We start from the raw sequence: 576,716 nt of genomic DNA on the forward strand, positions 1-576,716 counted from the left end.
CTGGAGATCTTCGGTCAGCTGTTCATTCTTGAACTTGAAATCCTCCAGCTCCTATTCTGCTGCCTTCAGTCATTTCACCAGGCCATCCTCTCTTCGGAGGGAGCTCACAAAGCCTGCCTGTGCCGATCCTGTTCTCTACCCCTTTCACACCTCCCTACGGGGGCAACTCTGTCTGGACCTCTGTGCTAGTTATCACACTGGGTATTTTAACCTGAGTTCCCATGGTACCCTGCTGATCTCTGGGTCTATGGTATCCCTGTTGTAGTCCTCACAGTTGTCTCCCTCTGGGTCTGGGCCAATACTTCCTGCAAAGCCAAGCATTGTTCCCTCTGCCCCTTGGCTTCCAGGACAGTGCTAATTAATCCACTAGAGAGCTCTCACAGAGGGCTAAAAATAGACCCCTGATACAGGCACAATCAACTACTACAGCTAGCTGTTCCCCTGGGATACCAGGGTTAAGTGCTACTATTGTAGAGGGGCACTGCCTGTGCCCCAATCAGCTTTGTGCTATGACTGCACAGCAGGGGAACCAGGATGCTAAAAACCTTCTAAAAATTTCAAATGGGGTGTAGCACAGGAATTATGGTACTTCACCGTGGCACAGCCAACCATTTATCTCCAATGGGTGTTTCACCAGGGAGTGTCTCTCATTAACCTTGAGGTTTGTGAACAAAAGGAAAGCAGCCTCAAGGCTTCATCTACACAGGTAAAACTGGGCTTGAGATGGTCCCATGCCACAAAGTTTACATCCAAGCTTCAAAAGCCTCTGAAGTTCAGAGTTGTTTGGCTCTTGGGCTTCAGCCCATTATGCAAAGTGAGACAAGCTATGAAATTCAGCTCTGACTTTGGACCTTGGAACCCACCTGCCCCTGTCTGGGAGGGGTTTGTATCCCAGGCTTTGGTTTTGGCTTGGTCTCTCTAGTACGATTATACAGCTTCTTCCAGCTGAGAGCAAGTTAAGAACATGTCCTGTTGCTGCTCTGAACCAACAGGCTGCTATGTTGGTTATAATGACAACTTACATTTCCATAGTCCCATGTTTCTGATGGATCAGCAGACATTTTAAAGACTACATAGATCATTCACTCATCTCTGGGGTTACTATAAAGCCCATGAGTGGTAGGAGCTGCAATTTTACATCAGTCCTGAACAATGGCAGCTCCAGCAGTGCCCCCTTAACCACGACTCTGAGGTAAGAACATCACCTAGTAACTTGTGCTCCCGTACCCGATATCAACATCTCCCACCCATGCAACTCCAACTCAGAATGCCCTTTTCTGAAGGCGTCACAAAGCCCTTCTTGCTTCTCGTCCAGCGTACTAACCAAGGGTGCCAGAGCGTCTACATGAACAATAGTGGGTCTGTTTGTAGTGTGGCTGTGGTCACAATATGATTATGGAAGGAACCAGCTGCTTCTTTCTCAGCAGTTCTGCTTCGGGTGTGTGCTCAAGTCACATCTGATTACTGATGTTCACATGATCCTTTCTACAGTCAGCATGGTGGTGCCAATACGGCTGTGGGAAAGCAAGCTCTGTGTTACTAACGGTGTGAGCGGAGATCTAATCGCAATATCTTGTTATGCTCAAATAAATTGGTTAGTCTCTAAGGTGCCACAAGTCCTCCTTTTCTTTTTGTTTTATCTGGGATGACAAGAAAAACATAAAGAACAGCCAGCTTATTACAGTATCATCCCAACGATGATCCCTGACGTGACCATGTTACAGAAACCCCATTTGACCTGGCCACCAGTTCATACAACAAGAAGTTATACGTAGATCTCACTGGACCCCCTACCATGATGTAGAGTTGGTGCTCGCTGCTTGTAGGATGTACTGGGACAAGATTGCACTTGACACGCACACCAGTAGAGTTCCCAGCCATTAACGGCTTCTGGGAGGTAGCATGTACTAGTATTAATATTATTATTCAAGCCATTGTTTCATTGACACCATCATAGTCTGTTCCTAGTGGGAGCCATTCTTAAATCATTGAAACTCTCAGATTCATTGGAGATAGGGCTTCTACAGAATGCCAAACCTGAAGGCTTCTTTCACGGCCAAGGAAATCACAGTGCAATGCTAAAAGGTATCAACATTGCCAGGCACAGAGGGATGGTGCCATTAATTTTTCAACCAAGAGGCTGGTGGGAAAAAAACTTATTTATGAAAGTCTCCAGAAACCAGAGGACTTTAATAAAATATAGTTCAAAAGAGTGGTGTGTATGTCTCCACGGAGCTCAAACCAAATGTGCTCCCTTCTAGTTTAAACCAAGCTCTACCTAACCGCAAGGCACTATGAAAACCATGCTCCCAGCAATATAATAAATAGCAAAGAAACGGGAGAATCTCCAGGTGAGTAATCACTATCCTCTCTAGCAGCCACATACCAAGCAGATTCAGGAACCTGGTTTTTTTTTTTTTTTTTTTTCCTGAAAAGACTATTTTACCTTACACAGCACCAGTACTGCGCTTTCTGGGTTAGGGAGGGGGAGAAAGCCAATGGGATAACACATAAAATCCTCCCTTATCCCGTGCAAGCCCGTTTGAAATAACATGTATGGTTAGGGTTCAGAAAGTCAAGCTCAAGAACTGCTTAGAGGGCAGATGCCTGGAGCAAGTCTGCTTTACAGAAGCAAGTCCACTTTATTATATTGTGGTACCTTTTAGCAGCTCAGCAGCCATAGGGGCAAAACCAGCCTCTCTCTGTACAAAGTCCAGCTCAACAAGCTTTGTACCAGAGGTGCTCCATTGCAGCTGGAGACAGAAACCTCCCCATCAGGATGCTTAGTAGCTTCCACTGCTACTGCTCCCCATCCACTATCAGAGTGGAGAGTTGGCTGATGTGCAGTCTCACTGGCCATGTTCCAGGCCTCCCTTTGGGCCTGCCCCCAGTGTCACAGTTCCATGCAAGGCAGATAGCAACACCTACACAGACTATCTATAGCCTGTTGCCTTTATCCTTTATGTGCTAAGAATTGACTCTGTTAAATATTAATATTTTATGATTGAATATGATGAATTACACTGTTGAATAGCTCTCCCAAGGGAACCCGATCACATGGGTCATAAAAAGTTGCTTATACAGAGCTAGAAAGCACTTGACAATATTCCATCGAGAACCATTCTATGCTGGCAGAGGATGATCTGACAACACGACCACAATAATAATAGCTCTTTCATCAAGGAATCTCTCTTTAAAGTCACTGATGGTTTCACTGAAAGTTTTTGGGAAAAAATGCCCTTTTATAACCATTGCATGATACATCCAGTATTTTCTAGAGAGGAATTTTTCCTCCATTTGTTTTTAATTATTTGTTTCAGTCTTCACTGAAAAGGTTAACTGTGATTAGATACTCAGCACAATTAACATTAATAACATTAAGGGGGAAGGAATGCAAGCCAAAATAGGGAAAAAGCAGGTTAAAAAATATTTAGATAAATTGGATGTATTCAAGTTCACAGACCCTGATGAAATTCAGCCTATGGTATTTAAGGAACTAGCTGAAGCAATCTCAGAACCCGCAGCAATTATCTTCGAGAACTCATGGAGGACAGCTGAGGTCCCAGAAGACTGGAGAAGAGCAAACATAGTACCTGTTGTTAAAAAAGAAAAGAGGACCTGGGGAATTATAGACCCGTCAGCCTAACTTCAAAACCTGGCAAATTACTGGAATAAAATATTAAACAATCAATTTGTAAACACCTCGAGAATAATCGGGTTATAAGGAATGGATTTGTCAAGAACAAATAATAACAAGCTATCCTAAATTTCCATTTTTGACAGGCTTACTGGTCTAGTGGGTGGGGGGAAAGCAGATGATGTGATATAGTTTTGATTTTAGTAAGGCTGTTGACACAGTACCACGACTGATTTCCCACCAATATGTCAATGGCATACTGGGCTGTATTAGTAGGAGCATTGCCAGCAGATTGAGGGAAGTGATTATTCCCCTCTATTCGGCACTGGTGAGGCCACATCTGGAGTATTGTGTCCAGTTTTGGTCCCCCCACTACACAAGGGATGTGGACAAATTGGAGAGAGTCCAGCGGAGGGCAACAAAAATTATTAGGGGGCTGGGGCACATGATTTACAAGGAGAGGCTGAGGGAACTAGGATTATTTAGACTGCAGAAGAGAAGAGTGAGGGGGGATTTGATAGCAGCCTTCAACTACCTGAAGGGGGATTCCAAAGAGGATGGAGCTAGACTGTTCTCAGTGGTGGCAGATGACAGAACAAGGAACAATGGTCTCAAGTTGCAGTGGGGAAGGTCTAGGTTGGATATTAGGAAAAACCTTTTCACTAGGAGGGTGGTGAAGCACTGGAATGGGTTACTGATGGAGGTGATGGAATCTCCATCCTTATAGTTTTTTAAGGCCCAGCTTGACAAAGCCCTGACTGGGATGATTTAGTTGGTGTTGGCTTTGAGCAGGGGATTGGACTAGATGACCTCCTGAGGTCTCTTCCAACCCTAACCTTCTATGATTCTATGACATACTCATAAGCAAGCTAGGGAAATGTGGTCTAGATTAAATTACTATTACTAAATTACTAAAATAGGTGCAACTGGTTGAAAAACTTACTCAAAGATTCGCTGTTAAACTGGGGGGGGGCGTGTATCTAGTGGGGTCCCAGAGGGGTCAGTCCAGAATTAGCCCATATTTTCACTGGTGACTTGGATAATGGAGTGGAAACTATGCTTATAAAATGTGCTGAGGACACCAAGATGAGAGGGGGTTCAAGCACTTTGGAGGACAGGATTAGAATTCAAAATTACCTTGATAAATTGGAGAATTGGTGTGAATTCAACAAACTGAAATTCAGTAAGGACAAGTGCAAATTATTTATCTTTGGGAGGAAAAATCAAATGCAAAACTACAAAATGGGGACTCGCTGGCTTGGTGTTAGTACTGCTGAAAAGGATCTGGGGGTTACAGTGGATCACAAGTGGAATACGAGTCAACCATGTGATGCATTTATGAAAAAGGCAAATATCATCCTGGGGTGTCTTTACAGGAATGTCGTATGTAAGACAAGGGAGCTAACTGTCCCACTCTGCTTGGCACTGGTGAGGCTCAGCTGCGGTACTGTGTCCCATTCTGAGCACCACACTTAGGAAGGACAGAGGAGAGCCTCAAAAATGCTCAAAGGGGCAAAAGGGGCATGTTTAGTCTTGAGAAAAGAAGGCTGAGGTGGGGACCTGATAAGTCTTCAACTATGTTAAGGTCTGTTATGAAGAGGACGGTGATCAATTGTTCTCCCTGTCCACTGAAGGTAATTCAAGAAGTAATGGGCTTAATGTGCAGCAAAGGAGATTTAGGTTAGATATGAGGAAAAACTTTCTAACTATAAAGGCAGTTAAGCTCTGGAATAGGCCTTCAATGAAGATTGTAGAATCCCCATCATTGGAGGTTTTTAAGAACAGATTGGACAAACACCTGTCAGGGATGGTCTAGGTTTACTTGGTCCTGCTGCAGTGCAGAGGGCTGGACTTGATTACTTTTCAGGGTTCCTTCCAGCCCTACATATCTATGACAATCGGAATGAAAAGAGACTCCATGATGCTTAGGATTTCTTCAGCTCCTGCTTCCCTGTGGAGTTACTCCTAATTTACACCTGTGTAAATGAGACCAGAAGCTGGGCCAGAATTCCATGCTCATGACATACCAGTTTATTACTGTTACTTTAGGGCTAGGTCTTGCTCTGATTCCGTTTTACGATCACAATCACACAACCAATGGGTAAACACACAGACACAAAAAAAGAACAATTCACAACAACGAGAACATAAATGTTACATTCAGTCATTTCTGTAGGTCACATGAGGAAGCACATTTTCCAAATGTGGGCTCCTAATTGTCTCTCAATCTCATATTTGGACAGTCAAATTAGCATTTAGGTGCATAAACTGGCATTTTTGTCAACTAATGGGTTGGTCTGAGATTCCAAACATAGAATTTAAACATCCATTAAAGCTCATAGGTTTAAAAATTGGACCTTAAAATACCTTAGTCTCTAAGGTGCCACAAGGACTCCTCGTTGTTCTAGCCAGGAGACTCCATCATGATGAACCTTTGCCTATTCCATGTTACTTTCATTCCCCTTCAGATTCAATAAGGAAAATCCCTGTTTCCAATCTGCCAGATAAAAGGTTGGATTATTAGCACAACTAATTCATCTTTCTCGAGAACCGACTTTATGGAAACTCCTATAGAATTTACTAGGGATGAAACTACAGGGTTCTACAGGAATTAATTAAAAATCTTATCCATTTTAATAAGCATCCTTTTTTCTTATTTATTATTTGAACCGGGGTAGTGCCTAGAGGCCCAAGCCACAATGTGCCAGATGCTGTACAAACATAGAACAAAGAGACAATCCTTGCCCTGAAGAGTTTATAATCTAAGAAGGTACAACCTTCCCATGGTTTTCTGGAACCATCCTAGAGCAGGGATATACATCTTTATTAAATTATGTTAAATGGTTTTTAAAACCTATAGAAAGAATATAGCTTTTTATTAGATTGTATAGGACTTTTTGAGTAGGGTGGTATCCTGCCTGTTAGGTATCCTGTCTCTGGTTCATACCTAATCCTTGAGAGTAAAGTACTCTACCATGCACTCTCAGTTTGGGCAATGTTGTATTTATGGGTGGCTGTGGGGAGTAATCCTTCCTGAATTCAACAGATAAGTAAGTCATCCTGCGTAAAAGCCTGGGCCTGCTGAAGTCAAAGGCCTCACTGGGGCCAGGATTTCATCTTTATGCTTTAACATAAATTTGCTTCCAGAGTCATTTAACCATCTAAGAGACCCCGTTTGGAAAATGAAGGTTCTGTAATCATAAGCAGCAGTCCGTTCTTCCGTAGCACCAACAGTTCTGCTGGTGTGTTGCTTTTGGCAAGCATGTGGAGTTACACAGAGGATTTGAAACAACACAGGCTTTTGACTCTAGTTTGAACTTTAAGACCTAGAATATGTGAGACACGGCTGCACAAGCAGAGAGATGCTGTGATGTACAATTTATAACTGCAGGTTGCTGTAAACACGTCAAGTAGATTTCCTGTCTCCTTTCCCTAAGAGTATCATCATCCATTAATTACCATAGTTGACTGAGCACATGGTTTTCCCTAACGCCTCTTAACAGTAAACAAAACCAGATGACCCAATATGTGATAAACCAGTGGTGACATGCCAGGAACCCATTTATTCAGGATAATAGGATGGTGTTCTTTCAGGGAGGAAAAATTGTCTTTGGATGTGAATGAAAAAGAGAGAAGGGAAGAGGCAGACTTCAAAATGTTGTGTAAGAAGTGACATGGGTTGGATGGGGCAAAGGGGAAAGTGTCGAAAATGGCTACCAGGTTACAAGGAGTAAGTTTGACTGTAATGGAGAATACACATAGCAGAGTTTAGGAGGAAAGAGAGAGGGCCAACTGGCAATGTCAAATGTTAGGTGATGGTGGGCTGTGCAAGATGGAACATTAAAGACAATGAGCGATGCAAGATTAAAGCTATGGAAGGTCATGGACTCTGCTCTTTATATCCAGGTCACAAAGTACATTTGTAAGACATCAAACTGCCTAAAATGTAAAACACTTTCAAAATAAACGAGATGAGAGGGAGAATGTTGCAGATTCCTCATCTGCTGGGGATATTCATTTATATTGCTCATTTGTACAAATCTAAATAACTGAAGATGTCAATTGCGACTCTGTAAGGTTAAATATAGACCAAGTAATGGACTTGTCTATCGAAGAGCTGGGAATAAAAGCCTTGATACGTTCTTTGGATAAATCACTATAGAAAACTGCAGTAGGTTTTTCACCATAGCAGTTGATAATTGACTATGTAGGCTCTCTCCTGTTAGTTACAGGTTAAAATTCACTTCAGCTAGGCAGCGACTGAGAGTCATTACCCTCTTATGGCTATTAACTATATGCTATGAGTTTAGCGGTCTCAGACCAATTCCCAGTGGACAGGTAGAAGAACACAAAAAGGGCCATGCTGGGTCCGACCAATAGTCTATCTAGCCCAGTATCTTGTCTTTCAGCAGTGACTAGTGCCAGATGCTTCAGGGGGAATGAACAGAATAGGGCAATTACTGAGTGATCCACCTTTTGTCATGCCGTCCCAGCTTCTGGCATTCAGAGGCTTAGGGACTTCCAGAGCATGGGGTTCTGTCACTGACCATCTTGGGTAATAGCCACCGTTGGATCTATCCTCCATACATTTATCTAATCTTTTTTAAAACCTAGTTATTATACTTGTGGCCTTCATGACATTCCCTGGCAATGAGTTCCACAGGCTGACTGTGAATTGTGTGAAGAAGTACTTCCTTATATTTGTTGGAAACCTGCTGCCTATTAATTTCAGCGGGTGACCCCTGGTTCTTGTGTTATGTGAAGGGGTAAAAAAACCATTTTCCTATGCACTTTCTCCTCACCAGTCGTGATTTTATAGACCTCTATCACCTCCCCCCTTTGTCATCTCTTTTCTAAGCTGAACAGGCCCAGTCTTTTTAATCTCTCCTGATGAGGAAAGTGTTCCACAGCCCACAGCCACAGCCCAACTCATTTTTGTTGCCATTCTCTGTACCTTTTCCAGTTCTAGTATATCTTTTTTGAGATGGAGTGATGAGAACGGCACGCAGCATTCAAGGGGCAGGAATACCATGGAGTTATATAGTGACATTATTGTTGCCGGCACAAAGTGCCCGAGGCAAGCAACAGCAAGTTCGTTGCCCAGTATGTGTCACCCAATAATCACAACGGGGTGGAGAAGCAGAAAAGTTTATTTGAAGCTTCAATATGGTACAGGGAGATATTCACCTCAAATCCTGTACACAGAGCAGGAAGTTACACAGACTTTTATACATCCTTTCTTCAGCATACTTATCCAATAGCAAGCTGCCCTAAGTATCCATATAGCCAGCCAATCCAGATACCAGCTAGTTCCCTTTTGCTTTGTACCATCTGTTAAACCATACATAAAGCTGCTTTGTTCAGCATTGTTTTGCCATATCTGCCCTGTCTGGCCTTGTTTAGTTTCAGACAGTCTGACTTTGCAACATATTGTTGCAGATCCTCAGCATAACTGCTGCGAGTGCCTCCAGGCGGGGGGGCCAAGGTCACTTGGGCCTAGTGCGAGGGGGTTCATTGACACTCGTGGTCTTCCATCCCCTCAAGTTACCTAGTGGCCATGCCCAGTGTCCCCAACATTATGATATTTTCTGTCTTATTGTTTATCCCTTTCCTGATCGTTCCTAACACTGTTAGCTTTTTTGACTGCCACTGCATATTGAACAGATGTTTTCAGAGAACTTATCCACGATCACTCCAAGATCTTTTTCTTGAGTGGGAAAGAACATTTAGACCCCATAATATGTATAGTTGGGATTATGTTTTCCAGTGTGCATTTCATTGCATTTATCAACAGTGACTTTCATCTGCCATATTGTTGCCTAAGTCACCCAGTTTTGAGAGATCTCTTTGTAACTCCTCGCAGTCAGCTTTGGACTGAACAAAATTACTCAAGATCGTATCCTATGCAAACTTTGCCACCTCAGTATTATCCCCTTTTCCAGGTCATTTATAAATATTCTGAATAGCACATGTCCTTGGGGGACCTCAGTATTTACCCTCTCTCCATTGTGAAAACTGACCTTTTAGTCCTACTCTTTGTTTCCTGTTTTTAACCAGTTACTGATCCATGAGAGGACTTTCCTTCTTTTCCCATGACAGCTTACTTTGTTTAAGAGCCTTTGGTGAGGGACCTTGTCGAAAGCTTTCTGAAAGTTCAGGTACACCACTTCAACTGGATCACCCTTGTCCATATACTTGTTGACCTCCTTAAAGAATTCTAATAGATTAGCGAGGCATGATTTCCCTTTATGTAAGGGGACTGTTGCCCCCTTACTAACATTCAGTGGGGGTGTTTTGGTTGGCTAGCTCACAGTACTAAAAAGGAAGGGTCGATGGGGAATCAGGACCCTGAGACTGACAGCCCCCAGGAACAATGGGGAGAGGCCAATGCTCCAGGTCAGCCTGAATGACAGGGCGAGCAGGCTAATCAGGGAGTCAGGAAGCCAGGGGGGTCCTGTCCTCCATGTGAGCTGGAATTGCCTGGGTAGGACAGAGTGGGGCCGAGCTAAGGAGAAAGCAGGGGCGCAAGCTGAGCTGGGGAGCAGAGTTGTGCCAATCCAGAGGGACCAGAAAAGCAGCCCAGAGAGAGCAGACCCTGGCCTGGGAGCAGAGCTGCAGCCCTAAAGCCAGAGGCACAGCCCAGAGAGAGCAGACTTGCCCTGGGAACAGAGCTGCAGCAACCAGAGTCAGAGGGGCCAGAAAAACAGCCCAGGAAGCAGGTCAGTGCTGGGAGCAGAGTCACAGAAGCAGCCTGCAGAGCAGACCTGTCCTGGGAGCAGAGCTGCAGCAACCAGAGCCAGAGGCACAGCCCAGAGAGAGCAGACTTGCCCTGGGAGCAGAGCTGCAGTGACCAGAGCCAGAGGGGCCAGAGAAGCAGCCCAGGGAGCTGGAGGCAGAGCAGCAGCAGCAGCGCAGAGACCGAGTGGTGGGGCTGGGGCTGGAGCAGTCCGGAGCTGGGTGCGGTGAGCAGCGGGGGAGAGCGAGGGGGACCCTGGGCAGTGGGCCCAGCACAGGGAGACGCCTCAGCCAGGAGGCTCTGCGGGCCAGGCTTGGACTGTAACCCCGACAGGGCGGGGGCGATACTGGGAAGAAGGGTCCCACCACTTGGAGCCTGAGAGCGTGTGGCCACCACCAGAGCAAGTGTCCAACCCACAGCATCCCTGCAGCACAGCCAGGGCCTGAGAAGGAGGCCGAGGACTTACGAGGAACAGACTGTGAACTGCCCTGACATACCAGAGACGCTGTTTGTGATGTTCCCTGCTGCAGAGCGGGGTGATGTGTATCCTTTAACCTTTCCCATTTTTCCTTATTCTTTTTAAAATTAATTGTTGATTAAATAACTTGCATTTGCTTTAACTTGTATGTAATGGTCAGTGGGTCAGAGGAGTGCCCAGTGCAGAGAGAGTACCCCAGAGTGGGGACACCCTAGCCCCTGTCCTAGGTGATCACAGCAGGGTTGGGGGTCGAGCCCCCCCAGGAATCCTGGACCCAGTCTTGTTGGGGTTACAAGGACTCTGCCAGACAGGAGAGTGGAAGGGGAGTCCTCAGGGGCAGAGAGGCCACTGGGTAAAGGAAGTGGGAGCGAGGACTCAGATCCTTTCACTAGTCCACTTCACCGGGGTAGTGCAGAAGCCAGAAAAGTTCCCCACAAGAGCGGGACTATTCCCCTGCTTACATTTACAAAAGCCATGTTGGCTCTTCCCCAAAATATTGTGTTCAGCTACATGTCTGATAATTTTGTTCTTTACTATAGTTTCAACCAATTTTCCTGGTACTGAAGTTAGGCTTTTGACCTGTAATTGTCAGGATTGCCTCTGGAGTCTTAAAAAAATAAATCAGCTTTACATTAGCTATCCTCCAGTCATCTCGTACTGAGGCTGATTTAAGCAATATGTTATATGCCACACTTCGTAGTTCTGCAATTTCATATTTCAGTTCTTTCAGACCTCTTGACTGAATACCATCTGGTCCTGGTGACTTACTACTGTTTAATTTACAATTTGTTCCAAAACCTTCTCTATTGACCTCTCAGTCTGAGGCAGGTCCTCAGCTTTGTCACCAAAAAAGAATGGCTCAGGTGTGGGAATCTCCCTCTCATCGTCTGCAGTGAAGATGAAGGCAAAGAATTTATTCAGCCTTGTCTTCCTTGAGTGCTCCTGCAGTGGTTCAGTGGCGGGGTTCCTCCCCTTCCGGGTCCGTGGGAGGCCAGTCCACCTCATTACATCTCTGGGCATCGCCTGTAGTGGGGAATTAGCTTCGTGGCAAGAGTCGATAGCTTGGGCCTGTGTTCAGGTCCAAGCAGCAAAAGGCAGTTAGGTGGCCCAGGCCCTCAGGCAGGGCAGGGCAATGAGTCCATAGCTCAGGCCTGTTTCAGGGTCAAGCAACAGTTAGGTAGCCCAGGCTCCCAGGCAGGGCGAGGCAATGAGTCTATAGCTCAGGCCTGCGTTCGGGGCCAAGCAGCAAGGGGTTCAGGCATCCTTGCTCCAGCAACCGGCCGACAAACACCCGCTCCTTGGCATAGAGAAGGGGAGACTGCCACCCCAGGGTTGAGGTGGCAGGGGGGCACACAGGCCCACCGACTCCACTGAGCCGCAGCCGAAGGCCGTAACAATGGCAGTGAGATTTGCCACTGGGTTAGCAGGAATCCTGACTGCAACACACTGACCTAAACTCAGGCAGTGCTGCAGCCAGAGTAGGGTCAGCTGCCTCTGGGCCACTTCCTACCTCCGCCTCAGGTTGTACCTGGGTCTGTCGAGGGTTGTCCAGATCATCAGGGTAGAAGGCCTGTGGTAGTCCTGGCAACTCCTCCGTGGTCTGGTCAACATATGGCTCCAGTGGCTCTGACCAATCCTCAGCTCTGCGGGGGCCTGAAGCAGTCTCCCAGCTCGGGAGCAAGCAGAAGGCGTCTGGCTCCTCCAGCAGTTGCAGTCCAACTACACTTCCAGGCCTGCCTTTTATACTTCCTGTCCTGCCCACTGACTTCCAGTGGGAGGGGTGAGTATGGCCTGGCTCCACCCACTAGGGTGGACGTTCCAGTGGGGGGTTCCCCCCTCCAGGTCTCTGGGAGCTCCCTCAACCCCAGTCCAGCTGCTGGTTGTTCTTATTGGAAGGGCTGGGAAGTGGGCGGGCACAAGCCCGCCCATTTCTAAAGGCCCCTCCCCCAGCCTAGAGGGAGGGACCACTGGACCTGGGAACCAACTGAAAACGAGGGACAACTAATGAATAACAGGGTCAGGAGTGAAGGTCATAGGTTCAAAACTAGGGATCCAGAGGGGGACACCGAGCAGAGAACCTCGAACAGCACCCACTGCTCCTCAAAGCTTTCTATGGAGCCAGTGGACACTTCCCAAAGGAACTCTGCCCGGATGCATCAGATCAGGGAGGAACAGAAATAGGCCCCACAGTCGCAGAGCACCTCCCCGTCTAGCATCCTCCTCTTGGTGTTGAAGATGGGCACTTTGGCCAGGACCAGGAGGAGGTTGGTGAGGAGTTCTCACGACTTGGTGGGCCCACGGACAGGGTGTGCAAATATAAACTGCTCCTTCCTAGTCTCACGCATCTGTGCAGAATTCCTCTGGGCGATGTCCGCTGGCTCCCTAGACAGCTTTGAGGAGCAGTGGGTGCTGTCCAGCATTCTCTGATCAGTGTCCCCCTCTGGGTCCCTAGTTATAAACCTTTGACCTCTACTCCCGTTCCTGTTGTTCATTAGTTTTCCCCCGAATTCAGTTGGTTCCTGGATCCAGTTGACCCTCCCACAAGGCTGTCGGAAGGGCCTTTTGACGTAGGTGGGCTTGTGCCCGCTCGCCTTCCAGGATTTCCGATAAGGCCTCACTACAGCTCCTTTAGCATCTCGATTGTTCAGTGACCCCACTGACTAGCTGGCTTCCTGCTTCTGATGCACTTACATTTTTTTGCTGTTAGTTTTGTGTCTTTTGCTAGTTGCTCTTCAAGTTCTTTTTTGGCCTGCCTAATTAGAGTTTTTACACCTGACGTGCCAAAATTGATGCTCCTTTTTATTTTCCTCAGTAGGATCTGACTTCCAGTTTTTAAAGGGTGGCTTTTTGCCTCTAACTGCCTATTTTACTCTGTTTATCCATGGTGGCTTTGGGGGCAGGGTCCTCTTACTGTTTTGTTTGATTTGGGCTATACATTTAGTTTGAGCCTCTATTTTGGTGTTTTTAAATAGTTTCCATGTAGCTTTCAGGTGTTTCATCCTGCTGACTTTTCCTTTTAATTTCTATTTAAGTAGCTTCCTCATTTTTGTGTAGTTCCCCTTTTTGAAGTTAAATGCTATTGTGGTGAGTTTTTTCAGTATTTCCTCCCCTACAAGGATGTTAAATTTAACTACATTATGGTTACTGTTACCAAGCTGTTTAGCTATATTCACCTCTTGGACCAGATCCCGTGCTCCACTTAGGACTAAATCAAGTATTGCCTCTCCCCTTGTGGGTTGCAGGACTAGCTGCTCCAAGAAGCTATCATTAACGGTGTTTAAACATTTTACCTCTGTTTTCTGGCCTGAGGTAACATGTTCCCAGTCAATATGGGGATAGTTGAAATCCTCCATTATCATTGAGTTTGTTGTCTTTGTATCCTCTCTAATCTCCCTGAGCATTTAACAATCATTGTCACTATCCTGGTCAGGTGGTCAGTAGTGAATAATAAGAGTATAGCAGTAAGAATAGAAGCATGGAATTTCTGTCCCTAGAGATTCTATAGTACAGTTTGGTTCATTTAAGATTTTGACTCTACGCTTTCTTTCACATATAGTGCCACTCCCCCGCCAGCACAACCTACTCGGTCATTCCTATATTTTGTGCCCTCATATTATCATGCCCCATTGATTATCATCATTCCACCAAGTTTCTGTGATGCCCGTTATATCAATATCCTCTTTTAATATCCAGCACTCAAGTTCACCCATCTTAGTATTTAGACTTCTAGTGTTTGTATACAAGCACTCATAAAATTTGTCAATATTTAGTTGTCTGCCTTCATGTCATGTAACTGAATGGGACTCTTTCATTTGACTGTTTCTCTTCAGTTCCTATCTATACTTCATCAACTTCTATCCTCTCCCATTTACTAGGATATAGAGAATCCCCTTAATAGATCCTCCCCTAAGGTATGTCTCTGTCTGAACCATGTGCTCCTCTACACCTGTTGGCTTTCCCCCAGCTCTTAGTTTAAAATCTCCTCTGTGCCCTTTTTAATTTTACATTCCAGCAATCTGGTTCTGTTTTGGTGTAGGTGGAACCCATCCTTCCTATATAGACTTCCCCCTTTCCCCCAAAATTCCCCTGTTCCTAATAAACCTAAATCCCTCAACCCAACACAGTCTCATCCATGCATTGAGACCCTGCAATTTTGTTTATCTACCTCCCTGCATGTGGAACTGGAAGCATTTCCGAGACTGCTACCATGGAGGTCCTGGACTTTAATCTCTACCTAGCAGCCTAAATTTGGCCTCCAGGACCTCTGTCCTATCTTTCTCTATGTCATTGGTACCTACATGCCGCGGCCACTGGCTCCTCCCCAGTACTGCGTATAAGTCTGTCTAGATGTTTCGAGAGGTCCGCAACCTTTGCACCCAGCAGGCAAGTCACCATGCAGTTCTCCCACTCATCACAAACCTTAATATATATTTTCAATAATCAAATTACTTATTACTGTTACCTGTCTCTTCCTAATAACTGGGGTCTCCTCTCCTGGAGGGATATCTTCAGTGCAAGAGGATACCATGACATCATCTGAAAGCAAGGTCCCACATCACAGCCGCATCACAAAGCCACCGTTATCACTGACTGATTCCCTTTTCTAGTCATCTAAGCAGAGGACCAAGGGTTGAATGGGAAGTAGAGACTGAACTCCCTTCTCATCCAGGCAGGTCAGTATGAAGGCACATTGGAAGGGACAGTGAGTAGGATGAAGCTTGAACTGTCTCTGTTAGTGAGTCTGTGGATAAAGAAAGCACATTAACTCCCTCGACTGAGACTGACGTCATTAATATTCTAACTATACCTTACTGGGTCCTATTACTGCAGGCATGGAAAGGGGGCGAGGAGAGAGAAAAAGAGTACTGAACTAAAGCAGACCATACAATTCCACTCAGTGACATTTTAAGCTCTTAATTAAAGCTCAGCCATGCTGTATCCATCCATCCCCAGGACTAGCAACTGTTCTGGAACTGACAATTTGCCCAGGAATTTGGAAGATTCCTGTTCACAAAGTCACGCCAAGTTCATTTGGCTTCCTCTTATTGCTGTGTTCATTGCTATTCCTGATGCTGATGGTTTGAAGCTCCAGAAAACACAGCTGAGATAGGAGCTGATTGGCATGGGTTGTACTTCAACATTGTTTGCGATCATAGTTATTTCTTTCCTCTCTGTTGCTTACATGTATCATCTGGGATATTATTCCCATTAACAGAATCATAGAATATCAGGGTTGGAAGGGACCTCAGGAGGTCATCTAGCCCAACCCCCTACTTAAAGCAGGACCAATCCCCAACTAAATCTTCCATTGCCTATGACAATCTCAAGCTGGAACCACGGAGTATGAAGTAGCAAGGTGAGATCTCTAAGGATAAAAGATATTATCACTCAGCTCCACAAAGACAGTCACAATTTACCTAGAGGGGCTAAAAAAAGACCCTGAAGATGTGGAGCCTGCTTTGTATCACAGCCAGGCACTTGGGGTCTCTCTTTCTGAGAACAAACGTTGCAAATTAGTTGTCTTCAAAATAATCTAGCTATGCGTACAGTCTGCCACCTCAGAAACCTCAAAAACCAATGGGATGCTGGGGTCTCCTTAAAACTATAGGTAGGAAGAACCATTTTGGAATCTGCTGTGTGCAGAGCCAGGCACCTAGAATAACAGGGGCATATTTATTAAGGTATTCTGCTCATTGAGATGGTGGCTCTTTCAGAGCGAAAGGGTTACTTGGATTGTCAGCTCATCAGAACAGAAGTGGTCTCTTGCTGTGTTTGTACAGCACCCAGCACAATTGGGTCGTGCTCTAAGGGTATGTCTACACTACGAAATTAGGTCGAATTTATAGAAGTCGGTTTTTTTGAAATCGGTTTTATATATTCGAGTGTGTGTGTCCCCACAGAAAATGCTCTAAGTGCATTAAGTGCATTAACTCGGCGGAGCGCTTCCACAGTACCGAGGCAAGCGTCGACTTCTGGAGCGTTGCACTGTGGGTAGCTATCCCACAGTTCCCGCAGTCTCCGCTGCCCATTGGAATTCTGGGTTGATATCCCAATGCCTGCTGGGGCTAAAACATTGTCGCGGGTGGTTCTGGGTACATATCGTCAGGACCCTGTTCCCACCCTCCCTCCCCCCGTGAAAGCAAGGGCAGACAATCATTTCGCGCCCTTTTTGTCTGCTGCCAGCCAAAGATGTAAAGGATCGATGGAGTGGGTCAGAACAAGAAATAGACCAGATTTGTTTTGGACTCATTTTCCTCCTCCCCTGTCTAGATCACACTGCAGTCAGTCACAGAGAAGGCGCAGCGAGGTTAATCTAGCCATGTATCAATCAGAGGCCAGGCTAACCTCCTTGTTCCAATAACAATGATAACTTTGGTGCACCATTTCTTATTGGAACCCTCCGTGCAGTCCTGTCTGAAATACTCCTTGATGTACAGGCACACCCTTTGTTGATTTTAGCTCCCTGAAGCCAACCCTGTAAGCCGTGTCGTCAGTCGCCCCTCCCTCCGTCAGAGCAACGGCAGACAATCGTTCCGCGCCTTCTTTCTGTGCGGACGCCATACCAAGGCAAGCATGGAGGCCGCTGAGCTCATTTTGGCAATTAGGAGCACATCAACCACCACACGCATTATCCAGCAGTATATGCAGCACCAGAACATGGCAACGCGATACCGGGCGAGGAGGCGACGTCAGCGCGGTCCCGTGAGTGATCAGGACATGGACACAGATTTCTCTGAAAGCATGGGCCCTGACAATGCATGCATCATGGTGCTAATGGGGCAGGTTCATGCTGTGGAACGCCGATTCTGGGCTCGGGAAACAAGCACAGACTGGTGGGACCGCATAGTGTTGCAGGTCTGGGACGATTCCCAGTGGCTGCGAAACTTTCGCATGCGTAAGGGCACTTTCATGGAACTTTGTGACTTGCTTTCCCCTGCCCTGAAGCGCATGAATACCAGGATGAGAGCAGCCCTCACAGTTGAGAAGCGAGTGGCGATAGCCCTGTGGAAGCTTGCAACGCCAGACAGCTACCGGTCAGTTGGGAATCAATTTGGAGTGGGCAAATCTACTGTGGGGGCTGCTGTGATGCAAGTAGCTCACGCAATCAAAGATCTGCTGATATCAAGGGTAGTGACCCTGGGAAATGTGCAGGTCATAGTGGATGTCTTTGCTGCAATGGGATTCCCTAACTGTGGTGGGGCTATAGACGGAACCCATATCCCTATCTTGGCACCAGAGCACCAAGCCGGCGAGTACATAAACCGCAAGGGGTACTTTTCGATAGTGCTGCAAGCTCTGATGGATCACAAGGGACGTTTCACCAACATCAACGTGGGATGGCCGGGAAAGGTGCATGACGCTCGCATCTTCAGGAACTCTGGTCTGTTTCAAAAGCTGCAGGAAGGGACTTTCTTCCCAGACCAGAAAATAACTGTTGGGGATGTTGAAATGCCTATATGTATCCTTGGGGACCCAGCCTACCCCTTAATGCCATGGCTCATGAAGCCGTACACAGGCAGCCTGGACAGTGGTCAGGAGCTGTTCAACTACAGGCTGAGCAAGTGCAGAATGGTGGTAGAATGTGCATTTGGACATTTAAAGGCGCGCTGGCGCAGTTTACTGACTCACTTAGACCTCAGCGAAACCAATATTCCCACTGTTATTACTGCTTGCTGTGTGCTCCACAATATCTGTGAGAGTAAGGGGGAGACGTTTATGGCGGGGTGGGAGATTGAGGCAAATCGCCTGGCTGCTGGTTACGCGCAGCCAGACACCAGGGCGGTTAGAAGAGCTCAGGAGGGCGCGGTACGCATCAGAGAAGCTTTGAAAACCAGTTTCATGACTGGCCAGGCTACAGTGTGAAAGTTCTGTTTGTTTCTCCTTGATGAAACCCCCCGCCCCTTGATTCACTCTACTTCCCTGTAAGCTAACCACCCTCCCCTCCTCCCTTTAATCACCGCTTGCAGAGGCAATAAAGTCATTGCTGCTTCACAGTCATGCATTCGTTATTCATTCATCACACAAATAGGGGGATGACTACCAAGGTATCCCAGGAGGGGTGGTGGAGGAGGGAAGGAAAATGCCACACAGCACTTTAAGCACAGCACTTTAAAAGTTTATAACTTTAAAATTTATTGAATGACAGCCTTCTTTTTTTGGGGCAATCCTCTGTTGTGGAGTCGCTGGTTGGCCGGAGGCCCCCCCACCGCGTTCTTGGGCGTCTGGGTGTGGAGGCTATGGAACTTGGGGAGGAGGGCGGTTGGTTACAGAGGGGCAGCAGTGGCAGTCTGTGCTCCAGCTGCCTTTGCTGCAGCTCAACCATACACTGGAGCATTCTGGTTTGGTCCTGCAGCAGCCTCAGCATTGAATCCTGCCTCCTCTCATCACGCTGCCGCCACATTTGAGCTTCAGCCCTGTCTTCAGCCCGCCACTTACTCTCTTCAGCCCTCCACCTCTCCTCCCGGTCATTTTGTGCTTTCCTGCACTCTGACATTATTTGCCTCCACGCATTCGTCTGTGCTCTGTCAGTGTGGGAGGACAGCATTAGCTCGGAGAACATTTAATCTCGAGTGCGTTTTTTTTTCTTTCTAAGCTTCACTAGCCTCTGGGAAGGAGAAGATCCTGTGATCATTGAAACACATCCAGCTGGTGGAGAAAAAAAAAGGGACAGCGGTATTTAAAAAGACACATTTTATAAAACAGTCGCTACACTCTTTCAGGGTAAACCTTGCTGTTAACATTACATACATAGCACATGTGCTTTCGTTACAAGGTCGCATTTTGCCTCCTCCCACCGCGTGACTACCCCCTCAACCCTCCCCCCTCCCCGTGGCTAACAGCGGGGAACATTTCTGTTCAGCCACAGGCAAACAGCACAGCAGGAATGGGCTATACTGAGTGTCCCTGAAGAAAAGCACTCTATTTCAACCAGGTGACCATGAATTATATCTCACTCTCCTGAGGATAACACACAGAGAGAAAGAACGGATTTTGGTTGAATGCCAGCAAACATACACTGCAATGCTTTGTTCTACAGTGATTCCCGAGTATGTGTTACTGGCCTGGAGTGATAAAAGTGTCCTACCATGAAGGACGAAATAAGGCTGCCCTCCCCAGAAACCTTTTGCAAAGGCTTTAGGACTACATCTAGGAGAACCGCAAATGCCAGGGCAAAGTAATCCTTTCACATGCTTGCTTTTAAACCATGTATAGCATTTTAAAAGGTACACTCACCAGAGGTCCCTTCTCCGCCTGCTGGGTCCAGGAGGCAGCCTTGGGTGGGTTCGGGGGGTACTTGCTCCAGGTCTAGGGTGAGAAACAGTTCCTGGCTGTCGGGAAAACCGGTTTCTCCGCTTGCTTGCTGTGAGCTATCTACAACCTCCTCATCATCTTCTTCGTCCCCAAAACCTGCCTCCATCTCCATTGAAGGAGTCAAACAACACGGCTGGGGTAGTGGTGGCTGAACCCCCTAAAATGGCATGCAGCTCATCATAGAAGCGGCATGTTTGGGGCTCTGACCCAGAGCGGCTGTTCGCCTCTCTGGTTTTCTGGTAGGCTTGCCTCAGCTCCTTCAGTTTCACGCGGCACTGCTTCGGGTCCCTGTTATGGCCTCTGTCCTTCATGCCCTGGGAGATTTTCACAAAGGTTTTGGCATTTCGAAAACTGGAACGGAGTTCTGATAGCACGGATTCCTCTCCCCAAACAGCGATCAGATCCCGTACCTCCCGTTCGGTCCATGCTGGAGCTCTTTTGCGATTCTGGGACTCCATCATGGTCACCTGTGCTGATGAGCTCTGCATGGTCACCTGCAGCTTGCCACGCTGGCCAAACAGGAAATGAGATTCAAAAGTTCGCGGTTCTTTTCCTGTCTACCTGGCCAGTGCATCTGAGTTGAGAGTGCTGTCCAGAGCGGTCAGAATGGAGCACTCTGGGATAGCTCCCGGAGGCCAATACCATCGAATTGTGTCCACAGTACCCCAAATTCGAGCTGGGAACGTCGATTTAAGCGCTAATCCACTTGTCAGGGGTGGAGTAAGGAAATCGATTTTAAGAGTCCTTTACGTCGAAATAAAGGGCTTCACTGTGTGGACGGGTGCAGGTTTAAATCGATTTAACGCTGCTAAATTCGACCTAAAGTCCTAGTGTAGACCAGGGCTAAGTGGAGTCCTCTGGTGCTACTGTCATAAATTATAACAAAACATAAAAAGTTAGACACCAACTACAGCAGAGACACCTCCCAACAATAAATTCAACCAACTAACTTTTACTGCACTGCACCTTTGTAGCTACATTGCTAAGTGAGGAATTATACTAACAAAACAACACCCAGGGTCCTGACCTGGAGGTTTGTCCTACATCCAGCCTGTCCAGAGGGTGCCTAATGCACTGGGATATTAGCAATGACATGCTACAATTTGTACTGGCAGAGGGAGTACTCCTCCCCAATCCAAGAGCTGTTAACCTCTGATTTCTGCTGCGTATGAACACAATGCAGCAAGAACTGCTTTACAAGAACCTTTAGACAGCCTGGAACTAGTCCACCGCACTAAGAATATCCAATCTTTAAACCCCCAGGGTGACATGGTTAAGCAAACATCCACTCCCCTGGTTTAAATTTAAGTTCCCAGAGCAGAGACTAGCCCAGCTTGGGAGGCCAAACCAGAAATGGGAAGCAACAGGAAGAATTACTGTCATACCATGGGGGCCAAAAAAAAAAAAAGGGGGGGGGCTATATTACAACCCATATTGCAATTAGGGAATGTTGTTGGGTCAGCCACCATGTGAGCTCCCCCTCATGGCCAGGGGTGGCGCTGCAGCACCCTGCCTCAGTTTCCCTTTTCTTAGCTCCACACAGGCTTCTCTGTAAACAGCCCTCCTTAGGGTCTGTGTTTATTAACATACAGTTGCAAAACAAAACTCAAAGTCCCAAAATAAACTCCCCAGAATCCAACTCAATTCCCCACTGTTAGCAGCCCATTCTCAGCCCTCCCCGTTCCTCCTCGTCACCCAAACGCTCTTGCAGCCCTCTTGTCTCTGCAGCCAATTAGTAATTAGGGCTGGCTGATCCCAGGCCTCTAGGTTTTAAAGGGGCAAGCCACCCTGTTAAAGGGAAATACTAGTATTCCTCCAAAAAACATTGCAACCACAGGGAGAGCAAGCCAAGCACAGACTCTGTTGGCATTCCCTTTTTAAATGATTGCAACAGACACTCAGCTGCACCATTTGCTGCTGGTGATACAGTACAGAGCTCATGTGTGCAATACCCTATGACTGCAGGAACCTTCTAGACAAACATGTCATGAACGGTGCATGCCAGTAGAAGGGGGTCAAGGGTAACCTATTATGTAGGAATAGCCCCTGCAAGAGTTTGATTCTGGGGGTAACAGATGGGTCATTGATTACAAAAATTTTGGCCTATTTCTCTACCACCACTAATTAAAAAACAAAAACAAAACATCCTGGTCTCTGGAGTGGAGTCTGTGTACAGATGCTGGCAGGTCCCAGCCATTTTGCCCCACCAGGACTTTTACTGGCTCATTATGGGACAAATGATCAGATGGGGAGGTAGGTACTATCTCTATTAACTGGCTTTCCGATAAGGGCCCTCACACAGAACTACATGTTGGTGTTTTAGGCACTACTGGTCCCTAGTAATCCCTGTAGACTACCCATAACACCACTTCTTGTAAGGCCTTAGACTACCATGCAAAGACCTGACAGTACACACCTTTGCTTTGTGGATAATGTCTGCCTGCATAAAACCATGGGCAACCATACCTGTGGTTGTCACTAGCCCTCCAGCAAAAATATTGTTGAGAACTCAGTTGAAGCCTACTCACTACTTGCTTCCATCAGTCAAATATAGACACGTCCAGGGCCAAATCCTGCTTATTAATGTGAGGGACCATCTGACCCTGAGAGGCAGTGAGCACTTGCAACTCCCACTGAAGTCAATGGGCCTGCATTTGCTGGTATTGAAATCAACAGCAAAACTCCTGTTGACTGCTTGGAGCCGGGGGAATGGATTTGCAAGCATTCAGGCTCAGGTAAGACAAACAAGATTGGGGCTCAAGGGTAGGTCTCCTAAAGCAGTGATTAATTAAATAAATAAATAGGCCTTGGGTTGATACAGTTTTTAGGAGACAGTAGATCCACTATGGCAAGGGAAAGAAAGGGTTAACAGGAAGCACTATGCTGAGCAAACACTAGTGAGGGTGTTCTGAAGCTTGGGGGGAGAGTGGAGCAGGGGTTCGGAAAGCCTCCTTCGCTTTTGCCCAGCTGCAGACGGGAATTTCTCATCATTAGAGTCAATTCTTCCAGGACAGCATGGAGGGGCATTTTCATGACTGATTAGCTTCTATTCTGAAGTGGAGGCCAATGCAGTCATTGTAGGATGACCTTTAGTGCTGCCCCAGCGAAATAAGCAACAGAGAGATTTGCTGTTGAAACAGACAAGACAGAGCATTTCTCAGCACAGCATAGCAGATGGCAGGAGAGCCAGGGCACCAAAAATAGATGAGATGCTTCCAGCTGGAGATCAAAAAGAGTGACAAGGTTTCGGAGCTAGATTTCAAGCCCTGACATGTCTCTCTCATTTCTGGGGTGATGTTTGTATGTTACACGTCCATATTAAGGAAGCTGAGGCCAGGGCCAATCAGCTACCAGGGAAGGGCTAGGGAGGAAGAAAAGCAGCAGGAGAAGAGGCCTTAACCCAGATAGCAAACAGCATGGCTCCCTGTGCTTTTGGTGGACTCTTCCTTCTATTGCATCCTTTGCCCTTCCCCCACTGATTCCACATGACCGGTGCCTTAGCCTACAGAAATAAAAAAACGGAGTTGACTGTATCTCTGCCCTGCTTAGCCCGAGCAGCTGCAACTCAGGGCTTGTCTACATTGGGCAAAGTCTCACACTAGTGCTCACTGGCTACTCTCCCCTCATGCCGTTTGGATACTCTTACTGTGCACTTGGAGCGCCTTTGTCTGCAGCAGCTTACTGTACTTTGGAAGGGAGGCTTAATGCACAAGGGTGCTTACACCTCGTCTACACTATGAGCGAGGGGTGTGATGCTCCTGCTCGCGTACACGCACTCGCGCAAACTCTCATCGAGCAAGCATGAGCATAAATAGCAGCATAGCCAGGGTAGGACAGGGAGTGGCAGTATAGGCATGGTTTCCGGCAGGTTTGTACAAGAGACGGCTCAGACCCACCTCTGCTGCCGCTACCAGGGCTAACGTGGCTACATACTCGTGCAAGCTCAGTGAGACTGTGTGTACACAGGGGCAGGGGAAGCGCGCCTACAGAGCGTAGTGTAGACGTCGCCTAAGTGCATGGTAAGAGTGCCCAGGCAAGGAGTAGCTGGTATACTTTAAATTCCCACCCTTGCTTACTGCACACTCACTTCCCCATGTGAGCAAACCCTTAAGCTGAGCAGACTTTCACTTCCTGAGAGAAGTGGTTTTGACAGTCCCTGTGGCTTGAGGGGAAGGTTATGCCTTCTGGAGGGCGGTTTCTTACTGCAGACCCATTGTTCCCAGTTATTCAGGCGCTTGATTTATACATGCCTGAGGTAAAGCCCCTCATCTAGCCGAGGCAAACTGAAACTGAGCTTGCCGGCCGCTGGCTTACGTGTGGGGAATTTTAGGTGTCAGACACAATGGGGCAGATCCTGGGCGGCTGGCCAGCCACCAAATGGTTCCCACTGCACAGGTTACGTCTCCCTGGGCTCTGGCAATCCCACTCAACTGTAATAGCCCTTGGGGCTATTGGCCATCAGCACAAGTGCGAGCAGACCTCAGGCTGCTCTGATTTGCACCAGGGGACTGGGCTGCACACTGACAGCCCAGGATCTGGGAGCAAAGGGGTATCTTATAGTCACCCCTGCAGCTCCTACATCACTACAAGTTGCACTGAGGGCTCTTTGGCTAGGCCCAAGGCTCTGACCCAGTAATTGTATCTATCCAGTAAAGAAATTCTAGGCATGTAGTAGTGGGGAAAGAAAGAAGGAGATGGGGGGCAGAACACATCCAGAGGACTGTAGAAGGTGTGGCAGGTATGGAGCTGCCTGTGCTATTTATGAACGCTGTGTGTTGGCTTGGTCATTGGGATGGTGTTTACTGTGTGAATATATTGGTTTAACTCCATAGGGGTCTCACTGGATACAGCAGGAAGGAGAAGAATGGTACAATAAACTGTCTCTTAGCATACATGTAAGCATTGTTACGGTACACGTTACAGAACTCACTGTCTGACACTCCTTCACAACGCAGTGGGGCATTGCACCAGCTTTACCTCACTTGCCCCTGGGTCGTCTGCAGCTCCACCCAGCCACCAACACTTTTTGGGCAGCTTTGATGATTTGCTGCAGTGGGCTTGGCCTTCCAGCTAAGTCATTAACAAAAGCCCACCATTTCCTGGGTATCCTCATCCAAAACCAAACAAACCACAAAGGCTTTGCCCCCGTCTCAAACTGGGCCCAGCCCCTCCTTCCCCCAGGGTCTGTCTTCTCTCCTCTAATTCAAGCACTCTTCTCCCCACTGAGCTCAGCTTTTGCCCTTCCCAGGTTCCTTTCCATCTCTCCTCACAGCCCCTTCTGGGCTCTTTGGGTTGCTCTTGCTCTTCCCTGAGCAGCCACTCCAGGACTTCCTACTTGGAGTCTTCCATTGCCCTCTGCCTGCCTTGCGCTCTCCTCACAGCCTTCTCCTCTCCAGCCAGTTCCCTGCTGCCAGGCTTCCTTCCTTTTAAATCGGACACACTGCACACGTGTAGCAGGGCAAGACTCACTGAACAGGGCTGACTGGTTCCAGGCCACCTGACCTTTAAAATGGGCAGGCTATCCTGTTACGGGACTGTCAGGGTTCCCCCCCACACACTCTGAACTCTGGGGTACAGATGTGGGGACCCGCATGAAAGACCCCCTAAGCTTATATTTTACCAGCTTAGGTTAAAACTTGCCAAGGCACAAATTACTTTCCTTGTCCTTGGACGGTATTGCTGCCACCACCAAGTGATTTACACAAAAATTCAGGGAAGGGTCACTTGGAATCCCTATCCCTCCAAAATATGCCCCCAAGTCCCTTCACCCCCTTTTCCTGGGGAGGCTTGAGAATTACATACCAGCCAATTGCCTTAGCAATGTGAGCACAGACCAGACCCTTTGTCTTTAGGACACTACAATCAGGTTCTTAAAAGAAGAACTTTATTTATAAAGAAAAAAATAAAAGAATCACACCTGCAAAATCAGGATGGAAGGTAACTTTACAGGGTAATAAAAAGATTTAAAACACAGAGGATTCCCCTCTGGGCTCAGCCTCACAGTTACAAAAACAGGAATAAAACTACCTCTGTAGCATAGGAAAATTCACAAGCTAAAACAAAAGATAACCTAACATATTTCCTTGCCCTGCTTACAATTTCTGTGGATTTAGATGGATTATTCCAGGTATATTTTCAGGAGCTGTTGTACCTGCTTGTCTTCTCCCTCCATCCAGAGAGGGAAAAACAAAAGAGAACAACAAACAAATCCTGCCCCACCAGATTTGAAAGTATCTTCTTTCCTCATTGGTCCTTCTGGTGAGGTGCCAACTAGGTTATTTGAACTACTTAACCCCTTACAGGTAAGGCAGTTGCTACCCTTCCCTTTATATTCATGACAGGGACAATGCCAGAACTGTTAGCTTTGCTGATTCTGGCTTTAGTCTCCTACCAACCCATGAAACTGGTTTGACTCGGCCCACCAAACACTGGAGAACAAAAAATTCAGGCAGGATTAAAAGGTGGGAACTCTTTCAGAGCAAGGGAAAGCAAGAGAGGAATCAACCAGAAATGAGACTTGGATACAAAGCTTTCTGGGGGTACCTGGAGCAACTAGGTCTGCCCAGGTAGCCATCACAGGATGGTAGGATCCGAGGTAAGACACACAGACATGTAGGCTTTTTATTGTTTTAAAATCTCTCTCATGCTTTGTTCCTCCTGCTAAGTAAGAGCTAGTTTTGTTTTAAGAAGTCTGTCTGGCACTGTGCAGCACTGGTTACAGATCCACAACGTAAGAGCCACAGGTATCCAAACTCAGTCAGATGTGCAAGGTAAGAACAGTTGATACACAGTACTGTAGCCCAGGGCCCAACCTAAGAGGGGGAGAAATGCAGAATTCCACCCCAAGTCGGTAAAAGGCCTGAGGCCCGAGACCTGAAGGGGTGCCTTTACATCAGAAAGGAAAAAGAGGTGCAGCTAACCCCATAACTGTGACAGAGGGATTATGCTTGCACTTTCTATTGGGGATGTAGTGCTGCCATTTTCCCATACAATTCACAATTTGGGGGTCCTTTGGGATTGTTTATAGCTTCTAGAGCTGCACACTGCATTAATTGCCTTCCCTCCTCATCTGCAGCTGGCTAGCTTGCAGCCCTTGCCCTATTCTTGATTGCTGTGTGATTGCTCAGCTTGAGAAGGGAGTGCTGAGAACAACGTAGTTAATTGCAGTATAAAGTGGGAATACATTTTTGGCTTACAGGTGTCCAGTATTGGATTTTGGCAGCTCATACGGGACTTTTTATCAGTAGCTCTTAAAGCATTTTACAAAGGAGGTCACTAACTATCTCCATTTTACATTTATTAGGTTAATTTCAATATTGGCAGGGACATCCCCTGTCACGCTGTCAGGAGTGGCTCATGACCATGATTGCTTACCTCAGGGCAGACTGTCAAAAGCAGGGCGGACATTCCAAACTGGTGGTATATTCTATAATTAGATTTTACCAACCCAGTACCAAATGCGAACTCCCAAAGTGCTACAATAGTCTTATTATGCAGTCACAGACAGTCCTTTTAGACACTCCAGTCTATCTTGCCACCCAGGCAAACCAGACTGTGTGATAAAAGGTCACTTAAACCAAAAATCACAAATATTTCAGGTTACTCCCAGTCCTAAGAGCCCACTTGCTCACCCAGTTCAATTTGCATCCTACATCTCACATCGAAGGCAACACTGGTAGCCAATGCTATAATAAACTAGCTAAAGATTTAATTATCTAGGAAAAAGGAATGAGAGTTATTGAGAGGTTAAAGCAGGTAAAATATATGTACAGGTGAGTACATATGGTAGCAGAGATGTAGTAATGTGCCAGTTTCCCAAAAGTCTCTCAGTGGTAGCCAGAGTTATTCTGGGTATCTCTGTCTTCTTGTTCAGTTATACTGCCCTGTTAGAATCCAGAAAGTCCAGAGATGCAGGATCTTTCCCTGAGTCCATACTTATAGCTTCTTCTCACAGAGAACAAGCTGACAGGGTCACCATCCAATGTGGACTCTTTGATTGACAGAGAGAGAGGAATGCATTTAGAGTTGTTGCTCTCTGATCATCACACTCAAGGACCACTTGCCTTCAAATGCACAAGAATTAGTACTTTCCTGGTAAAGTCCTTCAATTGCATTGCACACTGCTTCTCTCTAATTTGATGCGTTATTTAGTTACAGGGGTGTACACAGTGTAATAGCAAACATTTACATTATACCAGAATATAGATAAGTGAAAACAAACAATGCATGTAACATCCCATTAGTTTCCATGACGTTTAAACACCAAATACATTCTTATACATTTAACAATCACTTTGATCTTTGTACTTCTGTAATACACAAGTGAATTGGCTTGGCTTCCAGCTATGTATTTATAAGTGTTCAGAAGGTCTGGGCTTTGGCATGAGCTGGCACCTGGTCTGCCATCATCACATCCCCTACCCAAGGTTTTTTCTTCCCAGCTATTCAGCTCTCTTTAAGACCCCTTGCAAAGCCCTTTGGGTGGGTGTTAGCCACTCATCCTCAGGCTTCCTCTGGAGACACCTATAACCCTTCTCAATTTCTCACTGCTAGGAGAGAAAAGAGCTGTTTATATAGCTTGGTTCCTTTTCTCAGACAGCCTTGCCATGGTGGCCTACAGTTCCCAGCAGCACTAGGACAATTCCCAGTATTCCTTGGGGTCGTCAAAACCAGGAACAAGGTAGGACTCTGTCAGAATGCCGACCTTGAAGGCCCAGTACACCCTGTAACACTAACTAAAGATAATGGGCCATGTTCGTTCCTCGGGAGAGTCTACTGAAATCAATAACGATTAACTGAACCCAGTATCTGTCATATTACTTCACAGATTTTAAAAATATAGGGCCCAATTCTGCTCACTTAACTTGGGAGTTGCACCCACAGAAGTAAATTGGAGCTCTCCTTATGTAACAGAGCAGAATTTTGGATGATAAAGGTTAAAAATAAGTTACTTATCTTAATGCTGCATAAAAGAGTTCATTTTCCGCTACAACCTGTCCTGAAGGACAATCCCTTACTCTCACAGACTTTGGGAGACAGGCCAGTCCTCGCTTACAGACAGCCCCCAACCTGAAGCAAATACCAGCAACTACACACCACACAACAAAAACACTAACCCAGGAACCAAACCCTGCAACAAACCCCATTGCCAACTCTGTCCGCGTATCTATTCAAGGGACACCATCATAGGACCTAACCACATCAGCTACACCATCAGGGGCTCGTTCACCTGCACATCTACCAATGTGATATATGCCATCATGTGCCAGCAATGCCCCTCTGCCATGTACATTGGCCAAACCGGACAGTCTCTATGCAAATGGACACCAATCTGACATCAGGAATTATAACATTCAAAAACCAGTCGGAGAACACTTCAACCTCCCTGGTCACTCAATAACAGACTTAAAAGTGGTAATTCTTCTACAAAAGAACTTCAAAAACAGACTCCAACATGAAACTACAGAACTGGAATTAACTTGCAAACTGGACACCATCAAATTAGGCCTGAAAAAAGACTGGGAGTGCATGGGTCGCTACAAAAACTGATTTTACCATACTAATTTCCCTCTACTGTTACTCACACCTTCTTGTCAACTGTTTGAAATGGGCCACCCTCATTACCACTACAAAAGTGATTTTTCCTCCCTTGGTATTCTACTGTTAATTGAATTGTCTCATGAGACTGAACCCCCACTTGGTAAGGCAACTTCCATTGTTTCATGTACTATGTCTATATATACCTGCTACTGTATTTTCCACTCCATGCATCTGATGAAGTGTGTTCTAGCCCATGAAAGCTTATGCCCAAATACATTTGTTAGTCTCTAAGGTGCCACAAGGACTCCTTGTCATTTTCCTGAGAGACTCCAAAAGCCAAATTCATTCTAATACAATCTCTGTCCTGCTGCTCTATTATCAGAAGTCAGTGACTTCCAGGGGTGAACAGGTAATGATTATTGTATTATCTTAAACAAGATGAATTCCCCCAAAACAATCAGCAAAGCATTTTTCAATGCCTCACAAGAGATATTCACCCAAGCTCCTTCTCCTTTCCTTGATTCTGCTTCATCCTTATTCCTCCACTCTAGGTAGCAGACTCAGGAAAATAAATTGTATGGTTTTGATTGTTGGATTACATGTCCCATACCAATGTCCTAACAATCTCATTCTTTGTAACAATGAAGCAGGAGTTTGCCATGTTCTTTGTGCATGTGCTGGGGAAATTTAAAAACTCTTATTTTTATTGAAGCACAATGGGAGTAATGGCAAATTAGAGTGCAAAAATGTAGCGTGCACAAAAAAGCCAGCTTTGGAGGTAATTCTTCTCCCCTCTGATCACTCTTCTCTAGTGAAGAATTTGCTAAATCAATAGTAACCCTCATAAACAATCAGAAAAAATCTTCTCCATCAACCCAATTTTGCAAATTAAGGTACGTAGATTATTAATTACAATGATGGCTATGAAAGGGAAAGGAACTTGGCATCTGGATACTTTTGTAAAAAAAATCCGCCCTCACCCCCCCCATACCCTCTACTCTGACATTCTTATATGACATTTATATTAAACTATGTCATTAGTTGTTTATTTAAGTAATAACAATTGAGGTCCAAGGCATTTCCTGGAGATAACCGCACGGTGGGGAAGCTCTCTTTTTTCAACTGTTCATTAATCCCATAGTGAATATCCTGGTTTGAGGTCATTATTGAGACTATAATAAGATCATTTAATGGTAGGTTATTTTTTCACAATTAATTATACTAAGGTGCTGGTTGCAAGCTACCATCATTACTTCTGTTCCCAACCCCCTGTTGTCAGTCACTCGTAACTCTGAAAATTGCACTTTTTGAGCTAAAATTTTCCAGGTTTGGTCTCAGCCCAAAGGTGAATGATTTTTCTGGTGCTAGGTTTGCCCACAAATGGTGGTTGTTTTTTGAGAGCGGTTACAGTGATTAAAAAAAATGCACTTGGCCCATTATAAAAAATATCCAGGATAACTTTTTATTAAAATCTCTACGGCTAAAGTTCCTAGGGATAGAAGGGAGAGAATCTGGTCCTAGGAGTGGTTCTTTAATACATCTTGTTGTAGTTATGTTGCTACTTTATTCAAAACACTGCTGCTCGGGTCATCTTTCTGGCTCACTCTCCAAATGCCTCCTTGTACCCCTCCACTGGCTCCCCCTCGTAGACTGCATCAGACGCAAGCTCCTTGTCTTTGCTGTTCAGGCCCCTCACCATTTAGCTCTGCCATCTCTGTCAAAATTACTAGCTTACTGAGCTGTCTCGATCCCTGCCATCGCTCTGTCAATGATGGCAGACACAATCGCTTGCCTGCTTCTCCCTCTCGTGGGAAGACTCCTCAAAAATCTGTAAAGTTGCCATCTTATCCTCTTAAATCTCTCCTTTAAACCTACTTCTGTTGCAGTCTCTCCCAATTGGCACTGGTTAGGTCAGTGGCAAGCTTGGGCTTCTACTAAATTTTGTTTGTTTTAGAGTAGTGGTTTTCAACCTGTGGTCTGCGGTCCCCTGGGGGTCCACAGACTGTGTCTAAGGGTTGTCGTTACCATAGAACCTGTGGTCCATGGAGCCTGGCGGGTCTGCAGATGATATCTAAAATTTCCAAAGGGGTCCGCACCTCCATTTGGAAATTTTTTAGACGTCTGCAAATGAAAAAAGATTGAAAACCATTGCTTTAGTTTTTCCTGATCCTTTCAGCCTGTTTGTCCATTGTATCCACCAGTTTTGTCCTGTCCGGCATGCAGATTGTGAACTCTCTGGGGCAGGGACTCTCTTGTTTGTTCTGTGTCTGTGCGGCACCTAGCACAAAGGGGCCTGTCAACATACAGCTTCCTCTCAGGCACCCCTCATGGCAGCCCTGCAAGTGGAACTTCACCTCAGTTTCCCTCTTGGGTAACCCAAAGGACTCCACTTCAAGCTCTCTTGCTTCAATAATGTCCCTCCTGGGAGCCGGTTTATTACAAAAAACTTGTGGAAGTAATAAACTTGTGGAAGTAGTCCAGAACAAAAATATATCTCAAAAATAGTCCATTCACCCCCCCAGTCCTTAAATATCACATCTCCTCTTGTCCATTGATATACCACGTTCCAGCATCTTCCACCACTCATGCTCTTTGTCTGTCTTCCTCTGTCAGGACAGCTACCCCAGCCCGCCCTTTTGGGGTGCAACCCTGCTCTCCTCAGAAGGAACTCCCACAGCCTCTCTGCTGGGAGCATCCCTCATTCCCCCTGGCCCTCAGGGTCCAGCCCTCCACTGCTCCCCCTTCCTTCAGCACTCCCTGGCTTTTGGCTCCAGCTTAGTGCCAGCCGACACCTCCCACTGCTGCTGCCACCTTCAGCCCTCTTGCCCTGGCTCTCTGACTTGGGGATGGCAGCCAGCATACCCCTCTTTCTGCTCTCCTGCCTTCAGCCAGGAGTCACGCTCTGTCTCTAGCAGCCAGTACCAGGTTTACAAATGCACCAGTGGGGCCATGGAACCGGGCCCATGCTCAGATGGAGCCCCGGCCCGCTCTGCTTGCACTGGGCCCTGAGACCCCCACCGCCCATCACTTGCTGCTCTCGGCAGGCTCACCGGCCAGCCAGCCGAGGGCTCCTCTCCACCCCCTGACCCCACTCACTGATTCCTCTCCATCTCCTGGCCCCACCTGCCGGCTTCTCTTTGCCCCCTGGTCAAACCCCAGCGCACCTCCAGCTCCGGGAAGTCTTTGCTTCCCACCATCTGTGGGGCCCTGGAGCTGAGCCACCTGGAAGTGGTGAAGAAGCCTGGCCAGTCTCAGCCAGTTGGGGCGGGGCGGGACGCGGCGGTGGGGCGGGGGAGGCTTGGCTGGGCTCCTCCAGGCAAGTGTGTCTTGAAGGACACCTGCCGAGGCAGGCTCTGGTCTAGCTGATTGTGCCACGCCTGAGGGGCCTGAGCGATTTTCCGCCCCAGGACCAGCCCTGGCTGCACTGCCGGCTCAGCCTGGCAGATACAGTCACCTCCCAGCAGGGCTGGTGAGTGCAGCCGGGAGGCAGGGCATGGGGGAGTGGGTGTCTGGGGGGGTGTTGGGCTGTATGGGGCAGGGAAGATCTCTGTGTGTTGGGGCACTAGGCAGTGAGGGTTCTGTGTGGGGTGCTGGGCAGTTGTGGTGGGGCTGTGAGCAGGGGCGCACTGGGCAGGGATGGTGGCGTGCTGGTTGCTATGCATTTGGGAGGGACTGGAAGGGGGGCTGGACATAGTGGGGGCTCTGGCCATAGGGAGTGTCGCAGAGGTGCCTACTTTCTTATTTCCCCAGAGTACCCATGGAGTCAGCGCCTATGGGGTGTTGGTGGGGAAGCTGTGTGGAGTCACATGAGCCAACCCCCAAGGGGAAGGGGCGTGCTGGTAGCACAGAGCCGTGCGGGCCACCACACGCCTGGCAACTGCTGGTTTGTAAATAGTGCCCTGCACTGGGCGAAGTGGGACCACCCCTGCCCTGCCCTGCCCTGCCCCATTGCCATTGGCTGGCCCCTAGCTCTGGGGATTGACCTCCCTGTGTCATGCTCCATTGCCTCCATGGGGGCCCACAAAAGGTTAATCCAGCCCTGCTAGCAGCTCTTCCCTACTGCCTTTCTCCTGATCAACTCAGATGGTGCTGGGTACTGACTGACCTTTTATAGCCCCCAAGTGCTGCCCCACCCTCTTAATTAGCTCAGCTGGGAATACCTGGACTGGAATAGGAAAGCAGAGCCCAGTTTCACTTAATGGGCCAGCTACCTTGTGACAGGGCCCTGATCCTTACCTGAGGTTCGTAGTTGCTAGTGTAATACAAAAAATATATAATTAATAATAGAATCAGTTAAGTAATTTGGACTAGGAGGTATATATATCTATATATTTATGTTAGACTATGGGAATAAAATCTATTTTCCATTTACTTGTATAGTCCCATTAGAAATGTGTTGGTTGCTTTTCAATCTGTAGCGTTACAGTCCAAATTCAGCTGGCAGATTCTCACGAAGAAAGACAGATTAATGGCATGTTAAAGAAAACCCAGCCGCTTGCATGCTGCAGTTTTACGAAGGCAATTTGAGGAGCTGTCACAGGAGCATTTCCAAATATTTGCACGGCATCGGGGATTGAGATTCCAGTCCAGCAGGGCACGGATGCACATTTTTTGTCTCATCGCATTCAGTGGAAAGGCTCATGTGATGCAGGTTATCCTGGGTTTAAGTGCTCTGCTCAGCTGGGGCCCACCGTGCAACAAGTCTTTCAAAATATGTATTGGCAATACTCCAGATTGTTCTGAGAAGCAACATTTGAGATACTAATGTCGGCCTAGATAATGCCTTGTGGGTATGATCTTGCACTGGGGACAGTGCAATCTGCACAGCCTCAAAGGGGCAGACTACCTCTCGGAGTTCCCTGGGGCATAGGGAGAGGCACTGTTTAAACAGTGCATTATACCACTATTAAAATGCAGTCTTTATAGGGCCTAACCAAATTCTCATGGTGTCTACAGCAGCCTTTTCATTAACTTCCAAGAGCTATGGATCAGGCCCATAATGTAGAGGACTTAACAATTAAAAAAATAATAATTAAGGGATAGAGATGCTAAGCATCTCTACATAATGACAGGTTTCAGAGTAGCAGCCGTGTTAGTCTGTATTCGCAAAAAGAAAAGGAGGACTAGTGGCACCTTAGAGACTAACCAATTTATTTGACCATAAGCTTTCGTGAGCTACAGCTCACTTCCGATGAGCTCCTTTTCTTTAAGCATCTCTAGTTTCCACTGAAGTCAAAGGGAGTTGCAGGTACAAAGCGGGTTCTGAGAAGCTCTCAGGAGTACTTGGCCCTGTCTCAGTTATAATACACTGGACCATTATGCCAGTGAAATTAGTGGATATATACAAAAACGGAACACGTGTGTATCTAAGTGTATAGAGAAATGTATGATACATTGTTCTCTGAAAAATAGCATGATGTTATTGGAGTGCAGACACACAAGGGGAAGGAGCTAGGGGGCATTCATGTCTTTGCAGAGGGCCGGCACAGGTCCTATGCACCACTAACCTCCTGTTCTACAGAGCAGTGAATTTCACTGGCATTCCCGGAGTAATGAGCACTTAATCATAACAGTGTATTTTCACAGATGGCTGTCAGCAGTTTGAAAATAATACCGGACATAGCTACTGTCTTTGTATTTGAGCTGTTTCCGTAGTCTCGGAGGTGGGTATTATTAGTAGTATTCAGCTATCATACAAATCTAAATATACTGAACATAAGCTTGTTCACAGAGCCCAAGATGTAACAGTCTGAGGTTATTTATGAAGCACTCCTCATTGTGGTATAATGACACCTCTTGGGAACCAATAGTCACTTGAGAACTCTCTCTTTTGTTCATCTATCTTCTCAAATGCAACTAATGTGGCTACAGCTACCACATACGGACATACATTAGACACTTTTTGATAAACCTCCTGGAACTGCTGGGCACTAATGGTTTTCTCTGCCTCCAAAATAGCAGTCTCTTCTTTTGATACAAGGCTACCCATGACTCACCCGCAGGCCAGCTCCCTCTGCTAGTAAAGTATTTACAGACCTACCCCACCCACCAACCACATGTTGTCACAGCCCACTCGCCATCCTGCCAATTTCCTGACACAGTTTTTACTCCTCTGTTGAAAACATTAGAACTTTACCCCTTTGAGCAGGGCCCCCACTTTTTCCTTTGACTGTAACCTTTCTTGGATCCATCCCCCCTCCCCCTGCATTGCTCATCCCAGGCACAGTAACTCTGACAAGAGTAGTTCAAAGCAAAGAAACAGCACACAAAACCCCTTTTATATTTCTTGAATAAATCACAATAGATTTTAAATTTTTATTAAAAAAATATTTAGATTATAATGAGACAATGTTTCCTTGCAAGAAACCCAAGGGATTCTGTAGTAATAATCTTTTGCAGCCAACTCCTACGTGCCTCTGAACAGCTGCACCAGGATCAAATTGCAGTGGAAATATAACCCACAGTGTGCTCCAGAGCAATGATCCGTGGCAGCACACTGAAACACAGAGGGGTGAGTCGACACAATAGTGGTGTGTGATGGACAAAGAGTCTACGTACAGGCACAGTACAGGGTAACTGGCTGAAATTTAAGGGCCTATGGTATCCAGAAAGTCAGGCTAGATGATCTAACGGTTCCTTCTGTCCTTAAACTCTATGGGTATGTCTACACAGCAATTAAACACATGTGGCTGGCCTGGGTCAGCTTCTTAACTATTTGCAACTTGTCTCAGGTGGTACGTGACCAGGATTCATCACCAAGTTTGGTCCACTGGTTGGATCATTAGCTTCCCCAGGCCAGGTACTGATGGGGAGCAGGACATGAATGCTGATCCATGCTCCCCTGGGTCAGCTGACTCCGGCTAACAGGGCTCGGGCTTGCAAGTGGGGAGGGTCCCCGAGCCTGGGCTCAAGCCCAGGATTGAACATGCAGCCCTGCAGCCCAAGTCAACTGACACGGGTCAGCCATGGGTGTTTAATTGCTGTGTAGACATAGCCTATGAATCTAAGCTCACAAGGCCCACACAGTCAAGGCCCGCGCTGGGTCACATCTGCTATTATCCCCACATACCCAAGAATGTTTGCTGCTTATTGTAGTTGAGAATTCCAGCCATCAGTCCTATGCATTTCACTCACATGTAGCGAGGCAGTGTGGTACAGTGGATAACGCACTGGACTAGGAATCAAGAGATAAAGGCTCATTGACCTGCTATGTGACCTCTGGCAAATCAGTTTGCCTATCTGAGCCTCTACTTTCCTGTTCTGCCTATTTAGATTGTAAGTGTAACGCCAACAGACCCGGGCGTCGGTGTGCAGGATCGAACCTGGGACTTCTGGTGCTAAATGCATGAGCCAAGAGCCACCTGGCTGTTAGCTAAGGTTGTAGCAGATTCATTAATCTCTAAATGGTCTCGGTGCCACTACATACGACAGAGCACCACACCCAGGAGGTGTGTGGATTACATAAACTCTTCAAGGTAGGGCCTGTTTCTCACTATGTGTATATACAGCACCCAGGGCAATGAGGCACCTAATATTAGTTGGGACCTGTAGGCAATAGTTTGACGATAATAAATAATGGTTCATCACAGTAGGCTGATTGTACATCCTAGTTGTTTGGTTTGCATGCTGCTTGCCAGGGTCTGGCCCCGTAACAGAGAATGGAAGCAAAGCAGTATATAAAGCTCAGTATTAGGTGAACTCCAACAGGAGCTACACTTCCATAAGCAACAGATGTTTTACGTGTGAGACAGGGAGCAGCATGATTTAGTGACTGAGCACAGGACTGGGAATCAGGAATTCCTGATGTCTAGTTCCACCTGTGTGGTACTCAAACTCTAGAAGACCAGAGATTCAGCTGGCGAAAATTGGTGTAGCTCCCTAGAAACTAATGGAGCTATGCTGATTTATACCAGCTGAGGATCTCACCCTCGGTATTGCAGTTTCTCCACCTGTAAAATGGGGATAGTACTTTGCTACAAGTATTAAGTATTGCAATGCATCTTTATTTGTAACTGTACTGGAGTTTATCAATATTAAACTATTAATACTTTGAAGGTTCAGAGATTTTTGTGTTTCCCTTTTTTTCCCCAGCCCTCCTCTAATTATTGTTCTGGGGCTTTATCAATGGCTGTATGGTGACCTATGTTTGTAAAACAGTGCATATCTTTTTTTTTTTTTTTTTTTTGCTTTGTATATAATAGTCTTTCAGGAACTTCATACTTTCCAATGTGACTCAGCCAACTCCTAATCACATACCATTTACAGTACTATACTTATCTTGGGCTTTATGATTTATAATATTATACTTTGCAAAATTATTTCCTGTATGCATTTTATTGGCACTGATCACACTGCATCTCAAGCTGTGTTTACTGAACTGGTTTCAAACATGGTTTTAAAATGGGTTGACCAGTCATTGTGGGCAGGGACAAAACTTATTGACTGAATCTGGAAACAAGGTTCACTACATTCTGTTTAAACACAGAATGGCCCCACTCACAATGGGGTGTCAATCATGCAAAGATTTAGGTATGTGCTTAAGTTTAAGCACGCATGTGAATAGTCCCACTGAAGTCAACAGTGTTACTGACATGCTAAATTTCAAGCAGATGTGTAAATCTTTACAGGACCCAGACCCAAGAAGCCAAACTGTGCTTAAACCAAGTTAGCCTGACAGGGTTTCAAATCACGCTTTAAATTGGTTCTGCAGACACAGTTCCCAGCTCAGAATCCATTGTTAACATGATTTAAAACAGTATGACTTCATCCAGGTTTTAAAGTAGACTGATTACAATTCTCTCACTTCAACCTGTGATTTTAAATAAAAGAAGTGTAGAACTGGTGTGAGGGACTTACAGAAATGTAATTTCAAAGATCTATGAACCAATAATTCCAAACCCACGAGGTCTTTCCAGTACCATGAATTATTAACGTGTGTTAAGAGCTGATGTAAAAACTACATATAAGAATCCATTTAGGGTACACAAGTTTTATTGGTCCTACAAAACCCAAGAAAGACTATGCTACATATTTAGGGCTTTCTGGGTTTGGGTTTTTTGGGGGGGTTTTCTTTTTGGTTAATTAATTTCATTGGGGGGTGGTATTTTTAAATAGTTTTGGGGTTTTATGTAGGTGTCCAAAAATCAAAGTTTGTTGGAGCTTACTCATTCTATATACTGTAATGAGTAATGTTATTATATACATTACTCATTACAGTAGTCTAAACGGTAATGAGTATTCTCTTTGTAATGTTCTCTAGTGCACTTTAACGTAATACTGTTTCAAACAGCACTATGTTAAAGCTCACTAGGGAATCTTTAGTGCATGTCAGCAGGGTCTACAGGGACCAATTAATGTGCTTTAGAAATTACATCCCCATAGTCTGCATTACTGCTCTGTGCAGACAAGCCATTTGATACAAGTAACTATTACCAGTGCTTACTGGATAAACACTGATTTTATTTTATTTCATTTTTATACTGGGGGAGTTGTATCGGTGTTTTATGAGTTAAAACTGTTTTATCAGTTTTGTCAGTTAAAACTGAAAGTCAGAAGCCCTATACATATTCTTGGTTGTCATTGACTGGCACCTTATCCATTGACTATTTACGTAAAGATAGATACAGAACACTCCTGTAACAACATCAACCTCCAGTATATGTGCAAGGGGGACAAAACAATCCAAGGATTAGAACTATGAAAGGGTTAATACAAAAATGAATTTTAATTGCATTGAAATTACACGTATATATTATGACCAAGGGAAAAGAAAAAGATAACCCAAATACTGAACTGTTTCTTCTTTTCTTCTGTCCTCACTACCTAAAGTAAGGATCTCGGCATTCTTTCATGGGGGACAATGTCGTTTTGCCCCAAGGTTTCTCCAGATCCAGGGGAAGTCCCCAGTATTTACTCTTAGTTCTGTTTTAGGTCACATGAGGCAGCTTGTGAGGGCTGCTACTTACACTCCCACACGGCACCATTGTTAACAGCATGGAAAGGTGGAGGGAGTTTATTAGCTGAAACAAAATGGGGTGAGAGCCATGCGACTATAGAATTTGTCTACAGCACTTAGGAATCCGTTGTGAGAACCATTTAGTATATAGGCTGGATTTTTAGCAAGATGCGCTCTTGTGTTGTAAAATAGGTCTTCCAAAGGGGTGACTACTGAATGAACTAGATTGTTGGTCTCAGTCTAGTTTCCAGTGGGCAGGTGTCCATATTACAATGCCTGGCACTAGCTAGCACCCTTGTTGGGAGCGTCAGTAGAGGCTGAATGCACAGGAATCATAAGCTACCTTCTCAGTTGAGATGGTCCTCCAAAACAGGACTGAGGTGGGGCAGTGTGGACAGAGTAAATTCCCATTGCTACTGCTTTTCTGTTCTTGCCCAGAACAGGTAACTTCAGCCTCAGTTGAGGTTAAATAGGCCAGCATTTTGCACCAGTATGAAGTTCCTTAACAGTTTTAAATAACAAGCAGATGTCCTCCCAAACACCCGAAGGGATTGGTGTAATGTGTGCATGGGAGAGAGGGAGGAGTATAGGTCCACTAGTTATGACCTAATCTTGCACTCCTTATGAAGGTAAAGTAATGTATGGGATTAGTTTCTTACGGTATGTCTACACTACAGGTGGGAACGTGCTTCCCAGCTTGGGCAGATAGACACGCACTGGCTGTGCTCAAGCTAACAAGCTAAAATAGTAGTGTAGCCAGAGGTAACAAGGGGGTTGTTAGAGAGCTTATTCCTTCACTCTCCCACTTCCCTGGTCCTTCTCGCATGAACAGAGAGCAACAATACCCGAAGTCCGAAGGTGCAAACAATTCAATGTTTATTGGGGTGAACTTCCAGCAAGCTTAAATACAAGTTCCTTTTTCCTTATTTTCAAATCCCAACTTACTTCCTGTTTGCCCCTAATTTATATAGTAATATTCTTAGCTATACCTTAACCAATCATTCTACTGAAATTTAACTAACCAATCCTAACATATTGTAACATGATTAGCTAACCAATTATATCCCACCACAATAATTAGATTACACCCAGCAAAATTAATTATACAGCAGACAGAAACAATCACAGAACCAGACAGAGACCATGCCAATAAACAATAGCAAAGTGGGAACTATAATGACAAAACAATACAGAAGTGAGGATTTCACAGCTACATTTATAAAGACATAAGAGTTTCCCAGCTGAGTCTATTGATAAGTGAGTTCTTACCAGACAGAAAACTATCAACCTCAATTTCCATTTACATCTTCTAGGCACTTCCCTTTCTCTGGAGGTGATAGGCACTATCAGGACAGGATTGTATTCCTAACAGCCCAATAGCACCTTCTTTCAATGCGACTAGTTTGGAATGTGAGGAGGTGACCGGTTGCTTTCCAGCTTATGGCTGCCTCTGTCGCTTAGCCAAAGGTCTTAGCCTAAGCACAGGGCCTCAGACTGTCACAGTAAGAGAAAGACCTTACACTGGCAGACAGTGATTTTGATTCTTTCTTTTATACCTCCAACTAGCCAAGTGATAAGAATACACCTAAATTCTTAAAGTACAGGCCTTTACAGACAGGCCTGAATATCTATATCCTAACAGGGGTCAGCTCAATATATATCCAGGGGGCCTGGGTGGGTTTGTAATCTAGCAGCTAGCCCCAGCTGCTGCTCATGCTACCCTGGCTATACTGCTATTTTCAGTTTGCTGGTTTGAGCAGAGCTAGTATGTGTCTGCCTACCTGTGCTGGGAAGCAGGCACCCAGCTGCAGTGTAGACACACCCCAAGGGGTGTGATTTGCAGCTCATGTAGTCATACCTGCGTGAACTGCATTCTAGCTAGTTCACCAGAAATAGCAGTGAGGACACTGCACACAGGCTTCAGTGCCATCTGAACAAACAAGTACATATCCTGGGTTGTCAGGTGGGCTTGTATAGTCCATGCTGAAGCCCATGCTGCCGTGTCCTCGCTTCTATTTTTAGCAAGATAGCTAGAGTACAGCTAGCCTGGGTACATCTACACAAACTGCAAATCACACCTGTGGCTGCAGTGTAGACATGCTCTGAATGTTAAAATCACTGCTGACCCTGGACATCCCTTTAACTCCATCATTGAGTAACAAAGCAGTCTGTGTCAGCCTTAAGAGACATGCTCCTCTGCCAAGGCCTCTGTAAACCCTGTTGTCAATATGTAACCTCTCTTTTAAATAATAATTCCTAAACAGCTGCCCTGATTCCTTTTGTTCTTTCATTCAGTGTCCTGCATATTTGCAGCAGCATGCCTCTTCACAGCAAATATACTGAAGACTGGAAATGAAACGTAATTGTCCACATTGCATTGAGGCTAATCAATGAATTATTAACTTCCAGTGAATCTTTTTGCGGGGGGAGAGATGGGAAAGAGGGTGGGGTTTTTAATACAATTTATGCTTTCTCCAGGGGTTATCTAACTTCTGCTTGTCAGCTAATAGTCTGCAAATTACTTATTGCAGTTGGGACTTCACAGTCTGTTCTAGAAGAAGACAGCATGATGTATAAAGCACATGCTTGCCAAAAAACCCAACAACCTAGAATTGGACAATTAGAATTGAAGGAAGTGTGGCTCACAGACAAAGCCTTTATTCTTGTAATCCCAGAGTTCAAGATTGTTATAAGTACTCCTTGTTCGCTTTGTGGTATTTCTCTGATAACATTCATCAGGTACAGCCCATTGAGTTGATTTTTTGTTACTGAGGAGTGTAGTCCATTTCCTTTTAACTCTTTGCAGAATAATAAGACTCTTAAAAACAGAGTCAAGTCTGTTTCAGAGTGTGGAAGAGTTGGTGAATAATGGTTATAGCACAGGACTGGCATTCGTTACTCCAGGGTTCCATTCACATCTCTGCTATTGGCTTGCTGTGTGATCTCTGGGAAGGCACATACATTTTTAAGTATTTGCTACTTTTATATACCTTCATTTTTTAGGTGCCCAACTTGTGAGAATTAGGGACTGATCTTCAGAGCACTCACAGCTCCCCAGCAAAGCCAAATGGAGTTGCATGGGACTCACACCTCTGAAAATCTGGGTCCAGGTGGCTCAAGATGGACCCCCAAAATTCAAGGCATTCAGAATTAGTGGACACTTTTGAACATTTTGGCCTTGACTTTAGTATAGTCCGTGCAGAGTCCAAACTGACTGAATTCTGTCAGTCATTGCTGCTGAATTCCTGCAAATTTTGGTGCCTACAAGGTAAGAAGGATCAGGCTTGGTCAATACATAGATGGGAAACCTACAAGGAAAACACAGGTGCTGCAGGAAGTAGTGTTGGTATTCTTCCTTTTGAATCATAATTGATCCAATACCTCATTGTGGTGTTAGGAGCATTGTACTATTGAAGGCATTGTCTTCTCAATCAGATATAAAAACAAGGTCCTAACAACTTGTGATTGTTAGAGATCCTATTGAAATTCATGCAAGAATAGGTTTGTTTAAGTACATTTCATTTTAGTAATTATATTCTGTCTACCTACAATTTCCACTGCAGTTCTGAAGACGTATGACTTACTAACCAAACTTGTATAGTGCTGATATGCACCAGTTGTTACCATCAACCCCAGAAATAACTGCATTTCAGGGTGAATCCAAAGTATTTAAAAATCCTGTTGAATAGAAGGTGCTTTATTATTTTTCATCTATTCATTATTATTATGTCTGTAAATTTCACTGACATTTGATTAATTAAAGCAATTTCATAGTTATATGTGCATTTCTCATTAATTATATTTTCTAAGAATCTTTGGCAAATATACTCAGAACTAAAGGAAGGAAAAGGTAAGGTCAAATGAGACCTTTCGCAATATCTTGGGTTATGCATAAGTTCACTGTAATGAGAGACCAGTGTGTTGTCAAATATACTTGCAATGAGATTTGCACGTAGATAAATAGAAAATAGTGGATTCTGATCTCACGTCCACTGGTTTTACACTGATGCAATTCCACTGACTTCAGAGGATATACCCCTGATTTATACCAGTATAAGAGAGAGCAGAATTAGTGCCAAGATGGTGTATTACATAGTACAACAGAGACAAAACTAGAGCAACAGTGAGCTGTTTGCAAGAAATCTTAATGATGAAAAAAACCCAAACCTCTTCTTCAAACTACTAAAACAAAACTTTGAAGGTAAATCACCTGGCTGCATGTCACTCTGAAGCCTAGAATGTCTCTTGAGTCAGTGTGAAGTGATGAAACAGCTACAAGCATAGCGGAGAGCTCTTTTTGCTCAGAATATCCCCACGTTCAATCATCGCTGGCATTCATGGTCTGTTACCATCCAATTTTTAAGTTTGCAGCCATTTTGACTTTATGAACTATACCCAGGCAGTGTACAGCTACAGTAAGGCATGTTATCTATTCCATGCCAAGAGTTCTAGATCACTGGTGTACCAGAGGTAATTCAACCAATCACCACCTTTACGCTACAGCTAATTTCCATGCAACAATTTCGTTGGTCATATAAGGGACACGGCACAGCTGGTAGATTAGATGGCCCAAGTGCCACACCTGTGCGAGAGCATGGGGGCTTTCAACTACTAGTTAAGATATATGACTGGTAGGGTTGCAGATTTGTTAAGGCATTTTATTTATTAAAAAAAAAATTCACAGATTATTCACGATAAATGTAATAAAATTCACAGGTTTAGTGACTGCTCTGTGATTTTTGCTAAAAAAATGCTGTGACAGATGAGGGGGCACCAATCAACCCAGCAGCACTCTTTGCCTTGGTACCACAATGCTATTCCAGACCCAGTGCAGAGGAGGGACCAGGGCGGATGGAGTGGGCAGCAGGGTTTCCTGTGCCAAGCAAAGCTGGGTCCTGTTCCCCACTCTGGGTGTTCCAGATCACAGTGCTGCTCAGGTTTGGCTTGCCCACCCCCGGCATGACACAGAGGCAGCTGGGCCAAACCTGTGCTGTGCTGTGACCTCGCACGCCTGGAAGCAATGGCAAGAGCAGGATGACAGGTCCAGCCCCATGGGACACAGGAGCTGCACTCTGAGGTGCGTCACGGACGCATAAAAAATGTCACAGACAATGGGAAAATCATGTTCTCTCTTACTTTTTCCCCACTATGACAAACCTGCAGCCTCAATGGTTGACCAATACTTGTCCTTCAAAGCTAACTGGGTATTTCAAGTAAATACTGTTTAGGGACTAGGAGAGGCCTGATACTGCAGAGTTCAGATTCAGGTCCAAAATCTGGTGGTGGCTTTAGGGGGAGTGGGATTGCTGTTTGGATCCTGGCTTTTTGTTTAGATCCATCTCTAGTGGGGGCCTCAAGTTTTATATTGGTGGGGAGGATGAGAATATTACTATCATTGGGAATGAGCCCTAGTTCATTCCCAATAATGGGGGGGGGGGGCTAGATAGGGCTGGGGAGGGATAGCTCAGTGATTTGAACATTGGCCTACTAAACCCAGGGTTGTGAGTTCCATCCTTGAGGGGGCCATTTAGGGATCGGGGGCAAAAATTGGGGATTGGTCCTGCTTTGAGCAGAGGGTTGGACTAGATGACCTCCTGAGGTCCCTTCCAACCCTGATATTCTATAATTCTAGTTTTGGTGAGAAACTGGAATCCATGATGACTAAGATGATAATATCCATGTCTCAGTGAGATTCCAGTTTAAAGGTCTGGTTCTCTCACTTACTCGTAAGATATTTACTCGCATGAGTATGAGCCCAGTAGGACTACTCAAATTGAGCAAGAGTATCAGTATTATCCCCCCAAATTAAGCCATTAAATATCTTCATTCCTCACCCCAGTCAAGATTCAGGTGACTTAGGCTGTTGTTTAAGCAACAGCATCTTCCTTCTTGCTACCTTCTGCATTCTGGAAGAGGTGAGAGTTTGACTGGTGGAGCAAGGAACCGCTTTGAAGTGGTCAGACAGTCCTGCAGCCAAATGACAATACCTTTGCCACAAATATGGCATCTGGCTGTTGCCATGAATGTATTCCTACAGCTATGCTGGGGTTGTAGGAGCAGAAGGAACTTCTGCACACATAGTAGGACACATATGGGGTGCTGTCTTTCTCCTGTTACTCAAACAGCAAGAAGGATGTCTCTGAGTGATATGTCTTTACCAGGAACAGGACAGAATGTTGGAATCAGAATATCCTGTGGCAGTCGGGCGTGACCGTTACCAGAAGGGACAGAATGCTCAGAGCAGAAGGTTCCATGGCAGTTGGGCATGACTCTTGTAGGCCCCTTTAAGAGAAGGGCTGGAATGCTGGGACCAGAAGGTTCCTTGGCAGTTGAGGGTGAGAGTCAGGAGATGGCTCCTTGCAAGTGAGGAGAAAAGCTGCCCTGAATGGGTTGTGGAGAAGGAATGAAAAGCGACTGAAGTTAGGTGACACACTAGTCAGCAGTAGCTGGTCTCAGTGTCTAATAACTTGAGAAGGGAGTTATACCTGTTTTGTTTCCACGGGAGAGGTAATGGAGATAAGAGGACACAACAAGGAAAGGGTCATTGCAAAACCATTCTTCTCTCAAAGGAGGGAAAGATTCATTAATATAGTGGTGAGCGTGCTGTAGTTACAATTTCTTGCGATCCTGACACCCAGACACCATGGTGACTGACACACAAGTTAGACAGGCTGGTAGTCAGCTTCCCAACAGCATTTCCACTGTTTGCATCTCTCCCTGATATCAAGCTCAGCTGCGACTCAGCCCCTAGGGGTGAAATACTGGCTCTGTTAAAGTCAGCCGGAGTTTTGATGTTGACTTCGAGGGGGCCGTAATTTCATCCCAAGTGCCTATTTTTACAACGCAGTCTCTGGCTATCTTGTCATTGTGCATCTCAGAAGGATAAGTAACTTGACCTGCACCATGAATAAAGAGGTGACATTTAATTGCAAATATAGATACAGTGATCAGCTTCATAAGGGTTTAAAGTCTCTAGAGAGTGAGAAAGAGGGTAAGTGTAGTTCATCATTACAAATATGTTAGTTAGTTCATCACAGACGCAACTGAGTTTAATACATCTGGGGAAATGTCTATTTAATAACCAGTTACTGATTTAAAATGCTGTATAGAAATATGTGAGGATAACTGAGGAGTATACTGTTCTAAAGCAGGTCTATGTCTTGGTATCCTGGGTTCTCCCTTTCCTAAATGTAATAATCACACTGAATGTGGTTTATAGAAACAGCATTGTCCTACTTCACCTATTGCCAAACAAGTGTGTTTTAAACAGTTCAATATGTCTATTAGTACATTTTTCAGGGGAAAAAAAAAAAGCTCAGTCTAGACTCTGGGCTTACTTAATCCCTCCCACTCTATTCCATATATGTTTGTAGGTAAACTGTTTACCAACAATTGTATGAAACTGGGCACTTTAATTTTTTTAGAAATTCCTGTCCTGTCATGTAAAAATTGAATCAACGAAATTTACAATTAAATTAGCAAAGAAACTTTAAAAAAATCCTCATTGCTGAGATTGTGTATGCAAACAACTATCATGCTTCAGGGCACAATTTGTTTACCAATTAGAGTCAGGAAGGAATTTCTTCTGGTGGTATAGTATGGAGCAGTTAAAAGGCATTTGGGATTGTTACAACTCTCTCTGAAGCATCCAAGATTGGCCTCTGTCAGAGGAAGGAGACTGTCTTTGATGGAGTAGAGGTCTGTCTCATTATGAAAACTCCTTTGTTCTACTTTTCAACTCAAAGTGAATCTGTGGAGCTGAACTCTTCTTAACTTTTACAGTGTAACTTGAAAAATTCAAAGTTTACTTGATAAAAACAAATCTATTATATTCTAACATGCAAGTATTCTAGTTACCCAGTTTAAGACATATCTGTTTATTGTCAAATCCAATGGAATTTTCACGGTAAGAAAAACACTTGAGTGAGAAATCCATTTTACTAGAGAGAAATACCTAGACATATAGGAGAGTCAGAGATGGAAAGACATCACTCACGCCTTATTTGTTTTGATGTTTTATTTTAAGTTGATGGTATTTTATTATATTATATTATTGTGTTGTAACTGATTTTATTCTCTTGGACAACATCCATGTGTTTTGGCAGAAACAAAAGTATTATCGTCTATGACAATTGCAGGCAAGCCCAGACCTGGCAAGTCAGAGCAGAGTCTGAAGGCAGGATCTCTTTAGCAGATGCCAGAACTAGCAAGATCTCTGTGACACATGAAGAGCAGAGCTGCCTCAGAGACGTTTCCACTTGTAGGATCCCTATGGCATGAGCAGATAGGAGCAAGGTAGGGTAGCATCATCTATATTGCACACGCAGGGCAGAAGCTGAGTAGAAGCAACATGCCCTGCTAGTATCTCTATCCTTGGGGTGCTTGGTTAAGTCTCTGACCCAGTGCACCTTGACAGCAGTCTGCAGCTCCAGGAATGTGAGTATAGGGCACCCCGGAAAGAGCCCTCCGCTTCCTCCACCTTTATAGGATGGAAAGGAGGGTTTAACTGTAATAGCTATCTTAAATCTCTAACAATTTATTATCTTTCTTTGGGTGCCAGGACATCTTAGCACAGAACTTTTAAACTAAGGCCTTGTCTACACTGCAGGGGAAATTCGATCTAAGCTACGCAATTTGAGTTACGTGAATAGCGTAACTCAAATCGACGTAGCTTAGATCAACTTACTGTGGGGTCCACACTACATGATGTAAACAGGAGATGCTCTCCTGACTCCCCCTACTCTTCTTGAATGGGAGAGTGATCTGCGGTCAATTTAGCGGGTCACTAGACCCGCTAAATTGACCACTGATGCATCGATCACCGCTCATTGATCCCCCGGTAAGTGTAGACAAGCCCTAAGTTGCAAACTTTCATTCTGATGACAGGCTCTGCCACTCTCTCAGGCTTGGAAGGTAAAGGGTTTAATAACCATGAGTGTGTCAGCTAAGTGCTTTGGCTGACTAGATTTTCCATTTACATACATCTTTGATTTACTTTCTGGTGTTTTTAATCAATACCTTTCATTCTCTTCAGTGACCCACTCAGAAACCACATTGAAACCATCAGGAACCTGGCTCAGCTCAAACAAGCAAGTGCTTTTTTTTTTCCCCCTTCTAAATACAAATTATCTGTCTGGATTAAATATAGTAATTGATTGACTATTTTATTTGAGATTTTTTACCTAACCAGTTAGCCAAAGTTCAGGGCCCTGTGCATTGTTTCCATTAGGAGGTGAAATTGATGACGGAATCAGGTATCTTTCATTCAATCTTGTTTACAAAATCTTGTTTTTCTGAACACAGCAGGAATCAAACAACAGGAAATAGTGTCTTTGCTCCCAGCCCTGAGCTTCTTTCAGTCAGCACTCAGCCCAAAAGCTCTCTCTCTAGGCTTTCTTCACAGCCACACTCTCAGTTTTTGTTCAGGTTATGGTCTAGCTTTATGTTCCTGTTCTATATGTTTCTACAGTGTTTTTCTTTCTTCTCTCTACTCAAAACCACACACAGGAAAACCTCTCTGCCCACATGTACCTTTGTTCTGGGTGGTGACATACTTGTATTTTAGGTGGCAGCTGCTATTGTTTCAGATTTCTGGTTCCATAAAGAAGCTCATTGGTTTCTTAAGGGTATTTTAAATAAAGGGTGACAGTTACACCCATCAGCTTCAATGAGGTTTTTACCCAACCCTCAAAAACATAATTCTTTGCACTGCTGCACCTTACTTCAACCCCTCCCTTTTACAGTGCTTCCAAAACTTTCACTTTTGATTTCCCACTTAATAAAATAATTTAATCGTCAGCCTTACCATGCACCTCTTTCCAAATTTAAAACGATGGATTAAATTTACCCTTAATGTAACTTCACTGCTATTAAACAGATCAATGGAGAGCCACGAGAGATGAATCTGACCCAGTAACTTCAGTGAAATTTAGCCTCTTATCACGTTAAGTACTTCACATACTTCTCCAAACCCATAATCGAGGTTTTACTTATTTCTAACAAAACCTTTAATTTGAGCTCTGTTCCATCTTCTTCCCATTGCAAATAATCTCATTCCTATTAGTCTGTTTAGAAATGTATTTGTCACCTCACTCAGATAGCTCAGGTCAATCACAGCTCTGATGATGATATTGTTCTACTTGCTCTTTCTCACTCTTTAGTGCTCCTGGACCAGCCCCTAAAGAACGGTGAAGATTCTCAACCACAACTCCTTCTTTAGTCAAGCACGCCCACAGCATACCCCTTTCTCCAGTAATATCTGTTTTAACTACTCCCAAATGTAGCTATGGGAATTCAACTTCCCTTCCCAATTACAGATTCTTTGGAATACATCAAGCATTGTGATATTGCAAACTTTTTGGCTACACAGTAGTAACTGAGGTATGAAATTTGAGAGTTTCAGTGTAAAACTAATATACTGCTATGTCCTTTAGTCATTAGTGGTGAGCACTATCAATGCAAATGCTCACATTTTTCTATTCCCTTGTACTTCTTATTCCACCTGTTAACTGTTTATTCACCTGTTATTTAGCCTCTAAATCCTAGATTGTAAGACCTGTGGGGCTTGGGATGTCTGTTATTTTGTACAGTGCTTAGTGCAATTAAGTCTTTAGATAATAAATTGATAAATTGGAGAAGGTTCAGAGAAGAGCCACGAGAATGATTAAAGGATTAGAAAACATGCCTTATAGTGATAGATTTAAGGACCTCTATTTATTTAGCTTAACAAACAGAAGGCTAAGGGATGACTTGATTACAGTGTATAAGTATCTATATAAGGATCAAATATTTAATAATGTGTTCTTCAGTTTAGCAGAGAAAAATGTAACATGATCCAATGGCTAGAAGTGAAAGCTAAACAAACTCAGACAGGAAATAAATAGTAAGTTTTTACCAGCAAAGGTAATTAACCATTGCAACAATTTACCAGGGGTCATGGTGGATTCTCTGTCAGTGTCAATTTTTAAATTAAATTAGCTATTTTTCTAAAAGACCTGCACTAGCAATTATTTTTGGGAAGTTCTATGGTCTGTGTCATACAGGTGATCACACCGGATGATCACAGTGGTCTCAGACTCTATGACCATTAGAACAGAAATAAGTAATAATTTTCTCCCACTGCAGGCTCCACCTCATCTCCTCACTGAGTCAGGGCTTTCTTTTGTGGATGTTTGTTTCTTCCACCCTGCGCTGGACGGGCTTTGTGAGACAGTCCTTAGGCTTTCTTCAGCTACGAGGGAGAAAGAAGAATTTTATGAGTGGGAGAACGTGCCGCCCTGCAAACATCCCCCCGGGACTGAGCCAGCGGTCTGTAACAACCGGGGAGATCCAGGGCCTGCTGGCTCCGGGCTTGGGAGCGTGGTTGGGGCTGGGTGAAGACTCCCCAGCCTGCACCTCCCCGGCGAGGCTCTGGTTGACGAGCAGCCAGTCACCCAGGGGCACCTGCGCTCTGGCATTCATCGGAGCTCCGAGGCATGGCCACCTCCTGTCCCCCGCGCTGCTGAGCCGGTCAGCGCCGGGGGGGAAGCGGCGCCTCCGCCCGGGCCCGTCGCTGGACGCGGGGCGCCCCGGCTCTATGGCACTGTAGCAGAAGACGGGCCCCGCCCCGCGCCGCTCTGGCCGCCGCTGCCCGCGCTCGATGGCAGTCCCCATCCGCTCCGGAGAGCGAGTCGGGAGGCGACATGATGTCAGTGGACGGCGTGCGGGTGATGACGTCATCGGCCGCGGCCCAAAGGGCTCCTCAGTCCTGCCGCTGAGAGACAGGAGAGGGAGTGAGTGCGAGCGGCGCTGCCGAGCAGCCTCCTTCCTCATCGGCCACCGTATCGGAAGCCCGCAGCGCCCTCGCCGGCCGCCGTCCGGTCCCTCAGCCCGGCCCGGGAGGCTTCGGGAGGCAAGGAGTCCGACGCTCTCCCCTCTCCCCAGTCGGCGGCAGCAGATGGAGCGGAGCAGCCGGAGGCAGCCGGCGGCAGGGAGCCTGGGCTCGCAGGGTGGGCGGCCGCGGCGCTCCGCGGGGCGCCCCCCGGCTCAGTTTCTCCTGGTGCTGCTGATGCTGCTGGTGCCGGGGCCCGAGGCGGCGGCGGCGGTCGAGGGGAAGGAGTGCGATAAGCCGTGCGCCAATGGCGGGCGCTGCCAGCCGGGCAGCGGGCAGTGCGAGTGCCAGGCCGGCTGGGTGGGGGACCAGTGCCAGCACTGCGGGGGCCGCTTCAGGTGAGCTGGGGGTAGGGGCCAGATCCCGTGGGCGGGTGGGTGCCGTAATGTGGGAGAAGGGGCCTGGCTTCTTTCGCCCTGGGGATCGCTGCGGTGGCTGCGAGAAGGGGCTTGGTCCCGTCCCCGGGGGAGGCAGCCCCAGGGGAAGGAGCTTGGAAACGAGGCGACTAAGGGGGGATAGGATAGAGGTCTGTGAAATCATGAGTGGTGTAGAGGCAGTAAATAGGGAAGTGTTATTTACTCCTTCTCATAATACAAGAACAAGGGGCCACCAAACGAAATCAGTAGGTAGCAGGTTTGAAACAAACATAAGAAAGTATTTTTTCATACAATGCACTGTCAACCTCTGGAACTCCTTGCCAGAGGGTGTTGGGAAGGCCAATACTATAATGGGGTTCAAAAGGGAGCTAGCTAGATTAATGGAAGATAGGTTTATCAGTGGCTATTAGCCAGGATGGGCCGGGATGGTGTCCCTAGCCTCTGTTTGCCAGAAGCTGGGATTGGGTGACAGGGTATGGATCACTTGATGATAGCCTGTCTGTTCATTCCCTTTGGGGCACCTGCCATTGGCCACTGTTAGAGGACAGGATACTGGGCTTGAAGGACCTTTGGTCTGATCCAGTGTGGCCGTTCTTAAGGAGTGCAGCAGGGGTGTATGTGCGAGGGATGCAGGTTTCTGGGTAGCTCCTCATCAAAGGTTAAGGGGTTAGTGGGATAGATGTGCGTATGAGGGCTCTGGCTTCTCTGGGTAGTTCCAATCTTGGCAACAAAGGGATTATGGGTCATGACTGTGTCAAGGGTTAGGCTCCTGTGGGTATGGTGAGCTCTGGAGGAGAGGAGGGGACTGTGGAGTATGTTTTGTGGGCTTTGGCTCTTTTAGGCAGTGGCATCTCTGATGGGGAAGCAAAATCGTGTTTGAATGAGGTGTCCAGTTTCTTCGTTGAGACCAGCTAGTGGGGTCAGAAAGCAAATGCTAGGTACTTGGTCCTTTTTGGGCAAGGCTGATTTTTCCTCTGTCTGAAAGCTATCTTGGGGTTGAGGGCAACTGGATATTTGTGTGAAGGAAATCCAGCTAATGTAGATGAACTACGTTGAGTGTTCTGTAGACAGCGTGTGTGGCTGGATCCTAGTTCCCCTTGATGTGCTGGCTGTGAAGTATTTGTGAGGAACATAACCCTTGGCCATGCCAGCTCTTGAAATCAATTGCTTGGTTCTTAAAGTTCTTACTGAGTTAGAAACAAAGAACTGAATGTTGTCTGCACCCTCTGGTTGATGGAGTTCAGTTTGATTCTGAAATCATCATTTGATATTTGTTAGTTTATGTGCAACTAGTTTTGGGATATCTTTCAGGTTGTTTCATTTTAAGGAGACCATTCTTGAAAGGAGGTAGACTTCCTTGTGTATTTGAATTTCATGACTAACACAGATGAGTAACTCTGTTCCTATCTAGATGTTAACGATTAATGTGTATCTGGCCACGATTCCTTTATGCTTGTGTTGCAACACCTAGTTTGACATCTAGTACAAATTTTGGTTCATTGACCTACTAAACTCTCACAGATGTTAATGTTACGTAAAGGTTAGTTACATATTTTTTAATGGAAGAATGAATGCCTTAGCTTTAAATTGTTGGCTTCTGATCTGCTTATTCTTTTCTGTGTATGTTTTTATTCTTCATCACTGTAGCATCAGAGCACCTTTCTGTAATGTATTAAATGATGTGGCTAACAACTGTTATGCAGGTTATATTCTCTCTCTTTCTCATTCTTTTCTCAGATTTTGTGTGCAGTGTAGTGTTTTGTTTTAGTAGGATTTTGTGATTTTTTTTTTAAAATGTACACACCTGCTTGGCATTTTAGAGAAGGCAAGGTCAGAAAAGTGTGCAAGGAAGGTGGTGATGATTCTTAGTTTCTGTGGGAGTTCATTTCATAGTCTCTTACTAGCTTCCAAGGAGGCTCTGTTTCTTGCACAATTGAGCTTTACCCTTGTAGAAAATTACTCTCTGAGGAGCAGAATGGTCAACTGTGGTTCTCAGCAAAGAGATGATCTGAGATATGCTGGGCCTAGGCCTTTGAACAAGTTGAAGGTAAGGACTGAGACCTTGAAGTTAACCTCAGTATTCTGTGGTAGGCTAGTCTAGAGAGCAAAGGACAGACTTCATGTGTTTGAGGTAGCCTTTGTTGCTGAGGAGACATTCTGTACTGTATAGAATTAACTGGACAGGAAGCCATCAACCCTTAGGAATGTTACATTGTTATAGTCAAGACAGGAGGTGACAAAGGTAACTGCAGTCAGGTCATAGTCTGCTAGGATGGGACAGCCTCACCTACCGAACCAGAGACAGTAGCATCTGTGACTAATACTTTCTATCATATGAGCGCTTAGCCTCAGCAAGGAATCCAGGAGCACTCCTAAATTATGAAGTGAATTGATCAATTGTGGGTGCGTACACACCAAAAAGAGATTGTGCCATGGCTGTGAACTCTTCAAGATGCTTTCTTGTGCCCACAAGCAAAACTTCTGTCTTGCCTGGGTTTGGCTTCAACTTCGTCCTTGGTGGTACTGGTCTGGTTGTACATGGTGAAGGATAGTTAGAGCTGTATAGAATCAATCATAGAATATCGGGGTTGGAAGGGACCTCAGGAGGTCATCTAGTCCAACCTCCTGCTCAAAGCAGGACCAGTCCCCAACTAAATCATCCCAGCCAGGGCTTTGTCAAGCCTGACCTTAAAAATATCTAAGGAAGGAGATTCCACCACCTCTCAGGTAACGCATTCCAGTGTTTCACCACCCTCCCAGTGAAAAAGTTTTTCCTAATATCCAACCTAAACCTCCTCCACTGCAATTTGAGACCATTACTCCTTGTTCTGTCATCTGCTACCACTGAGAACAGTCTAGATCCATGCTCTTTGGATCCACCTTTCAGATAGTTGAAAGCAGCTATCAAATCCCCCCTCATTCTTTTCTTCTGCAGACTAAACAATCCCAGCTCCTTCAGCCTCTCCTCATAAGTCATGTGTTCCAGTCCCCTAATCATTTTTTGTTGCCCTCCGCTGGACTTTTTCCAATTTTTCCACATCCTTCTTGTAGTGTGGGGCCCAAAACTGGACACAGTACTCCAGATGAGGCCTCACCAATGTCGAATAGAGGGGAACGATCACGTCCCTCGATCTGCTGGCAATACCCCTACTTATACACCCCAAAATGCCATTGGCCTTCTTGGCAACAAGGGCACACTGCTGACTCCTATCCAGCTTCTCGTACGCTGTAACCCCTAGGTCCTTTTCTGCAGAATTGCTGCCGAGCCATTCGGTCCCTAGTCTGTAGCTGTGCATGGGATTCTTCCGTCCTAAGTGCAGGACTCTGCACTTGTCGTTGTTGAACCTCATCAGATTTCTTTTGGCCCAATCCTCTAATTTGTTTAGGTCCCTCTTTATCCTATCCCTACCCTCCAGCGTATCTCTCCTCCCAGTTTAGTGTCATCTGCAAACTTGCTGAGGGTGCAATCCACACCATCCTCCAGATCATTTATGAAGATATTGAACAAAACCGGCCCGAGGACCTTGGGGCACTCCACTTGATACTAGCTGCCAACTAGACATGGAGCCATTGATCACTACCCGTTGAGCCCGACAATCTAGCCAACTTTCTATCCACTTATAGTCCATTCATCCAGCCCATACTACTTTAACTTGCTGGCAAGAATACTATGGGAGACCGTGTCAAAAGCTTTGCTAAAGTCAAGGAACAACACGTCCACCGCTTTCCCCTCATCCACAGAGCCAGTTATCTCATCATAGAAGGCAATTAGATTAGTCAGGCATGACTTGCCCTTGGTGAATCCATGTGACTGTTCCTGATCACTTTCCTCTCCTCTAAGTGCTTCAGAATTGATTCCTTGAGGACCTGCTCCATGATTTTTCCAGGGACTGAGGTGAGGCCGACTGGCCTGTAGTTTCCAGGATCTTCCTCCTTCCCTTTTTTAAAGATGGGCACTACCCATCTTTTCCTTTTTCCAGTCGTCCGGGACTTCCCCGGATCGCCATGAGTTTTCAAAGATAGTGGCCAATGGCTCTGCAGTCACATCCACCAACTCCTTTAGCACTCTCGAATGTAGTGCATCCGGCCCCATAGACTTGTGCTCATCCAGCTTTTCTAAATAGTCCTGAACCACTTCTTTTTCCACAGAGGGCTGGTCACCTCCTCCCCATGCTGTGCTGCCCAGTGCGGCACTCTGGGAGCTGACCTTGTTCATAAAGACAGAGGCAAAGAAAGCATTGAGTACATTAGCTTTTTCCACATCCTCTTTCACTAGGTTGCCTCCCTCATTCAGTAAGGGGCCCACACTTCCCTTGGCTTTCTTCTTGTTGCTAATATACCTGAAGAAACCCTTCTTGTTACTCTTAACATCTCTTGCTAGCTGCAACTCCAGGTGTGATTTGGCCTTCCTGATTTCACTTCTGCATCCCTGAGCAATATTTTTATACTCTTCCCTGGTCATTTGTCCAATCTTCCACTTCTTGTAAGGTTCTGTTTTGTGTTCAAGATCAGCAAGGATTTCACTGTTAAGCCAAGCTGGTCGCCTGCCATATTTACTATTCTTTCTACACTTTGGGATGGTTTGTCCCTGTAACCTCACTAAGGATTCTTTAAAATACAGCCAGCTCTCCTGGACTCCTTTCCCCCTCATGTTATTCTCGCAGGGGATCCGACCCTTCAGTTCCCTGAGGGAGTCAAAGTCTGCTTTTCTGAAGTCCAGGGTCCGTATTCTGCTGCTCTCCTTTCTTCCCTGTGTATAGGCTAGGTAAAGGTCATGCTTAAAAGATTAACACTATTCTATATAGTACTTTTAATACAAAAAGTTCCCAAAATGTTGGATTTACAAATTCTGGGTTTGACTTTCAAAACATACATCACCATGATGGCAAATCCAGAAGGGATGTAACCTGCTTGCAAATCAAGCACCACGTGGATCAATCCATACCTAGTTCCTTCAGATGGTCTGGCTTAATGTTCAGTTTATGTCCATTATTTGGCAATCTGATTGTGTCACTGAAGCTTTTGGCTACGTAGCCGCATTCCTTGTTAAACACGTTTCATAATTCATTGATCTTCAGTCCTAATACATCTACACCAAGAAAGCCACTGAAACTGAACTCATAGAGTCAGTTGCTGATTTCAGCTGCAAATATCTTCATTACTGATTTTGTCTTTTCAAAACATTAGTTGAATGCAAATAAGATATTTATGCATGCAGATGGATAACTAGATGTATGATTGTAGTCGCGTACATGAAAGGCCAAATGCTTTTGAATGTGCAGTTGCATACCTAACTCTTTTAAAAATTGCACACTGCATGTATAGGGGACACTCCATCTGCCACTGAAATAACAGCTACTTCTGAGGTCAGGTGAAAACTCTTCAGTAGTGTTTAGCCCCACAAAACCACACTTTAAGAAATAAAATAGTTTAACAAGTATATTATAATTTTGAATTAGCTTAATGGAAGCAGTTATAGACTAGTGGTTGATTATGATAGAGTATGTAATGTACTTACATGACCAAAGAATACAATAGTAAAGTAGAATTTTGTGGTTGAAAAATGTGGGTAAATCACTAGCTGAGTGAGCCATTAGCTAGCAAAGTACTATCACAATTTTCACTCTTAAAAATAAAATGGGACTTTTGGAAAAACACAAACAAGCAAAATATATTCAGTCGCCAAAATGGTTAGTGATACAGTATTGTCAGAACTAAGTTAAGAATCAAACAAAACAAAATAAAAACCCTCAAGCAACAGTTAAAGGTACATTGGCAACTACAAATCTAGTTAAAAAAAAAATTCTTTCAAAGAGTTATAAGTAGTTTCAGGTACTGCAGCTCCCCTGATCTCATGCCATTTTGTTTGTTTTTTACAATCATATTATCATATATATTAAAAAAAGAAAAGAAAACCTTTCTTGTTCTATGAAAGACCCACACAAACAATGGACAGTGACAGTACAAGGGGAACCACTAGGTATACATTAAATTGAAAATTAAACATTTTTTCTCCATCGTCTTTCAGTTACGCTATACTTTAAACTATAAAATGTATCATTTTCCAGCACAATTATGATTTTTAAATTGACTGTTCTTTTAAGGCAGAAAATTGTAGCTGACACTTTCACCCTTATTTCATATTGTTTCATCTTCACAGATATTCTCTGAATGGACAAGGGCAATGTTGGAATTATTATTATTTATGCAGGATGTTACCAAGATACTAATTTAAATTTCTTTAATAAATCCAAACATTGAATGGTGTTTATACAATTCATCTAAACATGCCTAAATAATGAGCAATTTACTAGATGCAAACAGTAACAAAACATTTATAAGTAGTTGATCAAGATACTTACAAATGGGCTAAAGCCAGGAGTAGTCCAACTTGGTCAGGCAGGTATTAGCAATGAATCTTAGGAGTTTATTTTTTATTGCGTTTAACAAACAAGTGCAATGGCATTACCAATTATCAGACCTTAGCTAAGGCCAGATGAAGGAGTTCCTGATATAGTCAATTATTTACTGCTCATAGTACCCAATTAACCATGTTTTCTTTGTGTTACTTTAGCCCAATCCTTAAATAAGATAACACTGGCATTTTGAAGGGTCACTACAAATTTAACATAACTCTTTTTTTCTCATTATTTCATTGTTTTTGGTTCAATGCTTTGGGCCTATTGTTCATGCTAATATTCCAACTCAGTTTAAAACTATCGTTCACCCAGTATAAGGTGGGCCTATGTTCTACAGCAGTGGTGGGCAACCTTCAGACCATCAGGGTAATCTGATTGCGGGCCATGAGACGTTTTGCTGACATTAACTGTCCACAGGCATGGCCCCCTGCAGCTCCCAGTGGCCGCAGCTTGCCATTCCTGGCCAATGGAGCTGCAGGAAGTGACAGGCCGCAGGGACGTGCTGGGAACTGCGGCCACTGGGAGCTGTGGGGGGCTGTGCCTGCGTACGGTCAACGTCGGCAAAATGTCTTGTGGCCCACAATCAGATTACCCTGATGGGCCGCAGGTTGCCCACCACTGCTCTACAGGCTGTCTCTGACATTTTGTATAGGGCACAATTTAACAGGAAAGATTGACAAATGAACATATGGAGTTTTTTATTGGTTGTTCCTAGGTCAATGTAAGCTTCCTCACTTTCATCTGCCTTGCACAAAATGACCAGCACAAATATGTTGCTTGCCACTATGTTTTTTCATAATTGTCCTAAAAGTCTATTTTCCCCTCAGTTCAAACTTTCCACCTTATGGCAAATGAGCAATGGCTGAAAAGTCAGAGAAGGTTAAGTAGAAGACATAAGTATATCTCTTGTGGTGGGATAATGTAAGTCAGTCTGGGTCTTTCTCCTTCTTTCACGTTGCACCTCTGAACTGTTCTAGTGTAATTATCTAAGTTGTCAAAAACTTGCGGGCTCAACTGAAGACCACTGAGGAGAGCAGCATCTAACAGCCTCCTTCCTCCTACATTTCTCTGAGAGTTAAGAGCTCTGTGGTGTGAACAGCACAACTGGAGATTTCCTACTTCCTTTGCCAAATCCAAGAACATGCCAGTGCCGAAAAGAAAAAGACTGATTGTAAAAGTCCCCTTGTCTCCACTGGTCAAGGCTAAAGTAATTTCAGGTTCTTTTTTTTTTTTTTTTGGTCTCCTCTACTAATTTCTGTGTCAATATCACCTATCAGCCTTCTGAGTCAGCTGCCACTCTGGATTTTTCATTATTCCACGTCTCCTATTGGCACTTTTATTATCAACTTAAATGAGCTTATCTTTTCTGGTGAGGACTGTATCCAAATGGGATTCTTAAGCATTCTAGGCAATTTGCCGTCAATCTAAATGACTTCCCCTGAAATAAGAAAAGGAGTACTTGTGGCACCTTAGAGACTAGCAAATTTATTTGAGCATAAGCTTTCGTGAGCTACAGCTCACTTCATCGGATGCATTCAGTGGAAAATACAGTGAGGAGATTTATATACATAGAGAACATGAAACAATGTGTGTTACCATACACACTGTAACCAGAGTGATCACTTAAGGTGAGCTATTACCAGCAGGAGAGCAGGGGTGTGGCGGTGGGAGAAAACCTTTTGTAGTGATAATTAAGGTGGGCCATTTCCGGCAGTTGACAAGATCGTCTGAGGAACGGTGGGGGTGGGGGGATAAACAAGGGGAAATAGTTTTACTTTGGGTAATGACCCATCCACTCCCAGTCTCTATTCAAGCCTAAGTTAATTGTATCCAGTTTGCAAATTAATTCCAATTCAGCAGTCTCTCTTTGGAGTCGGTTTTTGAAGTTTTTTTGTTGAAGTATTGCCACTTTTAGGTCTGTAATCGAGTGACCAGAGAGATTGAAGTTTTCTCCAACTGGTTTTTGAATGTTATAATTCTTGACGTCTGATTTGTGTCCATTTATTCTTTTACTTAGAGACTGTCCAGTTTGACCAATGCACATGGCAGAGGGGCATTGCTGGCACATGATGGCATATATCACATTGGTGGATGTGCAGGTGAACGAGCCTCTGGTGGTGTGGCTGATGTGATTAGGCCCTATGATGGTGTCCCCTGAATAGATATGTGGGCACAGTTGGCAACGGGCTTTGTAGGTTCCTGGGTTAGTGGTTCTGTTGTGTGGTTGCTGGTGAGTATTTGCTTCAGGTTGTGGGGCTGTCTGTAGGCAAGGACTGGCCTGTCTCCCAAGATCTGTGAGAGTGATGGGTCTTCCTTCAGGATAGGTTGTAGATCCTTGATGATGCGTTGGAGAGGTTTTAGTTGGGGGCTGAAGGTGATGGCTAGTGGCGTTCTGTTATTTTCTTTGTTAGGCCTGTCCTGTAGTAGGTGACTTCTGGGTACTCTTCTGGCTCTGTCAATCTGTTTCTTCACTTCAGCAGGTGGGTATTGTAGTTGTAAGAATGCTTGATAGAGATCTTGTAGGTGTTTGTCTCTGTCTGAGGGGTTGGAGCAAATGCGGTTGTATCATAGAGCTTGGCTGTAGAGAATGGATTGTGTGGTGTGGTCTGTATTAAAGCTGGAGGCATGTAGGTAGGCATAGCGGTCAGTAGGTTTCCGGTGTAGGGTGGTGGTTAAGTGTTCCCAACATGAGCATCGCTTATTAGCACCATAGTGTCCAGGAAATGGATCTCTTGTGTGGACTGGTCCAGGCTGAGGTTGAGGGTGGGATGGAAATTGTTGAAATTATGGTGGAATTCCTTAAGGGCTTCTTTTCCATGGGTCCAGATGATGAAGATGTCATCAATGTAGCGCAAGTAGAGTAGGGGCATTGGGGACGAGAGCTGAGGAAGCGTTGTTCTAAGTCAGCCATAAAAATGCTGTCTTCACAGGAGCAGTCTTTAATTTTAGTTTTGATACAATCAAGACCAATGATGCTGTTCACTTGCATCTAAGTGAAGCTAAATGTTACCATGTGCAGTATGTGTGACAAATTTCACTCTCCAGGTTTGTTTCACTAAGCTCCGCAAATTATGAGCAGTAAAGGTAAACCTGTGGTCGTCACGTAAGATACATTTGGCTGTGACAAATTGCTCTGAAAATGTGCTGCATATTGAGGGTAATGACACCTGATAGTTGCATGGGCAGGTTTAAATATTTTTTTAAGATCCCTTTCACATAATAGCAGGGTGTTATGGAGAGATCCTTCAAATGTTCCTGTTTTGACTAGCTGTATGTCTCTGTGTTTTCTATGCCTAGAACTTCCTTCTCAATCCCATATGCCATTTTGCCTGCCTCTTTTCTTTAAATCCATTCTCAAAAATCACTTCTTCAAGGTGTCTTAAACTTAAGCCTCTAATACATTAAAAAATAAAGTAGGAATTAGGATTGAGACTTGTGGGACTTGACAGAGGAGGGGTTGGGTGATGGAGGAACAAACTATCACAAACCCTTGAAAAGTCTGAGGGGCAGGACTAGAGTAATTTTAATAATATTGAGCCCCCATGTAATTGTATATTAAGGTATTTCTGTACACCCTGTGGCCTGTCTTGAAAGCTGGACTTGGTGAGCAGCAAATACAGAGTATTACAGTAATTGTGAAAATCTGCTGCTGCACATAAGAATTTTGAATTAAATTACTCTATTTCTGTGACTACATCACTGTCACTGGTGCTTTGTTTCCATCTTCTGCTTCTTTCTTCTTGCCTTTTTTCCATGCTGCCTGATCTGCATGAAATTGCCTTATAATCTATTTAAGAATGGCACCACTATCACTCCTGCACCCATCATCAATTTCTTCGTGCCTCAGTGTCCAAAGGTTGAATTCATAATCCCCTCCAGCTCGCCCTGCCCAATTTAAAAAAAAAAAGAAATTCTCAAATTTGCAATTCCCAAATGTGGATTTCTTTTTCTGGCCTTTCTTCCCTCACTTAAATTGTAAATTTTTAGGACAGTTCTTGCTTGAAACTTTGTGTTGTGTACAATGTCAAGCTTATTGTTGGTGCCAAACATTAAATGCAGTATTACTACTTAATATAGTTCAGTACTTGACACCTAGAAATACGTTTTCATCTCAGTTTAATCAAATCAGTTTTCAATTTATTTGTACTTGTCTTGTTAAGCTTTCACATCTTAGTCTCCAAGTTTAAATTCCATATGGAAATTCTCACTGAAGAAGTAGCTTAGCAATATTAAGTGCATTTCTGCTCTAAAAATGACTTTGTAAAAATGGCATAATGAGGTTTTATATTAATTGTCTCACCAATTTCCATAACAAATGTATTAAATCTGCAAGTAAAAAGATGTCACTTAAAAACATAAAAGCCTCACGTAGCCTGGGCTTTGAAAGTCAAATTAGATTCTTTCCGTCTTGTGCATCTTTACAAGACAGATTCCATAGGCCAAATTATGATGTGAAAAGAAAAGGAGGACTTGTGGCACCTTAGAGACTAACCAATTTATTAGAGCATAAGCTTTCGTGAGCTACAGCTCACTTCCTCAGATGCATATCGTGGAAACTGCAGCAGGCTTTATATATACACAGAGAATATGAAACAATACCTATTCCCACCCCACTGTCCTGCTGGTATGATGTGATGTGATTATGATATGATTATGATGTGAGTTTGCCCAGGTGTCTGAAGACTATGGATTTGCACAGATGTAGTTAATGGCATAATTTAGTTTGCAGAATCTCAAATATTGGTGCTGTTCAAGATGGACAGAACTCTGGGTTTGTGTACATTTAAAAGTTTGGTCGACCTAGCTGTGTCATCAGGTATGTGGCTGCAGCTATGTCCATTGAACAAAGCTGTGTTGGTGGAAGCAAACTTCATTTGGGAAGCTGCTGTTCCTACAGCATTGGGAAAAACTCCTGTTGGCATAGGCTGCATCTTCACTTTAGGGTTATGCTGACATAGCTATTCTGGCATAACTGTGCTGGTATAGTCTCCGTAGTGTAGACATACTCTCAGTTGGAGTGGCTATGTGTAGGGTTTGGTAGTTAGAATACACGTATTTTACTTGCAAACTAAGCAATTTTGGTATGGAAAGCTGAGTCAATGAATACTGAATGCCAGAATGCTACCCCCCCAGGCTAAGACCATGCTTTAAAGAAAACAGATCCATTATGCTGAGGCATATTTACATTGAAGACTGCTTTTAGGATAGATCATGTGAAAAATATAATGTAAAGTTTTGCAATACTCAGCTGGGCAACATTTCTGTTTAAAGGCAAATTTTCAGTATTCTAAAATTCACAGGCACTCGGATGGGTTTGAAAATTGTTATACCACCTGAGGGCTTGGGGTAGAGTTTGTGGTGCGCCTCTGAGGTCATTTTAATAAGGCATTCCTGAAATATAGACACCCCCTCCCCCAAATGTGCTATTTTGAATCTTCAGTGTTATCTAAAATCCACATGTAAAGTTGGATTGGCTTGAAAATGGTTTTATAATTTAGGGTCTGAGGTTGTCTGAAGAAAAGATAAGATCATTTTAATTAAGGGTTTCCTGAGATACAGCCTGCCCCTTAATTACTTGTTTTTTTTTTTAATGCTTGTTCAGTGCATGTCACAAGCATCACATGCTGGGTCTGGATTTAGGAGCTGAAAACAGGCAGGCTTGATGCATGACATGCAGACCCCCCTGTGGCAGACATATTTGGTGAATGTCACAAGTGTTCAAACAGGAGTCATGATTTGAGGTGGTAGGCACTGAGAAAATGACAGGTTTTGCTGGAATGAGTAAGGTTCCTAATGTCTATTGCCATTTCCATGGATGCATTGTAAGGTTGTGTACGTGTGTGGTGTGGGAAGTATGACTGACTGTAACTGTACACTTCCTGGCTTTCTGATGTTTGCGTTTTGTTTATCTGAGTGTATTTTCTGCTGTTGAGAGGCTTCTGGTTTTGGTAGCTAATTTTCATATTCTGGGGGCACTGCTAAACAGTTCTAACTCCACTTTAATGACATTTTTTTGTTATTGGGTATTTGCTTGAGGCTGAAACTGAATATCTACGACTCTGCACAGACTTTAAGAACACTGGAGAAAACAAATGGACAGTTTGTTTTGTAAAATTGTTTTATAAACTTAAATACAAAATACATGAGCTTTACAGAGTTCCGAACTTGTTTTGCATTTATTTTTTTTTTAAAAGAGAATAAATTATGGTTTCAGTGGGAAACTGAAACAGAAAGGTGACTTCACTTCCTTAACTCCGGTTATTGTTCTCTTAAAACCATTTTTTGAAGTGGGAGTTTTATTAAATTTGGTGGCTTTTGTCCATTATTAATGCAATGAAAATACGTTTTTTGTAGAGTTTTTGTTTTTAAGTGACCTATTATAAGTTAAACCAGCTAGATCTGTTGAATGGATCTTATTTTTTCAGTCTCTTTGTGTGCATATTACTATACTTTCTCTGCCCCCACTTTCATGGTCTTGTAATATTCAAATGGCTTCATTCAGTGCTATGTCATACATATTTCCATCAATTATTTTAATCTTAATAAACAGTTGACTCATTTGTGGGCTTTGGGAATAAGTCCTATAATTGAGGTTTTTTGGTTGTACAACTTTTGTGAATTCGGAGTTTGTGGAGCTCAAGGATCAATATTTTTGGGTGGAACTATGTATGTTTGAGTCATGCTAAAGCAAGCTTTCTGAGATAGCTTTGACCAGGCCGTTCTATGATGACCTACAGCAAGCTCACTATTGAAGTCCTGGGCTTTTTTGCATAGTGATTGATTAGTAGACAGATGCTCTGTTAGTATTAAGTTAGGAATGCCAAATTAATTTTATTGGTAACTTTATCAGACCTCAGAGTAACAGCCGTGTTAGTCTGTATTCGCAAAAAGAAAAGGAGTAAGGTGCCACAAGTACTCCTTTTCTGTTTATCAGACCTGACTCTAGGGCTCAATATATGGCATTTCAGCCTTTACCTCCTATATTTAATCTTGTGTGTTATTATTGGACATGATGCCAAGAAATACTTTTTTTAGTTACTGCAGGTCTTAAATAAAATGAAAAGTAATTTATACCTTTAGTGCTGACTGTGCATGTAATTACTGTAAGACAAAATAAAATGACAAGGGTCAGCATGCAGCAGTTTTTTCCCTAAAGACTTATTACAGGCTTCACTGTTATCTTATTTCAAGTGTACCGAGTGTGCCTACCTCCAAGTGTGATCAGATGTAAAACATGCCTGTCCAGTGGAAGGAAGTTGCTGAATTTAAATGGTACATCAAGAAAGAATGGTTTTCAGGGCTGCTGCTGATTTAAAATTTTCCAACACCTTATGTTTGGATTAGAAAATCATACGATTTTTACAGTCCGTGGCTTGCAAATTTTAAAAATTTGGAACTAAGTTGGTTGAACAGAGTATGCTGTACTTTTAGCTGTATTTATTTATAGCTACTTTTTGATTGCCTGACCGCATTTGAGTGCCTTTTTGTAAACGGATTGATTCACTCTATTCAAATATATATTTTGTAGCAGAGAGAGTCCTTTAAATTTAAACTAGGGCTGTCGATTAATTGCAGTTAACTCACGTGATTAACTCAAAAAATTAATTGTGATTAAAAAAAATAATCTAGATAAATAGCAGTTTTAATTGCACTGTTAAACAATAGAATACCAATTGAAATTTGTTAAATATTTTGGATGTTTTTCTACATTTTCATACGTATATTGTATTCTGTGTTGTAATTGAAATCAAAGTGTATATTTTTGATTACAAATATTTGCACTGTAAAAATGATAGATAAATACATAAATAGTATTTTTCACTTTAACTCATACAAGTACTGTAGTGCAATCTCTTTGTTGTGAAAGTGCAATTTACAAATGTAGATTTTTGTTGTTGCATAACTGCACTCAAAACCAAAACAATGTGAAACTTCAGAGCCTACAAGTCCACTCAGTCCTACTTCTTGTTCATCCAAACGCTAAGACAAATAAGTTTGTTAACATTTACAGGAGATAATGCTGCCCTTTTCTTATTTACAATGTAACCAGAAAGTGAGAACCGACATTTACGTGGCACTTTTGTAACTGGCATTGTAAGGTATTTATGTGCCAGATATGCAAAACATTCGTATGCTCCTTCATGCTTTGGCCACCATTCCAGAGGACATGCTTCCATGCTGATAACACTCGATTTTAAAAAAAAAAAAAAAAAAAAAAGGCGTTAATTAAATTTGTGACTGAACTCCTCGGTGGGAGAGGACATGCTTCCATGCTAATGACGCTCATTTAAAAAAATATGTTAATTACATTTGTGACTGAACTCATTGGGGGAGAACTGTATGTCCTCTGCTCTGTTTTGTCCGCATTCTGCCGTGTATTTCATGTTATAGCAATCTTGGATGATGACCCAGCACACGTTGTTCATTTTAAGAACACTTTCACTGCAGATTTGACAAAACACAAAGAAGATACTCATGTGAGATTTCTAAAGATAGCTAAAGCACTCAACCCAAGTTTTAAGAATCTGAAGTGCCTTCCAAAATCTGAAAGGGACTAGGTGTGGAGCATGCTTTCAGAGATCAACACCGCAATGCGGAAACTACAGAGCCTGAACCACCAAAAAAAGAAAATCACCCTTCTGCTGGTGGCATCTGACTCAGATAATGAAAATGAACATGTGTTGGTCCACACTGCTTTGGATTGTTGTCGAGAAGAACCCGTCATCCGCATGGACACATGTCCCCTAGAATGGTGGTTGAAGCATGAAGGGACATGTGAATCTTTAGCGCATCTGGCACGTAAATATCTTGCAACGCCGGCTACAGCAGTGCCATGAGAATGCCTGTTCTCCCTTTCAGGTGACGTAAACAAGAAGTGGGCAGCATTATCTCCTGTAAATGTAAACAAACTTGTTTCTCTTATCGATTGGCTGAACAAGAAGTAGGTCTGAGTGGACTTGCAGGCTCTAAAAAAGAGACAGTTTCTGCCCTCAAGAGTTTATAATCTTTTTAACATGAAGAGAGCAAGAAAGGGGAAAGAGAAAGAAGAGATCAAGGTTAAAAATCAATAAACATGACGTATGGTGAATAAGTCATAAGTTGTGATCATTTTTTTTAAGGTAGAGACTCTTGTGCATATCTTTTTTTTTTTTTTTTTTTAAACTGCATTGTCCCAGAGTTGTGAATCTGTCTTGTCAGGTAGTGGACAGAGATGTAGTTGGCAGATGTAGCAAGGTTCTATCTCATCCGTCATTGTCTCTGAAGATCAGGAACTGACAGGGGTTGCGTTGATATGCTTGCTGAGGAAGCAGGTGGCTGCATACTGTACAAGTAGGAGTCTCTGTAGTGCTTCCACGTTCAGTCTGTTACAATAAGGCACATTGGAGGTGAGAAGTATGTGGCTTGCTGTTGTTCCATTCTTCTCACAGGGAAAAGAGCAAAGTTTGCCAGCAAACTGGACATGTGTTTTGACCCATATGGCATCCGGTCATTTCAGCTTAATTGTAAATCAACAAGATGCCTAAACTTTGTACCATTTTGAGTTGTGGGGTTCTTCTGGTGATGGTCCCTATTGTATTCCACTGAGGAATATGCACTTGCACCCAGAGCTGGAGCTTTTGCAAGTAGTACTGTTCAGCAGTCTGCACATGCACGCTGCACATGCACGCTCTTTCCCCTACCACGGAACCTCCATTGGGCTCTGCCAGTAACAATACTAAGGACCTTGTGCTGGGGCCCAGCCATGAACCAAGGCAGCATGCACATAAGCATGGCAGTAAGTCTTCCTCCAAATCTAAGAAGGAGTTGGCACCATCCATGAGTTCAGGACATGAAGGAATCACGCGTTCCTAGACTCACAAGACTGAGAAATACCCGCACCGATTGCCAAATCCGGTGGGTACCGATCATGGATCCCGCGACTCTGTCTGCGCTGGCTCCGCCGGTACCCCGGGAACCGCCAGTCTACAGAGAGATGCAGCTACCGGTACTGACTTCTCCAATGGAATGGATACAGTTGACCCCTGGGAGACTCAGAAGCATTCCTGCTCCTCATGAGTTGTTTGCACTGGAGGGGCTGCAGGCTCCACAAGCCCTGATCTGATCATCAGCTTATAGGGATCCTTCCCTTGCTATGTTCCTGCTGCCTCCTTTTCTGGCAGTTCCGACGGCACCATCACTTGGCGAGGTTTCTAACCCCTCTGATTTGGAAGACATTGATGTCCGACATGGTTCACTGCTCCTGTTCCAGAAACATGACTGCCGGAAGGCTCAGACAGCACTGTGGCAGTTCCTAATCTTGCCTTCCCTGCAGAGTTGGTATCTGGCACCACACAACATTAGGGTCAGTCAGGTTGGCCATACTGGAGCTCGTGGCCCTAATATTCACCCTCTGAACAGTCGTCCTCGATTTGAGAGGACACCCCCACTTATCAGGTAGGTGCTCCAATGTAGCGTTGGATAACTCACCGATTCGCCTAATTCTGATGGTACGGATGGATTGGAGAGGCATCCTTCATCTTCTCCAGATGTGGCCACCTCTTCAATCCCCTTCTTTCCCCCGGACAACTGTCGCCAGTACCAGGAGCTGCTGTGGAGAATAGCCAATGCCTTAGAGATCCCATTAGAAGAAGTACAGGACAGTCAACACCAGCTGCTTGACATCCTCCACACTTTGGTGCCAGTGAGGGTGGCTCTACCAATCAATGATGCCATCCTGCAGCTGGCACGCACTGTATGGCACACCCCGGCCACGTGTGCACCCACCCTGAAAGGTGCTGAGGAGAGGTACTGTCCCCCCCCCCCCCCAAAAGGTTCAGAGTTCCTATTCTCTCATGCTCCACCAAACTCATTGGTTATCCAGGTGGCATCAGAGCATTCCAAGCAGCAACAGCTCCACACTACCCCATCCAATAGAGAGGGTAAGAGGCTAGACTTCATGGGCAGAAAGATCTCCTCGGTGGGGCTCCAATTTAGTATTTCAAATTATGCAATCCTGATGACCAAATATGATTTTATTAACTATGGGCGGTTGGCTGAGTTCACAGACAAGCTACCCTTGCAAGATAACCAATTTTAGGCAGCTTCACAGGAGGACAAGTTACTCACCAGGTCCATGCTACAAGCCACAGGGACTCCACAGACATGGTTTCTTATATCTTGGCAATGGGGTTTATAATGAGGAGGGAATCCTGGTTACACTCCTGTGACTTCCCCAGGGAGGTGCAGAACACTATAGAAGACTCTCTCCTTAACAAATCACATCTCGTCAATCAGAAGACTGAGTCCTTCACTCCCTAAAGGACTCTAGAGCCACTTTAAGATCTGGGGGTATCTACACACCAGCACCCGTGAAGAAATTCTATTGCCCACCCCAATCACATGTTACAGGGACCATAGCTGTACCACCAACATACCTATGAGCCTCCTCAAAAACACCCTGATGTTCATAGACCCCATCTGCCTACACCGACCGCCCGGTCATCCGTGCAACACACCCAATGACCTGTAAGCCATATTTGAGTGTCCTCAGAGAGCCGTAACTCACTCCATTCTCAAATGCCCACTTTGCCTACCCCCTTTGGGGACTGTCTCAGACTCTTTCTACCAGCATGGAAAGCCATCACCATGGACAAGTGGGTACTAGATATTATCCAGAGCAGCTAAGTCATAAAGTTTACAGTGATAGCCCCATCTCCCTCTCCTCCTTGGTCCACATGCATGGAACACCCATGTGATGACCTCTACCAACTAGAGGTAGACTCTCTCTCTTTTGGAGGGGGGCTGTGTCAGGGAATAGGGTTCTATTCAAGCTACTTTCTAGTCCCCAAAAAGAATGGAGGATGGAGACAATATTGGATCTTCAGTGCCTCCACTGTTTGATTTCCAAACCAAGATTCCACACGGTCATGCTTGCGGCTATCATTCCCTCCCTAGAAAAAGGCATGTGGTGTACAGATGTCAATATGGAGGATGCCTACTTCCATATCGATATACACCCGACACACAGAAGTTCCTGAGGTTCAAGGTCAGACCTCGACAATTTCAATATAGGGCTTTCCCTTTTGGACTTACTGCTCCGCGAATATTCACAAAAGTTTCCATTGTGGTGGCAGCACATCTCAGACATCAGAGGATCGTAATTGTCACCTATCTTTGACTGGCTGATAGCAGCATGGTCCAAAGAAGAGACCCAGGAATCGATGTCCCAATTGCTTCTACTCCTCTCTTCCCTAGGGGTCAGCATCAGCATAAAAAAATTGGCTTTATACCCTACACAATCCCTTGAGTTCATAGGAGCTCGCATGGGCGGAAGTCTCATCTGAGTTTATCTACCATGGGACAGATTAGTTCTTGCATTGTCTGGAATCAGTTTGGTGACTTCCAGGCTCTTCGGTTTCAGCCAAAATCTGCCTTTTTCTATTGGGACACATGGCAGCCTACACATATGTCACACCCTTCACCTGTACTACCTTCAACTCTGCCTACAAAGAGTCTACTCTCCCATGTATCGACCTATGCACCTGCTCTGCATGCCACCAGAAGTCCTCTCCTCACTACAATGGTGGATGGATTCACTATGAGTCTGCTCAGGGATGACCTTCTTCCCATCCTCGCCTCATGGGCTGGGGTGCCCACATAGGCGACCGCATGATACAAGGTAGCTGGACAACACGGGAGGCCAGGATGTACATAAACATATTGCAACTCCAGGCAGTATGCAAAGCTTGCCAGGCATTCCTGGCAACCACTCATGGCTGTCACGTTCTTGTCATGTCGGACAATACCACCATGGTCTTTTACATAAACAAGCAAAGGGAAACAAGAGGGGAATGGTGCATTGCACATCATATGCTCTTGATGCAGCCTACCTACTGGGCTCCCAGAACACGATTGCCGATGCTTTCAGCAGAAACTTTGAAACTGACCATGCATGGGAGTTACACGACTCTGTAATCATGGACATTTTTGGCCAGTGGGGAAACACCAGTGAGAGATCTTTTTGCATCCAGTAACACCACCAAATGCACCCAATTTTGTTCAAGGGGGCGGCGGGGAACTGTAGCTCACTCACAGAGGGACGCCCTACTCATCGAATGGTTGGACCGGACGAACTATGCGTTTCCCACTCCTCATCTCTCCTTGCACGAGTAATCCACAAGATCAGATGAGAAAAAGCAACAGCCAGCCTGATCACCCTCTTCTGGCCTTTCCAATTCTGGCTCCTGCTTCTCCTTTTCACGTTGAGGCATCCTCCACTCACACTTCGGACATTCCCAGAGCTACTGACTCAGCACAATGGCACTCAGACATGCAACATGCAAACACTTTGACTGATGGCTTGGTGTTTGGATGGACACCTCCACTAGCACAGGAGTGCTCTCTAGTAGTGCGCAATGTCCTTTCAAGCAGTAGGAAAGACTCCACAAGATGCTCATATTGAGCCAAATCGATGTGTTTCATTTCCTGGGCTACATGCCAGGGCCTTGTCCCTGAAGCTGGGAGCATTCTACTCATAGAATATTTCCTCTATCTGAAGAATTCGGGACTTGCCCTTCGTTCCATTAAGGTGCTTGCAGCTGCCATTAGCGCTTTTCACCCACATGTGGATGGTCATTTGATTTTTACCCACCCCTTAATGTATGATTCTGGAAGGGCCTACTATGAAAATACCCTCCCATTCAGCATATTGCCCCCCTAATGGGACCGTAACCTAGTCCTTACCTCATTAACGACCACTCCCTTCGAACCTATGGTCTCCTGCTCACTGTCTCTCCTTTTCATGAAAGTCGCTTTCCTCATTGCCGTTGCTTCGGCTAGGAGGGTTGGCGAACTGCGAGCCATGGTGGTTTAACCCCCGCTTTCACCTCTTTCCATAAAGACACGGTCTCTTTACTCTGTCTCCCCACGTTCCTACCCAAGGTGGTTTCCCAATTCCATCTCAGTCATCCGATACACGTACCTACCTTCTTCCCCAAGCCTCACGCCTCCAATGAAGAGCAGAGACTTCACTTGTTAGATGTTCAGGGGGCCTTGGCTTTTTATCTTGAGCGGGGAAAAAAACATTTAGAAAATCTCCTGGGCTTTTTGTAGCGGTAGCCAAGAGAATCAAAGGCCAAGCCATTTCCACCCAGAGAAATTCCAAATGGGTCTTTGAGTGCATTATGTACTGCTGTCAGTTATTGGGATGTTCCCCACCTAAAGGGATTTGGGCATATTCTACAAGAGTGCAATCATGAACCACAGCTGCGCTTCACAATGTGTCCCTCTCCGACATATGCAAGGCGGCCATGTGGAGTTTGGTACACACCTTTCCCACACACTGTGCTCTAAAGCATGATTCCACGATGGACGCTTCATTTGGTGCAGCAGACCTCCCTTTCACAGTCTCTTTGGACCATCCTCCCACAGAGGTACTGCTTGTTACTCACCCTCAGTGAAATAGAGTAGGGACCATCACTTGAAGAAGAAAACAAGTTACTTATCTCTAACTGGAGGCTCTTCAAGATTCCAAATTCATCATCTTTCCCCTCTGCTATGGATCTAACAGTATATCTGTGGTAGGAACTGGAGACAATGGCTGCCTGCTGCACCCTTTATCACCTTGGGCAAAACCACGAGGCGGTACAGGGCAAACACGTGGACCGCCAGACAGACTACTTTGAAAAGCTCTGGCTCCGAGCTCATGGCACATGTACATAACCCTCAGTGGAATACAGATAGGGACCACGCATCTTGAAGACACTCCAGTTACAGGGAAGTAACTTCATAATACCTGCGATGGAAGTGAGAATGGTACCTCTGCTAGTGCCTTGAAATGTTTTTCTTGTCTGGGCAGCATCACTACAGTATTGACCAAATTATGATGTGCAAGTTTATATGATATTTAGGTTTGTATAATTTCATGATTATTTTGCCTTAATAGGGACGGGATGTTATATCCTTGAAAAAGAAAACACAAAGGTAGGATGTAGGAAAATGCAAATGTAAAGATTTGATGACAACACAACTTGGGCAAATTGTTGATCCTCACTGACTTAGTTTCCCCATCTACAAATTAGTGACAAGTTACTCATATACTTTTATCAGGTGTATTATGATTAATATTTATATAGCAATTTGAAAATGAAAAGTATAAAGTGCTTATTTTGCATTGTAACTAATATCCTGAAGCTTTTGGCTACTACTCACAACTTCTTGTCAACTGTTTGAAATGGGCCACCCTGATTATCACTACAAAAGTTTTTTTTTCTCCTATTGATAATAGCCCACCTTAATTGATTAGTCTTGTTACAGTTGCTATGGCAACACCCATTTTTTCATGTTTTCCGTGTGTAATATATATCTTCCTATTGTATTTTTCCACTGCATGCATCCAATGAAGTGGGTTTTAGCCCATGAAAGCTTATGCCCAAATAAATTTGTTAGTCTCTAAGGTGCCACAAGTACTCCTCTTTTTTTTGTTAGAAAAATATTTTCCTATAGAAGTACAGTTAACCTGTAATACATATTTCTAAATCATTGTTGATACCAACTTTATTGAAGCTTACAAAAAAAGTTTAATGCTTGCTGACAGTGATAAAATCTAACTCTGATGTGGATGCTCAGTTAGCTTCTAATCTTAGTATTGACAGAAATTTGTCATAGAATATCAGGGTTGGAAGGGACCTCAGGAGGTCATCTAGTCCAACCCCCTGCTCAAAGCAGGACCAATCCCCAATTAAATCATCCCAGCCAGGGCTTTGTCAAGCCTGACCTTAAAAACTTCTAAGGAAGGAGAGTCTACCACCTCCCTTGGTAACGCATTCCAGTGTTTCACCACCCTCCTAGTGAAAAAGGTTGTCCTAATATCCAACCTAAACCTCCCCCACTGCAACTTGAGACCATTACTCCTTGTCCTGTCATCCACTACCACTGAGAATAGTCTAGAACCATCCTCTCTGGAACTACCTCTCAGGTAGTTGAAAGCAGCTATCAAATCCCGCCTCATTCTTCTCTTCTGCAGACTAAACAATCCCAGTTCCCTCAGCCTCTCCTCATAACTCATGTGTTCCAGACCCCTAATCATTTTTGTTGCCCTTCGCTGGACTCTCTCCAATTTATCCACATCCTTCTTGTAGTGTGGGGCCCAAAACTGGACACAGTACTCTAGATGAAGCCTCACCAATGTCGAATAGAGGGGAACGATCACGTCCCTCGATCTGCTCGCTATGCCCCTACTTATACACCCCAAAATGCCATTGGCCTTCTTGGCAACAAGGGCACACTGTTGACTCCTATCCAGCTTCTCGTCCACTGTCACCCCTAGGTCCTTTTCCGCAGAACTGCTGCCTAGCCATTCGGTCCCTAGTCTGTAGCTGTGCATTGGGTTCTTCCGTCCTAAGTGCAGGACCCTGCACTTATCCTTATTGAACCTCATCAGATTTCTTTTGGCCCAATCCTCCAATTTGTCTAGGTCCCTCTGTATCCTATCCCTCCCCTCCAGCGTATCTACCACTCCTCCTAGTTTAGTATCATCAGCAAATTTGCTGAGAGTGCAATCCACACCATCCTCCAGATCATTTTATGAAGATATTGAACAAAACCGGCCCCAGGACCGACCCCGGGGCACTCTACTTGACACCGGCTGCCAACTAGACATGGAGCCATTGATCACTACCCGTAAGCCCGACAATCTAGACAACTTTCTACCCACCTTATAGTGCATTCATCCAGCCCATACTTCCTTAACTTGCTGACAAGAATACTGTGGGAGACCGTGTCAAAAGCTTTGCTAAAGTCAAGAAACAATACATGCACTGCTTTCCCTTCATCCACAGAACCAGTAATCTCATCATAGAAGGCAATTAGATTAGTCCTGCATGACCTTCCCTTGGTGAATCCATGCTGAATGTTCCTGATCACTTTCCTCTCATGTAAGTGCTTCAGGATTGATTCTTTGGGGACCTGCTCCATGATTTTTCCGGGGACTGAGGTGAGGCTGACTGGCCTGTAGTTCCCAGGATCCTCCTCCTTCCCTTTTTTAAAGATTGGCACTACATTAGCCTTTTTCCAGTCATCCGGGACTTCCCCCGTTCTCCACGAGTTTTCAAAGATAATGGCCAATGGCTCTGCTATCACAGCCGCCAATTCCTTTAGCACTCTCGGATGCAACTCGTCCGGCCCCATGGACTTGTGCACGTCCAGCTTTTCTAAATAGTCCCTAACTACCTCTTTCTCCACAGAGGGTTGGCCATCTACTCCCCATGTTGTGATGCCCAGCGCAGCAGTCTGGGAGCTGACCTTGTTAGTGAAGACAGAGGCAAAAAAAGCATTGAGTACATTAGCTTTTTCCACATCCTCTGTCACTAGGTTACCTCCCTCATTCATTAAGGGGCCCACACTTTCCTTGGTTTTCTTCTTGTTGCCAACATACCTGAAGAAACCCTTCTTGTTACTCTTGACATCTCTTGCTAGCTGCAGCTCCAGGTGCAATTTGGCCCTCCTGATTTCATTCCTACATGCCCAAGCAATATTTTTATACTCTTCCCTGGTCATATGTCCAACCTTCCACTTCTTGTAACCTTCTTTTTTATGTTTAAGATATGATATAAATGAAATATATATAAATATATAAATTAATATATATATAAATATAAATGTTTATGATATGATATAAATGAAGTCAAGTTTAGGACAGGCTGTTAACTTCATGTCTGCTCCTTGTCTTCTAATAGTCCTGGAAAGTTCACTGATAAATAGTAAATGGTGTTAAATAGTGTGATCCAGGAAAAATAAGAAAATAATGAATCCTCTTGTCATCTTATATTATTTTGTAGCCTTTTAGCCAAGGCTCGGTTATAAGTTATGCATGTGGCCTCTGATTTTGGGTGAAACCAGAATGCCTGCTGATTTCTCCTATTCTGCTTCCTGGTGTGTGTGTTAAGTTTCTAAGACAGATATTTTCTAGTTAATCCACTATAATGCATCTTTGTTTCTCACTGCTGCTTTTAACTTAACACAAGGGAATGGCCAAAAGTGATAAGGAGACTTGCATATTCAAACTTTTTTGAATTCATGCCATAAACACTTGAAACATCTAGTGTTGTGACATCAAAAACATATTCAGCTTTTCAAACTTTCTGCTGCTTTGAAATTCTTGACATGGAAGTTGCATTAATTCATGTCATTTTGGTGCGTTTAATGCAATGGAAAAAAGCTCCTTCTCAGAATAGGATAAAACTGGAGGTTTACAAGGAAAATGCTAGAAGCTAGTGTAGCCTTCAAAATAGTTAATCATGAAAATACTTTGCAGTTCCTTAGATGAAAGATGCTATGTATCTCAAAGCTCTTTATGAACTTATTAATGTAACCCCTCTGTGAAGTAGGTATGTACTATACCCATTTTGCTAGCTCATGAGGGCCCTACCAAATTCACAGTCTGTTTTGGTCTATTTCATGGCCAGAGGGTTTTAAAATGAGTCAATTTTATGTTTTCAGTTGTTGTAACTGTGGGGGTCCCAACCCAAAAGGTACCCGGAGGGTCTGATTTCCTCCCTTTCCTTCCCCCCACCCCCAGAGCTGCCATGCAAGGGAAGGACAAGTCCTGTCTCTCTGCAGCCCAGCAGGGACTCACAGCTAGGAACTCTCTGGCTGGGGCTATTCCAGGAGCAGGAGAATATTGGACCCACCTTCACAAGTCTTCTCCAGCTGCAGGAACTTCCTGTACTGGGCAGGGAACTTCCTGCAGCAGGGGGAGGCACTCTGAGGTGGGTCTAATCTCATCAGACCTTCCCCCCCCGCCCCCATGCAAGGGAAGGACAAGTCCTGTCCCTTCCCAGCCCAGCAGGGACTCGCAGCAGGAGCCTCCCCCCCCCCCCCCAGCTGGGGCACTCCCAGAAGCAGGGGGATATTGGACCCACCTCCACAAGTCTTCTCCAGCTGCAGGAACCCTCCGGGGCTGGAGCTTCTCGCAACAGGGGAGGCACTCCAAGGTGGGTCTGACCTCCCCCTGAGAGTGCGAGCAATCATGCAGGGGAAGGACAAGTTCTCTCCCTCCCCAGCCCAGCTGGGACTTGCAGGTAGGAGCTCCTGACAGATGGCGCTCCCAGCAGCAAGGTGGAGATCAGATTTCATGGGGAAGGGCTTATTTCATGATCTGTGACATGTTTTTCACAGCGTGAAATTGGTAGGGCCCTACTCATGAGAGAATAACCAATTGTATGACTTCCAGTTCACTTCTCTCGCCACTAAATCTGTGCATCACAAATAATAAAAATCTCATTTTGTGATGATAATTAGCATCTTTGCAAAATGGAAAGTGATATGAAAACTAGAAAGCTTGATTTTGCTACAGAAATTCATTGTTGAAAGTCTGATCTTATGTTTTCCTCAAATACAAGAGTTAGGGCCCATTTTATAGTACGACACATCATCAATCTTGTTTTATGTATGAAAATCTTTCATGGAAAATATGATGCCTGACTTCCCTGCCTTACAAGTTAGCCTTGTTTGATACTTGCCAACTAGTAGCTATTTCAGAATCATAATTGGAGGGTGCTTAGTATGAGTGAATAAGTTGGTGAGAAAAGGCAAAGGGTCTTGTGAGACCCCTTTGTGCATGACCTTGTTAAATAAACTTTCCATAAAACTAACTGCAAATCATGTTTAAAAAAAAGTTTCAGATCTGATTCAACTGTCAGCACAAAATGGAGCATAACAAGGGAAGAGTAGCTAGAGGATTCTGATTGCTAGGCTAACATGACCATTACTGCTACACCTAGCAGGAAGTGGGCTGGTTCCAATATGAAAATTAACTGCCATCTGACAGCATTTGAAGGTAAGTGGGGTTGAGGTTCTCCTGACTGAAATATAGTAGTAAAGGTTTCCATATGTAGAATAACTGCAAAAGTTCTGTACTGTTAGTGTTTGGAGTCTAAGAAGATACTGAGTTTTCTGTCCACATTATGATGTCACTTATTTTGCTGTTAGCTGAAGCAAAGTGCAGTGGTATTTGCCACGTGTTCTAGGTGTCTTCATGTAGCTTGGTGCACTTTCGGTATATCAGGAACTGGATCAAAAATGTAAGGTTTTGTCAGTTGCTTTAAAAATAAGTACAAACTATCTGCTTCAAATACATGTTTCATTGCGCTTTCCTGGTGTGTTTGCCCTCTCAACCCCTCATCTTTATCCTCTGCCTCTCTTCCCCTGTCCTTTGGGAACTTCCTAAAGTCTGCTGGAGCAGTACTCCGTTCTTATGGCACCTACGAGGCTCACAGAGAGGGGGCTTCCCTTTTGCAGAGTTCAGGAGGTGCACTGATGGGGAAGGAAGAAGGTCTCTGCTCTGCTGCTCCTTAAGCCCCCTGCTACCGATAGTCTCCCATCTCCTTTCTTATGGACTGACCCTAAAAGCTGTAGAGTACCTTGGAGGAGATACTGTTTGGTCTCCTCCAGTAGGTCTGGGGAACAGCAGGATGCAACTGTGGGAAGGAATTATTCGCTCCCCAAGTCTTCTATGCTGAATGTGGATCAGAGAATCTTAATTTGCTGGGACTCTTGTGCAAAGCGTGAAGTGGGGACTAAGTGGTATGTACTCCCTTACCTCTAGTGTAAAACAAGTTTTGTTTTGTATTTTTTTTGTCTTGGGATAAGAGGTGACTTGGTTATTCCTTAGGTAGTAAAAATGCCAGTTTTTCAGTGGTGTATGAACTAGGAGGCAGAAAGTCTGCATGAGATGCACTTACAGTTTAGAGGTAATACATGCCAACTGTGTTTAAAGTAGTAGATAATTTTAAAATGTTTTAGAATGATGATGGGAAAACTGGATGGTTCTATATTTGCAGAAGACCGCGCGCACTGGTTCGCAGATTCCAATCTAGGTCTGTAAGCTGTTTTGTCATGTGTGAAATGTGTGGTGTGTATGCATATGGGTTATTTTGGAATAATTCCAAAACAGTGCTGTCCACTTCACACAGCTATTTATACAACTGACTTACAACAGTGAGGTCAATTACTGAATGGACTGTACTGTCATACTGTAAAGGTAATCCTCCCATGTCATGCTTATGTACGTTCATAGGGCACTGTAACTGAAGGGCACTATAGCTGAAGTTTGCACTGTTGATGCCCAGGCTGTCCTGTTACATGGATAAAGGACTCAGATTCTAAGGCCAGAAGTGACCTTTATGATCATCAAGCCTGACCTGCTGTGTGGCACAGTCCATAAAACTTTCCCAGAATAACTCCTAAAACATATCTTTTTAGAAAAGCATCCAATCTTGATTTTAAAATGATCAGTTATGGAGAATCCACATCGACCCTTGGTAAATTGTTCCGTTGACTAATTACTGTCACCGTTAAAAATATATGCCTTATTTCCAGTCTGAATTTGTCTAGCTTCAACTTCCAGCCATTGGATCGTGTTATACCTTTTTCTGCTAAAGAGCCCGTTATTAAATATTTATTCCCCGTGTGGGTACTTAACTATAATCAAATCACTCCTTAACCTTCTCTTTGTTAAGCTAACTAGATTGAGCTCCTTAAGTGTATCACTATAAGGCATGTTTTCTTATCCTTTAATCCAGAGGTGGCCAACCTGAGTCTTAGAAGGAGCCAGAATTTACCAATGTACCTTGCCAAAGAGCCACAATAATACGTCAGCAACTCCCTTCCCCCACTCTCAGCGCCTCCCACCCACCGGCAGTCCTGCTGATCAGCGCCTCCCCCTCCCTCCCCATACCTCCTGATCAGCTGTTTCATGGTGTGCAGGAGGCTCTGGGGGGGAGAGGGGAGGAGCAAGGGCATGGCAGGCTCAGAGCAGGGGCTGGAAGGGGTGGAGTGGGGGCAGGACCTGTGGCAGAGCCAGGGGTTGAGCAGTGAGCACCCCCTGGCACATTGGAAAGTTGGCGCTTGTAGCTCCAGCCCCGGAGTTGGTGCCTAGACAAGGAGCCGCATAGTAACCTCTGAAGAGTCGCACGTGGCTCTAGAGCCACAGGTTGGCTGCCCCTGCTTTAATCATTCTTGTGGCTCTTCTCTGAACCCTTTCCAATTTATTCACATCCTTCTTGAATTGTGGGCATCAGAAGTGGACACAGTATTCAAGCCGTGGTCGCACAAGTGCCCGATACAGAGTTAATAGAACATCTCCGCTCCTACTCAAGATTCCCCTGTTCATGCATCTAGGATCGCATTAGTTTTTTTGGCCACAGCATCACACTGAAAGCTCATGTGCAGCTGATTATCCACCGTGACTTCTAAACCTTCGCCACTGTTTCCCAGGATAGCATCCCCAATCCTATCAGAATGGCCTTCATTCTTTGTTCCCAGACTCAGTCTTCAATGTGGCCATAAGTATTTAATTCACATGAAAAAATTAAAAATAACTAATGTGATAAATTCTGTCTAGAAACTGGCTATCCATAGTAACTCCAGTATGCAGAGTCAAGCCTGTTATCTTTGTTGGAGAGAAACTATTCATGAGGATGCAAACAGATACCTGCTGTAGTTTCAAAATTCTCTCCATTCCCCTACACTCTGAGAACAGCGTAAGGTACCATAGCCAATAAAATAAGAGCTTCTGATATGAAATACAGAATCCTGATTGGCTTTTGATGAGGTAATGATTTATAACAGGACATGATTCTGACTTTGGCACAATTTGCTCTTACACTAATCTGCAGTTAAATTTTTTAAAAATAAATTCATCTGATTTGTGTTAACCACATTAAAATTGGTAGAAATAAATCAATGCATCTAGTGAACAGTTTGCACTTCTGGTAGCAATTCTCCTCTTTGCTAATCACTCTTTAAGACAGGACTTGAATTGAAATCATGTAAATGTAGAATTTACATAAAGTATCCTAATAAGATTTTTCTCTCGGTCACGAGTTTCTAATTTTAGTTTTTAGATATGTAGCCAAACTAAGTGACTTGATCATCTCTTTAAAAAATAAAAATAAAAAATCACTCATTCCTGGTCCTGAATACTTTTGAATCACTGTAATGTCTGTGGGTGAAGGTATTTTGTGTAGTAATATTGTGGGTATGTTCTGTTTTGGGTTTTAGAATCCTTTTACTTGTTGGCAGACACTTCTGTATCAGAATTTATTTAAAACTGTTTTATCTTAGGGAAAGTTGCTCAAATGGCTAAATGTTCCTTACAATACCAATAACTTGCACATAGCCCTTAATATGCCCATAATTTAATCTCACCCGTTTTATCAATAGAGCTGGAGGAAGCCCAGGGTCAGAGAGGCTAAATGGCTTTTCTGAGGTCATACTGAGCCAGTAAAAAGCTGAGAATAGAACTGATGCCCGTGCAGTCCCTTACTTGAGCCTTCACACCATACTTCATCCTAGAACTCAGCTAACCTTGTACCAGAACTAGCTTAGTATAGATAAGTATTCCATTAACTGATGCAGTGAGTTATATTCAAATCACATTATTAATGTTAGCAGGGGCATCATTACATAATGGGACAGCTACCATCAGGTTAGTTCTGCTACTTAGTGCAAAATTTTACTCCGGTTTCTGTTTGGTAGTTCATCTAAACATTAGGTATTCTCTCCTTTGACATGTGGGTTCAGAATGCTTATAGCTGTTTTACTTTATGATCCACAAGCGACTCTTGGTGCACTAACATTGCATGTAAGGACCAATATTACAGTATCAATACTTCTGAGTGTGTGCATAGTAGAGCTATGTGCACTGTTCTGTGCTATTTTAATATTAAACTGTGCCTGTGGTCTGAAAATACCCTATACAAAATATGGAATATTAAGGTTTTCATTTTTTGTACTATTGTGTCATATTTGCCAAGCTGGAAAAGTCAAAGCAAGATTAATTGTACAGTCAGTCCTGCAAACTCAGCCTTGGATTGAACTATTTTCTGTTGGTGGAATACACTAAGAGAAATGTCTATTCTGGAGTTTAGCAGTTGTAGATGATGCCAAAAAGAATACAGCTTGCTCCTCAGCAGTTTTAGCTCACCAGTAATAATGGTAACTAACTTTGTGGCAGTAAATTTAAGCAGATGACTGAAGGTGCAAAGGAGAAATGCACAGGGAACAGAAGTACTGTTTCTTTACATACAGTCCATAAGATATTACTGTTTTACCTTTATTGAAACTTCATACATAGAAGCAAGTAAGCAATGAGGAAGAGTGCAGCACGTTTTTCCTTTAAAGTGATTTAGACTCCGACAGAATTACAAGATTGTTTTTCATTGTCTGATTTCTGAGTTAGCAAATTGGACTAACGTCTGATCCATTACAGAAAGTGGATATTTGCAGCCGTTACAGTTTGATTTCTGGAGTGTTGTCATACTTCTGAAGCTGATCAGTGAATCTAATCTGCCACTTTGAAGTTGATAATAGTGAACTTCTTTCTATAGCTTTGACTTTGGGAGTGAGGATTTCTTTCCTAAACTGTGTTAGAGTGCTGGAGCTTAAAATAAAGATTGCAAGTGAGAGAATGTTTCTGTATAGAAGAAGATTGATTATCTATCTATCTTTATATATATATATATATATATAGCAGGAGAACATAGGAGTCTCAAGTCAAAATTTAGAATGGACCATTTTGGGTGGAGTGGAGTCCTTTAGAGATGTTTGGCATTTAAACAAATAGCATGCTTACTATTTACACTTGTAATTTGAGTGCATGCATGCATGTATTGTGTTCCACTAAATTTGTTGTTACATCAGTCCTGCTGTTTTCACACACAAGCAGAAAAAACTACAGGTGTTTCTACACTCCTTAAATTTAGTCTTAAATAATTTTAGCCAACAATACTCCTAGGAACAGACCTCCTGCTTAGGATATCAAATATGTATTGAACACAATGCTCAAAGTGTCCACTAGGGACAAGGTAAGGAAAAAGAATAAAATTATAGCCTCCTAATCAACATTATCTCAGAATGGTGAAGCATAGACCTAGGGGTCCCAGGCTGTGCTAGGAAGTTTAGTTTAAGTAGATTTCAGTCTCTCTCATTTTTGGATTATAATTTGTTTGTTCTGTTCTCTGGCCAGGCTAAAAACTGATTAAATGCTATTGTTATCTCAAAAGCACTGCATAACTGTGTGTGTGTGTGTGTACATCTACATACATATGTTTGAGCGATTAGCTGAATAAGAAATTGGACTGAGTGAACTTGTAGGCTCTAAAGTTTTACATTGTTTTATTTTTGAATGCAGGTATTTTTTGTACGTAATTCTACATTTGTAAGTTTGACTTTCATGATAAAGAGCTTGCACTACTGCACTTGTATAAGGTGAATTGAAAAATACTATTTCTTTTGTTTTTACAGTGAAAATATTTGTAATAAAAATAAATATGAAGTGAGCACTGTACACTTTGTATTCTGTGTTATAACTGAAATCAATATATTTGAAAATGTGGAAAACGTCCAAAAAATGTAAATAAATGGTGTTCTATTGTTTAACAGCGCGATTAATCACGATTAATTTGTTTAATCGCTTGACAGCCCTGTTATAGATAAAAATATGGACTGTCTCAAGTCTCCACTTCTGTAGAGGCTTCTTTTCTAACTAATTACAGTTATCTTTCCAAGACATAACTATCTGCATTGACATTAGAAAAAAATAAGTTTTCTGTCTCTTGATGTTGCTACCCCTTTTTCTCTTACCTCTCTCTGTGTCTTTGTGTTTTCATCTCACTATAAAATGGGCTTGACTGGAGTTCTAGACTCGTGAGTTCAGTATCTAGTTTCAATATGAGAATGAGGAACAAGCTCCATTTATTATATTTTGGTAGGCCAGCATTCTAAATATCTTGGTCTGTTTTCCAAAGTTCTAATCGCTTCCCTCCCCTCATCCCTGTCTCTCCTCCTCTCATCACAGTGGTAGAAACCTAGGTCTTGTTGGCATGCAGATAATACTCATAAAGATGTAATTTAGATGATCTGGGATCACATTACGTAAATAAATGAGAGGCCTATACCAAAGTAATTAATCTGTAGTTAACTTTGTGGTGGGAAACTTTTTTGACAAACAGTAGACTGTCTGGAAGATATTAAAACTGTATAATAGGACAAAGCTTTGGGAGATGGTAGTTGCCAGTCAGTCTAATGGGTAGTAGTTGAAGATCCCTCGGAGTTTGAGGACGATTGTCTTCCATGAAATGATAGCCGGTGTTCGATGGTGGATCCACAGATGGCTAATGAGACCAGTCTGGGATCTGCAGAACTTATCACAGTTGGGGCAGATGTTTGCTGGTGGAAGGGGTGGATCTGGATAGTTGATTCGGGCTGTGGCACGTTATTTCCTCCTTTCCTGTTTTTCCATTTCCAGTTATGTGTGTTGGGTCTTGGAATGCTGGGATCCTTACCACAAGGTCCTTCCAAGATTGAAGGCTTGGGTTTCGCATGAGTTTGTCAGTGTCACACTTCTTCATGTTGGCTTTGAGGGTGTCTTTTGAAGTGCTTTTTTCCTTCCCCATATCCATTGGCCATAGCTCAGTTGTGAGGAATATGACCTGCTTTGAGAGCTGATTGTCTGGCATTCAAAGAATGTGACGAGCCCAATGATGGATGATCCTAGCTTCAATAGTGAAGGTTTTAGTTTGGTACAGAATGCCAATGTTGAGGTGTCAGTCATCCCACTTGATATGGAAGATCTTTTCCAGGTACCATTGATGGTATCATTCAAGAGTCTTGAAGTGTCTACTGTACGTTCCTGCACTGTACAGGAGAGCAGAGATAATGATGGCCTGGTATATGAGAAGCTTGGTTTGGTTCTTAATGTCACGCTCTTCAAAGACACGTTTTCGCAAGCATCCGAAAGCTGCACTGGCGCATTGGAGATGGTGTTGAATCCCCTCATCGATGATGGCTTTCTGTGAGAGAGAGCTGCCAAGGTCGGGGAAGTGCTCAAGGTCTCTTTGTTGATCTTGATTGTGGAAGCAGGCTATGGGTGGTTTGAAGCCTGTTTGAGGAGCACTTCAGTTTTCTTGGTGTTGAGTGTGAGGCCTACTTGGTTGTAGGCGTCAGAAGATTTTGACTGTTTTTTGGAGATCTTCCAAGTCGACGCACAAGGTACAGTCATCCACATATTGGACTTCAGTGACTGATTTAATGTTGGTCTTTGTCTTGGATTGGAAGTGATTGAGGTTAAAGAGCTTGCTGTCCATTCTGTATTGGATGTCAAATCCGGAGGGGAGCTTATCATCATTCTTCTCATCGCTGACAGCAAGGAAGGTGGAGAAAAAGGTTGGAGTGATGACACAGCCTTGCTTGACTAGGAAGAGGTTTGTTTCGCATCCATTGCTGATGACCGTTATGGGCACGTTATCATGGAGGAGTTGGACGGCAACAAATCGGTAACTAATAATAAACAGGACATTGAAGCTTTTGGAAAATAGCCATTATGATTGAGAAACAGAATGCAGTCTGTAGCTACACAAGCAGTCATGTCAGTGTGTGAACCCCAACAGCAGTCCACCTGACCTATTGCAAAACGTGCAAGTTCTAGTTGACTCTACAATTATGAATGGATTTCTGAGCCGGAAAATCCATATTCTTGAGTTATGAAGTAAGATCCATCCGTGGAAGCTTGCTTGCTCTGCTATAAACTTTTATTTGGTTGTAATATGTTTTGAAATAAGGCTTTATTCTGTCCTATAGAATCTGCTTTTTCATTGTGTGTTTGAACTTTTAAATCTGTGTCCATTTTGCTAATTGAAACACTTTAGCAAAAATAGCTACATGGCTTTCTTGTGTATCTCTTAGAGAGGCGGTTCTTATAATTAATTAGCACCATGGTTATCATTTTAGGACATGTTTTTTCTCAATTAAGTCAAATTTTGTCTGCTTACTTTTTTCTTTACTTGTATAATGATCAGTGTAAATCCTCACCAGGTGTATAAAATGTACTTAAACATGTATGAAGTAAGCTTCATATTAGCCAAATAATAATTTCAAATTTAATTTGTCAGGGGGAAGTTCTTGTACATCTGTGGTGTTTCCCATTAATGAAGATTTTTTTTTTTTTAGTTGCTGAATATTTAAGCGTTGGAGACAAGTACTGAAGAACTGCTGTTAAAATATAGCATTAGTCATTATGTATGCGGTCATTATTAGGTGCTGGGTACTGTGTGACTAGCGCTGACTTCTTTATCTCTGTGAGGAATAGGTAATGTTGGAACAGTGCTAGGAGAGTACTAGATATTAACCAACTTTCAGAATACTGAGAGTGTATTTTGGCTAGCATGCAATTATGGTCTTGTGATTAAAGAATTGGAAAAGCCACTCATTTTGACTTCAAAGAAGTGCTGGTCTAATTTGGGTCAGCCAGTGACTCACTGTGCCTCAAGTAAGTCACTTGACCATCTTATGCCTAACTAAACTTGTGTGTAAAATTTGTAGGAGTCAGGATATTACTAGAAGCCTGATGTAGTGAAATCGGATTGTGTACTGGGCTCTCATAACTTTGAGTTGTCTATTCAGGGTGGATAAAAATCATGATTTAAAATCAGTGGGACTTTTACTGATTTTTTAAGTTAAATTGGTTTTATTTTTATATACATGTTGCTAGTTCTTTACTTTTTACCATATTATAGTCTTAAATTGCTAAAGTGGAAGTTTTGTAATTGTTAGTAGAATTTCAGATTTCATATAGTCTTTTTTTCTAAGAAATGTTCATCTGTGCTGAAAGACAAGCCCAGGGTCTCATTAACATTCTTGATGTGAGAATAACGCAAACTGACTCAAAATTGATAAGCAAATGACCTGTTCTATGTTTGCATCCAACACCACGTGATGATATATTGAACTTCCGCAAGTCCAGAAGGTTGAAATGCTTCACCCATCTTATTTGATTTGAAGTCAGTAGGACTTGGTATGCTTAAATCCCTAAGCCCTGGTCTACACTACGAGGTTAGGTCAAATTTGGCCTCGTTAGGTTGATTTTAAAATGAATGCGTCTATGCAACCAACCCCGTTCCATTGACCTAAAGGACTCTTAAAATCGACTTCTGTACTCCTCCCTGGCAAGGGTAGTAGTGCTAAAATCGATCTTGCTGGGTTGAATTTGGGGTAGTGCAGATGCAATTCGACAGTATTGGCCTCTGGGAACTATCCCAGAGTGCTCCAATGTGACCGCTCTGGACAGCACTTTGAACTCTGATGCACTAGCCAGGTACACAGGAAAAGCCCTGGGAAATTTTGAATTTCATTTCCTGTTTGGTCAGCGTGGCGAGCTCAGCAGCACAGATGACCATGCACTCCCCCCAGAATCGCAAACAAGCTCCAGCATGGAGCGAACGGGACACTGGATCTGATTGCTGTGTGGGGAGAAGAATCTGTGCAGGCCCAATTCTGATCAAAAAGAAGAAATGCTAATATATATGCCAAAAATCGCAAAGGACATGGTGGAGAGAGGCTACACCAGGGACACACAGCAGTGCCACATGAAAGTTAAGGAGCTCAGGCAAGCCTACCAAAAGACAAAGGAGGCAAACGGTCACTCCGGGTCAGAGCCCCATACATACCACTTCTATGATCAGCTGTATGGCATTCTAGGGGGGACCCTACCACTACCCCACCACTGTCCATGGACACCTGCAAGGGGGGAGTCTCACGCAACAAGGAGGAGGATTTGGTGGATGAGGAAGAGGAGGAGCAGGAGAATGCGCAGCAGGAAAACGCTGAATCCGTTCTCCCCGGCAGCCTAGACCTTTTCATCACTCTGGAGCCAATACCCTCCCAAGGCGGGATCCCTGACCGTGAAGCCGGAGAAGGTACCTCTGGTGAGTGCACATTTGTAACTACACTACAGGGTTTAAAAGCAATAGTGTTTAATGTTTGATTTGCCCTGAAGAATTGGAATGCATTCGCGGCCAGTACAGCTACTGGAAAAGTCTTTTAACGTGTCTGGGGATGGAGCGGGAATCCTCCAGGGACATCTCCATGAAGCTGTCCTGGAGGTACTCTGAAAGCCTTTGCAGAAGGTTTCTGGGGAGGGCTGCCTTATTTCGTCCTCCACTTTACCACGCCAAGCCAGTAGCAAGTAGTCTGGAATCATTGCAGCACAAAGCATGGCAGCGAATGGTCCTGGGTTTTGGTCACATTCAAGCAACATTCGGTCTATATCTTTCTGTTTTAGCCTCAGGAGAGTGATATCATTCATGGTCACCTGGTTGAAATAGGGGAATTTTTGTAAGGGAACAGTAAAAGGACCCTGTTCATGCTGGGCTGTTTGCGCTTGGCTAAAAGGGATCATCCTGGAGAATAGCCATGTGGCGGCAGGAGGGGTGAAGGGATCATCCCAGAGAATAGCCACGCAGTGGGGTGGGGGGAGGTGTGTGCTGCACATCCACAGCCCCTCCTTTTAAATGTGAAAACCGCAGCCCCCCCTTTTAAATGTGAAACCCAACCAGCATTGCTTGCTATGGGAAAGGAGGGCGCTGCAGTTTGAAACCATTCCCACATGTTATGAAGGCGTAAGAAGGCAACCCTGCATACCCTTTGGCTTACCATGGCTGCCTGGAAACCGAATTCTGTTGCCCAGCCATGTGTGATGTTTCACCGTACCGGCAGGCGCTCAATATAAAAGACAAAATACGACCTTGTACCTAAAGCACATGTGCTGTCTGCTGTGAATTGCTTGATTCACTGTGGAAGAGTCTCACTTTTGTTCTCAGAAATGTATCCTCTTAAATTTTACTCTCCCCATTTATCCCCCTGCAGGTGCAAATGTTTCTGTGTTCCCCATCATCTCCACCCCGAGGTTATCACAGATTAAGAGGCGAAAAAAGCACACTCACAATAACATGTTTTCCGAACTCATGCAGTCCTCCCGCACTGATAGGCACAGCTGAATGCATGGAGGCATTCAGTGGCAGAGTCCAGGAAAGCATTAAGTGACTGCGATGAGCAGAGGCAGGAGGCGATGCTGAGGCTAATGGGGGAGCAAACAGACATGATGAGGCGTCTGGGGGGAGGGATAGCTCAGTGGTTTGAGCATTGGCCTGCTAAACCCAGGGTTATGAGTTCAATCCTTGAGGGGGCCGTTTAGGGATCTGGGCCAAAAATTGGGGATTGGTCCTGCTTTGAGCAGGGGTGTGGACTAGATGACCTCCTGAGGTCCCTTCCAACCCTGATATTCTGTGATTCTGTCTGGTGGAGCTGCAGGAAAGCCAACAGCCCCGCTGCATCCATTGTATAACCGCCTGCCCTCCTCCCCAAGTTCCATATCCTCCTCACCCAGATGCCAAAGAATATGTGGGGGCGGGGGGAAGAAGGGGGGAGAAGAGGCTCCGGGCACCCAGCCAATCCACTCCAGAGGATGGCCCAAGCAACCGAAGGCGGTTATTCAAACAGTTTTCATTTGTAGTGTGGCTACAATAAGCAATGTGGCCTTGTCCTTCCCACCCCACCCAGGCTATCTTGTCAGTTATCTCACTTTTTTTTTTTAAATTAATAAAGAAAGAATGCATGGTTTCAAAGCAGTAGTTACTTCTTTTCCTTTGCCAGCTGTGATCGAAGCTGGGAAAACTGAAATAGAAGATGAAGAAAGTCACTCAATATCATTCAGCAAATCAGAGGCAGGGTCTAGGTTAGAGGGTCAAGGGTTGTGTTGCTAATGCATGCTTGCTTATGTTAAATACAAAGTCTGCTGATGTGCTAAAGTATTGTTCTTGTGGAATTCATTCTGCCTTCAGAGTGCTGAGCATAAATTCTCATAGGAAAATGTTTGGGGTCCAATCTAGAGTTAGATTAAGCGTATTGTATGGATCCAATTTTTACTGAAACAAACAAAAGAAATAGAAAAAAAGGCACGTCGTGGCTTGCCTGTTGTTTATACTGCCAGCCAGTATCAACACCATAGTGTTGTCTATCGTCCAGGCATTAAATTTGCAATCCAGGTAGAAACTAAACTCTCTTGGACTACAGGTTCAGAAGCTACAGTAAGATTCGTCACACTCAATTTGTGTTTCAAATGAGAGTTTTAAAAACAAATATCCTGTCTACCCTGTCTGGATGTTAAGAGTAAGGGTTTGTCCAGAGATACTTTGCTGAAGCTTCTCTTCTTACTATTGTGCAGTGTGACACGGCTGCTGCCTTTCACCAAAGAGCTGGCTCTGTTTCAGTAGTTCTGTATTTATGTAGATAATGAAGCATTTCTGGATTTTATATTAGAAGCACTCTGGCAGAGTCTTTCAGAAGTGGGTAGCTGAAGTTAGGCTTTTCAGTCTTTGTTTACACTCCTAAATAAGTGGCTTGACTTTCAAAGGTGCTGAGCAGCCTCCCACTCCCATTGATTGTCAAGTTTTGCCACTTCCTAACTTCTGGGTGCCTGACCTGGCAAGTTGAACTTCTTTCAGCATAGTTTTTAGTATGCAACTTCTGATACGCTTCATGACACAAGTTTTTTAAATACTGTAGATATAGTAACCTTGCTACTAGTCCTTAGTGTATGTATTGTCCTACCATTGTGCTATTGTACCTAGTACAGCTGGTTTTTCCCCTGTAACGTTCCACTAGTGTTAGTCAAGTGGTTAACTTGGGTTAATTTTCTAGCTGAAATTTTATGTTGAGATGATTTCATTAAGAATGCCATTCCATGGTCTGTGGGTTGCTGGATGGTCCAAGCACTGTAGTATGGTAATGTATGTTCAGTTTAGATTTCAAGTCCATAAAGTTGATGTTGGGTGGTTGGAGAACTTTGACTTTGGATTCACTCCCTAAAATAGGATCCTAATTAGTAGTATATCTTGACTGTATGCCAGTTGGCGGATTCACCAGCCTGGGGCCGTGCAAATAAAGCCTAAGTGCTTGAGTTGAATTTCATGTCTTTCTTCAGGATAGGTTTATTAAATAATGGAAGATGCAAGAGGCTCAAAGTAATACAAGACACTTAAAAACAGAGACTTTCCTGCTTTCTGGTAGCTGGAGGGGAAGGGGGAGGGATAGTATGCTCCAGTTAGCCGTTCCTGGCTACTCTGTAGGGTGGTGTTGCAGGTCCTTCCATGATCCTGAGTTTTTCCTGTCTCTTGCCCCTCATGAGAGGCAGGAAGCCTTATACCTGGCTTCCTGTATAGGTCATATACTTGTTCCTAGTCTTGTGGTCTGCAACTACAGTTGCCTGTTTTAAAGGACTCAGGAGACTGGGATGTGCATGCGTTCTCCATGGCCTTGTGCATTGTTACAGTGATCCTTAAAGTAAGGAAATGTTGATTTTTTTTTTTTTGAGGTCGCAGAGGAAACTGCATGTGGCCATGTCTTCATATCACATTTGTAAAATGGGAACAAGACACTTACCTTTGTAAAGAGCTTTGAGATCATTGGATACAAGGCTTAACAAAGTCTTGTCCATGCAAGGGAGTAGAATTAAATTAGGTTTGTAAAGCCAGAAGGGAAACTCAACTGTTACACACCCAACATTATTCAAAGTACATTGCACTATGAAACTTACCTGATTACATTTAAGGTAGAAAAGGCACTAAGGCAAGTTGATGTTTACTTATGTCAGCAACATGGGGAAATAACTACTGAAGAAACACATCCAAGTGCTGACAGTTTTATGTCTGGTGACCTGTGAGTTGTCATATTATGTGTGATCTTTTCTTCAAAGATGGAATTTATTTTCTGTCGTTCTGTCATTCTTTCTTTCGTTCTGATTTGTAAATTAACAAGAGGCCCTATGTGAACATTTGAGGTACCTCTGCCAGATAACGGAAATGACAATAAACTAGAGACTCCAATGCATTGTTGCTTTTGTAGGCTGAGCTGTACACGTAGTGAGAGACCATCTTATAAAGCTGCTGCCTGTGAAGTGTAGGCAGAAGCAGGGGGCACCAGAGACACTCCTCTGCCTGCTGCACCCAGTGGGCACTCTGTGGTCCTTCTTCTCTCACTTGCACCAATGGAAATCAGGCTTTTCCAGTTTTCCAATTTTTACCAAAATCAATAGGTTCTTTCCAGTGATACCTAGAACAGCCCCAGAAATTTTGGAATTGGTCAGATGAGTGGCACCATGCCCCTTCAGTCCAAAATTTATGTGATTGCTCAGGAACCATCAGTATTGTCTGTTGCAGTCAAGTATTGGGAAGGCAGGAACACAGCCTCTATCCCTGAAACTGAGGATCTCAAAGCACTTTACAGGCCTGAGGGAATTCATCCTCCATCTGTCCTGGGACAACAGGAGGCAAAGGAACATAGATTCATTAGTCTTTTCCTGCTGCTTTGATGCCCTCCTGCTCTCCCCTATATCTCTAACCTCCCTACCACCCAGACTTGTTGCCTTTTACTCATTCACTTCTTCTCACTTACACCAAGAATGCTACTGACTCCTCTGTTCTTCATCCCTGCTCTCACTCCCCACCCTCCCAACTCTTGCTGCCTGATTTAAAAAAAAAAAATCACATTCTCAGTGAAAGTAAGGGGCTGCTAGAGGTGCTCATTGTAGGGTGTTTTGGGTTTCTAGCCTTATTGTACTTTGTTGCTGACCCTTCTTAATAACTAAAATGCCACACAGCAGCATCTGTAGTCATAATTAACTAAAACTGCATGAAGCAGATACAAATTGGGAGGACAGAACAAGGAAAAAATATTTTAATTAAAAATATGGAAACTGCAAAAGGGTGATGTTAAAACAAAAATGCACATTGTCAATTAACTCTTTTTTCTACTTATGATCTGAATGGACCATATCAATCAAAAGTCATGATTTTCAGGTGTCAGATATGGCTGTTAGTTTTTGTTGGTTTCTCCCCTGCCCCCAGAAAGGTTATATTGAGAGCAACTGGCAAGATAAGTATGTCCTGGAGAATTTCCTTTACTTTCAAGGCTGTTTACTTTTAAACTTTCTGATGATGTGTGAGTGGTGTTGAGCAAGTGTTTTTTGTTAATTGGGTGGGAACAGATGGGATTTGATTGATCTCACAATTATGTCCAAGAATAACTCCTATTAAATCATCTTTGAGGAGGTGGGAAAGGTACATGTAGCAGACGGGGAACTGGAAGCAATGATATTACAACTAAGTCTTCTCTCCGGCAACTGTCCTTTTACTAAAAATAAGGAAAAGGAGTACTTGTGGCACCGTAGAGACTAACAAATTTATTTGAGTATATTTGTTAGTCTCTAAGGTGCCACAAATACTCCTTTTCTTTTTGCGGATACAGACTAACACGACTGCTACTCTGAAACCTATCCTTTTACTGAGCTGCAGGAGCTTCGGTTTCGTTTGCTTGAACTGACTGCTGCTTTTAAAGGGATAAGGTAAACTTGATACGTTTTTAAATTGAGTAGAGCATGCTTCACATAGTTCGTCCCTTAAAAATCCCCTTTAAATTTGATTTATAAGAGTTTCTGTGCTCTTGTTGTTCATGTTCATAAGGGTCTTTTCTGCAAGGGAGAAAAATAACTATACATGGGGAAACTGGATTACTATGAGGAAGGAAATTAAATCTGTGTGTTTTACAGCCCACCTCCACTTGGGGTATGTGTACATTGCAAAGAAAAACCCATGGCACTGCTGAGTTGTGTAGCTCGGGCTGCAGGGCTAAAGTAGACATTTGGGTTGGGTGTGGAGCCCGGGCTCTGAAACCTGGGAAATGTCTTGTCTGTCTTTTTTAGCCCTGTAGCCTGAGTCAATTGACTGGGGTTCAGAGACTTGACACTGGGGGGTTTTCTTTGCAGTGTAGACATGTCCTTAGAAATCAATAGGCTGTTGGCCATGGCCTCCACTGCACTGTCTGAGCTATTTCGCAAACACTCTCAGCTGCTTGTAGCGTAAACACTAACACTTCCTGTATTGTGAAGATTCTGTAGTGGATTCACAGTTAAGGTAACACTGATGAAAATTTAATCTCTGCTTTATATATGAGTAGTGAATCCTCCCCAAATTTACAGCACTTACTCTTTCAGTGCAAAAGTAATATCCTGAAAAACTCCAACTTCAGTTTAGTGTGAGATACAAGCCCTTAAAAACTATCCTTTTTTGGAGGGGTTTTTTTAGTGAGTCTGTCTCTTTTTCCAGAACCCTCTAGCATAGAAATGTGTGGATTTTGGTAGCTGAAAATAAATGCACTTGCAGATTATTCCAAAATATGAAAGGGCGATTGAAGTTTATTACAAAAGTTGTTGTTAAAATGTAATCGTTTGGACATTGGTTATCTGAGAGAGTGCCTTTCTCCCTGGACAATACTGCTGTTGCATGTAGTGAGGGCATTCCATCTGAAACTCCCTTGCTATAAATGGTAGGTTGCTATTGGTAAGTGTGATCAGTGAGAGGCGCCTAACTTTGAAACTTGCTCCAATCTGAGCGCTGGTGGGTCAAGAGAGAGCATGTCTTTTTGTTTTCCCAGACTTTCTTGAAAGAGGTGTGCTTCATAATTGAGGAGCTGGGTTTATTTTATATTCAGAGAAGCTGAATATTTGTCCATGTGGGAGGATCAGTCTTTCCTATTATTTGGTATTGTAGATTTTTATTAAAAATAAATGCCCAGACCATAAGATAGTTGGCCAGCAAGAGGTGTTTTTAAGCCTGACTAGATAAATGTTAGAGGCACAAGGTGGATGAGGTAATATGTTTTGTTGAACCAGCTTCTGTTGGTGAGGGAAACAGGCTTTCAAGCAACATACAGCTTTGAAGAAGACCTAAAGAAGAGTTCTGTGTAAGCTTGAAAGCGTATCTCTCACCAACAGATGCTGGTCAATAAAAGATATGACCTCAACCCCTTGTCTCTCTAATCGTAGGATCAATTGTTTTTGACTAGGGCCCTACCAAATTCACAATCCATTTTGGTCAATGTCATGATCATAGGATTTTTAAAATAGTAAATGTCGTGATTTCACCGTAAATTTCATGGTGTTACAATGTTAGGAGTGCTGACCCAAAAAGGAGTTGTGGGAGGGTTGTAAGATTGTGGTCCTGTTACCCTTACTTCTGCGCTGCTGGTGGCGGTGGCTGTCTTCAGAACTGAGCAGCTGGAAAGCGGTGGTTGCTGGCCTGGAGTCCAGTTCTGAAGGCAGAGCTGCCGCCAGCAGCAGCACAGAAGTAAGGATGGCCTGGTAGAGTATTGCCACCTTTACTTCTGGGCTGCTGCCTGCACAGCTGGGCCCTTAGTCAGCAGCCACCACTCTCCAGCCGCCCAGCTCTGAAGGCAGCGCAGAAGTAAGGGTGGCAATATCGTGACCCCCTCCCCCCCAATTGTGACCCCCTGTAACTCTCTTTTGGGTCAGGTCCCCCAGTTTGAGAAAGTGGCCTCCCCTGTGAAATCTGTATAATATAGGGTAAAAGCACACAAAAGACCAGATTTTATGGTCAGTGATGTGTTTCTCATGGCCGTGAATTTGGTAAGGCCCTAGTTATGACATTAGATAACTACAGCATATTCGTGGCAACGAAAAAATTAGAAAAATGAGACTTACCCATAAGAATAAAAATGTGAATTTGGAACAGCATATGAGTGTAGTCATCGGGAGTTTCTATTTAATCTTGGGTTTTGTTCTGTTTAACAAAGAAGACACTTGCTTCCTCAGGGGAGCTAAATGTACACATTTGGCCTGACCAATCAATAAGGGTTGCCAGATATTAAGGAGTACTTAATGTTTAGTTCCCATAATTTCTCCTTAACTGTGCAAAATAGCTTTTCTTTTTAGCTAAAGATGAGTAGACAGGGGAAAATCACAGTCCTAGCGTTCTGGAACAGAAAGTTAGCAATCGTTCTCCTGTCTCACTGTCATATTGTGGGTCATTAGGAAATTATAATTTATCAAAACAGTTTGTGCGTTAGGAGAAACAGCTGGCTTGAATGTGAAAATGCCTAAATGGAAAAAGCCTAACATTCCTGATATTTATATAGTGCGATTAAATAAACACAATGTTGTACAAACTGTAAATATGAAAATACACTGAGTTTATACGGCTGAATAAAACTTGAAGATAGAGCAGAAAAAATTCTTTGTACCCAGTTACCTCATTTGGACCCCTCCCAATCTGAAGTTAAATACTGCCTGCTTCCGTCATGGAGAGATGGCTGCTGTTTGTTTCCAGCAGCTTCTACAAGCCTTGGAAGAGCCTGGATGTCTGGAAAAACAGCTGGAAACAAGGATAAATCAGACTAACTGCTTTTGCTAAGGACTACTGCTCCATTAGAGCAAGAAGAGATGAGGAGCTGCTGGGTACCACTTGAAGGTGCCAGTGGTTCAAGAAGAGTTTAGAGGAGTTCCAGTAGGAGAGTGGGGTTTAGTGGAGCCTAACCATTGGGCAAAATGTTTATGGGAATAGGAAATGTAAAAAATTACAATTTAAAACATCAGATTGCTTCATCGCATCCCAGCTGGAACTTGAGGCATCCCTTGCTTATCTGTTACTTTAATGCTCTGCGTTCAAGGTACAAGTCCTTCATTCTTCCAGCTGAAGGCTGAACAAAACTTTAATTTTGGGCTGTAGTTGTTCCTTAACCTGCAGGAAACTATTTCCCAGGTGGATAGCACTGGGAAACTGGCTGAGGGTTTTGAACGTTAGGCCAGGACTATCTGCGAGTAGTTTCAGTAGTGAGGGGAATGCAGGGCAGGTTATGATGCTTACTTGTAGAAGTCTTGATTCCAGTAGCCCCCCTTTTGGTCTGAAAAACTGGTAGATCTTTGGCCTGAACTTCCCTGATCAGCCTGCTTCCCCGCTACCAATTCTTGTCCTTCACCTTTGGACTGGGAATCATCGGTGGGGAGGAACACAGCTAGAATCCAGAATAGGATAGAACTGGGATGTGGGGAGAGAAGCAATTTGGTGCTGTGGGTTCAAATTTAGCCAGTTTCCAGATGTGTTGATTGTGAAGAATTTAAGGAATTGATTCATGTTTGTAGCCGTGGGAGGAGAGATGAGCAGAGAGGGAGGTCAGCATGTCTGTTTGGAAGTTGGAGGTTTTGATGATCTCTTGATACCATGATGAAAAGGAGTACTTGTGGCACCTTAGGGACTAACCAATTTATTTGAGCATAAGCTTTCGTGAGCTACAGCTCACTTCATCGGATGCATACTCATGAAAGCTTATGCTCAAATAAATTGGTTAGTCTCTAAGGTGCCACAAGTACTCCTTTTCTTTTTGCAAATACAGACTAACACGGCTATTACTCTGAAACTTGTAATTCCATGATGTAACTCATTGTCCTAGGGCATTAAATGTCTACATGGTCACAGAGCAAAATGATGCACTTTGCTCCCGGGAGCTGACCATATGCCTCTAAAATACTGTTGACTCCTACTGTCCTGGAGGGAGGAATACATGTCTGGAAATCAAACCCTCTTCAATCATATAACAAAGCGGATACAAAATTAGGCCATTAGCCCAGCCCTCCTATCTGTATTTAAATGGAAGTCTTCAAGTTATTGTTCTTATCAGAGTAAAAGTTCTTTCAAACTGGGGAGGAATATTGATGTGACTATAAATCTTGAAACATTTGTGTGGTTTTAAGAATTATAATTATGATGCCATATTTACAAGGTACACAGGTGCAGAATACTGTAATTTAAGCTCTCACATGTATTTAAGATACATTTTTGGCTAATTGTATGTTTCTAATTATGGGAAACTGCTGAACTATCAGTAGGCAAACCTTGCTTGCTGTTGGCAACTGAGTATGAATCACAATGAGCTTTGAAACCGAACAGAGGTTGAGCAAAAAAAGTGAAAAGGGAGTGACTGTTAGAAGCACTGAATCAGTTTAGTAGATTCACGGGTGCAAATTGTATCCTGAAATTATTTAAAACAACCCTTTGTGAAAAAATTTGTGATTGCTAACTGAGCTCTTGCTCTAAAAGGGGCTTATAAAACTTACCAAACTCATTGTAACCAGTGGTCTAACATTCAGGCTATGGTTACGCTACCGCTTATGTTGGTATAACGCAGCCCCCTGGGCGACATAGGTTGCACCAATCTAAGCACTGGTGTTGACAGCCCTATGTTGCCAGGAGAAGCTTTCCGACCAACATCGCGACCGCCACTCCTTGGGGAGGGTTAATTAAGTTGACAGGAGAATTCTCTCCCGTCGGCTTAGAGCTAATACACTATAGAGCTTATAGTGGCTCAGCTGCCTCAATGCAGCCTGTGGTCACAGTGGTCCCATCTGACCTTCACATCTACAAATAAGCGAACAGAGTTATGGGAGGAGGGAGGACTGGTTTTACCAGTTACAGTGTCACGGTTAGTGTTGCCTGCCTACATAGCAAAATAGCCATGTGTCTAACCCATTACAGGAATCGGTCGTTGTGCCGGATAACAGATATGATGCATATGTAAGATCCACCTGTTGACTTTCTGGACAATCTCTGTTGGTTTTTAGCCACTTGTGTCATGTCAGTTGAAGACACAGTAAAATATTGCTGTGTGATTCTTTAGAGATACCCCTAATTACACTAAAGTTCTTAAGGGTATGTCTGTGCTCCATTGTAAGCCCAGGGTTAGTGGGACTCAAGTCAGCTGACCCTGGGTTCAAGAACCCAGGGCTTGAGCATCTACACTGATTGTCAACCCTAGGTTAAGAATTGACTAAGCCGGGCTTGAATTTGGGGCTCTGGCATCCACATTGCGGGGTGCAGACCAGAGTCAAATCAACCATATCCCAGAATCCCTAGCATCTTCCTGAAATGTGGCTATTCTAGCCCTTTGACCTTGGTGCACTGTGGGGAAACTTGACTGTCCATGCTGCATGTTACAGGAAGTTGGCACAGCCTGCCAACACATCCTGCCAAGCAGTCATTTTGGTCTGTGTGCTCCCAGCACACAGGAGTGTGGAGGAGGCACCTTTTGAAGAATTTCTGTTGCTTATGCTTTCACTCCTGTGTCAGGAAAAGGACAGAGCTTCTGTGAGATGCTGGTGAACATTTCAGCAACATTTTCTGATTCACTGAAGAAACCTGACAGAACTTTATAATGGAGGAGGTGGAGGACACAGGGATGCCAGACTCAAATTGGCTGATGCTGCTCATGTCACTTGAAACAGCTGCTGATGCCCCCTACTTAGACAGTCGCTTCTGGAGCAGGGCCACAAGCACAGATTGGTGGGACCACATCATCATGCAGACCCGGGATGACCAGCAGTGGGTCCAGAAGAAACACATGAAGAAAGCTATGTTTCTGGAGCTTTGTGCACAGCTTGCCCTGAGCCTCCAGTGTAAAGATACACACATGTGAGTGGCCAAACTGGTCCAGAAATGGGCTGTAACTGTCTGGAAGCTGGCTTCCCCAAACTGCTACAGGTCGATTGCTAACCAGTTTGGTGTGGAAAAGTTGACAGTGGGTAAAGTGGTGGCAAGGTTTCTGAGGAGGTCAGGGGTGTGGTTTACCTCAAGGTGGCAGGCATAAAAGATATTCTTGAGGTAAGTGCTGGCTTTGAGAGAATGGGGTTTCCAAACTGCACCAGGGCCATTGATGGGACTCGTATCCATTGTTTGCTCTCCTCAGGAGCACATGAGTACATAAACATAAAAGGGTACTACTCCATTGTTATACAGGCCTTCAGGGACTACAGAGGTCAATTTATGAATGTCAACGTGGGTTGCACTGGAAAAGTTCATGATGCCAGGGTTTTGTTTTGTTCTTTTGCTGATTGGTAGTCTACATTCATGAACAGGCTGGGACACTATTCCCACCAGAATACCTTGTCATAAATGTCTAGTTACTGTCCACTGTTATTGTGGGGGACCCCACATACCCTCTTTTGCCTGGGCTTATCAACCGTACACTGATTTCAGAGGCCCTGGCAAAAATGTGCTCCTTTCTAAAAAATTTATTTTCAAGACTTGCTGTTTGCATTTCCCAGTTGCCATTTTGAACTCTTTGGGGTAGGGTGCGGGAGGGAGCCAAGCTGCTGGCATTCATTCCACCCTGTTGCTAGCTGGGGCTTCATAAGTGCTTCATTGGTTCATACAACAGAAGTCACTCCTAGTCCTATATTAGTAAACATTAAAATGGAGCCAGAAACTTGCCAGGCTTCATGGTGGCTTCTGTCTCTTCCTTGTCTGCTGCCAGTTCCATGATGCTTTGTTTCTTCGGGGGTGGGGGGAGGGGCATCAGAAAGCTTCTCCGGGTACAACCCCAAGATTGCTGCAGAAGCAGCAAAGTCTTTTCTGGGACTGGTGTCACCAGCAGAGACACTTCACTGGCCTCACTCTGCACTTTCTGCTTGCTCCCACCAGTTCCCATGCTGGGTTCTGGGGCCAGCAGATCGCACCCCAGCTTGCAGGCCACCGCGTGCCATTATTTGCTCTGTGCTGGGTGTAGCACACAACACCTGGTCAAACTCATAAAATGGACAAGATGTCAGTGAGTTGCCCAAGGCGCAGTTCTGGTTCCCGATTCTCTGGTACTTGGTATTGAGTCAGTTAATCCACTCTCTGCACTTGTAACCTGTTTGGTAAATTTGCAGTGCTGCCAGCTCCTTTACTATTTGCTGGTTTGTGTGATCATCCCTGGTACCCTTACTAAAGTCTACTGTTTTGTTGGCCTTGCACCAGAGATTCACCAAATTCTAACTGTGTTCCCAGACCTTGAAGCAGCATGCTTTGCAAAGGACTTCTTCTGGTCAGTCTCCATTGCAAACGTAGGAGGTTCTGTGATGGTGTGTTTGCAGCTTAGTGGTCCAAAAACAATGGAAGAGTTAACTGCTGACTCAGCGAGCTGCTGCACTACCACAAGGGGAGTTGCTTCCAGGTCTCTGGAGTTGATTGGCAGTTTTCGGGATAGGGAAGATGAAGGAAGTTGGCCCATGGGATTGTGGGTTGCTTTTGGTGGACTTCCAGGACCTAAGTTGAGGGGGAACTGTGTTAGCACTGCAAAGCAAGAGGGCTTGAACCCTGAGACTCTGACTCAAGCCCTTCATTCCCACAGAGTCCTAGGACCCTGTGACTGAACCAGAGTCTGAGGGTGTGTCTACACTGCAATGTAAGACCAAGTTTAGTAAAACTCAAATTAGCAGACCCTGGGTTTTAAGGCTTGAGCATCTACACTGCCTTCTAATCTCCAGGTTAGGAATTGTTGAATCCTGTATCTTAACTTGGGGCTCCAGTTTCTACACTGCATAATGTGGGCCTGAGTCCAACCACCTGTGCCCCAGACTTCCTCGTGTCCTCTCAAAGTGTGACCTAGTTTTCTGTGGTGCACTGTGGGAAAACTTGATTGTCCACCAAACTTGACTGTCTAGGGGTTTGTCTACACTGCAGTTAGACACCCTTGACGGCCCATGCCCACTTTCTCGGGCTTGTGGGCTTGGGCTAAGGGATGGTTTAACTGGGGTGTAGATGTTCAGGCTCGGGCTGCAGCCTGAGCTCTGGGACTCTCCTACCTCTCAGGGTCTTAGAGCTCAGGGTCTTAGAGCCCAGGCTCCAGCCTGAACCTGAACATTTGCACCTCAATTAAACAGTCCATTAGCCCAAGTCAGTTGGCATGGGCCAGCCGTGGGTTTTTAATTGCAGTGTAGATATATCTTAGAGGACAAAGGAAGTCAGCCTATGGGACTGTGGAATACTTTTGCTGGACTCCCAGAGCATGAGTTCAGTGGGGCTGCGTCTACGCTGCAAAGCAGTGGGGCATAAACCCTGGGTCCTGGGTTGACTCAGGTTTCGACTCTCCATGCCTGTGGGGTCCTGGGACCCTGGGTTCAAGCCCTGGGTTAACACAAGTTGTTTGTAGGTAGAGTGGGGGTTTTTACGCCGCAGTGTAGACATATCCTTAGGGTGTTAAAACTTCCAAAATTTCAACACAGATGGTATTATCCTACAGATTTCCTTTTGTTTCCTGATAATTAGATAAACCTGTATCTGTGCATATTTTTTAATTAACTGTTGCACAAAAGAATCCATGTAATACCATCTTAGGTAGTTTCTTTAACATGCAAATGAAAGGTTTCAGAGTAGAAGCTGTGTTAGTCTGTATTCGCAAAAAGAAAAGGAGTACTTGTGGCACCTTAGAGACTAACCAATTTATTTGAGCATAAGCTTTCATGAGCTACAGATGAAGTGAGCTTATGCTCAAATAAATTGGTTAGTCTCTAAGGTGCCACAAGTACTCCTTTTCTTTTTGATATTTTAAGTAACTGAGTTGATGTATTAGCCTGGTTCCAGTCTGCGATTTTAGAGTAATGCTGTGAATATGAAATCATTTGTGTGTTTAAAAAAAAATCCTTTCAGTATTAATAAATCTGAGATTGCGAGGTGAAGTTGCTAAATCTGATTTTCTGTTGTGGTCAGTTTTTGCATTTGATTCTGTTGGTCTATTGAAACTTGATAGGTTGGTTTCACTCTCTGGTTCACTTGTATTAGGATTTTGCTTCTGTGTGGGTTGTTGGAACCTCACAGGAGGATCTAAATACAGAAAATGCTTTTAAATAATAAAACACTTGACATTAGATTTGGTAAGCTTTTTTTCAGCAAAATCTGTTGACCCCTTAAACTGCTTCATCTTCCTTTTGATTTATAAAAAACTGAAACCCACAGTGTTCATGGCTTGATAACTCTCTTGTATGTGTCTAACTGTTAAGCATGAAATAGTTAGGTACTTTTGAAAATGAAACTACAGGACTACAATTTTCAAAAGTGACTTAGCCCTGGTCTACACTAGGAGTTTAGGTCTAATTTAGCACGTTAAATCGATATAAGCCTGCACCCGTCCACACGATGAAGCCCTTTTTTTCGACTTAAAGGGCTCTTAAAATTGATTTCCTTAATCCACCTCTGACAAGTGGATTAGCACTTAAATTGGCCTTGCTGGGTCGAATTTGGGGTACTGTGGATGCAATTAGACGGTATTGGCCTCCAGGAGCTATCCCAGAGTGCTCTATTGTGACAGCTCTGGACAGCAATCTCAACTCAGATGCACTGGCCAGGTAGACAGGAAAAGGCCCGCGAACTTTTGAATTTGTTTCCTGTTTGCATGGTCACCTGCAGCTTGCCACGCTGGCCAGAGCTCATCAGCAGGGTGACCATGCAGAGCTCATCAGCAGAAGTGACCATGATGGAGTCTCAGAATCGCAAAAGAGCTCTAGCATGGACCCAACGGGAGGTACGGGATCTGATCGCTGTATGGGGAGAGGAATCTGTGCTATCAGAACTCCGTTCCAGTTTTCAAAATGCCAAAACATTTGTCAAAATCTCCCCGGGCATGAAGTACAGAGGTCATAACAGGGATCCGAAGCAGTGCCGCGTGAAACTGAAGGAGCTGAGGCAAGCCTACCAGAAAACCAGAGAGGCGAATGGCCGCTCCGGGTCAGAGCCCCAAACATGCCGCTTCTATGATGAGCTGCATGCCATTTTAGGGGGTTCAGCCACCACTACCCCAGCCGTGTTGTTGGACTCCTTCAATGGAGATAGAGGCAACACAGAGGCAGGTTTTGGGAACGAGGAAGATGATGATGAAGTTGTAGATAGCTCACAGCAAGCAAGCGGAGAAACCGGTTTTCCCGACAGCCAGGAACTGTTTCTCACCCTGGAGCTGGAGGCAGTCCCCCCCGGACCCACCCAAGGTTGCCTCCTGGACCTGCCAGGCAGAGAAGGTACCTCTGGTGAGTGTACCTTTTAAAATACTATACATGGTTTAAAAGCAAGCATGTGAAAGGATTAATTTGCCCTGGCATTTGTGGCTCTCCTGGATGTACTCCCAAAGCCTTTGCAAAAGGTTTCTGGGGAGGGCAGCCTTATTCCGTCCACCATGGTAGGACACTTTACCACACCAGGCCAGTAGCACATACTCTGGAATCACTGTAGAACAAAGCATTGCAGTGTATGTTTGCTGGCATTCAAACAATATTCATTCTTTATCTCTCTGTGTTATCCTCAGGAGAGTGATATCATTCATGATCACCTGGTTAAAATAGGGTGTTTTTCTTAAGGGGACATGCAGAGGTGCCCGTTCCTTCTGGGCTGTTTGCCTGTGGTTGAACAGAAATGTTCCCCGTTGTTAGCCGGGGGGCGGGGGTGAGGGGCTAGCCACGTGGTGGGGGGAGGCAAAATGCGACCTTGGAACGAAAGCACATGTGCTGTGTATGTAATGTTAACAGCAAGGTTTACCGTGAAAGAGTGTAGCCATTGTTCTAGAAAATGTGTCTTTTCACTAAATACCACTGTCCCTTTTTTTCTCTCCACCAGCTGCATGTGTTTCAATGGTCACAGGATCTTCTCCTTCCCAGAGGCTAGTGGAGATTAGAAGGCGAAAAAAACACACTCGTGATGAAATGTTCTCTGAGCTCATGGTGTCTTCCCACACTGACATAGCACAGACGACTGCGTGGCGGCAGACAGTGTCAGAGTGCAGGAAAGCACAATATGACTGGGAGGAGAGGTGGTGGGCTGAAGAGAGTAAGTGGCGGGCTGAAGAGAGGGCTGAAGCTCAAATGTGGCGGCAGAGTGAGAGGAGGCAGGATTCAATGCTGAGGCTGCTGGAGGATCAAACCAATATGCTCCAGCGTATGGTTGAACTGCAGGAAAGGCAGCAGGAGCACAGACCGCCGCTACAGCCCCTGTGTAACCAACTGCCCTCCTCCCCAAGTTCCATAGCCTCCTCACCCAGATGCCCAAGAACGCGGTGGGGGGGCCTCCGCCACCCAGCTACTCCACCCCAGAGGATTGCCCAAGCACCAGAAGGCTGGCATTCAATAAGTTTTAAAGTTTTAAACTTTTAAAGTGCTGTGTGGCCTTGTCCTTCTCTCCTCCACAACCCCTCCTGGTTCTTCTCTCCTCCACCACCCCTCCTGGGCTACCTTGGTAGTTATCCCCCTATTTGTGTGATGAATGAATAAAGAATGCATGAATGTGAAGCAACAATGACTTTATTGCCTCTGCAAGCGGTGATCGAAGGGAGGAGGGGAGGGTTAGCTTACAGGGAAGTAGAGTGAACCAAGGGGTGGTGGGTTTCATCATGGAGAAACAAACAGAACTTTCACACCGTAGCCTGTCCAGTCATGAAACTGGTTTTCAAAGCTTCTCTGATGCGCACTGCACCCTCCTGTGCTCTTCTAACCACCCTGGTGTCTGGCTGTGTGAAACCAGCAGCCAGGCGATTTGCCTCAACCTCCCACCCCGCCATAAACATCTCCCCCCTACTCTCACAGATATTGTGGAGCGCACAGCAAGCAGTAATAACAGTGGGAATATTGGTTTCGCTGAGGTCTAAGCGAGTCAGTAAACTGCGCCAGCATGCTTTTAAACGTCCAAATGCACATTCTACCACTATTCTGCACTTGCTCAGCCTGTAGTTGAAGAGCTCCTGACTGCTGTCCGGGCTGCCTGTGTATGGCTTCATGAGCCATGGCATTAAGGGGTAGGCTGGGTCCCCAAGGATACATATAGGCATTTCAACGTCCTCAACGGTTATTTTCTGGTCTGGGAATAAATTCCCTTCTTGCAGCTTTTGAAACAGATCAGAGTTCCTGAAGATGCAAGCATCGTGTACCTTTCCCGTCCATGCCACGTTGATGTTGGTGAAACATCCCTTGTGATCCACCAGTGCTTGCAGCACTATTGAAAAGTACCCCTTGTGGTTTATGTACTCGGCGGCTTGGTGCTCCGGTGCCAAGATAGGGGTATGGGTTCCGTCTATGGCCCCACCACAGTTAGGGAATCCCATTGCAGCAAAGCCATCCACTATGACCTGCACATTTCCCAGGGTCACTACCCTTGATATCAACAGATCTTTGATTGCGTTGACTACTTGCATCACAGCAGCCCCCACAGTAGATTTGCCCACTCCAAATTGATTCCCGACTGACCGGTAGCTGTGTGGCGTTGCAAGCTTCCACAGAGCTATTGCCACTCGCTTCTCAACTTTGAGGGCTGCTCTCATCTTGGTATTCTTGTGCCTCAGGGCAGGGGACAGCAAGTTACTAAGTTCCATGAAAGTGCCCTTACGCATGTGAAAGTTTCGCAACCACTGGGAATCATCCCAGACCTGTAACACTATGCGGTCCCACCAGTCTGTGCTTGTTTCCCGAGCCCAGAATTGGCGTTCCACCGCATGAACCTGGCCCATTATCACCATGATGCCCACATTGCCAGGGCCCCTGCTTTGAGAGAAGTCTGTGTCCATGTCCTCATCACTCATGTTGCCGCGCTGACGTTGCCTACTCGCCCGGTATTGCTTTGCCAGGTTCCGGTGCTGCATATACTGCTGGATAATGTGTGTGGTGTTTAATGTGCTCCTAATTGCCAAAGTGATCTGAGCGGCCTCCATGCTTGCCGTGGTATGGCGCCTACACAGAAAAAAGGCGCGGAAGAATTGTCTGCCGTTGCTCTGACGGAGGGAGGGGCTGCTGACGACATGGCTTAAAGGGTTGGCTAACTGGGAATTAAAATCAACAAAGGGGGTGGCTTTGCGAGAAACTGAATGGCCCCCTCAAGGATAGAACTCAAAACCTCAAGGATAGAACTCAAAACTGGGTTTGGCAGGCCGTTGATTTCACAGAGGGAGGGAGGAGAAAATGAATATAAAACAAATCTGGTCTATTTCTTGTTTTGAGTCACTTCGTCTGTCTTTGTACATCTTGCTGGCAGCAGACTGTGCAGTACGACCGCTAGCCATCAACATCTCCTGGGTGCTCAGCAGAAGACGGTGCAGTATGACGACTAGCCATCATCTTCTGCTGGCTGGAGATTAAAAGACAGTGCACTGCCGGTAGGACTGAATAGCCACGAGACGAAACTTAAAAGGGAAATGACCTGGCTGCGTCACTCCCACGTTTGCCCAGGCACCCGATTAAAAGAGCACCCAGGACTATGTTGATGATGGCTACCAGTCATACTGCACTGTCTGCTGCCAAAAGGCAATAAACTGCTGCTGTGTAGCAATGCAGTACCACGTCTGCCAGCACCCAGGAGACATAGGGTGACGGTTTGCTGAGCGGGCTCCATGCTTGCCATGGTATGACGTCTGCACGGGTAACTCAAGAAAAAAGGCGCAAAACGATTGTCTGTCCTTGCTTTCACGGAGGGAGGGAGGGAACGGGGGCCTGACGATATGTACCCAGAACCGCCCGCGACAATGTTTTAGCCCCATCAGGCACTGGGATTTCTACCCAGAATTCAGATGGGTGGCGGAGACTGCGGGAACTGTGGGTTAGCCACCCACAGTGCAACGCTCCAGAAGTCGACGGTTGCCTCGGTACTGTGGACACACTCTGCTGACTACATGCACTTAGAGCACTTGTGTGGACACACACACAATCAACTGTATAAAACTGCTTTTTACAAAACCGACTTCTATAAATTTGACCTAATTTCATAGTGTAGACATACCCTTAAGTACTTAAGAGCCTAAGTCCCATTGAAAGCCAATGATGCTTAGGCTTTTAAGTCACCTAAGTGCTTTGGAAAATGTTACCTCAATACCATAAATTATAGTTTTGCCATCTGTTAATCTTAAAAATGAACTAATTACTTTTGATTTTTTAAATCCAAAAAGTCAGAGGTGTATTTATAAAACAGATATTTTTTATAGCATTTTTCCACCCTGGAGGTCCTCCAAGTCCCTCTTAGAACTCTGAAGGTGTTAATCCTCTCTATCCTCACTCCCTTCATTTGTTTGCCTGTTGTCCTTACATTACAGCAACTGCTTGTCCTGGTCAAGAAGAGTGGCTGGAGCCAGTTAAAACCTGAACAGTCCAGAAGAGCTTCTTACAGAATGATAAGGAGTACTTGTGGCACCTTAGAGACTAACACATTTATTTGAGCATAAGCATAAGCTTTCGTGAGCTACAGCTCACTTCATCGGAAGCATTCAGTGGAAAACACAAAAAGACGTCTGATTTGTGTCCATTTATTCTTTTATGTAGAGACTGTCCAGTTTGGCCAATGTATATGGCAGAGGGGCATTGCTGGCACATGATGGCATATATCACATTGGTAGATGTGCAGGTGAACGAGCCTCTGATAGTGCGGCTGATGTGATTAGGCCCTATGATGGTGTCCCCTGAATAGATGTGTGGACACAGCTGGCAATGGGCTTTGCAAGGATAGGTTTCTGGGTTAGTGGTTCTGTTGTGTGGTGTGTGGTTGCTCGGTGAGTGTTTGCTTCAGGTTGGGGGGCTGTCTGTAAGCAAGGCCTGGCCTGTCTCTCAAGATCTGTGAGAGTGACGGGTCATCCTTCAGGATAGGTTGTAGATCCTTGATGATGCATTGGAGAGGTTTTAGTTGGGGGCTGAAGGTGATGGCTAGTGGCATTCTGTTGTTTTCTTTGTTGGGCCTGTCCTGTAGTAGATGACTTCTGGGTACTCTTCTGGCTTTGTCAATCTGTTTCTTCACTTCAGGAGGTGGGTATTGTAGTTGTAAGAACACTTGATAGAGATCTTGTAGGTGTTTGCCTCTGTCTGAGGGGTTGGAGCAAATGCGGTTGTATTGTAGAGTTTGGCTGTAGACAATGGATCGTGTGGTGTGGTCTGCATGAAAGCTGGAGGCATGTAGGTAGGCATAGCGGTCAATAGGTTTCTGGTTTAGGGTGATGTTTATGTGACTATCGCTTATTAGCACCGTAGTGTCCAGGAAGTGGATCTCTTGTGTGGACTGGTCCAGGCTGAGGTTGATGGTGGGATGGAAATTGTTGAAATCATGGTGGAATTCCTCAAGGAAGTGAACCTATCCTTGCAACAAAGCCCATTGCCAACTGTGCCCACATATCTATTCAGGGGACACCATCATAGGGCCTAATCACATCAGCCACACTATCAAGAGGCTCGTTCACCTGCACATCTACCAATGTGATATTGCCATCATGTGCCAGAAATGCCCCTCTGCTATGTACATTGGCCAAACGGGACAGTCTCTACGTAAAAGAATAAATGGACACAAATCAGACGTCAAGAATTATAACATTCAAAAACCAGTTGGAGAACACTTCTATCTCTTTGGTCACTCAATTACAGACCTAAAAGTGGCAATTCTTCTCAAAAAACCTTCAAAAACAGACTCCAACGAGAGACTGCTGAATTGGAATTAATTTGCAAACTGAATACAATTAATTAAGGCTTGAATAAAGACTGGGGGTGGATGGGTCATTACACAAAGTAAAACTATGTCCCCATGTTTACCCCTCCCCCCCCCCCCCCCCCCCCCCCCGCGCTGTTCCTCAGACATTCTTGTCAACTGCCGGAAATGACCCACCTTGATTATCACTACAAAAGGTTTTCTCCCACCACCACACCCCCGCTCTCCTGCTGGTAATAGCTCACCTTAAGTGATCACTCTGGTTACAGTGTGTATGGTAACACCCATTGTTTCATGTTCTCTATGTATATAAATCTCCTCACTGTATTTTCCACTGAATGCATCCGATGAAATGAGCTGTAGCTCACGAAAGCTTATGCTCAAATAAATTTGTTTGTCTCTAAGGTGCCACAAGTCCTCCTTTTCTTTTTGCAGATACAGACTAACATAGCTGCTACTCTGAAACCTGTCATTACAGAATGATGTAATGCATTGCTGGTTTAGGATAGAACAGTCAGAATACACAGCATTCAAGTCATGGATTAATATATGCGTACAATTTTTAGTTCATTTCTAGAATGCCCATCAACATAGTATCTAGGTGATAACATTATAAATATACAAAATACTGATGTCAATGAGTCAAACTGTTTGAGAATCAGTGACAGTATAGGACTCAAGTGATCTTTATTCCCAATAGTATGTTAATAAAAAGATCTCTCTTATAATGGTTCTGGTTGTCATATCATCTGGTGCTGGGGTGGCACTAGCTGCACTGCAAATTTTCCCAGACCTTAAGTACCTTGCTCCTAGATTGTATGTTTTGATCTTATTCACATAGGGAAAACCAAACCATGTTTAAGGACATGATGGGCCCCTACCAGGCTCAAGTACAGTGCTTTAATATGGTAGATTTTTGTGTAGTGTAGACAGAGGACCAATATTAGAAAAAATCTAGGATTTTTGTTTTTCATTAGTATTGGGAACCCAGTTTATTCGTTTATCAGCTCATTTTTGTTGAATTTAACAATAAGACTCCAGCCTTAGCTTGCTTTGGTGCCAAGTATTTCTCTTTATCTCCAGCTTGTGGGTTGTTCATACAATACCATGTGTTCTGTAATACCAGAGTGCAGAGAACGTAGCTTCAATTTCATTTGCTTTGGAAAGTGTTGAACTCTCTGCAATGATACTTATTATACGTGGGTTTATTTGAGTTTAATGAAATATGTTCCAAAGGTTAGTGAGGGATGTAAATCATTTACAGATTAGTATTTCAGATCTTGTTTTTACCAAGGAAACTTTGTTGATTAAAGTCTTGATTTTTTTTTAACTTAAACAGTTCATTTTGTTTTTGGATTGTTAAATATGTCTAAGTTCTGTTAACACTGGAGCGTGCAAGATTTCCAGGAATGTTTGAGACATTATCTTATATTGCCTTTGATCATTTTTCTGTGGTGAATGCCAGAGTAATTGTTTCCAGAGCAGAGCAGGTTGTTCATAATGATTCCTGGATAAAGGTTGCTAGTTGTTTGAGAGCATGGCAGATTGTTTTTTAGCTCCTGAGATTTATTCCTTTTCCAAAGTGTGCATACTATCAATTGCAGGCAAAGTGCCTTCAGAGTTGAAACATCAGCTTATTTAAAACATTAAGATTCCCAGGCTCCCCATTGACGCTCTTTTCCAAAGCTTAATGTTTAGAAAAGAGGGCCACATTTTTTCAAATATTCGTGTCTAGAATTAGGTACCTGAGTCCTTGATTAAATATATAAATGGATAGTCTGACTCTTCAGAAATGCTGAACAATTGAAAAAACAAACAAAAATAGTCCAAGCCTCCTCACTGAAGTTCACGGAAGCTGCAGGAACTCAGCACACCTCTGAAAATTGGGCCACTGCTCTAGTTGTCCCAAAATGGATTCGGTGCTGAACTTCAGGCTTAAAAGTTTTGGGCCCGGATATATTAAGTTGGAAGTATAAGTATAAATGTATAAGTATAAAATGTAGAGCTGTGCAGAGAGTGGGAATTCAGCGAAGACATCAACATCTGTTTTAGTTCCAATTCGAAACAAACGGCCCAAATTTGAAATTTCTCAATGAAAGAAAACGTCAAAAGTTTCATTTTGGGTCAGTCAAAATAGTTAGTTTCAGTAAAATGGGAACATTTCACTTCCATTTGACTTTTATTTATAATATATAGCGTACAAAATTTGAAACAAAATTCCAAACAAGTCATTTAGAAAGGAAAAGTTAAACCATTTTTTTCTTAAACGTTGAAATGGGACATTTTGACATAGTTGGAACTTCTTTCCATTTTTGGTGAAATCAACACGATTTCATAAAGTATTTTTCATTTTGGTGGAGCTGCGTTCTCCAGAAATGGTTCTGTCTAACTTTTTTCCGACCAGCTCTGATAAAATATACTTCTCTGAGAACTTGTGAAGTTGCTTTAAAATACAAGCATATTCTCCAGTGGAGCGTCTTGTGGCTGCTCAGTTGCCAGAAAATGTTGCTGGAACATGCTGATTGCTACTTCACAATGGTTTTAATGCCAAAATTCTCTTGTAAAATTTTCCACTGGCTTTTGGTACTCTTCTTTTTATAATGCATCTGTGAGGAACCACTGGGACTACTTGGTCTCATTTTATGTGTATCAGTCAAACTGGACCAGATAGTTTTGGTCTTGATCTTGCTCTCTCCCCTAAATTCCGATGGATTCTCAAAAAGAAAAGGAGTACATCTGGCACTTTAGAGACTAACCAATTTATTTGAGCATAAGCTTTCGTGAGCTTGAAAGCTTATGCTCAAATAAATTGGTTAGTCTCTAAGGTGCCACAGGTACTCCTTTTCTTTTTGTGAATACAGACTAACACGGCTGCTACTCTGAAGTGATGGATTCTCAGACTTTCTCAGGATGGGTTGCATGTGTCCACTGCTGCTGCTTCCTTGGGGAAGGATGTTGCTCAGCACCAGTCAATAGTTAAACTGAGGAAAAAAGCAAGGAACCTGTAACTTGTAGTGGTTTTAAATCTCACAAGCTCTGGGGTTCCAGAAGCCTGGTGAGCTTGTAAATAGTGGAATGACCCAAATGTGGGGGAGGGTGAATGAAGTCATGGTTTAGTACTCCGTCCTCTTCCAGATGGAGGGTGAGAGCCAGGATTTGGAGAAATTTCACATTTATCTCCTGGAAAGGACTCTTGCTTCCATGGTACTGAAATAGTGGGGACTTATAAGTGTGTAATTAAAAAATAGAGTTTTCAGTTGATATAATAACTGAAGCAGAGGTAGGATGTGAGATACAAAGGCACTACCCACAAGAAGTGCAGCTTCTTGGAGTAACTGCATTTTCTGCAGCGTGAGGATGGGTTTTTATTTGGGCTGTCGATTAATCACAGTTAACTCACGTGATTTACTCAAAATTAATCTCAATTTAAAAAAAATTAACCTGGATGAATTGCGGTTTTAATCGCACTATTAAAGAATAGTATACCAATTGAAATTTTTTAAATATTTGTGGATGGTTTTTCTACATTTTCAAATATAATGATTTAAATTACAGCACAGAATACGAAGTGTACAGAGCTCACTTTATATTATTTTTTATTAAATATTTGCACTGTAAAAATGATAAAAGAAAGTGTTTTTTCAGTTCACCTCATACAAGTACTGTAGTGCAATTTTTCTCATGAAAGTGCAATTTACAAATGTAGATTTTTTTTTTTTTTGGTTATATAACTGCACTCAAAACTAAAGCAATGTCAAACTTTGTTTTCATTTACGGGAGATAATGCTCCCTGCTTCTTGTTTATAATATCACCTAACAGTAAGAACAGACGTTCACATGGCACTTCTGTAGCTGGCATTGCAAGGTATTTTATGTGCTAGATATGTTAAACATTCATATGCCTTCATGCTTTGGCCACCATTCCAGAGGACATCCTTGTATGCTGATGATGCTCATTTGGGGGCGGGGGGGAAGCATTAATTAAATTTGTGACTGAACTCCTCGGGGGGGGAGAATTGTGTGTCTCCTGCTCTGTTTTACCTGCATTCTGCCATATACTTCATGTTATAGCAGTCTCAGATGATGACCCAGCACATGTTGTTTGTTTTAAGAACACTTTCACTGCAGATTTGACAAAATGCAAGAAAGGTACCAATGTGAGATTTCTAAAGATTGCTACGGTGCTTGACCCAAAAGTCTCAATTGCCTTCCAAAATCCGAGAGTGACGAAGTGTGGAGCATGCTTTCAGAAGTCTTAAAAGAGCAACACTCCGAAGCAGAAACTTACAGAACCCAAACCACCAAAAAAGAAAATCAACCTTCTGCTGGTGGCATCTGACTCAGATGATGAAAATGAACATGCGTCCATCCACACTGCTTTGGATAGTTATCAAGCAGAACCCGACATCAGCATGGACACGTGTATTTTGGAGAGGTGGTCAAAGCATGAGGGGACATATGAATCTTTAGTGCATCTGGCATGTAAATATCTTGCAATGCCGGCTACAACTGTGCCAGGCAAACACCTGTTCTCGCTTTCAGGTGACATTGTAAACAAGAAGTGGGCAGCATTATCTCCTGCAAATGTAAACAAATTTGTTTGTCTGAGCGATTGGCTGAACAAAAAGTAGGACTGAGTGGACTTGTGGGCTCTAAAGTTTTACATTGTTTTCTTTTTGAGTGCAGGGTTTTTTTGTACGTAATTCTACATTTTTAAGTTCAACTTTCGTGATAAAGAGATTGCATTATAGTACTTGTGTGGGGTGAATTGAAAAATGCTATTTCTTTTGGTTTTTACAGTGCAAATATTTGTAATCAAAAATAAATATAAAGTTAGTGATGTACACTTCGTATTCTGTGTTGTAATTGAAATTGATATATTTGAAAATGTAGAAAACACCCCAAAATATTTAAATAAATGGTATTCTATTGTTTAGCATCACAATTGATTGCGATTAATGTTTTTAATCACTTGACAGCCCTAGTTTTCATAACATGTTATGATAGAATTTGCTAATTATCCTTAATTTATGAGGTTATATTGGGTACCTGCTGTTACAAATAATTTTGTCTACCTATTAGTAAGACTGGATTTTATATAATTTAAAATGTACATTTGTGTTGCTTAAAGTGGAGTATTAGTATACGCATTGCAAGTGACACACAGGCCTGAGTCTTAACTGGCCAATTGGAATGCTCATTTGGAAGTAATTACTCCCAGGGAGAAAAGGAAACATCAGAGAAATACAGTTTAATTGAGGACCCTTAATCACTCACTCCACACCGGTACAGTTGGTGCATCCTCTCTTGCTCTCCAATTCTTCCATACGTAGGGTTTTGTTTTTGTTTTTACACAAACACCTCAAATGCTAGATTTTATGAATCTGCTAATGAGTGCCTAAAATCATACATTCAGTCTGTGTCCAGCAGTGCTGCATTTTAACAAAGACAGTGGAAAATAATTTTGAGTAGTCTAAGGGGAAACAAATTGTTGGAAGAGGCAGCATATTTAAGAAATAAACTTATACCAGGAACAGGGACCATTGCCCGTAATGTGGGTTATCAAAGTCTTCAAAGCAGAAACGAGTTATAACTGATCCAGGCACTGACAGAGAGGGATTATTCCATTTTCAAATGGAGAGGAGACTAAGGGGAGTTCAGCACATAGATTTCAGACGAGAGTCTGTAACATGAGTCGAATCTAGACTGGACCATAAGTTACCCTTGAGACTCTGCTTTTGAAAGTAATACTTTGTTGTATTTTGAACGTTTTACTTTTGTAGTAACTTTGCAGTTTGTTTTAAACAAATCTTTCATTTTCTGTTTGTTTTCACTACAGTCCTTATAAGCAAGTACCTTGTTTCATCACTTTTCACTGCTCGATTAAGGGAAGCTCTGTTGCCATCCTCCCTACATTACTCTTTCTGTACCTGTCTTCAGTTATGAAAGAAATACCATTTGTCTGAGTTGCTGGTCTGAGAAGGAAGCCAGATGAGAACACCACCTTGAATTTCCTGGCAGAACTTGTGGGTACTCTGGCTAGTTACGAGAAGGGGTACAGACCAAGAGTACAATAGCAGAATCCCAATTGTCTGATCCATTTGTGTGTGTATTTTTTATAATGGCCATTCAATAAATGAAAATGTAAAGCTGGGTGCTTTAATCAGGGTATTTTTTTGAAACTAAGATGGTTGGAAAAACTTAAGTATTTAATCACACTGGAAACCTACATTTCTAATTTTTATTTACAGGCTAACTGGATCTTCTGGATATGTAACAGATGGGCCTGGAAATTATAAATACAAAACAAAATGCACATGGCTCATTGAAGGAAAGTAAGTAGCAAACATCTTCATTTTTAGAGGGTGTTATTTACAGTAATTTTAAGTGCAGTTCAATTTCTGAACACGTTTAGACCTTGGTTTCACTCACTTCTATGAATTATTGTGGGAAAGAACACTCTCACAATAATCAACATTGCCCTTTCTTTCTAAATGATGAATTTCAATGGCTTGACTGCTTTATAAAATTGGATAGTTGAAAAGATCAAAATGAATAGAATTTTGTCCTTGTGGTAAAATGACTTAAATGTTATGGTTGTAAACCCTCCAGATTTCCGAATTTCAGATGGTAGGCTAGACTGCATTTGTAACTCCTCCCTCCCCTCCCCCCCCCCATGCCAAAAGCAGAGAGCTCTAACTTTAAAAATATCCTGTGCATGGAAAAAAACAATCAATTTTCAAATAAATGCTGAGCTTCTGTTGCTTTCCAAATGTGTATTTACTCATTAGTTCCCAATGACTTCAAAGGAATGGTTGCCCTTCTTGGAAAGGTCTCTTACTGTCTGAAAAGGCAGTTGGGAATCGCCCACACCAACACCCTCCTGTTGCTGTTGTAACCCACACACCTCCTGGGTGTAGTGATTGTTTCCCTCTAGTGGCACTGAGACCCCTCAGAGATTAATAAGTCTGCTACAGCCTTAATTAAGAGCCCTGTGGCTTCTCGCTCATGCAGTAGAGGCTCATGCATTTAGCTCCAAAGGTTCCAGGTTTGAGCCTGCCCGCCGATGACCGGGATCTGTTAGTGTTACACTGTGACATGGATCACTTTTTTTTTTTTTTTTTTTTTTGCTTTTACTGACTTTTGCAGTAATTTTAAGAGTGACACTTATAGCGTTTAGCTTCTGACCGTCATCTGATTAGTGGTGTAACCATCATAAATGTTTGTGTTTTTTGGATTTTTGTGTGTGTGTATGGGTGAGTGCTGGCACCAGAGCTGCAAAATCAGTCTAGTTTTTAAACATTTGAACTGTCAGCTGTCATGCATTAAACAGTGTAGCTTTAAGTGAGGTTGAAGCAGAACTGTGGAACTCTGGAAAGAGGCTAAATGGGCAGGTTTCTGAATAAAGACGAGGTTTTGTGATGGAATGAGTGACTTCATCTGTACTGAAATTCATGGGAGTTGAGGTTACACAGCATCTTGCGGGATCCAGTTCCCCAAGATCTTGAAACAGCAAAGAATACATTTTTAACAATGTTCTCTGCACATTTAGTTTCCGTTGGTTTTGTAAAAAGATTTGACTCCACCCTGTTTTGAATTTCAGACTATAGAAGATGTCTGTGTTTTGTCTCTGTGGAATGTTCCTTAAAATTCTCCAAAGCTCAACAATTCTATTATAACAAGCTTTAATCTCATATCACTATGCTAAAGTTTTCTACTTATTAACTTATTTTTTCTAAAGAAAATGTTCTATTCACAATTCCCTGATAAACATCAAAATAGCTAATCTTAGTTCAGGTGCAGCGTTTCCTTGCATGTATCCAGCTGCTTTCCCAGGAAAACATATATTCTATGAGGAGTGAGTGAGGGATCTTCTTCCTCAGTCATACCACATGTTTGGTGTAGAGAGATGCACAAAATGAACCTGTTAGTTGAAGTACTGAGCTGCACACAAAGCTCTTCTAGCTTATCATTCTCATTTGACTTTAGTCTTGGCATCAGAGGATCGTGTGAATGAGGGTTCAGGCTGGGCAGAAAGGAGACAGTAGAGAATTACGCTGCCAAAAACAAAGCACACGTCCTTACAGAAATAGTCTGTTCTATCTCTGGTTTGCCAAATGTAAAGGTATGCCATTCTGAAGTATAGTTCTACTCTGAAAAGTTTCTATAAAACTGTCGATTGTGTAGGTGTCTTCCCATTATGCCCTGAGTGAATCCTGTGCTGCTGTTAAGAGAGCTCTTGAGCCTAGTAGACAAAGGTGTGTATCAAGATGCAGTAGCAGGAAGTTGAAGCCAGACAAATTCAGACTGGAAGTAAGATGCAGAGAAATCATGTAAACTGCTGAACATTCCCTACCTTTTCATGCTTGGTAGGCTCACCATGCCTATAAAACAGGGACTGTTGGAACCTGCAAAGCACTTGTGGCAGACTCCAGCATCGATTCCAGCCTTCAAAAGGATTTGAGTACTTTTGTTCTCATCCAGTGCCAGGATCTCTTGTAGCCGCTGTCCAGGAGAAGTTCAAACAGCAATGACCTCCCAAACCAACACAAAGGGAGAAAGCTCCAGCTTTGTGGTGTATATTTGGGCAATAAAGTCTACCTCCTAGCCAGTCTCTAGATGTGAGAAACTAATTACCCAGAACTGGTAGCAAAATACAATCATTTGCCCTGGGACAAGCTGTCTCAATTTATGGTCGCACTTCCTCTAGAGCAGGGGTGGGCAATCTTTGTGGCCCGAGGGCCACATCGGGGTTGCGAAACGGTATGGAGGGCCTAGTAGAGAAGGCTGTGCCTCTGCAAACAGCCTGGCCCCCTTCCCCTATCCACCCCCTTCCGGGACCCCCGTCCCTAACTGCCCCCCCCAGGACCCCACCCCCTATCGAACCCCCCCCTTCACCCTGTCTCCTGACTGCCCCATCCGACCACCCCTTGTCCCCTGACTGTCCCCCGGGACCTCCTACCCCTTATCCAACCCCCCACTCTTCCCGCCCCCTTACCATGCCGCTCAGAGTGGCAGAACTGGCTTACTGGAAAGCCTGGGAGGTGGGTGGGCGCAAGCCGTGCTGCCTACGCAGCGGCATTGGTGCAGGGGAGGGAGGACAGCGGGGGAGGGGCTGGAGGCTAGCCTCCCCAGCCGGGAGCTCAGGGACCGGGTAGGGTGGTCCCGTGGGCCGTAGTTTGCCCACCTCTGCTCTAGAGTCTAGGAAAGAGTTCAAATCTATAATGAATGAGGAGAAGCTGATATCTCACACTTCTCTGTGGGCTGCACTAGATTAATCTAATACAGTGTCACTCACCATGGTCACATCTGAGATGTGAAGATTATCCTGGTTCCAAGCATTTGGGATTCCCATGGAGATCCAAAGAACTGAGTAGGGCTGTCGATTAATTGCAGTTAATTCACGTGATTAACTCAAAAAAATTATTCGTGATTAATTGCAGTTTTAATTGCACTGTTAAATAATAGAATACCAGTTGAAATTTATTAAATATTATGCATGTTTTTCTACATTTTTATATGTATTGTATTCTGTGTTGTAATTGAAATCAAAGTGTATATTTTGCTTACAAATATTTGAACTGTAAAAATGATAAAAAAAATAGTATTTTTCAATTCACCTCATACAAGTACTGTAGGGCAATCTCTTTATAGTGAAAGTGCAATTTACAAATGTAGATTTTTTTTGTTTGTTACGTGACTGCATTCAAAAACAAAACAATGTAAAACTTCAGAGTCCACTCAGTCCTACTTCTTGTTCAGCAAATCGCTAAGACAAACAAGTTTGTTTACATTTACAGGAGCTAATGCTGCCCTCTTCTTATTTTCAGTGTCACCAGAAAGTGAGAACAGGCATTTGCATGGCATTTTGTAGCCTGCATTGTAAGGTATTTACGTGCCAGATATGAAAAACATTTGTATGCCCCTTCATGCTTTGGCCACCATTCCAGAGGACATGCTTCCATGCTGATAATGCTCATTAAAAAAAATAAGCATTAATTAAATTTCTGACTGAACTCCTTGGGGCAGAATTGTATGTCCTCTGCTCTGTTTTACCCACATTCTGCCATATATTTCATGTTATAGCAGTCTTGGATGATAACCCAGCATATGTTGTTCTTTTTAAGAACACTGTCCCTGCAGATCTGACAAAACACAAAGAAGGTACCAGTGTGAGCTTTTTAGAGCTACCTACAGCACTTGATCCAAGATTTAAGAATTTGAAGTGCCTTCCAAAAACTGAGAGGGACGGGTGGGGCTTGCTTTCAGAAGTCTTAAAAGAGCATGTAGAAGGGTTCGGCCGGAGCTCGTCCCTCTCCAGGGCAGTAGGGAACCACCCCGTCTTGCTACATCTGTCTGGTTACGTCCGAGGAACTAGTCTGGCTGCGGGGTCTCACGCAGCGGTAGAGGCAAAACAACAGTTACGCCCGGTTGGCGGGCAGTAGCGAGTCCCACGCTCCGGTCCTTGGACAGGGACGGTGCAAACCGTTAAGCAATAAGCCCAGGCCCTATGTTAGGGTGGCGGCAAAGAGTCCATGGCTCAGGCCCTCAGGCAGGGACTGAGCAAACAAATAAGCACCAAGCCCAGGCCCTGGCTCAGGGCGGGCAGTACAGCGTTTGGGACTCAGGCCCTGAGAAAGGGGCTGAGCAAACAGGTAAGTTCAGGAGACCCCGGCCCTGGCTCCGAAGGGCCTGGGAGAGGGGGAGACTGTCATCTGCATGTTGGGTGGCAGGGGGGATGCAGGCCCACCCACTCCGCTGCGTCCCATCTTGGGGCCCTAGCAGCAGCAGACGGCCTGCTGTTGTGTCAGTGGGGATCCTGGCTGCAACACACTGACATAGGCTCTAGGTGTGCTGCAGCCAGACTAGGGTCGGCTACCCCCGGGCTACTTCCTACCTCCCCATCTAGAGGTACCTGCACCTGGATGGTGTCCTTCAAGGAATCAAGTACCATGGGTACTCTTCAGGTACCCAGCGAGTGGTAGGCTCGGCAGCTTCTCTGGGTAACTTGCCACAGGCAGGCTTAACAGTTTCTCCGGGGTCTGGTCAGGCCTCGGCTCGGTTGCCAATTGCAGGAGTCTCCCAGCCGGGAGCTAGGCCACAGGCATCTGGCTTCTCCAGCGGCTGGGTCTCTGGTGAGCACTGGGGTTGGGCTTTTGTACTTCCTGTCCTGTGCCTTGACCGCTGTGGGGCTGGCGCAGGCTCCACTGGCTCTGCCCACTTTGGCGTCTGGAGGGGCTCGTTCCTCTCTGGGGCTGCAGGGAACCACACTGCCTCGCTACAGAGCAACACTCTGATGCAGAAACTACAGAACCCGAACCACCAAAAACGAAAATCTAGCTTGTGCTGGTGGCATCTGACTCAGATAATGAAAATGAACATGCGTTGGTCCGCACTGCTTTGGATTATTGTTGAGCATAACCTGTCATCAGCCTGGACACGTCTTCTAGAATGGTGGTTGAAGCATGAAGGGACATGTGAATCTTTAGCGCATCTGGCACCTAAATATCTTGCGACATTGGCTATAACAGTGCCACGAGAACGGGCAGCATTATCTCCTGCAAATGTAAACCAACTTGTTTGTCTGAGTGATTGGCTGAACAAGAAGTAGTACTGAGTGGACTTGCAGGCTCTAAAATTTTACATTGTTTTATTTTTGAATGCAGGTTTTTTTGCACATAATTCTACATTTGTAAGTTCAACTTTCATGATAAAGAGATTGCATTACAGTACTTGTATAAGGTGAATTGAAAAATACTATTTCTTTTGGTTTTTTTACAGTGCAAATACTTGTAATCAAAAATAAATATAAAGTGAACGCTCTACACTTTGTATTCTGTGTTGTAATTGAAATCGATATATTTGAAAATGTAGAAAATATCCAAAAGCATCCATTATTGTTTAACAGGGCGATTAATCATGCAATTAATCTTTTTAATTGCTTGACAGCCCTACAATTGAGGGCTTTCTCTTTGAGGACAATGAATTTCTTAATTCAAAGACAGATGAGGCCTTCCATTCTTTAAAGGACTCCCAGAATGATCCATGTTCCCTTGGCCTGTGTGTCTCAGCTCCAAGAAGGAAGCAGGAAAGATCTGAGAGCTCCTTCAATACTACTAGAGACTGCAGAGGACTCCAAAACCACTGAGGAAGAAGCAGAGGTTCCAGTGCAAGTGACTTTCCTCCTCTTTTTCCACTGTCTGGCAGTCTGGGCCTTCTGCCAGGCGGCAAGTTTGATGCCAGTGTCAAGAGCTTTGGAAAGCCATCAGATGATCTCTTCCATTCTACATCCTCCCCCTGGCAATCATCTCTATAATTTTAGAGGTCTGGACATGGATCACTTTGGACCAGTGGATCCTAGAAACTGTAAACAAGGGGTATTCGACCAATTCCAGTCCCTTCCTTATATTCCCTACCCGCTTCCCTCTCCATTTTTAGGGACCCCTTTCATGAGAGATTGTTAAAGTAAGAAATAGACTCTTTTTACAGCTTGGAGCAGTAGGGAACGTGCCCTTTATGTTCAGAGAGAGGTTTTTTTTATTCCCATTATTTTCTCCTCCCAAAGAAGAAAAGGGTAGGCATCCCTTTTCTGGACCTTTGATGTCTCCACAAGTTCATCCATCATTGAAAATTCAGGATGATGACTCTTGCTTTCATAATTCCCTTGTTAGGTCCTTAAGACTGATTCAGGGCTCTCAACTTCCAAGACACTTACTTGCACATTCATTCATCTGGTCCACGGGAAATACTTCCGATTTGTAATATGAACATTTCACTGCCAGTACAAAGTCTTGCCCTTTGGTCTTCCACAGCACTGAGGGTATTCACCAAGTACTTGACAGTTGTGGCAGCTCATCTGAAGAGATAAGGGACCCATGTTTATTCAGACTCAACTACCATTTCAATTCATGTTACTTTAAAATACTTCATCACCCTCCTATCCAGGGCCACATTGTGTTTTCTCATCATACAGTAGACCAAGGGTTCTCTAACTTCATTGCACCGCAACCCCCTTCCGACAACAAAAAATTACTACACGACCCCAGGAAGGGGGACCGAAGCCAGAGCCCGCCTGAGTCCCACTGCTCCGGAGGGTAGCACAAAGCCAAAACCTGAGCCCCACCACCCCAGGTGAGGAAGAGGTCAAAGCCCAAAGGCTTTAGCCTGAGCCTTGCCACACAGGGTTGAATCCCTTGGGCTTTGGTCCTGCATGGTGGGGCTTGGGCTTTGAGAACCGCTGCAGTAGATAGATTCCTGAAAAGTCACATACATGGTTATTTCCCCCCAATTTAGGAGCTCCCTTCCTCTTTCTGTCTCAATAGAGGATTAGCAAGGTAGATGGGTTCCCACCCTTCGAGTCTTCAGCAACTTGTTCGCTATACCACCTTCCAGTGAAGACTGCTTTTTTAGTGCTTTTTTTTACAGCTCAAAGGATAGGTGGCACATGGCAGATCCTCCTTGTATAGTGTTTCATAAGGATAGCGTCACAATCAGACCTCGTCTCAAGTTCCTTCCAAAAATTGTTTGAGTTCCATATGAACCAGTCTGTTCATCTCCCGGTTTTCTTCCTCAAGCCTCACTCCCAGGGAAAGCAAAGTTTCACACACTTGTAGTAAGGGCACTGGCTTTTTATATTGGCAGGCCAAAACCATTCAGGAACACACTTACGTTGTTTGGCCTTTGCAGAAATGGTTAAGGGTCAGTCACTATTCTCTCAGATTATCTAAGTGGGACTCCAACTGTATGAGAACTTTTTATGGGTTAGTCACTTGGTCACATTACAGCTCAGGCAGCCTCTGCTGCCTGTTTCAAAAACATCCCTAGTTCTGAAATCTATAGGGCAGCTACATGGAGCTGAGTACACACCTTTGCAAGACGCTACTCTTTCGTCCTCTCTAGTCATTGTTTAAGTATCTTATGCTGTATACGTTGTTATACCATATTTATCCAATTCCATGCAAACAAATAAATGCTTGTTAGTCACCAAAAGTGGAATCCATTTTTCTTCAAGTCATTGTCTAATAATTGAATACTTACCTTACAGAAATTGAGATGTGCGGATATCAAGGATCTCATGGCCCAGCCTCCTTTCCTGCTTTTCATAGAATCCTAGAATATCAGGGTTGGAAGGGACCTCAGGAGGTCATCTAGTCCAACCCCCTGCTCAAAGCAGGACCAATCCCCAATTTTTGCCCCAGATCCCTAAATGGCCCCCTCAAGTATTGAACTCACAACCCTGGGTTTAGCAGGCCAATGCTCAAACCACTGAGCTATACCCCTCCCACCTACAGAATTTTGTATTGGCATAGGAACAGGGGGATGGCTGGGTCCAGCCTGCCCTTAATGCCTTTGGGGGGCTGGGGTGGGGCGGTGAGAAAGTTCTGGGCACAGGTGTGGCCCCAGCGGACACTGCTAGCCAAATCTCGTGCATGGGCTACATAGAGTAGAATCTAAATGGACAACATATCTTGAGAAATCACAGTTACTGTAAGGTGAATAGCTGATTTTTTTTTTTGAGTCACTTTGAGAGTGAAACTGCACATCAAGGCAGTTGTTTGGAGATGCTGCCATTGTGGGTTTTTTGTATGGTTAATTTAGGGTTTATTTTTTGTTTAGGCCAAATACAATCCTGAGGCTTCGATTCAATCACTTTGCTACAGAATGCAGTTGGGACCATTTGTATGTGTATGACGGAGACTCAGTTTATGCTCCATTAGTGGCAGCTTTTAGGTAAGTCCTACCCACACAGTATGAAGCTAATTGTATATTATGCTATTATTTTACTTGACTCCTAAATGAAGATTTGGCTTTCCAAGGAAAAAAAATATGATCTAAGTATCATAAAGATATAGCTCTGTGATACTGGTGATAAGTGTACTGTTACTCAAACCATAGCCAACCAATAGTAAAAACTGTTAGTATTTCTCTGAGGGATGGATCAGGGGATTTCACAGTAGTACACTTGAATCCTTATTTTGTGTGAACTACATAAATCCTGTTGTTTTTCTTTTTTAATACCAAAAATGTTTAATTTGAAGTTATTCATTACGCAAGTCTTATATAAACTACAAAATCTGCCCTTAAAGTATCAGGCTTACACATGGTAGTGAACGTATTATGTTATAGTAGGTTTGGGTCTTGCTTGTGTGCCTGGAACCAAGCAGAACTACAGCCATACATTGGTCACAAACGGCTCAGCAGCACCCTCAATTATATAGTTTTTTGGTTTTTTTTTTTTAAAAAGCCAAAAGTTAAAGCTAGTTTCTTCCAGTAATTTGGAAGAGAGATTCTTGTTTACTTCTCATGAAGTCATTTGGATGCCACATTGATGGCCCTTTTAAAAAACGAATACAGGTAGAGTGATAAGCTCCTGGGGACAAGGGAGATTTGGCAGTATTGGTAGTAACATAAGGCATTATGGCTACTGGTGCCAAGAGGTTAATAATTTAAGTGCAGAAGAAAGATCTAAATACAATATAGTTTAGTAGCAACAGACCACCTTATGTTCTTGTCTTCTTCAGCTGAGGTAAATAGATCCCAGAAGATACGTATGAATTGTTAATACCCACATTGGACTCAAATCCTTTCCTATGGGCCAGCTGTACTCCCGTTTCCAGAATTACCATTGTACTTAATTTACACTTCAGTTTTTGTATAATTTTCCAAAAATACATTACATTTGCTCTAAACATGACAGCCTTTCTACACAGTATGTAGAAAAGGGAACAAGAATAAGGTAGAGACAATGGACAGGGAAAGGAAGGACAAAAAAGGTTGTAACTTACTAAAAAACAAATTAGTGGGTTTTTTTACTTTCAATGAAAATGTAAAGATTCCTGTAAACCAGGGGTGGGCAAACTACGGCCTGCGGAGAGCGGGGTCTGGGGTTGTCGCCCTCCAGCGCTCCAGCCGTGGAGCAGAGTGGGGGGCCGCTCCACGCTGCTTCCGGAAGCAGTGGCATGGCCCCACTCTGGCTCCTATGTGTAGGGGCAGCCAAGGGGCTCCGCTCTGCATGCTGCTGCTGCCGCACCAAGCACCGCCCCCGCAGCTCCCATTGGCTGGGAACTGCAGCCGATGGAAGCTGCAGGGGCGGTGCCTGCTGATGGGTGCTCCTGCATAGGAGCCGAAGTGGGGACATGGCCTCTGCTTCCGGGAGCCGCTTGAGGTAAGCGCCGCCTGGAGCCTGCACCCCATAGCCTCTCCCCATGCCCCAACCCCCTGCCCCAGCCCTGATCCTCCTCTCACCCTCCGAACCCCTTGGTCCCAACCCGAAGCACCCTCCTCCACCCCAAACTCCTCATTCCCAGCTGGAGCCAGCACCCTACTCCCCAGCCCGGAGCCCCCTCGTGCACCCTGAACTCCTCATTTCTGGCCCCACCCTGAGCCCTCACCCCCAACCAGAGCCCTCACCCATCCCGCACCCCAACCCCAATTTTGTGAGCATTCATGGCCTGCCATACAATTTCTATTCCCGGATGTGGCCCTCGGGCCGAAAAGTTTGCCCACCCCTGCTGTAAACACTCTACTTGTATTTAGGGCTCAAAAAGAGGACGCACAATTAGGATATCATATTATTCTCGTTCCTATTTTATACATGGGAAAATGTTTGGCATTAAAAAGAAAAGTAAGTGACTTGGCTTTGGGTCATCAATTTGGGTGATATTTGCGCTGGGAAAAAAAATTTCATTTTCCTGACTCCAATCATCAGCTCTTATCAAGCTGATTCTTAGTACATTGCTGAACAGGTGGAATAAGCATGGTATGTGCCTCCAGTTTTTATATATTTTCCCCAAATTAGTTGGTTTTTAAAATGAGGTTATAGGTAGTTCATAGCATTAAAATTTGTGATTCATAGTTTAAAATCATGTTGCAAATCACCAGGAAGTCTGTGCCTGAAAATTTGAGCATAATGCAGTGGTGCTTTTGAGGTAGAAAAATTATATTCAATTGTTTAATTGCTGCTTTAGTTGGCATTTGAATTACACTCTTCATTAGTACGGAGCTGATTTGCTCTCTAAACTGATTTGAAGAAATAGCAGATGCCTCTAATCTTGATGAAGGGTGAAAAAAGGCATCTGTTCAAAAATCCTCCTCCTAGTACCATAACACAAGAGAACTGTTTAGAATTTTTAAGGAACTATGGCCATAATGTCTCACTTTCCTTGGGTTGAATTTTAATATTTACTGTTATCACTTTCTTTAGCTTTTCACCTCTTTTCCTCATTGACTATGCTGACAGAGCACTTGTAGGAATTAAAGGGTGCAGTGTGTATGCTTTTAAACCTTCAAAATTTGTTATTAACTTATTATGCACAAAATATGAGAGTGGTATTATTTGTATTACAATAGCATCCAGAGACTCAGTCAAAAGGGGGAATACAGACACATGGGAGGAGACAGACTTTCTCCTCGAAGAGCCTAGACAAAATGCAAGAAGTCGGTGTAACAAACAAATGTAGGGAGGATGAGGGAATAGGGATAAGAAAACGTGTCTAATGCAGGTTTGAAGTTATTCCATTTGCTTGACTTGAAACTTGAAAATTTGTGGGCACTGCTCGTCTATGTTACCATATTTTTCACTGTTTCCTCATCCTGCCTCCGTTTCTTTGTTACAGCCACTTGATGTATGAGATCTTTAATAAACGCATAAATTTGGGACAGGGAATGTCTCTCACCATGTTCTTATATAATGCTTACCTCAGTGGGGCCTTGATCTGGATCCTACTATAACACGAGACGTAGAAGTAGTAATAATCTGTGTTGCACATTTCCTTTTCTGTTCTGCTCCCTATTTGCTAAGTTAAGATTGGTTATGTGGGGTGATATGCATTAATTAGAAACCTGTATATTAGAACATGCTGGTATAGATTTACTGTGGTGTATTTTCAATTGCTCATAGCTATTTGTTAACACATAGAATAGAATCCTAGAATATCAGGGTTGGAATGGACCTCAGGAGGTAATCTAGTTCAACCCCCTGCTCAAAGCAGGACCAATCCACAATTTTTGCCCCAGATCCATAAATGGACCCCTCAGGGATTGAACTCACAACCCTGGGTTTAGCAGGCCAATGCTCAAACCACTGAGCTATCCCTCTCCCCCATGCGAGTGCAGCCGCTCAGTGGTGTATTGAAATAACACAATTCTAGGTTGATTGAGATGAGATATCAGAAGCTTGCCTCTGATTTCTTGAGCATATGCTGAGCCTTTTCTTCCTGTTCTTTCTACCCGAAGGTGCCATGGCCTAAAAGAATGAGCTTGGGGTTTATTACATGTGCCTTACAGCACTCGATAATGAAGACAAATATCATTGCTTACATTTTGCAAATGGAATAACTGAAGCACCAAGAAGTTTATATGGCCAGTGGCACTTAACAAATCAGTGCCAGAAATAGGTCTGTTCACTGCTGTTCAGATACTACAGTGATGGGCAGTAGAATAAAGGCTCAGAGAATGTCTGTGCCTCATTCAGTCCAAATCTCATAGTTCGGATGGAGCTGAACAACAGTAAAGTTGAGCATTAAAAAGGCTGAATTTCTTACTACAGAACATTAGTGTATACATCCATTGTATTCTGTTTATCCAGGAGGGGGTGATACATATTTGCTGGAGAAGAGATGTCTGAACAGAAGCTTTTTTACATTTGTTTCAACTCAAAGTTCTAAAGAATGTATTGCAGGGAAAACCCAGAATTCACAATGGAGTGAGCTAAGTTGCTCAAAATGTCTTCATTTCTAGTATCCAGGGTCCTGGAAGCTCTCAGAGAAAGAGGCAAGACCTGCTCTTCACACCTACGCTCTCTGTATGTTTATATAAAAACTTTGATTGGAAGTAAATTTAACGGACTCTTCTGTTTGAGAGGCCTAGGTTCATAATTTAAGGCCAGAAGAGACCACTGGACCATCTAGTCTGACCTCCTGCATAACACAGGCCACAGGACTTTTGTTAATTAATTTGTGCCTAACGTAGAATCATAGAATCATAGAATATCAGGGTTGGAAGGGACCTCAGGAGGTCATCTAGTCCAACCCCCTGCTCAAAAGCAGGACCCATCCCCAATTAAATCATCCCAGCCAGGGCTTTGTCAAGCCTGACCTTAAAAACTTCTAAGGAAGGAGATTCCACCACCTCCCTAGGCAACGCATTCCAGTGTTTCACCACCCTCCTAGTGAAAAAGGTTTTCCTAATATCCAACCTAAACCTCCCCCACTGCTACTTGAGACCATTACTCCTTGTCCTGTCCTCTTCTACCACTGAGAATAGTCTAGAACCATCCTCTCTGGAACTACCTCTCAGGTAGTTGAAAGCAGCTATCAAATCCCCCCTCATTCTTCTCTTCCGCAGACTAAACAATCCCAGTTCCCTCAGCCTCTCCTCATAAGTCATGTGTTCCAGACCCCTAATCATTTTTGTTGCCCTTTGCTGGACTCTCTCCAATTTATCCACATCCTTCTTGTAGTGTGAGGCCCAAAACTGGACACAGTACTCCAGATGAGGCCTCACCAATGTCGAATACAGGGGGACGATCACGTCCCTCGATCTGCTCGCTATGCCTCTACTTATACATCCCAAAATGTCATTGGCCTTCTTGGCAACAAGGGCACACTGCTGACTCATATCCAGCTTCTCGTCCACTGTCACCCCTAGGTCCTTTTCCGCAGAACTGCTGCCTAGCCATTCGGTCCCTAGTCTGTAGCTGTGCATTGGGTTCTTCCGTCCTAAGTGCAGGACCCTGCACTTATCCTTATTGAACCTCATCAGATTTCTTTTGGCCCAATCCTCCAATTTGTCTAGGTCCCTCTGTATCCTATCCCTGCCCTCCAGCATATCTACCATTCCTCCCAGTTTAGTATCATCCGCAAATTTGCTGAGAGTGCAATCCGCACCATCCTTCAGATCATTTATGAAGATATTGAACAAAACCGGCCCCAGGACCGACCCCTGGGGCACTCCACTTGACACCGGCTGCCAACTAGACATGGAGCCATTGATCACTACCCGTTGAGCCCGACAATCTAGCCAACTTTCTACCCACCTTATAGTGCATTAATCCAGCCCATACTTCTTTAACTTGCTGACAAGAATACTGTGGGAGACCGTGTCAAAAGCTTTGCTAAAGTCAAGATACAATACATCCACTGCTTTCCCTTCATCCACAGAACCAGTAATCTCATCATAGAAGGCGATTAGATTAGTCAGGCATGACCTTCTCTTGGTGAATCCATGCTGACTGTTCCTGATCACTTTCCTCTCATGTAAGTGCTTCAGGATTGATTCTTTGAGGACCTGCTCCATGATTTTTCCGGGGACTGAAGTGAGGCTGACTGGCCTGTAGTTCCCAGGATCCTCCTCCTTCCCTTTTTTAAAGATTGGCACTACATTAGCCTTTTTCCAGTCATCCGGGACTTCCCCCGTTCGCCACGAATTTTCAAAGATAGTGGCCAATGGCTCTGCAATCACATCCGCCAATTCCTTTAGCACTCTCAGATGCAACTCGTCCGGCCCCATGGACTTGTGCACGTCCAGCTTTTCTAAATAGTCCCTAACCACCTCTTTCTCCACAGAGGGCTGGGCCATCTATTCCCCATGTTGTGATGCCCAGCGCAGCAGTCTGGGAGCTGACCTTGTTTGTGAAAACAGAGGCAAAAAAAGCATTGAATACATTAGCTTTTTCCACATCCTCTGTCACTAGGTTGCCTCCCTCATTCAGTAAGGGGCCCACACTTTCCTTGGCTTTCTTCTTGTTGCCAACATACCTGAAGAAACCCTTCTTGTTACTCTTAACATCTCTCGCTAGCTGCAGCTCCAGGTGCGATTTGGCCCTCCTAATTTCATTCCTACATGCCCGAGCAATATTTTTATACTCTTCCCTGGTCATATGTCCAACCTTCCACTTCTTGTAAGCTTCTTTTTTATGCTTAAGATCCTCTAGGATTTCACCATTAAGCCAAGCTGGTCACCTGCCATATTTACTATTCTTTCGACACATCTGGATAGTTTGTCCCTGTAACCTCAACAGGGATTCCTTGAAATACAGCCAGCTCTCCTGGACTCCTTTCCCCTTCATGTTAGTCCCCCAGGGGATCCTACCCATCCGTTCCCTGAGGGAGTCGAAGTCTGCTTTCCTGAAGTCCAGGGTCCGTATCCTGCTGCTTACCTTTCTTCCCTGTGTCAGGATCCTGAAGTCAACCAAGTCATGGTCACTGCCTCCCAGATTCCCATCCACTTTTGCTTCCCCTATTAATTCTTCCCAGTTTGTGAGCAGCAGGTCAAGAAAAGCTCCCCCCCCCCCCCAGTTGGCTCCTCTAGCACTTGCACCAGGAAATTGTCCCCTACGCTTTCCAAAAACTTCCTGGATTGTCTATGCACCGCTGTATTGCTCTCCCAGCAGATACCAGGAAAATTAAAGTCACCCATGAGAACCAGGGCATGCGATCTAGTAGCTTCCGTGAGCTGCCGGAAGAAAGCCTCATCCACCTCATTCCCTGGTCCGGTGGTCTATAGCAGACTCCCACCACTATATCACTCCTGTTGCTCACACTTCTCAACTTAATCCAGAGACACTTAGGTTTTTCTGCAGTTTCGTACCGGAGCTCTGAGCAGTCATACTGCTCCCTTACATACAGTGCTACTCCCCCACCTTTTCTGCCCTGCCTGTCCTTCTTGAACAGTTTATAACCATCCATGACAGTACTCCAGTCATCATCCCACCAAGTCTCTGTTATTCCAATCACGTCATAATTCCTTGACATCACCAGGACGTCCAGTTCTCCCTGCTTGTTTCCAAGGCTTTGTGCATTTGTATATAAGCACTTGAGATAACCTGCTGATTGCCCCTCATTCTCAGTATGAGTCAGGAGCCCTCCCCTCACAGACATTCCTGCCTGTGAGGGGAGGGCTCCTGCCTCATACTGAGAATGACGTGCAATAGTGGTGATTGAACTAGAGCATATTCTTGAGATAAAATCATCTTAATTACAATATTTCCAGTGATGGAGAATCCACCACTACTCTTGACAGATTGTCTCCATGTTAATTACCCTTTCTGTTAAAAATGCACACCTTATTTCTAGTCTGAATATGCCTAGCCTGAATATGCCTGGCTTCAATTTCTAGCTATTGGATCTTGTTATATCTTTGTCTCCTAGATTGACGTGCCCTCTATTATCAAATATTTGTTCCTCATGTAGGTACTTGTAAACTATGATCAAGTTACCCTTTAACTTTTTCTTTGATAAGCTGAATAGATTGAGGTCCAAGAATCTTTCACTGTCAGGCTTGTTTTCCAATCCTGTAATCATTCTTGTGGTTCTTCTTTGAACCCTCTCCAATTTATCAACATCTTCTTTATTTGTGTATTCCATAACTGGGCACAGTATTCCAGTCGTGGTCTCACCCAATGCCAGTTATAGAAGTAAAATAGCCTCTGCACTCCTATTCATTATTTCCTCCGGTTATACTTCGCAGAATCACATCAGCCCTTTAAGTCACATCATCACAGTAGGAGCTCATGTTCAGCTGATTATCTACCATGACTTCCAAATCTCTTCCATGTCGCTACTTCCCATGATAGAGTACTCCATCCTGTAAATATGGGATACGTTCTTTGTTCCTAGGTGTATGACCTAACATCTGGCCATGTTGCAACACATTGTTTTCTTATGCTCAGCTTATCAAATGGTCCATATAGCTCTGTAGTGGTCTGTCCTCTTCATTATTTACCCTCTCCTTCAAGATGTCATCTTCAAACTTTAACAGTGGTGATTTTGTGTTTTCTTTATTATTGATAAAAACATTAAATGTCATAGAGCTGAGAACCAGTCTGTGTGGGACCTCGCTAGAAACACACGCACTCAGTGATCATTCCTCATGTACAATTATGTTTTGAGACCCATTAGCCAGTTTTTAATCCATTTAGTGTGTACTAAGTTGATTTTCTGTCATTTTAGTTTCTTAATCAAAATGTCATGCAGTCAAATGTCTTTCAGAAGTTTTAAGTATATTTCATCAACACCATGATCTCCATTAACCCAACTTGTAATTTCAACAAAAAAGTAGATCAAGTTAGACAAGCTGTATTTAAACAGCATCTATTTTAGGGCATAAAGATAAGCCCTCAAAGTTTGTGTGAAGTGGATCTCTGTTTACAGCTGAAGAGGTTTTGAGAGTAGAAAGTGTCCCTGGTCTTTTTAAATTAAGGGCTCTGAACTGAAAATTGTCACTTGATGGACTGAAGAAGAATTTTTTTTTGTCAGGAGCTTAAGTCTTTGGGGCCAGATATTTAATTGATAGCAATAGAATTCATGCTGAAAAATAAGTTTTGGCACCGTGGGCATTAACACGGTTAAATTAACATAGGGCATCTGTCTATGAATAACTACTTTAACACACTAGAAATATTTTAATAAGTCGCCGCTGTGGTGGTAAAACAAGACATTTGTTGTTCTTACACATAGAATAGACCCTTGCAGCAGTTGATTTCACTTGACATACTGTAATGAATTATGGGCTTTACAGGAATGTATCTAAAGTGGCATGAATTCATTATTAAGCTTGTTCATGGGACACATTTGCTAAACTAAGATTGATACTGTTTTCTTAGCATAGTTTAGAAGAAGGACAATGTAACCTAGATAGTAAAGTGCTGATCGAGCAAAGAGAACTTTTTGAACAAGCCCCTGCGCCTGCATGAAGCATCATTGACTTCTGGGGAACTCTGCATTGATGCAGGTGTCCACATTCATCGCTCTTAGCGTAGGATCAGGCCTGTAGTGGTTTCAAGGACCTGAACTGCCGGGTCTATGTTAAACTAAGATAAAATGGTGCTCTCTTGCTTACATCGCTGTATACGGAGTAAGTGTATGGTAGCCTTCCTACCACAGCTTTGTGTTACTTTTGTCCTTTTTCTTTTCCTGTTGTCCTTTGTATCTTTGTATTTTTCTCTGTCCCATCACAATTCTCAAGTTGTCTCTTAGGTGTTTCACTCCCTTCTGTGTGCAGGCAGCGCTTATTAGACTTTTGACATTTGATAAGGTGGAAGGTAATGTCTCAAGAGAACATGATTCTTGTATATGAACTCTGCTGCCTGCATCCTGCAGGGAGAAGAGACCACACAAGAATGGGAATTGTTAAAAATGAAGCATGCAGGGGGGAGAGAGAAATTCTGGGTACTGCTGTCAGCTCTTCCATTGACTCTGCCACTCAGACAATTGCTGCATTAGTTTCCGCACCTATAAAAGAGGGAAATTTTGCTTACCTTACCTGGATGTTGAGACTCACTATTGTGAAGTGCTCGGAGATCGTCCGAGAGAACCTAGGGATGACAACCTCTGAAACAGGCTAGTCTAGAGCAGAGTAAGGGCTTCAGGAGATTCTGGACCAGATTAAAGCATGTTTTTAAAGGTTGTCATCTTTCCAATTCTCCCCATTACATTACAGAATTCTGATGAAATTCAATGAAGACAAGTGCAGAGTACTTCACTTAGGAAGGAAAAGTCAAATGCACAAGTACAAAATGGGGAATAACTGTTGAGGTGGTAGTACTGTGGAAAAATATCTTGGGGTTATAGTGAACCACAAACTGAATGAGTTGTCAATGTGATGCAGCTGCCAAAAAGGCTAATATTATTTTCAGGTGTGGTAACAGGAGTGTTGTATGTAAGACACTGAAGGTAATTGTCCTGCTTTACTCGGTACTGGTGAGGCCCCAGCTGGAGTACTGTGTCCAGTTTTGGCTTACTCCAGAGCGATACTAAACATTGTTTAACATAATTATGGTTGGCCTGCCTTTTAAGGCAGCTATATTGTCAAATATTCATTACACATTTTCAAGACTTCGTACTTGTGTGTAAAGGCTTTTGCCATATGTTTTAGATCACGGGTATGATGCAATTCTGCAAACAGCAGTGTGAAGGTCACCACATCATCCACCTTTTAGAGAGTTCTTAAAGAGGAATGTTGTCTAAGATTCCGTACATGTTGGATTAAACAGTTAGTTCATGTGGTACCATCAAACATTCAAATCCATCCTGATTTTTCTCAGGTTTCTCTCTCAGCTGGATTAATTTATTCTCTTAAGCATCTTCACATATGTAGTCACTAGAGTTGTCTGGTTTATTTCCCCCACCCCTTACATTTTCAACAATTAAATACATGTTTGTAAAACTGTCTAAAGAATTGTGGTACTAAACAGTAACTTGATTACATCAGGGCTCACAGAGTATGACACACAGATGTGGAAAGGCCTACATGCCATTCAGAGAAAATGGAGAGAAATAAATTGAAAGAAGGGAAAAGCAGCAGGAGACAGAAAGGAAGAGTGACAGACATATATCTTAACTCTTGCCACATAAATCCTGAACACCACTTCCTCTAAAACGAGACATACCTGTCACCTTTCAGCCATTTTAAAAGTACTTTTCTTAACTTTATATCTGTTTTATTCTTTTTCCTTTTACGTCTCATTCACTTTTTCTCTTCCATGTTCCTCCTCTGTCATTAATGTACTCCTTTCTTTTGCTTGTATTTTCTTCCTGATGTTGCTGATCCCAATTCTGTCCAATTCTGGATTGGCTATGCTTTTGATATTAATAGTACATGGTGGATGATTAGAGAGGCAGAAAAAGGAATGCTGTCCCTCTGGTCCATGAGGAGTTGTTCTGCCCTGGCTGAATTACACTGAGATCACTATTTTCATATGGCAGGGACATGCTGTTCCCATATTCATCTTATGTAAAGGAAAACGGTACTCAAGCAACAAAGAGAAACTTATGAGACTTTTCATCTTTGATGTGTCGGAAGAGAGTATCTCAAGGGAGATCATCTTCAGATCAGCAGTCTAAAATTTCAAAATGAAACAAGTGTCTCTTATGCATGAATAAACTATGAAAAGGAATTAACTGGGTGCTATTGATAAAAATTTCCAGGATCTGGGATAAAAAAAAATTCATCTGGCTTTCTTACAAAAAATGTTTTACAAAATCATGTTTTGTGGACATCCTGGAATGGAAATTGCCTAGCCGAAACATCAGATGATGATGCACAATTTTGTGGCATGTCAATGAAATGAAGCATGTAGCACATACTTACTTTGGTAAGGTGCAGGCCACATACCAGCTTCTAACTAGTAGTGTCTTTGGACCGTTTCGCTGTACTACCATAGCCAAAATGTGTTTTTTGTAACATGCATGGTGCAAACTATTGCAACTTCTTGTTTTCATTTTCAGGTGTCAAAACATAGTGAAAACTTCTGATAATGGGCAGGAAGGGTCTGTAGTATTCCTAGTTGCTGAAGCAGGCAACCGTATAATAGCACCATTAATATGGAAGTACTTATGTGGGGACTGAGATTTTATAGGCAATTAGGACATTTAACCATGGCTAGTAGGATGGTTAGTAAAAGTTTCACTGCATATCGCTTTCCTGGGCTGAAAAACTCAAAGATAAATAGGAGCATTCTATTTATGTAGCCTTGTGAACCAGTCTTCGAATGAATTTGTTTTATTTTATATTCTGAAAGGGAGTATAAATATGCACATTTTTAACTTGGGAAAATGTTCCATTTTCAGCATTACTTTTTAGTTAGTCCTGCCCTTATATGAAGCCAAGCTCATCTACATATCCCTGCAGAATCAGCTTCTTTACATGAGTGCTTCAGGACACTAGATTTCTACATGGTGCATGCCTGCATACAGAACTAACTGTTGCATCTAAAGTTTCCTTAGAAACAGTTTTCTCTCTAGCAGTCAAGGTTTTGGGGGGAAGATTTGACTCTTCTATTTTTAATTTAAATTGGATTTAGCTACTATTAAAATAATGCTGATGGAAAATAGGTTAGAGGTTGGGGTGGGAGGAAGTTTGATGGAGATGAGGGAAAAGTTTTGCTGTTAGAAACAGAAAAGCAGAATATTAATTAAACATTGGTGTTAAATACAGCGCTTTAATACACAAAGATAAAAATGGATGTACGCATATTGGGTGTCTAATTATCAGAGGGGGACTGACTATTTTCTCATTGTTAAACTTAAAGAATTAGACCCTTTTCTTCAGATATTAAAGATTTTTTTTTAGCAAACCTAGTAATGGTTTAGTATAGAAAGGTAACATTTTCAAAAGAGCCAAAACCCTATTTTTCCATTGACTTAGGCCTTTAGGAGCTAAATCTCTTTTGAAAACTGCCATTAGGCTCTTTTTTGAATATTTTGCCTCAGACTTTAGTTGACCTTAGATGATCCAAATTTTTTCTATGACACAGCAATACGGAGGAGTGAGAGAAAGAGGGAAGTATTTTCTTTAAGAGTAGAATTTCTGTTTTGAGACATCTTGAAGATTACTCCAGGCAGATATAAAAAAACTGGTTCCTTTAAGCGTTCCCACCTCGATTCTTTTTCCTGCATAGTTAAGATTGGTAGTTCTTTGCTGACGATGATGACGATATTATCGGAGTTCTCATCTACGGCTACACATATGACTCTGAAGTCCGAACCATGATGCACAGAGTCGGCTGCACTGAGGGCATGGGAAGTTTGTATCTACGATGTTTGATGATGCAGCTCTGTGGTGCCTTTCACGTATAGCCTGGAGATGATTTTGTCAATCCGGCTCAAATCTGTCACATGCTGATCTTGTCCGAGACCACCAGTGAGTCCTGTTCTGAGCCATTTGCTCAAGTTCTTTGGAATTGATATCAGCTCACTGGAGACTGCTCTTCAGATTAGCTTTGAAGTGCTTATACAGATGACCCCTCTTTCTTTTGCCTTGACTCAGCTCCCTGTAGAAGATCTGTTTTGGGAGATGGTGGTCTTCCATTTTGATGACATGTCCAGTCCACCTAAGCTGTGCTCTCAGTAACTTTTCTTAGTGCTGGTAGTGTTTGCTCTCTCAAGGACCTTAATATTGGTCACTCTGTCCTGCTAGCGAATGCTCATTATTGAGTGGAGGGAGTGCATTAGAATGGGCCTGGGGGCTCTGACCCCCTCCCTGTCCCCCTTCCTCTTTGGTGTCACGTAATATGCCCAAGATCTCAGGATTCAGGAACTGTGGTGTGACACTTTGTGGGGTTACCCTAGATGTTTGGGGCGAATCGCTACCATCAGGAGAAACTCTCCCCGACCAGCTGTTGGCAAAACAAGCACTCCTCTCCAGGCTCCAAAAGCCCCGATCTTTCTCTGTGCAAGCTCTCTATTTGCATACCACACTTGTTACACTTGAGTGCCCAGTCGTTTATATTCTGAACACCAGCAATGTACCCTGATCCTCTGCCTCCTGGGAAGCAATGCTCCCCAGTTCACTGTTTCACCTGAGTTCAATGCTGTCCGTAGCACAAGGCACTTAGTTAGGTTTATAGTAAAACCAAGTTGTAGTTTATTTAACAGAACTTGAGATAAAGATTCAAATAAAAGCAAGTATGAAGATCTGGAAGCATGAGGTTACAGTAAAGAAAAACATAAGATGCAAAGGATGGTCTGTACTTATTAACAAGTTACTTTCCTGTCTAGTAAGGTATTTCTCACCCAATGAGTAGTCCTTGAAGCTATATCTTTCATAAGACACCTCTGCTGGCAGAGTTTCTCCTCTCTAATGGATAACCCCTTGTGCCATGTCTTCTGTTCTCATACAGTTACAGGCTATTGTCTCGTAATCTAGGTGGCCCCCTCTTCAGAGAACCCTCCTGAGGTTTATTTGTCTTCGTCAATACGTAAGTCTCCGTGTAGACAGACAGTAAATGAAGTGCTGTCTCCCTGGAGGTCCATTGTTCTTAATGTTGAATGTGTTAGCCCTGAGATCCTGCCACATCTCAGATGACAAGTTTCTCTTCAACAGGAAGATGGAATGGTCAATGAGACCCTAGTCCAACCCTGGGTCATCAGACCCCATGTCCATCTGCTGCAGGCTATCAGAAGTGCCCCTTTGAGCATGGTTTTACCCGATTCTGGAATCACAGAGGGCAGAGCTAAGGACTCTAGGAAACAGGAGGAGAAGAGCAAGAATACTTACAAAAAGTGAGAGAAATCCCCTTCTAAATCTTCGTCTAGGAAGAAGACCTCTTTCCCCTACACCCTCCAAGTCCGGTAATACTCTGCGCCCGAGTATGGAGCTCAAAAGGAGAACAGATCTCACTCATTGGCACAGGGAGCCAAAAATGCACTGAAACAGCCAGCCACTGAAGGGGTGGAACCAGCATCAATGTGGGGTGGGGGGGAGGGAGGGGAGAAAACCTTTTGTAGTGATAATCAGGGTGGGCCATTTCCAGCAGTTAACCAGAACGTCTGAGGAACAGTGGGGGGTGGGCGGAAATAAACATGGGGAAATAGTTTTACTTTGTGCAATAACCCATCCACTCCCAGTCTTTATTCAAGCTTAGGTTAATTGTATCCAGTTTGCAAATTAATTCCAGTTCAGCAGTCTCTCGTTGGAGTCTGTTTTTGAAGTCTTTTTGTTGAAGAATTGCTACTTTTAGGTCTGTAATCGAGTCTGGTCACTCTGTCATTCTGGTTAACTGCTGGAAATGGCCCACCCTGATTATCACTAGAAAAGGTTTTCTCCCCTCCCTCCCCCACCCCCTTTCCGCTCTCCTGCTGGTAATAGCTCATCTTAAGTGATCACTCTCCTTACAGTGTGTATGATAACACCCATTTTTTCATGTTCTGTATGTATATAAATCTCCTCACTGTATTTTCCACTGAATGCATCCGATGAAGTGAGCTGTGGCTCACGAAAGCTTATGCTCAAATAAATTGGTTAATCTCTAAGGTGCCACAAGTACTCCGTTTCTTTTTGCTTAGAAGTCAACTCGAGGAGAATACACATAGGGACCATCGCTCGAAGAAAAGAGGTTACTTACGTTACAGTAACTGAAATTTTTGAGATATGTGGTCCCTAAGTGTATTCCACTACCGTCTCTCCTTCCCCTTTTCTTTGGATGTTTTCCTGAGGTGATTTGTGGTAGAGAAGAACTAGAGAGGCAGTCATTCTGCGCCACCCCTTGTGCCCTTGATTTGGAGCACAAGGAGGTGATGGGCATAGGTGTGGACCAATGGACACTTTTAATGAAAAGTCTTTGTCTCAGGTGCCTGGAGCACATGCATACCTCGAGTGGAATACACATATGGACAGTACATTTTATAACACAAAGAACTCCTGTTATACAACACAAGAACAAGAAGACAAGACAAAAACTCCTGTTCTGGCAGGTAACCAGAATTTCCCCATGTAAGCTGTTAGAATGTTTAATTACCCTCACTGTTAGGAAATTGCATCTTATTTTAAGGTTGAACTTCAGCTTTCAGTCATTTAATCTTTTTATGCCTTTTCAGCAAGGTTGAAAGCCCCTGGTATCTGACATCTTTTCCATGTGTAGAATGCAATATAGTGATCAAGTCACCTGTCACCCTTCTCTTTGATAAGCCAAATAAATTGAGCTCCTTAACCCTTTCATCATAAGGCTTATTTTCTAGCCCCTGGATTATTTTTGTGTCCTTCCTTGTAAATACTGAAGGGTTCAGCATTCTTCTTGACATGCGTAGAGCAGAACTGGTCACAGCACTCCAGTAAGCAGTCCTGTCAATGTTGTGTCTACAAAGGCAAGATTGCTTTCCTACTTCTACTTAATTTTCCCCTTCTAATACATCCAAAGATCACATTGCACCCCTTTTTTTGCCACACTATTGCACTGAGAGCTCATCTTGAGGTGATTATTTATAATGATCCCATAGTCTCTGAGTCGCTGCTTTCCAACACTGTCTCCCATCCTTCATTCTTTGTTCCCAGCATTAGTCTACATTTAAAATAGATTTTGTTGGATTCTGAGCATATAAAGAGGAGATTCAGATCACTTTGTAATAGTAATTGGTGTTCTTTATTTACCATTCCACCAATCTTTGTCATTTGCAAAACCAGCAAAGATTTTTTAGCATCATCTAGATAGTCGATAAAAATGTCACATAGCTTTGGACCAAGAACTGATCCCCGTTGGAGCCTGCTAGAAATGTCCCACTCATTGATATCTTCCCATTAGCAAACACATTTTGAGAACTGTCAACGGCTAGTTTTTAATCCATTTAATTGTGTCCTATTAATTCTATGTAATGCAATTTTTTTAAATCAGAATGTCATGTGAGACTAAGTTAATTGCTTTGGAGAAATCCAGGGTATATTTAAGGAATTAAGGGCTTTATCATTTTTCCCCCAAAAGATATTTTTAAGGAGTTTCTTCAACAAAACACTAAATCTGATATTTCCATATTAAAGTCTTTGATTATTATTGTAAATATGTAATACTTCAAAGTGATCAAATTTAAGAAATCATCCGGCTTGTGTCTTGAATTTATTTTTTTACACATAGTTGAGACACGTGTATAGTGGAATTACTATAATTGTTATGCTCCCATGACTGTATATGTAACGTCGTACATTGTCTTTCTTTTTCAGTGGTCTTATTGTTCCTGAGAGGGAAGGCAATGAAACAATCCCAGAAGTTGTAGCCACTTCTGGCTATGTCCTACTCCATTTCTTTAGTGATGCTGCCTATAATTTGACAGGGTTCAACATCACCTATAAGTAAGTAATACTTCTTCCAAATGGTTTTGAGGAAATTTAAATGTTGCGTATTGAAAGAGCAGTCTAAATGCACTCCGAGGATGGATCAGGAGAGGTATTTCCAGTAGGGACAGGGAAGTATGAATTCCACAGTACAAGGCACTGGCAAGACAGTACAAGGCCTGGACAGCTGTGTACAGTTCTGGTCACCACGTTCAAGAAAGATGAGTTCAAACGGGAACAGGTGCAGAGAAGGATGATCGGGGATATGGAGAACCAATCTTAATGGACCAAGTATCAGAGGGGTAGCTGTGTTAGTCTGTATCCACAAAAACAACGAGGAGTCTGGTGGTACCTTAAAGACTGACAGATTTATTTGGGCATAAGCTTTCTTGAGTAAAAAACCCACTTCAGATGCAACTGAAGAAATGGGTTTTTTACCCACAAAAGCTTATGCCTAAATAAATCTGTTAGTCTTTAAGGTGCTACTGGACTCCTCATTAATCTTATGGGAGAAGATTAAAAGAGCTTGGCTTGGTCAACATAGCAAAGCAAAGGCTGAGCGGGCAGAAAAGAGCTATTTAAACTGAAAGACCATGTTGGCACAAGAACAAATGGGGATAAACTGGTCAGGAATAAATTTAGATTGGAAATTAGAAGGCGTCTAAGCATCGGAGAAGTGAGGTTCTGGAACAGCGGTCTAATAGGAGAAGTGGGAGCAAACAAGCTAACTAGTTTTAAGACAAAGCTTGATATGTTTATGAATGGGATGGCATGATAGCATTGCCTGAGACAGGAGGGATCTGGGCTCAATTACCCAGGAGGTACCTTCCTGTCCTATGATTCGTGTCTTTTGTTTGTTTCTCTTGGCACTTGCAGCTGCCCTTGAAACATGAAACTGGAAGTTAATTTAAGTTTTAATCCTTCATTACCTTTTCTAGAAAAGTAAATATGCTCATGTGAACTTTTTGTAATGAATGGTTTAACACATGAAGTTAATAAATAGCTTATTTGGAAGGCCAAGAGGCAAATTAATCACATAATTTGTGTTAGGTGTCTAATATTCTGTCACTAGCATTAATCTCACATGTGGATTGTAAACTTGGGTAAATGCAACATGAGTAATAGTGACTATTTTTGAGCAAACGTTAGACTTCTACAATCACATGCAATCAATAGAATTTATCCCCTTTATGCATATGACTTTACCTTTTTCTTTTCTCCTCCCTACATTCCTGCATACACACAAGAATTTCCCTCAGGCCACTGGACTAAACCTACAGTAAAGAGAAATGTGTGGGGGCATCTCTTAAAAAGCTTCAGACCATCTTAGTTCCAGTTGGTTACCGGGCTGCCTTAGTAGAGCTACCCCTCTGGGACTAATGACGATGAAAAAACTTCCTCACTTTTCCTGTTTATAATTTTAAGAGGCATTATGCATTGGTTCTTCGTGAACATCTGCTACAGTGTACTTTATGCTTGGTGCTGTTTTTTTTTAAATACCTTTAGGCTATTCCCTAATGGGCTAATTATTTGCAGAATGGTCACTTTAGAGACATAAGTAGAAGAAGCTGGTGTACACATGCTAGTAGAGATTCTTGTGGGTATTGGACATTTAATTGAATTTCTTGCTTTTGTGGGTCTGAATTTTATTTCAGTATAGTTGTGTCTGAGGATTTTGTGTGGCGTGGGATTTGTTTTACTGTGGGTGTGAATTGGTGTTCATGTGCAGGAATTTTTAGCTCTTGGTAACATTTAATGGTTGGTTGGTTGAAGAAATTCAGTTGCAAATGACTGTCTACAGAGCCCACGGGAAAAGTTTAAGCATCCCTGGTTGTTAAATGTGCATCAACCCGTGAAATGCATTTGTCATGTGAACCAGCTATCTATATTGGACTGTTTTAAATAGGAAAAGAAGTCAGAAGCGAGTGGACGGAGTGCTGCTTACCCAGAGGAACATGGTATAGCTACAGTTAAGCTATCCGTGTCTTCCCAGGCTTTCCTTTGACTTAATACATTTTGTCTGCTAGAGAGCCCTTTGCTTAAACCCGCTGGCCAAGATTTTCAAAACTGGATACCTAAAGTTAGGCTCTTAATCCATATTTAAGCACCTAAGTAAGTGGTCTGTTTTTTTTCCAAAAGGAGCTGAGCATCCAGCAGCTCTTGCTGACTGCAGTGGGAGGTGAGGATACTCAGCACTTTCTAAAGTCATGCCAAAACTTATTTAGCAGCCTTATTTTAGACATCTAATTTTGAAAATCTTGTTCACTCTGATACCAAAAACCATGATACCATCTACTGGCAGCTGCCAGTACTACATTGTGACAATAACAATGGCAGAACCGAAAAAAGCCAAAGAGAAGTGTGAGTGAAGAAAGCAGGCTGTGGCAAAAATATGAGGCCATGTCTGCTTGAGATGTGGATGCATCTGTGGATCCCTCATGAGTTTACATTTGTACAAGATGCACTGAAACAAACTGACTCTTGTACATCAACTATGGTGGGAGACTCCAACATAACAATGCAATGAATAAATTCGCTAACGACTGAACTACCTTCCCTTAAAAGAAGGTGGATATAAACTTGCTATATTTAAGCTGTATTTTAAATTTCCCTTAATTCTACATGCTCAATCTCATTTCAGAAAATTTTCTTTTAAAAAATAAAATAAAAAATACTTGTTTTGATTTTTGATTGTTCTGTGTGTTATGGGTTAGAGACTTCCTTCTAATGTGTCCTTAACCGAAAGGATGCAAGGATTTTCTGTTTTTAAATTTGGATGTATTATAACCAGCTCAGAGTATTGTTGCTGGAGTTGGAATTCAAAGTCAAGCTTTGAAATTCACTCTGACCCTTACTATAATGGAGAGTGAAATCCTTTTATTTCATTTAGTCTTGGTGCAGTTGGTGTAAGCTGTTACAGGACTATAGGTGCCAATTAATACTGGGTGCTCAGCACCCACCGGCGGCCCTGCCTATCAGCTCCTTCCCTTCCCCCCAGCGCCTCCCACTCACTGGTGATCAGCTGCTCAGCGGTGTTCAGGAGGCACTTGGCAGGAGGAGGTGGAGCAAGGGCAGGGCGTGCTTGGGGGAGGGGCAGAGCGGGGGCATGATGGCATGGAGCCTTGGGGGAAGCGGTGGGGTGGGTGCGGGACCTGGGGTGGAGTGGGGTTCGAGCACCCCTGGGGAAATTAGGAAGTCAGAGCCTCTGTACAGGAGAATGGGGTTTTGGATAGTGACCCCTATCTTTGATTCATGTTGTTGAATGCAAGGTCAGTGGTTAATGAAACATCAGTTATCCACGATTTGATAAAGAATAAGGCCCCCTGAATGTGAATCTGTAACAGAGATATTGCTTAAAAATACTGGAGGACTAGTTTTGCCATAGTTGATTCCACTTGAATACTGTGTGCACCATGATTCAAGGGGATGTGTGTGTCTGGGTTATTGACATGCACCCTGTGGTGCATTTGTTAAGTGAGTCCTAGAATAAAGTGTAATTGGAACTACTTCTGATACATAAATCACACTCTTACCACAAAGCCCTCATGTGAGCTGATGAAATCCTTCACTGTAGTGGTGTTGAGGTGATTTATTTTCATTATAAATAACTGACATGTATATGGATTGTATTAGAAGCGTTGCTGTAGATTTAACTTGTTAAGCGAGCCAGCTCTTTAAATTGTGGCCCAAATCAACAAAACTTTTTGCAAAGGTGGTTCAAATCCGAAAAGCATAACTTGTCAGTCAGTTATTTTGGGACTCTCAGCAAAGTACCAGTTCTTCTGCTGAGCACTAAGAATTTAGTTTCAGAGTAGCAGCCATGTTAGTCTGTATCCGCAAAAAGAAGACTAATAAATTTGTTAGTCTCTAAGGTGCCACAAGTACTCCTGTTCTTTTTAAAAACTTAGTGAATCGCTTAGTTTCCTCATCAGCTCATCTAATTTGGGACTCAGTTATAGAAATCGCTCTTAATGTTACTACTTAAAATATTAGCTAGACCAAAAACAAGTATAGACCCATAACTTCAAATCCTATCTCAGCATAGACATGTAGAACAAACATTTACACCTTTGTATTAACATTGTTCAGCAGCTCTTTGTGTAATAAGAGGCAAGACTTGGTAGTCAATTGAACTGCTGACAAACATAGTTTTTCCCATGTTTGCAGTTTCAACATGTGTCCCAATAATTGTTCTGGCCGAGGAGAGTGCAAACTCAGTAACGGCAGTAACACTGTTAAATGTGAATGTTCTGAACACTGGAAAGGAGAGGCGTGTGATATTCCTTATTGCACAGATGATTGTGGATATCCTGTGAGAGGTCAGTGCAACATGAATGGGACCAAAGGATGCTCGTGCTATTCAGACTGGCAAGGTAAGTGCCTTGATAAACAGGAAGAGATTTTTTTGCTGAGAGGGGGGATGCTTTTCCCTGTGGGACATTTGCAGTTAAATCAGGATTGCATGCTGCAGAGATTATAGTATCTGGCAGATGTTTTCACTCAGCAGATGTTCTGATTCCACTCTCCTCCCTGCTGTGCCTTGCTCACCTGCATACATCAGAGCCTTGATCCTGCTTTCTCAAACATTACCATGTATCTCTTTAAAAAAAAAAAAAAAAAAAGGTTAAAAAAAAAAAGTAAGTTACTGACCATATGAGCAAGTGAATGCGGTCTTAGAAGACGTAAGGATGTACGATTGTACCTGAAAGCAAAGTTGAGACTTCAGGTAGGATTTAACTTGTCTCAAAAATACATGAAACATATTTGTTTCTAATTCTGTTCACGTACTGCCACACTGAAGTGTGGAGCTGTGCTCCATTTTTAATTAAAAAAACCTATAATTTCACCTCTTGCAATGTTCAGTTTCTCACACAAAATTGATTTTCTTTGTATATTTTAAGAGCTAAAATTAGTCAGTCACATAAAAAAAAATCCCCAAATACTTTAAGAAGTGAATGTGTATAGTACTGAAATATAGCCACCTCTAGGGTTAAGCACAGCAGCTGTTTGACAGCATATAGCAACACTGCAAATTAGTTTAGAGAAGGAATTGTGAATAGTATATTGGCAGAAACTTTAGAAGGAATTTAGATAAACAAAATTAAATTATCCAAATCCAGGGCACCAGGGATTATCCAAATTTACCAGAACATCAAGGATAACAGTTCTACTCCTGGGGGAAAAACCTATGGAATGTTTAATGGCCACAGGTGATTAGGACCCAGATCTTATGTCCACTGTGCCTCCAAATAATGTGTTAGAGGACTGGTTGAGTACTGTCAGAGAGGGAAGATTTCTCTCTACTGAATCCCCAGCTTCAATGTTTTTGAGGTCTACCATCCAAGCATTGGGCTTAGGTTGTGAAATCTGCAATGAAATTGCCACCCAATATGGCACAGCTACAAGCTGCGTCCTTACTCTACTTTTGAAGCTTTATTTTATCCATAAATGGTCACTTACACGTATGTTTGTAACAGTGTTTCTCAACATTTTAAACTTTTTTTTCATTAAAAGGTCCTGGCTGTGCACTCCCTGTACCAGCTAATCAGTCGTTCTGGACTCGTGAGGAATACTCTAGTCCAAAGCTTCCCAGAGCGTCTCACAAAGCTGTTGTCAATGGCAATGTAATGTGGGTTGTTGGAGGCTACATGTTCAATCATTCCGATTCCTGTATGGTTTTAGCGTGAGTAAAACCCAAATACCTTGATATCATTTTTGTTTTTCCAGCTACAAGATGATATTAGATGTCTAGAATTAATTTTAGAAAATATCACCCTGCAAACTGTGTCCAGACCTGTGTCCTGCGCAAAGCTAGGATCTGTCAACATGAGTTTACTAATGTTTGTTTTGGAAAAACTTCATACAGAGTCCTGAGGTACAGTAAGTGCTGGCCTACTCCACCTTCCTGCAACACTGTCCTGTCTTACTATTATTATTCTCTGTATATTCATCCATAAGCCCCACAAGTTCTGTCTTGCCTCACCTTCAGTGAGGCGGAGTCTACATCCTCTCAGAGGCCATCTGAATTAACTCATTCTAATAAAACAGTTTCTGCTATTTAACCTGCATGATTTCAGGCTGTGACTGCTTAACGAAGCTCTATTGGGTATTGAAATGGATATTTGAACTTAGAAAGAGAGGAAGCATATCCCAATGGATGGGGCACCAGACTGCGACGGACTCACTGTGTGACTTTGAGCAAGTCATTTAAACTCTGTGCCCTCATCTGTAAAATGAGGATGACACCCACTGTTGTGAAGAATATTGTTATATCTTTTATACCATTATCATTAAATGCACACTGATAATCTCTGTGGAAAGCTTTTAAACCACCTCTTGATCCAGATAGTGTTATAAACTAACAGGTGTAGGGCCTAATTCTGCCCTAAAATGCATACATATAGCTTCCATCAGCTTCAGTGAGAGTCATGCATTCAGAACTTGGGACAGCGTTTGGTCCATAAGTAGCAGTTACTCTAAGCCATACTTGAAGGTCATTTGAAAATTCACGTATCATTGCAAGGCAGTCCATCCTCATTTTCACTAGCTACTTTTTCAAAGTCTTGCCTTGTTTTTTCGTCTCACTAAACACATGCGGATAGACTTCATTAAAGATTTATCTTAAAGCTGATTTTTCTTTACGTGAATGTAAGCATTGCAAATATAGCTACTTCCCTAGATGTAAAGCCAATGAACTTTTTTTGTGATGGGGTCTTTCTCTTGTTGATTTCCCTTGCCAAATTAAGTTTAGAGAGAATTTTTATGGTTGAATGATGAAAGTGTAATTAAAAAATACTATGCTATGAATACTGACGGTTTCCTGTAGAAATGTTGGAATTTACCCTGAGCTTTTGTAAAACCTATTTTTGACACACCTCAGATCCTCAGTTGGTATAAATTGGTATAGCTCCGTCTGAATGTTGTCACTCTTGGTTTTGCGTAGAAGTATGGTAAAGAAACAAAAGTATATTTGTTTAAAGTATACCGCTTAAGTTTGACTTTTATCCATAAAAGATTTTTTTATATATAATTTGTAACAATGTGTCTTCATACTTTTATTAATATATCTTTCCTAACAAATCCTGAGAAGGACTGGTAAACTTGTATATAAATTACACAGAAAAATCTCAAATTCTCATTTATACAGGTATGACCTTGTTTCTGAGGAGTGGCTTCCACTGAACAGCACTGTGAACTCTGTAGAGATTAGATATGGTCATTCATTGGCGTTACATGAGGTAGGTAGTTTCATTAGTGCTAATTAAATCTTGCTTTCAATTGTTTTAGTTCTGTGTATATAATGCCTTGGGAGAAGCATTGCTTACCTATTTGAGTGGCAAGGGCAGCCCAAGGGATAAAAGAAAAGAAAACAAAAAGTTCATGTTAAGGTAATCCTACCAGACAGTTAAATTTAGTGGCATATACATTGCGTTGGAATTTTTTTGAATACAAAGAATATGGCTGGATGTGTCATTTGTATATTAGCATAATTTCAGACTTGGTCATCTTTTGTTAGATTCTGACTGCTTAAATAATTTGAGGCTCTTCACTTGCTTAGTAGTCATAGATTTTTAAAATAATATACTTTTTCATTTTTATTTTTCTTGAGGTAGAGAGGATAGCATAGGGAACTTACCTTTTTTCCTCCTTAAGTACGTTGTACATCAGACAACATAATTTGAATAAGACCAGGAGGAGATGGACAGATGTTGCTCTAGATTTGCATTGGCCTTGTTAAACTCTGCCATAACTCCTTAATAGTTAACAAGAAAAAGGTACATTACTGTTGTCCTTTTCCAGAGTGAGGCTGAGGAGAATTCAAATAGTTTTATTTACCTTATACTTAGAAGGAAAAATGAGACAGTTTTTCTTAATTTTTGTTTAACATCAGTGAAATGGTTGTATCTTCCATAATGCTTAGGAGACTTTTTCATTTAACTTTCCATCAGCATTAGCAGGAGTTATCAGTAAAAATCTGCACACATTGCACAATATGTGGTGGACATTTGTTGGGGAACTATAAACCATAGCAGTTTGTTTCTTTTGTATGTGTGGTGTGTTAATGGCCAAAAAGTCTGACCATCTCTTTATTAAACCAACTTTTTTTCCAGAATAAAATCTATATGTATGGAGGAAAAATAGATGCAACAGGGAATGTGACCAATCAGCTGTGGGTATTCCATATACACAATGAGTCATGGGTTCAAGTGACCCCAGAAGCCAAGGAGCAGTATGCTGTTGTTGGCCACTCAGCACATGTTGTCACTCTGGAAGATGGCAGTGTTGTTATGCTCGTCATCTTTGGGCACTGCCCTCTGTATGGATATATCAGCAATATGCAGGAATACAACCTTGGTAGGTACAGTCTTACCACTTGCTTGTATTTCAGTGTTCAGTTTGCAACCATTAATCAGATCCATGCAAAAACAGAATATTGAACTTATTGATGTTCAACTTCCTCCTTTTTTTCTACACTATATTTTTTAGAACTTGAATCTAATTCCTTGTACAAAATGCCTGAATTATCTGTACAGTGACTAGAAAGGCATGTACCCCTTAAGGCTATCCAGTATATGTGACAGAACTGCAATGAAGTATGAGGCAAGTTAAACTGATTATGAAGCAACCTTGAGTTTTGTTGAAAGCATTCTAAAAATATACAGCAAAGTAGAAATGTAACTAAAATACCAGGAATACCACACTCTTGCAGGGCTTGTGGAGAGTCTTTCTGGACTGTGGGAAGTGTTGGTGGCTCCCGACCATGGTGGCTCCCTACCATGCCTCCAGAATGAAACCTCAAACTCTCCAGGGTTTTTTCTTGATGTTTAGAAAGCTACAAACTCTTTTGTAGCAGCTTTCATTATGCATGATTTGTGAATAATTGAGTCAGATTCATTATAAAATGAATTTAAAACAAATCTGTTCTTTACTTGCAAGTGGGATGCCGTTTCTTCTTGTGTATATATTGCTGCATTCTGTACCTAGCGCCCAGATAAAACGTTATGTAGCATCATCCTCTTTGGGGGTGACTGGATTCATATTTCATGTATTGTATTTCACACATATGCATACCTTCATCAAAAGCTATTTGAATCTCAGAAGTTCATCAGTTTTTAGAGACGTTCAGATATAAAAGTTAGACTGTAAGCTCTCCTAGATGGTTGCTGTGTCTTGCTGTATTTATATACAATGTCGAAGACAGTAAGGCACTGATCTCAATTGGTGCCTATAAGTATTAGCATACTATAAACAGAAAATCATAATTTTTGCAGTATATTATTGGTTTATACATTGTATTCATATATGTGTTAACTCTTCCAGTTCATTTTCATAAATAACTTTTTTACTTCCTTAATTCATTGAAGCTTTATCTTGATTTTAAGGCATAGTACCCAACATTTGGTTGGGGCCAAATTTTGTAGTTAGCCACTGCAGAGTTTTTTTACTAGTCCTCCTTTAAATCTCTAATGTCACAGTCCTGGAATTAGTTTGGCTTTTTGATTTACCTGGAGAACTTTTTGTTTAATCTAGGCATGCGGTGCCATTAGGTAACATGCTGGGATGTAGTTACTGTATCTGAAATAGCTGATGATAGGAATTTGTGATTTTCTTAAGAAGTGAGCAAAAGGAAACAAGATTTCTAGACTGCCATGTTGAATGGTGGCGTCACAGGCTATGGCAAATATGGATACCAAAATCTCCCTTATGGGTCATTCAAATTATCTGCATTACTTTGGCAAAAATGCTATACAGCTGATTGTGGCCTAGTATTAAAGCTGAGAAGAGGCATTTTTCCCCCTGTGCCACCCTCTCCTTTAAATAAAAACAGTCCAAAACTTTTTCAGTATCTAGGAAACAGTCTCCTGATATATGAACAACAACTGTGTCCTGATTTATTGTCAGAGGTAATGATTCTTATAGAAACAAACCAAGAGACAGTCTTGGTTCATTAGGGGAGTCTCCTTCATCCTCAGTTTTATATTTCCTGTATGGAAAAATCCCTTTGAAGAGATAGACTTGTAGTCAGAGCTAGAGTCTGTTGCTTTAAAAAATTATGATGTGGGAACTCGGATATGGTTTTCTTCCTAGTTCTTAAAGACACTCAGGTGCATAAAGAAAAGGAGTACTTGTGGCACCTTAGAGACTAACCAGTTTATCTGAGCATAAGCTTTCGTGAGCTACAGCTCACTTCATCCGATGAAGTGAGCTGTAGCTCACGAAAGCTTATGCTCAGATAAATTGGTTAGTCTCTAAGGTGCCACAAGTACTCCTTTTCTTTTTGCGAATACAGACTAACACGGCTGTTACTCTGAAACCTGTCAGGTGCATAAGTTTCCAAAGGCTACATCATTCGTTTCCTTTAATTTTTGGGAAGAAGTCCTTGCATATCTGTCAGAACCCTGAATTTATTTTGTTTCTTCTCGTATTTGCCTGCCTTGGGAAGTCTGCATAGCATTTCATTCAGAGCCTCTCAGCATTGCTCCTTAATTGGGGGAAAAAAAAAAAAAAGGTTTTGTGTTTAGTTGAGTAAAATGCTTCTCTCAGGCTTATGATGTTTCCTTTGTTATGCTCCCAAATCCTGCCATTCCAGAGAGTCAGGGACCAGGGCCATCAATCACACCTGGGCTCTCAAGCTTGGCTATGAAGAACACCATAGTTAGGCCACCAGGCGGGCATTCTTTTACAAAATATATCCCAGTGAGTTTGGCTTCTATGCTTCCTTGACTAACATCTATAGAATATTCAAAAAAAGTGCTTTTGGATACCATAACAAATCAAGTCACTTTAGTGGTGATATGATGTCACCGAAATGTGACAGATTATTTTAATGTTTTTTATATTTCACTCTCTTGGCTTGTCTTTGAAGTTTAATGAATGACTGTTGGAGGAGAATGCTTATGGTCTAATTCAGGAGTAGGCAACCTATGGCACGCATGTCAAAGGCGGCACACGACCTGATTTTCACTGGCACTCACACTGCCCGGGTCCTGGCCACCGCTCCGGGGGGCTCTGCATTTTAATTTAATTTTAAATGAAGCTTCTTAAACATTTTAAAAGCCTTATTTACTTTACATACAACAATAGTTTAGTTATATATTATAGACTTCTAGAAAGAGACCTTCTAAAAATGTTAAAATGTATGACTGGCACACGAAACCTTAAATTAGAGTGAATAAATGAAGACTCAGCACACGTCTTCTGAAAGGTTGCCGACCCCTGGTCTAATTAAAAGAATCAGACAGCACAACACCTCTTGGCAGCTAACTTACCCACTGAGTAGGCACTTTTTTTTTCCTTTGAGGAGTAACTTAGACTGGCTCTTAAACAGTAAAAGACAAAGAGAAGCTGTAGCTATGGCGTATGCAGTGCTAATGGTTTTGAGTTAAGGGAGAGTCTGTTCCCTAGCTAAATCTGTTGACCTGTTTTCAGTGCTGATACATTACATGTCTTTTGTCACGTACAAGTTTCATTCTCTTCTTAGCGACAAATACATGGAATATTTTACAAACAAGTGGAGCCTTGGTGCAGGGAGGCTATGGTCACAGCAGTGTTTACGATCCAAACACCAAATCAATCTATATCCATGGAGGTTACAAAGCATTCAGTGCCAACAAGTATAGACTAGCAGATGACTTATACAAATATGAAGTTGATACACGGATGTGGTAAGTATCTTTCACCTTCTGACCTCATCTGCATGTAATGTCTGAGTACTGGCTGTTTGCAGAACAATAAAGTATTACCTGGTTAATTAAACTGAAGGTAGAATACTACTGGTTTCTGTGACTTGGGTTTCAGGTTGTGCGCCCACTCCTTTCTGCCCAACTAACGTTAGAAGTTCAGGCTTCCACTTCTGTCCCTTCTCAGGACTGGTGGTACATCCCATAAGATCTTCTAAACTGCCTTCTGGCAGCCCATTTTTTCTGAGCACTTTCCTCCCCTTCAAGGGGAGTGGTGCTTCAAAAGCCCACCCATGCTTTTGGCTGGTTGCTCAACAGGCTTTTGCATTCCGGCCTCCGTCCAGGAGCAGAGCAGTGCTCAGAAACTCCTTCCATGCAGGAAGTGCCACAGCACTCAGCTCGCTATTCCACACCAGAGCAGGTCATTGGGCTGCATTGTTGAGTGCTTTGTTGTAGAAATGTGACTTACAGGTAGGGAAAATCTTTCCCTCTACATGAACTGCAGTCACAAAGTTGATGTCCAGCAGCATCCCAATGACAACAACTTTGCTGGTTCTGGTGGCATGAACCCACACAGCCAGGAAACTGATATTCGGTCGGCGGTGCATTCCATCCCAAACCTTTTAAGGCCTTACCCTCTCAAAACAACGGGGAAATCGCAGATGAGACTGCTCTGTTTAGCTCTCAGTGCTGTTAATCATGTTGATTTGATGCAAGGTCAGTGGCTAATATAATTAATGCTGTCCATGATTTAATCATGGATGAGGCATCCACTTTTCCATGTCTTAATCTGCAGAGCTGTATTACTAGTTCAGAAGTTTCAGTCAAGATATTTTGGTTGAGGGAGGAACAGCATCCAATTTAAACAATGACCCTTTTGGGTTGGCTTAGGGTTTTGTAACCACCAGGACAATCATGAAATTCTCCCGGGTAGTTTTTGGCTCAACAGCTGTTGCTGGCCAAATGCTAAATATTGTTTTTTGGTGAAGACTGGAGGTGGCAGATGGATGTATTACATCCTTGTCCAGGACAAGAAGTTTCAGTAGAATGCCACTGAATGAATATGGCCCCAAGAATCGGGGGGGAAGGAGGGTAGTTGAGAAGAGTAAATCAAATTATAGGAGGCAAGGAGCAGACTGGAAAGAAAAGACCATTGCATATTATATTAGAAAAATAAGTAAGTGGATTGCCACCACAAATCTGTCTCCAAAGTGGGTTTGGAAATTACTTTATCTTTGTCAGGTGGTTGTTAGTTTCTTAAAAAAATATGTGTGTTTTCATTTCTGAAGGACGATTCTTAAAGATAGTAGATTTTTCCGCTATTTGCACACTGCTGTGATAATGAGTGGAACCATGCTGGTGTTTGGAGGAAATACACACAATGACACATCAATGAGCCATGGTGCTAAGTGCTTTTCTTCAGATTTTATGGCATATGATATTGGTAAGTTCCCAAGCAAAAACTTTTTCATGGAGATGAAAAGAGAAAACTGTCTTTAAAATGACTAATTTACATGCTGTGTATATGATACCAAATTTTATTGTAAGAATACTGCAGGAGAATGCATAAGCAGGCAAGACCGACTTAACTTGGTTTACTACACATTTCAAAACAATTGAACTGGATACTAGCAGTGCAGCGATTTTGTAGGCAAGTACAGGAGCAGTTATATAGTCAGTAGAAGCTCACATACAACCCTGAATATTAAAACCCCGTTTCTGAGTAGGAGATATGTGGTTTGGAATAAGTTTGTTGTTTACTCATTTTGGGCAGTGTTTGGGGATGTTTAGCTTGGGTAAACAACACACATTAGCATAAGGGATGTAGTTTTAACATCTCATCTGGGGAACTAATCTGGCATCTCCTAGACGCTGTATCTGTGATGTAACAGAAACTTAGTATGTCATGACAAATACAAACACTGGATGCTGCTAGAGCTTGCCATATAGTCAGCATTCTCTATTAGTTGACCTTAGGTCTAGGAGCAGGGTCTCCTGAATATAAAGCATCACAACAAGATAAATCTTGATTGAGTAATGTGTACACTCCATAAATCCAAATGTCTCTGCAAGTGCTATTGAATAACCAAGCCAAAGGACTGGGGTTTATTTCAAAGGATTAGACATTGGTGACTTCGTGTAGCCAGAAGAGGGCAGCATTTATTTGCAAATACCTAGTCCAGAAACTATATTAAATAAATATAAGAGGTGAAATTATTTAAAAAGAGAAAATACATGCATATCCAGAGAATTGAAATTTTAGGAGAAAGCACCATACAGAATTCAAATTGCTGTATCTTCGGGTATATCTACACTGCAGTTAAACACCTGCAACTGGCTCGGGTTAAGGGGGTGTTTAATTGAGTTGTACATATTTGGGCTGGAGCCTAGGCTATAGGACCCTACAGAGTGAGAAAGGTGCAGAGCTTGGGCTACAGCCCAAGCCTGCACATCTGCATTGCAGTTAAACACCCCTTTAGCCTGAGCCCCGTGAGCCTGAGTCAGCTGACAGAGGCCAGCTGTGGGTTTTTAATTGCAGTGTAGATATACCCTTAGGTATTAAATACAGCAAAGGATAGATCTCACCTACTGAAATTCCCTTAAGTAAAGAATCTCTTCTTGATTCTCTGTAATAGGGTTAATATTCTGAATTTTGACTTCTTGATTTAAGCAAGTTTTTAAACTACACCGGACCCTCGCTAGAACGCAGGATTTGGGATCCATGTGCGGTACCACGTTAACACGGGAACCGCGTTAAAATGAATTGCAATTAAAGTAATTAAATTTGGGATCCATGGCCGCGACCGCGTTATATGCGAATTTGCGCAATATAGACGCGCGTTCTAGTGAGGGTCTGGTGTATTTATCATTTTAAAAGGTCAACATAAAAATCATTTACAGTAAGGCCATGAATACAATTACTGTCCCTGGAAAAGGAGAAAAAAATAAATCTCTAATGTTTGCCCTATCAAACTGTTATGATACCAATTACTGAGTAAAGCTGTATATTTTGACAGCACATATATTCTGTTTGGATAATCAATACATTGTAAATCTCAGGTTGGAAGGAGAGAATTCTTAGTAATTTCTATACCATTAGTTTTTTCCAATATTTGATCTTCTGTTAAAGATTGAGAAAGGAGCTTAGAAAGCAAAACATATCAAGTCTCCTAATACTCTAGAAAAATATATTTTTTTGGCCCCTCATAACTCACAATTTGCTGGATATAAAATTACAAATTATGCTCCAATTTTGCTGAAGTCTTCTATTACAAACTTGAACCATGTGTGCTAGTCTTATGAATGATGTCAGAAAAAGTTACATCCTGTAACAATTGAGTAGATAACTTAAAAAAAAAATCAATTTCAGAATAACCATTTGCTAGAGCATTAAATGGAGCTAGTAGAGTCCTAACTATTTCTCTTCTCACAAACCTTCTTGTCTAGGTGTGGCACAGGAATAAGGTAAATAAATGACTCTCTGTGGAAGGGTAGTTCCAGATCAAATCTCTTACCCCACAGTTCCTCAAATAACTTTCCTAAAGAAATAATAGGGTTATTTCTCACTGCACCCTCTTGTAAGTCGATTTGCACACCTGTTGGAGGATGTGGATTTATTTTCCAGTGGCTTCAACCTGTGATGCAACATAGCATAACCTTATATTAAAGACTTTGTCAACAGTCTGGAACTCTTTAGATTTTCTTCCCTAATAAAATACTGACTTTTCTCTATTAATTGCATAGAGATTTCCAGTTTCTCAGTCTTATGAAACATGTTAACTTATTGTAGATCAGTTAACAAAGTTCAGTGTCTTCCTCTTCTGATGCTGAAGAAGTCAAACTATGAGAGAGGCTCTACCTACACCAGCAGGGATAAAAAGTGTGCAGTCTTTTGGACATTAGCCTCCACGGCATTCCCTTTTCCTTGGCCCAACATATAGCACTTTAATTTAGCAAACTTTTTCTGCTTTTGTTCCTTTGGCTGATTAGTGGGTTCTCTGTGTCTTGTGTGATTTCTTCATAGTGCCTAAAGAAAGAAATTACATGAGAAACCAAAGTAAATAATCAGCACTCAGAAATGTAGTTTATTATCCAATAAGTTCTTGGGAATGTATTGGAGGCAATATTTTATTTCAGAAGATGGTGACAGCTATGAGAGGAGAGGCTGTTCTAGATTTGATTTTTGACAATTAGGGAGGAACTGGTAGAGAATTTGAAAGTGGAAGTCAGCTTGGGTGAAAGTGATCATGAAATGATAGAGTTCATGATTCTAAGGAATGGTAGGTGGGAGAACAACAAAATAAAGACAATGGATTTCAAGTAGGCAGACTTTAGCAAACTCAGGGAGTTCGTAGGTAAGCTCCCATGAGAAGCAAGTCTAAGGGGAAAAACAATTGAAGACAGTCGGCCGTTTTTCAAAGAGATATTATTCAGGGCACAAGAAGAAACTATTGCACTGCGTAGGAAAGATAGGAAGTATGGCAAGAGACTACCCTGACTTAACCAGGAGATCTTCAATGATCTAAAAATCAAAAAAGTCCTACGAAAAGTGGAAACTAGGTCAAATTACAAAGGATGAATATGAACAAATAACACAAGTATGTAGAGACAAAATTAGAAAGGCCAAGGCACAAAACGAGATCAAACTAGCTAGAGACATAAAGGGTAACAAGAAAACGTTCTACAAATACATTAGAAGCAAGAGGAAGACCAAGGACAGGGTAGGCCCGTTACTCAATGAGGGGGAAAAAAATAGCAACAGAAAATGTGGAAATGGCAAAGGTGCTTAATGACTTCTTTGTTTCGGTTTTCACCAAGAAGATTGGTGGTGACTGGATGTCTACCATAGTGAATGTCAGTGAAAATGAGGAAGGATCAGAAGAGGCTCAAACAGGGAAAGAACAAGTCAAAAATTACTTGGACAAATTAGATGTCTTCAAGTCACCAGGGCCTGATGAAATGCATCCTAGAATACTCAAGGAGCTGACTGAGGAGATATCTGAGCCAAGAGCGATTATCTTTGAGAAGTCAGGGAAGATGGGAGAGATTCCAGAAGACTGGAAAAAGGCAAATAGAGTGCCCATCTGTAAAAAGGGAAATAAGGACAACCCAGGGAATTACAGACCAGTCAGCTTAACTTCTGTACCCGGAAAGATAATGGAGCAAAATAATTAAGCAATCAATTTGCAAACACCTAGAAGATAATAAGGTGATAAGTTAGCATGTTTTTGTCAAAAACAAATCATGTCAAACCAACCTGATAGCTTTTTTTGACAGGGTAACAAGCCTTGTGGATAGCGGGGAAGCGGTAGACTTGGTATATCTTGATTTTAATAAAGCTTTTGATACTGTCCAGCATGACCTTCTCATAAATAAACTAGGGAAATGCAACCTAGATGGAGCTACTATAAGGTGGGTGCATAACTGGTTAGAAAACCATTCCCCGAGAGTAGTTATCTGTGGTTCAGCGTCATGCTGGAAGGGCATAACGAGTGGGGTCCCACAGGGATCAGTTCTGAGTCCGGTTCTGGTCAATATCTTCATCAATGATTTACATAATGGCATAGAGAGTACACTTAATAAAGTTTGCGGATGGTACCAATCTGGGAGGGGTTGCAAGTGCTTTGGAGGATAGGATTAAAATTCAAAATGATCTGGAGAAATGGTCTGAAGTAAATAGGATGAAATTCAATAAGGACAAATGCAAAGTACTCCACTTAGGAAGGAACAATCAGTTGCACATATACAAAATGGGAAATGACTGTCTAGGAAGGAGTACTGCGGAAAGGGATCTGGAGGTCATAGTGGGCCACAAGCTAAATATGAGTCAACAGTGTAACGCTGTTGCAAAAAAAGCGAACGTCATTCTGGGATGTATTAGCAGGAGTGTTGTAAGCAAGACACGAGAAGTAATTCTTCCACTCTACTCCGTGCTGATTAGGCCGCAAGTGGAGCATTGTGTCCAGTTCTGGGTGCCGCATTTCAGGAAAGATGTGGACAAATTGGAGAAAGTCCAGAGAAGAGCAACAAAAATGATTAAAGGTCTAGAAAACATGACCTATGAGGGAAGATTGAAAAAAATGCATTTGTTTTGTCTGGGGAAGAGAAGACTGAGAGGGGACATGCTAACAGTTTTCCAGTACATATAATGTTCTTACAAGGAGGAGGGAGAAGAATTGTTCTTCTTATCCTCTGAGGATAGGACAAGAAGCAATGGGCTTAAATTGCAGCAAGGGAGGTTTAGGTTGGACATGAGGGAAACTTACCAACTGTCAGGGTGGTTAAGCACTAGAATAAATTGCCTAGGGAGCTGGTGGAATCTCCATCATTGGAGATTTTTTAAAAGCGGGTTAGACAAACACCTGTCAGGGATAGTCTAGATACTTAGTCCTGCCTTGAGTGCAGGGGACGGGACTAGATGACCTCTCGAGGTCCCTTCCAGTTCTCTGATTCTATGTTATGCTAATAGAAAAGAATGCAATAATCACACAATAGTTTTAAAAAAAAATCATGAATCAAAACTATTATGCCAGGCTACCCTCAAATCACATAACTGCGAAATAATAATGATCTTTGTATACATATCTTAAAGCCCTTGCTCCACATTATGTCCATTCAGGGCAAAACTGAGGACGTTCACATATAAATGGGTAAAGAGTAGGTTCATTGTTTAGTGATTAATTCCAGTAATTAAAACAAACAAAAAACCCCCACAAACTGTTACCCATAATTCTCCCAAAGTCCTTGAAGGTTATTCCACTGAGTCCCTCCAAGGGAGGCCAGCAGGAGCAGCTAGCTCTCCAGCAGTACAGCTTATGCCCCTCTGCATGGATGGGTGCGAAGGCTGGGGAAGAACCATTGCATGCCATCGCCTCCTCTTTGGGGGCTTCATGGGAAAGTACGGATAAGAGCGGTCCCTTAACTCCCTGAAGCACAGGGAATGCTACTGTGCCCAGTCCTTATGAAGGCTGCATGATGGCGTAGGGAAGGCTCATTGCACTCCTGCCCACCAGAGACCCGTGTAAGAGCCAGGCTGTATCTGGCCCTAAGATAGTCTCAAATGGATACAGCGTTCGCTTTGTCGTGAAATGTTGTATAGTGTGTTGTGCCTTGTGCTTTTAAACAGCTACCACATTCCATTGTAGAAGGTGGTTGCATTGTGGTGAGGGATGAAATGGTTTCTGTGTAGCTATTGAAGTACTGTACTTTGGGACCTTTCAGGAAGAAATGTGCTATTTAAATGTCAGTTATTAATTATGCTAGAGGAAATTTTCTGAAGTGAGCTTTCCTTAATCCTAGCTTGTGATCATTGGTCAGTACTTCCTCAACCTGATCTCCATCATGATGTCGACAGATTTGGACATTCTGCTGTGCTGAGTAACAGGTCAGAAGACAAAAAAAAAAGTCTTGCTTTATATCTGCATACTGTGTAGTTAAATGAGCCCATATGCAAACATATATGTATGTGTTTATAAGGTCACTGAGAACTTCCAACTGGAAACCAAATTCAAGTTCTGTGACCTTACTTCCTGTCATAGCTTCAACTTGCATCTCTGCTGAAGATTTCCAACCTATAACCTCTTGATTTCCAACCTATAACCTTTCTTATTTTTAGCTGTCCTGACTCATTCTCTTCTCCGACTAGACCAGACTCTCTATTGCCATCTCATCTCTAGAACTTAATCAGTCCAAAATTGAGTTTTTCCTCTTCCCTCCAAATACTTCTCCTTCTCTTTCCTTCTCAATCTCCATTGTCATCTCTGTTTTTATTAGTTTTAATAGCTCCAAAAATAGACTCTCTCTTCACTGCTCCTACTAATAAGACCTCTGTTCACATCTTCGTTACCTTTTTTTGCTTGCTGGTAGCCTTCCTCCTGTCTGGCCTCATCTGTCTTTTGACAGAAACATATGCTGTTTAGGCACAAATACAGTTGGGGTCCATGCCATTTTGTTGGCTACGTTTGCTATAATAAAATCCATGTTTTAAGGAGTATGTGATTTGCTACGTCTCTGGTTTTGGTTCCAGTGCCATCTCTCTCTGAGGATGCCTCTCTTAAACACATGAAAGGAGGGAGATTATTTAAGTCACAAATGAGAGCTAGGCATGTAATTCCCAAAAACTTTCAAGGGAGTTGAGCTTCTAGCTGCCCTTCATGCCTTTGAAAATCTCACACAAAATAGATAGCAGCTTGACTGTATACTAAATACCTTCAATGCAATGACTTTTGTGAATTGCATTTAAGCATATACTTAAGTTTTTTCCTTAATTGGGACCAAAAATAACTGTAGGATGAAAGGAAAGAACTTTTGCCCACCAAATTTCTATTCAGTTCTGTTAGTTTTCATATTCTGCATTAACTAGTCCAGTGGTTCTCAAACTGTGGGTCAGGACCGCCAGGGCCTGCATTATATTTGCTGGGAGCCAGGGCTGAAGCTAAAGCCTGAGCTCCACCCCTGTCCTGGGCAGTGGGGCTCGGGCTGTGGCTCCCTCTTCCCCCACCCAAGGCGGCAGGGCCCGGTCTCTGCACCCCTCCCAGGGTCATTTCGTAACTTTGTTGTCAGAAGGGGGTCACGGTGCAATGATGTTTGAGAACCCCTGAACTAGTCATTATTAAAACAAAATTGTGTGTGCAGGTGTGTAAAAGTAGCAGTAACACAAAGGTGGTATTGTGCCTAAAACATAGATGTGATCCTTGCCCTCACGAGCGTGGAAAAATCAATTCCCTAGCTAAATAGTGTTCTGTTTTATCAGTTGACAAAAATTACTCTTTGACTGTTCATTTGCAAAGAGCCACAGCATAATTTTGATCTTTGTGATGGCATTGTCTCACCCAAGACATTTTCCCTCATCACGTCTCAATATCAGACGAATTCAACACCCCAACCTCAGCACCAGTGCCACCCACAATATATTCTCCTATACCTCTCTGACGTCTTTTAGCACCATCTCCCCATTGTTGTTGCCATGCTAGTAATAGAGGCTAGGCATATGGCGTACACTCTGAATGTGGCGCACTCACATTTAATCGCAACTCCTCCAGCCAGATTGGTTGGTCCGCAATAGTTGGGGCTTCAGTTATTTCCCCACTTCTATCTGGATGTTCATCCACCATGATTCTTGGGGCGGTTTTATTTACTGGTATTTGATTAAGAAGCACGAAATAGCTACCATGTCCCCAAAAGTATATTCCTGTGTTGATTTTCCTGAAACAGCTTAATTTCACCATTATGGAAGAATTTACCATAGCATCATACATCTACATCTCCTTCCTTAGAAGTTTTTAAGGTCAGGCTTGACAAAGCCCTGGCTGGGATGATTTAATTGGGGATTGGTCCTGCTTTGAGCAGGGGGTTGGACTAGATGACCTCCTGAGGTCCCTTCCAACCCTGATATTCTATGATTCTATGATACGCTTCGAGAGCTGCTGACTCATTCCATCCCACATGGACATTAGCCAATTCTTTTTCATAAATCACATCCAGGGTAGTTGCATTAAATCCCAAATTCCAAAAAAGTGCAATTCAGGAAGCTTATATTCGTGTTGTTTTCATTATGACTAAATTGAAAGGTCAACCAGCACTCCCCTGTTATAATATAAAAATACCTCCATTGCTTCTCCAAGTCCTCTGGTTTTAAATATTCTCATGTGAATCCTTTACCGTTTTCCCACCATATTTCAAATTTCACCTCAAAAGGTTCCCCCTCCCATCTGTTTTTGTTTGGTCCTGCTTTCTCCATTGTGTCACATGGATAGCTGAACATATTAGCCCCTTTAATCCATATCTCCATTTTAGAGGTGCTCCCATGTGCATATCCTTGTACCTCTAAACTTCTCCAGATACTCACAAAATATAAAAACCAGAAGTCATATCCCCGCCTTTCAGGGTACCATAATTTCCGTTTTTTCCTGAATCATTGCTGACAGTGTTAGAACTTTTACTTTAAAATCAATTTTCATTCCCTGCAAACTTTTTCTTCTTCTGATTTCACCCCTCTTGTGTTGAGGTCATGGTCGTTATTCCAAAAGAATAATGTCCAGTGCCTCGGAATATACTGCCCCAACAGCTTTTGTTAAGCCTTTGCTAACCCCGTCTGTTTTTGCTCGAGCTCTGGTAGTCTTCTTCCTAAAATGTAATTCACACAGCACAATCTTTCCACCAGACAAATAATGCAAAGCAAAATGAGTGTAAGCAGCAAGCCAATTGCAAAAGTCATAGCACAGTATCCATACTCCCAATTCAGGATCTGTTCGGGATATCTCCGGTGCAGTTGGACATTCCCCTTCTATTAATCTTTGGTCCGTAACTTTAATTTTGATGTGTTACCCATTTCCCCCTTTTTCCCTTATTAATTTGCACTACAGTGAGGGAAATTTTATTCATAATTGAAAAAGCTCCAACCCATTTTGATTCTAAGACATGATCTTTTGATGTCAGCCTCAGATACATCACCTTATCCCCTATGTTCCATAATTTCGTATCTTGAGTGGCCTGTGAGTCCACATATTCTCTTGCTTTCCAAATTGCATCTGTTAATCTAAATTCCATTTTCTTAAGTTCAGTCGGTAACTCTTTAACGCGTTGGGTAAGCGATACTTCCTCTACTTCCCCTTCTCCTGGCTACAGTAGAGGGCTCCACAGCCTCACAGATTTTCCAAAGAGAATTTAGCATGGCTAGTACCCTTTACCTACCTCATCACTACTTCAAATTGCCACCAACACCAATGGTAATTTCTCATCCCAATCTTTACCTGTTTCCTATACCACTTTTCGTAGAGCCTGCTTAATCATTGGATTCATTCTCTCTACTGATCCTTGCAAAAAGGTGCCACAAGTACTCCTTTTCTTTCTACTGATCCTGATGATTGAGGATGATAAGGAATGTGTAACTGCTGCTTTATTCCTAAAGCTTTCAGTAAGCTTTTCATTACTTGCCCCACAAAATGCGGCCTATTATCCAAATCAATTACTCTGAGTTCCATACCTGCTAAAAACAATTTCCCATAGTTTCTTAGTGGTTGTCTCTGCAGTATAATTCTGGGTAGGAATCGCCTCCATCCATCCGGAAAAAGAATCCACAACCACCAGCAAATACTGATTTCCTCTGGAAGTTTTCGGCAACTTATCAATATAGTCCATTTGTATCCTACTCCATGGCCCTACAATTCTCTGATGTAACAATGGCCCTGCACTAGGTGTTTTGTTGCTGTCTGCCACTCATTTTGTACCATTTTTAACCAATCCTTCTACATCTTCCCGTACTCGAGGCCAAATTTCAATTTGTTTCACCTTAAAAAGCATATTCTCTATTCCTTGGTGTGCCATGGAGTGGCAGATGTTAATAATTTCATCCCTTTGCAGTTTTTTTCAGGTACCCATCTTACCTCTCCTGTCTTTTTGTTCACTGCATGCAATGAGCCTATTTCCACCCTCCATTCTCTGTTCCCAGTAGCAGCAGGCTGGGAATAGATGATGTTCTCCTGGAATTTGGTATATCACTTAAATTCCCACCTTGAATGGACCAGGCTTTCTAGACAGATCATACCATGCATTGACTTTTGCCGCTATATGTGTTAATCCATCTTGTACAATTTCCATCAAAATAATGGTAATGACAAGACAAACCAGACAAATCACACAGCATAATTTTCGTTGCAACAGTAGATGGTGTTCTAAGTTGTTCTGCTGGCACCAGCTTGCCTGTAGTGTCTGAAAAACAAAAAAACCCACATTTCCTTCCCCGTTGTGGGGACAGATTATTGCTTAAAAATTTCTCTTTTATGAATCTCCTTGCTGATTGCAAGAAAAACAGAGAAATTACCTCTATACTTTCCTGTGATTTGTTCTATAGACTGGTCAGATTTCAATGGCTTCTACCCTTAAAGAAAAGGGTGAATTATCCCACTGTTTGTTTATGAAATTCATGAGGCAGAGTACTTCAGTTTCCCTTTTTGTACAGCAGACTAGGTTTCTAATAGCTTCTCTGCTGTGCCAAGCTTTAAGTTTATTCACAGGTAATAGCTGAGAGTATTACTATGAGATCTTTGAACATGAGATTTATTTTTAATGACCATTTTTAGCATGCTGAAAATCCCCCCCCCCACAAAATTACACACATTATACATTGTTACAAGGTTACTCACTAGCATTTATGTCAAGGTTTAACATTGTGACAGTCTGATTACTTAGAGCCACTTCAAGGCTGGGTGTTTCTGACATTGCTTCTTTTGTACATTTCACCCCTGCTCTTGCTTCAAAGATACACTGTCTGTCTTTCTGTGCCCCTCCTGCAATACTTAGCTGCTATTTATTACCAAAATAAAAATACAAAGGGATCCAGAATCTCTCTCCATTTTCCCAGTTGTGGCTGTCCCTGCCATGGCCACAGTCTTCGGTCCTCATTTTAAAAGATATTAAACTTTATAACCACATGGAAGTACCCAAAGGGTTAAATGCTAAATACCAAAGCCACATCATACTAGCTGGCCATCTCTGGCAAAAGGGTCTGTCAATGTTGTAACTTTGGATGTGAGATTCAAATGCCATTTTAGTGGCATTATTTTTTTATTTAAAAACAAAACAAGCCCAATTTATCTTAAACCTACAAAAAGAATTTTACAAACCAGGAGTGTTGGTTTAGGTCCTTAAAACCTTATGTAATTACACACAAATATTTACACACACACATTCCATTTTGTGTGCTTAATATTCCTTGCACTGCTCTAATTATTTTTTTCATAATACTATACCCAGATTACATTCCCATTTTGTATAATTGAAGGCAGTCAAGTTAAGTTCTAATACCCCTCCTAAACCCCACCCCACACCTTACCCCTAGTGATTTTGATTACAAACTATTCCTGTGCGAAAAGGGCCCATTTCCCCTCAGAATAGTTGTAAAGACTTTTGGGGATAACACATTGTGGTAGCAGTAGCCACTCTACCTGACGCCCTTGTATAATTTGTTTAACTACCACGGTTCCACCCAATGTGACTGTACCGCATTGCATGTATATTTATATTTACATAACTGGGTTTTATTATTAAACCAAGAATTCCCTTTTTATAACACCACAACTATTACTTTTTAACGTTCTCACAGATCCTAAGTGTTTACTTCCCTACAAAGTCTGTTGCCTTAAATATAAAGGGAAGGGTAAACCTCTTTAAAATCCCTCCTGGCCAGAGGAAAAATCCTCTCACCTGTAAAGGGTTAAGAAGCTAAAGGTAACCTTGCTGGCACCTGACCAAAAAGACCAATGAGGAGACAAGATATTTTCAAAAGCTGGGAGGAGGGAGAAAAACAAAGGGTCTGTGTCTGTCTGTATGCTGTTTTTGCCGGGGACAGAACAGGAATGGAGTCTTAGAACTTTTAGTAAGTCATCTAGCTAGGTATGTGTTAGATTATGATTTCTTTAAATGGCTGAGAAAAGAGCTGTGCTGAATAGAATGAATATTCCTGTCTGTGTGTCTTTTTTGTAACTTAAGGTTTTGCCTAGAGGGATTCTCTATGTTTTGAATCTAATTACCCTGTAAGGTATCTACCATCCTGATTTTACAGAGGTGATTCCTTTACTTCTATTAAAAGTCTTCGTGTAAGAAAACAGAATGCTTTTTCATTGTTCTAAGATCCAAGGGTTTGGGTCTGTGGTCACCTATGCAAATTGGTGAGGATTTTTACCAAACCTTCCCCAGGAAGTGGGGTGCAAGGGTTGGGAGGATTTTGGGGGGAAAGACGTGTCCAAACTATGTTTCCCAGTAAATCCAGTTAAAGTTTGGTGGTGGCAGTGGAAATTCCAAGGGCAAAGGGTAAAATTAATTTGTACCTTGGGGAAGTTTTAACCTAAACTGGTAAAAGTAAGCTTAGGAGGTTTTTATGCAGGTCCCCACATCTGTACCCTAGAGTTCAGAGTGGGGAAGGAACCTTGATATCTGTAGTATTAATTTTTGCAAAAGCTACTTGTAACTCTTCACTTACTTACTTCTGCATTCAATTCTTTAAGGTGCAATACAGCTGCCTTACCCTGTGGCTTTTCTGTTGTTGTTGTTGCTTTTGTTTGCACCTCCCTTGAATTGCAGAAGTGCTATTCTCTGTTGCAGTTAATTGTTTCTGAGCAACTTCAGGGGTTAACCCATTCACTCTCCCTTTTTCACTTCAAAACTTTTTTTTTTCCTTTTTTCACTCCGACCAAGTGGCAGCTCCTGTCTCTTAAGGTGGTGTATTAACTTTGCTTCTGACTCCAAACCCTGTTGTGCCACGTAATTTTTAACTGCCCCAAACTTTAATTTACAATCCTCCAGTAGCCTTTACTAGAGTAGCACCAAATGTAAAAAAAAGTTACTGGCAGTCTCCCATAATAGATTCATAGATATTTAGGTCAGAAGGGACCATTATGATCATCTAGTCTGCTGCCTTTACTCTAAACCAGGGGTCTCAAACGCAAATGACAACGAGGGCCACGTGAGGACTAGTACATTGGCCCGAGGGCTGCACCACTGACCAACCCCTCCCTGGCCCCGCCCCGCCCCCCCTTCGGTGAGGCCACGCCCCTGCCCTGCTTCTTCCCACCCCTTCCCTGCCCCCATTCCAACCCCTTCCCTGAAATCCCCCACCCCAACTCCGCCCCCTCCCTGTCCCCAGGGGGTGCTGGAGGGGTGCGGAGTGCATCGGGGGCTCAGGGCAGGGAGTAGGGGTGCAGGGTGTGGCAGGCTACTCAGGGCAGGGGGTCGGGGTGCAGGAGGGGTGTGGGGTGCAGCAGGGGGCTCAGGTCAGGGGTTCAGCTGCAGGAGGGGTTCAGGGGGCGGGTCAAGCCCGGCATGCACCAGAGGCAGGGCAGGCTCCCTGCCTGCCTGCCCTGCCCCTGCACCGCTCCGGGAAGCGGCTGGGACCTGGGAGATGGGGGAGCACAGGGGTCTGTGTGTTGCCCTGGCTGCTCCTCCAGGTACCTCCCCGGAAGCTCCCATTGGCCAGGAACGGGGAACCGCAGCCAATGGGAACTTCGGGGGAGGTACCTGGAGGAGCAGCCAGGGCAACACACAGTCCCCTGTGCCCCCCCATCTCCCAGGTCCCAGCCGCTTCCCGTAACGGCACGGGGGCAGGGCAGGCAAGCAAGGAGGGAGCCTGCCCTGCCCCCGGTTCACGCCGGCCTGGAGCTGCTCTCGGTAAATGCTGAGGGGGGTGGGGGTGCCACGAGGAGCTGGCGGGCCGCGTGTTTGAGACCCCCGCTCTAAACTTCGTACAAGTGGACTTAAGTGCCTCATTTCTTTTACCCTCTCCCCTGGTTCCTGTCACACCGACAGAGAGCAGAAGACCAGAAATCCAAAGTGCAGGCACTGCAATGTTTATTGGGGTTAATTCCAAGCATACATATTCATAGCTCTACACGCTGGCAGAGTCTGTTCCCCAGTATTCCGTTCCCAGCTCTGATGCCACAGAGCCTTGCCTGTGTCCCCATTCCATCATTCTCTTTTCCAGTTCTCTAGTTTCTTTTCCCAGCTGTTCCAACTGAGTCTGCATTACTTGTGCTTGCCTTACGTCCTTCTCTAAACTTTCCTGGCAGATTTTAAAACTTTCTTGCGGGGTCTGTAGCCCGGCACATGCCTCCCCCTTGTATTCAATTACCTTTTTCGTAGCCCGCCACAACAGCCATATCACAGCTGTCCTGCTTCTTGCTGGCATTAGGCTTGTATAGCTGTACATACTTCTCAAACATGTTTTCTAATGTATCAGTTATCACATCAGGTTCCACTGTATCCTCCATCCAAGGGCAGGTCCCAAATGCAGTAATCTCCGTCCCTAACATAGAAGGGGCTTAACTTTAATCCGTTAGTGTGCCTCCTCTACCCCTTTACTCTTTTTAAACATCTCAAAAACCTTGCACGGTATCTCCCCGCACGCTCTCACTCACTTATACTTAATATGGCATGTTCCCAAAACTCAACGCAGTATCTCCCCAAGCGGACTTCTAATCCTACAAATAAGGAGTCACCTGTGAGACCCCGTCTCACAATCCAGCACTCCTTATATCTCTCCTCCCCTTCCCCCCTGCCCCCGCAATTCTCCACCAAATGTTAGGCTCTGATAGAGGCCTTCCTACGGGATGGGGGAGCAGGCAGATACTGGAAGTGTTGGTATATAATACTCTAAATATTTTTTTGGTTGAGAATATAAACCCCACTCACTCCACATTCACACTCCTTTCATACTACACCAGAGTCTGAAGATCCGAAGCAAATCCCAATGGCTAGTCGAAATTCAGTCCGATCACAAGGCGTGGGGAGCCTCACATTACACACCTCTTCTTTTTCAGTGATCTGGGTCTGGGTCTGACTGCAATTTCAGCTATAGCAAACAACTTTTTTTATAGACCAGACTGTTGCATCCTTAGCTCTTTGTCTGTTTAATAAGCCTTTCATCCATAATTCCAGGAGAGCAGTTCTGGGCAGGCCGCCATAATCCAAGACATTCCATTTCCTCTTATGGACATGACAAAGTTTGTTTTGCATGACAATTCTTGACTGCTCATAACCTTAAATCCTTGCTTCAGGTGCCAGCACACAACTCACGTACGCATTCAGCATTTATACTAGGCCCGTATGGCCTATACCGTATTGCAACATATAGATCACAACAATCCCTGACTGAGGAGTGATCTGATGCAGTTTATGGCTCAAAAGTCATGGACTGAGATTTACTGAACTAATGGAAATCTGAGACACCATTTTGTTTAATGTGTTCCTTAACCAACATCTATTTATTTAATTGGATTTACAAGAAGAGGGCTCCTATCAATGTATTCTAGGTGCCCTGCACAGTTATCAAGAGCTGTGTAACTGAAATGCAGCTATAAATGGTCTACAAATATATGAACATAACATTTACTTCAATTTTCTTATTTATGTTTAGCACTGTGTATATATTTGGAGGTTTCAACAGTCTCCTCCTGAGCGATATCCTGAGGTATACACCAGAAAGCTGTGAAGCTTATGACAATGAGACATCTTGCTTAAGAGCAGGTCCTGGAGTCAGGTGTGTGTGGAACACCACTTTTTCTCTGTGTGTCCCATGGGAAAGAGCAACAGCAGAGCAACAACAAAAAGTTTTTGAAGAATGTCCTTCAAAACCAGGTATGTATGCATTGCACTTCTATAACATAGACACATAGCAACGAGTATATTTGTGTTAAAAAGATGCACTACCACCAAAACAAGGCACTCCACTACACATGCTTCTCCATCTGAGAGGATAAAAGAACAAACATCACGTGACCGATGTATAGTCTCATAGCTTAATGCACTACTGGAAGGTACTCTGGATACTGTGGTGATGAGTGTGGAATAAAAGCATATATAGAATAGACTTCTTTGCTTTTTTCTTTCCATACTGTTTCAAATCTTCTCTGTTCCTCCTCACATTTTTGTACATTACATTGTTCACTAAATAGTCAAAGTCAGGGACTGTGGGCCAAGATTCTATATGATATGAACTTCAGCTATAATCATGAACAAGTCAGCTGCGCCTACACTATTGGGTATGCCAAATCTTTTCATTACCACAGTTGTAAACTTCAGGTTATTTCTTGAAAATATTCAACATTCCAAGAGTTAGAAAAAAGATAAACGAGTAAAAATCGAGGAGTTGGCTGGTTTTGTGGTCCCAAAAATAATTTGAATGTGTTTAGTATGTTTCTTCTAGCAGTAAGCGACAACAGCGTGTGCATTAGCAAGCTATTGCTACATACCTTGTGTAGAAGGTGCACCTGTAGACTTCTAATAAACAGCCTTTTGTGTCTTACTGTGAGAGCATGACTTTAATTTTGTGTTAATAAAAACTGGACAGTGTACAAATTAAATGCTACAGTAAAGTGATAGAAATGGCTTGAGGGCCACAGACTGCTGCTGAAATGATTGCTTGGCTGTTTGGGGGCTGGACAGTTAAAACTCTCAATTTTTCCTCCTTTAAACATCCACCCAACTCAGACTGTTGCTTTTATCTTTGCTCTTTTATTAAATTTCCCAATGGGAGACAGGCTTGGACCATTGTTCCATAGAAAGTGACTGAGATTTGTCATTCTGAGAGCCTCCAACTCTGTTGACAAGCACCATTGGGAAAGATGGAGCAGGGCCATGCTGCACTCCTTTGTGCTCACCAAGAGAGAAGGTGTCATCAGATAATTGTTGCTATCACTTTTTCAACTAGAGTGGGGAGAGGGGCTCATAGAGTTACTAATCTTTGAGCAATTTCTTGGAACTACATTTAATTCTGGACTCCATTTATTAAAATTTCTAACAGCTATCAAGTCTGCAGTAGTTTATGCCAGTGCTCTGCCAGCTCCCAGAGTTGATTTTTTTCTGAAACTTGCTTCTGTAGTATATTGCATCCTTTAATTGTGTGAAAACAATTGATGTAAAAGGACAGTAATTTGGGATCTTTAGTGTATAAACAAAGTACTGCATAAGCAGAGAAGATAAACGAGGAAGATGATGAACTGGAAGATTTAAACTTCATATGAAACTCCCAATTGAGAGCCAGGATTTCTGAAAAATGTGTCTGCATTTGCACACTTAAATTAGATGTCCATTTGTCATTTGCACATATGTCTATTGGGCTTACATGGGCAATCTCAACATTTGTGTGTCTTTCTCCATTGAATTGCAGGTGCACTTTCCTGAAAGTGTCTTAAAATTTATTGACAGAGGAAATTAATGGAATTTCTTTCAACTTAGTTAAATTAAAGTAAAAACAAGAAGTCCAGTTTAATTGATAGCTGTTGTAGGTTATGGGAAATCTGTTGGCACAGCCATTGGTTATAACACGTGTGTAAACAGCTTCTTAGAACTCTGTCAGGAAATGCTTGTTTTGGGTCATGCAGGTTTTTTTCTTTAATTGTTGTAGACCATGAAAAATGTAATCAGATTACAGACTGCTATAGCTGTACAGCGAATACGAATAACTGTCAATGGTGCACTGACCAGTGTATCTTAAAGCATAACAACTGCACAGATGATCAGGTAAACGTGTTTAAATATCACTCTGAAAATGTTAATCTTGCTATGAAGTTTCAATGTCAGGAAAACTAATCTGTGTCACAATGACCTCTATGTATGTGTTTCTGCTGTGTAACTGTAACTACAAACATCTGAATTTCTTGAGGTTCAGTGGCTTTTTGTGGGACCCTGGATTATATTATACTTCAGCTACTTAAGTAGTGAGTATCCTAAAGAGACAATGGGAAGGGGCAAGGAAAGATGAGGATATCAGTAATAACATCAAGTATCAGGGGGTAGCCGTGTTAGTCTGGAACTGTAAAAGTGGCAAAGAATCCTGTGGCAGCTTATAGACTAACAGACGTATTGGAGCATAAGCTTTCGTGGGTGAATACCCACTTCGTCGGCATCTTTGCCACTAATAACATCATATGATTTATTTGGTAAGGCACGTGCACATCTTGATGATTCCATTCATAAGTCCAAAAAACCCTTGATTCTCTCCTCACATCTTTTAAGCAAGATGGCACAACTGGTTTAAGAGGGACTTGAGCATGGTGAGGGAGGTGGCTTAGCATGCAGGTTTGGGGAAGGAATTCTGAACATGATACATCTTCTGAAAATATTGGTCCTTCAGTAGACCTAATTTGTTGCCCCTTCTACAGAATTATAATGGTGGTCCTTGTGAGCGTGAATAGACATGTAAGAAAAAAACGTAAACATCCCGTGTGTTTTAGGTACCCCTTACTGAATATGACAAATGCCCCAAGGATAATCCCGCATATTATTGTAACAAAAAGACAAGTTGTAAAAGCTGTGCCATGGATCAGAACTGTCAGTGGGAGCCCAGAAATCAAGAGTGCATAGCTTTACCTGGTATGTATATTTTGTATTTAAAAACAAATACTAAATCCCTAAATCCAAAAACATCCTTTATTTTCCTCATCAAAATCTATGATTAGGGTGAGGTAAGGACTGTTCTTTATAAGGAACAATTAGTTTTATATATATGTTAATGTTATGTGAGATTTGCTTTGAAATCCAACTGATTTTTATTTTTGATTACAAATATTCATACTGTAAAAAAGATGCGGAAAAGAAATACTATTTTTCAGTTCACCTCATACAAGTACTGTACTGCGATCTCTTTAGTGTGAAAATGCAACTTACAAATGTGGACTTTTTTTAATGTAACTGCACTCAAAACAAAAACAATATAAAACTTTAGCGCCTACAAGTCCAACCATGAAGGGGCGTATGAATGCTTAGTGTATCTGGCACATAAATACCTTGCAATGTTTACAACAGTGCCAGGCGAATGCCTGTTCTTACTTTCAGGTGACATTGTAAATATGAAGCAGGCATTAAATAAGAAGCATTGTCTCCTGTAAATGTAAACAAACTTGTTTCTGTTAGCAATTGGCTAAACAAGCAGTAGGACTGAATGGACTTGTATGAGGTTTTTGTTGATCTTTTTTACAGTGCAAATATTTGTAATAAAAATAATTTAAAGTGAGCACTGTACACTATGTATTCTGTGTTGTAATTGAAATCAGTATTTTTGAAAAATGTAGAAAAACATCCAAAATATTTATAATAAATTTAAATTTGTATTTTATGATTAACAGTGCGATTAAAACTACAATTGTGACAGTTTTTTAATCTAGTTAATTTGTTTTGCATTAATCACATGCATTAACTGTGATTGACAGCCCTAGCAGTAGTAATATAGTGGATGAAGAGGTTGTACTTAAGCTCCAAGCAAAATATTTCAGATCTGCTATTGTCCCACTTTTGTCTATTTCTTTATTTATGTAATTGTTTCAAAAGATTTTATATCCCAATAAGACCCAGTTGTAATCAAGGCTAATTTAATTATCAAAAAACGTGTGCTTTCCCATCATCTGTTGTATAATGTAAGATTGGTACTGTATTATTCATTTGGGAATCAAGAGGATGTTATAAAATACTATATTCTATTATTTTTCCTAGTACTTCTGTGTCCTGAATATTTCTATATCTGGATGAAGTAGGGTAACGAGTATACTGCCTTGAATTAATACTTTATTTTTCAAAAAATCTGAAAGAGAAATGTTTCTTCCCTCCCACCTCCAAAATTGCCAGATTTCATAATTTAATGTTTTTCTCTGTTTGACACTTTTCTTTAGTCCTAAGCACTTGGAGTCATGTGACAAGCAAAAGCTTTCATTTAACAAAAAATAAGTTTCTAGCCCATTTGGTTATAGAGAGAGACTTTAAAACGTGACCTGAATGCACCCTAAAAATTCAAAGAACTGAAAGCAGTTAAAAAACCCAAAATGTATTAATTTTTTATTTAATCGTTTTAAAGCCAGTTTCATGATGGGGTCGGGGGGAGTGAATCTAACTCAAAATTTAATTCTTGGGATTGGCAGTACTGCACCCTACCTCTTGTTTTGATTGTTTCCGAGGGCAAGGGCATATCTCTTCTACTAGAATTTAGTAGTTGAATATTTAATTTATTTCAGTTGACAAAAATATTAAAAAGGTACATTTGACGTAAATTAGAGACAAATATCCAACTAAAACTAGTAGCTAACCTGCATACCCCAAACAAAACTCCACTCCTGCCAAAAGATCTGTTCCCATCAAAGCTACTCCTTCTCCAAAAGCCTTGGTTAATAGATGTGCCTTTTAGCATGGCAGGAAGGTTGGTGAACCAAGCTCTTTTGGATTAAAGGAATAGGCTCCAATGCTGAGGGCCCCTTGTGGAGGACATTCACCATCTCCAAGTGATGTGTTTTGACCTGGGGGAGAAAGGTGTTGTGTATCATGAATTGCTTTCACTTTTTCATAGAAAATATCTGCGGAGCAAACTGGCATTTGGTTGGCAACTCGTGTTTGAAAATCACTCGTACAAAAGAGAGCTATGACAATGCTAAATTGGCATGCAGAACTCACAATGCTCTACTGGCATCTCTCACAACCCAGAAGAAGGTGGAATTTGTTCTAAAGGAGCTGCAGAGAATGCAGTCTTCGGTGAGTGTGGTTCTTGAACATCATTTGAGTATCAGAGCGCCGAATATGGAAGAGTACTTACTGTGGTACTGTGTGTTTTGTACCAAAATCAAAATATGCCTCTTAACTCAGGGGGCTGATTTTCTTTTGAGATTCCACGTATTCCATGGCAGCTTTGCAGTGAAATAGTAGAGAATGTAAATGTCTAACATAAATATAAACATTCAGGGTGCCTCAAGGATATCACTGCATAATAAAATCACACACACACTTCTGATTTGGGATACATGACTGCAACATGAAGGTGAGTAGTTCTCATGTGAACCGTACCCTGGGCTGTAAATAAAGGTTCCACTGGGGCGTGTAGCAAGGCATTCTCTTGCTTTTGCAACAAATCAGCCAGAGACCTCTTTTGAGTGCAATCACCAGTGCCTTTTACAGTGTCAGCTCCTACCACCTTCTATTTACAGACCGCTGCATAGTAGCAACCTGGGGGGACAGCTAGCTTCTCCAGCCAGCAGGGATGCCCAGCCTTTGGTTCCTCCCTTTCATCCGCCCCCTTACTTCTTTCCTGCCAGCCCTGTATAGCCCCCTGGCTAATGAGGCCCTCAGGTGCTTCCCTTCTAGCAATTAGGCGAGGCATACTCAGCCAGCCCCAATTAATACTACTTAACTGGAGCTGAGCTAACAGGGGCCTGGCTCAGGACCTCCTAGCCAGTACCCTGTTACAGGGCACCATATATACTTCATGTAAAACACTTAAATTGTTGTTCTGTTCTGAAAAGTGGTTTGATGCTCAACAGACCCATGTGAAGTATTCAGTTAGATCTGCTCTAGTGACCAACATTTTCCCCTGTTATCGTTACAGAGCCAAACACAACTAATAAAATGATTTAGAATCTATTACTACTTGCACATCAATAGAATTGACTTTTTTTTCTAATCAGTGACACTTGTACAAAGACATGGGTGGCAGGTTGCATAAGTGTTGCTAAGGTTGTCGTGGTGGTGCACAGATGTAACAGGTCCTAATTTGGTCTGCAGAACCATTTTTATTGATGATACAGAAGAAGAACTTATTTAAGCTCTCAGAGCCAAGACTGCGCAGGGCAAGCAGTCAGTGACATTAACTTTTTATTGGTAAACTGAAAAAATGGTAAACCGAAAGAAATGAGGTAATAAACATGGAACATCCTATTATGTTGTTACTTTTCAGAGCAGAAACATACTTTATATGTAGAATACAAATATCTAAAGAAAAATTGAATTGTTAAATTGAAACAAGAACATTTTTCCTTCTTCCTACTTTTGCTTGCTCTGTGATCTTAAAATGACACCGTTCAACAGTTATAAGACACTAGGGTGGTCCATTTTTATCAATCCTATATTAGGTATTTTCTGTACAAGATTACACATTAAAAAAATCATTTGTGAGGCAAGGGGGAGATACACAGAATATTGTAAAAGTACATGGTTTTCAAAACTCAAGGCTTTTAGATACCATGGTGATGAGTGCTGTATAAATTGATGAACTTGATGGCCATTCCCATAAGCTCTCTAACATTTGAACTTTTTTTAGAAAGGATGTCGTTCACTTACCTCTGGTTACTTTATTGCTTAGAGAGTTGGAAATGGTGAAGGTTTTAGAAAAACTATGCAGATTTTTAAGGAATCTTTTGGTTTTAGTTTATATTTGTATGTTTTATTGTTTTAGCAAGTTTTGTAATTTCTAAAAATAGCTTTGGTAGAAAGCCACACTGTATCTGGTATTTGAACTCTGCCTTTCACTGATGTGCTGCTTTCACTCTGATAATGACCTTCTGAGGGAGAGTGCTCACTGATTAAGAACTGAGTGATTGCAGCTTGTCTGTTCATTTGTAGTTCCTCTGAAAAAATGTGGCCTGATTTTTTTCAGAGGTGCTGGGTACCCACATTGCTTCAGTAAGTGTTGCAGGTTTAAGTTAAGCAAAGATAAAATGTTTTGAAGTAGGCAGATTACTTTGTGAGTGCTCCCAATGATAGTAACTGTTTTCATTGCTAAGATAAACTATTTGTAGCCGTTTTCTTTAAGTTGCCATTGCGTTCTGTATAACAATCACCCCAGAAAAATGCTATTTCCATTTCTAACCTTTTACAATACACTCATGAGCATCTAAGGCCAACTCTTCTTGTTAATTTCAGAATTGTTCAGGTTTGATATATTTACATGTTCTGCCTCCTCTCTAGTGCTTACCTTTTTTCAGCTATTTAAACACTATGTGTGGAGTGGTTTGGGAGATGGGAGGGAGTGTGTTTTAAATTAGATGAATAAGGCACATGCCTGAAGGATGTTAATTCTCCAGTTGATGTGCTCTGTAAGTCCAGTGGGACTGAGAAAACAATATGCCCTTAATTAATGTTTGCACCTCCAAATCTGGTAGAGTGGTTCATACACATTGCATGACGTTAGTTTTTTGTTTGTTTGTTTGTTTTTAAAGTCCTGCTTCTTAACTATGCGAAGTGATAAAATTGTGGTGTTCATTCAATCGAACATTTATTTTATCTCTAGCCCAAAACTTTGACCCCATGGGTTGGGCTGCGGAAGATCAATGTGTCGTACTGGTGCTGGGAAGACATGTCTCCATTTACAAACACCTTGCTCCAGTGGCTGCCTGGGGAACCAAGTGATGCTGGATTTTGTGGATATTTAGCTGAGCCTTATCAGCAGGGATTGAAGGCCGCAACATGTATCAACCAAGTTAATGGCAGTATCTGTGAAAGGCCTGGTAAATATGCGGCTGATAAAAATTTTTCTGTTTTTGTGGGAAACTAGTTGAGAAGTATTTTACTGTCTAAGTAATGCAAATAAGATTCCCCCCCAATTAAATTTTGAATGTTTGCATCATTCAGTAACCAAACAGACCAGTTTGAACAATAGTTTTTTTTTTAGTTATTCTGTAAAAAAATCAGGTATTTAAAAAACCAGCAGAAGTACAGTGAGACTGTTCAGCAATAATTAGCTTTAAAACTTTCTCCCAACTGTATATTTGTATGTGACATTCAGGTTAATTATGGTATGGAACAATCTTCTTACTAAAAAATAAAAACTATTCCCTACCTGAATTTTTTTTGTACATGTTGTCTAGCCAGAGGATAATTTTTTTGAAGTTTAAAGTTAATTGAGCAAAACACTTTGGAAATATGAGAGTTTTGAAAAATGAGGTTATTTGCTTTTGGAAAAGCCCTCTATCATTTTTGGAACTGCATATCTTTAAAACGGCTGGGTCTATTAACTCTCCATTTTAGATAGTTATTCTGAATAACAATTAGAGCCTTCTTTTTAATATTTTAGAAAGGCTGGCTGATTACATATCTAAATTAGCCACACCAATGTAAGTCCTGCTCTGCGCTAGTACAGGATAAAGTTAGAGATGAAGATGTTTGCAGAAACTTTTTCACAACATTTTAACCTAGTCTATAACTAGTTTAAAACTTAACTTGGTCTGTGTCTGTCCCTTTTTATCTGAGAATGGTTCGTCTAAATTGTCATCTAATGGATTAAGCACCGGACTAGGAGCCAAAAATTCTTGAGTTAGAATTCTGGTTCTAATACTGATTTGATCTGTAGCATTGGTCAAATTACTTAACCTTTATCCCTCTCTTCCACATGTAAAATGCTGACACAATTAACTTCACAAAAGTGTGAAGAGGACTATATGGATAACGCATATGCAGCACTATAAAGATATAAATAGCAATAACATTCAAGTTGTTTCCTTTCAGTTTTACTCTGTATTTGTACTGAAGATAATTCATAATGACTGAAAAATGAATTTGTTGTAACTGATATATTTCCTACTGCGTGGATCTTATATTGTAAAGTTTCTCATCATGGCCACGTTACAGATGAAATGACTCAGTTCAGCAACAACTGAATGAAATACTCAAACTAAATTTTGAGAGATTTTTCAATTAGTAGTACAGTTGGGCTAATTATTTTTTGGCAAATAAACTGATCACTGAAAAATGCAGTTTCGGCCAACCCGAAACTATTCACAAACTGGGCACGAGTTAATCACATAGTTTTTTGACCAAACCAAAAATATCAAAACATTTTGGCAGTGCCATTTTGTTTTGACCAGACTCAAAACGTTTGTTTCAGCTTTGGGCATTTTGACAAAAGCAATGGAGTTCATTCACAAAATGCATAGTGGCAATTTGTAGTCATTCATAAAGACAATGAATAGGTTCTGAGCCAGGGAAAGAGAGTGAGAATGACTACCGGTATATTGACTGGTGGTTAGGGTTTTCGCCTAAAGTGTGAGAAACGAGAGTTTAAGTCCCTGTTTCCGAGACTATTTATTTATTTATTTATTTATACAAAGTAGAACAGGTTCAACGGGGGAGACTGAGACCTGGTCTACACTAATGGCGTAAGTCGATCTAAGTTATGCTAGTTCCGTTATGTAACTGAAGTCGATGTAGCTTAGATCGATTTACAGCGGTGTCCACACTGTGCTGTGTTGACAGGAGACAGTCTCCCCTCGACATAGCTTCTGCCTCTCAGGGAGATGAAGTACAAAGTCGAAGGGAGAGTGCTCTCCCATAGACTTAGGGGTGCCAATATAGCTGGTAGTGTAGACGTGGCCTGAGAGAGCACCATACTAGAATATCCCGTAGCCAGGACCCTGTCCTGCAGTGGGGGAGACCCAAATTCAAGTTAATTTCTCCACATCAAGCAGAAGGGGGAATTGAACCCAGGAAAGTATATTAACCAGTAGTGTAACGATTACAGTAGAAGGTTTCAGAGTAGCAGCCGTGTTAGTCTGTATTCGCAAAAAGAAAAGGAGGACTTGTGGCACCTTAGAGAAATTGGTTAGTCTCTATGGTGCCACAAGTACTCCTTTTCTTTTTGCGATTACAATAGAAGACATCTTCCCCCTGCCCTACATTTTGTGAATCTAGTTCTTTTTTTGCATTTATGAAAATACCTGAAATTGGAACAAAAAAATTTCAAGTTAGGTTAAAACTAAATGTTTTGTTTCAACCCAACTCAGTTTTTTTTGACTTCTTGATTCATCATAAATTTTGAAAATATTTTATTTTGGTTCAACCTGAAACGAAGCTGTCTTCAATTTTTCAGAACTGCCAGCAAACCAAAAAAAAAAAAAAATCCAGTATTCACCCAGCTCTAGTATATTTGTCACACTGAACTTCCCAGTTTGGCTAGTTGACAAAGAGCGATTCACCTCTATTTTTTTTTAATTGTGCAAATGAGCAAGGGCCTGTAATTTACTACCATAAAATAGAATATTGTGTAATCTGTTTTCTCATGTCATTGAGTGTTGTTTCTTAATGCCCAGCTAACCACAGTGCCAAGCAATGTCGCACGCCCTGTGCCTTGAGGACGGCGTGTGGAGAATGCACGAGTGGCAGCTCTGAATGCATGTGGTGCAGTAACATGAAACAGTGCGTGGACTCAAATGCTTACGTGGCCTCTTTCCCCTATGGCCAGTGTATGGAGTGGTACACCATGAGCAGTTGTCCACGTGAGTAATTTCCTCTGTACCTGGAAAGACGGTCTAAGAAAGCTTGGCTTAGATAAATTGTTAACAAATTTCATGTGACAAAATCATAAGCAGTTACATAGTGTTAGAAAAATCACAGATCCCTGATTGGATGAGCTTTACAAATGTAAGGACTAATCCTTGAACATGCTATGTTTCATGGAAGGTGTTGAGCAGGATTGTGCCCTAAAGTATGGCTCTAACCTAAACAGCAAATAATGTAAGCTCTCAAATGGGGTTATGAAAACTCAGATTTTTCAGGAAGAAAACATATCCAATATTTTTTTTCAGAATTTTTTCAATTTTTCAACTTGTCATTCTGAAATGTTTAAATTAACAAAACGTATGTAAAATATTTTTGCTAAGTCAGAAGTATTCATTTCTAATTTGATCCGTTATTTAAAAGGAGAGCTATTCTAAAAGTTAAACAGCAGTGAGGAGAACATCAAGGTTCTCATTTTGTGTATTTTGAAACCATAAAGAGGTTATAGAATTTTGTAGGAGCCTCGTGGGAATGGGGGTCTAGGTAAAGTCATTGGTAATAGAGAATGGTGTAGTTGGGGGAAATGAATTATCATTAAATATTTGAGGGGGAAATTAGGGGGCTGAGTTTGCTAGGCTCTAGAAACTGGTGGAAGCTGGTCAAGAAATCCGATGATACAGTTCTGGACGAAGCTGACTAGCATCTTATTTTTCATTCTACAGTATTTTATGCAATAGGTTGTTTCTTTTCATTCTCTCTTCAGTGAATATGAAAATTGCTTATAAACCCTGTACAATGGTTAGTTTTGAATTATTAATTCATAAACAGCTGGTATTTTACTCCACATGCTTGAAGTTGAAGGAAGTGATAGGAGATGTGATTGAATGGAGCAAAGTAATAGAAGCATATTGTTCTGCCTCTAAAGTCAAAATGCAAACACTGCCAAGAATTCAATAGTTAAGATAGAAAGACATTATACTCCTCTCTGAGTACAGAAAATCTTCCTTCATTTGTTCAAGATCAAATCTGTGATTGAATGAAACTGTGTATTGAAGCAGAATAGCACAACATTGAGGTTGCTCCTGCAAATAAGACAAATTCTATGTCATCACGGAAACAGTCCCACTTATTACAAGGAACTGAGGAATAGCTAACGGGTGTGTGGAATTTACACCCTAGCTCAGCAGGATGCTGGGCTTGAGGGATCTTCATATGCCCCCTAATTGTTGAGTTTGCTTTAGAATGTTTTGCGTCTGCATGGTGCTGCACTCCATTTCTACCAAGTGGTTCTGTGGAGACAGTAGCCTGAGGACAAATTACCTTGATAACTCCTTCTTTCTAATTTAGGTTTATATTTGATATAGAAGCATGTAATATAAGCTGTATATGGTGCATGTATAAATAAAGTGGGGTACATCTCAGTAAAGATTTGAAACAGGTCATTGGTTAATCAAATTAAAACTGTTTCTTTCCTTCATTTGGAGACCATGTATTTCATGTTTCTAATATTTTATTGTAAATAAGACAGTTATAATTCACATAGTTAATTGAAAACATTCAGCAACATTTTAGTGTGCACTGTTTAATTTTTAGAAAGAGACTGGGTGTTTTTCTGCTGTTTATTGGCTTTCTCTGTAACTGGTTAAATGATTTAGACTCTGTGCCTTACTTCACCAATTTGGATAACAGGCTGTTTTTTGTTTGTTTTGTTTAGTTTGTAATAAAGTTTAAAAGCAAGCTTTGAGATTGTCGGATTAAGTACACTAATAGAAATTCATGAAAATACATCTGTTTATAAATGTATTAGAATAAATGTTGATTCCAACTTGTAAGGATCAGTCTCAAGATCAGTAAAAGGCATATGAAGATTCTTATTTCAAATATTGTCTTGTATTGTGAGGTATCCAGTGGTTTATTATACCATTTGACATTTATTTTCAAAGCTGCAAACTGTTCTGGCTACTGCACATGTAGTCATTGTTTGGAACAGCCTGGCTGTGGTTGGTGTACAGACCCTAGTAACACAGGAAAGGGGAAATGCATGGAAGGCTCCTACAGAGGTCCAGTAAAGATGCCATCTCCACCAACAACAGGAAAATACTACCTGGAACCCATCCTTAATGTCAGCATGTGTCCAGCAGAGAACAAATACAACTGGTCCTTTATCCAGTGTCCAGGTAACTGAGCAGAAGTTTTTTTAAAAAATTGAAACACTTCAGAGGTCATAAAACTTAGATTATGTCTACACTGGCAATTGAACGACAAAACTTTTGTCTTTCAGAGGTGTTAAACCCTCCCCCTCCACCCAAGACAAAAGTTTAGCCACAGCAAGTGCCAGTGTGAATGCCGCTCGTTGGGACGAGAGGTTTTTTGTCGGCAGGAGAGCAGACAAACAGCGGCTACACTCGGTGACTTTTAGCGGCACAGCTGTGGTGATACAGCCATGTCACTAAAAGCCCGGGGTGAAAGTAGTAATAAACTCTTACTGGTACAGGGGCCTGGCTCCAGGCCCCCGGAAGGGGCAGGGCCTCGGGTGGAAGGGGCGGGGCTGCGGGGGTCAGCCTCCCCCAGCCAGCCCATCTGTGCTGCCTGGCCTGTGCCGCCTTGGGCTCCGGCGGCGATTTAAAAGGGCCCGGGGCTCTGGCTGCTGCTGCGGCGGTGGCAGCCGGGAGCCCTGGGGCCTTTTAAATTGCTGAGCCCGGGGAAGCTGCCCTTACCCCCGCCCCCTGTGTCGGGATCCTACCAGCAGGGCCGCCAACCTAAGGAGGGTTCTTTGCCATGGCAGCATTTAACGTTGCTGCCCCTTTTGCCACCCCCTCCCACCTGGCCATTGGTGGCCCTACTGGTGCAGTCCCTACCGGCAGGGCCGCCGACAGCGGGAGGCAAAAGGGGCAGCAACAGTGCTTTAACGTTGGCTGGTATGGGCTGGTACCGGCTCCTTACTGGTACGCTGAACCGTACCAGCCCACTTTCACCCCTGCTAAAAGCTGTGTAGTGTAGACATAGTCTTAGACTCCAGGTGAAAGACCAAATGCTTAAATGATTGCAGAACTTAATTTCCTGTTACTAAATGAAGAGACAAAAAAGTGAAATATGCACAAAGAATGTAAATTTGATTTTGAAAAGGAAGGAGTCCAGTCAGACTACAGCATTTTAGTCTTTATATTAATCACTTTTGAGTATATTTAAACAGGAAGAATGAATGAAAATAAGAAGAAATGCAGTTCTGGTTTTCTAAATAAAATATTCAGTTGACTATTAGCAAGGCCCAGTTTCTTATGCAGCACATTTATGATGAATTATCTAGTGAAGATCCCAGAATTGTGTGGACTGCCTGCCTCCCTCCAACCCCATGAACCTCTCCCTATTGTTAATTCCAGTCCAGTCAGAGGAGTATTTCTGTTATATACTTTGGTAATCAATTTATTTTATACCTCTCTAACATTTTATATTTGAACAGTTATCTTCGTGATGATCTCAGATGTCACGGCCCATAGCATGAGAACCAGGGTCTCTTTGCAATTCAGAACTTGCATGAGGTAGTTCCATTTGTAAAGTGATTAAACTGCTAACCCAAAATGCAGATCAGATTCTTCAGACACTCTATGATACACTACATTTGAGCACAACTACCAAGTATCTCTTTGTTTCCTCAGCCTGCCAGTGCAATGGGCACAGTAAATGTGTAAATGAAAGCATCTGTGAAAAGTGTGAGAACCTGACAACTGGCAAACACTGTGAGACTTGTATATCTGGCTACTATGGAGATCCTACTAATGGAGGAACATGCCAGTGTAAGTGAAGTCTTAAATCTGTAGTATAATCAAACCTCGGGGGTTTTATACTGCAGCTTATCACCATAGTATCTGAGTGCAAATCAGATCCCTCTTAGTGTATATCAGCTAATGTATTTCATTTATTACATACCCAAACTACACTAAAAGAACATTAAGGTTGCAAAGCCAAGCTCTCAAAAACTAGGAAATGCCAGGATGAAGGCTGTCTGTGCAACATTAATTCAATCCTCCTGTGCATATGCATTATGAGAGAGTCTTGTCAAACATCACATAAGTCTGTGGCAGAATGAGGGGTAGAACTCATGCTGTGTGCTGAATGAGATGGGAATTCTGTGGAGACAAAAATAGCATGGGAGTATGTAATTTTAAAAAAAACTTAGCATAACAAATAGGCCCAAGAGGGCCAAATTAAGCTTGTACAGACTTCCTGACTGTCGTTAGTTTTGCTGAGGGGAAGTCTGTTGCTGGAAATATCTTCTTACACATGAGACATACTGCTTGATTTAAGGTAACTCAAGCAGTGTGTCTCATGTGTAAGATTAGATGTCCTACTAAAAGAGATGCTCTAGTTTAGCCAAAGTTTTGGGCACAATACAGAAATCACTTGATGAAACTTTGTGACCTGTGCTATTCAGGACATCTTATTCGATTATCATAATGATCCCTTCCATCTCTAAAGCCTATGACCCATTGCGGATAATGTAAAAATTCCATGGTCCTTTTTTTTTAAAAGCAGTAGTATTAATCCCAGTGTTTTGGTAGCAAATCAAGCTGGAATTTGCCCTTTACCGTACAGTATCGAAGTTCTTCCTTTTGTTTTAGTTAGACACTGTATTCTTTAGTTAGACGCTGTCAGACTGCTTTCAGAGTAGCAGCCGTGTTAGTCTGTATTCGCAAAAAGAAAAGGAGGACTTGTGGCACTTTAGAGACTAACCAATTTATTTGAGCATAGGCTTTCGTGAGCTACAGCTCACTTCATCGAATGCATCCGTAGCTCACAAAAGCTTATGCTGAAATAGATTGATTAATCTCTAAGATGCCACAAGTACTCCTTTTCTTTTTGTCAGACTGCTGTGCATTGTTAAAACGTTGCCATATTTCACTGCAATTTCAGTGGTGGAGTAAGTGAAACCCCATTGGAATTACATTTAAAATTGAAAGATTCTTTGGGGGTCCTTAAGAAAGAAAAGCTTTATAAAAATATAAGATACTGTTAGCCAAAATTGGTATTTTTGATAAACAGGTATTGGGAGTACTGGGAAATGAATATGATAGGCATGATGTTATATACTTAATACAACATTAAACCATGTAATATCTATGTGAATTATTATTGCTGGTATTTTTAAACTGACTTTACATAGGGTGCCTTGAGGTACAGAGTTATGAGTGGCCCAAGCTATTCAATGAATTGGAGAGTGAGCTGGCAATAGAAGGCATGAATTTTTACTCCCAGCATTCAGTTCTAACTGGTGGATTACAGTGTGTCCCTGTGACACAGAATGTGACATAGAATAAGTTACTTTTTGAGGGGTCAGGGCGGTTCCAGCTTATTTATCTGAGCATGGTACAGAAACAGTTTGTTGTTGCTCACGTGTTGTATGACTCTTTTGCTTCTGTGGCGCCAACTACGTCAACCATTTCTCCTGCAACATCGTGCCATTGGTGAAGTTCTTCTGAGCTGAGACCCGGAACAATGAGATGGTTGTCCTGGCCTTGGCCTGCATCGTCAGTGTCAGGTCCTTGCTGATCTCTTTCCTGTACATCTTGGTGTACCTGTGGCCTGGGCCAAGGTATTCTGATCAGCAGGACAAAGCTAGTTCCGTGCTGTACACTCTGATTATTCCGCTGCTGAAAGCCATGATCTACAGCCTAAGGAATAAAGAATAATAGTTTAAAGAGGCACAGAGGGGAAGGCTTCTTGTCACAGTCTGTGATTAGCATCCTCCCACCTGTCCATACCTCCAGAGAACCTCCCCCAAGCAGAGTTTTCTATAACACATAAAATGAGAAGAGCCAGAGACTCAATGACCTCCACTAGGGACTTGGCTAATGAAAGTCTGTCAAAGGTGGAAAGCACTGAAGCAGAGATTTTCAATGGACTGAAGGGAGTTAAATGCTCAAATCCGTTCATATGCTGTGAGAGTGGAATGTCTTTCTCTCTTCGTATCCTTATAAAATCCCAAACCAAATTCTATTCAAAGGTATGGAAAATGCTGGAAACCATGCTAAGTATTAATAGGTTGGCAATTAACATTTAATCCATAGCTAATAAAGCTAGTAGGTAATGTCAGAAGAAAAAAATTACTGTAAGGTATTTGGCCAAGTTTTTAGTTTACCCTCATTCTTTCAGTATCTACTGTGAAGGTGAACAAAACAGTTTGACCAATGAGGGCTAGCCTGGATTATAGATGGAGACCAGGGAGGCATGGCTACATCCCATAGTGCCAGAGCAATTGCTAGCCAGTTGTAGCTGTTTTTTGTTGGAAAGGCTGCCACTGGTGAATTCCTAGAGTTTGTTACAGGCACTGGATTGGCTGGTGTGTACTAGGAGCAGTCTTCTGTTATCTTAACCCTTTACACTGCCTCCTTTTTTCTCCTCTGAGATTATTTGGGTATTAATTCCTCTTTGTTCTGTCTGTATTGGTCAGTTTGTTGCACCCTGTGTTTCAGTCACAGCCTTTGGGGGAGCGTGAATACTTGGAAGCAGTTGTGTGTTCACCAGCTATTGGTGGTGATTGTGTTTGTATGGTATGATTAACATACCTTTGATTTACAGGATTGCAATTTTAGTCAGTTGGTTCTGGTAGTATGGCATAGCATGGGTTAGATTCCCCCTGAAATGGGATAAAATTAATGTCAGAAGGATGGCAGGGTTGGTGTTTCCAACTTTCTCAAGGATGGAAGTTGGAAAAAATCCTTTTTTCCTGTGAATTGAACTCTTGTATATGACTTGGTGGCTGACTTGTGCATTGGTCTACATAGAACTGTGATCAGGTCTTGGAATAGTTGTAGGCTTCAGAATAATGTAGGCTTTTTGATACTAAAAATGTTGGCATACTTGGAATTTGAGTGACAAAAAGTGTGAGAAGGTGACAGCAAAAAGTGGGGGTAGCTGAGGTCTTCCCCTTTTTCCTTCTTGCCAAGATAGGTTACTTTAGGATGCTGCTGTTTTTAAGGTTTAATAAAGCTATGGCCACTTGGTCGAAAGAGAGTTCTTTCCCCTTTTCTTATTCACCCCTTGCCATTTGCAATATCAGAAAGACAATAACCAGATGCTAGCTAATTCCCGCTTCAGCAGCTGCTTTTTAAAAATAGTGTTGTCCTGTGTAGAACAGAGCATTAATAACAAAGGGCAGAAAATATAACCAATCGAAACACAAAAATAGCAGTCAGGGAGCTTTCTCTAGTTTATCCAGTATTTCTGAATTGTCCGATGGAACTTTCACATGAAGAAATATTAGTGCTAGATAAAAATACTATTTGGAAGAAAAGAGAAGGCACTGTTAGCCCTGAGATCAAATACATTTCCTCTCTGGTGATGATTCTAAAAGGGTGCTACCTGGAACACTTGCTGGCGGTCCACAGGCAGCTGGTTGGTGATAGGGTGCTGCACTTGCCCCTGTGAGTTGCTAAATTGCACTGAAAGACAGCTAAACTACATAAATCCTTTTCCATGCAAAGGGTGCAGTAGCTGCCACTGAGATGTTATGCAGTCATGAATGAGGAGGGAGTTTGCCCTCATGACAGTGAATAAGAATGGAGGTGGTCCCTGAGATAATCCTCTGTATTTTGCAGTCTGCACTGAGGAAAAAGCCTGAAGAACTCTGCTCTATGGGAGTGCTAATCTATAGTCCATAAGTTGTTTTGGCTTTTATGAGGTCCTCAGTGGATAAAAATTGACTATTTAAAATAAATAAAATGCATGTTTTTAAATCAAATTGGATTTTCCAATTTAAATTAAATGCAGGAATTAAAAAAAAAAACTATGAAAAAAATGGAAATTGGCATCGTTGTCCTATGTTAAGGCCAAAATGTATTATACTCTATCATTTAAATTAAATACAAGAAATAATAAGCAGTACATGTTTTCTGCCAAGTTTTAAAGAAAATCAGACTGCTCTACTGGTGGAAGTCACTGGCTAAGTACCTGAAACCAGTTTGCTGAAGTGTTAAATCAGTGTTGGACAGCAGTACCCTTTTGTTCAGGTGCAGAGAGAACATTTTCTTTTCAGTTTATTCAACTAGTTCAGTTTAATAACTAGTTCATTCAAAGTTAAGAAACCAATTGGGAGTTGAAAAAGCAGGTAAGTTTTTTTTTTTTTTATCTTCTTTCAAACTATGGATAGATGTGAGGAGGAGATCTGCTTCTGAAATCTTGAAGGACAGTGTGACCAGAAATAATCAGTTCAGTTTACTGATTACAGATAATGCTTCTTTGGTTTAATAAATCAGTTAGTTTTAAATACAAAATATGTTTTGGTAAACTTCGATATTTTTTTCGAACGTATCCAGCACATTTAAGCTTGTTTTATTGAGTTAAAGAGAATCAACCTTTGAAAAATAACTAAAAAGTACGAATGCAAAAGGCAATTCAAATCAGTGATTTAAATCAAGGTTTTCTGCTTGCTTATTTAAATCATGATTAAAATCAGTGATGTAAATTGATCTAATTTAAATCAATCCTCCCTGATAAGGTAAAATAATTTACAGCAGGAGGCTGAAGAATCTGCTTTTATACTCCTCTAAGTGTCTAGTTCAGTACTTCTTCAGAAGCCATGTATGTTCCCCTTTCACACACATTCCTTGTGAAGATACAGGGCATGAGCCTGCCTTTCAGTCCTTTGGTTGGACAGCTCACAAAAGGAATCTAGGCACCATATGAAAGGAACTTTGATAGCCTGTCATCTAATTTTCATCTAGCATCCAGAAGGATGTTGATAAATTGGAGAGAGTTCAATGAAGAACTGTGAGAATGATTAAAGAAAACATACTTTATAGCGATTGACTCAAGGAATTTAATCTGTTTATTTTAACAAAGAGAAGGTAAAGGGGCGACTTGATTACAATCTGTAAGTATCTACATGGGGAACAAATATTTACTAATGGACTCTTCAGTCTAGCAGAGAAAGATATAACATGAGCCAGCGGGTGAAAGTTAAAGCTAAACAATTCAGACTGGAAATAAGGAATACATTTTTAACAGGGAGGGTAATTAAGCAATGGAACAACCTACAAGGGGCCAGGATGGATTCTCTATCAGGACGTTTCTCTGAAAGATATGCCCTAAGAATTATTTTTGGGGAAGTTCTCTGGCCTGTGTTATATAGGAGGTCAAACTAGATGATCACAATGTTCCCTTCTAGCCTTGGAATCTATGAACCTTTGAATTATATTAAATTAACTGCAAAGAAAAAATTTCTTGTACTTTTATTACTCCTTTATGAATAAAGATGTCAGAGTTTTTTCTGCTTGTTTAACATTGGAAATACTAGGAATATCAAGTCTTCGTTTTTCCTGGAGAAACCTTCAGCTCCCCAAAGAAGAGGTAGACGTGTTGAATTGTTCACACAGAGCTGTTCTCCAAAATGTTTGTCAGGAGTTTGAGTAAAATAGGTATTAGTATTGTTTTTTGGTATTGTAAATATAGACCAGTTCCTCCCTTTTTGAATTTTCATTCCCTTGTGATATCATCACATTAGTACACCAGTTCTTCAAAGTGTCATCCAGCAGAAATGGGGCAGTTGAGGATTCATATATTTATTTATTTTAAGGCCAGAAGGGACCATTGTGATCACCTAGTCTGACTTCTTGCATAACAAAGACCAGAGAACTTCACCCAGTGATTTCTGTATATGGTGATACTTTTAATGTTAACCCCACCCCCAAAAAACATAAAACAAACCAAAAATCTGATATTGAGGTCTTTAAGCATCATAAACAAGCAAATGGGCACAAGTACATTTTTGGTTTGTAGTTAACCTTTAACACATCTCAGTTCTCTGCCTAAATGTTTTAATCACTGTAAACAAATCTGTCCATACTGTTTTACTCAAAACCTACTTTATCTCCTTTACAGCTTGCAAGTGTAATGGTCATGCCTCTATCTGTAATACAAATACAGGAAAGTGTTTCTGTACTACCAAAGGAATTAAAGGAGATGAGTGTCAACTGTGAGTTGCCATTTCTTATAAATATTTGCTATCCAAAGACTGTACATAATAAAGTAATTCTAAATAATGAAAAATGTATTTATTTAGTATGGCATTAAACATTTCCCAGTGCTGACATTTAACTAACTTCACCATCAGTGAAATCAGCAGTAGTTTTTATATTGTGGTAGTGAGCAAAATGGTTTTCTCAAGATTACTATATTAAGAGTTTATTAACTGAGAGAGAACATTTTATACAGATTTTAAAAGATGAAAAGTAAGATTTTTTTTTCTTCAGAATTTACATACTGCTGCACATATTCCTATTTAAAAAAAAATAGATATGAACTGTCATTTTTAGGGCACTTTGTTTAAGCAGTTCCTGCAGGGGTGGAGAGTCAATATATAGGAAATATAGGTAAATCTGAGGTAAGTTTTGAAAGAGATTTGAACAAGCTCTATTTTAAAGGAGCACAATGAGGTATAAACAGTCACAAAGTATAAGTGTAGAAAAAGTTTTTATAAAACCCTACTCTGCATCTGTCTTACCTGTTTAGATTTTAAGCTCTATGGAGCAGAGACTGTCTGCTGTTGTGTTTGTACAGTGCCTTGCACCATTCTTAAGCACTACTGTAATCATAGAAATATGGGTCTGGAAGGGGCCTTGAGAGATCATCAAGTGCAGCCCCCTGCACTGACTCATGACCAACTAAACCTACACCATTCCTGTCAGGCGGTTGTTCAACCTGTTCTTAAACCTGCAATGATGGAGATTCCACAGTCTCCCTTGGAAGCCTATTCTGGTGTTTAACTATCCTTAGAGTTAGAAAGTTTGTCCAAATATCCAATCTAAATGACCCTTGCTGCAGATTAAGGTCATTACTTCTTGTCCTTCCTTCAGTGGACATGGAGAATAATTGATCACTGTCCTCTTTTCATACCAGCACATACTTGAAAACTGTTATCAGGTCCCCACTCAGTTGTCTTTTTTTCAAGACTAAACATATCTAATTATTTTAACCTTTCCTCATAGGTCCGTTTTTTAAAACCTTTTTATTATTTTTGGTAGCTCTTCTATAAACGTTCTCCATTCTCCCCTCCCCCTTTTTCTTGAAATGTGGTGCCCAGAAGTGGTCAGTACTCCATCTGAGGCCTCACCAGTGCCAAGTAGAGCGGGACAGTTACCTCCCATGTCTTACACACTACACTCTTGTTAATGCACTCCAGGATGGTATTAGTCTTTTCTGCAACTGTATCGCATTGTTGACTCATATTTAATTTGCGATCCCCTACAGCCCCCAGATCCTTTTCTTCTGTTCTACCACCTGGCCAGTTATTCCTCATTTTGTAGTTATGCATTTGATATTTACTTCCTAAGTGAATTACTTTGCACATGTCTTTATTCAATTTCATCTTGTGGATTGGAGACCAGTTCTTCATTGTATCATGCTTGTTTTGAATTCTAATCCTGTCCTTCGAAGTGCTACGTTGGCGTCATCAGCAAGTTTTATAAGCATACTCTCTGCTCCATTATCCAAGACATTAATAAAAATATTGACTAGTACTGGACCCAAGACAGACCTCTGTGGACCCCACTAGATATGTCCCCCTAATTTGACAGTCCTATACTTTTGGGTGTAGTCTTTTAACCAATCGTACTCTCACCTTTTAATAATTCCATCTAGACCACGTCCGTAGTTTGTTTGAGAATGTCATGTGAGACTGTGTCAAAAGCCTTACTAAAATAAAAAAAATCGTCTGCTGTTTCCTCCTTATCCATTGGGCCAGTAGCCTATCAAACAAGGAAATTAGGTTGGTTTGGCATGATTTGTTCTTGAGAAACCCAGGCTGACTATTCCTTGCAACCCTGTTATCTTCTGGGTGCTTACACATCGATAGTTTAATAATTTGTTCTGGTATCTTTCCAGGTAGTGAATAATATAATAAATACGATTAAATATGAAAACACAACCTAATAGAAATGTTTCCATTGCAATGTTTAGGAAAATAAAGTCAATGCAAAGTTTATTTTTGAAGGATTACTAACATGAGTAAAGGTTAACAGGATTAGGCCCTAGTATGGCAGAATTGAAGACTTGTTTATTTGGCTGGAGTTGCTTAATGGGGTACATGTGTGAAGAACTATTAAACTAATTTCAAGCAGAGGTTATTCTTTTGAGTAGTGTTCTTGTGTACGTTTCACTTTGTGTGCATGTGCCCCTGCACCTTTGATGCGAGGTTTTTGCTTGCAGTGCCTTTTCTGCTTGCATATGTGCCCTACGCATCCTCTTGTCCTGTACCAGGGCTATATAGGGCTGCACGGGCAAACCGCCCCCAGTTCCTTGTCAGCCACCTTCCATCAGAGACTGAGGTATAGCATGCGCCTGTTTGCTGTATGCCTATTTTCCCCTTTTATTAGTGTTTATGCTTTATAAGTAGTTCTTATTAGTTGTAGGTTTAGTATCTTCTACTTGGAACATTTATTCTCTTCTTCGTCGTTGTCGTCGTCTTCTGTGTTTTTCTTCTTCTTCTTCTTCTTCCGTTGCGGATGCCAGGCTCCCTGGTATTTGAAAGGTGCTCCTGTTGTTGAGAAGCAATCCCTGTTTGTGACAGGCACTCCCACTGCATTCGTTGCTTGGGAGACTCTCATGTTCCCAGCAAGTGTAAAATATGCTTTCTTTTGAGGGAAAATCCTGCAAAAACAGGGAAATTAAGTAGAGACCATTAATGATGGAGCAATCCTTAAAAACAGCTTTGGGTCGAGGCACTGAGCACCTCCTTGTCCAGGGACCCTCCACATCTGTCAGTGCTCCATTGTCACTGTCACAGAACTTCCAAGGGGAACATGGAATTAAACATGGAATTAAAACTCTGATCTCCAACCCTCTTCTTGACAGAGGTGCTGATAATCACACTGCCAATACTGAGAGCTTTGCACTCCAAGCTTAAGAAAGGAGATAAGAGGAGCAAAACAGAGAGTTCCTCATCAATGTAGATCCAGTCACCAGAGACCTCAGGCCCTCAGAGGAATGCTAGTGAGAGTCCGAGTACTTCAGGTACCATGAAGCACGTTAAGACTTCAGCTAAGTCCCATACCTCAGCGGTAAAGAGATTGGTACCAAAGACTTCCACTGCCAGGAGACCAGCTTCAGTGGAATCCTCAACTCCTTTGATATTGTTGTCAGTGCCTTGCATGATGACCTCTGCAACACCATCGGTGCTGATACTGAGTTCTGTTGTGCCAGTACCACAGGAATTCCAGTACCTGAAAAACATTTTGGTACCGAATAAGCCTGAGTCTCTGCTCCTTGTAACCTCTGGATACCTCTCAGTAATGAGGTTGGCTGGTTCACCAACTGCTCATGTTTCTGGGAGACTTATCTCTTTTCCATCTTTGACTATCCATGAGGAGTGGTTGTCACCTCTGATACAAGGTTGAAGAGCATTCTGACTCAAACTCAGAGCTTTCACTTCAAGAATCTCCAATTTATTCAAGTTTCAGAGTAACAGCCGTGTTAGTCTGTATTCGCAAAAAGAAAAGGAGTACTTGTGGCACCTTAGAGACTAACCAATTTATTAGAGCATAAGCTTATGCTCTAATAAATTGGTTAGTCTCTAAGGTGCCACAAGTACTCCTTTTCTTTTTGCAATTTATTCAAGGAGACATTACTCCCTGTGCAGAGGCAGGACACCAGACTACTGCTCTCCAACTTTTGGGATGACCAGCATTCTTCTCCCTATGCCTTATGGTCTCCCTCATTGGCCTTCCTGGGAGCCATGGGCAATGTATCACTGGCAGTTTTCAGCAATCTCACCTCAGTCCCTCAGGGAACCTGGAAGACCTGATTCCCCGATACAGTGCATCCCTTCTCCCCATTCTTAGCCCGAGGAGACCTTTTATTTATCTTTTACCACAGGAACATCAAGAACAGCTCAGCTCCATAACAAAGGAGAGTCAGCTTTTGGGAAAAACTTCACTGTGGTCTTCACACGATGTGGCAGAGACGGCAGCCAGGTCTATTTCCACTACATTAATGATGAGGTGACCTTCCTGGCTTCAGTTGTTCAGTTTTCCGCATGAAGGAAAATTGATTGTGGAAGATTAACCTTTCAATTGCCAGAAGCTTTTTGCAGATTCCATGGATCATTTGCATCATACCCTAAAGGACTCTAGGGCAATACTTAAGTCTTTGGGATATACACACCTGCAAATTAAGGAAGTTTAGCAGGTCTCAGTTAGCTCAAAGGTCCCGCCCTGCTCTATTTTCAGCCTTCCAGAGGACACCTAAACTACCAGCTAAGAAGTCATGGTTTTCAAAGAAAAAGCCTTCAGATACCTCAACTGCTTCATCCCAGCCTTCCGTGTCGTCCAAAGGCCAGTTTTGATTGTTTGGGTGAGAGTCCGGACCAACCAATGACCAGGTTTTATCATCTGCACAACACAACTCCAGTTCCTCAATTTGGACACTGCCTCTCTCTCTATTTCCTCAAGCATGCGAGTCTATAAAATCGGACAAATGGGTATTGGAAGCCATTACTTCGGATTACACTACCCAGTTTACCTCAGTTCCTCCCTTGTAACCCCCTTCCCTGTCCCTTTTCAGGGTCTCCTTTCACAAACAGTTGCTGACACAGGAGGTGTCATCACTCCTAAATCTAGGAGCCATGGAGCCAATCTCACTTCAACACAGGGAAAAGGGGTTCTATTCAAAATATTTTCTGATACACAAGAAAAACAGGGCTTGGAGACTGATACCAGATCTCAGACAATTGAACTAGCATGTCAGACTTCTGAAATTCAAGATGGTGTCCCTAGCAGCTGTAATTCTGTCCCTGGAATTAGGAGACGGATTTGTGACCTTTGATCTAAAAAATGCCTACTACTTTTGCGAGACAGATGAATCCCACGTTCAGTCACAGTCATTACCAGTACTGGGCCCTACTCTTCGGCCTGTCATCCACCCCAAGGGTATTCTGAAAAAGCATGGTGCTGCCTACCTCTGTTGTCTTTCCCTACCTTGATGGAAGGCTCCTCAAGGGTCGGTCATATCAGGAGGTGCAGTTCAAACAACAACTTCACTATTCCAAAGTTTAGGCCTGCAGATAAATTTCAGAATCAGTCTTGACCCCTACAGAATGAATTATCTTTATAAGCCACTTCTGGATTCTATAATGGCAGAGTTTTTCTCCCTCTCGACAGGTTCCTTGTTCTAAATTACCTTATACAAACAGTGTTGCTCAGCCCTCAAGTTCCAGGGGACTTGTCTGCAACTGCTGGGACACGTGGCAGCTTGTGGTTTTGTGGCGCAAAATGCCAGGTTGCATCTTTGATGTCTACAGGGGTGGCTCAGGATTGTTCATACACCCAACAAACACAGTCGCAACTAGCTAGTACCTGTACCCAATCAGGTCCTACAGTCACTCATCTGGTGGCGGAATCTATCCAAAGTTAATGCAGGAATTCTGTTCAACCAGAATCCCTCCTATAGTCCTATTAACATCGGACTCTTCCCTCTTGGAATGGGGAGTACATTTGGGTCCTCACACAGGCCCTGGAAAATGGTCACAACAGGAACACTGCTTACACATCAATCTCTTGGAATTAAGGGTGGTCAAAAATGCTTTCCTCCACTTCCTTCCCCTGCTCAAAAACAAGTCCATCAAGATCATGACAGCCAACGTAGCATGCATGTATTAAATCAATGGTCCGGGCAGAGTGTGTTCCTCTCACTCTGCCTCAAAGCGGTAAAACTTTGGAACTGTTTCATAGCCAGATAGTCATCTGGGCTTCTTACCTTCCAGATATACAAAACACCATGGCAGATGATCTGAGCAGACATTTGTCCTTAAATTACGAATAGGAGTTGGACTCTTGAGTGCTCAATAAAATACTCCTGACTTGGGGATTTCCAGAGATTAATTTTTTTGCCACAGCAGTCAAAACAAAGTGCAGGAAATTCTGTTCCAGAGGGAGTCTCGATCCCCAATCTCTAGGAGACGCTTTCCTCATTATAGACAAAGGGTCTTCTCTATGCAGATCCTCCAACTCCATTGCTCTTAAAGATCCTTGTCAAGAACAGAGAGGACCAAGCCAAAGTCATTTTGATTGTAGCAAACTTGGCCAATATACGTTTGGTTTCTGAACCTCCTCAGACTCACCTCTTATCCTCTGTGGAGGCTACAGATAAAATCTCCAGTATTGTCTCAGGATGTGAGTCAGACCTTTCACCCCAGTCTTGGTTCTTCAGTGGTTCTTCAGAGACCTTATGCTCATCAGAAGTACAAAGATACTGTTGAATAGCAGAAAGAAATCTAATAGACATACTTACCTTCAGAAATGGAGAAGTTATAGCCTTTGGTGTAACCAATGCCATCGGTTTTCTGTCCAGTCTCTCTTTCCTCAATCTTGGACTACCTGTTGGAATTGAAAAATTCAGGCCTTTCCTGGAATTCCATCAAGGTTCATTTAACAGCAATAACAGCTTTCCACGTGTCAGGAGAAGGTTTCTTATTATTCACTCATCCCACCACAGTGAGATTTGTAAAAGTATTTATCAATCTTTTCCCACAGATAAGAGCCCCTACACTGCTTTTGGGTTTTAAACCTTGTTCTTAACCGTCTCAGGAAGCAGACATGTGCTCACTTTTATATCTGTCTGTGAAGACCGCCTTCTTGGTGGCCAACATTTCTGCTCAAGGGGATGGGGAAACGGGGACGCTAATTGCAGACCCGTCCTTTTACTTTGTTCTCCAAGGAGAAGGTATCTCTATGACCCCATTCAAAGTTCTTACTCCTCTGGAGTTCATATCAACCAAACTATTAATTTTTTGTTTTTTCCCTTAAGTTGCATCAGTTTACACAAGAGCCTTCATTTCATATGTTAGCTGTTAAAAGAGCATTAGCTTTTCACTTGGACAGGACTAGGCCATTCAGTAAGACCCCCAGACTTTATTTCCGTTGCAGAGAAGTCTAATGGAGCACCTACCTTCACTCAGAAACTTTCTAAATGTATCTTCTGGATGTATTATTGCCTGCTATGGTTTCGCTGCGGTTACGCCTCTCCTAAGAGTGAGTGCACGCTCTACTAGATCACTGTCTGCATCTCTACTCAGAGATGTTCTGGTTGCTTAAATCTGCAGGGCTGCAGCATGATCCTTGATGTACATGTTTTCTGACCAGTGTGCCCTATTTACACTGCCAGATCAGATGCAGCAATAGGCAACACAGTTGTCTCTTCGGTAATGGACTCTGCTCCAAAACTTCCAACTTCTCAAAGGGTTACTGATAGGGAGCCACCTAAAGTGGAGTGCCCACAGGGATTCTGTTCGAAGATGGAGGAGTTACTCATGTTGTGCAGTAACTGGAATTCTTTGAGGTGCATCCCCCTGTGGGTGCTCCACTACCCACCCTTTTCCCCTCTGCTTAGGAGCTGCCTGTGTGGGCTTTGCGATAGAGGAAGAACTGAGAGCAGTTTGCCTGCTCCACCATGTGAAGCCTTGGTACGGGGCACGAGGATGTGCAGGGCTCATGTGTGGGCAGAATGGGCACTGCTACCAAAAATCTCTGGTCAGAGGCACAGGGGCATGTGCGCACCTAAAGTGAAGCACCTGCAGGGGGACACATCTTGAAGAACTCCCATTAGTGCACAAGGTGAGTAACACCTCCTTCCTGTAATTTTCATACTTCAGTTTCATTGCTTTCTACTTGCTTGCTTGGGTCTTCCAAGTTTCCATGGTTTCTTCAATATCTCATTACAGCTTCAGACTTGCACCTTTTTGTTTTTAATTGTATACAGTTATCTTCTGAGCTCAAGCTGTGTTCCGTAATTGTTTTTAAATGGATAGAGATTCAAGCCAAAAAAAAGGAGAAAATCAGACTGAAAACCAACATTGATTTAAAAAAAATATTCTTTTTAGGTGTGAGGTAGAAAATCGATACCAAGGAAATCCACTTAAAGGAACATGTTATTGTAAGTACAACTGCTTTTCTTTGCCTGAAAATAGTAAATGTCTTAGATGTAACTTATTTGCTCCTATATATCAAATATTTTACTTCGCACATCTGTTTAAATGCAGATGGGTTAGGACAGTGGTTCTCAAAATGTGGGTCGGGACCCTGTTCTAATGGGGTTGCCAGGGCTGACATTAGACTTGCTGGGGTCTGGGGCCAAAGCTGAAGCCCAGAAAGGAAAAACAGCACAGTGTAGGGCAGGCTTCTTGATAGTAATTTTGAAGCCCAGAAGACTGGGAACATGATGATCTTTAAAAAAGTTATTGTCAGTGCTGTGTATTGTCATGATGGCTACAAATACTTCATTAAATATTTAGTTCCTTTGTGCAGTCCTTTGAGCCCAGTAGAGACTGCGGTGGACTGGATTAGGCTTCTTTCATGGGAGGGGAGGGGAAGGGAAAAGAGAAAGGAGAACAAGATAAGATATCGGTGCATCATGAAGCCTCAACCCACTTTTTGAAAAAGGCCTTGTTTTATTAGCCATAGTAGCAATTTTATTGTATTTGCCTGGCCTTTGATTTTTCCCAAATGCAGTGAAAATGTGGTGGTTTACCAGTTTTGCTAGATGCTTTCCCCCACACTGTTCTAATGGGAACATTGTATTCTGCCATTCAAAAATGTTTGGTCTTCTTTAAACTCCCATAACATTGATAAACAGTTTTGATAGATACTTTAGACTTGGTGAAACGACAAGAACTAAGGAAAATGTGGTTAAATTATGTAGTCAACCACATTTCCCTTCTACCAAGTTCTCTTAGGATGGAGACTTTTATCAGATGTCCTGCTTGAAAAATGTAAACCTTTCCCCCCTTCTCTTCCAAAAAAAAAAAAAAAAAAAAAAAAGTTGGGTTAACTTTAATAGAGTAGGATGTAATACCCTCCGAGGTTGGTATAGTGAGGTGTCTAAAGTGTTCATTATTCTCTCCCAAACTCAACTTTCTGTTGAGGGCAGATTATAACAGTGCAATAACTCTCTCTTGTTGCAGTAAGCTGTTTGCTTAATCTAAATTAGAAATCACTTACCTGCCTTGCTTTCCAGAAGCTTGTTTTATTTCAAGGCACTTTTTCACCTTTTTTGCATGTATTCTTTACAGATACTCTTCTTATCGACTATCAGTTCACCTTCAGCCTTTCCCAAGAGGACGATCGCTACTATACTGCAATCAATTTTGTAGCAACACCTGAAGAGGTGAGTATGGTCTCTTCCTTTTTGATATCCCTACATTTCATACTTTGTTTAAAAAAATCTGCCTTCTCCTTGCACTGAAGAGAGTGACTCATACTGTTCTTTGAACAGAACTACCGCCTTGGTGCACATGCATAGTCCATGTGCTAGCCAGAATGTCCTCAATCTGTGTAGCTACATCTTGCTTCCTTGCAGCTCCAAATGTTTGTGGCCAAAGTGGGGCAAAAGGAACCGCAGCCTAAAGTTATTGTGCAGTTCACTAGCTTTGTACTTCTGGAATATGTAGTCAAACCCCTCTAGCTTTCTGTTGTTGCTTGCAGTTAGTCTTGTATCTTATTGTGTCTGCTTTCTTCACTTTCTTTTACTCTAATATAGTTAGTCAGTGTAGAATTATGCCATGGCACAGTTCATTCTGTTGTTTGTTTTTGCTTTTCTTCCTGGTGCAAAAGGCATCTCCTTTTGGAATGGAAATATAGAGCAGTCATGTAAGGTATCTGACTTCAAGTGCAGCTCCACATTCATGGTGACTCCTGTGCATCAGTGAAGGTCGCTTCTCTTTCACCTCAAGAGCACAGAGAGAGGTCAGCTTCCAGTTATTCTGCAGGGACAAAGCCCATGGGCTAGCCAGAATAACTCTTAGTCAGTTAACACCAGGGCTTCTTCTGTGTTTAATAACCAGCTGAATTCAGAATCCCAAAATTTCTCTGATCCTGTTGTGCAGGAAAACGTCCTGTTGGTCCAAACACTGCAGCGAGTTAATGCTGTCAGTTTCATCCTTGGAACTGAGGGGTGGGGAGACAGGAAAAAGCAACAGTACTCCATGTCTTAAATCAGACTCCAAGAACATCAGAACGTAGCTCAGAGGCCACCAGCACTGAGCTGGTTGTACAGAGCCTAATATAATGGGGCCTTGATCCATCTTTGTGGTCCGTGGTGCTATTGCAGTACAAACAGGAGGCTCCTTGATACGGTGAATGACAGACTCCTTCAGTACAGACAAAACCACTTCCCATTTTTTTCAGTGCTCACATCATTCCTACCAAAAGATGCTGTGGATGGGATAAGTCAAAGCAGTACTACTGTCTGTCTGCTCAATCCAGCTGAGTACAGGAACTTCTCCAAACACACTCTTGAGCAGAGACTTCTCCTTGGAATGCAGCTTACAGTTCCTTGTTGGCTGCTCTTAAGGAGCCTCTTGGTTCTAAGAGAGAGCCCTGCATTCTCCCGCAGGATCAACAACCACAGCCTCCAGGCTAATAATGGGGAAACCATGGTTTTGGGGGCCAGGACGACCTCCCCTTGGAACCCATCAGTGTAATGAGGCCCCATGGGACCTGCACTCCATGACCGGGGTGTCAAACCAAGCAAGGGCTCTGTTGTATTTAGTTAGATGGAATATATGGATCCAAAGAGTCAAAGATATTAACATGGTGCTATTGCTGTTCAGCATTAAGCAGTGTTAAAAAAGGTTTGGGGTTTGGTATACAGAGAACCCAGCCTGCCTAGTACATGGCAAACACTATTAAGAATCATTTGAATCCCTTATTAGGAATACAGAAAATAAGGAAAAAACCGTTAAAAAAGCATTTAAAAAGGAAAGCATTAATAAGTTTCATTCTCACAACATTCCTTCTTCCCTCTCCCTTTAGCCAGAGAGAGTCTTTAAAAACATGCCCACTTGTCTGAAAGTCTCTTAGATGGTACTACGGATGTTAACTATCCTTAGTTACTTATAATGGGCAGGAGCTATTGTTACTGTCGTTGAAATCTGATCCCATTTCCTAAAAGACAAAACAAATGAAATGCACACAAAAGGGAAAAGTGAAGAACAACAAAGATAGAAAATACAACTTCTGTCTCTAGTGTTATCTCTCACTTGCAGCTTCACTGCTGGAGAAATACAAGCACAGCACAAGGTCTTATCAGCGACTCTGAGACCTGACAAACTTGTACCAGCATCGGGATGTTTAGGGCTTTACTTTTAGCTGCCTTTCCGGGCTCAGGCTTACAGCAATGTTGCAACATATGCATTGTTGTCTAATAAGACAAATAGCTGGACAAAAGGAAAAAGGAGAGGGCTAGGAAAGAGAAGAAATATGGTGGGAAGGAAAAGAACCTTTTGGGAAACAGGGGAAGGAAAGAAAAGAGAAGGATGTGTGTGAGACACAGCCTCACGTGTCAGGTGATATTTGGGATTAGCATGAGCCAGTTGAGGTGGCAATGGTGATGTCGTCTGGGTCCCTCTTCCTTGGCCCAGTCTGCTCAGGACATCTCTCCGTAACCAGACGATGAAGAGTCTGAGGAGATGGTGGGGTTGGCAGCTGTCATGATGAAGTTTTCACCTTCCTCTTCTCTAGTCAGCCATCTGTCTGTATTTCCCCTCACCCCACGTCTTTTTTGTTAAGGACCCCAAAAGGGAGTGATGGACAGAATGGTCCCATCCCCTCATTATTTTGTGCACCAGTTAGACCTAATTTCTGACACACCAATTTTGGTTAATTAATTTCCAGTCCCATACTTTTCTTGTTGACCAGGCATGGTCTTAACACAGTCCTTGAGTTATATCAGGAGGCCTTTTTTTGTTTAGGCTAATTCAGTCTTTTTGCACTTTTTCCCTGTCAACATTTATTATGAGTTATTGTAACGTTTTCTGAACTTTCACTCACTTTTCACAGTTGAGCTCAGAGTTAGGGAAAATTTGTAGGCCCAGTTATCACAAAAGAGGCTATAAATTTATATTCTATTATAAAAATTTATATTATTATATAATTTTATAAAAGAAGGCACAGATATTGGAGCGAGAGGAACATATGGAGGGCCATTGTCAGAGCAAAGATGGAGGTGGGGAGGAATACCAATAGGTAACATGAATTGAAATCTAGACCAGGGCAGATATTTTGTACAAAATACAATTGTTTACAAAATTACAAAATTAATTGTACAAAATTAATGGATACAAAATTAATTGTTTTATTGGGGGCGGGGGAAGAGTATTTAAAACCAAAAATTATCTAAATGTGTTTGCATTAAAATATATTTGAATGCTGCCACTGCCAGTGACCCCAGAATCATACTTAGGATAGTCTGCAAAGAACCCTAAATGAATATGGTTTGGAATTACATTGAAGTAAACTTTTCTTTTTGGGGAGATCCAAATGAAAATGTACAGCTATGTTCTATTTTATATACAGTGGATCTTTAAAATGTGTCTTGCTGGATGTTAGTGCTCTCACATGTAGATGAGTATTTTATTCAACATACTGTGAAATAACTATAGTTCTGACACTTTTAGTGAGAGTTGCTTTCAAAACAGATCAATTTTAGTTGAATGACATCTGTTAAAAATAACTGTTTTCTTCTCTCTCTTTTTCTCTAAATCAGCAAAATAGAGACCTGGACATGTTTATCAACGCATCTAAAAACTTCAACCTGAACATAACTTGGTCAACGAGTTTTGCAGGTAAAAAAGAAAAGTAAACCAGAATCTCAACTGTACGGGAATAATTAAACACTATATGTTACATTTTAGAAATTGGGATGTGGGAAAGAAATTAATTTAAGAAAGGAATTTTAGTTTTCCCCTCTCCAGTTTTCCAATTCTCACATCTTGATAATGTGCATTGGAGACAGTGGAAATGCTGATCTAATTTTTTGTAATGCAATATTTTGTGTGTTCATTGATTCTGCTAATGAAATACAACTCAAAATTGCAGTCTTCAGATGAATAGTTCCTTTTACTGTCACAGCCATAGCTTAATAACTAAGGATAATTGGTCCCCTTTGAAAATCACTTAAGATCGGCGCTGAAAGCAAACTTTTATTGCTACTTTTTAAATTCTGAAACAGCTGGCACCCAGGCAGGGGAGGAGATTCCAGTTGTTTCAAGGTCCAACATAAAGGAATACAAGGACAGCTTCTCCAATGAGAAATTTGATTTCCGGAGCAACCCCAACATCACTTTCTTTGTTTACGTGAGCAACTTCACCTGGCCGATAAAAATACAGGTAAGAATTCTCTTAATAACTAATAGATATACTCTATTAACACAACTTGTCATCTCTTCCTTCCCTAAAGCATCCGTAAATGTGATATGCTGTGCATTGTCTGAGTTGAGCCACAGCCTCAGACAGTGGAACACAGCACCAGACAAGGGATGCACAAAGATCTTTGGCAAGCAATTCCAAAATGTGTCCCCCTCCTCCCCCCAATCTTCTGGCACTGTCGCTGTCTCCTGCAGATCTGGAACTGTACCTGGGAAAATCTGCTGCCCCAGAAGCAAAGAAATTGGCAGTCAGCGTGGTCCAGTGTTGTCATAGAAATATATTAAAAAACTCAGTCTTTAGCTTTCATAACAAATATAGCATATTGTTTCTCACTCTCAGGGAAAAGTAACCAAATGTCAAAAAACGCAGACCGTTGGTGTGGAAACTAATAGAGGAGGCTTTTATAGGTTCTGCTGCCTCTTTTTATTTCTTGTTCTTGCCTAGACACAGCTGGAGGCTTTGCTCCCAGAATGATGAGGCTTGTGGGTTGGTTCTCTTCTTTGGTTCAGTGCCCTCTGTTTACCCCTTGCTGTTCTGGTCACATGTGGCATAAGTACACCCCATTACATTAGTCCTACATCAGCAGAGGGATTAGAACATAAGAATGGCCATACTGGGTCAGACACTTCGCTTATGTTTTTGCTTAGTTCTGAAATCATATTCTCAGCTACTTTGCAATAGACACCACAGTTGCAATTTTTAACCTAGTGAATCTGCACATTCTTTTTACTTCAAAATGTTTTTTTCTTTTTGTGTTTTCTCTAGTCTGACAAGATGAAACCTTTTTAAACTTCCTTTTTTCTTTTTTTTTTTTTTTTAATAGTTTGTTGTACTACTCTTTTTAGAAATCCTTAGCAGGTACTGTACATGGGGATAATGTGAGACTTTTTTTGCCCAAGGTATGGTTGTAGTCAGAAAAATTACAGTAAAAATGGCACCTCCTACTCAACAGATTGAATACCCAGAGAACAAGAATCATTCCTGCTAATTTTGGTGGCAAAAATAAGGGTTTTTTAAAAAATATTTTATGTTGGCATGGAACCAGTACAGATGATGAGAGTAATGAGAGGTGCATCTTTAACAGTTTTAAGGTTAAATATTACAGATAAGTGTTTATAATACCACTTGGACCTAGGAAGGTTCATCACCCACACTAACTAGCCTTAATACTCACTTCTGGTGCTTCAGTCCCAGAACATTTTGCATATTCCAAACTCCCTATCCCTGTCACAGCTTCATGGCATTGGGATGTATAGAACTTGTAAGGTGGTGTGGAAACCAGAAGGATATCCTGGCCTGGGAGACCGGGTGAATACCCCAAACCACTCTTTGGGAATGATCTTTTATGTGCTTACTACAAAAACAGTGTACACCCCAAGGGAGCTGAGCTGGCTCTTGGTTTGCTTGTGATAAAAATACCTGTCATGCAGAGTCAAATGACAGCAGAGGCTCAGAAATGGTAGTGGAGAAAGCTCCAGGAGTCAGCTGGCAGTTGACCTTGGCCTGAATAAGAGAGTGACCCGGTCTTCTCTTACTTATTTGCACTGTCAGCAGCTTTAACAAGGACTCCATGGACTGTAGTTCTTGCTCTCTGATCACCCTCATGATCTCCTGGAGTTTTCTCCACTACCATTTCTGAGCCTCTGCTGCCATTTGATTCTGCATGACAGGTATTTTTATCACAAGCAAACCAAGTGCCTTTTTTGGGCCAGGAATACTTCCAGTGACGGGGGGAAACAGAGCTGTGATCGAGACTTAGAATGAGGTGCTGTTGTTGGTATAGAATGTCTGAATGAGGCATACAGTTTCTGTATCTCTGGGGAACTTGTCCAGACCTAAGAGCATAAATTCTTCCACGTGTACTTGCCATTAACTAGAGTAGTAATTACTCTGTGAAAACTGGCAACCTCAGATGAGTACTGCTGATGGATATATGCATTTCATGTTGCCAAGCCCACTGTGGGGGCTATTTAGCTGGAGACGGTAATACATAGTGCCCTACATGGGATGTGTAATCAAAGTGCACAATGTCGCTGAGATTATGAAGTGTTTTTGCAAGATGTTTCCCAGATTGTGCTTGGACTGTTGATGACATCCATAGTTCTATTCTTTACCCAGCAAGCATGATTGTCATCTGAAAAGGCTATATTCCATGTTGGGTGAACAGACCAGGGAAGTGAGGAAACAGCGTTTCATTCACCAGAACCAGAAGCTGTAGTTCAGAACCCCAGACTGGCTGAGAGCAATAGGCATGCTGCTATGATTAGGGGAATGCTCTCAATGGTTGGCTGTTTGCAACAGCACAGTAAAAAACTCAAGGAGCTGACTGAGGCGATATCTGAGCCATTAGCAATTATCTTTGAAAAGTCATGGAAGATGAGAGACATTCCAGAAGACTGGGAAATGGCAAATATAGTGCTCATCTATAAAAAAGGGAAATAAGGACAACCCAGGGAATTACAGACCAGTCAGCTTAACTTCTGTACCCAGAAAGATAATGGAGCAAATAATTAAGCAATCAGTTTGCAAACATGTAGAAGATAATCAGGTGATAAATAACAGTCAGCATCGATTTGTCAAGAACAAATCTTGTCAAACCAACCTGATAGCTTTCTTTGATGGGGTATCAAGCCTTGTGGATAGGGGGGAAGGGGTAGATGTGGTATACCTTGACTTTAGTAAGGCTTTTGATACTGTCTTGCATGACCTTCTCATAAACTAAACTAGGGAAATACAACCTAGATGAAGCTACTATAAGGTGGGTGCATAACTGGTTTGAAAATCATTCCCAGAGAGTAGTTATCAGTGGTTCACAGTCATGCTGGAAGGGCATAATGAGTGAGGTCCCGCAGGGATCGGTTCTGGGTCCGGTTCTGTTCAATACCTTCATCAATGATTTAGATTATAAGTGTACTCTCTATACCATTAACTTTGCTGAAAATACCAATCTGGGAGGGGTTGCAAGTGCTTTGGAGGATGGAATTAAAATTCAAAATGATCTGGACAAACTGGAGAAGTCGTCTGAAGTAAATAAGATGAAATTCAATAAGGACAAATGCAAAGTACTCCACTTAGGAAGGAACAATCAGTTGCACACATACAAAATGGGAAATGACTGCCTAGGAATGAATACTTTGGAAAGGGATCTGGGGCTCATAGTGGATCACAACCAAAATATGAGTCAACAGTCTAACACTGTTGCAAGAAAAGCAAACCTCATTCTGAGATGTATTAGCAGGAGTATTGTAAGCAAGACACGAGAAATAATTATTCCACGCTGATCAGGGCTCAAGTGGAGTATTGTGTCCAGTTCTGGGTGCCACATTTCAGGAAAGATGTGGACAAATTGGAGAAATTCAAAAGAAGAGCAACAAAAATGATTAAAGGTCTAGAAAACATGACCTATGAGGGAAAATTGGGTTTGTTTAGTCTGGAGAAGAGAAGAGTGAGAGGGGACATGATGATAGTTTTCAAGTACATAAAAGGTTGCTATGGGGGGAGCGGGAAAAAATTGTTGTTCTTAACCTCTGAGGATAGGACAAGAAGCAGTGGACTTAAATTGCAGTAAGGGTGGTTTAGGTTGGACATCAGGAAAAACTTCCTGACTGTCAGGGTGGTTAAGCACTGGAATAAATTGCCTATGGAGGTGGTGGAATTTTTAAGAGCAGGCTGGACAAGTACCTGTCAGGGGTGGTCTAGATAATACTTAGTCCTGCCTTGAGTGCAGTGGACGGGACTAGATGACCTCTCGAAGTCCCGTCCAGTTCTATGATTCTGTGAAACATGGTGATGGCCTTGAGCTAGAATCAGAGGTTCTCAAATTTCATTGCACAGCAACTCCCTTCTGACAACAAATATTACTACATGACTCCAGGAGGGGGGAATAAAGCCCAAGCCCCTTGTGGCGGGGGGGTCACGGGGGCCGAAGCTTGAGCTCCGCTGCCCTGGGCAGAGGGGCCAAAGCTGTAGCCTGAGCCCCACTGCCCAGGCCTGAAGCTGAAGCCAGAGCCCCATGGCCCTGGGCGGTGGTGCTCAGCCTTCAGCCCTTGGTACTAGTAAGTCTAACGCCTGTCGTGGCGAGCCCATTAAAAAGGGGTTGTGACCCATTTTGGGGTCCCAACCCACACTTTGAGAACCGTTGTGCTTGATTAATTGGCATCTGGAGGTGCAGGCAAAGGGGTGTTTTTGGGGTGAGCCTGGAGGACCATTATTCTTGAGGCTGTTAAATAGCAACCAGAATGTGTTCCGTGCTTTGCTCGTTTGTTCTCTGGAGAGGGAAGAAATTTTTTTCCCTTAGAGTAATAGTGACCACACTCTGTGAAGTATAAACCCAACTCTTGTACTCCTTTTCATTCCCATTCTCTAGCTAATACAAAGATGAAATCATAAGTCGTGTGTGGAGTTTCTTTCATTACCTGAGTTCTCTGCATTGTCCTCAATGAAACATGTCTGTGACAGCAGGTTCTATGGTGCCTGACCTTGTTCCCCTTCCAGTGACACTTTCTTTTCCTGTCACCACACCACCATATACTTTGGTTCTGTTGAGTTTCGTGTAAGGCATTGATGGGACTTGCTTTGAGCAGATGTAATTGTAAAGGTACTAGGAGTGCTTGAGAAATGTTCAAAGCAATTTTTTGTGTAGACAGTGTTTTTCAAGAATTGAATTAACTTTTTATTTTGCTTATAACAAAACTCAACTTTGCCGTCTTCTGTCAGAGCCTAATTACTAAACTACCCTGAATTATTTACCTTGCTTTCCCTTGACACACAATTATTGTATAACTCTTACAGACGCATTAGCAGGTTTGCTTTTCTTCATACTACTTGAAAAATTTTGCCATAATGAATTCTAGGACACTGTATATCGTCCCACATTATGCTTCCCATTCTACTGCCAGAACCTGCCCAATTTGGCTCTTTAAATGCCACATCTGAATTGTGTGGCTTGTTCCGCATTGCACATTCACCAACAATAGTATGTTTGCCTTAGTTCTGTGCAAATTTCTTAAATTCTCCTCTGCTTCTCCTGGGAAAGTTCTGACCTTTGTCATAACTTCAAAACAGAATTAGTTTCTCACAGTCCAATTATTTTCTTCTTTTCCCGTAATTCTTTATATTGCACAATTTAGTTTATTTTCTCCTCATGAACTTGAGCTAGCTTAGATTTATACATGGCGTTGAAAATGCTAGTGTCTCTTGCTCCAACAGTTGCTCCTTCCACTTCCTCATAATCCTTGCATAGCAGTTCACAGAATGCTTTTGTATAAAAGATGTCCAGGGAAGAATTCCTAAGGGATAATTGAAAAATTATTGCATGAGAAAATATAATTGTCCTCCAGGGTCTGCAGTGAGGGATTTAACCTTGCCTTTAAGGCTCTGTGTAATCTTCCCCCATCTCATTTTCTCCGACTCATTCACTAGCATTTTATATTTCTCCCACTCCTTTCCTTGATCTTTTCCCTTGTTTTTCCACACTCAGCTTCTTACTTTCTATTGTGGTGTTTCCTCACCTACCTTGTGAACTGTTTTGGGAAGGGACTGCCTAATAACTGCTTCTTGATTGGGATTCTTAGACATTACCAGAATTTTATTTTATTTTATTTTATTTTATTTTTATTTTAAGTGAAACAACCTATCCCTTCCCTCCTTCTTATCTTAAATCCCACACTTTTTAGGAATATTTCCTGCCTCCGCCTCTCTAGTAATCTCTCCACTCAATGCCCTTTCCTAAATTATTGTTCATTGTTTTACCATGTATGTCCTATCGAATTCAGATTGCAAGCCCTTTGGGACAAGTAGCTTGACTTAATTTGTTAGTTCAGACTCCATCTTGCAAAGTGTCTAGGACGTGGGTTTTTTTTGTTTTTTTTTTTTTAAGAAGGCTGCCTCCTGCAGTTTTGACCATTGCAGCAACATGTTTCATTTTTAAACTTTCTGCAAATACTTAAAATGGGCTCATTTTCTTTTGAAACTACTGTTTTCAGTTCTTAAACGGTGGTGGATTCATTTAAAATGTGATCATTTCAAATTGTGGCTTGTTTGCTAAGCTAGCAAAGACAGAGTAGTTCTGTGTCATTTCTTTGCAACTTAAACGTTTTTAGCCGTTTTTCTTTATTCAGATCTAATGATGTGTCTTGATCAGATTGGCCTTCTTGTTTTCCAGTTGGAACGGCAGAATGAATATTCCGAGTACACAAGTTCTGTTGCCCTAGCTCATTCTCGTCTTTGACGTGTTCTGCATGATCAAACCTGTCTCGTACAAAGCTTTTTAAAAAAGCTGTAGAAATCTACGGTAGATGATACCACTTAAATAAATATTGTTCCTAAGGTCCTTGATTCAAATTTGCCTTGTGTTTCTGGCTGTCCTGCCCCCTCTCCTTGCCTTTTTAAGCTGGACTCGGAGCATATAAATGCTCTTTTGTGCTAGAGATAGCTGTGTTCTTGCCAATGCTGAAATCTGGCTTTTTTCCCCTTGTTGCTCCACCTCTCTCCAAAACCACTTCAGTTGGTTTTTAAAGTATATTGGTGGAGGATGTCTTTTTCTTTTCCTCCCCTGCTTTTAGAAAATAATCATTTTAAATCATTTAAGAATTAAAACTGCAAAATGTAGAGGGCCTGTTTTTGAAAAGTTACAGAAATCTGTTTCTGGGTTAGCTCTGTCTGAATAACTTCCATTTTATGAAAGCCACGTTGTGGAGTTCATTTAAAAACTTAGTTTGCCAAGCTTCCTTTGAAAACACAGGTAAGTTCTTGTTGAAAAATGTCTTGGTATTCTTCTCTATTTGCACTCTAGTTCTTTGCTGTCAGTAGATTTAGTTTGGCTTAACCATATTAAGCCTATGAGCATTGTATAAAGCATACTATTCACCTTTCCACTTCAGTTTATTCTGTCTTGAATGTGCTGTATTAAGTAATCCTTGCCAGAAGCAGGACAATGTACCTCTAAAAATAGTATTTTTTTGGAATGGTCACGTGAAAGTGGTATGATGTAGCTAATATTTTATTTTACCTGTAATCCTCATCTTTTATGACAGTTTATAAAACAGTTGCTCTATTTGTACAGGAAAAATAATCTCTTGGATTATAAAAAATAATACAGTTTTAGAATATCACAACTAAGGAGGAAGGAAATTCAATGTAGAAACTTGCAGTGGAATTTTACTGATTATTTGAATTGCAAACAATGTTTTTCCTCTCAGCTTATGTTTGTGAAACTAAAGTACAGTGTCTGACAAGCACCTAATGGAGAGAACGTGAAATCCTCTTTGATACTTGTGTAAACATCAGCAGTATTAAACTGACGTGCATTTACTTTGAACAAATTACAGTAAATAAACCTCTCTTCAAAATTGCCAGTATATCAACCATTTAGCTGCTAGTATCGCTAATTTGAAACTTATTTTAACAGCTTTAAGTTTTCTAATAAAGTAAGAGGCTAGCCAGGCAAGACTATTTTGCAAATCTAATATTTATGGTACCTTTACCACTCAAAATAAATATACAAGTTGTTTTCTTGTGTCATGATTCTTGTACTGAGGCAATTGGGAGTACACAAATTCTATAGTCTGGCTCTTTTTGCCCCCGTATATAACAAGTTAATGTGGTCCCTGGAGATATAGTTTGTAACCATATCATTGACTGGCAGGTTGGTTCATTTCTCTCTCCTGTGTTGGATTGAGTTCTCTTTACTGAATAACCTGACTGTTAAGTTATTCATCGATTCGAAAGCCCAAAGGGACCACTGTGATCAATTAGTCTACCTCTTCTATAACACAGGCCATAGAATGTCCCCAAAACAATTCCTAGGGCAGATTTTTTAGAAAAACATCCAATCTCGATTTAAAAATGTCCAGTGATGGAGACTCCACTTCTGCCCATGGTAGATTGTGCCTTTATCTTCACTGTTAAAAATGTACATCTTTTCCTATCCTGAAGTTGTGTAGCTTCAGTTTCCAACCATTAGATCATGTTACACCTTTCTCTGCTAGATTGAGGAGCCAATTATAAAATATTTGTTCTCCATGTACATACTGAAAGACTGTAATCTAGTCACCCATTAGCCTCCTTTTATTAAGATAAATAAATTGAGGTCCTTGAGTCTATCACTATAAGGCATGAATTCTAGTCCTGTATTCATTCTCGTGGCTCTTCTCTGAACTCTCTCTAATTTATTAGCATCCTTATGAACCACATGTTCCAAAGAGCAATGAAGACTTAGGAACTTTTACAAACTCTTGCATATGAAGTATTTTAATATACCTTTGCAAAATCTCACTATTTGCTCACTACATGCCATTTGCTTGAAGAACTTTACCTCCAATACTTGAGGCTTCAGAAAACTTCCATGGTAGCAGTGGCCATCACAGCATGATATATCAGGTTAGAGCATCACGTTGCAATTGGACAGTTTTTAGGTTTTGAGGACCTGAAATATGGGGTGACCAGTGGGACGGCTTCAGTTCACTTAAGTTGTTGAATTCTTCTCTGATTTAATTACTACCATGGAGGGGAAAAGGGGAGTGGAGTATAGATGAAATTGTTTCTGCTGTTGATATCTGCATATCCCCAACCTCTGAAATTTCTTTGTGTGAAGTTCAAGCTTGTTTTTTTTTCTATATGGTGTATTCTATATAGAGCTTTGACCCTTCTTACTTGAGGATATTCTAAATCACCTGCATAACATGTGTCCCACCTTCTGGGGTTCTCATAAGACAATCATTTTAGATATTTTAAAGGTGCTTCCCATCATGGTATCAAAGTATTTTGTGAATCCCTTTCATATATCAAATCACTTACAGACTTATTTAGTGAAATAAATGAATGTGGAGCATGAAGATGGAAATCATCCATCTTTGTGAAATGGATAGTTGGCTTATGATTAAAGGCTGAAAACTCAAGCATAGAAATTGTAACAAATGGCAAAATTGAATATTTAGTGCAGCCTGTAACACATCCTATTTAAATCCATCTTTTAATTTACATAAAGTATTCTTTTCATTGATAATCTAGATGAAGGCAGCTTTACCATTCATATAAATGTACACATTTAAGTTACACAGCACACCAATTACTCTTGACATGAAAGCATTCTGTAAGGAGTATGTGTCAGTGGGACTGAAAGTGAAATTGGCACATTGAAACAGTTTGGGACTTGCATTCTATTTCATTATAAATGGAATTTCTTATTAGTGGATTCTATTGTATGTAGCTTTTTATGTTACCTCCAGTTTCTTATCAAATTTGTTCAAGATAGTTGTATCTTGTAGAAAGATGGACATATCACCTTCCGAAATCAAATAGTAATGAAATGAAACCTCCTTTGAACATATAAGTATGGGAGTACTGTTCTTCTCTAAAAAGTGATTATATAAAATTGCACCTCCTGTAACAAATCTGCTTCCTTTGTTTATGGAGTCATAGCTACAGTAGAACCTCAGAGTTATGAACACTAGAGTTGCAAATGGACCGGTCAATGACACACCTCATTTGGAACCGGAAGTACGCAATCAGGCAGCAGCAGAGACCCTCTCCCCCACCCTCACCCCCAAAAAGAGCAAGTACAGTGCTGCATTAAACATAAACTACTAAAAAAAAAAGGGGAAGCTTAAAAAAGAAAACAGATTTGACAAGGTAAGGAAACTGCTTCTGTGCTTGTTTCATTTAAATTAAGATGGTTAAAAATAGCATTTTTCTTCTACATAGTATAGTTTCAAAGCAGTATTAAGTCAATGTTCAGTTGAAAACTTTTGAAAGAACCGCCATAACATTTTTGTTCAGAGTTGTGAACGTTTCAGAGTTACAAACAACCTTCATTCCTGAGGTGTTCGTAGCTCTGAGGTGCTACTGTACTTATTGTACATGCCTTTTTTTACTGCTTTTTTCTCCTGTTAACCATTCACATGCCAGCACAGCTAAGAAGGAATGAACTGGATTCTATGTATTGCTGTGCATCAACAGAATTAATTGCCAGTCAGTTTAAAGAATGAACGTGTAATCCCATTGAAGGCATTTGAGTTGCACAATTGTCACTGAATGTCTCTCTTGCTTCCAAAACTTATATTCTTGGTTGTGTGCAAGAAGCAAGAATTGAAATTGACTTTGAATGCACAAAGTTTGCAGAGCTGGCAGTTAGATGGCATGTGATGTGGCATTATGAAAACACAGCACACATGAAACACCATGATACCATTGTTAGTCATATTTCAGAGTATATCTGTAATTTAAGATGAATTAAGATACTTCCAAAGAATGGCCTTCTTACTGAGTACAGCAGGCGCATCTCCTGCTATAGTGGATTCAGCTATTTGAGAGGGAAATATTAACCAATATTTTGCAACTTGCCATTAGTTTATATTACTAGTAGAGGTTAAACCCTCAGACAATGTAAGGGACATTCATTATCATATTGTCATACATTAACACAATATGTCCGAGGTTCTTAGGACTATTCAAGCAAAATGCTTAAACATTAAATTCTTGTTTCAAAAACAAAACCAAAAAAAGGTTAAAGCATTACTAAAGCAGGTTTTAGTTACATTTCCTTCCTTATGACACTTGGTTCTTTGTGCTGCTGTTTTCACCAATTCTGTCACTGTTAAACCTGGTTCTAATGGGGGACTTCAATCACACTTCATCTGCTGGGAGAGCAATACAGCAATGCACAGACAATCCAGGAAGTTTTTAGAGAGTGTTGGGGACAACTTCCTTGTGCAAGTGCTGGAGCAACCAACTAGGGGCTGTGCTCCTCTTGACCTGCTGCTTACAAACAGGGAAGAATTGGTAGGGCAAGTAGGAGTGGGTGGCAACCTAAGCAGCAGTGACAATGAGATGGGTGAGTTCAGGATCCTGACAAAAGGAAGAAAGAGTAGCAAAATACGGACCCTGGACTTCTGAAAAGCAGACTGAGACTCTCTTAGGGAACTGATGGGCAGGATTCTCTGGGAAGCTAATATGAGGGGGCAAGGAGTCCAGGAGAGCTGGCTGTATTTTAAAGAAGCCTTATTGAGGGCGCAGGAACAAACCATCCTGATGTGCAGAAAGAATAGCAAATATGGCAGGCAACCAGCTTGGCTTAACAGTGAAATCTTCGATGAGTTTGAACTCAAAAAGGAAGCTTACAAGAAGTGAAAATATGGACAGATGACTAGGGAGGCGTATAAAGATGTTGCTAGAGCGTGCAGGGGTGTAATCAGGAAGGCTAAGGCACAATTGGAGTTGCAGCTAGCAAGGGATGTGAAGAGTAACAAGAATGGTTTCTATGAGTATGTTAGCAACAAGAAGAAGGTCAAGGAAAGTGTGGGACCCTTACTGAGTGGGGGAGGCAACCTAGTGACAGATGATGTGGAAAAAGCTGAAGTACTCAATGCTTTTTTTGTCTCAGTCTTCACAGACAAGGTCAGCTCCCAGAGTGCTGCACTAGGCAGCACAGTATGGAGAGGAGGTGAGCAGCACTCAGTGGTGAAAGAACAAGTTAAGGACTATTTAGAAAAGCTGGACGTGCACAAGTCCATGGGTCCAGATCTAATGCATTCAAGGGTGCTGAAGGAGTTGGCTGATGTGATTGCAGAGCCATTGGCCATTATCTCTGAAAATTCGTGGCAATCAGGGGATGTCCCAGATGATTGGAAAAAGGCAAATATAGTGCCCATATTTTAAAAAGGGATGAAAGAGAACCCAGGGAACTACAGACTGGTCAGCCTCACTTCAGTCCCTGGCAAAATCATGGAGCAGGTCCTCAAGGAATCCATTTTGAAGCACTTGGAGTAGAGGAAGGTGATCAGGAACAGTCAGCATGGATTCACCAAGGGCAAGTCATGCCTGACCAACCTGATTGCCTTCTATGATGAGATAACTGGCTCTGTGGATATGGGAAAAGCGGTGGATGTGATATATCTTGACTTTAGCAAAGCTTTTGATACAATCTCCCAAAGTATTCTTGCCAGCAAGTTAAAAAAGTATGGATTGGATGAAAGGACTATAAGGTGAATAGAAAGCCGGCTAGATTGTTGGGCTCAATGGGTAGTGATCAACAGCTCGATGTCTAGTTGGCAGCCAGTATCAAGTGGAGTGTCCCAGGGGTCGGTCCTGGGGCTGGTTTTGTTCAACATCTTTATCAATGATCGGGATGATGGGATGCATTGCACCCTCAGCAAGTTCACAGATGATACTAAGCTGTGGGGAGAGGTAGATACGCTGGAGGGTAGGAATAGGGTCCAGAGTGACCCAGACAAATTGGAGGGTTGGGTCAAAAGAAATCTGCTGAGGTTCAACAAAGACAAGTGCAGAGTCCTGCACGTAGGAAGGAAGAATCCCATGCACTGCTACAGGCTGGGGACCGACTGGCTAAGCAGCAGCTCTGCAGAAAAGGACCTGGGGATTACAGTGGACAAGAAGCTGGATATGAGTCAGCAGTGCGCCCTTGTTGCCAAGAAGGCCAACAGCATGTTGGGCTGTATTATTAGGAGCATTGCCAGCAGTTTGAGGGAAATGATTATTCTCCTCTGTTTGGCATTGGTGAGGCCAAACCTGGAGTATTGTGTCCAGTTTTTGTCCCCCCACTACAGAGGGATGTGGACAAATTAGAGAGAGTCTAGCAGAGGGCAACAAAAATGATTAGGGGGCTGGGGCACATGACTTATGAGGAGAGGCTGAGGGAACTGGGGTTATTTAGTCTGCAGAAGAGAAGAGTGAGGGGGAATTTGATAGCATCCTTCAACTACCTGAAGGGGGGTTCCAAAGAGGATGGATCTAGGCTGTTCTCAGTGGTAGCTAATGACAGAAGAAGCAATGGTCTCAAGTTGCAGTGAGGGGAGGTCTAGGTTGCATGTTAGGAAACATTGTTTCACTAGGAGGGTGGTGAAGCACTGGAACGGGTTACTTAGGGAGGTGGTGGAATCTCCATCCTTAGAGGTTTTTAAGGTCCGGCTTGACAAAGCCTTGGTTAGGATGATTTAGTTGGGGATTGGTCCTGCTTTGAGCAGGGGGTTGGACTAGATGACCTCCTGAGGTCTCTTCCAGCCCTAATTTTCTATGATTCTATGATAAACCAGGTGACCATCATTAGTATGAATTGGCATACCCATTTCAATTAGACATAAATTTTACATGCAATATACTGGTTAGTATTGCTTGCGAATCATTTTCGAGAATGCAGTCAAGTAAAGTTATGGATGAAACTTTGTTTCAGCAAAACAAACATTGAAACTCAGTTACCCTCTGACAGGTGGTTAGCAGTAGGCTGCAGCATAAGAATGGAACTTGATGAATGTGTAATATTGTACTTATAAAAAGAAAAGGAGGACTTGTGGCACCTTAGAGACTAACAAATTTATTTGAACTTAAGCTTTCATGAGCTACAGCTCACTTCATCGGATGCATTTTCTCTAAGGTGCCACAAGTCCTCCTTTTCTTTTTGCAAATACAGACTAACACGCTGCTACTCTGAAACCTGTCATTGTACTTATAGTTCCTTTTTTATTTTAAGCTTTCTCTTTCTTTAAGGGTACATGTATACAGTACAGAAAGCCCACCTGGAGTGTAGAGTTCTAAGGAGCTTTATAGCCTAACTACAAAGCCTAAATTAAGACTGGATGATAACTGATTCCATGTTCATAAGCAAATTAAATGTGGTGAGTTTGGTAACTTTCCTGACAGGCCTTCAGTGTGTTGACTGTGTACGCTTACTATGCTCCCTGCATTAAGGATGGATAAAGGTGATCGAGTAGAGCCAGTGTGAGCTATGTACATACACTCCACCCCCACACACTCTTCATTATCAGATTGTGACCGCAGTCGAATATTCAAGTCTCTTGTTAATGATGGTTCATGGTGTCTCTTTCCTTTGGATAAATATAATTGCATGTACCTAGGAGCCTATCACACTACATCTTTTCCTGACCATGACGGGATACTTGCTTTAACCTGAACAATGAAAGATAAATCAGTTTGTTTTAATCTTTTGCAATTTACTGTTGAATGTAATTACTTTCAGTGATATGCAATTACATGCTGATTTCCAGAACAGGCAAACTGACATCTCCTGTTGGGCATGGGGAGATTTGAAACAGAACAATTAAATGGATACTTTAAAACATGAAACAGCTGTTTCCTTTCTAGCTGCTCTTGCCTTCTTATTTTTGGCATCAATTGGTGACATTTTTCTCTCTTTTTGGAAGTTGTTCTCTTTAACATTAGGGAGTATTTTTGCAAGCAGCTTTCTAAATCCTTGAAAATTAGGAATTGTTTTAGAAGACAGTCCACCATTTTCAGGAGGTGTTGCAACTTTTAGGATTTGCCTCCAAAGGTAATGACTTTCCGATGATAGGTGATTTCAGCATGAGTAGCTTTCTTTTTCAAGGTTGCTGATGTTTTATTGTAGAACAGTAGTATGGCATGTATGTAATCCATATATTATGGTGGGTTTTTTGCACTTGGAGTGAACTGCGACTCTAAAGCCATTTCAGTTAAGTTGGACTTTGCAATGGTACCACAGCCCTATGTTGTCGAAATCGGTTTGAGGAGCAATGTAGTATTGTCTCTCCTTGTTTTAGGATGTCTCTGTAGTTATGGCAATGTATAAAGTGTTTTGATGATGAGGAAATGGTTTTCCTTGAAGCCAGAAAATGTTATCTTTAGAAGTGGATTGACCTCCTATTCTTTTTGTAGTTCTGCCTCCTGGGTCATAGAGTTGTGTTAAATGGTTTTACAGCCTTAAACAGATGCTTCAATCTTTTCCTTGTCCAGTTTTATTATAATACATTTGTACAGCGTTGTAAACTGCAGGATAAAAGAGATGTAGGGTGAGAAATTTACTGATGACTAGATGGGATTACTTGAAGAGCTGGCTTTCCATTTGGGATATAGGGAGATGGGGATAGTGATTGTTTTACAAAAACAGATTGTACCTCTTTGAGTGTAAAACTCCAGGTTCCTAATGACTAATACCTAACAGAGAGCTCCAAGAAAGGGCGCTACTTAAATTTAAATATATGCTTCAACAATAAGGCAGCTTCCTTCTTCATTGAAGTGGGAAGTCTGCTACCTCCTTACTTGAAATGGTGTTAGGATCGAAGGATATCTACTGGTATGTGGTCTGGAACGTGCCTGTGTAAGAGATGATTTGTGATGGGGCTGTGTTTGTGATCCAAGGAGGTACCCAAGCTGGGCCCTCACCATGTAAAAAGCAGTGTTATCTCCTCTGAAGAAAATCTTCATTCCGAAATTGGCTCCCCTTTTTCTAAAAAAGCCATCATTTGACCTTGGGTGCATACTGCAAACTCCCAGCTGAGGGATTTGTAGGTGTTGGGCTTCTTAGAGCAAGAGGTGGGTTTTTTTGGTGACCTTATGGACTGGTTTTATGTTGGTGTGTGCAGTGTTGTTGCAGCTATGTTGATCCCAGCATTTTAGAGAGACAAGGAGGGTGAAGTAATATCTTTTATTGGACCAGTTTCTGCTGGTGAAAGAGAGAAGCTTTTGGGCTACACAGAGCTCTTCTCCGCACCTGAGGAGCAGCCCTGCGTAGCTCGAAAGCTTCTCTCTTTCACCAGCAGAAACTGGTCCAATAAAAGATATTACCTCACCCACCTTGTCTCTCTTACATGGGTGTGGTCAGTATTAGGCTGCTTATATGATGCTTGAATTGCGGGAGACTTACCTGTCTAGGCCTTTCTTGTCAGTTGCCGTAATTATAATGCCAGCTGCTATTGTATCTGAATGCCTAAGAATGTTTTAGTTGCCTGTAACTAGGAATAGATGCTCTTTAAATCCCAATTAAAAAGTTAAATTAGTTGTCCTGTGAATATGGAACAGGGTAGAGACTCCCTGCAGAGTAGGAAAGGGAAAAAGGCAGGATTTTAAAAGTGGATATTAATTGTATTACCATACCACAAAACTGCTCAAATAGATTTTTTTTTTTAAAAAAGCCCACCCTTTTTACTTACTCTTAAATGTTGTGTGTAATTACTGCCTACAGTCTGCCTCTTTTCCAGAATTCACTAATTTATAGGATCAATAAGAACACATTAAGGTGTTTTCCTATAGACCCATTGCTTCATTAAATGATTTGAAAGTATTAGTAAATGTTTTAGACAGCAGGATCAAAATGAGTCATTAATTCTGAATTATCAGTCCATCTTTGTTTTAGAAAGTTCTCCATGTCACAATAGAAGACAAATATTCCACATACTCTGGACCTTCACCAACTGGTGGAATGAAAGGGAACTGCTAGTTACTGGTAATGAGTGTCCTGGACTCGTTTAAACGGCTTGCTTATTTTGCCTGCTAGAAAAGTGAAATTTAGTTCCAGCTCAACTCTCCTGTAACGTAAACCCAGGGAAAAAATCTACACAAAATCAAAGTCCAGCGTATGACACACAATCTGGCATAGGAACACTGAATAAATAATGAATTGTCAGATGGTGCTGCTTAATGAGTCTAGTCTTTCGATCAGCTGCTAGATGTGCCTTAATATGGTATGATACACTGCTGGAATAATCCTGTTTCTTTCCAAAGCACATGCAGCTTTGCTCTTTCTTTTTATTTAAAAAACAGAACAAAAATACCAGCAGCCTTATACTCAGAAACAACCAACCCTGCAACCAGTATGCACACAATAAAGAGAAAAAGTTTAAAGGGCCCGATTTCATTTTCAAGCTTCAAACAGTTCATTATATAAACAGTGAGCAAACAAGTGATTTTTACAGTGTTGAAATGTGCCTCCATACTGTCCTTTTAATCAGTGTGAAAACTCTGGTTCTCTTGTCTTTTTTCCTCGAAATAAGTAGGCTGTTTAGAAACTGTTTTTGATTACAGCTGCTTCATGCAGTAAGATGACACAAGAAATCTGAAACGGTGTGCAGCTTTGGTATTGCCTAATGATGAGAAGTGTTGTTACTAGGAAATATTTTTGTTACTGGGCTTTATATAAAATACTTACCACTTCTGTAGAGACTTCAATGCTCAGCACTTTACAAATATTAACAAAATCTGTGAGGTTTTTGTTATTCATCCCATATAATTGATAGAAATCGCTTTTAGGTCCCTGTAACCTGTAGATAGCAAAGACTTTATTAGGCCATCCATTCCTTCTCCTGTCAGTGCAGGATTGTTTTCTGTTGTGCATATTTCTAGAGTTTTGTTTGGTTTGAATTGATACAAGTAATGAGGCTATCACCTCTGTTCTAGCAACTATTCCACAGCCTAAACCAAACCAACCAACCAACCAAAGTGACATGATTACTGATCTTTGTCAATCCCGAGCTTCATTTTCTTCTTGTTTCCTTCTTGTCAGTTTACAGGCACCTTTTGTTTAACACGTCTGTAAAGTACCTACCCTCTGTAAAGCTCTTGTTTTTCTACATTTTAGGGGATGGAGAATGTGTGAGAGCTGGCCTGCACTACAAATTTTGACAGTGTTTGAATCGTTCACAGTGAATTGATATGTTGGTGAACACAATTTGCAAGTCAATGTAAACCAAGACAAAGTCCTGGTCAACACACAGTCAACTAGTTTGATTCTTTACAAACATGGTCAGCCAGCAATATTTTATGGTGAATACTAACATTGAGTGATAGTAACTGGGAAAGGCGGGACTTTTTCAGTGGTAATGGTTTCATTTGTGTGTTTTTGTGTAATATGATTGACTGTTAGATTTGTTGTCGAATGGCTCTCTTTAGTTGTTAAAGGGTGTGTAGTCTCTGGCATAATTACTCTTATATTAATTTATAAAACAAAATCAAATTAAAATAAGTAAATGTAAACTATGTTTACATGTAAGATAGACTCTTGGCATGCGAAGACACTGGCAGTAGTAGCAATGCCCACTTAGCATCTACAAAGTTGCCCTAAACTCCAGATGACATTCTAACTAACTTCTTTCCTGCCTTTGTGGTATGAGCAGACTGGCCTGTGGTTTACCAGGGAAGATAATCGTTGTGCTGTTTGTAGTTGAGATTTGTCTGCTGCAGCTAGACTCCATGATCAGTACCCATTTCCCTTGCAAGAAGCTTGCCAACTGACAGACTTTCAGGCTAATGCATTAGTCTACTATCCCAGCTGCCAAACTCAAGATAACTCAAAACAGCTTTGCAGCATAAATACATCTGAGGTCCAGTATAAGGGTTGATACTGTAAAAGTTTTTCAGGAAGTCTTCTAGTTTGAACTCAAATGCTTTTAAACCTAGCTGTGGAAAATGTGAATTTTTTTAAAAAAAAATCAAATGGTTTTGTTTTTTTCCTTTTTAGTTTCAGATGAATTCCACATCCTGTAGTGAATTCCGAACTTAGGTTTTGAATCATGAATGATATGTTTTTATAAAGATATTTTTTCTAGTCTATCATCTTACCTTTTCTGAAAGCAATATACCATGAAACATTTGCTTTTATAATGTACTGAGAGGAAATACTAAGCATTTAAACTGTAAAATTAAAACAGCACACACAATCATTCCAGAAATAGAGATCGGACCTACAGCAACTTTATTTAGCATTGATGCAATCTTCAGAATTAGACACAATTGGATAAAAAAGGATGGCTAGTGAAGACAATAGGATCGTCATAGTGTCAGGACATAGACAAAAAAGAGAACCAGTTCAGAGGCCAACTGCTTTGGCCAGGAAGACCTTGTCAGCATCTCTTGGCTATGCTTTATTAGTCCCCTATCCCCTTTCTTTGAACTCAGTATAAAGCATGCTTATGTGCACTATACAAAGATTTGGGGGGAGGAGGCAAAGTTAGTGATAGAGTGGTTGGCCTACTAGAAATAAATAAAATCTGGAGATATCTCAATTTGGTAGTTTTGTTCCCCAAAGCATTAAAACAAGGTAAATACAAAGTTTTAGGAAGTTTCCCTTTTTATAGTCTGAGCAGGTCGTGACACCTATCGTTAAATTTGCTTAACACCCTAAGCCTTTGTTTTCAGTTGATGAGAACATTGCCAAACTAAACCAGCTGAGATGAAATTTTCCATGCTGGCCCTCTGCCTTAGGCTGAATTATTATGTAAAGTTTCAACAAAACCAGTTCAGCTGTTTCCAGGATCCACGTGAGTGGGAAAATTTTCTAGTTTTTTCTACTGTATTTTTGGAAAGCTGAAGTGCCTCCATGTGTTCAGGATTGAAATTTGCCAAAGGAATAGTCCTGTGGTCATGCTGTTGACATGAGAATGTACCCACATGTGTTGGAGTTATAAACTCCTGACAAATGCCATTCGCACAGGTTCACTGGAATTTATTAGGCTTGCTCCTGCAATCTCTGAACATTCTGTCTCCATTGAGTGTGCGCTAGGAAATTACGTAGAGAGGAATGTTTAAGGCTACAAAAGTTTTAAAAATGCTAGAAGTAAAGTTGCCAATGCAACTTTAGTTCAGACACCTTGCATGTATACATTATAGATGTCTTTAGTTACATGACTACATTCCGTTTGCTCTACAACAGGGGTCTCAAACTCAAATGACCACGGGGGCCACATGGGGACTAGTACATTGGCCTGAGGGCCGCACAACTGCCCACCCCCACTCCACCCCTGCCCACCCTTTCCCTGTCCCCATTCCAACCCCTTACTGAAACCCCCACCCCAACTCTGCCCTGTCCCTGCCCCCAGGGGGTGCAGGGTGCAGCAGGGGGCTGAGGGCAGGGGGTTGGGGTCCAGGAGGGGTGTGGGGTACGGCAGGGGGCTCAGGGCAGGGGGTCGGGGTGCAGGAGGGGTATGGCAGGGAGTTGGGGTGCAGGAGGGGTGTGGCAGGGGGCTTAGGGCAGGGGGTCAAGGTGAAGGAGGGGTGTGGGGTGCAGCAGGGGGCTCAGGACAGGGGGTTTGGCTGCAGGAGGGGTTCGGGGGGCGGGTCCAGCCCGACACGCACTGGGGGCAGGGCAGACTCCCTGCCTGCCTGCCCTGCCCCCGCACCGCTCCAGGAAGCAGCTGGGACCTGCGGGGGCAGGGGCACAGGGGTCTGTGTTTTGCCCTGGCTGCTCGGGGCAGGTACCTGGAGGAGCAGCTAGGGCAAAACACAGACCCCTGTGCCCTCTCTCCCACAGGTCCTGGCCGCTTCCTGGAGCGATGCGGGAGCAGGGCAGGCAGGGAGCCTGCCCTGCCCCCGGTGCGCGCCGGGTCGGAGCTGCTCTAGGTAAATGCTGTGGGGGGCAGGGGTGCCACGGGGAGCTGGCGGGCCGCAGGAAATAGCCCCGCGGGCTGCGTGTTTGAGACCCTTGCTCTACAAGAATCTTGTCTCATTCAGTGTGCAGGCAGGCTGGAAAGTGAATAAGGCAAAAGGCTGTGAGAAGAGCTGGTTTCTCTCTCTTGCTGAGCCACACATTTTTAATATGATGTTTGGCAGTGTTCTATCGTGTGTATACCTCAGGGACCTGAATTAAGATTGCTCTACCAATTATGAGCCTTTGCATGACATTGCTTGCTTGTGCACTTTCATCTAGATGTGCATCACTATTCTGCACCTGGCTATCTATTGAGTGGACCCTGCCAGTCTGATAGATTTGTGTGGTAGTTCTTTGACATACAGAAATGGGGGGACTAGATCTTAAGTACTCTTTGTAATTTAAAGAAAACTATTCCCACTTTTTGCTCTGCACAGCAATCTGAAAGCTCACATGGAGAGACAAGAGTGTATATAAATGACATTTCTGAGCCAACTGCTGACTGCAGCCAGTTAACTGAAAAGTGACAATTTGTGACTACTGCAGTAGGGCAGCCCAGTGGTAAAATATAAATCAATTTTCATCTCAACTGAACATCAGAAGTAAGCTGGTTCTTGTAAAATATAGTGCAAATACATTTGCGCCATAAAGTTGTGGGGCTCGGCTAGTAAGGTAAGGCAAGCAGGAAATAAATCAATCCTCTTGCATTGGTCTCCCACACTGATGTAACAAGTGATGCCATTTTTCAACAGCATAGCCCTCAACAATAGGTCAGAAAATCCAATTTTAATGAAAGCTTTATTTTGACCATTTATTCTTAGTGAGAAGTATTATTGTGGGGAAACTCTTGGTTTGGTGCAAGCTACTTGTTTACAAAATTATAAAGCTGCATTCTATATGGATGTATCCGATGAAGTGAGCTGTAGCTCACGAAAGCTTATGCTCAAATAAATTTGTTAGTCTCTAAACTGCCACAAGTACTCCTTTTCATTTTAGATAAATCAGTGTTGCAGCTATTCATCTGATACCCTTTCTGATTGCACTATTCAGATTTGTCAACTTTCCGAGATGATTAAATAACTTCCACCCTGCAACCCCCATATACAGACTCAATAACATCCCAGGCTGCCCCTCATATCCACAAAACTAACTCATTAGTCTACTTGAAATCCCTCCTTCAAACTTTTTCTTTCGGTGATACCTACAAAAAGCTTGACAACAATTAGGCTGCTGGTGTGCTGAGACCACTGCTTATCATACTGACCAATATTGTCTCGTTTCCTTGTATTCCCCTGTACTTCCTTGTCTCCATCTGTTATCGCAAGTCTGAAATTTACATTGTAAGCTGTCTTGCTCTGTGTCTGTACAGCACCTAGCACAATGAGAGCCATGTCTAGAGTTCTTAGGTACTATGGTAATCAAATAATAAATAATTTATTATTGAGCACATTACAAGTGTGCTCTGTATAGTGCATGGCCTTCCTATTTCCTTCTTAGTTCCATTAAAAATGTTAGTATTTAAAGATCATATGCAGTTAGAGTCTTGACTTCAGCCTAGCCCTGTGTACCTGCTCAACAGTTGCAACAAGATGAAGCAGTTGTATTAACATTTCTTAGATTTAAAGTCAGATACTGGTCACAGAATTTGGATGAAGACAGCAACTCTGGAATTGACTCTTTTGATTGGACTGCTAGAACTAGTGTTGATTTGACCATTAAGGCAGTGTTTGAGGGGTTTGCTTTTTTGGAGCTGCAGCACACTTAACCAGCCTATCAGTCCTGTTGTGTCGCTTCTTCCCTATGCTTTGCAAACATGGGATAGCATGATCAACATCAAGCTCTGCTGTTGAGACTGACCATTGCATTTAGGGCCTTTTCCGAGGTGCTAGCCACTGAGAGAGGAGGGTCATCTGGCTAGTAAGAGTCAGTTGGGAGCCACTGGCTAGAGCTGCCCTTTCTAGGAAGTGTTGTTTTCAGGCACAAGATGGCTTGGTCAACAGTGAGTAAAGCACATGAATTTGGACTCTGGCTTTGTCTGCACTCAAAATTTAGGTCGACCTAGTTATTTTGGTCAGGGGTGTGAAATTCATGCCTCGGACTGACATAGCTAGGCACAGTTGCCAACCTTCATGCCATAAATAAGCACCCTGACTTTCACAATAAGCCAAAAATCAAGCTAATCCCATTTCAAAACAAGGACAAAACAAGCCAGTCCCCAAGAACCCCAATACTCTATGTGAATAGATCCTCCGAGCGTTCAGTGACTGTGGTGGGCCCGCTGTGCACCCCTGACTCTCTCCCTGCTTGCCCCACCTTGCCCTTGCTTGCCGGGAGCTGATCAAAAAAAAAAAAAAAAAAAGCCACAAGCTGCAACCCAAACAAGCAACAAGCTACAAGGCAAACACTAGCCAACAAGCAACTCACAAGCCAATTAAGTCAAAAACAAGCCCAGTTTCTGCGTATTTTCTCGGGTTTGGCATGTCTGTAACTAGGTCAACCTAATCCCTAGTGCAGATGCAGCTGCAAGTATTTCTACACTGGAAACAAAAACAACCCCAAAAAAAACCTGCAGCAGCAAATTTGTGAGCCCAGGTCAACTGACTTGGGCTCACCCTCCAGGCTTAAAAATAGCAGTGTAGAGCTTGAGTTCCAGTCCAAGTGGGAATATCTACACTGCTGTATTTAGCCTCGTAACGCAAGCCCAAGTCAGTTGACCTGGGAGCTGAGACTTGCTGCCATGAGGGTGATTGTGTTTTGCAGTGTAGATGTACCCTCTGTTGATGGAAGAACCCATTGACTTAACTAACTTTGGGGAGACGATGTTCCTACGCAGGTGGAAAAAGATGGAAAAATCCCCTACATCGGTGTAGGCTGTGTCTATATTATGAGGTTATGGTGACATCGCTATGCCAATATAGTCTGTGTAATGTCTACTTACCTTCACATTAGTATATGTAGGAGCTCAGTTGTACAAGATATTGGTTTATCAGTCTTCATCCAAGGTATATGGTTCAAGCCATTACAAGAGGAATAGCTCTGTGCACATATAATATGACTGATTCCAGGACCGGGAATTCATGGTAGTGATCATTGAAGTAGTCTGTGAACTCACTTTAGCATGAGAACACCCCAGTCATTTTTGCTGTCTTGCAGAAAGCTGAATTTGAAGTTTCCAGAGTTATCTGGTGCTGCTTCACATGATGATTAAAACCAAGAATTAATCAAAGGACTCACACAGCCACTGTCACCCTAACATCTTATTGCCTCACAATCCTTAATGTATTATTTATCCTCACAGCACCCCTGGGAGGTAAGGAATTCCCCTTTTTTTTTACATGGGGATTGAGGTACATAGTCTAAGTGGCTTGCCCAAGGTCACACAGGAAGTCTGTGGCAGAGCAGGGAATTAGACCTGTCTCCCCATAGTCCCAGGCTAGAGTCCTAACTATCGGATCAGGTCAGGCGATGCATTCTGAATCTCCAATACTGGGAAATGCTGACCAAAAATTCTGGGCCACAGTGCCAGAAATCATTTGTATACAAGGCAATGGTTCTGAGCAGTCATGGTTGTCTAAATCTGTAAGGAGGAACCAGAATGAAAAAGAACCAAGAGATGAGCCTCCTAGTAGTATGGCCAGAAGAACACACAGCTAATGTTTCTGCATACTGGGAAATGTAAACATTACAGATTGGCAAGTCAGAACTCTGATCTTTAGAGGAGAGCACAAACCTTCCTCAGAAGGTTCAAGTGGAAGTTTGGCCTCAGGGTACATCAGCTCAGCAAAGAACCCGTGACTGGCTGTGACCGCTGACTTGGGCTTGCGGGCTCAAGCTGCAAGGCTGGTTCATTGCAGTGTAGGCTTCCAGGCTCGGGCTGGGGCCTCGCCTTCTGCACGTGATTTCTGTTGAGCCCAAGTTGGCTGGCACGGGCCAGTTGCAAGTTTTTCTTTGCTGTGTAGACATACCCTTTTATTCAGATACACTCACTTTTTGGTGCTATTTCTATCCTCTACATCTGTTTCAGTAAAGAAGATCTTGACGCAATTATCAAGAAAGATTTTTTCCTGTTCCCTATTTGCTATCAGTTGTTGACAGTATACTGTGAATGTGTTATACTTTTAAAGCACACATTTGGGCAAAAGACACAGGTTTTAACTGTTTTAAGAAGCATTGCAACAAGTAACAGTCATAGCATCTTGAGAGGAAGAACACAGTTACCTGCTTTCCCTACCAAAAGCTGTAAAGGGCCAAAATTAATACTTTAAATAACTGAAGAATATTTAAAAATGTTCAGGTGATAAGCTGACAGAAATGCAGGCACTTAGAATTCTGGCCATGGCTTCATGTTACTGTTTGCACTCTCCAAAGTCAAACTGAATTCATGCCTCATAAAAATGGCAGAAAAGCAAGCTATGGGGGAGGAAATAAACAGAGATGTACGTAAATGCCACATGCAGCTTATTTGCTGTTTGGATGCTTGTTTTATCTGTTTGAAAACCCTGAGACTTGGAAACCCTGCCAATCTTATCAGCCTTCTGTTCTATCATTTTTCATTGATTTGTTTTGGCACTCAGGTTTTGTTTAAATATAAATTAAGGTAGCCTGAATCTCTGCTCGGACTACTGCCCTTTTCAAAATACTGTGTTGTCCCGTAGATTTAGAAAATATATAGTATGTAGTGTTCTCACAGTTATTATGTTACTGTTTCTGACAGGACAAGCTTTCTTGCTTGTTTAAATAAATCTTTTGAATTTTCAGTGAATTCAAAACTTCAGTACCCTGTTTCCTGTTAGCGTGTGTTCTCCAGTTCATTTTACGCTTTTGCATATGTTAACTGAGCTGTACTTTCCCTTTTTAGATAGTACTTAAAGAGGGCCTCCTGTTCGAAATATCATTGCTAGCTTCACTTTTTGTTGTCAGCCGGAATCTGAGAGGACTGTGAATAGAAGGGCTCTAATGGTGCAAATTGCCTATGCTTTAAAAATTGCTGGGTATGGGCAAAAACCTAAATTTGGCATGTCCATAGTTTGGCATGTTCCTAGTGGAAGACAAGGTGGGAACGGCAGCAGGATTCATGTGTTGTGAATGAATGTATGGGAAGGCTGAGTTGGGCTTCAAGACATCAAAAATGCTGCATATTCTTATATGAAAATTGAAATAGTTAAATATCTTTTAAAAAGTTAAATATCTTTCAGAAATATAAAACTATTAATACATTATATTAAATGAAATGCTAGCACCCTATTACAGTTCTTATAGAATTACAATTAATGTACGTAATTTATTCTTTCGTAATTATACTCTTTCCATTTTGCCTGTAATGGCAGTTAGGGATAATTAATTTATAACATCCTACAGGAATTATATTGTTCCAATTTGTGTGTAGTTGTTTTCATAATATGTGTGTCAGAATATTAAGTACAATATGAGTCACACATTTAAGTAATCTTAATGAATCAGTTACTCTTCCCGTATTTTTCATGAATGTATTGAACTTTATGCTGCTTAATTGACGTGCAGACTCAAGCATTTTTGATGAATTTATAAAAAACAGTTACCTACCTTTTGCAAATGTTGCTCTTTGAGTGTGTTGCTCACGTCTGTTCCGATCTACGTGTGCGTGCACCCATATGCGTGGTTATCAGAGATTTTTGCCTTTGGGGTATCCGTAGCATCGGCAGTGGTGCCTCTTTGAGTACCGCGCTTATGCGCTGGTGTATCAGGTATCCCCGACCCTACGCCCTCTCAGTTCCTTCTTGCCAGTAACTCTGACAGATGGGCAGGAGGGTGGATAATGGAATGGACACGAGCAACACCTCTCGAAGAACAAGTTACGAAAGGCAGGTAACCGTTTTTCTTCTTCGAGTGCTTGCTCATGTTGCTTCCAATCTAGGTGACTCACAAGTAGTGCCAGTGGAGGTGGGCTCACGGTTTACGGTCTTGCAGCTTGCAACACTGGCCTGCCGAAGCCAGCATCATCCCGGGCCTCCTGGGTAAGCGCATAACGGGACATAAACATGTGGACAGACAACCAGGTGGCAGCTCTACAGATCTCTTGAATCGGCACCTAAGCCAAGAAGACCACAGGTGATGCTTGCGCTCTAGTCAAGTGCGTTTTGACTGTCACCAGGTGAGGTACACTCACAAGCGCGTAGCAGTATCGGATGCAGGCTGTGATCCAGGACAAAATCTTTTGAGCAGACACTGGGCAACCTTTCATCCTGTCTGTCACCGCAACAAACAGCTGTGCTGATTTACGGAACTGCCATGTCCTGTCGATATAGAAGGCCAGCGTCCTCCAGACATCCAGGGCATATAACCTGCACTCCTCTTCGGATTTATGGGTCTTCAGAAATAAGACTGGTAAGAAAATGCCTGGCTGGTATGAAACTGGGAAACTACCTTGCCCAGGAATGCCGAATGCAGCCACAACTGGACCGTATCTTTGTAGAACACCCTATAGGGTGGTTCTGACATAAGTGCCCTGATCTTAGAAACTCTGCGGGTGGATGTAACTGCCACCAGGAACACAACTTTCCAGCAGAGAAGCTGAAGAGAGCAGGAAGCCAAAGGTTTGAAGGGAGGCCCCATGAGCCTGGACAGCACGAGATTCAAATCCCAGGGAGGGACAGGGTCCCAGACATGAGGGTAAAGACACTCCAGACCTTTCAAGAACCAGGACAGAATGTCATGATCGAAAACGGACCTGCCTTAGAAATGGGGGGTGGAAAGCTGAAATAGCGGCCAAGTATACCCTGATCGATGACAGGGACAAACCCTGAAGTTTGAGGTGCAGAAGATAATCCAGGATAACCTGCAGCGAGGCCTGCTCTGCCAGGATGTGCCGATCCAAAGCCCAGCACGTAAATCTTTTCCACTTCACCAGGTAAGTCACTCTGGTGGAGGGCTTTCTGCTACCCAACAAGACCTGTTGCACCCAGATCAAGCATTCCCGCTGTTCCGCGTTCAGCCATGCAGTAGCCATGCTGTCAAGTGCAATACCTCCAGGCTCGGGTGCAGGAGATTGCCGTGGTCCTGGGACAGCAGGTCCGGCCAGAGACTGGCTACCGAAAGGTCCAACAGCGTGCTGAACCAGTGCTGCTGAGGCCACTTGTGGGCTATCAGGACAACCTTCGCCCTGTTCTGTTTGATCGTCATGAGTTCTCTGTGGATCAACGGCACCGGCAGGAAGGCGTCCATCAGGGCCCCTGACCACGGGAGCAGGAAAGCAACTGACAGGGAATCCCTGTCCATCCCCTGGAGTGAACAGAACAACATGGCATGACCTGTTTTGGCAGGATACAAACAAGTCCCCCTGGGGAGTTCCCCACTTTTGGAAGATCATAGTGGCTGCCTCCAGATGGAGCGACCGCTCGTGGCGAGACGAGAAGGTCCTGCTGAGGCAAACTGCTAGCACATTTTTGGTCCCAGGCAGGTGCGTGGCTCTCAGACGAATGGCATGCCTCACACAGCGGTCCCAAAGGCCGAGAGCTTCTTGGAAAAGGGCTGACAACCTGGCTTCACCCTGCTTGTTGATATAATACATGGCGGCGGTATGTCCGTGAGGACCTGCACCACCTTGCCCCTCGGGTGGGACAAGAAAGCCTGGCAGGCCAGGCGAACCGTCCTTAGCTCCCTAACATTGATGTGAAGGGCCAGATCATCCCGCAGTCTGTGGCCCTGAGTGCTGAGCTCGCCCAGGTGCTCCCCAGCCCAGGTCCGAAGCATCTGAGACCAGGGTCAGCAACAGAGACAGGACCGCAAAGGGAACATCCTCCAACACCGACCCAGGGTTTAACCACCATTTGAGGGATGACAGAATGTGATCTGGCACCCTGACTACACAGTCTACATGGCTGGGGGTGTAAACTGACACCAGCCACGCTTGCAGAGGCCGGAGGTGGAGCCAGGCATGACTGACCATGTATGTACAGGCGGCCATTGGCCCAGCAACTGCAGGCAGATGTGAGCCATGGTGAGCAAGTGGTTCTTCACATGGGAGATCAGGTCCAACGTTGTCTGAAACTGCATCTCTGGAAGGAAGGCTCTAGCTCATGTGGAGTCAAGAGCCGCTCCAATGAGCTCTGTGTTGGACTGCCCTTAAGGTAGATTTTTTCTTGTTTATTAACAGGCCAGGTCACAACACATAGAATGCACCAGATCGAGGCTTCTCTGCACTTGATCCCGAGACCTGCCCTTGATGAGTCCCAGTCATCGAGATATGGGAAGATCTGGACCCCTCGATGTCGTAGGTAAGTGGCCACTGGTGCCATACATTTTGTGAAGACACTTGGAACCGATAAGAGGCCAAAGGGGGGAGTGCAGTAAATTGGAAATGGCGTTCACCCACTATGAAACGGAGGAAACATCTGTGGCCTTGGAATATGGAAATAGGCATCCTACAAATGGAGGGCAGCATACCAGTCTCGCTGATCCAGGGAGAGGATGATGGAGGCCAGGGAGACCATGTGAAACTTCAACTTCTTGAGAGACTAGTTGAGGCATCGCAGGTCCAAAATGGGTCTGAGGCCCTCTTTTGCTTTCGGGATTAGGAAATAATGGGAGTACATTCCTTTCCCCATCATGTCCCAAGGGACCTCCTCCACTGCCCCCATGCGCAGGTGGATCTCGACCTCTTGAACAAGGTGTTGCTCGTGAGAAGGGACCCTGAAGAGGGACGGAAGGAAGGGGTGCCCAAAAAGTGCAAGGTGCAACCTTGAGACACTATGTCCAGCACCCAACAGTCCAAGGTGACTCGGAACCAGGCCGAAAAAAAGACGGTTGAGGAAAGAGTGGGGTGGATCCTGGAAGGTGACTGGGATGTCGCTCTTGACCGCACCCTCAAAATGAGTGCTTGTGGCCCCTGAGGTGATTTGCCGGTGCAGGCTGCACAGGTGAGTGGGAGGAGGAAGGACGACGGCGGCTAAAACTAACCTCTCTGTCCCTTCTCCTTGCAGACCTTGGGCGAGACCGCCAAGGCCTAGGCGGTGAGGGTGGCTGGAACTGTTTTCTTGCAGGCTGCGGTGAACGCATGCCCAATGAGCAAGGGAAGAGGCCTGTGGTCTGAAGCCAGAAGCTGCTCTTCATAACCACTGCTGACGCTATCACCCTAGCCACGGAGTCAGCCATGTCCCACACTATCTGGAGGGAGCACCGAGCTGCCATGGTGCCCTCCTCTATGAGGGTGCCAAATTCCTGGGCCAAGCCCTGAGGGAGGGACTCCTTGAATTTACGGAGGGAGACCCATAACTTACAGTTGTATCTCCCTAGGAGGGCCTGATGGTTTGCCACTCGTGCAGGCTGGCAGTTGAATAAATTTTTCTTCCAAACAGGTCCAATCTTTCGACCTCTTTATTTTTGGGGTTGAGCTGGTACGGCCTTGTTTCTTTTTCATTGGCCCCAGAGACCACCAGCGAGCCTGGGGGAGGGTGGGTGTAAGGTATTCAAACCCTTTGGCAGGACAAAGTATTTCTTTTCGTCCCTTTTTGAGGTGGGAGGGAGAGATGAGGGGGTTTGCCAGATGGTCTTGGCAATCTTGAGGACACGGTCATGCACTAGTACTGCAACATGGGCCGGGGTAGAGGCTGACAGGACATTTAAACAAGGGGTTTGCCTGCTCAACCATGTCCTCCTCTTCCAGGCCCAAGTTCTTGGCTGCCCGACAAAGCAGGGCCTGATGTTCTTTAAAATTGTCCAGTGAGCTTACTTTTGAGGGTCCCGCAACCGCCGCATCCGGGGATGATGATTGCACTGCCAGGGGAGGCCCCAGGGCATCTTCCGCCACAGGGGAGGCTTAAGGGTGGGCACAGTTTCCTCTGTCTCGACCTCCGAGCATGCCTCATGCACCAAGTCCGGTGCCATTGGTGCCTACAGCTGTTGCTCCAAGGCGGCAGCCAATGAGCGGCATGGAGGGGGATTCGCTATAACCGACACTCTCCACGCACTCCAATAAGGCCACTGTGCTGGCCACTGGCCATGCTGCCAAGTCGGCACTGTGGACGTCCATGTGGCCTTGGGTACCCATTCACGCTGGTGCAGCTAGGTGAGGGGCTGAACAGAGCTTCTGTGCCGGAGGAATCTCCTTCCAGTGACCATGGTGGGGCCATCGACACCTGACTTTGTTTGCTGACTGACACCGTCGGAGAACGGTGCTCAGAGAGGGGATTGTTGCTGGTATCGAGGGGACTGGTGACACGATGGGGAGCACTCCCACGAGGCAGGTGACCGGGACCTGTGGGAGGGTGAACGGTGTTGGTATTACGGCGATCTAGGCGATCTGCATCGAGATGGCGGGACTGCGATCGCGGTGCTGATGACCAAGGGCGCGCCCCAGAGGGTCTGGACTGCAACTCTGGCGACCTTTGGTGCGGAGGTGGAGAGCGCTCCTTCCTCTCGAGAGATCAGCGGCACTCCACTACCCTCTGAGAGCTCTTCTTAGTGGCTGGCTTGCTCTCTTGGGGAGCCTTTGCTGGTTTCTGAGGCACGTGCTGCATCGGTGGTGTGGGTGGAGGCCTTTGCTCTCTCAGCGCCGGGGGAGCTTGTGAAGGCATCGGTGCCGTCAGGGGTTCAGGTCCCAGGCTGCTCCCAGGACTTGGAAGGGCCCCGACTAGGGAGGCATGGACATATGGCTCCGGAGTGGCCGGGCAGCCTGAAGTAGGTCCCTTGCCTGATGACCCAGGGCCCTTCTTGCCTGGTGCAAGGGAACCATGCTTCCTGACCTTTTTTTTGCACACCACCGACAGGGAACGGTGCCAGGCGTGCACAGCGCGCCGAAGTACTCGGCGAGTCCTGGCGGGATGGCACAGAAGCCGGCCAAAGGGTGGACTCCATGAGACAAGCCCGTAATCGAATATCCTGCTCCTTCTGCATGCAGGGCTGAAAGGTTTTACAAATTTGGCTCTTATCTCCAACATGTGATTCCCCTAAGCACTTGAGGCAGCTGCTATGGGGGTCACTTACAGGGATAGGCCTGTTACAGTCCAGCAGGGCTTAAACCCAGGAGACCGGGGCATGCCCGGCCTGGGGCAAAGTCCCCACTGGGACCTTAACTGCTAACTGCACTTAACAACTACTTAACACTAACTACTATAAACAAACTATTTACAAGGCCCTAAGGCTCGAAGTCAGTAAGATGAAAACGGCTAGCCCGTGCAATGCAAGGAAAGGTGCTCCGACTAACCATGGGTGGTAAGAAGGAACTGAGAGGGCGTAGGGTCGCTGGCGCCTGATCCATAGGGTCATGGCGCCGACCCATGAGCACAACACTCAAGGGGCGCCACTGCCATCCCTACAGATACCACAAAGTCAAAAAACATCCAACGTCCGTGCACGTGGGCGTGCACACAGCAAGATTGGAATGGTCATGAGCAAGCACGTGAAGAAGAGCTTTATTTATGGCTTTTATTACTCAAAATTAAATAAGAATGTAAACATAAGCTAAACAAATATGTTTATAATACTGTTTACAAAGTTTAAATGAACGGATTTCAATTTAGAGATTTTAACTGATGGAGTGAAAAACAATCTCAGTAAATCAGTGTTTGGACATAGTTATTCTATTCTTTTTAAACTTATTTTAATTCTCTCCAGTACTGAGGTGCTGATTGTGATACCAGCCCACAACTAAAGATCCTTATCCTCGTGCAATGCTGATTTGTCAGTCAAACATTGCATCAATCTAAATCTATAAAATGATCCACGACAGTTAAACTAAAAGTGATTCTAAAAGTGATTAGAAATTCCAGCTATTACTTAAATACTGAAATTTCAGTTCAAAATTGCCTTCCTAGAAAGTATTTCATAGCCAAGCCCTTTCCTTATGTGCACTCACAAAGTACACTTAATGATTCAAAGCTATTTCAAATGTCTTCTGAAATTCACCAGTAGGGGTAACCACATGTCACTTTTAATCTTATTTTACTGTAAGATCCTACTGTAATCAAATGAAAGGTATACTCTTTAATTTTTAGCTTATATCTCATTAAAATCCAGTTTTCATGTATCTGAAAAGCAGTTTGATGGGATACTGCAAGTAACTGGGTTTTCAAAAAATTGCGATAGTTTGTATGCTTTCTTTCAGCTATCTTCTCACTAAATGTAAACAGATTCTACTAGTAGTGCTATGTTGAACGGTCTGGTCCCATTGCTCTTAACCATTTATTAATACAAAATTATTTTTAGGCATCTACAGGGACACTAGTTTGTGAAGGACTCCATGGTCAGGACTCCATAGTTAAGACTGAGTTCCATTTTGCACATATAACCTCTTTGTTTCACATGGGAAAAGACAGTGAATCCTCCCCAGAGGTACAGCACTTACTTTTTTAAAGTACAGAATGAATTTTCTAACAATTTATACGTAGATCCTTTAGTTTGAATTAACATTAATAAAAAACTGAATCCATTAAAAAATTTAACATATCACTTTTGTTTGTCCTGAATGAGTTTAATTAAAGTATAACACACACACACTTCAAACTTTCCATATAGTTAAAATTAATTAAATCTTGAGTACAGTCTGTATTCAAAGAAATTAGGCTGCACTTGAGCAAAGTTATTAATTGTTGTTGTATCTAATTATGATGATGATAGGCTACAGATGGGGTAATGTGAACCGGACAGGGTGTTTTCAACGTGTGAGAAGTAAATTATGGAAGTCACCTGAGACTTTTTACCCTTTTTACAAGGTGCAAACTCCCCTGTTGCGTCCTTCCAAAATATAAACTCTGCCAAGTCAATGAAGAAACCACACGTACTAGGTCACTTTGATTGCACCAGAGGAAGCTGACTTTTCTCTGTTACCTAGAACTTATCCATCTTTTTGATTTTCACTTGAATCCCTTATTCAGACTCCTGTCTCTGGCCATCCTTTTCTAGTCATGGCCTAGAGAGAAGTACCTCAATTCTGTTATCACAGCTGGTTTACAGCTCTGGAATGCACATAAGCATCTCAGTTTTTTTCTTGGATCCATCCTGCACTGAAATGGCAGAAGCTTGTTTTTAATCTATAAATACCACTTCGGTCTGTTTTAAAGGAAGGTCTAGGCCCAGTCATTTGTCCTCCATTGTATTTAAAAGAGGTTCCTACCACTTGTTTAATTTTGTTTACTTGTATTTCAGTTGCAATAGTCTTTGACTTCCAGCATGCAGTAGCCTGACAGTGATTCTTTCAGGAGGATTGTTTGCATGTCCAGTTTCTCTTTCTGCTTCTAGATTCCTTGTTCTATAAAAGCTTTTAGTTTAAAAATTTACTGTTTTGTCCTATTATCTCATTAATATAGTTTGTATTGTGAATGTATGACGTTACCGCTAATGTTTCAGTATCTTAGACAGACAAGGTAACTGAGGTAACATCTTTATTGGACTAACTTCTGTTGGTGAGAGAGACCAGCATTTGAGCTTACGAAGAAGAAGAAGAAGAAGAAGAGTTGTGTGTAAACTCGAAAGTTTATCTATCTCACCAACAGAAGTCGGTCCAATAAAGATATGACCTCACCCACCTTGTTTCGCCAATATCCTGGACCAATATGACTACTGCATATTAGTATCTTAGATATTACATAACATAACACTACATAACAAGTATGTTACTTAGTTACTGTCAATTCCTGTTTCTATAATATATCAGGAGCTTGAAATTATTTGATTTGTTTGAAATTATTACTATTCCTATCTTGGTATCTGTTTTAAAGAAAACATAGATTTAGCCCTCTGAGCTTAAAATGTAAAGTGCAGCCCACAATATGTTTGCTATCCTTTTTAACTGGAAAACTCAAGTAGACTGTTGGGCACTGCATTAAAATTAAATTAAAAATACAGCTTGCCGAATCTTCCCGTCATACATAGGCAGTAGGATTGAAAGAATGGGATCATATAGTCTGCAGCTTTCAGTGCTGTTGGGTACAAGCTTTCCAGCAAAATAGAAAGTATACCATTATGCACTCCAAAGGAGATTACAGTGTATTTGTAAACAAATGGTTCTGGCCTTCTACTATACCAGTTGCAATATAATACAGTTATTTAAAGCAAATATGGCAACAGACTATGTTTCTGGAAAAAATAATAAACAACTGGTTATTTGTCTGGTATTCATAGTATTCAACCTGTAGCTAACAGTAGGAATAAGTTAAAATTGATACCAGTATTGTTATGATGTATAATTTAATGGGAAAATAAAAATGATGCTTTGAGACAGACTCTATAAAAATGAAAAGCTTTGCTGGATAAACTGCCAGTTTCCGTTTAGTGTTGGAAAAAGTTCCAATTGTTCATGAAAGAGTTAATTTCCTGTTGTGGTGCTGGGATTGATAGTCAGAGGAAATAGGAGGTACCTGGAAAGAATTTGTGCAATATTAGCAATCACAAGTTGCCTTTCTGTTGGCTTGCCTTCCCTTTGCTTTGTTGTTTTTAACCAGACTCTCTAATCTCTCCTTTTGCCTCTAACCACCTCCCAATTTCCTGTTCCTTTCTTCCTTCTGTGTTTTGTCCAAAAAATTGGGTTGTTTTTCACTTTTCTTTTCAGTTTGAGTGGCTTGCAGGAAAGTGGGTTAAAATGAATGCCATAGTTGTTTTTACAGTATCTATTATCTTCTGTGTTTCATGCCTTTTTGCTGCTCTTGGTGTAAGTTACTTATTCAAGAAGATCTTACTTTAAGAGTATTATTTCAATGAGGGCAAGCAATTCTGCTTGCTTTTGAACTTTTTAGTATTTATTGTACTTCATTGGTTAATATGTCTGCAGTAATTCAAAATATTCTACTTTAGCTTGTATGCTGCTTCTTATTTGTGAGTATTGTAATCATTTTGGATTTGGAGCTTTTCAAAGATGATTACCATGTTCTTTTGCCTCATTTACCAAAGTGATATATTCCTGGATTGTAACTGGAAGAGCTGAAGAATTTGTTTTGTTTTTAAAAAGAAATTTGGATGAAGCATTTCAAACCTTAATCTGAGGTCTGTTTCTTCTTTGTCAGAATACTACTTAATAGTTGTTTTTAAAAAATCAACATGGTGTACATTTGAAGAAAATGAAGCAGTATTTCATAGTAATTGTTGATCCCAGCAGCAGTGTAATGATGAATTTTGGGTATAAATTACCTGCCAGTGAAGTAACAGGAAAACATTTGCTTTTCTTTTTCAGATTGCTTTCTCACAGCACAGCAACTTTATGGACCTGGTACAGTTCTTTGTGACATTTTTCAGGTACTTTTCATTTTAGGCAGATAAATGTTTCAACTGTTTTAAGAAAGCTCCTTTTATCAATACACTGATTTATAGTTTATTAAAGTTAAACCATCATCTTTATCTAACATTTAAGTCTAGTGAATTGAAAGTAGTACTATTAACATTTAAAATATTTTTTCTTGGTAAGGTTAAATTAGAGAAATTTAGTTCGATCACGTCAGTGCAAGTGCTCACCATCCTCTGAATAAAGTGAGCCCTTATCGTAAGTGTGAAACAGGTTCATGATGCCATAAGAATGGAAACAACAGAAGTAAAATAATAATCTGTTTCTTCTTCCATTCTTCAAAAGGGTGTTCTTTACAAGAACATGGGAAGACTCCAGAAGTGATGAAAATTGGGTCCTTAGGATTTCATAAACTGATGTGCTGGACTTTCTAATTGTAGGGACTGTTAATATTTCATAACATGACAATAATATATATACTACTTTCAAGTAAACATTTCAAAGTGCCTTATGAACATTAAAGCCTCACAATCCTTTGTGAAGTAGATAAGGATTATACACGTTTTACTCATGAGTAAACAGATAAAGAAATGGTATCTTGCCTGAGCTTTTACACACATTCAGTGTCAGAAGAGGTCATAAAACCTAAGAGCACTGAGTTGGCATTTCATGAAGATCACTTATCACAGCTCCTCTATCAAACTTTTTTCGTAGCACTACATCTTAAAATAGTGCTGTGAGGACACTTTACAGTGGATGCTTGTTTACAGCAACACCTTGTAAGAGTGACCGCTGCTTGTGAGCAACATTTCCCCTGGGAACACTTTCCCTACTGTGAATTGTTGACACTCCCCATAACAGCAACGGTCGCTTAGGCGCAACGTAGAAAAAGGGCACCGATATTTTCCTACTAGTAAGCATCTACTGTATATGGTTTACTTCCTGTCTGATTCATGTTGATATGGGGTAAAATCTTGTTCCCATTGAAGTAAGTGAGGGTTCTTCTTCAAGTAGTGTCCTTGAGGGTGCTTCACTTCATGTGCCTCTCATGTGCCTTGATTGGAGATTTTCTATTAGTAGTGTCTGTTCGACCTGTGCATGCACACTATACAACTTGCGCCGCGCTCCCAGGGCATATAGGGCTGCACGGGCAAATCGCCCTCAGTTTCTTCTCTCCAACCTCTGCCTGAGATGGAGCTCTAGCGTGCCTGCCTTGTGTGTGCCTCAGTGTGTTCTGCAGTTTAGTTCAATGTTTCTAGTTAGTGTTAGTTGTTAGAATAAAATCAGTTAGATGTGAGAGGTTTCATTTTTTTCTCCCCTGCCCCTCCTTTTTTACCCCCTCCCCCACTTTTTTCTGGTGAACTCATTTGGTCTGGCTAGGTATGCCCGGCTCACCAGGTGTCAAAAGCTGCTTCTCTTGTTGGGCGGCTGTCCCAATCAGCAACAGACACTCTAAATGTATCCATTGTGTTGGGAGAGTCCCATATCTCCCAAAATTGTAACTTTTGCCTGGCTCTAAAATCTAGAGCTCAGATGAACTGGAAGACCAAACTGAAGCTGCTGCTGATGGAGCACTCCCTTCGACCTCCTTCCGAGTCAGGTCAGCAGACCACACATTTTCCACCTTCCCTCCCCCTGCCATTCATCTGTCTTCAGACTGTGTCCCTTTGGCTAAGGTCTTGCCTAGAAGGGGGAAGATCTCTGAGGACTTAGGGAAGGTTCCAAAGCAGGGGAAGGAGCCAGCTCCCAAGAAGTTCTGATCTCCTGCTAGGTTTATGGTGTTGGAGGCCTCAGTCTCTCAACTCAGTACTTTCATGGCGGAAGACTCTCTTCCTCCAGTACCAGTGGAGCAGGGAGACCGCAGAGCACGTCAGAGAAACATAACGCTGTCAGATCCCCAGTACCATCCGCCTTCAGATCAGCACCATCTATTTCAGACTTACCAATGGTGCCTTCCCACATGGCTCTCTCAGTACTGTCCAGGGAGGTTGAAGTGCTTCAGGTTGGGGGGCTGTCTATAAGCAAGGACTGGCCTGTTTCCCGTGCACATTGGTGGAAGCACTCTATGTAGAAATCCCATCTGTTATTTCGACCTTCAGGAGGAGTCCACGCAGAATCCTTCTTTTTCTATTGTTGTTAGGAAGGTTTCTGTGGGTTAGTATTCTGTTCAGAGGTGTTGGAAATATTCCTTGAGTCGGAGACATTGAAAGTAGGATTCTAGGTCGCCACAGAACTGTATCATGTTCGTGGGGGTGGAGGGGCATGAAGGACGATTCCTCACTCTCACAGATCTTGGGAGACAGGCCAGTCCTCACTTACAGACAGCTCCCCAACCTGAAGCAAATACTCACCAGCAACCACACAACAAAAACACTAACCCAGGAACCTATCCTTGCAACAAAGCCCGTTGCCAGCTCTGTCCACATATTTATTCAAGGGACACCATCATAGGACCTAATCACATCAGCCACACCATCACAGGCTCGTTCACCTGCACATCTACCATTGTGATATATGCCATCATGTGCCAGCAATGCCCCTCTGCCATGTACATTGGCCAAACCGGACAGTCTCTACGCAAAAGAATAAATGGACACAAATCAGACGTCAAGAATTATAACATTCAAAAACCAGTCGGAGAACACTTCAACCTCCCTGGTCGCTCAATTTCAGACCTAAAAGTGGTCTTTCTTCAACAAAATAACTTCAAAAACAGACTCCAACGAGAAACCGCAGAACTGGAATTAATTTGCAAACTGGACACCATTAAATTAGGCTTGAATAAAGACTGGGAGTGGATGAGTCATTACACAAACTAAAAACTATTTCCCTATGCTAATTTTCCCCCTACTGTTACTCACACCTTCTTGTCAACTGTTTGAAATAGGCGATCCTGATTATCACTACAAAAGTTTTTTTTCTCCTGCTGATAATAGCCCACCTTAATTGATTAATCTTGTTAGAGTTGGTAGGGCAACCCCCATTTTTTTCATGTTCTGTGTGTGTATGTATGTGTGTGTATGTATATATTTGTCTTCCTACTGTATTTTCCACTACATGCATCTGATGAAGTGGGTTTTAGCCCACAAAAGCTTATGCCCAAATATATTTGTTAGTCTCTAAGGTGCCACAAGTACTCCTCGTTCTTTTTGCTGATGCATACTAACACAGCTACCACTCTGAAACTTTGCATTTACAATGGACCCAAAAGATACTTACACTGAATTCAATATGGACTCCCAAGGATATCCAGGAAATTGCCATATCGACCACACTGGGGTCTATTCCCAGCTCTGCCACTGACCTGTTGTGTGACCTTGGTCAGATAATTTCTCCTCTGTTTCCCCTGCTCTGTGCTTCGGTTTATCATCCTGTCCTGTCTTGTCTATTTCGACTATAAGCTCTTCAGGGCATGGATTCTCTTTTATGAGTATGTACACTGCCATGTACAGTGGCACAACAGCTGGACTGGGGCCTCTAGGCACTACTGTAGCACAGATTATAAAAGTTATCAATGTTGAATATTCCTTTGAGCTTTACAGCACATCCTGTATTTATCTTGTTAGGTTTTAAGTGACACAGGCTTTCTGAATTGTATATTGCCAAGCACATTGGCAGACCTTAGGTATTATTTGCAGAAATTAAGCAGTACCTAAACAAAGTTATGAACAATTTTTGTATCTAATTTTATGCACACGTGTGTTAGGATATTAGGTTTTAGAACTCTATATACGGAAGTACAGCGCTATTTTACTGATTGCCTAACTTCTTTCAGGGTCTGTCCAGCTAAAAATGGCTTGGTTCGAATGTTTCATACTTTGCTTAGCCTATGCATAGATTTTAATGTATGTAACTAATTTTTAAAAATTAGCCATACTGTGTGGTACATCAGTGCATTCTTTACATAAGAATGTCCATACTGGGTCAGACTGGTGGTCCATCTAGCCCAATATTCTTTCTTCCGACAGTGGCCAATACCAGGTGCTTCAGAGGGAATGAACTGAACAAGTAATCATCAAGTGATCCATCCCGTCGCCCATTCCCAGCTTCTTGAAAACAGAGGTTAGGGACACTTCAGAGCATGGTTTTGCATCCCTGCCCATCCTGGCTGATAGCCATTGACGGACTTATCCTCCATGAACTTATCCAGTTCTTTTTTTTTAATCCTGTTATAGTCTTTTGTGGATACAGACTAACATGGCTACCCCTCTGATACTTGTTATAGTCTTGGCCTTCACAACATCCTCTGGCAAAGAGTTCCACAGGTTGACTGTGTGTTGTGTGAAGAAATGGTTCCTTTTGTTAGTTTTAAACTGCTGCCTATTAATTTCATTTGGTGACCCCTAGTTCTTGAGTTATGAGAAGGAGTAAATAACATTTCCTTATTTACTTTCTCCACACCAGACATGATTTTCTAGACCACTATCATATCTCACCCCCTTTAGTCATTTCTTTTTCCAAGCTGAAAAGTCCCAGTCTTATTAATCTCTTCTCATCTGGAAGCTCTTCCATACTCCTAATCAGTTTTGTCACATTGGAATTGGAAAAGGTACAGAAGAGTGTATCTTTTTTGAGATGGGGCGACCACATCTACACACAGTATTCAAGATGTGGACATACCATGGATTTATATAGAGGCAGTATGATATTTTTTGTCTTATTATCGATCACTTTCCTAGTGATTCCCAACATTATGTTAGCATTTTTGATTGCTGCTGCACATTAAGTGGATATTTTCAGAGAACTATCCACAATGACTCCAAGATCTGTCTTCAGTGGTAACAGCTAATTTAGATCCCATCATTTTATATGTATAGTTGGGATTATGACAGGTTTCAGAGTAACAGCTGTGTTAGTCTGTATTCGCAAAAAGAAAAGGAGTACTTGTGGCACCTTAGAGACTAACTAATTTATTTGAGCATGAGCTTTCGTGAGCTACAGCTCACTTCATCGGATGCAGTGTACATTACTTTGCATTGATCAAGTTTCCAAGTCTCATACCGCCATGCATGTGTTAAACTGTGCAAGGCAGGGCAAGGAGATGCAATAAGAGACAAGAACTCTGTAATTTCAAAGATCCCAGTAGGATGGGGAATCAATTACTTTGCCCAACTCCAAATCTCAACTCAGCTTATGAAGCAACAGGGAAACCTGCAGAGCCCAAAAGCTCTACAGGGCAAGCAAAGTCACAGGTTGGTGGAAGCCAGTAATCCACTAGAACATCCATACTCCAGAGACTAGTGTTACCTAGGGCTGGCTGGGACTAAATTCTGCTCTGGGCCGGTACTTAATTTCCTTTTTTATTTAACAACCAAGTTCCTCTCCTTCAAAAGATCTGGAGCTTGAAGTTCAGTGATTCTGAATGCCTGCAGCTTCCTTTGCTATCAGTTGGAGTTAGGGCCCTCAACACCTTTGAAAATCAGGTCCAAGTTTGCTAGTTAACTTTACGGTTATTATTCCATACAATAGCTTTTTATTTTAAGCTCCAAAAATGTCAGCAGATAAAGGTTGAGAAAAATGGCTCTTACTGGCTCATTAATATTTCATTATAATTGAAACTGTAAGAGAAATGATATTCTAACCACTGTTAACCTTTTGTAAAACCAAATGAATTGCAAGGAAACTTTTTCTTCCCTTCTCCTTCCCTTCCTTTGCATAAGCTCTTTAATTTTTACTTTGCACAAATCCTGCTGTTTTCTTCCCTCAAAGTTTAAGCTATTGAAAGGTTTTTTTGTATGCACAGACTGTGGTCTTAAAAAAGTGTCAATTTTTTTCTTCAAAATCTATTCCTCCCCATTCCCACTTCACTAGTAATTTTTGTAACAGTATGCAAAATGGTTTTGTACAAAAGGTGTTATAAGGAGCCTTCAGTCCCTACTAATCTCATGCCACCTACATTTGATCTAATTTCCTATTATCTTTTTACTAGCATCCTGTGTTTCTCCGCAGGGATCGGTTCTGGTTCTGTTCAATATCTTCATCAGTGATTTAGATAATGGCATAGAGAATACACTTATAAAGTTTGCAGATGAGATCAAGCTGGGAGGGGTTGCAAGTGCTTTGGAGGAAAGGATTAAAATTCAAAATGATCTGGAGAAATGGTCTGAAGTAAATATGATGAAATTCAATAAGGATAAATGCAAAGTACGCCACTTAGGAAAGAACAATCAGTTGCACACATACAAAATGGGAAATGACTGCCTAGGAAAGAGTACAGCAGAAAGGGATCTCGGGGTCATAGTGGATCACAAGCTAAATATGTGTCAACAATGTAACACTGTTGCAAAAAAAGCAAGCATCATTCTGGGATATTTTAGCAGAAGTATTGTAAGCAAGACACAAGAAATAATTCTTCCACTCTACTCTGTGCTGATTAGGCCTGAAGTGGAGTATTGTGTCCAGTTCTGAGTGCCACATTTCAGGAAAGATGTGGACAAATTGGAGAAAGTCCAGAAAAGAGCAACAAAAATGATTCAAGTCTAGAAAACCTGACCTGTGAGGGAAGCCTGGAAAAATTGTGTGTTTAGTTTGGAGAAGAGAAGACTGAGAGGGGACATGATCACAGTTTTCAAGTACATAAAAGGTTGTTACGAGGAGGGAGAAGAATTGTTGTTCTTAGCCTCTGAGGGTAGGACAAGAAGCAATGGGCTTAAATTGCAGCAAGGGAGGTTTAGGTTGGACATTAGGAAAAATTTCCTAACTGTCAGGGTGGTTAAGCACTGGAATAAATTTCCAAGGGAGGTTGTGGAATCTCCATCATTGGAGATTTTTAATAGCTGGTTAGACAAACACCTGTCAGGGATGATCTAGATAATCCTTAGTCCTGCCATGAGTGCAGGGGACTGGACTAGATGACCTCGCGAGGTTCCTTCCAGTCCTATGATCCCTCCTTAAAGCCTGCTGGTTCCAGGGATATTTGCTACCGTTTCTCCCCAGTTTCATCATAGTCTTCTCTTTCTTGAGCTGGCATTCTGTGTCTTTTCACGGATTTGAAATCTTTAGGGGAAGGATTGTGTTTTTGTTTGTAAAGCTCCATATAAATTTATGTTGCTATGGAAGTGATTATCCATATTAATTCTGCTTATTTTGTTTTGAGGAAGTGGCTAATTTGATTTTAATTTCGGGAATCACCATTGGGGAAGTAGTGTGTATAGTGGCACAGTAGCTGAGGAGACACTTTTAGGTACTATATAGTGGTCTGCTTATTGTAAGCATTTTCCAGTTGTTTTGGAAAGCAGGGATATGTCACATTACAATAATTCAGATCTCCTAGAGTCCTGCAGTAGATGTTTTCTTTGATATTCTTTGCTTATCCATTGACGTATTTTATAGTGCCTATCACTATATGTCACTATATGTTACTATTTATAAAGATCACACAAAATCCAATCTCAAATCCATTTTTCTGAGAAACAGCTGAGCTCATGTCGCTCTGGTCATTATTTCTAGACACATCAGAAACAGCAACCAACGAGACTCTAAAAATAATATAGGCACACTGATTCATGAACAATCTGAAGCCAGATCTCCCTAGTATCATCTCAGAAGACTTCTCGCCTGCATATGCAGCCAAACATGTTGTTTCTTCCCAAAGTGCAGTCTCTCCTGGCTGGGGCGGGGTTGGACTAGATGACCTCCTGAGGTCCCTTCCAACCCTGATATTGTATGATTCTAGTCACTGTCAGACACGGTCCATCGCTATGCTCAGCACCTTAACCACCTTGTGTCTTGCACAGACTTGAATCCCACAGGTGAGAGAAGCAGATTCTCCTAACAGTATGAAGACAATCCCCACACATGATAGAGACAAGTGACAGTCATTAGCATAGAACATTTGAGATAAAGCAGTGAGGCTTCTCTGTGTGTTTCCAAACCCCACAAGTTCTGACAAAGCAGTCAAACCTATGCAGTTGAGGAGCTGACCTCCATTACTCTAACTTCTCCTTCACCCGTGAGTCCTTGGCTCCTCTTTCCTATTGTAAGGGCCACACTGCCACTCCCAGCTCCGATTCACCTCAAATATCCATTTCCTTCGCTCTTGCTCTTGCGCAGTCATGTGTCTGGAAGAAATCTCATGACCATGCTGACTTCCTCCACTACAAATTTGTTCTCTCTTCCTTTTGGTTCTGCCATCTTCAGAGCCAAGTCACACTGCTTCTCACTCTCTTTGAATTCCGTGCCTGTAATCCCAACCAGTTTTTACCACCTTTGACTCTTTCTTCAAACCCACTCCCCTACCCCCAGTTTTGTCTCTCAACAGGATCTTACTGATCTCTTCAAATTGAAATATGACAAGATCTTCCCAGATATGGGAAATCTGTCCGTACAACTTATGAATTCTGGCTGATGTTATAAAGTTATGAAACTTGTTTTATCATGGAATGCCTCTTTGTGGCTGTGGAATCCATTTTCTGCTGACAAGGTTGTAAGCACGTCTCTCCTGTAACAAATACAAAAGAGCATTGTTAACTTTGACTGGTGAGAAACCTGAGGCAAGAAAATGCACATAAATCTTTTTCACACTTTCTCTCCTCCCCTGCTGTCATAGGCACAGAAGTTTCTCCTTTGGGCTCCTGCTAGCCCTTCCATTTGCTCTAATGACCCTATGCCATCTCATCTCCCTCATCCCACTTTCATCCCCTCCTTACCCTCTCTTCTTCCTCTGATTCTTACCCTTTTAATACAAACATGCTTTAATCTCTCACATAGTAACAGCAACAAAAATCCTTGACCCCACTTGTCTCCATCTACTGCAGCATCTCCCTTTCATCTCTGCATTCATTGCACACACTACCAACATTATTGTCTGGTGTTCCTCTCCTCCAGTTCCATCTTAGACTCATTCCCATCCAGCTTCTGCCCTTTGCACTCCACTGAAACTGCTCTCACTAGTCTGACATCTTTCTGTTAGCCACCTTTGACACGTCAGTCACATTCTTTTTCTTGGAATTTGTCCTACCTCATTTTTTGAGATTCAGTCCTCCTCAAATTCTCCTGCCTCTCTGATCGTTCCTTCAGTATGTCATTTGGCCAATCCTCCTCATCCATCTCAAACCTTTTGTGGGAATTCCCCACACAATTCGTTCTTGGTCCTCTTCTCCCGCTACACATTGTCTCTGGGCAATCCATCCACAACTAATAGTCTCTGGTGCTGATGACTTTCAGATCTACCTCTTCACACCAGAACAATTTCCTGTCCAAACTAAAATCTCTGCCTGCCTTTCAGCTCCTCACCTTCCGAATGCCCAGCTATCAGCTTCAGGTCAGCTGGCCAAAACAGAGTTCTTAATCTCTACATACACCCTTTCCTTTTTGAGTCACTGTAGGTAATGTGATATTCCTCCTTGTCATTGAGTCTCATGACCTTGGCATCATCTTCAACATGGACCCCACTTTAGATCCTCACATTCAGTCTATCTCCAAATCTTTCTATTCTTGCTGCACAATATTTCTAAGAAAACAGCCTTTCCTCTCCATCCACATAGCTGAAACTCTTTTCCAACCTCCGCTCACCTCATGTTTCAACTACTGTGTAACATCTTCTTCTCTGGTTTGACAAATGCAATCTTACCCCATAGCTACTCATTCAGAATCCTGCTGCAAAACTAAACTTTCCTGGCTCATGGCTGACCACATCACATCGCTCTTTACATCTTTCCATTACATCAAACACAAACTGTTTATCTTCCCATGCAAGGCCCACCGCAGCATTTCTACCCTACCTATCATTTCTCATATGCTGTTGAGAGGTCAATTCCTACCTCTGATCAGCCCAGAATGCAAGCCTCCATCACCCCCTTCCACTTGTTTGAAAATTTAACAAGTGTGTTCATCCTTTCTCCTATGTTGTCCCTCATGCATGGGGATTATTCCTTGTAAGGTTCTGCAAACTACCTTACTATCCTCCTTCAAATATCTTCTTAAAACTCTTCCTCTGCAGCAAAGCCTATAAAGAAAAAATACGTAGTGGGTGAGCTGAGACCAGCACCTATCTACAATGTGTGGGAAAATTGCTGCATTATCATGGGGGACTTCAGTTTGGGTACTATAAGCGGGAGGTCTCATGCTGCCAGTACTAAAACATCCTTGGAATTTTTAAACATAATGGATGACTGTTTCCAAATTCAAAAAGTGTTACAGCCAACACTGGGGAATTTTGTCTATATTAGAACTTCTCCTAACAGATAAAGAGGAACTGATCACAGAACTAAAAATCAATGGTAGCTTAGGTACAAGTGATCATGACTTGACCACATTTATAGTATGTAAGCAGAATAAAGTCCAGATGAGTAATATATGTATATACACTCAAGGCTTTAATAGGGCCAATTCCACCAAACTGGAAACCAATTATAGCAAAATCAACTAGTAAGAAGAATTCAGTCAGAAAAATGTGACTAATAATTGGGAATCATTTAAGAACACTTTACGAGGTGCCCTAGAAGCCACAATTGAGAGAGAAGGGTGTGCTGGATAAAAAAACCAACCTGATTTAGAGGGGAAGTGAAGGCAGCTGTAGGAGCACTGGGGAAGTTCCAGAAGACTGGAAGAAAGCTAATGTTATGCCAATTTTTAAAAAAGGGTAAATGGGATTACCCAGATTATTATAGGCCTGTCAGCCTGACATTGATCCCAAGCGAGATAATGAAGCAGCTGATATGGGTCTCAATAAAGAACTAAAGGAGGGTAATTTATGCAAATGAACATGGGTTTATAGAAAATAGATCCTGTCTAACTTGATACCTTTTTTTAAGAGATTACAAGTTTGACTGATAAAGATAATAGTGCTGATGTAATATGCTTAGACTTCTCTAAGGCATTTGACTTGGCCCGGCATGACATTTTTATTAAAAAACTAAATATAAAATTAATATGGCACTACTTAAATGAATTAAAGACCGGCTAACTGATAGGTCTCAATGTAATTGTAAATGGGGAATCATCAAATGGGTCTGTTTCTAGTGGGTGGTTGGTTCTTAACCCTATACTATTTAATGTCTTTATCAATGACCTGGAACACAACACAAAATCATCACTGATAAAATTAGTAGATGAGACAAATATTGATTTGGGAGGGACCATAAACAATGAAGAGGACAGGTCACTGAATCAGAGTGATCTGGATCATTTGATAAATTGGGTGCAGGCAAACAATATGCATTTTATATGGCTAAATGTATACACCTAGGACCAAAGAATGCAGGTCATATTTACGGGATAAGGGACTCTAACCTGAAATCAGTGACACTGATAAGGATTTGGGGGTCATGGTGGATAATCAGCTGAACACGAACTCCCAGTGTAATGCTGTGGCCAGAAGAGCTAATGCGTTCCTGGAATATGTAAACAGAAGAATCTCGAGTAGGAGTAGAGAGGTTACTTTATTTGACACTAGTGCGACCACTGCTGGAACACTGTGTCGAGTTCTAGAGTCCACAATTCAAGAAGGATGTTGATAAATTGGAGAGGGTTCAGAGAAGATCCATGAAAACTAGTAGAGGATTAGAAAACCCGCCTTATAGTGATAGACTCAAGAGGCTTGATCTAGTTAACTTAATAAAGAGACGGGTAAGGGGTGACTTGATTACAGTTTAGAAGTTTCTACATGTGGAACAAAATATTTAATAATGGGCTCTTCAATCTAGTAGAGAAGAGTATAAGATGATCCAATGGCTGAAAGTTTGAAGTTTTGTTTGTACAGTACCTAGCACAATGAGGCACACCCCTATGAATGAGGCCATAGGCACTACTGCACTTCAAATAGCAATAATCACAGAATGGATGTGGTCCTCCCTAGAAGAAGAGGAAACACTTACTGGGCCTAAGGGCAGCAAGCTGGGATTCCTCAGGTTTGTTATCTAGCTCCAGAGAGAACCACCTCCTGGTCCATTAATTCTACAGCAGTGCAGTTTCATAACTACATAACTGGTGGGAGGAGGCAGAAGTTCAAAGCTCTGTTTTGTAGGTGACACAGATTCACAACTTGGGCATCCTTCATCTAAAAAGAAAACTAATCACAGTGGAATTGTCCCGTAAGCAGGAGGTGTTCTCCCAGGTGACACACATTCGGCAGCTTTCAGTGTAAGCATGTTATGGACTTGTTCTCCCACAGTCACTGCTCTCTTTCCTTCTGATTTGAGAGTGTGCTCTTTCATAGTAATCCTCACAAATGCCAGAATCCCACCGAATTCAACTGATTATCTTCACTTCTTTAAATTGGATAGAGCTGCTGTGCACTAACAGATGCTGTGTCCATTCTGGAAGTGGCAGCGTTTCAGGTTTTCACAGATTCCAAGGCTAGAAAGAACCATTGTGATTTTTCTAGTCTGACCTCCAGAGAAATTCCCTAAAATAAATTCCGAGAGCAGATCTTCAAGTCAAACATCCAATCTTGATTTTAAAATTGCCAATGATGGATGTAGCATGTATTGATCTTGCATGTAATGGGAGAAATTTGAGATGGAAAGACAAGACACTAGATGAAAGAAGGATAAATTTATAGTAATATTTTATAAATATTTAGCTAGGACTGATATTTTTCCTGGGGAAAATCCTTGTATGTGGGGAAGGATACCAGTCTACTCTCTGGTATCATGGGCAGAAGAGCAGCAGCACTGGAAATAGGACATTCTGCTCAGGCTGTGAATAAAGGGGCAGGCTTTTCGTGGCTGCTTCTCCTGTGTGCTGCCACTCACGTAAATCTATTTCAGTCATTAACTATAAATAAGGTTGGTACCTTTCCTAGATATTGCAGGATCGTTCTCATTTTACTAGGGGGACTTTGCAAGTAGGTTTAACTACCCTTTTCAAAGTTCAAATGGCCAGTGTGTTTTCTGAGCGAGGTCAAAGAAGATGAAACAATTTCCTACCCAAAAGGTATTTTTGATTCGGTCATCCTGCTGAGAATGATAAAATTCAAGAGTGTACCAGACTGTAACTCTGTTATAATGGTAAATGTTCAAGATGAAGTGGGTGATGGTTTGTTAAACCCTTATGGTGTCTTCCACAATAAGGAAAGTTCATTAATCTGTAAATTAGGTCCTTCCCTCCTTTGCTATTAGCATCAGGTAGCAGTTAAACAAATAGCAGCTGTGCAGTGTCAATGCACACATTACTAAAGAAGCTGTTTAACCAGTCTGTTTAGCCTAGTATCATTATACAGTCAACCACTCAGGCTTCATGTATTGGTTCTATCTTGATTGGATTTTAATGCCTGGAACAGCTAAAATGTGACCTATAACTCTCCACACATTAAAAGTTACTTTCAGATAGCACTTAAATAGTTTCCACTTCATCAGAATAATTTGAAATGTTTTTCTAGTAATCATCTTGCTCCTTTCAGAAATTACAAATTGACTTTCACACACTAAGGCATATTAGAGCCAAAGCTGCAGTATATTTTGAGATTTAAAACTGTCATTTTTACTAGCCATTCTAATGTTGATAAATATCGTAGGGTGGTTCAGTCATTTGGGCCTTAATGTGCCAGCTGGATTTTCTCCTCTCGTTGTCAGGATTCCTCTTACAGTGTCTTCCTCTCCAGCGTCAAGTAAAAATGAAAACTTACTAGTTATAAGAATTTTAAGGACACTTAAGAGTGCAAGGAAACTGTCAGAAAGGAGGTCAGCGAAAGAGGTGGAGAGGCAGCTGGGATGTTTGAGGTTTTAGTCAGAATTTATTTTAAGGATACACTTATGGATTATAAGAAGTTAATAAATTATAGACACTTAAATGGTTAATCAAATTGAGTCTAGGAGTCAATAAGTTACTTATAACCTTCTGTAACGCCTTCTTCTGCTGTGCCTATAAGCGTCTAACACGCACAACTCATGTAATATCCTTATAACATATATTAATCATTTATTAACCCTTTATAAACTATAAATGTACCCTTAATATAAAGTATGACGATTTTTTTTTCTGTTGTTGCTGTAGATAAGAGTTAAAAATAGATTAGCAATTAAATGTGCTAGGATCTAGTCCTGAGCATGGGTCTTACTTTTCACCCCATAGAGGCTAAAAAAAAACCCCAAGTGCTTGTCTTTCAGTAGCTCAGTTACCATCCTCTTACAAAAAGGAAAGGAAAGGAGTACTTGTGGCACCTTAGAGACTAACCAATTTATTTGAGCATAAGCTTTCGTGAGCTACAGCTCATTTCATCGGATGCATAAAGTGGAAAGTACAGTGAGGAGATTTTATACCCGCATGGCCCCACAGTGTGCCAACATTTTTATGGCTGACTTAGAACAACGCTTCCTCAGCTGTCATCCCCTAATGCCCCTACTCTACTTGCGTTATATTGATGACATCTTCATCATCTGGACCCATGGAAAAGAAGCCCTTGAGGAATTCCACCATAATTTCAACAATTTCCATCCCACCATCAACCTCAGCCTGGACCAGTCCACACAAGAGATGGACTTCCTGGACACTACAGTGCTAATAAGCAAAGGTCGCATAAACACCACCCTATACCGGAAACCTACTGACCGCTATTCCTACCTACATGCCTCCAGCTTTCACCCAGACCACACCACACAATCCATTGTCTACAGCCAAGCTCTACGATACAACCGCATTTGCTCCAACCCCTCAGACAGAGACAAACACCTACAAGATCTCTATCAAGCCTTCTTACAACTACAATACTCACCTGCTGAAGTGAAGAAACAGATTGACAGAGCCAGAAGAGTACCCAGAAGTCAGCTACTGCAGGACAGGCCCAACAAAGAAAATAACAGAACACCACTAGCCATCACCTTCAGCTCCCAACTAAAACCTCTCCAACGCATTATCAAGGATCTACAACCTATCGTGAAGGACGACCCATCACTCTCACAAATCTTGGGAGACAGGCCAGTCCTTGCCTACAGACAGCCCCCCAACCTGAAGCAAATACTCACCAGCAACCACACACCACAGAACAGAACCACTAACCCAGGAACTTATCCTTGCAACAAAGCCCGTTGCCAACTGTGTCCACATATCTATTCAGGGGACACCATCATAGGGCCTAATCACATCAGCCACACTATCAGAGTCCTGTTCACCTGCACATCTACCAATGTGATATATGCCATCATGTGCCAGCAGTGCCCCTCTGCCATGTACATTGGGCAAACTGGGCAGTCTCTACGTAAAAGAATAAATGGACACAAATCAGATGTTAAGAATTATAACATTCATAAATCAGTCGGAGAACACTTCAATCTCTCTAGTCACTAGATTTCTGATCTCAAAGTGACTATCCTTCAACAAAAAAACTTGGAAAACAGACTCCAACGAGAGACTGCTGAATTGGAATTAATTTGCAAATTGGATACAATTAACTTAGGCTTGAATAGAGACTGGGAGTGGTTGAGTCATTATACTAAGTGAAACTATTTCCCCTTGTTTATTCCCCCCCCCTCCCCCACTGTTCCTCAGATGTTCTTGTTAACTCCTGGAAATATGCTGCAAATGGCCCACCTTGATTATTACTTCAAAAGGTTTTCTCTCCCCCCACCCACTCTCCTGCTGGTAATAGCTCATCTTAAGTGATCATAGAATGTCAGGGTTGGAAGGGACCTCAGGAGGTCATCTAGTTCAAACCCCTGCTCAAAGCAGGACCAATCCCCAATTAAATCATCCCAGCCAGAGCTTTGTCAAGCCTGACTTTAAAAACTTCTAAGGAAGGAGATTCCACCACCTCCCTAGGTAACGCATTCCAGTGTTTCACCACCATCCTAGTGAAATTTTTTTTCCTAATATCCAACCTAAACCTCCCCCACTGCAACTTGAGACCATTACTCCTTGTCCTGTCCTCTTCTACCACTGAGAATAGTCTAGAACCATCCTCAGGTAGTTGAAAGCAGCTATCAAATCCCCCCTCATTCTTCTCTTCTGCAGACTAAACAATCCCAGTTCCCTCAGCCTCTCCTCATAACTCATGTGTTCCAGACCCCTAATCATTTTTGTTGCCCTTCGCTGGACTCTCTCCAGTTTATCCACATCCTTCTTGTAGTGTGGCCCAAAACTGGACACAGTACTCCAGATGAATCATAGAATCATAGAATATCAGGGTTGGAAGGGACCCCAGAAGGTCATCTAGTCCAAACCCCTGCTCAAAGCAGGACCAATTCCCAGTTAAATCATCCCAGCCAGGGCTTTGTCAAGCCTGACCTTAAAAACCTCTAAGGAAGGAGATTCTACCACCTCCCTAGGTAACGCATTCCAGTGTTTCACCACCCTCTTAGTGAAAAAGTTTTTCCTAATATCCAATCTAAACCTCCCCCACTGCAACTTGACATGAGGCCTCACCAATGTCGAATAGAGGGGAACGATCACGTCCCTCGATCTGCTCGCTATGCCCCTACTTATACATCCCAAAATGCCATTGGCCTTCTTGGCAACAAGGGCACACTGCTGACTCATATCCAGCTTCTCATCCACTGTCACCCTTAGGTCCTTTTCCGCAGAACTGCTGCCTAGCCATTCGGTCCCTAGTCTGTAGCGGTGCATTGGATTTTTCCATCCTAAGTGCAGGACTCTGCACTTATCCTTGTTGAACCTCATCAGATTTCTTTTGGCCCAATCCTCCAATTTGTCTAGGTCCCTCTGTATCCTGTCCCTACCTGCCACCATATCTACCACTCCTCCTAGTTTAGTATCATCCGCAAATTTCTTGAGAGTGCAATCCACACCATCCTCCAGATCATTTATGAAGATATTGAACAAAACCGGCCCCAGGACCGACCCTTGGGGCACTCCGCTTGATACCGCCTGCCAACTAGACATGGATCCTGTCAAGGTTCCTCCCCCACTCTGAACTCTAGGGTGCAGATGTGGGGACCTGCATGAAAAACCTCCTAAGCTTATCTTTACCAGCTTAGGTCAAAACTTCCCCAAGGTACAAAATATTCCACTCTTTGTCCTTGGATTGGCTGCTACCACCACCAAACAAATACTGGTTACTGTGGAAGAGCTGTTTGGAAACGTCTTTCCCCCCAAAATACTTCCCAAAACCTTGCACCCCACTTCCTGGACAAGGTTTGGTAAAAAGCGTCACCAATTTGCCTGGGTGACTACAGACCCAGAGCCTTGGATCTTAAGAACAATGAACAATCCTCCCAACACTTGCACCCCCCCTTTCCAGGGAAATGTTGGATAAAAAGCCTCACCAATTTGCAGACCCAAACTCTTGGATCTGAGAACAATGAAAAAGCATTCAGTTTTCTTACAAGAAGACTTTTAATAGAAGTAGAAGTAAATAGAAATAAAGAAATCCCCCCTGTAAAATCAGGATGGTAGATACCTTACAGGGTAATTAGATTCAAAACATAGAGAATCCCTCTAGGCAAAACCTTAAGTTACAAAAAAGATACACAGACAGAAATAGTTATTCTATTCAGCACAGTTCTTTTCTCAGCCATTTAAAGAAATCATAATCTAACACATACCTAGCTAGATGACTTACTAAAAGTTCTAAGACTCCATTCCTGGTCTATCCCCGGCAGAAACAACATATAGACAGACACACAGACCCTTTGTTTCTCTCCCTCCTCCCAGCTTTTGAAAGTATCTTGTCTCCTCATTGGTCATTTTGGTCAGGTGCCAGCGAGGTTACGTTTAGCTTCTTAACCCTTTACAGGTGAGAGGAGCTTTTCCCTGGCCAGGAGGGATTTTAAAGGGGTTTACCCTTCCCTTTATATTTATGACAGAGCCATTGATCACTACCCGTTGAGTCCGACAATCTAGCCAACTTTCTACCCACCTTGTAGTGCATTCATCCAGCCCATACTTCCTTAACTTGCTGACAAGAATACTGTGGGAGACGGTGTCGAAAGCTTTGCTAAAGTCAAGACACAATACATCCACTGCTTTCCCTTCATCCACAGAACCAGTAATCTCATCATAGAAGGCGATTAGATTAGTCAGGCATGACCTTCCCTTAGTGAATCCATACTGACTGTTCCTAATCACTTTCCTCTCGTGTAAGTGTTTCAGGATAGATTCCTTGAGGACCTGCTCCATGATTTTTCCGGGGACTGAGGTGACTGGCCTGTAGTTCCCAGCATCCTCCTTCTTCCCTTTTTTAAAGATTGGCACTACATTAGCCTTTTTCCAGTCATCCGGGACTTCCCCCGTTCGCCACGAGTTTTCAAAGATAGTGGCCAATGGCTCTGCAATCACATCCGCCAATTCTTTTAGCACTCTCGGATGCAACGCATCCGGCCCCATGGACTTGTGCACGTCCAGCTTTTCTAAATAGTCCCTAACCACCTCTTTCTCCACAGAGGGCTGGCCACCTACTCCCCATGCTGTGTTGCCCAGCGCAGCAGTCTGGGAGCTGACCTTGTTCGTGAAGACAGAGGCAAAGAAAGCATTGAGTACATTAGCTTTTTCCACATCCTCTGTCACTAGGTTGCCTCCCTCGTTCAGTAAGGGGCCCACACTTTCCTTGACTTTCTTCTTGTTGCCAACATAGCTGAAGAAACCCTTCTTGTTACTCTTAACATCTCTTGCTAGCTGCAGCTCCAGGTGTGATTTGGCCCTCCTGATTTCATTCCTACATGCCTGAGTAATATACTCTTCCCTGGTCATCTGTCCAATCTTCCTCTTCTTGTAAGCTTCTTTTTTATGTTTAAGATCCGCAAGGATTTCACCGTTAAGCCAAGCTGGTCTCCTGCCATATTTACTATTCTTTCGACACATCGGGATGGTTTGTCCCTGTAACCTCAATAGGGATTCCTTGAAATACAGCCAGCTCTCCTGGACTCCTTTCCCCCTCATGTTACTCCCCCAGGGGATCCTACCCATCAGTTCCCTGAGGGAGTCGAAGTCTGCTTTCCTGAAGTCCAGGGTCCATATTCTGCTACTTACCTTTCATCCCTGTGTCAGGATCCTGAACTCAACCAACTCATGGTCACTGCCTCCCAGATTCCCATCCACTTTTGCTTCCCCTACTAATTCTTCCCAGTTTGTGAGCAGCAGGTCAAGAAAAGCTCCCCCCTAGTTGGCTCCTCCAGCACTTGCACCAGGAAATTGTCCCCTACGCTTTCCAAAAACTTCCTGGATTGTCTATGCACCGCTGTAGTGCTCTCCCAGCAGATATCAGGATGATTAAAGTCGCCCATGAGAACCAGGTCGTGCAATCTAGTAGCTTCTGCGAGTTGCCGGAAGAAAGCCTCATCCACCTCATCCCCCTGATCCGGTGGTCTATAGCAGACTCCCACCACTACATCACTCTTGTTGCTCACACTTCTAAACTTAATCCAGAGATACTCAGGTTTTTCTGCAGTTTCATACCGGAGCTCTGAGCAGTCATACTGCTCCCTTACATACAGTGCTACTCTCTCACCTTTTCTGCCCTGCCTGTCCTTCCTGAACAGTTTATAACCATCCATGACAGTACTCCAGTCATGTGAGTTATCCCACCAAGTCTCTGTTATTCCAATCACGTCATAATTCCTTGACATCACTAGGACCTCCAGTTCACCCTGCTTGTTTCCAAGGCTTTGTGCATTTGTATATAGGCACCTGAGATAACCTGCTGATCGCCCCTCATTCTCAGTATGAGGTAGGAGCCCTCCCCTCACAGACATTCCTGCCTGTGCTTCCTCCCGGTATCCCGCTTGCCCACTTACCTCAGGACTTTGGTCTCCTTCCCCCGGTGAACCTAATTTAAAGCCCTCCTCACTAGGTTAGCCAGCCTGCTCGTAAAGATGCTCTTCCCTCTCTTCGTTAGGTGGAGCCCGTCTCTGCCCAGCACTCCTCCTTCATGGAACACCATCCCATGGTCAAAGAATCCAAAGCCTTCTCTGCGACACCACCTGCGTAGCCATTCGTTGACTTCCAAGATTCGACTGTCCCTACCCCGGCCTTTTCCTTCCACGGGGAGGATGGACGAGAACACCACTTGTGCCTCAAACTCCTTTTATCCTTCTTCCCAGAGCCACGTAGTCCGCAGCGATCCACACAAGGTCATTCTTGGCAGTATCATTGGTGCCCACGTGGAGAAGCAGGAAGGGGTAGAGATCCGAGGGCTTGATGAGTCTCGGCAGTCTCTCCGTCACATCACAAACCTTAGTACCTGGCAAGCAGCAGACTTCTCTGTTTTCCCGGTCAGGGTGGCAGATAGATGACTCAGTCCCCCTGAGGAGAGAGTCCCCAACCACCACCACCCGCCGCCTCCTCTTGGGAGTGGTGGTCATGGAACCCCCAACCTCAGGACAGCGCATCTCAAGCCTTCCAACCAGCGGAGTCTCCTTCTGCTTTCTCCCCCCAGACGTATCATCTGGTCCACTCTCCGCAGTGGTACCTGTGGAGAGAACATGAAAACTGTTACTTACCTGTGTCTGTGTTGCTGGTACCTGGACATTCCCTCTTCTTCTTCTGGAGGTCACATGTTGCCAAGCTTCTTCACTGGCCTTTTGGCTCCGCTGTGCAACCTGCTCTAAATCTTTAGAGCTTTGTGCCCGTAGAAGCATATCCTGACTTTTGTCCAGAAAATCCTCAGATTCTCGTATGCAACGCAGGGTCGACATCTGCTGCTCCACACTTTCGATCTTCTGTTCCAATATGGATACTAGCTTGCACTTTGTACAGACAAAGTTGCTTCTGTCCTGTGGAAGAAAGACAAACATGGCAGGTCACAATAGCTGAACCCCCCCCCCCCCCCATATCACCTTCCTACTATGAGCTTCCTCAGAGAAGCTGGCAAGATGTAAGCCTCACTGGGCGCACCCCAGGCGAACTCCCAGGCAAACTCCTGCTGTGTGCTGCTCTGCTGTTCCCTGCTGCTCAGCTGGTTCGCCGCCGCTCAGCTGGTTCGCGGCGCTCTGGCTATTTTTAAACAGCCAGGCTTCCCTGAAACAAACAAACAAACAGACACTCTCCTTACAATGTATATTTTTTCATGGTCTGTGTGTATATAAAATCTTCTCACTGTACTTTCCACTTTATGCATCCGATGAAGTGAGCTGTAGCTCACGAAAGCTTATGCTCAAATAAATTGGTTAGTCTCTAAGGTGCCACAAGTACTCCTTTTCTTTTTGCGAATACAGACTAACACGGCTGCTACTCTGAAACCTGTCATTGTCTTACACTTAGCTATTGCCTCAATTTTCTCTTTTGCTCTCCTCAATTTGAAAAATTGAACTAGTTTTAAACTGGGTTCAACATCATTATTTTCAGCGTTCTCAGAGTGGGCAGCTGTCAAGGTTCCTTCCCCTCTCTGAACGCTAGGGTACAGATGTGGGGACCTGCATGAACAACCTCCTAAGCTTATCTTTACCAGCTTAGGTCAAAACTTCCCCAAGGTACAAAATATTCCACCCTTTGTCCTTGGATTGGCCGCTACCACCACCAAACAAATACTGGTTACTGGGGAAGAGCTGTTTGGAAACGTCTTTCCCCCCAAAATACTTCCCAAAACCTTGCACCCCACTTCCTAGACAAGGTTTGGTAAAAAGCCTCACCAATTTGCCTGGGTGACTACAGACCCAGAGCCTTGGATCTTAAGAACAATGAACAATCCTCCCAACACTTGCACCCCCCCATTTCCAGGGAAATGTTGGATAAAAAGCCTCACCAATTTGCATAGGTGACCACAGACCCAAACCCTTGGATCTGAGAACAATGAAAAAAGCATTCAGTTTTCTTACAAGAAGACTTTTAATAGAAATAGAAGTAAATAGAAGTAAAGAAATCACCTCTGTAAAATCAGGATGGTAGATACCTTACAGGGTAATTAGATTCAAAACATAGAGAATCCTTCTAGGCAAACCTTAAGTTACAAAAAAGATAGACAGAAATAGTTATTCTATTCAGCACAATTCTTTTCTCAGCCATTTAAAGAAATCATAATCTAACACGTACCTAGCTAGATTACTTACTAAAAGTTCTAACAGGTTTCAGAGTAACAGCCGTGTTAGTCTGTATTCGCAAAAAGAAAAGGAGTACTTGTGGCACCTTAGCGACTAACCAATTTATTTGAGCATGAGCTTTCGTGAGCTAGAAAGCTTATGCTCAAATAAATTTGTTAGTCTCTAAGGTGCCACAAGTACTCCTTTTCTTTTTGTAAAAGTTCTAAGACTCCATTCCTGGTCTATCCCCGGCAGAAACAGCATATAGACAGACAGAGACCCTTTGTTTCTCTCCCTCCTCCCAGCTTTTGAAAGTATCTTGTCTCCTCATTGGTCATTTTGGTCAGGTGCCAGCGAGGTTACTTTTAGCTTCTTAACTCTTTACAGGTGAGAGGAGCTTTCCCCTGGCCAGGAGGGATTTCAAAGGGGTTTACCCTTCCCTTAATATTTATGACAGCAGCATTGGTGGGTCAGGTACCGGTGATAAACATACAGTCTTGCCTTATTTTTTCAATAGCGTTCAAAATGCGCTGTGGCTTTTACTGCAGAATGAATATCCCTCCTGTGCTCCTCTTTAAGGGATGTAGGTGGGTGGAGAAAAGATGGAGAAGAGGTGCTGTTCAGGGTGGCAGGAGCTGCAAAGAGAAGACCTAAACCAGCAGTGGCCAGATTGTGTTGCAGGACAGAAGAGGCTGGTGCTGGACGAACAGAGATAGAAGGGAGTGGAGTTGACAGAGCTAAGGCCAGAAGGAGGCTGGAGTAAGTCCCACAGGGCGAGTTAGTTGGTTTTTGTTTGTTTGAAATAAGGGCATTTTGAAATTGTTGAATGATCTTAGCTCACAATGAGAGTGGAATACGGAACATTATGGCCATGTGTGTGAAAGCAAGCCAGCAGCATTGTGTTGAAGTGCCGAGAGCAGTGACTCTGTGGTGTATACACATGACTGACGCATGTTAATAATGCTAGAGAATACTGTCCATTAGTTCAGTGTTTCTGGTGTTGCTTGTGAGCAGGTGGAAGAAACGGGAATGTTGGCAGAAAGCAGACCTCTCCGAATCACAGTATAATGCTGGTACCTATTACAGACTATTTTACTCTGAGTAAACCCAAGAGATCTTGCTTTCAGTTTGGTCCTGCAGCTTTGCCATTAAATGACATCCTTTAGTGTACCAAGTAAACACTGCATTTTACTCCTTTAGGCGTGCTGCTGAAAGATGCAGTGCAGTGGGGGGGAATATGTGTTTCCTTATTGGCTTTATATCTTTCACATGTATTTGCTGCCTCCTTGTGACAGTACAAAAAGCTTATCAGTGTTGTTCCTCTGCAAAATGTAGTGTAGCATTTAAAATGTTTTAGAAAAATCAGATAACTAGTCCTAATTTTAAATTTTTATTTATACCTTTCTCTAATAGTCTTGGTTATGATATTGGCATATTGGGCTGTATTAGTAGGAGCACTGCCAGCAGATCGAGGGAAGTGATTATTCCCCTCTATTCAGCACTGGTGAGGCCACACCTGGAGGATTGTGTCCAGTTTTGGTTCCCTCACTACAGAAGGGATGTGGACAAATGGAGAGAGTCCAGCAGAGGGCAATGAAAATGATTAGGGGCTGGGGCACATGATTTACAAGGAGAGGCTGAGGGAACTGGGATTATTTAGTCTCCAGAAGAGAAGAGTGATGGGGAATTTGATAGCAGCCTTCAAGTACCTGAAGGGGGGTTCCAAAGAGGACTGTTCTCAGTGGTGGCAGATGACAGAACAAGAAGCAATGGTCTCAAGTTGCAGTGGGGAAGGTCTAGGTGGGATATTAGGAAACAGTATTTCACTGGGAGGATGGTGAATACTGGAATGGGTTACCTAGGGAGGTGGTGGAATCTCCATCCTTAGAGGTTTTTAAGGCCGGGCTTGACAAAGCCCTGGCTGGGATGGTTTAGTTGGACTTAGTCCTGCTTTGAGCAGGGGTTTGGACTAGATGACCTCCTGTGGTCTCTTCCAACCTAATCTTCTATGATGTCAAAAATGAAAACAAAAGGGGAGCTGTGATATAGAAAAGGGCAAAAGAGAAAACCGGCATGTACAGTTCTAAAAAATGTTTCATGTCTTCTAGAGATTGTTGTTGTATGACAGTGATCATCCAATTAATTCACAATTGGGTTTTTTGTTTTTTTCTAACTGGACAAATGAGCTTTTAAATATGGGTTCCATTAATAATGTTTAACAGCTGTGAGCAATTAAAGGAATGGCATAATCTCCTAGCCCCAACCTACATTCTTGTGGGGCTCTTGTTAGCTTCCCCAATTATGCTCTGCATTACACAGTGTAGACAGTCCTTCACTATGTCCCTCATTTCCAAGAGAAATTTTCTGAAAGATCAGTTAGGACTTCAAAGAAAATCCATCTGAGGGGACTGGCCAAGTCCTGACAGTCAAGAGCTGCTGAACTGTCTAAAACTCTAGATCTCTTTTCCTTGGGAAATGAGTGATATCGAGGGTCATGGCAAAATCAGGAAATCTATGACAGTAGCTGTTCTCCATAAGCCAAGTTCAATATATTTGCTTTCAGCTGAAAGTTGCTGTTGGAACCAGAACTTTAGCCCGATGGCCTGACAGGAAACTACAGTTAGTATACAGACTTTGCTTTGGCCTAGACACAGTCTTGAGACATATCATGCAGACCTTTGGATATTATTTACTTAGTGTCTGTATTAGGTGTTGTGGACAGGAAGGATAAAAGATATTTGACCCCCAGGACTGTAGTCTAAACATCCAGCGTACAACTGGAGGATTGGGGATAGGATATAACAATAATCAGCATTATAGAAGAGTGAAGATTCAGCATGTTTTCTCAGTTCCACCATTTTTGGTTGGATGCTCCTTTGTTTATTTCTCTTTGCAGGGAGTCCTAGTGAGGGTAGGCCTCTGTGATAAAGTGGATGCTGTGCCCTCCAGAGAGCCTTCAGGGTTCTTTGGGAATGGGAAACTTGTTAAGGAGGAAAAAGCTTACCAAACCATTCAATAAGTGTTGTGGCATTCATGCTGGGGAAGCTAACTGCAGCCTCAGGACAGCCTCTGGAGCTCAAAAAGATTGCTATTCCATCATTTACTTGTGCCTGTTCAAGTGTGATGTATGCAAAAATTCAGCTAGTCAAAATCTAACCTTGTTCATGGGAGAAATGCCATTTACGGGTAATGCAGATTCTGTTCTTACACTTCACTAAATATATCAGTAGATTATTTTCTGAAAGAAAGGGGAAACGGAAGCTATAAAATCATAAATCAACAGTTGTATGTGTGCAGTGATGAGATGCCAAAATCTTAACAACAGGTTCCCTCCTCATCCCACGAGGGGGTCGTTGCCCACCCCCGCACCCCCGGGACTCCTGCCCCATCCAACCCCCCCCCCCGCATTCCTTGACATCCCTCCTCCCAGACTCCTGTCCCATCCACCCCCCTCCCCTGTCTGCCCCCAGAACTGGGCAGGAGGGTCTCGTGGTCCACCGTAGTGGATGCCCACCCCATCCCTAAGAGCCAGAGGCACCTGCCGGGGGGTGAGGTGGGGAGTGCCGGAGGTGCTTACCTGGGGCAGCTCCCAGGAAGCATCTGGCAGGTCCCTCTGGCTCCTAGGGGCAGGGGAGCGTAGCTCAGGGGGAGTGGCCGCCCCCCACTGATCACATCAAAAGTGACGCCTTAGGCGCCGACTCCCTGGGTGCTCCGGGGCTGGAGCACCCATGAGGAAAATTTGGTGGGTGCAGAACACCCACCGGCAGCTCCCTGCCCCGCACCCGGCCCCAGCTCACCTCACCTCCGTTCCTCCTCCTCCTCCTCCCCTGAACGCACCGCCCCACACTGCTTCTCCGCCCCGGGCTTCCCGTGAATCAGCTGTTCGGCGGGAAGCCAGGGAGGGCTGAGAAGCAGGCGGCAGCTTCCCGCTCAGGCCGAGGATGGCAGAGGTGAGCTCGGGGGGGGGAAGGTTCCCCTGTGTGGCCCCCCCTTCCTCCCCATGGGTTACCTGCTGCGGCGCGGACGGCCCTCCTCGCTCCCCCCCGCCCCAGCTCACCTCCTCTCTGCCTCCCTGGGACTGAGTGTGAAGCCTCCGCCTGCTTCTCAGCCTGCCCCAGCTTCCTGCGTGGAGAAGCAGAGCGGGGCGGCGCGTTCAGGGGACGAGGCGGAGGCAGAGCGGAGGTGGGCTGGGGCCGGGCAAGGGGTGGGGTGGGGTGGGGAGGGGAGCTGCCGGTGGGTGCTCTGCACTCACCAGATTTTCCCCTTAGGTGCTCCAGGGCTGGAGCACCCATAGAGTCTGCGCCTAAGGCGCCACTTTTGGCTGGTTAAATTTAGAAGCCCTTTTAGAACCGGTTCTCCCTCGCAGGGCAACCAGTTCTAAATGGGCTTCTAAATTTAACAACCGGTTCTAGCAAACCGGTGGGAACCGGCGGGAACCGGCTCCAGCTCAGCACTGTATATGTATGCATTTCTTTGTCCTGAGGGCAAGAAATTAATCTAAATGTCTTCCTGGTTTGGGAGTGGGGCATGTTGTTTCTGTACTTGAAAAAATAAATAAAATATATCACAATTAAGCGTAGGGCCAATAAGGTGCTATAAAGTAAACTTTTATGTCTGAATTTTTCTTATATAACTGTAGAAAAGTGACTTTCATATGATTTTGCAGTGGACCAAAGTAAAATCAAAATTGAATGCCTCAGATTAAATGTGAGGAAGTGTTTTTGGAAATTCTGCTATATTGGAAAATAGATGTCATCTGAGATGAAAAATGCAAAACAAACGTTTGTTGTTGCAAGCGCTAACAGTTAATGTAAATTGTGCATCTTTCTCTGTTCCTCCCTGTTGAGATTCAATATAGTCTAATGAAAGTAAGGTCTGATGATATCTGTAACACTGGGATATGGACTCTTTGATTATTGGAATTAGTTTTCAAACAAAGTTTAATTTGCTAACGTTAATTTCACTTAAAGCTTGAAAAAATATTAGTTTTGTCCGATGTACATATTGAATACTAAATTATTCCTTTTTTGAGCTAACCTCTCATTTAAAATAAATATTGCTCAAGATTGCTATATGGCATTATCCTTATGATTCACTTTTTGCCTTCTTATTGTCTTAAATTGCTAATAGAATTTCTGGATTCTAATCACAGCTCTGTTGTTTGACTTGCTGTGTGACCGGGGGCAAGTCACTTTAATAACCTTTTTGTGTCTCCTGTTTATCTCTCTGTAAAGTGGACATAGAACCTAATGAGACTTAATGTTTGCAAAGCACTTTGCACTGCTATAGCATTTTTCATCAGAGGACTAACCTTTATTTTGTTATAGCTTTCAAATGCTGATATATTCTGAATGGAGACAGTAAGTATTTGTGTTTTCTCCTCTACAGTTGTTTCCTGTCTTTGCTCCTGGTAGCTGCCGTGGTTTGGAAGATTAAACAAAGTTGCTGGGCATCACGACGAAGAGAGGCAGGTCAAATGACAGTACTGAATGTTCTCTAAATGACTTTTTACCACTTTTGTGCATCTCTTAGATGTACTTAGACATACATATGTACTTAGACATACACATCCAGTATTTACCTTCAGTTAAGCATATAGATTTCTGTTTGCAGAGGTATATAATAAAACACATTGATTAGCATTTTGATGAAAAGCTATCCTATGTTGCTATCTTGGTTCTGCCGTTTAAGTCATGCACTAAGTATGGTAGGTGAACATATTGTGTTCCAGAAACTCAGATTCCAGAATTTGTAAGCATAAAAATAGTGTATAGCAGAAATGTTTTTTTTCCAATCAGTTCGGAAATTTGAAAATCAGAAACTTGCTATTATAGCCCGTCTCCTTTGCTGGAGTGCTAAACTACAAGAAGCTCCTGCCTCTGTAGCAGAATGGCTCTAATCTCACTTTAAAGTTGTAGGCCCACATCAGTGGTTTGAGGGAGTATATTATAATTCTAAGAGAGGGGGGAAATAGCTGAGGGTTAAGGGTACACTTTTGAAAAAGGCACCCAGGCTACCATAACATTGCTCTTCCTCCCACTTCATGGGGATCCCAGCCAGGCTCCCATGTTCCCTTTCTTGCATGCAGAATATGAAATGTACGTCACAGCACACTGGAAATGCACTTTTCATACACGTATATCTCTGATAAACGTGTGATGACTTTTCACCATACTAACTTTTGCTGTTTTCAGTAAAGTGCTCTAATTTTGCAATCTGGGTAGCACATGTAGACATGCTACCTTTGTCTACTAACACTTGGCTAATTGGCTGCCATGTAGAATCATAAGACCCAGTCCTGTGAGCTACTCCTTCGGTCAGTCAGATCTCTTTACTTTTTTAAATATTTTTTTAATTAAAATTTTTTAATTTTTAAAAGTGCAAATATATAGTTATTTCCTCTCAACCTCATGTTATTCCAAAAGTATAAGACTAGGAAAACAAACAATAGATATGACAATGTGGGATGCTACATGCCATATCATGTCTTTGCTTATATGATGGAGTGCCGCTATAATCGGAAAGGACGGGTCTCCACATAAAATGCAGGACTTGGAGCAGGTTAGTCTGAGTTGCATTCCGAACTACTATACAGACTTCCTATGTGGCCATGTGCAGCCTCTCTGTGCTTCTGTTTCCTTGTCTCTAAATAAGAATAGTCATACTTCTCTTTTGCAGGGAAGTTACGGCTAAATTCATAAATATCTATAAAGCACTTTTGAACTCAAATGGGAGGTGCTATAGGAGTGCAAAGTATAATTTTGTTCTGGTGAAGTAGTGGGCTAAAGGGAAGAAAGAGGATAGCAGGGTGTTAAGGAATGAGCACAGAATCGTTAGTTAGAGGTTCTGAGTTCTAATCTTGTCTCTGCTGTTTGCCCTTGGTAAGTCATTTCATTTATCTGCTTACGTCTCCATCTGCAATGTGGGGATAATGTGCAGTTATCTCATGGGTGTTTTGAGGATTAGTTTTTACAGTGCTATGAAAATCTAAAGTTCTGGATAAGTGCTTATTTTCCTGCATATCTTCAAGGATCCACATGTGGTTTGATTTCACTGTAAAGTATGTAAGTAAAGTAGCATTGCTAGATTTGAGAATGCCCATTCTAATTATTTGATACAACAGCCTGCTTCATGATGGTTTTTTCTCCTTCCTCTTCTGTCAAACGTAACATGCTGTTTCTATTACTTGAGATTTGACATTAATGATAATGTCACTTAATATTTTCAAACAAATTAACAGTACACATTAATATAATTTAAATAATTGAAACTTCACCTGCTCTCCGAAGGTAGCTAGATTTAGCACAGATCATCTGTTTTTCCCCCCACCCTTCAACTTCTTGGCAAGAAAGAAAGCTAAAGTTCAATGGAAAATTTCCTGTTGACTTCTTGAATAAAATGTTAATCAGGGTTTATAGTGAATGTAGGCTGAGAAATATACCATGTTCCACCTGGAGCTGAGACATTTAATGAGAGCTTAAATGGAAAATGTCACTGGTGTGAAGTTATCCTTTGGGGGTGGGGACATTGTTAAGTCACAAATGGAAGTGAAGGGGTATCTTAGCATTACACTAAGTTTATTATATTCTGTTTACAAATGTGATTACGGTTGATAGACAGCATGTCAGCATTTTCTTTTTCTGAAGGGTCCCTCTCTTCTCTCTTTATTTGACTTCCCTGTATTCAGTGAAACCTTAATATAGTCAACTTATCATTTCCATACTCTTAACATTGATAACACGCTCTTGGATCCTCAGGGGAAAGATGCTCTACTAGTTCAAAGTGTGGGTTTTATCGTAGACCGTATATACAATTGTGTTGTGTACAGCATGCTACAGGAAAAATGCAGTGCGCTGTAGTTCATTGAAACAAATAGGGAATTTAATTCCTTATTGTTGTGACAGGATGCTGGGCAACAGCAGCTTAACCAGCACTCTGGTCACTGCAACTCTAATTACTTTAGAGCTGTGTCTAATTGATGGGCTGAGGCGAATGAAGAGGCTAGTTAGGCCCTTAGAAGGATCATACAAAAAGCACAGGAAGGGGGGAAAGCAGGAAAAGAGAGGGGGAGAGAGATTGCTCTTCCCTGCTTTCTTCAGGCACTTTGGGCTCCCTAGCGCTGGAGGCTTAAGGCTGTATCGTGTATAGGGTGGTGGAGAGCAATATTGTAAATAAACTGCCTGAGATGTTTTACCAGCAAAACTGTCTCTGAGCGGTTTGCAGACTTAAGCAGAGGCAGGAGTGAGCAGGCCCCGCCACAGTTATATACAGAGTTGTTCCACTGAACCAGAATTCACGAAAAATGGGCTTCATTATAAAACATCATCAGTCTCAGTCCTTGTTGTGGCCTGTATGTCTGTGCCATTGTGTTTTCCTTTTTTTCAACAAATAGTTGTAAAACTTCGGGAAACTCGTTTAAACCCAGCCTGTGGTACAATTTTCAGGCCTTCCTTGTGAAGTCACTTATCAGATATTACATAGTAAGAGGCAGTTGTCTTCAGACTGAGATTAGAATTTAGGTAGAATTCCACCCCGTGATCCTGTTTCCTTTGTTGTGTAGAGTTTGTTTTTAAGTTTTAGACTTTGGGATAGCACCCAAGAACTTTTTTTTGTTGGTTCCAGAGAAAACATCATATCAGGGCTATCTTTTAAAAATGAACCATTAAAATAAAGAAGTAATTAATATCAATTCAGTGTGTCTAGGTCTTTGAATGTACAGTTTCTAATGGGTTTTCACTCAGAATGGTTGTAGGGTTGGTAGTCTGCCATCTTGTTTTAAATTTTTCTATTCTGTCTCAAGCCATGGCAATTCTTCTGGTTTCTTGGGAGTAGAGCCACTTCTATGAAAACATTACCCAATCATTGGGTCACAGAGCATGAAAACTTTCAGATGGTAGGATCAGACACTGGCCACTGCTATAAACACACCTCCCCCCCATCTCCTAGCCACTGCAGAGCACCATGATTCTCTGATATGCATCAGATGAAGTGGGAAAGAAGGAATCTGAAGCAATGGTGTTACGAAACTGTCAGATTCAGTTAGAATTTTAACAGAAATATACTATGCTACAGCCGTAATAGAGAAGAGACCTTTCTCTTATGCAGACCCATGCTCAGTGTGTTGCTAAACCTTCAACTGCCAGAAGTTGGGGCTGGATGACAAAGATGGATCATTCAAAATTGCCATTTTATTCACCCCCCTCTGAAGCATCTGGCACTGGCCACTGTCAAAAGACAGGATGCTGACATAGATGGACCATTGGTCCGACCCAGTATGACCACTGCTATGTTCTGATTCCATTTCAGCAGCTAAATTCCATCTTGCAGTGTTTTCCCAAATAGCAAATCACTTTCAGTCCCAACTGCCTCACAGCTGAATGACTACTTGCAGAGGATTACCTTCATACAGTCTTTAAGAACACCACTGAATTCAAGACGGAAAACACACTTCAGTATTTGGCACATCATTGGGGCGGGACACTGTAAAAGGCACTGAAAGCTGAGTCACCATCTGCCATTCAGTTCCATACCTGTTGTATCTGGTGAAATGTGCCCAGGAGTATCTAGAGTGGGACTTCTTCTGACAGATTGTCATACCATTTTTTTGAAAAGGAAAACCTGCCATAGTCTGGCCAATTCAAGAAACCATCTTTGGCCCCATCAGACTTTGCAGTCTATGGTCCAATGTAAAATCTCCCATTTTTAGGCAAGATAATCCTAGCTGCTTCCTAATACTGCCAGTATTTTAGTCCCTTTACTGTCGGAGTTCTGGCCAGGTCATGGGACACACAGTGCTGGTGGATGGCCACCTCCAGCCCCGGGATAAGGGAAGGACAGCTATAGTAGTCGTCTGGGATCTCTCTGCAGTATTTCATTTTGAGACCATGGCATGCTACTGTCTCCTCTGAGATGCAGCAGTGGTTGGCAGGTGAGTTCTGAAATGGGCCCCGTCTTTCATTTCAGTATGCCTACAGAAACTGGACAGCTCACCTGTGGAGTCACACAAGGATGATTTTCCCCGTTCTTTTTAATATGCACATGGACATGTATGAAATTCTAAGATGCTCTGGTCTCATTACCAGCATGATGCAGATGATACCCAGCTGTACATCATTTTTACTTCCAGTGCAAATATCGCCCAGACCTAACTAATATCTCTGCCTGGTCAAGGTTCACATTTGGATGAAAAGCATATGGCAGAAGCTGAACCCCAAGGAGGGGGAGGTGAGGAGGAAGCTCTTTGAAGACATAGCAATTACCTCAAACAAATCAGGTGCTGCATGCTGAAAACTTGATTATTTAAGAGAAAATAAATGGCTTGAATCCTTTATAAAGAAGTAATGCCAGGGTACCAAACCTCCAGGCAGCTAGGAGGGACAGCACAGATTTATAGCAAAAACATTTACTGCAGGTTGTAACCAAATGCTTCTGTATCACCTTCTGTTGAGAGAGCACTGTAATGCAAATTCAGAATCTGTTCCAAGATATTCTGAGACATTTGAAGATATAGGAAAAAACTAGAAAGAATTAAAAATACACAAGGACAGTCTGTCTCTAATCCTCTGTGACCAGCTACACGCACCTGTCAGCACTGACTTGCATCAGCTTCATGAAGCCAAGAGGTGTCTTTGGGATGTGAAAACAGAGTGGAGAAAAAAAATTTCCTAGCAAAATAAAGGAGTTTTAAGCATTTGTCAAGAATGTAGTTCTGGCATGACATGAAACATGTTTTGGAGTAAAACTAGGGACTCTGCATGCAGTTACATATCTTTTGTGTTATATAGGGCTAGAAAAGAGAAGATAGAGGGTTGTAAAGTGTGCACTTGTTTTCTCTCCAGTGAGCAACATAACTAAATATTTTTAGACACTTTAAAGAGGGATATGGAAACAGGCTGCTTTTAGGAGGCTTAGAATGAAATGAAACATGGTAGGTTATTAGGTATGTGAAATCGTTTGTCCTTTTATCACATGCCTTTTGGAAAGTGACATGTTAAGATGTATCAAGGTGGTGATAGAGAATACTGCACAAAATATGAGAGTGGCATTATAAGTTAATACATCCATCTGTAACTGCGATCTTAAATTCCAGGCCTCAGATTCCATTCCTTATCTTCTTTCGTCTGGCTTCTGCACTCTCCCAACCCCCACTTCCCCAGGGCGCACACTCTCTCCCCACTGTGAAACAGCTCTCGCCAGGGTCTCCAGTGGCCCATTTCCCTGCTAAATGTCAGGGCCAGTATTTCATCCACATCCTTTTTGACCCCTCTGGGTGTCTGTGACACCACCAAACAATACTATTCTTGAAATTGTCATCCTTGGGCTTTCATAGAATCATAGACTATCAGGGTTGGAAGGGACCCCAGAAGGTCATCTAGTCCAAACCCCTGCTCAAAGCAGGACCAATTCCCAGTTAAATCATCCCAGCCAGGCTTTGTCAAGCCTGACCTTAAAAACCTCTAAGGAAGGAGATTCTACCACCTCCCTAGGTAACGCGTTCCAGTGTTTCACCACCCTCTTAGTGAAAAAGTTTTTCCTAATATCCAATCTAAACCTTCCCCACTGCAACTTGAGACCATTACTCCTCGTTCTGTCATCTGCTACCATTGAGAACAGTCTAGAGCCATCCTCTTTGGAACCCCCTTTCAGGTAGTTGAAAGCAGCTATCAAATCCCCCCTCATTCTTCTCTTCTGCAGGCTAAACAATCCCAGCTCCCTCAGCCTCTCCTCATAAGTCATGTGTTCCAGTCCCCTAATCATTTTTGTTGCCCTTCACTGGACTCTCTCCAATTTATCCACATCCTTCTTGAAGTGTGGGGCCCAAAACTGGACACAGTACTCCAGATGAGGCCTCACCAATGTCGAATAGAGGGGAACGATCACGTCCCTCGATCTGCTCGCTATGCCCCTACTTATACATCCCAAAATGCCATTGGCCTTCTTGGCAACAAGGGCACACTGATGACTCATATCCAGCTTCTCGTCCACTGTCACCCCTAGGTCCTTTTCCGCAGAACTGCTGCCTAGCCATTCGGTCCCTAGTCTGTAGCTGTGCATTGGGTTCTTCCGTCCCAAGTGCAGGACCCTGCACTTATCCTTATTGAACCTCATCAGATTTCTTTTGGCCCAATCCTCCAATTTGTCTAGGTCCCTCTGTATCCTATCCCTCCCCTCCAGCGTATCTACCACTCCTCCCAGTTTAGTATCATCCGCAAATTTGCTGAGAGTGCAATCCACACCATCCTCCAGATCATTTATGAAGATATTGAACAAAACCGGCCCCAGGACCGACCCTTGGGGTACTCCACTTGATACCAGCTGCCAACTAGACATGGAGCCATTGATCACTACCCGTTGAGCCTGACAATCTAGCCAGCTTTCTACCCACCTTGTAGTGCATTCATCCAGCCCATACTTCCTTAACTTGCTGACAAGAATACTGTGGGAGACCGTGTCAAAAGCTTTGCTAAAGTCAAGAAACAATACATCCACTGCTTTCCCTTCATCCACAGAACCAGTAATCTCATCATAAAAGGCAATTAGATTAGTCAGGCATGACCTTCCCTTGGTGAATCCATGCTGGCTGTTCCTGATCACTTTCCTCTCATGCAAGTGCTTCAGGATTGATTCTTTGAGGACCTGCTCCATGATTTTTCCAGGGACTGAAGTGAGGCTGACTGGCCTGTAGTTCCCAGGATCCTCCTTCTTCCCTTTTTTAAAGATTGGCACTACATTAGCCTTTTTCCAGTCATCCGGGACTTCCCCGGTTCGCCATGAGTTTTCAAAGATAATGGCCAATGGCTCTGCAATCACAGCCGCCAATTCCTTCAGCACTCTCGGATGCAACTCGTCCGGCCCCATGGACTTGTGCACGTCCAGCTTTTCTAAATAGTCCCTAACCACCTCTATCTCCACAGAGGGCTGGCCATCTCTTCCCCATTTTGTGATGCCCAGCGCGGCAGTCTGGGAGCTGACCTTGTTAGTGAAAACAGAGGCAAAAAAAAGCATTAAGTACATTAGCTTTTTCCACATCCTCTGTCACTAGGTTGCCTCCCTCATTCAGTAAGGGGCCCACACATTCCTTGGCTTTCTTCTTGTTGCCAACATACCTGAAGAAACCCTTCTTGTTACTCTTGACATCTCTGGCTAGCTGCAGCTCCAGGTGCGATTTGGCCCTCCTGATAACATTCCTACATGCCCGAGCAATATTTTTATACTCTTCCCTGGTCATATGTCCAACCTTCCACTTCTTGTAAGCTTCTTTTTTATGTTTAAGATCCGCTAGGATTTCACCATTAAGCCAAGCTGGTCGCCTGCCATATTTACTATTCTTTCGACTCATCGGGATGGTTTGTCCCTGTAACCTCAACAGGGATTCCTTGAAATACAGCCAGCTCTCCTGGACTCCTTTCCCCTTCAAGTTAGTTCCCCAGGGGATCCTGGCCATCCGTTCCCTGAGGGAGTCGAAGTCTGCTTTCCTGAAGTCCAGGGTCCGTGATTCCATCCTCTCCTAGTTCTCCCTCTGGTCTTTCAAATCACTTCTTCAAGAGCCATGTACAGTGCAGGATCCTCTTCTCCTGTTCCTCTTTCGATGCAGTTCCTCAGGGCTTTATCCTTGGCCCCTTCCTCTTCTCCATCTACTTCCATCTCTGGGTGATCTTATTCACAAACATGATCTTGACAACTAGCTCTCTGGTCCTGACCTCCCTATTTCTATCACTAACAATGGGTACAATTTTTTCCAAGTTACTTAGGTGCTTCTGAAAATTTTACCCAATGCCATCAACTCTACCTGAACCTGCTTTGATACAGAAATAAAATCCCTTCTGACCACACACCCCTAGTTGTCACCTACCACCCCACACTGGAAACCATAAGGCATATCATTAAACTACAACCCATACTCGATGGGGACCCCATCCTGAAAGAAATCTTTCCTGAACATCCTCTTTTGTCCTTCAGACAACCTCCCAGCCTCTCCAAGCTCATCATCAGAAGCAAGTTCCCCACAGACCAGAGCACACCAACTCAAAGCAGCACCAGACCCTGCCAGAACAAGCAAAAACATTGTACCTCTGGGTGACCACTTTTCACAAAGCTATCACTCTGTATCTGACCTATCAGTCCTCATCCTTAAAGGAAACCTGCACAACACATTCAAAAGATGAGCCTGGGAGCATAAATTCATCTCTTTGCTAGACACTAAAAATCATGGACTGAATAGACACACTGGATTTATGACTTATTACAACAATATATAACCCACTAACAACCCCTCTCAGCTGCTTCCTTCCCAGCCTCCCTATGACTGGAGGAGTGTTAATGGGCCACTTTGCCTTGAATGGTCCCTTGAAACGTATTAATTACTGATGCCAAACAGTCTGTTCCATCTTGTAGTTAGCTGTGATTCCCTGAGTAAATTTCCTGCACCTGAAGACAAGCTCTGTGTAAGCTCAAAATCTTATCTGTATCACCAGCAGAAGTTGTTCCAGTAAAAGATCTTCTCTCACCTACCTTGTCTCTCTGATAGCCTGGGACCGACACAGGTGCAACAATACTGCATACATTAATTATCCCTATTGCTTAGGTCCATAATCTTGGCTGCATCTTTGACTCAGCCCCCCCTTTTGACCCATGCACCAGGCCGTGTCTAATTCTTGCCCCTTCTTCCTGCCCAGGATCTCCAAGACCTGACCTTTTCTCTCTGCCCACATTGCCAAAACTTGTCCAAGCCCTGATCATCTCGAGGCTTGACTGCCACCATTTTCCTCCTCCTCCTCTGACCTTGATGCCTCCTCATATCCATTCAATATGTGGCTGCTAAGGTCATCGTCATTGCTCTGACTACATCATGCAAAATCCCTCTAGTGGCTTCTCCTCTCCCAGTGTACTGAATACAAACCTCTTGTCTTTATTTTCAAAGTCCTCCACCATTGACTCCTCACCATACCTATCAGATCTGTCATCTTTTCAGAAGGTCAGCTTCTGCCTTCTGGGCTTATTTCAACAAGATATGTTTTAATAGTATCAAACAAAATCAAGGTCATGCATCCAGGAAAATGGAATGTAGGTCACATAGGATGTGGGAGTGTATCCTGGAAGTCAGTGTCTCTGAAAGGGACGGGGGTCATGGTGAATAACCAACTACGCAAGCATTCCCCATGCATGGAGATGGCTAAGAGCAAATGAGGTCCTTGGATGTATAAGCAGAGGACTATAGAGTAAAAGTAGGGAGGTAGTGAGCATTAGTGAGACTGTCACTGAAGCATTGTGTGCACTTGGAGTGTCCACACCTTAAAAACGATGTTGACGAATTGGAAAGGATTCAAGAAAGTGCTACAAGAATGACTTATCTGGAAAACCTCCTCTCAATGTGCAGCGGCAGTCAAAAAAGCAAACAGAATGTTGGGAATCATTAGGAAAGGGATAAATGGTAAGACAGAAAATATCATTTTGCCTCTGTATAAATCCATGGTACACCTGCATGTTGAATACTGTGTGCCGATGTGGTCATCCCACTCAGAAAAGATGCTTTGGAATTGGAAAAGGTACAGAAGAGGGTAACAAAAATGATTGGGGATATGGAATAGCTTCCATATAAGGAGAGATTAATAAGACTGGGATTTTTCAGCTTGGAAAAGAGACAACTAAGAGGGGATATGATAGAGGTCTGTAAAATCATGACTGGTGTGGAGGAAGTAAATAAGGAAGTGTTAGTAACTGTTTCTCATAACACGAGAACTAGGGTCACCAAATTAAATTAATAGGCAGCAGGTTTAAAACAAACAAAAGAAAGTATTTCTTCACACAATGCACAGTCAACGTTTGGAACTCTTTGCGAGATGATGTTGTAAGGCCAAGACTATAACAGGTTCAAAAAAAGAACTAGATAAGTTCATGGAGGATAGATCCATCAATGGCTATCAGCCAGGATGGGCAAGGATGGTGTCCCTAGCCTCTGTTTGCCAGAAGCTGGGAATAGGCGACGGGATAGATCACTTGATGATTACCTGTTTTCTTCATTCCCTCTGAAGCACCTGGCATTGGCCACTGTCGGAAGAAAGAATATTGGGCTAGGTGGACCACCAGTCTGACCCAGTATAGCCGTTCTTATGTAAAACCTGCCTGACCGAGTACCTACCTGATCTGATACTATAGTGCTCTTCAGTCCAGCAGACAAAGATAACAAGCTCCAGGGGCTGGAACCTGAAGCTAGACAAATTCAGGCTAGAAATAAAGTGCAAATTTTTAGCAATGAGATAATTAAACATTGAAACAATTTATCTGGGGTCAGGATGTGGTGAATTCTCGATCACTTGAAAACTTAAATGAAGTTTTATTTGGCTGTCAGATATGCTCTAACTCAACCACAAGTTACGTGCTTGATGCAGGGATCACTTGGTGTAATTCTGTGATGTGTTGCTATGCAGATCAGACTAGATATCATAATATTCCTTGTGGCCTGGAAATCTATGAATGGGAGCCATCCTGGTTGTGGCTCTTAAGCTCCACCACAATATAAATGTAAAATAATCTTCACCGTGGATACTGTATTTGCTTTTTGGTCACCATCTTAAGAAAAGTGCAGAAGAAATGAGAGAGGCTGTAGAGGGAAGACCAGCAAAAATTTATTAACGTATAGAGAAATTCGGGAGTAGATTCGAGGCTAGTTGCATGTGCCACAGTTGAACTTGCAGGTGTCCAGTTATGGCTGACAATGTATACGTGTAAGTTTCTGATTTGTATGCACCATAGTGGCAATTGAAAGAATACATCAGACATGCAATTGTACATACTTCTTTATACCTGCAGTTTTGATGTACTAATAAAGAAGCGGCTTCTGATATATACTGGAAGAGAGCTGCAGCCCAATGGTTCAGGCTGTGGTGAGAGTTTAACCCTAGCAGGAGTACTACTTCTTTTTTTCATTCAGCCTGTTGCGTTTTCAGAGGAACAGATCTTTCGCTATGACAACGGGAGTCAGTAGTACAAGTGTCTAATTTGACCATTTGGAAAATGAGTGACAGATGTACAGTCTTCCATTATTATGCTAAAAGCTCTATAGTCAATCAAAGGTGCTGCCTTGTCATTGTATCTCTTGTATTTTATATGTACCATGCACCTCTCTTCCATCTTAAAAATGACGTCTTAGTTGGCTTATTAAAGGTCAGCTTTTGTGTCCTCTCCTATTGGGCATGATTATGATAAATAACTTCTTTAATCCAGGACTGATTAAGTAAAGAGGCACTGTCATTTCAGCATGAGACAAATTCCCAGCAGCTTTACTTGCTAGGTTTGTTATAATTTGAAGTGTGGAAATGCCTGGTGAGAAGCATTTGGACATTAATTCCCTCCTCTTCTCTTTTTTAAGACCAGGCTGCAAAGTCAGTTACAAAACTAATTAGCTAACATTAATACAAACACCGCTCCAGGGAATTAAATCTTAATTTTCAGTGATGATGAAAGTGTCTAAGAAAATTTATTTGTTGACATGCATAGTACCTAACACAATTGTAGCCAAATGCTGCTGTTCACTTATTTCTGATAGAACAGAGATCCTCTCTGTGGGGTAGTTATATTTTATGTATCTATGCATTTATCTGTATCCTATTTACAGAATTAAAATTCAAAGAGTGACTGTCAGTAGCCTGGAAACTCTGATTCTGTCACATGGTATCAAATGAGAACTGTGGAGCAGGTTTTAAAGACACCGTGAGACACCTTTTTCAGAGTTGGGCATGCACCACAGAACACGTACATTGGTGCATGCCTGACTAATGTAGGGTAATACCTGATGTGTGTGCACAAAAATAGGTATTTGTGTATGCACAGAAACGGATGCCAGATTAACCGTATGCATTCAAACTTTGAATCAAACCCCAATGTCTGAATTGTAGTTACACATCTTATATTTCTTAGAGCCTAAAATATATGCATGCAATTGTGTGTGCATTCAAATCAGTCATGGGTTGGCTGGTCCTTTAAGGCAAATTGGGGCCCAGCTTCACCTCTAATGGCTCAGATAGCTCTGAGCTAAAACTGGTTGGCTAGGGAACAGGTGATTATAAAAGTAAGCATGTAGCCCAGTTGGGGTAAGAGCTTCAGGGAGCAGGACTACTCCTGCAGGAGATCTTTGGGAAAGATGGAGAGCCACAGCATGCAGATTGGGTCCTATAATAAGCCCTGGACCAGGGTGACTCCCGTGTGACCTGCCTGCTGTGTGTTTGTGTGCCTCTCCTCAAAGCTGCCAGCTGAGTTTGGAGACTGAGCAAAAGGTGGCCCAGGAGGGCTGTAGTGGACCCCAGGGGCAGGGTGGGAGACTTGTTGGACTTGATGCCCCAGAAGAGGGTGGACTTTGAGGCCTTAGCTGGAAGGCCAAATCACTTGAGCCAACATCTGCCAAATGCCCCGTACCAGTAAGAATCCACACAGGCCATTTATTTTTTGGTTTTAGATCTTTGATTAAATTACCCCTGTTCTACATTGCGCTAGGCTTTGAGGAAAGGTCAGAGAGATTTGAATATTTTTCACCTGGGCATCCTACTTGGTTTGGTGGTGCTAGAATTGAAGGTATTTATCAAAGATTAGTCAGTGAGAAGGAGACATTTTCATTCTGCATCAGTCTTTCCCTCAGTCTTGCCCTAGGAAAAGACTGACTTTTCTAAGAAATGAGGGGGACTGAGTTTGTGCTTGCTGGACAGCACATTTCTGCTCAAATATACTAAATTTAGTGTGTTGTGTGATAGGAAGATAGGAACTGTCCACTTAAGATAGGGTCAGCAGTTTGGTGCTGCTTGCACAATCTGAAATCTCATCATCTTTTTTTCTTAAAGTGTTCAATAACAGACCACAGGTCGGGTCCGTTTTGATGCTACTGTCAACTTGAGAATTTTAATCAGGAGAAACTGGGTTTCAGCATTTCACACAGAGCGAAACTTCCTTTGAAGCCTGTGTGTAACCGTAACTATTTATTGCATTCCCTCCACTGGGTAGATTTGCACCATTGTTGCATATTTTAAAATTACAAAGAGCTACAGAGCTGATGAGGCAAATTTCTTTAAGCTGCTGGTCTCCATCGAGTGCTCCAAGGCAGCCTTGTACAGAGGGCCATGAAACAGGAGAGAAACAACAAGGATGCCTGAGAGAAATGACTGCTGTTTTGCGTGGCAAGATGAACTAAATGCAAAAACCTAATTTCACTTGAAGAGAATGTAGTGTGTGCACATGGGTATCGGACATCATTGTAAAACAGAGCTCCACCCAGAGCAGAGTGACGCTGAAAAACCGCAATAAAGAATAATCTGGTGAGATAACAGAATTCACCTCAAAGCTGATGAAGATCAACATCCCTGCAGACAGAAGATATAGAATTAGTTGAGAGTTAAAAATGTTGAGTGTAAGGAATTGCTAATGAGAGAGCTTGAGGACTTGCCTGGGTTTATGTATGAATAAATTCTCAAGCTCCTGGAATTGAATATTAAAAAGAAACCATTCTGTAGTGGAAAGGAGGTATAAAGCTTCCACGCAGAAAATGCAAAAGGGGCAGACAAGAAGGGTAGCAAAAGAAGCAAGTTTCTTATACTAGGAATGTGGCAAGGACTCATAAGGCTGCCTAAGCTGCTGGAGAGGTCATTTTCAAGGTAGATAAAACCTTGTTTTCTGCAGCCCAGAGTCTCCCACAATTTTGATATGTATGGGCTATTCCTCTCCTGACTGCAGTTTCCAGAGGATGTTCAACGCTTCAGCACAGCCTGTCTCCTGCTTGCTGACAGATCTTCTGCCTCTGCAGCAGCAAAATGGCGGTTTGCTTCACTCCTGTCCTTTTCTTTTAGATATGTTATTTCTAGCTGTTTTCTGAGCACTTAAAGGGTTTTTTTTTTGGTTTTCAAGCCTTCTCTTGGTCCGAGATCTGAGCACTGTGGTGGTCAGAGCCACCTGGCGCCTCCCTGCTGAGCTCTGCTTTCCAGAGCAGTGGGCTGAATCCAAAAGGTGCTCTGTATATAAGGCAGCATTCCCAGGCATGGAAGAAGGTAAAAAATGCCCAGCCTGCACCCAGCCAGCCAACCCTATCTTTGCTAAGGCACAGGGCTCCGAGTCGGATAGGCATGTTGTGGCCCCAACTCTCCAAGAAGCCATGATTCCACCACAGGGAAACTTGACCAGGAGACTGAGCAGAATAGGAAGAGGCTCTGAGGATGCATACTTCATCTAGCCGACCTGGGGTAGGTCCTGGCGTAACAAAATAAGACCCTTTCTGGGCTACTGGTTACCCGCGCCCCCTCCCCCAGCTCCCAAGTTATAAATTGCGTCCCAGAATCCCTGGGAAAAGAAGCAGGGTACCTACACAGCTCTTTTCCTCCCTCAGAGAATTGGGGGGTTCTTATGATACTTTGAGGTAAGTCCTGCAAAACCCAGACTCTGTGTCCCAAAAAGGCAAAGGCAAGCGTGTCCTTCACAAAACAGCAATTAGTGTAGTTAATAAATAAGTGAGGTGAAGGCCAGGAGATAAAACCGCCTTCTCCTTTGCCTTCTGCCCCCAAGGGAGCATTTGCTGGGGTTTGTCTCTGTCATCAGTCTCTCTCGCAGTCTCTCTCTCTGAGCAGGGAACGTGCTCAGTAGCCCTTCCTCACCCTGCAATATGTCTGGCCAAGCAGAGAAGCCTGTACGTGCCTCAGATTGCAGCCTCATGGAAACTGTGCCTGTCTGGCTTTCAGCCCAAGGCCCCTAACTCTGCCAGCGAAAGGGGCTCAGTTTTGAGGCAGCAGAAGAATGGGAGTTGTGCCTTCTGATCATCAGCCATAAACCCTTGCACTGCCAAGAAAAGGGGCTCACTCTGAAAGGCAGAAAAGGGTCTCTCTCTCTTCACCCCAAACTGCCTCCACATTAAAAGCTTGAGTATTTCAGGCAGCCTGTGACCAGAGGCATACGAGGATTCCACTCCCCATGAAGCAGCACTGTCATGGGATTACAGAGGGAAAAATTATAAATCCCTTCCCAAATTCAAAATTATCCTGATTTCCTAAGTAAAAGCTCCAGGTGGTACCAGGTTGCTCCTACAGCATTTACTTGGCTGCTAGCCAGCCTGGGGGAACGGGCAAGGCAGCCTGTCAGGCTCCTGGGGACAGCAAACAAGCTATTTTCACAATTGAGATATAAGTACCAGGAGCCCATCTCTGTTGTGTGGTCCCCAGATGAGTATCAGTAGTGTACAACCTCCCCCTGGGATTAGCCAGGGAAAGAAGTACCACACATGCAAAAAAATAAATAAATAAAATAATAACAAAGAAAAAAAGAACCACCACCAAAAGAACACAACACAGAAATAAGCCAGCCAACCTACAGAACTTTTCCAAGACAGAATGTCAGTCAACGGCCCGCAAGGAATTTATTAATAAAATATCTTTCCTTTCAAGCATTTGTCATCAGACGTCACTAGTGTGGTGCTCTGCTCTATCCAATGTCGATAACAGTCAGCTGCGTCCGTGTATTCCCTCTGTGTGCTGCCCCGGCTCTGCACAGATAGCTGCCACAGCAGACCTTATTTTACCATCCATACACTCATGCCCCTGTCCTTTTAGTCTGTATAGTCCCTTGTATGACTGATAGACAGATTTTATGATCCAATTTTTTTATTTTTTTACTCCCTTATGGTGGGCCTGGGAATATTAGGCCCGGGACCATGACTGAGGAATGTAGTAGTATGCTTGAGCCTTAGAGGCACTCCTAAATAATTAATATATTCAAATAATATGGATATGGCGTATATATTTGTAGCGTATATGGGTATATATGTATGTGTACATATGACACCACCTTATATACAAGCATAACCATGTTTTTCCAATCTGGTGTGTTGTACTCTGGCCCTTTTACTTTTGTGTCACAGATACAAACACACTCCTATTAGGGCAATTGCCCTAATATCATCTGTATCATCATTAGTAGTAGACTGAGTGTTTTGAAATACTGAGGTAGGCATTGTTATAGTGTGTTCCACAGTATTATGTATATGAGAAGTAAAACAGAAATTTGGAGTAGTGACCCTACAAATGAGGCCTTTATTTATGAATGTCTTAGAATCATAGAATATCAGGGTTGGAAGGGACCTCAGGAGGTCATCTAGTCCAACCCACTGCTCAAAGCAGGACCAATCCCCAATTTTTGTCCCCGATCCCTAAATGGCCCCCTCAAGGATTGAACTCACAACCCTGGGTTTAGCAGGCCAATGCTCAAACCACTGAGCTATCCCTCCCCCCTTGCTATACTTCCCCCCTCTTGTAATTAGTTACTACACAGTACTGCCCATTTATGTTATAGGTTACCCTTACTGCTGGTCATCACCTCTTGTAAGCTTTGCTGGGCAGGAAACAGGAACTGCTAGCTTCTCTGTTCCATGGATTGCATTGCTCTGTGATACACCAGTAGTTGATGTAGATCCAGTTGTTTTTATGGATGTTGTTTTTCAGAAAACCTACTGAATGGACAGTAACCAATTTCTCAAGTATTGCTGTGTCAAGATTTAGTATTGGTACCCAGCCACGGAACAGAATTGTTTTAAATAACATGTGTCTCTGTTAGGATGCAGTATTAATGACCCCAAATTGTGACCAGTACTAACAGGGAATTTATATACCTAATTTGTAGTTACCATATAACAATTTTTTTTAAACTACTTTGTTTCTCTTTGCCTTCATGTTGTTTGCTGCCAGTCGTTTGTTGATTTTTACCTGTGTGTTGGTTAAACAGTTTAGCAAGGTTATTCACGTTGTAAATGTTGTACAGCAATGATACAGTAGTACAGCGATAATGCAGTTGTTTTTACACAATAAGCAAGCTGAAATTAATTGACAGTTTATCCTGGTCCAGCTAATGATTATTAACTTAATTATCCATATATGGTAGACAGAGTGTATTTGACCAGTCTCCTATTTATAAAGCACTTCATTTTTCTTTTCTCGATGCTTGGGGGGTTTCTTCACTTCATACTGATATTTTCAGGTGTCTTCAGGGTGTGATATTTTCTGGTGTCTTTGGTCTGTGGGATGCAACTTAAACAACTTTTGTTAGTTAACATAGTAAAGATTTTTGTTTCTTTTTCCTTTTTTGTTTTTGTTTTCAGACACCCAGACTTAATACAAAGTTTAACTTAGTTTGTTTACAATGTAATAGGGACCAAGTCTTTTATAACTCAAGCTATACTTTTACAATTGTTGTATAGACATTTATTTTCATTTGAGGTGCATTACTAATATTTTATACTGAATGTAGTGCTTAACTGCTAAAATAAATGCTCACAATCTTCTGTGAGAAGGTGTATTGCTTTTTTCTCCCTGCTGAACATTCTGTGTTAGCAAAAGAGTCAATAACATAATTTTTACCATGCTTTTTAGAGTTAATTTGTTTGTGATACAAAACAGCAGATTGGAAAAACATGGTTATGCTTGTATATAAGGTGGTGTCATATGTACACATACATATACTGTTTAGAAGCACAAACTTTAACAACCACTGCTTCCCATTAACATAACATAACAAAAGAAAAGCGTATAAAATTAAACCAAAATAAATTTTAAATACAGGTCCATGCAAATACTTTGAGGGTATTAAACTTTCATGATGCTTTGTTGTGTTTGGGAGCCAAAGGTGGAAACCTGTTGAAAACGTGGAAACCTGTTGAAATCGTTTGGTTAGCTTTATGCGTAAATTGTTATTTTTAAACATTTTTGCTATCTCATTCTTATAACTATATTTAAAAGTGCAAACAAGTTTATAAAAACCCAAACAGGAAATTGACATTTTGTTAATATTCTCTTTACCTTAATGTTGAGGTTTCCCCTTAAATTTTTTCTTTGAATAACAAATTAAAAAAGAAAACAAAACAGTGATTAATAAAAGAGAATTATTTTTGTTTGCAATTGCATTATTTGTTGAGGCAGAACTATATGTACATATATTTATAACTGAGACCTTGTTGAACTTGGGGAAAAAAATGACATTATGATGGTTATACCCCAACCATAATATTAAAATGGTGTGGTACCACTTTATATATATAACTTTACAAAGTAAGGCAAACAAAAAATAAAAAGGGTTAAACATTTGAATAATCAAATTATTGCCTTATTTAAAACTTTTAACAAAAATTGATAAAGAATATATTAATATATGCCAAATCGATTGTATTAATTGGTAACAAAGAATTTTGCATTACTTTATATTTAACATTATTTTAAAACTCTGCTATATGGAGATAAGAAAAGCCCATGTTTCAAATATTAGTGAGTGGTTAGGATTAGAAGCAGAGTGTGCATTTCTGTTGTTTGGCAACCATATCTTCAAGAAAGTTAGGAATAATTCCAGCTTTTGCATTCCTGAAGGGTTAAAATAATTAATTTACTGGATTTATTTAAAGTAAAGTTTTTACATTGTTTTCTTTTTGTTTCTTGTTTTGTACTGTTTTCAGTTGCTTTATCTTTTGGAGGTTTCTGTAAAAACTATAACTTTTAGCACAGAGAAAGAGTCCAAGTGAGGAGAGGCAGGGGGAAGGTGAAGAGCTACCTAGGGTAAGGGGACTGTTTCCCCCTTACTAACATTCAGTGGGGGTGTTTTAGTTGCTAGCTCCCAGTACTAAAAGCTAGAACAGAACAGAGAGAAGCCTTAGCACTGACTAAGGCGGTAATAGACCAACAGGCAGCAGAAGCTAAGAAACCCCCTACTATTTATGTCCCACGGGAGCAGAAGGTCACAGAGTTTGGTGGCTTCCTGACAAGATCAGGAGACATTACGGTATAGGAGTGGGTCAAGTCTGTGAAGGCGGCCCTGCGTGTGCTAAGAGTACTTGAAGAAGATTGTGTAGACTTTGTAGAGGAGCACCTCAAGGGCCAGGCCAAGGCCACAGTAAAGTTCATGGCAGTGGCAGACAAAAAAGATGTGGAAAAGGTATTTGAACTCCTCCTAGAAGTGTATGGAGACAAGGTACCTATTGGAACCCGACTAAAGGAGTTCTTTGAGAGAAAGCAGGAGCCTAGTGAAACTGTCCAGGCATATGTGTATGACCTCCAGGAGAGAATGAGCAAAGTGGAGCGGCGAGACTCTCAACGAGTTCCAGACCCAGATATGGTTCTGAAAGAGCAGTTAGTGCTGGGGCTCCAGGATGATTCCCTCCGCCACAAAATGAAAAGGAGGTTTAAGGAAGAGCCCAGTAAGAAGTTCCATGAACTCATGCAGGCTGCCATTATGTGGTCAGAAGAAGAGGAAGTTCCTGTGACAGAGACAGCCAAGCCTAACCCCCGTACACGAAGTGGGAGCCTAGTGAATGCAGCTGCTGGGGAAAAGGCCCTGCCCCAAACACAGTTAACACTGGAAAGTTTAAGTGAGGCTGTCCAAAAACTGGTGGTCCAACAGGAGGAGATGATAAAAGTGATAACTGAGTTAATGAAAAAAAAAAATCCCATTAGTATGTCAAAGTATCTAAGGGCACCAGGATCCCGAAGAGCCCCACTAAAGGATGAGCTGGGAAGGTACATCTGTTACACTTGTGAAAGGCCAGGGCATACTAGCCGGGAATGTCCGCTGAGAAGGAGAACAGAGTCCCAGACACTGAAAACCAATAGGGCACCAGGAGTGAGTGGTCCATCTACAGTAGAAGGCCAAGCAGTGGCAGAAGGATTCCTAGGCCTCTTCTTGGTGGAAAATCACTCTGCATACAGTGTTGAAAGGAATGTGGGCAATGCCAGCATATCTAGTGACTTCTGTAAGCGAGCATTTGGAGATTGTCTACTGAAGTATGTATAGCAGGGGTGAAGACCAGATGTTTGTTAGATACTGGCTCAGAAGTCACCACCATTACTGAGTCGCATTTTCAAAAATATTTGAAAGACAAGGAGCTGACCATGCACAGCACACGGTTTGTACGTCTAACAGCAGTTAATGGACTGGCAATCCCAGTGGTGGGATGCCTCAAAGCAGACATAGACTACATGGGCCAGACACTGCCACGGAAATGCATCTTCATCCTGAAAGACAAAGACTCTGAACAGAGCCATATGAGAGAAGGCATCCCAGGGATGAACATCATTAGTGAGCTGAAGGAGCTACCGTTGCCAGTAGAAGGAACTAGGAGGATGAACAGTCATGGGCACTCTAAGAAGAATGCTGTGCTGAGTAGAGTACTGGCTCGAGCACAGAGACAAAACCATTCATTGGGCCCTGCGAGGCAGATTGGAAATGTTAAAGTGGGCAGAAAACAGAAGACTGTTATTCCTCCTCAGAGAGGGAAGATCCTTGACGAACACTGCTGTGTATCAGAAAATACTAATAGATGTCTAGCTCTTGTAGAGCCTACATCTGGGATAAACCTACCTAATGGACTTCAGTCAACCAATGTACTGACTAGTGCCATCAAAGGAAGAGTACCAGTGAGTCTTCTAAACTCAAGCATGAAGACTGTGGAGTTGCAGCTTGAGGAGGTGATCCCTCAGGTGAAAGTAACATTTGGGGAGAGGGGAGAACAAGTTACCTTTCCTCAGGAAAGATGTGGTGGGAGATCGCTAGTTCCAGTTCAGGCGGCATGCCAAGGGCTAATTCCTGCACAGGTGGCTAACTTAAGGATGTTGCCAGAGAAGTGTCAAGAAGCCTTTTCAAAGGATGAGGTGACCAATTTCGATGACTGGGTCAAAGGTGTCCATGACAGGCCAAAGACAGCCAACAAAGTTGTTCTCAGTACAACTAAAGACACAACCCACAGTAGGAAAAGGACTCATGATCACAAGTCCAGTGGGGCTCTCATCAGACCTGGTGACTGTGTACCAGTTCGTAGCCACAGACACCAGAGGCGTAATAAAATACAAGACAATTGGGATCCAAATCCCCACACTGTGGTCACCCACAACAATCCCGAACTTCCAGTGTACGCTATCCAGCCTGAACAAGGAGGTCCTGAGAGAGTAGTACATAGGGACCAGCTAAAGCATTGGACTTTTAGTCTTACCAGGGTTCGTAGGAGGCCTAGAGCAGCATTTCCCGAGGAGACTAAAACCAATGGGGTAAACCCAAACCCTAACGAGAATTGCCAGGTACCTCAAACTGACCCAGTATTACCCGAGGATAGGGAAATAAAAAATATGAGTAATGAACCACCAGTTTAAGAAGGTCCCAGAGGGCTAATAAGGGTGTACTTCCTGTTCGATTTAGAGATAATTGTTATTGGTTCTGTGTAGTGTTTTAATGAATATTGTTATGTATAGTATGAAGAAGTAGATGTGGAATGTTAAATATGTTAAATGTTCTTTTGATAATTGTTAATGGGTTTTTGATATGATATGATGTGGGTATATGTTGTTACTATGGGGCCCGGATGTACTGGTGTGAATATTGTGGCTGTGGCAGAATTTTAGCAACGGGTAATGTGAGGGGACTGTTGCCCCCTTACTAACATTCAGTGGGGGTGTTTTAATTGCTACCTCCCAGTACTAAAAGGGGCAATGGGGAATCAGGACCCTGAGACTGCCAGTCCCTAGGAGCAATGGGGAGAGGCCAATGCTCCAGATCAGCCCAAATGACAGGGCGAGCAGACTAATTGGGGAGTCAGGAGGCCAGGGAGGTCCCGTCCCCCGTGTGAGCTGGAATTGCCTGGGTCGGACAGAGTGGGGTCAAGCTAAGGAGAAAGCAGGGGCCCGAGCTGAGCTGAGGAGCAGAGTTGTGCCAATCCAGAGGAACTAGAAAAGCAGCCCAGAGAGAGCAGACCTGCCCTGGGAGCAGAGCTGCAGCCCCAAAGCCAGAGGCACAGCCCAGAGAGAGCAGACCTGCCCTGGGAGCAGAGCTGCAGCCCCAAAGCCAGAGGCACAGCCCAGAGAGAGCAGACCTGTCCTGGGAGCAGAGCTGCAGCCCCAAAGCCAGAGGCACAGCCCAGAGAGAGCAGACCTGCCCTGGGAGCAGAGCTGCAGCCCCAAAGCCAGAGGCACAGCCCAGAGAGAGCAGACCTGCCCTGGGAGCAGAGCTGCAGCCCCAAAGCCAGAGGCACAGCCCAGAGAGAGCAGACCTGCCCTGGGAGCAGAGCTGCAGCCCCAAAGCCAGAGGCACAGCCCAGAGAGAGCAGACCTGCCCTGGGAGCAGAGCTGCAGCCCCAAAGCCAGAGGCACAGCCCAGAGAGAGCAGACCTGCCCTGGGAGCAGAGCTGCAGCCCCAAAGCCAGAGGCACAGCCCAGAGAGAGCAGACCTGCCCTGGGAGCAGAGCTGCAGCCCCAAAGCCAGAGGCGCAGCCCAGAGAGAGCAGACCTGTCCTGGGAGCAGAGCTGCAGCCCCAAAGCCAGAGGCGCAGCCCAGAGAGAGCAGACCCTGTCCTGGGAGCAGAGCTGCAGCCCCAAAGCCAGAGGCACAGCCCAGAGAGAGCAGACTTGCCCTGGGAGCAGAGCTGCAGCACCCAGAGCCAGAGGCGCAGCCCAGAGAGAGCAGACCTGTCCTGGGAGCAGAGCTGCAGCCCCAAAGCCAGAGGCACAGCCCAGAGAGAGCAGACCCTGCCCTGGGAGCAGAGCTGCAGCAACCAGAGCCAGAGGCACAGCCCAGAGAGAGCAGACCTGCCCTGGGAGCAGAGCTGCAGCAACCAGAGCCAGAGGGGCCAGAGAAGCAGCCCAGGGAGCTGGAGGCAGAGCAGCAGCAGCAGCGCAGAGACCGAGTGGTGGAGCTGGGGCAGGAGCAGTCCGGAGCTGGGTGCGGTGAGCAGCGGGGGAGAGCGAGGGGGACCCTGGGCAGTGGGCCCAGCACAGGGAGACGCCTCAGCCAGGAGGCTCTGCAGGCCAGACTCAGAGGGGGATTGGTAACCCTGACAGGGCAGGGGCAACGCTGCAACGAAGGGCCCTGCCACCTAGAGCCTGAGAGCGTGTGGCCACCACCAGAGCAAGGGTCCGACCCACGGCATCCCTGCAGCACGGCCAGGGCCGGAGAAGGAGGCCTGGGACTTACAAGGAACAGACTGTGAACTGCCCTGACGTTCCAGAGACACTGTTTGTGATGTTCCCTGCCGCAGAGCGGGGTGATGTGTATCCTTTAACCTTTCCCATTTTTCCTTATTCTTTTTCAAATTAATTGTTGATTAAATAACTTGCATTTGCTTCAAATTGTATATAATGATCAGTGGGTAGAGAAGTGCCCAGTGCAGAGAGCGGACCCTGGAGTGAGGACACCCTAGCCCCTGTCCTAGGTAACCACAGCAGGTTTGGGGGTCGAGCCCCCCAGGAATCCTGGGCCCAGCCTTGTTGGGGTTACGAAGACTCTGCCAGACAGGAGAGTGGAAGGGGAGTCCTCAGGGGCAGAGAGGCCACTGGGTAAAGGAAGTGGGAGCGAGGACCCAGATCCTTTCGCTAGCCCACTTCACCGGGGTAGTGCAGAAGCCAGGAAAGTTCCCCACAATAGTGGGACTATTCCCCTGCTTACACTAGGAGGGTAGTGAGACTTGAGCCAAGAGAGATTAACTCTTAAAGTACAGGCAGCAGCAGCAAGTTTAGAAAACTGATAACGGATATAAAAGCAAACATACTGGTATGTAAAAATATTTGAGAAAGGAGGTTATATTTTTAGCTGAGTGCGAAGTATGGTTTCAATTTGTTAGTCTCTAAGGTGCCACAAGTACTCCTGTTCTTTTTGCAGATACAGACCCCCAAGCTTTCGTTGCCCAGGAATAAATATATCTTGGGTTATTTTAATAAATCAAGCCTGCAACCTAGATAGCCATTTTTCACTGTCTCCTGCAATACTCTGCCATTGCAAGACTCTTGGACAGTTTCCCTAAGTTCTCATGCTCTTTCTTCTCAGATCAGTAACACATCAATATTAACATGGGGTTTCTCCACCACTGGGGTGTCAGTTCACATATATGCAGTTCTGGGAATTACAGCTGCTAGATTTTAAAGAGCCACTGATCTGAAACAGTGTCGTTTCTTCAACATCAACTTGCTATCTTGGGCCCATATGAGGGGCACCCCCCAATTGTTGTACATTCTTGATACCCTCTTCTTCCCACCACATGCTCAGTTTGCTCAGTTTGTTCCTGTCGGATAGTTTAGTCTCTTGTTGTACCAAAGCCTTGGGGCTCTGTTTCCATGCCAACTGCTCTGTAATCTCTTTAGCTTGCAATGCTCAGTATGAATTAGACTTGCACATGTTCCACTGATTTAAAAAATGTAATTACATGAATACTGAGTATTGGCCGGTCCAAACTGCGGTGTATATTACATCATATCATGAACATACAGTACATTTTGACTTAAAGTTTTCATTTAGGGCATAAGTGGTTTAAAACACTCCTGTAACCCTATCAATTAGGTATTCTATAAACAAAAACGCTGTTTAAAAGTGATTAAGGTTGGTTGTGTGACTTCCCACAAAGCAAATCACTGAAAGCAAGGCAATTCCAAGTTATGGGACATCTCTTTACCATAACCTAATACCCACAAAGCATGTTTCCACTGACAAACTTTGCATTTTCACTCGAATCTTCTTTTTTCTCTCCAGATAAGAACACACACTACACATGCAAAATCTGTCTCCTTAGCACTGTAACACAAAACTGTCATTAAAACATCAACCACATTGACAGTCATTCAGCAGGGATATATGTGCACAGATTAAGTGTACAAAATGTGTCTCTCTTGGGGAAAAATAAGGTCTTAATTAAGGAATATTTATTTCTAGAACCCATTTTCATAGTGGATCTTATTATTCTTTGTTACATGATTTACTCTGTACAAATATGAAAAGCAACCAGTCTTTACATCAGCAGGCTTAATCCGTAAATAGGGCAATATCATTAAAATATGCACACAGGCTGAACTGTCAAACTTCAACTGGTACAGTTTAAGTACGTAAGCTATATTTGTTGGGTTGCCTTTTGAAGGGACATCCTTATGCTTAGATGAACTGTCAGTCTGTTTGAAACTGGGAGTGGTTTTCGATCTTAAGATATGACCATACAGTTATTGACATAGAGCCAGACTTTATTCTGAAATAGATGTCTGTTGTAATAACTGACAATAATAGCCAGCATTTATACAGTATTCCACATATTCAGATTACTCATACTGAGAGGTGCAATCCTTTGTTGAAATGATGGTAGTTGCAGAGCTAAATCCTTATCCAATTCTGAAAATGTAGGCAGTAATGTCACTTCAAAGTTGTTTGCATTTTCACAGTGTTGTCAGAATTTTATCCCATAAAGTTGCTGTTGATTTCAACAGGCGTGATGAACTTTAGTAAACTAAACTTACTTGTAAGAGTTAGTTCATTCTTCTTTTGGACATCTTTTTCAGGACAGCTTGTTCTCTGATTTTACAGCTGCTATACAAAGCACTTCATGATAGCTGACGGGGACAATTATGGGAACGACTACTCAACAATGTGCTTCACACTTGCTTTAGTTTGCGATCTGCTGAGTGTATTTTAAGTGTTCTAAAACTCTGGAGGTTTAGTAGATCAGTGAGTGGTTCCTTACCACTGCTGGGTTTGCCTAGCAAGTAGTTAAAAAGATCATCATAGGCACAGAAAATCTATTTCTAGGATTTCCCTTTAAGTTGTTTGTGGTGATGTCTAGAATCAGTGCTATTATATAGCTTGTTGTTTTTTGCTAATCTTTTAGAAATAAGACCTAGATTTGCTATTTTCTTTTTTAATTTTGTGTTGGTGAAAGGTGCTGGATTGAAATCCTACAAATTGAAGTCCTCTGTCCATAGAAGAGGCATAGTGATCTGAGCCTCACCACATCATCCTGGGGAGAATTCTGTGCCAAAAAATTAAAAATTCTGCACATAATATTTTAAAATTCTGTATATTTTATTTGTCAAAATAACATAATGTAATAACACCAGTAATTTATTTCAAAATACCTGTCAACAAGTATGTCAACAATACACACAACAACAAAAAAGATCTTCCCCTCCCCACCCGCCCCAGAGTAGAGAGTTAAAGAAATACCTATGACAACCCAGTTCCACTTGGGGGTACTTGGGGCTGCGTGGGACCCCCAGAGCCCAGACACCTGCACTCCCCTCCCCCCAGAGCCCAGACACTCACACCTGCCCTGGAGCCCAGGCATGGGGTCCCCCCCAAAGCCTAAACATCCACACCACCCTTCCCCCAGAGTCCAGCCGTGGACATCCCCAGAGACCAGACACCTGTACCTCTTCCCCCCAGAGCCTAGCCACGGGGCATCCCCAGAATCATAGAATCATAGAATATCAGGATTGGAAGGGACCTCAGGAGGTCTTCTAGTCCAACTCCCTGCTTAAAGCAGGACCAATCCCCATCCCAGCCAGGGCTTTGTCAAGCCTGACCTTAAAAACCTCTAAGGAAGGAGATTCCACCACCGCCCTAGGTAATGCATTCCAGTGTTTCACCACCCTCCTAGTGAAAAAGTTTTTCCTAATATCCAACCTGAACCTCCCCCACTGCAACTTGAGACCATTACTCCTTGTTCTGTCATCTGCTACCACTGGGAACAATCTAGATCCATCCTCTTTGGAACCCCCTTTCAGGTAGGTGAAAGCAGCTATCAAATCCCACCTCATTCTTCTCTTCTGCAGACTAAATAATCGCAGTTCCCTCAGCCTCTCCTCATAACTCATATGCTCCAGCCCCCTAATCTTTTTGTTGCCCATCCTTCTTGTAGTGTGGAGCCCAAAACTGGACACAGTACTCAGATGAGACCTCACCAATGCTGAATGGAGGGGAATGATTACGTCCCTCGATCTGCTGGCAATGTTCCTACTTATACAGCCCAAAATGCCGCTAGCCTTCTTGGCAACAAGGACACACTGTCGACTCATATCCAGCTTCTCATCCACTGTAACCCCTAGGTCCTTTTCTGCAGAACTGCTGCCTAGCCACTCGGTCCCTAGTCTGTAGCAGTGCATGGGATTCTTCTATCCTAAGTGCAGGACTCTGCACTTGTCCTTGTTGAACCTCATCAGATTTCTTTTGGCCCAATCCTCTAATTTGTCTAGGTCCCTCTGTATCCTATCCCTACCCTCCAGCGTATCTATCCAGAGCCTACACACCCACACCCCTCTGCCCCCCAGAGCCCAGCTGTGGGGCAGCACCCGTCCCAGATACCTGCACCCCCAGAGCCTTTAGTCCACCCCAGCTTCTTTACTGTCCAGCCAGGGAACGTGGTGTGGTGTGGCCTTGTCCATCCTCACTGTTTGTCAGAGCTGGGTCTCCTGTCCCTGGGAGAATGAGGATCAAACCAGCAGCCAGAACATGCAGCCTCTATCCTTGCGGGCTGGGCATTCTGTTCACTAAGAGCCGGGCTCTGCAGCATCCAGCAGCCCATAGTGGCGGCCAGAAGCTCAGCAGCCCCAGTTCTGCAGGAAAAACGTGAAATTGTGCACAAATTCTGCATTAAGAAAAGGAGTACTTGTGGCACCTTAGAGACTAACCAATTTATTTGAGCATAAGCTTTTGTGAGCTACAGCTCACTTCATCAGATGCATTCATGAGCATGCATCCGTTGAAGTGAGCTGTAGCTCACGAAAGCTTATGCTCAGATAAATTGGTTAGTCTCTAAGGTGCCACAAGTCCTCCTTTTCTTTTTGTAAATACAGACTAACACAGCTGTTACTCTGAAATTCTGCATTGCGCAGTGGTGAAGAATTCCCCCAGGAGTACAGTGTGTCTCAACTCTAGGAATGAGAGGAGAGGTCTTTTAGTCTTCTGTTTAGTGCCTTAGCTGATACTGCCCACAAGAGTGCAAAACCTGATGATGATTTGTATGATGCATATACTGATCCATGGGAACTGCAGTAAAAGAGCTTTTCACATAAAGCACCAAACTGAAACAAGACTAGATAGCAGAGATTGTTGGTCACTACTGACCTTGTCTATATTCACACCAGTGACCTGCAGATGAAAAGCTATGTATCCTATTTCAAATTCACCAAGTCAATGTTTTCGCTCCCCACTTCCTGTCTGTTTGTGGGTGGAAATGGCAGAGTAGAAAAGAGATGGGGAACAAGGATGTTCTTCACCTTGGTCAGCAATGAATGAGTTGAGCAGAAGTCAGCTGGACATGAGAGGAAGAGGGACAGAAGGAGGTGCTCTGTTTAAAGAAAATACAGAAATTATGGCTCTCAAGGCCTGTCGGCTAACCCTAAATTTGTTCCCTGTGCTGGTATGTTATATCCTTTTATGCCACCCTGCGACTGTTGTCTTAGGTTGGTTGAGAAAAGGACTCATTTTATTTTGTTTGCAAATTGCATAACACATCTTGAGTCCTGTAAATAATAATTAGTTGATTTTTTGACCTACCGATAGTAAAAACATTTAAAAGAGGAGGGGGGAAGTATTTTAACTTGCAATCTTTAACATCTCACTAGTCTAGTTTTTTGAGTATAGAATAAATTTAGTACTTATAGAGTTGTAGTTACTAGTTCTCCAAGATGGTGATAGCTCATCTTGGGAAAGCCCAGAAGAGTTGCACCAAATATTATGGAATAATGTGCTGTGAACAAACTGTATCCAGGAGAATGGAAACCGATTTCAGATCCAAGCAGTCCGTGCTCATTAACCTGGGAAGGCAAGAGGACTAGGGTGAAACAACAAGTACCTGTCCCTGGCAGGCCAGCAGGTTATGACATATCATTCCTATTAACTGAATATGACGGATTGGCCTAGTAAGCCATTGCATCTGAAACTAACTTGTTATAAAAACAGTACAGCAAGTCAAGACTGATTTACATGGGAGTTAAGCCAGGCCTGTCAAACCTAGCAAATGGAAATGGTCATACATTTCAGGTAATGGCTAAACATATTACAAGTATTACAAGCCAGAATGTCAGAACCCTGTTTGCTCCAGGCCAGACCGTGCTAGCAGTGGTAGAGTTAAGGAAATTTCCTTGTAACTGCTGCCATACAGGAGACAACATTGGTTGGGTACGGAAGAGCTCACAGTTGGAAATTATACTTTACTTTATTCCATTGTTACCATAGAGTAACAATATTATTCTGGAGGCAGCTGAACAGACATGAGAAGGCTGGAGGCAGTAAAGATAAGTTCTTCAGAAGATGGCAGTTGTATAGTGGAATGATTTTAAGACAAATTAAGTTAGAAGGAGAGTAGGATGTGAACTCAGGATATGGGATTGGCTGCAATTCATAAGATTATGATGGTGAGGACATTGCAGAAGACAGATGATAGGATGCCGGTGAAAATAGTACAAGTACAAACAAAGTGAGTCAGACCTAGAGGCCAACCACCAACTAGAGGGTGGGACAGCATCTGGAGGGACATGACCAAGCCCTGGACAGGAATGAATGGTGATATGTACTGTTCCATATGTCAGCAAAGTTGCTTTGGGATTAGAAGTAGTAGTTATAGTAAGGTAATACTATAGGTAATAGGTAATAGTAATGCAAAAGTGAAATACTAAATACGGTAAGTATATAAATCAGAGGGATTTCATTAGTATGCTGATCTTTAAGTGGCTGATGCTATTTGTTTCCAATGTGTCATATCACTGTTTCATTATTTACAGGCAGTGTGCCACATCATTCCCAGTCCTGCTGGAATTGATGTTTGACACCTACATCTCATTACCAATCACTTGATCTGCAGTTAGTGCAAAGGACTTTTAACCACAGGAGCTAAAAAGGATATCTTTCCATACTACTGCTAAACTAAAGTTGGAACTGCAGTCTGCCACTTAGAGACTGCCATTGTATGTCTAAGAGAGAACCATAACACTAAAACTCAACTTGTAAAGAGAACAATGTGTTTTAGGGGCTTCTAAAGATTTATTCAGGAACGTGTATTGTATTTGAATAAAACATATTCCTGCAAGCCATACTTGCTGTTCACAGATACATTTGGCATGTTTAGACTAATACACAGGACTGTTTAATGTTAATTTGTGGTATACCAATATGGTAAGTACACTGGCAGCTGTCTGATTTGTGTAGACTTACAAAATTTTCAGAGTGGAGTTACTTAGACCTGTTTATATTTATACAATTGGTTTTATTTAGAAATTGTTCTCATCAGGTTCCCTTGTGTCATCTTTATGCCCAGTGAAAGCATCAGGAATTTGTTTTGAAATGTTTGCATGCTGGAGTCCATATCTTTCCATATTCAGTAAAATCTGTCAAACATTTTTGTATTCTATATGTTGGAACAGTGTATTAATATCTCTGTGTTTATTCACTAGCAACTACTCCGTGAGATGCAACAGATGGCTAGCCGTCCCTTTGCCTCCATCAATGTTGCCTTAGAAACAGACGAAGAGCCGCCTGATCTCATTGGAGGAAGCATAAAGGTTAGAGTTCATGCTGTTTCGATGGTCCTACCTGTAATTAATCTTCATGGATGTTTTTTCTCAACTGTGGATAAAGCAGTAATGGAAATCTGCTGCTCATTGGCAACCTGTAGGAAACTATAAGCACTTGAAAGCTTATATGAAAGCTTATGTATTGTTTTGACTTCATGTTGTGCCTTTAGGTTATGCATTTCCATCTTTTGGACTACACTGGTGTTAATAAAAGTTACATCAATTTTTAGTTTTTATGCTTGTAATGAAGGAGGACACAGCTTAACGCAGCAGAACAGTTGGATGGAAATAGCTGTGGGTGCTGCAAATAGAAGCAGTTCTTGTGAGGTCTCTCCCAAGGAACAGAAGAGTAATTGTCTTTGAATTCTGTGGAGATATAAATGTATTTTTTGAAGCAAATAAATGTTCATCACAAAATATGATGCGTACAAAGTAGGAGGAGAGAATTACAAAAAGTGTCTTTCCCCTAATCTGGAATACTTTTAGATGCAGTATGTTGTAATTGTAGGAATATGCAGAGTTAAAAGGGAAGATGAAGAATTTGAGAGAGATCATGGCTGTGGTAAATTTCTGATGTCAGACCTGTAAACTAGAAAGCAAAGCTAAAGCTTTCCTGAGTATAATTTGTCTATCTACTGTACACATGCTTAGCCTATAAGTTTATGGCACTCTCACTTAACAGCCTCGGCACAAAATCTTCTTTCCTGCCCTTACAATGATGACAAAAAAATATTTCTTCCATTTAGAATATATGTGGGGTGTGTTTATGTGTGTATATAAAATATAGCAAAAAAAAAAAAATGATAAAAGAATGTTGAAGTTGCAAAGTCCAGAATTCAGGTGCCAGGAAATGCCAGAATTAGGATGCCCATACGACTTTAGTTCTGCACGTAATGCATATGAATTGATAGTCTTTAATTACATGTTCATACTATTTTTTCCATAGGACTTCTGCCTCATTCAGGGCACAGGATGGACAGCTCTCCATAAGTGAGGCAGCAGTTCAATATTACTTTTTAGCCTCACTACTCAATGTGCACCCCCTATCATATTTGCTATATACTGTCCAACTGTTGCATTGAATTTAGAATTAATTTTGTTTATGGAGTTTTCTCAGGTTTGCATTACCACAGCATCTGAGTGGTTCATCAATTTATCTCTGTCTCAGGCAGGGAGGTATGATCCCTTTTTTTTGTAAGTAGGAAACTGAGCAATAGAGAAAGTAAGGCCAAAACTTGCAAGAGTATCCACTAACTTTAAGTGTTTCAATGATTGGGCAACTAGTTTGAGATACTTATGGGGCCTGAATTTTTGGAACATCAGCTGTACTTTCATTTGAGTTGTGAGTGCTCAGTACTTTTGAATAGTAAGCCCTAGATACGTCCAACTGGTAGGTAGTTTTTGTAATTTCTAAAAGGATGTTAAATAAATGCCTCTGATTTAGAATTGATAGAGAGATGAACCAAAAGACAATCTTTCTGTTAAGATATGGTCTACATCTCTGAAAAAGTTTGATACAAGTTTTAACAAGTTAAGAATTACTTAGAAAAGTTAGATGTCTTCGAGTCAAATGGTGAACTATATTTTAGAATAGTAAAGGAACTGTGTGAGGAGATATGAGCCGTTAGTGATTATCTCTGAGAACTCATGGAGGACAGGAGTGATTCCAGAAAACTGAAAAAGGGCAAATATAGTACCTCTCCATGAAAAAGGGAACAAGGACAAATAAGGGAATTATAGATAAGGCTACAATTTAGTCACGGGTATTTTTAGTGTAAGTCATGAACAGGTCATGAACAATAAACAAAAATTCACAGTCCGTGACCGATCCATGACTTATACTAAAAATACCTCTAACTAAATCTTGGGGGCGGTGCACGTCTGGGGCCAGCGGCACCAGCTGCTGGGGGCCACCCAGGGACTGCGGTCGCTCTGAGACTTCTGCCTGGGGCCACGGCCGAGAAGTGGCTGGTTTGGCTGACCCAGAGGCCACTACAGTAGCGGCTGGTATGGCTGTCCCTGGGGCCACCTGGGTAGCTGGCCTTGGAGCCAGGCACACCAGCTGCTGCAGAAGTCACAGAGGTCGCGGAAGGCATGGAATCCATGACTTCCATGACAGACACAGAGCCCTAAATATAGATCAGTCAGCTTAATTTTGGTATCCAGAAAGATAATGGAGCAAATAATCAAGCAATCACTTTGTAAGCATCTAGAGGAAAATAAGGTGATAAATCAAGGACAAATCATGTCAAACCATCCGAATAACCTTCTTTGACATTGCAACAAGCCTTGTGGATGGGCAGGGGAGGCAGTAGATATGGTATGTCTTGACTTTAGTAAGGCTTTTAGTGCTCTATCACATGACCTTCTCATAAACTAGAGAAATAGAGCCTGGACAAACGTATTATAAGGTGGGTGTGCACTGTTTGGAAAAGCTAACTCAGAGTAGTTATCACTGTTTCACAATCAATCTGGAAGGGCATATCAAGTGGGGTCCCATAGGGGTCTGCCCTGAGTCCAGTTCTATTCAATATCTTCATAAATGATTTGGATAATGAGATAGAGAGTACATTCATAAAGTGTGCAGACAACACCATGCTGGGAGGAGTTGCAAGCACTTTTGATGACGGGATTAGAATTCAAAATGACTTTGACAAACTGCAGAAATGGTCTGAAATAGGATGAAATTCAATAATAACAAATGCATAGTACTACACTTAGGAAGGAATAATACACTGCACAAATACAAAATGGGAAATGACTGCCTAGGGAGGAGTACAGTCGGAAAGGATCTGGAGGTTATAGTAGATCACAGACTAAATGAGCGTCAATAATGTAATACTATTGCAAATAAAGCAAACATCATTCTGGGATGTATTAGCAGGGGTCTTGTAATCCAGACATGAGAAGTTATTCTTCCACTCTACTCAGTAGCGATAAGGCCTCGATTGGTGTATTGCATTCAGTTTTGGCAACCATACTTCTGGAAAGATGTGGACAAATTGGAGAAAGTCCAGAAGAAAGCAACAAAAATTATTAAAAGTCTGGAAAACATGGCCTATATGAGGAAAGATTGAGAAAAAAGAAGGGTTTTAGTTTGGAGAAGACTGAGGGGGGATGTGATAAGTCTTCAAGTACGTAAAAGGTTGTTATAAACACAAGAGCGATACGTTGTTTTTCTTATGACTGAGGACAGGACAAGAAGCAATGAGCTTAAACTGCAGCAAGAGAAAATTAGGTTAGACATTAGGAAAAACTTCTTGATTGTCAGAGTAGTTAAGCGTGGGAACAAATTTCCTAGGGAGTTTGTGGAATCTCCATCGTTGGAGGCTTTTAAGAGCAGGTTAGACAAACACCTGTCAAGGATGGTCTAGATAATGCTTCATCATGCCTCAGTGCAGGGGACTGGACTAGGTGACCTACTGAGGTCCCTCCTGGTCCTTCATTTCTATGATTCTTTAACATCATGCATCCGATGAAGTGGGTTCCAGCCCACGAAAGCTTACGTCCAAATAAATCTGTTTGTCTTTAAGGTGCCACCGGACTCTTTGTTGTTTTTGTGGATACAGACTAACATGGCTACCCCTGATACTTTAATATCCTGGATAACCTATTAGGTCTTTTCCATTTTTAGAGTCTGAAGTAGATGGTTACAGAAAGTCTGTATGGAATCAGTTGTCCATATCACACGCGTTATCATAAAAATTGGCACTTTTGTTGTCTCAGCAGAGGCTCCAATGAATGGTTATGGACATTCTTCTCTCCCTGAAAAAAGGTCCCTCCAAATCAAGATCAAAGCATATTGGTGCAGGAAAGCTTGCCTACACAATGCCTGTTTGGTGGCTAAATTACTTGATTTCAGTCTCTGATAAAGTCAGCCCAGCACTACCATAAACATTATTTTTTAAGGGAAATGCAACAACTGTATTATGTGACAGAGATGTGACATATTGGCTTAGTTCACATAGTGTACTTTAAAAATATATTACAGTGGCCTTCTTTTTCACCTGTTGTTTTACACTGTATGTACAACTCACTTGTTTGTATGTTTCCCTCTTAATCTTTTTAGTCTGGGGAAATAAACTGATAGGATTTACAGAAAAGCCAACTTTCTTTAAAACAAAAATAATACTGTAAAAACTATGCACACGTTTATCGTTCGTATGAAAACAGACAGTCTTTGTTAAATTCAAATCAGGGTTAAGAAGTTCAGGCTAGCATGAATTATTAAAATTCTGCTCTGACTTTTCACAGGGTCCATCATCTAAACTAAATTGACATTTACCATGAAAAAATGCCAGTCTTCCTGCAGGCACTTCCCCTTCCCCTCTTTCCATTACTTAGCTTATTTCTAGAAAAACTAATTTAACTGAAAACACCACTCTTGCGGTATTAGCCCAGAACCAGTCGTCGTAGAGCTGTCCTCAACTTTTCTGACTTCATGACAAGTTTGTTTGCAGTTAATATCTTCTGTTCATTTTTTGTTTTCACTTTGGATCTTTCAATATCTGCTCATTTCTTCCTCACCTCTCCTGTTTAGCTTTCTGAACTGACTTTTTTCTGTTCTCTTTATCCTTTCCTTTTGTTTTTTCTTTTTGATTAGAACTACATTAAACAGGGCTGCCCCTCTGCTGTGAAGGGCTCCATAAATAGTAACACAGGACCTCATTCATTTCCTTCCTCACTTCTACGTGATACCTTCTGTCTGTCTGCCATCTTTTCTTTTCTGATTTGTCAGAACGGGCAAACTCTGACATTCTTACATGGCCCAGGAATTGAAGGTGCAGGCCAGCTTTTCAAGAGTAAGAGGATAGTTAAGAATCCCAGTCATTTATGTAGGTTGTTGAATTTGACAGTAGTACCAGAGACAGGGAATTGAGGCTAGTGTGTACAAACTTTCTGAAGCATTCCAGTGCAGATTGGATGGTTTGGGGGAGAAATTAAAAAGGTGCAAAGCAAAAATTTAGGCTCTGAGTATTGCAGAAAATACTCCCAGAGAGGTGGTCTAGATTGTTGAATAATACTCCAGTGAAAATGGTGGAAACTACACCTAACAGGTATATTCAGTTTCGAATATGTCGTCTACATGTCCCTTTGGTCAATTTCAGTTTTTCTCCCAGCCCTTTTCCACTTGCACTGGAATTCCCCAAATAATTTGCAAAGGAGAAGCCGCCATCATAGTCCACGCTCCCATTGCTCTTTGGTTGGAAATATTCTTAACTGAAGGGAGTTGCAGGAATCTGAGTTGATGTGGAATGGGCTGATAAGCAACTGTGGAACTGCATTTTTTTGCCTTCTGTTTCCTATTGCCAGAGCAGGGAGGTTGAAAACAGAAATGTTGGGTACATTGTTGGATCTTAAGTGGTTATCCAGTCACTCTGCCATTCAGTGTGCCACCATTGTTGATCCTGTATTTGGCTACCCTCCCTTGTACACACTTGGCACCAGAACTACAGATTTCTTAGTGCTAATCACAAACACATGGATTTTTTTCACGTGAATCAGAGATTTTTGGTTCATAACTACTTTATTTGGGGTACAAAAGAGAGTTGAAAAATGGGGCATTTTGTCTACAAGAGGCCTCTTTCCTTTTCCATCGTGCACGGCCAATTGGCAGCTTAGCGTCAGGCTAGTTCCATCCTAAGCTAATATTTTCCAGCTGGACATATTAGAACAGTGTTTTCAATTACTATTTTTCCTAGGGCACATCATAGTAATAGAAACTAATTTACCTCTAGGGAAACAATTTTATTAGTGTGCAGCTAAGCAACAGATAACTAGCTCCTTTGGGAGTTTTTCCATTCAAAAACCCAGTAGAGCACAAATCTTCTCTTAAATTTGGTTGACCATTACAAGATCTATTGGGCCTTGGCTGCAGCTGTTTGAACTCCCTGAAGCGCTGAACATTACAACTCTTATAAGAATATTTAAGATCCTTGGTCATCTAGAACCTGTGCAAATGTTTTAAACTGAGTTACTGGGAGTCAGGCTATTGTTTAGATCTTGTTCTTTGAACTGCTCTAAGAAGATTCTTGCAGTCAGTTGGAAATAGTCTTAAAAATCAGCTTTTCAAACAGAAGTTAGAGAATTTCTTAGAGTGCTGGCATAGATGATCTTTAAGCATCTTAAAGTAGGGAGCCTCATGCAACTAGTACTTACATTCTCAGCAGAGGTAAATATATATACTGTGAAAGTCATCCTAAGCAGCCACCACAGGGATGAACAAACAGATACCTAGTAAAGTTTCAGAGTAGCAGCCGTGTTAGTCTGTTTTCGCAAAAAGAAAAGGAGGACTTGTGGCACCTTAGAGACTAACCAATTTATTTGAGCATGAGCTTTCGTGAGCTACAGCTCACTTCATTGGATGTAGCTCACAAAAGCTTATGCTCAAATAAATTTGTTGGTCTCTAAGGTACCCCAAGTATACCTAGTAAAGTTTGTCTTCATAACAGGTCAAACAAAATTGTGCTGGAAACTTTGAGGGAAACTGTAAAGCAGTTTCATAAGACAGTATTGTCAACTGGAGATGGCCATTCGTGCAGATCTCACTGTATTGTGTTCTGTTTTCCACACTTAGAATCCAGCACTGATAGATGGTTATCCCTTCATCTGTGAACTGGAGGCTGTTCATGTCTACAAGTAGTCTAAATGATGGTGGCTTTTGTCAAGAAAATAGTCTGCAGCTCGTTTGGAGTGTTAATGTCGTTGAGGTGTGGATGTGCATTTAATTCCACAACATTAGTTGTCATAGGGCCAAAGTTAGTCTCACTGCAAATTCTTAATTGCCCCTTTTTCAAACATCAAGACACCAAGCTTGATTTCTGCTTTAGAAAGAGCCGAAATGTGGCACAAGTGTAGCCTGTGTCAGTCTAGTAATCAATTCATACTGCCCAGGGTAGAAATGCTGTCAACGGGATCAAAAACTGCCTGAAGGTCCCAGCTATTAAAAGGTAGAGATAAACAGTAGTATGTTCAGATGGGTGTGGAGTGTCACTGGGATCTGTGCTCTTTCTACTCTTAACATCTTTATTAGTTATCTAGAAGGTGGTAAACAGCATGCTCAGGACATTCACAGTAACTTGAGAGGAGTTGTGAATATCAGCAAGGCCAGGAAGTAGCTAGAACGATTAGACATTTGAACCAAAAAAAAGTGAGGTTCAGACTTGGAGAACTCTAAGCTATTGCATTGGGGGGGCAAATAATTTGAAATAAAAAATTGAACATAGACATCACTTCTACAGCCTTGCTGTAACTGCACCTGGAATCTTGTATTCAGTTCTGAGTACTACTGTATTATAACAGGGTTCAAAAAAGAACTAGATAAGTTCATGGAGGACAGGTCCATCAATGGCTATTAGCCAGGATGGGTAGAGATGGTGTCCCTAGCCTCTGTTTGCCAGAAGCTGGGAATGGGCAACAGGGAATGGATCACTTGATGACAACCTGTTCTGTCTGTTCCCTCTGGGGCACCTGGCATTGGCCACTGTCAGAATATGGACCTTTGGTCTGACCCAGTATGGCCGATCTTATGTTCTTGTTAAAAAAACTGATTCAATGGGATGAGCTCAGAGGAGAGCAACCAAACTTCTCAGAGAGCTTGGCCTGACTTCTAAAAGGATTAAAAGCCAAGTATGTACTGTATAGTTTGACTAAGCAATGTTTGAGAGGGGCACAACTGTCTGTATATATCTAAAGGGGCAGTGAGGAGAGGGATGAAAGGGATATCCCAGAGAGGAATGGGATGAAACTGAGAGGAAAATATAAACTGAACATCAGGAAAAAAAAATGTTCTTAGTGAGAGCTGTAGCACTGCAGAATAGTCACTTCAGGGAAGTAATGGGGCTTCCATCACTTGGGACATCTTGTAATGATCCAGTCTAGTTTTTATAGGTACTGTAAAGAAGAATCCTGTCTTAAAGCTTACCTAGAGGGAGGTTATCCCATAACTTCCTAGCATAGTGGTTCTTGAACGTTGGTTTTAAGCAGCTGTGGTGCTGTCCACTTTCAAAGACAGGGTACTGGACTCATTGAACCGTTGGTTTTCATCTAGCATGTCAGTGCCTATGTTCCTGTGACTTAGATGATTCATTCATAGGTTTCAAAGCCACAGGGTGGGGACTGTTATGATCTAGTCTGACCTCCCACATATCACAGGCCATTGCACTTCATTCAGAAGGCATGCTATAACAGGGTTTTAGTTCTAATTTATTACTTGTTCCATTCTTCTGAGAGAGCATCATTTGCCATTTAAAAGATTAATTGCTGATTCGTTAATACTAAAGCACTCAGATTGCACGTAAGTGTGTAACTACGTGGTTTGCTTCTGAAAATATGCACCAACAGTGGAACAGCCAATGTGGTCCACGTAGGTGAACAGATGTCAGGATAGCTACTGTTCTGTTGCAGTATAGAGGAAGATGAGAACGAAGAGAGAGATTTATCCATTTGGGCCTTTTAAATTATATTTGTTGTTGACTCTGCCTATGTTCTCCTGCTTTCTACTTTATAGAGAAGTGTGTGCTATCCGTAATATGTAGTTGCTAGTTTTAAGAACCTAGAGATCGTGTGGACAAGTGAGGTGTGTAAAACTGATGAACTCTCCTAGAATTTAATATACTCTAATAATGTTCTGTACTGTGAAAACAACAAAAGATGCTAAACCCTTCGCTTAATGAATTATTTCCAGCTAATGTAGGTGTGGGTTTCATTTGACATAATTTGCTGCTTCGAGAAAGCTTTTCCATTGGTATGCAGTGAACATTTGGTAGTGACGCTCTGTGATCTGCTGTTTGTCCTGACCGTGTGACTGCAAAGGTTCATTCCCCTACCCCCTGAGTATACGTTTTGGTAGGTAAATGGAATGATGGCAAGATTTAACTGTGTCCACATTTTGTAAACGTATAAGATAAGTATTTATTAATAAAATTGAAAAGCTGATATTTTAAGTACAACTGACCAGTAATGCGGTTGGAAATGCTTTTACCCTGATTTTAGCTGACGAGGAGGAAGTGGCTCAAGAGAAAGCAAACTCTGTGAAGCTTTGAGTAAAAGGGTCTTTTTAAACTCTTCTTTCCCTTTGGCAGAAATGAGTACATTTTCTGATTGAAACACTAATAACACCAACAGCTTCTGAAAACTGTTGGAGAGGACCTATTTGCATTCCTTTGTGCACAGAAGTTGTTTTAAGTGTCTTGTGTCTGAGATCATCCGACTGCTGTTTCATCCTTTTTATGTGCACCTTTTATTATAAAAAGCAACCTAGTATTGAAATTAATAGCATAACTACCCTCTGGTACATGTGAAATCAAGGTGAACTTTTCAACATTTGCCATATGCATATTGGCCATATTGTATGCTGTGGCTTTGTCTTACACTACCCGTAGGGCAGCAGTGGAGAATTTCAAGATCAATGCGATTGTTACCTTATTTGTGAGAACGTTATGGGGCCAGAAGGTTTTGTAATTTAACATTGCCTGGGAACACTGCAAGTTCTCCTGACACTAATCTTTCCCTTCATGTAGACCTTGCATTGAATGCTTGCTGGATTGACGCTACTTGCATTAAAAGTGGGGTGGTTATTTATTAAATGTAGCTGGGTATAACTCCCCATTGATCTTTCTGCTGTTCATTTGTGGCCATTTGCATTTCTGATACAAGATACTGATGAATCAGTGTCTCATGCCCATATGTTGACTCTGCTAGGGCTAGCCCAAAAGGCTTGAGCACCTTTTTAAAAAATTATATTCTTAAACTCCAGACATAGAAACCCAATATTGAAATGAGCTGAACAATTCAAGAAAAAAGATTGATTTACTGTGGGCCAGCTTCTAGTTAAATATCAGGGCCAAGGTTTCAAAGATGAATATGAATTTTTAATCTAGAATTGTGCACTTCAAATAATTGCAAGAAGTTAATTAGTCTCCGCATGAGAAAGCACAGGAAATACTCTGGGGATGTGATTTTTTTAGAACTTCATTTATACCCTCTTTTTATGGAAAATCGCTCATGTTTTATTTTATGAATGCTTGGTCAGTTGTCAATCATACCATTCAAAAAAACTTGGGAAACTTAGCCTGACACTATTCTGCACAGTGAAGTCATCTGAAGCATAGCTGAAACTCTGTTTAACTATTTCAATAATAATGCCCTAGGTTCTGCTTCCATTTAAGCAACTCTGTGAGGCACATATCCCTACTGGAAATTGAAAGCATGTAATGGTTTGGGACTATTTACTAAGCCATACAAAAACGTTGTTAAAAATACATTTTGTCCTACTGTGTTTGAAAAGCAATTGGCTTGGCCTGTCAGTGTTGCATGGTAACTGGATTATATGCTCCAGTATACTTAAAATGTGTTCTAGAAAAATAAAATTGCTGTTCAATGTTTTAAATTATATAGAATATTTATTATTCTGTAGTCATTAGTTTTCATAAGTGTTATTAACTGTTAGACTGTGTTGTATGTTAATTGTATAAATAGAAATAATGGGATGAAATAAAAAGAGATTTTAGGCTAAACGTCACATAATGATGCCTGATTGTGAGATGTAGTAGGCTCTGAAATTGGCTCTCAAGGGAACTGGTGGTAGACACTTCACCTGAGTCATTTAAAACTAGTCTAGAGAAAGTACTACAAAATGTATTGTTAGTGTGGGAACAGTATTGCCATGGGAGGTGGATTAATTAGATGACCTAACTGAGACTTTGACCATTTTTAACTTGTATAATTCTGTGAACACTCTACATATTACGCACACTTCAACACTCAAACAAAAAAATTACTTGGCTTGTGTCCACAGCATTTCTGGTCAATACAGCAGCTTTATTGAAGAAATGCTAAAATAGATTTTTTTTTTTTAACATCCTCAATCATTAACAAGAAACCATTAATTTTAAAATTACATTATAAAAAGGGCACTTTTTCTAATATTAACCAGTGCGAAACCCATGGCCGTTCTGGCTGATAAAAATCAGTGGAGCCTCATAATTTCCTGACACTGAAGGTCAGCCCTCAGAAATGTGTCTGTTATGGGATCTAGGAATGACAATCATGTGACATGACTTGGTTATAAAATTCGAGTTACCTTGGCTCCTAGCATTTTGTTGTTCAGCAAAAAAACAACACTTCCTTTAATAGTAGCTTTAATGGCAGAGGTGAGCTAGTGCAGGCATTTAGCAGCAGAAGGGTTCAATGTACCACCTGTGCAAAGTCGTCATTCTGGCCACATTTACATTTTTCCTTAAGGGGCGGGAGGAGGGGGAGAAGCATTGATGAAAAGTGCCGAGGAGGGGGAGAAGCATTGATGAAAAGTGCCAAATTGACAGTCTTGGAGACTAAAGTCCCTGCTGCTCACAGACCAGATATGGCATTGACAGCAGCACTGCAAGCTTCTACGCTGACCTCTCAGATGTAACCTGAAGGAAATAAGTCTCTGCCATTCACTCCTTGGTGCCTTTGAAACTGCCAACAAGGGTGCCAGTTGTGGCTTATGTGATGTGTGGACTCAGAGCACCAACTCGTTTCTGATGGGCCATCAGATGGCAGTGACAGGAACATGCATTTGAACCAGTGCCCTAAAGGTGAAATCTTTTGTGTCCCATTAACCACAATCCCTGGCCATCTGTTCCAATTGAGAGACCTTTTGTGATTTTAAAATGTGGACATCCAAGTGTTTGGACACCAAGGGCAGCACTGGTGATGTGCCAAAAGTCTGAGGGCTGCACCTAATTTGCATAATGTGCACTTTTATCATATCATTAGGTTTTCAATAAAAAGGAATTGCTTCTATATTTCAGTGATAAGCTTAGCAAAATACTCAATGTCAGAGTCCCCATAGTGATTTTTTTTATGGTGAACCTACTACTGAGAGGTGTTGCAAAGTTTGGAGAGCCATATTTTAAGAGGAAAATAGCAGCCATCTATCAGACAAAAACACTAATTTGTTATCACAAAAAGGGAAAACGGCAAGTCTTCCTCAGTATCCACACTGTGTCTGCCTCCCTCTGATCTTGAAAGAGGGCCTGGATCTCCAGTGTGAGAATTCAGTGGCCTACCATTCACAGCCCTAATCTCATAACATAGGGCTCCTGTCTCCAAGGGAAGTACGGGAGTTTGCATTTGGAGCTTTTGTCATTGGGGAGATGGCTGAAGGTAGCTGTAATTCCTGTTATGGGAAAGAAGGGGAAAATTAGGAAGCTAAGCAAGTTAATGCTTTGGTTACTGGATGGGAGGGGGAAAAGCATGGACTGTTTTTGGACTATGTCTGTCCGTGGCAGAGAAGTAATAACATGATGAAGTCTGAACAAGCTCTCCGCATTGGCAGCTGCTTATTGTTTGTTTGTACATCAGCACCTAGAGAACACACTCATGATCAGGGCCCTATTGTGTTGAGTGCTGTACAAATATATGGTTCTAGATAGTTCCTGACCCAGTTGGAAACCCTGTCATGTGCTACCAATGAGAGAAGCTTCTTTGGTGTGACCCGTATGAATATGGGACTAGTGCATCAAACTCCCTTACGATGTGGGACAGGCCAATATGTAACATGATAATGTCTAGGCCCATGGTGATGCCAGCTCCAGCTTTGCAGGTAGTTGTGAGATCACAATCAAGATAGCCAGTAAACTGCTGTTTGACTTATTCACTAGTTTGTCTACATCTGTGTAGAACATTCCCCAGACTCCAGTGATCAGCTGCCAGATGTAATAGAGGGCATAGTATGTCCTTCTCTACAGGCCGACCCATTGCCTACATCAAACTCAACATTGCCATCGCCTGATGCAGGAGTCATATCCCCACCCTGATTTTTGCTTTTTGCCCTCAGTAACACAAGCTGAAGATGAGGTGTATTGTGAGTCACAGTTCCAAAAGCAGGTGACTGAGTTGGTGCTGTCAAACATGAATTCACAAGACTTGATTGTGTTTTATATGCAGTGTGTGTTATTACTAATGACAGCCTGTCTTAGCAAAACCGTGCACAGCGGTAGGCAGTACATAGCATTTATTCTGGAGTTATCCAAAGCAACATGATTGTGTGTTTATTGTACCCCTTTTTTCCAGTGTACCCTAAAACAATAAATTTGGCGACCTCATTGTACAAATTGTATATTCCCAAATCTCTTAAGTCACCACAGAAGTGCAACCACCTCTGTGGTGAAAAGTTGACAGCTGTTTAACAGCACACAGCTTTTCGGATCAGTTTCGTGCAGGAAGAGACAAATACCAGGAGTAAATAAACCTGAAGTAGACATGAAGGGAAACAGAATGTACATACTTTAATTTAGAAATTAACCAGAGCATGAGGGTTAACCTCCCTCTTGTGAAAGTGGCATTGAATTTTGAGTGACTACAGCAGCTCAGGATGGGTTCTGTATCTCACCCAAAAAGATATCACCTCCAGCAGCACAGCGCATCCTCGTTATTACAAAGGCGTTGGCTCAGTACTGGCAGAAGGAAGATGGCTATCTGCTGAATCACTTACACGAGACTGCAGGTTATCTATAATGCTTCCATTTGAAAAGGGTAGCATCTAGCATTTATGTTTGGGGAAGGAATGGAGTAGCAAAGGTATTTTATAATCCAAGAGTGGGGCAAAGAGAATAAATTAAAATTAGATCATAAAACAAATGAGTTCTGTATGTTGCTCCAACATTTCATTCACCCCACGGCGTTGTTCCATGCCATTGTATTCTCCTGGGGCGTTGCTATTTATTGTCGCGAGCACTTGGAGTAAGATTGAGCGCCGGGCTGATGCTGCAGCACTAAATTACCCCCCACACATTTAGTAGCAATTTTTGGGTAATGGAAGGAATCCAACGTTTGCTTGGATTTTTTTCTTTTTCAGAGATTGCCAAGAAACTTTTAAATGCCCAGCATTACCTCTCTGTTCAGTAGGGTAGAAGGCTGGATGTAGTGTATTGCTTCAGTTTCCAAGAAGCTTTCCCTATGCTCTCTCCATTACCCCTAGTAACTGAGTTGCCAGTCGGATAATATAGGGCACACACACACACGTATATGCTCAGTTGCTTTGTAGATCAATAATTGTTTGGAGTTTGATCCTTTTTTTTTCTTTTGGGTATGGGAGTTTTGTTTGTTTACGACTGCAGATTTTTACAGACTGCCTCTTATGTTGTTATAGGCTGTAAAATACTAATTTATCTTGCAAAAAGACTAATAAATCATCGTAATCATTAGGGTTAATATGAAATATGAAAATAGTTTAAAGTTTCATTTTGTTTGCTGTTGTATCCTTTTTTTATTAGGCACCAGTAATTTAATTGCGTTGTTTGATTCCTGTTCCTTTTCTAGAGTCTTGGATTATGCTGAGTTTCCGTTGAGCCTTTAAATACAGTATTACAATTTTATGCCTAATGAAATAGAATCATAGAACTGGAGGGAACCTCGAGAGGTCATCTAGTCCCATCCCCTGCACTCAAGGCAGGACTAAGTATTATCTAGACCATCCCTGACAAGTGTTTGTCCAACCTGCTCTTAAAAATCCCCAATGATGGAGATTCCACCACCTCCCTAGGCAATTTATTCCAGTGCTTAACCACCCTGACAGTCAGGAAGTTTTTCCTAATGTCCAACCTAAACTGCCCTTGCTGCAATTTAAGCCCATTGCTTCTTGTCCTATCCTCAGAGGTTAAGAACAACAATTTTTCTCTCTCCTCCTTGTAACAATCTTTTATCTACTTGAAAACTGTTATCATGTCCCCTCTCAGTCTTCTCTTCTACAAACTAAACAAACCCAGTTTTTCTAATCATTCGTCATAGGTCATGTTTTCTAGACCTTTAATCATTTTTGTTGCTCTTCTCTGGACTTTCTCCAATTTGTCCACATCTTCCCTGAAATGTGGCGCCCAGAACTGGATACAGTACTCTACCTGAGGCCTAATCAGCACGGAATAGAACGGAAGAATTACTTCTCATGTCTTGCTTACAACACTCCTGCTAATACATCCCAGAATGATGGATTTTTTTTTTTTTTTTGCAACAGTGTTAGACTGTTGACTCATAGTTTGGTTGTGATCCACTGTGACCCCCAGATCCCTTTTCGCAGTACTCCTTCCTAGGCAGTCATTTCCCATTTTGTATGTGTGCAACTGATTGTTCCTTCCTATAAGCAATAAGTATTTCATTAGTATCAAAGAAATCCACTAGGTGCTGTGTGTTCATAATCAACAGGAAACTAGAAGCCACAGAGCATAACATATAGAAAGTCGACCTCAGCTTGCTTGCTGATATGAGGCAAGAGCTCACCCTCAGTACTTGAGTTCTGAAGTTTATATAATACTTACACATTCTTTACTTACCGTAGAGTTGTTCCATAGTAAAATTAAGCATGTGCATAAGTGTTTGCAGGATCAGGGCCTATTTGCTGGGTCAGGTAATAACCTATGTTAATATCGACGTCATGCAGTTACTTTTAAAAGGCAGATAAGCATGTCACTTTTTTATTACCTTGTCTTTTTAGTAACAAAGCCCCCTGAAATTAGCTGCTGATCTTTTCAAATTAAATGTTCCATGTTAATAGGAATACACGGGGGGAGATTTCTTAATGGCAGAAAGATCAAACACCCAGTTCCCACTCACCATCGGTGAGCGCTGGGTGACGAACTACCCTTTGTGTCTTTGGCAATCTTCCCCTTTATATTACACAAACAAACACGCACGTGCACACACACACACACAGTAAATAGGCCTTGGAACCCCCTGCAAGGAGAGTAAATAGTGTAATACTTCATACAGAGAAGCTTTGTGCAAGACTTGATTTTTAACCACTAGACTTCATTAAGGAAATGTGTTGTGTTTTATGGCGATTAGGGTTATGATTGTCATAATATTGATTTCAGTCTTGACAACAATGTTCTGGGCACTAGTCAACCATAGATAAAGTCATAGTTCGTGCCCTGAAGCTTTAATGTACAATCTAACAGACAAAGGGTGCGGGAACAGGGAGGTAATAAACAAACAATGTTCTTTCTTGTTTTTTCTTTTTTGCTACAGACTGTTCCCAAACCCATCGCGCTGGAGCCGTGTTTTGGAAACAGAGCAGCTGTCCTCTCAGTATTTGTGAGGTTGCCTCGAGGAATGGGAGGTATCCCGCCACCAGGGCAGTCAGGTGAATGATTGATATTGTGCTTTGACATGTTTCTAATATGTCTAGGTATTTATACTGTGCCCATCACCATGATCTCTGAATCTTACATATTAATTCAGGAATACCTAAAATTCCCTAGTCAGTGGGAATTTATTTTACAGGGTAGGTAATCTAATTTACTAAGGGTTAGATTCTTCCGTTTGACTCCAGTTGGGTTGAAACTCACTCCTCCAGTCAGCTCTTTGAAATGGGTGGGTTCACTTGCAGAGTAAAGAACTACTCAGTTTTGTTAGGGCGGCATAATTAAGCCCTAAACAAACGGCATGCAGGGTTCGCCAGACAATTTCTGCTAACCGTGAAAATGCTACAGTTGTTATAACTGCGGTTTGATCCCTTTCTTGTCACTGAGCTTGTGCAAGGTAATCACTGGTGAAAATTTAGAGCCATATACTGTGGTGTCTGTCTTTGTTTTCCCCTCAGGGTGTTTTGGAAGAAGTAGGGATACATTTCATCTGAACACCAGTCACTGGGAAAAATACAGGGGCCACAAGTGGCTGGAAGTTTCCAATAGTTACTTTTAAAAGGGCCTTATTTGCCTCCCCGACTCCCCCCACAGAGAAAGGTTCACCTGTCTGACTTTCAAAGGCCAGGCCCTGCTGCTTTCTCTCTTCTGATGGGAGCATGGGGCAGTAGGATGCTGTTCTTCCCACTCCTGTCCTAACACTTTATATGAGGGGAATCAGGTTAGATGCAATTGTTCTCTCTCTCCCACACACAGTCCCCCCAAAACTACAAGCTTTTCCCAGCCCCTCAGCTAATGGTTCCTTTGTGAGGAGCTGAGATATAGATAGCCTCTGGAACAGCTTCTGTTGCCTGCAGCTGGAGGACGGTCAGGACAAGATCTTTGTCTTTAGCAATCAGCAAAGCTAGTAAGTGTGGTGAGGGGGAGGAAGGGACTAGAAGAGGGCATAAATTGCTTTTGAGTTCTAGTTTTGCACAATGGGGGGTAATTAGGGATTTGAATTAAATAGAGGCCAGAGCCAGATCTAGGTAAACGCTTTGGTTTTCTCTCATCTGTGGTTATTTTGGGAGGGTGACTATTTTTCAGACCAGGAAGGTGTGGTTGCAGGGTGCTTGTAAAGCATAATGCACCAGCCATCCCCAAGTGCTTTGAGGAAACTGCTGTTCTTCTGTGGCATGATTACTTGCTTCCAATAAAAGCAGCTTAAATGAATATCCCGGTTTTTATGTTCAGAAGATTATCTTTGGCGGGTGACAGGAAGCAGTTGCTTTGATGGAAATGTACTTTATTGAATAGCTTGCTTCTGAGTACCCCGTCAAGTTTAATCTGCAAATCAAAATGCTGCTTTAAAAATAAATAAATCACTTTTTGGATAAGATTTTTTGCAACTGCAGTCCTTAGACTTTCACTTCTATAACCACCTTGATTTACTACTTCAGGTCTTGCGGTGGCCAGTGCTTTGGTGGACGTTTCACAACAAATGCCAATTGCCTACAAAGAGAAATCAGGAGCAGTACGAAATCGGAAACAACAGCCCCCGGCACAGCCAGGAACCTGTATTTGATGCATGGACATCATAGACTGTCTCTCTAGGGTTTTAAACACCAGTAACACATCGGAGGAGGAGGAGAAAGATTTTACAGTTGTGACACACAAGAGACTAAAAATATATGGGAAACGCAACTTCCTTGAATCCAGCCTTTTTTCTCATATACTCGATAGTTGGCTTTGTTTGACAATTGCTCCACTTAAGTTTTACTGACATATGCCACAGGATGGTTCGACTTCTTCTCCCCCGGTTAAAAAAATATATATATTATTTCAGGTCCAGTAACCTCTAATCACCACCACTGAAGGTCAAAGTGAATAAACCAGTAGTACAAACATAAATGACACTCAGGTTTATGCATGGAAAGTGCATTATAGTACATGTATTTATCAAACTGTGCCAAAAAGGGGGGGGGGGGGAAGATGCAGCATTTCCAGGTACGTCTCAGCCCTCAACACTAATATTAAACTTCAGCGTTGTTGTCATTTCATATGTAATAATTTCAAAGATTTTGTTTATTCCCACATTATTTAATTAGTGCTTTTTTGTCATTTATGGTCCAGCTTAATATATAGCATCAAGATAGGAAAGAATGAAGCCAAGACTGAATATTGTACATTGCTTACGCTGAGTCCAATATTTACAAAGTTGAATGTCATTTTCTAAAGCATTCGTGGTTCTGTCATCTTAACCCAGTTGAAATACATGCACACAAGTGCCTAGACTTAAGCAGATCTAGGAAGTGAGGGAATTAGTGCACGCAGGTCTTTACATAATTGTGTTCCTATATTTCTGTAAAAATTAATTAGTCACCCAGGGCAATCTCTGCCATTTGTAATGCATCATTTGTAGTCAGAGAAGATGAGGGCATTTTCCCACCCAAGAAACTACTTAATCTGGTGGCAGTATCTTGCGGGGGAAAGTGGAATTGAGTTCCTGTATCTTATGTGAACGCTGCTGTTTTCACCAGCTGGCATAAATGGAAGTTGTGTGTACCTGTGGCCTGCTACCTAATTATTACTTGGTGTTACCTTTTGAGTCCTTTTCTGCCCCTTTGACCTTCCCTGTTCTTGTGGACAAGGACTGCACCCTATCAGTGGTCAGAAGCGTTGCTGTTCAGCACTTCCTCTTAAGGAACTGGAGCGGCTCCTTGAGGCCCCGTTGGTCTGAAGATTTTAATTTTAAAAAACGTAGTAGCTCTGTTTGGCCTCGTGTTTGAATGTTCAATCTTGAATTTCCCCCAGTGACTGTACGGTGTGGGGTAACTGCCTTAGATACGTGAGGGAGACTTACTGCTGATAGGATGCACTCAGTAGTTGTAGAAGAGGGCTCGGTGTCGCAAGGAATTTATTATACTTTCTAACTCTTTTTGCAGTTGAGCCTCAAAATGATGCTGATGAGGTTTATTAGACTCAAAATTCGGCCTACCTTGTCATCATTAGAATCTGACATAAGAGGAGGTGCAGATTCTTGGTATTGCCAGTGCTTTTAAAACCAAAGTGTAACTGTTAACGAACCGACTTTGTCACCACACCGCAGCCAAGAGTAGTAGTGATGTTGATGCTGACACATAGGCATTGCGTTAAGGTATCAAACAAGGTACAGCTGTTCAATAACCATAGTAAGTTCTGTTCTATTCAGAACACTGGGCTCGAGTCTGTTTTCGGCTGGGGTATTTACTAACTGAAAAATAAATTGATTGAGGGGAAAAAATATTAACTGCAAAGGAAGTATTGAATATTGTTTGATGTTAGAGCCCTCTTCCCAAGATAAAACTGAAGTAACTGCATCTTCTTTTCTTTTTCTTTTGTGTTTTTGGCCGTCTACAACGTGTCCATCAGTTTTTGCAGAACCTGGAATTCTTTCTTTGAGGTGTAACATTTGAATAGGAAAATAAATCACTGTGCATCTCAGAACAACAGTGGTGGTGGTAAAGATTGTAACTTGCTGAGCCGCAAACCTACAAACAAAAACACTAATGAATCTTCTCCTAACAAATACAACAACACTACAGAAACATTCTTGTTAAAAACACACCTTTTTTAAAATATATTTCTGAACCTGCAAGTTAAATGTCCTCAGGAGGGGTTGATAAGGAGAAACTTTGTGGAGTGAAAGTTTTTAGTCAACTTTAATGTTAGCTGGTGCACAGATTACCTCAGAGTCACCTCCCAAAAGAACTTGCAACTTCCCTTGTTTATAGGGCTGCCCCGGGCTAGACCACACCAGAGAAATAACGCAAGATAAAATTTTCCCCCTATATATTTAATTACCTCACAAATGCAGATCTAGTATTCATAGACCCTTACCCAATTACCCATCACACTGGGAAAACGAACACTGGCTACAATTCAGGAAAGCTTTTAACCTTATGCTTAAGTCCATACTTATTCAGGACAGCACTTAAGCAGGTGCCTAAAGTTATGCCTATGCTTAGGTAAAGCAATGCTTTGCTAAATGGGGGCCATTAAGTGAAATTATTTTTACTTTAGAAAAAACAAAAAACACATTTCTGCTCCCTTTTAGAGAATTGTCTTATGCTCAGATTGTTATGTCTCAATTGCTTACAGCGGAAGTGTGGCCAGAATACTCTCAAGAAAGGAGTTAAGGGGCAGATGTTAAAAATAAGGAAGACAAGTGAAATTGATCAATATTAAGTTTAATTGAGCCCAAAACTGTGAATAGAGGAATAAGACTTTATTAATATAAATGAAACAAAAAGATCCTTTAGGCTTTAGCCTTGCTCTGTATCTTAGCTCCATATGGACAAGGGAAAAGAGAACTCTCATACGTATCTCTGCTGCAAGGAGTTTCATCCCAGTTCAAAATAAATTATCGGGGGAAGGAGTGAAGAGAGAAGAGCGGAGGGGCTGGGGAGAAGAAAACAAACTGCAGGTGTTTCATCAATGTACCAACATCAAAAGTGGATGATTGGGGGTCATAAAGGGGATTCTTTACAAAACAACCACCACCTGTAATTTCATAGGAGAATCTGTAAATAAATGAAAAATAACACTGATTTTGCACTTGTAAATAAACTATACAGTAGTGCAGAATGTGGACAGAGTTAGCGTGTATATAAAACAGAAATATCTAATGTATTTTTGATGCATTTTAAATGATGTATGAGTTTTGTCTTAACTTCTTCATATGATGATTAAGTAACTTTCCAGAGCTTTAAAAAGTCATCAGATTAATGCCTGATATCTGGCAGTAGAAAGCAAGGAGGCATAACCTGGCATTTTTATGTATTTAAATACATTCACTTGAACAATAAAAGCAAAGTAGTTTAAAATACAGCTCTTCCATTTGAAAAAAGAACAATTAGAAACAGGTGATATTTATACTTAAAGCAGCCACTATCATGAGATTATTAAATTGATGGTGTGCTGCCCAAGTCTCTATCATTAAGATTGTGCTAGTGAGTCCATTCCAAATCACTGTTTTCTGGGGTTTTATAACCCTGGGTGAAATTTGGTATACAAGGTCTCACATTGTTCACTGGGAACATTTTTATTCTTTGCGAAGGTTTTTTTTTTAGGTGTTATTTTAACTGGAAATGTTGCAACCTCCTGAATGTAGAAAATTCAATTAGTGCCACTGGATACAAAAATACATTAATTGAAACCAATTTTTGTTCACAAACCTGCTTCAGTTTTTTCACCAGAATTTCATTTGGATTTTTTTTTAGCATGCATGATCGGGTGCAGCAGACCCTATAGTCATGTTGGTCAGTAATTTGTATTTAGGGGAAGATTTATGGGTACACCCACCATCAAGTCTCTTTTAAAGCTATCGGCTTAAAAACATACTGTACCAAAAATGCCAATGTACAGATGTGTATGGTGCCTGTGAATTCCCAATATGTAATGTACCAAAATATGGTGATATTGTATCATGAAAGAATGACAGGCCATAAAAGGCATCTTGTGCCAGATATATAGTTCCTTAAAGGTAGGATGCATACTAAATATTGTTCTTGTATGTCATACTCTGTCTGGCAAAACTGTACCAACATATCTATTTACTGGGTTTAGAGTGTTTTCTCAAATGGCTGTTTATCTCGCCAGTCCTAAATTTAGCTTAAATGACCCTTCAGTGAAATCCATGCCCCCCTTCCCCAAGGGACTGAAATAAAACATTAAGGTTTTCACACAAACCAGTGAAGCCAAAGACTGCTGATTCTCGGTCCTGAAGTGACATGAATGTTAGAGATTTTTTTTTTTCTTTTTCATAAAAGCCTAAATTCAGGACTGAGTGTCAAATGGAACTTTGAACCTGCTGGCTTTGGGCTTGCCACAATTCTTTAAATATCGGCTCTGTAAATACATGTGCTCCACCACTGACCTTAAAATAAAAACTGACTGTACATGTCAGGAGCGACTTTTAAACTAAGCCATCTACGTTTCCATAGTAATCTCTGTGGGGTTTTTAAATCTTCAATCTTCATTTCCGAGTGCAACAGTTTGTTTTACAGTGGATTCCTAAAGTAAGCTGGAACATCCGGTTCTGTGAAGAAACATGCATGTTTCATATACAAAGGTGCATCTCTGTCTCCATTTTTGAATATATATGCACTAGCTTTTGGGGTGGAGTGGAGGCAAGAGAAGGATAAGAGATGCTTTTACTTTTCTGACATGCTGTAGATAATTTTAGTCATAACCTTGCTTTCTGTTTTAGTTGCTTGAAATAAGTAAGTTCATCACGTGCCAGTAATATCTACAATAACACACATGCTGTTTATTCTGCTTCTGGATCAGGATGATGGTAGCCCAATTTACTGTCTTTCTAAAACAATAAACTACCTTTGTGTGTCTTCCAGGTACTAAAGACATTTCTCCCTGTGTTATCCACCCACTCCAAAATGCTCACCAGGAAAAAAAACAAAACCCACACAAATCTATTTGTGGAAGAGTGTAAAATAAATAAAGTCCATTTTTAAAAAAAATAAAAAAAAATAAAAATAGGTTTTATATTCTGAAATTTGTGCACACTAAATGTTCTTTACACTAAGATCCTTGAACTAATTTGGTCTTAATTTTTTTTGTTCTGTAGTTATTTACAGTCCTTATATGTGTTCCGACTCGAGCTTAGTTTGTTAATATGTATAATTTAGTGTTTATTGCATTCATATGTAAATACCGAGTAAGTATTGTAAACTATTTCATTGCTGGGGATTGTGGGTGTTATACATACACACATTTAGGACTGCAGTTTTTTGGTATAATTTTTTGTATTGTAAAATAACAGCTAATTTAAGCAGGAACAAAAGAATTATGGGAAGTCAGTGCATTTTAAACACATATGTGAAGTACATGTAAATAAATAAAAAGTAAATAATGCAAAACTTTCTTCTGAAATAAAAAGTAGGAAATCTGGTTAAAATGTCTTTTTATTTTGCGTCGTGCTTTTTTTCTCCCCTTCAAGCAGACATTGGGGTATTTTTTTCAGCTTAGTTTGTAAAGAGATCCTAAACCCATAGCCAGAGGAGGGTTGAGTTCTATGACGTACATCTGGGTTGGATGGTTCTCCTTCACCCTCCTAACTCAGAGCACTTTTCTTGCTCCGCCTTTTCATTGTGTCTTGAGAATTTCAACAGCAATTCCCTATTAGCTGCTCTGCCTGTTGTTCTTTAGATCCTGTTGCCTTAGACAACCATACTTTTTGTGGGCTACAGTGACCCACCAAGTTGGCACGAAGAAAAACCATAGGAGTGGTAGGACAGAGAAGGATACCTCTCTAGGGTTTTCCTAGCAGGGATTTCAAAGCACCAGCCTCGCTCTGATGCGTTAGGTGAGGACCGCAGAGCATTGAGGCCAGGTGGATTTGCAGGAAAGGACAACACCCTTCCATATAGATGTCCATATAGATGACCTCCTTGCCACTCTGCTGTGGATCCCTCATCCACCTGGGAGTCCAGATCCTACTGGCGTCAGGGTTCTCTGCATTCCCCTGAGACAGTTTAGCATCTTCCAGGCTAGGACACAGATGGAGGTATTACTGTGAGCTCTTGCCTGGATTTCCAGCCTGGGGAATGTCGGCATGGAATAATTTATGCCCCGATCCACCCAAAACTGTCTCCAAAGGGTAAGGAGTGTTATGCTTTTGTCACAGAAATTCTGAGATTCATGTGCGAAGGGCTCCTACCAATATACAGGTCAACTGGAAATTATCTGGGTTTGAGATTCATTTCCTTCCTCAAACTCACTAATCTGGAACATTATTCCTTAGCTTGCCCACAACCTTCACTGTGGTTCTGAATGTTACCTACAGTTACATGGATGGCCTTTGCTTTTTCATTATAAGAACCAGTTGGTAAACTAGAAAGCACTGGGAGTGACAGAGGTGGCAGGAATGCATATCACTGAGTTAGTTACAACTAACTTGTTGCTTCTGGAGTGAAGGGATGAAGTATCGGTGACGGATTCGGTCACAGAGACCCCCTTGGGACTGCCATCTGATGTGCTGAGCCTACTCTGGCAGCCTATGAACGTGCTGGTGTTATTCATGCCAATGCAGCCTCCAGTTATATCACCAGCAGTCCAGTTCTCCACACAAAGACTAGGGGCCTGGTTCTGATCTCCCAACACTGTAACTCCAGTGACTTCAGTGACTAGTGTGAGTGAGATCAGCATCGAAACCAAGGCAAGGGATTATTGGGGCTATAAGAGGAAGGGCTGCGTCATGGCAGTTGATCATGGGGTGGCGTTGTGAGGAAACTGAAATCAAACCCGTAGACTGACTTTGATAAACGAGCTTCTGCTTCCATGCTATCAGCCACCAGAGGTGCTGGAACTAGGGGGGCTGCAGCACCCCTTGGCTTGAAGTGGTTTCCATCATATGCAGGGTTTACAGACCGGTTCAATGGCTCTCAGCACCCCCACTCTACAAATTGTTCCAGCACCCTTGTCAGCAACCCACTGACAATTCAGTCAGGACTGGATTCCACCCGTCCTTCGAGATGTGATGGGAGCTGTCAGCAGTCCGGCCAGCAACGTTTCCATTGGCACACTGGCCCAGATCTCTGCTCTTAGCAGAAATCTCTCATGTTAACGAGCTGTAATTCCTCCTTACAAAGAAGGGCTTTGAGCATTTGTCCTGTCCGAGCTACCCCTCCTGCACGGGCCATTAGCTAACAGCAGCTGTCTCTGCGCTCAGAGAGGAAAGATGATGGTTTAATAACCAAACTGCAACAGCTCCACCCATGTTCATGCTTTAGCACTCTTTGCACTGTAGGAGCTGATGGGAAGTTTCTGTTTCCCTGTCAATCCTCTTCTTACAGGATCTGGGTGTCAGCTGTCAAATTTTTGTTGTGCTGTGACTGCAGCCAGGGGCCGTCAGTATCGTCCCCATGACATCTTTCTCATCCCCTAGCAAAGTCATTGGGCCACTGCTGTTCCCTTGCATTGGTGGCAGTGTGGTGTAGTAGCTAGGGACCCGGCTTTTGGGGAACTGGGGTTCTAATCCTGGCTCTGCTACTAAATTGCTATGTGACCTGGGGCAAGTCACTTCACCCCTCGGCCCTTCTACTTCCTTTCTCCCACCTTTTATTGGTCTTCTTTATTTTGATTGCAAACCCCTTGGGGCAGGCATTAGATCCACAGATTCCTGGGCCAGAAGGGGACATTGTGATCCTCTCTTCTGACCTCCTGTCTAAAACAGGCCAGAGACCTGCCCCATACTAATTCCTAGAGCAGAGCTTTTAGGAAAACATCCAGGCTTGATGTAAAAATGGCCACTGATGGAGAATCCACTACGACCCTTGGTAAAGTGTTTCAACGGTTAATTCCTCTCGCTGTTAAAAAGTTATGTCTTAGCTGCAGGCTGAATTTGTCTGGCTTCACATTCCAGCCATTGGCTCGTGTTCTGCCTTCTCAGCCAGACCGACGAGCCCATTGGTAAAAAGGGACTGATTCAGGGGCCGTGGCAGCCATCAGCTGTACGTTCCCATTCAAATCAAGCAGACATGACCAAAAGTCTGGCAGGCTGGAGTCTCCAGCACTTCTATCCATGGCTCAGAGACCCCTGAGATACTAAGATGGGGACAAATGCACTGGATAAGTAGCTGCAAGTGCAACAAGAATTGGGATTTTGTCATTTACTCCCAACACACCTTCTATTTCCAGCTGTGCCTTATTAGTAAAAAACAGACGCCTCCCTGTACCCACGAGGCAGGTTTGCTCAAAAGTTTCCCACGGTTGCTACCATCAGTTCATGGCTACAGGAGTAAGCGCCAGCAGAAGCCGGAGTATGGATTCATTCAGAGATTCGAAGGGACAGTTGTGATACGTTAGTCTGATGTCCTGTATAACACAAGCCATAGGACTTCCCTGAATTATTTGCTGCTTCAAGTCAAATGGCTGTGGATGAACTAGAGCGGATTCTTCAGGAACAAACCCATCTGGATTTAGAGGGTTCTGGTTTAAAGGTTTTTCCGGTGGTTCATTAGCCACAGTGCTAAAAATGTAAGCCGCATTGCTCGTTTGAATTTGTCTAGCTTCAACTTTCAGCCAGCTCCAAGCAAGACTCATCCCCAGCTAATCATACAGTAGCACCCAGATGCTTGCTGTTAGATTTGTTATCCCTGCCTTACAGATGGGGAAACCGAGGCACAGGGTGTATAAAATCACTTGCCTAACATCACGCAGCTAGTCTGTGGCAGTGTCTTCCCCCTTAGACCATCCTAGCCATCCATGCAGCACTAGGAAGCTCTATTTCATTGCATCTTCCTTTATCTTACAGCATTGTGTGCTTGAATCAGACAAGACGACCCTAAACATAGCTGCTGAGCACGAGTCCTTAATTCAGCATGGTCTCCCGCCCCGCCTCCCCATGAGACCCTGTTCACCAGCAGGAGCTAAGCAACAACAACAACAAAATGCCATTGAGCTTTACGCATGCCTGTGGGGCCAAACATCTGTCCTTTCCCGCTGAAACCGTTTGTGCCGATAAAAGTAAAATCAGCTTTGATTGTGCACTTCGCTCGCTCACCCCTTTCAGCACTCACAGCTGCAAGTGTTTTTAGGTTGCAATATATAACAAACCCGCCTCTCCCACCCCCCCTTTTATTCTGTTAGGGACCCACCGCTGTGCCCAGTGATGGAAGTTGCAGACTGCTGCAGCAAGCTGGGTGTCGCACTCTTCCACCCAGCTACTGAAAATGATTTTTCCCGTGAGATCTCCTGTCCCAAAACACTGCTGGGCCCGCTCCTCGCTAGGTATCATGGGCCTTCCCGCCCGTGGGCCTGGTATTTAAGGAGATGGGCTGCCACTGGTACCTTGTCAGCGGGCATGATGTAAACACCACGTTTCCAGCCTTCGCTGTGGTCAATTCCGATGTAGTGGAGAAGTGGCTCACGAAAAGATTTAGCTCAGTGGCTCTCAAACTCTGGGGCGGGAGCGGCTCACGACCCTGTTTTAATGAGGTCGCCAGGGCTGGTGTTAGATTTGCTGAGGCCTGGGGCTGAAGCCAAACGTCCAAGCCCGGCCACCCAGGGCCAAAGCCAAAGCCTGATGGCTTCAGCCCTGGGAGGCGGAGCTCAGATTACAGCCTCCGCCCACCTAGGTTTAAAGCCCTCAGGCTTCTGCTTTCCCCCCCCTGCCCGGGGCGGAGGAGGTCTGCCTTTGGTCCCCCTTCCCGGGGGTCACATCATAATTTTTGTTGTCAGAAGGAGGGGCACGGTGCAATGACGTTTGACAACCCCCTACATGACACCGTGCCTGCCTGGCGCCTGCTTGACATCACTCAGGGGGTCTTTGCGGGTGTAGGGGCTATGCACAGGGGGTAGATGGGGGGACCTGTGACACACTGCTAAAAGAAATTGGCCCCGGGCTGAGTAAGAGTGGCAACTCATTTGTTCATACAAGTGACCAAGTTAGCATCCAGCCAGGCCCTTGCTTATCAATCACTAGGTAAAAGGCCACATTGCCTGGCAAGTTGCACATCATTATTCAAAGGCAGGGGATCCAGTTTTAAAAAAAACCCAGCTCAGGTCCCCGTCTCCCCTCTGTTCCCCCAATCATCTGCTTCCCTTCCTGTTGTTTGATAGTTAATGAGGATTAACATCTTTCCATCGCTTACACCGGCGCTGGTCTCCAGACTAAACTTCCAGACCCTGCCTTCAAACCTTGAACGGGAGTAGGCTTTTCGTTCCAATTTCGCCTTGATGGACATAGAGTCTAAAGAAACCAATAGGGAAATTCCTGCAGATGCTTGGCATGTCTGCTCAGGAGCTGTGTTCCTAAAGCCCTTTTTCTTTTCCTGAACCAGAAATCCCTTTGGTGCTCCCCTGCATTCTACTAAAATCATTGCTGACACATGCGATGGTTAACGTGTCCAGCCATGCTTCCTCGGCTGAGCAGCTGGTGACATGTCTAGGGCCCTCTCGCAGGAAGCCACAAACGCTACCCTGCAGAAAGTAGGTTGCCTACAGGGGGTGCTGTTCTTGAGGTGGTAGATTACTGCTGTAGTTGACGAATCAGCCTGACCACTTCTGGTTATTAACGCTCCTAAAGCAAGCTGGGCACGAGGGCCTTGGGTGGGTTAATCTTGGCTACAGTCCAGGGTTCGGAATTGCATCCTACTGCCCAAATTTTCCCCTGTACTTTTAATCTGTTAACCCAGCGGTTCTCAACCGGGGGTCTGTGGCCCCACTGGGGTGGGCAGAGGCTGTGAGCCATTTCAGGGGGTTCTTGAGCCCCAAGACCCTCTGCCCCATGGGGCTAAAGTGAAGCACCCTGCGGGGCAGAAGCCCTGAGCCCTGGCACCCCACAGCCCCACCCCAACCCACGGGAGTAAAGCCTCGAGTCCCTCCCCACCACACACACACTGGGTCCTGGGATTTTTATAGCATGTTAGCGGGGGGGGGCTAAGAAAGCAAAATGTTGAGAACCCCTTCATTAAGCTGTTGGTCCCTGTCCTAAATGGTGCAGGACCCCTGTGTGCTTTTAACCCTCTGCGCTGGGCTGATCCAAAGGTGACGCTGGTTTGGGGGGTACAATGATTTGCCTGAGTCTCTATTAACAGTCCAAGGATGCACAAATGTTTTCAGTTAATACCGTCATAGAGTTTAAGGCTAGAAGGGACTGTGACACGAGGTAGCTGACCCCCTGTCTAACGTAAACCCTCCTAGTCAGGCTCACCCAGCTCGGACCTTGGCGGGGGCTGTAGGGGCTACCGTAAGGCACACAAGAAAACACCAGCCTTATCGTCAACCTCAGCAGAGAGACCTGGGCCAGACAGCGGCTCAGGCTGGCGCTTGTGCAGAGCCCACTCCTCCAGCCCAAACAATTGCAGCCACCGCCAAAAAACCGAACCAGCATTGTCAGCTCTCACACAATGAGCCCGGCCAGCTCAGGGCGGGCCTGGCAGACTGGCCACGCTCATGGGATCAGAGGGGAAATAAAGAGGAGCAAAGGCTCAGGAAAATGCATGTGTGCTTTATTCATGTACACGTTTGAATACTGATGCTTATAGAAGTTTAGTTACGTACAGATTATATCCCCGTAGTATACGCTAACATCAGCCATTCAACCCCCCCGCGAGGGCACACACACAGTCTCTCAGCATCACCTGCCATCACTTGTTTTATTGCCGAGATTATTCCTTCCCGCAGAAACGCCTTCCTCACCAGGCGCTTTGTTGTTTTGGCGATTGCGTTACACAAGGTGTAAGGAATTCCCAAACCACTCCAGAAATGGCATGGCCCCTCAGAAAATACAGCTCAGCGATGCCACAGAAGTTTGCTTTATTAAAAAGGACACATCTTTGTGCTTAGGAAAGTCTGTGGGGTACGTATTAGTCCGTCTCAGCCCCTTTCCAGTGCAAGCAGATACACCAGGGGCCCTGGTTAGTAGAGAGAATTGAAAAAATTAATCATTTTGAGCATTTAAATTTTTGCGAACATTTTGGCCCATGGCAAAAAGGGAAACTCCCCCCACACACACTCACAAAGTGATCATATTTTCTCATTGGATATAAGAACTGATTTAAAAAGAAATGGCAAATGTTGAAATTTTTAATGATTTTTTTTAATCAATTTCAAATACTGATGGAATGAAATGATCACATAACAATTTCATCCGGTTTTGTGGTGAGAGAGAGAGAGAGAGAGTGTGTGTGTGTAAAAAAAGTTGGCTTGAATTCTTGTGTTAACCCTCCCCACAACATCTTCTCCACCTGGCCATTGCTTAGCATCCACAAGCTTTGCATTTTTAAATTGAGGGACCCCCCACCCCCCGCCCCCTCAGTCTTATAGGTGTAATGACACCTACAGAGCTCCCGGTCCGATCTCTGCTGACTCCATCCAGCGCAACCAACAAAATACTCAACAGTTTGCTCATTTCATCCAGACATCAAATTGCATCCACGTCCATTGTAGTTCTGTGACCCCCGTTTGCAGGCGAACCCATCCCATACTTGCCAAGGTTTGGATGCCATAAAACATGGGGCTTTCACAAGGGGAAGAAAGTGAGGGTGAGACTTTTGCCGCCATTGAAATGCGTTGGCCTTGCAGCGCTTGCAAGGATGGTGTGGGGAAAACAATAACCATTTGGCTTACAAGAACTAGGGCTGTTTTGCCCGAACACTACCCACCATATCTGAGGCGTGAAACGTGACAGCTTGCTTTTAAAGCCCTGGGTTTGAAGGCCCCCATTGAGCGCAGCCTTCTGGAGGCTGAGACTGGTCACTGCCTGGTCAGCCGACCCTGCTGCTGCTCAAAAAAGTGGTGCTAAGCTGGGGTACCCAAGACAGCTGACACCAGGTCCCTCAGCCAATTTATACCAGCTGAGCCGCTCCCCCCTTACTTAGAGCTCATGCTGCCCTGCCAAGCATGTGAGGACTAAAATTCTCCACACCGACATTAGGGCTGGAATGACGTTTTCGAGTGCTGCGGCTGGCTGGAGGGAAAAACCCTCCCACACTTCCAGCACACATATTGGCTAAGGAAATGGGAGCCCAGCCTTTCAAAAGCCCCAGAGAGGTGAACTGGACAGTGGGGTAAGTTCCTAGGCGGTGGCCATGGAAACGCCCAGTCTAACCCATAACGCGGCCTGATTACATGGCTCAGCACATGAAGGTTGGGCCGGCAGCCGGTAGCTCAGGCTACTGCGGGCAGAACGGCAGGAAATGGCCACACCTAGTTAAAGCCAAGGAGCGTAGCACATAAAGGCCTCTTATGAAGTAGCTTCCTGGTACACAGGGAAGAGCCTTGTCCAGCTGTCATTGGGTCAGCGGTCAGATCCTGCCTCTGCTGTGCCAGCTGTTGTCAGGCTTTGCACAGCACAGCTGTTAGTCGTGTCACTTCACGCACTATTAGGAGGCTCGCCCACGCTTAGGCTGCTACCAGGAGCTATATAGACTAGGCTTGTGCATGCCCATCCCATCCCACTAAAAACACAATGTACCACGAGCTGTGGCCACCGCCTGCTGTTCTCTGTAGCGCTCATCTTCCCGGCTGGGTGCATGACACCAACCGGCGGGTATGTCTGCATCCAGCTTTGTTGTTCCACATTTACACCTGCTGTCCCTGCCCATAAGCCCTGATTTTATGAAGACCTCTGGGACAGCTGAGACCTCTGTAAAACCAGGCCAATGAGACGTTACTGTGCTAAGGTGCACCACGGAAAAACAGCTTTGGTCACTGCAACCCAGGGGTGGTGGTGGTGGGGGAAACATAACAGGACTTTGGTTACACTAGGCTCAGAACTCCAGCGCATCACTCCAAAGTAAGTATTAACTGGTCATATTTCATGCTCGACTAAGGGCCCGGGAATGTTTCTCTTCCATTGCAATTTTCCTTTAAAATTTAAGCAATCGAGCTAAGAAATCAACTTCTGAGGGGACTGGGAGAGGAGGGCAACGGACTGCAGCCAAACCCCTATCCTGGGCCTTGTGCGTGCAGTGCTCCATTGGGTGGTGCTCGCGATCCCCACCTGCCACTGCTGGGCCCTGTCAAAATCCTTCTGACAAACCCACATGTCAGGAGAGGGCTGCTGGTGGCGCTGGAGACATGTGACCCAAGGAATGTGCTTCTCGAACCCAGCCGCCCAAAGTGCTGGAGGCCCTCAAGAAATGCTCCTCCATGGGGCAGCCAGGCTGAGCATTTAATGAGGGGGCAATTCACCAGCGTCTCTCTGAGCCTGATCCAGCACAGAGGCCCCTCAGCTCGGCCACTGATGTCAACAGGAGTTAGGGGCTTACTCATGACCCTCAGGATCATACGCTGTATCTCCACAGAAAGGTAGGGGTGGCCATGCGGGCTCAGACCCATGGTCCATCTAGCCCAGCAGCCCGTCTCTGGCAGTGGCCGGCCCCCAATGCACCAACAGAGGAAGGTGCAATAAATCCTGCAAACAGCAAGCATAGAGAACACTTCTTCCCAGATCCTATTATTTAGAGGTTGACTTAGTGTCTGAAGAATGAGGGCATAAGCCAACCTAATGAGAGCAACTTTGTTAGCTAACTATTTAACAAGGTGAATCAGAGCAGGCCATGCCCTGATGCATTTAGTGCCTGGATCATTTCATACGGCAGCTGGGTTTTTGAGTATCCCCAAGTGGCCATTCGTCTGGGTGAGTTGGTTGGTTGCTAGGTCTCCACTGAACCTTTTCCAGCCCATCTTTCATTTCTGTGACTAGAGATACCAAGTAACCCACTGAACAGCCTTTGTGTCACTAAGGGTGTCTACACTGCAGTAAAACACTCGCAGCTGGCCCATATCAGCTGACTCGGAGCTATAAAATTGTAGTGTAGACATCAGGGCTCATAGGGTCCCAGAGCCCAGACATCTACACAGCAATTGTATGACGCCAATGGCCTGATCCTGCTGACATGGGCCAGCTGCGGGTGCTCTATTGCAGTGTAACCACAGCCTTTAAGACCAAACAACTCGCTTGTCACAGGTGAGCACGAGTCAAGCGACGTGACATCAGTCCTTGCCTGGAGGCTTACACATACCAAGAGATTATAAAAAGACTAGCGTTGTGTTGGGACAGTATATCCTACTCTCACCGCACACTTGGATGCGACAAAAACTACCCCAAAGTCTTGACAGGGCCAGTTAAGAATGTTCCGGGCTCAGAAGGGGACGCCACCATGAATTGCCAAAGCCGGCAAAATAATGGAAGGCGACACACGTGTTTCTTCCTGAAGACCATTAACGCATGAACACGGTTTTCTACAGGAGAGGGGAAAGGGTCAGGGTTTGGCTGGGAGTTACACGCCAGCTACACAGGATGCTGTCAGGCATGTTGAAAAACCAGCTAGGTCAGGGATCGCACGGTCCTGGCTTTGCTGTATCCCGCAGAGATGCCTGGTGTCTCCTTGGCGGGCAAAGGCAATGCCTTGCTGACAAAGTGGATGACGGCCTCAGTCTGAGCCAGGGATGGGGTTCTGTTGGTCCTCCCGCAGCTCGGGTCACTGTGTAGAAAGTTGCATGGCATATCGCGAGACCCACCACGTCCCCGTAGGCCAGAGTTTCATGAAACCTTCCAGACAGCTCATCTGTCAGGAGTCTTTCCTCGCTCGGCTGTTTCAGGAGAGCTCGGGGCCTCTGAATCTCGTTTCTTGTGCTGGGCTCTACGAAGGGGCCTGTCTGTGGTTCTGCCCCACCATGGACATGCTACAGGGCGCTGGAGACGAGAAGCGAGCCAAGGAGGGGGAAGGGTGACCAGGAGTGAGCTGGTGAGGCCTTCAATTTTACAAAATAGAATATGTTGGCTGGGGTGGGGGGGGGGGGAGAAGGGCAATTTCCACACACGCCCCGCCCGCCCCGCGACGAGACGCCCCACACAGAGTCACCGCTTGCCGCGTGCTCGCTCCCTTTCACATCGCAAGCAGGAGTGGCGCAGCGAGAGCCATGGAAACCCACATCAGCAGCCACCCCGCAGTGCAGGAGGCTGACGCCAAGCCGGAGGTTTCGGATGCCAGTTGGGTGGAGCCCCTTAGGAGTGGCTCCTCGCCAGGTCCCTGTGAAGAGAATGGAGACAATGCTGAGGGTGAACCCCACACTCATCCTCCCACTCCGGGAAAAGACAGGAGCCGGGCACACCCCACAACATTTAACGGTGTTGCAGGCAGGGAGGGGTGTGAGGGCCAGGCTGATCGAGGCCTGTTATGAAGCATTGGCCTGAATTCTGGTCTCAAGCCAGCTCTGTTGCAGTCGATAGTTACACTTCAGTGAGGGTGGAAGCGGCTCTCATCAGCATCTAATGGAGGCCTTTCAGAATCAGAGCTCGGGACAACCATTAACAGGGCAAGCCCTGGAGCAGAATGGCCTGACAGTGACTTCACTTTAGTCTGAGGCCAGATAACACAGGCCGAAACACCTGGAGGCTCCTGGGTCATCAAGTCCAGTGTCCTGTTATCACAGGCAACCCTCTCATGCTATCCTATGGCTAAACTTACCATGCCCCATATTCAAATTAGAGGGGTTGTTTGCTCCCTTCCCCCCATGCCCGCTCCTACTGGGAAGCTGGTCCAGAGCCTCACTCATCTGATGGTTAGAAACCTTCTAATTGCCAGCCTCTGGGTATTCCTGGCCAGTTGATCAATTTGTTCTTGAGCCAACACTGTCCTTTAGTTAAAGTGGTTCTTTCCCTTCCCTGGTGTTTACCCCGCGTATGTATTTATAGAGAGCAACCCGATCCCCTCTCAGCCTTTGCTTTGCTAGGCTATAACCGAGCCCAGCTCTTTGAGTCTCCTTTTATACGATGGGCTCTCCAGTCCCTGATCACCCTACTTGTGCTTCTCGATGCCTGTCCCGTTTGAATTCATCTTTCTTGAATATGGCGACCAGAACTGTACCCAATTGTCCAGATAAAGTCTTACCAGTGCCTCAGATGATGGAATTAATCCTTCCCTCTCTCTGCTGGAAATACCTGGCCTAATAACATAGCTCTCCCTGCTCAGTGACTGTCATCAGGTGCGTCCATAATACAGAGTTAACTCAATGATCCAAGGTCCAGTTCCCTCCCTGGTGTTGGGCAGAGGAGTAGCCACATAGCGAAATGGCAGGGTTTGCTGGAGTGTTTCCTGTCTCCACTGGTTTTGTGTGGTGCCCATGTACCCCACACACCTGCTGGGTGTGGTGTTCTGTCCTATCTAGTGGCACCAAGACCAGCTAGAGAGAGACAATTAATGAGTCTTCTCTACAGTCTTGGCTAAAAGCCATATGGCATGCCTTGGTTGACTTCTGCGTCATATGGCTTTTAGCTCATGCAGTAGAGGCTTATGCACTGAGCTCCAGAAGTCCCAGGTTCGAGCCAACCTCCCGGCGACCAGGGTCCGTCAGTGTTACACCCAGACTTTTGGGGCGTATCCCATGGTTCACAGCCCCTCAGGTTCTCTCACTACAGCTCATACCAGGCCTCTGATCAGAGCCATCTCTCCACGTATTAAGAGAGAGGTGGGGTTTGGAGGCCTTTTTTGCTACTTTTGTGTAATCAGCTTAAGTGTTTCCTGTCCCCCAGAATACTGTTCCCAGGAGGAATGAACACAGCAGGGGAAGCTCACCTTTAAGCAAAGATGCAGAAGTCAACCAAAGCATGCCGGTTGGGGACGTTATGGACACTGGCTCTGCAAAATAGTCCTGACATTCACAGAGGACAAACACTTTTTGTGCTTTTTTTAAGGCTTGGTTTACTCTTAAAAGTTATATTGGCAGAGCTCCCAATCAGGGGTGTGTGAAAAAAAACACAATGTCCCAGTGACATAGCTATGCTAGCAAAACCCCCAGGGCGGATGCAGCTACGCCAGTGGAAGAGAATGTCTTTCGCTGTAAATAATGTCATGGGGGGAGGTGGTGTCCCTACACCGGCAAACAAGGCCTTCTGTCAGCGTGCGCTGTGCCTACAGGCAGGGCCTGTTCTGACATAGCTATGCTGGCCTATGCTCTGTAGTGTAGACGTAGTCTTAGAAGTGGGAGGGGGAGGAGATGGGGTAGGAGGAGTTTAAACTACGTAGGATGAGAGTTGCTTTGGGACGAAGAATGACTTGGTGTTTGTGGCACCAGACTGGGCCCCAGGAGAGCTCGGTGGAGTTCCGGGGAGTGTCATTGATTTCAATCGGTGTTAGGTGCCCAGATACCACTAAGGATTTATGCTTCAGTTCCCCGTCTGTATAAAGGGGATAATAGCACTGCCCTGCCTCACGGCGGTGAGGGGACATAAACTCCTGAATGACTGTGAGGTGCTCAGACACTACCCTGGCAGGAGCCATAAAAGTACCTAGTTACACACAGGAACAGCCATGCTGAGTCAAACTGATGGTCCGCCTGGCTCCGTATCCTATCCCTGGCAGCGGCCAGTGCCAGACGCTTCAGAGGGAATTAACAGAACGGAGCAATCTCGAGTGAGCCGTCTCCTGTCGTCCAATCCCAGCTCCTGGCAATTGGAGGTTTCGGGACAGCTGGAGCATGGGGGTGGAGCTGTACTTTGAGTCCCCCACTTTATTGCTGGCTGGGCATTTAATGCATGGGGGTGGAGCTGTACTTTGAGTCCCTCACTTTATTGCTGGCTGGGCATTTAATGCTTAGTGACGACATGAACCACGTCCCAGGTCTGAGCAGCCGTCTAACGTTTGGATGCTGATCAGGATTAGCCTTCCTCCTTCAGCCTGCACCATGGGACTGGGACTCTCCTAGGAACAGGCTCTTCCATTATACCGCCGGAAGGACCAGCAATGCCAAGGGACAACTTTTCCGCTAGTGTCTCTGCACCTCCACGCCCAGGGGGAACCAAGAAGTGCAGAGATACCTGAAATGGGGGAAAGTTACCGGCACGTTTTCAAACCTCCCAGAAGCCTGTGGTTGCAGCTGGGCTTGAGCCCTGGGTGAAGGTTTGAGGCTGTTTACTGTATTCTCTCCACCCTGCTGTGTTTGTCCCCAGTGATCCCATGCAATGTAAGGGCAACACGTGTAACCCCATGCACGAGGGAGCTTGCTCCATAGGAATGTGAGCCAGGGCGGCAGAGATTGTTTCTTGCACATCTAGCCGAGGCTGTAATCTTGGGCGATTAGGTCTTCACTGCAGAGTTAATAGCCCATAGGGTCAGCTGCCAGGTCTGAGCACCCAGGGTAGCCTCACCCGGGGGGGAGCAGCCACACAGCAAAGCCACACTCGAGTTACTGTGTCCTCACTGGTGCTGCCCCCTCATCTGTGACTGGGGACATATCCCATGGCTCTGTGTGCTGAGATGCTCTAGGATTGTTTCTGCATCAATGGCAGGAGAACTTGTCTGTCCTTTGGAGGGGATGTGTGGGACAGCACTGGAGGACTATCCGCAGACGAGTGATTTTGCCCACATCCTCACCGGCAGAGTGGGTGGGTTCCAGCCTGCGTTAAAGTGGAGCCCAGGCTTTAAGCTGCACCCCCAGCTCTGTAAACTATTCTAGGCTTCAGGTACCTCCAAACCCAGGTGAAAGGCTGCAGGGAGAAGGCTGGAGTCCATGGAGCCCAAGCAGGGACCCCACGGGAGGCACACGATGACCTCTTTACCACATGAGCTTTACCTCACCTGCTGAATTTCTAAATCTGCACAACGCTTAGCAATGAATGTGGAGGCCTCCCTCCCAGAATGGCAAACCCCTTACCATGGTTAACAATTAACTCACCTCTGACAGGTCCCAAAGGCTAAGCTGGCTCCGTCCCTACTAGAGGGAACGTACATCCAGAGCTAACCTGTAGAGGGTTAGGGCCTCTCTTCCCTGGTTGGCTAGCTTGCTCTGGGGGCTCAAGGGGTATTTCCCCTGTCGGGTCCCACCCGGCACCATGGCAGATAGGGGCAAGCTGGCATGGATGGATGGCTCAGGGTTGCAGGCCGGAAGAGCTGTGGGGCTTTTACTATGCTCTGCCAGTCTATTCACATGTCTGGACAGGTGCCAACCTATTGGTGGCTAAAATAAAATCAGCTCCCCCACCATCTCAAGGTGTGGGTCACCGGGCCCCAGTGCTACTGCTTATTCCACTTTAGGCGTCTTCCCCTAATTTCAGACCGCAATCCAATTTACAAAGCCCTCCATGACTCGTGTATAAACTTCAAACGGCACAAAAGCCCCCTCACCACCACCTTCTTGCAAGATTCAAAACGAGAGGGTCGAGGGGTTTGGGCTAAAACCCAGAAGAGAGCCTGGGTTAACTCTGCAGTGAAGAGACACTCCCCAAGAGGAGAACAGCATCTTTCATGCAACTCAAAGGCCAAATGCAAAGGGAACTGCTGGTAACAAGCTAAGCCAGTTCTGTGTGTCTCTGCAGGAGGATGCAAGTACAAGCCAAAATTGTGGCCATCTGCACTGTGGTGCAGATAAATAGATCTACATGTCAGGGACAACCTGCAAGGTCCTGACAAGCCCTCAGTGCTGCTGCAGCTGCATTTCAATCTTCTCCACCTCGGCCACAGGTAGGAAGTGGCAGGGGCTTGCTGAGTGACCGAGGCGTTTCTGACATGCTGGGCTATTGCATGGCAGGGGAAGTGCAAGTGGGAAACAGGGCTTCCCAAACTCTGCATTGTGGTTCCACTGAGCCTGAAAGACAGCGAAGGCCAGCTGGTCCAGTCCACGTTGCTGGAGCCCAGCCACTGGGGAGCTTCTGTTATCTGGCATGCAGTGAATCGGGGGCACTGTTGTTATGTAATGATGAACTAACTTAATAGTTCTAGGACTGTAGTACGCAGTAAACCAGGGTTATCGTTTATTTAAATAATAATCATTGAATATTACTATCGTACACAGAGGCTACACTCAGCCTAACAATAAAATACTACTAATAATTAAACAATATTTTTCTTGTGTCTAGAACCTTTCAGTTGAGGATCTCACAGTGCTTAATGAACATTAATTAATAGTTGACATCCCCAGGATAGAGCAATGTTATTCCCATTTTACCAGTGGGGAAACTGGGGCACAGAGCGGTTCAGTGACTTGCCTGAGGTCACACAGCAAGCCCACAGCTGGGCCAGGAATAGAACCCGGGAGTCCTGACTCTCAAGCCTCTGCTGCCCGCAAAACTATTAACATCACTTACTCCTATCATGACAGACGCACGGCACACTTAGCAGGTGACAAGCTCACCAGAAGAAGAGGAGAAGAGTGAGGTCAGCATGGCCTGATGGTTAGAGCTGAGTTTATTAAAAGAGCTTATAAAGGAGGAGGGCTTGGGAAGGGCCTGAAGGAGAAGGGCACGGTGTGGAAGGGGGGTCAGGGAGTCTCAGGTGAGTGGCAGGGGTTGAGTGTAGAGGGTGCAGAGGGCAGCAGAAGGAGGGAGCTGAGGTCCAGGAAGCCGAGGGGGAGCGTGAATTTGCTGCGAGCGCCAGTACAAAGGCTCCGTGAGCTCCTCGGTCTAACCCCTACCTTGGTGGGCTGGAGCCGCTCAAAGATGTTCCCTCTGAGGGTGGTGGCGGCTCTGTTGGAGTTTCGCTCCTGCTTGTACATCTGCGTCGTTGGGGGCACGGACGGGGCCAGAGCCGCGTTCAGGTACGTCCCGTTGCCGAAGGCCAGGATGGCGTTTTCTTGGCGAGAGGGGGAAGAGCTGTCAGAGCAAAGCTCTCGAGGAAAGTGTTAACATTACCCCCCACCCCCCCAACCTCTCCGGCCACCCCCAAACCAGCGCCTCCCTCCCCAGAACAGGCTGGGGCACGGACCAGCCATCGCCTCCCACTGCCGCTCCTGCCAGCCCTGCCTCCCTACCCAGTGCTGCCCTGTCTGCCCACCCATGTGCCCTGACTCCACTCGCGGGTGGGCGGGGAGCCATGGGGCGGCGGGGAAAGCAGGCCAGTGGGGACAGAGCTTCCCAGCAGGGTGTGGGGGACAAAGCCACTGAAGGCAGAAGTTGCTGCCTGGCCCTGCTGCCCCAGTGGCCAGGAACTCTGCCCCCTCCACGCGGAGTGCGCCTAGGGGCTCCCTCCGAGCATGGGAGAGGGGTTGCCCCACGTAGTGTTCTGTCCAGCCTCTGGGGGCTTGGCCAAGGACACAGGTTGATGAGCCCGCTATGGTCTTGGCTCTTTTCACTCAGACAATAGCGGTTCGGGCCCTGCTGCCAACGCCCCACCTGGGGTGAGCCGTTACACCTGCCAGACCCCAAGAGCCACTGAGCACAGGACAGGGAGCCAGGAACCTCTGAGTTTTAATGACCCAGTTCCCTCTGTGACCCCGGGCCAGCCACTTACCTGCACTGAGCCTCAGCTTCCCCTCCCGTAAAAATGGGGAGGACTGTCCTGGGGGGTGCCGAGAGGCCAAATTCAGTCAGGTTTGTAATGCCCTTTAGAAAGGCTAGGCATGGTCTCCCGGATTCTGTGGGAGTGCGTAAGTTTGGCAGCCATTTCCACTGCCCCACACAGCCAAGTCCCGCGGGCAGTCCGACCATCAGAGCCAGCTGTGGATGGGAAGCGCCCGGTAGGCTGGGTTCCCCTTGGCTTTTCCCCAGGTGGAGTCGCCTACGGAAATGTGCAATGCTGGCACCCTGGCATCCCCCACCCACTGACCCCAGTGCGTTAGACCCAGCGATTTCAGCCAGGAGTTAGGCCCAGATCTTCAAAGGCATTTAGGAGCCTAAGCGACTCCATGAGGGGCTGAGCGGAGGGAATCGGGCCCTGGGGGCTAACCTAAGAGCGATACTGGATGGGGCATAAAATCAACATGGAACCTTCCCTCTTTCCTGGGCAGAGCCATGGGGGCTGGCACATGCTGAGCAGCAAGGCGATCGCTCACAGCAGAACGTATGCAGTAACATCAGGGCATAATGCATTTACAGCAGCGGTTATCCCAGCGGGCAATGGGAGCTGCGGGCCCTCACGGCATCTCGAAGGCTCAGGCTTTGTATGGGAGCAGCTCACGTGGGCCGCTCAGCCCGGCAGCCAGCTGCAGATTCTCTCCAGCTAGAGGATGCACAGGATTCCCTCTTAAACATGCACCATGCCACACCGTGCCGTCAATACATGGCCTCGCATAAAGCCCTCTGCCCACTGCCTGATGGTGCTCTGCGGCTTCACAGCCCAGCGGCTGCCTCCTCGCAGGTCCTGACGAGAAGCCACCACGCAGACTTGGTGATGCGTTCGTTATCTGAGCACAGGACGGCTGTGGTTTCACGCAGGATCACGCTGATGGGAAAGCCTGGCTGAGAGAGGAGAAACACGCAGCCCTCTCCGGCCAGAGTAACAGCAGAGCAGGAAAATGCTGGTGAAGTTAGTTTCTCTTGGCACAAATGTTCCCCCTTGTCGGGTTTTCTCAAGCGTGACAGTCCCAGGGCCTCGCCGGTAGCTGCTGGATGGAGCGCATGTCGTCTCAGGACGCTGATGGATTCTGACATCTTCAGCGCTTGTTGTCTTTTCCAGGGCTATAAAGACGTTTCTAGCCAGTCTACATAACTCAGACAGCCTCACACTTCACCTTCTCCGAGCTGTTTCGAGGGCTAGGACATCCATTTTACAAAACAGTCCAGCAGGTGGCGTGCTGGCGAGGGATAGAGCAAGCCCGCTGAGCTCTCCTTGGGCTACATTTTAAGTGTACTTGTGACTAGTACAGGACAATGGCTAGGACACCAGACTGGGAGTCCGGAGAGCTGGGATCCAATCCCAGGGCTGACACTGCCCTGCTCGGTGCTCCTCACTTCACTTCACGTCTCAGTTCCCCTCCTGCCCTTTGATGGCTTTGTCTCTGGGAGTACTCGGTGCTCCTGGAAAACTCAGAAGGGCCAAAGTCCGGCTTGTCTAGCGTGGATGTGCCGGAGGTGAGAGGGCACTGGGAACCCCAAGCGAGCCCCGGGGCAGCTGTAATTTGCCTGGGCAGCACGAGGACGAAGGCTAGCCGTGTCATGTGTAGCACTCCTAGCCTGTAGGGGACATGTCTGGGGGCGGGCAGGCACAGGTAATGCTCTGACCACTCCACCTACCACCCGGCAGGTGCAAAGCTGGTGGCAGGACCTCCTTTCACATGGCCTTTCTGTCCCCCTTGCGAGAGGCGCCCAGGAGCCCCCCAGCCCCACAGTGGACTTGCCCCATCTGATACGTACGGAGACAGACGTTGTCGGTGAACAGGCGCAGAAAGCTCTCGCACTCCTCCTGGCGGTTGCCACTGGCATTGCAGGTGCACCAAGGCGCGATGCTGGCGGTCGAGTTGTCGATGTAGTTCGGCGTGATGGGACTACCTGCCAAGCAGGACGGAGCAGGGCTGCTGTTACTGGAGGAACCAGCTGAGAACCCAAACTACACGGGCTCCCCAAAGCAAACCTTCCCCCCACTCAGCCACGTTCCTGCGGGTTCCACGCTGCTCCCCTTAGATCTGCCAGGACCTCTTTCCCTTTGTGGTTGACCTGCTAAGAAATGGGGAACCTTGCTTCTTTCCTGGCCATGTTTCCAGGTCGATTCTGCTCTGTTCACATACCCAGCACAGCCCACGGTTAGAGGCCAGGGTGAGGCACTCAGCTAGTGACATTACACCCTCACTTCACTCCCTGTGCTACAACACTGTAGGTCTTCCTGGAGTCCTTAGTCTGCCTGGTGTGTAGCCCTGGGGTACGCAGCAACCCTAGACTTCCACACAGTCTTGTTCAGACAGAGACTTTACCCATAGCCATGGACAGGTCAAGGCTCCAGTAAGGGAGGATTAATACTGAATGGCTCCATAGTCTCTAAAAGTTCAGGATATGCCCAGACTAGCCTCTCCTCCCCATTTCCCTAGCCCACTTCCCAGGCTCCAGCAGCAGTCAGCTGGCTTTTCCAGACTGAGTCATGCTATACTGAGAGCTCCCGTCTCAGGCCTGAGCCAAAGCCCTCTGAAGCCAATGGAGGGGCGTGGAGGAAGGTGGTTTATACCTGGCTCCACCAGCGGTGGCTGTGACGTGATTGGCAGACGGGGTCTGCCTGATGACCTGGGACTGCCAATCCATGGACGCTCAGGATCTGGAAACATGGGAGAGTGGGGACTGATGTTCCAAAAATATGCCACGCTTGCCTTTGTTCTTTGGGAGCATTCAACACGAAATCTTTAAATATCTTGATATCATGTACTGTACACTATACGGAGCATGGGCAGGTACCTCTCAGGTGAGGATTAAGGAGTGACACCTTTTCACCCATTAGGACCAGACCTGGGATCTGCTTCCTGGGTCCCTTTGAGTCAAATCTGCTTTTTCTGCTGACCCACCCAAGTGACTTGTTACCTGTTAGCCTTGCAGAGCCAGCACAGTGATGGGAGAGCAAGCTGGATTCTCATCTGGCTCATGGGCATCCTCACCGGGATTATCAGAGGAGCTCTGATTGCAGAATCTCTGTTGTCAGTGAGGATGCAAGAGGCAGAAGGGACATGGAGCGTGCTCATTTGATCTGAGTGGCGAGCAATGGTCCAGAACGGGAGGTGAGAGAGAAGAGGAGAAACAACAGAAGGGCACAGCCTCATACCTATGATTCCTGTGTACGCCAGCAGACAGGCAGCGTAGTTCTCCCTCCTGCAGCCAGTCGCAGACTGCGGGGAAGGCTGGCAGTTAAACTGAAACTCTGCATATCGGGACCTGCATTGGACAGAGAGCGTAAAGGGAAATGTCACCGCTACTTAACTTGCTGCATTCACTGCACTTGCATATAAATAGGCCCACTGATATGCTCGCTGACTTATGTCCTAAACGACCTAAAGTGAATAGCTAAGAACGGCCATACTGGGTCAGACCAATGGTCTATCGAGCCCAATCTTCTGACGATGGCCAATGCCAGGTGCTTCAGAGGGAATGAACAGAAGAAGGCAATTATCAAGTGATCCTGCCCCAGTCACCGAGTCCCAGCTTCTGGCAGTGAGAGACTTAGGGATACCCAGAGCATGGGTTGCATCCCTGACCATCTGGGCTAATAGCCATTGATGGACCTAACCTCCAGGAACGTCTCTAATTCTTTTTTACCCCAGTTATAATTTTGGCCTTCACAACATCCCCTGGCAATGAGTTCCACAGATGGACTGTACATTTTGTGAAGAAGTTCTTCCTTTTGTTTGTTTTAAATCTGCTGCCTATTAATTTCATTGGGTGACCCCTGGTTCTTGTGTCATGTGAAGGGGTAAATAACACTTTCTTATTAACTTTCTCTCCACCATTCATGATGGCATTGACCTCTAGCATATTGCCCCTGAATCATCTCTTTTCAAAGATGAACAGTCCCAGTTTTTTAAATCTCTCCTCATATGGCAGCTGTTCCATGCCCCTAATAATTTGTGCTGTATTTCTCTATTCTTCTTCCAATTCTAATATTTCTTTTTAGATCATCTGCAAACTTTCCCATCTCACTGTTTACCCCTTTTTCCAGATTGTTTATTAATATATTGAACACCACTGGTCCTAGTACAGATATTCCCCCCTCCCCCTGTTTACATTTCTCCACTTTGAAAACTGACCATTTATTCCTACTCTTTGTTTACTATCTTTTAATCAGTTACTGACGCATGAGAGGACCTTCCCTCTTATTCCTCTTAATTTGCTTAAGATCCTTTGTTGAGGAACTTTCTCAAAGGCTTTCTGAAGGCCCAAGTACAGTATATCATACTTGGATCACCCTGGTCTACATGACTGTTGACCTCCTCAAAGAATTCTAATAGATTGGTGAGGCATGATTTCCCTTTACAAAAGCCGTGTTGACTCTTCCCCCAACATATTATGTTCACCTATGTATGTAATAATTCTGTACTTTACTATCATTTCAACCAACTTTCCAGGTACCGAAGTTAGACTTACTGGCCTGTAATTGCCTCTGGAGCCTTTTTTAAAAAGTCAGCAGTACATTAGCTATCCTCCAGTCATCTGGTAAAGAGGCTGATTTAAGCGATAGATTATATACCACAGCTAGTAGTTCTGCAATTTCATATCTGAGTTCCTTCAGAACTCTTGGGTGAATAGCATCTGGTCCTGGTTGTTGGGGGAGAAGGCATATTTAGGCCTGACAGAAGCCAAGATTTTAAGAATCTGTTCTGATAATGTTTAACAGTGTAAGCATAAGTAGAACTGCCTATGTGTAAGAAATTGCGGAATAATCATGTTTGTGAGACCAAGAGAAGATAAAGTGACTAAAAAGCTAGATGGATGGGGTGGAATTGGAGGAAATTTGGTGGCCTTAGAAAGTACTGAGGCAGAGAAAAGGAGATAAAAGAGATATAGGAACCCTATAAGGAGCTAGAGCTTTGGGAACTTCAGCATTTGTTCATATGGATATCACAGTATTGTGGGAGGAAAATCAGAAAATGAGATTTCGGTTACAGAATCTGTTAAAGTTAAATAAACAACAGAATGAGGATATAGGGGAGGATTTAAAGGATATTCAGGATTTTAGGATAACAGGACAGGTGTTTAGGGAAGTCGAAGCAGCAATCAATGAAATGGGAAAAATCCTGAACCAACCTCACGTATCAAAGGTGATTTACCTGCTCATGGGATGGCAGCTTCCTAATACAGGAGCTACACAGGTAGGACAAAAGGAAATTCAAGGTGGGGAAGTACCTAGGTTCATAACAGAGAAGATGCTAGAACAATGGACAAAAACAGAAGGAGCTTGATGCAGGGTTAGGTGCTGCTCAATGGTCTGTTATGCTGAGAAAAGGTGCAAGCTTGATGAAACATGGATTCTTTCATGGACGTGGGGGGGGAGCCGGAAAGCCCTAGATACTTCATGTTGTTCCAAGAGGCATGGTACCTGGTTATGTCATTGTGATGTACTGCAGAGTACGTTGCCGACATGTGGGTCCATATGCTGGCAAAAAACCCAGAATTGCACAGTAGGGATGAGGCAATGGGGACAAGGTCAAACCAAGGTGGCAAAAGCTGGAGAAGGCAAATATTGTGTACCCTGTTGGGTTGGGCACTTCCAATATGGGACACAAACATGCTATTATGACTGGCCAATGTTCTGCTTAGATCCAAGAAAGCTTACCCGAATAGAGGACAAGGCAATTTTTCCCAGTTCCCCAGCATGAGTTCCACAATGTATCAGTTGGTGGCCCCCTGACTGGTACTGCCCTGAACAGCTAAGCCATGTCATACAACAATTGCATTGAATGTGCAGGCCTTAGCGGAAAGGCATCCAGAATGTCTGTGGACCTTAAAGCAGGAGAGTCGAAATATTCCACGTGACGTAGGATCCACTGGGAAATGGGCCATGGTAGGAGTTAGTATACGACATTGGGGAAAATCCGTGAGTATGCAGGATACCAATGGGCTTTGTGCAAGTCAAACTAGCAGCAGTGTTAATCGCATCGATTTAGAAGGATAGGAGCTTGGTTAGGCACCTGGGAAGGAGAAGAGTATATGAAATGCAGGCTTTGATGAAGCTTTAGAAAGGATTTTATGGCTTCCCAGTGGGGAGTGTAGGCATATTTAGGCCTGACAGAAGCCTGCTGTGGATTTTAAGAGTCTGCGCTGATAACATTTAATGGCATAAGCATAAGCAGACTGCCTATGTGTAAGAAATTGAAGCATAATCATGTTTGTGACAACAACAAAAAAAAAGAGAAAGTAACTAAAAAGCTAGAATTGAACGGTTTGAACTAACGCTAAACCTGTACTGGTGGGTGAGGAGAGTTAACATGGAAATGAGAGACCAATACATAACAAAAGATAACTGAAAGTTATAAATAAGTTTGTATAACAAAGGAAAGTTGAAACTAAATTATCCAGTGCTGGAGGCAACTGTGATGAGATCATTCCAATGAGTTTCCCATTGGTGAGAAATTGATCACTACTTGCCGAGTGTTTTGCCTTAATAAAGATTTGTTAGACCCTTCTGCTGAGTAAGTGAATCTCAGTCCAACACTGGTGACTTATTACTGTTTAATTTTTCAATTTGTTCCAAAATCTCTTCTACTGACACCTCAACCTAGGATAGTTCCTCAGACTTGTTACCTAAAAAGAATGGTCCTGGAATCTCCCTCACATCCTCTACAGTGAAGTCCGATTAAAAGAATTCATTTAGCTTCTCCGCAACAGCCTTCTCTTCCTTGAGTGCTCCTTTAGCATCTCAACTGTCCAGTGGCCCCATTGTTTGGCAGGCTTCCTGCTTCAGATACACTATTTTTATTTTTGCTGTTGGTTTATTTCTTTTTCTAGCTGCTCTTCAAATTCTTTTTTGGCCTGCCTAATTATACATTTACACTTGACTTGCCAGAGTTTATGGTCCTTTCTATTTATCTCAGTAGGATTTCACTTCCAATTCCTAAAGGATGCCTTTTTGTATCTAACTGTTTGTTTTTGTTTTGTTTTTTTGGGGGGGAGGAGGCTTTTACCGTTTTGTTTGATTTGGGCAATGCCTTTAGACTGAGCCTCTATTATGATGCTTTTAAAAGGTTTCCAAGCAGCTTGCAGGCATTTTACTCTTGTGACTGTTCTTTTTAATTTCCATTTAACTAGCTTCCTCATTTTTGTTTACTTCCCCTTTTGAGGTTAAAAGCTACTGTGGTGGGTTTCTTTGGCATTTTCCTCCGTATAAGGATGTTAAATTTAACTGCATTATGGTTATTACCGAGCGGTTCAGCTTCTTGGATCAGATCCTGTGCGCCACTCAGGACTAAATCAAGAATTGCCTCTCTCCTTCCAGGTTCCAGGACCAGTTGCTCCAAGAATCAGTCATTAATGGTGTCTAGACGTTTTCTCTCTCCATCCTGTCCTGGGGCGACATGTTCCCAGTCAATATGGAGATAGTTGAAATCCCCCATTATTATTGGGTTTTCTGTTTTTGTAGCATCTCTAATCACCCTGAGCATTTTTCAGTCACCATCACCAGGCTGGTCAGAAGTTTATTCCTACTGCGATACTCGTGCTATTCAAGCATGGAATTTCTATCCAGAGATTCTGTGGTACTGTTGGAGTCATTTAAGACTTTTACTGTATTTGACTCTACACTTCCTTTCACATATAGTTGCGGTGTCCCCGCCAGGCTCAAGAAGGCAGGCTGGAAGGCAGGTTTCCACTGCCTCATAAGGCTACATCAGCTCCCATCAGTGTGAGCTGCTGAAAATGGCCAAACAGACCCAGACTCCTGTACCAGGTGACCCTCCCCTTGCCAGCTCCCCCAGGCGAGCAGAGACCCTTGCCAGGTGACTTTATTGCCAAGGTGACCTCTCCCCTGACAAAGTAGCTCTCCTGGATAGGAGCTCTCGTCTTTTCTGGAGTGATTACATTTCAGTGGTCAACCGTTTTAAGTCAATGACACTCTTTTGTTGTTCTTTAGCCACCAGCTGGTGGGATTTCAGCCAGCTTGGATGTGGCCCATTTCCAACAGTTGACAAGAAGGGGGTGAATATCAACAGAGGGAAAATTACTTTTTGTACTGTTAACGAGACTCACACCTTCTTGTCAACTGTTGGAAATGGGCCACATCCACCCTAATTGAATTGGCCTCGTTAGCACTGACCCCCCCACTTGGTAAGGCAACTCCCATCTTGTCATGTGCTGTATATTTATACCTGCCTATTGTATTTTCCACTCCATGCATCTGATGAAGTGGCTTATAGCCCACAAAAGCTTATGCCCAGATAAATTGGTTAGTCTCTAAGCTAGCATGTGTGTGCACAAGGGTTGCCGACTACCCGGATCACTTTGAATTCAAGGGGTTATAGCGGGGTATAAAATGGGGTTAATCTGGTATTATTTTACTCTGTTTCTTTAAAGAACTGTGCTTTTGTTCATGGCTCTCATTTTGGTTTCTGTGCCTTCTGCAGACTTTGACCGGATCTCACATTTCCTTGCTGCTTCGGACATTGGCTCCAGAGGATACATTTATTATCTGTTCGGAGACCAACGAACTAGCTAATTAACAGCTGTGCTATTTTAAGGCTGTGAAATCGTTCCCATCCTCCAGGAAATCAACACAGTCCCCTCTGCACCTCCCTTTCCCCATCAGCCTAGCTTATTTGTGTTTCCCCAGGGGGGGAGTAAACACTGCTAAATTTCAGATCCACTGGCTAGCTGTGTGAAATCCTATAGTACCTACCTGGAGTAATGGCTGCTGGCTCCTCTGGTTTGCCATTTTCAGATAAAACTTAAGCCAGAGGGTCTAGCCACTCAGTCATTAAAATTCCTATGGTGGAAATTCCAATGTGGGGAATTATGTTCTGCTCCCCCTGCAGTTTCAATTGGAGAAATTATTTGTCATTCCTCCTCTTTAAAAGCCAAGTGCTGCAGGGTGGTTAATGGGCTCTACCCCAGAAAGAGCTGCAGCAGGGTGGGTAAAGTAACTCTCTCTCTAATCTGTAAAGTTCTTTGAGAACCTTAGGGATGAAAGTAGCTATAATGAAAATAATAACTAACACACACACACACGTGTTGACACACCTGCCCACGTACATATAGTGTCCTTCATCTAAAAGGATTTTTTAAAACATAATTTCACCCTCCCCATGCTGCCATGAAAGAGACACTATCATCCCCATTGTAACTGATTTGTCCAGGAAGTCACTGGCAGAACTGGAAATAGAACCCAGGAGGGCCAATGTCCAGTATCCTGATCCAACTACTAGGCAGCACTGCCTCCCAGGAAGTGGCTGGCGTTATATCACACGCAAAGTACCAGCATTCTCGAAAGGGAGAATTTTACCACTGCCGGCTCTTTGGTTAAGTTGGAATGTATCCATTTGATTGCTATCATTATTTACTTACAGTGCAGCAGTGCCCAAGCATGGACCAGGCGCTTTCAGCCACATGGGATGGCACATTCATTCTCTAATGGCAGATACTGTGCCACAGGGGCGAGATGCGAACCAGGAGGCTAGATGAACAGGATGTGGGGGGGGAGAGGGTTACAGAAATTGGGCCACACCGTTACATGGTGGGTAGGGTTCCCCATTAAGTACACAACTAACCCCACTAAAATCCCCTTCCAGCGCAAATAACAACATCGTGTTCATTTTATTTGCCTTCTAATTTGGGGGGCCTTCGGAGTACACTTATTTTCAAGCTTTTCTTTGCAGTCATGAAGGCTGGAGACTTAGCGTTCATGAATAAAAGTGAGAGTCTCACGCAAGCTTTGGATTCCAGCAGATGGGGCTGTCCAAAAACCACCACCAAGTAGCACAACACAAGCAACAAAATCGCAGGAGTTGGCAACTCTGAATGAGGGGACAGAAGTTGGTCCCCGTTCTGAAAAAGCTCGGGCTGCCGTGCGCGCACCTCTTTGCCCTCCACAGGGTGTGATTGCAGCTCATGAAGACATCCCCGAGCTAGCTTAACCCAGCTAGCCCAGGTCCCAGAACAGTAAAACAACAACATGGACTTCAACTCTGACTGTTGTGGCAAATTGCCGGTACGATTACGATGGGTCCCACACTTCCTCTTCGGGGGCGGGGGGGGGGAAAGAGGACTTTCAGGGCACAGTTTCCTGCCCCTGAACTAGGGTATTTACTGTCCCACTAGTAACGCAGAGAAGGGTAGTGGAGAGGGAGGGACCCAGGCCCTCCCTCTACTCCGGTCCCAGCCCTGGGGCCCTAGGGATAGTGGTAAATCACTTGAACTAGTGCTTCCTTCCCCTGGGCTACTTCCCTCTCCTGCCCTTCAGCTTGTGGGGCTTCCTGCCTTCCCTCTGCACAAGCCAGGTGTCTCTCTACCTAGGGTCTGTCTTCTAGCCAGCCACAGCACTGCTCCAACTCCTTCCCCCAGTTGATTGAAGCAGGGGGGTTTTATCAGGTGACTGGCTTCCAAGTGCTCTAATTAGCTTCAGGTGCTTTTAATTAATCTATAGAAACCTTTCTTCCCTCTACAGGGAATAAGGCTTCTCCTCATCCTGGGATTTACATATCTCTCCTATATCACTCTCCTGCTGCCTTCTGGCCACGCTGTATCACACTGTTCAAGCTTGTGCAATTAAGTAATTACTAAGTAATTACTTGGGCAGCTAATCCATGCTGAAACTCATGCTGCTTCAGCTTCCCTGGCTAGCTAGATTCAAGGTAGCTCAGGGATGTCTACTCAAGCTTTGATCGCACTCCAGGACTGCAGCGTAGACACATAAAAGCAGCAACTCCACCAAAGAGCTGGGGAAGGCATCTTGGAGCAGGGATAAACCTCCTTGAAAGAAGGCAGCTATGGAAAGCCTGGCACACATCGTGCATCGTGGCCTTTCCAGCGAAACTCTTCTGAAGCTTTGTGGCTTTTAATAGAGGTCTCTGGAGAGAAATGACAAAGGGACCAAAACCAACCCCTCACAAATTATTTTTGGCCCAGGAAAACTCAGTAGTTTCTCTCTCTCTCTCTCTCTCACACACACACACACCCTGCCCACCCTTAGCAGTTATTTCCCATTCTTCATAACAGCACCAGCGAGAACAACACGCGAGTTCCGGCTCTGACTTCTCTTAGCAGGTCTATAAACAGACGCCTTGAGACCGAGTCCAATCCTGCCAAGGGCGTCTCAGTCAAGAGCCATTTTCTGTGACCAGGCGCTGTCTCCCTTGCTGATGCTGCTAGGGTTAAAGGCGGGGCTGGAGATATAGGCAAGCCACTGAATGGCCCTGCAGTCTGCCACAGTTCCTGAGGGCCCCCACCCCATTTGCTAGTGATGGGTACAGTGTGCACCCCTCCCCATTATCCCTCCTGGTCACGCACAGGAGCTCAGCATCTGGTTCCTAGTGAGGCTCTTCCTTCCTGTTTCCCTACACAGAGAGGTGGTGTTGCCTAGTGGGTAGACATGCACCTTGCAGTCAGCAGGGTTGGGCACTGCTCCCTGATTCACTGCATAACCTCGGGCAAGTGCTGGACCTCTTTGTTCCTTAGTTTACCCCTTAGCGGTAACAAAGGTCAAATGCCTGCTGAGAGGCTTAGCCGGGAGCGCTTGTAAATTGCTTTGGGATCCTTGAGACAACAGATGCAATTAATACAGCCTGACATTAGCTTTACCTCCCAGCTTTCCAGCTACCATACATCCCTGAGGCAAAAGGGGGACAATCCAAGCGATTTGCCTCAAGAATGCACCATGAGCATCTCACCCTACGTTTGACCCTGGGCTCCTCCTAGCCAACCCTTTGCTTTAGCCCCCGGAGCAGAGGGTCTCACTTTAGGGCCTGCTTCCACAATGGAGTCACTGGAAGGACTCCCCTCAGGCTTCAGTGGGTTGGACCAGGCCCTCCATGGGGCGGGCCCCACTGTGCTGCGCGAGTGTTACCTGCAGACGTAGTTCTCCCGGCAGGAATCCAGGGGGGTCAGGCAGTTGGGCTTCTCCTTGGACTCGTAGGAGCAGGCCGGGACAATGGTCTGCCGGCGGCGCTCGGCGCAGGCTGTGTCGTCGCAGGGGCAGAAGAGCAGCTCGTGCGTGTACTCAGGGGGCACGCGGTCGAAGAACTTGCGCAGGGCCTTGTGGCACTTGGAGCGGTTGCAGGCGTCGGCCCGGGCCAGGCGCCGGATGCAGAAGGAGACGTACTCCGTCCTCAGCCTCTGGCACATCTCATCCACGTTGCAGGCCTTGGCAGCATCCAGACAGCGGTTCACCTGCGTCACCTCGTTCTCGGAACCTGCATGGCCGGGAGACCCCAACAAAGCTTAGCGGTGGCCTTCGCAACACCAGCCCCCGAGGGGCCTCCAGCCCTCGGCGGACAGCGGGGCTGCCCCCTGGTTAACCCAGAGCCCGGGGAGCAAGAGGAGCTGGGATTCACCCTGCGGTTAATAATTTAGCCCTGACGAGGCTGTTAAAAAACTAGCTCGCCTAGCACGTGCAGTGGGGGGCGCTGTTCCAGGAAGGAGGGGGAGTTTCTGGTCACAGGCCAGGTACGGGCCAGGTTAAGACTGTGGATTGAAGCAAATATCACCTCCCCAGCTGTGCTGAGAGCCCTCATCCCCACTCAGCCTGTCCCCCTCACTCCGATCTTGAGCTGGCAGTGGAAGAAGCTGTCACCTCCGGAGGGGGAAGGAGTGGCTCCGGCTAGGGAGGCAGGGCTGCTGCCAGAGAGGAGATGGGTGAGAAAGCGCCAGTCAGGCAGCAGGCGGGGGATGGACTGCTGGCTATCCCAGACTTGGCAGTGCCAGCCCCCATGCTCCCCTCCCCCAGCCCCTGCAGGCTATCCCTGATATGTGAATTCCAGCTCTTCCCCAGCTAGCCCCCGTTGATTATCCCTGACCTGGCAGTGCCAGATGCTTGGCCCCTCTGACTATCCTGGACCTGGCAGAGCCAGCTCCCCACACCCCTGCTGGCAGTACCTTTCCTGGCATTGCCAGCTCTGCCTATTGGTGCAACATGTCATGGCTACGCACACATGCCAGGCTTCTGCAAAATCATGCGCGTCGCACCACAGACCGCTCGGGAAATTTCGCTCCCCCAGAACCCCACAAGTCTAAATCTTTGCCCTGTTCCAGGATCTCAAAGCCTGTTGCAAACATGAAGTAAGCCTCACAACTCCCCTGCGAGATGGAGAAGAACAACTGCCCCCCACCCTCAGATTACAGAGGAGGGGCACCCAGGCACAGGGAGAGGAAACAAGTCATATAGCGAATCAGTGGCTGGCAGAGGTGGGAGTGGAACCCAGGCATCCTGGCCTAAGCTGCACCCCAAGCCACGCCACACGCCCCAAAAGGACAAATGAAGGCTGTCTGCAAATATTGTAAACTGGTGAAAAAGTGACCTCCTTAAGATTGTTTGTCACAACACTTTACTCTGTGGCGCCTTTCAAGAGAGCATGTCCAACTGCTTTCCAAGTGATTTGATGAACTCTGCCCCTGCCAGAAGTGCTGTGAGGCGGACTAGGGCACGGTGGGGCCTGAGCCCGTGAGCACTGAAGATGCCCGTGAATGTCAGAGGGCTATAGATGATGCCAGCGGTGGGTATCTGAGGAACAGCACGCAGCAGGATGCAGAGGAGTTCTTTACAAAGAGTGCTGTTTCCTGCCCCTTCCTCGGAAGCATTTGGCCACTGTGGAGGTGGGATACTGGATTAGATGGACATTAGGGCTGATTCAGGCTGGCAATTCCTCATCCAGAACCTACTACCACTAAAGACAAGTGCAAACACTCCATTTGGGTAAGCCAGTATTTCCGAAGGGTGGGCTGAGCCCCTGGGATGGGGTGGGTCTCCCAGGACTGGCCAGGGCTGTGAGAGGCGTATACATTTAGGTGGGCAGGCCTGTTACAGTGCATTGCGAGGCACAATGGGGGCGTGACTGGTATCATTTCCCCAAAGGGCAGCTCAAGCTGGATGAAATCTTTTGCCATGGACTTCAGTGAGGCCAGGATTCCACCCCCCACACCATCATGACTGGCCCTTATTTCTGTGACGGGCTTAACGAAAGCTCCAGTTCCCTGTGACTCTGTGCTAATAACGCTATTTCAGACTATTGTGCCCTCACTGGGAGTAACGCACAGGGCTGGAGTTTGTGGAGACTAGCAAAGCACGTGTTTGTGGCACAGTAGCACTGAAAGGACCCATTCAGAATTAGAGCCTCACTGTACTGGGTGTAAGGTCCTTAGACACCCTCATATCTGAGCACCTCCCCACTGTTCAATAGATTAATCCTTATCACACCCCTGTGAGGCAGGGCAGCACTATTATTCCCATTGTATAGATGGAAAACTGAGGCACAGAAAGACATAGTGACTTGCCCAGGGTCACCCAGGAAGTCTGTGGCAGAGAAGAGATCTGTGCCCGCATCTCCTGACTCCCAAGCTAGCATCCTAACTGCTCAACCATCCTTCCTCTCCCACCGGCTGTAAAAAGCGCACCATGAAAGACAGTCCCTGCCCAAGGCCCTCACAATCTAAATAGGGTCAAGACCCAACAGGGGTCTGCAGAACACAACAGGGGTGGGAGAGGTGGGAGCCTGACAGAGACAAGCCCACAAGGTCACATAGCTTCACAGCAAAGTGCACAAATTAGAGGTATCAGAGTCTTTCATAAGAGAAGAGCACAAGAGAGACGGGTGGCTTGGTAATAGGCCACCTGCACAGCCATTAGCCGGAGGATGGCGTCGCAGCTGGGACGACTTTGAGAAAGGTTCTGACGGAGGACAGGGTCGTGGCTGTGTAAGTTGGTTCCCACCCTTGCGGGGCAGCAAGGGAGATGTTGGTTTGGGGGAGAACAGGGACGAGTGAGCAAAAGAGGCTGCCATGCTGGCAGAACGAGGAGCGGGAGGTTGAGATGTATGGTAGCGTGGGAAGAAGCCAGCAGAGGGTAGCCTTGAAAGGTGGAGAGTTTGCGGGAATTTGAGTGCAGATCAGTTACAGAAAGAATCTGTTCCTTCCCTGCCCTCCTTGTCCCGTCCGAGAGCAAGGGGGCTGCTTGGTGAGGTCAGGGGCAGGTCAATACAGAGAGATATTTCTCCACGCAGCAGGGAGCCAGACTGTGGGATTTGCAGCTTCCAAAGGCCAGAGGGTCAAAGAGTGGAGCTGGATTTAAAGAGAGGCTGGAGAACTTCATGAGCAGCGATAACATCCGTAGCTAAACAACCTAAGCTAAGTTCATCTAACCCCATGCAACAGTGTCAAATCACCACCCCAGGGGCCAGGAAGGAATTCTTTCTGCCTGTCTGGATTATTTTTCTGCCAGCTTTAGCTTTGGATACTGGCCAGGATAGTGGACGGGATGCGCCCATTACTCCCCACTTTTAGAGGTACAGAGGTGAAATGCCCCAGGTCACACAGTCTGTGGCAGAGCTGCGAGCAGACCCCAGGAATCCTGACACCCAGCCAGTCTCCTGTTCTAACTACTACCCTACACCATCTCTCCACACCTGGTTGTCGTTACACTGTACGGTCTGATAGTGACATCAGGCCAGTTCTCTATTCAACTGGACGAGTACAGCACCGTCAGCGAGCTTACCCCTAACCAACACCCAGCCCTACGAAAGTGCCATGATCCAGGCCCGGTGGGATGAACCAGCTGGCAGCTGTGTCTCCACAGCTCATTGACAGTTTAGGATGCCTACTGGGATTCCATGACAACCATATCCTCGATTGGACATCCCATAATCCCTGCTGCACAGTTGCTAGGGAAGGCTTCTGGGGCGCTGCATACTCCAGCATTTGACAGTGGAGGAGGCTCAGGCTTTATGACGTGCTCCCACCCCGGAAGCTGGGGAAGGGGCCACCCTGTATCACGTATGAGCAGAGAAGGGAAAGACCACTCCGCCACCTCCTCAGACGACATCCAAGGCCTATCTCTACTCACTTCTAAAGGGTGGAACTCCATTGGCCTCAGCAAAACCACCCTTGAAGTACACCAGTGCAAGCAAAGAGCAGAATCTCAAGCATAGGAATGTCTCAGTGAATAGCAATCTGGATAGGAGAGTGCACAAAGCAACGCTGTTACTCCAGTGAGGAGGGTCAACACCTGCACAAAGCCATGAAGGAGAATGCTTCAAAAAACTAATACTGTGGTTACTTGGGAGTAACACTGTCTCAGAAAGGAAAGGAGAGACCTCGGAAACCAGATAAAAATCAAGTATCGGGGGTAGCTGTGTTAGTCTGTATCCACAAAAACAACAAGGAGTCTGGTGAGAAACTGCAGAACCATTAATTTGGGCTTGAATAGGGACTGGGAGTGGTTGGCTCACTACAAAAGCAGCTTTGCCTCTCCTGGAGTTGATACCTTCTCATCTATTATTGGGAGTGGACTATATCCACCCTGATTGAATTGGCCCTGTCAACACTGGTTCTCCACTTGTGAGGTAACTCCCTTCTCTTCATGTGTCAGTATATAATACCTGCATCTGTAATTTTCACTCCATGCATCTGAAGAGGTGGTTTTTTACCCACGAAAGCTTATGCCCAAATAAATCTGTTAGTCTTTAAGGTGCCACCAGATAAAAATCACATTATCTGCAAATATTAGAGATTGGTGAGGGGGAAAGAATATCCACATCTTTCTGATTTCACTGTTAAACTACTTGATTTGAGCATGGAAGATGATCCCCTTTTCACAGGAGAATCCCTGCTAGGAGTGATCAGGCAATTCATCGGAGACCTCATGAATCTCCTTATGTGATAAAAGAGAGAAAGTGAAATTCCTCCTGGCTGCAAAGAAAAAGAATTTGAAGACAAACTTTTTCATCTCTGCCAACTTGAGACTCAAAGCAGGAGGGACTTTATGCCAATTAGAGAAGACTTTATGGAAGAAGAAGCCAAGTCTCTTGCTAAATTTAGGATGCTACATCAAGACAAAAAACATCTTTGGTGAGTCATTGAAACCAGACAGCCTTCCTGAGGACATTAAGAACAGCCTCCGACTTATGACTGCTATGGCCCTACAGAGACATGTGACCAAGTCACCTGGTACTGGACTCCAACATAATATTAGTGTTTTTCCACTGACCAGGCATGGGAATCTAACTGGGAGATGAAGGGTTCCCACCATATGCCAAAGCTATTTAAGGCAGGGGAGTGACATCATTGTGGTTCGTTCTTCACTGTCTCCCCGCCCAAGAAAGAAGACTGCTGGAAACACCTAAGAAACAAAAGACTGAACTAGGGGAGAAGGGCTGAACCCAGGCGAGAGAGTTTTCTAGCCTGTGAAAGGAATAACTGGAGTTTTAAACTGCAAGCAAGTGTAGCTTTCCCTCAAGAATCTCTGCAATCTGCATAAAACAACATTTAGGGTGATAATTTGTTACTTATAACCAATTTATTTAGTATATTAAGCTTTGATTGTGTTTTGTTTATTTGCTAGGTAATCTGCTTTGATCTGTTTGCTACCCCTTATAATCACTTAACATCTATCTTTTGTAGTTAATAAACTTGTTTTGTTTTGTCTAAAACCAGTGTGTGGAATTCATACCTGGGTGGGAGGGGGCAGAAAGCTATTGCATATATTCCTCCACACTGAGGGAGGGGGCCAATTTCATGAGTTTACGCTGTACAAATCTCTGTGCAGCTCAAGATGGTACAATTTTGCGGTTTACCCTCAATGGGGGCAGGTATGCACTTGAGTAACTGGGCAGTTCCTTAGCTGAGCCTAGCCATGCAGAGCTGATCTCAGCATCCATGTGTAGCTGCAGCTGGGTATGTCCCTACCTGTATGTGTGCTGGTAAAGTGCAGTCTGAAGCCTGGGGGAGGGCTTGGCAGGTTGCACAGCAGTGCAGTGAAAACGGAGCCCAGACTGGTGGGTCAGACCGACTCAGAGGTACCCCAGTTCCGAATGGAACCCCGGGTAAGGGGAAACCCATCACAGCCCCCCCTTCACCTGAGGCCCCGCTCCCCTCTGCCACTCCCCCCCATCGCTCATCCTTATGGCCAGTAAAAGGTGGGAGGGCATAGAATCATAGAATATCAGGGTTGGAAGGGACCTCAGGAGTTCACCTAGTCCAACCCCCTGTTCAACTAGTCCAACCCATAGCTCCCCCACTTTTAAAAGTAATGGGGCCAGACCCCCCCCCCCCCGTTTTGGTGCCCCTGCCCCAAGCTGTACCTGGACCCCATTGCCCCATCAGGAAGGCATGGGGCCAGATTTACCAAAGAAGTCTGCTTCCACTGAGGCCTCTGAATGGGGCCAATGGCTGCTGATCTCTTTTAAAAATCCAGCCAGCCGGCTCTGCCCAGAAGGGGATGGGCACCAGGAGAGCAGGATTCTTCTGGCCAGAGCTCTTCTCCCAGAGTCATGGTGTTTTCTACCTCAGCTGGGGGAGCTTCAGAGGCTGCCTATCCAGACCTTGCCTAACTCTGCCCTGGTCCCTCGCTCTTTATGGCCCTGGTCCAAACATATAAAGTGCCTCTCCTGAAGACGTGCTCTTGTCTAAACAGCTTAGCATGGAAATGCTCGGCACAGACAATGCTAGAGGGAGCCGTGCAGCGCGACAGATGGCGGTGGGGCAGCGAGAGGCCTAGTCATTCCGGCCCTCACAGATCTGGATTGCATTGCTCCCAATGAGCACCCTGCTTTGGGCCAACAAGTAGGAGAATGCGCTCCGGCTCACCTACCTGCGGTGATGGATGCCAGCCGGACGTAGTCAAAGCCCCTGATGAATGGCTCATACGGAGAACTCTCCAACACATTCATACCTGAAGTGAAAGGAAGATAAGTTGAATCCCAGCACAGTAAGGTAGCTCTGGCTCCTGAGATTTGTGCTAGGAACCTGTCTCAGTGCAAAAGCCGGAGTCTGCAGAACAGCGTTTGCATTATGGGTCTCCATGGTGCATATTCTTATAGCGAGTCCATTTCCCCAGAGTAATGCTCAGTATCTTAGGGGCTGGTGGAAGAGGCCAGATCAACAACATCTGGAGAGCCAAGTCCTTATCCCCAGCACAGGCCACAGGAGATTTAACCAAGGCTAACCCTTGAAAATGAACCTCAACCTTGGCCTGGGTGGGTTAGCTTCTATGGGCGAGAGAGCTGTTTGGTCTCCTTGGACCACTCAGTTCTTGGCCTCTCTGCTGCCAGTGTGGGGCCCAGTTATACAAGGAACTGGACAGACTCCATGAATACACATGTGATGGTAGCAATTTTAATTCACTACGCACCCAGCGTTCTATCCCCCCTGAGGTCTTTCTCGAACTTGCTGCTTTCCAGACAGCCATCCCTAGGCTGTGCTGTTTATTGCCTTACCCTAGATTGGGTGTGCCTTTATATTTATTAACAGTGTGTCTCCTCCCAATGCATGCTGCTCTTTCTAGCTGAGCTTATAGTGAATAACACACAGCCCCAGCAAAAGCCTCCCAGTGTAGATTAAGGATGCCGGAAATTTTATTCCATCAGAGTTCTCATTTTATCAACTCCAAGGACCATAATGTGCCATGCTACTGACTGATGCCTCAGTAATACTCTGTGGAAAATAGCTTAGTAAGTTTAAAAACAAACAAACCTCTGGGGGGATTAGACATTTATATGGATAAGATCAGCAGCCTGAGCTGCACTAGCTGGGATAAAAGGGCTATCAAACCTCATGCTTCAGGGCATATGCTGATCCCCAGCTGGGGTCAGGAAGAAATTGCTCCCTTGATGCACAGTACTATGGATTACCACAGGTGTATTACAAGGCAAGTTTACAGCTTTCTTTGAATTACCTGGCACTGCCACTGACTGCATCAGGGACCATTTGTCTGCTTCAGTGGAGCAGTTTCTCTGTTCTGATGACACCACCTGGCATCTGGTAACGCGTCTCCAAACACTGAAATGCCTAAACACAGACTTGCTCAATAGGTGCAGAGTAAATGCTACGCTATGTAAATTCCCTGGGCGTATGGTGCCACAACTCATTTTTATAAAGGCTTCTAGGAAGCTTTTCTGGCCTCTTGGGTACACCCGTATGAAAGAACAGCCTCTGCATGTCAGTTTCAGAGTGGCTTCCTTTTTTAGTCAATGAGACATTTAGGGATTTTTAAATATTATTGGGAAAATGTGTCCCCAAGGAAACGAAAGCAGAGAAAACAAAGACGCAGCAGTGTTTAATGGACATGTGAGTCAATCTGCTGCTCAGAGAAAATAAGGGGCTCACGACCCCGAGTGAAGCCCGGGTCACCTGCCGTGGGAAGCAGAACCTAGTCAAATCCTGATTTACAGAATTCGCTGCTTTTCCAGCCCTGGGCTCCCGCAGCTGCTCTGCCAATGCATCTCAATCCTGACCCGCAGTTCCCCTGCTATTGCAGTGTAGAGCACCCACACCGCTCTGCCGATGTGTCTCAGTCCTGACTTACACCACCCCCTGCTATTACAGACCTGGGTGGGTGACCCTGCAGCATGGGCGGCGGGTGAACCGCTGGCTTGAGGAGGCTAGCCTCCAGCCCTGCTCATTCTGCCCAAGGCCCCGCGCCTTCTGCCCCCCCTGCCCCAGATCACTGCAGTCGCTGGTCCTTGCCAGCGCCCCCAGCCCCCCAACCCCAGAGCGCCGGGCAGCACGGCCCCAGTCTCCCCAGCCCCGGAGCTCCGGGCAGCGCCGCCCCAGCTGGCGCCATGGCACAGGGGAAGAGCCACCAGCAGAGTGGGAAGAAGGAGGGGAACTGGGGGTGGAGTGCGGGCGGGCCCACACCTGTCTGTTTGGGGAGGCTCAGCCTCCCCCAGGCTATGATACCCGCCGCCCATGCCATGTAGCTTGTTTTGGCCGGGACAGTCCCTTTTTTAAACCCTGTCCCAGCCGTCGCAACTTAGATCACTTAGGGCGCAGAGGAACATGTGGGGGTGGGGGGTTAGCTCTGATGCCAGCCTCGCTTCGGGGGGGGGGTGGCAGACTTGGGCAGGGGTAGGCAGGGCTGGGGCGAGCAACAATGCCAGAAGATGGGGGCCTTGGGCTAACCCCACGCCATGTCTCGTTTTCCCTTTGGGAAATATGGTCACCCTAGACCTGGGTCACTACCTCTGTCTATACCCCTCCGTGCAGCACTCCACTCCGAGGTCTGGCTTTCAGGCTCCAGGGAAGCTGATAATGATCTCTGGCTTGAAAAAGACCAAAATGTGGATCAAACTGGCTTTCTTACTCAGTTGTTGAACCATTTCCATCGGACAGTAGATCAGCAAAGCACTGCGCATCAAAGGAAAGGGATCTGGTGGCCGTGACCTGTTCTGCTTTCAACTGTTGGATGGGAAACCAGCTGCATTTCTCAACACAACTAAAACACAGTACGTGTTAAGTTACCTACCCCCTCACCCCCCAGGGCTTTAGTTTTTCCATGGGGGAAGCTCATCGTGAGGCTTTCCTCTTTACCTGGGATGCTCTAGGTCAAAGGTCACCTGCAGAACCTAAAACGGTGGCTCACAATGTCCAGGGGGGGAGTGGATCTGACTAATCTTCCCCCAAGCCCTCTGCGCCATGCCCTTTCTCTCAATCGCTGGGGACACCACACCACCAACTTTCTACTTGTCACTCAGGTCTGTAACCTGGGCATCATCTTCCCCTTGGGCCTCTCTCTAGATCCTCACATCCAGGCTACGTCTCAATCATGCCAATTCTTTCTGCCTCACATCTCTAGAATACAGCCTTTTGACTCCATCCACACAGCCAAAACTCTTGTCCAAGCTCTCATCGTCTTGGGTCTCAATAGGGCCCTACCAAATTTGCGGCCAAGAAAAAAGCGTCACGGACCATGAAATCTGGTCTTTTGTATGCTTTTACCCTGTACGATACAGATTTCACAGGGGAGACCAGCGTTTCTCAAACAGGGGAGTCCTAAAATCTGGTCTTTTGTGTGCTTTTACCCTGTACGATACAGATTTCACAGGGGAGACCAGCGTTTCTCAAACAGGGGAGTCCTGACCCAGAAGGGAGTTATAGGGGGTCACAGGGTTATTTTAGCGGGGTCTCAGTATTACCACCCTTACTTCTGCGCTGCTTTCAGATCTCGGCGGCTGGAGAGCGGCAGCTGCTAGCGGGACACCTGGCTCTGCAGGTCGCGCCCCGCCAGCAGCAGCCCAGAAGTAAGGGTGGTAATACCATACCATGCCATCCTTCCTTCCACGCTGCTGCCTTCCGAGCTGGGCGGCCAGAGAGCGGCGGCTGCTGACCGAGGGCCCAGCTCTGCAGGCAGCAGCGCAGAAGGAAGGGTAGCAGTACCGCCCCTGGAAAGAGCTCCCCATAAACATCCACAAAGCTGCCTCCACTGTCCTCCTTCAAATCCCATCTCAAAACTCTCCTCTGCCATGAAGCCTTCAAAAAACTGGACAATGGTCCGGCCACTGGTGCGCAGAGAGCACTGCCTGTCATGCTGACCCTATTGCTTCATTGTTTCCTTGTACTCCCCCATCGGTCTATATCCATCTGTTGTCTCTTGTCTTATGCTGAGATTGGAAGCTCCTTGGGGCAGGGATATGTTTTTGTTCTGGGTTTGTACAGGACCTAGACAATGGGGCTGTTGGAGACCCCAGGGCACGGCCACTAGTTAAGTCGAGGGGATGGAAGGCCATAAGGGTTGAGGAGGTCTCCCTGCTGAAGGCCTAAGGGCTTCTTCTTAACCCCCCTTAATAGAATTCAGGCCTGGCTGGTTTGAGTAAGCTCTTTTGCTCTTAAAACAATGTTGCAGCCGCAGATAATGCCTCATAGTGTAAGGTTTGCTGACGCCAAGTTAAAGGTAACAGGAGAGACAGCTAAAAGGCCAGACAGGATGTGCTGGTTGTTTAAGTTGCTTGTTAGAGGTTGCAGGAAATAAATATTGTTGTAATCATATAAGGAAGGCAGAGTATTTGTGCAAAGTTTTAATTGGCTGATGTGTGGTGCAGTAGCAGAACAAAATATAAAAGTGTGTGTAATGACCTGCTCTGGGGTGCAGGATTTGAGATTCTGTTCTCCCTGTACCTTGTTTGCAGCTGCAAATAAACTTTTTTTGCTTCTCCACCCCGTTGTGTTTATTGGGTGGCGCACACCGGGCAACGAACCCCTGCTGTTGTTTGCCTCTGGCACTGGGTGCCGGCAACAGGGCCCTGGCCCATGACTGTTTCTCTTACATTCTATGGTAATAAAAAACAGCAGTAACTAATGGAAGCACAGACGCCAAGGTATGTATTCCTCCACAACAGCCCTGGGAGCACGCTGCTTCGGGGATTTCATTGACGGTAAACTCAACCAAAAAGAGGGCGCAGTCCTGCACGGTGCTGAGCCCCCTTCTTTGCTAATGACTTCACATCCCAGCACTCAGCATCTTGTAGGTTCGGGTCCTAAGATTGCATCTGAAAGTGGGATTCCCAAGGGGTACACTGAAGCAGAGATCATGGAAGCTGTGATCAGGGCAGTTTGCCTTGGGCTGAGGCTCAGGGGCTACTTGGAGGGAAAATGAATCTGAGTCTGCCAAAAACGGAGGTACATCTTAAAGTCCTATTACAGGAAAAAGATGCAACTGAACTTTACCTGCAGTTCCCAAGAGCCAGCTCAGGATTTCCTAGCCCGGTCACTTGATTTGAGACAGAGAGTACTTTTTGCCTCATAAAGAAAGTTTCAGAGTAGCAGCTGTGTTAGTCTGTATTTGCAAAAAGAAAAGGAGGACTTGTGGCACCTTAGAGACTAACCAATTTATTTGAGCATAAGCTTTCGTGAGCTACAGTTAGTCTCTAAGGTGCCACAAGTACTCCTTTTCTTTTTGCTCATAAAGAAGCTGATTCTGACCTAAGATATGAGCGTGTCCTTGTACAAAACCTGTTCCTCCAGTCAGTCCTGGCAGGACAGCAAAATGCCAATATTCAGACTTGTATGCAGTGTAGCTGTAGCCGTGTTGGTCCCAGGATATTAGAGAGACAAGGTGGGTGAGGTCATATCTTTTATTGGAGCTTTCGAGCCACACAGGCTCTTTTTCACGTCTGGCAAAGGCACTCTCAGCATCACAGCTAAATGCAAGGTGGAACAGATTGTTTAGCATAAGTAGTTAGCACACATATTGTAAGGGACCATTCAAGGCAGAATGGCCCATTAACACATCTGCAGTCATAGGACAGAAAGAGGGGGTTAGTGGGTTACAGGTTGTTGTAATAAGCCATAAATCCAGTGTCTTTGTTCAGTTTGTGATTTTTAGTGTCTAGCAGTTATGAATTTAAGCTCCCCACAGGTTCGTCTTTTGAAAGTGCTGTGTAGGTTTCCTTTGAGGATGAGGACTGATAGGCCAGACATAGAGGGACTGGTTTGTGAAAAGTGGTCACCCACAGGTAGGTGATAGGGTGTTTTTGTCCTTTATCATTTTCCTGTGTGAGTTCATTCAAGAGCGTAATGATTGTCTCTCTCACCAACAGAAGTTGGTCCAATAAAAGATATTATCTCACCAACCTTCTCTCTCTAATATTCAGACCATGATGTGACTTTATTTAAAAGACAGACTGGTTGCGGAGGAGACCCTGACTGAGATGCTGCATGCTGCTATACGGGAGGAGGTAGAGAAGCAGCAGAAGCTGGGGACTGGAGCATGTACTTGTGTGCAAGGGCCCTACACAGAGCAGCATACAGTAAAGCAGCGCTTCCTCCCAAGGGGAAAGGAGTCTCCCAAGGTGACTCATTAATGAATGAGATAATGGAACTAAAGACCAGTGGTGATTAACTCAAAGTGGATGCCAAAATGAAGATATTACAACGAGCTGTCCGGTTGCATGACGAAAGAAGTCATAATGGCTTGATCAGACAGGCAGACAGACAGCTCCAGAGAAAAGGCCATGCGACTGCAGGCAGGCTGCTAGAGGCAGTACTTGTGACCACTGTTTCAGATGTGGCAGTAATGAATACAATCAGTCAGGATGTCATGCAGGAAAATCACAAGAGAGCGGAGACAAAGCTGGCACTGCATCTGATCTACCAGGAGCAGCCTACCTTTGCCATCCTACACTGAAGCAGGAAACAAGAATAGCTAATTTAGCTGGAAATAAATGCACTATGTGGTGTTTCGCCAAGCCCTGTGGGACACTAGAGCACAGGTATGCATGGTCTCAAGTCGGTGGGTGGAAGATAATCTCCCAGGGACACACCTTAGAAAGTTTGAAGAGTTATGGGAAATAGAAGACGGGCTTGGCCTTAAAGCTGCCAATGGAACTCAAATCCCTTGCAAAGGACGGACTAATGTCCCATTCCAATTAAGCGGAGAACATGAAACAATGGGTGTTCCCCATTGCAGAATTTAGGGATGAGATATGCATTCCCTACCTGGATGCTGTCCTTGTGCGCAGTGACACTATTGAAGAACACATGGAGAATGTAAGGAGCGTATTGTAAGAACTACAGAAGCATGGAATTAAGATGAAAGCTGCCAAATGTGAGCTCTTTAAGAGAGAGGTACTTTACTCGAGAATTGAGGTATCTGCTGAAGGTTATAAGATGGATCCAGCTGACATTTTGGCTGTTCATGATTTTGCAGATAAGCCACCATATATCCTCAGGGAACTTCACAAGCTGCTAGGCTTCCTCACCTATTATCCAAGCTACTTCAAGACTTTTTTCAAGTAGCAACGACATTTCTATGACTTGTTGACTGTTCCACTGGAATCTGACACACAACACCACCAAAAGTGGACCTGGAAAAGGAAGACGCTTCCTGTAAGGCATTAGGTGCAGTCTTATACCAGCGCCAGGAAAGTAAACCGAGAGCCATTGGTTATGGATCAAGAACACTAATTGCAGCTAAGAAAAATGATTACCTTCGTTCAGGAAAGCTGGAGTTCCTAGCTTTGAAGCAGGCTGTAACTGACAAATTCTGTGACTACCTCCACTATACACAATCCTTCACAGTTTACAGGGATAACAACCCATTAACCTATGTCCTCCCCTCTGCCAGGCTGAATGCCACAGCACACTGTTAGGCTGAAGAATTAGTTGACTTTAACGTCAAAATTAGATATTGTCCAGGGTAATCTAATGTGGTTGCAGATGCTTTATCCAGAATGCCCCTTGATGTGGAAAAATATATGATGAAATGAACAGATGTTGTTAATGCTGTCTTCTTGGTTAGCAGTTATTACTACCAACCCTTTGGCAGCAGCAGACCTCTCCATGGCTATTAAATCCACCATAACGCCTATTCTGTAAGAAGACATTTTGGCAGCTCAGAAGGAAGATCCAGCTGTTGCTAAAATTCTTCATTATAAGTCCTTGGGGCATACACTGAACAACCAAAAGAGCTCAGGAGGATGTGGTAAGATCTCTGCCCTGATGTGAGAATGGCATTGGTTGCATTTGGATACAGATGGAATACTTAAGCAGAAAACCTACTTATGAAATCAGCTGTATCACTTGAAAAACCCTAAGGCGGGTATATCAAGAACTACACGAAGAGATTGGACATTTAGGAGTAGAGCAAAAAATCAGTCTCACAAGAGACCACAGATGAAGAGGGATATTGAACATCATATCACTAGAGTCTGTACATGTGTCACAAAACCTCACCAGCCTTCCAGAGTTCCACTAACATAGTCACAACAGAACCATCTGAGCTTGTATCAATGGACTTCTTGCATCTAGCCAGAAGCAAAGGAGGATATGAATAAATCCTAGTAATAGTGGATCACTTCACTGGGTTTGTCCAACCCTACCCTACCACCACCAAGTCAGGCAAGCCTGCAGCAAACATGATCTTCAATTACTTATTTGGTTTTCCTGAAAGGATCCATCATGACCAAGGGGCAGAGTTTGAAAATAATTTATTCAGAAGGTTACAGCATGACTGTAAAATTGAAACATCTCGCACAACCGCACACCACCTAAAGGATAATGGTTAGGTAGAAAGGCTGAACTAAATCCTATGCTGAGAACCTTACCAGAAGAATAAAAGTCAAACTGGAAGGACTCTCTTAAATCAGGGGCAGATTTAAGGGTCAGAGCCTGGTTACCAAACATGAAGCTTAGGGCTCAATGGTCACATCAATTTAGGCTTTTTTTAAAGATAAAAAATGAAAAAAAAATCCCATAAAACAAAAAGCACAGGCCTAAACAAAAGTGGACTCTCACCCAAATTATGTTGGCTGGTGTATATCCAATTTTTGGACCCTCACACCACGGCGACATTTTTTCTTGGCAAATTATTCTATGATGCTGTCCAGCTGTCTCATCTTTATCAATTGCAAGGAGCACTAGACACTCAGCCATGTTTGTGATATGACTGACCACATGTAGTTTTTGACACATCTTAATGTGCTTATTGTGCAGTCAGCACTAGCCACTCCAACTGGTATGGTGAGAAAAAGTCAACACAACATTTACATTTCTGGTAAAACAGCATCAAGAGAACTTGATACACTGAAACTCAAGTAGTATCGGACTCCAAGGAACAAAATGAACACTTCTGTGCCCTTTGTAAAATAATACATCTTGAAAGACAATCCCATGAACCAAGTCTAAAAGAAAAATATAAGTATTTTCCCATCAGTTTAAGAACTTCCTTCTTTAAAATTATATTATGAAGTCGCCTGGGATGGAGGAAACCAAATAGAGGAGCTACTTCTTGAAATCCCTCACACTGAGGTTTTAGTTCCATAATCATATTGTTTAAGACCTCAAAATATTTTCTTTGATGGTTACCCTTTGCTTCTAACGCAGAATAGTGTGCAAATTCATCATCCATGTGGCATACGCATCTCTTCCTGTGGCTTGGATAGTTTGCATTTTCAAAACCCATTGCTTCCCCCCATCTGCTCTGAGACGTTTTTACAATTTTATCATAGTTTTCTTCAGCTCTGAGTTTGCTGAGCTCATTCACTGTGCTCTCAAATGTCCAGAGGACATGGAACAAGTCAATTTTCTTTGACTGTAGGATTCCAGAGGCTGCAGCTGTGATAACTAAGATCCTATGCCACCACAATAGATTGAGGTAAACCATCCAAGCCATCAAAGACAGGTTGCTTTTTGCTTGTATGTCCTCGCCACTCCTGCGTTCAGCAACAGTTTAATCTTCTAGGCATTCAATTACATTCTCAAAATTTACTATCATTGCCTCATTTCATTCAAGCTGCCCATCTAGACTTGCAGCGTACCTTTAGATGTAAAGGTCTCCTTCATTCTTCAGACGCGTGTTCAATTTCATCTGCAGCATCAATCCTGTCAACTTCTGTGAGGGCTTGAAATGCATCATCATTTCCTCTTCCTTTTGCAAAGCTGTACTCTCTCAAGCACGATACAGATAAAGAAGATAAATATTCTCTTTAGACTTAATCATTAATTTTTCCCATCGATGGTTAGAGTCTGTGAAATATTTATATATTTCCTGCAAAGTTGTGAAGAAAACCTTCAGATCTGGACTGGCCTTACCTTCCGCAGCTTGCACCAAAACTAGGTTACTGTGATGTGCTGGGCAATGGATGTATGGTGCCTACACTTTGCCTCCCCTGCCTGAAGGATATTCTTTCATTTTTGTTTGCAATCCTCCATGATCTCCAGCCATAACCCTGGCACTATCCTATTCCTGTCCAGACATCTGTTTGGGGTTTAATCCATATTTTCAGGATAAAACATTAGTTAACTGGTCACACACGGATGCAGCACCTGCCTCACTTACTGCTCAAAGCTTACAAACTGCTCTTTTATATCTGCCACTTCTTTGACACAATCAATATTAACAAAGCGAAGCAAAATGGCCATTTGATCAACATGGCGAATATACATGACTTCATCTGCAATGACAGTGAAAAAAAAAAAAAAGCTTCTTTGCCACTATTCAGTATGCACCACTTGCTAAAAGACGTATAAGTTCATCAGTAATTGTCTTGCTCAAGTATTTGACTATCTTGGCGTCGCTGATATTTTGGGAAAAGTTGTATTATGTCTGTCAAGTAGCTTTCTGATGGTCAGGTAAATACCACACTTGTTGCTCTCCAGCACCTCACAGTGGCCACGGAAGGTGACACCTAAAGTAGCTAATGTTTTGACTGTGCCAAGCAATATTTTTAGTACTTGACATTTCTTAATATTTTCAGATGCTTGTTTATCAAAACAGGCTTTGATGCGGTGACGCTTCGTGACCTGCAGAGCTGCCACACGTGACTTTGCATGTTGTTTGCTCCTCCCATGAACACTGATTTTAGCATAGTCTTCCAATCATTGTTAGCCACGTTGATTTCCGAGTTTCTGAATCACCCAACGGGCAACACATGTGACCGTATGCGTCATCTGAAAGATCTGCATAAACTAAGCCACTTGACATGCAAACCTTCATACGATCAATTTTTCATTCTGTAAAATGAAGATGAAAAGTGGCAAAATGTAGGGGAAAAAAGGAAACCTTCCATTTGGCCTATTGCTCAATGGGCTGGCGAGGAGTAATCTGTAAAATTATACGCAACAGCTGACGTGATAAAACGGAATCTTGAAAGCAATTTTGATCAGATGGTAACGTCAAACCTATTTCAGCAGGAAGGCTGCTTGGACCTGCGTCATTGCTGACCAGTTCATCTACAGGAAACAAAGTACATTTCCCAGTGGCAGCCCTTCGGAACCGGAGTGTGCTCGGTGTCTGTGACCCCTGCAGGATGGGGTCGGAAACTTCTATTACTACCAGCTACGGGGCATGCCCAAATGCTGAGCGATTTTTCAAAGGCATTGCAAGACGGATGGGTGTGGATCTGTTGGGACCCTGATAAAAATGGGGGTTGATGGCCAGAGGCAGCGTTAGACACATGCAGCCCATACAATTGCATCAGCCCCGAGACAGGGAGGGGGCCCCTTGCCAGGGTGACTGACTCCGTTATTTGTGAGGGTGAGGCCCCAGAATCGAGTGGTGGGGAGCAGTTGGCAAGGGCAGAGGAATAGCTTATGCAGCTGTTTGAGGGCCCATGCAGTTGGAGGACCCCCTGCAGGCTCAGGGCTGCTCGGCTGCATAATATATGCCTGGCACAGGCTGCTGCCACTGTTTGCAGCTGGCTGACACCTCTAGGAAGGGCCCGGTGAGTGAGACTCCAAAATGGTGGCTCCGCCATGAACTCTGATGAGTGGGATGGCCAATGGCAGAGCCTCACCTCCCACTATGAGGGCAAATTCAAACGAGGGGCAGCAGGAACTGGTGTGCGGCTCTTCCGAGAGGCTCTGACTCTAGCTCCGGTGGTTGGCGGCTCTGGCTCCCATGACAACAGTTCTGGCTTTGGCGGAAGCAGTGGTGATGGCTCTAGCAGCAGGAGCCCAGGAGCAGGGCCTGGGCCAGGGAGAGCAGACAGTATGGCCTGGATCTAGGCAGGCGTGAGGGATCGGGGAGCAGAGCAGGGCTGCAGAGGCAGGGATGAGAGTGGGGGTTGGGGAAAGTGAGAGTTTATCTATCTCAATGTGGGCCATGTGATGGCCCACAATAAAAACCTGCACTGGGGCCCATCTTTTTCTTCCTCTATCATTGGCAGATGGGAGGAGGAGATGGGAGGGACCAGGTCAGCATTTGCTGGCTGTTAAATCTGCCACTGCATGTAATAAGGTAAATTACGCCTGTAATTGTACATGAAATTAGGCAGTAGGGTTTGCACTTTTCTATTTCTTGTATGGAAGATCACCATGTTTGCCCATTGACGTCACATTTGCTTTATCTATGAATTTGGAATCTACAATCGAGGACCATAATGAGTATGCTGAGAAATGGAAACAGCTGATGAAGGAAGCTTATGAATGGACATCAAAATGTTCTAAAAAATCTGCTACCCATGGTGAGAATCGTTCTGAACAGAAAGCGCATGGTGCTGACCTCTTAGCAGGTGACAAAGTACTTGTCAGGAACCTTTCAGAGAGAGAGGGAGCAGGAAAATTAAGATCCTCCTGGGAAGATAAGATTCATGTAGTATTTGAAAGGAAAGGGTAGTCGATGAAGTAAAAGCAGAAGCTGGAAAGGGATGTGTTAGAGTTCTTCATCGCAATCTTTCACTTTCCTCTGACTTCTCACCCTGGGATAGAACACCACCCTCTAACCGCAGAGGAAGACACAGTGAACAAGGCAACTAGCCCAATAAGAGATCACAATAAAGACAGGAATTTGGACTCCAGGGACTCTAATAGTGAGTGAATCCAGGGGCAGAAGCATTTCATCCGCGTCTGGGAAATGAGGATGTTGTTGATCCTGAAAACTTGAGAACGGCTGATCAGACTGATGTGACATACACACCAGCTGGAGAAAGACATGAATGCCAAAATGAGAGCATGGTACCAGAAACTATTGTGCACAAGAGGACAGATCACCAGAACAATCCACTGACAGGTGAGGTCATCTGACTAGAGAAAGAAGAAGCCGACAGACACTGGCATAGGAAGAGTTAAGGACATCTACTTATCAGTGTCTAAATCCAACTATTGTACAGGTGATTGCACTATGGGGTTATCCTCAGGTTTGTTACATGCTATACCCATTTCTGTATCTTATCCTGCATTCTATGCAAGGCTGATATAATATTGGTAAGTGAAGTGTTCAATAGCTCTGGATAGTTTGTAATTAGGATAATTTAGTACATTTTCGAAATAGCTTGCAGTATGCCCTGTAACTTGCAGTTAGATGTTTATACCATTGATCACATCCGAACTGTTATTTTATAAGGTGTGAATATATTTGTGGATGTAAGGGGTTCAGAGCTGACTATTCATAGAATCATAGATATGTCGGGCAGGAAGCGACCTCAAGAAGCCCTAAAGGCCAACCCCCTGCGCTGAAGCGGGACCAAGTAAACCTAGACCATCCCTGACTGGTGTTTGTCCAACCTGTTCTTAAAACCTCCTGCCCACCATGCTGACCAATATAGTTTCATTGTTTCCTTGTACTTCCCCCTCTGTCTGTATCCATCTGTTGTCTCTTGTCCTATACTTAGATCGGAAGCCCTTGGGGCAGAGACTTTCTTTTTGATCTGTGTTTGCGCAGTACCTAGGACAATGGGGCCCTGGCCCGTGACTTGGTTTCCTATGTGCTACAGTAACACAGATAATTAACAACAATAGCTAATGGAAGCAGAGACCCCGGGTTGTGTATCTCTCCACAATAGTCCTGGAAATGCCCTGCTTTGGGGATTTCATTGACAGTGAACTCAACCAAAAAGAAACCCAAAAGAAGGGCCCAATTGAGCAAGGCGCTGAGCCCCCTTATTTCCCAATGACTTCACATTACGGCACTCAGCACCTGGTAGGTTTGGCCTAAGAGCTGCACTCAGGTTTCTGGGAGATGGGCAACACGGCCCTTGCTCCTGGTAGGTCTGGGCAGCCATTCACTTTGTTCTGCACAGCCTCTTGATCCAAGCGTCACCCTCAGCACCTTTGCTTTCTGCTCCTGTCAGCATTTTATTAACCTATCTGTTCTGCAGCCTCTGGTTGGAAGCGTCCGTTTTATTCCTCATTTAATTTTCATGGTGCATAAAACGCTGGCAGGCCTGACCGGGGAGAGTTATCGCTGCCGATGTGTACTTTTATAAGGGTGCTTAAAAAATATTAAATCAACATTTACTCAAATATTTGCACCGTGTGGGGATGAAATGCAGTGTCAGGAGCATGCGCCTCAAATCTGACACATCCCAAAGACACTGTCAGGCAGGAAACTCAAAAGAGTTTGGTTTAGAACCATAGAAGCACAGGGTTAGAAGGGACTGCCACGGTCATCTAGTCTAGCCCCCGCCAAGATGCAGGATTTGTTGTGTTTATACCATCCAAGACAGGTGGCTCCAGCCTCCTTTTGAAAAGCTCCAGTGAAGGAGTTTCCACCCCCCGCAGGTATCTGTTTCCATTCTCCTACTGTTCTTACCGTCAGGAAGTTTGTCCTGAGATTTAATCTAAATCTGCTATGCTGTAGTTTGAACCCATTGCCTCTTGTCCTGCCCTCTGTGGCAAGAGAGAACAACTTTTCTCCACCTTGTTTATGGCAGCCTTTCAAGGGTCTGAAGACCACTATCATATCCCTCGCTTAATCTCCTCTTTTCCAAACTGAACATACCCGGTTCCTTCAGCCTTTGCTCATATGGCTTGCATTCCATCCCTTTGATCATCTTTGTCCCTCGTCTCTGGATCCTTTCCAGTTTCTCCACATCCTTTCTATACACTGGTGACCAAAACTGGACACCGTTCTCCAGCCAAGGCCTCACCAGGCCTCACCAGGGCCGAGTAGAGCGGTACTGTCACTTCCTGTGACTTGCATGCTGTGCCTCGGTTAATGCAACCTAACATTGCATTTGCTTTTTTTGAAACAGCATCGCATTGCTGACTCTTGTTGAGGTTGTGATCCATGACAACTCCCAGGTTGTTGGGTTTTTTTGTCACCCACACCACATTATTTCTTCAACACAGACTTTAAAGGGACATTTATATAAAATCAACAAAACCAGTTTTAGTTTATTCCTTTTTTTACAAAAATGCTCTTGCCCTTCCCCAGCTACAGATCTCTACCCAGGATACAAACATTACAGATTAAGTCTCGTAGCCACTGGGGAGTTAGATAATGATTATTTGCCTCATTAGACAGATGGAGAAACTGAGGTACAAAGCAGTAAAGAGATTTACTAGAGGTTACAAAGCAGAACTGAAGCACAGTTAGGAAAAGAACCATCTATAAGTACGTATATGGGAAGGGATCTAATGTAGCAGACAAAGGCATAACAAAATCTAATGGCTGGGAGCTAAAGCTAGATAAAATCAGGTTAGAAATAAGGTGGATGTTTTTAACAGTGAGGGTAATTAACCATTGGAACAACTTATCAAGGGCTCTGGTGGATTCTCCACCACTGAGTGTCTTTAAATCAAGATGTATGAAACAAACAAACAAACTCTAGCTCATCTAGAAGATATGGGCTTCATGCAGGAATCATTGGCTGAGATTGCTATACAATCACAATGGTCCTTTCTAGCCTTAAAATGTATAAATCTATGACCCCTGATCTCCTGGCTCCCAGTTTCCATGCTTTACCCACACAGAGTATCTCCTGTGTTTTGGATTTCTTTCCCAGTGCTGGAAACACAAACACAACATCCCTGTGCTAATGTGTGAGTTGTGGCCAGGTGGTATCAGCACAGGCCAGGGATGGCGGTGGGGCGGGGGGGGGCAGGAACACCCATATTCTGTCACTGATGCTTTCTGCAGCCTTGGGAAAAATCACTTAATAATAATTCATTCCCCACCCCACAGCTGGGGAGAAATGAACCTAAGTGAATTTGGGGCTGGATCCCAAGTGCCTTCCACATGGAACTCCCAGAGAAGTCGTTACAATGCAGGCTGCAAGCTCTCTGGGGTAGGGATTGTTTTCAGTGGATGTTGGTAAAGAGCCCAGAATGATGGAGCCTGACTGGGGTCTCTGGGCACTATGTCATAATGATCATAGATAAAGGGGGCAATGCAGAATTAGACCAAAGGCTTGGAAGATGAAATGGTCCAGCTGATGCTGCTGGGATAGCAGCTCTGCACACATACCCCTACCCCCAGGGCTCACCTTAGCTTGAGGCATGATGTAGCCACTCTGATATCATAGAATCATAGAATATCAGGGTTGGAAGGGACCTCAGGAGACCATCTAGTCCAACCCCCTGCTCAAAGCAGGACCAGTCCCCAACTAAATCATCCCAGCCAGGGCTTTGTCAAGCCTGACCTTAAAAATATTTAAGGAAGGAGATTCCACCACCTCCCTAGGTAACGCAGTCCAGTGTTTCACCACCCTCCTAGTGAAAAAGTTTTTCCTAATATCGAACCTAAACCTCCCCCACTGCAACTTGAGACCATTACTCCTTGTTCTGTCATCAGCTACCACTGAGAAAAGTCTAGATCCATCCTCTTTGGAACCCCTTTCAGGTAGTTGAAAGCAGCTATCAAATCCCCCTTCATTCTTCTCTTCCGCAGACTAAACAATCCCAGTTCCCTCAGCCTCTCCTCATAAGTCATGTGTTCCAGTCCCCTAATCATTTTTGTTGCCCTCCGCTGGACTCTTTCCAATTTTTCCACATCCTTCTTGTAGTGTGGGGCCCAAAACTGGACACAGTACTCCAGATGAGGCCTCACCAATGACAAATAGAGGGGAACAATCACGTCCCTCGATCTGCTGGCAGTGCCCCTACATATACATCCCAAAATGCCATTGGCCTTCTTGGCAACAAGGGCACACTGTTGACTCATATCCAGCTTCTCATCCACTGTAACCCGTAGGTCCTTTTCTGCAGAACTGCTGCCGAGCCATTCGATCCCTAGTCTGTAGCGGTGCATGGGATTCTTCCGTCCTAAGTGCAGGACTCTGCACTTGTCCTTGTTGAACCTCATCAGATTTCTTTTGGCCCAATCCTCTAATTTGTCTAGGGCCCTCTGTATCCTATCCCTACCCTCCAGCATATCTACCACTCCTCCCAGTTTAGTGTCATCTGCAAACTTACTGAGGGTGCAATCCACACCATCCTCCAGATCATTTATGAAGATATTGAACAAAACCGGCCCCAGGACTGACCCTTGGGGCACTCCCCTTGATACCGACTGCCAACTAGACATGGAGCCATTGATCACTACCTGTTGAGCCCGACAATCTAGCCAACTTTCTATCCACCTTATAGTCCATTCATCCAGCCCATACTTCTTTAACTTGCTGACAAGAATACTGTGGGAGACCGTGTCAAAAGCTTTGCTAAAGTCAAGGAACAACACATTCACCACTTTCCCCTCATCTATAGAGCCAGTTATCTCGTCATAGAAGGCAATTAGATTAGTCAGGCATGACTTGCCCTTGGTGAATCCATGCTGACTGTTCCTGATCACTTTCCTCTCCTCTAAGTGCTTCAGAATTGCCCTTGCTAACACCATTCTAGACAGTGGTAGTAGCGGGACTGAAGTATGTCTACACTAGACACTCTGCAGCTACAACGCTGTAGTGTAGACTCTTACCACAGCAATGGGAGGGGGTCTTCTGTTGCTGTAGAAAATCCACCTCCCTGAGAGGCAGTAACTAGGTTGAAGGAAGAATTCTTCTGTCAACTTAGTGCTGTCTCCACCAGGGCTTAGGTCAGCTTAACTACGCCATGCAGGGAGTGAATTTTTCTCACCCCTGAGTGACATCATTGGAGCAACCTAAGATTTAGGTGTAGACCCGACCTGAGTGGCCCAGGGGACCGACTGCAGAGCCTGTCATATCTAAGTCACTGCTGGTCCATTGAAGGATCCAAAAGTCTCTATCATTGGATGCGGCTGGTGGGAAACCTGGGAGAAATGGGTAGGTGGGTCTCAGCTCAGATCCGAGCGGGCATGAAAAACCACCACCAGAGCCAGCACTAACTGCAAACCAGTTGGGCGTCTCAGCAGAGAGGCCAGCATCTGGATGGCGACTCAACTTGTCTGGAGAAGGTTTCACTCTGCTCACATCAAGTGGGGAGGAAGCTAGCCCGGCTGCTGCCTGAGCTGATCCTGTTCTGTGGCTAGAAGGAGCTGGAGCGTTTCACCAACCCAAATTTCCTTTTAAAGACCCTATTTGGAGAACCCTCCCACGGAGACGTGGCACCGACTGACCTTCCATGAGGGTGTGGTGGATGCTCCAATAGACACTCAGGCAATGTTTCTCCTTCTTCATGCCCCGTTTGCACTTGCAGCCATAGAGCTGGCTGGACAGCAGGGCCGTCACTGTGCTCCGGCATTGGTTCTTGGCGTCTGGCCCCAGTTTGTTGGCGCCGTTGCCCGCAATGCATTGCCGGAGGGTCCGGAACTTGGAGCTGCAGCTGGGATCATTGGTGCAGGACTCCCCGGCCTGCAGGCAATCTCTGCCCGAACTCACGGCTTCTGTCATGCCTTCTGCAAGAGAACGAGAAAGAGAGAGAGTCATGGTGTGATGCTCCCAGATTGAAGATCAAAGCAATTCAACAACATCTCCCACTTTCCGGGCCAAGCTCTGAATAAGCCTTTGCTTAAATACACAAGCCGTGTGGCCTGGCTTCCCCAAGCACCTTACAAACAATGGGCCCGCTCATGAAGTCCTTACTTAGCCAGATCTCCCATTGACCTCAAGGGCACAAGTCCAAACTGCAAAATCAGGACTTCAATATACAGTCACCTCCCCTCCTGCTGAAATGCACCTACAGTGGAATGCAGCAGCTGCTTAGCAGGGTGTAGCAGCACCACCCCACAGCCTCCCAAAGCTGCCCATGCAGCTCTACAGATTCACCTACACGGGAACTGGGCGGGCAACATGCCCATTGGCAGAGGGAAAGCCCCAGGAATGAACCAAGGCTATGCCTTCTTTCCCTATTTTGTGGCCCATGGAAATCGCAGAGCTCCACTGAAGTCAAAGGCGATTTACACCAGTGTAAAATCTGGCTTTTTGACTGTAGTATCCCAGATGAAAGGCAGTGGATCAGCCCTGCAAGGCTCGGTGCCCTGGCAATCCATTGCATGGACAGACCTACTGAATTGCTGCTGATTCCCCTCTGTCTCCCAGCAGCTGAGTGTGGTGTGGCTGCCTTGCCTGCCATGGGGAGGGCAGCAGCGTACGCGGGAGGAGAGGAGACTCAGATCCCTTCACATGCATGTGTTCTCGCTCTCACGCATTCAGTGGGGTGGCAGATGGGAAAATTCTCCAAAGGTTCAAAAGGCATTGGGTGAATGCAGCCTCAGTAACCGCGGGGAGGTTTGGATGTGCAGCAGGCAAGCCCCAGGTGTGCAATGACTGGGTCAGCGTATGTTCCAGGGGCAGGCCAGTTTGTCACTAGCTAGCCATTAGGATTGCTCCAGGGCTCGTGCCTGGTTCGATCATTTCCAGTGCCTTGGCAGAGGGCAGGCAGGTCTCGAGTTTTTCCCTCTGAGGGTATGTCTACATCGCAGTGGGAGGTGTACCTCCCAGCTCCTGGGGACGTACCCACAATACCTCTGATCAAGCCAGCTTGCTAAAAATAGCAGCATCACTGCGGTTGCACCGGGGGGATGAGGGACGGGCTAGCTGCCCCGGGGACGTACCTGCGGTTTCAGACAGGATCACACTCAGCGCACCTAACTCATCTCGCTCCCTGTGTGGCGACTTTAGAGCTAAGACAAAATGTCCAAAATTTCATCCCAAAAGGAATTAGTCCGCGTCACATGAGCAACTGGCAAAGGTGGGTTGGAATGGATGGTGGGACCCAGTATGAACTCCAGCAGAGACTAACCATGCTGGGTATAAACACAGACAATCTGCAAAGACCGTACGGTACTTTGGGAGCCTACTTAAAATAAATCAAACATTCGCAGATTGAAACATTTGCCTACAAAATATAAAGTGAATATGTTCTCAAGCTGAGACCCATTCACATGAACAGAGAGACCAGGAGCAATATTTACAGATCAGTGCCCCGAGTGCTGGTGCTTTCTGTTTACGATGCCGGAACTGGAAGCTACTTTAACTGGGATGTTACAAATGACCCATTCTATAATCACGTCATTTAATAACTAAAGGATCTGGGGATTTTTATTGTTAGCGGTGTCTTTGCTGCTGAGACAACATAACGTCACATTTCCCCAAGTGTGGCCCTCAGGAGTCATTTTATACAATGTAAAAAAAGAGTCTCTCTGAGAAAAATCTCTGTATCTTACAATATGGATGATGCGTCTTAACCTGCCCATGAGTGAAACGGATGTAAGAACATAAGAATGGCCATACTGGGTCAGACCAAAGGTCCTTCAAGCCCAGTATCCTGTCTTCCGACAGTGGCCAATGCCAGATGCCCCACAGGGAATGAACAGAACAGGGAATCATCAAGTGATCCATCCCTTTTTGCCCATTCCCAGCTTCTGGCAAACAGAGGCTAAGGACACCATCCCTGTCCATCCTGGCTAATAGCCATTGATGGACCCATCCTCCATGAACCTATCTAGTGCTTTTTTGAACCCTGTTATAGTTTTGGCCTTCACAACATCCTCTGGCAAAGAGTTCCACAGGTTGACTGTGCACTGTGTGACAAAATGCTTCCTTTTGTTTGTTTTAAACCTGCTGCCTATTAATTTCATTTGGTAATTCCAAGTTCTTGTGTTCTGAGGAGGAGTAAATAACACTTCTGTATTTACTTTCTCCACACCAGTCATGATTTTATAGACCTCTACCATATCCCTCACATAGTCGTCTCTTTTCCAAGCTGAAAAGCCCCAGTCTTATTAATCTCTCCTCATATGGCAGGTGTTCTATACTCTTAATCATTGTTTTGCCCTTTCCCAGTTCCAATATATCTTTTTTGAGATGGGGCGACCAGATCTGCACGCACTAAATCAGATCTTCCTTGCCAAGGATGAGCAAGTTCACGGTCTTGCTTTCACCATGTTCTTTGAGGGGTCTCTCTCAACACAGTTCTACCTAATGATTTGTACACTGCTGCCCATCACCATGGTATGTGAGTGCCAAATTCAGGTCACTGGCATTTGGGCCACGGATATGTTTTTTTTTTCCCTGCTGCCTCTTTGTTGTAGCAGAACTTTCAGCTCCCTTCTCTCTTTATTTTGAAAGCCCTTTTGCCTGTATTATTCCCTTTGCTTAGTGCCAATTCCACACTGTTACTGTGGACAGGTGGGGTCAGAAGTTTATTTTCACATCCTGTATATGGCTATATAATATATCCGACCTGATTTTGATTTCGGATCGCCTTCTGACCTCACATCAGAGTAGCTTTCCTGCCCTGCTCAGAGGAAAATGGTCACCCAAATCCTCCACTAGGTGGCAGTAGCCTTTTACTGTCTTTCTAGTTTAATTGAAAGGCTTTTACTTAATTCACTCAAGCGTTGATGAGAGAAGCCAGAAAGCACAAGATCCTGAAGTCCTCTGTTTATCCATGGACACCTACCCCCGGCAACATGCCTCCACTCTGATTTGCAGGTCCAAAGGGTGCTGTGAGTCTCCAGCCCCATCCCACCAAGATTCCCAGCTCATTCTGGGAGTTTTGTAGTGTGGACACCTGCCTAGTGGGAGCTGGGCTAACACTATCAACCGGTCTCATGGAAGGGCCACCAAACAGCCCGTTAGACGATCCTGGTTTTCATATACCAACCGTGAAATTCAAACTGGTTAGTGGATACTGATACGTCTATTAGCAGCAAAATACTTAATACTTGGAAAACTAACCTCCCGTTTATTCAGAAAGGTCCAAAAAAATGGTCAAACGTGGAGAAGAGAACTACAAAACGGAGGGAGGAGGGGGAAACACACAGACACCAAATATTGGTCCCCCAAGGATGCAGTCATGCAGTTGTGAAGTTACCTGGCTCATCTGTATTGTCGTTACCAATGTTAAGATTACATTTGTAGCTTGTGTATGTCAATTTGTGTGGTCAGGTGCTCATGTGTACATGAGGACAGAGCCCTTTACAGACAGCAACTGTTCATTTCACATGTGCCGGTGGAATAATGATGATGCTATCATGATTGGTTCATGTGCATCGAGTGCACTGCCCTGAACAAAGAGAATCAGTATTGCTCAATTTTGTGTCATAGTCACCATACTGCTAAGGCTACGAGAGAGTCTCTTTTAGCATAAGTGCTAGAGGCAAGAGGATTTGGCTTCTATCCCCACCCATTCCGTGAAGCTCACAGTTATTGTGACGAGCAGCGTATTGTGACCCCCCTGCAGGGGTCGTCAGCTAATGATTTGTTACAATACCAAATGCTTGAAGGTGGTGTACAAAAATAATGAATAGGTTGCCTTGTCATGAAAGGGACTGTTGAGAAACATATTATTATGCAAAGACAGACATGAAATACACCAGCTCCCTAGTATGCTGTGAAAAGCACAACAGAACCAGCAACATGTAAGGCCCCTTTCACATTGTGAAAGTGAACCAGTGAAGGGTTGTTCCCAGAACTTCCTCCAGTGCGGTGTCCAGCCCACTTTTAAATTATCCACTTGCTGGAGCTTCCACCAGTCCCCTCTGGGAGACTGTTGCACACTCAAGTATTTCTTTATAGCCACCCCCGCCGTACACATTGCATGGCTCATGCTGCTTGGCTGATTGTTTTACTGAATTAGGTCAGAGCAGCCAACACAAGTGGACGCTGATTGATAATGATTGTCAGGAGTAGCGCTCGGTGAAATTAGAGCTTTGGTGTAAAAACAGGCTTTAAACTCCAGAACAAAACATGCAGATAATGAAACAGCTACACAGGACAGCTTGGTCGGTTGTTACTAACAATCCTCAGAATTCTTTGGTGAGAGTGGCTCAGCAACCAAACTCATGAGGTTCTCAGAGCAACACCAGCCGGTTGGGGCAGCAGCTGGAGCTTGTACAACGAAAGAGGGTTTGCAGCAGCATTTAGGCTGCTGCTGTCCTGAGACCACTGCCCATCAAGTTGACCAATGCTGTCTCATGATTTCCTGGTCTGTCTGTACCTAGCTGCCGGCTCTTGTCTTAGACTTGGATTGTAAGCTCTTTGGGGTGGGGCTGTCTTTTTGTTCTGCATTCGTACAGCGCCTAGCACAACAAATGCTATCACACTTGCTAAGTGTGTCCCTCGCCCCCTAGTGGCCGGACCACATAGAAGATAGTTAACTACTTCTACCAACTAATGAAATGACCCCTTTAGCACAAGTGGTTAGAGGACTCTGATCCAAAGCCCACTGTAACCAATTGAAAGCTTTTCATTGACTTCCACAGGCTTTAGATGAAACTCTTGAAAGGTCCTATGTTCAGTTCTTGCTGTTGACAGATCCGCTCCACACAGTGCTAACCAGGGTAGTGCCATGCATGAGTGATCCAAGTACTATGAAGAGCAACACGCGTGAATGCAAAACTTTTTCAGCCAGGATTACAAGACAACACCAGTTATCCATGCTTTCTTATTCCCAGGTGCCTAAATATTTCTAAGGATCTGGGCCCTCTCCTCCATTGAAGTCAATGGGAATTAAGCGCCTAAATACCTTTAAGGATCTGGGCCTCAGTACCTGCATGCCCAGAATTTGGCATGATGGATCCTCACACACCTGGAGAAAAAACATTTATGTGCTGATGACCGTGCACTGGTTGCTCACTCAATCGATCAGTGACATTCTATTTATAACTCATCTCTTTGCTCATGCAGTTAACCGCTTTGGTTTCACAATTAGCCTAAAGAAAACCAAAGAGTGTACTGAACTTGCCAGGGATACACACGCCCACCCAATTGTTAACACCACCACCACTCCTCTCAAGTCCGTGGGTAAGTTTTGTTGCTGATGGAGCATGCCAGCACAGAGTGCCACAACGGATTACGGAATTACCCCTCACACAGCCAAGGCGAGCTCGGCATCTGGAATGTTGTTGGCTGCTTTTGCAACAATTGGGGTCTCAGAATAAACACGAAGCTCAATGTCTATTGGGCAGTTGTGCTAACAACATATCACCACCATATCAGTTCCAGATGTGCCATCTTCATGCTGTCTGCAGGGTCAAATTGTAGGACAAGATTCCTAACACCTAAATCCTTAATTGTTGTCAGATGTCCAGCGTTCAAAGCATGCTCATAACAGCTCCAACTATGTTGGTCTAGGCATCTTGTTCATATGGCCAACTCAAGAACCCACAAGGCCATATTTTGTGGTTGGTTAAAGTGAGGCACCTGCTCTCATGGTGGTGAGTACAAATGATATAAAGATACACTGAAGTCAAACTTGAAAGCTTTGGGCAGGGGGTTGGACTAGATGACCTCCTGAGGTCCCTTCCACCCCTGATCTTCTATGATTCTATGTCAGGTTGAGCCCAGTACCTGGCAAGCAACAATGCATGACAGAGCAAGGTGGAGGTAAATTTGTCATGTTGCCATTACGCCCAGCTTCCAAGCAGTTATTAACACACGCGAAAAACATGAACAGCACGAAGCAAGGATACAACAATCTGCAATGGTCATGGACAAATTGTGTGTGTCCCACATGCAACTGTGTTTGCGGTTCTTGCACCGGCCTGATCTCCCACATACTCCTTCATTGATAGCGTTCGCTGAATTCTCATATGTGTACACTGAAATGAGACTCCATCCCGCCATCCTATAGGGGCCAAGTCTCCCCTATCCAAATCCTTTTCACCCTGTGGAGTTATTTATACCTCTTCAAAGGGCGTATAGGATGTTACCGTTGCAAATGGAGACATGAAGGATTCCAAACGATGCAAGGGGATGGAGACTCAAGCCTTTGACTTCTGTTGAGATTAATAATCCCTATCTTGCATAACGCTTTTCATCTGTAGATCTCAAAGCACTTCAAAAAGGAAACAACTATCATTATTCCTATTTTACAGATGGGGAAGGAAAAGCATAGAAAGGTGCAATGATTTGCCCATGGTCACACAGGAAGTCCGAGAGAGCTGGGATAATGCAAGTCCCGTGCTTTATCCACTGGGCTTTATGTGGTTTTTTTACCCTGGAAGATATAACAAGTGATAGCACCTGTACCATCACAGATCTACCGAGCATCATGCAAAGACAGGGTCAGTACAGACACAGGGGGAAGAGCGCCCTCTATTGAACCAATAGCATCGCTTTCTGCAGCACCTGTAGCTTCCCTGACATTTCCCGTTCTATGTCCTGATCAGATCTGACCCTGCTTAGCTCATGTGGCGAGAGCCACAGGTAGTTGTTAAACCGTGTAGGGATGTCCTGACATCAGACAAGTTCTCAGAGGCTCCCCTGCAAAGTTACATTCAGACCATCGGATACTGATGTGGCATTACCTCAGAGCATTGTCTGTGCTGGGTCTTAGTCCAAGAAGGATACTTGAACGCAGCCCCCGGCTCGATGCAGCCACTCATCTGTTACATGAAGGTTCTGAAGAAGAGCTCGGTGTAAGCTTAAAAGCTTGTCTCTGTCACCAACACAAGTTGGTCCAATAAAAGATATTACCTCCCCCACCTTCTCATGCAGGATATGAATCAGGATTCTTTATTCCAGACACCAGCATAAGAAACACACTCCCTGGTAGCTACATTGTGTACAAGGATCGAATACAGTCCAGCTCAAGGTCTTTTCTTTCTCCCTGACAGACTTCAGCGGACACATGTTAGATGCATTTCTCCTGGCTGCTGGCCACCCAGCAGGGCACTTGCCTGTCTCATTAGTGCATGGACTAAAGAATCTCAAATTTTATTTTGCAGTGAGCCTGATTGTTGCCTTATGCTAGCTCTGCCTCACCTGGGTTATGTTCTAGCGGCTCCATGGAGCTGTTCCACTTTCATGCAGAGCTGGGGGATAGAGCTGAGAGAATAATGATTTTTTTCTGTTCATGGACAGTTCCAAAAAAAACCTCATTTTTGGTCCAAGCGAAAAGGAGATTTTTCAGAATTTTTTTTACTTGAATTGAAAAGTCAAACAAACAAGCAAAAAGACGGCTTTGATTGGAAATAAAATGTTTCATTTCAGTTTTAACTCTTTTAAAATGTTTGACTTTTTAACAATAAAATTGAAGGACGTTTCAAAACAAAAAGGGATTTTGTTCTCCCCGAAGAAAATGTCAAAGCTAAATATTTTGACTCTTTCAGAATATTTTTTTGTACGAACCATTGAGCAAAACCAACATAAATTCACCAAACATGTTGGTGTCACCTCATATGCATTTTTCACCAAAAAAAGGTTTGCCCAGCACAACCCTGGGACCCTCCCTAGTGTACATTTCTAGAGGACCTTGTAAGAACTTATACTCAGCAAGTTCTCCAACGTACTGTGTCAATCTCAAAATCCAGATCCAGTCTCTTTCCACTGTCATAATCTTTCTCCCCACATTTGCTGGTGACTGAAACTGTCCTGCCTCCATGTCACTGCATGCTGCGACCATATCAAATTGCACAAACTGAGCTTGGTCTACACTTTATTAGAGCATCGGGGAAGCCCGGATGCTGTGGGAAGCAATGCTCATGATCTAGCGGTCTTCCTTGCGAGTCAAAACCAGCCCAATGCTTCAGACAGGTGCTGTCTTTCGGGTGAAGCGGAACATTGGCAACCTGCCAGGGATGGGCACTGATCTTTCACCCTCGCCCTCTCAGGATTTGAGGAGCGGTTCTAAATGTCTGGCGGACAGTTGTGATAACAACACTTCTGTATGGTTGTGAGACGCGGACAAACATATCACCTCCAAACTCGCTCAGTTCCGTATGCACCATCTGTTTTCAGGGTCAAATTAAAAATGCCACAGCACTTTTTGGAGCCGGAAGGGGTAGTTAGTGTTGGTGTTCCTGTTCAATTTCAATTTTAGGTATGCAGTAGGGGCTTCTCCTGCCTGGCATTAAACCCATCCACTGCCTCCGTTTACAGTCCATCAACAGTCACCAACAGTCACCAACAAACGGCCGCATCCGTTGTTCTCAGAACACCACTCCTCTTCTGGGGGTAGTTTATTATCATAAAATACTCAATACTTCTTCAGGCTCACTCAGTCTTAGAAGTTTATAATGGTTCTCAGCTTCTACACAGCTCTCCCCATAGAGTCTTTCCAGGCCTTTCTGAGGGTTTCCCCCTTCCTTATAGCCCTGCCTTCAGGTCCACAGTCTTTTTCAGGCCTTCTCGCTGGGACTTGCCACCTCAGAAGTTCCTGCTCCCTGGAAGTCACTGAGCTGAGTCTTCTCCCTGAAGAGTCTCATGTTTCTGGCAGTTCACATCCACTCCGATGTTCTCACCTCTACTGCCTGGGAGCTTTGGAGAGTTGTCTCCTCCCATCTTGTTCCCCCCCCAGACTGTCTCCTTGAAATATCTCAGAATCCCAACAAAAAGGTGTATTGGAATTGGAAAAGGTGCAAAGAAGGGCAACCAAAATGATTAGGGGGATGGGACAGCTTCCATTTAAGGAGAGATTAAAAAAAACAGGGACTATTCAGTTTAGAAAAGAGATAACAAAGGTAGGATATGATAGGGGTCTATAAAATCGTGAGCCGTATGGAGAAAGTGAATAAAGAAATGTGATTTATCCCTTCACACAACACGAGAACCAGGGATCACCCAATAAAATGAATAGGCAGCAGGTTTAAAACTTACATAAGGAAGTATTTCTTCACACAATGCACAGTCAACCTGCCAGTATTCTGTCTCAGGCACTGACCAGTGCCAGATGCTTGAGAGGGAATGAACAGTACAGGGTAATTTCAAGTCATCCACCCCCCGTCCCAGCTTCTGGCAGTTGGAGGTTTAGAGACACCCGGAGCATGGGGTGGCATCCCTGACCATCTTGGCGAATCGCCAATGATGGACCTAACCTCCAAGAACTTGCCTAATTCTTTTTTGACCCCAGTTATAGTTTTGGCCTTTCGGGTCTTTGTCTCCCACTAGTGGATGGCCCACATGAATTTGTTTCTGAGTCTGCTATTGCTTTTGAATTAAGGGACTGGGGGTTGGGGGTTGGACTAGATGACCTTCTGGGGTCCCTTCCAACCCTGATATTCTATGATTCTATGATTCTATGACTGGGCTCTTTAGTTCAAGCAGCAGAAGCACCTGCTTCCCCACTCCCGTGACCTGGGGTCAGTCCCTGCGTGTGGAACAACTAGGGCCATCATCCCATGTTTTAACCAAGGCTTCCTGCTTCTCAGGCTGTTTTTTCCGGCTGTGATGTCATAATGCTCCATCAGTGACATCTCAGGACACAGAGTCTGACACAAACACAAGATAACTTCACCACTGGATGTGGCAGCAGGCAGAATCCAGGATAAAGGAGTGGGGGAAACGCTCGGAAGCAAGCACAGCTGGCTTAACAAAGGTTAAAGGGCGCCTTCACCTCCTGGGGAACAAATATTTGATCATGGGCTCTTCAATCTCGCAAAGATATAACAGGATCCAGTGGCTGGACATTGGAGCTAGACACATGCAGATGGGAAAGAAGGCACACATTTTTAACAGTGAGGGTAGTTAACCATAAGAAGAACTTGCCAAGGGTTGCAGTCGATTCTTTATCACCGGCAATTTTTAAATCAAGATCATGGGCGGCGGGTATCAAAGGCCAGGGCAGGATCAGCCTCCCCTGACCCAAGCCGTCGCCCTGCCCAGGTTTTGCCCTGAGGCCCTTCTCCCCTTCCCCTCTACCCTGAGGTTGGCAGGGTTCTGCTCCAGCCGGTGGCCTGGAGCTCAGGCACAGCGGGGGCCAGGGACAGCCCTGGGGCTGGCTTGGGCGGGGGGTGTCAGGCCAGCAGCCTTTGGAGGCCCTGGGGCTGGCCCAGTGCTGTGGGGCCCAGCAGCCCGGGGTGGTGCTGGGGGGTGCAGCATCCCAGGGCTGGGACAGGCGACCTGGTGCCGGGGCGGGGGGTTCCCGGGGGATGTGGCTCCTGCGGCCGTGAGTGGGGTGGGGGGAGGGCGGCACGGGGCTCCTCCGGCCATGGGGGTGGGAGGAAAGGGCGGCTTGGGGCTTCTCCGACACGGGGGAAAGGGGAAAGAATACTAGGCTGGAAGGGGCAGGGCCAGCGGGCTAGCCTCCCCGAAGAGGGGCTTCACCTGCCGCCCATGATCAAGATTGATTTTTTTCCCTAGGAGACGGGCTCTAGTTCAAACAGTAATTATTTCAGGGAAGTTCTCTGGCTTGTATTATCGAGCAGATCACATCAGATGATCACTGTGGTCCCTTCTGGCCTTGGATTCTATGAAACAATAGCCAAGGAAATTAAGGGACTGACTGGCCGAGCACGTTTGCTTTTGGCTGCAGCATTCTCTCTTCCCATGCTTACTCCAGTGTGAAAACACCTCTTCATGAGCTCAAGGCAAGAGGTTCCAGGAGACTCACTCTTGCAGTGTCCTAAGCACTTCCCTTCCCTTGTGCTGGGCACACAATTCCTTCCTTTGGCAGCTCCCTCTCATTCCTCAACCCCAGCCAGCCAGCTGGAGGAAAAGGAACAGCATTCTGACAAAGCCCGTCTCCAAGGACATGGGGGATGCTAGAGAACATCTGTCACCAGGCGTTTACCGTGAAACCCTCTTTGGGATGGGGAGCTGTGCTTCCGAGGGCACTGGGAACTCAAGGCAATGCCAGTCTGGGGAACACAGAGAGTGTAGGAGAGAGAGAGAGAGACACACACACACACACACACACTCAGGGAATGAAAAAGAGCATGACCCAGGCTAACTATAAAAGCAGAGGCTGGCATTTTCAAAGGGTGGGGGGTCTGAAATGCAATAGAAACTGGGCAAAAGGAAGTTGAGAAGGATGGGCTAGTGGTTAGAGCACAGTGTACAATGGAGGGTAGCTCTGTTCAATTCTCTGTGCTACCACAGTCTTTACTGTATGATCTAAGGCAAGCCTCTTAAGCGCAGATCCTCAAAGGTATTTCGGCGCCTAACTTCCATTGAAATCAACTGGGCCTTAGGCCATGTCTACACTACCTGCCGATCTGGCGGGTAGTGATCGCTCTATCGGGGATCAATTTATCGCGTCTAGTGTAGACGCGATAAATCAATCCCCGATTGCTCTGCCATCGACTCCGGAACTCCACCACGGCGAGAGGCGGAAGTGGAGTCGAGGGGGGAGTGGCGGCTGTCGATCCCGTGCCGCGAGGACGCGAAGTAAGTGATTCTAAATCGATCTAAGATATGTCGACTTCAGCTACACTATTCTCGTAGCTGAAGTTGCGTATCTTAGAACGATTCCCCCCCCCCCAGTGTAGACCAGGACAGTCTCTGTGTGCCTCAGTTCCCCAATCTGTAAAATGGGCATAGTAGCCCTGCCTGACAGGGGTATCGGGAGGATAAATGCATTGAAGATTGTGATGTGGTAGGTTACTCCAGTGAGTGGGGGCAACGTACTGAACATTAACAGGCACCAAACATCCTTAGGCTCTTTGAAAATCTCAACCTGAGCCCTGATGGATCCTCAGGCTGACAGGAGAAAGCAGCCAAGGAAGGAATGGAAAGGTGTAGGAGATGCTGCTCCCTCCTCAAAGGAGAAGTGAAGTGAAGTGAAGACACAGGGGAAGTGAAGCGAAGACACGGGAAGTGAAGTGAATGTATCTAGGTCTCACAGGCTGAGGTCTAAGTGGATTGCTTTATCAGCCTATCCATCACAGAGTTTTTTCAAGCAACTATTCTAACTGGCATAGCTAAGCACTTTGGGATCTTTGGGGATTAAAGCCTCCTTAGACACATGCATCCCCCGCATCTCAATTGACTTTGCATGCCACGAGAGTGTGAGTGTTCTAAAGAGACCGCGAGGATGTAAGTGAGCAAACAGCAGTGAAATGTGTGGCTTCCCTGTACACCTCCTCGCCCTTTCTACCCTACGCCCTTTCTATGCTATTGTAGCGTAGACACTTGGTACAGCAATGGAAGGGATTTTTTTTTTTCGGTTGCTGTAGTAAAACCATCCCCTCAAGAGACAGCAGCTAGGCTGGTGGAAGAATTCTTCCCTCCATCTAGCAGAATCTCTATTGGGGCTTAGATCAGCTTAGCCAAGTTTCTCAGGGGCTGTGAATTTTCCAACACTGCTGAATAACATAGCGAGGTCAACCTAAGTTCTAGGTGCAGGCCAGGCCTCTTTCCCTCTCAGCAGCTCTTGAGAAGAATGCTGTTACGCGGGGGAGTGCGCTGATCCTCTCAGGTTCTAGGAGGAAAGCGACATCCCAGGGGTTAACTTTTTCTAAATGTGATGTGGCCCCATGCGCGAAGATGCAGTGTGAAAAAAAAGCTCATTCAGAAGAAGAGCAAATTCTTTATCAGATAAGAAATAAAATGCTCTTTCCTTCTGTGGTTCTGCTTCTTTACCCAGCAGAAAGTGGGGCGTTGACAAATTTATAGAGGGAGGAAGACATGAAAATGATGTTCGGGAAAAGTGTCAAGCAGTCCACTTTGATTTTTGAATGTTTCTGCTGACATGCGGGGAAATGCTGATATGAATCATGTTCTGTTCAGCAATACAGCTCACTCCATTTCTATGCATTACACTGTCTCAGATCTATGTTACATTTACAGCTCATTCAGGTCTATGGATTACATTTTGTAGGCCCTGGTCTAGCAAGCACTTAAGCACACACTTAAATTTAAACGTGTGAGCAATCCCATTGAGGCCAATCTGCGTTTCAGATCTCATTTCCTTTAATGGCTGTAAGAACCATAGGTAGAATCCTGTCCACACTGGAGTCAATGGGAGTTGTGTTATTTCACCCTCTCTTCCCTTCCCCCACTCAGAAGAGGCGAGCCCAATGAGCATCCCCTTTCGTCTCCTGCAACATGCTTGGAATGTAATTTCAGGACACAAAGTCAACTCTTTGGAACAACGCTTCAGACATTTTAAGGGCTGAAGTGACCATCAGACCCGTGTAACACAGGCCAGAGAACTTCACGCAGTTACCTCTGGGATGAGCCTTATGACTCTGTTTGACTAAAGCACACCTTCCAGAAAGGCACCCAGTCTTGATTTTAAGACATCAAGAGATGGAAAATCCACCACGTCCCTGGGTAGTTTGTTCCAGTGGTTAATCAGCCTCCCTGTTAAAAATTATCCCTGTTCTTCCTATGTATAGCATTTGTATGCTTGGCTGAACTCTGCTGTCAAACCAAGAGGGAGTAAGATTTCGCTTCTACCATGACTCCTTACTCCTTACTCCTTATAAGTAGCTTGACAGGACAGCATGAGTAAGTTTGCACAGTAAGTCCTTTATATTGGAATATTTAGCTTCTTGTTCAAATATTGGCATGGGTGACTCAGCACTTCAGCCTTCCAGGATACTGTTATGACAGGCATCACCAGGTCAACTGTTACACATAGTCTTCCAAGTCCTTTTTCTTAGTGTGTGAGCACGTTTTCAGTCTCAAAGAGACCTAATGAGTTGTTAGTTTGGGGCAAGCTTCTGTGTAGAGATAAAGTCTATGGAAAGGGAGCAGTGTGAGCAACAAGAGAGTTTACTCCCTGCCTTGGCCTCTGATTAGAGTCAACTCTTGAGGCAGACTCCCTGGGAATCAGATGCTGGTGTTGGGCTGAGATTCCTGGGAGCCCTGCATGCTGCTTGACCACTTCTGTTCCAGGACTGATGTACACATGTAAATAAAACAAGTTACACTAAGAATATACCCAGAATGCATCACTGATTTCTCCTTTACTGCGAAACTGACCTGCAAGATCCCAGACACCTACTACTTTTCAGCAGAGGGGTAACACTGGTATCAGAAGAAGGTACAACTAGTCTAAAGAACCAGAACTCAGTTTATCTAGATAGGGTCTTTGGGTGAGACTGTTAGAACCCAAGTCCTGCCTACTTTTGTGGACATTAAAACATCTCACAGTGCTCTCCATAAGAGTAGAGATTTGTCCTGTTGTCCTACAACCCCAGCACCAGGACTTAACGGTGCAGCAGGTCCTCTGCTGAAATGGCTGGCTGTTCCCCATTGCAGAGGTGGGCGCATTTTAATGATGCAGTGTGTATAAAATGTATGAAGTGGTTTGGGATGGAAGGTCCTATCAACACATCATCATATTAATGAATAACTAATTTGTGATTCTTTAAGATGTCTTGAGATGCATGTGTGTGTGTGTGTGTTAAAAATATATAACAGCAGAACCTCATCTCATCTCACCCCAATGTAAACCAGGAATAACTCTCCTGAAGTCAATAGAGGCAAACCTGGGTAAGTGAGAGATGGATCAAATCACACAGTAGCATGTGAATTCTGCTCCTCTCTCCTCACTGCAGTAGGCTTAGTGAAGACCACAGTGCTTACCATTGGCAATTGCAGGAAGGAGCACCAATGGCCGCACTCCACTGCCTATGCAACTCCGGCCCAGCAGCCCCTCCGTCATGGCAGGGGGTGTGGCAGCAGGGCCAAAATTCAGCGAGTTGCATTGTGACCCGCTGCACAGGGGTCACCACGCCAAACTCGAGTTGGCTGTTCTGCCTCGCCACTGCTGTGGGTCTGCATCCCCCTGGGGCCCTGCCTGGCCTTGCCCTGCTCTCATCAGCTCATGTCCCCTCTCTGGGATGGGGAGTGATGCTGCATCTGGGCGGGCCAGGCTGGAAGGCGACGTGCTTGGGCCAGGGGCTGCTGCAGGTACATGGTCAAAAATTTCTGGGGGTGGCCCTGGTGAAGATATTGGGCCTGAGTCCTCCCATTTACACTGGTGTAAATCAGAAGTAACTTCACTGAAGTCAATAGAGTTCCACCAGTGTAAAACCAATGCCCAAGAGGAAGGCGATTACTCCTGTGCATAAAGCAAGTAGGATTTTCCCCTCTAATCTACGTCGTGTGATCTGCAGCTCAAGCCCTTACAGATAACATCTCTAGGTTCAGTTATTCATTTCTTAAGAAGCCCTCAAGTTTCTGAAGGGAGCAGAAAGACTCAGAGGTGACTGGTAGAGCTTGGAATGGGATATGAGCACACACTCCATCGAGGCGGGTGATGGTGCCTCTGATATTCATACCCAGCCTTTCCCCTCCCTCCACTGCCTCATGCACAGTAGCCTCCATGCAGACCGCTGTGCACTGGGCCTGGGGCTTTGTGGAACCCAGATTTACAGCCAATGGTCTGAAGTGTCCCTCGTTTTAGATACACAAACAAGTGAGATGCCCTTGGCCCCTCAATCATGCTGAAGAAGTCCCAAGCCCTCAGAAGGTCATAGAGGGAGGAGGAAATGAACCTGATGCTGTTCAGAAAATGGTTCTGACCCCAGACTTTCTGAGGAGCCAGAAAAACCCGACATCTGGCTGTATATTCCCCACTGCATCTCTCACTCTCACTCCCACATGGAGTGGCTCATTGCAGAATGGGTGTTGGTGGGATCAGAAGGCAGGCTCGGATACTTCTCCTGCATATGGTGCTCATGTCATGCATAGATGCTTCCCTCCCTCACCTCTGGAGCTGGCTTCCACCTTACTACTCCCTGAGCGACTGACTGGGCAAACAGCCTCCACAGTGCGGCGCGTGCCCCAAGGCAGGTGTATTGCTGCCACAAAACCAGTCTCAAATGAGGGGCAGGGAATTAGCTCACTAGATCGCCACTGTGGGAGAAGAAGGATGGTCCAGTCCTTAGGGTGCTGTCATAAATATAAAGGGAAGGGTAAACCCCTTTAAAATCCCTCCTGGCCGGAGAAAAAAATCCTCTCACCTGTAAAGGGTTAAGAAGCTAAAGGTAACCTTGCTGGCACCTGACCAAAATGACCAATGAGGAGACAAGATACTTTCAAAAGCTGGGAGGAGGGAGAGAAACAAAGGGTCTGGTCTGTCTGTCTATCTGCTGCTTTGCTGGGGATAGCCAGGAATGGAGTCTTAGAACTTTTAGTAAGTAATCTAGCTAGGTATGCGTTAGGTTATGATTTCTTTAAATGGCTGAGAAAAGAATTGTGCTGAATAGAATAACTATTTCTGTCTGTGTATCTTTGTATAACTTAAGGTTTTGCCTAGAGGGGTTCTCTCTGTTTTGAATCTAATTACCCTGTAAGGTATCTACCATCCTGATGTTACAGGGGGGAGTTCTTTACTTCTATTTACTTCTATCTCTATTAAAAGTCTTCTTGTAAGAAAATTGAATGCTTTTCATTGTTCTCAGATCCAAGGGTTTGGGTCTGTAGTCACCTAGGCAAATTGGTGAGGCTTTTTACCAAACCTTGTCCAGGAAGTGGGGTGCAAGGTTTTGGGAAGTATTTTGGGGGGAAAGACGTTTCCAAACAGCTCTTCCCCAGTAACCAGTATTTGTTTGGTGGTGGTAGCGGCCAATCCAAGGACAAAGGGTGGAATATTTTGTACCTTGGGGAAGTTTTGACCTAAGCTGGTAAAGATAAGCTTAGGAGGTTTTTCATGCAGGTCCCCACATCTGTACCCTAGAGTTCAGAGTGGGGAAGGAACCTTGACAGGTGCTAACCTGGGACTCAAGAGATCTGGATTCCTTTTCTAGCTCTGCCACAGACTCCCTGAGCAACCTGGGGCAAGCTCCATGCCTTGGTTACCTCTCTGCTCCATGAGGATAACAGCCCTGCTGTGAATCAATCACATACCACTGGAATCAGAATTACTTGCTAGACACCATCAAGATGGGAGTCACCCACAGCAGCAGGAAGGTGGCTGTTACTTATTCATTTGTGCACCCCAGCATCTGCGGAGGATCCAGTTCCTCCTGCCCTCTCCTGGCCAAAAAACACAGGGGAGGGGTGAAGAAGCCCATGCAGCATGGGTCTGCTTGCTTCCTGCATCTGCTGAACAGCCGTCAGCACCTGCTCTGGAAAGCAATTTTCTACTCACTGGAACATCTGTATGAGCAGAGCACATTTGGCTGCCCTTTCCCTCAGAAGCCAACAGCAAAACACCCATTGTCTTCAACAGGAGAAGACTCACCTGAAGATCAGCAACGTCTCCAAGGAAAGCAGGCCACCCATTGACTCTCCACCCATCGCCATTCCAATGAGCACCTATCTGGTTAGAGGTCTCCTCCAAGCAAGCAATGATCTAGCCCAGTGGTTCTCAAACTTTTGTACTGGTGACTCCTTTTACATAACAAGCCTGTGTGTGTGACCCCCCCTTTTAAATTAAAAACACTTCTTTACATATTTAACACCATTATAAATGCTGGAGGCTGTTATAAATATAAAGGGAAGGGTAACCACCTTTTTGTATTCAGTGCTAAAACATTTTTTTTGACCAGAAGCAAAAATTTTTCACCTGTAAAGGGTTAAGAAGCTAAGGTAACCTTGCTGGCACCTGACCCAAAATAACCAATAAGGGGACAAGACACTTTTAAATTTGGAGGGGGGGACAAAGGGGTTTGTTTGTTTGTGTAATACCTTTGCCAAAACCAGATTAAAAATGCAAGCCTTTTAACTTGTGTAAAGTTAGCAAACAATTTAGCTAAAAAATGCTTTAAATTTTTTTGTTTGTTTTTTTGGCTTGTAAAATTTGCTGTGCTGAAGGAAATGTGTATTTTTGTTTTTGCATAAGTGGGATCATTTTAAATCAAAAATCATTTTAAACCAAAAGCACAGCAGAATTTTTGGGTCAGGTGCCAGCAGGGTTACCTTAGCTTCTTAACCCTTTACAGGTGAAAGAGTTTTGCCTCTGGCCAAAATTTTTTTTATAGCACTGTATACAAAAAGGTGGTTACCCTTCCCTTTATATTTATAACAGAGGCAAAGTCAGGTCTGGGGTGGAGGCTGACACCTCACAACTCCCTGAGGGGTCCCGGCCTCCAGTCTGAGAACCCCTGATCTAGCCCCAACCCTGCTTAGCTTGCAAAAATCTCAGCAAGTCCAAGAATAAGCCGGTAGAGCTGTGCACAAGTTGGAATGTGCATACGCAAGAAGTGAGTGATGAGTCTCTCCCTCCCCTGCCACGTACAAAACGGATGGGTGAAGGAACAACGGTGAAGCCCACCTCTTGGTGAACCCCCTGCAATGTCTGACGGAGTCACCGCATTCAGCGTCAATAATTAGTTCTGGTTTCCAAATTTTTTCTAAGTCAAACTTGAGCTATAGCAGACTTTTCAATGATTAATTTCTCCTTTGTTGCATTAGTTTTTTTTTTGAATGACTAAGTGGTGGATATGACCAGTTTTTACAAAGGATGGGGAGGTTTTAATCACATATAATTCCACACTTGCTTATGCGATCTGCACTCTGTGCTTTAAGATGAATACAGAGCTAAGCAATTTCTCAATTATCCTCCCCCACTCCATTTTTCCCAGTGTGTTTTCTCTGCAAGTCACAAAATTCATTAAAGCAAAAGCTAAAAAAAAACCAAAAAACCCTGAAGTTTTATGAAGACGAATGTTGTTGGCTAGAATAAAGGACCATTGATCCTTCTTCTGACTCTGTACAATCACTGGGCTTCAAAGAGTGCTCTTCATGCCACTTTGCAGTGAGATTTCGGGTTGAAGGGCATCACATTTATATTAGAGGCAAAGCTGGCTCGCTGTAGTTCAATTGCCTGGCACTTCCTGTTATCAGACCCACTTTTTAGTGGCTTATAAATTTGCCAAACATGAGCCATTTTGGCTGATCTTTTCCATGTTGGCTGCCTGCCTCAGGCAGGGGATGCAAAGACTGAGTTCGGATGGGGGGACGAGGGGTTGGGGGAGGCTGAGATGAGGAGCCCAGGGAGGCAGACTGGTTCCGGGAGCAGGGTTCTGGGAAGATTGGGACTTGGATGGGAAGCCTAATGGGGGAGACTGGGGTGAGGAGCCCAGGAAGGTGGAGACTGGGACTGGCTAGGTGAGGAGACTGAGAGGAGGAGACTGGGGCTGGGACACAGACTGGGATGAGGAACCGGTGGGGGATATGAGACAGGACTGGGAAAGGGATGGGTTAGAGAGAAAGGGGCAGAAGGGGTCAAGTTTGCAGGGAATGGGCAGAAGGGTCTGTGACCATTAGACCACAGACTTGTCCAAAGCCTGGCACGGAACCCAAAATTCCTGAGTCTCACTGTTCCTCTGCTGTTAGCAAACAACTGTGAAGCTCAGTGACAAAGTGTGTGTCTCAGCCCCCTCTAGCGCTGGTCAATATAGAGGATAACAACCTGCTATTGCTACTAGATACTCTGTTAGCTCAAGAGGCAGAGATCTGTGGTGTGGATCTAAAGGTTCCAGCTCTGCTGATGTCCCACATGTGGGGAGTCATGTTGGTTTCACATGCTGGAATTTCTGTTTTAAACATCTTAGGAAATTACATTAACATCCCCCTCCCCGTAACCCTACATTAAAATAACATTATTAAGGTTGCAAAGCCAAGCACTCAAAAGTTAGGAAATTCCAGAATTAAGGCTGCCCGTGTAACCTTATCTCAGCCCCCTTGTGGATATGCAATATGATACAGTCTTTAATTATATTATCACACATTCCGCCGCCTGCCACTCTTGTCGATTTACAAGATGCACTCTCAGGGCAGGGACTGTCTCTTGCAATGTGTGTCTACAGAACCTAGCACAATGGGGTCCTAATCTCAGTTTGGACCTTAAGGCGCTACCATAAAATAAATAATAATAGAGTTTTGGATTAAAATCTGCCTGTGGAAGGGATATAAATTCTCACTCTACAGGGTGTAATATTCTATTTATGTCCTTTAATGCATTGGTTTTCAAACTGTGAGGGGAGTGCAATGAGGTTAACTGGGGGAGAGGTGCAAGGTGGGGTGCAGGGCTGTGGCTGGCCAGATGAGGGCAGTAGCAAGAAGAGCACACACTAAGTTCCCAGCAGTTTGGGCATGGGGTGTGTGGGGGGGGGGGGAGAGGGGAGAACACAGTGCTGTCCAACCCAGCAGCATCCAGCTGCTCACCCCCTACCATCCCCGACTGCTGGGGACTCTCTGCACACTCTCCCCCCCTGCTGCCTTGATCTGGTCTGGCCTCCACCCTGCCTTTTTTAACCCCCCTGAAACTTGTGGGGAGCAAGAGGCTTTGGGCAGAGGGGAGGGAGGACAAGGGACCCTGGTCTGCTCAGTGCTGCTATGGGCTCTTCTAGAAATGGGGGCCGCCAAGTCCTGCTGGTGCCCTGGCCATGAGCTGCCTGCTCCCCCTGGGGTGTGTGTGTGTCACTTTCTGCCCCAGATGGGCAGGAGCTGCTCCGTGACTCCCATGGAGAAGAGGGGCCCAGCCAGAACAGTTTGGGAGTCTCTTCTGTAGAGTCTACTGTGCTAGACAAAAAAGCACCCATCCCAAGCTCTGAGCAACTGAGACAGACTCTGCAAATACATCCGAGAAGATAAGCACAGGGCATCCAACTGCTGATAATAAACAATAATAATAAGCAATTAAGCAATGCTCCCCACCCTCCATCCCCCTTCTTTCCTTTGGAATGAGTCTGTTTCCAGGCTCCACTCACACACTCCAAATAATAACCCATCTTGTAAAACAGAAATGTAATCCAAGATAACTCGATCCCGCCACAGGTCTGTAATTCAATTGAAGGCTGCTGTTAACTTCCGAAAAGCATGAACACACCCAGGAACAGCAGCAGAACCCTGTAATTAAATTCCAAGATTCAGGTTTGATTGGGTACATGTGTAATTATTTATAACACACATTAAATGATTATTCAGAGGCTTCATATTAAAAACGAAAAAGGTCACAGGGTTGAAAACAAGTTTTGAATTCAAAACCGCTCGCTGCAGGAGTGAGGAAAAAATTATTCTAATGGATAATACAAGAGACGAGGATAAGGGAAATTGATTATGGAAGTTTACCAGGAACAAGTGTACTATTAAAAACCCCATTGTACGTCAGTGACTTTCAGGCCTTTAGATCGACAGGGCCTTAAAGGTAAATTACATTTTCTATCATATAATCAATTGGGGTTAATGGGGCCTTCGCGGCCGCTCTCTCTCTTCTGACTTCAATTGGCCATTTCTAGAGACATTTAACATTTAATCAGACATTAAGCACTGTGAAGTTTGGCTTGGACGATGGCAGTCAAAAGAGCAAGAAGTAATAAAGTTCAATCACAGGCCATTTTCCCCTAATAACCTGTTCAGGTTATCATCTAATTACAGCTCTCTTTCAATGGCATCCGTTGTTATTATTTCAATATGCTATTCTTTGCTCTCAACTCATTGACACTGGGGTAAATCAGGAGTAGCTCCATTAAAGTCAATAGAGTTACTGCAGGTTTGCATAGCTGTAACAGACCAGAATCTGGTTCCAGGTGAGCCCTTCTGAGGTCACATGTCGAGAAAGTAGTCAGAGCTACTTGGTGCCAATCCAAAAATAATACTCCTCCCAGGGCCTGATTCTCCACTGCTGGCACTTTATAATAGAGTCATCTTCCCTTTTGAAAAATGCTACCAAGTCAGGATGGGGAGTATTTTATACCCGTTGGGCCCAGGAGTAAACAATGACAGAAGGATCTGTGTTTTTAATCTTCAAAGCACTTGACAGATATGAACTAGCTCAGGGAGGTCTTGACCCCCAAACATCAGCGCTCCTAACCAAACTGCCCTTCCCATATCGCTAAATAGATCCTGGTTAGATTACTCATGGGGGAATTTTGTGTCACTGTACGTGCGTAGAATTCATGGCCGCCGCAGATGTCTTTGCTTCCCCGCAAAAAATGACTTCTGACAGGGAAGCCACAAAAGAGGTCAAGCGCACCTCCCTGGCAGCGCAGGCAGATCAATTTGGGCGCCCAGAGCAGCTGGTAGAGATGTAAATCACCACCGGGTGGGGGCGGGAAGCTGGGCAGTCATGTATGTGTGTGTGAGAGAGAGAGAGAGACTCTGTCCCTCTCGCTCACTATTGTGGCACACTCAGCATGGAGGGGCAGGGCTTTGGGGTGTTTCTGAGGAGGTAACCATGGGGTAGGCTCTGTCCCCTCAGGCAGAGCAGAATGTAGCAACCTGCCTGCTTAGTGAATTGTTCCCATTGTCTTTGTGAATTCCCTCAGGAGTATAAAACAGGTGTAAAAGTTTTAAGGCTCCTTTACATTGCCAGGGGGGTGTAAAGGACAGTATGGCCTTATAAATTCATATGGTGCTTTAATGTTTAATCTACATTTTTGGACTGAAGAATTTTCCTATCAAAATGTGCTCCATGAACCGTTTACTGCTGACCTTTCTGGAGATGGTCAGGAGCCAATATAAATTGTGAGTTTGATTCCCCAGTCTTCACTTGCTCTTTGGTTGCTTATGACATTGAGCATATGGCTACATATATTTGTTGACTAATAACTAGAAGAAAAGGATCAATACTAGCTATATTACCATTAGACAGAGGGGGCTTGGGGATTTCCTCCAATGCTCCCCACTCCTATTTTCCATCCGTTGTACTGTAGTTTAAATAAATTACCAAAATAATTGAAACTGGAGGGAATATATTGTCTTATTTTGACAAATAAAATATGCAGAATTTTGCACAATTTTAAAATATTGCGTGCAGAATTTTCAGTTTTTGGTGCAGAATTCCCCCAGCAGTAGTAGATGGGGGAAGGGTCTAGATACGGAAAAAGCAGAGAATCACCAATCTTCAGAACACCCCTCTGAGGTGGGTATTATCACCCCACCTAAAACATGGGGAAAGTGAGGCACAGGGACTTGGCTGAAGGCCATGCAAGGAAACCATTTCCACAGTTAGGAATAAGAAAAGGAGGACTTGTGGCACTTCAGAGACTAACACATTTATTTGAGCATAAGCTTTCGTGAGCTACAGCTCACTTCAGTCCACTGAATGCATCCGATGAAGTAGCTCAGGAAAGCTTATGCTCAAATAAATTTGTTAGTCTCTAAGGTGCCACAAGTCCTCCTTTTCTTTTTGTGAATACAGACTAACATGGCTGCTACTCTGAAACAGTTAGGAATAGAAGTCAGGGCTCCTGGCTCCCAGGTTTCCGCTGAGCCTGCTAGGCCATGCTTCCACAGATGCTGTTGCGTGAAGGTCATTATTTTAGGAAACAACCATAGTTGTCATCAACTGAAAAATCTTTTCAATGGACAATTTTTAAACAAGCTGGGGCGTGAGGGCTACATGCGCATTCTGGCAAATTGTAGCTTATTTCTTTATCCCTTTTAGATTTTCCTATTTGAAAGTCAAAGAAAACCATTGGAAGTTCCCCAGGCCACACATCCATTCAGCTGGCAGCTGAACCTCCAACCTGCTGCAGAATTTCTCCTCTTCATTACCTCAGCTCTTCCCATCCTCTCTTTCTTCCTCTTTCACTAACTGTTCCCCCTTATTTTTATGAAGGCGCAGTCTAGGGTCTCACACACAATCCCCAAGGTACAAGCACATCATAGGCACGCAGTCCCTGCCCTCAACGAGCTTACAATCTACAAAGGCAAGATAGACAAAGGATGTGAGGGGAAGGAGAGGTACAGAGAGGGAAAATGGCTTCTCAAGCTCACACAGGAGGAGAGCCAGGATTAGAACTCACATCTCCTGAGGGTTGGTCTCATGCTTTACTCACTAGATCATGCTGCTTCCCGAGAATGGGCAGGAAAGGTCAATAAAGGGAACAGGCTATTAATGAAATGACAGTGGTCGCTATTCAACAGCTAATAAGCACACAGTGGGTCCTGAGACACTACAGACAACCCTGACCCCTAGAATGTGGAATTGCTACAGTATCTTCGATACCACCATGTGGTAATGCTGGTCAGATGCTGACTTTTAAAAGGTGTCCTGGAAAGGAGGAAAATAATTTAGGTGCTGCTCCCCTCCCCCTTTTCTCATATTTATAACTAAATATGTGACTCAATAAAGTTATGAGACCATGCTGCCTGCAAAACTAACTAGGGCCAGGAGCCCTGGATTCTAATTCCGGCAAGTCATTTCACTTCCTTGTGCCTCTGCTTGCCTGTTCCCTTTGTCCATCTTCTCTGTTCCAGCTGCAAGCTCTTTGGCGGCAGGGGCCATGCTTTACTATGCGTACGTGCAGTGCCTTGCGAAATGGGGCTCTCCTCTTGGCAGACAGGCCTCTAGGCCATCCCAGTGAAAATCTGCTCCTATTTGGTCGAGTTATGAACTCCTGAAAACCCTCAGTAGGTATATGCTCAGTAGAGACTTGTTAGAGTTTGGCAACGAAATTCTCCAAGCACAGCCTGCACTGAGCGTGCGCCATCCCAGGGTAATGGGAACCGAGTAGGACTTTCCTGGCCCTTGCTCCTCTTAGCAACCTGGGGCTGTTGTAGCCCCAGGTATGGGAGCTGAAAGCAGGGAGACTGAGAACCCAGATGGGATGGTTTCCCTCTGCTGGTGCCCAGGCAGTGAGGAGGAGGAGGAAGAGGGAGCAGCCTGACTGGATTGCAGAAGGGTGAGGAGTCAGAGCAGGGTTGGCACTGGGACCTGGAGGAAGCATTGGATGGGGCAAGAGACTGGGATGAGGAGCTGAGCGGGGAGACTGGGATGAGTAGCTAAGTGGGAAGGGAAGAGAGGAAGACTAGAAATGACACAAGGAGAGGCTGTCATGGACAGAAGAGGCCAGGGGCTAAAGGGCCTATGGGAACTTGAGCACACCCCACATCAGAAACTGGAGTAGAACCCTGGATTTCCAAGTCTCAACATCCCTCTGTCGTCAGCAAATGGCTGATAAATTCCCTGAGCACCATATGTCTGACATGCTGAATGAGGCTGGGGCTCTGTGGAAGACATAGAATGTGGCACTTAGATTTTCAGGCTAAGAAGGGATATTGAATCATCTCATCTGATCTTCCGTATAATACACGTCAGAGAATTTCACCCAGTTAACCCGGCAGTGAGCCCTATCACTTCTGTCTGACGACAGATACCTTCCAGAAAGGCATCCAGGCTGGATCTAAAGACAGTGAGAGATGGAAAATCCATCACTTGCCTTGGCAGTTTGTTCCAATGGCTAATCATCCTCACTGTTAAAAAATGGTGCATTGTATCTTGAATGTGTCTGGCTTTAACTTCCAGCCACTTCTTGTTCTGCCTTCCTCTGCCAGGTTAAAAGCCCTTTGCTACCCAGCGTCTTCTCCCTGTGAAGGTACTTCTGCACTTTAATCAAGTCACTTCCCAATCGTCTTTTCGATGGGCTAAACAGATTAAGCTTTTTTTTGTCCCATTTTTGTGACTCTTCCCTGCATCCTCTCCAAGTTGGCAACATACTTTTAAAAAAAGCTATGGGCCTCAAAACTGTACAGAGTACTCCAAGGTTGGTCTCACCAGTGCCGCATGCAGAAGTAAGATCTCCTGGCTGCTCCTACTCACTACTCCCATTTCCACATCCAAGTTTTGCATTAGACTTTTTTTCGCCACAGCATCACACTGGAAGCTCACGTTGGCCACAAGAGGTGGCCATGAATAGAACACTCTTGTCTGATGCTGGCACTTATGTCAAATGGCAATGTCTTTTATTGGACCAGCTTCTGTTTTGAGCTTGTCTCTCACACCAACAGAAGTTGGTCCAATAAAATACGTTACTTCACCCGCCTTGTCTCTCTAATATCCTGGGCCAACATGACTACAACAACCCTGCATATGTCAAATAGCTTAGTCAGTTTACTGCTATGTGTTACTTGACATGGCATATTTTCAAGGAAGTCTGAATATTATTCACATATTTCTGGGGGATTCCACAGTGGCATAGTAACTTCCATAAAACTGTTCTAGCCACTGTGTCAAGGGCTTTTTGGAAATCTATGAAATTCATGAAGAGCGGTGGCTGCCCATCGATAGACAGGGGACACAGCGGGTTACTATTTGAATGATGCAGGATTTCTCCTGTCTGAACCCTGCCTGGGTTTGCCATAGCCTAGAATCTACTGCGTTCTTTAGTGCATCCTAATACACAGAGCACTACACTAGGATTCAAGAGACCTGGGTTCTACTCCCAGCTCTGACCTCAAGGGTGACCTTGGACAAGTCACTTCACTGTTCTCTGCCTCAGTTTCCCCTTCTGTAAAATGGGGATGATGATAGCACCCTCCTTTGTAAAGCGCTTTGAGTTCTAAGGATGATAAGAACTAGGTGATGGCATCACATCAGACTCCAGCGAGAGGAAGGGATCTGCAGACTTCAGGATTAGGCCCACACATAACAAGGGAATGGGAGTGATAGATAGATAGAAAATGACTTGAAGATTCAACCACTAAAAACATTTATACGGGTAGTGAGAACATATAGTTACATGAGATAGCGGATAGTATTTTCTGAAGTGCCTAAGCAACTCAAACACTCTGGGCCCAGATCCCCAAAGGATTTAAATCAATGGGAGTTAGGTGCCTAAATACCTTCTGAGCCCAGAAGCCTGAGTATCCATGGGGTTTGGACTCCTAAGTGCCAGAGTCACTTTTGAAAATGAGGCTTAGGCTCCTAAGTCACTTGGGTGTTTTTGAAAATTTTACCCAGTTTTAAATGTTTTCACTAGGGAACAAACCCCTCATGGTTCAGGGCTTCAGCCCAACACTAGCTCATCAGGGTTAGGAAGAAACTTCTCCTTTGAAGCCATTGTTCCATAATTGCCCTCTTTACACATGGGAAACTGAGGCACAGAGCCACTATGGGACTTGGCCAAGGTACATGATATTTGTGGCACAGCAGTAATTGAGCCAGGGTTTCCACGGTTGGAGCATTAGCCTGGGCCACAGGACTATATTTGCTCTAGCTGTTGGAGACCAGATACTGAGCTAGATGGTCTGGTCCAGGATGGCAATTCTTACGTTCCCAAATAATGCTCCTCGCCTGTGTTTTTGTCAAAGATTTGACTCTGGCCCCAAGACAGGCCTTGGCCTCTGGAGGCCCCCTCAAAGTTTCACTGAAAAAAACGCAAAACTTCAGATACTTGGGAATTTGGCAGCTTTCATTAGTGCCCAAAATAAAAAGTTCATCCATGTCAGTACATTCCAGGGAGAATTGTACAGTCTGCCTTGCCCTCAGTTTATGGTTTTCAGATTGCCCTGGTTTTACTCTTGTGTTGAAGGTGTTTGATTCTGAGAACCAAAGTCTCAGGCTTTTACAGCCCCGTGAACCAGGTGCTTTGCACACTGTACTTCCACAACCTGAATTCTTTTCCACATCAGGCCGTGTCACTTGGGCTATGCCTCCAGGTTACGGTGGCAGGCTGGCTTCTTTGTACTTCTCTTTACAAGTGTCTCCAGCAAGTTTCATTTTATCTTCCTGCCGCTTTTATTTGTTGCAATGCCATTCTTTGCTTAGATCCCACTGACTTTGTGACAGCAGGAGCGCTCACATGGTACTGTATAGTCAGCCCATGTGAATCGCTGTAGCTTCACTAAGTCAATTGAAGCATCAGTGGTTTACATCAGATGAGAATGCGGCCCATAGTATCTAACTTTTCTTTGACATACGAGCCACTGAAATCTGTAACACAGAGCGATTCTAGAACCTGCAATAGGAACTTTGCAAGAAGTTACAAGAGCAAACATCTGAAAGAAGCCTGTGATAAACAAGTCAACGTGGGAACAAGGTTTTAATCTTAGATGCACCACTTTAAATCCAGAGGAATTCCATTGACTTCAGTGGCGTTTCTCTGCATTTGCACCAATATCCCAGGTCAGATTCTGGCCTCATTTGCTGATTGAGAGTGCAGAACTGATTCTGATCTCAATTATGCTGGTGGAAACCTGGTGTAACTCCAGTAACATCAAAGCTATAATCGAAGTGTGAACTCAGAATTAGTTCTTATGGGGCCAAACTCTTACCTGGTGTAAGTTAGCATCACTCTCTTGATTTTAATGGAAGCACACCCATTTACAGCAGCTAAGCATTCAGTCCCATGTGTGTCTGAAAAATGGCTGGTTCTACAGTAAATGCTCTGGACAATATTCATCTGGGGTGTAAATCTGGAGTAACTGGACTCGTGGAGTTCCTCCAGATTTACTGCTGCGTGTGCCTGGGGACCAACCAAAACCAGGGGCCCACCGTGCTATGCACTACACAAATGCAGAGTGAATGGTGGGTCACTCAGCTCCGCTCAGGACCTGCACAGAACACACTGGAACAGTGAGGCGGGACGGTGTGATAATTCAGAATGAACCCTTTACTCCAGGCCGGCGACACGGAGGCCGGCCAAAGTCTGGCGACGAAGAGAAAGAATTCTCCATTCGTGGTTGCTAGTCACCAATTCCAGATTTTATTACAAGAATAGCAACATTTAAAAAAAAAAATCTACCCTCTTCCTCCCCATGGAAAATAAAGAATCTTTAAAAAAAAAACAAATCCAGCAACATTTCCAAGTCTCAGTGTTCCAAACTAATGAGACTGCTTAAAAATCATGAGGGTTTTCTTAGAAAATCAATACATGTTGGATTCTTTCCATTTGCCTCCTGCTTTCTGAGCCTTTATGGTACATCAATAGAGCCTCTTGCATACAGTAGCAACTAGTGACCAGGGACAGTGGATGGTCAGCCTGGTGCCCACCCCAGTACAGCCATGCCAGAGGAGCTGCCCACACGGGGTGCTGGATCTTGCGAGCGGTGGCCCGACACGCTGCTGCTTTCAGTTCTCGCTCGAGCCCTGCAGCTCCGCGGATATCCGATTCATATCCACATCGGCGGATATAAATTCTGTCTCCGTGCCGGGCTCTGTACATGTTTTCAAGCTTTCCTTGAACCATGAGGGCTAGAAACTTCTCTTCCCTTCTCACCCACCCCAGCTGAAAGCTGAGATTCTCAGGTAAAACCATGACTCCAGCAGCTGAGGCTTTAAGAAAAACACCACGGACTGCAAGACTCACAATAAATTCATGAGTGTTGGCCACACTGGGCTGGAAAGGCCCGTCTTCCTGTCGCACCTCACAAAGTGCTCTTTTTAAGGAGACACCAGCCTTTCACTCACGGGGCTGCTGCATTTACTGAGCAACACAATGTAACAGCATTTTTAAACAGCAAAGTACAGCTGGCAGATCTAGAGGCAGGGGAAGGGAGGAGATGGAGATCCGGTGCTAGCCCACTGGGAGCCCTAAGCAGGACTATTTGCGGGAAGGGCACCCCCACAATGCCAAAACAGGCAAGTTCTTATAATAAGCAAAAGGTCCCCTCCTGGAGCTGCTTGGGGCTCTAAGCAATTGCTTAGTCTGCTTATGCCTAGCATGGCACCATGCCTGGCCATCATGAAGGGAATTCCTAGCTCAGAGAGAGAAGGCAGCAGTCGCACAGCCAGGCAGCCACAAAACATTAGTCATTCTTGTCTTTGGTGGGAGGGAAGCACAGGTGTCATTGTCTGTTGTCATTATCTTAAATTAGCCAAACCTACAACTATCATTTATTTCGCTGGCAGGGTTGGTTACAGTTACTTACTTATAGGACGGACTGAAAATGTTCTATCAAATCTGTTTTTCTATTAAAATTAGTTTATGGACCAAAAAAATATTTTTTTTTCCACAAAAAGGTTTCTGCTTGCCATGAAAACTAAAAATCTTTTTGTCAAAAACAGAATGCCCCAAAACTGAAATAGTTTGATTCCGAAATGCTGCCATGATGACTCATGGGAGTTGTAGTTCAGGTCCCTTGTACTCCCATTTTCCTCAATGGGCCAGGCTCCCTAGCCAGACTTTATCTCCCATGATGACTTTGAAATGCAGCCGCAATGCAACATATTTTGGTTTTTGCTTGAACTATTTTTGGTTTTGGCAAAACCTCAGAAATTTGCATGGAAAAATGTAGATGAAAATGATTTTCCATTAGTTTTTCTAAACATTTGCTACAGAAAAAAAATAGCTTTTTTCTCACCAGCTCTGCTTAACAATATCAAGCTCTCATGCAGCACGTTTCATCTGTAGATCTCATAGGGTTTTACAAAGGAGAGCAGTATCTTTATCTCCATTTTACAGATGGGGGAACTGAGGCACGGGGAAGGGAAATGACTTGTCTTAGATCACCAGTTGAGCCAGGATTTTAATCCCGGTCTCATGCATCTGGCCCCATTCCCTTTTACACTACCGGATGGCATCCTTCAAGCAGTGGGACCTTGCACGCATGGTGCGTGTGTAACACCGACAGACCCTGGTCGTCTGCGGGTGGGATCAAACCTGGGACCTCTGGAGCTAAATGCATGAGCTAAAAGCCACATGGCTGGTAGCTAAGGCTGTAGAGCAGACTCATTAATCTCTAAGTGGGCTCAGTGCCACTAGATGGGACAGAACACCACACCCAGGTGGTGTGTGGGTTAAACAAAGTTGTGCTGTGCAGAGGACGCCATTTTGTTTCTGTATGTTGCCCGTGCTATGCCTGTAGCCCATATCATTGAAAAGGTTGGATCACCCGCCTCCCTCATTGGGCCTAAGTTCCTAAATGCTTTTTCTTTGATTTTGCAGGAGTCTCATAACCATCACCTGAATGACTCCAATGCATCTACTCATCTATCACTACATTATTATGGGGTCTATGGTACCAACTTGGCTACAATATCCGTCTATATTACAATATCTAGTTATAGCAGCTACCGTTATCTACTGATGTTTAAGCCTTTGACATCTAAGCTGACATTTATTTTAGTCAGTGCTGGTCTTGAATCCCACTTCCTGCCAGGCCACTGCACACTAGATGGAAAACTCCACAAACGCTTCCAAATTTAGCTGCCTCCCATTGGTGACAAAAGGAAGCCCCATGGTGACAATACTTGATGCTGAGAGACAGAGCGGAACTGAAACTTTGGAGCTGCACCACTGTAATCACTGAATATCTTTAGCTCTAGATCCAAACTATACCTAGCTCCTTCTACCCACAGCTCTCAAAGTGTTCTCCAAACATTAATTCTTAAAGCCCTGGGGAGTAGGTTTCATTATCCCCCACTTAATAGATGGGGAATCTGGGGCACAGAGAGGTTATAAATTCAAATGGGAAGCCAGTGCTGAAGGAAAGGAAAAGAACTCAGCTTTCAGTCTGATTAGGTCTCTCTGGAGGAGGAAAAAAAAGAAAGAAGCAGCTGAGGCAGATCAGGTTTAGCTAATGTTAGATGATCCTGATCTATTCCCTCGTGTAGACAAAGATTAACACCTTTTACCTCAATGAGCTTGATGGAAGGCCGAGACTATAACAGTGTTCAAAAAAAGAACTAGATCAGTTCATGGAGGATGGGTCCATCAATGGCTATTAGCCAGGATGGGCAGGGATGGCGTCCCTAGCCTCTGTTTGCTAGAAGCTGGGAACGGGCCACAGGGAATGGATCATCTGATGATTACCAGTGGCGTAGCTAGGTGGAGCGAACAGGGGCAGCGGACATAAAAAAATGGGCCACCTGCTTGTACTCACCGGGCGGCGCTCCGGGTCCTCGGTGGCACTGAAGTCCCCCGCTGCCGAAATGCCGCCGAGGAGCCAGAGCGTGTGAAGGCCCCCACCAAGCTGGAGCACGTGAAGGCCCCCGCCGCCAAAGTGCCGCCGAGGAGCCGGAGCGCGTGAAGGCCCCCACCGAGCCGCAGCGCGTGAAGGCCCCTGCCGCCAAAGTGCTGCCGAGGAGCCGGAGCATGTGAAGGCCCCCACTGAGCCACAGCGCGTGAAGGCCCCTGCCACCGAGGAGCCGGAGCGCTGCCAGTTGAGTAAAAATTAAAAAAGGGGTCTATAAATTCAAAAGGCGCCACTTGTGCTCAGAGCGGGAGCAGCTGCTTCCCCCGCTCCCTCCCTGGCTACGCTACCGATGATTCCCTGTTCTGTTCATTCCCTCTGGGGCACCTGGCATTGGCCGCTGTCGGAAGACAGGAGACTGGGCTAGATGGGCCTTTGGTCTGACCTATATGGCCATTCTTATGTTCTTGTGAGGGTGGGTGGATGCAGGGGCAGAGCCTTATCCAAACAAACCCATTCTTTAACCACTAGGCAAGATTCCCGCCTCTCATATCCCTCTGCAACAAAGACTGCCCAAGAGTCACAACTGGATTACCCCTGCTCTAGCCCGGGGATAGACGCCAAAGCTGCACAGCTCTGCACAAAGCGGTGCCCCACCAGGGTGAGACGCTGGCAGTGCAAGGTTTGTCAAAAGCTAATTGCAGCTTCCTTTACCCCTTGATCGTACACATTTAGCAAATGTGCTTTTAATCTCGTTAATGTTGTTTGAAGGGAGCAGCGGGTGAATCATCTGCTGCAAATGGAACAGTTTAGGGAATATAGGCGTTTTCATTAGACTCACTTCTACTGCGGCACTTGCTGTTAGCAGGGAATTAACCCATTAATTCTATTGATTTCTATTAATATCTTCCATCTCACCAGTGCTCAGATCCCAAAGGATCCATAAGCCCTTGACAACCATCTATAGGAATCAACTGTTTAATCAACACGGCACAACAAACCTATACAGCTGTTTGGGTCAGGAAGTGAAGAAGAAAATTATGTCTAATAGAAACTAAGAGGAATTTGGGAAGGAGGGATATAATTACTCCATCTGGAACACAGCCAGGATGCCAGAGCTAAAACACCGTTGATTTTGCAGAAGCTTTAATAAACACCAGTGCTTGATATCACAGAATTATATCCCATCTGAAAGACAGTGGACCTTTAAGCACTACACTGGACCACTGGTAGGAAGAATATCACCCACCAAGACACAGTGGGCTTTCCCAAGAGAGTTCCCATCCAAGTATCTACCTAGCCTCATACGCATCTAGCTACTCTTCCCCCTTATCACAGGACCAGCTACCTTCAGAGTGCCACATGGCCAGAGGTCACTCTGCAGCACTCTACTTCCAATTTCTCTCCTTTCCAGGGGCACTTAACTTACAGTCCACGGGTAATTAAGACAGCCCCCTCCTAAGGTCCCATCAACTGCCCTCCAGGTCCCAACCCCTATTCAGTCACTCTCTCCCTTTGAACAGGGAGTCCCCAGGCCTTCTTCCCAGAGCTAGGCCCCAATTCAAAGTCCCTAAGGCTTTCATCTGGCAGGAGCTCAGCCATCTGGCAGGGCTTCCGGGCCCGCAAACACTGCTCCCAGTCTGGGTCTCTAGTTGTAGGTGGGCCCAGTGCTCCCAGGCTTTACCTGGCTGGAGCTCAGCCTCCCTCAGCCCCCTGGTTCTGGCGTCCACTCTCAGTCAGGGTCTCTAGCAGGCCAGGAACTTCCTGCTCGCTGCAGCTCCTCTTGGTCGCAGCTCCTGTGGTCTCAGGGCCTTCCCTTCAGGAGTATTTCACACTACCTGCAGTCTCTCCACCATTTCCTGAGCTTCCTCTCTCTTCACTGTGCCCTTCTGCTGCTCTTTAGAGGGGAAATCACCCTGATCTCTCCCCAGTGTGGCTCATTCTGTACTCAGGATTGGCTAGCCCTGGCCCTCCAGACTTTAAGGAGTAAGCCACAACACCCATACACATCTATCCATCCATCCCCATGCACTTCTATACATCTGTCCCCATACACATCTGTCTCTCTCTCTCTCTCTCAGGTACTTCTCTGGCCTCATCACTGTAGTATTTGAGCTCTTCATAATCCTTCATGTATTTATCCACACAACATGCCTTCCTCGGAGTACAGACCAGACCCAACGCTACTTCTTCCTGTCTATGTAGATGTTTGTACTGTGCTTGTCCGAGTAGTGTCTAGCTTGTGAGGTTCTCTGAGCTCAACCCCCCTCCAACACCACTGTAGACAATGGTCTACTGCACACAACGGCTATACTGGCAACCTCGTAAATTTGCACATCCTTAAAGGGGAATTTCAGGGACCCATCAATGCCTCTTATTTCTTGTAATTTATCTCATAGCCTGAGCATCTCCCACACAGTTCAATGCAAGAGTCAGCTGACATGCATATATTAACACTGTCAACTGTAACCTAACACACTTTGTCTAAATTAGGGCTTGTAATCCTGTTTGATACTCTTTTGTTGGCATGTCTACACTTAAAACACTGCATCGACACCACTATGTCGCTGTAATGCTTTTATGAAGACACTACATGACAACTGGAGAGAGCTCTCCCATTGGCGTAGTTAATCCATCTCCACGAGAGGTGGTAGCTGTGTTGGTGGGAGAAACCCTCCTGCCGACACAGCAGTGTCTACACCAGTGCTTAGGTCGGTATAATTACGTCACTCGGGGGTGTGGATTTTTCACACCCCTGAGCGACACAGTCATACTGAAGTAATTCTGTAATTCTGGCCTCTGGCAATTACTACCTAGCACACTTGTAACATGCCTTGGCTGTGTCTACACTGGACTATTTGGGGAAATCTTCCAGCACTGCAATTCCACTGACACCACCATGGTAGCCACAGTGGAGGAACTAGGGTAGCCTGGCAGCTGGTGTTTTCACCCTGAAGTGGATGCCATCTGTGCCACATAGTAGCATTAGGGGTATTTCAGCTGTTGGACACTTTCCAGAACGCTGTACTTACTTACACACACACGCAGAGTGTTCATCACCTGCCCTGCCCACGGGTTCCAGGTATAATTATTTATCATATGCATGCCAGTACTACCTAGAATCCTCGGTCATGGACCAGGACCCATTGTGCCGGGTGTTGTACAATCACAGAACAGAAGTCTCTGCCCCAAAGAGCTTTCGATCCAAGTATCAGACAAGAGACAACAGGAGGATATGGACAGACAAAAGGAGCAGCACAAGGAAACAATGAGAACTGTCAGCATGGTTGACAGGTGGTGTGCTCAAACCACTGCCTAATCACTGCCAGCCAGCTAGCGTAGTTAATTAATATACCGGTATATATTCCTGTCCATTTTGAACAGAGAAACCGTATTACAGTCATACTAGAAACAACAATGTTACAAAGCAGTTGTCAAGCTCACATCCCAACCCATCCTTGCCAGCCTGTTGTTCTGGGTCTCACACCTGGCAGAGCTCAGAATGACTGAATTTTGGTGACCTCAGAGTAACACATACAAAAAGCCCCTTCTTCAACCAACCCTGCCCGTTATCACACCACCTGCAGAAGACCCCTCCTGTGTGGGTCTGCCTGGAGAGACAGAACTCTGGCAGGTTGCAGATGCTGAGGTCACATCCCCTGTAATTTATTCCACCATTTGCTGGCTAATATTCCCTGCTTCCCCCCAAAATCCAGTTGTAAAAGCCCCTTCCTACTCCACTTCTAACGAGCTTCAGCTCATCTTGGCAGCAAACCTGATCCTGCCTCTCACATCCCAGTGTAATTACTAAACTACCCTGCTGAAGTATTCAGTCATTTGCTGGTATTTTACTTGCAATTAGAACTATGAACGTGCTCCATTAGGTTTATAATATCCTTTATGCTCAGCCTGGCATTTGGGGAACTATTTTATTACATCTGACATTCAGGGAATAGGGCTGGCGAAGTTAGCATAGGTAAGGGCAGGGGTCGGCAACCTTTCAGAAGACGTGTGCTGAGTCTTCATTTATTCACTCTAATTTAAGGTTTTGCATGCCAGTAATACATTTTAATATTTTTAGAAGGTCTCTCTCTCTAAGTCTATATTATATAACTAAAGTATTGTTGTATGTAAAGTAAATGAGGTTTTTAAAATGTTTAAGAAGCTTCATTTAAAATTAAATTAACATGCAGAGCCCCCTGGACCGGTGGGCAGGACCCGGGCAGTGTGAGTGCCAGTGAAAATCACCTTGCGTGCCGCAGGTTGCCTACCCTGGGTAAGGGTGTTCTTGACCCCAATTTTTGAAAGCAGGATGGTGTCTGGGATATAATTCTGTGATATCAAGCACTAGTGTTTATTAAACTTCTGCAAAATCAACGGTGTTTTAGCTCTGGCATCCTGGCTGTGTTCCAGATGGAGTAATTATATCCCTCCTCCCCAAATTCCTCTTAGTTTCTATTAGACATAATTTACACAAATGATAGTTTTGTTCACTCCTGTCTCACTCTTAGTCCTTGATGACAGCGGTGGTACAGGCCATAATCTCTGACAGCCTTTATAGCAAAACATGTCTGGCTTGAGATGAACATGTGTTTGTTGCCAGAGAAAGTTAAGGTACCATGGATGAAAGCTGCATTTCTCATTAAAAAAAAAAACAGGCATATTGATCACAAGAGAGGTCTGCACACAGGAATGGGAGCCAGGAACACCTGAGTTCTAGTCCTGGTTCTGAACCTGACCCTCTGTAAAGCCTTGGAGAATTCTTCATGCCTATTATAATTTGTATCACAGTAGCAGCTGTCTCCTGAATGCCCCATGACAGACAGCCTCTGCCCCGAAAGGCTCAAACCAGAGAAACAGAGAGGGGTCCCATAGGAGATTTGCACCAGAGTTGGGATTAGAAACCAGTGCTCCCGGGTCCCAGGGTAGCCACCTGACGCTTGATTTCTAATCTCACATTTTATTTTTCAAAAAATTAAATGGCTCTCTGGCAACATCACACAATTCTAAAGCTTTCCTGGCATCTTTCCCAGGAGATCTCAAAGCACCTGACAAGCACAAGGGCTGACTTTCATTTTTCCAGGTGGGCTCCACCCCTTCTCTGCCCCAAACTCCAGCCCCCGCTCCGCCCCTTCCCCCAAGCCCCGCTCTTGCGCCACCTCTTCCCACAGTTGCTCCACCCCCTCCCCAAAGGCATCCTGCCTGCTGCCAAACAGTTGATCCATGGGACCCACCAAACAGCTGATCGGCAGGGGGCTGGTGAGTGCTGAGCCCCCACTATTTTTAATTCCATGGGTGCTCCAGCCCCGGAGCACCCCTGGAGTCAACACCTATGCTGATAAGCATCAGTTAACCTTCACAATCCCCCGTGTGAGGCAGGCCACTCGTTACCCGTGTCTTACACAGGCGAAGACTGAGAAACAGAGGTGACATGACGTGCCCAAAGTCCCAGAGCCAGGCAGAGAACCCAGGGCTCCCAATTGCCGCTCCCAGGCCTTACTCACAGTCCCTCCCCATAGGCCACGCCCCCTTTCTGCATCCTTCAAAATCCACCCCATCGCAAGACGAAACACAGAAGAAAACACAAGGAATTGCTGACGCCTCCAGCTGCTCTTCCCTCTAAAGTCAGCCGTCGGATACCGCTGCTCCCAGGACTGCTCATTCCCCCGCTTCCTCCCCCACACCCAGCTGACTCATTCCTCACACTTGCTCTGCGGGGGACCTTTTCCCAGAACGGCACTGCACACCCCATAGCTTTTTAAAGCCTTCCAGCAGGTGCACAACCATGTGTTTTTGTTAGTGCCTCTGATTAGGGCTTTCTCTCTCTCTCTCTTTAACTCAGCAGAACAGAGTGTCCTTGAGAGAAGCCAAATTGACAGTCCTGGACATGGCAATTCTCTGTTTCTGTACAGAACAAATAGGGCCCCGGCAGGGCAAGTGTAACCCACACCCGCTCACTTGTGACAAGACACCCCGGGTGGGTGGGTGGGCAGAGACAGGGTTTGAACTTGTGACCTCTGGAGCTTAAAGCATGAAAGAGCCAGCTCTGTTAGTCAAGGCCATGGCAGGCTCATCAGCCTGTTAGCGGCCCAGACAGGACCACAGAGGCACAGGGCACCCCCGTGCATGGATGTGGGCTACAAGCACTTTACTTACGACAAACTGGACAGGAATTTTCTGATAAAACATTTTTTTGGGGGGGAGGAGGGGGGAATGTCGATTTGTCTGAACTTCGGGAAAGGTTCGGTTTCAACAAACGTCCCCATTCGAAAACATTTTGAAATTGTCAAAAATGTCCCATTCCAACATTTTTGAAATGAAAAAAACATTTTCTTTTCCCATTCGAAACAGACTTTTTGTTTCACAAATGTAGCTAATCTAGACTAAATAAAAAATGACTGTATTTTTTTTAAAAGGTCAAAATGAAACATTCCAACTGAGCCGATCCAAAATGTTCTTTCTGGTTTGCAAAAATGGTCGAGATTTTGGCATTTGGTCCTGATGTGGTATGGGAGAAAAAATTGAAATCTTGAAAACTCTTGGGGGATGGGAAAAATCTTTCCTTTCCAGCCTGCTTGTATGCCCCACTGCAATGCTGCTCTGTAGGAATCCAGCTCTCTGGAGGAGACAGGAGGTCTGTCTCCGTGGTCCACCCAGTCCTTGCCCTCCCTTTTGAGGCTGATGATATGCCTGTCAGCTACTGCAAACTGCAGTGATGGTTTAATGATCCTTTAGCAACTGGACTGAGATTCCCTTATTCATTGCACGTAGTCCGTCAGGTAGACATCAGATGCTAACAACCACCAGTCTCGACCAATCAGCTCTGGATTTAAAAGGCCTGTCCTCTCACGTACACTGGGATAAATCTGAAGTCAACAGAGCTACACTCGTGTAAAACTAGAGCGAAAATAGAATTAGCCCCATTGGCGCAACAGCCTTATTAATAATGACTTGAGCCATCCAGTGGCCCTTTTTCTTAGTCTTAGCCTCCTTCAGTTCAGGGCTTGCAAAGGGAGAGGCAAGAGGTGGGTGGTACTCCTCCAAGCTCCACCCACAAACCCACTTGTGACAACAAGTTGAGTTGCTGTGCACAGTCGATTGTGCAGATGTGCAAAAATACGACCAAGCGTACTTCACTGGTCTCCTCGGGCTGGCATCCCCTCCATGAGCTTCAGAGACACCCAGCCTCAGCTACCACAGACAGCGGAATGCCAGCTGCGTTCTCTTTTTCTTCTTTGTGGCCAGGGTATATTGCTGTGTGGCAGATTAAACTCACCCTTCACAGGACGTACGCCTCCCCGAGCACTGAAATTGGGTGTAGCGTTAAAAATCTATCCACGGACAACTTTTTGCCAGTCCCGTCTGTGACATGCCTTGCTCCCCTAACATTTCCCATCCTTCGATAATTCTCTCAGGGTCATTTCTGACATCACCCTTCAAGACATCAACTTGGAAAGGATACAGACTCGGTGGTCCTGCGCTGCTTGAAGAAAGATGCCTTGTGTGAATGAACTAGTGATCCCACATACGATTTGTACCTATTTAAAAAATAAGCAACTGTGTTTTAACCAATATTCCCCATCTGTTTACACAAGCCCATGTGAATATTATTACACACATTTATTAATTTTGATCGCACCTTTGTTTTATACCACAGTTGCCCCATTGCCTTCACTGGGGTTACTCACCCTGGTGTAGTGAGAAGAGAATCACACCCTAGGTCTGCCTATGTATTAACATAGATACTATTCAAGCTGACATATTTTCCAGCTGGGTTTTGACTCTGAGCCTCTTTCCTAAGAAAATCCCCAAAGTGGATTTTCACTCCTGTCCCTCCATCTCACTCTCAGAAAGAACCGCCCGTTGGCCTACGAGAAACCAACACAAACAGCGCTGAAGCAAGAGAGGTTCTGCGGAGCGGAAGGTCAGAGAAAACCAGTTCTATATTGTTCCAATCATTCTGCTGTTCTGGCTCCTGTCCCCTTCCTTGGATTTGTGCACATGTAGCTGAATCAGACCACCCACGGAGAAGGCTCCTTTTTGTGCCACTCATGTTCCTGATGACCTACAAAGTTTAAACATCTCCCACCCCTTCCTGCTATAACAACCAAGCTCCGCTCTTGGCTCGGAAAACACAATCTTATCTCGACAAACCACTCCAGCCCGACACACCTAGGTTTCCATCTCTCTCCTCTGGCTTTAATGAAGAGCCCATTTCTTTTCAGAAGCAGGACGGAGCCCAGATTAAAAGGAACTTTTAGCTGCCAGCGATATTACCCTCCCTTGCCCTCTGAGTTTCTGTCCTTCTTGCATTTTCTATTGAGCACGGAGCTGAATGGCGAAATGAAAACTGAACTTCCCAGCTGAGACCACAGATGCTTGGTTGTGCATACCTTGGGGAAAAATGTGTGTGATTTCCATTTTGGCCAATTATTATGCGTGGGGAATCTTTTATCCCGGGGCGGAAGGTAGATAGTGTGTGTGTGGTGGAGAGAGCTTCCAAAGGGTTGATTTATCTTTTAAAGGAACAATGTCGGTTTAGAAATATTAAGCCAGATCCTCAGCTGGTATTAATCAGCATTGCACCCTTGCAGTCAGCAAGGTTTTGTGGCTGAGGACCTAGCCTAGTATATATTAAAGAAGGAAAAATTCCTGTGTATCACGTGACTTACTGCTGTTTGTTTCCTTTTTGCCTTTCTCTCAGCTTGGCCAATGGAAATCAAAGAGTCAGTCTTGCTTATATGACAGGTGAGTCTACACGATCATGCCGTGCTGCTGTAGAACGACTGGTGAAGCCAGCAGAATTACTCCACTTCCACGAGAGGTGGAAGCTATGGCGGCGGGAGAGCGTCTCCCCCAACACAGTGCGGTGTGGACACCTCTTTAAGTCAGTGTAACTTACGTTGCTCGGGGGTGTGTGGCTTTTTCACACCCTTGAGCGATGTAACTTACATCGACTTAAGCAGTAGTATAGACAAGCCCTATGTGAGCAAAATTCATCCCTGTGCATTGGCCCAGCCAGGGTCCAGGCCCCACTTACATGCTCTTCAATGTGTGATGTTGCACAGCACAGGTGCAGAGAAGTTGGATAAAAATATAAAAATACTCCTGCAGGAAGATTGCAATGTAACACTACTTCGTGTCTTAGAACTCCTAACGATAACACACAAGAACGCCAAACCACAGAGAGACAAAGCAGGCTGCTCCCTAAAACTGAGAGGCACAACTCACCCGACCTTACTACCAGGAGCAGCAGAAGCTCCCTAAAATGGGGGGCCACCAGTGCCCAAACCATGGCCCCACCCCACGCTGCCCATTCCTCACGGCACCGCCCTTGCACCACCCCTTCTCTCCAAGCACCCTGCCTTGCACTGCCCCTTCCTGCCTCTTCTTCCCAAGATCCCGCCCCCGCTCACTCCTCCCCTCCCCCTCCCACTCCCTCCGTCACTCGCCTTTATGTAGGGTGACCAGACAGCAAGTATGAAAACTTTGGGGGGCGGGTGGGGGGAAATAGGAGCCTATATAAGACAAAGATCCAAAAATTGGGACTGTCCCTATAAAATCGGGACATCTGGTCACCCTACCTTTATGGCCAGTAAAAAGTGATGGGGCCATGGCCCCCCGACACCTCCGCCCCCATTCCCAGTGCCCTTGCTTGCTATAGGCTGTCTGTCTGCAGCCCAACTCTGATCATGTGCTTTCCCTGCCTGCCTTACAAATTAAAGTCACAGGTTTCCATACACCAGAAAATGGGGCATAGGTCAGGGTGACCAGATAGCAAGTGTGAAACATTGGGACAAGGGATGGGTGCTAATAGGCACCTGTACAAGACAAAGCCCCAACTATCGGGACTGTCCCAATAAAATCAGGACATCTGGTCCCCCTAGCATAGGTCTTGTGCCGGCTCTTTGCACAAGCATTAAGGTCACCCTCTAAGCATTACTTATTTTGACCGCTTTTGTTTCTAGTCAGTTTCACTTTCCAGTTCTCATGCGTTCCTTTCTCTAACTCTCATCCTTTTTCACTCCATCACCCCTCTGCTGAACGTCAGCCTGGGGCATATCTAAAACTCAAGGTCTGACCCTGCAAACATTTATTACTCAATAAAGGCCCCGATCCTGCAAGCTGCTCTGCGTGGGTGACTCCTGCAGCCCCACGCAACCCCACTGAACAGAGCAGGATTGGGGCCAGCGTGTTTGCTACTCTGAACAACCCTACTTGAGTCCCTTAATGTCAGCAGCGTTAGGCCCCGAGCTGATAAACTGTTTGGGGGCAGGAACTACATCTTTTTTGGTTGCCTGTGAAGCATCCGGCACAGTTTTAGACACCGTAAACTAAACCAGTAATAAATAATGATGTACTAGCCCAATGTCGGCATTTCAAAGGCTTTAGAGGCACTGGGGTTCTTGAAAAAGAAGGGGGAAAAAACCAAAACTCTTTCCCCACTGGAAAAAAAAAACCCTAGGCAAATATTTCTGTAAGTTTTGTAAAAATCTCATTTCCTCCCTGCAATCAACCTAAAATCTGGGTCAGATCTCCCCTATAAACACAGGAAAAGCCCCCCGTGGGGTGGCTCCAGGGAGGTCCCTGGAATGGATCTGACCCAATGTTGCTTTGGGGGTGTAGCGAACTCCAATTCTTTTTCTTGTCTGCTAGCAAGCACACAGGCTCATGAATGTGAAGGGTGTGAGAAGGGCCCCGCTGTGCGCAGCTGAGGCTAAGACTAATTATTCCTTTCTCCATGTAGATTGAACAGCTGTGCGTGGGGGTGGAAGTGGGGGGGCTGCAGAGCTCCACAGATCATTCATTTGCCTTATCCCCTCTGGGAGGGGGCAAAGTTCAGACAGCCCAGTAACACTATTCAGCTCTTACTTAGCAAAGACATCACATTCCCTTTTACCCTAATAAAGACACTAAGCCTCTCCTCTCCTCTCGCCTTCCTGATGAACATCAGCTATGCTCTGGCTAGGAAGGATATGTCCACACTGCAGCTGGGATCGAGCTTCTGGCCTGGGTAGATAGACTCGCTTGAGCTAGCATGCTAAAAACAGCAGTCTGGATGTTGCACCTTGGTCTAGCTGCCTGAGTCCAAGGGTGCTCGACCCCGAGTCCACGCTTGGAGGTTAGCCTGAGCCACCACCCCTGCCACAACGGAAACGCTGCTATTTTTAGGGCAAGCTAGCTCAAGCAGAACTGATACAGAACTGCCCGGGCTGGGTGGCTTGCCCCCAGCTGCAGCATAGATGTACCTGAAGAGCACCACTGTCAAAACATCCCCTGCCCTTCTGTATCAAAGCCTCATTTGCAGCGTTCTCCTTTGCCCTGCGTTTGTCTTTTCTCATTTGTGAGCCATCAATTTCCATCTTCCCTTGGGTTTCAAAGGCAGTGGAAGCCAGCTACATCCCTGGACTCTAATGAAAAGGCATGTAAAGAAGGCAGCTGGGGTGGTGGTTTCACCAGTGTGGACACGTGACTAGTAGGTTCTGCACTAAAATTACTGACTCATTGTACCGTGGATAGGCTAACAGAGAGGGGCAACTTTTAATCGCGGCTGACCTGGATTGGAGGTGATAAGCAAGAGGAAACTGATGTCTTATCCCCAGCACCGTCCACTTTCCCCATCCTCTCACCTCCAACCTCTTTCTGCTATGCACTTCCTGTTCCTCTGCGACAGAGGGCGTGATTCTCAGTTACTCCGACACCCCGCTGTGCATGCTAGAAATGCAACGGGACCTTAATGCAGGTGTAAATTAAGGCCTGGGCAGTGGAAAGGAGCCTACGCTTGGCTGAGAATTCAGGCCAAAAGGATTGGAAAAGGACCCCGGGTGATGGGGCTAAATGACATACCTCTGGTAGTTTTCAGAGTAGCAGCCGTGTTAGTCTGTATTCGCAAAAAGAAAAGGAGGACTTGTGGCACCTTAGAGACTAACCAATTTATTTGAGCATGAGCTTTCTGTGGCTTCCTAACTGCTGGGTAGTGGGGATACAATGAGACAATGGCTAGACAGGCCCCGGCTGTGGGGCTGATGAACAGCAATGGTACACCCAGAGGGCTGTAGGAACGCAGTGGAAGTTACAGGCATATGAATTCTAGTTCACTGCTTAGCTTTATTCCTTCTGGGGCTATCTGACTTGCAAGATCTATTTGATCAACCGTGTTTTTATTGGCTTTGTTACTTAGATCTGAGGTGTCAGACTGCTCAGAGAATGAGAAGGTGTTAGATTTTTTCCATGCCCAAAGAGAAGCCCTGTTCTTTCAGTTTCAGGGACCTTTATTTTGTACTAAGTCTATAAATGAGGGAAGGATAAAAGTCAGCATCTCACAGAGTGAGTGCAGTGTGTTTGGGTCTCCTCTGAAGCAATCTGCTCTGAACTCAGCGCAAAATGGCTCCTGCTAGAGGTTGCTGTAAAATGGAAATACTAGGATTTGGAAATACTTGTACTCCCACTGTGCCTCATGGGAGCTGTAGTTTGAGTGCCTCGTGCTCATTCTCATCTGTAGACCAGACTCCCTAGTTGGACTACATCTCCCATGATGAACCACCATCTTCCCTCTTGGCGAGGGGAAGTGGTACATCACGAGAGTCCCTGGCCATGGTGCACTATGGGAAATGTAGTCTGGCTAGGGAGCCTGGCCCATAGAGACCAGGGACATGAGGCAATCAAACTAAAACTCCCATGAGGTACTGAGGTTACAGAAACACACCACTTTTCATGAAAACATGTGTTTAGTCTCAAACCCAATTTTCTGTCCACATTGTTTTTCAAAAAGAAAAGGAGGACTTGTGGCACCTTAGAGACTAACCAATTTATTTGAGCATGAGCTTTCGTGAGCGACAGCTCACTTCATCGGATACTCACTAAGCTTATGCGCAAATAAATTGGTTAGTCTCCAAGGTGCCACAAGTCCTCCTTTTCTTTTTGCGAATACAGACTAACATGGCTGCTACTCTGAAATCATATAGAATCATAGAATATCAGGGTTGGAAGGGACCTCGGAGGTCATCTAGTCCAACCCCCTGCTCGAAGCAGGACCAATCCCCAATTTTTGCCCCAGATCTCTAAATGGCCCCCTCAGGGATTGAACTCGCAACCCTGGGTTTAGCAGGCCAATGCTCAAACCACTGAGCGATCCCTCCCCGCGTCTGTCATTGTTTTTCAATTAGGCCTAGTGCCTGCCTCTGCAGACAACACAGTTTTATTTTTCCCTGGGGGTGCTCTACCCCTACTCTGCCCCAAGGCCCCGGCCCCACTCTGCCCCACCCCCACTCCATCTCTGGCCTTCTCCCAAAACCCCACCCTCGCTCTGTCTCTTCCCACCCCAACCCCTCCCCCAAGCCCCCACCAGTTTGTTGCTCTCTGCCCCCCCCCAAGAGCCGCGCCCCCAGTTGTCAAACTGCTGATCAGTGGCACCGCCAGACAGCTGTGGCTGATGGGTATTGAGCACCCACCATTGCCCCCCAAATAACAGTTATATCGCTAAATACACCACCAAGAGGACTCCAGCAGTATCAGGGTCTCGTACCAGCAGTGCTAACGCCGTCCTCAGATGTCTACGAAGGGGGATTGTATGTCCAGCAAAACCTGGGATGGAGTGGTAATAATAATTCCACTTTAAATAGGCCTGGGGGTCACTGAACCTGGAGTTCTGTGGGCAGTTCTGATCTCCCCAGCTGTGGAGGATTAATCCACACCCAGCTCATGGCTGTCCAGTGGCATGGAATGAGTCTGTTGGTCTCAGACCGGTTCCTAGTGGTCCCGTGTCTGTACCACAAAAACCACCTCTCCAGCAGACTCTTCTGGGCTGTCTCAGCAGAGAAACCAAGAGCCGGATGGGCGTGGAGAGTGAATTCTTCTTTCGTGCCAAGGCGTGGCCCCTGCAGGATAATGTTTAGGCATATCGATGGGCTAGCAGGAGGGGACATTGCAGTGCCACTCCCCGTGTGCTGACCCGTCTGTGCGTAAACACTGGGCATCGCTCAAACACTACATTCTCTCGCCCTGGTACATACACAAATAATTTAGAAAAACTATAGGGTAGCTGCTGTAGGCAGGGAGTGTGCGCCAGAGCCCCAATTGGTGTAAACAGGTGTGGCTCCATTTGCACCAACAGGGCCAAATCCCCAGCTGGTGTAAATAGGCAGAGCTCCTTTGGCATCAATGGGACAGATCCCAAGTGGGAGTAAATAGATGCAGCTTCACTAGAGTCAGTAGGCTGCTCCCCAGCCGGTGTAAATCAGTGTCGCTCTGTTGGAGTCACTGGACCGCTGGTGTAAATCACTGAAGCTCTGTTGCGTTCAGTGGAGCCAGGCCGCAATACACCTGTGGAGACTCTGGCCCGTTGCCTTCTCTCTGTGTGGGCAGCGCTTTGCTTAGCATGCCGTGGACACTACCAGAATAGCAATGAATAAACAACCGTCATAGAGGAAATACAACAGCAACAAGAATGATACAGGGATGAGAGTTATACTTTATAGAGTTACACTTTATAGAGTTTAGGGGAAAGAAAGACCCCAGGGAGGTATGATGACAGTCTATAAATAACCGTCTAAAGGAAAGAAAGAGCTCATTCACACTCCCAGAAAACAGGAGGACAAGGAACCATGGCCTGAAGCTAAGAAAGGGAAAGTTTAGACAGCATATTAAGGAAAACGTTCTTCGCAGATAGTGAAGATCCCCCTCCCCCTCCCCCCCCCCCAGAAGCAGAGGCCACACAAGAAGGCCAAGATACCATTTAAGTCCAACTAAAGCCAATCACAGGCCTTGTCCTGGCTTGCTGCACGGGGAGATTTTACCCAGTAAGAGTAACATAGCACTGAAACCAACTCCGGAAGGGAGACGGGTCATAACCCCATCACACCTGAGATTCAAGAATACAGTTGTGGTGAGGCAGTCAGTATCACCAACCCCAAACATTCAAAAATCACGAACCAGGCCTCACCCCAGATCAGGAGATTGACTTAAAATCATGAGATTTTAAAAATAAAATAAGATGTTTGTTTCTTTTTACTAGCCTTCTGGGTTTTGACCCTTTTGACCCTTTCCCGTTTTCCAGCCTTTTTCCATAACTGTGAGGCCTGAAAACTTACCTTAAAAAAAAAAAAAGAAAGAAAGAAAGAAAGCTGAGAGTCCCATGTGATCAGGTCTCCATATGCTGGGGACATAATTAAAAAAACCCTTCAAATATCACAACCCTCATGATGAAATTGTGAGAGATGGAAACACTGTGCAGGGGTGTGCCTGGATGGCCCAAATCATCTTTCCTGCCCTGCTGACCTAATGGGGATGATCTGTCCCTACCCCAATGTGCAAAAAAAGCCCATATTGATGAGGAGCGAACCTCAAAAGGCAAGGACAATCGGAGCGATGTTATTTAACCAATTGGTAGATGGAACTGACAAGCAAAGATCACATGAGCTCTCCAGCAGTGCAACAAAACACACACTTGTAACATTCCATCATTGGTAAAGGGAATTGTTGCAGGTGGAGGGAAAAATTCATGACCACCAACACTTACCAACTAAATGTGTAGAGACCCATTGCCTACCATGCTGACCAATAACGTTGCACTGTTGACTTGTACTCCAGTCTGTATCCACCGGTGGTCTCTTGTCTTAGATTGCTAGCTCTTTGGGGAAGGAACTGTCCTTTTGTTCTGTACAGTGCCTAGCACAATGGGGTCCTTTCCCATGACTGAGGTTCCTCGGTGCTACCACAATGCAGATAATAACAAATCACGCTCCCCTTACTATTGGGATAAGTCCCATTGGCTGTGATGATACTATTTGCATTTCATGCTAGTGCAACTGTAATTGTGCCACACAGATTAACTCCCCTCTGTAAGAGAATTGTTGGAGCTAGTCGAAAAAATTGAAAACTAGTTTCATGAAAAAGTTCAACATTTTCAAGGTGTTTCATTATGAAGGGTTCAAAACGGGCTCATTTTAAAATTAAATTGCTCTGATTTTTCATTACAAATGTTATTGTAACTGTTATAGAAATTTTTCATCGATCAGAAGCCAGTTTTCATTCAATAAAAACTACCTCAGAACCTTTTTGATAAAAAAAATTTAAATGATGAAAAAAATAGTGAGCTCAATTCGGTGGGTGAAGTAGTATCTTTAATTGGACCAACTCCTGCAGGGGAAAGAGACCCGCTCTCAAGCTACATGGAGCTCTTCTTCAAGTTGGCACTGCAACTAAAGATAGTGCCTTTTTTGAGTAAAATAAAAAAAAGTTCTGTGTTAACAAACTTAGCCAAAAAAAAAAAAAAGATGTTTTCTGAGAAAAGGCCACTTTTCAACAAAAACCTGTTTGTTGAAAAGGTTTTGACCAGCTTTAATAATGGTCTCGGTATCTTCCTTTTCCTCCTTTATTGAGCTCACAAGAAAGAGCGACACAATGAAGAATAAAAATGACAATAGCTCTTTTCTGAGTTGTCCCTCTTTCACAGGGAATGTGAAATTGCCTTTGTTAGCCTTTTCCTTCCAACCCAGCTAAAACCCAGATGGCTGGCGCAGAGGGATAAATTCTGGTTTTAGTGACAGCAGCGTACATCCCAAGTAACTCTGAGCAGAATCTGGCCTCGAAGGCAGCTAACCAGAGAGAGCAGAATTGTGGCTTTTATCGTCTCAGATTTTTTCCCCCTACTTTGAATTTTGTTTGCATGACTAAACTGAGTTGGTACAAACTAGCAATTGTTCTAAGAAAGAGCTAAGTATTTGGGGGGAACGTTAGCATTCAGCAGAAATACAGGACTTTGGGCGATATGCTTCACTGATATAGTTCATGAAATGGCTTAGGAAAGCTGCCATATTTTTATTAATGCTTTTTCCCCCCCTTTTTAATTTCAGTCTGGTTAAAGGTGCCAGATTGATCGCTCTGGAGAATGCACACCTGTTTATTCGCAGAACACGTATGAAGTCAGATCCAACCTTGCCACGTTCAGCTCTGAGATGGAAGGACTGGACTGGTCCTTGGTTTGAAATCTCTCTCTAACATGTTATTCCAGTGACCTGAATGGAGTTCTTCCATTTATACTGGTGTGTCTAACTCAGTGGGTGAGAGGGGAGCTCTGTCCCTAGGCCTCTCTAGTGCTTGTCTGCCCTGCCAATGTGATGTTTGTGGTGTTGACACTTACCCACTAAAAAATGGGCCAAGACCATGACACACATGTCACTGAACAGCCAAGCCAGCAGATGGTGATGGGTTTTGGTCCACGAAGCCAGAGCTGGATTTGAACTGGTGATCTACCAGTGAAAAGATCTGTATCCTATTACTTTCGCCCTCAAGGTCAATGTATTTTCATGGTGCTAAGTACACAGCAAACATAATTACACAGGAATATGAATTACACCATTTAGATTGGTACTTAGTACCCTAAATTCAAGGATGTGGGTTAGACAGCCAAAGAAACAAAAATCATTATGGGCGAAATCCATGCCTGTGTGGTCCCTCCCACCTGGTGAGTGCCTTATCTATTTAGATTGTAAGAACTTTAGGTCAGGGCCTGTCTCTTACTATACATTTGCACGGTGCCTAGCCAATGGGGTCCTGACCCAGTGTGGGGCCTTTAGGTATTAATGTAATAAATAATAATCCCTTGTGCTCGGGGGTAATATTGTGTAAGCGCTCAGCAGCACATGTAAGGATTGCACAGGCTTAGCTGATGCAAAAAAAAATTTCCCCCGACCCCTCCAAAATCAACAAAATACCTCTTGGTTTGACACAGCTTTCCCAACATCTCTCTGCATACTCTGAATTTAACTGATTTCTTGAATGAGATGTATGAAATCTCTGAGTAGCTGTCACACAACAACCTTAAAATAATACCCTAAGAATAATTTTGAGGTTAGCAACTTGCAGTTTCAAAAAAATATCTGCTATGACTGGGTCAACTTCATAATCATATAGTCATCGTCTTCCACTCTACATTTATGGCCTGCAAAGTGCTTTAGGGTCCTTTAGGATCAAAGGCACCTAAGTACAATGTTTATTGAGGACCAACAGCCAAAGATCTACTTAGGAACATAGAGTTCATCATGACTTTAACTCTTCATCCAAGATTCGGTTAAGGGCAGGCTTTTCCTGTCCCACACGCAGTCATTGAATCCAAAGGCAGGTGCACAGATAGGTTTAGAAAGAAAGAAAGAAAGAAAGCTCCAAGGAGTGGGTTATTTTTGGCCAACAATCATCTCTAATAAAGTTTGACTCTGTTAATTAATTGAGATGTGCCTTGGAATGCTGCTGCCGTTGCTGGAAACTGGCCAGGAAAAATCTCATTTTCTCTGCAAACCTGCTGATTGCGCTAGTTCTCTCGGGTTCGCTGTAGCACACTTTGGTGAAATAAGCAAACTCACAGGGCTTTCAACTACATGCAGGAGCCAACTTGCTTGATATAAGGGGGAATATAGAGAACCAGTGTTTGCAAACTTCCTGGACTGACCTGGTCCTCCATCCCACCCTGCTATAAACTTTTGATTCAATAAACTATTTTGGCCAAATTTCAGGGAAGAAACTGTAGGTGTCAATGTGAGCGGGGGGCATGTGCATGGCAGGGTGCTATGAATACACGTGTGAATCCCAGTGAGAACAGGCACCGACTTCTCAAGCAGGCTGGATATACTTTGCAATGCATGGGACTCAATATCTCCTCCCTCCTCAAAGGAGGGCTGGGATCACCATAGGTCAGGTTTCAGCCTATTCGGACATCACAATCCTACTCTAGCTCCCCAGTCCTCCAAAGTGTTCAAGAGCAAAACCAGGGAAAATAAGGCCCAAGGTTCCCGGTATTTTGGAGGGGTACAGCAAGTAGAAAATAAACTTCTTTTAACAGCTACCTTGTGTCTCCATGCGTCATTAAGGGTGCTACCTTTGCAGCTCATTTTGAGCACAGTGTAAAATTGGCAAGGCAACCTGGTGCTCTCCATCACCACACCTGATTTGGACTCCAGAATCCCTACACACCCATGGAAGAGCCACGTATCAAAAATTATTACATAGGAAAGGAGAGGCAAATACCAGAGTGAGACTCCAATGAGTGGACTGGAGAACAGAGCATCATCTACAGCAGGGACTGGGTTTAAACTCATTAATGCTGATGTGTGCGAGAAGGATTTTACGAGGGAAGCCACTTCTCCACTAGACTCGATGACCCAGAGCTACTTTCTCCAGGGCCTGTTGCTTTCAGGTAGTCTCTGTCTTTTTAGAAGAAAGCTTCAAGGAGGATTGAAAGCATATTTCAAAGCACTTATGCTCTTTGTCTAAAAGATAAAACTCTTCTGTCATAGAAATTAGAGACTGGCGTTACAGACCAGGTAAAGTAAAAACTCTGCTGACAGCTCTGGTAGCACAAGCTGTAGCCTCTGCCAGGGCTCAGCAGGAGACCTGACAGCATCATGAAAGTGTCTGAGTTGGCAGCCATTTGGAACAGGCCCTGGGGATGAATGTGTTGATGCCAAAGCAGATAAAATGGTTTGGTTCTCCCACCCCTCAACAAAATTGGGTGGAAAAGAATGTTTTTGTCAAAAACATTTTACTGAAAAACTTGTAATTTTTGTGGAAGAATCAAAATCCCAAATATTTCTGCCAGGAAACAAAATACTTTGATTCTGGAATGCTGCCCCTGTGCTCCATGGGAGTTGTAGTTCAGGGGCATCACGCTCTCATTCTCCTCTATCGGTTAAGTTCCCTGGTTGGACTACCTCTCCCATGATGCACCACTGTCTCCTATCTTGGGGAAGGAAGCAATATGGGAGATCTAGTCCAGTCAGGGAGTTCAGCCCCTAGGGAATGGGGGCATGAAACAAATGAATTATAACTCCCATGAGACATTGGGGTAACATATTCAAGTATAAACTCTTTGACTATCAGGGGCTCGTATTTTTGACATAAAAAAAATCTAAGTTTCATGCTAAAAGCAGACACTTTCTGCAAAAAAAAAAAAAAAAATCATTTAGGTGAAAACCCACATCTCTGTTCACAAACAGTTCAGGTGAAACATTTTCAACCAGCCGTAGTTTGCATTCCCTGTACCCAGGCGCTGCTCACTGCCAGACGAAAACACAACCCATCGGGCTCTTTGCTTCCCTCAGCCAGCTTGGACAGGAGAGTGCTGCGGAGCAGCCACCTTCTGCTCTCCTCCATGCCCAGCTGGCCGCTCCATTCCATTTCAATTTGCCTTGCTCACAGCTGTTCAGGGCAGAGAGCCCCTTTTTCGTTCTGTGTTGGTACAGCACCTTGTATAACAGGAACCTGCTCCAGGACTGGGGCTCCTAAGTGCTACGGCAATAACAGCAGCAGCATTCTCAAACACACAACTCCTGACCCCTCTTCGCAGCCACAGAGAGCCCTACCGGCGGAGGAGTTACATTATGGGAGCCCACACAAGCGTCTGCACCCTACCCATGTGATGGAGCCCAACTGGTGAGCTGACAGAAGCATGAACTGTGTTCATTGATGATCTGTCCAGAAAGCCATTGATCAGAACCGGTGCTCATGGAGGGGGTGGGCATGTAGCCACGCTCATTTTCTTGCCCTGATTTACCTCTGTGTGGTTTGCTTGAAAGATAGCTGTTGGGCACAGGGCCATGCAGCACTTCCACTGAAGGGGGCACCCTCTTATTCCCAATGCAGTCAAGCCCTGGGAGAGGGCCCAGTGAACGCCAAGCTCCTGGCTATTTGCTACTGAGCAAACAGTCCTGGATTAAAGAGAAGAACTCAAGGCAAAATGGAACCAAAAAGGCATCTTCTGATCTGTTAATGACAACATCCATCCCCTAATAGGAGCCAACATTTCTTCTTCTATCATTTATTTCATTTTCAAGCCCCACAAAACAGTGCAAGGTCTCCCTCATACACACGGTCCCTGTCCCAAGGAGCTCCCAGTCTGAATTCAACAGACACAGCAAGGGAAGGTCAAGGCCAGACAATAGAAGGGGAACGGCAGAGGAGAGCAGAAAGTGATTGTAGTAAGATCAGGCAGCTACCCAGTAAGGTGTGGGCACATTGTGATGGTTGCACCGAGGAGGGGATGGGATGCGGCAAAGGGAAGTGGGTTGGTGAACCAGTTTGGAGAGGGTGCCCTGTACATAGGGAATGGGGTGGAAAATGGTGCAGAAGCGGGGAGACAGGAATAAAAGGGGGCATTACATTTGGCATCAACAGCAGACTGGAGGAATGCAAAAGGAGATAAAATCAAAGATACCAGTTGGGCCTGAGTGGTGCAAGGCCTTAATTGCAAGGAGCTTGAACTTGATATAGAATGTCGCGGAGGGATTCGGCATGAGCCAGATGACACGGTAAGGAAGACGGTTTTGGTGACAGCATTTTGGACAGACTAGAAGGGGCATGGTTAATCCCCAGAAAGCCAGACCTGAAGAGGAGGATGTTATGATAACTGAGGCAGGAGAGGGTCAGGGCTTGGACAAGCGATTTGGCCACAAAGGAAGGGTTGAACCAGGAAGTGTTGTGGAGGATAACACAACAGGATTTGGCCACAGCCTGGATGTGGGAGGTGGAGAAGAGGGAGTCACAACTGTCATAGAGAAACAGCCGTGAAGACAGCATGGAGGGGGCAAGATTATGAGCCAGATCCTCCGCTGCTGCAAAATCGGCACAGCTCCACTGACATCAGCAAAGCGACACTACAGATTTACAAGCTGCAGATTGACACCATCTGAGGACCTGGCCCTCTGAGCTTGGGTCATGTTGAGCTTGACACGATGGTGAGACGTGTGAGAGAATGAAGTGCAGGAGGCAGGTTCAGAGTGGAGAAGCATAATTGAGCTTTGTTGCCATAGACGTGATGGTCCACCCCTTGGGATGGGTCCCAGAGGCGGAAGAGTCTACTTAGAAAAAGGCAAGTACAACCTCCTTCCTCACTATGAATACTAACGGGTGCTGGCGAGGGGACTGCGTGATCCTAGGAGATGTGTTATAGCACCCTCCAACTTTCAGTTCTGAGTGTGAATCCAGCCCACCGCAGCAGTGGGGTTTTTTTTGCCTTCCTCTGCAGCAAGGGGCATGGGTCACTTGCAGGTTGAAACTAATGTAAATGGTGGATTTTCTGTGACTTGAAGTCTTTAGACCATGATTTGAGGACTTCAGTGACTCAGCCAGAGGTTATGGGCCTGTTACAGAAGTGGGCGGGTAGGTGCTGTGGCCTGCGACTTGCAGGAGGTGAGACTAGATGATCATGATGGTCCCTTCTGGCCTTAAAGTCTATGAGTCTCTGAGCAGTCACTGACGGTTGTTACATCTGATGGCTGTGACACCTTCATGAAGCAAGAAGCTTGGTGCCCTGAAAACAAATGTCCTCATGCACAGAAATCTCCAGAACTGGCAACCTGAGCAGAGGAACCATAGAATGATTCAGCCTTTTAAACTGGCCGGCCCTTCTGAGCAGAAGGCTAGAGCTGGCGGAAAGTTTTCCAACTGAACGTTTTTCCATTGGAAAATGCCTTTTGATCTATATCCAACTTTCTGTGGGAACATGAGGCTTTTGATGACATTTCGTTTAGAAAAGGAAAAAAAAGCACCAAAAAGAAGCATTTTGATGTCGAAGTGTTCTGTTTCAGCACTTTCCAAATGGAACATTTTGGATTGTCGTTCTAAAATTAGTTTGTTTTGAAATTTATTTTGTATTAAAAATATAAAAACAAAATGTGTAAATTGAAATGACACGGACAAATCTGTAAAATGGGGTGCTGAAACGGCCCTCCTTTATGAAGCACAGTGAGATTTAGTGATGAAAAGCATTCTCAGAGTCAGGTATTATGACTATTAGATCGATGGGAAATTTCACAGGAAATTGATGCACGCAAGTTTGTGGTGATTTTTTTTTTTTTTTTTGGTCTGAGTCATAACAAAAATGGGTTTAAAGTGTCAGAATTTCCCATGGAATGGAAATTCCGGTTCCCGAACAGCTCTACTTCAGTCCCATTGCGGAGGGAGCTTCATTTGCGGTTGTCAATGCTGAGGATAGAGGGCCTCTGAATGAAATTTACAAATGTGATTTCGGAGAATGGCACTTTGCCTCCTGAATCACTCTTGTGAAGGTTACCCTCTGCCTCTCAGTCTGGAAATCTGACACCTTTTAATAGCACGAAACCCACTAAAAGTCAGTGAGGTCAATTGGAAGCAGTTGTTTCCTCCCCATTGCTTTGAAGTGACTCCATTAGCTTTGCTGGGCAATGGTGAGGAAATGCCTCGAGCTCTAAACTTGGGTGTTCTGTGTTTGTTAATGGGCTTTCTGTTTTATTTCCCATGGCAGCTTCTGTTAGGCTTTGGGATTGGAAAAGGCCTTTTTCCCCGGCAGAAACGAACCTGGGAACCCGCTACATGAACTCTGCAATGTGAGCATCCAAAGCATTCCAGCTTGAAAACAAGATACAGTTGCAGGAAATCTTTAAAAAGAAAAGGGAGTACTTGTGGCACCTTAGAGACTAAGGAATTTATTTGAGCATAAGCTTTCGTGAGCTACAGCTCACTTCATCGGATGCATACTGTGGAAAGTGTAGAAGATCTTTTTACATACACACAAAGCATGAAAAAATACCTCCTCCCACCCCACTCTCCTGCTGGTAATAGCTTATCTAAAGTGATCACTCTCCTTACAATGTGTATGATAATCAAGTTGGGCCATTTCCAGCACAAATCCAGGTTTTCTCACTTTGTGTGTGTGTGGGGGGGGGGGGTGAGAAAACCTGGATTTGTGCTGGAAATGGCCCAACTTGATTATCATACACATTGTAAGGAGAGTGATCACTTTAGATAAGCTATTACCAGCAGGAGAGTGGGGTGGGAGGAGGTATTTTTTCATGCTTTGTGTGTATGTAAAAAGATCTTCTACACTTTCCACAGTATGCATCCGATGAAGTGAGCTGTAGCTCACGAAAGCTTATGCTCAAATAAACTGATTAGTCTCTAAGGTGCCACAAGTCCTCCTTTTCTTTTTGCGAATACAGACTAACCCGGCTGCTACTCTGAAACCTGTCAAAAGGAAACTGTGTCCAGTTGTTACTGGAGTCCCACTAGGATATGTTTAAGTAATGCAGATTCTTAGCCTAATGACGAGGTCATGCCACTACTTTCAGCATAAAAAAAAATCTCACTGCACAAGCTCAGTAAAAGAATATAAGTCAGGGAAATGATGCGGGGGTGGGGGTGGTGGTGGAAGCCAATCTGGGGCAAAATTAGAACAATACTCTGTCTGGGGACCTCTGAGTATTCAGAGGGCAACCTATGCTGCAACGTTCTTCTCTTCCTGAGATGCCCTAGCTGTCACCACATTTGGGTGTTTATATAATATATGGGTATGAATGTGCAAGCCTCTGTGTGCTTATGTCTGACCATGCAATTCCTCATGCATGTGAGCCTATGGGCAAATGTATTGTGTAGCGTGTGTGTCAGTCTGTTGTCAGTGTGTGTTGGTGTTCGCATATGTGAGAATCTGCATGTCAAACCAACAGGGGTTAGCCAGGAGAAGAGAGAGGAGAAACAGGCCCAAGGTGTGTCCGAGTCCGTGCGTGTTTGTGTGGGAATATGAGTGTGTGTGTGTGTGTGTTAATATGGGGAGGAAGGTGTGCACGCACAACTGTGAGCATGAGGCCTTTGATGTTCCAGCAATGACCCTTTTTTGTATTGAAGTTATGTTAGTATGTAAATTAAAATATGACTGGAATGACAGACAAAGAAAGCTACAAAGAGAAAGGTAGAGACTGATTATGTGCATAGGTTAAGTACTCTGTGTCTGTTTATTTGAAAGAATAAGAGTGAAAGAAAAGCGCTGACAATACACACCAAAATAATATATAAACATTTCTTCTTTGTATTAATTTATAGATTAAAATAAGATGTGTTGAGAGCATAGAAACATACATCTCTCTTTTAGGCTTTATATAACAATCAACATAAAACAACATGAAAGTACCTGACAGCTTAACTAAGGATGGGAGCCTGGGCTCCTATCTCCCCCATTAATCTTTTCTGATCCAGACAGCGTAAAGAGGCATAAAAGACTCCGATAATAACATCTTTTCTGCACACTGACTCCCATAGGCAGATTTTATACTCGGTTACCCCACATAATATCAACATTGTTACAAGACAAAATGAAGGAATTTTTTCCCCTTCAGATCTTCTGCCTAGTAAGCGCTGTACAAAGCGTTGTGTGCCGGATAAAAACCCAGTAAAGTCAAGTGGAAGCTTTCCAGTGACTCCGATAGGTTCCGGATCAGGCCCCAGGTGTTCTTGACAACAGGGACATGTGGTAAGGTTCAAGTGGCTTTAGCTGGGCACAGATCATAGACAATGAAGCTGGGAAAATACCTAGTAATTCATCCTGCCCACGCCCTGTCCTATAATAGTAAACACTGCAGTCAATGGATACCAACCCCATCACACTATTAAGCTTTGCACACGGATAAACCAGGTTATTCGGGCCAGGGAATAAAGACTCACCTCCGAGGTGTCACACTTTTATTATGGCCAGTCTGAGATTGTTCTCCATTCTCCAATGCTTTGTGCAATCCAATTTAAAATGGGGCTTCCACCCCTGCTTTTGGGAGACCTAATAAGTCTCATTGTTAGAAAGTTCTTCCTGAAGTCCAGCCAACGATTTCCTCGGCTCGGTTTAATCCCATTAACCCATTTACACCCCTTGAAGCTAGTTTAAACCAGCGGCGTCCAATAGAAATTCGATGCTAGGCACACTTGTGGTTTTGAATTTTTCTTATTAGCCACATTAAGCCACACGCATTAACCACAATTCAATAGCCTATTAGCCACATGTGGCTAGTGGCGAACATATTGGACACTGCTGGTTTAAACAATTCCCCTTCCTCTTTTCTCGGGCAGGTGACAGCAATGACTCTATTGCTGACTTCTTCAGCGAGCCAAGAAATATCTACAACTTTCATGTTACTTCTCTCGCTCTCTCTCCTGAGAAGCATGCCCCTGGTGGGAAGCTGCAGAGAGCCTGGGTAGCAGGTGCAATTGTCACCTAAGAGATTACAATAGTACTTTCCCCTTCTGCACTGCTTTGCGCCGGAAGATCTCACAGACATTGATGGAATAGGGCATAGTAGGTACAGGCTACCCTATGCATCCCCTCAGAGCAGGGTGTGGCTCTGCTGAGGTCTACCTCAGTTTCCCCTTCAACAGGGACAACAATGAGTTCACTTTCACAGCCTGGGCAAGGAGAAGCTGAGCACTCTAATTAACATCAGTGGGTATCCTTTTAATGAAGCCTTCTGAAAGGAGAACTTGTACAATACTTCAAAGGCTAGTGCCTCAGGATCCAGCTTTGGACTACTCAGAATTTCAAAGTCCCAAAACAAAAGTCTTGTCAAAGCAATCTTCTGGGAGCTGGGCCAGGGATCACCCTCCCTTGCCAGTTGTACAGCTTCTAACCCACACATACCCTTTGGCTTCCTCTTCCTGTTTTAAATAGGGTAGTCCTCCGGCTGCAACAGGGAGCCTCCCTGATTATATACAGGTGGTCCTGATTGCAGCTTCTGGCTGGCTGTTAAAGGATAGCATATGCCTTCACATGGGTTCACTATGACAGGAACTAGGGCATGCAGCTGATTCTGGGGCCAGCTAGCTCCACCACCCAAGTGGGCAACAAAGGACTCACAGCTGAATCACAGCTGGCTTTCATCAGGATCTCCCGATTGGTCAGCTGCCCGATTGGCTGGAGGAACAATGAACCCAGCAGCAGCATTAGGCCACTGGCTGCTCAGAGCACTCACCCAGGGCTGCAAGAGTGCCTAGACCTGCTTTTTCCTGACTCAGACCCAGCCCTGCTCCCGATTCCTGACTTTGGCTCAGATGCTTGGCTCTGGTGTCTGGCCTCTGACTCCAGGTTCCAATTCCTGGCTACCTGCTCCAACCACTAGACATGACTGCCCACATCCCGGTCTCTGACACACAGCCTATGAAGATCACTCAGGAAGTTCGCGACAGAGGTGGGAGAAGAGCTTAGTTTCTTCTGACAGCGCCTAATGCACAGAGCATCTTTCCTCATTGGGATCACTCAGCTGATTAGACACCGTGGCTGAAATTCTGCCTCTACTGAAGTCAGTGGGAGCTTTGCAGAACCATATCGCTCTTATACACCTATCTAAGCTCTGTTGACTTCACGCTCAGCCGCTATTCTCACCAATGTGAAGCTTTCAGCGTCAGTTTTTGTGTCTCATTCTTATTCTGTCACTTGAGGTCACTTGAGGTCTGAGACCACCCTCAGCCACGAGGTCTGGGAAGCTTTCATAACCTGGCAGGCGTCTATGTCCCTTCATTAGCTGGCATTCAGAGGAGCTGTACAGATTCAGCTCAGGAGATCTTGCCTTCTCACAGGACTTGAGCCAATGGCCATTGAACTCTCTGGGAGTCTTTTGGAGCTAGCGCACAGGGGAGCTGGGTGAGGGAGTTCTCCGCATGAAGGAGGAGCAACTACGTGACCCTTGGGGTGAGTTTCTTGTCTGTAAGTTTGCATTGTGCCAGCTGCTGGCCATGTGCCTGCTGGATTGAAGTTTATAGTGTGGTCTCTTTGGGGGCCTAGCGGCCAGCTAGGCACAGCTGAGAGCGTCCTAACAGGCTCTAGCCTGCCATCCCTTGATCCCTGATCCCGTTAGGATCCCTTAATAAAGGCATGGGGCTACTAAGGAAGAGCAGGGGTTTAAAAAGCCAGCTCCTAAGCGACCAGAGGAGTCAGTGAACAAGGGAGTTTAGAGAGGATGGGGGAGAGCCAGATACACCTAACATTCTCTAAACTTAGACCAACAATGACACACACGCCAGCAAAAAACAGAACAGCAACACACACCCCACAGCAGTAAAATTAATGCAGGTGGAAGCCCAGCTGCAGAGTGGGGGCTATGCAGTTTATTGCACTGACGGCAGCATGTCCGATTACCTGCCATATGGGCAGGTGGGGTATGTGTGCATTTGGTGCAAGCAACTCATGGCCCTCAGTGACCACGTACAGGAAGGGCTCTTGGGACCAGAATATCTGAACTGGAGGGACCCAGGGAGACAGAGAGGTACATAGAGAAGACATTCCGAAACACAGTAGAGCGGTCCCACCCCAAGTCTGATGGCCTCTGTGCTGGTGAGGAGGATGAAAGTCATAGGGAAAGAGAACTGGAGTGGGGAGAAATGAACCCATAATTGGGACCCTGCTTTCAAATGTCATGGTATCCTCTCGCTCTGAGAATACCCCTCCGTGTTATTAGGAAGAGACAAGCAGTAGTAGTGGGGGATTTGATTAATAGAAATATAGATAGCTTGGTTTGTGATGACCAGGACAACCATATGGTGAGTCACTTGCTGGGTGCGAAGGTTGTGGAGCTCTTGAGACATCAAGACAGGGTTATGTGCCCATGGAAAGGAGCCAATGGTCATGGGACATGTAGGTACCAGTCAGAGGGAAAGGTAGGAGAGAGGTGCTGGAGGCCAAATTTAGGCTGCTAGGTAAGAGATTAAACTCCAGGACCTTCATGGGAGCAGTCTCTGAAAAATGCTTGCAGTTCCACACCCAGAGCCAGTTAGATAGAACTCCAAGGTCTCAATGCATGGATGACACAATGGTGTAGGGAGGAGGGTTTTAGGTTTATTAGGAACTGGGGAATTTTGGGAAAGGAGGAGCCTATTTGGAAGGATGGGTTCCACCTAAAACAAAACAGAACCAGATTGCTGGCGTGTCAAATTAAAAAGGACGTAGATGAGTTTCCAACTAAGGGCTGGGGAAAGCCAACAGATGCAGAGGAGCACACAGTTCAGACAGGGCTATGCCTTAGGGGAGGATCTATTGATAGGGATTCTCTATATCCTAGTAAATAGAGGATAGAACGGACAGGTAGGAACTGAAGAGAAACAGTCACATGAAAGAGTCATGTTCAGTTACATCACATTAAGGCAGACAACTGACAAATTTTTAAGTGCTTGTATACAAATGCTAAAAAAGTCAAAATACTAAGATGGGTGAACTTGAGTGCCTGGTATTAAATGAGCATATTGATATAACAGGCATCACAGAAACTTGGTGCATTGATGATAATCAATGGGACATGGTAACATGGTACAAAATATATAGGAATGACAGAGTAGGTCGTGCTGGTGGGGGAGTGTAAATGTGTGGGAAAGAGAGCACAGAGTCAAATATGGTAAAATCCTTAAATGAATCAAACTGTACCCAGCTCTAGGGCTAGAAATTCCATGCTTGAATAATAGCAGTAGGAATAAACTACCAACCACAATGGTGAAGGTGACTGAAATTCTCAGGGAGATTTGCAAGGCTACAAAAATAGAAAACCCAATAAAAATGGGGGATTTCAAATATCCCCATATTTTCTGGGTCCGGTTCTGTTCAATATCTTCATCAATGATTTAGATAATGGCATGGAGCATACATTTATAAAGTTTGTGGACAATACCAAGCTGGGAGGGGTTGCAAGTGCTTTGGAGGATAGGATTAAAATTCAAAATGATCTGGACAAACTGGAGAACTGGTCTGAAGTAAATAGGATGAAATTCAATAAGGACAAATGCAAAGTACTCCATTTAGGAAGGAACAATCAGTTGCACACATACAAAATGGGAAATGACTGCCTAGGAAGGAGTACTGCAGAAAGGGATCTGGGGTCACAGTGGATCACAAGCTAAATACGAGTCAACAGTGTAAGGTGTAGAATTGATGGTCAAAAAGGATTTCTTGGGTCACCCAGTCTCACGCACTTGGTTTTGCTGGATGGCTGTCCACACACATGTTCCATTAACACCTGCTTTCCTCTGCTCTTGAGTTTCTACAGGAATAGGGTCTCGGGCTACGTCTTCCCCTGCATACCTTACACTGGCACAGCCGTGAGGCTACAGCAGTGCCGCTGTGAGGTCTCCCGTGTAGCTGCTCTGTGCCGGTAGGAGAGAGCTCTCCTGCCAGCAAAATAAAACCACCCTCAATGAGAGGCGGTAGCTTTGTTGGCGGGAGAGCATCTCCTGCTGACAAAGCACTGTCCACACTGGTCCTTTTTGGCGGTAGAACTTTGTTCGGTCAGGAGGGTGTTTTTTTCACCTAACTGACAAAAGTTTTACCAACAAAAGTGCAGTGTAGACATAGCCTCAGTCACCTTCCTGGGCTGTGGGAGCTCTCATTCATGTCATCTTTCCACCCAGAATCCCCAGGCGAGCAGACTAGATTTCCCTACAAAGCCAAGCAAATGCCGTTTCGCTAGGAATCCTGAGATGCCTGCCCAGAAGCCATGGTTGAACTCTGTTCCACTGTAGTTGAACATGTCCTAATTGCAGGTGTGTGGATGCACTCTGTCGTGACCAAGCTACCTTTTATCAAGACACAGAACTCTACTGCAGAACAACCACGTTAACCCAGGAGTCTGGCCAAGGCCTGAGAACCTGTACCACCCTCCAGTGCCTCTAAATGGTAAGAGTTTTCTCCTAAATCTTTCCTCCTCCACTTCATACTGTTGATCTTTCTCTTGTCTTCTAGGAGCGTGACTGATTCTTTTTCCTCCCATGACACTCTTACTTGGAAGGTATTTATAGACTGCGATCATGTCTCCCCCCGCCCCCATCTTCCCTTTTCTAGTTGGTATAAATTGAGTTTCCTCAGCCTCTTCTCTTGTGCCTTATCCTCACAAGGTCACGATACCTGCATCTCCAAGCCAAGGAAAGCTCAGCACAGCTTCTAGAGAGTTGGCCAGTGGGGAGGACACCCTTTGGGATCGGGTCCAGCTACTACCCATGCTCTGTGATGGTCTCAGCTGTGAAAATGTGCTATTGTGCATCTTCTGCTGAATGTATCCTCTAGATAGGGGTCTCTACTGACATGTGTGTCAAGGGTGGATTACCTGCCCCCATTCTGATCTTACATTATCTCACAGCATTGTCATCATGCTGGATTGCTAACAGGAAGTAGTAGGATGAAAGATGAATGGGTGGGGGAGGAAGGAGGTGGAATTGAAATGCGTTTGTCCAGCACAACCAGTGGGTCTAAGAAGGTACCCCAGTCTGAAAGGGCCAGGGTGTTTCCTCGCTGTCTTGCTGCTTCTCTTAACCATTTCCACATCACGGTGGCATACCGTAGAACTCAAATCCTCCTCTCCAGCAGCACCAACTTCCAAGCCTGATGCTAAGAGCTAGGGAGAATCATCCTTAGTGGTTAATAGCATAGGGACAGAGATCAGTCAGCACCCAGAACTCAGGGCCAGAGGAGCTCAGCTCCCATTTAGGTACCGAAATAAGTGGCCAGATATTCAAAAGAGCTCAGCACACCTCGATGCACTTTGGATGCTATTGTAAATCTGACCTAGAAGGTCTATGACACAGAGTTGAACAATTCTGAGTCCCTCTAGCAGTGGGCAATGGGGCATGCGCGTGCACTAGCCATCTCGCTACCAGACTTTGCATGTTGACAGCCCCTTTCATGCAGGAACCTCAAAGGCTATACAATTACAAAGCCACAGAGTACCCCTTTGACACAGCTACTGTATAATTATCCCCATTTTACAGAGGGCTCAAGTGAGTCAGAGTCCAGATCACTTGCCCAAGCCTGTGGATGAGCTGAAAATAGATTCCATGAGTACTGAATCCCTATTCTAACCACTGGACAACACTGCCTTGCAGAATGAGGGTTTCCTGGTGGATCTCAAAGGATTCTCCAGAGTGTAAAGTCCCCCCTCCCCCAAGCCCTTCTGATTATCATTATATTTATGCATACTATGGTAGCACCTAAGAGCTCTAGTCAAGGATTAAATTCCATGCTTGAATAATAGCAGTAGGAATAAACTTCCGACCACAATGGTGAAGGTGACTGTGAAATACCCTGTGATAGGTACTTGATTGCAAACAGGCTTTACACCACAATCCAAGGGCTGCCCTGACAGTCTGCAGACAGAGTGAAACAAGGACAGGACAGAGCTGTGAATTCCCCTCCATTCATGCAGGGGAGGGGAGGGGTGTGTGTGCTACCTTTGAAGCTTTATTACCTGGGGATGTACATGACCCAGTGAAGAGGTGGGGCCGGTGGAATGGGAATCTCAAGTGACGAGCAATGCAGAGTTCCCCTTTGGGGCCTGGGGCAGTGAGATCAGACTGGGAAACCCAATCCAATCCCCCCACCCTTTGATGTTAACCTATCGAATTCTTGACCCAATTTCTGACCCTCCTGCTGCCTCCATTCTTCCCTTCTTAACTCCCAGTTGCTCTAAAGATGCCCTCCTGTGTCCCCTAATTTAACTCCTGACCATCCCTTTCCCCTGTGTATCTCACCTCCAGACTCTATTCATCTACTGACCTTCTTCACTCTTGCAATGTGTTCCTCCCAAGAGCCACTCGCATCCTGCACAGCGTCCTCATTTCCACTAGCTTATATCATCATTTGCTAATCCAAGATCCCTTCTCATTTCAAAGGTACAACAGGGCATCCCAGCAAGTTCTTCCAAGTGAAATTGGGTCCTGGAAGCTCTTCCCCTCCTAGGTCTCTCACCATTTGTTCCTTTGACCCTCTTTTTGGTTGCCAGTGGCCTAAATCTCAGCTGTGGCTGGAATTATCACAGGGCTTTCCTAAGGCAGCTAGAAAATTCAATGGGAGTTGGGTGCCTGAATCCATTAGATCCAGTTCTGCAACTCTAACCAACTCCGGTGCAGTCCCATTTACATCAATGGGGAGCCTACTTCAATTTTTTCTATTCCAGTTGTTCTCACTGTTAAAAACAACTTTTCCTCCCATCGGTTCAAACCATTGCTCTTTGTCCTAGCTTCTTCTGAGGCGGAGAATAATTCCTTCTCATCACCTTGAAGGAATTTATAGGCCATGCAAGTCTTCTTTTTAGATTGCTCTTCGCAGAGACTCTTTGGCTCCTGCACTCCATCCAAAAGAAGATGTTGCCATAACAAGAGGCCCAGGTGTGCGATCTGTTTCTTCAGGGGGACACTGCTACATCGAAGTCCGGAAAATGTTGCACAGGATCATTAACAAGGGAAGGGAAGGAAACAAGACGAACTGTATTACGGGGGGGGAGGAGAAATGAAACAAAGTTGTCTGCAAATTGGTCGGTATAATTCAGCTAACCTTTGTTACTAGGAACATAAAGGCTGCTTGAGACAGAACAAACACTGATGCAAATTTAACTCCATACAGTCCCTTAAGCAAGTAGCTTCAGATTCATTTCATACCCTGTATAATAATTCACCACATCAGTTAACTTTGTTCTCCATTAGTAGGTAGCAAACATGCAATTGTAACCCACAACCTTTATTATAGAAGTCCCAAGTGCCCATACCTTTATTTTGTCACATACAATGTGAAATCTTTTAAATGTGTCTTATACTGTAGGTACCAAGATTCTCAGGAAAGAGCAACTCCAGCCACAACAACAATGGTGAAACATACAAGCCACTCTGATATGTCAGGTTTCAGAGTAGCAGCTGTGTTCGTCTGTATCCGCAAAAAGAAAAGGAGGACTTGTGGCACCTTAGAGACTAAAAAATGTATTTATTTCATCGATGAAGTGAGCTGTAGCTCATGAAAGCTTATGCTCAAATAAATTTGTTAGTCTCTGATATGTCAGTCATCTATTCCTAGAAACAGTCAGTTTCTTGTATCCAAGTAATATTAAGGCAGCTGTCACCAGGTGGCACAGTTACAGAGTTTTCCAAGTTCTTTTTCCTAGCATGTGAGCAAGCTTTTAGTCTTGGAAGAAATACTTGTCAGATGTGACCCTAAGAATTCCTCAGTGCCAACTGGCAAAGGATTCCCTGTTCTCTAACAGCAACTCACTCTTATTAAGGCCTGGTCTACACTAGAGTGGGGGGATCGAAGTTATGCAACTTCAGCTACATGAATAACATAGCTGAAGTCAACGTACTTAGACCTACTCACCGGTGTCTTCACTGCTGTGAGTCGACTGCTGTCGCTCCCCCATCGACTCCACCTGAGCCTCTTGGGGCGGTGGAGTACAGGAGTCAACGGGAGAGTGCCTGGGGGTCGATTTATTGCATCTAGACGAGACATGATAAATCGACCCCCGCTGGATCAATTGCTGCCTGCCAGTCCGGTGGGTTGTATAGACATACCCTAAGCCTGGCAAACTCACTACACCTAGCACACCACTTTCACAGTATTTATCCATAAAGAATGTCATATGGGACCTTAAATCAAAGCTTGGATCACACTAGTCATTAGTATTGTTGTGAATTATACGTACTGATGCTATGTAAGGAGTTAGGAGGGGGTGTGTGTGTGTTTGTGTATAGGAAAATACGTTTGAGTCTGAATCGAAGCAGGGTTGACAAGCAGGTTTTGACCAGACGAAGGATGTTTATTCGCCTGTCTTTTTATCTTCACTGAGAAAGCAAAAAGGACAGTGCTTTTGGCATTCATGAAAGAGGGATCCCCGCCATGTTGGCTGGAGATGGTGAGAGACAGTCTCACCTAAAGCAAACTACTTCAGCCAAGGAATTAGCCTGTTAAAGCTAAATTTAGACTCCATAAAGTGTGTTACACTTTTTGTTTTATGTGTAGCCATTTGTTGCCATTATTATCCCGAGTCACTATCTTTTAAATCCAAGCCTTTAATAACAAATGTCTGATTGTTTTCACTATAACTATATCTCAGTGCTGCGATGTTATCAAGAACGTGATCCTCAGCCGAATCAACCAGCTGGAGTGTCCCCTGGGGGATCGCAAACCTGATACTTTCTGTAAGTGGCCAGTGGTGACGTGCTGGACGCTGCAGGAAGGGCTCTGAGGATCATCACTGACTTGCGCAGAGAGAGCAAGGGCTGCAGAGGCCCGGAGGACAGTGCTTGTTCTCAGGGAACCAAGCTACATCAGCAACAGGCAAGCCCCTTCCTGCTAAGGGCTAGTGGTGGCAAGGTGCCTCACAACCCTGCCTACCCCTGGAGATCCTCACATTAGGTCTGGGTTATACAAGTTTCAGGACAAAGGGATCTGTGGGAGCAGGCAGAGTTTACTCTCCACCTTGGTCTTGGAGTAGAGTCAACTCTTGAGGCAGAGCTGCTCCTTGGGAGCCAGGCATCATTATTGGGCTGAGCTATCTGGGAGAAGGGATTGCCCTGCATGTTGTTTGGCCATCTCTGGGAGGGTTGGGGTGGGGGCAGAGGAAGGGAGAATAAAATAAATTGCACTTGGAATATACCCTGACTCTGCACCAGGAAATATGCTTAGGGTGCAGCAAAACATAGCACTAATATTGCCTTTAAAATCATGAGATTTAAAAAAAAAATCATTTGGACGTTCCTTTCCTGTGTGCTCTGAGCCCCTAGGGTGCACTTGGATGATGTTTTCAACCTTCCACCTGAAACAAGGGCTCCAACTGTAGATTTGAAAAAAACCAAAAGGTGAAATGTTCTCAACCACAGGATGCCAGGAGCTGGGGCGTGAAGTAAACCAGCAATTATTGCGAGACTCACAATTTATCAACATCAAGGAATTCATTCAAGAAGGATGGTGAGAAACTGTAGAGGGGTCAGAGAAGAGTCACGAGAATGAGGAAAAAGAAAAGGAGTACTTGTGGCACTTTAGAGACTAACAAATTAGGATTAGAAAACCTGCCTGATGGGGATAGACTCAAGGAGCTCAATTTGTTTACTTTTAAAAAGAGAAGGTTAAGGGGCGACTTGATCACAGTTTATGAGCACCTATCTGGGGAACAAATATTTGATAATGGGCTCTTCAATATAGCCGAGAAAAGCAAAGTACTTCCAATGGCTGGGAGTTGAAGGTAAACAAATTCAGCTGGCAAAGAACGTGTACATTTTTAAATAGCAAGAGTAATTAACCACTGGAAGAACTTAGCAAAGGTCATGGTGGATTCTCCATCACTGACCATTTTTAAATCAAGATAGAATGTTTTTTGAAAAGATCTGCCCTAGGAATTATTTTGGAGAAGTCCTATGGCCTGGGCTAAACAGGAGGTCAGACTAGATGATCACAGTTGTGCCTTCTGGCCTTAGCATCTATGAATCAAGGCAGGATCCTACAATGAAAAGTCATAAGAATGGCCACACTGGGTCAGACCAAAGATCCATCCAGCCCAGTATCCCGTCTACCGACAGTGGCCAATGCCAGGTGCCCCAGAGGGAGTGAACAAGTGATCTCTCTCTTGCCCTCCATCTCCACCCTCTGACAAACAGAGGCTAGGGACACCATTCCTTACCATCCTGACTAATAGCCATTAATGGACTTAACCTCCATGAATTTATCCAGTTCTCTTTCAAACCTTGTTATAGTCAAAGGCAGGGAGGGATGCTCTCCCCAAGCAAAGAGCACCAGGACAAAAGAACAAGTAGTCACCTGGAAAGTTTTCCTCCCACTGTGTGGGTGTCTATTTAGGTGGTAAGCTATTCAGGGCAGGGACTGTCTCTTACTCCATAGCTTTATAGTGCCTAGCAGAATGGGGCCCTTATCTCAGATGATGCCTCTAGCTGCTAACATAACTGAAGTATAATTAAGTCCAAGACAAAAGCTGACCCTCAATTTCAGAGCCTCACAAGGCAAGAGGAAATTATTCCCTCACCCCCACTTTTATTTATGTCATGACATTTTCAGCGCTGTTTTGTTAATACCAAGTTTAATGCTCACATCAGCAGCTCTTTGGTGCTCAGCTGCCCACAGAAAACTCTGTTTCTTTCTTATTTTACTCGGTTTGTCACCACAGCAGCTGAGTGCTTCATTTCCAAGAGTTAAAAAAGATAATATCTAGATTACAGATGCCACCAGGAGAAAGAAAACCAGAAGCAGCCAGCTGAAGCCCAAAGACATAGGCCCACTGCGGTGCCTCAGACTGGGTTCGATTCCAGTTCTGAACTGCCAGGGGAGTGATTTGCGAAAGACTCATCTACTTGCTTCCCTTGCCCCATCCCTAGGGAATCTGAGCACCACCAATACTCAAAGGCCTTACCTCTTTTCCTGGCACCCTAAGATGCCCAGACAACCCCATGACAACCAGGACATACCCGATAACTAACACGGGCAATTATTTTCTGCAGAGCCTTGGAAACTGAGAAGTCTGGAAAGGGTCTCCTGTTTAGTCAGGAAGCTTTATTATTATTGTGGTACTAGCCATTGGGTGCTGTACATACAGTGAGAGACAGTCCCTGCCCCCCAGAAGCTTATAATCTAAATAGATAAGGGTGGGAGGGGAAACATATACCAGGTTGGAAGCAGAGCTGAGAATACAAATCACTAGCCCACACTACCTCTTGGCCATTTTCACACACCCCTGGGGCTTGATCTTCATTGTTTATAAAACAATAGGGGGCTAAATTAATCTTTGCTGGTCCACAGCAGAAACAAAGGCATTAACACAAACTCCACCGGGCAATCTACAGCAGCTGAGTCTTACAACAGGCAAAATGCGATTGCAGTGAATGAATAATGGTGACTCTTGATCTGAATTACGTGCTTGGGCTTTTGTCTTCTTTGTAAAAACCCATTGGGATCCTTATGCCCTAAATCCCAGCCATTTAGCATCTGGACAATTTTAAAATCTTGTTGCCAAAGCTGACTGCTCTCCCCTCGGATTCAAACAATACTCTGCTGACAGCAGCGGTGAAAGAAAGATAAACCATTAAATTATACCTAGCGAGGGGACGTTGGAGGACCCGTCTCCATTCCCCCCACATCAATAAAACGGACACGTGAGCTATAAACCAGCTGCACACACTTGAGTGTCCATGTCCCCTCCAACACATGTGGTTGTGGTTAGCGTAGTAAGTGATATTGCACAACCCTGTCAAAACACCCCCATGGTGCAAGTATTGGAAAGAGGAGAGATTTTTGCCGTTGGAGTCAATAAATCAAATACAACTATTTGTATTGTGCCTTTTATGCAAACTGCATCCCAGAAGGCTTTCGAGAGAAAGATGAATTATACTGTTACAGAGTTCGGTACGTAACAAATAATAGCAGCAGAAAAGAGAGAAGCGCTCAGAACCACGCGCCGAGAGAAAAAGAGATGTTTTCAGAGGTGAACGTAAAAGAGAGGAAGAGCAGAGGGGATACAGAATAGGATGGATTTTTGAACTGGTGGTTCCTGGCCCAGGAAAGAAAAGAAGAAAACAAACAGTTGTCACTTGAAACACTTAGTGAATTTACACCCATTGAGGATCTGGCCCCATCTTTCCAAGCAGACTTTGGCATGTGATATATTAGAAGTCAGGAGGAAGGGGAAACTTTCACCTAAAAGTAAAATGGGGGGAGGGAAGGGGGTGTAGGAAGACTCGGCTGCTGGAGGAAGACTCGGCTGCTGGTCCATTGGAAAGACCATATGACGGTCATGCTTTCTCCCATGGCATCCCAGATGTGTGGAAGGAGCACCCTGTACATCGTCCTCCTTCAAATCCGACCTTCGAATTCACCTCTGCCCGGATGCCCACAATCATTCTAAACTGTCAGGCAGCTGGTGATCCCAATGATCTGACTGTTCTCTGTCTGCATCCCCCTTGTGTTTCTTGTCTGATACACAGATTGGAAGCTCCCTGGGGCAGGGACCATCTCTTTGTGTTGTGTTTGTGCAACACCATAGCACAATTGGGGATTGGAGCCCCTAGCTGTTCACACAAGCCAAATACTCAATAACAACAGTGCACCAAAGAGACTAGGACTTAGGATACCAAGGCTCTATGCGTGGGCAACCGCTGCCACTGGCCTGCTGGGTGACCTTGGGCAAGCCACTCCACCTTTGTGTGCCTCAGTTTCCCCATCTGTAACTTGTAAAGCGCTTTGAGCTGTGCTGGTGAAAAGAGCTAGGTACTGTTATAAAATGTTTCTCTGACATTTCCTGGAGGTCTGTCAATTTAATGTAACACACCCAAAACTAAGCTCCTGATCTTTCCTCCCAATCTCTCCTTCCTCTTTTTCTGTGTCCTTGCTGACATCACCATACTAAAATACAAACATAAAATTTTACTACATGTCCCCCTTTTGGCCCCTTAAGAACAATTCATCCTCACAAGACTTTCTCAGAGCATTGTGTCGTGACTGATAGAACCCATCTCCTACCTACCCGTGATCAACCTAGCTGGCCACTAGATTGATCCGGACTCTGGACTGGTAACTATAACATCAACTAGGGGGAGGGAGGGAGAGAGTGTGAGTGTGTGTGTGTGTGTGTGAGATTGAATGCATATGCTAATTGTTGTATCTTCAATAAATGTGGCATATTGCCTTTTCCCCTAAAAACGATCCCGTGTGCTTCTTACGAGCATAACAGGAAGGCCCGTCACCAGGGCCTGCCACCCAGGGATTATCTTGCCCTGCTAGACTGGGTCTTTCTGAGGGGGATGGAGGTATCCATCTGCTGACCTGACAGGGTGTCCTACCTGGCGCCCATGTTTGAGACATTACGGAAAGGTTGCCTCTCTGACCACTAACCCATGCTGTTCCTCCAGGTGGGTACTAATGCCACAGTCAGGTCTGACCCTGAGCAGATCAGCAGTGACAACAGGACTGCGGGAACAAGGGTGAAGGAGCCAGGGGCACAAGTGGTGTTCTCATCCATCCTCCTGGTTGAGGGCAAGGGCCCAGGCAGAGACACACGCATCCTGGAGATGAATGCATGGGTTCACAGATGGTGTTGATGGAAGGGTTGTGGCTTTGGAGGCTGTTCCAGGAAAGAGGACTGTTAGGAAGAGATGGGGTCCATCTGACCAAGAAGGAGAAGAGCATTTTCACGCACCGACTCAGTGAGGAGGGCTTTCAGCTAGGTGAAAAGGAGGCAGGAGACAAAAGTCCACAAGCAGATAATAATAATAAGAGAAAATCTGACCTTAACGGAGGGCTAGATGTTTGGGGGGGGGGAAAGAAATGGAAAAGTGCAATAGGGTCATAGAAGCAACAAGGGGGATAACAGTGGGTAAATCGGCTCAACATCTTAGATGTCTATTCACAAATGCAAGGGGTGTGGGGAATAAGAAGGAAGAACTGGAAGCATTAGTACATATGCTAAATTACATACCACAGAGATTTAGTGGGAGAAATCTCATTACTGGACTATCAGTCCAGTAGCTTGTTCAAGAAGTATACGCAAGGTAAAAAGGGAGGACGTGTTGCATTATACATCAAGAATGTGTACACTTGTTCTGAGGTCCAGACGGAGGTGAGAGACAGACCAGCTGAAAGTGTCTAGGTGAAGACAAAAGGGGGACTTTTCATGGCAGATGTCTACTACAGACCACCAACTCAGGAAGAGGTGCCGGATAAGGCATTTCTAGAACAAACAGACATATCCAAAACGAGATCTGATAGTAACGGAGGACTTTAACTACCCAGACATCTGTTGGAAATGTGACATGGCAAAACCTAAAATGTCCAATACATTCTTGGAATGTACAGGGGACAACATTTTGTTTCAGAAAGTGGAGAGAGGGGTCAAGTACCAGCACACCGTACTATGGGGGGCAGCCATCTTAGAGTTGACTGACCAACAGGGATGTTGTGAATCTGAAGATTGAAGGCAATTTGGGTGAAATGGATCATGAAATGATAGATTTCATTATTCTAAGGAAAAGAAGGAGTGAGAACAGCAGAATAAGGACAATGGACTTACAAAAAAAGAGCAGACTTTAACAAACTCAGCAAACTGGTAAGTAAGGGCCCATGGGAAGAAAATCTAACGGGAAAAAGGAGCTCAGGAGAGATGGTGTTTTTTTAAAGAGACAATAATAAAGGCACCACAGCAAACTATCCCAATGTGAAAGAAAGAGAGGAAGAAGAGTAAGAGGCCACTATGGCTCAATTAGGAGGCTTTTAATTACCTGAAAATCAAAAAGGAATCCTACAAAAAATGGCAATATGGAGAAATAGCAAAGGAGGAGTACAAAATAATAGCACAAGCATGTAGGGACAAAATCAGAAAGGCTAAGGCACAAAATGGATTACACTAGCAAGGGACAGTAAAGGCAATAAGAGGAGGTTCTGTAAATACAGGAGGAGCAAGAGAAAGACCAAAGTGTAGATTCTCTACTTAGTGTGTAAGGAGATCTAATAACGGATGACATCCAGAACACTGACCGTTTAATGCCTATTTTGCTTCAATCTTCACTAAAAAGGTTAATCACAACCAGATACTAAATACAATTAATATTAACAACAAGGGGGAAAAATGCAAGGCAAAATAGGAAAAGAATTGCCAAAGACTATTTAGATAAGTTAGATGTATTCAAATCTGCAGGGCCTAATGGAATTCACCCTAGGGTATTTAAGGAACTAGCTGAATCAGTCTCTAGCGATTATCTTCAGGAACTCATGGAGGATGGGGAGTTCCACAGGACTGGAGAAGGGCAAACGTACCTATCTTTAGAACACAGAGGACCCAGGAATTATAGACCAGTTAGTCAAACTTTAAAACCTGGAAAGATACTAGAACAAATTATGAATCAGTCAATTAATCTGTAAACACCCAGAGGATAAAAGGGTTAATAAGGAATAGGCAGCAGGGGCCCCAGGGGGTGGGGGCTGTTCTCAGCCCCCTTACCCCAGGCAGGTGGAGGGACCTGAGCTTCCTGGCCCAGCTGCGGCTTCTGGCTTGGCCAGGGGGCAGGTCCTCGGGAGGGAAGAGGAGGTGAACTGGTGGGGCGGGGCCTCACCCCTCACACTTTTAGGAAGACTCCATCACCCCTGGTGGGTGCACAACTGGTTGAAAGACCATGTTCAAAGAGAAGCAATCTATGGTTTGGTGTCAAACTGGGAGAACATATCTAGTGGAGTCCCACTTGGATAATGACTCAGTTATTATTGATTACATGGATAATGACTTGGATAATGGAGTGGAGAGCATGCTTATAGCATTTGCGGATTATGTTAAGATGGAGGACAGGATTAGAATTGAAAATGATCTTGACAAATTGAAGAACTGGTCTGAAATCACCAAGATGAAATTCAATAAAGACAAGTGCAAAGCACTACACTTAAGAAGGAAAAATCAAATGCACAACCACAAAATGGGGAATAATTGGCTAGGCAGTAGTATTGCAAAGGATCTGGGGTTACAGAGGCACACACACTGAATGTGAGTCAACAATGTGATGCAATTGTGAAAAAGGCTAATGTCATTTTAGGGTGTATTAACAGAAGTGTCGTATGTAAGACACGGGAGGTAACTGTCCCGCTTTACTCGGTGCTGGTGAGGCCTCAGTTGGAGTATTGTGGGGCCTAGAACTGGACACACTTTAGGAAAGATGTGGACAAATTGGAGAGAGTCCAGAGGAGAGCATCAACAATAATAAAAGATTTAGAAAACCTGGCCTATAAGGAATGGGTAAAAAACCCTAGGCATGTTTAGTCTTGAGAAAAGAAGACTGAAGGGGGACCTGGTAACAGTCTGCAAATATGGAAAGGGCTGTTACAAAACGGACAGTGATCAGTTGTTCTCCATGTCCTCTGCAGGTAGGCCAAGAAATAAGTGGCTTAATCTGCGGCAAGAGAGATTTAGGTTGGATATTAGGGAAAATTCCTAATGATCAGGATAGTTAAGCTCTGGAACAGGCTTCCAAGGGAGGTTGTGGAATCCCCGTCATGGGAGGTTTTGAAGAACAGGTTGGGTACACCCCTGTCAGGGATGGTCTAGGTTTACTTGGTCCTGCTTCAGTTCAAGCAGCTACACTAAATAACCTCTCGAGGGTCCCTTTCAGCCCTACATTTCTATGATTCTATGACTCCCACAAGAAATCTACTGGCAATGATGGGGAGAGAGGGTGATAAAAATGTATCTTTGTATTTTTTAAAAATTATATTAAAATGTTATGTGTTCAGGAAAAAAAAAAGTCTTATTAAATCAGTAAACCCATCCCCAGCAAGTGCAGGATGCAAAACGCAGATATAAGAATGTACCAGATGTTAAACTGATGCTCCACTTGATTTCAGCCAAAAGGAAGAATTTATATAGACCTTCATGCCTTGGTGCTCAATGAAGGCCTGATTCAAAGCTCATTGAAGTCAACTGCAGTCATTCCCTCCACTTCTTTGGGATTCAGATCAGGGCCTAAGTCACAAGCATGTCATCGTCCTTTCCCCCCCTCTTTACCTTAGATGTCCATGAGTTAGGGGTGGGGATAGCTCAGTGGTTTGAGCATTGGCCTGCTAAACCCGGGTTGTGAGTTCAATCCCTTAGGGGGCCATTTAGGGATCTGGGGCAAAAATTGGGGATTGGTCCTGCTTTGAGCAGGGGGTTGGACTAGATGACCTCCTGAGGTCCCTTCCAACCCTGATATTCTATGAGTCTCAACTCAACGGCAGTCCTGTCCTTCAGTGTCCTATGACAGAACCTCCAAAGAGCACTGGGGGGAGAAGAGACGCACCAAGGATACCGAGACTAATGGGAGGATTTGTTTGCAAAGTTTCCTCGCAGAATTTGAGAGGAAAATCAGGGTCAAAACGCTATTGGGGCGTGTTCTAAACCAGGCAAGTGAACAGACTCATGCTGAAGCTCACTGTGGGGCAGGTGTGCTCAATATACCATTTGGCAGAGACACAGCAGGCAGGGACCAAGAGGAGGCATAAGGATGCTTTTACACCTATGTAGTTAGTCCCTCCAGGTCCAAATTCAGACAGTCTGGTGGGGCAACGTTAGGGAAGCTCAAACGACCCGTTTGAAGTAGTTGTCCTTTAGAGAGCTCAAAATGTTAAGATGTTAACATGGATGTTAAGAGTAACAAGGTGGGTTTCTTCAGGTATGATGGCAATAAGAAGAAAGCCAAGGAAAGTGTGGGCCCCTTACTAAATGAGGGAGGCAACCAAGTGACAGAGGATGTGGAAAAAGCTAACGTACTCAATGCTTTTTTTGCCTCTGTCTTCACGAACAAGGTCAGCTCCCAGACTACTGCATTGGGCAGCACAGCATGGGGAGGAGGTGGCCAGCCCTCTGTGAAGGAAGAAGTGGTTCAGGACTATTTAGAAAAACTGGATGTGCACAAGTCCATGGGGCCGGATGCGTTGCATCCGAGAGTGCTAAAGGAATTGGCAGATGTGATTGCAGAGCCATTGGCCATTATCTTTGAAAACTCATGGCAATCGGGGGGAAGTCCCGGAAGATTGGAAAAAGGCTAATGTAGTGCCCATCTTTAAAAAAGGGAAGAAGGATGATCCTGGGAACTACAGGCCAGTCAGCCTCACCTCAGTCCCCAGAAAAATCATGGAGCATGTCCTCAAGGAATCAATTCTGAAGCACTTAGACGAGAGGAAAGTGATCAGGAACAGTCAGCATGGATTCACCAAGGGAAAGTCATGCCTGACTAATCTAATTGCCTTCTATGATGAAATAACTGGTTCTGTGGATGAAGGGAAAGCAGTGGACGTGTTATTCCTCGACTTTAGCAAAGCTTTTGACATGGTCTCCCATAGTATTCTTGTCAGCAAGTTAAAGAAGTATGGGCTGGATGGATGCACTACAAGGTGGGTAGAAAGCTGGCTAGATTGTAGGGCTCAATGGGTAGTGATCAATGGCTCCATGTCTAGTTGGCAGCCGGTATCTAGCGGAGTGCCCCAAGGGTCAGTCCTGGGGCCGGTTTTGTTCAATATCTTCATTAATGATCTGGAGGATGGTGTGGATTGCAACCTCTGCAAGTTTGCGGATGACACTAAACTGGGAGGAGTGATAGATACGCTGGAGGATAGGGATAGGATACAGAGGGACCTAGACAAATTGGAGGATTGGGCCAAAAGAAATCTGATGAGGTTCAACAAGGACAAGTGCAGAGTTCTGCACTTAGGACGGAAGAATCCCATGCACCGCTACAGACTAGGGGCCGAATGGCTCGGCAGCAGTTCTGCAGAGAAGGACCTAGGGGTGACAGTGGATGAGAAGCTGGATATGAGTCAACAGTGTGCCCTTGTTGTCAAGAAAGCCAATGGCATTTTGGGGTGTATAAGTAGGGGCTTAGCGAGCAGATTGAGGGACGTGATCGTTCCCCTCTATTCGACATTGGTGAGGCCTCATCTGGAGTACTGTGTCCAGTTTTGGGCCCCACACTACAAGAAGGATGTGGAGAAATTGGAGAGAGTCCAGTGAAGGGCAACAAAAGTGATTAGGGGACTGGAACAAATGACTTATGAGGAGAGGCTGAGGGAACTGGGAGTGTTTAGTCTACGGAAGAGAAGAATGAGGGGGGATTTGATAGCTGCTTTTAACTACCTGAAAGGTGGATCCAAAGAGGATGGATCTAGACTATTCTCAGTGATAGCAGATGACAGGACAAGGAGTAATGGTCTCAAGTTGCAGTGGGGGAGGTTTAGGTTGGATATTAGGAAAAACCTTTTTCACTAGGAGGGTGGTGAAATACTGGAATGCGTTACCGAGGGTGGTGGTGGAATTCCCTTCCTTAGAAGTTTTTAAGGTCAGGCTTGACAAAGCCCTGGCTGGGATGATTTAGTTGGGATTGGTCCTGCTCTGGGTAGGGGGTTGGACTAGATGGCTTCCAGAGGTCCCTTCCAACTCTGTTATTCTATGATTCTATGAAAATAAGGGCTCCCTTCACAGCTCTACATACGCTTAAAACAACAACAACAAAGCAGAACAACCCCCCCCCCCAAGGTATTTCAGTCTGCTAGACTTGAGAAAAACAATAGTCTAGTTTGACTGAGCTTGTGGCGGGCTCCAAGAAATCCTGAGTTTTAATCCTGGCCCTGCCACCTTCTTGATGAAGTCATTTAAGCTAGGATTCTCAAAAGATAATAAGGGAGTTAGGTGCTGGACTATGTGCCTCAGTTTCTCACCTATAAAAGGGGATATTGGTAATTATGCACCCATGGGGGGTACTGTTGAAGCTAAATTACTTAGTCCCTGTCCCAAAGATCTTACGATCTATCTTGTTGTTCTGTGTTTGTGCAGCGCCTAACAAAATGGGATCCTGGCCCACGACAGGAACTCCGAGAGTAAGTCTACACAGCAAAGAAAACCCTGTGGCTGGCCCATGCCCGCCGACTCAGGCTCCTGGGGCTCATGCTGCAGGGTTGTTCCGTTGCTGTGGAGACTTCCAGTCTTGGGCTGCAGCCCGGGCTCCAGGGACCCTGCGAGGTGGGAAGGTCCCAGAGCTCGGGCTCCAGCCAAGCCCAGAAGTCTACACAGCAATGAAACGGCCCCGCCGCCGCAGTCTAGTGTCTAGTTGATGTGTAGACACACTTCTACGTGCAAGAGTGAGGGAAGCTCCCCAAAAGTGGGGTGGCACTGGTGCCCAAACCGTGGCCCCCGCCACCCCTTCTTCTGAGGCCTTGCTCCTGCACACCACCCCTTCCCCCCAAGCCTCCGCCCTCATGCCACCCCTTCTCCCCGCCCCCCCAAGACCTCGCCTCCCACTCGCTCCTCTTTTCGCCCCCTAGGGTGACCAGACAGCAACTGTGAAAAATTAGGATGGGGGGGTGGGAAGTAATAGGCACCTATATAAGACAAAGCCCCAACTATTGGGACTGTCCCTATAAAAATCGGGACATCGGGTCACCCTAACACCCCTGCCCCATTACTCACCCCTGAAGCCGGTAAAAAGTGGGAGGGCATAGCCCCTCACCCTTTTAAAAGTGATGGGGCCATGGCCCCCTGACCCACACTGTTCCAGCACCCCTGCCTACATGCTATCACTGTACAAATAATAACATCAATTGTCACTGATGATAAAATTCCAGGTGAAATTGGTAAAACTTCCATTGGCTTCAGTGGGGTCTAGATTTCACCCCCAGTCTGTAAAAGGCTTTGAAATCCTTTGTAGGGAAGGTGCTATAGAAGAATAGGTGCCACTGTTAGTAGAGATGGTCAAAAATGTAAGTATATTCCCAGAAAAATGAGAAAAATTAACTTTGGGGTTTGTTTTTTTTTTAAATTTGTAGTGAAATTTCCCACTATATTTTATGGAGTGGAGGGTGGGAAAAAAAAACCCAATTCTCTTTCATTTTTTACACTAGAGAAGGGGGCAGCAAAAAACAAAAGTGTTTTTTTCACCCTCAGAAGAAAATAAGGAGTGCTGAAAAAAAATCACTTTTTTCTTCATTTTTTTAATTCAAACTTCATCAAAAAGCCAAAAATTTCAGATACAAGGAAAAATATTGTGAAAATTTTCATTCGGTCAGAAAAGGCATTTCTCTCCATGAAAAGTACTTTGATTAACATGTGTCAGGTCTAAAGATCAGTTGTTATTTAAGGCAGTGCAGCCCTGGGGAAATCTTCTCCCAGGGCAGAGTACACACCACCACATTTCCCTGGATTTGGGGGTCTTTTCACAAGTCAGAATTGTGGTACTGTCTGAGGGCAGCCTGCTGATCTGGATGTTTTAAACCTTATGCAGTTCTGACAGTCATTGAGAAACCTAAGTATAAGGTGCACATTAATATGCAAACAATGGATTGTTTCTGTCAAAGCTGAGCTGGGTGTTGCTGACAAACGCAGTCATTTTTGTAGCGTTCCAATTCCACTCCCCCCCACAGACATACACACATATGGTTTCTCAAGAGCTTTTTGTGCTTTCCCTGGGATTTGAGTTCCTATCACAGGTAAGAAGCAGCAAGAGGATCAGCCGTCTCTGTGTTTGATTGCGGCTGCGATTAATCTGCAGGAAACATACGCCAACAAATTATATTAAGTACCAAGCACAATAAAACTTGCCAGGTAAACACTTCACTACCAGAGAGTGGAAAGGTTTCCTCCCAGCTGCCATTTCACGGTCCCACGGTATATCATTAATAGAGGTGACTTGTAATGGTCTGGAACCACATCTGGGCCTGATGGAGACTTCACAGTGGAAAGGGGCTATTTCCAACTCCCATCCCCCAACATTTCACCCTTTTCATTTCAGTTTCATGACCATCATTACATTAATTACTTATTAAGTATAATCAGTATTGTGACAAACGTCTGCTCGGCTCTTTACAAATAAGCCTGCAGATGAGGGTCATAAACTCCTTTCATTAGGCACTAAACAGGATCCTGCACTCTAAATATTTTAATAAAATTAATTAATGATACTCTGCCCTTCTATAGCACCAGTCATCCAAAGATCCTAAAGCTCTTTAAATGTTAAATAAACCTCACCATTTCCTTACTCTATCCATTAAAAAGCTGGAAAAACCGAGGCACCAAGAGATTAAATGGGTCAGTTACAGGTTCATAGATCATAGAATCTCAGGGTTGGAAGGGACCCCAGGAGGTCATCTAGTCCAACCCCCTGCTCAAAGCAGGACCAATCCCCAATTTTTGCCCCTGTCCCTAAATGGCCCCCTCAAGGATTGAACTCTCAACCCTGGGTTTAGCAGGCGAATGCTCAAACCACTGAGCTATCCCTCCCCCCAAAAGGGAGTGACAAGGGTGGGATAAATGGTTCTAGAATGGGACCCAGGAATCCTGACAAAGTCTTACGTTCTAGAAACAATCCCACCAATGTTTGCCCCATTTTTTCTTACACTGAGCAGTGTCACTTGACCAAACAAAGGGCATGTACTTGACTAATAACATTTCACCACATGCCTGATTTCAACAAACACAGAGAACCTGAGAATTATCACAGGAATTGTTGGGTATAGTTTGAAAGATGATCTTTTCATGCTATATGTGTACAGTGCCTAGCACAATGGAGCCCTGATCTCTGACAGGTGTGACCACAAGACAAATATTAATTAATAATCATAATAATTACAAAGAGTCAAACACTTCTACCAGTGAAAAATATCTATACTCTCGCGTGAATTTTAGCTCATGAGGACAGCCTTCCCTAAGATTATCCCACAGGGAATTACACTGACCAGTGACCCCAGCCAGGGCAAATGTCAGTTCAAAGGAGAAAAGGTCATTTTGATCTTCCTTTTGAGCTTCTCTCTCTCTACACCAAAGGGGCAAATGCCAAGGTGTGAAAGCCAGCTGATAATGGCTAACGTTGCAACTCTGACCTTTGGCAATTGTCTTTCGTGTGTGGTGAAACCTGCTAACCTACGTCACATACTCAGAGATCTGTTCTTTTTAAAAGCCCTTTTCTATTAGTGCAGGTTAATATTACTCCAGGAGCCTTATGTGAGAGTAAACGTCAAGGAAGGTGGCACCTTTAGGTGCAGTGTTACCTTCCTTCACTTTCTCTACTGCACGCACATCACAGAATATATTCTAGACTGTAAATAAAACTGTATTGTTCCCAACCCATGACCTACCCCGGGTTTAACTTGTAGATAAACACTGCATGTGTATTTACATGAAATGACCACACTGTACCTTTAACTGTTGCCTTGCTGTATGGAGATTAGCTGGAGTTAGGCAGGCACTGTGGTGATGGGAACTGAAGGGGAACACCTGCTACTAGGGACATCTAGAATTTTTGTTGGCTCAGAGAAAAGGTAAAAGGAAATCACCTGGTAGTCGCAAAAAGAACAGGAGGACTTGTGGCACCTCAGAGACTAACCAATTTATTTGAGCATAAGCTTGTAACAATTCATGGTCTAAGGAATTTTTTTTTAGAAACTATTTTTGTCTTTAAAATGAGACACTGTCCCACCCTGACATCAGAGACTCAGGGGAAATAAATGATTAGGACATCTGGTCCATTCCCACAGGACAGTGCAAGATTTTTCCCTCCAGTATTTTGCTAGTACTCCATCCCCTCTACTTCTTAAAATCGCAAGCAACAAGGCTCTCTCTCCCTCTCCTCCTTCGCTTCCTTGCAACGTACAACACAATAGTGCCACAAACAAAATAAATGCTTAGTGTCTTGGACATTCTTCGTTCAGGGCTTTTTTAAGTGCAGTCCCATTCTTCACTGGGTTAAAGGGGAGACATTTTCTTACAATATAGAAGCCGCACGTTTACAAAAGAAACCAAGAAAAACGATGAAGCATGAGAGTAATTTCACAGTGCGGATAGCAGCTAAAGTGAGAGGCAATCCAGAGAGCTAAGCGACTGACACCTTTAGCTGCTGTGCACCTAAAGCTGGAGTTTGGACAGTCCCTGGTATTCAGTCTCTGTGCTACCGCCTGGTTTCAGTTGCCAAAACAAATCACATCGCATTTAATTCTTTTTAGCAGCATCTCTTCAGCGCCTCAAAAAAAAAGCCCAAAAACCAAAACACAAGAACAAAAACCACCTTTTCTGTCTCCAGTGACACAAAAAGCATGCTTGGTTCCCAATGTGGCATCATGTTTTTAATCTACTTGGTGCATGGTTTGAGGCCATTCACTGTATCCTAGTGGTTAGCAGCAGCGTCCAGCAGTACTTGCTAAATCTGCCCCCAAAGATCACAGGAAAACACACACACATTACAGTACAAGGAGAACATCTACCCCTCTTTCTCTCCAGTCCAAGAGACTTGAGACGATGCAGACTTCAAAGATCTAGAAAGGTTTTTAGAAACCCCTGCAGATAATCCCCCAGGTGCAACTCAAACAAACGTTGGAAATAAACTCTGTACAATTCCACTATGAAAATGTTACGTGTCCACATTTCAAATTTAAGGCTTTATACTCACTAGGGCAGACCCCCAGTTACACATTGGAGCTATGGCAATCTACACCAGCCAAAGATCTATTCTATTGGGGTCTACATGGGGGGGGGGGCAGAAAATTGATTTTACAGGTTGGGGAATCTGAAATCTTGTTTTCTATTCCAGAGTCCCTTCTACTAGTTTGGGGCATTGAATGAGTTAGAGGGGATCCTCAAAATCTTCTAAAGAGCCAAGGTTTTATCCCGTGTGGTACCTTATCACTGAAGAAGCATCATGTGGATTTAAAAACGGGATTAAAGATTTCCCTGGATAACAAGACTATCTAGGGTTAGAACCGTAAATATTAAACACAAACACTCATCTTGGACCAGATACAAACCCTCCACGGCGCAAGCCAGCCACTGACTAACGAGATTTGGGGGAAAGGCTACCCCAGAACTGCGACCTTCCTCGGATTCATCCGGTCCTGCCCACGGGCAGCCCCAGACTAGCTGGACCCCTGCTCTGACCCAGTCTGGCGTCTCCTACATCCAGAGCCCCGGGACCCCATCCCACATGGCCTTTAACCGGCAGCCCTGCCCCAGAAGCGGAGGGAAACGCCGAGAGAAAAGCCCGCTCGGTTTCCAGCCCGCACACGCTCCCCTGCTCTGCCCCCAGCGAGGGAGCGGAGCACCCCAGAGGCCAGCCCCAGCCCGCCCCCGGAAAGTTGGCTCCGCTCCTTCCAAGCGAAGCAACCCGAGGGGAAGGGGAGCGACCCCCCGCCAGCCAAGGGCCCTTACAGCCGAGGGCAGGAGGGTCCGCGATGAACCCGGGCTCCGAGCAGGGGCTTCCGCGACTCACCTGCGAGGATCAGCATGACAAAGTAGCAGATCCCCCTCATCCTATTGACTCGGGGCAGATCCGGGGCTGGGGGAGGCGGCTTCGGTTCGCACCCCCGGGGGGCTCGAGCAGGCGCTGCAAGGCTGGGGAGGGCTAATCCCCCCTGGGCAGCCCCCTCTCTGCAGGGAAGGGAGCGCTGGCCGGCAGGGACCCCGGGTCCTGCTGGGGCATGGTCCCCCCCTGCGCCCCGCTCTGCGCTGCGAGCCGGCTGCTGCCGGGGGCCGGGCTGGGCTCCACGCCGGGCCAGCCCGGCAGCCGGGCAGGGGCGGCCTTTGCAAACTTCTCCCGGGGAGGGGCGGCGCGGGGAGCCGCGGGGGGAGGCTGGCTCGCCTGCCCGGGCGGGGCGCTGCGGGGCAGGAGGGTCTCCCCGCCGCGGGGTGGGGGCGCTCCGCGGGCTGCCGGCCGCTGCCACCGCCGCCGCCGCCGCTCCGGCTGGGCAGGGAGAAGCGGGGAGAGGCTTAAAGGCGCAGCAGCGCCGCTCCTCCTCCACCCCCCCCCGCTCCCGTGGGGCACCGGATCCTGCTCGGCCCCCTCCCCTCCCCTCTCCCCCCGTGGGGCACCGGATCCTGCTCGACCCCTCCCCTCCCTCCCCTCTCCCCCCGTGGGGCACCGGATCCTGCTCGGCCCCCTCCCCTCCCCTTTCCCCCGTGGGGCACCGGATCCTGCTCGACCCCTCCCCTCCCTCCCCTCTCCCCCCATGGGGCACCGGATCCTGCTCGGCCCCCTCTCCTCCCCTCTCCCGCCGTGGGGCACCGGATCCTGCTCGGCCCCCTCCCCTCTCCTCCCCTCTTCCCCCGTGGGGCACCGGATCCTGCTCGGCCCCCTCCCCTCCCCTCCCCTCTCCCGCCGTGGGGCACCGGATCCTGCTCGGCCCCCTCCCCTCCCCTCCCTCCCCTCTCCCCCCGTGGGGCACCGGATCCTGCTCGGCCCCCTCCCCTCCCCTCTCCCCCCGTGGGGCACCGGATCCTGCTCGGCACCCTCCCCTCCCCTTTCCCCCGTGGGGCACCGGATCCTGCTCGGCCCCCTCCCCTCCCCTCCCCTCTACCCCCGTGGGGCACCGGATCCTGCTCGGCCCCCTCCCCTCTCCTCCCCTCTCCCCCCGTGGGGCACCGGATCCTGCTCGGCCCCCTCCCCTCCCCTCCCCTCTCCCGCCGTGGGGCACCGGATCCTGCTCGGCCCCCTCCCCTCTCCTCCCCTCTCCCCCCGTGGGGCACGGGATCCTGCTCGGCCCCCTCCCCTCCCCTCCCCTCTCCCGCCGTGGGGCACCGGATCCTGCTCGGCCCCCTCCCGTCCCATCCCCTCCCCTCCCTCCCCTCTCCCCCCGTGGGGCACCGGATCCTGCTCGGCCCCCTCCCCTCCCCTCTCCCCCCGTGGGGCACCGGATCCTGCTCGGCCCCCTCCCCTCCCCTCCCCTCTCCCCCCGTGGGGCACCGGATCCTGCTCGGCCCCCTCCCCTCCCCTCTCCCCCCGTGGGGCACCGGATCCTGCTCGGCCCCCTCCCCTCCCCTTTCCCCCCGTGGGGCACCGGATCCTGCTCGGCCCCCTCCCCTCCCCTTTCCCCCGTGGGGCACCGGATCCTGCTCGACCCCTCCCCTCCCTCCCCTCTCCCCCCATGGGGCACCGGATCCTGCTCGGCCCCCTCCCCTCCCCTTTCCCCCGTGGGGCACCGGATCCTGCTCGACCCCTCCCCTCCCCTTTCCCCCGTGGGGCACCGGATCCTGCTCGACCCCTCCCCTCCCTCCCCTCTCCCCCCATGGGGCACCGGATCCTGCTCGGCCCCCTCTCCTCCCCTCTCCCGCCGTGGGGCACCGGATCCTGCTCGGCCCCCTCCCCTCTCCTCCCCTCTTCCCCCGTGGGGCACCGGATCCTGCTCGGCCCCCTCCCCTCCCCTCCCCTCTCCCGCCGTGGGGCACCGGATCCTGCTCGGCCCCCTCCCCTCTCCTCCCCTCTCCCCCCGTGGGGCACCGGATCCTGCTCGGCCCCCTCCCCTCCCCTCCCCTCTCCCGCCGTGGGGCACCGGATCCTGCTCGGCCCCCTCCCCTCTCCTCCCCTCTCCCGCCGTGGGGCACCGGATCCTGCTCGGCACCCTCCCCTCCCCTTTCCCCCGTGGGGCACCGGATCCTGCTCGGCCCCCTCCCCTCCCCTCCCCTCTACCCCCGTGGGGCACCGGATCCTGCTCGGCCCCTCCCCTCTCCTCCCCTCTCCCCCCGTGGGGCACCGGATCCTGCTCGGCCCCCTCCCCTCCCCTCCCCTCTCCCGCCGTGGGGCACCGGATCCTGCTCGGCCCCCTCCCCTCTCCTCCCCTCTCCCCCCGTGGGGCACGGGATCCTGCTCGGCCCCCTCCCCTCCCCTCCCCTCTCCCGCCGTGGGGCACCGGATCCTGCTCGGCCCCCTCCCCTCCCATCCCCTCCCCTCCCTCCCCTCTCCCCCCGTGGGGCACCGGATCCTGCTCGGCCCCCTCCCCTCCCCTCTCCCCCCGTGGGGCACCGGATCCTGCTCGGCCCCCTCCCCTCCCCTCCCCTCTCCCCCCGTGGGGCACCGGATCCTGCTCGGCCCCCTCCCCTCCCCTCTCCCCCCGTGGGGCACCGGATCCTGCTCGGCCCCCTCCCCTCCCCTTTCCCCCCGTGGGGCACCGGATCCTGCTCGGCCCCCTCCCCTCCCCTTTCCCCCCGTGGGGCACCGGATCCTGCTCGGCCCTCTCCCCTCCCCTCTCCCCCCGTGGGGCACCGGATCCTGCTCGGCCCCTCCTCTCCCCTTCCCTTTCCCCCCGTGGGGCACCGGATCCTGCTCGGCCCCTCCTCTCCCCTTCCCTTTCCCCCCGTGGGGCCCCGGATCCTGCTCGGCCCCCTCCCCTCCCCTTTCCCCCCGTGGGGCACCGGATCCTGCTCGGCCCCCTCCCCTCCCCTTTCCCCCCGTGGGGCACTGGATCCTGCTCTGCCCCCTCCTCCCCTCCTCTCGTGGGGCACCGGATCCTGCTCTGCCCCCCCTCCTATGGGGCATCGGAGCCGAGCTCTGCCTCCTCCCCTCCCCACCATGGGGCACCGGATCCTGCTCTGCCCCCTCCCCCCGTGGGGCACCGGATCCTGCTCGGCCCCCTCCCCTCTCCCCCCGTGGGGCACCGGATCCTGCTCGGCCCCCTCCCCTCCCCTCTCCCCTCCCCCCGTGGGGCACCGGATCCTGCTCGGCCCCCTCCCCTCCCCTCCCCTCCCCTCCCCTCTCCCCCCGTGGGGCACCGGATCCTGCTCGGCCCCCTCCCCTCCCCTCTCCTCTCCCCCCGTGGGGCACCGGATCCTGCTCGGCCTCCTCCCCTCCCCTCTCCCGCCCTGGGGCACCGGATCCTGCTCGGCCCCCCCTCCTATGGGGCATCGGAGCCGAGCTCTGCCTCCTCCCCTCCCCACCATGGGGCACCGGATCCTGCTCTGCCCCCTTCCCCCGTGGGGCACCGGATCCTGCTCGGCCCCCTCCCCTCTCCCCCCGTGGGGCACCGGATCCTGCTCGGCCTCCTCCCCTCCCCTCTCCCGCCCTGGGGCACCGGATCCTGCTCGGCCCCCTCCCCTCCCCTCCCCTTTCCCCCCGTGGGGCACCGGATCCTGCTCGGCCCCCTCCCCTTCCCTCTCCCCCCGTGGGGCACGGGATCCTGCTCGGCCCCCTCCCCTCTCCCCCCGTGGGGCACCGGATCCTGCTTGGCCCCCTCTCCTCCCCTCCCCTCTCCCCCCGTGGGGCACCGGATCCTGCTCGGCCCCTCCTCTCCCCTTCCCTTTCCCCCCGTGGGGCACCGGATCCTGCTTGGCCCCTCCTCTCCCCTTCCCTTTCCCCCCGTGGGGCCCCGGATCCTGCTCGGCCCCCTCCCCTCCCCTTTCCCCCCGTGGGGCACCGGATCCTGCTCGGCCCCCTCCCCTCCCCTTTCCCCCCGTGGGGCACTGGATCCTGCTCTGCCCCCTCCCCCCCTCCTCTCGTGGGGCACCGGATCCTGCTCTGCCCCCCCTCCTATGGGGCATCGGAGCCGAGCTCTGCCTCCTCCCCTCCCCACCATGGGGCTCCGGATCGTGCTCTGCCCCCTTCCCTCCACTCCCCCCTGTGGGGCATAGCCCTCTTGCTCTGAGGCCTCTCCCCACAAGGGCTTTGAGCTCCCCCCTCCCTCCTTCAGCGATCTCCCTTTCCACCCCTCTGAAAGGAAACACACACAGCCAGTTGCCCCCTGTGAGCCCCCAGCCCATTTCCCCATGAGCCCCCTGCCCAGCCTTCCTCCTTAAGCAGCCTCCCTTGTCCCCATCAGCCCCCCTCTCTGTAGTCCCTGGGGCTACATCTTCCGTGAGCCTCCGTCTTTGTGATCTCCAGACCACGTCCTCCAGGAGCCCCCATCTTGTCCTCATAAATCCCCAGCTACTTGATCCCCAGCCCACATTCTCCATGAATCTCCATCTCATCCCCATGAATCCCCATCACCGTGAGCTCCAGACCCCGTCCTCCAAGAGCCCCCAGGCCACATCCTCCATGAACCCTCCACCCATCTCTGTAGCCCCCAGGCCACATCCTTCATGAGCTCCCCATCTCCGTGATCTCCAGACAAGATCCTCCAAGAGTGCCCATCTTGTCCCCATGAACCCCCATCTACAGGACCCCTAGGCCACATCCTCTACTGATCCCTTGGCTGCATCCCCATGAACCTCCTGTCTTTGTAGCCCCCAGGCCAAATTCTTCATGAATCCCCGCATCTTCATGATCCTCAGCCCACGTCCTCCATGAGCCCCCTTCGCCCCAGCTCATCCCCATGAGCTCCCAGTCCACATGACCCCCAGACCTCATTCTCCACGAGCCCCCTTCCCTCCATCTTGTCCCCATGAAACTCAGTCTACATGATCCCCAGATCATATCCTCCATGAGCCCCTTGCCTCCTGTCTCATCCCCATGAGCCCTTCCCCCCCATCTACATGACCCCTGGGCCAAGTCCTCCATGAGACCTTCATCTGTGTGACCCCCAAGGCATGTCATCCGACTCCTCCATGAGCCTCTTCACTGCCTTAGACCTCATGGCATGCCCCTGTGGGCCTCTCTCCATCTCCTTTAGCCTCATGCGATGATTCTCATGGCCTTGAAGGTGACCTCCATAGGGGAAAAGTCTGTGCCTTTTTTCAGAGTGGTCTACAGCACTTTCCATCCTTGTCTCCTAAAGTCCTTTACAATGCTGAGTCAGTAACAGGCACCTGCTCATTGAATTGGAGATAAGGCTACAGCACAGAATAGATAGACCAACCTAGGCACAAAGAGGTGAAGGGACTTGCCCAAGTTCACACAGCAAGTCAGTGGTAGCATCAGGACTAGAGCCAAGTTCTCCTCATTCCCAGTTCAGTGACCTACCCAGTGACCTACCCATATTCTTCCTTCTTTGTGATTTAGTTTAAAAAGCCTGGACTTCACACTCACCCCATCCTCCTCCAGTTAACAAATGGACACCAGAAGCATCATGAACATTGAGGCTTGTCTTTCCTCTTTGTGATGGAGGACTCCCTTTGGGAATCACAGATGTGCAATGGGAGCTTTCTGAGCCCTCAATGGTGGGGCAGGAGGTGGTGTTGAATTTTTACATTAGATAGCTTTTCTCCCACCTATGTGCAAGGTGTTGGAGTTAAATGAGTGTTAATAAAACAACAATAACAACATCTAAAGTCTGGCTAAAAGTCCCTTCCCACTGGAACTGCTCAGGGTTTTTCTCTGTTTTTTTGTAATGCCATGATGAAATTAGTTCTCTGGATCCTCCAGGCAAACCAGGGAAGCAGTGTGAAAAACAGAGGGAAAAATTAACTAAAACACACTTTCCAGGTCATCTATATGCACGTCATAAAGAAACCAATGAAAGCACAAACATATTTCCTCCTGGCAGGTTACCATTAAGACCCGTGCCAAGTCCACCAACCTCTTCTCCTCTGGAACAAAGCAGCAAGATGTAGACACCCTTTCCTGCTGCTTTCTTTACACCATGCCCTGTTTTAGAGAGTGCATCTGTGGGGCAGCATAGTGGGATCTATGTCTGCACTGAAGCGATGTCCTCTGGCCAGCCCGCACTGGGGTGCTTTGGAGAAGGGGACCCTTGTCCCGTTCCAAAGGTCAGCTGAAGGCACCAAGCTAGATTTTCCTCTCACCTACCCGACCGTCAGTCAGGACAACTCTCCTGAAGCCAGCAGGGTTATACCAGACACCTTATGTTGGTGGAGCAGAAAACCTGGATGTACAACACCACTTTTGCACCAGCTCTTGCAAAGCGGGTGCCGGCTAGGTAAGGCATTGCCACTCTGTCCAGCTTGTTGAAGGCAGGAGACTCGCCTAAAGGTGAATCTGTGCCATAGTCCCATGCCAACACTGAATGAACCCAAGGGCGTCTGGATCTGGTTCGGCCCATCCCAGAGACAGCGCTAGGCTTAGGGTATGAGCAGCACCCATCAGAGGAATGCAGAGGCTGGAGAGAATTGAATGGCACTAAAGCAACCTGGCCTCCTTCACAATAAGTAGCCTGTGAGGTGGGGGATGGGGAAAGTCCAGCGTGGGACAAGACCCTTGGTGTGTCCGAACACTGAGGCATTTCCTGTCCTTTAAATGTGCTGGGGGAGGCTAAACCCTTAGGAACAGCCACCCAGAAAGGATGTGCTGCAAATGTGGTTAAGTGAGACGTCACCACTCCCTGCAGGGGTGTGTGAATTGGATTATAACTTGTACTAATCACCCCCCATGGGTCCGGGAGGTTTACCTGTTTGTTCCCCCTTACAGAGCCAAGAGATTGATCAATCCATGTCTAAAAAAGCCACTGTGCATCATGCTAACCCAGCCCCGAATAGTGATTCTCCATGAGCCCCAGCCAACAGAGTGGCTAGGCTCAGAATGCCAGTGAAAGGAGGAATTGTTTAGGGTGGTCCCGGGAGTGCAGAATCAGGAGGAGTGGGATGGAAAGGGAAAAATTCGACTGATGATAAGAAAAGAGCTCCTAAGAGTGAAATCTATCATTGCTATTATTCTTTGTGTCACACTAGCCCCAGGGGTCCCAGCTGAGATCGGGGCCCAATGTGCTGGGAGCTGTACATACACACAGTAAAAGGCAATCCTTCAATACAGAAAAAAAAAGCCCACTGACCGTACACCCCTAGTTATCACCTACCACCCCACACTGGCACCCATACCGGATGTCATCAAACAGTTACAACTCATATTTGCTGGGGACCACATCCTGAAAGAAATCTTTCCCAAACCCCGTCTTCTGCCCTTCAAACAACCCCCCATCTCGCCAAGCTCATCACCAGAGCAAGCTCCCTATGGAACAACTCCAAGTGGCACCTGACCCTGCCAGAACAACAGATGCTAAACCCGCAGCTATATCTCCACTTAGGGTGACCGTATTTCCCAAAGGGAAAACAGGACACTGTGCAGGGCTGCCCCAAGTCCTCCCACCTCCCCCATAGGGCTGGGGGGGTCTCTGCTCGCCCATACCCTGTCAGTCCTTGCTCAAACACTGCCTGCTCCCTGCAGGGGGGCGGCTGTGTGGAGCCCCAGGTCTCCCCCCCATGGTCTGGGAGGCAGGAGCTGTGGGGGGCACTTTTGGGGGACCCAGAGGCCCAGAGTGGCCTAGGGGATTAGCGGGGGGCTGGGAGCAGCCTGCTCCGCTTCCCTTGCCCCAGCCCCAACAGTGTCGCTCGGCGGAGAGGGCTTGGGGGAAGGGAAGGGATCCTCCCCGCCCCACCCCGCCCCACCCTGCCCCGCATTCACTGGCAGCGGCGGGAAGCGGAGCAGTGCAGCCCCAGCCCGCTCCACTCCGCCAGCTCCCAGCCACGTCGCTCTGCTTCCCGCCGCCGGTGAGTGCGGTGGGGGGAGACCTGTCCCCAACCCCGCAAGCGACATGGCTGGGGCCAGTGCCGGGGGTGATCCTTTCCCCAACCTCCCTGCACTCACTGGCAGTGGGAAGCGGAGCAGGGGGGATGGGTAGGAGGTGGGGTGGAGCGTGTTGTCCAGGGCCCCACACTCCCCTAGGGACAACCCTGCCCCTTACAGTGGGCGCAGCCCGCGGGGGAGAGGGGCAGCTGAGGGATAGGGCTGGTCACCGGGGCTGGTTCTGCCGCGTATGCAGCACGCAGCTGCCTAGGGCACCATGAAATTTGGGGGAATTTGGTGCCTCAAATTTCATGGTGCCCTAAGCAGCTGCGGGTGCTGCATATGCCTAAGGACGGCCCTGGTTCCACTGTTCCCACGATCAATGCCCCCAAACAATACATCTTTCAAGATCCCTGGGTCCTACACACGCCTATCACAACATGCAGTGTACCTTGCCCAGCGCATCCAATACCCCATCAACCACAATGTGGGTGAAACCAGACAACCGCTACGCTCATGAATGAACTTTCCTAGATACTAATCTCAAAAAAGAGATACTGGAAATGGAAAAGGTTCAGAAAAGGGCAACAAAAATGATTAGGGGTATAGAACGGCTTCTGTATGAGAAGAGATTAATAAGACTGGGACTTTTCAGCTTGGAAAAGAGGTGACTAAGGGGGGATATGATAGAGGTCTATAAAATCATGAGTGGTATAGAGAAAGTAAATAAGGAAGTGTTATTTACTCCTTCTCATAATACAAGAACAAGGGCCCACCAAATGAAATTAATCGGTAGCAGGTTTGAAACAAACACAAGAAAGTATTTTTTCATGCAACGCACAGTCAACCTCTGGAATTCCTTGCCAGAGGGTGTTGTGAAGGCCAATACTATAACGGGGTTCAAAAGGGAGCTAGATAGATTCATGGAAGATAGGTCCATCAATGGCTATTATCCAGGATGGGCAGGGATGATGTCCCTAGCCTCTGTTTGCCAGACACTGGGATTGGGTGACAGGGCATGGATCACTTGATGTTAACCTGTCTGTTCATTCCCTTTGGGGCACCTGCCATTGGCCACTGTTAGAAGACAGGATACTGGGCTTGATGGACCTTGGCTCTGACCCAGTATGGCCGTTCTTACGTTCATAGAATCATAGAATATCAGGGTTGGAAGGGACCCCTGAAGGTCATCTAGTCCAACCCCCTGCTCGAAGCAGGACCAATTCCCAGTTAAATCATCCCAGCCAGGGCTTTGTCAAGCCTGACCTTAAAAACCTCTAAGGAAGGAGATTCTACCACCTCCCTAGGTAACGCATTCCAGTGTTTCACCACCCTCTTAGTGAAAAAGTTTTTCCTAATATCCAATCTAAACCTCCCCCACTGCAACTTGAGACCATTACTCCTCGTTCTGTCATCTGCTACCATTGAGAACAGTCTAGAGCCATCCTCTTTGGAACCCCCTTTCAGGTAGTTGAAAGCAGCTATCAAATCCCCCCTCATTCTTCTCTTCTGCAGGCTAAACAATCCCAGCTCCCTCAGCCTCTCCTCATAAGTCATGTGTTCTAGACCCCTAATCATTTTTGTTGCCCTCACTCATTTGTTGCCCTCATTCTTATGAACTCACTCAGAAAAATGATAACCTATCACCTGTGTGTGACCATTTTTCACAAAGCGGTCATTCCATATTGGATCACTCAGTCCTTCTCATCAAAGGAAATGTGCACACTCCCTTCAAGAGCACACCTGGGAGCTTGCATTCATAACTTTGCTAGACACTAAAACTCACGGACTCAGTGGAGATACTGGCTCATTACAACAATCTGTAACCCACCAACCCTCCTTTGTCCTCTGACCCCACTTCATCTTGAATGGTCTCTTGCAACATGTGTTAACTCCTTATGCCTAACATTCTGTTCCACTTTGTATATATCTGTGACACTGAGTACCTTTCCCAGAGCAGAGGAAGAGCTCTGTTGAGCTCGAAAGCTTGTCTCTCTCACCAGTAGAAGTTGGTCCAACTAAAGATAAGACCTCACCCCCCTTGTCTCTCTAATATCCTGGGACCAATATGGCTACAACACTATAAACGACAATCTTAAAAACAGACAAAAGAAGTATTAGTACGAAGAAGTGAGGAACAGAGAGATTAAATGATTTGCCCAAGATCACACAGGAAGTTTGCAGCAGAGACAGAATTGAACCCAGGTCACCTGAGTCCTAAACCTCTGCCGTAACCATACAAGTATCCCTTCTTCCATTTTTGGATAGGGGTAGAGACTACCCAAGAGAAATGGCAGAAGCCCCGTGCCTTGTGACAGACTGATGCACTGACCGGGACAGTCTTGTGCTGGCGAAGGCCCTAGGGCATAGAGGAGTAGAACAGGTGATCTAAGATGCCATTCCATAGACAAAACTGCATAAGAAATTTGGGGGAGGGGAGAAGGATGGTGAGAGAATCCACAAGATCTGCTGCAACACTGAAACGGAGAGAGGAAGAGGTGCTTAGATACTACAACGCGGGGCGCTATAGGAGGCCCTAAGGATACCTCTGCATGGGGACAAAAGCCCTGAAGCATGGCCACAGCTGGCCTGGGTCTGCTGACTCGGGTTCACAAAGCTCAGGCTGTGCTGTGGGGCTTGTAGGGTCTCAGAGCTTGGGCTCCAGCCTGACCCCAAATGTTGACACAGCAATTTTTCAGCCCTGCAGCCCAAGTCCTGTGCGCCTGAGTCAGCTGACATTAGCCAGCCACAGGGTTTTTATCTCCATGCAGACATGCCCTAAGACAGACTCATCGATCAGCAAGACAGTAAAGGATGGGGCTATCTCCCACACGGTGGTTGTGCCCGAGTCGTATCCAGATCAGACTTTGGGAGCTGCTCAGAACATTTTGAAAAGGGTGAAATTTGGACAAAAATGGGGGGACATCAATATTTTTTGCAGAAAACTTTCATTTTTTGGACCAGCTCTGCTAACTTCTTTGATTTTACAGGGCTTGATTTTCAGAGAGGCTGAGCGCTAGCTCATCCTATTGACTTCACTTGGAGTGAGGTACCGAAACGCCTTCGAGGATCCAGGCCTCAGTGCTTCTTCAAATCTCAGGCCCAGACCGTCTTATGTACAAACGTGTCTGAGGGCAGGAGAGATGAGGGGAAATGCTTTTTTCTGAGTTAGGCAGCCAGTGGAGTTTATGGTGGGGTATTCAGCTTGCTTCTAAGAACAGGTCTACACTGGGAACTTACACTGCCATAGTTATGTCTCACAGGAGTGTGAAAACCCCCTGAGAGACATAGCTACACCAACCTAACCCCAGTGTAGACAGTGCTAGATCCATGGAAGAATTCTGTGTGCCTCTAGGGTAGGTGGATTAACTATGCCGACCAGAGAACCTCTCCGATCATCACAGGTAGCAGCGACACTGAAGCACGACAACAACGCAGCTGTTCCACTGTAGCGGTTTAAGTGTAGACATACATTTCTAGTCCTAGGGTACGTTTGGAGAGCAGAGATGTGGAATAGCTGCAAAAGCAATCTGCAGCAGGAAGCAAGAAGACACCATGTGCTGGCTGCCCAGAAGTACTTGGCTGCAAAGCGTTTCTTTTGTTTGGTTATTTTTCTTTCCCATCATGTTCTTGGAAAAAATGTGTAATGGGGCTAGATGGGTAATAACATGCACAGACCTTGACCACATCACTGAATGGAATCGGATCCTTTGATTAATGAGTCCTAAAGAGCTTCCAGGGCTCAGGTCAGCATGGCAACTGACTCCCGAGGAGGAAATATGAGGACCCTTGTGGGAACAAGCGAGGAGCGTTTGGGGCAAAGATCTGAGCCGGATTGAAATCTAAGATGGTTGTTTGACAAACCGTGCTCAGGCTCAGCGCCCATTGACGTCACTGAGTGAAGAGTGCGTAAGGATGGAAGGATTTGGCTGGACATGTTAAAGCGTGAGGATGTCCTGAACAGAGAAGGGGGGCTGGAGTCAGTCTGGGGTCAGAGCAACACACTTTAAAGCGTGCAAGCACCGCACAGTATGTGAATGGTGGCGGGATGTCTATGAGGAAGGGCTCACCACTGATTATTACCCCAATCCCTGTGACGAGGGCAGTGATATTCTGTGCACACATTGCTGTATTTGGTCGCCATGAGAAGAGACAGATGGAGAGAGGGTTTGGAATGATGGGGCTGGAGTAGCAATTTCAAAGTTAAGACGGTAAAGCCATTGCCTTTGTGGTTTTGACACAACCTCCCTCACCTACCTGACAGATTGCAGAGCCAATCTAGGAGGATATCTAGCTCTTACATGGAACCTTCTTTCCATGGATCTCAGCGTGCTTTGGAGAAGAAGGTCAACATCATTTCATCCCCATATTATAGACGGGGAAACTGAGGCACACAGTTTTGCCCTAAATGAGTCTGGGTCAGTGCCAGAGCTGGGAATGGAACCCAGGTCTCTGAGCCCAGTGTCCTACTCACTAGACTGTCCTACTTCTTCTTGGGTATTTGGTCTCCTCCCATGGTTGAATCCTTTTGCTCCATTTGATCAGACCAGCTGTTTATGGGAGACCTTGCCTTAAACTAGAACTGGTTTCACACATTCAGAAACGTCTTCTAATGTTGAACAGTCACCACTAGCTTAAAAACAATTCATTCTAGGAACTTCAGCATTGCAGCATTAGCTGGGCCTCAAGGAAAACTACTTCACAAGGGCATATTGAACAGTGCTGTGTAGATGTGTCCCAAGAACCACTTAAAACCAGCTGACCAGGGAGTTACAGGAATCTCCTGATTCTGGGATGTACATTCTGGTTCACCAAAGAATGTCAGATGGGATCTCAAATGAAAGCCAGTGTCACATTGGTTTTCACTATCATTGTGAAATATATGCACAGATCCTATGTAGGGAGTTATGTATCTGTACTGCAAAAACGTTCTTAATGTCTGTATCAAGGTATTCGTCACCAGCAAAGGTGAAAAACAGGTTTTCCACTAGACAAGAGAGGGTTGCCCATCTATCTGTTTACGTATAAATTGGGCATTGTCTCATTCACAATGGGTCCCGGATCACCAGTCAGAACTGAATGCAGGAGGAAGGATGGTGAGGACTCCAGTGAAAAAACATCTAACAGGAAGAGAAAAGCGGCAGGAAGCGGGGACCCAATCTGGAGGTATTTGTCGAGGATACCAGTGCTGCTGTCAGATCGCTCGCGTAGCCACGTTATGCCAACGGGACAGAGCTCTCCCGTCGGCATCGTAAAACCAGCACCATGAGCGGCAGGAGACGCTCTCCCACTCACCTAGCGCTGTGAACATGAGTGTTTATGCCGGCAAAACTCATGTAGCTCAGGATTGTGGTTTTTTCACACCCCTGAGTGACAAAAGCTTTGCCACTGTAAGCGCTAATGTCGACATGGCCTCAGCCTTGGTTTCACTCCACATCCATGTATGTGCTGTGCTGTTAAGCAGCTAAGTGCTGGTCCCGAGTTGACTCTTCCAGGGTGGTGTGTGCAACTGTGGTCCCTTGGAAACAGCAGGCCTGGTCATTCCAGGAGTGGCCAGTGGATAGGGGCCGGATACTGCAGGGAACACTGCGGACTTGGGCGTGTGCCTATTGCCACTAGTACAGAGAGTGCAATGCCGGGCGTCGGGGGCAAGCAGTGCTGTTGGTTAACCCATAGCAAGCAAAGACAAGACTCCGTCAGGTGACGGGCAGGGCGTGGTGAGGTGCCTCACAAGCTCGGGTAGCCCTGGGGAGCGTCATAGCAGATAAAAGAAAAGTTACTTGCAGGTGAACAAACAAGATCCCGGCTGCTATGCAAAAAATCTCCACAAAGATTCTAGTTTTAGGGAGGAGTCCAGTGCCTCTGACAGTCTGCAGGGCAGGGAAGCTCGCTGCGGAGGTGCTTCAGGTTTCAGAACTTACACATGCTACGTAGAAGCTTTGCCCTGACGCCAGTGGAATGCGTCAGGGACTCCTGCAGTTTATAAGAGCCCTAGAGGGTCTTACATATTTTATAAGCTCTGCTGAGACTCTGGAGCTGAGCACCTCCTGCAACATTCGGGCCGCCTTCCTTTCACAGTGAAGTCACTTGAGGACCACAGCATCTTGCAGAATTGGGCCACAAATATACAAAGGAATCATTTCACCCACCACTGAAATGCAGCCACCGCTGGGGCAGGATACAGTAGCTGCTAAACAGCAATACTATGTAATAGGTTTGACCAGAAGGTGAGGAAAGGGGGATGGAGATAGGAGGAACAGAATTATGCAGTAAGAACATGGCCAGAACACAGTATGCATCTGATGAAGTGAGTTGTAGCTCACGAAAGCTTATGCTCAAATAAATTGGTTAGTCTCTAAGATGCCACAAGTACTCCTTTTCTTTTTGCGAATACAGACTAACACGGCTGTTACTCTGAAACCAGCCAGAACACTGACACTCCTAATTAGCAAAAAAAAACTGACATGGGATTTTTCTTCACCACAAATTGTCATGACCTTGGTGTTAACCTCTTATTTCAGAATGTCCTTAAATAGTGATGGATGTGTCGCTCTTTCGCTGTAGGAAATCGTTCATGACAAGCAACAGGAGGGACCTGATAGAAGGGTGATGAGTGCCCTAGAAATACCTTATATTCAACATTTTTCAAAAGTGTCCACTGATTTTGAGTGCCTACAGTTTTGGGTTCCTAACTTGAGACCCCTTCTAAAGCTGAGCAAAAATTGTGACACCCCAAACAACTGCTCATGGCCCCAGCTATCACAGAGTATCCTGCCCAGACTTCAGGATATTGAGATGAAGCCACTTCTCCTAAATCCACTTAAGATCTGTAACAGCAACAACAAGTCAAGCACACAGCTCGATGAGCTTTCTACAGGCTGCAGTAGCCTTGGTAACTCCGGGGGAGAGTGGGGGGAAAGGGTATTTTCCCTTTCATCCATAAACTGAACCCTGTCATTTGCTTTAGGGACAACTAAACATAAACCTCAATTTTTTTTTCCAAATCCTTTGTCCTAATTTAAAAACTGTCAAAGGAGTGTCAGAGATTTTTAATTTTCTGCTCATTGTTTTTATTTTATTTTTTAAAGAAAAAACACAGTTGACTTTTTATTTATTGACCTGCTTTCCCCTGTCTCTTTTTTAAACATTCTTTCATTCACTTCTAAGCTTGGTAGTATAAGCGGGAAAGCAGACTCTGTCCTGACCCACAAAACACTTGGCTTGCATTTGACACAGAATTTGTAAGTGGGGCATATTATTCCTTATTATTTATATAGCACCAAGAGTATGACAGACGCTTTCTGGATTGGCAGGAAGAATCCTTATACAATGTGCTAACACAGAAGGCAGGATATCTCTTCAATGAGTAGAGAGGCAGTGTGATCTGGCAGATAGGACACTGGCTGGGGCCTTACACAGACACAGGTTCTATTCCCAGTTCTCCTGCTGACTTGCAGGACCCTGAACAAAATGTTTCTCCTCTCACCTTCTTGTCTATTCGAACTGTAAATTCTTCGGGGGAAAGACTTTCGCTTACTATGAGTATGAACAGTGTCCAGTACAGTGTTTCCCTGACCTCAGTTGAGCCCTGGCAGCACTGTGTATTACTAATCACATGGGCTCTGTAGATCATGAGTCTTCTCTGCAGTGTTTGGGGGCCCTCCAGGAAGGTTATGCTCCCCCCGTCCCGATCCCCCAGAGCAGGAGAGATTTCAATATGTTTTTCTTTATGTAAATTCTAGTGCAGATGGAAAGGAGCAAAATCAGATTGACAGCCCCGGAGAGAAAAGTGCTGTTTCTCTCCACCAGGAGCAGCATGAGAAACTTTCCCCACACTGTCCTGGCAGTAAGCCTCAATCCAGACCTGGACAGGGCCACTTAGGGTGCAAGAACAGGAGAGGTCAACCCCCTGCTCCATCCTGCGGACACCCAGGACTGTCCCAGGCACAATATATGCTTTACGACCTTATCCAGCTCTGTTTTAATGCCCCAAGCCAATGGCCCACTTCCCCTGGAACTTCAGGCTATGTTCTTCTTTGCTGAGAAAGTGAGAAGCCATTCCAATGACATCAGTAGAGTTACACCAAGGGTGATTTTGTCTGGGGACATCTCATCCCGCACCTTTGAAATCAAACTGGGGCATGATCAGGCCTTGATGTTAGGGCAAATGATGGCAGGTCCTTAGCAGTGGACTAGAGGGTGCTCAGCACTCTCAGGGTATGACCCTATGAGGTACAGCAAAGGTCAAACCCTAAAGGTCACACAGTTTCCACGATATGCATCTGAGGAAGTGAGCTGTAGCTCACGAAAGCTTATGCTCTAATAAATTGGTTAGTCTCTAAGGTGCCACAAGTCCTCCTTTTCTTTTTGCGAATACAGACTAACACGGCTGCTACTCTGAAACCTGTCATTATGCAAGGCACTGCATTTAGCCGTATGGAGTGGAAATCTATCAACTGCATGAGGCAGTTTCCACGATATGCATCTGAGGAAGTGAGCTGTAGCTCACGAAAGCTTATGCTCTAATAAATTGGTTAGTCTCTAAGGTGCCACAAGTCCTCCTTTTCTTTTTGCGAATACAGACTAACACGGCTGCTACTCTGAAACTCAGACAACATTCCTTCTGATTTCAAGGGCAGTGTTCTATCTATCTGCCCTCCCCAAATCACCACAGTATCTTTCCTCTCCCCTGCTGGTTCTGCTTGATTAAGGCTTCAGCATTCAGACTCAAGTTTGGGCTCAGACTTTAGCCTAACAACTGGCTGCAGTTTAAAGTCTCCAAGCCACAGACGGGCTGAGCTACACCAAGCATTCAGGCATTGCAGCAGGGATCAGCTGTTACCCAGCTGTGCGTACCACAAATCCTTGGCCTCACATCAGAGCACAGGCCATAGAGGTACATGGAACAGAATTGCAGCATGATCCGCTGGGCTGAGAAGACATGCATGAATATTCACCACAACACAGGAATGCTGAGCCCAAACCTGGCCTTTGACTTGGCAACGGAGGTTGGTGCTTTTCACATTTCTGGCTGGCCCCTCCATGCTAATACCCAGAGAGTAACCCTATCCCTCCTCCTCCCGCCCCATGCAATGATCTCCCTGGGGTCTGCACACTGCCTCCTGTTCTGGAATGAGTAACAGGAGCCGAGCCTTCATTTATAGCTTTGACTTATGGACTGTGGGGTCTGACTGGCACATTAGCAAGACAACAACTTTGCTCGTAAATAGCACTTTTCATCCAAAGATCTCAAAGTGTTGCACAAAATTAAAGGAACTAAACGTTACTATGCTTATTTTTCAGATGGGGGAACTAAGACACTAAGAGAGAGTAATGCCCAGGGAGGTTGTGGAATTTCCATCATGGAGATTTTTAAGAGCAGGTTAGACAAACACCTCTCAGGGATGGTCTAGATAAGCGTTTCTCAAACTTCATTGCACTGCGACCCCCTTCTGACAAAAAAAATACTATATGAAGGGGGGGGAGGGGGGGCAGAGCCCGAGCCCCACCCCCCAGTGGGGGTCCCCCCCTTCAGGCTTCAGCTTCAGACTTGGGCCCCATCAATTCTAATGCTGATCCTGTCAATGACCCACTTTGGGGTCCCAACCCCCAGTTTGAGAATGGCTGGTCTAGATAATACTTAGTCTTGCTCTGAGTGCAGGGGACTGGACTAGACGACCTGTCGAGGTCCCTTCCCATCTTACAGTTCTATGACATTAACGGATCTTGGAACAGAATCAGGATCTCCTGCCTGCAGGTCCTGTACTCCTAGCACCAGACCGTGTTGTCACTCTATGATGCAAGAATATATCATAGATCCGGCAGCTTTCCAGAAATCTTTCATTAAAGTCAATGTTGCTCTAAGGCACACAGGCTCGGCAGACAACTGAGCGTCATGCCAACTATATACGTGCAGTGTACCAGAAAACCGGGGCTGTCCCCATGTGAGCAAGCGGTACCAAATGATCCACGAGCAAGCTTGATTTAGCAGTTTGTCAAAAGCTCATCTCTCTCACCAGCAGGAGCTGGTTCAATAAAAGCTATCACCTCATTTACCTTGTCTTATACAAAAACAACATGGAATCTGGCGGCACCTTAAAGACTACCCACGAAAGCTTATGCCCAAATAAATGTTCGTCTTTATGGTGTCACCGGACTCCTCGTTGTTTTTGTGGATACAGATTAACACGGCTACCCCTCGGATACTTGTCTTATACAGGGTACCTGATTCTGCTATTTAGAAATCTTTAGTCAACCGGCCAGAATTTGTCAGTTGCTGTGAAAACTGAAATGTGTAAAAAAAAAAATAATAAAATCAATAATGAGCATTTTGGGTTTTGAGGAAAACCTTGATATTTTTTCTTTAGAGAATGGTCATTTTCTGTGGAAATGTCTAGGTTTTCCATCAATAACATTCCCCCCCCACACACACACTGGAAAAAAAAAGCCCCTTTCAAATAAAAGATTTCAGCCAGCTCTCATGATAATTGACAGACACAGGGTCCCCATGCCTCGAAAAACCAGGCTGCTTATTTTAAATGTCTAATTACAGATTTAATGCCCCAGCTTTTGGCACCTAAGCTCAAAAATGTTGTCCTTACAGATAAATCATGTCTGTAAAATTGACCTTGTGCCCACTCTTTGTTTGTTTATTTGTCGCTGCTTTATGATGGGTAGAACAAGGGGGAATGGTTTTTAATTGTCAAGGGGCTTTTTTTGGTTCAATTGTCTAGTGCCTTATAAATATTTGATCCTTCCCAGCTTTGCTAGAGGATCTCTTTCCTAGTTGTCTTTTAATTGTGTGGCTTACCTCTAAAGGTGAGGTAGCGAGTTATAGAGACTGATGAGCACGTTCCAGTCCTGACTAACAGAGCCGGTGGTTTTAGCTCAAACAGTAGTGGCTCATGCCTTAAGATCCAGAGGACCCAGGATTATATCCTACTTCTGACAACTCATCCAGGGGCATGACCTGACAGTTAGGACTGTGCACAAGCCCACTATGTTTCTCTTTCACAACTCAACCCTCAACTGCCGTGACTCAGTTTCCCCATTGGCAAAAGAGAAATAATAACATTACCCTTCCCACCCCAGGGTTTTGTGGGATTAAATTCATTCCCGGTGAAGTGTTTTGAAATCAGTGCAGGAAAGCTGCTGTGGAGTCCAGTAAATTGCACCTGAGTTTAGGATATGTTGGTTGTATGCCTGTCTGTGCTGTGTGACCCGGGGCAAGTCATTTTGCCTTTCTTTCCCCCTTTGCATGTTTAGACTGCAAGCTGCTTGGGGCAGGGGCTCTCTCTTACCATGTCTTCATACAACACCTACTGCCGAGGGCAGTGATCCAAGTTGGGGTTTCTAGATGCTACAGTAGACAACATAATTATTAATAATAAAAGTACAACGTTTAAGTACGGAGGGCTTAGCAGCCTCTTGTGTTTCCCCCACCACTTAAGGCCATCATACTGTGACAATGGAACATGTTATGACTGCACTGAGAAGCAGAAAGTGGACCCTTTGGAATGATCATTTAAACCCCATTTACAGGGTCTGTGTACACTAGATCATTTTACCAGTATAGCTGCCTGGAGCCAAGTCTGAGTGGGGAGGGGCATGGAGGAGAGCAGCGCATGCTGTGAAAACCAGAGATGCTGTGTCAGAAGAGGGTTATGATGATAATGGAGAAAGCAGAGCAGGCCGGGCAGCCCTGGTAAATGTATTGTGGAAGGAAGGAGAAATGATGAGCTGTTAAGTCAATATGTCGTATTTGTTTCTGCTCCCAGAGGCAGATTTAATGAAGAAAAATTCAGCAGGGAAAAGAGAGAATGCGCAGAGGGAAATTCACCTCCCCAGCCTGGAAAGCAGCAGGGGATAATTGGTTAATGCTATTCTCTGAAGTACTTTCACTCTTCTGGTTAATTGGGAAGGAGAGCTGAAAGCTTGGGGGAAGGAGAGGGGGAGGACCACCAATTTTCAAAAGGAAGAGCTCTGCCGGACGTTTGCATTTCCTCTCCCCCTTCTGCCCCTCAAACCTTCCACTGAGCCCCTTAATTCCCCCACTGCGTCTTCCTCACTCCTAACTAGACTCAGGAGCCTTGGCTCCCTGGATGCCTGTGCCACAGCACCACCCTTGCTGTGACTTTCCAACCGGCTTTGGCCACGTCGCCTATGAATCTGTCCCACGTCATAGCCTCATTCGGAGACCCTCCAATCAGCCAAGGCCTTGTTCTCTTCCATGACTCTGCCATAGCCCTGGATCTCATTCCCTCCTCTGCCTCTCTTTAATAGTGGCCAGCCTCACCCTCTCCACCTCCCCCACTCTCTGACAGGCTTTGGCCTCACACTCCATGATGCTCCGTTGAGACCTTGGATGCATTCTCTTCCATTTTCCTGCAAGTCCTCGCCCTCAGACTGTCCTTGTCGGAACACGATCCCACTGAAGATCCCTTTCCAAGGGCTAGTTTGTTATCTGTCAGCCTGCGATTGGCTCTGCTGCTGAATGAGGTCCTGGACTTGTCAGGAGATGCAGCGCACTGTGGGATACATACTACTAGAGCCCATAAACATAGGCCACTGCTGAGTCTTGCATAGAGTGGGAGAGGGGAGGTGGTGCAGGTTGAGAGGAATCAGAACCTGATTGAAACCCAGGGACATGGGAGAGGCAAGGCGGAGAGAACTGGGCTTATTTAGTCTGCAGAAGAGAAGAGTGAGGGGGGATTTGATAGCAGCCTTCAACTACCTGAAGGGGGGTTCCAAAGAGGATGGATCTAGGCTGTTCTCAGTGGTGGCAGATGACAGAACAAGGAGCAATGGTCTCAAGTTGCAGTGAGGGAGGTCTAGGTTGGATATTAGGAAAAACTAGTTCACAAGGAGGGTGGTGAAGCACTGGAATGGGTTACCTAGGGAGGTAGTGGAATCTCCATCCTTAGAGGTTTTTAAGGCCCGGCTTTGACAAAGCCCTGGCTGGGATGATTTAGTTGGGCTTCGTCCTGCTTTGAGCAGGGGGTTGGACTAGATGACCTCCTGAGGTCTCTTCCAACCCTAATCGTCTATGATTCTGTGACATAAGGGGCGCCTATGAGAGATGGAGCAGGGGGCTGTTAGAGGGGAGTGGAGAAGGGGAAAAATGATCCAAAAGACATTCAGGTGATCATCCAAAGCACCAAGCCTGTAAAAGTCACCCTGCACTAATGAAAACATGGCTGGGGCTGCAGGTTGCAATTCTTTCCTATAAACCATTTTCTTAAAAAACAACAAAAAAACCCCTTTTTGAACGAAATGAAAATGATATTTTGGCTCAAATGTTTTTTGGGGGTGGGAGCAGGATGAGATTCTCCCCCTCCCCCATTTCTGGCACACTTTTCCAGCAGAAGAAAGGAGGGAAAGAAACAGGACAGCTGTTTTTTTTTCAAAAACCAACACCTTGCAATTTCAGTTTTCATTGACACGAAAAAACCAAAAAACTCCACCAGAAATTTCACAAAAACCAAGCAGGCTCCCAAATGTGGGCGATACAAGGACCTGTGCAGACTAGCGATACTGTTATTCTGCCAGCTGTCCTGGCTGATCACTGCAGGCCAGCAGCTCTGCTCCACATACTCATTGTGGTGATGTTTGCCGGTTTGTTCCCTTCGCTGAACAGCTTATGCGCCATAGCTGGCAAACCCATTGTAATTGCCATAATGTGCTGCCTATTAAATCTGATAGCTCTATTATCAGTGTTAATAACAGCTAATTAGCAAGGCAGCGACAGGGGAATGTTTTTCATAAGTGAAGGTATTTGTTCCTACTTCATATAAATACTCTACATCATAGCTGAGAAAAGCACACACAATTTTAAGGGCACAGACACTCAGTAGCTTTTGGCTGGGGTAAACCAAGTGAAAGGTGCCAGGCTATTTGGTATTAGTTCATTTCTAGAGGGGGTAAGGTTAGTATAATTATGTCGCTCATCACCCCCCTGACCCATGTCGTTATACTGATGTAGGTCTGTAGTGTTGACCAGACCATAAAGTCAACTAGTTACAGGGGACAAATGAAAGTTGCAGGGACAGTAATGGGGTTGGAGGGACAATGAAAGACGGGAGCACAGAGCAGAGAATCCTGGGCAGCACTCGCTGCTCAGAGAAGAGATCAAGGGAGCAAGTAGATAGCACCCAGTGGAACTTTGCCCCGGTGCAGGAGCGTAATGCTGCACAGAACGGAGTTCAACAGAATGTGGGCAGCAAGCCACCGTCTGGCAGTTCTGCTCTGGATGGACATCTGGAATGGATGAGAGCAGCAGTTCTCAAACTGTTGGTCGGGACCCCAAAATGGGTCGGGACCCTGTTTTAATGGGGTCGCCAGGGCTGGTATTAGACTTGCTGGGGTCTGGGCTGAAGCCAAAAGTCTGAGCCCCACCGCCCAGGGCTGAAGCCGAACCCTGAGGGCTTCAGTCCTGGGCGGTGAGGCTCTGGTTACAGCCCTCAAGCTTAAGCCCTCGAGCTTCGGCTTTGCCCCCGCACCCAAGGTAGCAGGGCTCGGTCTTCGGTTCCCCTTCCCAGGGTCATGTAGTAATTTTGTCAGAAGGGTGTCAGTGAAATGAAGTTTAAGAAACCTTGGATGAGTGTAAGGTTCTGCCTCGAAGGCAGTTGGTTACCCTAGTGGTGAAGGCACTACAAGGACCTAGATAAAAGCTAAAATCAGCAGAGCTGTTCAGATCCATTATTTTCTGTGAAAAAATTGGTTTTGTACTTTTTCCCTGCAACGTTTTTGAGGGATTTCATTGAAGAACCACAAACCCAAAATTGTTTTGATCAAAAATTGAGACTTTTCTTGTATCAAAAAATATTAAGCATTTGGTTTTCAACCGCTGGAACGTTTCTTTTGATCTAAATGAAGGGTTTCCCATTTTGCTGAGGCAAAAAAAAAATCAGTTTTGGTTCAAAACAAAAAAAATTTCAGGGAGACTTCTTTGGTTTGGTCACTGAACCTCTCCATCCCCCCCCCCCATCAATTGTTCACTCAGCTCTACTGAAAACCAGTTTAGACACACAAAATTTTTGGAATTGCTTATACACCAATGCTCGAAGCCTGGGTAGCAAACACAAGAGAAACTGGAATTGCTCATTTAGGAGAATAAATTTAATCTAGTTGAATCCCACTGAAACCAGCTGGGATGGTTCACACAGCAGGAATATTAAAATCAATGGTTATAACCAATTTAGGAAGTATCAAGTAGGCAAAATGGTAGGGGGAAATGGTGCTCTGTCAAAAAAAATGGCTTTATCTGTTTGAGTCACTGATAACTTGGAAGAAAGTGATCTTGAATGCTTATGAATCAGTGTCCTAACAGATAAAGCACAAGATGGGGTTTTAGTTTAGACCACCAAATGACCACTGTGGCAACAGGTTGACTGACTCCCTACACATCTATCTATAAGGTTGGGGGCGGGGGGTGAGAGAAACCACACACTGTGATCCTGGAAGACTCCAATTTCATGCAGCAGAAAACAATTAGGAGCCAATTCAGCTGTGAGGATAATTGGGAATCATTTAAGAACACCTTACTAGATGCCCCAAATCTTACTATTTAGGAAGACAGACATGCTGGTTACAAAAAACCAACTGGCCTGGTTTAGGTGCGGAAGTGAAGGCACCTACAAAAATATAGAACAAATGGAAGAAAGGGGAAGCTGATAGACATTAATATAAAGCAGAAGTTAGGAATTGTAGAAAATCTGTAAGGGATGCAATGGAGAAAGCTGTGGCCAGCAGAGTTAAGGACAATAAGGAGTTTTTAAAATGTATTGGGAACAAGAAGAGTCCTGCTAATGGTATTGGTTCATTTCTAGACATAAATGGCAGAATTATCAATAATAATGCAGAAAAGGGTTTCAATACATATTTCTGTTCTGTATTTGTGGTCGGGGGAGGGAGCAGGTAAACGGAGGATATAGTTTCATTGTATAGTGATAATACTCTTTCCATTCCACTAGTATCTCTAGAGGATGTTAAACAGAGGTTACTAAAGGCATTTTAAAATTAGCACGTCTAGATAACTTGCACCCAAGAGGCTTTAAAAGAGTTGGCCGATGAGCTCACTAGACTGTTAATGTTGTTTTTTACCAAGTCTTGGAGCACTGGGAAAGTTCCAGAAGACTGGAAGAAAGCTAATGTTGTGCCAATGTTTAAAAAGAGTAAGCAGGAGGACCCAGATAATTGTAGGCCTGTCTGTCTGGGATTGTCGTCAGGCAAATAATGGAGTGGCTGGTACGGGACTCAATTTAAAAAATTAGAACAATATAAAATTGACATGGCACACATTAAATGCATTAAAAACTGGCTAACTGATAGGTCTGAAAATGTAATTGCAAAAGGGAACTCGTCATCAAGCAGGATATGCCCACTAAGGTCTTGCAGGGATGGGTTTTGGCTCTAACCTGTTTAACATAGTAATCATTGGTCCGGAAGAAAACAAAGTAATCCGTGATAAAGTGTGTGGATGACACAAAAATTGGGGGAAGCGATAAATAATGAAGACAGGTTACTGATTCAGAGTGATCTGGATCACTCGGTAAACTGGGTGCAAGCAAACAATATGTTTTAATATGGCAAAATGTAAACGTATACATTTGGGAACCAAGAACGTTGGCCATGTTTACAGGATGGGGGACTCTGTCCTGGGAAGCAATGACTCCAAAGAAGATTTGTGGGTGGTGGTGGATAATCAGATGAACTTGAGTTCCCAGTGTGACACTGTGGCCAAAAGAACTGATGCAATCCCGGTACACATAAAACAGGAATCTCGAGTAGGAGTAGGGAGGTTATTTTACCCTGTATTTAGCACTGGTGCAACTGCTGCTGGACCACCGTGTCCCGTTCTGGTGCCCACAATTCAAGAAGGATGTTGATACATTGGAGAGAGTTCAGAGAAGAGCCAGGAGCAGGATTAGAAAACAGGCCTTTTAGTGATTGAATTCCTTGAGTCTATCTATACAGACTAACAAAGAAGCTAAGGGTGACTTGATTATGGTCTCTAATTACTTACCTAGGGAACGTATTTAATCATGGGTTCTTCAGTCTAGCAGAGAAAGGTATAACACGGCCCAATGACTGGAAGTTGAAGCTAGACAAAATCATCCTGGGAATAAGGCATACATTTTTAACCGTGACAGTAATTAACCTTTGGAACAATTTACCACGGGTCACGGTAGTTTCTCCATCACTGAATTTTTAAAATCGAGATGGGATGTTTTTCTAAAAGCTCTGCTCTAGGAATTACTTTGGAGAAGTTCTATGGCCTGTGTTATACAAGAGGTCAGACTAGATAACGATCACAGTGGTCCTTGTTGGGCTTGCACCTATGGGAAAAAAAATTCAAAGGGTCATTGGAAATTTTCCCACCAGGTCTATAAATCTGACCATGAGCCTAGAGGTGTAATTTGGTGATGTGGACATGGGTCCATTAGGAATTGATTTGTAGTCCTCCCAGATCACAAACACTAGTATTGGAAGGGGCCTTTACTAAGGTATCATCCTGATCCAACCAACCATTACGGTGTCTTCAGGCCATTGGGGCCTGGATGAAAGGGAAGGTAATGCCAGCGAAGCTGGTGACGGTAGTGGGGAAAGGTATAGAGCACAATGACGTTCTGTGGCCAGAATGGTTACTGCACAAGCTGGTTGTTCGTGAATTATATTTTATTATATTTTTATAACTGTGCAAGCTCGTGCAACAACAACAAGGCCTGAAGGGGAGCTGTGATGTTTGCATGCAGCTGTTTGGGCATAACTAGCTCTCACTGTCCTCACCTTACCCACAGGAAGCAAGACTGACTCGGGGGGGGGAGTGGGGACTCCTTGTTGTTTAGAATCATAGAATATCAGGGTTGGAAGGGACCCCAGAAGGTCATCTAGTCCAACCCCCTGCTCAAAAGCAGGACCAATCCCCAATTAAATCATCCCAGCCAGGGCTTTGTCAAGCCTGACCTTAAAAACCTCTAAGGAAGGAGATTCTACCACCTCCCTAGGTAACGCATTCCAGTGTTTCACCACCCTCTTAGTGAAAAAGTTTTTCCTAATATCCAACCTAAACCTCCCCCACTGCAACTTGAGACCATTACTCCTCGTTCTGTCATCTGCTACCATTGAGAACAGTCTAGAGCCATCCTCTTTGGAACCCCCTTTCAGGTAGTTGAAAGCAGCTATCAAATCCCCCCTCATTCTTCTCTTCTGCAGGCTAAACAATCCCAGCTCCCTCAGCCTCTCCTCATAACTCATGTGTTCCAGTCCCCTAATCATTTTTGTTGCCCTTCGCTGGACTCTCTCCAATTTATCCACATCCTTCTTGAAGTGTGGGGCCCAAAATTGGACACAGTACTCCAGATGAGGCCTCACCAATGTCGAATAGAGGGGAACGATCACGTCCCTCGATCTGCTTGCTATGGCCCTACTTATACATCCCAAAATGCCATTGGCCTTCTTGGCAACAAGGGCACACTGCTGACTCATATCCAGCTTCTCGTCCACTGTCACCCCTAGGTCCTTTTCCGCAGAACTGCTGCCTAGCCATTCGGTCCCTAATCTGTAGCTGTGCATTGGGTTCTTCCGTCCTACGTGCAGGACCCTGCACTTATCCTTATTGAACCTCATCAGATTCCTTTTGGCCCAATCTTCCAATTGGTCTAGGTCCTTCTGTATCCTATCCCTCCCCTCCAGCATATCTACCACTCCTCCAAGTTTAGTATCATCCGCAAATTTGCTGAGAGTGCAATCCACACCATCCTCCAGATCATTTATGAAGATATTGAATAAAACCGGCCCCAGGACCGACCCTTGGGGCACTCCACTTGATACCGGCTGCCAACTAGACATGGAGCCATTTATCACTACCCGTTGAGCCCGACAATCTAGCCAGCTTTCTACCCACCTTATAGTGCATTCATCCAGCCCATACTTCCTTAACTTGCTGACAAGAATACTATGGGAGACCGTGTCAAAAGCTTTGCTAAAGTCAAGAAACAATACATCCACTGCTTTCCCTTCATCCACAGAACCAGTAATCTCATCGTAAAAGACAATTAGATTAGTCAGGCATGACCTTCCCTTGGTGAATCCATGCTGGCTGTTCCTGATCACTTTCCTCTCATGCAAGTGCTTCAGGATTGATTCTTTGAGGACCTGCTCCATGATTTTTCCAGGGACTGAGGTGAGGCTGACTGGCCTGTAGTTCCCAGGATCTTCCTTCTTCCCTTTTTTAAAGATTGGCACTACATTAGCCTGTTTTTGTGGATATAGACTAACACGGCTACCCCGATACTGCTCATGAACAGCAGTTAAACTCTTGGCCACTGTGGGGCAACAGTGCATCCCCTTCATTTTTGCCTTGCGTCAAAATGAAAACGTCAAAGCCCTCAGTGTTTTAATTAAAGTAGCAGCAGGTTTAGGAGATGGATGGTCCCTTAATGACTTTGCTCATCGCGCTGCCAGGTTCAGGAGGCGAATCTGCAGGTGGAGTTTGTTTTATTGCTTCTTCTGCTGCTGTTTTTGGCATCTGGCTTCACTCGTCGGCAGAGGTGAAAGTAAGCCGGTATGGGCCTGTATGGTGTACCGGTAAGAAAGTGGCAGTCGATACGGGCCCATACATAGCTGATCATACTGGCAGGGTTGCTACATACAGGGCGGTGGGGGGAAGGAAGCAGCTGCCCTGATGGCTGGCCATTTAAAAGGGCCTCGGACTCCGGCCGCTGCTGTCACTACCCCAGGGCTCTGGTAGTAATTTAAAAGGGCCCGGGGCTCCGATGGTGATTTAAGCCAGCATTCAGTGAGGTTCTCTTATTTACATTTAATTTTTTTATTAGTAAATGTCAAAGTTGGTGAAAGGTGCAGTGCGGACCGTCTCTGAAGACTGTAGCCACAAACCAGACACAGGAAGGGCAGTCGCAAGGTAAGCTTCCACCATCCTGCCACTGCAGCTCAACCCTGACCCAGAAAGACTAGTTTGCTTGCAGTACGTTAGTTTGCCACCAGACATGTGTGCTGTACATAGCATTTCAGACAGGGTTTGTTCCTGGTATACATGCGAGATTAGGCTGGAACTTGAACTGTGTTGAAGGCTGATTTCTTTATAGTTGTAGCTGTGGTGTACAATAAATGCCTCTGATTTAAGATGGACTATGTCACGGCAGGAACGGAAGGTTTGTTTAGTGAAGACAGCCCATTCAGTTATTGTCCTCCCTGTGAGCACAGGTGTCAGTTAATGCCAACTACTGCAGCAGTTTGTGGCATGGACATCTATCCACTAAGAAGTGCAATGATAGCTCACTGGACAAGCCTCAGACTTCTGGTCACAAACAACCTGAACTGAATCAGTACAGCCATACTGGGTCAGACCAATGGTCCAGCTAGCCCAGTATCTTGATTTCTGACAGTGGCCAATGCCAGGTGCTTCAGCGCGAATGAACAGAACAGAGCAATTATCAAGTGATCCATCCCCTATTGTGCAGTCCCAGGATCTGGCAGTCAGAAGCTCAGGGATACCCATACCATGGAGTTGTATCCCTGACCATCTTGGCTAATAGCCATTAATGGACCTATCCTCCATGAACTTACCTAATTCTTGTTTGAACCCAGTTCTAGTTTTGGTCTTCACAACATCCTATGGCAAGGAGTTCCACAGGTTGACTGTGCGTTGTGTGACAAAATACTTCCTTGGGTTTGTTTTAAACCTGCTGCCTACATATTTTATCGGGTGACCCCTGGTTCCTGGTGTTATGGGAAGCAGTAAATAACTCTTCCTTATTCACTTTCTCCCCACCAGTCATGGATTTTATAGACCTCTAGCATATCCCTCTCCAGTTGTTGCTTTTCCAAGCTGAAGAGTCCCAGTCTTATCAGTCTCTCCTCACACAGAAGCTGTTCCATAGCCCTATCATTTTTATTGCCCTTCTCTGTACCTTTTCCAATTCTAATATATCTTTTTTTGAGATGGGGCAACCAGAACTGCCCCCAGCATTCAAGATGTGGGTGTACCATAGATTATATAGTGGCATTATGATATTTACTCTGATCACTTATCCCTTTTCTAATGCTTCCTAACATAGTTAGCTGTTTTGACTGCCGCTGCACATTGAACAGATATTTTCAGAGAACTATCCACAATGATGCCATGATCTTTCTTGAGTGGGTAAGAGCGAATATAGACCCCATCATTTGGGATGTATAGTTGGGATTAGATTTTCTAATGTGCATTGCTTTGCACTTATCAACATTGAATTTCATCTGCCATTTTATTGCTCAGTCACCCAGTTTTGTGAAATCCTTTTGAAACTCTTCAGTCTGCTTTGGACTTCACTATCTTGTGCATCCAAGACAAGAACAGAGTGGGGACCAGATCCTTAGCTAGGGTAAAGCAGGATAGCTCCACTGAAGTGTATTTACAGCAGCTGAGGACCTGGCCCATGAAGGTTAGATACATGCCAACAAAACCCACCAGGCCACATTATTTTAATTTACATGGGTATAGATGTGGTGACCCGGCTAGGTTAACTGAGGAGAGGCAGAGGCAAACCAAGACAAAGGGAAAATTAAGGGTTGGGGTTTTTTTAGAATTTATAAAGGAAAAAATGTCAGAGTTGTATCAGCAGCATAAATATAGAACATTACAATAATAAAACTATAGATTTCCAACACATTAACCTTTGCGCTCTTCCTTACTCTGTGCAGTTATTATCAGGAGCAAAACAAAAGATTATTCAACACTAGACTGTGTCACTTCAGAGAGGAATCAACTTTCCCTTGCCTTGGCTGTGAGCCAAGCTCGACTCTTACTGGCCTGCTCTTTAGGTTGAAGTGCTCCTTAGATTTAATGTTCCCATGGTTGTACCTCTTTTCACTAAGTTTATCCACAAGCTGGGTTTCTTCACCCAGGGGGCCTTTACTTTTCCATTAGGCTCCTTTACACTCTGTTCCTTCACTAGAGGTTCAGTCACTCTCTGGTCATGTCCTTTAGGTCCACTCTGGGTGGGCTTCTCGTTTACATCTAACAGCTTTTTGATGGATTCCTTTTTCACCAATTATATTTCCTTGCAGTTCTTTCCCTTGATACTCTCTCTCTCTGGCAAGTCTGTAGATTTTATTTCCCTCTGCTTCCCTTCTCTAATAGGGTCTGCTCACGTACCCGGCTGTATTTTTTCCCTGCTTCTGACCTGAAACCTTTCCTATTTTCCTTCTTCTCACTTTCCAGTCCCCTATTCTTATTTTATCACCTTGCACCCCAGCTTCAGTTCATCTGCTAGCTCAGCATTTCCAGCCTTCTCATTCTCTGAGAGGTCCCCTAACCCCCAGCTGCCCCTTTGGGTGGATTCTGAGCCCTGTCCTAGCACTGAGAGGGCAGCTTGAGCTGCCATCTCTCCCCCTGAGACAGCACTCAAGCCTGCTGCACCAGAGTTGATGCAGGGTCAGCATTTCTACATAAACTCCACTGGTTTCAGTGAAGTTATACCAATGCACCTAAACAGAACTAGACCCACTGGCTGTAGGTTTAGTAGCAATGGTCAACAAATTATATTCCGTACTGCATGAGGAAGAGAACATTACCAGAAAGAGCATCTTGGTACTTGTGCAGGCAGGTGGAGGACATAAAATTACAGACTGCAGCGTGTGAGGGGTTTGGGTGCTGGTTTTGATATCACAGCATGCCCTATTTTCAGGCATGAATAATGGAGTGTGTTGAATATGAATGTGACCATCTTTCAGGACCCAGCCAAAGGAAATGCACGTGTCTCAAGGGTACTCTTTAGGGACCAATCGCCTTCAATTTAATCTCAGAGCCAGGCCATTGCTGAAAATGCAGACTCTGGTCAGAAGGGAAAAAAAATCCCCACACAGGGAGTGTGTGTCTCTATTACTCGCAGCGTAGCTGGACACAGATGTACGGGTGTAGAAGAGAAGCCAGCTAGTGCCAGCCAACAGAAAGCAATTAGCCTGCGGGCTTCAACCTACGGTTTACACACTACAGAAACACTGCATATAAATCAGAACAGAAACAGATTGAAGTCTAGGGCTTTGCAGGCACACACACGAGTGATGATTATGTTGTTGCTCTAAATTCCTGTTTAAAAGGGGCAGGTGAGCTGCTGACGCTGAGCCCAAGAAGCTGGATTTGCTGTGTGGCTTCAGGGCTTGCATAGCCCTGTGGCACAAGGTACAGTGCGGGCCCTTTAAAATTCTTCATATCCTCCAAGAAGAAAGTCCTTTTCAGTGTAAGCTCAGTGTTATTCAATGGCATTTACCTGGCAGGGCAAGAAATCCACCTCCAGCACAGATGGAATTTTAAACGGCCACCACTGAACATGCAAGGGAACAGAGGGCATTCAGCAGAATCTTGAATCATCAGCTCCAAGAGGCTGGGTACTTGTGATTGTATCACATCGCAGTGTGTGGTCCCTTACAAGCCTGGTCATTGACATATTCAGTCTGTTGGGCCTCTAAGTGGAACATGTGCATGCAAAATCCCAGACACCTAATTTACTTGGGTTAGGAATGTGTTGGGGGATCCAAGAGCTGAAGTGACTCCATCCTTACACAACCTTCCTTTCAAGGAGGAATGCTTATGGCAATCAGTCCACGATGGAGTCATTTGGCTGAGGAGCACCACAACTTCTTAAGGACTGATCTGTGCTGTTTTGCCAAGACTGGTAGGTGGGTGGTCTGAGCTAGTCATCAGAGTAGGAATCAAGACCTAGGCCAGGCCAGATACCAGGAGGTCAAAGAGCAAACCAGGATTCAGGCAGGATGAAGTTATCAGGTGATCAGCAGCAGGTTGCAGGTACAGGTGTTGCAAGGGAAGCAGTCCTCAGCAGGCAGAACCCAGCTGCATAGACAACTTTGTGTTCCTATGCTTAGTTCACGGCTTAAATAGAAGCTGTGAACTAAGCAATCAGGACCCCCAGCATTCCACCAGTCAGCTCCCAGGACTGGAGTCCTCTGTCGAGGTTCATCTTATATTCTGGTACCTGTTAGCAGGTCACTACTGACTAGTGCCCAAGGACCCTGTAGATCAAGGATCAAACCCTGCGGTCCCTGATCAGTTTCTTCACCAAAACCCCATGCTGATGGACTGAAGTTTCCTAAGCATTATTTTACACCCTCCTTGTCCTTATGTCAGACTGATCCTCACCTCGGCCTCTCTTTCCTGATCCCAAATCCAGTCAGGATATTTTAGTTAGAAGTTTCCCCAACCAAAGCCCCAGATTCTGATCAGACTCTTGTGGCACGCATCCATCTCAGATTTTAAGCAGGCGCCCTGTAGGCCCCTAGTACGGCGCCACACTGAAAGCCCGGGGGCTGTTGATCATACGGAGGGATGTTTCAGTTACAAGCGAGATGCAGACAATGCACGCTGGGGACTTGACTCTCCTCCTGCTGACACCAGGGTAAAGCTGTGTGTCTACACGGACACTGGAAATGGGACCGGCTAGCTCAAGTTACAACAGATGTGAAGCTGCCCCAGCATGGGCTAGCCACTCAAGTACGTACACAGGGTCCCCAGTGGGGTTGTTGAGCCCAAGCTCCCATCCAAACTGCTCACACAGCTGTGGTAGCGGAGCCTGAGAAACTGGATCAACGCTAGCTTGGGTATGTCCACACAGGCGACGGTCCCTCCCCGGCCTGCAGCGTGGGCACACGCCTAGAAATCAGAAGCAGCCAAGGATCTCCAGTGCAAACACAGCACAGAGTAGATCAGGGGTTGGCAACCTATGGCACGCACGCCAAAGACGGCACGCGAGCTGATTTTTAACGGCACGCTGCTGCCTGCCGGGTCCCAGCCACCGGCCCCGCTCAGCCTGCTGCCGAACCCAGGTCGGGACCCCGGCAGGCAGCAGCGTGCCATGAAAAAAAATCAGCTCGCATGCCCACCGCGACCCGCTCTTCTCCGCCCTGCCCAACAGGGGCAGGGTGAAGAAGCTTGGTCCTGCCGGCTGCTGCTGCAGGGCAGGCAGCTTCCCCCTCCCCTGCCTCTTCCCCCAGCGTGCTGGGTTCCTGCTGCTCCTCTTCTCCCTCCCTGCTGCCAATCAGCTGACTGCCTTTGCAAGGGAGGGGGAAACGCGGATCTGCAGCGTGCTTGCTGCTCTGGGGAGGAGGTGGAGATGGGGCCCTGGGTGGAATCAGGGCATATCCCCTCCAGGCCCCTGCTGTGAGCCACTCAGGGAAGGGAGCACCCCCATGACCCCAGCCCACATCCCCTAGCCCTCTGCCCTGACCCCTGCACCACCCCACAACCCCAGCCCTGACTCCAGCCCCACCACACCTTATGCCCTGACTCTTGCACCCCCAACATTCCCACTCCCACCCTGAGCACCAAACGGGAGCTCCTGCACCCTCCACACATTCCCACCTGCACCAAATGGGAGCTGCCCAAGGTAAGTGCTCCACACCCAAACCTCCTGCCTCAACCCTGAGCCCCCTCCCTCATTCTAGCTCCTGGCCAGACCCTGCACCCTAACCCCCAGCCCTGTGCTCAGTGCACTCCCACCCTCAGCTCAGTAGAGAGAGAGGAAGAGAATGGCTAGAACCAGGGAGAAGGTAGGTACCTACTCTATGTGGGCAGGGCCGGGATCCCAGACCGGCAGCAGGCTGAGTGGGGCTGGCAGCCTGGCTGACAGGAGCCGGCTGACAGACCCCAGACTGGCAGCGGGCTGAGCCGCTCAGCCCACTGCCAGTCTGAGGTCCCGGCCTAGTGAATGGAACCCCAGGCTGGCAATGGGCTGAGCGGGCCAGCGGCATAAGATCAGCATTTTAATTTAATTTTAAATGAAGCTTCTTAAACATTTTGAAAACCTTGTTTACGTTACATACGACAATAGTTTAGTTACATATCGACTTAGAGACACCTTCTAAAAAACGTTAAAGTGTATTGGCACGCGAAACCTTAAAGTGAGTAAATGAAGACTCTGCACACCACTTCTGAAAGGTTGCCGACCCCTGGAGTAGAGAATCAGGATTCATGTCATTTACATCTCTGCCCAGTGGGGGTGAGGCGCTGCCCCCAGTGTAAGTGGGTGGAGAATTCTGGCTTGAGACAGAGAGGGATGGAGGCTTACTTTGCAAAGGGCAATGAGTGCAAGCAGCAAATCTGGCCCCTGGCCTCACTTGGGATCATCTTCCCTAGCTGGGGTCCTGCTCCAGTTAAATCTCTCCCCTTGCCCCCCAATCCATAGAGCCTCATGCTGGGCTTCATTAGCTGCCCTGCCCCTGACGAGCCCAGCATCACAGCTGTCATGGCTGGTCTTAAGAAGTGAGGGAGGAAAGCAGAGGCGAGTTCACTGAGCGTTTTGTAGATCAGTGGATGTTATATTCCCATTTAATGCTGCTAGGCATGCACCTACCCTCTTTGCTCTGTACCTGTAAAAACAAAACCACTCAACTACACACTAGCAATTTTTAGCCACTGCTTTCCCTCTTTATCTGCTGAATGCTCTGTAGTATAAAGATATATTTCACAGGTAGGCCTGAGCTGCAAAAAATTCAGAGATGGGTTTTGAATCCATTACAATTCAGGAGAGTTCACATCTGGCCCGTGGACTGAAGGAGGAAGAGGTTTGATCTGCCTTCTATACAATGAGTAGCAAGTAGGTGTGAAATTCAGGAACAGGCTCTGATTGGTTCGGATTGCGTGTGGGTGTCACCTTGCTATCTCACTGCACTGAAGTACGTGAGCCATGCGATTCCTTCCCAGCCTCGAAGATCGAGTTAGGAGAAAAGGGCAGACATTTTCGGCAGAAAAACCCAACCCCAGCTTCTGTGTCTGGAAAATTCCCACTTTTAATTGAAAAACCAAAAACTAAAAATCTTTGTTTCCGGCCCAAAATTCTGGATTTTGGCTGGGAAAAAAAAAATTCAGATTTAAAAAAAAGTTGAGGAAAGCACTCTTTGATTTAACCAAATTTCCAGAGTTTCAATGGAAGACTGTCAAGGCACCTTACTCTGAAGGCTGAATTACATTATCTGGTATAGGAAATCCACTGAATCACATTCTACATATTCCTCCTTCCAGGCCAAGGTTCTAGCTAGAGAACAAAATCTTCCCTGGTGCTGCTCCTGACACATCACTGCTCACCTGCTTCCACCCTGAACCCAGTCTTCAACATCCTTGTCAGTTCCTGCCACACATATGTAGCTCACCTTCAACACCATGCACTGCTCCCTGCTTCTGAGGGAGTGTGGCTTCATTTCTTGAGCAGTAGACTAGGACTCAGGAGGCCTGGGTTCTATCCTCAGTTTGGCCAATTGCCTCCTGAGAGGCCTTGGGAAGTCATTCACACCTGAGCCTCAGTTCCCCCCCCCCCCCCATCTGTAAAAATGGGGATGCTGATACCAATCTTTGTCAAGTGCTTTGAGATCTGCTGAAAGGTATTATATGCGAACTAGGGATTATTATAGATTAACAGCAAGGCTGCTGCTCCCTCTCAAACCACAGAGCCAAATTCCTCTCTGGTGTAACTCCAATACCTGTAGGAGGGATTCAGTCATTGCATCACTACTTTGGAGAATCCACTCCAAATGCATCAGATGAGATCTTCCATTTCATTAACCAGGATTATTATTTTTAATTAGAGGTGTCTCAGGTATTCTCCTACACTCTCCAATTCATGTTGCCCACACCTTCCCCCACCCCCCTTCACTGATGCAGATGTATGTAGAGACTTCAATTTCTTGCATCTTCCTTCTTGGAGCCTTTAAAATTAGGAGCTACATACACTCTACAGCTTTGATGGGGGATTGTTTTAGGATATTCTCTGCTTCCAAACAGCTGAACTATATCTGCTTGCAGTTCCCGCTCTCTGTTTGGCCCCAGAATAGGGGAACAGAATCAGTGAAACTGACCTTAAGTCTTAGCAGCTGTCAGACAGATGTGCTACTTCTTTATATCTGCAGCAGGAAGCTGGGCAGAAGGTTTTAGGCAGAAGCACTGCAATGAGGCCAAGAGAAAGATAGAGGAGCATTAGTGAGGATACTCCGACCCCCCCCATAAAAAAAATCCTTGTTCAGTATTAGAGGAAAGTGACCCATTCTACGCCACTGGTCTCCAGACATTGATTCTTCATCGGAATATTCTAGCATGATCCCGATTTCCTTTAATACTTCTTATGACTGGACTCCACTCTGTCTAATTCTGCCATGTTTTCCAGCCTCTTGTCAACATGAATTCCTAGATTTTAAGGCCAAAAAGGACCACTGTGATCTTGTCTGATCTCCTGCCTAACAGCCCAGAGAACCTCACCTAGTGATTCCCGCATCAAGCTCAGAACTCCTGGTTGAGCGAATGTGCATCACATTCTATTTATGACAGGTTTCAGAGTAACAGCCGTGTTAGTCTATATTCGCAAAAAGAAAAAGGAGGACTTGTGGCACCTTAGAGACTAACCAATTTATTTGAGCATGAACTTTCATGAGCTACAGCTCACTTCATCGGATGCATACTGTGGAAAAAAGAGAAGATGTTTTTATACACACAAATCATGGAAAAAATGGGTGTTTATCACTACAAAAGGTTCTCTCCCCCCACCCCACTCTCCTGCTGGTAATAGCTTATGTAAAGTGATCACTCTCCTTACAATGTGTATGATAAACACCCATTTTTCCATGATTTGTGTGTATAAAAACAAACATCTTCTGTATTTTCCACAGTATGCATCCGATGAAGTGAGCTGTAGCTCACGAAAGCTTATGCTCAAATAAATTGGTTAGTCTAAGGTGCCACAAGTCCTCCTTTTTCTTTTTGCGAATACAGACTAACACAGCTGTTACTCTGAAACCTGTCATTATGCAAGGCACTGCATTTAGCCATATGGAGTGGAAATCAACTGCATGAAAAAACTTGTACAGATACAGACAGACATCATCTTCCTTTCCAAATGCAAACAGATGGACATTGTACTAAAAGGACTGAAGGTAAAAAATCCATTACAATCTACATACCACACAGACTACGCTGACAGCTTGTGCCGCACGCTCTCAAAGAAACTGCGGAACCACCTGATCAACATCCTCTACAGCAAACAGGGAAAGATAAAGAATGAGCTCTCAAAAATGGATATTTTCATAAAAAACAACCTTCTACACAAACTTCCTTGTGGCTGGACTTTACTAAAAGTAGACAAGCCATTTACAACACACACTTTGCTTCTCTACAAAAGAAAAAGGACACTAAACTTTCTAAACTACTACATGCTACAAGGGGCCACAGCAATGGTTCCCTCAACCCACCCAGCAATATTGTTAATCTATGCAACTATACTCTTAGCCCAGCAGAAGCAGCTGTCCTATCTCAGGGCCTCTCCTTCTGCCCCTCCACCCCCACGAACATGATACAGTTCTGTGGTGACCTAGAATCCTATTTTCGATGTCTCTGACTCAAGGAATATTTCCAACATACTAATCCACAGAGGCCTCCCTACCAACATTACAAAAAGAAGGATTCTAGGTGGACTCCTCCTGAAGGTCGAGACAGCAGACTGGACTTCTACATAGAGTGCTTCCGCCGACGTGCACGGGCTGAAATTGTGGAAAAGCAGCATCACTTGCCCCACAACCTCAGCCGTGCAGAACACAATGCCAACCACAGCCTCAGAAACAACTCTGACATCATAATCAAAAAGGCTGACAAAGGAGGTGCTGTTGTTCATATTCACACCTATTCACGATGACAAGAGGCTGCTTGGCAGCTCTCCAACACCACTTTCTACAAGCCATTACCCTCTGATCCCACTGAGAGTTACCAAAAGAAACTACAATATTTGCTCAAGAAACTCCCTGAAAAAGAACAAGATCAAATCCACACAGACACACCCCTGGAGCCCTGACCTGGGATATTCTAACCTGGAAATCCTGGGCACCCCATCATCTCAGGCATTGGCACCCTGACAGCAGGATTGTCTGGCTATGTAGACTCCCTCCTCAGGCCCTACGCTACCAGCACTCCCAGCTACCTTCGAGACACTACTGACTTCCTGAGGAAACTACAATCCATCGGTGATCTTCCTGAAAAGACCATCCTGGCCACTATGGATGTAGAAGCCCTCTACACCAACATCCCACACAAAGATGGACTACAAGCTGTCAGGAACACTGACATTATCCCCGATAACGTCACGGCTAACCTAGTGGCTGAACTTTGTCCTCACCCATAACTATTTTACATTTGGGGACAATGTATACCTTCAAATCAGCAGCACTGCTATGGGTACCCGCATGGCCCCACAGTATGCCAACATTTTTATGGCTGACTTAGAACAAGGCTTCCTCAGCTCTCGTCCCCTAATGCCCCTACTCTACTTGCGCTACATTGATGACATCTTCATAATCTGGACCCATGGAAAAGAAGCCCTTGAGGAATTCCACCATGATTTCAACAATTTCCATCCCACCATCAACCTTAGCCTGGTCCAGTCCACACAAGAGATCCACTTCCTGGACACTACAGTGCTAATAATCGATGGTCACATAAACACCACCCTATACCGGAAACCTAATGACCGCTATTCCTACTTCATGCCTCCAGCTTTCACCCTGACCGCACCACATGATCCATTGTCTACAGCCAAGCTCTGCAATACAACTGCATTTGCTCCAACCCCTCAGAGATCTTGTAGGTGTTTGTCTCTGTCTATCAAGCATTCTTACAGCTACAATACTCACCTGCGGAAGTGAAGAAACAGATTGATAGAGCCAGAAGACACCTACTACAGGACAGGCCCAAAGAAAATAACAGAACGCCACTAGCTGTCACCTTCAGCCCCCAACTAAAACCCCTCCAACGCATTATCAAGGATCTACAACCTATCCTGAAGGATGACCCAACACTCTCACAAATCTTGTGAGACAGGCCAGTCCTTGCCTACAGACAGCCCCCCAACCTGAAGTAAATACTCACCAACAACCACATACCACACAACAGAACCACTAACCCAGGAACCTATCCTTGCAACGAAGCCCATTGCCAACTGTGTCCACATATCTATTCAGGGGACACCATCACAGGGCCTAATAACATCAGCCACACTATCAGAGGCTCGTTCACCTGCACATCTACCAATGTGATATATGCCATCATGTGCCAGCAATGCCCCTCTGCCATGTTCATTGGTCAAACTGGACAGTCTCTACGTAAAAGACTAAATGGACACAAATCAGATGTCAAGAATTATAACATTCATAAACCAGCTGGAGAACACTTCAATCTCTCTGGTCACGCGATTACAGACATGAAAGTTGCGATATTACAACAGAAAAACTTCAAATCCAGACTCCAGCGAGAAACTGCTGAATTGGAATTCATTTGCAAATTGGATACAATTAACTTAGGCTTGAATAGAGACTGGGAGTGGCTAAGTCATAATGCAAGGTAACCTATTTCCCCTGGTTTTCCTACCCCCCCCCCCCCAACTCCCCCTTCCTCAGACGTTCTTGTTAAACCCTGGATTTGTGCTGGAAATGGCCCACCTTGATCATCATACACATTGTAAGGAGAGTGATCACTTTACATAAGCTATTACCAGCAGAAGAGTGGGGTGGGGGGAGAGAAAACCTTTTGTAGTGATAAACACCCATTTTTTTCCATGATTGGTGTGTATAAAAACAAACATCTTCTGTATTTTCCACAGTATGCATCCGATGAAGTGAGCTGTAGCTCACGAAAGCTTATGCTCAAATAAATTGGTTACATTCTATTTATGCTTCAGCTCTAAGTTCAGCCAGACTTTGGCTTCCCTGTGGGCACAGGAGCTGTCTGGAGGTAGTGGTCTGAGGAGGAGGACAAATCTCCACAACCTCGCTTCACGTGGGTTGCCAAATATCAGGCCAACCTTCCCGCACTGGGTTTGAACACATGACCAAGAAGTGAAAGGTTTTGTATTGGACATCAGACCCTTATCCAAAGCTTGCGTCTTTCACCCTCCCATTCACTCTCCAAAGGAGTACTGCCCGTGGCTAAGTAGGTTCTGCCTCAAACATCCCAAGCTCTGCTTTTCATTAAGAATCACAGAAATGTCAGACTGGAAGAGACCATGAGAGGACATCTAGTCCAGTCCCCTGCATTGCAGCAGGGCCAAATAAACCTAGCCCAACCCTGACAGGTGTTTGTCCAACTAGTTCTTAAAAACCTCCAAGCCTTGAGGGATACCTCTTTGCCCCAAGAGATAGACTGACAAGGAAAAAGGGGTGGATCAGGAGGTAGCTCTCTTAGCTGCCTTTCCCTTCACTTCTGACTCAAGCAACTGGCCCCACAGGGTCTCTCAAAACTGGGAACCTTGCATTAAAAGCACGGTGAGTGCAATCATGCAAATCCTCTGCCCATGGAGCAGACCTGGTCAGTGAGATTTTAGTGCTCAGAGAGTTTGCAGGGTCAGCCCCTAAACCTCAGGGTTAGGGCAACACATCACCCCTACAGTAAACGGATGACAAAATTAAGAGTTCCTGTTCCCCAAAAAAGAATACATAATTCATGGAGGATGGGTCCATCAATGGCTATTAGCCAGGATGGGCACGGACGGTGTCCCTAGCCTCTGTTTGCCAGAAGCTGGGAATGGGTGACAGGTGATGGATCACTTGGTGATTCCCTGTTCTGTTCATGCCATCTGGGGCACCTGGCACTGGCCACTGTCAGAGACAGGATACAGGGCTAGATGGACCTTTGTGGCTGTTATCATATGTTCCAAAAGGAGACAGAGGGAGATGGGAGTAGGAGAGTGTCCATCTCAGAACTTCACTTGGCAGGGATGGAGAAGGAGCTCCCATGCAGCTGGGCTCTGACATGAAGGCAGGGCAAGCCCTCAAATGTGACTCCAGCTACCTGCCCCCAAGAGAGGGGAATGCCAGCTCAGCTGCAGGGAAGAAGAGGCAGGATTTGCCCCTCTCAGGAAGAATTTTTTTTTTTTTTTGGTGAGAGAAGGTCTGTTTCAGTTGAAAAGAGGTTTTGGCCAAATATTTGTTTAAGCAAAGAATTTGAGCCTTTTAAAGCCAAAACCCCAACATTTTTAGCCTCGAATCGTCCACAAAGAAATTGGACTTTATATGGATGCAGAAGAGAGACAAATTTGCCCCTGACAACGTCCAGGGTCAGGGAAGCGAAAACAATGTTGTTCTTTTAGGAAGCCTCATTGGGTGGCTGAAAGTCAGGCCTGGAGCGGTACAGCCAGGAGAATGCAGAGAACCTCATCACCACCTGCCGCTTGTCTCTCTCATCCATAACACCTTCTTGGTGTGTGATTAAAAGACAGGCACGAGAGACTTACATTGTTACTGGCTCCAGAGGCTTAAGGTAAGTCAGAGGCCACTGGAGGGCCTGCCTACATCCACTCCTAACCCCACCCAGAATGTCACACCCACTGGTGAGGGGCACTCATTTGTCCTGGGGCGCTGCTGACTGTTGGCGATTTGTGTAGTTGAAGTCACAGTTTGTTGGAAGAGGTGCTATGGGGGCACTGCATTGACTGCAACCCTTAGCCAAACCAGCACAGAACCCAAGCTGTAAGAAATGGGTGGCTTGGCAGTTTTATCTGTGGTGTCTATTTAGACAAAATTCTCTGGGGCAGGAACTCTCTTATGTATGTGTACAGCATATGGGACAGTGGGGTCTCTAGGGTCTAGTGTAATAAGAATCCTGGGAGATAGTCCATGGTCTGTCTCGGGGAAGGGGCATATGACAAGAATCTGCCACGTTTGTTTGCAAAAAAAAATCTCTTCCCCAATCACTTACACATGCTGTGGTTTATATAGGATAACCATCTGGATGGAAATAAATCTTGTTGTTACAAACTGGTCGTTATTCTTTTGGTTTCTCGGCTTCTCTTATACAAGCGTAGCTATAATTCCATCAGAGAGAAAGGACAATGCATTCATTAGCTATAGCCATAGAGAGAACAAAGATACTCTAGACTTACTGTAAAATGCGGGAAAATGGTCCCGCTATTGTGGGCAATTTTCCTGGCTTCTGCACTACCCCAGTGAAGTGGGCTAGCGAAAGGATCCAAGTCCTCGCTCCCACTTCCTTTATCCAGAGGCCTCCCTGCCCTTGAGGACTCCCCTTCCACTCTCCTGTCTGGCAGAGTCCTCGTAACCCCAACAAAGGCTGGGCCCAGGATTCTTGGGGGGCTCAACCCCCAACCTTGCTGTGGTAGTCTGGGACAGGGGTTAGGATGTCCCCACTCTGGGGTACTCTCTCTGCACTGGAGACTTCCCTGACTCACTGATTACATTAAATTGTATTTGCTTTAAATTATCAACAATTAGTTGAAAAAGGAATAAGGCAAAATGGGAAAGGTTAAAGGAAACATCACCCCGCTCTGTGGCAGGGATCACCACAAACAGGGTCTCTGGAATGTCCGGGCAGTTCACAGTCTGTTCCTTGTAGGTCCCAGGCCCCTTCTCTGGCCCTGGCTGTGCTGCAGGGATGCTGCGGGTTGGACACTTGCTCTGGCTGTGGCCTCAGGCTCTAAGTGGCCTTCTTCCCAGCGTTGCCCCTGCCCCATTGGGGTTATGATCCTCCTCCAAGTCTGGCCTGCAGAGCCTCTTGGCTGAGGCGTCTCCCTGTGCTGGGCCTGCTGCCCAGGGTCCCCCTCGCTCTCCCCCGCTGCTCACCGCACCCAGCTCCGGACTGCTCCTGCCCCAGCTCCACCACTCGGTCTCTGCGCTGCTGCTGCTGCTCTGCCTCCAGCTCCCTGGGCTGCTTCTCTGGCCCCTCTGGCTCTGGTTGCTGCAGCTCTGCTCCCAGGGCAAGTCTGCTCTCTCTGGGCTGTGCCTCTGGCTCTGGTTGCTGCAGCTCTGCTCCCAGGACAGGTCTGCTCTGCAGGCTGCTTCTGCTCCCAGCACTGACCTGCTCTCTGGCCCGCTTCTCTGGCTCAGCGCTGCTCCCCAGCTCAGCTTGGGCCCCTGCTTTCTCCTTAGCTCAGCCCCACTCTGTCTGACCCAGGCAATTCCAGCTCACACGGAGGACACCCCCCCGACTCCGATTAGCCTGCCCGCCCTGTCATTCAGGCTGACCTGGAGCATTGGCCTCTCCCCATTGATCCTGGGGACTGTCAGTCTCAGGGTCCTGATTTCCCATCGACCCTTCCCCTTTCTTTTACTGTTGGGAGCTAGCCAACCAAAACACCCCCACTGAATGTTAGTAAGGGGACAACAGTCCCCTTACATTTGATACATAGCGTCTATCAGTGAAGACTCAGATTACTGTACAAAAACTGTAGCCTGACAAAAGACAATGGAACCAACATGTCTAGAGATCAAGCTGTAGGTAGCTTGTCTTAGGGGATTCTGCTCTGCGTGGAGCGGGAGCTCTCACTGCACCAGGAGGCAGAGATGTTCAGGGTCAGCTGAAAACATGGCCCTGGATCTGTGGATCCTCTGGTCAGTGTCTTTGAGAGAGGACAACAGAAGCAGCAGACATTGCTGCTATCACAGCTGGGTGGGGTTGAGGGCAGGGCCAGATTTCTACTTTGAACTGGCCCATAGGCCCCGTGGATGGATCCAAGGCTCAGAAGATGGACCCTGATGTTATGAGGCTGGGCTACCCCAGACACATGCATATATTAGCATTATGACAGGTTTCAGAGTAACAGCTGTGTTAGTCTGTATTTGCAAAAAGAAAAGGAGTACTTGTGGCACCTTAGAGACTAACCAATTTGAGCATAAGCTTTCGTGAGCTACAGCTCACTTCATCAGATGCATACTGTGGAAAGTGTAGAAGATCTTTTTATACACACAAAGCATGAAAAAATACCTCCCCCCACCCCCTCCTCAGACATTCTTGTTAAACCTTGGATTTGTGCTGGAAATGGCCCACCTTGATTATCATACACATTGTAAGGAGAGTGGTCACTTTAGATGGCTATTACCAGCAGGAAAGTGGGGTGGGGGGGTATTTTTTCATGCTTTGTGTGTATAAAAAGTTCTTCTACACTTTCCATCGGATGCATCCGATGAAGTGAGCTGTAGCTCATGAAAGCTTATGCTCAAATAAATTGGTTAGTCTCTAAGGTGCCACAAGTACTCCTTTTCTATTAGCATTATGATTAATCATGTGTAAAGAGGGACTTAACTAGACATCAGTATCCAAGCTCCAAATAGATCATGAGCTCCCACCTCCCAAGCATCAGTGAAGGCTGATTGGCTGCTCAGGTAGGTAGGCAAAAAGAGTAGGCACCTAGAATGGGTCAGGAATTCATCAAATAACCCCCAAATTCCTTTTCTTCTTTTAGAAGAGTGCATGGCCGCAGGGAACAAGTAAACAGGCTTCTCTACGGGGCTGCTTAAATGCAGCTCCAGACATTAGGAACCCAAAGGAATAACTGATACCCAACCCTCAGCTGGTGTGAACCAGTGTTGGGCCACAGAGCACTGAAGTTATACCAGCTGGGGATCTGGCCCCCAGCCTGGCAGTCAATGGAGCGAGACGGATTTCCATGAGCTGATAATCGTGTCCAGTGTTTACTGGCAGGGAGAGGGGAACCCATAAAAATATTGTTTTCCTTGGCTGAAAACTCATTAAACCCCTCAAAATACATTGGAAAGCTAGTCTGCATTAGGCCACTGTGTCTGTGTGGCCCAGGGGGTCTGTGGACACCGCACATCTATCTTCCAAATGTTACTTCTGAGCCCTTAAGACGTATTATTGGCTGTGCTGGAGCAATGAAACAAACACTGTAATTAAAATCTTTATCAGTCACACAATGACTGAGCTTTAAGTCCTCCTCTGAGCCTGTCCATCTCCTACTGATACCCCCTAAGATACAGGGCTGAAAAGCTCTGCAAAATAGACTAGGAAAACACGCTGCTCTTTTGCTGGTTGTCAACTAATTTGTGTGGGTTTGTTTTTCAAATTCTCCAGCTTTTGAAATTCATTAGACAGTGGGGCAGGAAGTTAAATGGCACCATGTACAAGTCACATTTTATTTTGAGTTGCATACACTCCAGAGAATTCCTGCCCAATTCTTTCCAATTCTAGCACCCTTCTTCTCCCTTTGTTGTTCTTGTTACGCTAAAAACCAGCAAGCCTGATCTTGCCCAGTGGTTTGAGAGTCTTTTCTGGCTCTGACTACTTGTTTTTACACCCGTCAAGGGAAAGCTTTAATATAAGAATGGCCGTACTGGGTTGGATCAAAGGTCCATCTGGCCCAGTATCCTGTCTGCCGACAGTGGCCAATGCCAGGTGCCCCAGAGGGAGTGAACCTAACAGGTAATGATCAAGTGATCTCTCTCCTGGCATCCATCTCCACCCTCTGACAAACAGAGGCTAGGGACACCATTCCTTACCCATCCTGGCTAATAACCACTAATGGACTTAACCTCCATGAATTTATCCAGTTCTCTTTTAAACCCTGTTATAGTCCTAGCCTTTGCAACCTCCAGGTACCTAACTCCCATTGACTTCCAGTGGAATTTGGGAGCTTGCTCTTCCCTTCTGTCTTGGAAAAAAATCTCATCATAAACAAACAAAAGTATTGAACCACCAGCCACCCAGGTGGAATACAGGCTGGCCCATGGAGGTTGCTCACCCTCCAAAGGTGGCAGGTGATCTTAGTCTTATAACCCTTATACTGGCCTCGCCCTTTTCCTTCCCTACTCTTGCGTTACCTAGACTCATTGGGCAAGGTGTATTGAACTCAGTGGAACTACTGGATTTACACCATCTGAGAAACCAGTCTAACATTAGAACATAATGAAGTCCAGGACCATTCTACTGGATTCTCTTCTAAGTTCTTATTGTGTACCCATCCCTATGGTATCCATGTGCCTTGTCTTTCTATCTGGATTGTAATTATGATTCTCCAACACTGAACTCTTTAAATCAAGACTGGAGATCTTTCTTAAAGATATGATCTAACTCGCCCAGAAGTTATGGGCTTGAGGATGAAATTATTGAGTGAGGTTCCTGGGCCTGTGTTATACTGGTGGCCAGGCTAGATGATCACAACAGTCCCTTCTGGCCTTCACATCTATTAACCTATTTATTAAATGAATGCACTGGATGCTTCCATTACAAATAATAAGACATGATCACTGTCCCCTGGAGCTCATAAACCAGCCTCAGATGGGAGGCCTTGAGGAGCCTAATAAGGCAGCAGGGAGGAATGAAGAGTAGGGGCACCATCAAGATTACACCACAATTTCTGAAGTGGCCACCCATTTTAGGTGGGGATTCTTCAGCATCTCAGGCTGGGCACCCAAAACCTGAGGGTGCTCAAACACCAGAGGCCACTTTTGAAAATGGCAGCTTGTGCGGGAACTCAGCCAGGCTAGTGCCAAAATGATTGGCTTTTAAAAAAAAAAACAAACACCACACAGGGCCCAAGCTGGGGGGGGGGGGAGGAGGAGGAAGGGGGCCACGCAGGGGGAGAAGTGTTCAAGCAGCACTCGGTATTGGTCTAACATTGAAGTCAAAGGGATTCTTATCCTGGACTTCAGTGGGCACAGGGTCAGGCCAATGCTGGGCACTTCTTGGAAATCCCACCCAAATTAGGCCAGGTAAATGGTCATCATTTGACACCCAGTGCAGTTTCAGCGCTCTCCATCATTTGGAGCAGTCCCTCCCACAGCTGCTGTTGACTGAACTAAGCCAAGGCTCCACAGTGTTTGCTACCAGACCAAAGGCAAAAATGGGGGGGGGGGGGAAGAGAAGGCAGAAAAAACACAGCTTGGATTTTGTTTTAGTGGCATCCATTGCTAAATGCCAAAGGGGTACTTACCAGATAAGAAATGGACTTTATCAAGGTTTCTGGAGTTCACTCTTGTAGCCAGAATACATGGGGAAAAACAGCTCAAACCAAATTAACTAGGAATGTAAATTGCTTTTTGCGAACAACCAGCAGGGAGATGCATTCAGCTCTCAACGTATTAATCAAATCATGGGGTTTGTTTGTTGTTGTAGAAGATATGAGTGATTAAAAAGGAAATGTTATATAAACAGAATAAGAAAGCAGCCACTAGTGAGGAAGTCTAGTACATTATATTTGGCATCTTGGATTTCAGAACTCTAAAACTCTGGTGTATTTGGATGCTGTATGACCCTTGCTCTGGATACAGCAGGAGAACACAATAAGCGTGAGAAATACACTCAACCAGCCAGCCTTTAATTAAGTGTTCTGCTATGCTTAAGTATAACAGATCTTCTGTCTCAAAATATGTATGGAGCCAGATAAAAGTTTATAGTGTTAGCCACATACACTACATAATTGTGACAGGGCAGGACTCACTGCTGTGGCGCCTCCTGCTGGCCATCCAGGGAATTAGTGTTTCCAGCCTCCAGAGTGTCCTCTGCAGGCCGGTGTCCCACTTGCCACTGGGCCTCCTAGTCCCTCCCAGACCCCGGTGCCCCTTTCACACCAGGGTGCTGCCCCTGGCAGTACCCCCACAAATCTGAGTCTCCCCCCCCGGGGAACCCCCACCCTCTAGCCCCACCTTGCTAGTCTTTGGCAACTGCCAGTCACCATCTAGCCCCCGCTCCCTGGGACGGACTGTAGTATAATTGTCACTCATCATTGGCAAGGAAGGTTTGGACCTGCTGCTTCTGCCTACCCTTAGGCTGCCCTCTGCAACCCCAATACCCTTTTCCTAGGCCTTCATCAAGGCCTGCAGCCTGGGGGTTTCTCAGGCCGTAGCTCCCCAGCTCCTCTGGCCTTTCCCCAGCCCTGCTCCACTTTAGGTACCCTGCTCAGCTCCCAGTAGTCAGGCCCTGCCCTCTCAACATCTAGAGAGGCGCTGTCCTCCTGGCCCACTGCCCTCTTATAAAGGCCAGCTGGGCCCTGAGTGGGGAAACAGCCACAGCTGTGGCCACACCCCAATCAGCTGGGGCTTGCTGCTTTCCCAGGGTTGATTTCAAGCCCTTCAGGGCAGGAGCAGGTGACTACCCCACTACAATAATAGAATATGTATTTCTGTACAACTATGAATTTTAGTCATATTCAGCTTTTTACTTCTCTTAAATGGTTTAAACAAGGGAAAACAAAGTATAATCTCAGCGTGAAGTAGAGACATTCTAGAGAACATGGACAAGAAACAATTTGTTGTTGCTTTGCTAACAGGCCCACTGTATCTATCAAGCAATAACTGATGAAGGCTGTCTCTGAGTTTGCTGATTTCTGGAATACTAGGATCAAAACAAGATTAACTAGTTACAAACTTTGTCCTGTTTACTGCGGTGTCCGTGCAATCCCAGGGATTTAAAAAAAAAAAAATTCAAAAACAAGTCAAAGAATACATTAGTAATGCAAAGAAATGGTGAAATCCTCCACCCGAGTCAGAGTACGGCTCAGATTTTGAGTCAGTTGGCCAGCTACACTACTGTCACACAGATTGGTGGTAACATATGGCTCTTCCTATCTGTACTATGCTGTTTGAATCTTTAACTGATCATGTTGGATAAATAAAAATCAATTAAGCCTAGCTATTTGGTATCTCTTGTTACTAAATTAACTTGACCCTGTAACACTGCTTAGTCCAAGCAAAGACTTCGGGAGGCCTTGTGTGGTGACCCTAGACTATGCAGGCCAGAAGTGACGGAACCAGGTAGAACTACAGGGCCTGGCTGGGTCCAGCAGCCTCAATTAAGAATTCCTTCTACGGGTCTTGTCTGTTTTCTCGGTGATGGACACCAAACACACAATCTGAAGCTCAGTGTTAATATGGAACTGACTCAGAAGGCCTCTGCCTAACCTCCAGCTATTGCTATTGAACAGCAAAGAGATGAAAATGAGAGTATGCCCTGATTCAGCAAGCAAGGCTATGTTCCCCATGGAGAGGGTTCCTATGGAGCCAAGTCTAGGAAGCAGATGGCGTTGAGACCAGTAAAGGGCCAGTCACTTTTACAGCATCAACCTCAAGTGAATTAACTATCACAGATAAATAGGGAAAGGCGTGGGGCAGGTTAGTAAATTAAGCACTGACACTTCAATTCTTGATTCTAATCCAATGTGCTACATGGAAAGACTTCAACTGTTGCAGTCCCCAGGGACCCATCTCTCGATCCCAGAGCCATCAGTTCTAATCCAGAGAAGTGTGCTGTCAAATGGCTGGTCTCATCTTGGGAGAGGCCCAGGACTAAGATCGCATGAGAAATGAATTAGGTCTTTGCTCCAAAGGAGTTTCACAATTCACTGGCCCAGATTCTGAACTCACAACAGAGGCCTCAGCTGGTGTAAGCTTAGCTACGCTGAGGGAGTTCCATTAAATTCAATGGAGCTACTCCAGTTATCGTGAGCTATGGAGCGGGCCCCAGTGATGTTGGGGTTAAAGCAGCAGAGTTAGAGAGAAGAAACGAAGCATAACTTCTCCAGTGGAAGCTGTATGGGGGCTTAGGGTCTGAAACAATGCCCACGGAAGTCAATGGAAAGGCTGCCCTTATTGGCCGACAGAATGTAATTGCCCAGTTAGAATTTGGCCAGGACGCTGGATTGAATGCCCTATTCTTACAATAGCGTTATGGGATCTTCCATTACCCCAAGAGGTCAGGACCCCACAGCTTTTGCAGAGACATGATAATAGCAACTAAAGGAAAAGCTGTGTCTCAATTATCTTTAATCTCATTTGTAACCTCAACACAGGATTTCCAGAGTCAGTTATTCATATAAAATCTTGTTGAAGTGTTGTGCGGGATAAATAACTCAGGATTTGCCAACAATGCAAGTTAAATTGTTATTAAAGAGAAACATTTTCACTTCAGGACAGTGGACTCTGGAGGCACACAGAAAACATTTCTGAGCAGGATCGAAAAAGCTACCTGCAGATGAGTTAGTGTTACCAAGCTATTGCCTGCTGGGCCAGGACAACCTGACCACCTCAGAGAAAAGGGGTGTTGTAGGAGCAGGAAGAAAAAGGGAGCCAACAAGAATGTTCTAGTACTTAAAAAAAAAAAGTGCATCAGTATCTAGTCTATCAGCAGCAACTACACCCAGAGATCTTTAGTCTCAGTTCCCCATAATTTCTGTTACCTCTCAGGCAAATCCAAAATTTCCCAGGGAGGCGGACCCCACCCTGCCCAAACGCTGTACCTTTTCTCCACAGTCATCTTTCCTTCAGCCCCTCTCTGGAGCTGGTTTCCCCTTAGCAGTCTTTCAGCCTCCTAGGGTGTTACCTCTCCTCTTATACCCCTTGGAATAAGCTGGATCTGTTTTATACAGGCCCATACTCCTCCCACTCCCAGCAGCCTCTGACAGGATTGGTTAATTGGAGTAAGCTGTTTAGGTTAGTTTGTCGTCCGTCCGTCGTCGTCCCCCCCCCCCCCCCCCCCGCCCTCAGGTGACAGTTCACATTCTGTTATGGTGAGCAATCAGGAGCATTTTTCAAGCTACTCCTTCACGTAGCTATTGTGTATGCAACAGTGTATGTCCAGGAGGAAGTTTGCTAAACTGGGGAATAGACATCATTCCAGGACCTACTTTCCAGAAGGGCAGAACACACCCAATGGGAGCTGCAGGTGCTCAGCACCTCCAATTAAAATAAACTCCTAGAAGATATTATTGAAATGAAGGTGGAAGATGCAAGTAACCAAAAGGCCATAGGGATCCTAGAGCAGTTTTATGGCTGCAGGGTCAGGATTTTCATAAGTGGCTGGTGATTTTTTAATTTTTTTTTTTTTTTGGAGGGGGTCTCTAGAGTTTTTAAGATATGTCAAATGGGGCACCCTAAGGAGCCTGATTTTCAGAAAATGCTGAACATCAACCCTTGAAAATCAGTTCTGCGAAGGTGTCTCAATCTGGGCCCCACCCAAAAAGTGGAGATACCCTATTCCCTTTTGAAAACCTTGCGCATGTAACTCCATTGAGGGCAGTGGAGTTATTCCAGCTTTTCACCACTGTGAGATCACAATCAGGCTCTGTGCACACGCAGTATGCTTGTGTGTCAAGCACTTACACCCTTATTAAGCTAGGGATCATCCTCAAAAATCGCAGCTTCATTTGATCAGAATTTTGTCAAGGATCCCTACTGCAATGGAACGCTAAACTGCATTATACTAGTCAGACACTGGGTGGCACTGTGTGTAAAATGCCTTATTTAAACCAGTGGTTCTCAACCGGGGGGGGGGGTGGTATGTGTACCCCTGGGGGTATGCAGAGGTCTGCCAGGGGGACATCAACTCATCTAGATATTTGCCTAGTTTTATAACAGGCTGCATAAAAAGCACTAGCAAAGTCAGAACAAGCTAAAATGTCATACAGACAATGATTTGATTATACTGCTCTGTACATGGGTGCCAGGGTTGTATAATTTTTGTGGTGCCCAGAATGGGTCCAGGCAGAACCATCCCATCCATAGGATGGACCGGGGCAACCACCCCGGGCCCCACGCTTTGGGGACCCTCTCTTTTCAGGAGGATACAGGGTCCAGGGCGGCCTGGGGAGGCTAGTGGGGGGACCTGGCGCCGGCAGCAGTGAGCGACTTGGCCCAGCCCACCCCTGTTCCGCCCCCTCCCCGCCCCACCCCCATACTATCCTTTCCCCCAAGCCCCCGCCCCGCCATTGTTTCTGGGATCTATCACTTGTGATGACATGGAGCCTGCCTGGAGGGTGAAACTGAATATTCATGGCAAGACTATTGACTTTAAAACAGACTCAGAAGCTGATGTCACGGTCATCTCAGAAGGGGCTTAAAATCACCGGACACAGCTCTGACTAGCCCTGGAGGTATCTGAACTGCATGGGCCAGTTCACCACAGAGACAAAAGCTTGGCATTCAGAGTGTGTGTGATCAGAGGACCACAGACCAACAGCCTTCTCAGCCACAGATGGCAGCCAGGATGGGCCTTGTGAGAAAGGTGGAAGAACTCAATGCAGGGGCACGCACAGAAATTTAAATTTGACCCCTTTTGGGGCGGGGGTGCACAGAAGCTCGCTCTCCCCCCTCCTCCTCTGGCCCCGGGAGGAGCTCGCTGCCCCCCTTCCCCACCTGGACCCAGGAGGAGCTTGATCTTCCCTCCCTTCACCCTGCCCCAGTCCTGGCCCTGGCCATGGCCCTGGCCTCAGCCCAATCTTCCCTCCCCAGGCAGGAGCTCGATCTTCCCTCCCTCCATCCTGCCCCAGCAGGAGATCAATAATCCTGGAGGCAAGGAAGATCGGAGGGGGGCATGCCCATGCTTGCCCCCCCCTTGACTCAGTGGAATATTTGGTGATATTGAACTTTTGACAGAAGATCCAGTACAAATAACCTTAAAAGCCAATGCTGAACCATATCCTGTACGTACACCTTGCAGGATTCCTATCCCATTACTTCATAAAGTGGAAACTGAGTAAAAGAGAATGGAATGGATTGGCATAATCAAGAAAATCTCTCAGCCAACAGCACGGTGTGACCCAATGGTACCAGTTATAAAGAAAAATGGAAAAATATGAATCTGCATAGATCTTAAAAGATTTAATGAAGCAGTGGTGAGAGGAAAAAATATATCCTCCCACCCCTGGATGACTTTCTCCCCAGAGTGAAAGGAGCTACAGGATTCTTCCAGCTGGATGCCGTGAGTAGATTCTGGCAAATTCCTTTAGCCAAAGAAAGTGCTAAACTGACTACAATTATCACACCCTTTGGGAGATTTTGCTTTCGAAGATTAGCTTTTGGGATTACCAGTGCAAAGAAAGATGGCCGCACTGTTAACGAACACAGATGGAGTTGTCATTTTTTCCAAGGATGATTTTCTGATAGACGGACAAGCACAACAAAACCCTCAACAAATTCCTAAGCCCAGTCAGTCAGTCTGGACTGAAGCTAAACAAGGGAAACTGTGTTTCTGTCTGCCCCAAATTGATTTTTTGGGGGACAGACAATATACAAAGATGGAATCAGTCCTAGCCCTGAGAAAGTAAACGCAATTTGAGATTTGAATGCACCAAGTTATGTACCAGAACTGAGACATACTGAGGATGGTAAATTACCTTGGTTGATGCCTACAAGACCTTTCTACAGCGACAAAACTACTGAATGAATTGCTAAAGTCCAACACATCTTGTGGCTATGGGGGCCAAATCAAGAAATTGCCTTCAGAAAAGTAAAAGATACGATCTCAACAGATCCAGTCCTCAAGTACTACAATGTGCAGAAACCCACAATGGTCAGTGTGAATGCAAGCTGCTATGGCTGAGGTGCTGTATTGTTGCAACATCCCTTTGAGTGCAAGTCAATAGCATTTTGCTCTCTCCCATTTACGGAAGCAGAAAAACAATATGCACAGATTGAAAAGGCGTGCCTGGCAAGCGTATGGGCATGCGAGAACTTTTACAGGTTTACACTGATAACAGATCATAAACCACTTGTAACTCTCATCAATGGAAAACACCCAGATAAAGCACTGAGATGCCAACGTCCATTGATAAGGTTAATGCTATTTAACCCAATTGCTAAATATGTTCATAGGAAAAATCTGGTAGTAGTAGATTCCATCATGGAGCCCAGCATCACATTCAACTACCTGTGAGCTTGAAGATAACGTAAAGGTGTCCGTGGATGCCGTGAACACATATAGACCAGTGTCAGAAAGAGACTATGCCAGCTACAACAAGCAACCTCAATAGAAAAGTAAGTACAAGATGGTCTAAGCTACATTAGGAGCGGCTGGCCCAAGTATTTAAAGGACATGAAGGAAGTGACAAGAGACTACTTCGCGGTCCACGGACAATTAAGTGAGTCAAATGGACTCATAATGTAAGGTGATTGCATTGTAATTGCAAATGAAACGAGGAGAAATACTAAACCTCATCCATGAGGGACATCAAGGATAAGTGAAATGCTGTGAACAGGCCAACCAGTCGGCGTGGTGGCTGGGCATCAGCAACGGCACAAAGAATCTTCAAGTGAACATTGCAGAACTAAGAGACCAACACACCACAAAGAACCTTTAATAACACCACCTCTACCAGAGAGAAAAGGCGGGTGAAGTCATCTCTTTTATTGGACCAGCTTCTGTTGGTGAGAGAGGCAAGCTTTCGAGCTTACACAGAGCTCTTCTTCAGATCTCGGAAACTTAGAGCGTCACAGCTAAATAGAAGGTGGAACAGCTTGTTTAGCATAAGTAGTTAACATGTATTTCAAGGGACCATTCAAGGTGAAGTGGCCTGTTAACACCCCTCCAGTCAGAGAGGAAATGAAGGGGGAGGGGGAAAAGCAGCTGAGAGGGGTTGTGAGTGGGTTATAAATTGTTGTAATAAGTCATAAATCCAGTGTCTCTATTCAGTCCATGATTTTCAGTGTCTAGCAAAGTTATGAACTTAAGCTCCCAGGCTTGTCTTTTGAAAGTGTTGTGCAGATTTCTTTGAGGATGAGGACTGAGAGCTCGGCTATAGAGTGATGGCTTTATGGAAGTGTAGCAGTGCGATGAGTCACCGGTGCGGTGCCTCCTGCTGGTTGTCTCGGGAATTAGCTCTTCCAGCCCAGAGCGCCCTCTGCAGGCCAGCGTCTCGCCTGCCGCTGGCCCCCACATCCCTCCCAGACCCCAGTGACCCTTTTCCTTGGGGTGCTGCCCCTTGGCAGTGCCCCCATACTCTGGGTCTCCTTCCCAGGGGAACCCCCAACCCTCTATCCCCTCCTTTCCTCAGTGGCTACTGCCAGTCACCATCTAGCCCCCGCTCACTGGGGCGGACTGCAGTCTATGAACCACTCATCATGGGCAACGGGGTTTGGACTAGCTGCCTCTGCCTATTCCTAGGCTACACCTCTGTAGCCCCAGTACCTTTCCTGGCCTTTAGCCAGGCCTGCAGCCTGGGGGTTTTCCAGGCTGGAGCTCCCCAAACCTTCCCCCAGCCCTGCTCCACTCTAGGTACCCTGCTCGGCTCCTAAGTAGCTAAGTCCTTCTCTCTCTCTACACCTAGAGAGAGCATCTCCCTGAGCCCCTGGCTCCCAGCCCTTTTATAGGGCATGCTGTGCTCTGATTCGGGCATGGCCCCAGCTGTGGCTGTTTCCCCAATCAGCCGAGGCTTTTCTCTCAGCCCCAGCCCACTCCGAGGGCTGGCTTTTAACCCCTTCTGAGCTGGAGCGGGGTGACTGCCCTGCTACAGAAAGAGTTTAGTCACAGGTGGCAGGGTGTTTTTTGACTTTTATCATTTTCCTGTGTGAGTTCATTTGAGAGCACAGAGATTGTCTGCTTTCACCCACATAGTTCCTGTTGGGGCATTTGGTGCACTGGATGAGGTAACTTTCATGTACTGTAAGCTGGGTAATAACGTGATGGGAGGACTCCATATTTCCAAAACTAAACCGATCTCTTTATTAAGAGAACTATTTACAGAGATGCTGGACTACTGCTGGCATTCCAAGCATGTGCATAGACTGACTTTCGGGTGCTTCCTCCAAACTCTTCCTTCCAGGAACCGGCGCTCCCCTCTCCAAGTTCCATGCACGTTGCTACACCCTCACTCCTCATCTTGTGCCTAAATCACAAAACCATCCTACTGAGTATACAGATCTGCTCACTCAGCCTAAGCTCTGCTGGTTTGGGAATGTGACATACTGGGGTGCAATCCAGACTCGTAGGGGATTGTGTCACCCCTGCCCTGCTACCTTGTGTGCCTTACAATGCTTTGGTGACAGTAGCTCCCACCTGCACTGCACACAAACAGCCTTCCAGCATGCAAGCCAAATCCTGAGTGTCTGTGTGTAATTGCCGCCTTACCACCACACTCGGGTTACACTCTGGCTCTCACCAGCCTCGGTTATACTGCAGGGTGATCCCACCATTCTCCCCAGATTTCCCCCCAGAAATGTATGCCCGGTACTGCCCAGCCCTCTCCTGGACAGTCCAAATATATAAGTCCATTATTCCTATAAGGGAATAATATACACACAACTTGCTACCCTAAATGGAGTTACCCAGACACACTGGATTAGATGAAATAATAAAATAAGTTTATTAACTGCAAAGATAGATTTGAAGTGAGTATAAGCAATGAGGCATAAGAGTCAGAAATGGTTACAAGAAAAATAAAGATAAAAATGCTTTTTAGTGCCTAACTTAACAGACTATATTAGATTTAAGCAAAGTTTCTCACCACGTGCTTCCAACAGCATTATTGACCAAACTTTCAGATCAGGACCCCTCCCACAGGGTCTAAGGGCTTTTTCCTTTGTGTTCCCAGCTGCAGAGAATGAGATGGGCAGGTGGAGAGAGAGGGGTGTCTTAGGGTGTTTGCCCCTCCTTTTTATAGTTTCAATCTCTCTTTGAAAAGCATTTCCAGCTGAGAACCACGAGAGGGGAGTCTGGAGGAGAAAGGAGACCTCATGCTTCTATTTGCCAGAAGCTGGGAATGGGCAACAGGGGATGGATCTTTTGATAATTACCTGTTCTGTTCATTCCCTCTGGGGCACCTGGCATTGGCCACTGTCGGAAGACAGGATGCTGGGCTAGCTGGACCTTTGGTCTGACCCAGTATGGCCGCTCTTATGTTCTTACACTGTCTCTTTGTCTCTTTGATTGCTTTGTTCCTGCCCCCCTTTCTTGCCAAAGATAGGTGATGGCCCATCAGCTTTGTAGACACCTGACTGGGGTGTCAGTTTTCCCTTTGTAGTTGAGAAAACTACACCCTCCCCAGACTGATCTGGGAAACACATGTCAGTCATGATTTCAGCTTATGTTCATAACTTTACACAGAGTGTTGCTACATGTCTTTTACTATGATATTACTGATCAGCAAGTTAGGAGTTTTCAGATGGGTTTCAGAGTAACAGTCGTGTTAGTCTGTATTCACAAAAAGAAAAGGAGTACTTGTGGCACCTTAGAGACTAACCAATTTATTTGAGCATAAGCTTTCGTGCGCTACAGCTCACTTCATACCTCACAAGGTACACCTAGTACAAAGATTACTACAATAGTGTGGAGGGTTTGAATACAGGGGGGCATTCCGTCACAAGGAAGCACTAGAGACCCGACCTATCAAAGGGAACCGACAACTCCAGATACACCCCAGTGAGACCAACTCCCAGGAAGGTCTGGTTAGATCGTCGGGCTCAACAGGTAGTGATCAATGGCTCCATGTCTAGTTGGCAGCCGGTATCAAGCAGAGTGCCCCAAGGGTAGGTCCTGGGGCCGGTTTTGTTCAATATCTTCATTAATGATCTGGAGGGTGGCATGGATTGCACCCTCAGCAAGTTTGCAGATGACACTAAACTGGGAGGAGAGGTAGATACGCTGGAGGGTAGGGATAGGATACAGAGGGACCTAGACAAATTAGAGGATTGGGCCAAAAGAAATCCGATGAGGTTCAACAAGGACAAGTGCAGAGTGCTGCACTTAGGACGGAAGAATCCCATGCAGCACGACAGACCAAATGGCTCGGCAGCAGTTCTTCAGAAAAGAACCTAGGGGTGACAGTGGATGAGAAGCTGGATATGAGTCAACAGTGTGCCCTTGTTGCCAAGAAGGCTAACAACATTTTGGGCTGGATAAGTAGGGGCATTGCCAGCAGATCAAGGGACGTGATCATTCCCCTCTATTCAACACTGGGTGAGGCCTCATCTGGAGTACTGTGTCCAGTTTTGGGCCCCACACTACAAGAAGGATGTGGAAAAATTGGAAAGCGTCCAGCGGAGGGCAACAAAAAGGATTAGAGGCCTGGAACACATGAGTTATGAGGAGAGGCTGAGGGAACTGGGATTGTTTAGTCTGCGGAAGAGAAGAATGAGGGGGATTTTGATAGCTGCTTTCAACTACCTGAAAGGGGGTTCCAAAGAGGATAGATCTAGACTGTTCTCAGTGGTAGCAGATGACAGAACAAGGAGTAATGGTCTCAAGTTGCAGTGGAGGAGGTTTAGGTTGGATAACAGGAAAAACGCTTTCACTAGGAGGATGGTGAAGCACTGGAATTTGTTACCTAGGGATGTGGACAAAGCCCTGGCTGGGATGATTTAGTCGGGGATCGGTCCTGCTTTGAGTAGGGGGTTGGATTAGATGACCTTCTGAGGTCTCTTCCAACCCTGATATTCTATGATTCTAAGGGAAGTCTCCCTTTATCAGAGGGTTTGTTGAGCCAAAACAATGTTACTGCAGAGACTCTGCTGGGCTAAGAGCAGACCAAATGTGTCAGCTTTTGTAGCAATCGAAATGACAATATTTTGGCTTTCAGATACCGTTATCAAAGGAGATTAAAAAAAAAAAAGCAGCAGCAGCCATTCCCGCCTGAAGGAAGATAAGAGCACTGCAGCTACATTTCATCAGCTGTTCAAAGGCAGCACTCTAGCAGCTACCTGGGTTTCAGAGTTTCTCATTTATTGTCCTTTGTTTTCTGCTTGCTGAAAAGTCTGCCCCAGACAAATTCTAATAATATCACCATTACGGATCAGTGCTAGCAACATCTTTGACCCTGCGCAGTCTCTCTGAGTGTAATCCCCGCAGGTGTCAAGCCTCTTGGCTTCACCTGACCTGGGATGGACTCCTGCTATTCTCCCAGCTTCAGACTGGGTCTTGGCTACACTGCCCTGTAATGTACCAGCCACAACTGCTCAGTAAGCCCAAACAGGGTGCAGCTTCCCTTCAGGAGCTGGGAACAGCACAGGAGAACACAGTGACCCAAACCAGCCTTTTCAAATCAAAGTATCGTTGAAGCTCAACCGTCGGAACAGAGCATGACAAGAGTGGAGGGATTAACACAACAAACAGCCTACACATGTATCCGTCCCACCTACAGCTTAGGTAGGCCAGCCTTCCGTGAGGTACCCCCACTTCTTCCCGTTATTTTAATTTTGATGGAATAAATGGGCCCTGAGAGTCAAAGATGTTAACCAGACTCTGTCACCATACAGCACTAACAGTTTAAAACAAAATTTGGAGTTCTGACTAAAGAGACTTCGGCCTGTTTAGGCCCCTGGCAAACATACCATTAAAAGTTTCCTTAAAACTTTGTATGAAAAATATGGAACAGAAGGAAAAACAATTAAAACGTTGGAGATATCAAGCAGCGAGGGTTTTGTTTCCAAAATATCGCTTATTCCCCTTCCCTTTAGCTGGAAGGAGGAGGAGAAACCACCTAACAGACTGTCAGAGGCAGTTATTAAAAATGGTAATAACTTTCTTTTTGAGGAGAAACAGTTGAGATAGGCTGGACCTCTTGTTGTTGCTGAAGCCCAACCTCATTTCCTAGAAGACAAACACACACAAAACACGATATTTGAAGAAGACTAGCAACAAATAGACAATACAGCTTCTGTCTCTGGTGCTGAATCTCACTTGCAACGGCAAGTGCTGGAAAAACACAGGCCCAGCACATGATCTGATCAATCAGTCTGAGACCTGGCTAACTTGTACCAGCTTTGGGCTGTTCTTCAGGGCATTGTTTTTAGCTGCCTTTCTGGTCACAGGCTTGCAGCACCGTTGCAAAATATACAGTCCTGGCTGGCTAAACCAGACTCTTATTAAACAGAAGGCAAAAAAAGAGGGATAGGAAAGAAAAGAAAAAAGAGGTGAGAAAGGAAAGACAAACTGTGTGTGTGGGACAAAGTCGCACAACCCAGGTGGTCAGAATTCAGCCAGAGCCCATAGAGATGGTGATGTCATCTGGGTCCTTCTCTCTGGCCCTGTCTGGACAGGACATGTCCCAGAATTAGGATGACAAAGGCCCAACCCTGTCATGGTGGATCCTGGGGTTGCAGGAGATAGTGGGGGTGGCAGCCATGATGGTTAAGCTTGGTCTCTCTCATCCACCTGTCTCCCCACTAGCACTTGATTTGATTTTCCCCACAAAGTATTTTAAGGACCCCAAAAGGGAGTGATGGGTGGAATAGCCCATCCACTAATTATTTTGCTCATCACTTAGGCCTAGTTTCCGACACACCAATTCTAGTCCAGTGATTTCCAGTCCCATGCTCCTGTTGCTTATTAATAATTTTAACACACTCTGTGGGTTATAGTAGCAGGCCTTTTCATTGAATTAATGTAGGTGGGGTTTTTTTGGCTGGGGTTGTTTTCTTTTTTGTGTGAGGGGTTTGTGCAGGTTTTTTTGTCTCCCTTTTGTACTTTATCGTTTATTGCTATTGGTAATTAACACATTTTATATGCATTCATTTACTTTCCCACAGTTAAGCTTACAACTGGGGAAGGTCTGCTGGGCCCCAGTTATTACAACTCCCCCCACCTGTTTTTCAGGGGTTCCCCTTTCAACCTCCCCCAAGTTCTTTGTCTCCTTGTGTCTTTTGAATCTTGTCAAACTGGTTTATGAGGCCCTCCTGGCGGGGCTTCAAGGCAGTTGGTTCTCAGTGCTGTCTTTGAAGTATCCATAAATGGGTGGCTATCAGAAGGGTTTGTCCTCCTTCCTGCCTATGTGCCAGTCAGCTCCTGCTGCAATGAACCCCTGGTAAACATGTAGCAAACAGCACACTAGCAAGCAGACAGAACAGATAATGTTCATAAAATATGACAGGCAGGTCCACATACTCCAGAGTCACTACACATTCATATGGAGCCTTTCCCAACTGGAATCCCAAAGCTCTTTGCCAGCTTGACTCTAGCTAGACCAGATCCCCAAGGCCTTCCCTTACCACTGATTTTGGACTGGTGAAAATAACTAAACAACACGCAAAGGGCGGGAGGGGGGGGAAATCGATTTACATCATTGTAACGACAGCGATGCCTGGTGCAGAGATTCTCAGGGTACGAATGAAGACAGGTGGGCTGATCTGTATAATGGAAAGATCCACCATGGCAGATGAGAGGGCTCAGGAGGAATAGCCACAAAAGAGTTAACCCAGAAGGCTTCTCAGATTGTCAGACCCTGCCCTTCTCATATTGCCAAATGGAAGGGGAGTCCCTGGTATAGCCGCGCCAAATGGGAAAGAGGTATAGGTGGGGAGAGCGTAATGGGGTGTGTACCCCACACCAGTCCTGACAGGGTTAACGAGGACTGAGAGGGCAGCTGGGTTACCTGGCCTCCCCCCAGAGAGGGAGAGCCCGGGTAAACTGAGAGTAAAGCCCAGCTGGGGAAGGGCGGGGCCAGCACTATAAAGCCAGGAGGCTGACAGCAGGAGGAGTCTGCAGGGGCAGGGGGCTGGAGTCACTCCTTGGGAGGAGAGAGGTTGTCTGGGACAAGGAGGAAGTCTGGGGCAGAGTAAGCCCTGTGAGCTTGCCCTGGAGTAAGGAAACTAGCAAGAGGCTAGGAGCGGGAGAATTCAGTCCTGGGGAGCAGAGCAGGCTCCTGTGGTAAACCCAGAAACAGGAGAGAGAAGAGGGAGAGGCTGGATAGGAAGGAGCCCCCATGATGCTGGCTAGGAAAGAGCAACAGGGCGGGGACAGAGCAGAGCTGAATTGCTGTAGGGTCCCCAGACAGGACCTTAGTGTAGTGCATGGGCCTGGGTTCCCCTGACAGACACTGGTGTGTGGTGGTACCAAGCCCAGAGCAAGGGATAAGCACCATCTAGAGAAGGCATTCGACCAGCGATCTGGTTGGACTTTGTAACCCTGGAAGGGGTGGATTAAATGGGGGACCTGGCTGGAAGGCCAAGTTAGCAGAAGAGAGACTATCCAAGAGTGAGCAGGGAGCAGAAGGGGGTACTGGTGCCACAAGAGCTACTTTCCCAGCTGCAGACACAAGGAGGCATGCTAGCAGTGAACGGGAACCCTGGTACGGAGAGGGTAAAAGTGGGTTGTTGTATGGCATTGTCCTGCTTATATTATGTTCCCTTCCTTGATGTCTTATATCATGCCACAGGAGATGGAGAAATCACCAGCAGGCTGCAGACACCAGCTGCCTTGCCTACTACCTGGCAGAGTAAGTGGAGACTCGGGCTCTTATCCCTGGAGGAACCGCTTCCTTTCTTCAGGACCAAGAAGTAAGCACGACTTGTCAGACGATGCTTTCCGGGAACCCCGGGAGTGGTCCTGGGAATGCTGCTGACATCTCACCCCACATGTGATGGCAGAAATGCGGCTTTCCATGGAGCTGAAGCTACATCATAATAGGTGGTTGTTGTTTTTATGGATGGTGGGTATTGGCCTCCTGCTGGCCAGGGCAGGCTAACTGACATGATGACTTAAAGCCACAAATACACACACAGCATGGAAATCAGCAGCCAACCGTGAGTGGGTTGATAGATTGAAGCAAAAAACGTGTGGAGTCAAGGACCTATAAATTTGGCCTCCAGACTCCACAGACAAGGTTATTTGTGCCAGAATTCTTACTAACACGAGCAAATGGGGTCCCTGACAGAAGTAGCCATTATCTGAAGCGGTATTACCTGAGCTCATGAAAGTTCATTCAATCCATTTATTTATGGAATTCATAATAAAAATAAAAGTGAGATTCAAGGCATTTCTGACTGGTCCCATCATTCCTCTCTTCCATGCATGGCAAATCTACAATCCTCTGACTTCATACCATAGCTGTATATTGCGGGAAAACTAGTAAAGGCAGATCTACAACTAGTAGTCAGTAGAGCTCCATGGATCCTCCCTTCCGTGCTTAATCTAATGGAGATACTTTAGGCGAGATCCTCAACTGGTGTAAATCTGTGTAGGTCCATTGACTTCTATGCAGACTTATGACATCTGAGGATCTATCCCTTTGTCTTAAGGGAACCATTGCTTGCTGAGGTGAGTGTAAAACTAGTGTAACTCTACTGAAATTAGTTTGCCTAGGAAGAGTATAAGAACTAGACCAGTGGTTCTCAAACTTTTTTTTTTCCCAATGGACCCCTTGAAAATCACTGAGGATCTCGGCGGACCACTTAATGATCTTTTCAAATTTTGTTTGTACCATTAGCTAACTATTGGGAAACGCTTTGGATAAAAGTACTACATAAAAATACCCTTAATAATTAACATCTTTTTGTTCTAGAAATAAAAGCACACAACCCCTATTTTAATATCAGTAGTGTTACCTTTCCAATGCGATGGATGTGCCCTCTCTCCCCTGCCGCAGCAGCCCCCGGGATGGAAAGGAGGAAGGGTCTCGCCCTCTCTCCCCCGCCGCAGCAGCCACAGAGCTGAGGTGGGGAAGGAGGGCCGTCTCTCCCCAGCAGCCACAGCCCTGGAGCTGGGCAAAGTTGCCGCTTTCTCTGGCCACCGCAGCCCTGCACATCCTAATTCCCTTCACCCCAGCTTCTCACCCCACTGTCCCCTCCCACCTACTCCTTATTCCCCCCAAGGCCACCACCTCACCTTACATGTGCATCTTCTCTGGGGTCCAGGCACTTAATTAGTGGAGCCACACCTGTGAGGCTCCACTAATTAGGTGGGTGGCCCTTCGTTCTCCCGTATGCAGCTGCCCAGGCACGCACTTTAGAGGGAACTATCCATGGACCACCTGAATGGAGCTCACGGCCACAGTTTGAGAACCTCTGGAATAGAATCATAGAATATCAGGGTTGGAAGGGACCTCAGGAGGCCATCTAGTCCAACCCCCTGCTCAAAGCAGGACCAATACCCAACTAAATCATCCCAGCCAGGGCTTTGTCAAGCCTGACCTTAAAAACTAGAGCTTGTGTAGTCCGGACAATGGGATGAACACCCCAAAAGCACCAGGGATAGGCAAAATTGTGGATCTTTTTCTGAAAATTGTTGTAGACTCATTTTGCACCTTCGTGATTTTGGATTTTGCAAAATGGGATTTTCATGCTGAAATGTGTAGTTCAAGTTGTTGCACGCTTTGATTCATCTGGAGTAAAAATCCAGATGTTGACATTGCAATCCTTTTTAGGTTTACTTGCTTGCTTCAAGGGACTCCAATTGGAAGAGTTTAGAGCAAAAACTGGATGATTTGTAGCTTGGTTAATGAAATCAGAAATTGCAATAAAAATCAGATGCCTATATTTTTAAATTTTGAAGCTTTAAAATGGCACAAATCTTGTGTGTTTAATGACCCCAAATGATCAGAAGCTGGATTTACATCACTTCCGGCACTGTGATGAAACACTGATTCAATGATGAGTCTGAAGGAAGAGCACGGTGGGAAAAGATTTGTTGCCACAGAATTTTCTGTTGAAAGAATAAGAACAAAACCTCTTATGTGGGTTGACATTAATCTCTGAGTCTGCCTGATATGCCACAGTGCCTCATGGGTGTTTTAGTTCAGGGTATTTGGTGCCTCAACTCTCACATATGGATTGGACTACACCTCCCGTCACAGCTGGCATTCTCTTTCTGTGGCAGAGCTACATTTTGACATCCGAGTTAAAAATTTTCAGAATGTTTTGATCGGTAAAAAGTTTTGATATTTTGACTTTCTGGCTTGATTCAAGATGAAAACAAATGTCAAAATATCAGAATCTCCCAGGGGATGGAAATTCCTATCAACTCTACCTACAGTAGTTCATTTCCTAAAGTGACTGTTTTCTCTCCAATGCTTACCCAATGAGACCCTGGTTTGCTTGAGAGATCTGGTGAGATCACAGCCCACAATGAATCTAAATCACAACAGGATCTTCATTGCAACAAGTCCTCTTTTATGACGGAAATGACTTATTTTAAATCCAGATGGGTTCTTTGCTCCAGGGATGGCATGAAGTAACAATCAAGATACAGTTTGTTCCCTGAAATTAAACTGAAAAATTATTAGCACAATATTTCAGAAGTGACTCTTGTTGCTAAGCTTCAGAAATGTATTAATTTCATTGTTTAAGTCAGTAGGATTTTGTTTGACATGAACGACAATTCTTTAATTTCTCCAGAGGAAGTTCTAGATTAGCGCAACATTAAAGTTAAAACATCAGCCACAAGTTGAAAACAGCAGGTGCATGAGGAGGATTTTGGTGCAATTGATCATCTTTGAGTTTAAAAAAATATATATAAGAAGTCAAATGTGGCCATGAATTGAGAGGGATGTGATATAGCTAGACTTTAGCAAAGCTTTTGATACGGTCTCCCAAAGTATTCTTGCCAGCAAGTTAAAGAAGTATGGATTGGATGAATGGACTACAAGGTGGATAGAAAGCTGGCTAGATCGTCAGGCTCAATGGGTAGTGATCAACAGCTCGATGTCTAGTTGGCAGCCAGTATCAATTGGAGTGCCCCAGGGGTCAGTTCTGGGGCCGGTTTTGTTCAACATCCTCATTAGTGATCGGGATGATGGGATGGATTGCACCCTCAGCAAGTTCGCAGATGACACTAAGCTGGGGTGGGGGAGAGTAGATACACTGGAGGGTAGGGATAGGGTCCAGAGTAACCTAGACAAATTGGAGGATTGCATCAAAAGAAATCTGATGAGGTTCAACAAGGACAAGTGCAGAGTCCTGCACTTAGGATGGAAGAATCCCATGCACTGTTACAGGCTGGGGACTGACTAGCTAAGCAGCAGTTCTGCAGAAAAGGACCAGAGGATTACAGTGAATGAGAAGCTGGATATAAGTCAGCAGTGTGTCCTTGTTGCCAAGAAGGCCGACAGCATATTGGGCTGCATTAGTAGGAGCATTGCCAGCAGATGGAGGGAAGTGATTATTCCCCTCTATTCGGCACTGGTGAGGCCACATCTGGGGTATTGCGTCCAATTTTCCCCCACCCCCTCTACAGAAAGGATTTGGACAAATTGGAGAGAGTCCAGCAGATGGCAATGAAAATGATCAGGGGGCTAGGGCACATAACTTATGAGGAGAGGCTAAGGGAACTGGGCTTATTTAGTCTGCAGAAGAGAAGTAATGGGGGATTTGATAGCAGCCTTCAACTACCTGAAGGGGGGTTCCAAAGAGGATGGAGCTTGGCTGTTCTCAGTGGTGGCAGATGACAGAACAAGGAGCAATGGTCTCAAGTTGCAGTGGGGGAGGTTTAGGTTGGATATTAGGAAAAACTAGTTCACTAGGAGGGTGGTAAAGCACTGGAATGGGTTACCTAGGGAGGTGGTGGAATCTCCTTCCTTTGAGGTTCTTCAGGTCAGGCTTGACAAAGCCCTGGCTGGGATGATTTAGTTGGGGCTTGGTCCTGGTTTGAGCAGGGGGTTGGACTAGATGACCTCCTGAGGTCTCTTCCAACCCTAATCGTCTATGATTCTGGGATATACACCTTAATGCATTCAAAACCGCCTTCACTAGACAAGGACATTCCACCAGGGAATTAGACCAGATCTTGGAATGGGCCAAGAGAACCTGCTTCAGTACAGACATAAAACCTCCTCTGATAAAAGACAAAAAGACACAATCACCTGGGGTGAACACTTTTCACAAAGCCATCACTCTCTAACCCAGGGGTTGGCAACCTTTCAGAAGTGGTGTGCAGAGTCTTCATTTACTCACTTGAATTTAAGGTTTCGCGTGCCAGTCATACATTTTAACGTTTTTTTAGAAGGTCTCTCTCTACAAGTCGATATATTATATAACGAAACTATTGTCATATGTAAAGGAAACAAGGTTTTCAAAATGTTTAAGAAGCTTCATTTAAAATTAAATTAAAATGCTGATCTTACGCCGCTGGCTCGCTCAGCCCGTTGCCGGCCTGGGGTTCCGTTCACCTAGGCCGGCAGCAGGCTGAGTGGGGCCTGCAGCCGGGACCCCGGCTGGCAAGGGGCAGGCAGCCAGAACCCCAGACTGGCAGTGGGCTGAGAGGGGCCAGCGACCGGGACCCCAGACTGGCAGTGGGATGAGCAGCTCAGCCCGCTGCCGGTCTGGGGTTCGTCCGCTGGCTCCTGCCAGCCAGGGTCCCGGCTGCCAGCCCCGCTCAGCCTGCTGCCAGTCTGGGATCCCGGCCCTGCCCACATAGAGTAGGTACCTACCTTCTCCCTGGTTCTAGCCATTCTCTTCCTCTCTCGCCTCACTGAACTGAGGGTGGGAGTGTGCTGAGAACAGGGCTGGGGCTGAAGGAGCTGGCTGGGGGTTGGGGTGCAGGGTCTGGCCAGGAGCTAGAATGAGGGAGGGGGCTTAGGGTTGGGGCAGGAGGTTTGGGTGTGGAGCGCTTATTTGGGCAGCTCCCATTCGGTGCAAGGGGTGCAGGTGAGAAAGGTAGGGTGGGGGGGGGAGAAAGATGTGCAGGAGCTCCCGTTTGGTGCTCAGGATGGGGGTGGGAATGTGGGGGGTGCAAGAGTCAGGGCAGGGGGCTGAGGGCATGTGAGGAGGGTGCAGGAGTCAAGGCATGGGGTGTGTGGGGGGGCTGGTATGTGTGGGGGTGCTGGAGTCAGGGCTGGGGTCATGGGGGGTGCACGGGTCAGGGCAGAGGGCTGGGAAGGTGTATGGGGGAGTGCAGGGGTCAGGGCAGAGGGCTGGGCGTGTGGGCTAGGGTCATGGGGCCTGAGCGGCTCACGGCAGGGGGCTGGAGGGGATATGCCCCGATTCCTCCCCCCGTCTCCACAGCCACGTCCCCACCTCTTCTCCGCCTCCTCCCCGGAGTAGGGAGCGCGCTGCGGCTCCACTTCTCCCCCTCCCTCGCAAGGGCCGTCAGCTGATCAGCGGCAGGTAGGGAGCGGAGGAGGGGCGGGAACCCAGCACGCTGGGGGAAGAGGCGGAGGAGGGGGAAGCTGCCTGCCCTGCCACAGCCGCCGCCGGCAGGACCAAGCTTCTTCATCCTGCCCCCGCAGGGAGGGGCGGAGAAGAGCGGGCCAGGGTGGGCCGGATTTTTAATGGCACGCTGCTGCCTGCCGGGGTCCCGGCCTGGGTTCGGCAGCGGGCTGAGTGGGGCCGGCGGCTGGGACCCGGCAGGCAGCAGCGTGCCATTAAAAATCGGCTCGTGTGCCATCTTTGGCACGCGTGCCATAGGTTGCCGACCCCTGATCTAACCTATCAGTCCTCATCTCCAAAGGAAACCTGTACAAGGCTTTCAAGAGATGAGCCTTAAATTCATAACTTTGCTCGGCACTAAAAATCATGGCCTGAACAGAGACCCCGGATTTATGGAGTATTACAACAACCTGTAACCCACTAACCACCCCCGGCTGCCTTTCCCTCCCTGTCCCTTCCTTTTCCCCTAGGACTGGAGGAGTGTTAATGGGCCACTTCACCTTGAACCGTCCCTTGAAATGCATGTTAACTTCTTATGATAAACCACCTGTTCCATCTATAATGACAGGTTTCAGAGTAACAGCCGTGTTAGTCTGTATTCGCAAAAAGAAAAGGAGGAGTTGTGGCACCTTAGAGACTAACCAATTTATTTGAGCATAAGCTTTCGTGAGCTACAGCTCACTTCATCGGATGCATTCAGTTAGTCTCTAAGGTGCCACAAGTACTCCTTTTCTTTCTGTTCCATCTAGTATTTAGCTGTGATGCTCTGAGTACCTTTCCCAGACCTGAAGAGGAGCTCTGTGTAGCTTGAAAGCTTGTCTCTTCTGCCAACAGAACTTGGTTCAATAAAAGATTGTCTCTATAATACTACCTTGTCTCTATAATACTACCAGTAAAGTAAACACTGTACTTTAAACGGCAGAGTAAGTTCCTCAGCTGCTGTAGATCCGATCCACTGAAGTCAAAGGAGCTATGCCAGTCTGCAACAGCTGAGCATCTGACCCAGACTTACGTATGTTGTTTTGTTCCAAGGGAGAACTGTAATCTGGGAGTCTGAAACAAGGAAGCACCAGACTTAAATTCCCCCCGTTACCATCAGCGCTAAATGTCCTTCAGCCAAAAAGGAAAAAAAAAGTTCTGAAATTCTAAAATCAATATAGATCAGCAGAGAACAAAGCAGGAGCCTCGTTAGTCAGGCTTGTGTGAGTAGCCACTAGTTACTGCAGTGGATTTGCACTCTCAGACCCCGGCTTCTGTCAGGAGGGGGAGAACCAACAAAATTCAGAAATACGGATCTGCTTGTTCTAACCAGCTTGCTGTGCCATAATTGCAATCTGCCGTCTCAGGGAACCAGACAGATTTGTTTAAATGAACCCAGCCCCTACAGCATCTGTCCCAAACAAACACTATTCCGTCTCAGAAGCCGGTGTGAAAAGGTACAATTTGTGTCTGTGGTTGGTTATTCAAAGCTCTTCTTTTATGAATATACGCCCCATAATTACTAGCAGAGCCTCCCAGCTTTCTTCTGGACAGAGCAGCCTTGCTTCAGGGGGGCGGAGAGGACAGGTATTTAGGAAAGCAACTGGGGCGCCATTGGTGGGTGAAGAGAATGAGAGGTCATTGTGTTCCCCCGTGAGCAACAAGAATGATGTAGTGGTGGGAGTCTGCTATAGACCACCGGATCAGGGGGATGAGGTGGATGAGTCTTTCTTCCGGCAGCTCGCAGAAGCTACTAGATCGCACGCCCTGGTTCTCATGGGTGACTTTAATTTTCCTGATATCTGCTGGGAGAGCAATACAGCGGTGCATACACAATCCAGGAAGTTTTTGGAAAGCGTAGGGGACAATTTCCTGGTGCAAGTGCTAGATGAGCCAACTAGGGGGGGAGCTTTTCTTGACCTGCTGCTCACAAACTGGGAAGAATTAGTGGGGGAAACAAAAGTGGATGGGAATCTGGGTGGCAGTGACCATGAGTTGGTTGAGTTCAGGATCCTGACACAGGGAAGAAAGGTAAGCAGCAGGATACGGACCCTGGACTTCAGGAAAGCAGACTTTGACTCCCTCAGGGAACGGATGGGTAGGATCCCCTGGGGGACTAACATGAAGGGGAAAGGAGTCCAGGACAGCTGGCTGTATTTCAAGGAATCCCTGTTGAGGTTACAGGGACAAACCATCCCGATGAGTCGAAAGAATAGTAAATATGGCAGGCGACCAGCTTGGCTTAACGGTGAAATCCTAGCGGATCTTAAACATAAAAAAGAAGCTCACAAGAAGTGGAAGGTTGGACATATGACCAGGGAAGAGTATAAAAATATTGCTCGGGCACGTAGGAATGAAATCAGAAGGGCCAAATCGCACCTGGAGCTGCAGCTAGCCAGAGATGTCAAGAGTAACAAGAAGGGTTTCTTCAGGTATGTTGGCAACAAGAAGAAAGCCAAGGAAAGTGTGGGCCCCTTACTGAATGAGGGAGGCAACCTAGTGACAGAGGATGTGGAAAAAGCTAATGTGCTCAATGCTTTTTTTGCCTCTGTCTTCACTAAGAAGGACAGTTCCCAGACTGCTGCACTGGGCATCACAACATGGGGAATAGATGGCCAGCCCTCTGTGGAGAAAGAGGTGGTTAGGGACTATTTAGAAAAGCTGGACGTGCACAAGTCCATGGGGCCGGACGAGTTGCATCCGAGAGTGCTAAAGGAATTGGCGGCTGTGATTGCAGAGCCATTGGCCATTATCTTTGAAAACCCGTGGTGAACGGGGGAAGTCCCAGATGACTGGAAAAAGGCTAATGTAGTGCCAATCTTTAAAAAAGGGAAGAAGGAGGATCCTGGGAACTACAGGCCAGTCAGCCTCACCTCAGTCCCTGGAAAAATCATGGAGCAGGTCCTCAAAGAATCAATCCTGAAGCACTTACGTGAGAGGAAAGTGATCAGGAACAGTCAGCATGGATTCACCAAGGGAAGGTCATGCCTGACTAATCTAATTGCCTTCTATGATGAGATTACTGGTTCTGTGGATGAAGGGAAAGCAGTGCATGTATTGTTTCTTGACTTTAGCAAAGCTTTTGACACGGTCTCCCACAGTATTCTTGTCAGCAAGTTAAAGAAGTATGGGCTGGATGAATGCACTATAAGGTGGGTAGAAAGTTGTCTAGATTGTCGGGCTCAAGGGGTAGTGATCAATGGCTCCATGTCTAGTTGGCAGCCGGTGTCAAGTGGAGTGCCCCAGGGGTCGGTCCTGGGGCCGGTTTTGTTCAATATCTTCATAAATGATCTGGAGGATGATGTGGATTGCACTCTCAGCAAATTTGCGGATGATACTAAACTGGGAGGAGTGGTAGATATGCTGGAGGGCAGGGATAGGATACAGAGGGACCTAGACAAATTGGAGGATTGGGCCAAAAGAAATCTGATGAGGTTCAATAAGGTAAGTGCAGAGTCCTGCACTTAGGACGGAAGAACCCAATGCACTGCTACAGACTAGGGACCGAATGGCTAGGCAGCAGTTCTGCAGAAAAGGACCTAGAGGTGACAGTGGACGAGAAGCTGGATATGAGTCAGCAGTGTGCCCTTGTTGCCAAGAAGGCCAATGGCATTTTGGGATGTATAAGTAGGGGCATAGCGAGCAGATCGAGGGACGTGATCGTCCCCCTCTATTCGACATTGGTGAGTCCTCATCTGGAGTACTGTGTCCAGTTTTGGGCCCCACACTACAAGAAGGATGTGGAGAAATTGGAGAGAGTCCAGTGAAGGGCAACAAAAATGATTAGGGGTCTGGAACACATGAGTTATGAGGAGAGGCTGAGGGAACTGGGATTGTTTAGTCTGCAGAAGAGAAGAATGAGGGGGGATTTCATAGCTGCTTTCAACTACCTGAGAGGTGGTTCCAGAGAGGATGGTTCTAGACTATTCTCAGTGGTAGAAGAGGACAGGACAAGGAATAATGGTCTCAAGTTGCAGTGGGGGAGGTTTAGGTTGGATATTAAGAAAAACTTTTTCACTAGGAGGGTGGTGAAACACTGAAATGCGTTACCTAGGGAGGTGGTGGAATCTCCTTCCTTAGAAGTTTTTATGGTCAGGCTTGACAAAGCCCTGGCTGGGATGATTTAATTGGGGATTGGTCCTGCTTTGAGCAGGGGGTTGGACTAGATGACCTCCTGAGGTCCCTTCCAACCCTGATATACTATGATTCATCCGCAGGGATTGAACCCTAGCATCCCCGAGATCTAAAAGCATCAGCCTTGGTTGCTTGAGCTAAAAGACCAGCTCTGATACCTTGGAGTAGTAAACTCATAAACCTCTTACCTAACCTCGTCAACTTCCCCCAGCCACTAGAGGGAGACAGACTCCCTCTGGCACTCATGCGGGTTCCAGAGCTGTAGAAAAATTAGAGATCTCATAGTCTCGTGTGTCTGCCTCATAGGCTGTTCTTGTAACTCTCCCACACCTTAAAGCAGCCTCCACCCTGCTTTACCTTACACCTTTTCCAGGCTCCACAGTATGCAGGTTACCCCAGATCACAAATAGTTTCAAGCAGGGCTAATCTGCCTTGTCTACAGTGGGGGTCTCCACTGGCACAGTGAGGTCTGGGGCTGGCCTTGGATCCAGCAATCCTCAGTGTAAACAGATTAAGGCATAGCTCGAGGCCCATGAGTATCTCTTAGGAAGCCTACATTGTGTACGGTGGGCCTAATGCTGACATCTGCCCTGTGGAGTTGGCATGCTCCCCTGTTCTGTGGAAAGCCTTTATGAGAACAGCTATTTCATCGGAAAGATCTTTTTCACATGGTGAACAAGACAAATGGAGAGGAAGAGACAACATCTCTTGCCAAACAGAGAATCTGTCAGACAATCTGGCCTAGATTACCAGTAGGGTCTACGCTCGAGGACTCCATGGAAGACTTTTGGACAGTAGGTGGAGCTCTTTCCTCCACGTCATTGTTCAGTCAGTACTCCAGCAGGGTGTTATTAGGTGGTGGTGTACACAAAACTAAAGCCTTGATTGCCCGTGAGCCTTACATACCTCCTAGCACACTGGGGAGGCAAGTGGCCAAATGCAGCCATAGTGCAAAGAGGAACGACTTCAGGGTGGAATTTGGCCTGAGGTTTCACCCCCTGTCCCAGACAAATTCTAGCCTGGGTAATTACCTTCCCACCTCCCAAACCATTCCCTACAGTGTCAGTTGGGTGAAGCATTCTTCACCCACTGTCCCAGGATGTTGGGTAGAGTTGTGTATAAACAGCTGCCGAGTTTCCTCCCCAGAGGTGGCTGCATTATAGTGGTGGGTGAAGTGAGGTGATCTGTTTTAGAGGTGCTCAGCGATGTTTTGTGAAATCTTATTATTCAGAACAACTAGCAACCAAGATCCCCACCCCCAACTCTTTCACCAAAGTTTCCAGAACAACCGCAGTAGCAACTGAGACAACACCAACCTTTTAAGCACTGTACGCAGAGTATCTGGCCAGCAGGATGAGATTAAATATCAGAACAACTAGCAATCAAAAAGACACAAACATCAGAAAATTAATAATGCTGCTCTATGACCTGTCTTTGTGACCCCTACTAACAGTGCAACTCTGTCCCCTCTAGTGAGGAGTTGGTTGAGTCTGCTCTTGCCCTTGAGTTAATGTGCTGATATTTTATCTCAAGCAGTAAAGTCCCATACCCTTGTAGGCTGAGTTCCGGAGTTCAATCCCCACAGACCATCTAGCCCGGCGTGTTGTTATGTCTGGAATCTGGGGTCACTGGTTGCTGCATCCTCATTGCCTGGAGGAGAAGCCTGCTGCCCTCATGCACTCATCTCCCCCTGCAGGCTGTCTTTTCTTGCCCATTGCTCCCCTTCTGTCTATCTTAGGTACTGAAATGGGCCCCATTTCCACCTGAGCACCTCATGACCCTTCATACATCTTTCCTCCCAACACCGCTGGGAGGCAGGGCAGTGCCATTACCCCCCCCCTCCCTGGCACAGAGGAGGAACTGAGGCACAGAGAGACTAAGGCTCAGATCCTCAAAGGTATTTAGGTGCCTAACACCCACTGATTTCTATGGGAGTTAGGTGCCTAGATACCACTGAGGATCTGGGTCTAAGTGACCAGCCCAAACTCACACAGGGATTTCAATTTGCCAGGCTAGTGCCCCTAACCACTAAAACAACAAGGAGTCCAGTGGCACCTTAACCACTAAGCCATCCTTCCCTCTTCCCTTGCTTCCCTTTGGTCTCTGCTTTCAGCTTCCTTTCATCCTCTCTCTTTCTTCCCATCCCCCTCTTCTGTGGTGTTTGCTCTCTTCCCTTTGATTTACTCTCATCTTTTTCTCCTGTTCTTATCTCTCTCTTTGCCTCAGAAACCAGCTGTCCCTAGATCCATTTTTTTAAACCAGTATTTCAATGTCACGTCAATCTCTCCTTCCCACCTCAGCTTTCCCCCTCTGGCCTCCCTTGCATTGACACTCCCTGCTAGTGCCCTGTCACTCCATCACCTCTCTACTCCCCTTGTGTGAACCCCCTTGTTCAGTTCTCTCCTCAGCAAGGTCACAAGTCAGGCAGACACACCCCAGCACCAGCCTGGGAGGGTTTTAAAAAAGGAGAACAGAGAGATGACCAAATAGAGGTGGAAATACAGTTTCTTGCAAGATCCTTCTGCCACATGCTGTCTCCAGAGAGGCTGAGGTATCTATTAGGTTGCTGGGAGAGATGTCAGTTTGAAGACATGCCCAAGTGGATACTGATAAGAGGGACGTTTCTCTCTTGGTCTTTTGCCTTCTCCACCCTTTCGACCAGGTCATGGACAGCACATTTTCCTGGCTCCGAGTGCTATCTGTCAGGTGCCAGCCTGGACCAAAGCCATCCCCAGAAGGCTCCACGTCGGATCAAGGCGGGCCATGAATGACTGAGGTTGGCTGCACAAGTGCTGGTTGTGTGACAGCTGTGGTTCCTGACATTTGGGGGAAGACAGACGTTAATAAAGCCACCACCCACCTCTAGCGGACGTGTCCTCAAGGAAGAGTGATGCCCGTTGTCGGAGAGGGAGAGAAAGGGTAATTAAAAGGCTCAGTGACAGGCCATATGAAAAACACAACACACAGAGACATCTCTGGTGAGAGAGCCTGTATTGTCTGTCTGTCTGTCTGTCTCTCCCCAGGCATAGTTAATGCCAGTGATAGGTGAACAATTGACAGAGGACTGAAGGCCTTTTGCTATAGCAGATACAGCAGGGGGGGAAGCAGCAAGACAAGCTTCCTCCGTACTGCCTAGCCCTGACTCGGGGGCAGGAGGGGCGGGGGATCATCTCTAGTGATGCAAAGGGAGTTCACTCAGGCCTTGGTCTCTGTGCTTAGGGCACCAGTCAGTGCTAAATGAGGCCTGATTGAGAACCCGTGGCCTAGTAATGGAGCTGAAACTCGCTCGACTGTGCCGCTGCTCTTATCACCAGGGAGATGGGCATGAAAACAGGCTGGATCTTTGCTGCTTGGGGAGATACTGGAATCCAAAGGCCTTCCCCTCCTGCAGTGAGGGTGGAAGGGCCCCTGGGCTGTGTGGCCTCCCTGAGCCAAGCCGACACATTGGGCAGGGAGGATTCATTCCCATACCCGCTCTTCCATCCCCACGAGAAAACCCAGTCACTTGGGCTCCTGGAGCGACGGGTTCACTGTTTGTACTTCAGCCCCTCGGTCAGTGATGGAGTCCCCTCCCCTGTCGCCCTAAGCCAAGACCAAGACTGTGTCACTATCCTGGTGCAACTTCGGCAAAGGCCATAGGCCGTCTAGGGCACCAGTGGCAGGCTGGCAAAGCTACGGGTGCATGCCTGTGTGAATCTGGTACTGGTCCATAGGGATGGAGAGCCATATCCAAGTGATCAGAGCACCCAGAAGGTGATGGAAAACACATGCCAGAGTACTGTGTGTTTCCCCCTTGGTCACCCCCCAGTGCAGCTTCTCATTTAGGGTCTGACCCAAAACTCACTGAGGCCTTCAGTGGGCATGGGTTTTGATGGGCATTGCTGTTGTGGGCCCTGGCCCGTCGGTTGCTGGGCACCTCAGGGGCCATGCTTTGGACCCTCTGGACTGAAGGGGCTGCCCTGCTGTACGGACCAGATGTCTAGGGTGCTCCTCTCAAGGTCTCTTGCTTTGTGCTCGGCCAGCCTGCAGATCGGTGCTCACAGAGCATTTGCAGGGCAGGGCCTTCTGTATTTTAAAGGTGATTTGTGAGGGGGAGGGGAGAGATAAAGCCCAGCTCCTGGCTTTCCTTCTAAGCAGCTCTCGCTGATAAGGGAAGCTAACTCAGTTAGTGAAGAATTGTTCGTCACCTCACCCCTCCGGGTCTCCTTCCTCAGAGGAGGTGAATGCGCAAAGAGACTCCGTGTCACTCCTGGCCTTCCCTGACTGGTGTTGTCTCTCCAGTTCTCACGCTATCACACCCCTCCCTAATCCTGAGCACCCTCTGTAGTTTATGACTCCGTTGAGCAGCTATAGAGGGGGACATTTCTGTACATGCTGTTGTTGTGAACTATTTTATTCATTAAGTTGTCACTATTTTTGCCAGGTCTCCTCTGAGCCTTTACCCTCAGGCAGGTCATTTCTGGATGATATAAGTCACTCCTCGGGTAGAGTGGGTTGCTCAGGGAGAGGAGCAAAAAATCATCTATCCCCCATTGCGGTAGTATTGGAGCACCTCATGGTTGTTGATATAATCATCCTCGCAGCGCCCCATGAGGTAGGGATGTGCTATTATCCCCACGTGTGAAACCAGGTCACAGAGAGACTAAGTGATTTGACCCAGGCCACACAGGAAGCGTGTGGCAGAGTGGGGAATTGAACATGATCTCCTGACTCCTAAGCTAGTACCGTAGCTACTGGACCGTCCTTCCCCCTCGTTCTGCGTCACTTTCTACAAGGGCAGGGTCGGTTAACTTCAGGCTTTGAGCAAATTTCAACTGGGGGCTGTCCCTAATGATGGGAGAACCTCCGAAAAGTTCTGAGTTCAAGGTGAGTCTGGACCATTATTATTTGTATTACAGTAGGGCCTTGAAATCCCAGTCATGGACCAGGACCCCAATGTGCTAGGTGCTGTACAGACAAAGAACAAAAGGATGGTCTCTGCCCCAAAGACCTTACAATGTAGGATAAGCACCCAAAATTTCAGCTGCTGACCTGAGGCTTATCAGAACCTCGTGAGCCTGCAAAATCGTGCTGGCAGTACCATAAGAAGAGATGGTGAAGCTGCATGGATGATATAATAGGTCTTTCCCACCTCTGACTTGGACAAATCTTCTTCTGGATGCAAAAACTGCTGTTAAAAACCATTTCAGACCATGACAAAAAAGATTGGTTTGAGCTCAAGGATAAAAATGGGTGATGATTTGGATGTTATTTTTTCTGAATGTGCACTTCCATGTCTGGAAATTACATTCTGTCTACCTACAACTCCCCCTGGAACCTCCTTGGAAGAAGTTCTTCTTCTTCTACCTTCCTAGACCCTGTAATCTCTGTAATCTTGCTAGCACAAAACGTCGGCCAAGCTACACCCCAGAGGTGGCTGTATTTCAGTGGCAGGTGGAGATTGCTTCTCTTATGCTCTACTCTTCTTCCCTGTCCCCCTCACTTCATTCCCATCCCCTTTCTTTCCATTTAGTGTATCCTGTCCATCACAGAGCCGCTCAGCCTGGAGCACCTTGCAGTGTCAGACCATGGCACAACAGGGGCACCTGCCTCAGTTTCCCTCCTTCAGAGTCCCCAGTAACTTCATGCAAACTTTCTTGCCTCAGTAAATACTCCTCTTGGGGCCAGTTTGTTACAAAAATATAGTTCATTTATCACCCCAGTACATGTAATGCTTAAAATCCCACACCTTCTAGTCCCTCCATATACCTCACTCCAGCATCTTCCACCATACCTGGGCTCTTCCTCAGTCCTCTCCTGTTCTTCCGGCAGGACATCCACCCCAGCATTCCCAGCTGGAGCACTACCCGCTCTTCCCAGCAGGAGGCCCCACAACCTCTCTGCTGGGGGATCAGCCTCATCGTGACAGCATCCCTCACTCCCCCTGTTCTGCTAGCCTTTTGTCTCAGACAGGCCAACAGGGAGGCCTTTCCACTGTTGCCCTGGCTCCTGCCCTCCAGTGCAGAGACATCAGTGCTCAGGGTTCAGCTGATCACCACATTTGGGTTCGGGAAGGAATTTTCCTCCAGGGCAGATTGGAAGAGGCCCTGGACGTTTTTCGCCTTCCTCTGTAGCATGGGCACGGGTCACTTGCTGAAGGATTCTCTGCTCCTTGAGGTCTTTAAACCATGATTTGAGGACTTCAGTAGCTCAGACATAGGTGAGAGGTTTTTCTCAGGAGTGGGTGGGTGAGATTCTGTGACCTGCATTGTGCAGGAGGTCAGACTAGATGATCATAATGGTCCCTTCTGACCTTAATATCTATGAATAAGTCCATGGCTGTTCCCCATTCTTCAGCCCTGGGCTTTAGCAATCTAGGTTAGAAGGCAGCAGTTCTGCTGCTCTCTGGCCTTCAACACTCTGCAGCCCTATGGTCCTGGCTCAGGGAGATCAGCTAGCAAACCCCGCTGCTGCTCTCCTGCCTTTCCCCAGGGACACCTACAGCTTCCTTCCAGGACCTCCTACAGTCTCCTGGTCTCTAGCAAGTCTCACCTGCCAAGCTCCCCCAGATGCCTTTTTATAAGCCCAACTGGGGTCAGCTGATCAGTCCCAGCTGTACTAGTCTCTTCTCTCTTAAAGGGCTTGTGTCACCCTCCTCACCAAACCCACCCCACCTCCAAAAAACATCATGGAACGAACATGCCATTTGCCACAATCATATCATTCCCTCGGCTGGCTTGTTCTGCCCCTCCCCACCCCTTGTGTCTGTCTATTTAGACTGTAAGCTCTTTGGGACAGGTTCTCCCGATCCCAAAGGGCCAAGCCCCAGACCCAGGTCAATATATAAAATCAGATCTTACCCACAAATCACGCTGTTGCCAATCCTTTAGAATCTAAAATCTAAAGGTTTATTCATAAAAGTAAAAAGATCTAGATGAGAGCTAGAATTGGTTAAATGGAATCAATTACATACCATAATGGCAAAGTTCTTGGTTCAGGCTTGTAGCAGTGATAGGGTAAAGTGTAGGTTCAAATCAAGTCTCTAGAGTACATCCACAGCTGGGAGGGGTCATTCAGTCCTTTGTTCAAAGCTTCAGTGCAGCAAAGTCCCTCTAGAGGAAAGAAGCAAGATTGAGGACAAGATGCAGATGAGGCAGCTGCCTTTTATAGTCTCCTTCAGGTGTAAGAACACCTCTTTGTCTTACTGTGGAAAATTACAGCAAAATGGAGTTTGGAGTCACATGGGCAAGTCACATGTCTATGCATGACTCAGTTCTTTACAGGTGGCAGCCATTGCTCACATGCTACCTTTTATAGTCTCTTGCCATGTGGTCTTTGCTTTCTTTGTCCCAAGGACAGGCTATCCAGCACATGGCATAGAAAAATCTTAGAGTTCTGTCCATAGGCAGGTCCCTGCATACCTTGCTGAGTCACAAGGCATATCTGCTTTCTCTCAATGGGTCAACTGTATAGCTGATGGTCCTTAATGGGCCATCAGGCAGGCTAGGCAGAGCTGACACCAATTTGTCTGGGATGTCACCCAGAAGCATAGCAGAAGTTTGAAATACAGACAGTATTATTATTCATAACTTCAACTACAAAAATGATACACATATATGGATAGCATAATTATAACCAGCCAATCATAACCTTCCCATAGACACCTTACATGTCCACCTTTGTACAATATTTGCTGAAAATATAGAACAGTGGTTGCAACAGCGATCTATACGGTTAGAGATTCTGTCAATAACGTCACAGGGACCATCTACTACTCTGTGATTATGCAGTGCCTAGCACAATAGAGCTGCATTTGTGGCTGGCCCTTAGGCCCTACCCTGATAAATGTGATTAATGCTAATAAGGTGGTACTGTTCTTTGGGATGACAGAAGCTGTGCAGAGCCTTGACAGTACAACGGTGGAATTGTACAAATGCCTTCAGTTACATAATGCCAGTGATGGGGGCGATTGGCCCCATAGACTCTAAGCAAACCCCATGATACAGCTATCGCTGCCTTTCAGCATTAATGTAACTTGTTGTTTTTCTCTTCCTTTTACTTATGTCTGAGTGTCGCTCTGTTTTGTAACGATGAAGGGCATTAGTCCTGCCAGAACTCTGAAGGCAAGGCATTTGCTTCATGCATTGTTGTTTTTTTTTATTGCCATCAGAGAAGTGATCTGACCTCTAGTGCTTCCTTGTTTTATGATCATCCATATTGAAAGCTCCCTAGATTTATGTACTGTAAATGGTAACTGCTTTGTTCTTTAGGTTATGTGCCTGGTATCCATATGGTCCTGTCGTGCCTGCTTGTAAAGTTTAAGGGCATTTGGGGAAGTAGGCAGAGGAGGCTTTTCCATTGTGTTTTATTCAAATTCTTCCAGTAAGTAACTTTTGTGAATCTCCGATTCTTTGGCTTTTAATTGAATGTTCTAACCCATTTGGCTGAAGTCTCTGAATACTTGGGTACTTTATAAGGTATATTTGTGATAGATTATCTGCAAGTATCTACATGAGCTGACTCAGGGTCAGCTCTGAAGAAGTGGTGTTTTACCCATGAAAGCTTATGCCCAAATAAATCTGTTAGTCTTTAAGGTGCCACCAGACTCCTTGTTGTTTTTGTGGATACAGACTAACACAGCTACCCCTGGATTCTTAAGAGAGAGTGTTCATCCCTTAATGTTGGCTAAATGAAACTCTTTTTCAAAACATAACTAACTGTGTTTCATGTTGTGATGGGTAAATCTCAGGGCAGGTCTACACTACGGAGCTAAGCTGACCTAAGTTACCCAACTCCAGCTACCTGAATAACGTAGCATAGCTTAGGCTGACTTACTGCAGGGTCTAAGCCACGCTGGGTCAACAAGAGAAACTCTCCTGTTGACTTCCCTTATGCTTCTCGTTCTGGTTGAGTATTGGAGTCAACGAGAGAGCAATTGGCTGTTGATTTAGCAGGTCTTCACTAGACCCGCTAAATTGACCCCTGGTGGATCATTTGCCACACGTCAATCCCCAGTAAGTGGAGACAAGCCTGTGACATATTGCACCCCTTTAAGATGCCACCTGATGTACTGGGATACCACTGAGCCCACCTGTACTGCCAGCCTGGACACCCTTTAACCCTGTCTTGCTGAGCCAAGCTCTTAAGCCTCCTCCAGCACACACACACACGCAGGGCCACACGCAACTGCAGAACGACAGAAACTGAGATCAGCTCTGGGAAGACCCAGCTTAAGGGGCTTGCCCCAGCCCTCAGTTGTCACCTTCCTTGGTGTGCAGACCCAAAGGTATATTGTCTTGCGTTGTAGAGAAACCTATACAATGCAACCTCATAAATTCGCCCCCTCCCTCAATGTGGAGGAAGATATGCACAACTTCTCCCCCCCCCGTTAGAAATTACAGAAATTGGGTTTATTAATAAACAAAACAAATTTATTAACTAGAAAGAGTAGATTTTACATGGCTAAAGAGATAGCAAACAGAACAAAGCAGATTACTAAGCAAATTAAAAAAACATGCAAACTAAGCTTGATTCACCAAAGAAACAGATTACAAAATGTAGTTTCTCACCCTAAATGTTGAATTAGGCTGGATGCAGAGTTTCTGTAGCTCAGAATTCCAGTTATTTCTTCTTAAACAACAAGGAGTCTGGTGGCACCTTAAAGACTAACAGATTTATTTAAGCATAAGTTTTTGTGGGTAAAAAACACATTATTTCTTCTTACAGACTGTACCCCTGTCTCAGTCTGGACTCACCCCTGCCTTTCGCTTCAGGTTAGTTCCTTCGTCCCTTCGGGTTCTTTCAGCAGTCCTTCTTCTTGGGTAGGCAATGGAGGAGAGTCCCATTTGCCTTCCTCCCCACCCTTAAATAAGATTTACATAAGACAGGAATCCTTTGTTTCCCAAACTTGACCCCCCCCCCTTCTCTTTTAGTGGAAAGTTACAAGAAATCCCAGATAACGTTTAGTATCAGGTGACAAGACCACCTGACCTAGTAGTGTCACAATTACGTCCCGGGATGCCTCCCAGGAAGGAGAGAGATTAGTATCTTCAGAGTCTCATTTCTCCCTAATGGCCCATCAAATTTGATGGCCTGTCATCTGGTGGGTGTCTTCCCAATACACACCCAGTTGTAATTGTTACATAGTCCATATTCCTAACTTCAGATACAGAAATGGTACAGGCATACAAATTGGGTAATCACATTCAGTAGATCATAACCTTTCCAATGATACTTTACATGAGCCATCTTGCATAAAGTACATCTCAGTTATGTCACATCCATATCATAAGCATATTTTCATAAAGAATATGGAGCATAATGTCACAAAGCCCTCAGCAGGCGTGGTGAGGATGGCTTAAGAAGGGGCCTGGAATCAATGAGTGGAGATACCAAGCTCCTTATTTTAAATCTGTCTGTAACAATAAAGAATAATGGACTGGATGTCTAAGGAGCAAAGATGACTCTTGATAAAGGCTCAAATCCTCCAAACTATTTTGGTGCCTAAATCCCAATGAAATCAATGGGAATTAGCTGCCTAAGGACCTTTGAAGATCTGGACGAAACAGCAGGTGAGGGAGTACTTGGAAAGTGTGAGCATACACAGTGTAAATCAGCCATCCAGGCTACATGACGGGAGAGAAGTAACGGGAATGAATTACAACATTTTTCAAACCATTAACCAACAGTATTTCTGAAATATCATGGTGAATTGGAGTGGTACTGGAAGGCTGGAGAAAAACAAATGTAATACCTGTGAGAGATGGAAACAAAATATGGCCAATGAAAATGGAGCATCATCCTGATAATTCTAACCCTATGAATAATAGAACAAACATTGAGAGAAATCACTAGAGATCTAGTGAATTTATTTTTAAAACCCACTCGTAAGCCATAGGTCTGGGTTTATAAAGAGTAAATCTTGCCAGATACCGCTGTTTGCTATTTTTAGCAGAAACCGCTAGTGGATAAAAGGTTTAGGGGATTTTATTAAAACATTTGAAACCCTGCTCTCAAAACGAATTCAAATATGCATAGGTTAGCCAAAGGAGGCTGGGGTGTGGAATATAACGGGCTACATATCTTGGAAGGGTGTAAACTGCTGTAAACCGGTACGAAACTGCAGAAAAACCTGAGTGTCTCTGGATTAAGTTTAGAAGTGTGAGCAACAAGAGTGATGTAGTGGTGGGAGTCTGCTATAGACCACCGGACCAGGGGGATGAGGTGGATGAGGCTTTCTTCCGGCAACTCGCAGAAGCTACTAGATCGCACGCCCTGGTTCTCATGGGTGACTTTAATTTTCCTGATATTTGCTGGGAGAGCAATACAGCGGTGCATAGACAATCCAGGAAGTTTCTGGAAAGCGAAGGGGACAATTTCCTGGTGCAAGTGCTAGAGGAGCCAACTAGGGGGGGAGCTTTTCTTGACCTGCTGCTCACAAACAGGGAAGAATTAGTGGGGGAAGCAAAAGTGGACAGGAATCTGGGAGGCAGTGACCATGAGTTGGTTGAGTTCAGGATCCTGACACAGGGAAGAAAGGTAAGCAGCAGGATACGGACCCTGGACTTCAGGAAAGCAGACTTTGACTCCCTCAGGGAACGGATGGAGGGGGACTAACATGAAGGGGAAAGGAGTCCAGGACAGCTGGCTGTATTTCAAGGAATCCCTGTTGAGGTTACAGGGACAAACCATCCCGATGTGTCAAAAGAATACTAAATATGGCAGGCGACCAGCTTGGCTTAACGGTGAAATCCTAGCGGATCTTAAACATAAAAAAGAAGCTTACAAGAAGTGGAAGGTTGGACATATGACCAGGGAAGAGTATAAAAATATTGCTCGGGCACGTAGGAATGAAATCAGAAGGGCCAAATCGCACCTGGAGCTGCAGCTAGCAAGAGAGGTCAAGAGTAACAAGAAGGGTTTCTTCAGGTATGTTGGCAACAAGAAGAAAGCCAAGGAAAGTGTGGGCCCCTTAATGAATGAGGGAGGCAACTTAGTGACAGAGGATGTGGAAAAAGCTAATGTGCTCAATGCTTTTTTTGCCTCTGTCTTCACTAAGAAGGACAGCTCCCAGACTGCTGAGCTGGGCATCACAACATGGGGAGTAGATGGCCAGCCCTCTGTGGAGAAAGAGGTGGTTAGGGACTATTTAGAAAAGCTGGACGTGCACAAGTCCATGGGGCCGGACGAGTTGCATCCGAGAGTGCTAAAGGAATTGGCGGCTGTGATTGCAGAGCCATTGGCCATTATCTTTGAAAACCCGTGGTGAACGGGGGAAGTCCCAGATGACTGGAAAAAGGCTAATGTAGTGCCAATCTTTAAAAAAGGGAAGAAGGAGGATCCTGGGAACTACAGGCCAGTCAGCCTCACCTCAGTCCCTGGAAAAATCATGGAGCAGGTCTTCAAAGAATCAATCCTGAAGCACTTACGTGAGAGGAAAGTGATCAGGAACAGTCAGCATGGATTCACCAAGGGAAGGTCATGCCTGACTAATCTAATCGCCTTCTATGATGAGATTACTGGTTCTGTGTATGAAGGGAAAGCAGTGGATGTATTGTTTCTTGACTTTAGCAAAGCTTTTGACACGGTCTCCCACAGTATTCTTGTCAGCAAGTTAAAGAAGTATGGGCTGGATGAATGCACTATAAGGTGGGTAGAAAGTTGTCTAGATTGTCGGGCTCAACGGGTAGTGATCAATGGCTCCATGTCTAGTTGGCAGCCGGTGTCAAGTGGAGTGCCCCAGGGGTCGGTCCTGGGGCCGGTTTTGTTCAATATCTTCATAAATGATCTGGAGGATGGTGTGGACTGCACTCTCAGCAAATTTACGGATGATACTAAACTGGGAGGAGTGGTAGATACGCTGGAGGGCAGGGATAGGATACAGAGGGACCTGGACAAATTGGAGGATTGGGCCAAAAGAAATCTGATGAGGTTCAATAAGGATAAGTGCAGGGTCCTGCACTTCGGACGGAAGAACCCAATGCACAGCTACAGACTTGGGACCGAATGGCTAGGCAGCAGTTCTGCGGAAAAGGACCTAGGGGTGACAGTGGACGAGAAGCTGGATATGAGTCAGCAGTGTGCCCTTGTTGCCAAGAAGGCCAATGGCATTTTGGGATGTATAAGTAGGGGCATAGCGAGCAGATCGAGGGACGTGATCGTCCCCCTCTATTCGACATTGGTGAGGCCTCATCTGGAGTACTGTGTCCAGTTTTGGGCCCCACACTACAAGAAGGATGTGGATAAATTGGAAAGCGTCCAGCGGAGGGCAACAAAAAGGATTAGGGTTCTGGAACACATGAGTTATGAGGAGAGGCTGAGGGAACTGGGATTGTTTAGCCTGCAGAAGAGAAGAATGAGGGGGGATTTGATAGCTGCTTTCAACTACCTGAGAGGTGGTTCCAGAGAGGATGGTTCTAGACTATTCTCAGTGGTAGAAGAGGACAGGACAAGGAGTAATGGTCTCAAGTTGCAGTGGGGTAGGTTTAGGTTGGATATTAGGGAAAACCTTTTTCACTAAGAGGATGGTGAAACACTGGAATGTGTTACCTAGGGCGGTGGTGGAATCTCCTTCCTTAGAAGTTATTAAGGTCAGGCTTGACAAAGCCCTGGCTGGGATGATTTAATTGGGGATTGGTCCTGCTTTGAGCAGGGGGTTGGACTAGATGACCTCCTGAGGTCCCTTCCAACCCTGATATTCTATGAGGCCAGGGAATGATCCAGGCATTAAGGGATGACAATTAGAGCGTGAAAATTTAGGCAATCAGGAAAAATATCCTGATAGCGATCTCTCCCAGGTTGTGAACAGTCTCCCAAAGGAAGTACTGGGAGTCACGTGTGACATTCAAAACTAGAGCAATTGAGAAAGTGACATGATTAGTCACTTAGGGTCTGACCCAAAAGCCCATTGATTCCCTTTGGAAAGGCTTCCATTGAGTTCAGTGTGCTTTGCATTAGCTACAGCTCAAAATCCAGAAACCTTTCTAATCTATTTTATGCAGGTCAGTGAGAATACTGCATGATCACCATTGGAAAGGGAGGCAGGCCCACGAGCAGAGCTCCGTGTTAAAATGTGGTCCATGCTATAAAAACATCTAAGAACCCTTCAGCCCCAAAATGTATTCATTCAATTACTTGAACTGCAGCATGGGGCACGGGTCAGTTGCAGGTTTAATCTAGTGTAAATGGTGGATTCTCTGTAATTTAAAGTCTTTAAATCATGATTTGAGGATGCCAGTGATTCAGCCAGAGGTTAGGGGTCTGTTACAGAGTGGGTGGGTGAGGTTCTGTGGCCTGCGATGTGCAGGAGGTCAGACTAGATGATCATGATGGCCCCTTCTGACTTCAGAGTCTATGAACTACTCTCAGCAAAAAGAAAAGGAGGACTTGTGGCACCTTAGAGACTAACCAATTTATTTGAGCATAAGCTTTCGTGAGCTACAGCTCACTTCATCGGATGCATGTAGTGGAAAATACAGTGGGGAGATTTTATATAAAACTTCACAAACAGACTCCAACGAGAGACTGCTGAATTGGAATTAATTTGCAAACTGGATGCAATTAACTTAGGCTTGAATAGAGACTGGGAGTGGATGTGTCATTACACAAAGTAAAACTATTTCCCCATGTTTATTCTGCACCCTCCCCCGCTCCCCGGTTCCTCACACATTCTTGTCAACCACTGGAAACGGCCCATCTTGATTATCACTACAAAAGGTTCCCCCTCCCCTGCCCCCGCTCTCCTGCTGGTAATAGCTCACCTTAGCTGATCACTCTGGTTACAGTTTGTATGGTAACACCCATTGTTTCATGTTCTCTATGTATATAAATCTCCCCACTGTATTTTCCACTGAATGCATCCGACGAAGTGAGCGGTAGCTCACGAACGCTTATGCTTAGATAAATTTGTTAGTCTCTAAGGTGCCACAAGTCCTCCTTTTCTTTTTGCAGATACAGACTAACACGGCTGCTACTCTGAATACTCTCAGCAAGTGTCCCACAACCATACATGCCTCAGTGCAGCAAGCTGTGCATTAGTGCTTGGATCCTTATCCCAAGCCCATCGATGTCAAAGGGAGTCTCTCCATTGACTCCAAATGACACTGGATCAGACTCAATTACTTTACTACTCTGACGAGTGCCACACAAGAATTCATAGATTCCAAGGCCAGAAGGGACCACTGTGATCATCTAGTCTGACCTCCCTGTATAACACAGTCCAGGGAACTTCCCCAAAATAATTCCTAGGGCAGATCCTAGTGTGGCAGGCTCCACATCAGCACTTGGATCCTTATCCTAAGCTCATTGCAGTCTCTGTAAAGACTCACACGGACTTCAATAGGGCTTGGACTAGAATTGGGGGGAAATTTGCAAACAAAACCTTTTTCTGGCAAAAAATGAAGAATCAGCAACACAAACATTTAACAAATTCTTGTTGTTTTTGTTTGAATTGTTCATGATGGGGGAAAAAATCTGCAAAATTCAAAACTCTCATTTTGATATTTTCACAATCATAGAATCATAGGGAGAAGGGACCGTTATGATCCTCTAGTCTGACCTCCTGCACAACACAGGCCATGGAATCTCACCCACCCACTCCTGTAACAAACCCCTAACTTATGTCTGAGCTATTGAAATCCTCAAATCGTGGTTTAAAGACTTCAGGGTGCAGAGAATCCTCCAGCAAGTGACCCGTGCCCCACGCTGCAGAGGAAGGCGAAAAACTTTTCAATTTTTCAGTTCAAAACTACTGGTTTGAAATTTTCTTCAATTCTATTTTTTTAAATTAAATGTTAAACTCTCGGGCCTAGTCTATACTAGCAGTGTAAATTATGCTACTTAAGCTATGTAAGTTTCATAACTGAAGTCAACACAACTTACATCGACTTAACGCGGTGTCTACACCACTCTGTTGTCAATGGGAGACACGCTCCCATCGCCATAGCTTCTGCCTCTTGTTGAGGTGGATTACTTAAGTCAATGGGAGAGCGTTCTTCCATCGACTTATGGCATCTTCACCAGACCCGCTAAATGGATACCCACTGCATTGATTGCAGTGGTGCTGATTTAGCCCATAGTGTAAACAAGTCCTCAAAGTCTAAATGAAATGTTTCATTTCAGGTCAAGCATCTTGTTCAATCCACCAAAAATTTACAAAAGAAAGGGTGGGGGGGAGTAGGGGGGGTTTCAGTTGAACTGAGATGATCTCTCTTTTCCTTTGGAATTGCCAGCAAACCAAACATTCATTATTCGGCCAGCTCTAACCAGAAAGACTCTCAATGACTTCATCTGGCTTTGGCCCAGGCCTTTAGGTGCTTCATATCTCACAGCACCGGCCCACAAGAGGCTATGATGTAACATCTCAGCATACACTACAAGACGAAAAGCAGAGGCTCCAATTCAAGCCCATTTTAAAACATACGTATTCAAGGAAAGGACTTTTTAATGTTTTAATAACAAAATATTACAAGATATTTTTCTCCATACCCGGTGCCTGCTGAGCCATCATGCTGGGCCCATATTTATGGCACTGTAAAACACAATGAAGGCAACAGCACTAGGAATACTAATAGCCTTAAGTTTATTACACTAAGGCTGAGTGCTTCATTTTAATTGCATGGAAACATTTAATTTGTTAGATGAGGTGTCATGTAGTTTTCCTCAGGCACCAGTAACTCATACCCACACTGGGACAATCTGACAAACTAAGGGAGATTATAAAATTACATGGATTTTTCTGTTTCTTTCCTTTTCTTGTGGGCAGGTTCTTCTGTATGGTAAAGTTAAAATACCGATGGCTGCTGCTGGTTGTTGGGAGGAACAATTGGATAGTCCCCTAGAATGAACCCCCCGCCCAAGACAAGACTGATCCTGGAAGGCACAGTATTAGACTGCAAGCTCTTTGGGGAAAGGTCTTGCTGGTCTATACCGCCAGACACAGACTAATGGCACTCTACTGTTTATATAACACTCTAAGCAGGCTGTCCCTCCACTGTTAGTGGCGGGTTCACAAAAGAGGATAAGAGCCTACTATTGCTACCAGCCAGGCCTGCTGACAGCAATTCCAGACCCCAGGGCAGAACAGTCAATGGGGACGCCTCACATTTGGGCCTGCGCTGGCTGGTGCCCAGTGAGCTGCCAGCTGCACAGCTGGGCGTGCTGTCCCGCCACAGCCAGGGCTTCCACATGCCCGCCTGTCTGCCTTGGCCGCCGGTACCACCCCACGCACGCCTAGGAGCCCTGCCAGAGGTGACTAGTGGGAGGGACACAAAGGGGGATACCCGCTAAGGGGGGGGACACCCCCATGTGACCCCGCCCCCAGCCCGGGGCCTCCGCGTTCTCCCCGTCCCCTCCTCCCCACCCCATGTTACCTGGGTGGAGGCCTCTGTCCTCCTGCTGCGCGGGCTCGGCTCCCCATGGCTGATCAGTAGCTCTTCTGGCAGCCAGGCCCCAGAGCCAGTCCCGGATGCTGCCCGGTGCAGCACGGCAGCTGCCTGGGAGAGTACCTGGCGGGGGTGGCAGCAGGAACCGCCCCCCCCGACCATCAGCTCAGCTTCTGGGGACAGGAGCCGACTCTGAGCATGCCAGGGCGGGCTCCGGCTCACTTGGCCACAGTCCCTAGAGAAGCTGATCCCCAGGGCAGCCACTGCACTGCACCGTGCAGCGTGGCTAGAAGAGGAGCCTGCCTCTTCCTCTCCCCAGCCGAGGCTGGCTGCTGGGTCGAGTGCCCCGAGCAGGTGTCTGGGGAGGGCGGGCAGCTGACCCTTCCTGCCCCCCTGGTGTTGCCTCTGCCCTGCGGCCCAGGCCCCTGGGCAATTGGCCCCTTTTCCCCTGCCCGTTGGTGGGTCTGCTACCAGCTAATGGCATTACTCTTTTAGTTCCAGTAGTAGAGAACCAATGACTTTAGTGCTGAAGGCTGTGGGTTCAAAGCCCCCAGAGGGGAAATCATTATGGATCAGATCTTCAAAACAGCTCCCTTCCCCCACCCCTCACCCTTTTTCAGTGGCAAAATTTTAAAAAGGAGGGAAAAACCAAACATGTTGATTTCCCTCTCCCTTCCCCCTCCCCCCACTTGTGAGTTTTGTTGGAGAAACAGGAAATTTCACAAATTGAAAATTTGCTTGAGAAAGTTTCAGGTTTTGTTTTTTTTGTTTTTTTTTAAAGCACCATTTCTGTGGGATTTCCCTCCCCATCCCCCCCATTTTCCAATATGCCCCCTGTCAAGGTTCCTTCCCCACTCTGAACTCTAGGGTACAGATGTGGGGACCTGCATGAAAACCTCCTAAGCTTACTTTTACCAGCTTAGGTTAAAATTTCCCCAAGGTACAAATTAATTTTACCCTTTGCCCTTGGACTTCCACTGCCACCACCAAACTTTATCTGGGTTTACTGGGAAACGTAGTTTGGACATGTCTTTCCCCCCAAAATCCTCCCAACTCTTGCACCCCACTTCCTGGGGAAGGTTTGGTAAAAATCCTCACCAATTTGCATAGGTGACCACGGACCCAAACCCTTGGATCTTAGAACAATGAAAAAGCATTCAGTTTTCTTACAAGAAGACTTTTGATAGAAGTAAAGGAATCACCTATGTAAAATCAGGATGGTAGATACCTTACAGGGTAATTAGATTCAAAACATAGAGAACCCCTCTAGGCAAAACCTTAAGTTACAAAAAAGATACACAGACAGGAATAGTCATTCTATTCCGCACAGCTCTTTTCTCAGCCATTTAAAGAAATCATAATCTAACACATACCTAGCTAGATTACTTACTAAAAGTTCTAAGACTCCATTCCTGTTCTGTCCCCGGCAAAAGCAGCATACAGACAGACACAGACCCGTTGTTTTTCTCCCTCCTCCCAGCTTTTGAAACTATCTTGTCTCCTCATTGGTCATTTTGATCAGGTGCCAGCGAGGTTACCTTTAGCTTCTTAACCCTTTACAGGTGAGAGGATTTTTCCTCTGGCCAGGAGGGATTTTAAAGGGGTTTACCCTTCCATTTATATTTATGACACACCCCCCAAATCTCAGCTAGGGTGAAACGCTGGCTGGGATTTCTTCCTGGAGCTCTAGGAAAAACAGAGTTAATAAGACACATGCACCTCTAAATATACTACCAAGTACATAAAGACTGACAATATTTTCCACATCTCAAGGATGATTTTAACCAGTTGATTCTGGGAAACTTTCACGGGAGAAGAAAAGGAGTACTAGTGGCACCTTAGAGACTAACCAATTTATTTGAGCATAAGCTTTCGTGAGCTACAGCTCACTTCATCGGATGCATACTGTGGAAAGTGTAGAAGATCTTATTATATACATGCTTTTTATATACTCCTTTTCTTTTTGCGAATACAGACTAATACGGCTGTTACTCTGAAACCTTTCACGGGAGAGTGCATCAGCCACTTTGTTAGAAGCTCCTGAGATGTCGAAATCAAAACCTTGGAGAGCTAAACTCCACCGAATAAGTTTTTTGTTATTTCCCATAGCAGTATGAAGCCACTGTAGCACAGCATGGTTGGTTTGCAGGTGGAAACGCCATCCCCAAACATATGGGCGTAGCTTTTCCAGGGTATAGAAAATGGAGTAACATACTTTTTCACTGACTGATCAGTTGCTTTCCCTCTCAGACAGTTTTTTGCTGAGAAACACAACAGGGTGGAATTCTTGATCAGGTCCTTTCTGCATTAAAATTGCTCCCACACCACGCTCAGACACATCTGTGGTTACTAGGAACCGTTTGTCAAAGTCTGGGGCCCTTAGTACAGGGTCAGACATGAGTGTCGCTTTGAGGTGGTTAAAGGCCTTCTGACACTCTTCGGTCCACTGAATGGCATTTGGCCATTTCTTTTTGGTTAGGTCTGTCAGTGTTGGGGTTCTTGGGGCAGTTGGCCTTTACATGCCCCAGCTCGTTACATTTAAAACATCGTCCAGCTGACGAGTCACTGGGGCGAGGTGGGTTGCTGGAGAACAGGGTGGTGGGACGATAAGGTGTCTGGAGGGTTCTTTGGGAGGTAGGTGGGGCTTTGGGCAGCCCCCGGCAATAGGGTGTGGTCTGGGGTTGTCTCTTCTGGTCTCCGCTCCAACTGCGACCAGTTTTCTTCTTCTCTGCCACCTCCACCCATCTGGCTCCAATCTCTCCTGCCTCAATTACAGTTTTGGGCTTCCCATCTAGGATGTATCTTTCTATTTCCTCAGGAACACCCTCTAAGAATTGTTCCATTTGCATTAGGAAGGGCAAATTTACTGGAGATTCAATACTTACTCCTGATATCCAAGCATCCCAACGTTTCACAATGTGGTAGGCATGTTGGGTAAATGACACGTCTGGTTTCCACCTTAGGGCTCTGAACCTCCGACGAGAATGCTCGGGTGTTATCCCCATTCTGACTCTCGCCTTGGATTTAAACAGTTCATACTTGTTCATGTGTTCTTTAGGCATTTCAGCTGCCACCTCAGCTAAGGGTCCACTGAGCTGCGGCCTCAGCTCTACCATGTATTGGTCGGTAGAGATGCTGTACCCAAGGCAGGCCCTTTCAAAGTTTTCTAAGAAGGCCTCCGTATCATCGTCTGCCTTGTAGGTGGGGAAATTTCTGGGATGGGAAGTGGTACCTGGAGAAGGATTGCTAGGGTTTGATGGTATATTCTGCTGAGCCTTTACCTTCTCCATCTCCAGTTCATGCTTCCTCTTTTTTTCCTTCTCCTCCTCCACATGCTTCCTTGCCTCCATTTCCCTCCTGTGGGCAGTCTCCTGTACCTCCTTCTCCAGCCGCATGAATTCTATCTATCTTTCATGTTCCTTTTGTTTTTCCTCAGCCTGAAATTTGGCTAATTCCAGCTTTTGTTGAGCCGTGGATTCTGTCATCCTAACCTCTCTGTTTTTAACCAACTTTACACCCGAGGTTTAGAAATAAACAAACAAAACCTGGCTGTAAAATTTTGCTGTGCTGGAATAGGATACCTACTCTCTGACAGTGATTGCTCTGGCCCCAAAGCAGAGAAAAAACTAGCTGCTTTCAGTTAGACCTCCTTTCCAGCAGCCCCAAAGGAAAAAAAATATTTCCTTTTTAAAATCTGTTTTTCTGGTTCAAAAAATCTCAAATTGATCTCAAAAGGATTTCAGGTTAATCCCACCATTCTGCCACCCTGTCAAAGTTCCTTCCTCACTCTGAACTCTAGGGTACAGATGTGGGGACCTGCATAAAAACCTCCTAAGCTTACTTTTACTAGTTTAGGTTAAAATTTCCCCAAGGTACAAATTAATTTTACCCTTTGCCCTTGGATTTCCACCGCCACCACCAAACTTTATCTGGGTTTACAGAGAAACGTAGTTTGGACACGTCTTTCCCCCCAAAATCCTCCCAACCCTTGCACCCCACTTCCTGGGGAAGGTTTGGTAAAAATCCTCACCAATTTGCATAGGTGACCACAGACCCAAACCCTTGGATCTTAGAACAATGAAAAAGCATTCAGTTTTCTTACAAGAAGCCTTTTAATAGAAGTAAAGGAATCACCTCTGTAAAATCAGGATGGTAGATACCTTACAGGGTAATTAGATTCAAAACATAGAGAATCCCTCTAGGCAAAACCTTAAATTACAAAAAAGGCACACAGACAGGAATAGTCATGCTATTCAGCACAGCTCTTTTCTCAGCCATTTAAAGAAATCATAATAATAATCTAACACATACCTAGCTAGAACTTACTAAAAGTTCTAAGATTCCATTCCTGTTCTGTCCCCGGCAAAAGCAGCATACAGACGGACACAGACCCGTTGTTTTTCTCCCTCCTCCCAGCTTTTGAAACTATCTTGTCTCCTCATTGGTCATTTTGGTCAGGTGCCAGTGAGGTTACCTTTAGCTTCTTAACCCTTTACAGGTGAGAGGATTTTTCCTCTGGCCAGGAGGGATTTTAAAGGGGTTTACCCTTCCCTTTATATTTATGACACCCCCTTTTGAATGACTGCATGGGGGAGAGCAATGGAGAATCAAGCCTAGTGTGAGTAAGGGTGGGACAATCCAGCCCTGCTGTACTGACCATGCATGGGCAACATACAAATAGTATTAAAAATGGCCTATGTTTCCTGGGTATATGAAGCGGCTCTGGCCAGGCCAGAGACTGCAGTGATAAGAATGATTTCATACCATCTCACTTGTCTCCAATGCCGTGGTTTCAGTGACTCATGTTAGTTTGTTTCATGCATTGACACAAGAGGCTTTGACCCTGACATTAGAAAAATTCTAATGGAAATAAGAGGTGATTTTTACCAGGGAGGGTAAGTATTCAGTGGAACAGTTTCCCAGAGGACCCTTTTCATTGAGAGGAGATGTCTTTCTGAGAGATACCCTCTAGTTCAACCACCACTCATAGGGTTCATTGGTGTCACTGGCATACGAGGGAAGAATAATTCCTTCTACTGCCGGAATCAAAACAGTGCATTCTCTGATCTGTGCTAGGCAGGAGATCAGACTAGGTCTGTGATACTCAGACTTCAATGGTTCAGGAGCTAAATTAGCGATCAACACTACCCCAAAGAGCCACACTAGTGTGAATTCATGATTTACTATAGTACTATTCATATTTAAATAAATGACAGAGAAAATATTTAGATAGATATTTATTCTCATAACAAATAAGTTAATAACTTAGTGCAAATTGGTAATTTAACTGGTTAACAACATAGTAAAAGCATTCTGATTTAATAATTAAATCACAGTGTGTTAATATCATGTGCATCAAAGAGACACATTAAAGAGCCACTTGTGGCTTGCGAGCCACAGTGGGAGTATCACTGGAATAGATGATCATAATGGTCCCTTTCAGCCTTATAGTTAATGAATCTATGAACTAGACACCCTAACTGTATCCAAGTATGACTCCCCCACTATCTGCATAATATCCAGCAGTGTGTTAATGAAAGGGCTGGGGAAGGCGCAAATAATCCACCCAGTTACCTTAAGGAATGTTGCCGCCACGAAGTTGGAGATTGTACCTTATTAGTGTACACAGTACTGGTATACACCCAAGTACACTCTCTGCAGTGTCTGTCAAGCGAGTTGAAGGGAAATACGAGTAACTTAGTGCTGGACATGGATGTCAATGTTCTAATCGACTGTAGGTTTTCCCCTTTGCTAAATGTCAGTGCTGAGGTTGTCAACCCATCTGAGCTCTTCGCTCCATCAAACGCCAGTGGGAAGCTTTTTATAGAAAGTTTGTAGGAGGTGTCTGCCAGAAAACACTCTGAGGGCAGGAAGCAAGTCACGGAAAGAGAGAGAGAGAAGGCTATGAGAAGGATTTTTCCATTATCTGAAGGAGAGAGGCAGAGCAATGGGCCCGAAACTGGAATGCCTCCAGAAAGAGTTTGGGATGGTTTGCTGAGGGGAAATTTTGGGATTGCTTCTAAGGAGAGCTATGGCAAGCGAACGGCACAAAAGGATTTTTTTTTTAAATCAGTATTCAGTAGGATTTTAAACAAGTTCTCTTCATCTTTGATACCGCTTTGTGTGTGTGTTTTCTGAGATTAGCCTAATGAATGAGCTTGCTAAGAAGAATATCCATTAAAATTTGTTGTTTGCAACAGATATTACAGACCATTCATCCAATGGGTGAGCGGCAGACACCATCAATTTGGTTGACTTAATATACCTGCTCTACACACACACCCATAACCTCATGCATCATTTGAAGCTTATTATGTCTACTTTAAGATGAAGTATGATGTGGAGCTCTCAAAGGGTGCTGTTACCATAGAAATGGGGATAAACAATGACACCATCAACACGGTAAAGTGTCCGCTTTGAAATATCCGCATTAGAGTCATTAAACTAACTGAAACAGTGTATTATTTCTAGACATAAAATTTGATCTCTTTATGACCGCAAAAGCATCACAACAACAATCTAAAGGGTAAAACAAAAATCTAATAATAAATTCTCACAGTATTATTGAAATGTAATAGTGCTGGTAACATTTTCAGTCAACATCATTATCATCTTGTTCATCATTCTGACCTCTGTGGAGAGTGCATGGGTTACTGCAGTCTCCGTTGCCTTGGCATGTACACAGTTCTGTTCAGGGAAGATTGTTCTGACTACAGCTGCCATTAATTGTGCAGTGACCCCTACTGGTACAGGCACAAATACGATCTTGTCGAAGCTCAGATACCATTAGACTCTTGAAGAAGGAAGTAGTTCATCATCCACATTTTTCCATCCATGTTGCAATAGCTGGTTTACTAATGTGCAAAGGCATCCAAATCTGTGTTTGCCAAGATGCTCTTTTGACATGGTCCTCAAAACTGTCCTCACATGGTGGAAGATTGGCCAACGACTTGTCCTATTTGATAGCTAGATTGAGGCACCAGCAATTCAGATTTCTGTGGGTCTCCTTTTCTTTCCTTGGTCTGGTCATACAGCACTGCTTCCAACTTCCTTGCTGCAGAAATTGTGGCTTGTCCATCACTCTTCCAATCTGGCAAGATCTCCGAAGCAGTAAGCTCCCTTTGTGTTGACAATATGAAACACAGATTCCCCGCCACCTGCACCATGACCAAACAGGGATGACACAGAGTCACATCTTGTTAACATGTGTACAGCAGGAGGTATGTTACAGAAAAACAGGAGGGAGGGCATCAAAAATTGCATGCACAAGCAGAAGCAATGCATGTCAGTTGTGTTGGTAATGGTGCCTGTTTCAACACACGCATTGTGTGCTCCATTTATTTTTTTTTTGGAAATTAGTGAAGAGCAAGGACATCTGTAACAGGTGACCCAATTACTATGGTTCCTTTGTTAGCAAGAGACCCAAAAGCCATATTGGGACATATAGCATGAAGAAGCATCCTTGGATCTGCTTCCTCCTGAGTATTGTACAAGCCTTGAGCTTCTACAACACCTCTCCTGGTGATGGGCTTTGCTACTTCTTCATTGGAAAAGCCTCCAGCAAGGAGGAACGTTTCTGGTGGGGATGCTCCTACACTCTTGGGTGCATTTTGAGCCATATATTCAAAGGAATTTTACAAATGACTGCTTGTTGGATGCCATGTTTAGAAACATTTTCCATGGAGGCACAGGGCGTTCACCAACCACCTAGTATTTCTTGCATCCAACCCGAGATCCTGTCTGGCGCTGTCTTTCTGCCGCTTTCATAGAGTTACTGTTGTCATATATGTCAAAGACTTCCATTACAGAATTAGCTTTGTCAAATCCTTTTAGGACCTGCCTCAGGTACTCAGCAGCCAATTCACCAACCTTGTCTCCAGCCATCATTTGCATGACAGCCAGAGCATCTCTGTTGTACACTGTGGTTTCTTTGTGGCATGCTCTTAAGCGCATGGATTCTTTTGATTGGCTGGGTCTGTGGACGCAGCGGGTGGATGGGCCTGCCCGCCAGGGGCTTTCCCTGCATGGGCAGCGGAACAAGTTTGGGAACCACTGATCTAGACTGTTGTCTGTGGAACCAGATGATAGAACAAGGAGCAATGGTCTCAAGTTGCAGTGGGGGAGGTTTATGTTGGATATTAGGAAAAACTTTTTCACTAGGAGGGTGGTGAAGCACTGGAATGCGTTACCTAGTGAGGTGGTGGAATGTCCTTCCCTTGAAGTTTTTAAGGTCAGGCTTGACAAAGCCCTGGCTGGGATGATTTAATTGGGGATTGGTCCTGCTTTGAGCAGGGGGTTGGATTAGATGACCTCCTGAGGTCCCTTCCAACCCTGATCTTCTATGATTCAGCTGATGCCTCATTCAGCTTAGTCTGTTCTGATTGTCCCATTAGCATAGAAAAGAGACATAAGAACAAGTCTTCTTGGGTGACTAAGAACAGTTGCCACTGTAACATCATCTCTGCATCTTGCTAGGGACAGGGCTCTGTGGAAAACAATTTCTGGACTGACAGCTGCAGTGACTGTCCTTCCCTTGCCAGACTTAAATTTGGTCTTGGCCACATCAGTAAATGTTTTGATGCCAGATTTTCTGACTGGCCTGAAGAGGCTACATGTCCCATCAGAATCAAGTGCAACTCTCACAAATGTCTCCATTTGTTCTTCACCGACATCTGCTATTTTCAGTAGAGACTCGGTACTTCTGATGTTACATGCAGTCCTGTAGATATGGTGATAAGCATCTCTGGATCTGATTCAAGATGTTTGTCATATTGTAGATGACAGAAAGAGCTGTAACATGCTCTTCATTCCTCTTCAGTGCAGAGGCAAAGACATGGTTTCTGTAAAGGGAAATCGTGTCTTACTGATCTATTAGAGTTCTTTGAAGGGGTAAACAAACATGTGGACAAGGGGGACCCAGTGGACATAGTGTATTTAGATTTCCAGAAAGCCTTTGAAAAGGTCCCTCACCAAAGGCTCACATGTAAATTAAGTTGTCATGGGATAAGAGGGAAGACCCTTTCATGGATTGAGAACCAGTTAAAAGACAGGGAACAAAGGGTAGGAATAAATGGAGAGGGGTAACTAGTGTTCCCCAAGGGTCAGTCCTAGGACCAATCCTATTCAATTTATTCATAAATGATCTGGAGAAATGGGTAAACAGTGTGGTGGCAAAGTTTGCAGATGATACTAAACTCCTCAAGGTAGTTAAGACCAAAGCAGACTGTGAAGAACTTCAAAAAGATCTCACAAAACTAAGTGATTGGGCAACAAAATGGCAAATGAAATTTAATGTGGATAAATGTAAAGTAATGCACTTTGGAAAAAATAACCCCAAGTATACATACATTATGATGGGGGCTAATTTAGCTACAACTAATCAGGAAAGAGATCTTGGAGTCATTGTGGATAGTTCTCTGAAGACGCCCACGCAGTGTGCAGCGGTAGTCAAAAAATCAAACGGAATGTTCGGAATCATTTTAAAAAGGGATAGAGAATAAGATGGAGAATATCTTATTGCCCCTTTTATAAACCCATGGTACACCCACATCTTGAATATTACATACAGATGTGGTCTCATCTCAGAAAAGATATACTTGCATTAGAAAAGGTTCAGAGAAGGGCAACTAAAATGATTAGGGGGTTAGAACGGGTCCCATATGAGGAGAGATTAAAGAGGCTAGGACTATTCAGCTTGGAAAAGAGGAGACTAAGGAGGGATATGATAGAGGTATATAAAATCATGAATGGTGTGGAGAAAGTGAACAAGGAAAAGTTATTTACTTGTTCCCATATTATAAGAACTAGGGGCCACCCAATGAAATTAATGGGCAGCAGGTTTAAAACAAATAAAAGGAAGTTCTTCTTCACACAGCGCACGGTCAACATGTGAAACTCCTTGCCTGAGGAGGTTGTGAAGGCTAGGACTAGAACAGGGTTTAAAAGAGAACTGGATAAATTCATGGAGGTTAAGTCCATTAATGGCTATTAGCCAGGATGGGTAAGGAATAGTGTCCCTAGCCTCTGTTTGTCAGAGAGTGGAGATGGATGGCAGGAGAGAGATCACTTGATCATTATCTGGTAGGTTCACTCCCTCTGGGGCACCTGGCACTGGCCACTGTCGGCAGACAGGATACTGGGCTGGATGGACCTTTGGTCCAACCCAGTATGGCCATTCTTATGTTCTTGTTTGTGGACTTTGTCTTCACTACTTCTTTTCCGCATAGCTTTTCCATATTCCTTATATGAAGCTGTGTATTGTCATCTCTAACGCTAACACTGACCTGTGCATAAGTGTCAGTGAACTAAAAATCTAGTTTCTAAAATATGTCAAAGGTTAGTACTGCTTGCATTGGCAATTGCGAACTAAAACATAGTATGTGTAGGGTGAGTATGTTAACTCCAACAATATGGCGCTTTTTGGAGAATTGCTACATGCCTACAAAGGGAATCTTGAATTTATAGATTTTAAGGTCTTGAAGAGACTATTAGATCATCTAGTCTGAGCCGCTGTATAACCAGTGAATGTCATCCAATTGTTCCTATATTGAGCCCAATAACTTATGTTTGGCTAAAGAATATCTTCCAGAAAGGCATCCAGTCTTTAATGCAAACATTAATGTTGTACTATGAAACCTGATTCTTTAAAATTACTCATCCAAGTGAGAATGAAAACAATGTGACCAGTTTGAATTAACCAGTGCAGTTACATGCAAAGATACATGCACACAAGACGCATATATACACACACACTTATACACAGAGCTAGGTGAATAATGGATTTTTTGTTTCACTGGTGATTCTGAAAAATTAGAAATTATTCAAAATTTTCAGTGAATCAACAAGTTGGAAAATTCATTTGGGTCAAATAAAAAGTTTTGTTTGGCCCAAAATGAAATGTTTTGTTTTGATTTCAATAATTTAATGTTTTTAATTAAAAAAAACTTAAAGGAAATTTCAGACCAGAAAATTGTTTTGAATTGAAAAATTGAAATGTTTCATTTAGAAAATGTTAAAACACCTTTTGGCGGTGGAGATCAGAGAAACTGACAACTAGAGTGCAAAACATTTCGGTCTCAGAGAATCTATAATTTTTTGCCCTCCTCCCCTAAAAAGTCACAGGTGAAAAAGGTCACCCAGCTCTACTTATATGGCCCCTCTTGCCATAATAGTCAAGCACATCCGACATTAACAAATATATATAACAAATAAATGTGGAAAGAGAACATTAGCCCCATTACAAATGAGGTATTGGTAGCGGAGAGAGAGTAAGTGATTGTCAGGATCCCAACAACGCCAGTCAGGGCAGGGGCAAACCCGAGGCTAGGAGTAGCCAAGGAGTCATACTCAGCTCTAGGCCAGGTCAACATCCAAATCAGATTTCAGGGTCTGAATCGGGAGGTGAAGTCCAAATCAAGCCAAAGTCAAACCAGGAATTCAAGAGTAAGGAACAGTCATGACAGCAACAGAAAACCCATGCGGTTTTCCCTGGACACTTCCCTGGAATGCCCCTTGGGTTTATACAGGGCAGGGAGCCAATCATGAGTCCTGGGGCTGCTGTCTGTCAAACCCTTGAGGTGGAACGTCCCATGGTCTGTGTGAACAGTGGGTCATGAGAAGTGGAGCACAAGCTGGCTACAATGCTGGGTGGCTGCCTGGAAGCTCTTCAGGCCTCTGTTCTAGACCTGTGGGGCTTTAGAGTGGTTTGCCCTAGGTCAGAACCAGCTCTCCTGACTGCTAGTCCTGGGCCTTCCCCACAAGGCAATGCTCTCTCTCTCAAATAAGACTCCTCACAAACTTCTTATGAATAAACCTAAAGGCCAAGAAATATTCACAGGGTCACCAGCAAGTAATCTGGAATAATGGGCCATTCTGAGAATATCATAGGCTGCTTGCAGACAGCTCATGAACAGAAAGAGGCAAAACTCAAACAAATTAGTCACCAAAAATCCTTTCAGCTGGGTTTATTAATGCAATACAATTGTCTTATCCCTGCAGGAGATGTGATCGTCTGATGTGCATTGAGAATGCAGAAAAACTCAGCAGCTAAGATTTTCAAAAATAGGCTCCTAAAGTTCAGGGATGCTGGAAAAATGGGAATAGTGGGGGTGCTGAGAGCCATTGAACCAAACTGTAAACCCTGTATATGATGGAAACCACTTCAAGCCAGCGGGTACAGAAGCCCTCCCCCCCCCCCCCCCCAGTAAACCTAGTTCTAACGTCTATGCTAAAGTTAGGCTCCTAAAGTCTACTTTTAGGCACCTAAATAGCCTGTTTTTCAAAATTACTGCGCCCCCAGTAGCTTCCATTGAGTTAGGTGGAATCTTTTGGATGCTCAAAATCAGTCCCCCTAAGCCCCAGTTCAGAGAGGGATCTCTATTCAGAACAGCACGTAAGCACCGATTAACTTTAAATCTTTAGAGCTCCAAGGGACTTAAGTATATGCTTAAAATTAAGCACAAACTTTAGTGGTATCCCGAACAGGGCTAGACTTAAGCGTATACTTTGTTTTCCTGAATCAGGGCCTTAGCTAGGTGTTTGAAGAAGTCTTTTAGAACTTAACTGTATGCACCCACTTTTGAAAATCTTGGCCAATGGGCCAAATTCATCCTTGTGGGGAACTCCACCACTACAGAGGATTTGCACCAAGGAAGAATTTGGGCTGATGTGGTAAAAGCCATATGCAGATCTGGGGGGTTGGGTTTTTTAAGGAAGAGACAAAGCTACTTGGTGTCCACTTTGAATTTCAGGCAAACGCTTAGCAGATCATTTTCTTCCTAAATTACTGTAAATGAACGTTAAATGTCAAAACGACAGAGATGTGCAGAAATACCGAAGGCAATCCCTGTGCAATTGGAGGTGTTATGGAGCTGCTTTTATCCACTTTGCTTGCATATTAAGTGCTCTTCCTGGAAAGGGTAAAACAACTGTTCCTATGTGAGGGGACTGTTCCCCCTTACTAACATTCAGTGGGCGTGTTTTAGTTGCTAGCTCCCAGTACTAAAAAGGCGGAAGAGTTGATGGGGAATCAGGACCCTGAGACTGACAGCCCCCAGGAACAATGGGGAGAGGCCAATGCTCCAGGTCAGCCTGAATGACAGGGCGGGCAGGCTAATCAGGGAGTCGGGAGATCCTGTCCTCCATGTGAGCTGGAATTGCCTGGGTCGGACAGAGTGGGGCCGAGCTAAGGAGAAAGCAGGGGCCCAAGCTGAGCTGGGGAGCAGAACTGTGCCAGATCCAGAGGGACCAGAAAAGCAGCCCAGAGAGAGCAGACCCTGTCCTGGGAGCAGAGCTGCAGCCCCAAAGCCAGAGGCACAGCCCAGAGAGAGCAGACTTGCCCTGGGAGCAGAGCTGCAGCAACCAGAGCCAGAGGGGCCAGAGAAGCAGCCCAGGGAGCTGGAGGCAGAGCAGCAGCAGCAGCAGTGCAGAGACCGAGTGGTGGGGCTGGGGCTGGAGCCATCCGGAGCTGGGTGCGGTGAGCAGCGGGGGAGAGCGAGGGGGACCCTGGGCAGTGGGCCCAGCACAGGGAGACGCCTCAGCCAACAGGCTCTGCGGGCCAGGCTTGGACTGTAACCCCGACAGGGCGGAGGCGACACTGGGAAGAAGGGTCCTACCACTTGGAGCCTGAGAGCGTGTGGCCACCACCAGAGCAAGGGTCCGACCCACAGCATCCCTGCAGCACAGCCAGGGCCGGAGAAGGAGGCCTGGGACTTACAAGGAACAGACTGTGAACTGCCCTGACGTTCCAGAGACACTGTTTGTGATGTTCCCTGCCGCAGAGCGGGGTGATGTGTATCCTTTAACCTCTCCCATTTTGCCTTATTCTTTTTAAAATTAACTGTTGATTAAATAACTTGCATTTGCTTTAACTTGTATGTAATGGTCAGTGGGTCAGAGGAGTGCCCAGTGCAGAGAGCGGACCCTGGAGTGAGGACACCCTAGCCCCTGTCCTAGGTGACCATAGCAGGGTTGGGGGTCGAGCCCCCCCAGGAATCCTGGGCCCAGCCTTGTTAGGGTTACGAGGACTCTGCCAGACAGGAGAGTGGAAGCGGAGTCCTCAAGGGCAGGGAGGCCACTGGGTAAAGGAAGTGGGAGCAAGGACTCAGATCCTTTTGCTAGCCCACTTCACCGGGGTCGTACAGAAGCCAGGAAAGTTCCCCACAATAGCGGGACTATTCCCCCGCTTACACATACTTAAAGGATTTCCCACTTCCCCTCACTGGATGTGCTGGCATGAGTTCGCATTTCCAAAGACCAACAGAGCAGTAATCATTATGAGTCGTCCATTGTATTTGTTTTTTCACTTGAGTATTTGCAACATGTTCCTAGAACTCTTTCCTCTCAATGTACAAAGTATCAACCAGCCAAGCAAAGGAAAAAATTGAGGGAACGTTTCCCAGTGGTGTGTTCTATGAGGCTGTGGAAGGGAAGTGGTGAAGTCTCTACTTACGTTATTTCAAACTGGTCTAGAAAAAGAACACCCAGAGGAAAAGTTCAATATTGCCTAGATGGTCCCATATGACCAAGCAGGGAATGAGGTACAGGGCTGTTGGGTAGAAGACTTTGATTCTATTTCCGCTCCCTGTCCAGGGTCAACTTCTGGGGACAGGAGTCGACTCTGAGCATGCTGGGGGGGGCTCCGGCTCGCTTGGCCATTGTCCCCAGAAGCTGAGCTTGGGCAAGGGGCAGCCTGCTGGTGCCGCAGCCAGGTGCTCTCCCAGGCAGCTGCTATGCTGAACTGGGCAGCCTCCCAGGCAGCGTGGCTGGACGAGGAGCGGCTCTGGCCCTGGCCCTTCCCCTCCTGGCTTCTGGAGGGTCACTTGACCCTGCTGGAGGGTCACTTGACCGTTTGTGCCCCTCCCACGAGTCCCATCATCCCTGATAGGTCGATATTTTCAACCCCAAAGAGTGACAGAGATTGAGGCCAAAAAATTGCAAATTAGGAGCCTAACTGTGGCTTTAAATTCTCATCCTCAGGGACCAAAGGTTGAGCCTGCTGGGCTAAGTGATTTACCCTGGGTCATACAGGAAGTCTGTGGGAGAGCTGAGATCAGTATACAGGTCTCCTGCCAACCAGTCCTGTGTTTTGGCCCTATAGCCATCCTTCCATCATTCACAGAGAGATTGCAGCATTATAAGGTTAGAATGCCTATGGACTTACCTACAAACACGTCCCCAAGGAGCAGTGCTTTCTCTTTATATGAAAAATACTTTGTAGGAGATAAGTATACCAGTGCATATTACTTTTAAGTGGGATTAACTCAGTAGAGATCTCAATCCTGGTGCTGCAGAATTAAAAATGATCCCTCAGCAACAGAATAAATTATTTTTGCCAAGTATCTTTGGAACTCACAGGAAGATCGAGGGTTCTGGATCTAGAACTTCTGAGGCCCATTTGGCTCGAGCACAGCACAAATTCTGGAACTGTTGCAGGCTTCTTTATTTGCTTCCCCTGGTGGTTCTAGAAGGCGGGCAAGAATTCCTTTGAACAAGACTCTCTATGGTTTGCATAGTTCGGGCTGCTATTTAGTAGGCACACACCCACTTTACTCATAGGAAACCACAAGAGAAATACAGAGCTATAGAAAAACAACAAACCCTGCATGCCAATCCCTTGCTTTTGTGTCCTCCCCACTTCAAGTTTGGTCTGGAATTTGGTCAGTCCTTCCAGGGGTCCCAGGTCCTTTCTGCACCCCGCTCCTCCTGCTCAACTTCCAGATTCTGGTCAGCGTCTCTCTTCCGCTCCTTAGCTTGGTCAGGTCTGGTGGTCAAAAGACTCGCCCCCTCAAAGAGCATGTCCCTTTTTTAACAGCAGCGCCTAACACTTCTTCCTTTGTTTCTTCTTTTCTGCTGGGGATTTACCATTGCTCCAACCCTACCCCCTGCACACAACCTAGCAGAATCAGCTTGGCCACTCTCATTAGCATCCTATTGTTCTACAGGCCGGAGTCATGGAATGTTAATTCCCATCTTAAGTATTTATATGGCACCCATTAGCATAGCATCAGAGTGCCTCAAAATCTTTAGGTTTCAGAGTAACAGTCGTGTTAGTCTGTATGGGGGGGGTGAGAAAACCTGGATTTGTGCTGGAAATGGCCCACCTTGATTATCATACACATTGTAAAGAGAGTGGTCACTTTGGATGGGCTATTACCAGCAGGAGAGTGAGTTTGGGGGGGGGGGGGCGGAGGGTGAGAAAACCTGGATTTGTGCTGGATATGGCCCACCTTGATTATCATACACATAGTAAGGAGAGTGATCACTTTAGATAAGCTATTACCAGCAGGAGAGTGGGGTGGAGGGAGAGAAAACCTTTTGTCGTGGTAAACACCCATTTTTTCATGGTCTGTATGTATAAAAGCATCTTCTGTAGTTTCCACGGCAGGCATCCAATGGAGTGAGCTGTCGCCCACGAAAGCTCATGCTCAAATAAATTGGTTAGTCTCTAAGGTGCCACGAGTCCTCCTGTTCTTTTTTCAAAATCTTTAGTGCACACCGCCTCTATGAGGCAGGGCTGATATCCCCATTGTAGAGATGGGGAACTGAGGCACAGGGAGACTATGTGAAATGCCCAAGGCGGTGCAGGAAGTTTGTAGTAGAGTAGGAACTTAAACCCAGAGCCCGAGTTAGTCCTGAGCTAGTGCCCTAATCACTCAATCAACCTTTAACAACTGCTTGGTTGCCCAGTCTCAGCTTCCAGACAGGGTCTGAGAGCTCAGTCTTTGCTACCAAATGGCTGAGTCAGTATACACAGAGTTCCTACAATCAATCAGAAGTCTCAATTTTAGTATAGACCGATTCCCCACAGTGTCGTAGCCGGGTTTCCTCTTTTCCATGATGCACCCAGTACTGGAGTCAGAGGGCCCGAGACAGGTCACAAGCACAAACGGACCATTGGTCTAGTCTGGTATAAGGATTCTTATTTATCTAATCCTGCTACCCTGGAAAGCAATGGGAATTTTGCCATTAAACTTCAATGAGAGCAGGATTAGTCCCAAAACTCTTGACACCCAGAGCCCCTTGTGAGTTCTTCCTCCAAATGAACTGTTCCTAGACGAACAGCAAAGGAGTTGGGCACTGAAGAACTAGCCAAATGCATTATGCAGCATGGCAGGGACATAGTTCCACTCAGGAATAGCTCAACAGCCTGTCCCAACAATACAACCCAGCTTTGATGCTAAGGATGGGAAACCTCCCAGGAGGGAAAAGGAGAAGTTGTAGGTTGAACACCAGAGAAGGCTGCTGCTCCTGGTCCGTCTCAAGAAGCAGCATTCTGTTAACATCACCATCAGTTATTAGGTGGAACCTTTCCGGACGTATCCCATACTGTGCCTCGGACACACCCAATGCATTTACTATAGGTACATGAGCTCTGACAAGCTGGCAGCTCACTCTGGCCTCCTTCTGGACTTAACTCCCTCCAACTAATGCACTCAGTTATGAAAAACATGAAGCTATCTGCCAGGAACCTCTACCTCATCTCCTGCCTCAGTTTCCCCATCTGGCTGTGCCTGGATTTCTCTTTCCATTAGTACAGTCATTTAATTTAGCCTTGTACCTAAGTCAGGGAAATTCCACCCCTTCCAAGGTAAACAAGAGTCCAGACAAGCAATGGCTCCAGCAAGCCCTTCTCCATCATCTCCAGCCACAGCTCTCACTTGAGGGTCTTTGCAGGCTTCCCATTCTGATGCCAGGGGATGCAGAGATGGGCTTCCTTCCATCATTCTCCACTGGGAGCCTTAACCCTGGGCCTTGGGAGGGAAGGAGGTGTTTGATCTAGTCTCTGCTTCAACATCTAGGGTCACTTCCTTCACCCAGAATGAAACCCCTCCGAGCAACCCCATCACAATCCCCAAACTCTCCCATCCTTCACCAATACCTCAGTTCCCTCTGCAAACGCCTTTAATTACCTCTCAAGCTCCATCCCAGATCCATTTTGCAGAGACTCACCAGCTATTAGTGCTTCCTTTGCTGCCCTCCTCCTGGGAGCTCGGATTAGATGAGCCCCGGGTCCAATCCGGAACGGCAATTTGTATGTTCGCTGTGCACTGGGTGTTCTGTGTGGTGTTCTATTGGCTGCTTTCAGCACTTTCCAACTCGTACGTTTCCAAGTAGGCATTTTGGCTTTATATTGGTGCTCACGGTAACTGGAATAAATACAGGAATTCAATACAAGTTACACTACATAAAATTCCTATAGACGTCGCCCGACAGGATTGATTGAAACAGGCAATTTATAATGCGCCACAAAGTTCTTCCCTGAATCAGTGACTCATGGTGTCATATAAAAACACACACTAAAATGTCATAATGACCTATCACTATTATTCCTTCCCTAAATCTTCCCTGTGAGAGGAAGGGAGTTTGCCCAGCGAGGGTGGGAGGAATCATGCTCACTGCAGTTAGGCAGCAGGCACCTGACTCATCCCCTGAAACCTGAAGCAGATCCGTGCGGCTGACATTCTGCATCATCATCAGCCCTGTCCCTGCTGCACGGGCAGGTGGGAAACGTGACACGGAAACATTGCAACAGGACTGATCCTGCAAAGTGCTGAGCGTAACCAGGGAGCGTTGGCCCCCGCAGTCCTCACTCATTTCCCTGGGCGTGGGAGATGTTGAACACGCTGCAGAATCAGAGTCTAGGCTAGTGCTGCTTTGTGCATGAGGGGACACCAACAGCTATGATTCTGCTTTCCACCAAAACCTGTCTGCCCCTGTTCTCAACGTCATCCACGGGAGTTTTGTAGAACTGGCCGAAAAAGGGCTCGTGATTTTTTTGCGGGGTTTATTTATTGATTGATTGATTGGATTTCCCATTACGCAGAATAGCTAAGTCCAAAGCTGACTGCGAAGAGTTACAAAGGGATCTCCCAAACCTGGGTGACTGGACAACAAAATGTCAGCTGAAATTCAGTGTTGACAAATGCAAAGTAATGCACACTGGAAAATGTAATCTCAACTATACATACAAAATGAGGGGCTCTAAATTAGCTGCTACCACAAAAGAAACAGATCTTGCAATCATCTTTGAAAACATTTGCTCAATGTGCAGCGGCAGTCAAAACCCGCTAACAGAATGTTAGGAATCATTAGGAAAGGGATCGATAATAAGAGTCAATATCATAATGCCACAATATAAATCCATGGTACATCCACACCTTGAATACTTCTGTACTTTCCACAGTATGCATCCGATGAAGTGAGCTGTAGCTCACGAAAGCTTATGCTCAAATAAATTGGTTAGTCTAAGGTGCCACAAGTACTCCTTTTCTTTTTGCAAATACAGACTAAAACGGCTGTTACTCTGAAACCTTGAATACTGCGGGCAGTTCTGGTCGCCCCATCTCAAAAAAGATATATTAGAAATGGAAAAAGTACAGAGAAGGGCAACAAAAATGATTAGGGGTCTGGAACAGCTTCCATGTGAGAAAAGATTATAAAGACTGGGACGGTTCATCTTAGAAAAGAGTCGATTAAGGGGGAATGTGATAGAAGTCTATAAAATAATGAGTGGTGGGGAGAAAGCGACTAGGGAAGTGTGATTTACCCCTTCACATAACACACAAACGAGGGGTCACCTGACGAAATTAATAGGCAGCAGGTTTAAAACAAACATAAGGAAGTACATCTTCACACAATGCACAGTTAAGCTGTCAAGTATCGGGGGTAGCCATGTTAGTCTGTATCACAAAAACAATGAGGAGTCTGTTGGCACCTTAAAGACTAACAGATTTATTTGGGCATAAGCTTTCGTGGGTAAAAAACCCACTTCTTCAGATGCAGTTAAGCTGTGGAACTCATTGCCGGGGATGCCGTGAAGGCCAAAAGTATAATTGGGTTCCAAAAAGAATTAGATCAGTTCATGGAGGTTAGGTTCATCAATAGCTATTCGCCAAAATGGTCAGGGATGCAACCCCATGCTCTGTGTGTTCCTAAGCCTCTGACTGCCAGAAGCTGGGACTGAATGATGGGGGTGGATCACTCGATAATTGCCCTGTTCTGTTCATTCCCTCAGAAGCATGTGGCACTAGTCACTGGTCTGACCCAGTATGGCTGGCCTACCGTTACCGTTTCCTCCCCCTCCCCCCCCCCCCAACAAACATTCAAACCAGAAAACTGAACAATTTCAGGTTTTTGAAAGTTGTTTTTGGCAAAAAACATTGGTGTTCAGTCCAAGTTTTCTAAACTAAACCCCAAATATTTTTACTGAAATTTTTTTGATTTCTGGCTTTTCATAAGAAAGAAAGAAAGAAAGAAAAGAAAACCTGAAAATTTTTGGCCAAAATGAAAATTGTCCACAACATTTTTTTGTTTTCATTGAGAAGCTATTTTTTGTCAATAAAGTGTTAAATGAAAATATTTCGACCAGATCTGAAGTTTTGCAAAAGGAAATTCAAACAAAATCGCTGAGTTTAAACTGTCCAGTCAGAACTATGTGAATCTGTTTTGCACTGAAAACAAGAAATCTGGCTGAACCACCACTAAAATGCAGCCCAGGTCTGTGAAGAACGTGATCGAGAGTCACTCACAGTTTGTGAGCTTCTGTCCGTGTTCTCTGAGGGCCCAACAGAGCAACTGGACTGGAGTGTTGTTGTGTTAAGTGTGCAATCTTCTCTCTGTGCATGCCATCTAGGGAGGTAGGGGTATTGGCCACCTTAGCTAAGAGGAAAGAATAAAGCAATGCCATGAAATCTAGCTCACATTTGCCATGTAACTCATGAACGAAAGGGCCTCACAATCCCAGCCTGTTAATAATGCCTATCTCTTACGTAACACTTTTCATCCGAAGATCTCAAAGTGATTACTAATCTTTAGTAGATTTATTGTCACAGCACCCCTGTGAGGCACGGCAGTGCTATTATCCTACACGTACAGATGGGGAACAGAATAACAGAGAGGCTAAGTGACTTGCAAAAGGTCACCCAGGAGATCTGTGGAAGAGCAGGGAACTGAATCCAAGTCTCCCAGCTCTAATGCTAAGGCCCCTACCACTGCGCCATTCGTCTATCCTATTACCCTAGCCCTTAGACCACCCACCCTCCTTAGTTGAGAACACATAGGAAAGATTTCAGGTTGACAATCAGCCATTTCCTCTCATTTTAGGTGTTATAGTCCAGACTCCACTGTAAGGGTCACATTTTCAAAATGAGGTAACTAGATTGGGCCCATGAAATAGTCAATTAGTTGTGCAGACAGGTAATTATGTATGCAAAAGTGGTGATTATGCATGCCACTCCGTCGGCGTAATCTTCCATTGGGCCATACCTTGTGTAGTGATTTCCATCAATGCAAGTTGAATATAAAATGCACTAAATCAGAACGCCACCTTTTTACAGCCACTTCCCATTGGGTTAAGCGATGACATTGGGTAGGGATAGCTCAGTGATTCAGGGTTGTGAGTTCAATCCTTGAGGGGCCATTTAGGGATCTGGGGCAAAAAATGGGGATTGGTCCTGCTTTGAGCAGGGGGCTGGACTAGATGACCTCCTGAGGTCCCTTCCAACCCTGATATCCTATGATTCTACAGAGGGTGCAGGCCATGGGGAATTAGACCTTAAAAGTGCCATTTCCAATTCATGTGCAATTTAGACAAAGTAATTCCAAGCCTCCTCCACATTCAGATCCTTGAGTTCTTCAGTCTAGTCCAGTTCCCAACCCAATTCCCTTCTTTTTAAAGTTTGCCCTTTTGAAAACAAGGGTCCTAGTTGCAGACCTAGTTTTGTTGATCCTTCCATTTAGATTAATCTGAATTAGCTCATGATCTCTCAAACCAAGGCTCTCCCCTACAGCCAGTTCTTCTATGAGGTCCTCACTACTTACCAACACAAAGTCTAAAATGGCATCACCTCTTCTTGGTTCGGTGACTATTTGGTGAAGAAATCTGTCGGCTCTCACATCCAGGAATATCTGGGCCCTACTATTATTAGTAGCATTCGTCCTCCAAGCTATATCTGGGAAATGAAAGTCTCCCATAATCACACAATTCCCAGTAGTATTTATTTCATTAAAATATTACAGAGGTTCTATCCATATCCAGATCAGATCCTTGGGGTCTGTAGCATACCCCAAGCACTAACCCAGTGGAGCCACTGTTAGGTTTCCTCCCCAAAGTGATTTTGACCCAAACAGAGTCTGTTTTATCCATTCCATCACTTCTAATTTCTTCACAATCTACCTCCTCATTAATATTCAGTGATATCCCATCACCTTTACCTTTATTTCTGTCTTTCCTGAGCAGCATGTACTCTTCAATACCTGTACTCCAGTCATGACGACTATCCCACCATGTTTCCGTTATCCCCATAAAATCTGGTTTCACATTCCGCACAAGCCCATCATTTCAATCATCAGGAGAACCAGTGTCTCAAGATTAAGTACTATAAATAAGGCTGCAAGTCTGTCACGGAGGTCATGGAAGTCACGGATTCCATGATTTTCCAGGACCTCTGTGACTTCTGCAGCAGCCGGTGTGGCTGGCTCCGGGGGCCACTGCTGCGGCAGTCTCGGGATGCCGCACCCTCTCTACACCCTAGAAGCAGCAGCGGGGGTCTCGGGCTGCCGCACCCCCCATCCCCCCAGTAGCAGCAGCGAGGGTCCTGGGCTGCCGCTGCCCAGCCCCCCTCGCCAGAGCCGGCGGGGGTCCCAGGCCATGCGCTGCCCCCCACACACAGCACTTGCAGTGCCCTCGAGCTGTGTGCTGCTCCCCCCAGCACCCAGGATGCCCCCAAAGCACCCGCGGCACCTACGGTTGCCAACTTTCTACTCACACAAAAGTGAACACCCTTGCCCCACCCCCTGCCCCACGAATCCCCATCACTTCTCTGAGGCCCTGCCCCTGTTCACTCCATCCCCCCTCCCTCTGTCGCTTGCTCTCCCCACTGTCACTCACTTGCTCATTTTCACTGGGCTGGGGCAGGTTTTGGGTCCGGGAGGGGGGTGAGGGCTCCAGCTGGGGGTGTAGGTTCTGGGTTGGGGATAAGGGGTTTGGGTGCAGGAGGGTGCTCTGGGCTGGGATCGGGAGGTTCTGAGGGCAGGAGGGGGATCAGGGCTGGGGCACCGGGGGGTGAGGGTGAGGGCTCCACCTGGGGGTGCAGGCTCTGGGGTGGGGCCGGGGACAAGGGATTTGGGATGCAGGAGGGGGATCAGGGCTGGACCAGGGGGTTGGGGTGCAGGAGGAGGCTCTGGGCTGGGGAAAGAGTTGGGGTGCAGGCAGGGTGAGAGCTCCAGCTGGGGGTGTAGGCTCTGGGGTGGGCCTGGGGATGAGGGGTATGGGGTTTGGGAGGGGGTGAGTGCTCTAACTGGGGTTGCAGGCTCCGTGGTGGGGCCAGAAATTAGGGGTTCAGGGTGCATGAGGGGGCTCCAGACTGCGGCAGGGAGATGGGGTGCAGGTGGAAGTGAGGGTTCTGGCTGGGGGTACAGGAGAGGGCTCCAGGCTGGGGGTGGGGCAGAGGGATTCAGAGTTTGGGAGGGGGCTGTGGGTTGAAGCAGGGTGTTGGGGGTGTGGGAGGCGTTGAGGTGTCCAACTGGAAGTGCAGGCTCTGGGGTGGGTCTGGGGATGAGGGGTTTGGGCTGCAGGAGGGGGCTCCAGGCTGGGAGCTGAGGCAGAGGGATTCGGAGTTCGGGAGGGGGCTGTGGGTTGAAGCAGGGTGTTGGCGTGTAGGAGGGGATGAGGGGATCAACTGGGGGTGCGGGCTCTGGGGTGGATCTGGGGATGAGGGGTTGGGGGGTGCAGGAGAGGACTCCTGGTTTGTGTGGGGGGGCCCAGACTTACCTCAGGTGGCTCCCGGTCAGTCTAAGGGTCTAAGGCAGGCTCCCTGCTTGTCCTGGCACCACACTGCACCCTACAAGTGGCCAGCAGGTCCGGCTCATAGGCGGGGGGCCAGGAGGCTCCACGTGCTGCTATCACCCACAGCCCCCCCCCCAGCTCCCATTGGCCGCGGTTCCTGGCCAATGGAGTGCAGAGCCGATGCCTGGGACAAGGACAGTGTGCAGAGCCACGAGGCCCCCCAGCCTAGGGGCCGGATCTGCTGGCCTCTTCCAGTGCGGAGCACAGTGCCGACAGGTAGGGACTAGCCTGCCTTTAGACCCGCAGCACCGCCAGCCGGACTTTTAATGGGGCTGACCAGAGCCGCCAGGGTCCCTTTTTGACCAGGCATTCCGGTCGAAAACCTGACACCTGGCAACCCTAATGGTGAGCCAGACCAGGGTCCGGAATTTATGCCAAAATAAGGAAAAAGTGTTTCTAAATATTCTTGCCCTTTTCCCCCCCAACATATACATTTTATTGACTTTTACTAAATCAGTTCTTGATGTTTTTTTAATAGTAGACATCAGCAAATTTAGCTGGGATTGGCAACCAACATACATAGACACAGTAGCATAAAGGTCACTGAAGTGAGACATAAGGTGATAAAAACCTTTTGATTTGTATGAATGCCATCCAGACAGATTTTTTTCTACTTCTTTTCTTGTGTCCTAATTCTACAAAGACATACACACATGCTTAACTTTAAGGTCTGTGAGTAGTCCTATTGGAGCTGACAGGACCATTATTATTATTAATATTTATATGTCTTTGCAGGATTGGGGTATCAACTAGCAGCGCGGGTTGGAAAGTGGCTTTTTCCCTCTGCCCACAAAAAATTTCAACAAAAATGTTAAAGAATCATTTTTGTTGACATTTGGTTTTTCATCAAAATAAGTATTTAGGTTTTTTCAACAAACACCTGAACATTCTGGAGAAAAACATTCTGTATTAATTTTCATGTAGTTGAAAAGCCATTTTCAGGGAAGGGGGTGAGAAATGTTTTGATGGAATTTTTTTAACCATCTCTATGAATCAAAGATATTTTATGTCTGTGCAAGTCTAATATTTTTGAAGAGCTGTTGCGAGGCTAGGACACGAAGAGGCTGTGGGTTTGGTTTTGTGTTTTAAAACACCAGAGCTTGATATTCCACTGCCTTGTACCTTGTGTCGTCACTGATACCAGTGCAAAGAGTGTGTAAATCACTACCGTCCTGATCAGGCAGCATTTTGCACAATACAAAGTGTAAGTCAGGGGAGAATCAGTCCTCAATCATAGAATATCAGGGTTGGAAGGGACCTCAGGAGGTCATCTAGTCTAACCCCCTGCTCAAAGCAGGACCAACCCCCAACTAAATCATCCCAGCCAGGGCTTTGTCAAGCCTGACCTTAAAAACCTCAAAGGAAGGAGATTCTACCACCTCCCTAGGTAACGCATTCCAATGCTTCACCACCTTCCTAGTGAAAAAGATTTTCCTATTATCCAACTAAACCTCCCCCACTGCAACTTGAGACCATTATTCCTCGTTCTGTCATCTGCTATCACTGAGAACAGTCTAGATCCATCCTCTTTGGAACCCCCTTTCAGGTAGTTGAAAGCAGCTCACAAATCCCCCCTCATTCTTCTCTTCTACAGACTAAACAATCCCAGTTCCCTCGGCCTCTCCCCATAAGTCACGTGTTCCAGTCCCCTAATCATTTTTGTTGCCCTCCACTGGACGCTTTCCAATTTTTCCACATCCTTCTTGTAGTGTGGGGCCCAAATCTGGACACAGTACTCCAGATGAGGCCTCACCAATGTTGAACAGAGAGGAACGATCACGTCCCTTGATCTGCTGGCAATGCCCCTACTTATACAGCCCAAAATGCTGTTAGCCTTCTTGGCAACCAGGGCACACTGTTGACTCATATCCAGCTGCTCGTTCACTGTAACCCCTAGGTCCTTTTCTGCAGAACTGCTGCCTAGCCATTCGGTCCTTAGTCTGTCGTGGTGCATGGGATTCTTCCGTTCTAAGTGCAGGACTCTGCACTTGTCCTTGTTGAACCTCATCAGATTTCTTTTGGCCCAATCCTCCAATTTGTCTAGGTCCCTCTGTATCCTGTCCCTACCCTCCAGCATATCTACCTCTCCTCCCAGTTTAGTGTCATCTGCAAACTTGCTGAGGGTGCAATCCATACCATCCTCCAGATCATTTATGAAGATATTGAACAAAACCAGCCCAAGGACTGACCCTTGGGGCACTCTGCTTGATACCAGCTGCAACTAGATATGGAGCCATTGATCATTACTCGTTGAGTCGAACAATCTAGCCAACTTTCTATCCACCTTATAGTGCATTCATCCAGCCCATACTTCTTTAACTTGCTAGCAAGAATACTGTGGGAGACTGTGCCAAAAAGCTTTGCTAAAGTCAAGAAACCAACACATCCACTGCTTTCCCCTCATCCACAGAGCCAGTTATCTCGTCATAGAAGGCAATTAGATTAGTCAGGCATGACTTGCCCTTGGTGAATCCATGCTGACTGTTCCTGATCACTTTCCTCTCCTCTAAGTGCTTCAGAATTGATTCCTTGAGGACCTGCTCCATGATTTTTCCAGGGACTGAGGTGAGGCTGACTGGCCTGTAGTTCCCCGGATCCTCTCTCTTCCCTTTTTTAAAGATGGGCACTACATTAGCCTTTTTCCAGTCGTCCGGGACCTCCCCTGATCACCATGAGTTTTCAAGGATAATGGCCAATGGCTCTGCAATCACATCCACCAACTCCTTTAGCACTCTCGAATGCAACGCATCCGGCCCCATGGACTTGTGCTCGTCCAGCTTTTCTAAATAGTCCCGAACCACTTCTTCCTTTACAGAGGGCTGCTCACCTCATCCCCATACTGTGCTGTCCAGTGCAGTAGTCTGGGAGCTGACCTTGTTCGTGAAGACAGAGGCAAAAAAAGCATTGAGTGCATTAGCTTTTTCCACATCCTCTGTCACTAGGTTGCCTCCCTCATTCAGTAAGGGTCCCACACTTTCCTTGACTTTCTTCTTGTTGCTAACATACCTGAAGAAACCCTTCTTGTTATTCTTAACATCTCTTGCTTTAGTTGTTCAATGCTTTAGTTGTTTTAAAAATGAATTGCTAATACTTGTGAAAAAGGCTAGAATGCAGAGCCATCAGTTTAAAGTCCTCTACTCAGCCACGGAGCAGGGAAAAGTTTTCCCCAGAGTGCATTGCCAGCATAACTTCACAAGAGAAGTACGTTTTCTTTTTATAACTCATTGCATTTTTTGCCTTTCTGCTGAGGCTACCAATGAGCGCAAGCTGTGACAGGAACTCTTTGCCACTCATCAGTGGTGCTCATTTCACATAGGCTATGACTGAAGACAGCTCTCAGAGGGAAATAACTTCCACCTATCATTGATCTGGGATGGACTTGAACTGATGACCTAAAAGAGGGAAAACCCACAGTCCACAATTAATCCCCTGCAGCAGACCTTTGTATAGTGCTAAGAATTTGTTTCAGATGGATTCTTGCCAGGCAGATCTACATATCTTGATCTGCTGGTAAACCAGGTTCACAGCTGCTGAAATGAATGATGGAAGCCTTGATGATTCATCAAAGGGTTAAAGAACATGCAAGTCCCTCCAGAAGCAGTTTAGCGCCGTGATTACAGGCAGGTAATTGGGAAACTGCACATTATAGCCGCTGAATGAGTGACCCTTAACGTCATGATGACACACCACCATTGTCCGTTGTAAAATATTTCCTTTGGGAGTAAGATAAGTGAGAAATGAGCTCCCAAATGATTGCTATTGAGAAAAAAAAAAAAGACTGCAGAGGCTAAGAGCAAATTACTCCGCAATTCAGAGAGTGATTTCGGGAACATGCTGCAGGGATAATGTATTCTGAGTGGCTAGAATTTCATCTAATTCCACTTCATTGTGGAGCATCTTTTCCAGTATTTTTATGGCCAAACACTGAGTGCCCATTTTCCTTATTGTTAAGCTCGCAGTTTGACAGTACACTGTGTTCGTGTTTATTTGCAGGAAGCCTCTTTGTGGCAAATCTCTCCCCAGGATTCTCCTTGGCCGGGATGCCTACAAAAAATTTGGCAAGGGTTAGGCGGCTGCTGCACTGACACCACTGCCCATCAGACTGAACGATCCTGTCTCATTATTTCCTTATTCTCCCCCATGGGTCTGTCTCTGGTCTTAGGTCCTTAGACTGTAAACCCTTTGGGAGCAGGGAATGTCTTTTCGGCTATCTTTGTACAGCACCTAACTCAGTGGGGTCCGGGTCCATGACTGGGGCTTCGAGGTGCTACAATAATGCAATTAAGACATAATAAGCGTGTCCCTAGGTAGAATCATAGAATATCAGAGTTGGAAGGGACCTCAGGAGGTCACCTAATCCAACCCCCTGCTCAAAGCAGGACCAGCCCCAACTAAATCATCCTGCCTGAGCAAAATATTCACAAAGAAACCACCCGTCTTGCCCTTAGGTTTCATTAGCGACTGAGAACTCAAGACCTTTGCTTCCGTTCAGCCCTGGTGTGAGAGAGTGAACAGAGCTCTGTTTCAATGAAGAACCTGGAGTTACATCCACTTATGAAAGGGCTGAACTGGGCCTGATGTTCACTGAAAGCTTTTCAATTGTTTTTGAGCTGGGAGAGAGAGACAAGGTGGGTGAGGTAATATCTTTTATTGGACCAATTCTTTCTGGGAGAGACAGGTAGTTGAAGGCAGCTATCAAATCCCCCCTCACTCTTCTTTGCAGACTCAATAACCCCAGTTCCCTCAGCCTCTCCTTGTAAATGATTTTCGTTGCCCTCCGCTGGACTCTCTCCAATTTGTCCACATCCCTTCTGAAGTGGGGAGACCAAAACTGGACACAATACTCACCAGCGTCAAATAAAGGGGAATAATGACTTCCCTCAATCTGCTGGCAATGCTCCTACTAATACAGCCCAATACGCCGTTGGCCTTCTTGGCAAGAAGGGCATGCTGCTGATTCATATCCAGCTTCTCGTCCACTGTAATCCCCAGGTCCTTTTCTGCAGAACTGCCGCTTAGCCAGTCTGTCCCCAGCCTGTAGCGATGCGTGGGATTCTTCCGTCCTAAGTACAGGACTCTGCAGTTGTCCTTGTTGAACCTCATCAGATTTCTTTTGGCCCAATCCTCCAATTTGTCTAGGTCACTCTGGACCCTATCCCTACCCTCTAGCGTATCTACCTCTTCCCCCACCTTAGTGTCATCTGCAAACTTGCTGAAAGTGCAATTAATCCCATCATCCAGATCATTGATAAAGATGTTGAACAAAACCTGCCCCAGGACCGACCCCTGGGGCACTCCGCTAGATACCGGCTGCCAACTAGACATCAAGCCATTGATCACTACCCATTGAGCCCGACAATCTAGCCAGCTTTCTATCCCCCTTATAGTCCATTCATCCAATCCATACTTCTTTAATTTTCTGGCAAGAATACTGTGGGAAACCATATCAAAAGCTTTGCTAAAGTCAAGATATATCTCGTCCACCACTTTCCCCATATCCACAGAGCCAGTTATCTCATCATAGAAGGCAATCAGGTTGGGCTGGCATGACTTGCCTGTGGTGAATCCATGTTGAGTTTTCCTGATCTGAATGTGACCAAATTTATCTGCATCCAAGATTTTGCAAACAGAAACATTTGTCTCATATTCTTGTGCTGTCCCTGTCTGTCGGTCTCCATCCGTTCCCTCTTGTTTTGTGTTAGGATTGTAAGCTCTTTGGGGAAGGGACTGTCTTTTTGTACAGCACCTAACACAATTGAGGTCTGATCCATCATAAAAGTCATGATTCCACAATCAAGAAAGAGGATTTCTTTGACTAAAAGCCCATCATAGTTCAATGGCAAAACGAAGGCAGCAATTAGAAATTTTAAAAAAGCAATATATAACAAATGGGAAAGAAGGACTAGATAGCAACCAATATAAATTAGAAGTTGTGAAGTGCAGAAAATTGATATAGGAAGCTAGGGACATGAGAGAAAAATCAATGGCTGGAAAGGCTAAAGACAATAAGAAGGAGTTTGTATATTGTGGAAAAAAGAAATGCTAGCCACAGTATGGGCCCATTATTAGATGGTGATGGTAAAATTGTTAACAACAATGCACAAAGGCAGAAGCATTCAATAAAATATTTCTGTTCTGTATTCGGAAAGAATCAGGATTATGTATGCAGATCAAGCCTTGGCAGAATTTGATTTTTATAATGTTGATGGATAATATCGATGTTTATTTTTAAGCATTTTTTCTGTTTCTATAAACATATGTTTTCACAGTTGTGGGAAACTGATGGGGGGGAGGGTCAGACAATTATTTAATGACAGTAGACTGAGATTCAAAGAGCTAAAGCTTTACAACTGCTAAAACCCAAACTGTCAACATCACATGCCACAATGCACCAAGTAAATATCCTTAAATCAAAACTCAAAAAAGTTCTCAAACAGCTTTTTCTTCCTTTGCCTATCTGTAAATTTCAATTATTATTGATGGAAATATGTTTCCATTGGCTTGTATGCACACAGTGAAATTGATGTTCACGGATAAACATCTAATCCTTCCAAGTCAACTCATATCACATGAGGATGATGAAGCATTTTTCAGTCTGAAGAGGAAGATAGACAATATCTGCTAGGGGTGTCACAGAGCTGGCCTCTGTAGTGCCCCCTTGTGACCCAGTTGGGCACTACTCTCCCTGTTGTGGGGTCTCTGACAGCCAGTTGCTGCATCTCACACGGTCCGGCACAGTGGTGCTTTAGCCCCCTGGGTAAGGCATCCTTGTATCCCACCTCTTCCAGGGTATTAAAATCCAAAAAGAAAGCAATGCTAAGAACCCCAAACAGGACTCACCAAGGAGTCTTTGGCTGGACCTCACCCTTCTATTTAGGGCTTGTTTTCATGCAGCCAGTGCTTCAGCTGGTCTCTCTAGAGCCAGTCATACCATCTATTGGGAGGCTCATCCAGGCAGCAAGCTGTCTCAGACTCTTGGTTGTACCCAGGTTTTCCTCACCAAGAGAGACACAGAGCTCTGCTCTCCTTCCTGGCCAGTCCCAAACTGAACTGGAGCTTCTTCTGTTACCTTCCCCAACCACAAGTGCCATCTGCTGCAGGTATAGTGGGGTGGGGCCAACTGGGTCCACAGACCCTCATTAACCCCCTCATTGACAGCTTGGGGCCTGCAGGCTCCATCACACCAAGATAAATATATTTAAATCACCAGACCTGGACATCCTGAACGGGTAGTGATCAATGGCTCCATGTCTAGTTGGCAGCCGATGTCAAGTGGAGTGCCCCAGGGGTTGGTCCTGGGGCCGGTTTTGTTCAATATCTTCATAAATGATCTGGAGGATGGTGTGGTTTGCACTCTCAGCAAATTTACGGATGATACTAAACTGGGAGGAGTGGTAGATACGCTGGAGGGCAGGGATAGGATACAGAGGGACCTAGACAAATTGGAGGATTGGGCCAAAAGAAATCTGATGAGGTTCAATAAGGATAAGTGCAGGGTCCTGCACTTAGGACGGAAGAACCCAATGCACAGCTACAGACTAGGGACCGAATGGCTAGGCAGCAGTTCTGCAGAAAAGGACCTAGGGGTGACAGTGGACGAGAAGCTGGATATGAGTCAGCAGTGTGCCCTTGTTGCCAAGAAGGCCAATGGCATTTTGGGATGTATAAGTAGGGGCATAGCGAGCAGATCGAGGGACGTGATCGTCCCCCTCTATTCGACATTGGTGAGGCCTCATCTGGAGTACTGTGTCCAGTTTTGGGCCCCACACTATAGGAAGGATGTGGATAAATTGGAGAGAGTCCAGCAAAGGGCAACAAAAATGATTAGGGGTC

At 44.9% G+C, this 576,716-nt stretch overlaps 2 protein-coding genes and 1 long non-coding RNA gene across 5 annotated transcripts; 1 reads left to right on the forward strand and 2 right to left on the reverse strand.

Moving 5' to 3' along the window:
* Positions 1-50,534: 50,534 nt before the first annotated feature.
* LOC311519814 lies at positions 50,535-51,235 on the reverse strand. Its single transcript, XR_014711390.1, has 2 exons — positions 51,101-51,235; positions 50,535-50,888 (listed from the first exon to the last, which is right to left on the reverse strand). It is a non-coding gene; the product is annotated as an uncharacterized lncRNA (long non-coding RNA).
* A 61-nt stretch (positions 51,236-51,296) lies between these two features.
* ATRN (attractin) lies at positions 51,297-318,543 on the forward strand (the record flags this gene model as incomplete). 2 transcript variants are annotated; one of them, XM_084626766.1, is made up of 29 exons in its annotated part: positions 51,297-51,865; positions 115,478-115,561; positions 123,843-123,956; positions 140,655-140,783; positions 144,933-145,138; positions 146,280-146,448; positions 147,913-148,003; positions 148,877-149,120; positions 152,248-152,431; positions 153,736-153,890; positions 159,746-159,830; positions 169,353-169,573; positions 171,342-171,457; positions 172,171-172,309; positions 174,270-174,451; positions 176,979-177,195; positions 179,773-179,958; positions 181,903-182,136; positions 183,616-183,753; positions 189,836-189,929; positions 197,826-197,878; positions 199,014-199,108; positions 202,487-202,565; positions 202,952-203,109; positions 238,434-238,495; positions 265,715-265,793; positions 296,512-296,619; positions 312,640-312,754; positions 314,195-318,543. In XM_084626766.1, the coding sequence occupies 29 exons, from the start codon at positions 51,297-51,299 to the stop codon at positions 314,317-314,319; spliced, it is 4,431 nt and encodes a 1,476-aa protein (XP_084482892.1). In that variant the 3' UTR covers positions 314,320-318,543. The 2 variants fall into 2 exon arrangements, with proteins under 2 accessions (XP_084482892.1, XP_084482893.1); XM_084626767.1 differs by lacking the exon at positions 123,843-123,956.
* A 7,180-nt stretch (positions 318,544-325,723) lies between these two features.
* GFRA4 (GDNF family receptor alpha 4) lies at positions 325,724-456,710 on the reverse strand. 2 transcript variants are annotated; one of them, XM_084626537.1, is made up of 9 exons: positions 456,327-456,710; positions 373,022-373,300; positions 355,148-355,228; positions 348,416-348,761; positions 339,695-339,804; positions 339,110-339,196; positions 338,308-338,442; positions 335,652-335,809; positions 325,724-330,274 (listed from the first exon to the last, which is right to left on the reverse strand). In XM_084626537.1, exons 1-9 carry the CDS (start codon positions 456,364-456,366, stop codon positions 330,131-330,133), a joined length of 1,380 nt encoding a protein of 459 aa, XP_084482663.1. In that variant the 5' UTR covers positions 456,367-456,710; the 3' UTR covers positions 325,724-330,130. The 2 variants fall into 2 exon arrangements, with proteins under 2 accessions (XP_084482663.1, XP_084482664.1); XM_084626538.1 differs by lacking the exon at positions 339,110-339,196 and having other exon boundaries at positions 456,327-456,707.
* Between the last annotated feature and the right edge of the window lie 120,006 nt (positions 456,711-576,716).

Source organism: Lepidochelys olivacea (genome assembly GCF_965140295.1).
Source record: "Lepidochelys olivacea isolate rLepOli2 genome assembly, chromosome: 4".
NCBI lineage: Eukaryota > Metazoa > Chordata > Testudines > Cheloniidae > Lepidochelys > Lepidochelys olivacea.

Excerpts from the sequence above, each read along its gene's own strand:
- GFRA4 (XM_084626537.1), bottom strand. The coding sequence starts at position 456,366 with ATGAGGGGGATCTGCTACTTTGTCATGCTGATCCTCGCAG. Across the intron at positions 338,443-339,109 it reads GCCACCGCTGGTGGAGCCAG|GTAGTCCCATCACGCCGAAC; the intron begins GTATAAACCACC and ends CCTGCTTGGCAG. Across the intron at positions 335,810-338,307 it reads CACCGACAACGTCTGTCTCC|AAAACGCCATCCTGGCCTTC; the intron begins GTACGTATCAGA and ends CCTCTCGCCAAG.